The following is a 434,562-nucleotide window of genomic DNA, read 5'->3' on the forward strand; positions in this document are numbered from 1 at the left end:
CTTGTCCTTTTTTTATGGGAACAGTTTGGTCAACTTTTTGGAACTTAATTATACATAATCTTAGTGATTGTTTTTTGTTAGTTGCAAGCAGGATTTTTAAAAGACAATTGCAGCATGAAAAAGGAGGATAAACCACCCCTCAATAGAAACTATCCATCATTACCCATTCATCATGTGATTAAATAAACATGATTGCAATAATGAGATTAACAGCATGTGTTATTAGACCTTTAGTATTTCTTCTTTAAAAAAACCAATAACTTGAGGTGCTCAAAACCAAATACAAAGCGTTTATTTTAAACACTAGATAATCCTTTTCTTCATACTTTCAACAGGCATTAAACCACTTAAAAAGTAACATATGAAAAGCAATCTGTACATATTAAGATTTTTTAAAATTAAAATATTGTAATAAAAGTATATACAAATTCATGCTTTTGCAGAAATCTTTCCAGGATCTTATACTAACCTAAAAAGATTACTGCTATCGAATACAGCTGATAAATATTGTTGCCTTTTTCTCTTTTTCTTCTGGTTATGACATACTACCTTGACTATACTGATAATTCACGAAATTATCAAGAAGCATTCAAGAAATTCAGTTTACTAACAAAACGTCTAATGTTCTGTTAGTAATATACTGGGCTGCATGTACATAAATGATTGTGAGGCAAAATCCTTTATATTTTTAATGACATACCAAAATAAGTCCACTCCAATTAAAACAGATGCTAATAATTTTTAGACCTATTAACATGGCATGTGAGCTACATATGCATGGAATAACTTATTGGGAGGACCTTAGCATGCTCTAAAATTTTTTAGAATACTACTAAATATTGCCCCTCTGGAGCAGAAAATGCCATGCGTAGAAACTACTACTTTATACAGATTGGGGGTGGGGTGGAGTTAAATAGCAGATAAAGGACAAATGCTGGTTCTACAGCTCACATTTACAACCTAAAAAATCTTTATTAAAATGCTTAATTGCAGAACATGTACAATGTTCCGCTTATAAAACTAAACAGCCGACTATATTTACTCAGAAGCAAGTCCCACTGAGTTCAGAGCAGCTGTAGGCTGCTACTAAAGCAAACAATTTAAAAGCCACTCTGAATAACCAAACTAATTCTGGCCTAGCTCCTTCCCAAAGAAAGAAATCGGTGTCTGGGGTGTACCACTTCAGACAGAAGAGAGGTAGCAAAACTGACCAAATACTCTCTATTACAGAAATGATAGTCACAAAAGAGAAAGTCCTTCATGTAAAGAACTGGAACATTGTGGAGAAGCTTGTTTACATTATTCCCTAATATTCTGGTTACCTGTGTGGCTTTTTATTAAAAGGAAACAACTCCAAGTCTGCCATGGTGGTGCAATCCATCTTGCCACCAGAAAGTGTCTTCTACTTGCTGGGCCACTAAAATGCCTTACTTGACACCACAGAACTAACCAGCTGCTTTGTTGTGGTGGCAGAAAAGCACTCATTGCTTTGGAGTATTTGCTTAATGCCCAATTCTGGACAGATGTTTGTCAGAAGGAAGTGCTGAGCACTGAGAGAGAGTCCAATGTTTGGCAACTAAGGTACTTTTGTGCCAGGCACCAAAAACATAACTGGGGAAGGCAGCCCTCAAAAGATGTAAAAATAAAGCCTCACTTGAGGATGAGGACCTCCCCCCGTCTCCTGAGAAGCTGACCCTGCCACCTCGTCACAATTGGCTGTTAAGGTGCAGCCCTGGCACAGTGACATCTCACCACTGCCTAGACCTCTGAGGAAGGAGACTCCATAATGCTGCTTGTACTGTTTCCAGACTTAAAAGGAACACTGCAGGGTTGAAACCACTCCTTCTATTCTTTCACATCCCTTCAAGTACATTTTTTCCCATCCAGTAATTATTTACAAAGATGTCAGGTAACCCTGGGATCTGGGTTTTGGTACAGAGAACATATTCTTCTGTGGTTTCAGGGTTCAGTGATCTCAGGTGGTTCAGAGATCATTTGGATTGTGGCCTACCCCCGCCGCAGTCCCCATTTGGAGGAGGAGAAAAATTCATGTATTTTCTTTGCCACTGATAGTCACTTGACTAATGCCATTTTCCAAGTACTGGCTAGAGGAATCTATGCTCCTGCCGAGCACTGCAGAGGGGATCCTCGAAGACCGGCGCTCCTGGCTTCTCTCCTCAAACGAGCAACAAATCATGCGCCTCATAGTATTTGACATCTCGTCGTCTTTGTAAGAGTAAATTATTGGATTCATGATAGAGTTCAGCAGAGCTAGGAGAAGGAACCACCTTTTCACATTCTGAACCTCACAACGAGTGCAATTCAAACCATCAAGCAGTAGTACTACAAGTCCAGGAGTCCAGCACACAATAAACGCACCTACGGGAGAGAACAGAGGAAAGATTTAAAAGGATTATTCAAGAACAAGTTTACATTTTCTAAGAAAACGCTACTCATCCTAAAATGTATAGGCATAAAACAGTACTAGACTTACATAATTCACCAACAGATCGTGATGGGCAAGATGCTATTATTTTACCCTCCTGCAAATTATTTTACTTTTAAAGGTGTTTAAGCAATTTAATACCTGCTTCTAAGGAAAATATACCACACCCATCAATGCTCATTGGAACCCTTAAATCAGATAATCTGCAGAAGAAGTCTCAATTTACTCATCCTCCAAAATTTTGTTATTATTGCCTAAATTGTTTTATAATTTTAAGCTAACATGGAGTGCTACAAGAGATATTTTATGAATTGATATGAATCAAATGGTTGACCTTTGTTTCACAAAGCACTGGGTAAGAGCATTCACATGAATTACAAAGACTTAAACTTTCTCATTGCTATAATACTCTATATTGTAAATGTTTGTTATAACATCTTTTTTTTAAAAAAAAAAAAATCCAGGCTGGGATAGGAGAGGAGGAATTTTGAGATGGCAATAGCTAGGAGGATTATGCCTCCTCAACTTACATAATAGTTGTTTATATCCAGTGTTTACACATTTAATCTGCTATGAAAAAGAGGGGCTCTGATGGATTAGGTAGGAGTTGGTCATATGATTCCACAGGATCCTTTCTAATCCAATCCTGGAGTAAAATCTGAGAGTATAAATTCATCAGTACTTTTTCCTTGAGGCAATGCTCCTTAGGAATTGGTAGGCTATTGATGTAACATTCCGGTGGTGTATTACAGTGGGAGTAAGGAAACAGCAGTAATGGACAAAAATGAATAGTCTTTCTCTCTACTCCATCACTTTCTCTTTGAGAGTAAATTAGTCTAGCTTTTCAATATAAAAAAAGGTCCCTATCTTATATTCAGCTTATATCGCTTTCTAAAGATATTAAATCTGAGTGAATGCTGGAATTCCTGAAACTTCATATTGCTTAGAAGGTACAATACAGGGGGAAAAAAAGATTCAAACATATGTACAAAAAATGCAAGAACATAATTGTGTAGTCACAAGGAATCAAGCTTGATTTCCAGGTTCTAGACAACACAAAATCATCATTGAATTCATTCAAGTAATATAGCACAAGTCTGCAATTAGAGTTTGACTAGTTTAAATCAGGCAATTCTCTTATGGTATCTCATTGAAAACCATGGTTAATGACTTACTTCCTGCTTAGACCTTTTGGGGTCCACCACTTCCTTTTCTGTCCAAAACTAAAACTAAAAGTAGATGAAGTAGCTTCCACTGAATCACCTAATCTCACTACTGTCTTATAACAGAAAAGAAAATAAATATGGCGAGAAGGTAAAAATAAATGCAGCAAATCTTATTTACTTGTAATAATTGCACCACCCATTAAAAGATTGGTTGAAGGGGCTTCACAACAGAATGATTACTAAAGCGTAGATGAGCAAGTTAGAAAAGCTTAGGCAGTACAGCATTTTATTTTATTTACATCCCATTATTAAATTCCCAGTTAGCAGAAATCTATTAAGTTAAAAAATAAAACTACACTATTTAAAAATGCTTCTGATACATTAAATAATTGTAAAGCATTCAGATGTATTATGTCTTCATATCCAGTGCCAACACTGCAAGTTTGTACTCTAGGATTTCAGTGCAAACAAGAGAGGGAAAGAGAGAAAACGGCTACGCATAAACCAAGTGTGTGCTTAGCTGAAGCCACAATTGCAGCCCAGCTTATAAAAATAGAAAAATTACAGCTCTGCACAAAAGGCAGGCGGTAGAAATCATAGAGGAAAATCTTTTTTTTTAAGTCACCGTTTATATTTCAAGTAGTCTTTCCCCTCTTTTCTAAAGTTTACAAATATTTTTATAAAGTGTTCTTGTGGCAACAAGGAAGTTTTCTTCAAGTGGTCTGGATATCTTTTGACCAGGCAGATATGGAAACAAATGATTCAACTACATGCCTAGAGTTCAACTTACCAGTACACCATCCAACTAATATCCAGTTCAGTAACCCTTAGACATAGGAAAGGGAGCTGAGTTCAGTTCCTACATTTGTGCCCAGCTTGCTGTGCAACTTTAAGGAAGCCCTCCAACTTTTCTAACTGCAAAATGTGAATAAACAGTATATAGTCAAGATTGCATGTGAATTTTACATGCTTCTATTCTGCACCACGAGCATGAATTGTACCTAAAAGAATGCTGAAGCTTCTAAATCAAACTTCATTCCTGGTGACTCCACAATTATGTTCTTCTGTTTTTTTAGGAACGGTAGGAAATGGTTTGGCATTTTTCCTTACAGAATGTTTTTCAACTTCCTAATCTAATTTACAGCCCCAAATAATTTAACATTCAAAGCACATTCAACACAGAGGATTTAATTTGGAACGTTTTCAGATGTTGAAAAAAGTTCTTATAAGTATAATTACAGAAAGTATTCTCAGGATAGATGATCTTAAGCAACATTCCCCAATCTGCTTCTCTCCAATGTATTGGACTACAATTTACATAATTCCTATTGATGTCACTATCATAGGAGTTGTAATCCCACCATACCTAGACAATACAAAGTTGGGGAAAATTCAACTTTTAAACATAATCACATCCAATTTTGTGTTTTTTCTGAAATTGCAGCTTTTTTCTGAAATTGAGCTACTGTGGCGTAGTCGTTAGACTCCTGCAGGCTACTTCTGCTGACTGCTGGCTGACTACAATTTGGCACTTCAAATCTCACCAGGCTCTAAGATTGACTCAGCCTTCCATCCTTCCGAGGTCAGTAAAATGAGGACCCAGATTGTTGGGGGCAATATGCTGTCTCTGTAAACTGCTTAGAGAGAGCTGTAAAAGCACTATGAAGCGGTATATAAGTCTAAGTGCTATTGCTAGAACTGGCATGTAGATGGCTAGTCTTTTTATGTTTTGCAAATATATAAATATTAGTATATTTGGAAAAATATTGCACAGGACAAGTAAATAAAGTGGAATGAAGCTTTTTAATGATTTTTTAAAATCCCATCTCTATTAGTTACCTAAGTAACTCAAGGTAACAAACATATATATTACTCTTTCTTTCTTCCATTTTCCCCACAACAACCCTATGAGCTGAATTGGGCTGAGAGAGAGAGTGACAGTGACTGACCCAAAATCAGCCATAATCATGCCTAAAACGGGATTAGAACTCAGAATCTCCTGTTTCTGAACCAGTACCTTAAATCACTACACCAAACTTTCATTAATTTGTAATCCATCAAGGGATAAGATGGTTCTAAGTGATACCTATTTCCTTCATATATGATATGAAGCAAGTATGTTTGGTCTGTGAGTCTTATTTTCTTCAAATCAGAATAAATTTTTGTTTGTTTCTTAGAATCTGGATGATTTTAAGACTTAAAAGATATTCTGTAACATTGCTACAATATTAATCCAGTCTTTTGAAAGCATTTACAACCTAAATCTATTTTCTCTTAAAGTCTTTTCTTAAAACTGCACTGATAAATCCTTTAGCTCCAATTATTACTTCCTTCATTCCACCTTCTGGAAAGAACATTTTAAAACAACCACTTAAAACATTTGTATACTGTCAATGTAAGCAATATATATTTATATGAAGAAAGACTTAGGGGAAATAATAGCATTTCTTCTCAAATATAGGCATGTCACAACAAGGGCTAAGCACACTTCAAATTAGCAAACCAAAAGTCTTGTGCTGGCTTGTCTAGTATGCCATATTCTTTCTTTTCAAAAAGTTGTTTTGAATTTTTAGCCAAGATGCTTTTGTAAAAGTAATCTGCAAACTGAGAAGCTTCTGGAACAATCTCTCCAATGCAGCAGCTTCTATATACTTTGAACTGCAATCCCATCATCACCCATAAACCCAATGACTGAAGGTATTTGAAATTGTCCAAAGTCAGGAAACACTGGTCTGAGACATGAAAAAGCATAATATTCAACAAAACTTTATGTAGTATCATTCAAAAGTTTGTACATTTTTTTACCTACCGGTATATCTTGGTACATATTATACAATACATACTACATATAACATATAATTTATACATATTTTGACCGTAATTCCAATGTTTTTTTACAGACTACTTAGTCATTCTTTTAACCACTTTTTTCTAGTTATGGTTAACTACTTAAAGCTTCATTTCAGAGGAAAGCAGAGCATATTAAATGAACTACAGTATCTGACGCAGTTACTAAACAAAAATTGAGTGCATAAATTTGGATGACAAATGTATGCACTTCTGGTTTCTAGTCTTCTATTTCAAAGGAATATGAAGAGATAAATAAACTGGACAAAATCAAAACTCTTTGTCTTCTTTTTTTAAAAAAAATCTTAAATAAAAACAGGGAGTAGTTTTTTTTTTACAGGTTTCCCTCCCTGGCTGCAGATAACAGTTTTTAGTCTGTGAATGTGAAGGTCAAATGTATCAGGCAGAGCCTATTATGCAAGATGAAGGGAGAATTAATAGCAATGGATCAGAAATAAAGAAAACAGTTTTAAGCATCAAGAGCTTGGAGAACACATGCAGAAATATAAACCCTCATAGACTATTGTTACTTCAAACACTAATTTACAGCAAACTAAATCTTAGCAGTCAGCATACAATCCTGTTAGTCTACAAAATCTTTTATTCTAAAGAATCTATGCCTTGTGTTTCCAGTGATGATGGCAGCCATGCTAGCTAGTTTGATATAGTGGCTATTCAATCCTCTAACCTCTTTCTTAAAAAGTTGTCCAAAGACTCTGATAGCAAAAGAATTTTCAATAGAGGCTCCCTAACACTTTCAGGCTCTAGCAAAGAGTTCAAATTCAGGAATTACAGCATTAGCCATAGAGAAGTTTCCCCATTGGCTCATTGCCATGAATTAATATCTAAGAAATAGAAAACTAGTTTTGAGGAATAAAAATAAGACATTGGACAACTTAGGATAAATGAAAGCAGCATAATTTTTCAACCACTAAAATACGCAGATACAGGGAGTGAAAACAGTCATTTAAAAATTTAGGTAGATTGTTATCTCTAAACATAATAGGAGAAAGAATTAGAAACTTCTGAAAAGCAATTGCGATGACGTGCAACCTGAAAGAAAATACTTCTGTTCTCCTGAGCAAATTAGTCAGTTGTAACATACTGCAAACAGAGCCTTTATCTGATTTCTGAAAATGTTTCCATCAATTTAGATTGGCTAGATGCTTTATTTTACAAGTAGTTCATACTAGAAATCCCCTTTTTTCCCATCCAAAGGCAATGAAACATACTTGAAACATTGCAAATATGTGCACTAAGTGCACATATTTGCATTAAGTCCCTTGAGGTATCTTTAATTCTTATTAGCTGTACTTATTAGAGCAAGAGTTGTGTGTCAGATGCTCATTCCATTTGTAATGCTGACCATGTGTGTTAAAAGCAGAATCATGAATGCCAATTCATCTTATTTGAAATCAAAATTTCGGAATGAGTGTTATAACTCCTCTAACTAAGGTTGTAAATCTTTTCCTTGAAATGTTCCTTTCAATCTAATGACTGCAGGAACTCATCAACTGAGCTTCTGAATGAATATTCCTGACAGAAAAAAAAGTTGCCTGCTGAATTTCTGCTGACACACAGCTTTGCAGAATAAAAAAGCTCTGACAAAGAGACAGGGTGTAATCCTATTCAGATTTCAAGGCTTCCCTGCTTGAAGATTTTTAATCTTTTAGTCTGCTAAATATCTACTATGCTTTGGAAATCAATCCACAATCTTAAGACCTGCCCTAGAGGTGCAGGTTTACAGGCTTGAGTTCCATGAGAAAAAGGCCTTAGGATGTTATCTATCACCATAAAGGCTGATCAAAAGTCTGAACATTGAAGTAATTAACAGCAAACTAAGTCTGGACACCAAAATGGTGTCCACCAAATATATTTCTTTGTTGTCTTCTGTAAAATGGATTGACAGCATTCCCCTATAGAGGAAAACAACTAAACATTTACATCTGCCAGGTTTACATGGATCTAGATTCAGATTTAGATTCTGGATTTAGGTAAAATTCAAAAATGTGTGTCAGAGTCGTTCCAAAAAATACAACTTTGCCCAGAAACAAAGTGACAGATCCACTTTCTCTATTCAAATCTGTCAAGATTTTAATTTCACTTGCACATTAAAAGGAGAAGCATAAATCCACATGCAGTGCCACATGAAACTACTGGGGAGAACATCTAAAGTTTTGGAATATGCAGATGATATCAAGATTTATTGCTCCTCAGCATCCAACTTCAAAGAAATAACGGGTACCCTTGGACACTGGTTAAGTTTAATACTGTGCTGGACTAGGGAGAATAAGACTGAGGTTCTTCTAATAAATAGGAATCTGGACTTGGGACAGAGGTTCAGTCTTATATGGATAGGATTGTTCTTCCCTTGAAACCATATGTCCACTGTCTGGGAGTGACAGTAGACTCCCTGGTTTTAAATCACTGGATTTGAAAGTAGTACCTGTTGCAGTGAGTGTATTGCATAATGATGGCTACTAGGCAGCTGAGATTCTTTCTGAGTTGCTTAGATTTGGCAAGTTAACAATGTTTAATTATTGGGTTCCTATCTCACTAACTTGACTGGGCGGCTAATACAGGTTAGAGCCGCAATATAAAAATAGATATCATGACAAACTAAAAAAACGTTCTTGAAAACGTTTCACTTCTCATCCAAGAAGCTTCTGCAGTTCTGAAGCTTCTTGGGTGAGAAGCAAAATATTTTCAAGAAAAAACTAGGAAAGTCCAGTTGCCTTTTGAAAAGCATCCTTGGGATGACCACAGCCTGGATGATTGAGAATCTCCATGGACATATACCAACAATGTGGGCTAAATTACTTTCCTGACCCCCATGCTTGGGGAATCAGTCAGATCCTCAAGCCTTTCGAAAAGGTAAATAGGATCAGAGCCATCCCCATCTCCAGCAGCATGGTGCTTCAGAAACAGCTATGGAAAAGGCACATTTCCTGGGTTCCATCAGATTAGCCGGATTCACATCATGCCCCACCTGCCTGAACAAATGGGTCTTCCAAAACTGACAGAGAGAGAAACAATGGAAGCCAGTTAATTCCTCAAATACCTCCCACCAACCCACCCCGGGCCAGGAAGGGCTTTAAAGGTAATAACCAGTACCTTAAATTGCCATGAAAGCCAATTGGGAGCCAGTGTAGCTCATGGAGCATATGGGCATAATGAAGTACACGTGCTATAATCTATTCAACGGTTGTCTCAAAGATGCTTTTTTCTTCAAAAGGCAACTGGGCTAGGTTTTTTCCCCTTGAGGATAGAAACATTTCACTTCTCATCCAAGAACCTTCATCAGTTCTGATGGTGTGGGAGATGGAAGGATAGGTACTGACAGTTGAGATTGAATGGTAGGGAATGGAATAATAGTTTCTGATAAAGTGATGGTGGCGGATGGAAAATTGTTTGGGGTTTTTTGCAGTTATGTGGTTGCTAGCATCCTCTGAGAGCTGTTGAGGTCACTTGGGGGTTTATCTGTGCCCTCAGGGTCACCACCTGAATCAGGGCGCAATTGGTTGTGGAATCTTCTTGGAGCAGCTGCAAGGGCTGTGTTGTAAACTGGAGATAACGTGGTTTCTTATTCCTCCCCCTCTCTTGAAGAACGCGTGTTCAATTATAACCCAGATGGATTATTTTACCCCTCTTTCAAACCAAAGGTCTTCTCTATCCAATATGTGGTTGCAACTATGAATGAGTACACCCTGACTTGATTATTATAATACAGTGCATTCTATACAGAATTTTTTTGGAAAAGCTTCTGGAAGTTACAGTTAGTGATAAACCCAAATCTATTAATTGCTACAAGCTAGAGGAAACATGCTATGCTTGTACTGAAATATCTGTTCTGGATGTCAGTTGCTTAGTAGACAAAATTTAACATTAAAGCCCTTAATGGTTTGGGTCATGACTCTAGGAGGACCTCCTCTGTTGTTAGAAACTTGTCCTGGAGTTATCTACAGAAGAGGCCCTTTTAAAGATACTCTTACTGTCAGAAGTTTGTTTATCTGCCACATAGAAGTTAGCGTCCTGCATCGCTTCCAAGCTATGGAATGAATTAGCAGAGAACTGCATTTGACCCCCACTCTTGATATCTCAAAAATCTGTAAAGATGCATTTCCTACGCCTATGCTTTTAAGTATTATTGTTACTTGATGTTATGTTTTAAATGTTTGAATAAGTTCCCTTTTTAAAATTCTGGAGTATCCATTTCAGCAAAAAGCTGTATTAAACAGGAATAAATTAAACGTGTCAGTAAATATCACCTGTGCTGAAAAACTGTGTTCAGAAGGCATAATCTACGAACAATGGGCTTGCTGAGTGAAAAAAGATTTGCAGTGAAATTTCTGGAGAGCACCAAATTATTTAATAGCTTTCCTTTTATAAGTGCAGCAATATGGGTATTTGTTTTGGCTTTACACATAGTAAAGGAAATGTAATGCTGATATTTTGGATTTCAACCAACTACTACTGGGAAATTCTGCAAAATTTTGTGAACTGTGGTTTAATTTAATCTTCACTATGAAAGCTTTATGTTTGATCTAGCACTACTTTTAGAGAGACTGTCTTGGTTGTGTCATCCAATAACATCTATCTCAGATGCCCTGATAGGAAATGAAAACAAGAAGAAATGTATAACTACCTAAAGAAGAAAGAAAAACTCTAAGTTTCACATCACAGAGCATTATGACTATAATTAAGCATAATTTATTGCTTAGGGTAAGAGATTACATTAACACCCAACAACTTATAAACATAAAAAATATCTGTATAACAGTGATAACATTGATTTACTTGGCTTAGCACTGATTTCAAGCCCCCTGCCAAATGATACATTCTAATTTCAGAAATGGACTATGGTTTTCTATCTGCTAAATAAAATCAGACAGAAGTGCCAAAAGGTTCGGATAAGGAAAAGTTATTTTTTTAACAATAGAAGACTGCACTCTAGATGCAGAACTCTTTATCTTCAATTGGACTATTATTGATATTTATTATTAAGTATACCGCTTTTTATTTAGATCATATTTCCCCCCCCCATTCCTCTAAATTCTAATTAGACGAGAAGCAAGCCACCTGCCAGACTGAATTCACTTACCAGACCATGTCCTTGAGTCTAGCTCAGATAAGAATGTTAAACCTGCCTTTCGCATGTTATGGCTATCTCACAGTATTAAAATATGGGTGTCCCCAGTAAGACAGAGCAGTGCTTTCTTTTGTTATCTTCTGTTAAGAAGGCAACTCTAAGAAGATTAATGTGGTATCTTCATAATTATGAAAGAAGGTATTCAGCTTATGATCAAAAGTAGAAAACTGTGCAAGCAGCCACCCCCAAGCTTCTCAAGGCCACTTCATCGTCCTTTTTTGAACACCTGCTGAACAGCTTGAATCCAAGATGCTTCTTTGTAACATTACATCTTTCCTATCAGGTGACAATGAATCCAGCACAGTCATAATTGGGAATGATGAGAAATGGAATCCAGGATGTCAAAAAGAAGTAAAAATATGTATCTCAGAAGACAAGTGATTTTAAAGGGGACAAATTTCCTAAATCCTCTATAATTTTTGCTCTCAGATCATGCCAGTATCTGAAATAGAATATTTTGTAGAACACCAAACTACCCCAATTTTTAAGAATCCATATTAGACATTCAAGCAACTAACAAAGGTGTTCTAAAAGTTTTGTTAACTAATTAATTAAATTAAATAATTAAAGATGACTTATTTATGCCTGAAGTACAGAATACACCAATTCTCCTCTAAATTAGATAGTTACCTATCAAATTCAAACCAAACTCCACCCCATTTTCCACTTCAGTGCTCCTATTACTTATTAACAGACTCATTTGTTGCCTTTTGATATTTTGTTATCCTTTGATGGATTCTATCTTTTAACCAAATAGTTCCAATACAGCATCTTAGCAAATATCCTATGTACTGTACTTTACTTGTTTTGCTGCAATTTCCACATGCCAAGTGTATTGCATGATTATTGCTGATCTTTAAGCAAGTCCCCCAGTTCTCGCATGGATAGGAACGGGACCAAATTAAGCTATTATCATAAATATCAAGAACCTCACAAAGAGTGAATGCTGAAACTACAATCTAAATTAGTCATTTGGGGGGAGACTTCTCTTTTTGCACTAAAACACCAACCTGGGAATTTAGGTGACTCTGAAATGAATCAGTTTTTTATCTGCAATTGGAATGTTTTTCACTAATAAAACAATCCATGCATTAAAACTCTAAAGAGGAGGAATTTAAGCCTTAGTACCAGCAGCTGCATAGTCTCCTCCTGCAACATTGCACAACAACCATATGTAAATAAGCTGAGTATATTTTTTCTGAAGAATGTGTAATGCATCAGAAGAATATAGGTCGAGTCCTCATTACTTGAAGGATGGAACAACAAATTGAAATATATATATCCAGATGCAGAGAAAACTCTTTTTAAAACTAGATAATAATAGCACAGCTCACCATATCTTACCTAACACTGCCATGACGGTCTTCATAAGTTTCATCGGAGTTTTCCTGCGGCTGATGGATCCACTAGTATGCGGAGACAAAACATTTGTTTTTCTCTGGACATACATGTAGATTCTTATGTATACAACAACCATGATGAAGAAAACTCCCAGATTGGAGACTGTCCAAAATATCAAATAACTCCTGCTATAAATAGGAGCTAGAGAAGAGCAGGTGGAAATGTCGCACAGGCAGTTCCAGCCCAATGTGGGCACCGCGCCCATGAAAATTGCTATGGCCCAGATCAACAAAATAAAAAATGTGACTCTCTTCTTTGTGAGATTACTGTGAACCCTCATCTTCACAATAGATACGTGCCGCTCAACAGCAATTACCAGTAAGTTGGCCAGAGAGGCTGTCAAACTTGTGTCCAAAAGTCCCTGGCGTAAAAACCATCTATTTACACTTAATGTTCTTGACACTGGGCCAGTATTGAACATCAAAAATACATAAGCGATACCTGCAAAAAAATCTGCAGCAGCGAGGTTGGCTAGCAAATAATAAAAGGGGTAGTGGAACTTCTTGTTTTTTACCACAGCAGCTATGACCAAAGAGTTTGAAAGGAAAATAAAGAAACAAAAAAAAGTGCCAAAGCATAAAACAATTACAAGAGTTGTCCCTGACCACTCGTCTGCCGTATCAGCATTACTCCTATTATAAAAGAAGTCCATGCGTTTATCATAGTGGCATTCATTCATCCTGGACTTGAGAATTGCATTCTAGAGGGGGGGAAAAGATAAGAAAAAAATGTAATTAGAATAAAGTTTTGCTTCCTTATCCTTTTACATTTGCTGTAACTATTACATTTTCACTGAAAAATGATATTCACATTAATACCATTAGATCAAAATTTCTAACAACTATATGTTGTCCAAAATATAGTTCTGTGTACATGCAACATAAGCTATAGAACTGGGATATTTTCTTCCACTTCTGCATTTTTCATTCAGGAATAAAACATTTTAATAAAATGTTTTATTCCTGTATATGATACAGCTATGATATATTTTGAGAATGCACGATAATACACATATTCTTTATTCAATATCTTCATGAACATGTACCATTAAATGAATTTAAGCACACATAGTGTTTACTGAAACCTTTTAAACACCATGATCACAAAACTTTCATATCTATCTCACAGAGATTACAATCCCTTGATCATAGATCACAAAACTGATTAGTTGTGGTTCTAAGATGAAACAAAGATGACATATTTTGCCAAGTTATAATGCAGCAACTTGGCTTCACTTATGGGCAACGTGTAACTGCAATCATTCTGTGCTCATGGTTTATGGTTTGGTGTTTGCACAATCCAAGCTATTCTGGGTTGTTCCTTTAAGTGTTTTACTGAACCAGATGTAGAACAAAGGGATGTTTTCAAAGGCATTTCAGTCTGTCCTAGCAATTGTTCAAAAGTCTACAATGACTGCACCTTCATGCTCCTGATTTAATTTTAAATTTCTCTTGATGGTTTTCCAATAGTTCCCAATACATCAACCATTTGTCTTTGTCTGCTGTTTCTCTTCTATTATTCGCTTCTTGAGCCAACATCCATAAAGATGTTTTCAGGCACAGCCTGGGTTTATATCTATTCCATATTCTCAATATGGAATGTCTAATAAAATTATTTTTGAAATCCATGTTAATTTTAACATTATCATATCATAAATATCCATGCTATCAAACCTCAGATTGTGACCTTTTAGCTCTAAAAGTCTCTTGTTTCTTAGCAACATCCATCCAGACAGAATAAATAACAAAATACAATTTCGAATTTGTTAAAAATTCTCTTTCCTTTTGCATCTTTAACGGTTTACATTTCATTAGTGGAGTTTTTTTTCCTTTGCCATATAATTTTGAATATATGTTTCTGACATTATTTAAATAGTATCATTGGTTGTCAAAACAGGTATTGTCTGAAAAAACATTCTCGGCAAAACAATCATTTTTATCACAGAAATTCTCCCCAATATTGTCTCTTTTAATTTCTCCCATCTTAACATATCTGTCTTTACATAATTATTTTGAAATAACATACAATTAATATTTGTCATAATACTTTTTCTTAATCTTAAAAAAACTTATATACATTAGTTCTATTTAATCTTATATTTTCATATTATTTGTTAACATCTTTGTCTTCTGATTGTTAATATGGTATTAAACCCTGCAGTGCAGCCTCATACTCTTAAGTTTCCCAGAATCTCAGTAGAAGAACGTCTTCAAATTAGAAAAGAACAGCACATAAAATCATGGACTTTCTTAGTATAGAGCAGGGGTGTCAAATTGGCGGCCCACAGGCCAGATGTTTCATGTGCAGGCCACACCCACCTGGCCCCGCAAAGGCAAAAAATATCACGATACATCACATGATGCAATTGAGTTTGACACCCATTTTATATAGTATTAAATGTCATAATTTAAAGATGGCTATTACAAATTTATTTATTTATTTATTTATTTTATTGAATTTCTATACCGCCCTACTCCCGAAGGACTCAGGGCGGTGCACAGCCATGAGATAAAACACATAAATATACAAAATTTAAGATCAAGTAAAATGAATTAAATAAATTTGGCTGAAATTAATACTGATTAAAAACCCATAATTTTAAAATACATTTAAAAATTTAAAATTTACAGTTTAAAGGGAGAAGAATTAGGCGAGGCCGGCTTGATGAAATAAAAGCGTCTTCAACTCGCGGCGGAAGGTGCGCAGATCCGGAATCCTCCGTATCTCTGGGGGGAGCTCATTCCAGATCGTCGGGGCCCCCACAGAGAAGGCTCTCCCCCTGGGGGCCGACAGCCGACATTGTTTGGCCGACGGCACCTGGAGGAGCCCCTCTCTGTGGGAGCGTACTGGTCGGTGGGAGGCTGTTGATGGTAGTAGGCGGTCCCGTAAGTAACCAGGTCCTAAGCCATGGAGCGCTTTAAAGGTGGTAACCAACACCTTGAAGCGCACCCGGAAGACCACCGGGAGCCAGTGCAGCTCGCGCAGGAGAGGTGTTACATGGGAGCTCCATGTTGCTCCCATAACCACCCGCGCGGCCGCACTCTGCGCCAGTTGGAGCCTCCGGGTGCACCTCAAGGGGAGCCCCATGTAGAGAGCGTTACAATAGTCCAGACGAGAGGTGACGAGGGCATGAGTGACTGTGCGTAACGAGTCCCGATCTAGAAAGGGACGCAACTGGCGAATCAGGCGAACCTGATGAAAAATCCTCCCGGTCACGGCCGTCAGGTGTTCTTCTAAAGACAGCCGTGAATCCAGGAGGACGCCCAAGTTGCGAGCCCTTTCCGTGGGGGCCAGTGATTCGCCCCCAATAGCCAGCGATGGCGTCAGCTGACTATATCGGGACGTCGGAAACCACAGCCACTCGGTCTTGGATGGGTTGAGTCTGAGCCCGTTTCTCCCCATCCAGATCCGTACGGCCTCCAGGCACTGGGACATCACTTCAAGGGCATCGTTGGGGTGGTTCGGGGTGGAGATGTACAGCTGGGTGTCGTCAGCGTACAGATGGTACTTCACCCCGAAACCACGGATGATCTCGCCCAGCGGCTTTACATAAATGTTGAACAGAAGGGGCGAGAGAACCGATCCCTGCGGCACCCCGCATATAAGGGGCCTCGGGGTCGATCTCTGCCCCCCTGTCAACACAGACTGCGACCGGTCAGAGAGAAAGGAGGAGAACCACCGTAAAACGGTGCCTCCCACCCCCAACCCCTCCAACCGGTGCAGCATGATACCATGGTCGATGGTATCAAAAGCCGCTGAGAGGTCTAACAGGACCAGGACAGAGGAACAACCCCTGTCCCGAGCCCTCCAGAGATCATCAACCAACGCGACCAATGCCGTTTCCGTGCTGTACCCAGGCCTGAAGCCCGACTGGAACGGATCTAGATACGCCGCTTCATCCAGGTACTGGGGTAGCTGTCGCGCAACCACACTCTCAACAACCTTCGCAACAAAGCAAAGGTTGGAGACTGGACGATAATTAGCCAATATTGCCGGGTCCAGGGATGGCTTCTTGAGGAGAGGCCTTACCACCGCCTCTTTCAGGGCGGCGGGAAAGACACCCTCACCCAACGAAGCATTTATAATCCCCTGGAGCCAGCCTCGCGTCACCTCCCGGGAAGCCAGCACTAACCAGGAGGGACACGGGTCCAACAAACATGTGGTCGCGTTCAATCTACCCAGAATCCTGTCCACGTCATCTGGGGTCACAGGATCAAACTCATCCCAGATAACAGTCTCAAGACCTGTCTCCGTCACCCTCGCTGGATCTATCCCGTCAGAGTCCAGACTTGCCCGAATCTGAGTGATTTTGTCATACAGATACTGAACAAAATCCTCGGCTCTTCCCTCCAAGGGGTCCTCCCGCGCTTCCTGATGGAGCAGGGAGCGGGTCACCCTAAACAGGGTGGCCGGGCGATTATCTGATGACGCAATAAGAGCAGCAAAATGGGTACATTTTGCTGCTTTTATCGCCACTAGGTAATTCCTAATATGGGATCTTACCAGTGTTCTGTCAGATTCAGAAAGACTGGCCTTCCAACAGCTCTCTAGGCGTCTTTTCCGGCGCTTCATCTCCCTCAGCTCCTCGGTGAACCAAGGAGCCAGGCGAGATCGGCGCCGGGTCAGAGGCCGCAAAGGCACAACTCGGTCCAGGGCTCCAGCAGCCGCCCTATCCCAGGCGGCCACTAGGTCCCCAGACGAGGCGTGAGCCAGAACCTCCGGGATTGGCCCAAGCTCCCTCTGGAACCTATCAGGTTCCATCAGGCGCCTGGGGCGGTACCATCTTACCGGTTCCGCCTCCCTGCAGCGGGGTGCCGCGGTTCGAAGGTCAAGGCGAAGGAGCGAGTGATCTGACCATGACAAGGGCTCGATGACTATATCCCCTATCTCAAGATCACTCAACCACTGTCCAGAGACAAAAACCAAGTCCAGTGTGTTTCCCCCAATGTGCGTAGGGCCATGAATTAGTTGGGTCAGGTCCATGGCCGTCATGGAAGCCATGAACTCTCGAGCCACCTCAGACGCCTCACCCACGGATGGCAGGTTGAAATCCCCCATGACCATAAGTCTGGGGGTATCAACCGCCACCGCGGCAATAACGTTGAGTAGCTCGGGCAGGGCTGCCGCCACGTGGCAGGGAGCCAGGTACGTGATCAGCAAACCCCTCTGAACCCCATGGCCCCACTTCACAAAGAGGGACTCACAACCAGCTGTCTGAGGTACAGTGGTCTCCCTCGGCCTAAGGCCTTCTCTAATAATAACCGCTACTCCCCCGCCCCTCCCCTGTGGCCTTGGCTGATGGAATGCGTGGAAACCTGGTGGGCACATTTCTACCAGAGGGACCCCTCCCTCTGGGCCCAACCAGGTCTCCGTAATACCCGCCAGGTCCGCTCCCCCCTTGTAAACAAGATCACAGATGAGGGGGGCTTTATTTACTACAGACCTGGCGTTGCACAACATCAGGCGAAGGCCCGGGCCCTGAAGGTCTGTACTACCTGGAGCACGGGTGGAGCTTTGGGGGCCGGAGCACTCTACCGCTTGAAGACAGCGGGCGCGTGCTCCCTTAACATGATATGGCCCCCTGCTCCCGCCATATCTACCTCTCCCACACACAGTACCGATGGTAGAAACACAATCTGGACCAGCTCGACCCCCTCCGGATTCCCCGCCACCCCCGCCGGACGTCCTGGCCAAGCCCGACTCTCCCCCTAGTGGGTTATCCCCCAAACCCACAACCCTAATTTCAATCCCACCCCCCTCCCCCCTCCCCAAACCCCTTAAAAGTTTAGACAAGGACAATTTTAAAAAACCCCGCAGCCCCCTCTTTGCGGCATGCCACCTCTCGGGACTCCAGAGCCCGTCATCGAGGTAGGCCCTCGATAGAATGGAGGGCCAAGCCTGCGAGAGGGGGGAGTCTCGCAGACCAAGAAGCTCCGCTGCTGAGGAAGCGGAGTTGAATTTTCCATTTGTATTGGTGGTAAGAGAAAGAAAAAAGGCTCACTATCTATAGGGATCTCATAGGACATTGGTCTCATAGGACAAAACTCTTCTTTAATAGTAGCTTAAATTTCATAGGAGAGACACATCCAGAATGGTAGGAAACCAAAACAGAATACTTCAGTGGAAATGACTAGTATTCCCTTAACTTTTTAGAAGATGACGTGTGGTAGGAAATGTTTCCTTTTATCCAATTGGTCAATCACATTCAAGCTGAAATTACAAAAAGCCAATTTTTTTTAGCCCAGCTAAAAGCACCTCCATGGTCCTTCAGTACAGAGCCGTTGATAAAACAATGAAGAGGGACTGGGAATAATGCCAAAAAGAAAAGCTCCAGTTCGTATTTCTTTTCTAAGGGAAAGCATTTGCAGAATATTACTGGAAATATTTGTAAATATAAAATGTACTTTCAAATGGTTAATTTTTTTTTTAGATGGATGGAATCTGCCCAAACTTCAAAAAGAAATTGTAAGAAATCATTTTTATTGTGCACGTTTGTGTGTTTTTTTTAAAAAAAAACTCTATACAGTATGCCCAGGGAATAATTAGGGTTGGGGTTAGGGTTCAGTTTTTAAGTACACACACACATAGACATCACTAAGAATGATAATTTAAAATGCACGTTCTGTGTGCTAATCAGAGTAAAATAGTCCTTTTCTACTCTCCTTGGCTTGTAATGAAGATATGATCAGAAAGACATATTTTACTTCAGAAACTTACATCCATAAAGGAAGTTGAATGAAATGTAATTCCACAAGTCTTAGATTTAAATAACGTAACAACCTGCATTTATAAAAATAATAGCTGAGTCTGAAGGTAACATCTTGAATAAGATATACTACAGCTTTGGGAAACAGTAGCAAATCTGTTACAATTAGTGCAAAGAAAATCACTTGAGTATAATAACACCAAACCACACCTATAAACCAAGAACTCTCCATTTTTCTACTTGATTGCTATAGCGTTACTCCTTCTTACCAGTCCAGTCCTGCCCTCTACTTGTTCCTGTCAACAATACATTGGCAAACACAGGAAGATTCAGGTTCCCTGTTAAGAAATCTTAGAATCTGAAGATTAAAGCTAAGCATATTTGTGCAGCCAATTACGTAAACAATAGAATATGGAATCCTTAAGGAACAAAACACAGATCCCCGGACTGAGCAACCTCTGTTACAAAGTTCTACCGAAGAAAAAGCAAAAATTGAGCAAATATAGAGAGGACTAAGGCCAAGAATTATGAAAATGCAATCTCAGCAATTTATTCTCTTTGAATTAACTTCCTTTTTGGCAATGTGTTCATTGAACACACAATTTTATATCAGTGAAGAAAGGGATTTCAGCTCATCATACGGTCTGTGATATTCCTCTTTCAAATGTAGCAATCTGATAAAATAATGAATATTTGATTATGGAATTATTTGATTATGGAATTCTCTGACATTGGTCATCATTCATTGAAAATTTCAGCCCTCTTCCCATTACCCAACTAGACCAGCACTCTGCTCATCTTTGTCTAGCACCACTTCATATTTGGATGTAAGAAATCATGGGTGATGGGATGTTGCTACAATTGAACCATTATCACTATTCATCTATGAGCTTGCATCTTGAAGCAAGCCACACAATCTTGAGTTTGTTATCAGTTTGAAAAATGTGGTTTTTTTTCTTTCTCTGAACTAATTCTGTACTAGTTAGGAGGTTAGGTTAGTATGACAAATTAGTTACTGAACAGCTATATTGATAAGTGCTGTGTTTTCTGAGGAAGAGTATGTGATGTATGGCTATTAACATCAGCAAAAACTTAACCAAACAGCTAGCTTGCTCTAGTGGTTAAGGCACCAGGCTAGAAACTGGAAGACAGTGAGTTCTAGTTCTGTCTTAGGCACAAAGTCAACTGGGTTATTTTGGGCCAGTCACTCTTTCCCAACCTAACTCACATCAGAGGTTTGTTGTTGTGGGGTAAATAGGAGGAGGAAAGTGTATTAGGTATGTTCGCCACTTTGACTTATTTTATTGTTGTTGTTATTGCAGGATTTAAAAAAATCTAAAACAAGTCAAGACTGACTTGAAGGGATATTTTTTTTAAAAAAAGCCTATTATACTGGAGACTATTAGCAATTATCCCACTTTATTTTCAGTCTTCCACATAATTCTGAAAAAAAATCATACAGGAGATTCTTCCCATCACAAAAACAGTTTGCTCACATTGTTATCCCCAAAGAATAAGAACAGGCTGCTTGTTCCATATAGACACAGTGTACTTGTCTTCCTCAAGCGGTGGCCTAGCAAAAGGTATAATAGAATTTCTGGTGAAGAGTGTGGGTTTTCTTCCCCCCCTTCTCCTTTAAAACCTCAAGTGCAGATGTTCAAAAAATCATCTCCACTTGAGGTTTTAAAGGAGAAGGAGGGGGAATCCCACACGTCATCTACTTCACAAAGCCTTGAACTGGTTAAAAATAACTGCACTTGATGGCTTGGGACAAATAAATCCCTCCTTGGATGCACAATGACACAAGGAGAGATCATCCTGTCTATTTGGCAAGCCACTACACAACTAAAATTTAGAGCAAGAGTATCTAACCTTGACAATTTTAAGACTTGTGAACTTCAACTCCCAGAATTCCCCAGCCAAGCCAAGCCCCGATTTAGAGAAAGTAAGGCACTTCTAAACACTGCCTAGATTAGTAGTGGCCATGAGAATCCAGGGAGCAACTTGTTTAAAGACCATCAATGAAATCATGTTTAAGAGTGACAATTGCAGTTGCAGTATATTTGGTGCCAGACGATGTAGACTAATAGGGATAAAAATGATTATTGCCCTTCTGAACACGTCCCTTGTGTGTTGTCACTCATGATTACTCGATGCCCCTTTTCAGACATGAGTATTAGGGAGTACACCCAAGCTTTGAAATCATGACATGGGCTGCACAGAAGCAACTCTGAAGATTAACAAATATGCATTTTCAATAAACTTTCAAAACAGCATGGATTAGCTTTTCCAACTTAACATTGTCCCTATTTAGAAGCATGGAGGGGATTTCTTGGAGTTTAATCTAATACTGATGGAAGCTATTTTTGTTTGTTTGTTTGTTTGTTTTTATTATTTTTTATTTATTTATTTCGTCAAGCATGTATTTTATGACAGATACAAGTGTAAACATAATTATAAATACATGAAAAGGATACGAATAAAAGAAAACATTAGGACAGGGACGGTAGGCACGCTGGTGCACTTATGCACGCCCCTTACAGACCTCTTAGGAATGGGGTGAGGTCTACAGTAGACAGTCTAAGGTTAAAGTTTTGGGGATTTGGGGAAGAAACCACAGAGTCAGGTAGTGCATTCCAGTTACTGAAGTCGTATTTTCTGCAGTCTACTTTGGATCGGTTTACCATGAGTTTGTATCTATTGTGTGCTCTTGTATTGTTTTGGTTGAAGCTGAAGTATCCATTGGCTGGTAGGACATTGTAGCAGATAATTTTATGCACTATGCTTAGGTCAGACTGAAGACGGCAAAGTTCTAAGTTGTCTAAGCCCAAAATTTCAAGTCTGGTGGCATAAGGTATTTTGTTGCGAGCAGAGGAGTGGAGGACTCTTCTTGTATCCCGCCTTTATTATTTATCATATATATATATATATATATATATATATATATATATATATATATATATATATAATTATTATATTATTATTATTATTATATATTATCCTTTATATATTATTATATATATTATTTATATATTATTATTATGTATCCTGCCTTTATTATTTTCACAAATAACTCAAGGCGGTGAACATATCCAATACAACTTCCTCCCCCTATTTTCCCCACAACAACAATCTTGTGGGATGGATTGTGCTGAGAGTGTGTGACTGGCCCAAAATGGCCTCATTGAGAAAAGCTAGCACCTACCGTCAAAAGGTTAACTCTAAACAAAGCAGTCGCTTGAGGTTATTGGAGAGAAGAGTATTGAGAAACAACTTTGTAAATGTGAAGTGTAAAAACAAACACTGTGATTAGGCTTTGATTATATTCTTGTTAAATTAATCTGGTTGCTTTATACACATAACCATGAATCATTAACTGCCCATTATGTAACATTATGCAGTGTAATTTGATTTGCAGAGAAAGGACTTGATACCAGATTTCCATCACCAAGTGCAGGTTTGCAAAACTAATGGCCTAGTATTTTGGCAGAGTAACATACATGCTTACTTAAGAATATTTCAGGAGCAAAAGGAAAACAAAGGCTTTCATGTAATAGAATTGGCAAGAGGGGTGTATTTCTGATTAGTATTGAAGATGATCTGATCAGATGATTTCTGATCATCTATATTTTATTGTAATATTTCTTAATGTTTATGAACATGTCAATTTATCCATTAATATATGGTAGGCATTTGAAATAATTTAGTTCATATGTAAAACCACAAATGAAAGGAAATTAGCAGTTACAAAGCATATGGCATTTAGGATTTCAGCATTTCTGATTCATTAATAAATCGTGCCTGGATTTGAACATCATGCAACATTTTTTTAACAATTACTCTTGAATAAGCCACAATTAGCTGAGTTCACAACCTGTATTAAGGCAAAAACTATAGTTTTCAAACCATAGAAGTTGCATTCGGATATCAGAGTAACACATCAGTAAAACAAAGCACATTATGCCTTATATGACTCCATCAATTATTTCACTCCATCCTAAAAGGAGGGAGATGGTAATTATCTCTTAAGAAAGCTTGGTGTGACCATACTGCTGATTTGACAGGCTAGGCTTGTCTGTAATAGACTATAATGACAGGGTAGAAATATTACTTGTGTACTGCCCATCTTGCTTTATGGCAGGATGTTTTCAGGATCTCTTGAAAGGACTGGTGTTGGAATCTCCCTGAAAGGACTGGTGTAGGAACCTCCATGCCCTAGGAGAGGGGTGTCAAACTGACAGCCCGTGGACTGGATGCATCATGTGCGGTCATGCCCACTCCAGCTCCGCAAATGGGAAAAAGTCATGAAATGTCACATAACGGCAACGTAATGTGACTAGTTTGACACCTGTGCCCTAAGAGAAAGTTCTAGGAAGGTTCAGGAATTCACACTCAACCGTGGTAAACAGGGGCTTGTCCCATATAATATCAGGACTCACCCATGCAAGCAGTCCTACACTACCTCTGGTCTTCATATCCGGAGTTCCCCGGTAATTTCATCCAAGTACCTTGACCAACTTTTCCTGATTATTCGCAATGAGCCTCTCTCTGAGATGCCTGGAGTTCCAGCAGAAGACAAGAATAAAACTGCTTGTGCCAAGGCTACACTGTGGGAATAAGAATGGTAAAGTGGTTCTTTGATCTTATGGTATAAACAAAGCATACCTATGTGGCTGTATTTATCTTACCCAAATCCTTTTCAGTGGGGAGGCACAGATTTACCTGAGGATAGCTACAAGATGTTTGGGCAACATACATCTGACATGTTTGACTGATAATATTTCTTAATTCATTCCTGTCTAGATACTGGACAATATCTAAGGAGGTAACCAGTCTTCTGAGATTACCTTTGATTCCTTTGGGTTTCTGATTTTGAGGAATTGCATAGGGTAATTGAACTCGCATAGAATGAGCTTGATTACCTGTGGGCTAAATCCATATTCAACCTGGCTTCTACAAGAGGCTAGGGTGAGGTGAATGACCGGATAAGGGAGGTATCAGTCACTTTGCAGAGGCTTATATGGGATCTTGCCAATTTGTTGTAGTCCGCCAGCAGCCTGTGGACCTGGCAACAGAGTCGGACAGTGAGGAGGCTGGGGAGGACAATGGGCCAGTCCTGGAGTCAAGGGAAGGCCCGGACGAGGGGTCTGCGTCGGAGACAGAGATGGGGCCAGGGCCACCTGGGAGCGATGCGCGGACTCTGGAGCCTCCAGAGGCGGACAACAGAGGCAGAGGAACAGGAGGAGCCTGTTCCTAGTGCACGCATGCGAAGAGATGCCAGAAGGCAAAAGCAGCTAAAGAAAAAAGGACAACTCGGGAGTAGGGCCAGAAGATGATTGGCCACTCCCATAAGGCTTAAAAGAGCAGCAACGAACCATTGGGTTATTTGTAGAAAAGCAACGTTGATTCCCGTGCTTCTTGTCAGCGTCTCTTGAACTTTGTGGGGGTTTTGCCAAGAAAAGCCTTTGGCAGGTTGCCAAAGACATCAAAGGTTGGTGATAAGGCCTACAGGCTGGTTATTAAGAATTTTGTTTTGGACTAGGCTGAAAATGAATTAATTCTCAGCTGTTTTAATAAAAAAAGTTTGTTGAGGACTGAATTGTGTTTGGTAATCACTACTTGGGCCTTGGTCACAACACAATTCAAACAACTATTGCTCACACTCAAATGTTTTCTTCCGAAGAAAGTTTTTTGAGACAGCTTCCATAGAGCACTCTAGGAGAAACTTGTTCTAAATAAGCAAGTTGAGGTTGTGACTAGGCAGGGCCTTTTTCTAGTTTCTTCTGCTGCACCTATTGTGGTCCTACTTGAAGGCTGGTTTTGATGACAGTTACCCATGGCTACACTACTGTAATGTGCTCTCAATCATACTGCCTTCAGAGATACAGTACTTCAAAGCCACAAATGATACAGAATGTAGCAACCAGCATTCTGGCAAAGTTGCCAGAAACATGAAACTCTGGCATTGTGAGCACTGCATTTATGCAATCGTATATTAAATCTAGTATCATCACATTCTTTTTTTTTTAATGTCCTTTGTTGGTATAAGTCACCCACCACAACAAAACATTATATAATACAACTGAGTTCAGTTGGACTTGAAAAGACAAGAATGTACTGTGGAAAACTACCTCTTTTAAGATAATTATGGAACATGTTACAGTGCAATCTATATATATCAACTTGAACTTAAACTAGCACTGAATTGTGTTTCATACCCCCTAAGAAGTACCATATGTATATATTTCCAGACTCAGTCAACTAATCTGAGAAACAGTTAAGAATTTTCTTTTAAAATGTAGTTAATCTAATAATATTAGAAGACTTGAATTAGGTAGGGCATATTAACATTCTATTTAAAGAAAAGAAAGATGGGAATGGAATTGAAAGGAATGCAACTTTTTTTAAATGCAACTTTTTTTTAAATTAGACATTTAAAAGGTTTAATAAATGAACAGAAGAATTCTAGAAGCATCATCAATTCATTGAAAAATATGGCCAAAGAACAAGTAATTGTCAATATCTGATGGGTTCTTGACTGACATGCCAATCCCTACACAATTTTATACCACATCTCTATAGATACTAAACATATTTTACTGTATATTTAGTCTAAGGAAGATATACTTAAACCAGATATTCAAATGTGTTAGAATTCCAGCTGCCAATGATTGTTAACCAAGCTACAAAAAGAATTTTAGCCAAAAAAAATCCACAACAAAACCATCAACGGTTGGCAGCACCTTCTTTCAGTGATGATCTAACCATGAAAAACAAATATAGAAAGAAGCCACATTTTAAAAAGTGTTGTGCAATCCTGTATGATATTATAGGCCACTTTACACTACAGTATATTCTTCCAGTTAAGGTTATTACTTTAAACGTTCTGAAACTTGTTAAAGGCAGACACCCAGTACATCTCTAGTTACCACAAATTTAGGCTATAGAGTCTTTCGTAATTTAAGATCTTCTGAAATTATGGTTTAGGAAGTCTATACATGGAGTCTAAACTAAAAAGGTCATGGCTAAGCTTTCATTTAGAGATTCCCAGAGTAGGGCTCTAAAGGAAGACTTGGCAATTCAGTCTATAATGTGGAAATAATCTCTTGGGATATCACAAAGCCTTATCCATGATACATCATTTTTCTACAAATGCTGCTTACCACGGAGGAATATTCCGTTTCCATTCATTGCTATCAAATCCATGTGGCTAGTGCATATAAAACAATATGATCAATTCAATTATTTCTTTGTATTTCCAAATATGCTTCATTTTTAATTTTTCTAATTGTTATAGTAAACACAGATTTTTTTTTCCTGCACTCAAGGAAGGATAAATAACAAGAGCCAAGAAAGATATTCCGACTTGACAAATAGCATTTGATATTTGGATCCTCCCAAAGAAATAAGTAACTACCATGTACATAGCAACTGAGATTATTTGCATTGGTCCTAAAGTAAAATATTATCTTCCTATAATATTCAGGCAACTCACATCTGTTGGAAGGAACATAGAAGTAGTCCTTGTTTAGAGACCACATTTGGGACCAGCAACTCAGTCATTAAGTAAAGTGGTCACTATGTGAAACCATGACTGTGCTTGTGATCTTACTTAAGCTTTCCTTTGCTTACAGGCCTGCAAAAATCATAAGTGTGAAAATTGTAAAGTACTTTTTTAATCACCACTGTAACCATGAACATTTGTCAAAACAGAAGTCACTAAATGAGGACTACCTGTATTTCTAAAAAAATTGGCTCATATTCACAGTAATATAGTTCCATTCAGTTTTTAATTTCTTTTGGCTTTTTGCATGGTCAACAGAAAAAAAGGATTTTTAAAAACAGTCACACTTCTCTTCATATGTTGAATAATATTGGTCCATATACTGTGTCTGAAATCTTAAAGACTAGCTGATAGATATATATTTTCCAGCTGTGTATCCCTAAAATGTATTGATTGGAAAGCTCATGAATATGTGATTTTATGTGAACAATAGACATGTGTTTTACTGAGTACAATTCTTGATTCACTTTAAAGAAACTAAATCAGGAAACTAATTGTATTTTACTAAATCTACGTTGCTGGAATCTGATTTCATATATATGTGGGACAGTATTCAAAGCTGAATTAACAATGTCAACATGCACTGTTTATATTCTTGAGCCGGAGAAGATCCAAGCAATTTTTGATTTTAGAGAGCTATAAAGAGGCACCCTCAAGGTTCTTAAAATGTCTTGATTACAGTGGGCTGAAAATAAAATAAGAGTCCAAACTAGGCAAATCTAGGATTTGCATCCTACTACAAGGTATATTTTTGTTACAGTTTCCGGTGTTCTTCCAAAACTCAAAGAAAGCAAAGTTAAAAATGCCCAAGATGCTATCAATAGCCAGCAAGCCGTAAACAATATATTTTTTTCATTTCATGCTTTGTATTGAATACAAAAAACTGAGAGAGATAGCATGATCAGAATATTGTTCACTTTACCTCCAAAGGCACTTGGGAATATAATATCTGGCACAGAATGGAAAGATAGAACATTCTTTGTTTGTTTTCTGGTATACAGTATTCTCGTTCAACACAGAATGATTTTTTTCCCCAGAAAAAAAAGTCAAAATCTGTACATTGGTGCAAAATAACAGTCCAATCATTCAGCTATAGCACACATAAAGTCCCTTTCAAACAGATAAACAGATAATTTACTTCCATTTTTATATGCATATAAATGCAACCGGATGATTGTCTGATTGCAGCGGACAGTAAAAATAATCCATATTTTAGAAGTCGTTTACCTTCTAGCATTGAAAAATAACATGTTGCTATGCAAAATATTACTACATATTTATCTTTAAAGAATTATCTTTAAATAATCTTTTTTAAAAATTTTAACTGTTTAACCTGTAAAATGCCTATTTTAAATGAAATAAACGTATTATTTACTTAATCTATCACCTCCTTCTAAATAGTGTGATTTAAATGATGCTTGTGGGAACAGCATTTTCTCTATCCTGGATATTCTGGTGCATATCAGAGTCAAAATACATATCCCTAGTTACACTTGAAAAAAAAATGAATCGGTTAGGCAGCAGAAGGGACACACAAGGATCTATTCCTGTGTATAAATGGAAAAATTTCTGCCTTCTTCAAGGAGAGAGATGGAAGTCATGTAAATGAGGACATGACATAATGTAAGACCTGTATCTCTCAATTCTGAGAACTTAAGGGGAAGATAAGTGCATGTACCATTCTGATAGATTCTCATTTACGGTCTCTTCCTCAGTACAATAGTTTACTCACCAAGCACCTTTATCTCAAGTATGCTATAGTCTACAACCTCGGCTTACCACCTTTTGTTTAGCCACTGTTCAAAGTTACAACAGTACTGAAAAAATTTACAATGGGTCCTTGCACTTATGACCACTGCAGCATCCCCAAAATCACGTGATCAAAATTCTGACACTTGTATTTACATACAAATGTGTAGGCATGTATTTACAATGGTTATAACATTCCCTGATCATGTATTCACCATTTGCAGCCTTCCCAGGCAGATTCCAACAAGTGAAGTCAATGGGGGAAGACCGATTCACTTCATGAATGTATGATTCCCTTAATAACTATAGTGATTCGCTTAACAACAGTGCAAAAAGTCCTAAAATTGGGCATGGTTCGTTGAACAACCACTATTCTAGTTGCAATTGTGTTCATCAATCGAGGATTACCTGTACAAGACGGCAAACTATTGGGGCAAGAAGACAATTTTATGTTTGTGTATGTGGGTTCCAATCATTCCAAAATTCATCTTAATGTAATAGCTTTATAAATACCTACCTACACATACACACCAAAAAGATTAGACTATACCCTTTGAAGAATTTCAAATATTCAAATATTTTCATCATATTCCAGCAAACAAGTTGGAGTGGGGTAAGGAAATTTTGGGTGGAGAGCTAATTTCATATTTAAAAGTATACAGTCAGAATTTAAGTAACATGTGAATGTGAAAATATTTCCCAAATTCATATTCAGGTCCATCCGGAGTTGTGATAGTTAGGTTGCATCTAAGACAGTCCTTAAGGGAACTGTTGAGATGAAAGAACCAGCAATCAATTATTGTTCTACTACCTTTTTGAAACAGTCTTCACCAAATACCGGTACTTGCATGTACATTAGGGACAACTCAAGAAACATATTCAAATCTTAGCATTAAACACTTGCGTGTATCTGTGTTGAAGTCCCGGCTATCTTATTTAATAACCGGAAACTTATTGTTACCACACACTTTAATAGCATTTTATCTCTGTGATGCAATTCTATTTCATGCATAATTTGCCCTCTAAAAGCTATTTGTCTACCAGACTTGGTGACTCTGATTTATAAGCTATGCCTTCTATTGACCGCGACCTTTCAATAAACAGTAAATAGAACCTATTATTCTGAATTAGTTAGCACCCTTTAAAAAAAAGCCATTCACTTGTGTCTCAATCTCAAATGGATACAGATGTTAATCAGTACAATAGCTTAGCTCTGTTTTTTGTAACTGACTGAAACACTCATCCTATGAAAATTCATTCTGAAAAGAATGGTGGCACTCCTTTTGTTATCAGGGAGATCCATCCTTTACATCTTATCTAAAATAAATGAAAAGCTCTAGCTCACTTGCAGACTGTATAAATCTCACAAATTTATGGCTGAATCTCGATTTAAAACAAATCATCTTTCTGGCTATCTAATCACTGTTGCAAACTCTTAACTCACTTTTAATATAAGGCAGGAACATTTTCATGGCTATACAATGTTACCTGCCAGGATTAGAAGCATTATTTCAAATACTGTTCTTACCTTTGAGTAATCACATTTTGTCATCCCACCCCCCACATCAGTGCTTACTTCAAGACTGCCCAATTTTGTGTATGACCAAAGTACCAAGGAACAAAAGGAGACTGGGACAAGACAAAAGAATATACCAGTACACGTCCCCAAAAAGCAGCAGTCAAATTTATTTATTTTTTAAAAAACTCTGCTTTTTCATAAATAGAAAAGAAAAAGAAACACTTCAAATGCATTCTCCAAACAGCTGAGCAAATAAAATGAAGTTAAGAGTTTACTCTACTCTATTTGATTCATGCACAGTTCACAAAATGAGCAAACCAGCAATTCAATGGGAAGTGGAATGTGAATTAGGATTAACCTTTCCTGCAGGTGATTAACACTCAACTAGGAACTACAAAATCCAAATATTGGGCTTTGGGAGGCAGAATTTGAATCTGTCACAGCTACAATAGGCAATTAATATGATATTGGCATCAACATTCCAGTGATTGACTCTTACTTGAAAATTACAGACTATATCAAATACATTTTGAAAATTACACACTATATCAAATACATTTTTAAAAACCTTCATAATTAAGGTTTTCACTTTTATTTTACAGATGAAACACAGAGGATAGCTCTGTCCAGGGGAGCTCATTTCCTAGTGACTTCACGAACATGAGTATGTATGTGTGCATGTGCAATTTTTATTATAAGAATATTTATGAAGTAAAGAAAAGAAAGAAAAGAAAAAACAAAGAAAAAGTCAAAAGTGCAAAAAGAAAGAATGAAAAGTAACTTCCAATTTTGTTTTCAGCAATGATAAGTAGAAATACAGACTTACTTCTTACTCTGTGTTAGAACCCCCCCCCCTTTATCTATTATCCATTTTTTTTCTAATCATTGAAACTGTAAATCATAAGTTCATTTTTTTTTCTGTTTCACCCAAAAGAACCCATAAGGGGAAAATGTCAATGTGATTTTCTTGGTAAGAGTACAACTATTTTTTGCCATTTTCTTCTTCTAGATTCCCCCCCCCCCCTTTCCAACCTAGTTTACAATCCTGGGATTTCCTGGTATCCCATCCAAGTATTAATCACATCCAGCCCTGTTTAGCGAAAGCTAAGAACCGTAAAGAGTCCCAAATATATTGTTTCCTCTGCTTCATTGTGCTGGGTCTGAGTGGGGAGCTTGGAAGAGCCAACACTGTTAATCTGCCCCAGATATAAGCATGAATTGCTTCCAAAATATTCCCCAAGAGAAAACTGAACCAGCCACCTCATTCAACCTTTCATCTGGGCAAAGTACTCTAGAGAGCTGGCCATGAACAGTGGATCCACCTCACCTGCGGTCTCTTTTGATGGATACAGAGATGAGTTTAGGACCAACTGTACACCCAAAGACTGCACTTCCATGACACACTAAACTGCCAAAACCATGCATTTTTAACTGATGTCCTTTGGAAACCCAGCCAATATGGAGAAATGGCTTTCTGAACAAACCTTTACCAAATATGAAAACACAGCCATTAGGAGAAGGAAAAAGAAATTTAGGCAGGCTAATCCCAGATTCTTTTTCTCTGGGAAGTCCAGGTAATAAAAGGTTGCTGCAACTTCTATTTCTTTTGGGGTTACCTCCTCCAGCAATACTCTACTCACTTTCTGCCCGCACTGGCTGGTACATATCTATTTGCCCAGCTATGCCATCCAGAGAGAGAGAGAGAGAGAAGGAGGGGGCAGAAAACAAGGCTACATCTTTGAAGTCCACCTAAACCAGTGGTTCTCAACCTATGGGTTGGGATCCCTTTGGGGGTCGAATGACCCTTTCACAGGGGTCGCCTAAGACCATCGGAAAACAAATATTTTCAATGGTTTTAGGAATAATTTTATTGTTGGGGGTCACCACAACATGAGGAACTGTATTAAAGGGTCGCAGCATAAGGAAGGTTGAGACCCACTGACCTAGACCTTCACAGGAACAGCACCTGCTCCTCCTTTGCGATCTCCGCTCAGGGACCTTGAGGAATGGAGGCCCCGACATTCCTCTTGTCTTTCGCCCTCCAATTTAGGAAGGCTGTGTTCGCGCAAGACCCAGACCCTGGGTAAAATCCGAACCCTCTTAAATCAGAAGGTCGTGCGAACGCAGCCAACGTCTAATTCAAGTTTTATAACTCAGCGCGGATTCGCCTCCCTGCACGACGAGAGAGGCTCAAAAGAGGGAAGTCGGAGCCAACAGTAAAGCGCACACCTAAAATCGCACACCGTCCGCGTTTGGCAAAGACGCCGTTGGAAAAATTCGGCTCAGGCGTGTCCCAGTGCCGGGACCTTGTCCCCATCCAGCCCCTTCTGGGTTTGTGGCAGGCAGACTCACAGGGCGCCAGCCAGCCACTCACTCACTCACTCATTCACTCACCGCGCTCAGATGCCTGGCATCTGCCCGCTCCACTCCGGCGATGCGTCCCCAACCCGGACCGCAGGCAGCCCAAAGCCGGCGGCCAAGGCAACGCCACCAGCTAAATCAGCGGCGGGGCGGGGGCGGGACCCTCCGGCGCCGGGGGCGGGGCGTGTTCTCCTTTGCGGAACCGGGGGTGCCTTCCCTTGGTAATCCCTGCCGCCCGCCTCTCGCCTCCTTCCGATTGCCTCCCCTGGACGAAGAGCGCTTTTCTTCCCTTCCTTTAAAGTCAGCGCGCTGCTTAAATTGGGGCGGGTGGCTGGGATTCAATATTGCATTATTCCTGTTCCGGGCGGGACAAGCCAAGACAGGGAGACGGAACCCGGTGGCGGCGCTTGGCTGCGTTTCAAAGGCGCTCGCCGTTCGGGGTTCCCTCTCGCTTGTCCTCCGGGGTTACACAGAGTTCGAGGATAGCAGCTGTAGAGAGATAGTAGCCTCTCCCTCCCTCTTATTTGCCATAGTTTGTCCCGTTCTAGAACTTCCTCGTATTAACACGGAACATAAAGACTCTACTCCCGGGCTGGCTGGGTAATCATTGCAATAAAAGTGTATGGAATTCGTTATCGGCTCCAAACCCCAAACGTCACATAATCAGTCGGTGCAAGGCAGGCTGATGCCGGAACAAATTAGATCTGGCGAATACCTCAGTCATTCCAGATATAAACCATAATAGGTAATATGACCGCGTTAAATGGAGGGCGATAATTTACAGGCAATTTACGGTAGTCTTAGAGCAACTGTATACTGGAAATAAAAATTTAGACTACCTGGCTCAAGGGATAAATCTTCCACATGTTCCTGACACGCACGCTCTCAGTAGTAATATGGGGTGAGGGTGCCCTTAAAACCTTCTTTTTCCAGCAAGCCGGGCTGGCCTATCACTTTTTAAAATGTTTTTAATTGTCTGTTATTGTTTTTAATCATGGGGCCAAATTTATATATATCTTTTTAATTGTATTTTAATGTTTGTAGTTTATGCTTTTACTTGGCTGTTCACCGCCCTGAGTCCTCAGGGAGAAGGGCGGTATACAAATTTAAAAATAAATAAATATAATTCTGCCCCACCTGAAAGAGTACACATTTCCCACCCATTGATTCAGTTTAGGTCATCAGAAAGCTAATTATATTATTCTTTTAAAAGACCCTTAAACGTTCAATTCCAAATAGACTGATCCTTTTTCATCTTGGTGCCATACAAAAGTATTAGCAATATGAAATTCCCAGTAAAATTGGAGATTCTAGTCCCCATACAACTGAAAATTCAAGATTTGGGGAAGGCGGGAGTGTTTTAAAAAATGGGTTGTGAGAATACATCTTTGAACTACGGTAAATATATTCTTGTTCCTAATTCCTCAAATCTATTCTGGTGTTGCTTTTAAAAACGATGACTTTCTGTTTTCTTTATTTTGAATAAGAGTTTAGAATAACCTGCTTTAGAATTTAAGGCAATACATTTTATTATCTATATGCGCTTAGACAATGGGCCTTTTCCCATTACTGAGTTATTTCTCTCCACTCATCCCTGAAATTGGCAAAAAACATGCCACATCAGATCTGCTGCCCACTTTGTTGACAGGGCAGTAGGCTGCCTTTATTGAATCTGTTTTGACTCATTGCCAAATGATTCTGTCTTGATTCTGCACATGTAGGGAGAGATAAACAAAGCAATTAATCAATACCTCTGATCTTACCTGCTTCCCACTGTTGAGTATTGTCCACCATGCAGAAAAACATTTGTCACAGCACACTACTGTTGAAAGAAGAGTGGGTCTGGCTATGGGACTCTATCATTTCTAGGCTGTTTCTTTTGCACCAAGGGTGTCAAAATCGATTTCATTGAGGGCTGCATCAGGCTTGTGTGTGACCTCAGGGAGCTGTGGTGGGCGTGGCCATGTTGGGCATGGCCAGCTTGATGTCACTTGTGTCAGGGGTGCCTGTGGTGGCGCAAGCACTCTGACAGCAAAAACGGCCTCCCGATCTCCGTTTTTGGCTGCAATGGCCTCCTGCAACCCCCTGCCAGCAAAAACGGAGCTCGGGAGGGCCACGCGGGCCTTGAGTTTGACACCCCTGTTTTGCACCTTTCTTATTACTTTATTCTGTTAAAATTTGAGCCAAATAAAGTTTGTAGAAACTTTATTGCAACCATAAAGGAAGCAGTCTCACAAACAGCACTTTAATTGTTTAAATTCTTTTGTTTAATTGCTTAATTCTTTTCCCTTCCTTTCTGCCTTTGGGAGATGTTTGTATAGTAACATGGTGAGGTGCATGCAATTAAAGCCCCAGACTCAGCAAATACTCCTAAACATTTTTATTTTCTTTCTGATTTTTGTTTTTTCTCATTCATCTGATTCCTTCTTTCCCTCCTTCCTTCCTCCCTCTCCCCCCAATCAAATAAGCCACTTTTGTTTACTAATTCAATTTCTCTTCCACTTTTGGAGAAATTTTAGTCTAGACTCCTATTGTTTAGACTCCTATAGATATTCAATCAGTGAAGAGAAACGTGTGTTCATTCTTAGAACAACAGGTGGGTAGACATATTGATATTTTCTTGCATTATGAAACAGCTCTTAGTATCTATCAATCAGTTTCTTGGCATAAATAGATTTTTTGACACCTTCTTCTCTCTTTTTTTTACCACCATAAACCAAAAAGTTGACAACAACACACTTAGCAGCATAGCACACAATCAATTTTATTTTCATCAGCAACCAGGAAGTTACATAAAGCACAGAATGGTTCTCAGTTTTCTTTTCTTTGTTAAGATCAACAATAAAAAAAAAAAGGATTTACAGTAAAAGATTAATTTCTGGCTGTTGCACAATAAAGCTAAAATATTTCTTTTGTCAATAAGCAACACATAGGAGTAAAGTCTCTGACATCACTTTTCAAAAATTAATCCAGAGACCGTTGGGGGGGAAACTTGTAAAACAGTTGGCCTGCTAGATTCACATCCTGGGTTTTTAAAGAAATATTTTAGTCCATTGGCAGGTGTTAGACACTTAGATATGCTACAAGGTCTTGTCCCCAACCAGACTAGAAGACACTGTAAATACTGAAAAACAAGACTGCAGGATTTCACAGGAGAAAGATCCTCTCTGGTCCATGTTTTTTTTTTTTACATTAATTTAGATTAAAAATCCCATTTCACTGGGACTTCTCTAAATCCTTTCATCTTTTGTTTAAAGAGCTGGGTATATGATTAAGCAAATGTGGTTACTGCCTTCACATCCACTTTGAACAAAGTGGAGCAACAGCTGAACTAAACCAGAACCAATTGTAGGCGTCCCTATGAGGCAGGGGAATGGGGCATACATTGTGATGCCAGACCTGTTCTTCATGTACTCGTGTGTAATATGGTGGTGCAAGTGTTAAAGAGCAGAGCTTGCAATCATGATGTCACAATGCACATTTTGTCATTATTGTGGTTAGGAACAAAGGCTGACGGAACCATCCAAATAAATATTGCATTCTGGAAGTGTAGCTTTGTGCCCAGTATCTGAGATCTTGACCTAAATTTACTAACTTATTATCAGCAAATTAACCTTGATACCCCATATTTAGGACTATTTATAGTACTGTAAATTACTTGTATCTTTTCTTTTATGTACTCTGAGAGCGTATGCACCAAGACAACTTCCTTGTGTGTCCAATCATACTTGGCCAATAAAGAATTCTATTCTATTCTATTCTATTCTATTCTATTCTATTCTATTCTATTCTATTCTATTCTATTCTATTCTATTCTATTCTATTCTATTGTGTGTAAGACACTGTATTTTTTTTGCCTATGTCAATTGTACATTTATTCATTGGACAAGTAACAGGTTAACCCTGACCAGGATACTGCTTTTCTACTTACATGTTTTACGATGTTTTTTTTTAATCCAAAATAGGAAGTACAACAAGGTTGCTTCATGGTTCTATGACTAAGGTATAGTACAACAATATAGTATAGTATAGTACAACAAGGTTGCTTCATGGCCCAATGAGTAAGGTAACATGAATGCTATCTTTACTGTAATTTGTATTGCTGATAAATGTTCACTCTTTCACGACTCTAAATAGTCCCAGCTGTTTTTGAGTCAATGTTAATTTTTATGAGGGGAACCTAGTACTAATCATCCAATCAGTAAATGAGTTAGCAAATATCTTTTGGGTGACTCTGTTAACGAACACACTGTAAAATTGTAGGAGGAGGGTTTTATTTTTGTTTCCAACTCTAATGTCATGCCAGGCTTAAGTTCAATTCAGCAGCCGAGCCTGAAGATTGCCTGACTCACTGAAAATCCAGTCCTTTCCAATTAACATCAGTTTACAAAAAGACCTCCTGTTTTCATTTTCTTTCTTCTCTAACTTAGCCCCCTCCACATCCAGTCCTAATACGATTCTCCCAGGTCCGCGGGAAGATACTTTACATCTCAGAGTTGGAAATACAGAAAATGCTCTGGGACGGGGCATTTAGAATCAGATGGAGATTATTCTATTCCATTTTATTTTTTATTTCCTGGGACCATACTAGAATGTGATTCTGCTGCCAGATTTAGTCAGGGTCAAAGTTGCACTGGCCTTAGATGACTTTATATTCTACTCATAAAAACATCGCTATTCCTTAAGAGTATCAAAATAAACTTTACAATTAAATGACCTCAGAAGAGGGTAACATTTATCTGAGACTCTTTCATTTATATACATAATAGAAAGTCAGAAATATGCAGAAATTGAAATCCGTGATGTGTAAATAGAAACACGAACATGAATTTATCACTCTACCCCCTAAAAGAACCATCAAGTTATAGATAACAGATGTGGATATTCATATGGATATCAGTTATACTTCTGAAAATCTAGAATCTGTGTTGAACATCAAATCCAGAGAACAATTTCTCTGCCAAATCTTGGAAGTTGTAGAACACAACTTGCCTATTACCTTTTATGCCAACAAATGTCTTTCCAGTTACTATGATGGAGAGGCTGAGAAAACCTTGGTGATTGCCAAGAATTGTTCAGCATTCCAGATATAATGAAATTGCCTCTGAGACCATAAGTTAAAATTTAAAAACAGAGAGATGCCAGATGTACACTGCTGGATCAGCTGAATGTATGAATACAGGCTTCATGGTGAAATATTTGGTTTAATTTTTAATCTAGGTACTTTTTAAAAAAAATGTCTGCAAAAAGCAAAAGATAGGTTGGGATGTACAGTAATTGAGAGGTTTGATTCTTGATTTGGAAGGGATCAGCAAATTAGTTACACTAGAGAAATTAGTTACCCTAATCAGTAACATGATTTCAAAACAGTAATATAATTTTTGTTAATGGGGGGGATTCAAATCAGTTCAGATGCTCCAGACAAATATTCTTAACACAGAATCCCTTCCACCCCATAATTTGTTTTATTGTGTTTTTAAAGCGTAAGTGATATGTCATATTATTTTACTACCATGCAGTGGTGGGTTGCCCCCGGTTTGGACCGCTTCTATAAAACCGGTAGTAAAACCGGTAGGAGGTTCCACCCACTCACCCCAATGTCATCGTGCGCGCATGAGCAAAGCAAGTGCATGGCCCCGTTGTGAACCGGTAGTAAAGGTAAGTAGAACCCACCCCTGCTACCATGGTATTTACACAGTGTTGACCAATTTTGACCTTCTGATTTTTTTAGTTGTGAGGGACACATAACTCTAGCAGAATACCAGCATCTAGTTTGAACTTGCAAAGATGAAGTCAGGAAAGCTAAGGCTCAGAATGAACTAAGACTTGCAACAAATTTCAAAAATAGTAATAGAAAGTTTCTTTTAGCATGTAAAAAGAAAAAAAGGCAAGGAAATGGTTGGGAGAAGAGCTGCTTGATTCATTCTTTGTACTGGAAAAAAAATAGCCTGACCTATCAAAAGCAGTATCATATAGGGGTTTGGAATATAAATCAAAATAGTCAAGAAAAGGTAAGGCAAGATCTATCCACTCTAGACAAGTTCAAATCACCAGGACCAGATGGATTACATCCCAGAGTTCTGAAGGAGCTGGCAGATGTGATCTCAGAGCAACTGAACCATATATTTCAAAGATTGTGGAGAACTGGGGAACTACCAAAGGATTGGGAAAGAGCTGGTGTGGTTCCCATCTTCAAAAAGTGGGGGGGAGGGAATGAATCCAGGAAACTACAGAGCAATCAGCCTGACATCAATACCTTGGAAGATCCTGGAAAAGATAATTAGTCAACGGATCTGCAGACACTTAGAAATAAGCAAAGTTCTTTCTAGAAACCAACATGGATTTGTCAAAATAGATGTCAGACAAACCTTATTGCATTCTTTGACAAAGTGACTAAATTAGTAGACCAGCAAAATGTTGTGGACATAGTATACTTGGATTTCAGTAAGGCATTCGACAAAGTAGACCACAACCTACTTCTTGATAAGATAGAAAAATGTGAGATAGACAGAATCACCACCAGGTGGATTCATAACTGGCTGACTAACAGGACATAATGTGTAGTCCTCGATACAATAATGTATCTACATAGAGGGAAGCATGCAATGAGGGCTCCAAGATTCTGTCTTAGGCCCAGTACTCTTCAACACCTTCATAAATTATTTAGATGAGAGGATAGAAGGGGAACTCATCAAATTTACAGACAACACAAAGCTGGAGACAACACTTTAGAAGGTACAGAAAGATCTTGACAGACTTGAACACTGGATCCTAGCCAACAAAATGCAAAAAAGCAGAGGGATAGTAGAGGGATAGTATCAAGATTAACAGAAGGATAGTATCAAGATTATGTGAAGTGTTAGTACCACTTTATACTGCTTTGGTAAGACCACATTTGGAATACTTTGTCTAGTTTTAGTCACCATAATTAAAAAAGATGTTGAGATTCTAGAAAGAGTGCAGAGAAGAGCAACAAAGATGATTAGGGAGCTGGAGACTAAAACACAGAATGAACAGTTGCAGGAATTGGGTATGTCTAGTCAAATGAAGGCAAGGACAAGGGTGACATGATAGCAGTCTTGCAATTTTTGAGGAGTTGTCACAAAGAAGAGGGGGTCAATGTATTCCCCAATGTTCCTGAGGATAGGACAAGAAGCAGTAGGTTCCACTTACCTTCACTACCGGTTCGGAACTGTGAGCATGCACATGTGTGTGCTTGCTTCGTTCGTGGCACTTCTGCACATGTGCAGAACCTTCTGCACATGCGCAGAGCGTCCATGATGATCTCCAGGTGGATGGGCGGAGCTTCCCGCTGCCGCCACTACTAGTTCGCCTGAACCGGGGCGAACCAGTAGAAACCCACCACCGACAAGAAGTAATGGAAATTATCGAGGAGAGATGCAACCTAAAACTAAGAAGAAATTTCCTGACAGTGAGAACATGTAATCAGTGGGATGGCTTGGCTCCAGAAATTGTGGGTGCTCCAACGCTGGACGTTTTTAAGAAGAGATTGGATAGCCATTTGTCTGGAGTGGTATAAGGTCTCCTGCTTGAGCAGGGGTTGAACGAAGTCCTCCAAGGTCTTTTCCAGCTCTGTTATTCTTTTATTGTACGTGTTGATCTGTAGAAACTAATTGGTGGTTTTCAAGATAACAGTGAAGAACAAGCAGATCTCCCAAGTCTTAAGTCAGTCTAATTTTATTACAGTATATTCATCTCGTGTGTGTATTAAAAAGGAGAGAGGATGGTTCACAGCTTAAAAACTCTGTGCAATTCACTGGTATTCATATTAATTCGGAAATCAAATTCATATGACTGCAAGGAAATAAAATTAATAAATAAATAAGCAAGTTAATAATGCCATCTTTCATTGTTTTCTTTATTAATATCTCAATATACCAAATTTGCTTTTAAGCAATACCATTTCAGTCATTTAAACTCATCCTTTCTCCCCCATTAAACTGTATATCCTGACATATGTTGCTTAAAAGCAGTGCAAATGCAAACCACTTTGCTTTTAGCAAAAACTCGGTCTTAGATAATTAACTTTTCTAATGGACACTTCAAACAAGCAAATAATGATAGAGTGCACCAAGACATGTCTATGGGGCGTGACATTTCTTGCTGAATTTGTTTTTTTTATCATTATTTTAAAAACATATATGTTAAAATAAATATACTGCTCAAAAAAATAAAAGGAACACAAGCAGAAGACATCCGAGATCTGAATGAATGAAATAGCCTTATTAAATACTTTGTTCTTTACATACAGTAGTTTATACACTGTTCAAACAACTAAAGGGAACACAAAACTACTGTATGTAACGAACAAAGTATTTAATAAGGCTATTTCATTCATTCAGATCTCGGATGTCTTCTGCTTATGTTCCCTTTATTTTTTTGAGCAGTGTATATATTCTACTTTTTCTCTGAAAGCTCCAAGCAAAATATAGTATTCTGTGTACAATTTCATCTATACAATAACCCTGTGAGATAGACAGGGCTAAGCAATAGCAATGAAATCCTTTAGAGAGCATCTAATGGCCAAATGTGGTTTTAGGATCTCCAGCCTTAATGCAGAATTTACCCATTACATAATACTGTTTGATTCTTTTCTTTTTACATTTAGTTAAGGTTCCTCTGGCGCTCCCAAATTCTGCAGCACACTTGAGAAATCTGATGGAAATATAAAAGCTGAGAAAGATGGAAACCTTGACTATTAAATAATTGGAAACGCCATATTGAGTTGCACACTGTATATATAACATAAGTTGTTATAATTGTTTCTATGGTTATAAAAGCATCAAAAGTCATTTTATTATGGCATATTATACATGCAAGAAATAACATGATTTGTTTGTTTTTAAATTGACTGGAAGCATCCAATGTGCCAGGGTTATATGTTTTTCAGTGTTACTGGTCTCCTTCCCAATTCACAAAGGAGCAACTTTACTCCCACAGTAGAGATTTTAAACCTGTTGTTGGTATCCCATGACATTTAATAAAACACTGAATTCTCAGCAGAAATCCAGGAGCCACTTTTCATACATGCAAGATGCTAAAGTTTTAAATCAATAAAATAATGTCTGATTAAAGATTGGAGAACAAAGTGGAAAATACTACAGAGTGCAACCACTTGGCAATATTAGTTGGATTGTCTATAAAACAGGCTGATATCTTTGGGGGATAATTGCAGCAATGGAAGCAATCGAGCAAAATACTAGTTTTCTATTGCCTATGAATATGCAAGATAATTGATCAGCTATATCACACATGATCAATAATGTATTATTGGAACCAAGACATTGAAATTCCTATATCTGGAGATTTAACTAGTAAATCTCTTTTGGTTAATGTCTTAGAACTGAAGGTAGGTTTTTTTTCTTCCTTTGTCAATAGGTTAATCCAGCTCATTCATTATTTGCTTTCTGCATTTAATAAAATACTTTTTAATTAAAACAGATGAATACTAAAAAGGAAAATATTTAAGCAAATATGAAAACATGGGACATAGAACAGCTTACTACTGTACTTTCAGTTATGCCACCACATTTTATATAATAGACTATTCATTAGATTTATAACATGAATGTGATGTAGCATGGCTTTAATTATCCAAAACCATGGGAATGACATCATCAGAATAATACAGTAACTCATCTTTTACAGCATATGTATAGTTTTAGGCTCCTTAAAACTCGGGACATATATATTCTTGATTTATATTCTATGCCAAAGGTCTAATTTAAGAAAAGAATCAGAAATATATCTCACAAATTATTATTTTTTTATGTTCCACCATATTTAGAGTATGAGACTTGATTTTATGCTATGAATGCTGTCAGAAACAAGAACTGTATATTTCTGCAGATGTGGAAAGACTGTAGTTACCACTTTTTTTTTCCCCTAAATGGAGTAGGTTCTTTTCCATCATATGTCTTTCTAAAGGATGGCCTAAGTATCTGCAACAAAGTGTTACTGAACAACACTCTTAATATCAATTTACTAGCTGTACACCAGCCAGAGTATAGAAAAACTCAAAATAGATAGTTCAAGATTGGAAGATGTGGAGATAGAATCGCCAAGAGTTGAGTCCGACTTGACTAAACGGATACCATTATCATTATCATTACTAGTTGTATTTCTGGTAGTTTTAGTTTTGGCAGCCTGCTCCCAGAATCATAAAATTGTGGACTTGGAAAGTGCTAAAAGGATCATCTAGTCCAACCCTTTGCAATGCAGGAAAACTAAACTATCCTCACAAGACACCTCTCCAGCCTCTTCTTAAAAACCTTGACACAATTGCAGGTATAACAGCTTTTCAGTAAGAATGTCATATGGAACCTGTCAAAAGCTTGGTGAACATGGCAGGGGAAGGATCAGGATCTGGTTCAGACCGGATCACCTGATCCGGTAACTATGGCAGCGAGTGGTTCAGAGAACCAGTAGCAAAAATCCCTGCCCCCCCGTCATGTCCAGCTGAGCCGCACAATCATCAGAGGCTTTTTTTTTTTTTTACTTTTAAAAGCATTTTTTCTACAATCTCTTTGGCCAAAAAATGCTTTTAAAAGTAAAAAAAAAAGCCGAAGAGGTTGTAGGGAAAAAAAATGCCTTTAAAAGCCTCTGATGATCCCAGCTGAGTTGCCTGATCGTCAGAGGGTTTTAAAAGCATTTTTTTCTGCAACCTCTTAAGGTTGTAGAAAAAATGCTTTTAAAAGTAAAAAAAAAAAAAAAAGTTGGCCATGCCCACCCAGTCATATTACCCTCCACCAAGTCATGCCCACAGAACCGGTAGTAACAAATTTTACATTTCACCACTGGGAAGAATACTGTAAAATCTCCATTCCCTCCCCAATCCAGGGGAAGGTTACTGCAAAATCCCCATTTCTTCCCTATCAGCTGGGACTTGGGAGGCAGTGAATAGATGGTGGCGGGGCCAGTCAGAATTTTTACTACCGGTTCTCCAAACTACTCAAAATTTCCACTACCAGTTCTCCAGAACTAGTCAGAACCTGCTGAAACCCACCTCTGATTTGAATACATACATTGTGCTCCCATTGTGTAAATGTAATGTTCATGATATTGGATGTATATTTTTATTTGCTATAACAATTTTCCTTGGAATCATTTACAAGTTTGAGTTAAGAGTTCATTCCTAGAGGTATCTAGGAATGGACTGGGCAAATCCTTCATCCAGAGGTATTTGAGAAAGAATGATTAAACAGTCATAGCCAGTCCGATGTCCCTAGAGCAGGGCTGTCAAACTCCCGGCCCATGGGCCAGATGCATTACGCACTGGCCACGCCCACACCTGGTTTAGCAAAGGGGAAAAAAGTCTTGGTACGCCACTAGCATGGGCTAGGGAGTACAGGATTTGAAGTTTTACACCAGTTGTTTTTAAATACCAATTACTTTTCAGTATTTGCTACAAATTTCTATAGCAAATATTATAAATATGTATTATATAAATATTAAGGACCGAATAGAGTACGTATTTTGGATTTGTGTGTGTATATGGCAAGTCTTTAGTTTTAAATCCTAACATTTGATCTGCTCAGAATCTGTCTTGCAAATTTATATTTACATTTTACTTATTCAAATCAGTATCACATGTCAGATTCAGTTCTAAGCTACAGTAATTTTTACAAGCCTGAACAATCACAATAAACAAGCATGTATAGTTTCATCTTAATTTTCATTTGGCAAATTAAACTTTTGTTTTTGTTTCAGGCAAATTACATATTTTCCAGGTACAGCTGTAAGTTTATCCTCTCATCCGTTACGAATGGAAAACATTTGCTACCAAGCTGGTAGCAAGAGTTCTCAGCTGATACAAACAAGGAAAGCAAGTTTGTATATACCCAAAGCACATACTTTTTAATGCATGTAACACAGCCATGGCTCAGGATTGTATCCAAAACAGTGTAAGTGGTTTTTACACTATGTTAAAGCCATTTTGGATATCATTTATTAACGCTGGCAGTTTAACAAGAATCTGCTTTTTTCCCCCAACCAAACCTGCTGTTGTAAATGTTTAGCATGCTATTAATCTCTGTTGTGCAACCACTCCAATTATCCCCATGGTATTAGCTATAAACAGAGGAATCCCCAAATATAGTCTTACCAGATGTTGGACTAATTTGTTTTAACAAACTTTGTTTTAAGATTTTATGGAGGCTTCATTTTGTTTTTCCTCAGTACTATTAACTTAAAACCTAAAATATTCGTTAAGTGGAATAAAACAGCTCTGCTGTGTGCTTAAAACTACAATCCCATACATTCTAACCAAGGAGGTAAATTTAACTGATTTGTTATTTCTTTCCAGGTAAACAACTATGGATTCATAATAGAAGTGTGGTATGTGCCAATCTTATCATCTTCGACACACTGCTGCCAAGTCTTTTCTTAGGGATTCTAATATGAAAAAGAATATCCATTGAACAAACTTCCTCTTTTTAAAACTCATTTCAGAGATTCCAGATTCAATTTAAAAGTAAATACAACTAGAATTGCTGAAAGCATCATTTCATTTCAATTTCATTTCAAATCTTTATTGTCAGTGTACAACATATGTACAATGAGATTGGTTGAGCTCCCTCAGTGCACCCCCTCCAACAAAATACAACTCTCAGTGAAGACATAACATGCAGTGCCAGATTTTACACTTGCATGGTGAAAATATATACGGTATTATTTCCTATATTAACTAGTTACAGCCAGATGTACATAGGTTTATAGGAATGCAAGATTCCTACCCCCAATTTTATGTGGATAAATCTAATTCTTTTCAGACACTAGTGCTCAGTTTCAGTTCAATCAAATGTAAGCAGAATGCAAATGCAATAGCAATGTCATAGAACAGGGGTGTCAAACTTGCGTCGTCACGAAGTCATCATGCTTGGTGCCTTAATCAGTAGGCCAAAGTAGCTCTTTTATTCAATAATGCAACACATTCTCAGCACTCATAACATTTTCTTTGTATATAATGAAGTTATAGTTTAAGTTAGAGTTTAAGGGAGACTGCTCACTGCTGACCTAAAAAATTAAGAGTAGTAGGGTTGAAGGGATTTTATGTTTCCTTGTCATTAAGTTTCCTTATTAATACATATATCCCATATCTTAAATGAACCAAATAATAGAACATAGCATTTCCACCTACTCATTGGCTTGCAAATTTGAAGGTAATGGGGGGAAATGAAGAATTTGGTTTGTTAGTACAGGGAATTAAAGGTATTGAATGGTTCTGGTGACCATGTGGGAAGATGAGAAAATGTCCACAAACTATAACAAATCATCAATGTAAATTGAGATAAATTGAGAGTGTATGGATGATGGTTTTCCTGAAGAACTGTCTGATAGGAATTAAGATCATACAAAGTGCTCTTCTGTGTTAGGTCAAAGGCTATGTTAGTCAGACCACTATAAAAAAGGAATAGAGGACAATGAAGTCAGAGCTGATTTCAAAGCCATGTTTTGCGAACACTATGAAGAAGGAATTAATTACCTGTTAGAACATGAATCAAATAAATTGTGGTAGCTCTAACTAAAAATAAAAATCTTAGCGACATGGCTTGAATCAATAATTGCCTTAAGTGGACCAGAAAGTCTTATTTTCAAAAGTCTTATTCTAACCAAACATTGTCTCAAAAAACCCACATTAGATTTTTTCTTTCTCCTTCTCTTCCCCCCCCCCTTCAAGGCAGTGATGCACAGCAATAAAAACAGAAGTAGATGCACAGATTCATGAAAAGGAGAATGATAAAGCAGATAGTTTGATCTAAAGAAGAAAAAACAAATACTTGCAACTTCTCATAATTAAAATCAAAAATTAAACGTAATTTTATCTTTGTTGATAGCACACTCCCATCAAACTATGAAGGAAAATAGGTATTAGATCGCATAAAAACTAACAGATAAAAACGTTCAAAATTTACACTGCTCTTCTTTAAATAAATTTAGAGTAACTGTTCTGGTATTAACTTTATCAGATAGTTCCATTGAAATATAGACACAAGTAATTTAAGCTGTTTTGAAATGTGGCATTACTCTGATATTAGCTCGGATGACAAGAAGTGTGCATGAACTGACAATAATGTATTTTACTTTATTGTAAAATAAATGTTTTTAATCTTGTAACATTAAAAAAAGAATCGCAAGGATATCAGGTGAAAAGTGTAGAAACTAGGTAACCCAGTAAGATGATTTTGGTGCCAAGAACAAAGCATTTGGAATAGACAAATTTATTATTTGGTTACTTAAAAAGTCCAAAAACCTTTGTTTGCTTAATACTGTACTGTACTGCTCATAATCCAATGTAGTAACAACAAAAGCAATTTGGAAATGTCATCTGAAGCATGGGGATCTACCAATTCATGAGACATCACACCTATGTCATTAAGAAACAGAGATAACTATAGAAATGCTGACAAAAAAAGAAGCTTCTTTTTTTCTGGAAACTATGGGGATGTGTTGATTTCTTCTAATTCTAGGTACTTCCCCTGAGTTTCTCTCTGAAAACCACAATTTCCGTTGCTGATATTAAACCATTTTCTTTGCAGACTGTCCTTTCTTAACTTCCCAGACATTTCTCTGCAATCTTGACATGTTGAGCCTAAAGGTAGCTGAATATTCCATTAAAATAATAAATATATTTTACTTTAGGTTGAATACTTAAAAGTTAGGCATGTTGACACTGAGAACACAGCAATGGTTGGAATTATATATAAAATGACATTTTATATATAAAATATGTGTGTGTGTACCATATTTTTTGGAGTATAAGATGCACTTTTTTCCCTCCTAAGAGGCTGAAAATTTGGGTGCGTCTTAATACTCTGAATATAGCTTTTTTGAAGCTTTTTTTCAGCTCTAACGAAGCGCTAGCAAGTGAAGTGATCTACCTGCTTTGCCTGCTCCCTCCGACTCTCAGCTGTGCTTTTTTTCAGTGAAGTGATCTTCCGTGCTTTGCCTGCTCCTTCCGATTCTCAGCTGTGAAGTTTTTCAGCCCTAACAAAGCAAGTGAAGCACTTTGCCTGCTCCCTCTGACTCTCAGCTGTGAAGTTTTTTTTTCCGCTAGCGAGTGAAGCAATCTCCGTGGTTTGCCTGCTTTTCTCATTGCTTCTCTCTCCAAAGATCAGTTGTGCTTTAGAAGCTGTTTTTTATTTCCCAAGCAGGGGATAAAAAACCAGCAAACTAATGTGCTGAAGCTGACCAGACTAAGGACACTAGCCAGATGAATACCTGGTAGGCAATTTTTTTTTTTACCTATTTTCCTCCCCAAAAACCAAGCTGCGTCTAAACTCCGAAAAATACGATATGTATGTGTGTGTATGTGTATGTGTGAAATTAAGGTAATATACCTTTGACCACTCATTCTTTGTTTTAGCTTCTGATATACCATTTAACATAATTTAATCACTTTAGTCATCATTTAGAAGAACTGTGTCTATTCTTCATTAGAGATGCCTTTGCATATTTTCATTGTTTTCTGGTGACTTATCTCCAATTTGTTTCCTATTTCAACACATTTTAAATTATATCAAAAACTCAGTCTTGATTCATTGGTCCCTCCGCTTTTGTTCATGGAAACAACAAAAGGTAAGAAAATAAAGTAGCTTTCAGACTGATCTACTTAGGCACTTCAAGAAGCTTTTAAGAATGGACAGGAAATCAATAGAATAACCTTCTTCCACCTCCGTTGTTCTGTAGCATAGATAGGCTGCTTGATATTCAGGAAGTAGCCTACAGCCATCAGAATATTAGTCATTATTAATCTGGTTTTCCATTAATTTGTCTAGCCCATCAAAATATATGACCATCACCACAATAGAGGGCAGCAAATTCCGTAATTTAAATATGCACTGAATCCACCATTACAGATTAATGCTGCCTATATACAACATTTCCTGGAGTGGAAAACTATTTAGAATTTTGTAAGTGTTCTGAAGTGTTAGTGAGCTTCAGTAAATGTCAGCGGAAACTCTGTGTACAATCTTGGCCATTTTCTTGATTTACAAACTGTTGTTGTGTTATGCATCTATATAAACTGCAGCTGCACAGAAAGCAGTGGCTATTGATAGCATATGTGGACAATTGTCTTTTCAAAGTCTATGGAAAAACAATAATAGTAGTAGGTGATAGGTACACTATTGGAAGATCTGAAGGACCAGTTTAGGGAAAAATCTTCATGGAGAAAATGTATCTATATCATTGTTAATAATCAACACCAACTTGGTGGTAGGTAATGAATCAATTGGTGGTAGAGGTCACAACAGCTCAACATTAATATTACATAATGAGAGAATCTCATTAGAAAATTTCTGGTCTCTTCTCCTCCAATCCACCATATTCCTTTTGTCCCAAAAATTCCCTCCCTTGGAGTAATTTTGACAAATACAGGAAAAGAGAAGCAAATAAAAGAAAACATTCATAACAAAAAACAGTTATTCTTCCTTTCTCTCTCCACAAAGATCCTGGCCAACTTCATTCACTAACTGGGATTTCTGATTGGTTTATATTGGCAATTTCTTTTCTGATACAAAAACAGATAACCATTTCGCCAGTTATGCTGTAGGCATATATACTGGCCAGCCAAAATTCTTATTTGGCCATGAATATATAGAAAATGACAGCAGTTGGCTCGAATTCTTTCACGGGTACTTCAACATGAGCCATGACTAGTTAAAGTTCTCAAATTGTCATAATTTGCGGAGTAAACTGTAGCTGTATCAAATCCTATGCATTAGCATATTATGCTTCAGTTTCTGTAGCACAAGGACGTCAAACCTGCGTTGTCACGGCGGCGTCATGTGATATATCGCAACTTTCCCCCTTTTGCTAAACTGGGTGTGGGTGTGGCCAGTGTGACATATCTGGGCCGTGGGCCGCGAGTTTGACAGCCCTGCTCTAGCTGTTTGGCCAACCCTATGGTGTTTTTACTCGAGCAAACTTTCAGAAACTCCTTTGAGTTTAAAGGTACACAGAACTGCAGCATCAGATTTCAATGGTTAATGGAGGGAATTATGGGCATTCAAAACAAATAAAACCAGCACTAACTAATACTGAGGTTTTAGGAAGAAAAATGCTTACATAAACAAATGAGCATTCAACATCTGGCAATTTCAAGTCATCCTAATGAACCCCAAACCAGAACAATATAGATAGCTGAGCGTTACAATACTGAACAAATAATGTTCTGAGAAAAAACTCACAGTACTCCATTGTAAATATCCAACATATCCAAAAAAGAGCTATAATCACCAAGAATTACAATATTGTATTCAAGAAGCAGGTCTCATTTAAATACTTTAATATAAAAATATTTAGAAAGCAAGTTACAATTGAAAAGTGTGTAACTTTTCCTCTTTAAGATCAGCTATTGCAATCAATTATAAACTGTTCATCCAACACCTTTACTACAAATTTTTAGCTTCCGGTTGTTGACTGCAGAAAAACTGCTACTTCTTTTTCCTTGAACTACATTAAAGTCATGAATTTGTGGAAATGACTTGCACACACAGTGTTTCCAATAAATTCAAGATGACCAGCTTTCCAGCAGTTTGTTGACAATTTGGGCCATGCCAACTATCTTTAATTAATAAGTATAAGGTTATCATCGCTTTTTCGCCTGTAGAAAGAAGGAATAGTTCATTATTTTAGATCAGCAAAAAATAAAAAATGTTGGAAGGAGGTATGAGTGGACCAATCAAAATATTAGCACTAGTGATTTGTAGATTTCCATCCCTCTGCAAAATAATAACTGGCCTTTATATGCCCTTCCTTGCCAGCTTTATCCCTCTTCTCAGCTGCATACTTCCATCCCGTGTCTTAACAAAGTAATTCGAGAAGAAAAGCCCAAACTTTGTGATTTTATCTAAATTATTTAGAGAACACAGCAAATAATGAAAAGCCTCTCCTACGCCTTCAATTGAAATAGCAGATATTCCATAAGTTGTTTATCTTCAAGTAGATCATATCTATGACCCAAAAATAGTTGGCTAACTCAAGTACTAAAAGTCACATAAATTGCAATAATAAAATATTATTGAATAGGAAACAAGTTACTGACGAAGCTTTTACAGGAATGGATTGGGAGAGCCATCTGTCCTAGTTGTTTTAATCTATATTCCTACAATCAGCGATTAGACTTGTCCCATGTCTAATTCTATTACGTGAAATCTTGTTTATTTCATCATCATTATCTAGTCGTTTTCGTACATGCTCATACCCTGTCCTCAGAGTGTTTATAAAAGACACACTTGTTTTCCTTCTGTAAAGTTATTACAATAAAAATCTTTTTTTCCCAGAGTAAAGAACTTGCAAACTTATATTTTGCTTTGTTTTCTGTTTCAGTCACTTGATACCATAAAATGTCTGCTAATTACAGATATCTTTGAAGTCTACACCACCCTATTTTTGTCTTTCCTTGCTTTGCTTTTTCTACAACTCTCCACACCAATGGTTTCATTCTCATCCATTTCAGCGTACTATCTCTTATGACCCATTTTCTTAAGCCAACTTTTTCCTGGCTAGTTTTCTATAGTCCTGCTCTTCTCTTCAACATCATAAAGGCTTGCTGACTTCAGCATTATGATTTTTTCAACAGGCCAGCTTGTTTCTTCTTTGAATCCTCACTATGGTCACAAAAACACTTTTCTTGTCATAACTGGATTGCATCTATTTGCATTATTCCCAATGTAATGACAGATTCTACATATAATCAGGAGCTGCAGTACAGGTTTTATGCAAGTATTGTTCATACTACTTATGCTTATACCTAAAATTTCATTCAAGATGATATGAGGCTGCTCTCCTTGTTATACTGACCATGACTATGAATGAACTTGAAAATGCAGTTTTTGCTTACTGAATGGTTTGAAATAATTGTGTGTAGAATTGTTTATTCAGACTCAGGCAGAATCTAGGTTTTATTGATATATATATATATATATATATATAATACAAAAAAGTATTTGAAAAGATTCTTGAGTCTTGAAAATGCAATTTTCTTAAAATGCTGTTTGACATATATCTTAATTTTAAAAATTTGGGAACGTAATGGTGATGTTTATAGAATTTACAGACCAACAATGCAATTCCCATCTCAGAATATAATTAAGATCCTGTGCTCTCACTGCTAAACCACGATGTGTTTTTTTGTTATTGACTTCGTGCATTTTGAAAATCTATCCACTATTATTTAGTTTTATGGGAACCAGGGTGCTAACCATGTTTTTAAAAAAATTCTCTATTAACATTATACACAAACCCAGTTATGAGAAAGCTGTTACCTCTTTTTAACTGGCTTCAGATGCCTGTCAATAAACTTATTAAGTAAAGATAAATAATAAACTTCATCACAGAAAATAATTTGTTGCAGAATTAGAACAAACTTTCAATGTTTTTATTTATTAATTAATTTGGAAAAAAATACAATCAATGATATAAAATTGTTTTATGCCATAATGGAAGCAAACCTAACTGCTCCTAAGAACAGAATTCTTCCTCAGGAAAGAATTATGATGACCCCTTCATTTTCTAAATTTCAAGTCATTTTTCAAATGATAAATACAAAAGGGGAAAGAGGGCTTAAAAGTTCTATTGATATTTCTAGCTGTTTTTCATCAGAGAGTCCATAACAAGGAAACTTAAGTATATAGTGTACAGGAAAAATACATAATGGAATCAGTGGAATAAAATACTGACCTCATACAGCAACAGAGTTTCATGGATGTCCGCTGTCCTGGGCCATAATTTTCATTGTTGGATTCTTTTAGAAATTCATGAAGATCTGTAACTGGGACCCCAGTTTGTTGGCATTTCTGAAATAGGAGTGTACAGGAAAATCTCTTAGGAAACAGTTTTACTCACACTAACCTACACTGCCTGGACTTCCCATTTCTTCACCTATTGTGGGAAAGGGGCATGATTTGTGAGAAGAGCTATCATTTGAGCAGAAATCTGCAGCCTTAAATATATTGGAAGGTTGAAATCTAATGATATTTAAGCTGCTCACGAAGAGAGAAAAGTGCTTTTTGGTACATCTTATCTTCTTACCTAATTCTGTTAGAGTACTTCATCTATTACTTAATGAAACCACAAATATCCTTTCACTTCCTTGGTAAGTATCATTCAATTTGCTTTCCGAGTTAGATTGTTCATCCTGAAAGTGGTACTACAGTGAGACAGTTAACTTTCTTACTGTTGTATAAGGATGACTTCTGCTTTTCCCGACCTCTTCCAGTTTACTCTTCTACCCACTCCAGAGAAGCAACTATAGATTTGGCAATAATTTCAAAATTGAAAAATAAGAAATCTTAGGAAAAGGTTTTTAGCTTTCTAGTATATGATTAACAGGCACACTGTCTGTCCACAGAGCCGGAAAGGTTGGAGACCGTTGGTTTAAAAAGCTACTGTATCCAATGAGTTTCTATGAATTTTCATGCTCACACGTAACGTTTTATGTCTGAATGTTCCTGTAAATGAGCCAGGGGTGAGCTGCTGGGGGTTCGCAGGGGTTCGGGAGAATCTCTAGCTAAGATTCTGTGCATTTCGGAGAACCCCCACATCCCACTCCTGGCTGGCCCCGCCCGCCCCGCTCTCCCAGGAGTACCCAGGTGGCCCGTTTTGAATGCAGGTAAGTGCAGGGCACGCAGAGGCTTGGGGAGAGCAAAAACCAGGCCTACCAGAAGTTCAGGAAGGCCGGAAACGGTCCGCTTCCGGCCTCCAGAGCCTGGGGAGGCTGCTTTTGCCCTCCTGGAGGCTCGAAGAAAGCCTCCTGAGCCCAGGGAGGGCAAAAACGCCCCCTCTGCTGTGGTGCAGGAGGCCGACTAGGCCACGCCCACCACCATGATCACACCCACCCAGCAACCGGGCAGAGAACCCCTTGCTAAAATTTTTGAAGCCCACCCCTGAAGTGAGCTCCAGACCACCTTCAAGAAATAGTACTTAACACAGTATATTTTACCTTGATGGTGTCATAGGCATCTGTGATGAGGGCAATAAAGAGGCTGAGTATCATATATATGAAGAGGCTAATGAAGGAATACAGGTATAATCGACTGAATAGCCAGACTATGGTACTCTTCTGCTGGATCTGAGCAAACGTAGCAAACATGTCATCGCCATTGACTAAAGAAAAGAGACATTCTGCTACCGTGTTCATATCTTCAAACTAGAAGTAGAGAGCACAGAACATAACCGACATCAGAAACAGCTATTGTGGCATTTCAGAGTAGTTTTAGTCCAATCTTCTTAAAATAAACAGGTTACAACTCATTATTAAAACTCAGCATATTACTAAACCTGGATTGAACAAAGACAACAAAATATCTGCAGGAAAAAAAATGTACATTTCAAAGAGTGAGTGCAGGATTCACATTTCACATAGAGCATATTGTTCCAAATTGTATAAATGTGCTACAGTATTCTGCATAGTTTTTTTTTAGCAAATTAAACACAAATCATAATTCTAAAAGCTGCTTTCCGTGCTAAGTGTCAATATAGTATTAATACTCTTTAGGTAACAGATTTCACTGAACGCACCATTAAGGATTGTCAACCTTTTGGTGAATAGAAATTCCATATGATATGTGGAAGAGATGGAAGTTTGGGGCCATAAAGTAAAATGGATAGGGCTGTCCTGCACTCAGAGAACAGCATTTTCCAGAGTGGTGCTTAAAAGTTTGGGAATTTGTTGTACTGAATTTTCAATATTTCTGCCTAAATATGACATAAAATATGCTCTGTTCTTCACATGTCCAAAAGCTAGAAAAACAGAAACTGATCAGCAGTCTAAACATTAATTTTTATTTATTTATTTATTGAGGAAATGAGCCAAAGATACATATTTGTGTGTGGTAAAAGTATCTGAACCTCTAGGTTTATTAAATGTCTATTCTCAGTAATCCAGGGCATGATTTCTCACTTAACATAAATTTGGGGCTCAATTGTTGTCGTAAATTGAGGACTACCTGTATTTTAGGATTTACCCTGCCAATTTGTTGGCAAGTTCAGCTGAGGCTTTTTCTAGAGCCTTGAACTAGAAAGACAGGAACCTAAGATCTTTAATATTATTTAATATTAGTTTAGGGAAGAAGCTATGTCTCTCTTAAGCTAACTAGCATTAGACAATGCTGCCCTCTAGCAATAAACTTGTGCAAGAGAAATCACAATGAATACATTTATCAACTTTCAAGCCACCCACAAACAAAGTCAATAGTTGTATTTAATTCCTTCACCAATGAAGACTGGAGTATCACATGGTCTCTTTCTTCAGACATAAAAGATCCTTTAGCAATTAGAACTATGAGTTAAAGCAGTGATGGCTAACCTTTTTGCCGTTACGTGCCAAAAGCGGGGGGGGGGAGCGCGGGGGGTCGAGCGCGCACGTGCCCACACCCATAATTCACTGTGCCCCACCCCCGCGCTCCCCCCGGTTTTGGCACACGATGGCATGGTGGACCTAGTAGGCCTGTTTTTTGCCCTCCCCAGGCTCCAGAGGCTTTCTAGGAACCTGGGGAGGGCGAAAACGGCCTTCCCCACCCCCCCAGAGGCCAGAAATGGCAAGTTTCCCGATTTCTGGTGGGCCCAAAAGGCCTGAAAATCAGCTGGCTGGTGTACGCATGCACACTGGAGCTGAGCTAGGGCAACACTCGCGTGCCCACAGATATGGCTCCACGTGGCACAGGTGGCACATGTGCCATAGGTTCGCCATCATGGAGTTAAACTATGAATAACTCAACTAATGTATAGCACAGAGGGTACCCATTTGCTTCTGAATTTATGTTTGTGTGCAATAGTCTCTTATAATATTCCTTGATTGCTCATAAAGAATAAATTCCAGATCACCTACATACCTTTTCGTGATATGGTCCTAGAACAATCCAGCCACAGAAAGTGTATCCAAGGTATATCATGCCAGCACAACAACAGAATCTGAGAACTTTGGGTAAAGATGCTTGCATTGTTAAAATGAGTACCTAGGAAATTGGGAGAAAGTCCATCAGATAACATGTTTGGGTGGGGGGGCACTCAGTTTCTGGCACTTTGCTATTTGAGCTTACATTGTAGGTTTGGAAGTAGCCCAAATATCGAATGACTCCAACCCAAACAAATAGAGTGGACGTTCCAAGAAAAATGCTGCAAACGTCATAGCTTGTAAGATTCTGAAAAAAGAAGAAAAAAGTTAACCATTGAAAGAGGAAGAGCTGATTCCTCTTCAGATCTCAAGTGTTTTAGAGGTTAGAATTCTTAGCTATCACAAACCAAAAGTAACTGAAGCTTTAAGGATTACCTTTGCTTTTATTTCCATCTTCATTATAGAGCCAATGATAGTCATTATGTCACTGATAATCACCAGAACATACCATCCATTTATGAACTCTAAACGATCTGCACTGCATACATGGCGTTTGTACTTCTCCAGGAAAAAAATCACAAATCTCTGGTTTAAAGATTAACATAAGAAGAAAAAACTGCTTCAGAACAAGAATGATTTACTAATTAATATCACACCACTGCTATGAGAATGCCACCATGTGACCATCATAGGAACTGCATTAAGATAAGGAATCTGTAGTTCAGCTATTGCTATTGTTGAACTACAATCCCAGTTACCACTTACCACTGATTATCTTATAGGAACTATATTTTAGAAACAACTTCATCCATCTCTAGTGTATACACACACTATACAAGAGAGTTATTGAATAACTTTTAAGATCTCATTCTTTTTAAAATTTTGCTTATTCCTGCTATGCATTGCCAACATTCAGTCTCTGTTTGGAGAGAAATTAAGCTATTTCATACCATTCATTTCCGTGTTCAATAATTTACATGGTTCGCCCCATTCCAAATGTGGAATTTTAATTACAGTTCGTTGAACCAGCCAGGGTTTATAAGTAACTCTCAACCATTAATAGGTGGCATACACAGCACACAATCAAAATAATCATATTTGTTCCATTTCCAGTTTTCTTAATCCGTTTGAGTAGGATGACAGAGTGTAGAGAGAAATGAAAACCAATATTTAAAAGTTCCAAAATGTAATGTTATATCAACATGAAATTTAATTCTTCTAATTAATTAATATTTTAATATTTTATTATCCATTAGGCAATATTAAACTATAAAATACAGAACACAAATATATGTTAGAAAATAGCACAAAAGATAAGAATAGAAGAAAATGTGAATTATATTTCAGTGTCAAGCCTACAATTTACCCCTTTCAGATTCACATATGCAATTCTCAATTATACTGTGTGCTCAGATGGCTCTATTATATATAATTTTTGGATTTTGATGCACATGGAATTTATTATTTTAATTTAAGGATGCCAATAGGCCATTTGTCTAATGTGCCAAGATATGTCTGTTTCTTATGCAGTTGAAAATTAAATTTCGTGTTTCCCCAAAAATAAGACCCTGTCTTATATTTTTTGAACCCTGAAATAAGCGCTTGGCCTTATTACCATGCGCTCATAAGCCCGATTAGGCTTATTATCAGGGGATGTCTTATTTTGGGGAAAACAGGGTATGTTCTATGTCCTCTGTCTTTGGGATTCCACCTTGTGATTAATTAAACTGATTTAAATAACATGTCTGAATATAGTCAGAAGCTCTAATAAGCAACCGTTAATTACAAGCAAATTTGGAATATGAATTTCCCATCTTCAAAAACATATCCCGCTATTAAAGGTTCAGTCTTAAATAGGACTTCTGATCAAACTATATGACAAATATATTAAGAACAATCCTTACTTTCTATTATTTTGGAAAAATGAAATGCCTGCATATAAATGAGGCATACACTTACTTTTTGCAATTTTAGAGCAAGAATAATAGATCGTGTGCAGAGAATCAGGGAAGCAAAACAGCTCACTATAACAAGCCCATCAAAAACCAAGATATACTGTGTGTTCTTCTGAATTACTAAAGGGAATAGAAAAACAAAGACTTAAAAATATAGATATTTCCAGTCACTACAGAGGTGATAAATTAATTGCAGTAGGTCACCTCCATTTAAGTGTAGTACATTCTGAACTGAAGCATGAAGAAACAGGAAAAAAAAAAAACCATTGATCTACAGACTCTTTCAAAATATAATTCTCTAGCCACAGTACTTGTAAAGAATGCTTACACAATAATTTTCCATGCATAAATTTTCTGTGTTAAATTGCAATATTAGCTTAGCTGAGTTTTTATGGTTTTGAGCTTCTTTGTTCAGTCTTTTATTACAACTTAATATGAAAAAAAACCATTGATGGTTTTTTTAGACATCCATTTCTCTTAGATGAATTAAAAAAAAAATTAAATCCAAGGTAGCTTCCATTTCAGAATAATGACATGAAATGGTAAGCATTGCTCTTCCACATAGCTAGTTATATAAGCATATATATTTATTTGCCCAAGAAATATGACCCAGTCAAATTTTCTGCATTGTTGACAATGTTTAAGTCATCAATGCTACAGTCTCTAGGCAAAATGGTGCTATCCATAAAAAAGGAGACTTCCATTTTCTTACTCAAGTACTCATGATACTTACAAGAGCCAGATATATTCCAGTTTTTACATTCTTGAATGTCAGCATCAGTATCAAAATATATTTTTATTTTACCACTGTGAGCCATATTGTTAAAAGTAATCTGTCAAGAAAAAAAGTTTTTTTAAAATATATATATATATATTTACACCCTAGAATGGATACCTACTTTAGATCATATGGAGTACCCTTTTTGGGTGTGCATGCCTTTGAGTCATTGTTTGCTCCTGGTAGATACGGAGGATCCCGGATCTGCGCACTTTCCACCGTGCTCTTAAGACCCTTTTATTCCAGCAAGCCAACCTGGCCTAATTTTTCTCCCCTTTCTTTTAAATTTTTAAACTGAAATTTTAATTTGTTTTTAAATTATTGGGATTTTAAATTGTCGTGGGTTAAATTATTTAATTTGGTTTTAAATTGTTTCTAATTTTTGTATTTCTGTATTTTATCCTGTGCCTGTTCACCGCCCTGAGTCCTTCGGGAGTAGGGCGGTATACAAATTTAATAAAACTAAACTAAACTAACTAAACTAATTGCCTGGAGAATTCCAGTTTTTTGGAATGATTTTCTTGGCGAGATTTCAAAATTGGTTTGCCATTGCCTTCTTCCCAGGATTGAGAGACAGTGATCTCACTGGCTTTGTGCCTAAGACAGGACTAGAACATAGTCTTCCAGCTTCTAGGCTGGTGCCTTAACCACTGTCTTTGTATAGAGCAGTGATGGCGAACCTATGGCACGCGTGCCACAGGTGGCATGCGTAGCCATATCAATGGGCACACCAGTTTAGCTCTGGTGCGCATGCGCGTGCTGGCCAGCTGATTTTCGGACCTTCTGGGTCCACCAGAAGTAGGGAAACAGGCTGTTTCCTGCCTCCAGAGGGCCTGGGGGGGTGGGTGGGGAAGGCCCGTTTTTCTTTCTCACCTGGCTCCAGATCCTCTCTATGCATCTGAGGAGGGTGAAAACAGCCTTCCCCACCCCCTCTAGAGGCCCTCCTAGAGTCTCTGGAGACTGGGGATAGCACAAAAGTCACTTCCTGTCCCACCAAGAGTTGGGAAATGGGCCATTTCAGGCCTCCAGAGGTGGTGGAGAAGGCTGTTTTCGCCCTCCCCAGATACATAGAGAGGATCTGGGGCCAGGTGAGAAAGAAAAACGGGCCTACCGGGCCATCACATGCCAGGAGCGGGGGGGGAAGGGGTTGCACGCGCATGCACAGGGCGGGAGGCATAGAATTATGGGTGTGGGCATGCACGTGTGCGAACCCCCCCCCCCCCAGAACGCGATGGCAAAAAGGTTAGCCATCACTGGTATAAATTTATACCATAAGTTTTTAAAAAAGTTACAAAGCTCTAAATCTATTCATAGGTATCAAAGCAGTAATTCTCCAGAAAGTAGCTTGACAATGTATTTGGCATCTTGTTCCTATCACTAAAGGGTAGCAATTTACAGTACCTAGTTTGCCTCAACCATTTAATTTATTTCAGTTTCACCCTAAAGACTAAAATATCCAGCAGCTTACTTTTTTCAATCCAATGAAGAACAAAGCTGTGTAAGTGCCTTGTAGAAGAGGACTAGAAAAATTAAACAACCTGGTATGGGAAGTTGCTTAAACAATAATCACTGCTAATTTTCCCATTAAAAATATTTATGAAATATTACATACAGACATATTATATACAAAAAAAATCCTCTGGCTGGTAAACAAAGTTCCTTCATAGGTCAGTGTATTGCCCACTACAGTATATTAAGCTAATGTACAAGAGATGCATAATACACGTAGTCCTCAAGTTATGACATTAATGGAATCTGCCCAAATTGGTTATAATTTGTAATGGTTGTGAAAAAGGTCAGTCATGTGACTGACCTGATTTTATGAACCTTTTTATGGTGATTGCTAAGCAAACAAATGGTTTTGCCAAAAACTGGAAATAAATGCCTGTTTTCAGCAAAAATATCATAAAATGCAGTCATGTAGTCATGGGATGCTCCAAATGGCTGTAAATGCAGCCCTGTTGCAGAGAAACCAAAGTTCAGTCATGTAACTGTGGGAGGGGAGCTGACTGTTAGAACTATGAATCTAGGTTTTAAGTACCCCCCAGATAGATCCATTGAAACTTCAAACAATGATTAAGTGACCGGTCATAAATCTAGGACAACTTGTATTAAGCTAATATGTAAGAGCTGCCAACATAAAAAGTGGTTGAAAAGTAAAATATATTTTCTATGGGTGAAATAATAAAAAATTGCTCACAGTATTTTCAAATTCGTAACAGTCAGGCAGCTCACGGGTATGAATAGTCTGCAGATCAATGCCTTTTAGTTTAAAATAAATTTCAACCTGTATGAGCCTGGAAAAAAGAGAAACCATTATAACATTTTCTTTTTCTAAGGAAATAGAAACTGGGCTTTAAAAACCGCATGTTACCTATAGAACTCAAGGTGGAAAAATGTTGAATTCTTTAAGTCACTTATTTCCTTAGTGGACAGATCCTGAGGTTTCAAATGAATGCATTCTGGAAGAAGGAAGCAAAAGATATACTTAAATACCTACAAATATATAACATGGGCTTGAGAAATTGAAAGATGCGATATCTGTAACAATATGGCTTCAAAGCAAGCATACATAAGGCAAAAATCATTATTATCCCCATCTTCTGTTTTATACAAGAAAGATCGTTCCAAGTTATAATTTTATATTCTGTAAATCCAGTTTGGTATATAAGCAATATCTAAATAATAAAACCAAGAGAAGCAGATAGATGAATAAACAGGTCATACATTATCAAAACCTACACAAATAAGCTATCTGGGTACCATCCCAAACCCCTCTTCCAATCAATCCATTGGCTATACAGTTAGTCCTTGTTTACCAGCCATAATTGAGATTGACAACTCGGTCATTAAGCAAAGAGCTTGCTTAGTGAAACTGCAACAGTGCTTATGATCTTACTTCAGCTTTCCTATGGTTGCAAAGTTACTTTTTTGTCATTATCCTAACTGTGAGCAGTTGCTAAATGAGGACTACTTCTTGTACAGACTGACACAATAAACAAAGAACCTAAGTACAATCAAAAGGGGTAGGCTACACTAGACAATCCCCTTACAGTTCAAAGAGCCAAATGTTTATAAGCTTCCCATAAACTTTCTGCTCTTTCTTCTGGTTGCTATGAGAAATATAAGCTCCCATTTTATTGAAATCTGGAAACTAAAATGATCAATTCTGGAACAGGGAACGATCCCAAAACAGAAATAGTCAATGCCACAAGTAGACTCCTATGTCCATAACTGATCTGGCAAATAGTTAAATTACAGAGCTGCAATTTCCTCCTGATTTTCAAAATAAATCTAATCCAAAACATGTGAGATGCAGTATATCACCAACCTATCTCCGCACTGAAGAAAAAGAATAATATAAAAATGGGCCCTCTAACTGCCTAAAGATTTCCCATTTTCACTTGTAAGCAAGCTTGAACTGTGAATTTAACTGTGGTTAAATTTCCTGTTCACTTCTCAAACAAATTACTCTAGTTCCTCAATTCAGGTAGACAGGAATTGGGGGTTAATTTATATTTCCGTATTTCACCAAGGCACAGTATAACAGGTGGGAAAAGGCATTTCTTTACTGGCAAAAAAGCTTCATTCACATCCCAGTTTGTTAAGTTAAAAAACAACTGTCCAATGGCACAGATCAAACTAACCATGTTTTAATGAAAAACCCAGAGTCAGACTTTCAGATCAGCAATTCAATCATGGCTTGGAAAGTTAATGCCTGGTTTATCATCTACCCACACACATTTTTTAAACACAGAGTGCCTTGTATCTCTTAACTAGAGACTTGGGTGAGGAGCAAAAATAAACCAGGAATTACAAAATCATCGCTAGGCCATTGCCTAATTTAGGAATCTAAGAAAAATGCTTTATTTCAAACTGTGTAATAGTTTCCTAAAACAAATCATGACGTTGATCTAAGGCACACAGCACATCATGTCAAAATATGAATTATGTTATAACTTGTTGTGATGTATTAACCTAGTTTTGTGGCATCCTGAGAGTAAAGCTCTTGCTTAATTTACAGACAAGGGGTCTTTGGGCAGCCAAGGCAAATGATTATATCCTTTGTAACATTCTACTACACAAGAGAGAGAAGAACTTTAGTGTATGTTATGAGTAAACCTGAAATCAGAGATTAACTATAAGTTTTGCCCCCAAGTTTTGACAAACATACAAATATCAAATGGACAGCTACAGTTACAGTGCTGATTGCAAAGTACCTGTTTCAATAGTACTGTCTATGAGCAAAGTATCGTTAGAAGAAAGCACTGTGCCTTTCTTATATTGTTGCTTACATATGTGTAAGCCAGCCATGTCATCTTCATCTTGCTCATAACCGAGTGTGCCCAGGGATATATTCTTCAGTTGTTGGTACTAGATGCAAAAAACAAAAGAAACACTCTTTTTTTGGTAGCCTCAGTTAGGATTATGAGACATCCAAAAACACAGGTATTTAAACAAGAAGCTTGAAATTAGCTTTGACAATATTTCATTTATTGTCAAAATAAACTTGCAGAACCTGTTAATAGAAAGTTATTGTATTAATTGCACTGTTTGGTATTCATTGCCTGTTTTGCCCAGTTACACATTTACTTAGAAGCAAATCTGTGAATTTAAAAAATTGCCTTTTGGAAAAGACTAGCATGAAGTGTAACAAAAGTATGCCAAGTTTTTAAAGAATTCAATTATGGCAAAAGAGTTGGATTGTAGCTACAGCCTTAGCAAGGGTGGCCAATATCTAGCATATTTTTTGGGCAAGCACATGAATTTACAATTTTCACTTCTAAAGAAGTAGGTGTTTTGTCAAATTATTAGGACATACCGAAGGCATAATCCCAGAGACTTTATATCTCTGCATTGAATCTCAGATGTGTGCATGTTTTTCACTCATATACTCGGATACCAAAGGTAGACACTTACCTGACTAATTGCAAAAAAGATGCTATCATAGACATCTTGCTGTTTGTATACACTGCAACTGTAGTCATCTTCATCGACCCCAGAGTAGTTTTTCAGAAACAGATGCTTAAAAGCTATAGTATTCTCCTCTTTAAAAGAAACCACCAATTGGTTACTCAAACCAAAAAGGATGAGCTTTAAGAGAAGAAAAGAGAGCAAGAGATAAATTGTTTTATGTAACACATCCTAAATCAGGCAGCAGGTACTTTTTGATATAAGCACTCTAGCTTGCTAAATCATGGTTTAACACAGGCAATATGTAAGTCCCCGATATTTGTGTGTTCCAAAGAACTTTCCAGAACAGGCTACACTGAAAATTTTGAATCTTTTTGCTGTTGTTGATAGAGTTAGTTTATTTACAACTAATATTTAGTTGTTAAATCTAAATATTTAAGTGGCAAACTTTCCATTTTTCAGGGTGCCTTAAGTCATTCTGCTTTTAAACCCCATCTCCAAAATCCATCCAAAGAAGTTTGAACATTCCATTTTACGGCATCATGTTACTGGCTACATCCTCATGGATTTCCCTCAACAGGAAGAAAGACAGAATGCCCCCTCCCAGAGTTTGCCAACTCCTAATTTAGCAGATAGAAAGATACAAATGACTCCTCCATCATTTCAATCCTCATTTCCTTACATGTGACTTGTTTCCAATGTATTATTCTGGTTAGGGAAATCACTTTAAACCAGGATTTGAAATGAAATTTAATGAAGAGCTATAGTTACTTAAACATGAAATACTTTAAAAAATTGTTGGTTTTTAACTTTAGCAATGGAGCGTGTTTAAAAAACCAACCAACAAATTGAACTTCAGCAATATCTTAAGCATCACAGATTGTCCTTTCCCATTTGAACCAGCAGTCATATTTTGGTTAAGCTTTTAAATGACTGAAGATTATAAAATCACTTGCTAGGACATGGCAAGGAAGTCTTTATTCCAGTGGTGGGATTCAGCCAGTTCGCACCATTGCGGGAGAACCGGTTGTTAACTTTCTGAGCAGTTTGGTGAACAGGTTGTTGGAAGAAATTATTAGGGCAGAGAACTGGTTGTTAAATTATTTGAATCCCACCACTGCTTTATTCTGTATATTTTTCAATGCTTAGATGAAGACCCAATCAGAAGCCAGCTTTCCTGGATTCCTGTGATCAACTTGTCAGGTTCAAATACCCAGAACCCACTCCAGTCCCTGTTCAGTTGTCTGGGAACTGCTGAGTGGCATGCTACAAAGCAGCTCACTTTGTCTGTGAAGATGCCAGCTACAATTGGCAGCAAAGCATATTCCATATACAATAAAACAAGGCCACTAAAACAAGACATTAATCCTGAAAGCTCATCACCACTTGATTTCTCAAATTGTTGTATCTCACTCCATGTCATATTTCAAAGTATTTTTACTTTGAAATACTGTCATAGCAATAGCATTTAAACTAAATACCACAATCTGAGTCCTCATTTACCAACCTCAGAAGGATGGAAGCCTGAGTCAACCTTGAGCCAGTGAGACTCGAAGTGCTGAACTGCTGGCAGTCAGCAGAAGTAGCCTGCAGTACTGCATTCTAACCACTGTGCCACCACAGCTCTTAACTGGTCATAAATATGAACCAGTTGTCAAGTGCCCAAATTTTGATCACGTGACCATGGGGATGTTGCAACGGTTGTAAAGTGAAAAACTGTCACAAATAACTTTTTTCAGTGCTGTTATAACTTTGTAACTCACTAAATAAACTGTCATAAGTCGAAGGCTACCTGTATTCAAGGTCTTTTCAAGATGGGGCACTACTGAACTTCTTCCACATGAGAGAGAGAGAGAGGGAGGGAGGGAGGGAGGGAGGGAGGGAGGGAGAGGGGGGGAGAGAGAGAGAGAGAAAGAGAAAGGGAGGGAGGGAGAGAGGGAGGGAGGGAGGGAAGAGAGAGAGAAAGAGAGAGAGGGAGGGAGGGAGAGAGAAGTGGGGGAAAGAGTGAAAGATGAGTTCAGCCCATGTTTTCATAAGTGTCCGGAAGTTAACTGATGTACAAAGATATAATAACTACACTAAAAACAAGTCAGCCCTATTAATTTTTTCCAGTGGCCCTTGATTAAAAAAACCATTTCCTCCACCTGAATTAATGGTTAATTTTGTAATTCTTGTGACGCAACTAAACTTAATACACATGACAAGTCAAGTGGTCCAAGGCTGCAGAGTGTGACAATTTATTTATTTTTCTACCCACACCTGATCCAGTTCTCAATATTTAAGCTGAATAAAACTAGAAACAACAAATCTACTAGGAATTCGTTCATTTGCCATTTCACATATGTGAATCCCCAACAAAGTAACACGAGCATCTTTTAAAATGTTACCTGGGTAGTAACCATAACTATCTTCAGAATCTGAAGCCCCAGTTTCCAGGGTATCTGACGTCTAGCTCTATATTTTTCACATGGATTCATAAAGTAGAACTTTAAATCCTTCTTTAGTGATTCCTCTTCCATGGACTCTGAATCTGATTGAGCCATCATATTCCTGCCATTCAAAAAAACAAACCCACAGGTTGATTATTTTTTTAAAAAAAAGCTAAACATTTTGCACACATACCACCTGCTTTCATTTCGAAAGTTAACAAATGAAACTATCAGATTAAGGGAAGGGAAATTACTCTTTCTTTGAACAAAAAAGGTTTCTTGAATCACCCAGCTATTAAACCATAGCCTGTTTTACATGGTATTTTAAGCAGCATGGTTCCTGAATGCGCTAAGAAATATTAAACATGAAATAAACAAAACCGAACTAAGTAAGAGTTTGGAAAAATAATGTCCAGTTCTTAAAAGGATTTACAAGGTCCTTTGCTGTAACTTTGATGCAATTTAAAGATTACATTCTGAGAAGATAGCCTATTGCACTTGCTGCCCTTAAACTCTCTCACACGCACACTCTCTCACACTTCTGCAAGATTCAAAGTCCTGAGCCATGCATTTGGAATGAATAGCAAGAAAGCTAATTTCTCTACCTCCCCGCCTCTTCTTACACTGAAAAATGCATAATGTTCTCAATCCTGAAAGAAAGTTCCTCAAAGAAAGGTTTTTTTAGGATTATCCTACTTACAATTCTGTAACACGTAACTTGGCCCCAAGGTGCTGGTAAGGAGAATTCTCACAATAGTCTTCCAACATGTCAGCAATGGATGGTACAAATAATCTTTGTTTCCTTTAACCTTTTTGCTATATTTGGCCTAGTGACACTACACAAACAGTAGAGCTGTAAAACATGCCTCGGTTGAAGGAGCGATTGAAAGCAAAGGTCTCTGTGGTTGTATATCAGCCGCCTATCTCCTGACTAAATGTATTACACCGCAACACTCACTACACGCTTCCAGGAAGCCCAAAACAAATAATTCTGTCTGAATTGCAAATGCCTCAAATGCACCTTGCAGAAACAACATGACCTGGGTGTTCAAATGAGCTGGACATATAAAGCAATGGACATCTTCCAAATAGGGTTGATTGGGCCACAAGCTAGCTGTATCACTGGAGGCACAATGTAAAACCATTTTGAAACTTGGCCCTTGGATTTATAGGCAGTATGCAACATTAAGAAATGTTTTACACTCTGTGTTGGCCTTGGATACGGCTGCATGTGTTGCATAAAGCAGCCACAAAAGCTCGAAAACCAGAGTCGATGTTAAGAGATGGCAATTTACAACATAGAACATAAATTAATATTTGAATTCTAATAGAATTTTACATTCAATGTTCTTTTCTACAGGGCTATGTTCATTCTTCAGTTACAGTGAAATTGGTTCCCTATCCAGCCCATGTTTGAAGATGTTGATCAGCTGAAAGTAAAGTGAATATGTTAAGTCTATCAAAGACTGAATAAAGATGTTTTAGACTTTTTTAAGAAATAGAAAACCAGAAAATTTAACTGATTTACAGCTGGATTTTGACAGATAATCTTAAAAAACTCTGTGGAGCCCATAAAAATTGGGCAGAGTCCAAATGCAGCAGTGGTAGGATTCAAATTTTTTTACTACCGGTTCTGTGGCTGTGGCTTGGTGGGTGTGGCATGGCTTGGTGGGTGTGGCTTAGTGGGCATGGCAGGGAAAGGATCCTGTAAAATCTTCATTCCCACCCCACTCCAGGGGAAGGTTACTGCAAAATCCTGATTTCTTCCCGATCAGCTAGGACTCGGGAGACAGAGAATAGGTGGGGGCGGGGCCAGTCAGAGGCGGCATTTACCGGTTCTCCGAACTACTCAAAATTTCCGCTACCGGTCTCCAGAACTGGTCAGAACCTGCTGAATACCACCTCTGAAATGCAGCCTATGCAATGGTGAATTCTTGTTTGTGGCTGAATATGATCTGTGAGCGCACCAAATTGTGGCTTAGTCAACAAATCTTGGTTAAATAATCCATGATTAAGCATGCCAGCAAATTACTGTATATTTCTTATTATTTGGAAAATCCAAATAAGAAACTGTTTGACCTTTCAGTGTGGTGAACAGATCTGAGTTTACAGCTGATAGCTGTACATAGCTTTGAGTTTATAGCTTTGACAGCTATGATGCAGATTTTGCAGTGGCTTTGACTAGTGCAAGTTTCCTGTAGCATTTATTTATGTAAACCACATGACACTCAGGGGATTAGAATTTAAAAAACAGAACATGATATACAAAATAAAGAAACCCAAGTACTGGTTAAAAATGGCAATGATAATAAAATGACATACATCCAGGTTCTAAAAACATTTTATTTTCAATCAATAAAGGCCAAAACAAATAAATCCACCGGCAGGACTGGTTTAACCTCCCAGCCCAAGTATCTGAGGTAACATCCAGGTCTTTTAAGTCTTACGAAGAGTTAAGAAGGTCAGGGCCATCAGTACCTCTGGGTTGATATTGTTCCATAAAGCAAACATTGCAACAGAGAGCCGACCTCTAGTTCCTACACAGTGACATTTGCTAATGGAAGGAATATGGAGCATGCCAACTCTGCTGGTTCTGGGTTATATTTTTGCAACATTTTTAGCCTCCTTCTCACACACTGGCTTATATTAATGCTTACTTTATGAGTACCACACACTCTTTCCTTTGGGGTTAAGCACGATTTTGCAGACCAAAGAACAGGGATAAGAAATATAACACGGGAAATTGAAAGGTATGTGATGAGAAAAAGAGATTGAAGCATAGCTAAAACTGTTTATTTTACATGTACCAGTCCCCAACTTATAACCATAACTGAACCTGCAATTACGGTCATAAGTCACAGCAGTCATTAAGTGGGTCATCACGTGATTGTATCTTGTTTTATTGCCTTTTTTGCAGCAATTGTTAAACGAATGTCACAGACATAAAGTGAACTCATTGTTTGCCCTGGCAAATGGCCATAAATGCAGGCCAATTGCCAAGCACCCAAAATGCAGTCACATGACCTTTAGGGTGTGGCTATCAGAACTTTGAATCCAGGTTGTAAGTACCTTTTTGGGGGGGGGGTTTCCATCGTAACTTCAAATGGTCACTAAGCAACCAGTTGTAAGTGGAAGACTACCTACACCACACTTATCTATACCATTCTGAGTTTGCCAACCATTCTGACTTCTGCTCCATCCACTTCACAGGTTGGTCATTATTCTTTAACCTTCCCACTCCTCTCTTTTTCACAATCTAATCAACTCCATCCAACCACAACTTTCTCAGCCTTTCCTCCACCTGATCAATTGTAGAGAAATATAAGAATAACGTTGGTAATTTCACCTTGATTCTGTCTGGCCTAAGAGGTAGCAAAGGGAAATACTAGCAATTTTTTAAAGAATTTGTGGTTACATTTTCCAACAACTATCTTTGCAATGTCAGATTCCTGATCTGTCCTGTCCTGAAGGATTGATGTCATATTACCTCAACATACCTTGGTCACTTACTTTTGTATTCAAAATGCATTCATTCAGCAACAAGTCTTTACTTTAGTTCTTTATGTTTTACTATACAGCTTTTTGATGTACTCCACTGTCAATTACTTCAACTTACTTCTACGTTTCTAACATATCCAACTCTCACTTCTACTTGGGCAAAAGCATATTATTATTCATATTTATTTTCTCTTCTGACATTCATTCTTTACCACATAATACCCCCTTAACAGCATTTGCATATCTTAACTGTTCTCCATTGATCGTTTCATCCTTAGTAAACACTTTACCAAAGTATAGAAATTCATCTACATGTTCAATTTTTTTTACTGGTTACTGATACCCTACATCTATTTATTCCATTTTGCCTGTCAAACACAGGTGCTTTGAACTTTAGTGCATTAGTTCACAGTTCCATGTAACATCTTATAATCTAATATTTGCTGCAAAACATTTGGGCTCTTCAGCCAACAACATGGCATGATCTGTATTCAAAAATTCATATCCATTCATGTTGCTAACCAAACACTTTTTAATATGAAAAAACAATTGTTATTAAGCATTCAAGGGGATGTGATGTTATTCCCTCAATGTTGAAAAATTTGCTAGCCTGTCCATTTATTATCACTTAATTCCATCCTATACTGCTCTTATAGCACTCAGCAGCCAAATCTCTGCCTCTAAATGTAGTCCTCATTTAATGACCACCTCCTTAGTGACAGTTTGAGGTTATAATGGTACTGAATGAGAGGATTTATTACTGGTCCTCGAAGTTGCCTCTTGCAGTCAAATTGCAATTGGGTGCTTGGTGACTGGTGCACAATTATGACAGTTGCAGCATCCTGCAATCATGTAAATCGCCTTTTGTGATTTTCATTCCCAGCTTCCAACAAGCAACGTCAATGGGGAATGTTATAACTTGCTGTCACGTGAAACCTCGTTTAACAATTGTGGGTGATTTGTTTAATGATGGCAAACCGAAATGCCATTTTAAGTCAATGAGGTCATGTGATTTCCTGCTTTATAATTGTGTTATTCAGTGATGAAACAGCCCAATCATCATTGTTAAGTGAGGATCAGTGGTGAAATTCAATTTTTTTTACTACCGGTTCTGTGGGTGTGGCTTGGTGGGCGTGGCAGGGGAAGGATACTGCAAAATCTCCATTCCCACCCCACTCCAGGGGAAGGATACTGCAAAATCCCCATTCCCTTCCCACTCCTGGGGGAAAGATATTGCAAAAATCTCCATTCCCACCCCACTGGGGCCAGGCAGAAGTGGTATTTGCCGGTTCTCCGAACTACTCAAAATTTCCGCTACCGGTTCTTCAGAACCTGTCAGAACTTGCTGGGAAGACTACCTGTGCTTGCTCAAAACATTCCATAATTTTTGTAATACATTTTTTTAAATCAACAAACTACATTTTTTTTCTCAAATTCATTTCCTCAATGATTTGCTAATTCTAGTCTGGAATGTTTCTTCATACTACGTCACATAAAATGCCACATAAATGCTCCACTGAAAACAAGGATGTCTCCTCTTTGCCTTGGCTATTCCCCTGAAACTCACAAGCCGAATGACATCAAACAAATTTGAATTCTTTTTCTGAAAATGTCTTGTGGAAGCAACTCCACTTCCCTCTGTGTATAGGGTACACACCTCTGTGAATTGGGTACTGAGTGCTTTCTCTTTTCTAACAATAGTGACAGATAAATTTAATTCCAGTATATAAGTTAGAGTGAAATTGCCTCTGGCAATCTGACAAGTAAGAAATAGCAACAGTCTTGAATCTTATGCCCTACACAGCTAATGCTAGGTAGAGTGAAAAAAGTTCCAGTACCACTTAGATACCTGTATTTCAGGGACTGCACCTGCCCAGCTTGCTCCCAGAACTCTGTCCCTTTCCTATGCTCTTATGTTACTTTTAAGCTGAACAAGGATATATTTCCAAGTAAAAATATTCAGCTGCAATTATGATGTCCTATACTCCAAATAATAGAATAACAGAGATAGAAAGGACCTTGGAGGTCCAACAACCGGAAAACACAAAACTAATCATTCACATTTAGGAGAATGAATTTGATTGCAAAACCTAAGTGAACTAAATAGGACTTACTTCTGAATAAGCATAACAACAAATTTTTACTGGCTTTGGAAAAACTGAAGGAATTTTGAAGGCCTGCACTTCACACACTGTTCAGCCAGATGTAATCTCTACTGCAGAGGATCAAAGCCCCACTGAAATCACTAGGCTTTGTTCCTGAGTTGAAGACTTCAAACTAACTTATTTACTTTAATAAAAAATTAAACCGGTTAGGAGCCACTTATCAATGGAATTCACAGAAAGACTCCAATGCTGAAGTCTGGCTTAAAGATTGCAAAGCAACCTTTCTCCCCTGCTGACAAAAATCACAATCTATGCCTGGATTGCTGATAACCAGCCAGTCTTAGGTCATCTGAAGCAGCATTCTGCTTTTTTTCCCCCAGAATAAACCCTAAATGTTCCCAGGGTGGCAGCTTCGTCCTAAAGTACAGATAGCCCATGACTTACAAAAGTTCACTTGGTGACCATTCAAAGATGCACCGGCGCTGAAAAAAGTGACTTGTGACCGTTTTTCACACTTATGACGGTTGCAGCGTCCCCATGGTCATGTGATCAGAATTCGCCCGCTTGACAGCTGACTCTCATTTATAACGGTTGCAATGTCCCAGCATCCTGTGTGATCCCTTTTTGCGACCTTCTGACAAGCAAAGCCAATGGGGAAGCCAGACTCGCTTAATCACTGGGTTCGTAATTTAACCACTGCAGTGGCTCACTTAACAACTGTGGCAAAATAAATGGGGCACCACTCACTTAACCAATGTCTCTCTTAGCAACATAAATGTTGGCCTCCATTGCGGCCGTAAGTCGAGGACCACCTGAATTGTACAGCTCTCTGCTGGAAAAAAAAAACAAGTACCCATTTATCAGAAGGCACACCTCACCACTGACCTCTAAAAAACCACAAACTTGGTTTTTTTGTGTGTGAAAAAAGCAAAAAAAAGTTTTAAAGAGGTCAGTGGTGAGTCAACTGTGAGATTTGCCTTCTGATAAATGGTGAAACTGCGAAGGGATGCATCTGCTGGGCCGCCCGTGTCTGCTGTTCCCCTTTTTTTCTCTAAACCTTGCACCCACGCACCTAGTCACCCAAGGATTTCTCTTACCCCGGGACCGCAGGGCCCCGAGGCGTGGAAGCCGACCTTGGCCTCCTCCTCCTCCTCCTCTGGCTGTAGGCGCTTCTGCGAGGGACACGGGACACATGAGGAGGAAGAGAGGAAAGGAAGCGGAGCAGAAGCCCCACCGGCGCTGCCCTCACGTGGAACTGGAGCGGACACAGCAGCCGGCAAGCGGAAACCCGCCAAGGGCCCACGCGGTTTGTCTCTGCGGGGCTCCTCTGGCAAAGGGGAAATCCAAGATGCTGTCATTTAGCACCCAGCCCGCCGCGCTGCTGCTGCTGCTGCTGCAATCTTTCCAAAGGAAGCCGGGCTTACACCCCGCGCCGCGCCGGCCCTGCTTTTAAAAAGGGACAAAAGCCCTACCTGCGCAGGCAGTCGCGGTCAAAAGAAGCGAGTAAGGCTTTAGGATTTGGGGCACCGCTTCTTCCCACACCCCACCCCGATCCAAAGCGGGTCCAACTGTTGCTGCAAAGCGGCACGCCGCGAAGTTACTTTTGCAGCTGCAGGGTGACTTGTAACCTTCTGGCGGGGGCTCCGGCTTCCTCCGCCTCTTAAGGATCCTCCCCATTTCTCGGAAACGTGGACTTTGGGTCCGATCTGCCCCCCCCCACTTCCACCCCCAGCGACCCACCCCCTTGCAATCAAATCAATCGGAACGTAAAAAGAGAAGAGAATGAAACTTTTGCCGGGTCGCTGTATTTTTTTTTTTTTTTTTTTTGCGTTTTGCTATTGGTCAGCCGGGAAGCGAGTGGATCCAATAAGAGGCTCCTGGAAGGGCGAGATGGGGGGGGGATCTTTTATCGGGAAAAAGTTTTCTATTTCAGGTGACACGAATCCTTGGCTGGTTGACCTCGCATTGGTCAGTTATTCCCTCCTCTCTGAGACAATCGTCATGTTTTTGAGTGGCCCTGAATGCAGATAAGATAGCCGGGCTTCAATGCAGAGTAGCAGTCTATCTTATAACTGTTCAGAAAAGAGAGAATTCCCTCAGGCAAACAGGCACGTATATCGTGTCACCTAAATTTCCTCCTGATTTGTCAGGAGAGGTTCAAAACATCTGTTAGGTAGCAATTTGGGCAATGCTGGGCTTGATCGTGGTTGTGAATCTTGGGGATCTATTTGGCACTAAACTGAGGAGATGCACACATAAGATGTATGCACACCTGTTCCACTGTCCTTTTTCATAGTGAGGCTTCTCTGCTCAGGATATTTTATCTCCCAGTATTACTGTAAGATAATAATGTAAGGGGCATACATAAGTGCACCAGTGTGCCTACCGTCCTTGTCCTAATATTCCTTTTTACTTACTCTTTTCATGTATTCAAATTATGTTTATACTTTTACCTGTTATCTTATATATGCTTGACAAATAAACTTATGACTTATGTCTTACTTGCAGCAAAACATTTCCCCTCCTCACCCCAAGACTAGGGCCTACCATATTTGGGCTGCAAAAACTTAAAATGGTCATTAGATGGCAGCAAAAAGAGACTTTTTAGTATCTTGCCTATTTTGTGGGCCTATCAAAAATCCATTTATTGAATGATCAGAACATTAAGGAAAAGTGGTTGGGGTCTTGATGGCTAACTTTATTATTTTTATTTAATACTTTAAAGAGACTAGACTTGGGTAAGGATTGTTTTGCCTCAGTGTCTGCAACAAAACAGGCAGCAAAGCTAAGATTACTGAACCATATTTGACTGCAGAAATCTAGATTGACTACTAGATGATAGCAGAGAAACGTGGAGACTATTTTGTCCTGCCATGTGGATGTTTGCAGACCAGCTTGCCTAATCTTAAAAAAAGTAAGGGTGGGGATGATTTTGCTCCCTGTAAAAAGACTGCTCTTTTCCAATTTAGAGTTTTTGGTAACTAGAGTGAGAATAATTGTGATTTTAAAACTGGTTCATGGGATTTGGACAGTGATAGTAGTGGATGTGAAGAAGTCAGAAGTGTACATATGCATAGTGACTGCAGAACAAGCAGCTGCCCTGAAAATCACAAACCTCTCCTCTTGCTGTGCCTTCAACAAATTTGATTACATGGATATATTGGCTGCAAAAATCCCAGATCACCACAAGGCATCACAAGAGTTATAGAAAACCCAAGTTGTTTGCCACTACCAAATAGTCCTCTGGATATTTGCAGCCTAAATATGGTTCTTAAAGCACAGGATGTCCTTATGAGGCAGTGGAAGAGCGGAGCAAAAGAAAGGAAGAAGCCAGCCAGGAAAGACTGTCCCATCACAAAAGACATTTTGATGCTGTCTGGCTCAAAAGCTCCAGAATTTGTCTGATAAGTCCTTGCCCTTATATTCTCAAATTTGGAAAGCTTCTTACACAACAATGGATGGAAAAGGGGATTAGCAGGCTTGTTTTTATTTCTCCTAGTTTTTAAATACATCCCATGCCCTGGAATTACTCCTCCATCTGATTACTATCTGACTTCCACTACAAGTAGAAGCCCTATGCATAGAGATCATCTATCTATGTATCTATCTTATCATTACAGGCACTTTCCTTTTCTAAGTGTCATCTGAATCTCTTCAATTGTATCCAAGATTTGTCAGGTTTCATTATACAGTAAACCTCCATGCAACTTTAGGACAGGAAGGGGCAAGAGACAGGTTGAATAGCAGAACCATTGACCACCAGGTTAGTATGGTTAATGAGGACAATTCTTAGGCTGTGAGATCCAGTATAATTCAACTCTATATGGAATTGACAGCTTTCGGATAGATAATGGTGGTGGTAGATTTATAGCCATAACTATGTCCATAGGCAAATTCAACGTGAGGTAAACATAGCAATGGTCTTTAATAGACTGAAGAAATATGTTCAGACTGAATTGTGCACTTTAGTCCTGCACAAAGTCTTTTTCTGTATTAAACAGGCCACTAAAAAGCAACAAGAGAACTTAATTAGAGGTGGATATAGCCTACATATATAGTTTGCCTGCATAATAATAACTGAAGATGGTTGTTTCTGGCTCAGAAATGTTAATTTTAGCCTTCCCTCTTACCAACTTTACTAGGTAAACCTTTAAGGGGAAGCTACTTTTAACATTTAAGTTTTGAGCTTCAATATTGCCTGGTTGGATTTGACAAGACTTTCACTCAGCCCAATTAGAATTGGGAAAAATACAACTCAATTTTATTTGTATTTCATAATACCATCACACAATGTGCCATATTTATTCACTACTGTTGATTTCTTAAGGTAGGATATAGATACTTAATAAAAAGACTTTTAAGTAAAGCAGAACAAAATATTGTTTCCAATCATACAACTCTACAACTTTATATTCTCCTTCCTTTGGGAGTTTCCTCTAGACCCCAACTCAGATATATATATATATATATATATTTCATATTGGTACAATATGAAATCATACCACTACAATATGAAATCATTTTTTAAATTACACAAAGACATTACTGGATAAAGAAATATTTATTTGTAGTGTTAATATTATGTACCATTCAATATAATATTCGGACATACATTCAAAATAATATATTATTTTCTACAGTATCATTTTACAAAATGAGAACAGCCAACATGTTTTATACTTTCAAAAGTTTGTACATAGTACATTATAATATCTTCTTTTGTCTTTTGTCAGCAGTTTGTGCTGTAATTATTGCTTCTGCATCTGAAAATTTGAGTCTAAAAATAGGTTTTCTTCATTTTTCAGATTTGCTTTCCAATATAACATGACATCCATAAAAGTCAAGTTTCATTTCAAGATGTTTATACAATTATTTAACAGTTCTAAGACAGGGAAAAATTAAGAACTATAATTAAGCATATTTCATGTTATGCCCATTCTTGCTCTACTGCAAGCAGATAGCATTTACTTAATATAAAGATTTGAGAAACACATTGCACTGATGATGCATTTATTATGTACTCTAATAAAATATTCAGTTCTCTATGACTGAATGATCTCTTTTTATCTAAGAATAGACCAAAGAATTCAAATGTGTCAATCCAATTATTTCCATCTACTGTAATTGGAAGAGCATCAAATAAAAGTCGGTACTGAACTTTAATGACTGACGCGGTAGGAAACCTGTGGATCACAGGTGGTCTCCACAGGTATTTTTTTCAAGCCCTGGAGCCCTCTAAGATTGCTATGCTAAATCAAGCAATAAAGCACTGAATGACAGCCATAAAACTTTCCGGGGGGGGGGGGCATGAGAGGTAATAATTAAAAGAGATATGTTTGTCTTCAATAGTTTGATGTATCATTTTTACTTTTTTGAAAAAAATTACTTCAGAAAACTCCTTGAAAGGATGAAAATCCCAGCTTGGTCCTTCCAGTAACAGCCTCTCCTGTGGCCTTTGCCAAAACTAGGATAACATATTAAAGATAAGACAATACCCATTAAAGTTGGCTGTAACTGGATTAAAACATTATTTAGTTGCATTTGAATAATTTGTTGTCTATATTTGTTTCTGAAGCTTTGCTCAAATATGTCTTTTCCAGTTCCTAGGGAAACTGTTGAGCAGTTGGTTAATCAAAAGTCAGGACACCTGCCTATAAAGATAGAAGTCCAGTCATTTCCTGCTTTGTTGCCTGTGGTCTGCAGATCATCTGCCAGCCACAGTAAAATGTTAGGAAATTTGTGGTCTAGAGCAGGGGTCTCCAACCTTGGCAACTTTAAGACTTGTGGACTTCAACTCCCATAATTCCTCAGCCAGCTGACTGAGGAATTATGGGAGTTGAAGTCCACAAGTCTTAAAGTTGCCAAAGTTGGAGACCTCTGGTCTAGAGCACAGCCACTAAATGCCAAAGCCCAATACTGTCTAACAAATACTTGTCATGAAAGTCTACTCCTAGTGAAACTGTTTCTTAGGAGCAAACACTGCAAGTTTCTTCTTTCCTATAAGTAATTTTAGAAAGAGATTAAACCAGTACAAAGCTTAAGTTTTAACCCTATGATCTAGGGCAGCGGTGTCAAACTTGTGGCCCGTGGGCTGGATGCATCACACGCTGGCCACGCCCTTCCCTGGTTTAGCGAAAGGGAGAAAAGTTGTAATACATCACGTGATGATAACGTGTCGTCGCGAGTTTGACACCCCTGAGCTAGGGGATTTTGAAACCATAGGATTTTCCCTCTAAGGAAAAGAATCTGGCCTTGATGTGAGAACTCTTCAAGACTCAGTCAGATTCTGATGTTAATGAACCCTGACTTCAGAAAGAACCAGAAGGAGGCAGGCTCAGGGAAGGGCCATGCTTGACAACTGGCTCACATTTATGATGGTTGCAGTGTCCCAGGATCATGTGATCCCCTTTTGCGACCTTCTGACAAGCAAAATCAACAGGGAAACAGATTCACTTAACAAGTGTGTTACTAATTTAACAGTTGCAGGGATTCACTTAACAAATGGGGCGAAAAAAGTTGTAAAATGGGACAAAACTCACTTAACAAATTTCTCACTTAGCAACATAAATTTTGGACTCAATTGTGGTTGTAAACTGAGGACTACCTATACTATCTTGGAATGGACATACATTCTCTTCCATTCTTCCGAGCAGGACAATAATCTTTTTGCAAATATCTCTGTTCCCTCACTTCCAATCTACAGATCTGTTGCCAGCATGATTTTAGAAATGTCTATGCTTCCAATGTTAGAGTATGTTGACTAAGATTGCCCTGGCCAATGGTTTTTTTTTGTTTTTTTTTTGCTGATATATTCTCATTCATCCTAGTGTTTCAGATTAAATCCTTGGAAGACCAATTTGGGTCCTAAATGATGTTGAACAGTAAAGATAAGATTTTGCATAAAGGAAAATAACTTTTTCTGATACGAGGTATGATCTTTCCCTTTTTAAGGTCAGTTTGCTACTAGCTAACTTATTTAAAACATGGCTGTGCATTTCTTAAAATAGTAAAATATTAAGAATGTTTTTCTGGTATAGAGTACCCAGGGCATTAATAGTGGTTAAGGCACCAGGTAGAAACCAGAAGCCTGTGAATTCTAGTCCTGCCTTAGACATGAAAGCAATGGATAAGAGGCTGTTTAAGTTCCAAATAGGAGTTCTTTCACAGAATAATTAGAATAAATAACGAGGCCAACCATCTTTATGTTGGCTGAAGAACTAACATTCACAAATTCAACAGATTCAACAAACAATTAAACTTGAGAACTCTAAATCTAAAAGTTATCAAGTTGTGGAACACATCAGGAAAAAAATGTAATTTGATGGGGAACCAAAATCCACTCTTGGTTCTCCACTATCAATCTCCTTCAATTCAGTGTTGTGCAAGGAAAGGGTATGAACCATTTTTATAGTTTTATTTTCTGTGGTCACTAAAGGTCTTTTGTGACCTGTGTCAAATCACACGGAGAGAAAATACTGAAACCATTTGCTCTCTTTTACTTTTCAGATAATCTACAGATACCTATAGAAAACTGAGAAAATCTTGTGTGATTAATTCATGTAAGTTATTCATACATTGTGCCTGTAACATCACAATATAATTTTAGTTTTCCACTGTTTTTCATAACAAATTTAAGCTGTCCATTATATGGTAATTATGACTCAATTTATAAATTAGAATTAACATGATTACCAGCACATATTCCAAAAACATTTATGACAATTTTGTGCCTCTTATATTTGAATTTCCTCTTTGATTATTTCTCAGTGAATCTGTGATGATTGTCCAGCTCCAGAATCTCCAACTAATTTCAGCAATTATTGCCAATATTTTTATTAAGACCTAAAGAAGGGGAAAAGATGCAGAGAGATGTTATCCAGCTACACAAAACATATGATAAACAGAAAGAAATCAAAATGGTCCCATTTTATAAATCAAAAAAGATCTATTGATCTAAAGAAAATAATTTTAATAAAACAAGTCATGATGAATAAGAAGGGCAAGGTTAGAAATCTTAATGTTAAAAAAATAAACAATTAATGGGGATAATCACAACTGCTCACTTTAAAAAAATATAACTAATACCTAAGTTATCTTATGCACCATTATTTAAAAGGTCCACTGGTATCTTTATTTCTCAAGCCTTCAGAAACAGTTTAAAATAAATCAATAATTGCTTTCACTTCTGACAATTTGCAATGCTGAAAAAAGCATCTCTCTCTGTCTCTCTCTCTCTCTTATCTATCTATCTATCTATCTATCTATCTATCTATCTTTCTTTCTTTCTTTCTTTCTTTCTTTCTTTCTTTCTTTCTTTCTTTCTTCTATCTATCCTGCTCCAAGAAAAGAAAGTCCCATCATCCTTGTTACACTAAAAAGGGAAAGATGAAAAGAAAAGATGAAAAGAGAAAATAACTAGTACCCTAGCAAAACTATTCAAGCCAACAGATTTAGAGCTGAAAAGGAAGCATCTGAAAAAAACATCCCATTTGATTGAACTCCTGCTCCATTCCTCTAGGCGCCTGAGAGGAGTTGCAGAGCTGGCATGTCAGCATTTCCTCTATTTGCTCAAGAGCCAGAAAAGTTATGGCATGAACTCCTCAAATGGGGAAATGAAAGCAGAATGTTTTGGAAAAAAATCTCTTCCATTTACCAAAGCTGGAAATAAAGTAGCTCAGCTTTCTAATGTGACTTGATACTGAGGGATCATGGGAATCCAGAGCAGCTTTCAAACCTAAGCTTAGGAAGTGCCTATAGTTTCACTAGATTCAAGACTGATGTCCTGTTAACCTGCTTTCTGTTCTCACAGCAGCCAACTTCAGCTTTGTACCCAGGATGGAATATAACATCAAAGAAAAAGGAAAAAAAACACACAAGCTATCAGATGATGCAGTTGTCACCCAGTCCTTTAATCACTAACCTTTTACAACAGCAGAAGATATTTATAGGACTCTCCTCTTCTAATCTGTATCTTCCAGAGTTTGGCAGATCTTTGCACTGGGCTATGAATGAATGAAGTTCTGTCTCTGGAAAGCCTTCATGCTGGTAATGCTAAAAAAAAAATGTTATGTAGAACAACTCCAGTGAATATTAAATGGCTATAAAAAACACAATTTTTAAAGAGTCCTTGGGTGAGGAAAAATAGGATAGGTCAGACAAGGTTTCTGCTGGTGAGTTAGAAGCCATTAAAGGTAGAAAAATGAAGTTCTTGCACCCTGTTTCTCATCCATCTTTCCCCAAGATTCCACATAAGATTAGAGATTAGGATGGATTTGTAAACTATATTTGAACTGGCTTCAAGACTGGTAGAAATAACAGGGGAACACAACCTGGGGCCTCAGGACTCCAGGCAGACTAATTGCCTTGGAGGAAATATTCAGATCTCTTCCAAATTATGCTGCCAAATTATACTTTTTCATATGAGAGGAACATTCTGAAATCAAAAAGCAAAGCCATCTTCCCCAGCTCTTTGTGATTTACATGGATATATGCAGTGGTGGGATACAATTTTTTAAACAACCGGTTCTGTGGGTGTGGCTTATTTGGGTGGGCACGGCTTGGTGGTCATGTGACTGAGTGGCCATGGCTAGCTGATCATGTGACCGGGTGGCCGTGGCTATGTTTATAGGGACTACTCAGAGGGCTGAAAAAAGTCATTTCTGACCGGTCCTCGCACTTTTGACTGGTCCCCACACTTATGACCATCCCCACATTTATGCCCATTGCAGCACTCTCAACAACCATGTCACTCATTTCACAACTGCTTCTCTTCACCACGGTGACAAGATAGGGTGCAAAACGTAAAATGTAAGGACAGTCGTAAGTGTGAGGACCGGTCAAAAGTGCGAGGACCGGTCAAAATAACTTTTTCAGCTCTCTGAATAGTCCATATGCACAAAAGAACTACCCAGAGGGCTTGAAAAAAGTGATTTCTGACAGGTCCTCGCACTTTTGACCGGTCCTCGCACTTATGACTGGTCATCATTTATGCCCGTTGCAGCATTCTTAACAACCGTGTCACTTATTTCACAACTGCGATGCTTCATGTGACCAGGTGGGTGTGGCCAGGTGGTCATATGGCATCGTTTCTTTGCCCTAATGACAGTTTGCTGCAATAGTCGTAAGTGTGACAAATGGTCATAAGTCACTTTTTTCAGTGCCATTGTAACTGTTGTAAATCAAGGATTACCTGTACAAAAATACAAAAAGCTTCTTTGCTTGCAAAAAGCTGCCCTAAATACCTGCAAACTGGAGTTACAAATTAGCACCTTGAAGAATTAAAATAGTTAAAATGCAATGATAACTATCAGCAGCCAATTCTTGCTCATAAAGTGAAACCCTTTAGCAGAGAGTCATTTAAGAATGAAGCAAAGGAGCAAACAGAGTATCTGTTGCTTGTTATACCAATTACCAGAACAAATAGACACAGAACTAGTCAGATTTCCGAAGCTGCTACTTTTCAGGAACAGAGATTAATATTTTTCCTTCCAAACAAAGCTGAATAGGGAAAATTATCTCATCACTAAACACAGGATTAAACATCACCAAAACCCAATTTTAGACCAAAAGTCAGAAAGTATGTAAACTGACGTTTGAATGTCAATCTTTCTAGCTAGCCAAAAAGCATTGCTGAATGTCACTCATCTTGGTTCCTTGTCATTAAAAGCTTCTGCTTCGTTATTCAATTATTTCTTCAAAGTGCTGATCATTACACCCTGGCTGGAAGAACTCCAACAGGGGAGTATTTCCTCGCAACAGCAGTGTAAAAAGCTTAAAACAACCCTTTCCCTTTAAGAAAGTCAAGCAAAAAAACCCCTCCGGAACCAGAAGCGACAGTAAGTCTAGGCATACTGCCGGAGAGGCAGTTTCCGTAAGCAGGGCAATAAAGATTAGGCTAGGAAACAACACCGAATGTTGTAATTCCTTACAGGATTAACCCTGTAAAGTGGAAAAAAACAAAAGGAGATTTATTTTAACAATCGGTTCTCCGAACTGCTTAACTACCAGTTCTACCGAACCGGTCCGAACCGGTAGAATCCCACCACTGGATATATGCATTCAGTTTTATTGCCCAGGAATGGTGATATGGTTCTACCATCTTCCAGCATGGTTTTTCAACCTCCCACAGCACTAGATTTTTCAACTGGTCTCCCATATGAAAGCTAACCAGAGCCAAACCTGCTTTGTCAAATCGTAAGTTAGCTACCAGTAGGTGCTGATGGCTGCTATGGCAGTTATTAAATAATAGAGAGGGAGTAATCATAGGAGTTGTGTTGAATTAAATGTCCTTGTAATTCAATTTAAACATAACATTAACTTAAAATTTTTGTCTTGCTCCTGGGGTCTTCTCATGTCGGTATTGCAAGAAGGTTGCTTGATGGATTTTCTTTTTCTTTTTTTTAAATTCAGTTTAGGGCCTACAAAGGACATTAGGAAATTGGAGCACCCAAACTATCTTCTGAAGAGATTCCCTCATATTATAGACAATGGAAAGGGAAAAACAATTGTTATCATAGTACATGTCTTCTTGCCCAAGGGAAATTAAACACAGCAGCTCAGATTAAAGTAGAGTTGGGAAATTAAGCAATAAGTTACAGCCTTAAACCTCAGTCTTAGTTGTTCTTTAGAACCAGTCCCACCATGCTAACAAACAAAATTTAAACACAAAAACTTGTTTATCACTACAGATATGGAATGAATCAGGGGTGTCAAACTGGCGGTCTGTTGGTTGGATGCATCATGTGGAGGCCACGCCCACCCCAGCTCCGCAAAGGGGGAAAATGTCACGATACGTCATGTGACAGCAACGCGACACTGTGAGTTTGATACCCGTGGAATAAATGATGACCCCGCATCATGCAAATGGTTCTTTCTTGCTTACTTGCAGTAAATATGAACTTATCAGAGCTCTGTGTCGTTTGTATGATGATGTCATGATGCTATGCTGAATTCTTGCAAAGGTGTAGATAGAATATCTCTGTATGTACAGAAGACTAATGAAATGAACAAAATCATTTCATATTCAGAAAACCATTTCAGAACTTTGGAAAATTCACATTTAAAAGATTAAACGTAACATCCTATAGTAAATGTCTATGTACCTTCACTGTTTCATACGTGTCTGTAATTAGGGCAATGAAGAGACTCAGGACCATGTAGATAAAGAGGCTAATGAAAGAGTAGAGGTAAATCCGGCTGAACAGCCACACCAGGTAGCTTTTCTGTTGCATTTTTGCAAAAGTAGCAAACATGTCATCTCCATTTATCAAAGAGAAAAGACATTCAGAAACCATATTCAAGGTATGGAACTAGAAGAGAACAAACAGACAAAAGAAAAGAAAATTATTTCCATTTTTGCTCAAGTTGTTTAAAAAATACTGGCCAAATACAGTAAACTGCAAATAAATGTTACATGTTTTACTCAATACCAGCCCTTGAAAAACCCAGGATATTACCATATTTTATTAATGTTTGCATCAATGCCTCAGATAATAGAGAATATATACTTATACATGAGAACTCCATATTCTGGTGAGAATGTCTAGTTATATAACTACAAAATTAGATGACAAACATCCCAATGACAGTACCTTAGCATGATATGGGCCCAGCACAATCCAGCCACAGAAGCAATAACCCAGATAAATCATAGCCGCACAGCAGCAAAATCGAATGACATTAGGCAATGCTGCACGGAGGGTCAAAATAAGCAGCTGAAAAACAAGGCCGAAACAAAAACCCAGAGATACTCATTAGACTTTCCAAAGGTATTCAGTACTGCCAGATAATAACAGAAATAAATACCAAGGGCAGGAAGGTTCCAGAAGATCCTTACATTATATTTCTGAAAGAAGCTGAGGTAGCGGATCACTCCAAGCCACACAAGCATGGTGGAAGTTCCTAAGAGGATACTGCAGATGTCATAGCTTGTCAGACTCTATATGAAGATTAAGATGATGTTCAATAAGTTACACTGAGTGAATTTCAGGTGGGGTGCCCAGAAAAAAAAACCCTTTCATATTCATTTTAATACTTGGGAACACTGTATTTTCTTGACTTTTGACACTGAGATGGCTGGCATATAAATAAATATTTTTGCTGGATTAACAGATAGACAAGACCATTCTTGGAAGGTGGCATGCAGAGCCCTCTCTGCGGGCACGGCAGCCGTCGCCCCAGCCCAGCTCCACCGCGCATATGTGTGTGTGCCTCCTGCTGGCTAGCTGGTTGTCAGGTCTCTGTCGCGCATGCGTGGGGGGTGGGGCACATATGGGGGACGCGCATGCGCATGGTGCATGTGCGGGGGCACTCGAACTGCATTTTGGGGCCTTGTGCGGCACCCCTGCACTCCATTTTGGCTTCCAGGTTGGTGCAGGAGGCCTTCCAGGCCCAAAATGGGGCACCATGTACCCGTTTTGGGCCTGGAAGGCCTCCTGCACCAACCTGGAAGCCAAAAATAGTTGAAGGGGGGCAGGGCACATGCAGGGGGGGTCACATGTGTATGCACGGGGGACGGGGGAGTCTTGTGCATGCACTGGGGTTGTGTGTGCATGTGCGGAAGTCGGGTGCGGAGGGGTCACACGCACATTGCATTATGAGTACGGGTGTGTGGACGGCAAAAAAGTTAGCCATCGCTGTTTTATGACATTAAAAAATTGGGATGAAAAATGATAGAGGGCTGTTTCCTGGTGAACAGAGAGCACAAGTGAGCTGCACAACAAATTAATAGACTTTTGATGATATGCACATATACTGCTCATTCCTAATTTATAATAAAATTACCATGGTTAGGCAAAATATACAGCTAGAAAAGTCCTTTCTGTGGAGCAGCAGTTTTCTCAATCTGACCATTTCCCCCAATTGAAGACTCAACTGAACTATGAAAATAAGAAATTCAGATTGGCCAATAAAATTTCAATTGGGACTTCCAAAACTGGAACTCAGGTCATCTAATCAGCATTCAAGTCACTTACCTTAGCTTGTATCTCCATCTTTAATGTAGAACCAACTATGGTAAGAAGGTCACTAACGATGATCATGATATACCATCCGTTGACAAATTCCATCTGATCAGAGAAAGATACTTCTTTCTTATAGTGATGTTGGAAAAAAGTCACAAATTCCTAGGATATGTGAGTGGGCAAGAAAAGAGAAATTGCTGTTGAGAAGCTGCAATTACATTTATTAAGAGATACTGACAAACATAAGCTTACCCTTTGTAGATGAATTCCTTTAATTACAGATCGTGTGCAGAGAATCAGTGATGCAAGACATGTCAGTATGACAAAACCATCAAAGATCATCATGTAGTGGGTATTCTTCTGTACTGGGGGGAAAAAAGATTGATTTACTTGTCTATGTGTAATTGTTAACCTGATACTCTGATAGGACACATACTCTTTTGTGTCTGTAGGGGAATTTTCTTCGTGAAATTGCCTTGAGAGAGTGCTAATAATGGAGAAGAGGCCTTCATCTTACTTAATCTTTCAATACATGTCATTGAAAAAGGGAGAGGTGGATAATTAAAGGATTCAGAGTCATCAAAAAGAATGAATGCTTCACACCTTTCGGTAGTCTAAAGAAAACTCCTCCTCTCTCAAGTTAGTTATTTGCATTTGGGGCAAATTTCCCATTGTGGGGAATTCCCTTCTAATATACTGTAAATATTAATCATATAGAAAGACTTTTTAAGGACTATAGCAAACAATGAAATGATGTAACACACTCATATTCAAATTGTGTGCCCAGTTGACCCACACACTTTAAAAAATACAGTTACTGCAGATTATAGTAAATACTATATTTAACTTCATGCATCACAAGACCTTCAATAAAACCACTAAGTGCTAAATAATAACAAAACTATGATTTTTTTAAAAAAACTTACTCGATCCAGAAACATGCCAGTCTTTACATTCCTTGATGGCAATATCATTGTCTAGGCTTATTTTAATTCTTCCACTATGAGCTTTGTTATCAAAGACTATCTGTAGATATTATGGAGGTAGAAAAGATATTATTATTACTTCTAAAGACTTCTATCACTCACTAATTCAGATAGGTTGAATTTGAGAATTATCCATCTAGCAAATTAAAAAATCTGAACAGTTTATGCCAAATGCTTAGGAAATAAAAGCAAAAGCAAAATCCATCCATTCATCTATCTATTCTTCTTCTCAAAGAAGCCATAAAGACTTATAGTTATCTTGAAGTATAACTTTGAAGCAGTGGTGGCATATAAAAAAGCATGTCCTGTAAAAAACAGAAAATGCTTAGGGTTTTGGGGTTTTTTGCCTATGCATTTAGTTCTGTCAATGTACCATTCTTTCCAAAATCTAAGCAGTTTAAAAATAAGACAGAGAAATAAAATGAAGGAAGACTATATTTGAATAACTCTGGAACAAAAAATAACAAACTATGAGAGAACATAACCCAATTTCTCCATCTTTTTAGTATTGTTTTAGAAATATTGCTATTCTTATCACTATTAGGGTTTTATTGCACTTTTCCATCTGAGGAGTATTCAAGATAGCCATCAGCTACCATCAACAAAAAAGAAATAGAAACAAATTTTAAAATGCACAATTAGAATATAGTTACATACATAAGCAAAAGTATTAATATTATTCTTAATACAATTCAAAAAGCTAACTATTCAGAAATATGTTTTGAACTTACTAAAAGGAGAAAAGGTGAATTACTGAATCGGTATTTGCAGCTGTGGGCAGGCAATTTTCTGGTAGCACTAAATCACTGGTGCCTGCCTCTTGATGTAGATTCAGCTTCATAGTTTTACTTCATTCTCTGCTTCTCCTAAATTGCTAGTACATATACTGCAACAGTCTACTTTAAGAAGAAGTTGACACAATCTAGGCCCATTTCTCCCATCCAAACCTGCCCTTCAGAAAAAGGCTAATTACAAGTCTTCATCAGGAGTTCAAACTTTTTTTTTTGACTTGCTTTTCTACTCATGATGCTACCTAGTTTATCTGCAAATAAACAACCGGCTCAGAAAGTTCTAAGGACTCTAGGTTTTTACTTACTGTTAGTGTGAAATCATAGCAGTCTGGGAGTTCATGTTGTCGAATGGTCTGGAGATTAATGGCCTTCAGTTTGAACACGAGTGTCAGAGTCACAAGTCTAGAATAGAGACTGGAGCTTTATTTCAGAATTACCAAAAATCTGCAAGAATATCAACAACTTTTATTTCTCTTCACCTATGGAAGTCTAAAGTGAAATTGAAAGGAGTCTTCCTCAGTGTCCCATTTTCCAGAGGTAGGATTGGCTCCACATAAAGACACTCTGTGGGAAGACAGATGGTTTATATAGAAAATACTTGACATTTCATAAGCTGAAGAAGACAGAAAATCAGTAATAAGGAAATTAAATCCAGTCTGGTCATTAGTAGTCTTATCTAAATAATATGAGAAGTAAAATCTTTCTTTATACTTGCAAGAAAAAAGCAGCTATGTTTTTTCATTGATTTAATGTATACATTTACTGAACTTCTGCCTTGTGGAAATTCTTATTTGTTAAAGAATCCCTGGAAATATCTGCTACTTAAAAATAAATTCAAAAAGGAAATTTTATACTTGATCCACAGATCAGTACCCTAATACCAAATAAGTGTAGAATTACAATATTATTCCTATGGTTACAGAGAATATCTTCTATTTATGTCTATAGAACGATATTTCCACGCAGTTATAAATTACTTACATCTAAATAAAATGAAGAAACAGTAATTCAAAAAGTCCTTATAATTATAATGTAATCGTAATTGCATACACATATATCAAGAAAAGACCCTCAATCTTTCAACAGTCCTTTAATATCTTTCAAACACAATAAGTTTGAGCTAAAACGTCCTTACAGAATTCAGCCTTCAGTATTGTTCGGAAATGTTGTGCATATATACAGTATTTACTACATTAGTTCACTAAGAGATTATTATTTATGTCACTATTTCCAAACTCCAAAAGGAAGTCACAATGCTTCTGAACTACCATAACAGACACTACCAATAATTATATACGTTCAGTAATCAAAATTAATGTTGAACAGTTAAGACTGACCACTTAAGTTTATTCACAAAGTTTCAGAGGTCCAGTCTGAAAGACAGGGCAGAGTCAGCCAAGATATTTTGGTATTTGCCTAAAGAACATGAACATGAAAGGCACCCTGCCCAGGTCAGGAACATAAGCTAACTGGCTTTGTAAATGTATCGTAAGGTGATGTTTTCTTCAATACTTCAGGGCAAAAGAGTAAGAGCGCAAAATAATCCACACAGCAAACATTTATGTCATCCAACAGGTTACTAATGCTTTCTGTCACATGTCTGCGGTCTGACTGACTGTTTCACTTTGCCTAATGGTAAATCTCACCCTGAACCTGAATCACCAATTAGTGTTGAGATTACACAACTGATGTCTGCAATGTTGAGTTGGCAAGACATTTTTGTGGAAGAGGGATGGCAATCTGTTTCGGTTTTGATTATACTACAGTATCTTGCAAGTAGATGCACCCTTAACTCTGTTCAATAATTACCGGTATGAAGAACCTGCTTCAGATACAATTACAATAGAGTCATCACACTGGCCTACGAGTCAGCAATTTTTATTAGCAGAGTATCAGGCCACTTGGAAACTAAACCACGTACACCCCAAAAATGCTTTTTCAAGAGGCAACTTTCTAGAAAGTCCAGTTGCTTCTTGAAAAAGCACTTTCAGGACAACCATGACCTGGATAACTGAGAATCTCCATAGATATAAACCATGTACAGCTGTATGGAACATATTAGGTTTGACTGAAGCTGACATTGTTTGAGTGACATGGGGCAAGGAATTAAGTGAAGCACTCACATCACTACTGCAGTTTTCATAATGACTTAAACAAGACTGCAATGAACAGGTAGTCCTCACTTACCAACCACACTTGCTAAGTGATATAGTCATGAAGTGAAACATCACGTGACAGTGCCATGCTCAGGATGTCAGTTCCACTGAGGTCATTAACCAAATCACCTCAAGTTGTTAAGCGAAATGTCATGTGACCACGACTTGTGACTTCCTGCCATTTTCCACAATGATTCTGCTTGTTGGAAGCCAGCTACGAAGGTCACAAATGTCAATCACATGATGATGGGACGCTGTGTCTACGGTATTATAAATACACGCCAATTGCAAAGCACCCGAATTGTGATTGTGTGACCGCAGGGATGCTGCAACAGCTACAAGTTCGGGGATTGGTCTTAAATATACCTTTTCACTGTTGTCATAACTCTGAACTGTTGCTGAATGAAGCAATTGGTAAATGAGGACTATCTGCGATACTTGAGTTTCTTCCTGTACAGTGTGTCTAATAAAATATCTGAAGTGTCTATTAATTATACTGTAATGTTACTGGAAATTACTATGTATTTGCTTTTAAACACTATGACTTTCCTCAAGTTGTCTCTCTTTCTGACCTCTCTTTCGCCCTTCTTCTCTCTCTCTCTCTCTCTCTCTCTCTCTCTCTCTCTCTCTCTCTCTCTCTCTCATTCTCCTTTCTCTGTCACACACAGAAACAATCTATCTGATTTGAGTATTTCAGTATATCACCAGTTTCAATTTCTGGGTCAATATCGAAAGTGTCATTTCCAGGGCTGATAATTCCTCTCTTGTAGAAGTACTGACATATTGCCATGGGCGTCTCTTCAGCTCCTTTCTTTTCGTAGGCATGATTTCCAACAGAAATAGTACGCAGCTGTAAGAACTAAGCGACAAGGGACAACCAGTTAATGGAGCTGTCTGATAATTAAAACTGAGCTAATTAGAGAGGCAAGAGAATGTCTGTGATGGAACATTCTGCTTTTCAGATTTATTGACCTTATGAATGGAATTATAAAGACTAAGGTTCAAATAAAACTCAGTGAAATGGATTCAATTACAGAAAACCTCATTTTTATGGGCTAATTGGCCATGTCACATTTATCTCATGAGGCTATCATGAAATTAAAAGGTCTCCATCTCTTGACTCATTAGAGCCAATGTAAGTTATACGGTACAGGAAACCAATCTGATTTTCCTTCTGTTCATATCTGTTCACATATACTGACTTGGCTTTTTTCAAGCTTAGTTTAAATTCAGTGTATAATTTTACTTTTATACAATATAAGGATGCTTTTTATATATACATATAAAAATTTACCTGGTTTATTGTGAAGGAGATCTGGTCATAGACCTCGGTTTGCGTGTAGACCGCATAGGTGTCATCCATGCTGTCTGTATAACCTTTCAGGAATAGATGCTTAAAGGATATTGTGTTTTCTTCTTTAAATGCAACCACCATTTGATTGCTTAGCCCAAAAACTACAAGCTGAAAATATCCCCCCCCCAAAATTTAAATATTAGCAGTCTGTAATGTAAACTTTTCTCCACAAATATTGGTCACGTATTGATAATTACAACCCAGGTCATTAAATGTGGAGCTCATATGTAGTATGAATTTAGTATCAGTTTCAACAGAAAGGGAATCCTTCAGCTAAAATACTCAATAAGTTCATTCTGACAACAAGTACATTAATTTTTATAGCTCTTGGAGCATTCTTAGCTGGTTCTATGCCTTCCACCGTTCCCTACTCCTTCCTTTGGTAGATTCATCTTACTCTGGGAGCATGAAAGGGACCTTGTAAATAAATCAGTAACTGAGCATGTAGAAAAGGAGAGGTGGGTAGCATCCCTCCTATTTTACAAATTTTATTTTCATTCAGTGATCAAACCTTCTCCTAAATTTATGTGCCATAATAATTATATTCTTGTTACCTTTATTATTTAGCCCTGTTCAATATTACAACTGTATTATTTTTTTGATCTTGGATATGGTTTGCTGAATAAAAACATTGGATAATATTAGTATAGTTCATATTGGACATTCTTATACTGTATTCTGAACACACACAAAAACAATAGTTGATGAGCAATGAGCATTTACTAGAAGGTTGAAGACTGACACATATAATAATGAAATGAAATGAAACAAAACTGCAGCTGTAATCTTGATATTGTTCATTGTCTCCACTTGACTAATGGCCCATTCTGTCCATTACCCCAATTTAGCACCCATCAGATATTTGAACTAAAAATCCTTTAATTCCTAAACAAGATGGCTATGTTAGTTGGCACTCACAGATGGAGAACATATGATGAGGATACATACAATATTATTAAACTTGTCAATACTAAATACCTGACAAAAATATTTTCCTCCAAAGTATTCAGGATGCAAGAACACTGAGGTCATTTCAATATTTACAGATGGTCCTCGACTTACGATCACAATTGTGACCAGAATTTCTGTTGCTAAGCAAGGCAATTATTACATGAATTGTACCTTATTTTATAATCTTTTTTTAGGGGGGACACGGTTGTTAAATGAATCATTGGTTATTAATTTAATTATGTGATTGCTAAACAAATCCAGCTTTCCCCATTGACTTTGCTTGTTGGAAGCCAGCTGGGAAGATTGCAAATGCTGATCACATTTCTCTAGGATGCTGAACCATCATTAGTATATGCTGGTTGCCAAATTCTAATCACATGACCATGCCATCGTAATTTCAGACAGTTGGTAAAGTAATGGTTATAAGTTGAGGACTACCTGTATTAAGGTCTGAAAGTTTCAAATACTATACAGATGGTTCTGAAAACACAATTCTCAAAGCATCAGTAAATCAGGTGTTGCCACTTAACTGGTTATAACTTCTTGAATTTGTATTGCAATAACCAAAAATGTGTGAGTTAAAAAAAAAAATTGTATCGCAGCTGTGTACCTCACCTGGATAGTAACCATGGCTATTTTCAGAATTTGTATGACAAGCTTCCACGGTTTCCTTCCTCGGGCCCAGAATTTTTCACAGGGATTCATAAAGAAAAATTTAAGTTTCCTTCTCAACTGATCTTCCAGAAGCTGGCACATTGATGAATGATGCTTGACATTGTATAAGTTTTCATCATCCTGAGTACTGCAGCTGCCTACAAGCACTTCAGGATTTTCCATTGCTGGAACAGAAAAACATTAGCAATATTGGAATGATTAACCAAAGATGCTATACATGTGTTTGTGAGCATATCTAAAACTCAAGGTGTGATTGTCTCCTTTAACAATGAGAGTTTCAGCTCTGAACTACAAGTATTACAGCACCTTCCATGCCAAATTATAGCCAGCCGATGTTATTTTATCAGCTAATCATAGCAGTGAAAAAGATATTAACAGTGAAGAAAAATGAGTTCTCCCACAGTTCTCACGTTCCTATCATAGAAAGCACTATTTTTGGAACCAAACATAAGGAAGTTCTTTCCATAAACACATTATTTTGTATATCAGTTTTCCTGTTTAGATTTTACAGTTGGATATTGTTTCAAGAGTTATTTCTCAAAAAAATTCTTTTTTAAAAAAATTCCCCTCTCTCATACATGCACATTCATCCTTGGCTCTTGCTTGATTTCTGCAACATCATGAAATGGCTGACAATCACGGTTTCTGAATGGTCTAGAAGTCCAATAAATGAATAATTGTGTGTTCTTTCTTACTCTCATACAGATCACCCTTTCAGAGAAAAGCCATAGAACAAACCAATTTTTAAATCCAACTTCTTGAAATACTGTGAGCCAAGAAACTTTAGCACACTGGGAAGCTTCCATAAACAACTTCCTGGGCTTTTTAGTATTAGGAACCCTAGAAATTACAATACATTCTGTTTGCTCTTAGAATACAAATATCACAGAATCTGCTTGAACTTCCTTCTAGTTCTATTGACCCTCTCCTTCACAGAAGGCATGTGAATTATTTAGTGCTGTATTTGCAACATTGGCCTTAATATATCACAGGTTTTTGGTAGAGGACAAACATTAAAAGCAGGTGCAGCTCCATTCCTAAGTAAGTGTACTCAGAGGCAGATCCCTCATCTGAAAAATTGTGTTTTCTCCCATTCATGTCTTGGTAGAAAGACAATAAGTAGGAAGCAGATCCATTGTGAGAATGATGACAAGGTATCATCAGCATCTTCAATACAGAAGATACCAGAAAACCAGGTTAACTAAATTCAATGAATTTACTCTTAAGGACTGTATGTGCTCAAGAAATATAATTGCACTTTTGGTATTGCTATGAAAAACAAAAGAAGCAATATTTGGAAAACAGATTCCTATGCATATAAAGGACAAAGAAGCTAATCTATAAAGCAGTAGCTCTCTTCCCTTCTCTTTCCCTTCCCTTCTCTCCTCTTCCCTGGTCCAGGATCTATAGTATATGTGGCAGATTCCTCAATTCCTCTCTTTTTCTCTCAAAAAGCACCAACCCACAATATCACATCAGTAGATGTGCAAAAACACAAAACATATCTATGTCAGAAATTTTTATATCAATTATATAGACTAGACTAGACTAGACTAGACTAGACTAGACTAGACTAGACTAGACTAGACTAGAATAGAATAGAATAGAATAGAATAGAATAGAATAGAATAGAATATTTTATTGGCCAAGTATGATTGAACACACAAGGAATTTGTCTTCAGTGCATAAACTCTCATTGTACATAAAAGCTATTAGTGATAAATCATGATCATAGTCATGACTTTTTATTTTTATGATGAATCATAAAAATACATTCATCATAAATCATAAGATACAACACTTAGTGATAGTCATAGGATACTAAATAAGCAATCAACATAAATGTTGATACAGTATATGCAGATAAATGGGAGGAAAATCATTATAAATTATCTCATTTGACACTGGCATTTAAACAAGAACTGATTTTCTGCTTATTCTAAAGCAGTATAAAAATATTTTCATATATTAAATTATTTTGTGGGAACTATCATATTTGTGCCACATGACTGCCTATTCCTATAGGCTTATTAATATCATATCGATTCTATAATACTGCCAGCCCAACAGGGATGCTCACAATCTCACAAGGTACAGTAAAACCCATGCAAAACTGGGCCTGATCCCAAATTACTTATACAAATGTTGCAGTCCACTTATCAAATATAATGCTAAACATTCTCGTTCTTTATTGATTTACCCTTAAATTGTCAAATAAGAGCCAGAGGAAGTATCTGTATGCATAGAGTTAATTAGTGAATATAAAATCCCAGAATCCATTTTTAGTATCATCATTTGAAAGTGACCAGAATTCAGAAAAATCTTTGAAGAACAGGAAGCCAGTAATGTAATCATATCCTTGAGTTGAATTTTATTCCTGATGACAACATAAGGGTTTGTTTGTTTGTTTGTTTGGCTGCAATCTGGTAATGGTCTTGCCACTGCCTTATAGGATTTTTCACAACTAGTCTATACATGAGATTCTTCACAGACTTCCATCCAAGTGCTAAGTACCAAGTAGTCCCTGCTCCACTGTTCAACTAGACAAGGTGCTACCACTTGTTGAAACTTTTGATTTAGTTAGCCAGATTTTTCAATTCAATTCAATTAGTATATTTTCCATGTATTTAATAGGTTTGTATTTAGGAAGTTCAGAGTAGCTTTATAAAATAAATAAGCGTGGTAGATTTAGCTGGGCATCTATGGTTTGTCAACACTACTATATAAGTGTCTCACAGAAGCAGACTCTAAATTTCTGACACCGAGTCTCAATTATTCTAGCCACTGATGGATTATACCACACCCTGTAACTAAAATCCACTTCAAGGAACTGAACTGTTCTACAAGCTAAAATTAAAAAGCCAGTTGAATTTGAAAAAGGAGTTATGATTAACCTTGCATCACTCAGTTGAAGTTAAAAACAAAGTTCTAGAAAGCTTTTGTTCATTCACTTAGATATACAAGCATTTTAGCTTTTTCCACAATTTTGAAAAATATTCAAATATCCTTCAAATAAAAAAATAGCCTCCAGAAAGATGTGGGGTTTTTGTTTTTGTAGATATGCAGCGTGATCATGCTTGTGGGAATGATAAATAGCCATGATTCATCTGCATAACCAATAACATAGTGCCATTCATTAAAATGATTTTAAAGAAAGGACATACAGAATTAACATTACCTCTACAATATAACATAAGGCAACAATAACTCCATAACAGTTTTAATCTGAATGGGAAGGAACATATTTTAGCATCAACCAGAGTTTTTTTAAATTTACGAACTCTCCTCTAAGTTGTCCAGTTGAAGAAACTTAACACCAATTATCTAAAAAGAAATCTACTGTACAAAGGAAGGGCATATAGATTTAAAATTACCTCCACAATAAAGCATAAGAGAGCAATACATTCATATAACTTTTCATTTGAATGGGAAGGAAGGGATTTTATCACAATCCAGAAGTCTTCCAATTGAAGAAACTTTTTAAAATGTCAATTTAACTAAGGAGGAATCTAAAACAATGCCCACCTATCTAAGAACTTAACTTAATTAGAATAATGAATATTTCCATTAAGTCAACATAGGGTTATACTGATTAATTAAATTAGGTTTTAACAGTTAATTGATCACTTCTATACCCATTGGTATTCTAGTGAAACTATAAGTTTGAAGGAAAAAAGGATGCCACCTTCATGTTTAGATGGCATATGCATATATTTCAATATATGCAATTTTATAAAAATCATTCCCTTCATTAGCAGCAGAAGGGGGGATGCAAATGTAGAGTTTGTCCCAAGTACAGAAGCATCCCTTTTGAGAAAAACAAACAAAAGTGATATTAAATAAATATTAAATAATAATTATTATTTTTAAAATACTCCAAAAATCCCCCAATTAAGAGGGAGAAGAGCTTTTTAGTCCAGTAGAAAGGCTTAGAAAAATTAAATTAAATATTCCTCCTTCCAGCCACAGCTCTCAGTACTGGAATTTTACCGCTTTGTCCTTTATAAATCCTTCGTGGAAAGGTTCTGGGGCACCAAAGAAAAGCAAGCTCCGTCCCGCGAAGGGTCTGTCTTAAAAACACGGCTGGACCCCCTCCCTGGCCTAGTTCCATAATTCAGAAGCGCGATCGGATCCAACCAGAGGCAGCCCATTTTCACACACACACACACACACACACACACACACACATACACACACACACACATCCGTCTCTCTCTGCTCAGGAAGCCTCTTCCTCCCACCATCCAAAGGAAGGACATAAGCGCCCGCCGACCCCAGACTCACCTTTCCAAAAGAAAGTGGCACCGCTGGTGCCAGGGCGTCCCTTGCGTGCCTTGAACTCCCCCCGCCTAGAACCGGGGAGGGGAGGTGCTTTTATTTTTAAAGTCCTACTTCAGCCCCGGCAGGTGAAGCTGGTTTCTCGAAGCGAGCGAGCGAGCGCCGGGGTTGCCTTACATCGCCGCCAGGCAGAAGAGTCACCTGAGCCTCGCGACAAAGCAAAGGCGAGGCGACGCAGGACGTGGCGGCTTCGGCCCGACTCCGCTGCCAGAGCCGTGCCTGGGGAGCATCCCCAGAAGCCGGGCGATGAGCAGCAGTCGGAGATTGCAGGAGGGAGAAGCTGCTCCTCTGCGCCGGCGCCACGTGACCGAGGACAGCTTCTGCCGCCCTTTTCGTCAGCCTCCTCCTCCTCCTCCTCCTCCTCGCCCAAAGGCAATGCGATCCGAGGCCGGCCAGCCGCCCCGCCCGGGCGCAAACCGCAGCAGGCCTGACGGGTTGTTTGGGGAGAAGGCGGCATCTGATTTCCATCGCTCCAATTCTCCTAAATCGATCGCTTCGCAAGCTGCCTTTTCCTCTCTCCAGACCAGAGTCATGGTCTGGAGCGGCCTGAGCTATTAAGGATGGTGTCTTCAGAAAAAGGACTCGGGGGCAGAGATCCAGAAGAAGACCTGATTTACCAGATTTTGAATGTAGCTGTAATGCATTGAAAAACAGCCCCTGCCTGTAAATGGCAATAGGATAGGATAGGATAGGATAGGATAGGATAGGATAGGATAGGATAGGATAGGATAGGATGATGGTGAACCTTTTAGGCACCGAATGTCCAAAATATACGTGCGTGCCCAAACTGCAAGGTGTGGGCGCATGCGTGTGGGCGCCCTCCCACAAGCACGACAGAGACCCGAAACAGAGCTGGGGCGACGGCGCTCGGGCCCACAGAGAGGGCTCTGTGTACCACCTCTGGCACGCGTGCCATAGGTTTACCACCACAGGAATAGAATAACAGAGTTGGAAGGGACCTTGGAGGTCTTCTAGTCCAACCTGAAGTGCTTAGGCAGAATACCCTACATCACTTCAGACAAATGGTTATCCAATCTCGGCTTAAAAACGTCCAATGTTGGAGCATTCACAACTTCTGGAGGCAAGCTGTTCCACTGATTAATTGTTCTATCGGGAAATTTCTCCTTAGTTCTAAGTTGCTTCTGTCCTTGATTAGTTTCCACCTATTGTTTCTTGTCCTGCCCTCAGGTGCTTTGGAGAACACCTTGACTCCCTCTTCTTTGTGGCAGCCCCTGAGATATTGGAACACTGCTATCATGTCACCCCTAGTCCTTCTTTTCATCAGACTAGACATACCCAGTTCCAGTGACTGTTCTTTATATGTTTTAGCGTCCAATCCCCTAATCATCTTTGTTGCTCTTCTTTGCATTCTTCTAGAGTCTCAACATCTTTTTTAAATCATAGCGACCAAAACTGGAATCAGTATTCCAGTTTTGTGGCCTTACCAGGGCATTATAAAGTGGTATTAACATTTCATGTGATCTTGATTCTATCCCTCTGTTTATGCAGCCTACAACTGTGTTGGCTTTTTTGGCAGCTGCAGCACACTGCTGGCTCATATTTAAGTGATTGTCCACTAGGACTCCAAGATCCCTCTCACGGTTACTACTATTGAACAAGGTACCACATATGCTGTACCTGTGCATTTTGTTTTTCTTGCCTAAATGTAGAACCTTACTTTTTTCACCATTGAATTTCATTTTGTTAGATAGCGCCCAATGTTCAAGTCTGTCAAGATCCTTCTGTATCTTAAGCCTATCTTCTGAAGTGTTGGCTATTCCTGCTAGCTTGGTGTCGTCTGCAAATTTGATGAGTTCCCCATCTGTCCCCTCGTCCAAATCATTGAAGATGTTGAAGAGTACTGGGCCTAAAACAGAGCCATGGGGTACCCCACTGCATACTTCCCTCCATGTAGATACAGTTCTATTGAGGGCTACACGCTGAGTGCGGAATACTGGATTAAAGTGACTTGTTATTAAACATTCTACTAACCCTGGTTGGTTAGCCTTACTAGTACCCATCTGAAATTTGCCCCTGGTGTTTATGGGTTTTCTGCTCTATAGCTTGGTGTTAGTAGACCCACACAATCTACAACAAAGGAGTACGCTTTCAAGAAACTAATGAACATGACATAAATCGATAAAAAGCATCAGTGCCATACCAGATTTAATAAAAACATACTAAAATATTGTGTATACTCTATCAAGATAGTTAAGGTCATATAAATCCTAGGGTTATTTTAAAGAAGCTGTACCCAATCTGGACTTGTAACTCCAAGATACATCATACCTGAAAAGAATTCCCCATTGTACCGTAGAAGCCTGTTCAAAAATATTGAGGAGTTTCGTCTTCCTGAAATGCCCAATGAGCCATTGAGCTTCTGAGCTCTTCTATGGATTCAGAAATATCACAAAGAGACAAATCAGAGAAATGCAAAGTGAATAAGGTTAACCAACAGACCTGACTTCTTCCTGTCCTGTCCTGGATTATAATTCCCATACTCAAATGAAAATACAAGTTATGAAAATGGAATTCTTCAGGCAAAATAGATGGCTTTTGGGACTATTTAACTTTCTCATATTGCACTTTAGGAATTGAACGCTTGGCTCACGGTGCACACAAAGTTCCATATAATTCCAAGAAATTTTATTTTATTTCAGATCTTTGGAGCTAGACTTCACAATGGTTATTGAATGATAATGAAAGACACATTATATTTAAATAACTATTATTTTCTTGGGATTATCACATTAAACCAAACCCATATCTGTGCCAAAAAGCCTATAAAAATGTTCAATCTGGAATCCTGGCAGAGTTAAAAATTGCACAAAGATTCACTTCAAATAGAGCAATGGTCCAATAAGTCATCAGCAACCTAACCGAGAACTGGACATATAATCTGTTTGGATTGGGATTGATTGATTGATGTGCTGCCCATCTCCTTCCACTCTGTTGTGCGATCAACTGTGCAGACTGGGGATGCTGTTAGATTTGCTATAGCTTCTGCGCGTTCAAATGATAGCATTTGTCTATTTTATTTAGCAGATTACTCAACATAATCTTACACTTGAAAACTATAGTTATTGCAAGATCTGTGAATTACAAGCCATATATTATGTACTCTGATTTCACCATGTAGATTTTAAAGTTACACTAGTTTTTCCATTTTTTTCTAAATCCAATTGAGAGTTCTAATTCTTACTAGTTATTTCTAAATATTTTAAGACTAGGATTTCTGAAAAACTGTTTCGTCACATATGAATCTGAATGTAATTTGGAACCCAGTTGCATATACCAATTGCTAAACTGGCTAAATTGGGATTAGTGGAAAACTCCTTGTTGAAATTTCCTTCTCGGGGATGATAGGTAATTAATGATAGGGAGCCCAGTCACTTCTTGGTTATATAATTTGATTGATCAATCAATAAAATAAACCCAGTGTTCTCCAAAAGAGCTCTTGAGATATCTTGGCACTTCAATTTCCCATTTCCCAGCATCCATTTCTGACATTGTGTAATTTAGTCTTGGGTGTCTTTTAAATATAGATTGTTTCAAGTGCTAATTGAACAGAAAAGCAATTTTTACAACAGGCACTCAAACATTATGAAAGGATTTAGAAAACAGCTTCATTAGCATCACAATAGTCATCTTGTTAATAAGGGCCATGAATTTTAAGTATGGCTATTAAATGTCATACGAAAAGTATCCTAAAATTTACTGAAGTTATACAAAGACCACTTACTGCACTGTTAAGAAACTTTTAAGAAAATTTGCCAATCTTTAGAAAAAATACGGTCCCTGTCCTAATGTTCTCTTTTATTTGTATTCATCTCATGAGTTATGTTTATACTTATGTATGTTATCTAATACATGCTTGACGAAATAAAATAAATAAAATAAATTTGTCATTGATCTTTTGTGGCTGTACTGTATGCATAGCAATTTGTGAGTCTCTAATGAAATCTCCTTTTAGTACTGAGAAAGATCTACTGTACTGTGCTATCTTTGACTGTTTCTCCACAAATGAAGCCAAAGTAGATCCAAAATGTACTTAATTTATTAAAGTGATTAGATCGGTTTAAAGGAAAAAGTCAGCCATAATCTGAAGACAGATTTTTCCCCAAAAGAATTACAAAATCAGGAAATACCACTTTAAAAAAAACAACAACCCTATATCGAGGGCTGGCAACAGAACAGAGGAAAATGATTACTGGAAAGCAACATCGGTACATTCCTTCGCACCTACAACCTGTGATCCGAATCTTACATGGATTCAGGACCCAACAAAGCCGATAAGCACAGTTCGCTCTTACACACCGACATGCTAAAGGCAGAGCATGCTGGAACTTGTAGTTCGCTCTATGCTCTTGGCTCCTTTCTGTAAGAGGGGAGGGTTAAGCGTACAGAATGCTCATTCGTTCTTGGAGACGCCAATCTTGGGCGGCTGTTGACTATAGCAACTGAACGACTCCTGTTGCGGAAAGGAGCTTTAAGAGCTGAAAAGGGGAAAAAGAAAGAAAGACAGAAAAAGGGGGTAAAAGACGGACAATAACTTCGCAAGCGGTAAGTAGTGATCTCTGAGAGAGGGGAAAGTGGCGCACTGGGAACAAAGCCCCATCGGGAGTATGAAACAACAAACAAACTTGGGCAGAACTGAAGCATCTTTTCCCCTTCTCGAAAAGCTGGACTACATAACACCACGTTCACAAGCTGTCCTAACTGGGAATTGTGAGAATTGTAGCCTGCTCCATAGGAAGGGACCCCAGACTGGCAAGCATGGTTTCAACATTTTCTCTTCATTGTGCCAGGACTAAAGCTACATATTTATTTGCGTACCCATTGCATAGATAGAGAAATAGTGGCTTCCTTCCACCTTAACCAGTGTCAAACAACTGAATGGACTCGCTCATAGTAGTTTTGCAGCATTGCTGGCTTTTTGTCAATGGGACCCTAGGACAGATATAAGGAGCTGAAACAAGAGAGTGGGTTTACCTTGATCCTAAGTCATTTTGCTACCTAAAGCAGATGCTATATGTTCTTCCTTTGCCATTCAAATTCAGGAAGGAAGGAAGGAAGGAAGGAAGAAGGGAAGGAAGGAAGGAAGAAGGAAGGAAGGAAGGAAGGAAGGAAGGAAGGAAGGAAGGAAGGAGGAAGGATTCTAAACCAGCGAACACTGTAGTTTATTAGATAAACTGAGATTTTAAATTCCTGACTTAAAGGTGTTTCTCAACCATGGCAACTTCAAGCTAGATAAACTTCAACTCCCAGAATTCCCCAGCCAGTATATTCTGGGAACTGAAGTCCATAGAGCTTAAAGTTGCAAAGATTGAGAACCAATGACTTAGTGTGATGAGTGAACCCAGGTGTTATCTGGCTCTGACGTTTGAGTTTAATATACTGACAATCAAGAGGCAATATTTAGCTGACTTTGGACCTAGTCCATATTTGGATGGGAGCCCACTGGAAAATCCCAGGGCTATATGTTCTGCTGGGAGGTGGAAAAATATATTGGAGAAGACAAAAACTAATCACTTCTATATTGCTGATGAGAACATTATATAGACATTTTCCTGGAATCGTCAGGAATCAAATGTGACTCAAAGATGACTACATTTTCCTTAATCTAATGCAATTGATTGTATTAAAAGTCCTTTTAAGACCATTTTCTTTAGGAATTTCCTTCTGATTGCTTTATACCCCCAAGATGGAAAGGATTTGTGCAATTTCTAGATTATATCCTCCTTTTCTTGAGGAAATATCTGAAGAGAGAGATAAAGGAAGAAATAAGGGGAATTGGGGAAAGGCAGCACAAGTTCTAGGGACCTTGTTTAGATTCATTCAAGTCTCTTTGACTTGGCATAGCTGTGCTTCCAAGCCAAGGGACAATTTCCACCTACTCAGCATGGTAGAATGAATATGTATTATATTGCATATAATGACCAGTTTGATACATTGCATGCAGGTATTTGGTGTGTAATTTAGCATCATGCAAGATAGCTAATGTGCATTATCATTTATGACTTAGCATGATGTATGAACCTAGTCAATTATAGCTTGTTAAATAAACTATGGTTAATTAAATAGCTTGGAATGATATTGGCCCAATCAATAAGTAATCTCTATACTGCTTGACTGTCTATTAAATGGGTAATGTGGAGGCGTATATGTTCATTTGCTAAAAGCTCGGGCTATAATTATGTGAAATATAATACAAACCATGATTAGGAAAGTCAGCTATCATGTCTATGTAATTGAAAGATTAATTTAAAAGAATACAAGTGTCTGGATACATAATGTAACAGTGACATTTTTAAAAGGCTGTGTTCTTATTCACATGTGTTAAGTGTTAATAAAGACAAAGACACAGATAGACAGACAGAAAGATAATTGATTAGTCTTACTTATGGCTATATAAAAATACAGGATCTAATTCTGGGGTAAAATAGATAAAAGAAAATACAATAAAATACACATGTTTTATATCCATTCCAAAATTTATTTTCAGTGAACATGCACTAAGCTTTCTTAGTGTATGACTGTTGTCAAAAAGCCACACATCATACCAAAGATTAGGGCTGCATAGGTTGTCAGTTCCAATGTTGCCACATATTATATAAATATTATACAAATCTGGGATGGCTACATCTTGGACTACTCATGTTATTGCACCAGAATATTGCAGAGCTGGAAAAGGGTACAACAGATTTTTCCCATGAGAAAATATTGTTTGAGTCTTTACTTTAAAAATTGAGTACAAAAGGACAGAGTACAGGTACAGGAGTATGGTAGGGAGAAAATGGATGAAGAAGACTTTTTCTTCCTATGTCATAACATTTGAATGTATGTTCTTCCAGTGAATGTTAGTAGATTCATCATAGCTAAAGGGAGTTGCTTTTTAATAAAACATATATGATAACGTTAATTTGCAGATTGTCCAATCATTTAAAACATTAGATTGTGATTAACAAAATAGAGATTAAACCAAAACCACAGTAAGCAAAGTAGTAAATTTTAAACACATGCATACTCTTGATGGGTGACCACAATCAATTTGGACCATGTTGGAATAATACAGTTTTTATGCCTTGTAAAATGCAAGGAGAGAAAGTGAGAATTGAATGCATCTCTGGAGGAAATGTGTTTGAAAGCTTTGGTCTACTATAGAAAAAGTGGTCGCTTAATCCATGCCCTTCCTACTGCTTGCTACTTCTTCTTCTTGTGCCACATTCGTCATTGGATGTTGGTGATCATATTGGCGATCCTATTTTTATCAACAGCCGCACGAAAAAGTGCTGTTGAGTTTTGTCCAAACCAATCCCTTAGATTTTGAAGCCATGATGTTCTTCTTCTGACTGGACCTCATTTGCCTTCAATCTTTCCTTGGAGGATTAAGTGAAGTATGCCGTAAAAAAAATCTGAAACAAAAATCAACAGCTACAAGAACAAATAATCATAAAAGCCATTAAGGCCAAGTAAAAATATATATTTAAAAGAATGGATAAATAAAAAAAGCCATTTAACAAGAAACACAATTGGTGTTAGAGAGAGCATTTGGAAGACTAGGTGTTAGAACAAAGAAGGCTATATGGTGGATCTCCAGAGAAGGATCTCAAGAAGGATTTCCTAAAGCCAAGCAGATTCAAAGAGTGGCAATTCTGCAGCATTTTATAGCAGCTACATATAATAAGAAAGGAACAGTAATTTTAATATAGGAGACTAGTATAGCATCCATAGATATTCCTAGTTTTCCCTTAAAAAAATAATACTTAAGTTTTTGTATTTACTGAATGCCCTATTAATCTCTACAGAACAGTTAAAGTGAACCCACTTACAAAATTGCCACCATTTAGAAACAAAGTCAGAGTAAAAAAGAAATGTAAATTTAACAAAAAAGCAATAATTAAAAGAACTTAATGCTAGATGCTTTTTAGATTTAGCACAAGAGCAGATGGCATTTATCCAGTGAAACAAACAGGGAACCCTAAAGGCTGAAACATCTCTTTTTCTGAAGTTCTCATGTTGTTTTTACTGGTTTTGGGGGTTAAAACGTGTCTTTTGATGGTTCAGGTTTTTTTGCCCCAAAACAAATTGCAATCTTTAATGAGTAAAGTGCATACATGTGACATTAAAACAGTTCAATCCCAGTGCCAATTAATCATTCTTCCTTCCTGGAACAAACAACATTCATGTCTTTGCTGATAACTAATTAACTATCCCCATCCTTGCATACTTAGCAACATGCTGGTTGTTTTGTAAGGTTAAATATTTCACCCCATTAGCTAATTACAAGAATGTGCTCTTACTCTATTTTTTTTCTCCCTTTCTGGCCTAAGGTAACTTTTAGTTTTCTACCACAGCCATCTGTCAGTCATTTTTCAATACTGGAATGAGGGAAGTTGAATGCACAAATCAGCCCATACCACTTTACAAAGAAAACAAAAAAGATAGCTGCCTTTATAATTTCTCCTTCCAACGGGATTTTATCTGTTTTACAGTTTTGTGCAAATACAATTCTAGAGGCTGTTATTATATGAATAATCAAATATGTATCTTCTTTACTATATTTCTCTGGTACAATTCCCAATAAGAATATCTCTGGTTTTAACTCTATATGTTGCTACAGCATTCCCTCTAACCATGTTTGTATTTTCACCCAATATTGTTTTACTTCTTTACACAACCACCACATATGATAGTATGATCCCGGCAACTGGTGATATTTCCAACACTTAGCTGATTTATTTTTAAACATCTTAGCTAATCTTTCTGGTTTTAGAAAATTTTAGAATGTGTAGAAATGAATAGATTAACATTGAGAATAAAAGATAAAGAGGAGTCAATGTATTTCAAGACATGGGATAAATTTTATGATTAGTTAGAAAAGAAATATGAATAAGGATATAAAAATAAAATAGATAGAGAATAGATGAGAGAAAACAATTAGAAGAATAGATACCCAGATGATGTCAAGTAAAAGGAGAAAGGGGAGGGGGGTAAAAGGGAAAAAAGTGAGATATTATAAACATGTACGCAAATGATGAAATAAAAATAAATAATAATTGAATAAGAAATTGAATTGAGAATAAACATAATTAGAAAATCAGGGCTGCTCGAATACCACTTTAGATTGAACTGAAAAACAACAGGAGAGAGGGGAAGGAGTAGAAAGAGAGGAAGGGAGAAGAGAGGAGAGGAGAGAAGAAGAGAAAGAAGAAAGGGAAAAGGAGAGGAAGAAAAGGGAGGGGAAAGAGGAGTAGAGAAGGTTAGAAGGGGGGAAGAAGAGAGGAGTAGGGGAAGAGGAGGGGAAGTAGGAAAGAGAAGGAGAGAAAGAACGAAGGAAGTAGGAGAAGAGAGAGGAAGGAAGAGAAAGGGAGGAGAAGAAGAAAGGTTGGAGTAAAGGTAAAGGCTAAAAGAGGAGTCCCGAAAAAGTAAAAATTAAAAATTAAAGTTAAAAGAAAAGATGAATGAAAAATGATGGAAATGACTGTACATGTAAATGTGTTTATGAGAAATAAAAAAAATTATATATATATAAAAAAGAAAGCTGCCTTTAAGTCAAATAAAAGGTGATTGGAAAAGTGGAATTATAATTTTTGTTGTTCCAAAACATGAAATGTTGGCTTAGAGCTGATGTCGCGGTTTGTGGAAATTGCCAGGAATTTCTCCTCTCTAAATGAACTTAATGATCATTTATTTATTCAGTTTATATAGCCGTGTATCTCAAAAAGTCGCTCTGCATGGTGAACAAAATTAAAATAAAAACATTACAAAAATTAAAATACAAAGCAATTGAAAAACATCCAACTCAAATCATTAGTACAACTAAGAAGCGGGGGCCCTGAGCCCAGAACCAGGTCTTCACGGCTTTATGAAAGGCCAGCAGGGTTGGGGCCATCCTGATCTCTGGAGGAAGAATGTCCACAAGGTGGATCCTATGGCAGAAAAGGCACATCTTCTAGGCCCCAACAACCAGCAATTTTTTTTATGGAACACAAAGCATAACCATCTTGCTTAACCAGATTGGATGGGTAGAAACAACTGAGGAAGAGATGGTGTCCCTCAGTAATGCGATCCTAAACCGTGGAGAAATTTAAAATTGTCAACCAACACCTTGACTTGCACCCAGACTATACACTGGCAAAAGGTAATGGAATAATAGTGTTACATTCACAGGATAAACATGTCATTTGCTACCCATGTTGCCACATTCTGGACAAGTTGAAGCTTTCAAATGTTTTTCTATCTACCTAGCGACCGACCGACCAACCTACCTACCTACCTACCTACTGATCTGTCTGTCTGTCTGTCTGTCTGTCTGTCTGTCTGTCTGTCTGTCTGTCTGTCTATCTATCTATCTATCTATCTATCTATCTATCTATCTATCTATCTATCTATCACATTACTATAACCACCCATCTTATAACCAACTCGGGGCAGGTCCCAATCAAAAGTTAAAATAGCATAAAAACCATATTACTACATACTCTAAAACTAAACACATTAAAACCAAAAAAAAATCTGGCACCAAGTCAAATTTCTTCAAGGGCAGCCCCATCTAGCGTGCACTGAAGTAGTCCAGTAAAGTCATGAAGACACAAGTAACAGTGAGCAGGCCCTCCTGGTCCAGGAATAGATGCAGCTGATGCACCCTGTGCTCCACCAAAATTTCCATTCATTTCTAAGAGGGCAGGCAGAAAAAAATTTCACTTGCATCCAAGCCTTTAATCATCCTACTTGCTCTTCTTTGCACTTTTTCCAAAGTCTCAACATCTTTTTTGTAATGTGGTGACCAAAACAGGATGCGGTATTCCACATGTGGCCTTACTAAGGCTTTATAATCACATGATTTTGATTCTATGCTTCTGTTCTGTTTATACAACCAAGGATTGTATTGACTTTTTTGGCTGCTGCCGCACACTGCTGACTCATGTTTAAGTGATCACCCACTAGGACTCCAAGATCCCTCTCACAGTTACTGTTTTTGAGCCAGGTTTCACCTAGTGCTGTAATGGCTAACCTATGGCACGTGTGACACAGGTGGCACGTAGAGCCCTTTCTGCAGGCATGCCAGCCATCGCCCCAGCCCAGCTCCACTGCACATGTGCGCACGCCTCCCACCGGCCAGCTTGTCTTTGGGTCTCTAATGCACATGCGCGGGGGGCAAGATGCATGTGCCAGGGATGCTCACATTGCATATGGGGGTTTGCGCATCCCCCGTACCCCGTTTTGGGCCTGAAAGACGACCTGCACCAACCTGGAAGCCAAAATGGGGCAGATGATGTGTATTTGTGGGACGGGACGCATGTATGTGGGGGCACACACATTGCATTTTGGGGGTTCGGGCACGTGCGAGTGCATTCGTGCGCACATGCACATGCTTTGGGCACTCGGCACCAAAAAGGTTAACCATCACTGACCTAGTATGTACTTGTACCTTTGGGTTTTTTTGTTGACATTTTTGGGGTTTTTTGTTTGACATTAGATCAGTGGTGGAATTCAAATTTTTTTATTACCAGTTCTGTGGGCATGGCTTGGTGGGTGTGGCAGGGGAAGGATACTGCAAAATCTCCATTCCCACCAGTAGTGGTTTTCACTTACCATCGTTACTGGTTCGGAACTCTGAGCGCTCGCGCGCGGCACTTCACCACATGCACAGAACATTCTGTGCATGCACAGAGCATCCGTGATGACATCTGGGCGGGTGGGCGGAGCCTCCCACCGCAGCCATTACCAGTTCACCCGGAGCAGGGCAAACTGATAGAAACCCACCACTAATTCCCACTCCACTTCAGGGGAAGGATGCTGCAAAATCCCCATTCACTCCCCACTCCTGGGGGAAGGATATTGCAAAATCTCCATTCCCACCCCACTCTGGGGCCAGCCAGAGATGGTATTTGCCAGTTCTCCGAACTACTCAAAATTTCTGCTACCGGTTCTCCAGAACCTGCTGAATTTCACCCCTGCATTAGATCATTTCATACCATGGACACTGTTCTTAGGCGACTGCTGCTCTTATATATTTATATCAGTAATAAACAATGTTGGGATTTATATTATGATGCAATGATATCAGTTTGTAATTGTTTAGGATTTTGTGCTTCAATGTGGTTATCCTTGGAAAGAGCAACTTTGAAACACAACTTTATCCTGAATAAATAAGAGTAGAGGGCAATCAAAAGAGGGATAAATATAGTCATAGAGGGGAAAAAATCAATTAATGACTTATTTTTGTAATGACTATATAAAACCTCCAGGATTAGAAGTAATGGGATTTCAAATATGGATTGCTGGAGAATAACAGCAGATGGGACCTCTTGCTTCTGTGTCCTGCTTACACATTACATTGCGAGGCTTCTGATTGGCCATAATGGAAACATTGTAAGAGCCTGTAGTACAGTGGACTAAGCACTGTTATTAACATCTGCTGCTTGCAATTACTGCAAGTTCAAATCTCACCAGGCTCAAGGTTGACTCAGCCTTCCATCCTTTCAAAGGTAGGTGAAATGAGGACCCAGATTGTGGGGGAAATAAGCTGATTTTGTATAAATATACAAAAGTATGAAGGCTATTGCTTAATGCATTGTAAGCCGCCCTGAGTCTCTGGAGAAGGGCCGCATATAAATTAAAGCAAAAAAAAAAAAAAATGATGCTGGGATAAAGGTGCCTTTAGTCTGATCAAACAGGGCCCTTATGCTTCTTTCTCATTTTCTATTTGTCTCCCTCACGGTACTGTAATATAAAGCAGGTCTTCAGCCAGAGACAGTATTCAGATGTGAGCGTTCTTCCAACATTTCATTCAGGGGTGGTATTCACTTACCTTTGTTAACGGTTCGCAAATGTGCATGATCACTTCGCTCGCACGCGCCCCCTCTGTGCATGCGCAAGGCCTGCCACGCGTGCGCAGAGCGTCAAAAATGGGACGTGAGGACCAGAGGTGGGTTTCAGCAGGTTCTGTCCAGTTCTGGAGAACCGGTAGCAGAAATTTTGAATAGTTTGGAGAACCGGTAGTAGAAATTCTGACTGGCCTCGCCCACATCTATTCTCTGCCTCCCAAGTCCCAGCTGATCAGGAGGAAATGAGGATTTTGCAGTAACCTTCCTCTGGATTGGGGAGGGAATGGAGATTTTACAGTATCCTTCCCCGCCACACTCACCAAGCCACGCCCACCAAACCATGCCACGCCCACCAAGCCACACCCACAGAACTGATAGTAAAAAATTTTGAAACCCAAAAGATGTCCGGGTAGCTGGGCGGAACCTCCCGCAGCCGCCGCTACCAGTTTGCTCAAACTGGATAGAACCGGCTGAATACCACCATTGATTTCATTACTATTTCCCCTTTTTCAGGACTGTGACTTAGTCTCTACTCAGATTGAATTTATTAATTGCAAAGAAATCTGCCCTTTGCTGTCTACGTGATCTGGGCACATCAGTGATCACTAAAAGATATTCTTGACCTTTTACATTCTTCTCTCCTCTCCTCTCCTCTACCTCAGCGTCCCTTATCTTCCCTGCATCCTCTTCCCTTTTTCTTGAACACAGAACAGCAAAAAAAAAAAGGGGGGGGCAGAAAAGCACTCCAGCCCTTTCTTATGCCAAGGAGGTGCCGTTGCACACAGTTCTTATTTCAAAACCATTGCTGCCCTATAGGCACATGACAGTGACTACACGGTTGCTGTGTTTACTTTGAGAGCACAAGATGAACACAAATGCAGAATATTATATATGAGGGAGAAAGTAGCAGATGTTTGAAAATCACATCTACATGATTATTAACAGACTTACAGACTCCAGGTGTGGTCTAGGGTGTTCTTCGTGATAGGAGTAGATCAGTGGTAGGTTGCCCCTGGTTCAGATCGGTTCTGTAGAACTGGTAGTAAAACCAGCGGGAGGCACTGCCCACTGACCCTGACATCATCAGAAGTGATCTGTGCATGCTGATCCAGTAGTAAAGGTAAGTAGAACCCACCCCTGGAGTACACCTATTTTTGTTAAATACGCTAGAAAGTAAGCAAGGTAAGTCCTGGTCGATACTTGGATAAGAAATTTCTAGAAATCTCAGGACTTAGTCTAGATTGGGAAGTAAAAAAAAATCTCAGAAAAAGATTATAATATTATAATAGTAAGAATATTATTAATACATAGAAAGTAAATCCTATTTTTCCTCTTGTTTTCATTTCATTCACTAGATTTTATTACTGACCATAATCATCTGCTACTTAGTAAATTCATTCTAGTTTGCTATCTTTATTCATGTAGACGTTTTATGTGTAATTTAAGTTATTCTGAAAATATTCATTTTAACTATGTGAGAGCAATCCCGTAGGAATAATTAGGAACTTTCTGCATGGTTTTGCAAATTGCTTTCTAAAAATAGCTCGGTGATTAATCTCTGAAATTTCAATGTTGTTCATGTGACTCAAACGTTTGGATGACTTGATAGAAACAATCATATTTTCCAATCTGTGGGTTATTTCAGTTCCTTATTGTCAAAACAATAGTCCTTGTTTCTACAATAACCCTTTTTTTTAATTTTCTATTTAGAGCACTGAGCATTCTTATGCGTTTCTCCCATTTTCTGAAATCATCTGTTACATCAGATTTAGTACTTACTTTTGATGGATGCCTGTCCTGTAATATGCAGTTGCAGGGAAGACATCCGAGCAAAGTTAAGGTCTTTTAATTAAATGAATGCTAATGCTAACTTCAAAGTAAGTTAATGCCATTCCTGGGAACCTTTGAAAAGAAAACTGGTTTCTGTCCAATTCTGCCATGTGATGTAGGCCATCTCCACACGATGGTGCTACAGTTATTCTTTACTCTTATTCCCCATTAATTTGGCCATTCATTTAGTAAGGAACAAAACAACCATCTCAAAAGACCTGTGATTTCTGACCCTGACATTTAAATAGTATTAAATGGCTTTTATACAGGGCCATGTAAAAAAAAAAATCTCCTTATCCACATAACAAATACAAGCAGGCTTCCACAGCCCCATAATGAGGAAAATTATGTTGTTATGCTGGAGACCAAGTAGGATCAAGGCTGTTTGAATCTTCATAGGGAAGTTGTTTATGAAGTAGGTAACTGGGAGCAGAAAGCATACTTCCTAAATCCTATCTGTCAGTCCTGTGTGGAAACCAAAACTGCTTCACTGAGGGGACACAGAACTTATCTACCTTGCCTGATTGGACGTATTTTTCTAGAAAACAAATTAAGAATCATTTCAGTGCTTTAATTATATGTGCAACATGGGCTTGCATTGTTCTTCCAAGATCAATATGGCTATAATTTTGTGTCAAATTGGAGTCCTCATATTAGACATAAAGTCAGAATCCACATAGAATGCATTGCAGTGATTAAGATTGCAAGTTACTAGCATGTGCCGCAAAAGATATGGTCTAATAATTGCCATTTTTAAGAAGGAGCCATCCTGCTCTCCTTCAGAGGGGCATTCATGTATCAATTAAGGCATCCCCAATAACCCAATTAACTCTTTCATTTTGCCTCTGACATGTCTAAATTGTATAGTAATTTTATTAAAAATTATAATTACAATAATATTAATACAAACTAGAAAAGAAAAGAAAAAAAATGGGTGCAGAAAATAAAAAGGAGAAAAGCAAGAAAAATAATGGAGAAAAGAAAAAGAAAAGAAATATATAAAGAAATGACTTCCTTCTTCCTCACAAATATTAGTGTTTGTAAGTCAAATTTAGGTGGTTCTCCTTTAAATTGAAATCTTTAGTTCCTTCTACTTCCCTTAGTGTCCAATCTTTGTGGTGGCACAGTGGTTAGAATGCAGTACTGCAGTCTAATTCTGCTGACTGCTGGCTCCCAGCAGTTTTGCAGTTCAATTCTCATTGGCTCACTGATGCGCTGACTGTTAGGGCTGTAAGGCACTGTGAAGCAGTATATAAGTTAAAGTTCCACTTGATTTTTTTCTAAAAGAATTCAAAACAAAAGCATTTTTCCATGGGAAATCTTTTTATAATTAATTCCAAAATCTTATTTCAAATTCATCTGTACCCTTAGTTCATTTGTAACGTTTCAAAATCAAAGTTCTAATCACTCTTTTGTTGTTTATTCAAAAAAAAATATATTTTAAGTCCTTAACCTTGTATTGAAAACATCTTTTGCTAAGAAGGAAACTAACCCAGTGATTTCAGACTTGTTGAACCAAATGTTCCTAATAGCCACAAAACAGTTAACAAGCAATTTCCAAAAGTGATTAGAAAAGGAAGTATGTGAATTCAGTGTCCCATTGAAGGGGCTGACCATAATCTGAACGAGATGGCTATTTCTTCATCTCCCAGAACTCTAAAACCCATGGGAGATAGCTGTCTTGCAGTCTTTCTATGAAGAGCAACTGTCTGGAGCACTTATTGGCATTCTCAAGTCCTTTCTTTGTCCAGAGAAGAATTACAAACAGTTACAGGTGAAACTTGAAAAATTAGAATATCGTGCAAAAGTTCATTTATTTCAGTAATGCAACTTAAAAGGTGAAACTAATATATGAGATAGACTCATTATATGCAAAGCGAGACAGTTCAAGCCTTGATTTGTCATATTTTTGATTATTATGGCTTACAGCTCATGAAAACCCCAAATTCACAATCTCAGAAAATTAGAATATTGTGAAAAGGTTCAATATTCTAGGCTCAAAGTGTCCCACTCTAATCAGCTAATTAAACCATAACACCTGCAAAGGGTTCCTGAGCCTTTAAATGGTCTCTCAATCTGGTTCAGTAGGAATCACAATCATGGGAAAGACTGCTGACTTGACAGTTGTGCAGAAAACCATCATTGACACACTCCATAAGGAGGGAAAACCTCAAAAGGTAATTGGAAAAGAAGTTGGATGTTCCCAAAGTGCTGTATCAAAGCACATTAATAGAAAGTTATGTGGAAGGGAAAAGTGTGGAAGAAAAAGGTGCACTAGCAGCAGGGATGACCGCAGCCTGGAGAGGATTGTCAGGAAAAGGCCATTCAAAAGTGTTGGGGACTTTCACAAGGAGTGGACAGAGGCTGGAGTCAGTGCATCAAGAGCCACCACACACAGACGGATCCTGGACATGGGCTTCAAATGTAGTATTCTTCATCAAGCTGCTCCTGAACAACAAACAACGTCAGAAGCGTCTTACCTTGATCTAAAGAAAAAAAGAACTGGTCTGTTGCTCAGTGGTCCAAAGTCCTCTTTTCTGATGAGAGCAACTTTTGCATTTCATTTTGAAACCAAGGACCCAGAGTCTGGAGGAAGAATGGAGAGGCACACACTGCAAGATGCTTGAAGTCCAGTGTGAAGTTTCCACAGTCTGTGTTGATTTGGGGAGCCATGTCATCTGCTGGTGTTGGTCCACTGTGCTTCATTAAGTCCAGGGTCAACGCAGCTGTCTATCAGGAGATTTTGGAGCACTTCATGCTTCCTTCCGCAGACGAGCTTTATGGGGATGCTGACTTCATTTTCCAGCAGGACTTGGCACCTGCCCACACTGCCAAAATTACCAAAACCTGGTTCAATGACCATGGGATTACTGTGCTTGATTAGCCAGCAAACTCGCCTGACCTGAACCCCATAGAGAATCTATGGGGCATTGCCAAGAGAAATATGAGAGACATGAGACCGAACAATGCAGAAGAGCTGAAGGCCGCTATTGAAGCATCCTGGTCTTCCATAACACCTCAGCAGTGCCACAGGCTGATAGCATCCATGCCACGCCGCATTGAGGCAGTAATTGATGCAAACCAAGTACTGAGTACATATGCATGCTTATACTTTTCAGAGGTCCGATATTGTTCTATGTACAATCCTTGTTTTATTGTTTTCATGTAATATTCTAATTTTCTGAGATTGTGAATTTGGGGTTTTCATGAGCTGAAGCCATAATCATCAAAATTATGACAAATCAAGGCTTTAACTATCTTGCTTTGCATGTAATGAAACTATCTCATATATTAGTTTCACCTTTTAAGTTGCATTACTGAAATAAATGAACTTTTGCATGATATTCTAATTTTTCAAGTTTCACCTGTAGTCTGTTTATTAGCTCTTCATTCCAATGTGGTGGTCAGTTCCATTTTTGTGAATCTGTCTTCTGTTTACCATTCCCCTAGTTTGAAAAATGGCTCCAGAACACCATGTTCCTACAACAGCACTGGCCTTGGCAAGTTGAACCAATTTATTTCTGGTATATAGCTGAAACTGAAATGTTCAGTTAAATTCCCCCTTGTTTTCAGTTTTAGACAAGACAAAATATTAAGTTAATTAGTTTGATTTTCCCCTTTTGTGTGGAGTGAGAATAAAGGGACCTATAATAGTTGGGGTAAACAGTGATTTTTCTCTTTTTTTCCAGGATTTTAATTCTGAAAAAATTAAACAGAAACTAAGATAATCACAGATAACGTTCTAAATGCTTCTGAGGACTTGAGAAATGAAAATGGTGATCATAAGACAGGGACCTTAAATGGAGAGTGATGATGAAGAATATATTCCGTGCATTGATTAGTAGCACTACATGTCATACCTCTTCTCTTTCTCACACAACTTATTCTCTTCTGCTTTGACTTTCAGGAACAAAATGTAAGGATGAATTGGGATGAAAAACACTGTTAGATATCAAGTACAGTTCAAATGAGCCAATCAGGAATTAGTCCTGAGAGCGGGAAATTAGAAGGCACGTCAGTGGTTGCAGCCGGGGACAGCCCCTTCCTATATAAAGGGTTGCCCGGGGTTTGAATTGCCATTGCTGTTTCTGGAGTTAAATAAAAGAGTTACAGTTACATTGTTTCGAGTCTTCCTTCAATCGCCCACGATTTAACATTGGCGACGAGGATGGGATCTGAAGGAACAGGACTGCACATCAATCTCCAAGCAATCATCAGCCACCCATCCGATCCACCGAAACACCGGTCAGATCATCGGCTATCGTGATGTCTGCAATCACACCGCCCGCTCCATTCAACCCAACCGGGGAAGATTGGGAAGCTTACATGGAGCGATTCTATATGTTCATGGAGGCGAACGATCTGCTGAGCTTATCAGAGCAGAGGAAGAGGGCCCTTTTCCTCACCCATTGCGGCCCGGCAGTGTTTAAAATGGCAAAAGCGCTTGCCGCCCCAGCCGATCTGAAGACCATGACCTGGACAACGTTGCAAGAAATACTCAAGGCACACTACGCACCACAAGCATCATCCCTGGTAAGAAGGCATGAGTTTTATCGGAGGGACCAAAGAGAGGGAGAGACAATCAGTGCGTTCGTGGCGACCTTGCGGGAAATAGCTGCCGCATGCGATTTCCTGAATCTAGAAGAGGCCATGAGGGACCGTCTAGTACTGGGACTGAGGGACCTCACGTTACAGAGTAGGTTGCTGGCCCGGCCTCAAATTACATTCAAGGAGGCCTTGGAAGAAGCATCCGCAACCGAAGTTTCCCAGAAATCGGCGGCGGCTATGAAGAAAATGAAAAGCAGGCCGCCCGTAAAGGAGGAGGCGGCCGTGCACTATGAAAGAGTGGAATCGGATTCAGAGGAAGAGGACGAGGAGGATGAAGTCCATCACCTCCGAGCCAATCGCAAGGAGAGACAACAGGGGAAGAGAGAGGCCTGGTGCTCGGGATGCGAAGGGAACCACCCGAGAGCCGAATGCAGATTCCGGGACGCTATCTGCCAAAGATGCGAAAAGAAAGGGCACATAGCGAGGGTCTGCAGGGCATCCCAGCCAGCCTCAAGGAGGACCAGACCCCCCCGATCGCCAACAAACAACAGAAAATTCCAGACAAGTGGGAAGAGACAACTGTTCGGGCGAGGACAAAGAAACGATGACCATCGGGCGGATCGAGGTGAGACCCATCAAACCATCGTGATTGGCCATGCCAGCGCGGGAAGGGCAAATAAGATGGCGGCAACAGTCTTGATCGAGGGGAGACCCTGCAGAATGGAGGTGGACTCGGGATCCAGCCTATCGATGGTATCCTGGACAACAATCAAGAAGCTCCTGCCACACATCACAGCCCGCGACCTCAAACGACAGCACCTCACCCTCATCGACTACCAAGGGAACCGAATTCCTGTGGTAGGCATTGGCAAGTTCAACGTAGCCTACAAGACATTCAAAGCCACGCTACCCCTCACGATTGTGGACAGAGACCGGCCCAGCCTGCTGGGCATGGAGTGGTTCGAGCCATTGGGGCTAGCCATCACCGGCGTCGATCACATCGGAAACGACACCTGGGAGGAGGACCTGATGAGGGAGTTCGCAGAGGTCTTTAACAACGAGCTAGGCAAGTACAAAGGGTCCCCAATCTCATTCAATTTAGACCCCCAGGTAGCCCCAATCCGAATCAAACCCCGGAGAGTCCCTTTTGCGCTACGGCCAAAAATAGACGAACAATTAGATAAACTGGTCGCGCAGGGAGTGTTAGAGCCAATAGACCACGCGAGATGGGAAACCCCCATCGTGACACCGATTAAACCGGACGGGTCAGTACGCTTGTGCGGAGACTATAAAAGTACATTAAATAAGGCGCTCCAACAAAGCGCATACCCTGTACCAGTAGTCCAACACCTCTTGCATTCCTTGGGGAGGGGAAGAATCTTCGCAAAATTGGATTTAGCACAAGCATACCAGCAGCTGCCCGTAGATGAAGCCACCGCGGAAGCACAAACCATCGTTACACACAGGGGCGCATTCAAATGTAAGAGACTGCAATTTGGGGTGAGCGTAGCGCCCGGGCTTTTCCAAAGCCTGATGGAACGACTCCTACAGGGAATCGAGGGAGTCGTCCCATATTTCGACGATGTATTAATATCAGCAAGGGACACGACTCAATTGAAGCAGCGGCTGAGGGAGGTGCTGACAAGGTTCCAGAAAGTGGGACTCAAAGTTAAAAGGGACAAGTGCCAACTAGCAGAGACTCAGGTCGAGTTCCTGGGATACTTGATAGATGAGTCAGGAATTAGACCCACCCCCGGGAAGCTGAGAGCGATCAAGGAAGCACCCCCCCCCAAAAATAAAACCGAACTGCAGGCATTTTTGGGGTTGCTTAACTTTTATAATATCTTCCTACCGCAGAAAGCTACCACTGCTGAACCACTCCACCGGCTACTGGACAGGAAGGCAGAATGGAAATGGGGGGAGCGAGAGAGGAAAGCGTTTGAAGACATAAAGAACCTTTTAACGTCAGACAGAGTTTTAGTGCAATACAGCGGGACATTACCCATAAGACTAACTTGCGATGCATCCCCCTTCGGCATCGGAGCTGTATTGAGCCACAAGATGCCTAACGGAACAGAGGCCCCCATTGCATTTTTCTCCCGGACTTTGTCAAAACCCGAACGGAACTATAGCCAATTGGACAAAGAGGCGTTAGCCACAGTAGCCGGAATAAAAAGGTTCCATGAGTATCTCTACGGTCGGAGTTTTGAACTAATAACCGACCACAAGCCATTGTTAGGCATCATAGCAGGGGACAAACCAACACCCCCCGTTTTGTCGCCCAGAATGCTAAGATGGGTGGAGTTTCTGGCGGCCTACAACTACACACTGCTCCACCACCCGGGAAAATCAATCGACCATGCAGACGCCCTCAGCAGGTGCCCACTTCCAGAAACGGGGGAGGATCCAGCGCCAGCGATGACCACCCTGCTAATCGAGACGATGGAGGAAGCCCGAATTTCTGCAGCCAACATCGCGAGGGCCACCTCAAAGGACAAAATACTGGCGCGGATTTTAAATTGGATCTGGAAGGGGTGGCCGGAGGAAAAAGACATAAGCACAGAGTTCCTGCCATACAAACGGAGGCAAAATGAACTGTCAGGACTAAGGGGGTGCGTGTTGTGGGGGGATAGAGTCATTGTTCCAAACACACTAAGACAACAGACGCTCAGATTACTCCACGACGGGCACCCGGGGATTGTGAGGATGAAAGCCCTGGCCAGAAGCTACGTGTGGTGGCCCGGGATGGACAAGGAAATCGAGACGTGGGTGTCCTCCTGCGCAAACTGCCAAGAGTCGAGGGCAGCACCAAACTCAGCCCCCGTCCACGACTGGGAAAACCCAGGAACACCATGGGCCAGATTGCACATCGACTTCGCAGGGCCGTGCAAAGGGAATACGTTCCTAGTCATCGTGGACGCATATTCAAAGTGGCTCGAAGTAGTGCTCATGTCGACGACCACAGCAGATGCAGTGATTAAAGTATTGAGATGCCTATTCGCCACACATGGGATTCCCGACCTCATAGTCTCCGACAACGGGCCGCCGTTCACATCAAACACCTTCGAGATGTTCCTCGCTGACCAAGGAATAAGGCACGCCTTATCGGCCCCCAAAAAACCTTCGACGAACGGTTTGGCGGAACGGATGGTGAGATCTACAAAGGAGACGCTTATGAGATTAGGCCCAGGGGACATTCAGGCCAAATTAGATAAACTATTAGCCATCCAGCACATTACACCAAGCGCCACGACCCACCGAAGCCCAGCAGAATTATTAATGGGCCGTAAGCTGAGATCCCCTCTGGACAGACTGCACCCGCAGTACAGCACAGAGAAGCCAACCGACTCCATGAGCAGAATCCGAGAGTTCCAGCCAGGGGACAGAGTCTACGCAAAAAAAACCTGAGCGGAAACCCACTCTGCGTACCAGCAACAATAACCCAGGTGACGGGGCCCCTGTCCTACCGGGTCCAGACAACAGACGGCCAGCACTGGAAAAGGCACATCGACCAGCTCAGGGGAAGATTAACGAGAGTCGAGAGGGAAACCCAGCACAACAACCAGGGGGAAGGAAAAGACACGCAAGCGGTACCAGAGCGGGCCAATACACAAACGCCAGTTCTGGACACGCCTAACACCAGCCCGGAAGAAGATAACAGCGAGCACGTACCTGAGTCCACAGAGGAGGCGACAGGCGCCGAAAGGAGCCGGCGGGGACAGCCAAGTAAAGTGGGAGAAGGAGGCGAATCCACGCCGGAGACTGAGTTCGAGAGAGTTCCAGAGCCCACACAGAGGGAGCAGCAGACCTCAACCTCTCAACCCGAAGACACCGGAACGACTGAACTGCGCAGGTCCGGTCGAACCTCCAAGCGACCCGCCTACTTACGCGACTACGTAGCATAGAGACCCCGGATGGGCGGACACTGAACTAGGGGGGAGGAGTGTTAGATATCAAGTACAGTTCAAGTGAGCCAATCAGGAATTAGTCCTGAGAGCGGGAAATTAGAAGGCACGTCAGTGGTTGCAGCCGGGGACAGCCCCTTCCTATATAAAGGGTTGCCCGGGGTTTGAATTGCCATTGCTGTTTCTGGAGTTAAATAAAAGAGTTACAGTTACATTGTTTCGAGTCTTCCTTCAATCGCCCACGATTTAACAAACACAAATAATTCAAACACAATTGGGCATATAGTATTTTCAAGAATCCCAACAATATTTCACCCAAGATATCTTGCAGAGTTCCAAATGGATCCTTGAATTTCTCACACTTTAGTCAACTGAAGTAGTCTCTGTATTTTTGCAAAACCCATTCTAAGTTGATTCAAAACCACAACCCCATTGAAAGCAATGATGACGTTATCTAGGTAACTCCTATTTAACTCCAACTGTATATAAAATTAATCATAATCAACTAGTTTAGTTATAAATATAGACCCTAGGAGGCATCATTTCAGTTCTGTCTCATTTGATTTTTCTGTTGTCCACTTTTCAGAAGCTTTTAAAAGATGGATGAAAATCTAGAATCTACCGAATTGCGTATCTCACCTGATAGTGATGGTTCAGCAAAGAAAGGCAAAGGTAAAGGCAAAGGCAAAGCTAAAGGATCACCAAAAGAAAAAGGAAGTCCTAAGGGGTCACCAAAAGAAAAAGGAAGTCCTAAGGAGTCAGCCAAACGAAAAGGAAGTCCTAAGGGATCACCCAAAGAAAAAGGAAGTCCTAAGGGGCCAGCCAAAGGAAAAGGAAGTCCTAAGGGGTCAGCCAAACGAAAAGGAAGCCCCAAAGGAAAACCAAAATCTCCTGGTAAGTGTAATATTATATAGAACTGAAGAAAGTTATTTGTCTTAATCTAAATATGAACACAAAAATATTCAAGAATGGATGAATGCAACTAATGCTTTGTCAATGTTTGTGTGTATTTATTCGAAGAACCCTAACCCTTCCTTCCTTCCTTTCTTCCTTCCTCCCTCCCTTCCTTCCTTCCTCCCTTCCTTCCTCCCTCCCTCCCTCCCTCCCAGCCAGCCAGCCAGCCATCCTCCTCTCCTCCCTCCCTCCCTCCCTCCCTCCCTCCCTGGTTACTTTCAGAGGGGGCAGGCAATAGTCAGAAGGTTAAATGAATGGCTTTAAGGCGATCTGCACACCTGGAATTAGGACAGCAACATCTTATGCCAAACCAGACCAGAAACTATAGAGACCAGATAGCAGTGGGGACTGGAAATATTATGACTGGCTCAAGTATAGATAAATACCATTTTAACTGAATCACAGGGAAAGGCCCATAAATTGTTTATTGAGAAAGAATGGATCAGCATGCAGAATGAATATGCTGTACAATAGTTGAATCCTGAGATTCAGAAATGAAAGGAAGCTTTTGGAAGGGGTCTTTTTTTTATTTCCTGCGACTGCAGCAGCTCCTACTAACACTCAGAGGATATACTGGAAAGGAAACCATATCAGGCAGTAAAAAATTGATCCCAGAATACATAATGCATGTAAGCCAAAAGTATGGTGCTTTTATGTGATTTTGAACCATTCTTTACTCACGCTCCATTCTGCTCATTCTTGAGGAAAGATTCTTCCTGGAGTCAAAGTATTTATTTTCCTTCGTATTTTTCTCTGTTGGAATAACAAATACACCTACACAAATATATATATATTGTTCTTTTTTCGTAGGTCTATATGTGTATTATTGTTTTAGCCAGGGTTTTTCCTACGTAAATCAAGATGTTTATATAGCCATAGTTCAGTGAAATCCCAATTCACTATTTTCTAGGCTTTATCAGACATTAACCAGCATTTTGCTGTCTGTTGTCTGTTTCTCCCTTAAGTCTTACAACAGACAGCAAAATGCTGGTTAATGTCTGATAAAGCTTAGAAAATAGTGAATTGGGATTTCACTGAACTATGGCTATATAAACATCTTGAATTACGTAGGAAAAACCCTGGCTAAAACAATAATACATACATACATACATACATACATACATACATACATACATACACACACTTAGTATTTATTATATACATATATTTTTATTACTTTTGAGAAGAAATATACAGCCATGAAAATAGTGATCAGAATTCTTGGGAGTCAGAAAACAAACAAGTGTAATAAATCATTATTATATCAAGATACTAGGCTACCCTCTGTGTAAGGAACTTAAAATGTTTGGAACTTTTTAGATGTGTGATGGAGTGAGGGGGTGGTTTGTTCCTGGTCTGGGATTAGAAATTTATAAAATCAAGATTAGAAGAATGTTTCTATTTCCTTTTCTGTCATAATACTCAAACTCATCAAATAAAAGTCACTGACAAAATCAAATAATATTTCAGGCCAAAGACAGTACATAAAATACATGGTGATACCCTAGTAGTATAGCATTAGTAGGAATTTCAGCACATTAGCAGAGGATAAGCTTCACCAGTGGACTGCTAGTTCTGATAATTATCATTTGTAAAATGAATTGTACATAAAAATTAAAAACACAAAGCATGCCCTACCTGATTCAGAAAGATTTACATTAAAACCCCTTTCTCTTATTTCAGTTAAGAAAGAAGAGGAGCCTGATCTATCTATGGCAAGCATGGGTAAGTTCAATAAGCAGATAAAGTATGCATAATCATGCCAGCCATAAACAACATGAATGACCAACAAAAATATTTTCTTCATTCAGCCTTAGTGGAGCTAAGCACAAAACTCATAAAATTGCTTATCTTTGCCATAACATACAACAACCTAAGATTGCCAAAATAAATCTCGTTTTCACAAGAAGCTATTTATTTTTTATAAGATTCCAAAATCTTATTTGTAAAAGTCAATATTACAAATTTAATTGGACCCTTGACCCATTTATAATTTTCATAGATCAAAATCTTATTTGGCTTTTTGCTGTTTATTTTAAATTCTTTAAGAAGGTGGAGATAATCTTGCTGAAGGAATGCAAAATCCATTAAGGGAAGAAAAATGACAACTCAGTCCTGAAAAAAGAGGTAGTGTGAGAAAGAAACTCCAAATAACCTCACCTTATTTCCATTTGGTGTAAGAGGGACAGGGGAGAACTCTGGCTAATAGTATTCCTGTAATACTGTTGGAGCTTGGCCTACTTCAAAGGTTTGAAGTTCCCTGGGACAGAAGTAGTTCAATTGATGATGATTTTATATCATAATGTAGTTTTCTGTAGCCTGAGTCTAAGGACTAAGAACCTCTTAATTAATTCAGTCAACCTTTTCTAAAGAACATTCTCAGGCAGCTCTAGATTTTTATATGAAAAGAATCATCCATGGGGAAGACAACATTTAGTTTCCATTGAAGTCCATGGTTTCCTTAATAAAACAGTTAACCAGACACACACAAACACACTCACACTTCACTACAATATAAAGTTCTTCTGTAATGTAAAACAAGCCTCTTCCATTTTCTTGGCGATTTGCTCTTGTTTTACAATATCAGATGACTGGCCATAATTTCATTTTGATGTGATTTCATTGAAGGCAGGGTTCTTCAAAATTTAGGGAAAGAGTATATTGAACTTACTGAGAAATACACTATCATTTTAGAATGTTTGTGACATTGTGGAACTTTGGAGTGAATACAGTAGGTAGTCTCTCTCTCTCTCTCTCTCTCTCTCTCTCTCTCTCTCTCTCTCTCACACACACACACACACACACACACACACACACACATTCATTGAAGAAAATTTTGTATTTTTTTCAGGCCACCCAGAAATATTTCCCTTGGTCCTTACTGAAAAAACACAAGAAATATTTAATTGCTTTGCTGATGTAGATGTAACAGCTGAAAATCCTTACAAGCTCATTAAAAAGGAAGATATTATTAATGATATGAAGACAAGAGCTGCAATTTCTGACTTCCACCCTATCAAAAAAGTTATACTAGTAAGTTACCGTTCAAGGTAGGAGTGAAATTCAGCAGGTTCTGACAGTTCTGGAGAACCAGTAATGGAAATTTTGAGCAGTTTGGAGAACCTGTAGCAGAAATTTTGAGTAGTTTGCAGAACCGGAAAATATCACCTCTAGCTAGCCCCAGAATAGGGTGGGAATGGAGATTTTGCAGTATTCTTCCCCTGCTATTCCTACCAAGCCACACCATGCCCACCAAGCCACGCCCACAGAACCGGTAGTAAAAAAAAATTGGATTTCACCACTGCTTCAAGGCATGTTGTATGTACAATTCTCTGTTGGAACTTGATGTGCTTGACTATATATCAATTATTCTAGATTGCATTGGATTGGGTTTTTTTTGAGATCCTTGGATTAGCCTAAACGAGCTGATTAAAAAAACTGCATCATATTTCAGAAGAGGATATCTATCTCTGTTATGCATGTGAAAAATATTAATTCAAAAGCCAAAAGTGTTGGACTATTAAACGATGGATAGCAACTGACATAGGGTCAAGATATAAATTCAGTCTCTCTCCCCTCTTTTCTCAGTACTATTTGGAGCTTAGTGTTTTTTCTAATTATTCCACTTATCTATATTCACACAGGATTATCCTGGCGAAGAACTCCTGCTAGCCTTTGATAGAGAATTAAAATATGGACAAATCTTCTATCTTGTTGCAACCGAAGAAGCCAAGGAAAACCTTTTAAATGTAAGAGATTGTTCAGTTATTTGGTATGTGCATGATAGAGGGTTAAAAAAGCAATACATTAAATGTTAACACCCTTACTATTTTCCTCTCCTTAGCCACCAGAGCCAGAGGAAGAGGAAGAAGTGAAAGAAGGGGTGCCAGAAGAAGTTTATAAACCTCCTGTGCGCAAACCTTGGGTTTCACTTGGAAGTGAAAAGGAAATTGAAGAAGAATCAGTCAGGGAATCAATAGGGAGGGTGAGGAGACTGAAGTTTATTAAGCAAAATCTAAGGGAGTAACCTTGTAATACTCAGTAGATTCTAGCTTTAGTGGTACCTTGGTACTCAACTGTTTAGAAACTCATCAAATTTGGTACTCAATACATTTTGATGTGAAAATGTCCCTCGTCGTTTGTTAGTTTGTTAGAATTTATTAGTATTAGCTGCCTTGTGACTCACTACATTATTCCTTATGAGAAAAATTTGGTATTCATTGTTTTTGGTACTCATCGTGCCTCCTGGAACCAATTAATGATGAATACCAAGGTACCACTGTATTTATGAGAAAGTTGAATGGACCTTTTGAAAATTTCAGCCCGTTGGTTCCACAACAAGCAAACCTTGAAACTGGGAGAAAGGTCTATATGCATTTTTATCTACCTTTACATATTCCCTTTTTTTCCTACCTACCTTCCTTCCTTCCTTCCTTCCTTCCTTCCTTCCTTCCTTCCTTCCTTCCTTCCTTTCTTTCTTTCATTCTTTCTTTCTTTCTTTCTTTTTCCTTTCTCCCTCCCTCCCTCCCCTCCCTCCCTCCCTCCCTTCCTCCCTCCCTTCCTATCATCTGTCTGTCTGTCTGTCTGTCTGTCTGTCTCTGTTTCTTTCCTTCTTTCCTGCTCTTTTTCTTCTCTCTCTTTCCTTATCTCTCTCTCTCTCTCTCTCTCTCTCTCTCTCTCTCTCTCTCTCTTTCTCTTTCTTTTTTGATAATTTTGTACAGTATTTACCTAGGCAAATATGGATTACTATTCATGCCATTTTTGGAATAGTTGTTTAATAATCAAAATCACAAAATTCATTTGTGTTTCTTTGCAAACTAATTTAGGGATATAGTCAATTAACTTCTGAATATCTATGCATAAACTTGCTGTTAATTGTATAGCGCACAACCCAGGAAACAATGTGCAATATATTGTTGTAGTTAGATTTTACTTCACAGAAAAAATTATAAGAGTATCCTTATGTACATTTATTATTAAAATAATTTTAAAGTACAAATAGCAAATATTTATTCTGGTATAAGGAGTATGTTGTCCTATATGATCTGAAAGTTTAGTTGTTCTGCCCATGGGAGATAAGAAAAAAATTCATTGCGATTCTTTTTTAAATTCCCATCAAATAATGCTACCTTCCTGATCATATGGACTATTATAAAGATGACCTCTTATGTCTTATCAATGCAGCATTTTAAATATAATACCAGATCAAAAGGAAGCACAAAAAGCCAAGTGATATAATGTAACCATCAGATCCTGACACCTAGGACTGACACTGCTCCAAAGCAATCCTTTCATTAAGAAATATTTTTATTGGACTTTCAGATTAAATATATGATTTCTCGGCCACACAAAGAATTTGGGATTCGGGTTAAGTTCCAAAACAGAAATGCATCGCTTGACAAACATGCCTATGTGGAGTGTATGCCCTATCAAGACAAGAACTTCACCATTCGGCAGCTAGAGAAACACATTGGCGTTCAGGTAGTTCCAGAAGAAGAAAATACCGGAACTCAGACAAAATGGTATAAAACTCATAATTTAATTTCTGTTTAAAAAAGGGAAGACAAATTGTGTCCTTTTTTTGGGAGGGAGGTGATTTTTTTGGAGGGAAGAGAATAACAACTTCTTACTTTCTTGCACCTAGAAAGCTTGTGTGTGAGAAATTTCAGATATACTATTTTCATCTGTATTCTACCTTTTGTCTATGATAGAATTCAGAACAATGTAATGGAGTTCTGGGTGGCTGCCCATTCTGTGGTTACTGATCACAGTCAGATTTACTTAACATATTTTTTGGAGTATAAGATGCACCTTTTTCCCCCCTAAAAGGGAGTGAAAATTTAGGTGCGTCTTATAAGCCGAATATAGCCCTGCCCACCCACTGCCTCCCCCCTTTAGCCTCTGCCTCGCAGCAGTTACCTCCTTGCAAGCAAAGAGCAAGAAAAAACAGCTCCTTTCAGCTTCAGCACAAGTTGATTGGATCGTCCTCCCGACTCTCAGCTGATTTGCTCTCAGCTCTTTTGCGCAGGGCTCTGCTGCTTGCTGAAAAGAGGTAAATTGCTGGAGCAGATATTTTTCCCCCTTATGCTAATCAAGCTATGCTGAAAATGAAAATGAAAGTAAAGCAGGCTGTTTGCTGTTTGCTGCAAGGAGGCAAAATTGCGCAGAGGCAGAGGCAGAGGCAGAGGGAGATTTCTTTTTCTTCTTTTCCTCACCAAAAAAGGTAGGTGCGTCTTATACTCCGAAAAATATGGTAAATTAAATAAGGTATTATGTGAGTTCTGAGGGTCTGACTCAGAAAATAGACTATGAGTCTTCAGCTGGGGATTCTAGAAATTGAAATCTAACCCAGCAGGGGAGCATCAGACCAAAGATTTTGTTGGATAAGCCATATGTCTCCCATATTGACTTAGCACTAAAACGAAAACCATGCTTTATAAATCACATATCATCTTAAACAAAAAGTAAACAAATGAACCCACAACTGATTGTGCTACAAAAAGATGGCACCCATATTTCTCCCTCTTTTTTCAGTTAGATTTGCCTATCTTTCCTCAACCCTACAGCACCAACCAATTCCGTGGAGTGATTGTCAAAATTCTGCAGAATTAGTAGATGCTATAGGATGCGGTGTCACGTTGCCATCATGTGATGTATTGTGATGTTTTTCTGCTTCGTGGAGCTGGGGTGGGTGTGGCCTGCGCATGACGCATCCGGTCCGCAGGTAGGCAGTTTGACACCCCAGCTATAGGACAAATATCATTTAAATTATAATATCTAGCCTTTAGTGTTAGGAAGTCCTTTTTCTCCCACTCTCCATTTTTTAAACAATGGAATTCATGTGCTTTAGGACCTATCCCAAAAATGCAACAACACAATATTACCCGAGAGAATTTACAGAATATGAAAAGGAGGTGTACTTGTCAACAGAAGAGCTGAAACACTTTATCGTGTCTGTGGCTTTACGGTTAGTATTGTGCCCCACTAATGTAATGTGCTGAGATGCAAGCAATAATATGCAAACAAACAATCCCCCCTACCCCCCCAAAAAACCCTCCCAGATGCAACTTTTCAGAATTCATTCCTTGTATTTGAGCAGTGTCAGTTTGGCATGATTTGCAGTTATTAAACTGATAAGACATCCCCTTAAAAAAAAAGGAGCTCTGTATAGCTCTGCCAATAAGCTGGATGGGGTGAACCCTACTTCTGGTTTTGGGTTTATAGTAAGCATTGATTGATTCAGAGCCATTACTAATGATCATTTACTAGTGGAGTAATTGAAAGGGAAATGCCGGTTTGTCAGCTCAGATGGGGATACACCTTGACCAGCTGCAGGCAATAACAACCCAAAATAATGAGAGTATTTGTAGGGTACCCACATGCTTGGCAGGGTGGCCCTATCCTGCAAATTTTCCTCAAAACCCATTGATGCCTAATGTAGATAATCCCTCAAGTACCTTGTTTTTCCAAAAAGATGACCCATCTTGAAAAGAAGCCCTATCACGTTTTTGAGTACATGTGATCAAATTAAGCTCCACCTACAAAATTACCCCTAATTAAGACCCCACCCACCCGGAGGTATAGCGGGTGGGGCGAGGCATACAGGTAAAAAATAAGCTAGGGTGGGGATGGGGGGTGGAGCTGCCCTACTTACCAGGCCTCGGATACCCCAACACCTACTTCGCCTTCTGTAGCTACTTGTCGCCACTCGCACGCATCGCCCTGGCCTCCGTTTCGCCTTCAGTTGCCTGCCGGCATCTGTTATCTACAGCCGATAACAGAGCTCCCAATTGGTCCGGAGCTCTGCTTATTGGCTGCAGATGCCTTCTGGCAGGCATCTAAAGATGGAACGGAGGCCGGGGCGAAGCGTGCGAGTGGCGGCAAGCAACCGCAGAAGAAGTGGGCTCCTGCTGGGTGGGACTGCCAGTGCCCCCACCACGAGGTGAGTCAATAATTGGAACCCTCCAAAAAGAAGGCCTAGCTGTTTTTTGTTTAGGGGTCAAAAGAAAATAAGACCTGGCCTTCTTTTTGGAGAAACATGGTATTTTAATTTCTCATTCTTTCCCTCTCTCCCTCTCCCCTCCCCCCTCTCTTTCTCTAATTTTCCTCTACCACAGAGTTGAAGTGGCACTGCAACAAAATGAAATCATGAATGTTTTTTTCGATGACTGGAAAGCTCTTGCAGAAGAGGAAAGTGGTTTTGCAGGTAAATCTGATGTTACCATGAAGGAGTATCAGTCCTTTACAGATCTGCATTATCTCAAGGACAGAACTGTTAGCTGCGTCTGCTGGCACCCGACCATTTATGGTAAGGTTTACAAAACAATGGTTCATATTTACAACAATTGTGATGGGTATCTGGAAATCTTTAAAAGGTAGCGGCTCTTGTATTTTATCTATTCTGTTCTCTGAAAAAGCAATCAGGAAGTGCAGTGAGAAAAGCATTTGAAATATTTTAGCAAATAATTTATAATACTGTGGAATTGGAATCACTGTCCTAACTAGGGAGGAGTGTTGGCTGATTGTGTACACCTCTTCTAAAACATTTGATAAATACTGAGAGCAGTTGTGTAAAATCTGGAGATAGCCTTTTCTAAAAGAGTGGAAACTTTTAAATTAGCGTGATCAGCAAAAGTAACACTATTTTTGTTGTTCTAAAAAAAAAATCAGAAAGAGAAGAGAAAAAAGGTGGATGCAATAAATTTCCCAAAAGTTAGTGCCTATGACTGAAAAGCTTAACACTGGCTCAAGCAGTGCACCAAGTATGTCATCATATCCCCAAGCCTTTCAACCTTGACTGTTTAACAATTGCAAAAAAGAGAGAGGAGGGGAGGGGAGGGAAGGGAAGGGGATAAGGGAAATGCAACCGTCACCTACATAAAGATTTCTCTTTTTACTATCCTGAATATGTGTGAGTGTGTTTCCCCAAAAAGAATACCTACCCCAAAAATAGGTCCTACCCTGATTTTGGGGCTGTGTCTAATATAAGCCCTACCCCAAAAATAAGCCCTAGTGAAGGGGTGGGTGTGGCCAGCACAGGAGGCAGCCCTTCCCTTCCCTGGTCACCTCATGGCTGCTCAGCCCCTTAATCATGGTGCGGATAAGAGGTGACCACACTCACCACCTCCTGCACCTCAAAAAAATTAAGGCACCTCCCGAAAAGAAGCCCTAGCCATTTTTCAGGGTTTAAAAGAAAATAAGGCCAGGTTTTATTTTCAGGGAAACATGGTATATATTGTCTTCATTCAGGAATAATTGTCGTAGCAGTGACGGAACGGCTCTCTTTTGAGGAACGAGTAGCCCAGTCTGGGAAATTGCTCTTATGGAAAGCCCCAATTCTGTTCTGGAGTTTTGCTGACCCAATTCATCCCCAGGTATTCTCTGTTTTTGACGACTTGACTATTTCTGAACATGGTTTAACCAACAAAGACACAACCACTTTATTTTGTGAAAATGGTATTCAAAATTGATGGAGCTCTCCCTCTCCCCCAATGTTATTTCTAGCTGATGCTGGAGTGCCCTGAAGATGTTTATTGCTTTGAGTTTTCTCCAAATGATCCCAATATCATTGTTGGAGGCTGTCTGAATGGACAGGTTAGCAATTGGATTTTCACACTTTTCTCTCTCTCTCTATCGTCTTTAAAGTGAGCATTGAGTTATATGTTTATATGCATTGTGTATCTTTTCAGCATTGTGTAATAAGTTACGCTCTCTCCCCCAATTTTTCCTAATAAAGTTTAATGACCCTTTAAAAAGATTGAGAGAATCTGGGCTGCAGATGACGAAATGTGCTCTCAAATTTCCAAAACACATGGTCCAGATAATAGAACTGTGAATGTCACTACTATATTTCCACATGTGGAGTTCAGTCTGCTACTTTTCAACTTTTATAACTTCTACCTTTCTGATATTGAAACAAAACAAAAAAATCCTTCCTTTCTATGCCTGCACATATAATCCTAGCATTGTAATTTCTCACAGTCAGGAAAAGCACTTTCTTAATCTCGCTAGAATTTGGGAAATTTAATAGTCTCAGCATAATTGGAGGGGAATATTATGTAGAACAGACGTGTTTCGAATACCTTTCCTGCACTTGATTTGTTAAATCTGTTATTCTGCTCCAATGCCAGGTTGTGTTGTGGGACATTTCAGAATACGAAGAAAGATTAAAAAGTGCCAAGTTGGGCACCGCTGCTGGGACAACAGTTAATGTGGTGAGTATTCCATAATGTCAATTACTCCTTACTTACTCCTAGATAAATAAATATCTGTATGTGAATAAATTTGCAAGGGTCTTACCCAGTGATGGCTAACCTTTTTGCCATTGCGTGCCAGGAGGGGGAGGTGCGTGCATGTGCCCACCCCCATAATTCTATATGCCCCCCCGTGCATGCATACAGCACACACACACACACCACTCCCCCCACTCCTGGCAGTGATTGCCCGGTAGGCCTGTTTTTCTCTCTCACCAGGCTCCAGAGCCTTTCTACGAGTCTGGGGAGAGAAAAAACAGCCTTCCCCATCCCCCCGGAGGCCCTCCAGATGCTGGAAATGGCCCGTTTGCCAACTTCCAGTGGGACTGGAAGGCCCGTTTTTTGCTCTCCCCAGGCTCCGGGGCATCTCTAGGAGTCTGGGGAGGGTGAAAATGGCCTTCCCCACCTCCTCCAGAGGCCCTCCGGAGGCTGAAAACAGCCCATTTGCCAACTTCCGGTCCAGCATGCAGTATGGCTACACATGCCACCTGTGGCACGGGTGCCATAGGTTCTCCATCATGGGTCTAAGGTTTGTGGGTCTCCTACACCTCCTCCAATAGCGCTAAATAGAGATTAGGACTTTTCACTTGGACTTTCAAACAAATATAAGTTTCACGTTCAGCCTAAAATTGGCTCAAAGCTTTGTTTCAACTGTGGTTTCAGAATAAGACAGAAAATCAAGGGTCAGGTCTATGGTACTATTATTTAAAGAAATCTCAGTTTGACATGACAGAAAAGTGTGGTTTATTTAAAACTGAATGTTTCAAACCTTACGGCTCATGGACAGGAGAGAAAAGCGAGAAGGAAAATCTGAGACTTAAATATCTGTTACAAGAAATAATTTGTTACGTTTGAGTGGCTCAGCTCTCCTCCCCACCTCAGCCAATATATTTTCCTTATTTCCTCCCACTGATGATGGCAGATGCATCATCAATTTCTGTGAATATTAGAAGATCCTCATACTTTAAAGAAAGGATTTATTTATTGTTTGTTTGTTCATTAAACTTATATGCCGTCCATCTTGCCTATAAACTTAGTTTTTGGTTTTTAAAAGAATGATAGCTGGTTTCTTCTTAAGTGTTAACAGTCATGTTCAATTTTTAGCCCAGTTTCATGCTGGAACAACAAATAGGAAAGGAGCCACACTTGGTGAGGTACTGTGCAGTCTCATCTATAGAATACGGCCATAAATCTATAATAACTGATATACACTGGCTGCCAGAGTTTTTTGAGGTAAGATTTGAATATTACTCTTTCCTCTTGAGTCACTAAGGAAAAAAAATACAAACACCACCAGATTTGTTCAGTCTTCTTACTTCAAGAGGTGGCTATTGTGAAAGCAAAATGAGAGAAGATCCAGCTATGTGTTGTTTTGAGGAAGTATTGGGTATAAATGTAGTCTATTTTTCATAGATTATTTAATGAGGTTTGTGAATCATGAGTTATGACCCCCTCTGGGGTATCATGAGCAACTTGGAGGGGTGGTCACATAACAAAGCGCAAACCCTATTGCAGGGGTGGGCAACTGTGGCCCTTTTACAACCTGTGGACTTCAACTCCCAGAATTCCTGAGTCAGCCAAGCTGTCTCAGGAATTCTGGGAGTTGAAGTCCACAGGTTGTAAAAGGGCCACAGTTGCCCACCCCTACCCTATTGGACTTGTGCAGGAAATGGACTACCTTGATATGTTTGGACAAGCCTAAACTAGTTTTGAGAAAAGCTTAAAGGAATGGTACATTCACAGATCATGGCAGTGTTTGCTTATTTTTCTTTAGTTTTATGGGGTGAGATTTTCACAAATTTACTTATCACTATGGGAGTCCCAAGAATTTAGTACTAGAAGTTCAAAGGAACCTAACATCAGATCCACACACTGTCATGGAAGCTCCCTTTGTATCTTCAAAGTCATCAGTAGCTCACCTCTCTTCCAAACAACTTCCATAGCTTTTGAGATCAATCAGATGACATACTGTAGTGTTCTCTCTGCTTCTTCAGATTTTTGAAACAAAAGTTGGGTTATAAACCTAACAAATAAATACTTAAAATACAATCTCTGTCTCTCAATTTGCAGTAAATAACAACCCCAGCATTATTTATTCTTGTGAAATCCAAGGGCTGATTCACAAGAACATTTCTTTCACATGGTGTGGAAGAAATGTTGTGGAAGAAAAATTACATATGTATAATTTCAGAAAAATATTGTAAAGGAGTCGGATGATTCTAAATAGGAACATGAAGGTTTCCAAAATATCTGTGTAAAGATTTCTGCTTTCTTTTAATTGGAAATATTGTGCAACCTTGAATAAACCTGGGAGAATGTAATACCTGGCCAAAAAACCCAAAAAACACTATCTCCACATTTGGCCCCTGCCTCCTCCAACTTCTGAATTTGCCCATTCTGGAACATCTATCTCTTTGTATTGTTTTTTATTATCATTGCTATTCTCCTGTTTCTAATATGAAATGGTATTTTGCTTAATCTTTCTTAGGTCAACAGGATGGGTACTGTTTTTGAAAACAGAGCTGGAATTTGTGTTCAGTTGATGACCTGTTCACCAGACTGGTAATATTTTATTCAAAAAATGTATTATATGAAGATGCAGTTATATGTCTGTGTGTTCCCTCCTTCTATTAGTTTTTATGTGTCCAAATTAGCAAAAATATTCTAGATTCTTATATCACTGTTTCCAGTGATTCAGTCAGGGAGGTATGATTTAAATATATCTTCAAACCAGGATTGTAATTTATTGAATCATGATGTCAAAATTGGGAGGCAGGATATAAATAATCTCTATTGTTTATAAATTGTTTCTAAACAACACTTTAGAGCACTGCACACCAGAACAACTAGACACAGAACAGTTTTTCCCCAAACGCCATCACTCTGCTAAACAATTAATTTCCTCAACATTGTCAAACTGTTCACTAAATCTGCACTACTATTACTATTAATCTTCTCATTGTTCCTATCACCCATCTCCTCCCACTTATGACTGTATGACTGTAACCTGTTGCTGTATTCTTACGATTTATATTGATTGTTTCCTAGTATGATTTGATTGCTTGTTTGTACCCTATGACTATCATTAAGTGTTGTACCTTATGATTCTTGACAAATGTATCTTCTCTTTATGTAGACTGAGAGCATATGCACCAAAGACAAATTCCTTGTGTGTCCAATCACATTTGGCCAAAAAAGAATTCTGTTCTGTTCTGTTCTGTTCTGTTCTGTTCTATTCTATTCTAGTCTAGTCTAGTCTAGTCTAGTCTAGTCTAGTCTAGTCTAGTCTAGTCTAGTCTAGTCTAGTCTAGTCCAGTCCAGTCCAGTCCAGTCCAGTCCAGTCCAGTCCAGTCTAGTCTAGTCTAGTCTATATTTTCTTTGATTTCATAACCCTTTTCTTGTTTTCATATTTTGCCCAGTCCATTACCATTTTTTTATTAAGCAGATACCAATTCCAATTCAAATACAAATAGAACCAGTGACCATCTTAATGTTCTGAATTGCCATTTGAACAGTGCAAAGAAATGTCACTTGCAAAGTTCAATTGTACAGAAAAAGAGATCAGTCAGTATAGGGTGGTTCCAAAAAAAAAAACAAAACACCACAGAATACTGACTGAGCAAATGTGATTGAACTCCTACTCCTTTTTTGCGAGGGTCATATAAAAAAGGGGACAAGGTTCTATCATCTGATCAAGGTGGCTTGATCATGACTTTTTTGATCCTTCCCTGCAGACATCCTCGTTATGGAACATTGTTTCTTCTTTTAGAGAACAATTGTTGGGTTTTTTGGGCAGAAACATTTGCACCCTTGCAGCTGAGTTTAGAGTTTTTTGTAACTTTTAGTCTTATAGAGCCAATGTTCAAAATAATTGTTTAAACCATTGACTCCAACCCCTATTCTGGGTAATTGAAGCACCCATGACAGATGGCTGTTCAGGCTCTACTCAAACACAATAGGAGCATCTTGCCATTGGGATCTGATTTTCAATTTCTTTTACTGCCTGAAAGTGTTTTGTTTTTTAAACATTTGAGCAGGGTACTTTTTAAAAACCCTAAAAAGGGAGATCTAGTGATAGGGAAGATTTTGCAGTTCAGATTTGTTAGTCCTGCTTTCATAATGTGAGACAGATTGAGGAGGAGACGAATTATTGGTGGTTCCAGGGTCTTGAGGCAACAGCCTAGAGTGTAGTGGTGGGATTCAAAATTTTTTACTACTGGTTCTATGGGCGTCACTTGGTGGGCGTGGCATGGCTGGTGGGCGTGGCATGGTGGGTGTGGCAGGGGAAGGATACTGTAAAATCTCCATTCCCTCCTGATCAGCTGGGACTCAGGAGGCAGAGAATAGATGCAGGTGGGGCCAGTCAGAGGTGGTATTTACCGGTTCTCTGAACTACTCAAAATTTCCGCTACTGGTTCTCTAGAACTGGTCAGAGCCTGCTGAATACCACTTCTGCTAGAGTGCATTAAAGACTGGTTGGCAGGCCATAATGAAGGCTATTGATATCCTTTCTGACTGTCAAACAACATAGTATAATTTGTTTTCTTGTATCTACTTAATTTGGATACTGATTAGATATAGCAGAAACTATTCAAATACTCAGATGTAGTTTAGATACAAAAGATAACCCTGCACTCTTCCAGTTTTATTGTTATTCCCATCTATCTAGCACAATATATGTTTGGGATCTCCGAGCTTACAGGCCTACCTTACAATCTTCAGCTGAGAAGAAAAAGGAAGAGGGCATTATTAATGTTCCACCTGATGTGCCCACCACCTTCAAACACCTAGATCTTGCCTGGAAACCTATCATAAAGGTACAGCAGAGACGTGCAGAGAACTTTAAAGAATGACTAAGATGGAAAAATTAAAGTACCAACATGCCAACAAGTATATACCCAGAAATCAGCTTTAAAATAAATATTTTCTTGTATTTTCCCAAATTTGCTCCTAATCTCTACTGCAGTTAGAATGAATTTCATTCTAGTATAGCAGTTATAACATTTATCTAATACAAAGGGAGCTATGAATTAAAAAAATACATTTTGGGTTGGGCTTCTTTCATTCCTAATATTCTTTCTCTGGGGTATCATGTCCATTTCCTTTTTTAAAGAAGTTACCGGTAGTTTACTGATGATGAACTTAAAACCAGTCCACCAGGATAAAGTTAATCATTAAAAAATCTTGTACCATGTTTAATGAGCTCCTTAAATAATGTTTTAAGAAGATTAGATAACAGGTTTTGTGTGGTGGTATTGCAAAAGAGTTCTCTAACTCATATGGCTTGGTCATGCCCATTCATGACTCTTTTTCGGTTTCAAGTTATTACCTATGTTAAAGCTTTATTTGTTTTGTTGAATGTAAGTTCATGTCTGTCTTTCAAAGCCAATAATATTTTTATATGAGGTATATAATACATATATAATTGTGACTAACTAATGTGAAATGTCTTTTTAAAAAATTTAACAGTACTGTAATATCTTTAAATGAAATGCACAAAAATCGCTTTATCTTAACAGGAAATAGCCAAACTTTATTAAAAGAAAAAATAATTAAACTGATACTGATCTTAGAAGATTTAATAGCATTAAATTCTTCTGAGTTTGTCCTTTCATATTGTTTTAAAATGTATTGTTAAAAATGGAAACACATCAAGCAGTCAGATGCTAATTATAACATCAATTAATAGTGTGTCTATGATTATTATGAATTAGGAACTATAAATTATCTTAGAATAATATTGGTTGGTTTGTATTGTATATTTGCAACCCAAACACTGTGTTTTTAAGAGGACTGTGTTAGCATAAATAGGTTTCTGGCATTGTTTTTCAATGAACATATCTGTTTTTTCCATTATGCTTTTTAAATCCTAAAACAGATCAATCTGCCCAAGGCAGATACAAGTGCTGAATATAGTCCAATAAGATTTAGCTTCAGAGAAGAGCACTATCACACCAAAATTCAAGGTAAACATTTTTTATGTTTTGGGGAAATATATCAACAATTAGCATAATTTAGAACTGTGTGGCAGAGTGAATAGCGAAAGAGAAAAATCTTACCCAAATGATCAGTATGGCTTCCTAATAGAGACATCTGCTACAACATGACAGAGGTACAAAAGAAGCAGAGGTTGTGTTGCATCGGTGCAATTCCACATTCATCATTTGACCCCTTGAGTCCCTCTGTGGATGCTTCCATTTCCTAATAAATAATCTGAGTAGTTTTTGTACATTTGTAAGGTGTGATGGATCGTGTACCTGTAGAAGGAGTTGGGGAAACTTTTGGCATCACAGAGCTTTCCCAGATAGAGGACCAGATTAAGAGACTGCACAGTCCTGAGTTGGATGGGGGAGTGGGGAATTGGTTCAGAGTAGCCATACCCTAGCATCTTTCAGGGTATAATTTAGTAAATTAAATGCTTTTTTTTTTTTACAACTAAAAAAAAAAGGTAAATTAAATGCTTATAGCTTGAGTTTGGCAAGATTCTGTCCACTAGGACTAAGCAAATAACAATAGCAATAGCACTTATACTTATATACCACTTCATAATGCTTTATAGCCCCCTCTAAGTGGTTTAGAGTCAGCATATTGCCCCCAACAATCAGGCTGCTCATTTTACCCACCTCATGGAAGGCTGAGTCAATCTTGAGCCTGGTGAGACTCGAACTGCCAAACTGCAGCTAGCTGTCAGCTGAAGTAGCCTGCAGTACTGCATTCTAACCACTGCGCCACCTCAGCTCTTTATAGGATTGAACTCGATTGGATCTTGATTATGAACTTTATTATCTACTAGATACAAATTGAGCTTGTATCTAGTAGATAATATTAAGTACAATTTATATTCCTAAAGTTTTATACCTAATGGTTAATTATTGTACCACACCCAGAATCATTAATTGTATGCTGCCCAGAGTCACACACTTCAGAGATAGGTAGCTGTCTAAATTTGATAAATAAATACAGTACATATTGCAAAAGTATTGTATAAGTTTTCTAAACTGAAGATTGTGAAGTTTCTTCATTTCTGTTCTCTGCCAGGCCAGGAACCTATGAGCTTCAGCTAGTAAGCCCTCAGTTTATGCAGAGCTATTTATATAGTTGAATTAGAAAGTCAATCAGTTTCCCATTCAACTATGTCATTTTAAAAACATCTCCCTTCCCCCTGTCATCTAACCTGCTTTGATGAATGAGAAAAATAATTCATTATGTAAGTTTTACTCACAATCATCTTATTCCAATTCTTTTGTAGACAAAACAGCCCTCCCAAGCAAGCAAAGCAAAGAGGCACCCATAGAAAAAATTCCATATGCGGAGATTCAGGGCACAATGATGAAACCTCTTAAGCTGCTGGAAAATATAAATACCAGCTTTTTTGTTGGAACTGAAGTAAGTTTTTCTTTGGGGTGCAAATTGATTGCTTATCTTCAGAAAGATGGGAGAACTGGAGAATGCTGGAGAGAATAGTTGTAAGCTGATCAATGAATTCCTATTACAAAGCAGCATCATTAGAAAAATGAGTTATTGTGAATCTATTTACACAGATCCATATATGGGTTTGATTACCATTGCTAGAATTCAGCACGGGGTTAGATTCTATTTGGCTGGGTTTTTCTATAAACGGAGGAATTGTGTTCAATAACACAGCTCAAAAAGTTACCCTGGATAAAAGTAATTGCTGCCATTATAATGCTATTGGAAAATCTAAGGCAGGTGTTGTTATTATTGAGCTTATAAAACAACTCCTGTTTAGAATATGTATTTTATTGAGAAAGCATCAACAAATACACAAATTAGCAAAGAAAGCAAGAAGACAAAATGATGGTACATTTTGACTTTTCTGGTTAGGCCTGTACAATTGGAAATTTGTGGAAATGGTTTTTATAAGTGGTCACTAAAGATCAGCTTGTAGTCACACTGGATCTCATATTTCACATGAAACACACTGGGGCAACGTTGTTTTAGATCAGCCAGATCCATTTCTTGTGAGTGGGCAGGGAATTCCCCACTTTGATCTGTCAAGACATATGTCTTTGTAGCAGGTATGGTTTCTCTCTCTCTTTCTGAAATACCTTTGCTGGCCTATCTGACATGTTCGCAAAGGAAACTTAATTTTAATCTACTTTAGTTAGACTATTGTAATTGGTTTACTATTAATTTAGTAGACTAGACTGGATAGTTGGAATTCCGTCAGTAGGTTCTCTGCATGAAAATAGAGACTAACCATGCTAATTATATCCATTGTGTGTAATTATAAGAAATGTAGTGCAAAACGTTTTGTGAGCATTCAAGTTTAAAAGCCTTTATTCTTGAGCATCAAATATGTTCATATTCTGTGAAATGATATAATTTTTGCTGTATGTGGAATCTATGTTTTCATTATCACAATGCAAAGAATTAATGAAGAAGAATGTTGTCTATTTTTTAAAAACATAAGACTAAGACAGTCCTCTCTTCTTTCAAAGTTACCCCTTCCGTGAAGTCTTTGACTAATTTCTGATTATAAATCTCACTGTATCAACCCCTGCATATCTTCTCCACAGAACACAATGTGATTGACCTCCATATGAACATGAAAAACATGATACAGTACTGTAAATATAACTAAAATAGGTTATGATCCTGTTAATTTTTTTCTCATGCTGCTTCCCATTTAAACAAACAATAGCAAAATTTACTATTCTAAAAATGTGATGTTTCAGAAATATAATGGAGCACATTAAATAGCTGGTGAGGATGTATCCAAGATAAAAAGAGCTTTTTATCAGATTTAAGAAAACTGAGCTTTCAGACAGCCCACAGAATAGATTAAAGGCTTTGTTATTTTGGCCATAAATACAAGTACCGGTATCTTGCCAAAAATTATTTTTAAAAAAGGGATTGTATTATAAAGCATATTTTTAAAGTATCAGTACTGAATCGGGGTAGTTTTCAGACTGCAAAGATCTAAATGTCAAGATAATGAAGAAAATACTTTCCATTTGCAAGAGTTTTGTAAACTTCAAAAGCGATCACATTCTGTAAACCCATATTTCATCTGAACTCCTGCTCCCCTTGCTAATTATGTTTTTGTGGCATTTTGCAGGACGGTGAAGTTCTTTATTCAGACTGGAAGATGGAAAGAGACGGTGACTCAGGAAGACTGCTTAGTATGTCTTAAATTTCTCAATATTTCTAAAACGGCTGTAGGACCCAGATAGTGAGTTTTTCAAAAAAATAAAAAACTAACTTGTAAAGCACAACATATATGTTGGATTTCTGTAAACACAGATCATCTTGTTGTTTTGAATTAGTATTTTAAAAAATGGTTGTCCGAATACACTAGTAATTGACTTAGGGCCTGGTTATTTGAGGAACAACTGGTCCCTGTGGTTTCTACCATCAGTTGATATTCAGTGAGATCAGTTGACTAGCCGCACTTTAAGGTCCCATGAATCAAGCTGTGTCAGCTAATGGGACCAGAAGCCAAACTTTCCTTATGGAATGATCTCTCCCCAGAGATTCTCATGGGTGCCCCCAATTCAATTTCTTTTTGAGTGGTGGAACTCTTCAAGATAGATATTGGGTTGTTTTTTTTTTTACTTCTCCCAACTGTCTGGACTAGTCCTGCAGTTTACTCAGCAAAGGTTTTTTTTTTTTTTAATAGTTGCCATTACGTTCTAGGGTTGAGAGAGAATGACTGGCCCAAGATCGCTCAGCAGGCTGTAAAACTGGAACTCATAATTGTCTGATTTCTAGACTGGTTCCTTAACCACTACACCAAACTGGGGCTCCCATTGACATTAAAGTTATTAAAGACCGGGATTTTCTCCCAAGCGATGAAAGTTGAAACCATGCTGGAGAAAGTGTGGGAGGAATGTTGGTCAAATATTTTCATACGAGTTGTTTATAAACGTTCTATCTCTTTTTGTACTTGTGAGTGTCCAGAACCATAGATAGATGATTGTAATGGAATATGGGAATGCTCTAAGGGAAAAGGGGCAAGAGGTGCTGTCTAAGTAACAATCAGACAAGAGAGGGAGGAACCCCCAGTGGCTTAACAGCCAGAGAATGAAACTCAGAAAAATCTATCCTAACGCATCAAGCAGTTAAAAGTGGCAGTGGGAAGTCTGTATTTTCAGACTGTTAATGCAGCCTTAGAATAAAATAGATTTAGCTCATCTTATTTTGTTCCTTCTCTGGTTTTACCCAGGTGGGTTCACAATGATAGATAAATGATAGGATAGATATAGATGGAATAGATAGATGATAGACAGATGATAGACAGATAGATGATAGAATAGATAGGCAGACAGATAGATGATAGAGGATGACAGAATAAAGTCAAAGGGTGATATAGAGAGATAGAAAGAAGAATCATTAAAATATTTCTTATAGCAGCTTCTCCCAGCCTGCTGTGTTTCAATTCACATGATCTCACAGGCAGCATAGATTTGAAAGTCAAATGGTCTAAGAGCACAAATTTGTGAAAGCTGACAATTAAACAGTTTTCAAATCACCATGGATCCCATGGAAGGAGCGAAAAACAGTAGAACAAAGAACATTCAGTATAGTATCTCTTTTTAAGACCACTGCATGAACAATGTCTTTTGTTACAATCTCAAGGAGTCTAGAGTAGAATGAATCGACAATCTATTTTTGCAATACTTAATCATCAATTAAAATAAGTGTAACAGTACTAGAGGCTAATTTGGATGAGAACTCCTCATCCTGATCTCTCTTGATGGGGAAATGACTTAATTATGGGGCTCATGGGGCTCTCTGAGCTTGGTTGTTTTCTTGCAGATGTTTCATTACCCAATTACCTAACATCGTCAGTACTAGCAGCATCACATGGTTGGATAATGAAACATCTGTAAGAAAACAACCAAGCTCAGAGAGCACCAAAGACCCCACGTTCAACCCTGAACTACAACTATTCCCTTCTATTGGTGCCTCAACTATGTTGAACATTTGACTACAGCCACATGAACTAGGAAGATGAATTGAGTGAACCAGAGTATAACACCACTGTTTAAAGGACTGGATTAGTAATAAGGAGATAAGGATTAACATTCCCCCTCGGCCCGGAGACTCATTGAGTAAATCTGGGCCAGCTTCTTAGCCCAACTCTGTGAGAAAAAACAGAAAAACAAAATTTTGTATTTGTGTATAATTTGTGTATTTGTGTATTTTTCCTCCTGCTTCAGGCCAGAAACCATCTAACATACACAGTACCCATGATGGACTTGTTCACACTGTGCAAAGATCACCATTTTTCAAAGATATCATTCTCACAATCGGAGGCTGGAATTTTGCAATATGGAAAGAAGGTGTTACGGTAAAGATTTCTGGAATCAGAAATCTCCAAAAAGATGTTGCAGATCAAAAATTTTAACAGAGGGCAACTCAGAGGTGCACAAACACGTTGCAGCCTCCTTTGAATTTAGGAGTAGCTCTGCACCTTAAAAACTTACTTAAACTTTTCACTATAGTACAATCCCTACAGAGGAGGTGGCAGAATTGCTGGTAATTAAATCCATTGAGATTTTTTTGCCAGGGCTTAATTTGAGTGTGTGTCAGTAGCGGGTTGCCCGGACCGGTTCCATAGAACTGGTAGTAAAACCAGCAGTAGGCTCCGCCCACCAACCCCAATGTCATCAAGAAGCTTCTGCACATGCAAAGCAAGCACAGGTACGCGGCCCCATTGCGAACCGGTAGTAAAGGTAAGTAGAACCCATCCCTGGTGTGTGTGTGTGTGTGTGTGTGTGTGTGTGGTGTGTTATGTAGAAGCAAGCAGCTTTGTGTCAATAGTGGTTTTGGGTGATTTTGACTTTCTTGCTAAATTATTTTTTAGAAACTTGCTGTCATAAAAATAAAGCAAAATTTATAGAATTTAAGGTGTTATAATCAGATGAGCAAAACTGTAGAAGGTATATGGAATTCTATCTGATTGTACAGTGTAAGCTTTTTGAGAGCTGTGGTGGCAAATAATTGAGAAAATATTAAAAAAAACATTTCTTTTGTTTTTAATTCAGGGTGGACCACTACTTAAGTCAAACTGTGCAGCAAAGAGATATACTGTTGGACATTGGTCTTTATCAAGACCAGGAGTTTTCTTTATTGGAAGAGAAGATGGAAATGTTGACATTTGGGACCTACTGGAGAAAACCCATGAAGCATCTCAGACCCAAAATATCAGCATTGCACATATTACTTGTATTAAGCCCTGGATCTATTCTTGTACGTCAGTACAGTTTGCTATAATTGTATTTCTCTACATAAACAATATAATTTTGCAATGGGTCTTTCTTTAGCAATTAGCAGCATGTGAATAAAGAGATGGTGCTATGTAGCAAGACAATATTGGGGGGTAAACAGAAACTATCAACCTATGCAAATTCTTAGTGTCAGGTTCACACTTAGATGATTATAAAGTGGATTGAGCTGCTAAAAAAAAGCAAGCAAGCAAGGAAGGAAGGTGGTAACTAATTTTGGCAAAATAACAACAATAATAGTAGTTGTAGAAAATAGAGAACAAGTCCAGATGTGAATCTTATAAATTAAACATAGAAAAAAGCTGTATATTACACACAAATGCATGTAAGTTAAGCTTGATAAGCTGATTGAACAGTGGTGCTTCAGAAATCACAGTTTTGCTAGCAGAAATGCTATCTTGAATCCTATGTAGAGGAGTGGGAGGTAATAGGCAGGAAAAAAAATGGAAAAATGAATTGATAAAGCTGAATTAACATTAGTTTTCACTCTATCTAAGTGACTTTTCATTTAAAAAACAGTTACAGTATAACTATGCTGTGGAATGAAAAAATATCACATGGTCACAGACTAATTTATGTCATATTAAACCATAAGACTTAATAGCAAATATGTCCTTGCCCAGTATTCCTCAATCCTGGCAACTTCAATTCCCATCTCCAAATTCCATAACTAAATCTATAAATCTATAGATGTTGGTGCCATTTGACTGGAACAAAAACTAAAGACTAAAATATGGCTTTATAAGATAGGACATTTGACTAGACAGAACGTAAACAGAGATATGATGAGACTCATTACATTTGTTAATCGTTCATCCTTCTGGCTTAGTATTTTTATTTGTTTATTTTTATCCTGCCTTTTATCATTTTTACAAATATTTCAAGGCGGCGAACATATACCACTCACCTTACTCCTTCTGTAGACCAAACTGGCTCTCATGTTAGGCATACAGGTAGTCCTCGAATTACGATCATTTGCTCAATGAGGTTTGAGATTATGGTGGTGCTGAATGAATGTCACTTAGGCTTGGTCCCTGAAGTCATGACCACTGCAGCACCCCCATGGTTACATGATCAAAATTTGGGCTGTTGGTGGCCCCACCCCCGGCACTTAAATCCACAGGGGCACTTCAACTTCCTCCACCTGCCTATGTCCCTGCTCCATCTCTGCCTTTTTGACCCCCCTCTGCCCTGCACTCCACCTTCCCCAGCTGACCTTTGCACTCTTCTTGTTCCTGCTGCTAACCCAGGATACCCAGCTTGGTCTTCTGTGGGGCAGCTGCTGGCCAGGCAAGGTTCTTCTTTCAAGGTGGCATGCAGCAGTTTCCTTACAAGACCTAAGGAAGGACGCCTTGTGCTGCCTTGCAAAGGGCCAAGCTGGGCATACTTCATCAGCACCGGAAACAAGAAGATGGTAAAATCATACAATTGTAGAGCTGGAAGGGAACTTGGAGGTAAAAGACCTCCAACCCTTTGCCCAAGTCAGCAGTCCTTATACCATCTTGGACAAATGGTAGTCCAACTTTTTCTTGAAAACCTCCAGTTATGGAGCATTCACAACTCCAGCAAGCAAACTGTCCCACTGATTAATCATTCTCCCAGTTAGAACAATTCCTCTTTATTTCCAGGTTGAATCTCCCTTTGAGGACAAACCCTGTTAGATAGTGGGGTGGGGATATATGAGGCAGCATAGGCCTTGGAGTGTGGGGTGGCAAGGGAGCTGTGACTGGAAATTCACCCTTTGCTGCTGGTCTCGGTAGGGCTTGGGGTGACTGGGGCTTTGTGCCATAGTACCTGGTGGGCTGGGGCAGCTGCCATTTTGTATACAACCCCAGAGCCTCCCAGAGCCACCTTTCAGGGAAGATGGGCGGCATAAAATTTTAATTAATGAAATAAATAATAATATGGCAAGCAGCCCTAGAGCCATGCATTTTTGTGCTGGTTGTTGCCTCACAAGGAAGGGTGCAAGACAGAGTTGGGAGGGTACCAGGGTTGCCATGGCTAAGTGATGCAGCTGCAGGACTTCCAGCTTTTATGACTGCATCACTCAGCAATGGAAATTCCAGTCCCAATTGCTCTCTACAGGACTAACTGTAATTCATTCTGTGAGTTAGCCTCTGCCACTTTCCAGCAATTGAAACCTAAGTTTCTGGCCAAACCATTATATATGCTATAATCATGATAAAATATTTGCTCTCAGTTAAAGGCTCTATAGCACTGTTTCTTAACCTTGAGAACTTTTAAAATGGGTGGACTTCAACTCTTGGGAGTCCAGTCATCTTAAAGTTCCCAAGTTCCCAAGTTTGAGAAACATTACTACAGTAGAGAGCATAAATCAGATTTACTTATCATTAGAATTCTGTGTAAGAATTTTAACGATGAGCAAAAATCTGCAAACTCTATTCCAAAGTCATGAACCAATATATTTTAGCAGGTTATATCAATCTAACAGGTTTTAGTACCATTTGCTTCGGGAACAAGTGGAAGGATGTATTCTGGAAATGAGCGTTTTCACACCTATTCACCAACATCAGTAATGAAAGCAAATACTCTTCCAATGGTTAGAAGTTGTATGTTTTCACTTGCAATAATATTTTCTGTCTTCTCCTACAGCAAAGCAACACTTCCTAGCAGTTGCTGATGATTTTGGCACCTTGCATATTTTAGAAATTTCATGGTCATTAATTCACCCTTCCAGCAATGAGGTTTGTAACTCATTTCATAAATTTTTGTGGGTGGCTATTGAAAGTTGCAGAATAGAGTAGCGTGGGGCAACTTGTGGCACCTAGCAAACCCTGCCATTTAGCAAACAAAACTGAGATGTAGGCCACATTAGGCAAGAAACATCCGATTCAAGAAAGGCAATAGGATAGTGCAAATGCAGCTTTGCGTCCCCCATCAGCGAATCTGCTATCCCACAGATCAATTCATAAGGTCAGAAAAGATGAAGAATTTCATTACATATAAACCATAGTATCAGTTATACAGGAAAAAAGTGCCTGAATAGCATTTGGGAGAGGTTCAAATAATCAGTAAAATGATCACATTTACAGCTACTGGATTTTATTTTATTTTTTATTTATACCCCACCTTTATTATTTTTATAAATAACTCAAGGTAGCAAATTACCCAATAATTTTTCCTCCTCCCATTTTCTCCAAAACAACTCTGTGTGGTGGGCTGGGCTGAGAGATGGTGATTGGGCCAAAGTCACCCCATCGTCTTCCGTACCTAAGGCAGGACCAGAATGTACCATGTCCCGTTTTCTATCCTGGTGAACGATTACACTTCTTGGATTTAGCAAATGGTGCTCTCCAGATACTCTGGATTTTAGCATCCATTAACAAGTTTACTGGCAAGATATTTGCTGAAAGCATCTGGATGGCACTGGTTAGGATAGGCCTATTCTCCAAGCCTAACAAAAATATTCATTTCTTTTTATTTCTCGCATTTATATCCCACTCTTCCACTGTGAAATGCAGGCTAGATAGTATTCAGGTTTCTTCGGTTCTTGTAGTTGTATAAAGCTAAACATGTTTTTATGAATGGACAAACCATGCTCATTATAATTAAACATACATTGGAAATGTCAGCGTTCCAGTGTTCTTCATTACTTTGAGCGAGAAGTCAAACATCTGGAGTATTTTGAACAGCGGCAGGAATTCAGAGATCAAGAAAGGGTGGCACTTGAGTATGAAAAGCTGATGAAGAGAACGGTAAGATCGTTAGAGACTGAAAAGCTAAGATAAGGCTGGTATGAATATTATTTAATTTACAAACCTCTTGGGCAAGTGAACTACGAAAAAGTAGATTAAAATAAGTGGGTTTATGGTGTAGGGGATGGTGGCCAATTGAATATCCTTAGGAACAAAGAATATTTTCATTGCGCCTAATCCTTTATTAATCATTATTTTTACAAGGTTTTCTATCCTCTGCAGCCAAAAACATTCTCAGATAATGTTACAAACCAATACAAACAGTGGTGGGTTTCAAAATTTTTTACTACCGGTTCTGTGGGTATGCCTTGGTAGACGTGGCATGGCTTGGTGGGCGTGGCATGGGAAAGATACTGTAAAATCTCCATTCCCACCCCACTCCAGGGGAAGGATATTGTAAAATCTCCATTCCCTCCCCAATCCAGGGGAAAGTTACTGCAAAATCCCTGTTTCCTCCGGATCAGCTGGGACTCAGGAGGCAGAGAATAGATGGGGAGGGGCCAGTCAGAATTTTTACTACTGGTTCTCCGAACTATTCAAAATTTCTGCTACCGGTTCTCCAGAACTGGTCAGAACCTGCTGAAACCCACCTCTGAATACAAACCAATACAAACTTAAACATTTCTTACTCTTAGACTTGCAATCTGTGGAAAGCGATTATGAGGAAAGGGAGGGAAAAATAAAATGCAAGTTTTTACTTTATTTTAACTTTCTTCAGCAACAGGAAGTTTTCTATTTTTTTTTTTAAATAGCTACAATACTATATCTTAGTAAATCCAAAACCAAATGGTGGTTTGGGCTAATTGCAGTTAAGCCAGGGATGAAATGCTCCCGGTTTGGACTGGATCGCCCGATCTGGTAGCGATGGCGGCGGGTGGTTCGGAGAACCGATAGCAAAAATCTCTGCACCCTCCCCCATGCCCAGCTGAGCCGCATGATCATCAGAGGCTTTTTTGTTTTTACTTTTAAAAGCATTTTTTCTACAACCTCTTCCAATGAAAAAATGCTTTTAAAAGTAAAAAAAAAAAGCCTCTGATGATCGCGGCTCAGCTGAGATCATCAGAGGCTTTTCAAAGCATTTTTTTCTGCAACCTCTTGGCTGAAGAGGTGGTAAAAAAAATGCTTTGAAAAGTCTCTGACGATCCCAGCTGAGTTTCCTGATGGTAGAGAGGCATTTTTTAAAGAGCCCCTCTGACGATTCCAGCTGAGTTCCTGATCGGCAGAGAGGCTTTTCAAAGCATTAGAAAAAATGCTTTGAAAAGTTAAAAAAAAAAAGTTGGCCACGCCCACCTAGTCACATTACACCCCCCCCCCAAGCCACACCCACAGAACCGGTAGTAACAGATTTTACATTTCACCCCTGAGTTACGCCATACTTCATTTTGAATTCCTGGAAGCAGAAAAGCCAAAAATGGTATTGAGTCTCTAGTCTGCTTTCTTTTCTTATTTTGCCCCTATAATGGTCTCTATCACATTGTACAGGTAGTCCTTGACTTACAACCACAATCGGGACCACAATTTTCCTTGCTGAGCAAGGGGATAATTAAGTGAATTGTGCCTGATATTACAGCCTTTTTTGCCAGCTGTTAAGAGAATCACTGCGGTTGTGAAGTGAATAACTTTGCTTGTCAGAAGTCAGCTGGGAAGGTCACAAATGGTGATGAATGACCCTGGGATGTTGCAACTGGCATAAATACATGCCAGTTGCCAAGTGCCTGAATTTTGATCATGTGACTGTGGGGATGCTGCAATAGTTGTAAGTATGAGGACCAGTTGTAAGTCACTTTTTTCAGTGCAGTTGCAACTGGTTGTAAGTCGAGGGCTACCTGCACAATGACCTCCAGACAAACTGGAACTGTTACCGGTATGATCTCAAGATGCCTATCCCATAACCATGCTGCTTAGGAATTCTGGAAGTTGTATTCCCAACACTTCTGAGAACCTCAAGCTGAGAAGGCTGTTTTAAAATATTATTATTTATTATAGCCACCCAGTCCCATAGGACTCCTCTTGACTACTAAGTTACTTTAAAAATAACATTTAGCATATGATATTGCTGGCTATTTTGAAAGTAGATATCGTCTCAGGAATATAAAGATGGAATCTGGTGAAACTCGGGAAAAATGCCTGTTTGTAGGGTAACTTATCATTCCTTCCCCCCCCCTCCTCCTTCATTCTTCTCTTCTCTTTGCAGAAAGTGGTTGGTGGTCAGCGATCAAGAGAGTTAATGGAAGAACAGACCAATCAAAATTATGTAGAATTTTTGGATTTGGAGAAAGCCATATTGGTTCGACTTGGATTAATCAAGGGACCAGATAAATTTAGCCCCTCAAGAAACATGTAGTTTTAGCACTACTTAACGATAATGAGCAACTTCAGAATAGCTGTGACTCCCAACATATATAATTTATACTGTAAGTCCTTCCATGAAACAGACACCCAGCTATTTTTAATTCACTGCTAATTGTGCCTTCGTCAGTGAGAATGGGCAAAGATAGCAGATGAACATGTATATGCTGTTCTTCCCTATCCCTATATTATGTATAATAAAGGCAATATTAATTAAGCAATATTTATTGTTAATTTGCTGTAGTGTCATAATGCAGATTTAATAAACGCCTGTTTATTTGTAAAATATGGCATTGTGGAAGCTGTGGTGTTAAAAGAAAACAAAAGATAAAGCCAACTCCAAGAGTGCCCCAAAGGTGTTTTTTCAAGTGGCAACTGGCTCCGAGCCAAAGAGGCTTCTTGGATGAGAAGCGAAACGTCTTCAAAGAAAAACAGAAAAGTCCAGTTGCCTCTTGAAAAATCACCTTTGGGACAACGATGACCCGGATGGTGGAGAATCTCCATATAAAACTCAAGGTTGAATTTTGTATTATAAACTTACATGCAGGTCTCACCTTTCACCCAGGTCAACATTCTGAGTTCATACACAGCCATGCTCATATTTTCTACATTTGAAAGTATAGCAGTAGGTAAAATCCTGGACAATATTTCAGTGGGGCTACTGCAGGATAAAGAATGGAGCCACTTTTGCTTTAAAAGCATCAATGTACTGCATTTCTTTTTTATAATGCAGCATTGCATTGCATTGCATCAGTAACATTGGAATAATTTAAAGTAGACTTGCCAGTGTTGTTCAGGCCATCAGGTGTACTGATTTGACACCAAGGACTGCAACAAGTGGAGTATCCAAAATGACATCTACTCTTGAGTGGAAGTAGTGATTCCATTCCATTCCATTCATTCTTCTTCAAAGGATTCTGGACAAGATGGACTCTGATCTGATAAAAGGGCCATCTGCTCTTATCAACTGTGAAAGGTTTGCCCCTCCATATCATCACCCAAACTGATACATTAGATTAAGTCTGTGTTCTTCCCATTTCATAGTGAAGCAGACTAACAATCCTGCATATATAAAGTCTTTTCACACGAGTTAACAGTCTTATCTTTAAAATATATTTTTAAAATAATAACATTTTACAAAAATACAAAATCAAGTTATTTTGAATTTTGGGTTTTATTCAGAATTAACATAGTTCAAAAATAATTCACTTCCTGTACATACGGTTTAAAAAAATACGTCAGCTTATCAATAAATGCTTCAGGTTAAAATATATGTTTTTAAACTGTATCACTATATTGAAATGACTGTAGTCATGTACTGCCACTCTAATCATCATCATCATCATCATCATCATCATCATCATCATCAATAAATTAACCAGACTGTATAAAATGCTGAAATATTTCTTTAAGGAAAATGTGGCAAAAATCATGCACCAAATTCAGTCATCCTATTGTCAATAAATAGCTAAAATAATTATAATAGTCAATATCAAGGAACAAATTAAATAGCACTTGTACCAGATCCATAAGAAAAAAAGAGGAGAACTGATAATGTAAATAAACAAGGGGGGGAAACCATACCTATAATATAGGGTACCCTTTCCTTGTCCTCCAGCTATTTTAAGACTATAATTCCCAGAATTCCTAGATGGAATTGAGGAAGTTGTGATCTCCAAACAACTGAAGACATCAGTTGATGAAGGTTAATGCAAAGCAAATAGTGTTCAAAACACTCTTAAAAAGATAATGGCTTCCCCTGCTTGCTAACTAATATTATTAAAGGTATGCCATTTAAGACATACTCTACTCCATTGCTATCTCTTTTTTTTAAGAGGCACCTGGTTGCAATTTATTGCTGCTTGGGTCTTATTGCCTAACTGCAGACAGAACTTAAATTTGCATCAGGCTTGTATTTACTTTGGTTCACAGTGAATATTAAAAATCTGCAGACCAATCCAATCAAGATTTATTAAATTTACCCTTCTTACAACAAACTGGAAAAGCTGTCAATAATCATTTGAGAAACCTGGCAAGATAAACAATACATTGATCGTCTTAGCACTTAAGGACATTCTTGGGATTAAAGAAGGTAGACCAACTGGAATGAAGACCTTCAAAATGTTTCAGGCCATTTAAAACACATTACTTTAAAAGGCACTTTCTTCATCCATATCAACCTTTGAAAAAGAGGCGAACTCTTTGGGGGTCTCCCTAGGATGGATAAAGGTGTAGAAATGTATTAGGAGGTCAGATTTAAAGTATATAAGAAGTGGTTCTTTATCACAAATAAAGAAGCAGCACAACTATCAAAATTGAGGAGCTTCCCATTAGCATAGCAGAAGGGAAAATTCCCTATTCGGGAAACAAACTGGACAAGATACACGGTAAGGTACTAAACTTATGACCATTAATTTAATGATGGTTCAAAGTTACAAAGGCCTCGGAAAGAATTACTTATGATCCATCCTCGAAATTGCAACCATCACACTAGAACTCCTACCTCATTATGTGATCACCATTTAGGCACTTGGCAACTGGCTTGCATTTATGATTATGTGATTGACTTAACCCAGGATTCATTTAATGACTATGTGATTTGTTTTAACAACCATAGTAAAATGGCTGTAAAACTGGGTTTGGTCATGTGACGACTTGTTGAACAACCACATCGCTTAGCAACCAAAATTCCATTCCCAATTGTGGTCATAAATCAAGCACTACCTGTAATGATATACAAAGTTACGCTTCTGTATTTCCAATCCAATGAGACTGATATAATGCCTAAGCATGGTTCACTATATTTGGAGATGCTTTAACGATCAGCACCTGGACTGCATTGATTATTGTCTATGCAAAGTGCTAACATTAGGCTGATCAGATTAAAGATCTGCATTTAAAGTCATTACATATTTTTTAAATGTGCATATTTGTGGATAATTTGGTAGAATAACTTGTTGGACCATAATAAAAAAATGTTTTGATTTGGTAGCTGTTATGGTCTCTGCCAAGCAATCAAGTCTCAAAGCATCTCTAGAAACATGTTTTTAGTTTCACAATGAGAATTTCAGAAAGGTGTGACAAACAGGCCATTGTGTCTAGACAATTTGTTATCCTGGATACCTTAAAGTAATTTGTATGCTTTTAGTTGCAGCCTTCAAATTTCTCAGTATTCAACCACTTTGTTGTCCAGGGTATCCCACAATTGCTTATGTGTGATTGTTTGACAACACAACAGGCAAGTCTCTTTTCAGCTCTCAGATCTAGAGTGGGCCAGATGGGCACAGGGCTGTCCCGTGGAGTCCTTGGTGCTATCTGAGCATGACTATTTGCTTGCAGACGTTTCATTACCCATTAAAATGCTGATGCTACTTAGCTGGATAAACATTTGCAAACAAACAGCCAAGCTCAGAAAGCACCAGGGTGGATAAAAATCAATGATTTTTTTAAAAAAATCAAAAAAATCAGATTTTTTTTATTTAAATCAGATTTTTTTGATTTTTATCAAATTTATTTTAATAAAAAAACTTTTGGGGTAAAAATCTATCGTAAGATAGTTTTCTATTTAAGATACATAAATAATTTAGTTTATTCAGCATGAAATGGAGCTTAGTTATGTAGCATGAGGCTGTATATTCTGCAACACTGGGACTATCGGTGAGTCAACAATGGGTCAAAGGAGTAGCAGAGATGACAGTTGCTCTTTAAAAATTATGATTTAAATCGAGTTGATTTAAATCAAGCCTTTTTACTAGTGATTTAAAACATGATTTAAATCAAATCCACCCTGGAAAGCACCAAGGATTCTACAGTTCAACCCTGAGCTACATGTACTCTTTTTTACAGTGTTGTCATGTATAACATCTCCAATTGGGCATAAAAAATACTAACCTCCTGCATCAGCAGTTTTACTTGACTGGCATGAGGGGGAAGGATGAGCAAACTATAGAAATAGTGCACAACCACTTCATTTTACACAATCATCTAATGCAATAGCAGGGCTTGCTCTCTATGAAGAAATGATATTTCCTATGCTAATCTACCCCCACCTTTTGGTCTCTCTCTCTCTCTTTCTCTCTACTCTTCTCTCTCTCTCTCTCTCACACACACACACACATCACCACCATCATCATCACTATGCTGGGAAATTAAAGAACTGTAGTTTAACATAAATTCAGAGCACCAGATTGGAGCAGAGCGAAGTAACTCTAATCCTGCGCAATGAAACGTACCTCAACTAGAAAGGCCCAAATCACGCCTAATGTTTTTCACATATAAATATCTACAAAACAAAAGTTAGAAAAATATTTTTGCAAGTTTTAAGTAGTTGCTTGAAAGTGTTACTACAGGAATACAACAATATTCATACAACTGAACTTATCAAAAAGCCTTTTTTTTTCATAGCAGCCTTTGCATTGCAAGTGAAAAGGTGTCAATATAATAGATCGTGATCTACATAGAATTTGTGCAGCATATTATCACTTAAGTAGCAACATTAATCTCCTCTCTTCTGGGAGAACATCCGTACCAGGGCTAAGGTTTCAGGAACAAAGTGTACTGTTCCAGTATAACAAAGATAGAGATGAGGCATTATATATCTTCAATAAACTGATCAAATTTCCTAAGTGCATAGTACCTTGACAAGGAATATTGCGGAATTGTTTTATAAAAAGTAGTGTGTTTTCAAATGGTGGAGAAAGACTGTAATATGAATGCCTAACTTACCCAGTGATCTCCAACATTGCCCAATGCAATTATAATACAGACACCCCCCCCCCATCCAAAACTCATCCTTTTCCTTATACTCTCCTGGTGGTACACAACAGAAGGGATATACAAAACTGGAGACATAGCAAAGCAAAGTGATCAACAACTCATATTGAGCTTGTTTTTATTGAGTTCCCGTTCCAGGTTTCCTATCAGAGTATCAATGCTTTCTTGCAAGTTTTTGAGGTTAACTTGATGGTTCACCGCAGAATCCATTGTTTGCATTGTCAGATAGGCCTGAAAGGTGCGTTCTTTGGACACACAAATGGGCCGCCGGAGCAGCGTTCTGGAAGGATCCAGTTTGTTGCCATCATCCCCACTTTCTGCCTCTTCTGAAGGGACATCATCATAGTCTGCTTCGCTCAGAGCTCCTTTGGGACTGACAAAGTAGTTCTCTCCACAAGCAGTCCAGTCTCCGGCATAGCGGTTGCTTGAAGGGCTGTCCAGTCTGGCTGGCCTGGATCGCAAGATCCCAGACACTTCGCTTAAATTTAACATTTGAGGCCGCTGTTTCTTAGGCCTCAGATAGTTCACAGAGGACTGCTGCTCCAGCAAGGCTGACTCTTCAGCTGATGGATGTTGCACTATGATAAAGCATAATTGGAACTCATGTTAGCTTAACAGTACGCCTTAAAAGAAAGTAGCAATATGACAATTTTATTTTTTTCCACCGGTCTATGACTTGGGAACATGCATTTAATGCATGCACACTGAACAGCCAATAATTCTATTGTACTGATTTTGGTACCAGCCAGTCAAGTTATATTGAAAAGGAAAAGCCAACTAGTAAACATTTCATCTTAAAACTACCATGCCTTTGTCTACTGCCGCTGGAGGAATCTATTAAAATTGGAAGTTTAACCTGATTAACTCTGCAAGTTAATTTTGCAAGTTAATCGCAGTCCAAAATCACAGTACAGTTCGAAGAAGAGCTTCCAAATGCGATCTACAATCAACTATGTAAGAAAAAGCAGGCATAACAAACACACATTTGGCACTTTTGTTACCTGAACTCATGGTTTTACAGCTCTAGAAACTAAGTCTCCTCTTGTTATCGCCTTCCTATGGTAAACAGTACAAATGTTTTATTCACCAACAACTGCTACATAATTCAACTGTAAAAGTTTCTCTTCCAAGCACCTCTCTGTAGTAATGGTTCTATTATTATTATTATTATTATTATTATTATTATTATTATTATTAATTATTTCTATTATTACGATTTTTGGTTCTACTATTGTTATCATTATTGATTCTATTGTTATTTTTGCTGATCACAATATTCTGGTTGTGTAATGGAACACAGAAGGGACATCCTTCCTACCATCTTTACTAACTTTGTCAATAAGGCTTGATAAGGAATGGAGAGAAAATGGCAGCAAAGACTAAAGGAAATTAGATCCAAAAAAAGCTAGGAGACCTTTGAATTGTTTCAACAGTACTGGATGGAAGGAGTTGTATCTCCCTAGCTAGTCTTGTCAGAAGATGCAAAAACTGATTAATGTGCAGACGAAGCTTGTTGTAAAGAATGTAGAAGGAAGATAACGTGAAAAGTAAAGATCTTGTAGGACCGGGAAAGCCATAAGGAGAAAAAAACTGAGTGAGGATTCAGTGCCATTGTAGGGGGTGGACAGTTAGCAAAAGAAGAGTGTACTTTCAAGACTTAAATTTATACAGGGAGTCCTCAATTTATGACTGTTCATTTAAAAATTGTTTACAACAGTGCTGAAATAATTGACTTAAGATCAACCTCAAGCACTTTCTGCTACTGCAAAATCCCTGCAGTGATGTTTTTATCTCTAGTGCTTGGCAACTGTGGTGCGTATACAATGGTGACAGCATCCTATCATCATGTGATCACCCTCTGTAACCTTCCCAGGTAACTTCTGACAAGCAAAGTCAATGAGGAAAACCAGCAGGGAAGGTTGCAATTCAGCATCATATGATGTCATGTGATCATGGCAGAAAAGGTTGTAAAATGGGGTGCAACAAATTATCTGGTCCCTATTGCGGTCATAAGTCGAGGACTACCTGTATATTCCACCTCTTAGGTGGAATGGAAAACATTTGGTACACCAAGCATATTTATCCTGTGAGGCAGTTCGAGTCTCACCGGCTCAAGGTTGACTCAGCCTTCCATCCTTTTGAGGTCAGTAAAATGAGGACCCAGATTGTTGGGGACAATATGCTGACACTGTAAACCACTTAGAGAGGGCTGTAAAGCACTGTGAAGCAGTATATAAGTCTAAGTGCTATTGCTATTTATGTGATATCTTTCTTCAAAGACCATCATGAACTGCAGTGGCTCTGTTATTTCTAACTGTATCTGCCAGGGGTAATAGTATTTATATATTCATTATATTTAATCCCGATTTTCCTTTAGAAGATTGGGAGATCTTCTAAGGGAGATTGTTGTGATATAAAAAGCTAACTCCATCACATAACAAGGCAGAAGCCAACAAATGCAACCTGCCACTTACTCAGATAGTCATATGAGTAAACCTTCACTCAGGTTCAAATATCTCCCTGGAAGTAGTATATCTTACTTGCCTCACAATTCTGGTTTCTTGTTTTAAAAAGATGAGAAAACACGTACATCAACAAAAGCTCTTCTGATTAGGATTTTTTCTTTAGAACAAAGGGGTCATGTGTTAAACCTTAAGTGCCAGTATTATTAAGTTTTCTGAATAAACAAGGACCATGATTTTTCAATTTATAAAAAAAAACAGATAAATGAAAATTTGAAGTTGGTCACAAGCATCGTTATCAAGTTTTTCATATTAATCAGTGGATTGATGTTTGGCTTTACTCCTTCACAGGAACAGAGCTCACTCCACAATGTTTAATTAAATCTTTGAAAAGCCAAAGAACTTGGCATGATACCCTGTAGTTATAGAAAAGGCTGAAATGCTTAAGCTTATGTTAGTTCACTTCTTTGACAATATACACCCAGTCATCCAGGAGATACATTTACAGAGAAAAACCTTCTTCAAGGCCTTGATTGTTAATAACTCCATTTTGAATCACCAATCAAGCAGCTATATTGCTTATTTCCGTATGTTTTATCTGAGCAGATAATATCAGTTGTCCACATTCAGGGGGAAAAAACATCTTGACTTTCGTTCAACTAACAACCTGATCATTGTGCTAGCAATGAGTCTTCAAAGAGCTGTGGTGGTGCAGTGGTTAGAAGGCAGTACTGTAGATTACTTTTGCTGACTGCCAGCTGTCAGCAGTTCGATTGTCACTGGCTCAAGGTTGACTCAGCCTTCCATCCTTCCAAGATGGGTAAAATGAAGATCCAGATTATTGGGGGATATATACTGACTCTGTAAATTGCTTGGAGAGGGCTGTAAAGCACTGTGAATCGGTATATAAGTCTTAAGTGCTATTGCTAAGTGTTAAAGAAAAGCTGGCATTACAACAGTGGCATTACACATCTGACCACCAGAAGATGCTATTGCTAAAGCAGAGATCAACTGCTCCAAAAACAATTAGGGTTGTTCGGTGTAACCTATTCGTATCTGTCTGAAAAATTAGCTGCTGAAGTTAAACCAAGGCCAAAAATTACGCCCCTAAATATCTGCCTGAGAGAAGTTATAGATAGAACCAAGGTTATCCAATAATAAATCTAGAGAAAGAAGGAAATGGCAGAAGTCCCCAATTGTAAAGACAAAAAAAAAAGTTGTTGGGGGTGGAAATAAGGCTCATGAAAAAGCGATGCTTTTTGGACATAGAGACAATGGCCATGAGTATAGTCCTTGAGTTAAGTCAATGGGGACGCTTCAGGGCACTGATAATAAACACACAGTTTCAGCTGTTTCAGATGGCTGGATCTTATATTCTTACTGTGGGTGCAAAAAAAATCCCATTCATCTTTATATTAAAGAAACTTAAGGACACAAGCCTGGAACAAATGCAAAAGTAAAAGGGTACATTAGAAAGATATTAATTTATATAACTAATAAAGTGAAAAAATGGTTACAATAGTATAAAGTTATAATATAATTGATATACCATAATAACAGGTATAAATAATATGGCATAATAAATTTGTCTTTGTAAGTTTATGCTACAATAAAAGTTTGAACAATGCAAGAGATTCCACTGCTTTTACTGCAACAGATTAATACATTGCCTTGAATGAAATTAAATGTTCTCCATTGTGAGAATTTTTTTTACCTGGCCACAACTGGAGCAGATAATGTAAAACTTCTATATGTTTTTTGAAATCCAAGGCACTGGCCAGCTCTTCTGAATCACTGAACACTCTGTTGTTGTGGCTGGTAGTTTCCTGCCACTGACTAAGTAATACAGGCCCAAAACACACAGCTAAATTCTGGCAAGTCATTCTATTTACTTCATGGTATGAAGCCACCAGTTTCAGATGGTCCAAGAGCATCTTTAGAGTTGCCTAAAGAAAAAGAAGAATGGTATTAGTTCATTAATCACAGGGGGAAAATGTAATTAAGAAGAGAGGCAGTGGCAATATTATTGAAGGCCTTGTTCCTTTAATTCCATCACAACATTGTCATTCATGCCCACTAGCGGTGTCCACTTAAGATAACATTTCAAGAATACCTTTTTGTGAAGCAGAAGAGCACACAGATCTGAGGATTTTGCAGCTGCTCACTATCCTATACATGCCCTTAAGGAAATATTTTGCAAAGGCCAGTGAACTGCAATTTTCTGCATACTTACCTGGAAATAAACTACACAAAACGCCTTGGAGAAAGGCTTTAACAATCAGCCTATTCCCATGAACCAATTTAATAGCACTGCATTTAACTAAAACTAAATAGCACAGAAATTCTGCCCCATAATTGGTACTGAATTAAATGGCTGGAAATATTTGGTTGGGGCTCATCTCTTGTGTAAAAAAGATTCCTTTCCCCAGATTTGTTTGTCCTTTGGGGTCACAGGCAAACTTTCTATGAAACTAATTTTTCTTGTGCCAAAACCAACAAACAGAGTAAGATGTTCCCACCACTTCATTAAGAACACAGGAAGCTGCATTACCAAAATTAGAATACCACACAATCCAGCTCATAATTATTATCTGATTAGACCCTCTGAAGTTTCAGAAAAACGTCTTTCCCAGCCTAATTGGATTCTTTTGGTTTTGGCTTTTTTTGGTGTGTGATTTATAATTCTTTATTTGCCACAGCTATTGCAGATTGCAAGATGAATAAATTATCTTTTTTTAAAAAAAAAGATACCATACTAGTGAAAACATATATAAAATCTATGTTGGCATTCCACTGCAAAGACAGAAGATAATTTAATCAACATTTGGGGGGAATGTTATTAGCTGAAAGCAATAATTTATGAAGTGCCCTTTCATAACCAAAATTACTTAGAAAGGGAAATATATGGTCAAATAACATGTCTAGGGTTAAATACAAAGCAGAGTGAAAAAGAAGGGGAGAGATGCTGATGATAAATAAAACCATCTTTTTGTAAGATCTGAGGGAAGCAATTCTGCTAAGAAAAATGTTTTGTCTAGCTGCCTGCCCATAAAAGGCCACAGCTGGTTTCCTTCACTAGGTTCTCTGCAACAGACGAATAAGTTTCCACATTGTAGCTCAGCATATTATGACACCATATAAAATTAATTAAGGAGCATGTTTTAGGCATAGGTGCCCGAAAATGGTAGCTTGCCAGGAGAAAAACCTTGTGTATTGTCCAGAGTAGCTGGCAGTTGGACAGCAGAAAATTTAATAAATTATTATTACCAAATCAAGAGCATTACAGGTAGTCCTTAACTTATGACAATTGGAACCAGAATTTCCCTTGCTAAGCAAGACAGTTGTTAAACATGTGTACTGATTGTAAATAACTGTTTTCATGACACTGTAACTTTGAACAGTCACTAAACAAATGATTGAGGACTATTCATTAAGTATTCAGTGTGTTCAACTTTGCTTGAAAACCATTTGTTTCTACCAATAACTTTGAATTAAATCCTTCTGTATTATTTGACAGTGTGCAAAAAATGTGAGTTGGAGATCGGATTTAAAGAAACCATTGGATCATATTGCTACCACCAAACTGATCTGATTATTTCACTGCTTTGCACCTGCATAACAAATCTCTCTTCCCAGGATAAAACCTTTCCAAGCCAAATCCATAAGGTTAGCTACAGTTTGGAGTCCTGATAAGAATTGCCAAGTGGGAGCCCTTAAAGGCACAAGTTCCCTTTCACGTGCTTCCCTTTGCTTATTATATGAGACCTGCTGTGTGGAATAATGGAAAGACACAGAAAAACTGTGATTTCTGGCAGTGTAAAGTTAAAAGAGGCTGCACAAACAGGGGCACCTGCACAATCATGCTAAAAGAGCAAAGGGGTCTAGGTGATTGTGTCCCTTAGTTTAGGTGCTAGTGGGTACTTCCCATTCTCAGCCTAATTTCCAAAGCATATGAAACATTGTAATAACCAATGGTGAAATTCAATTTTTTTTATTACCGGTTCTGTGGGCGTGGCTTGGTGGGTGTGGCAGGGAAGGATACAACAAAATCTCCATTCCCACCCCACTCCAGGGGAAGGATACTGCAAAATCCCCATTCCCTCCCCACTCCTGGGGAAAGGATATTGCAAAATCTCCATTCCCACCCCAATCTGGGACCAGCCAGAGGTGATATTTGCCGGTTCTCCAAACTACTCAAAATTTCCGCTACCGGTTCTCCAGAACCTGTCAGAACCTGCTGGATTTCACCCCTGGGAATAACCCCCCTGCCTATATTAATTTATGGTGTCCTGAACCTTAATGATGCCTCTTTCCCTCAACTCTAGTGTATCTATGGTATACTTTTCTAATATCAAAAGAGGTTGAATAAAGTGCCTCCAAAAAAAGACGGCTTACCAAAATGGAGTGGGAGGAATCTACCGCTTCGGATTTGCTTAGTGGCCACTGTTCTCTCCATCTCTCAAACAGAACTTTACTTTCTTTCTTTTTTCTACCCACACATACTAACTCAAACCCCAGTCAGTCAGCTCACAATTTGCTCTACCTGAAGCTATCTGATTTGGGCTACAAGACTTCACACAGTCTCCAAAAGACTAAAATAAAACGAAGCGAGCTAGTTTTAATGCCATATCATGGTCATCTTGATCTTTGTAGATTTTGCAACCCTTGTTCTAATTTACCAGCAAAATCCAACTTGCCTCAATAATTGGACAACTGTTAGTTAGTGTACTGCCGGCCAATCTGCTATTATCAAGAACAAGTAGCTTCAGGCAATGTTTTGGTGTTGATCTGTATCTTTTTTTTTTCCTGGAAGTTGCAGCAGCAAACATTTCAAGGAGAGAAATGGTTATATAACTGTCTACCTTTAGCTGGCATCAGACAATAGCAGTAAGGGAAAGCCCCCAAATCACTGTTCACATCACTTCCTCGTACTTGTTAGGGAGAAGGGAATTAAACAACTTACTGTGGGTTTGGAAGGATTAAGGTTAGGCAGACTGGTGAATCTTTTTTAAAGGAATACTTAAGTAGTCTTTCTTTCAATGCAACTGCAAGCAAGTTTCGTGCTGCATCTATTCTGCTATACACACATAAACTGGCTTGATTATAGAATAATTCCAGCAAATCTTCTTTGCAAAGTGACTTTGCAAACCTAATGGCAAAGCTGAGTTACTGCCAGAACTTGCTCCTATTCTGCCTGGACAAGCCGGCAGCCAACCTTCCCAGTTGGCATCGAGCAAATTGAATATGGTCTAATGGCTTTCATGTGCAAAGCTGGATCACTTCTTGTGATTCTGCCTGGACAAACCAACAGCTGCTTTGTACAAGCAACATCAAAGCAAATTCTGACTATCTCCAGCAAAAAGGCATGCAAGTCCAGCTCAGAATTGGCTCCCTCAACAAGCTGACAGAGGAGTCCTCATTTTCTCCAACTGCTGCTATAAAAAGCAAAAATCAATCCAGAATAAACATAGAACATAGTGGCTTTCTCAAAAATAAAGTCCATATTTGCAACCGAAATGAAATTAATCTTTCCTATGAAAAATGGGGTTTTATATGTCATTCATCATTTCAATGGAAACTGAATAGAATTGCAAGGCTCTATTTGCTTTTATATGATAGATTAAATGTTAATGATTAAAAATGATATATTTTTGCCAAACTGTTAACTCCAATTAATCAATGAAATTGTTATTATTATTCAGAGGTGGGTACACACATGTATTTAATTTAGGAGATCATGGTATCACAAATATTAAGAATCCTTGATGTGGTCTTAACAACTTGTGAATCAATTCATTGAGCCAATTTAGCTGAAGTCACTGGAAGTCAAGTCAAAGTTTTATTCTGAAGAGGGAAAAAGGAGGGAAAAAGTGAAAGTGATACAGGTAGTCCTTGATTTACAACCACAAATGAACCCAACATTTCTATTGCTAAGCAAGACAGTTGTTAAGTGAATCATTGCAGTTAAGTGAATTGTGAGATTGTTAAATGAATATGGCTTCCCACATTGACTTTGCTTGTCGGAAGCTGGCTGGGAAGATTACAAACGGTGATTTTCATAAGCATGAAAACTGATCATGTCACTTTTTTCAGTAATATTGTAACTTCAAGCAGTCACCAAATGAAAATAGTTGTAAGTTGAGGACTACCTGTACTCCTCAAGCCAGGGGTCCGCAACCCCTGGGCCACGGCTCACTACCAGGCAGTGACCTATTTGCAACTGGGCCGCTCAAGTGCAATGGCCTAGTTCCCCTCTCTTCCTCCCAGCTAGGCCAAGCCGCAAAGGTTGGGGATCGCTAACCTATTCGGAACTGGGCCCAACAAGCAGCTAGCCTGAGCATGCACAGGTGCAGCTCAACTGTTGCAAGTGGCGGGCTGACAGGCACTGGAACGTATGCGGGCTGGCCCGCTGCTCACGAGGGCCACTTCCCGTCTCCCCCACAGCTGGGCTGTCAAGCCACAAATGTTGGGGACTGCTGCCTTAAGCCATGCACTAGTTCAATGGGTTAACAAATACTTACTTTCTCAACTTCTGGCAGGCAATCCAAGAGAGCCATTGTATATTCTGAATCATTACAATCATTTTCACATCCATTTGCTGTCATTTTCAAAGGTCTTTTTACCATGGCATCCAATACTGCTTCATAAAGTTGTTTAGTTATCAACGGAGAAGGCAACTCCCTTAAATAATCTTTGAGGATACCTAAACAAGACATGCAGGGAAAACAAAGTGTAATGAATTTATCAGAAAATCACATTTCAACAGGACAATCAATAGTGCTCCTGCAGAAATTATCTCAAAATTGGGTATCTTGGAGACACATACACATACAATATCGCCATTTGCCACTGGTTCACTGCCTGCGTATGCGCGGTGCATGCCAAACTCACTGCGCATGGTGCACCAAATGCATGCAGTGCACATGCAAGCAAAATGCACACAAAATGCGCGCTTCACGCTGAAAATGACGCTTAACAAGGTAAGTAGAACAGCGAGGGGGGGAACAACTTTGCTGCACAATTTAGATTCGCTAGAAAGCAGGATTTCTAGCAAATATAAATCGCGCAGCAGAGCTGATTGTTAGACAAACCGGTTTTTTACTACCGGTTCAGTACTATCGCCCAATTCGGTGCGAACTGGTAGGATTTCACCACTGTATGTATGTATGTAAACTTTATTGGGGATAGCAATCATAGCATTACATCACTTCTAAATTTTAATACACAACATTTTATCAGAATGTTTTAAGTATCATGCATCATAGTAGTCACAACCACAAGCAAATACAGGTTGTTCTGTCCCCAGCTCAGAACTGTTGCAAATGCTTTATTGATTCTTATTTACATATGTTAATTTCACTGTGTCTCATGTCATTTAAAACAAAATTTCAGAACTGGACATTCAGGACAAAGGTACTGGTCCCCTCTGTTGCAATGTCTTAACTCCTTTCCCTTCACACATACATCATCCACTCTAGTTCCAGCCATATGCAGCCCAGTGGCATTTTTTAAAAACTCAATGCATTCACTGCTGCCAAATGCCACTGCCCCAGTAAAGATTCGCAACTGCCACTTTGATTGTTCCGTTACATCTCACCCACATTGCCAGCTCCTGTGCTGCCAATGCTCTCCTAGCTGCCAACAGCTGAACAGTACCCCAGCTATTCCTTTGTAGCCCACCTTTCTTTTTAATTTATCAGCTTGACCCTATCTTCTCTACAAATTGTGCAAGCTTCTCTAATGCATAACCCACAGTTCTTGAATCAAATGCAGTCCATCTCAGATTTCAAGAGCTGTGGTGGCATAGTGGTTAGAATGCAGTACTGCAGACTAACTCATTGCTCACGCCAAGAGTTCGATTCTGAGCGGCTCAAGGTTGACTCAGCCTTCCATCCTTCCGAGGACAGCAAAATGAGGACCGAGATTGTTGGGGGCAATATGCTGACTTTGTAATTCGCTTAGAGAGGACTGTAAAGCACTAAGAAGCAGTATGTAAGTCTGCTATTGCTATCATGCGCATGATCCCCAACAGTTGCAACAGATTATGAATTTTAATTTAACAGAAGTTTGACATTATTAACTATATGGGGAATAGTCATGTGAATTTACTTAATTTAATTTCCATTATATTAAGTTTTCTGTGGAGGAGGACACTCAAATGCCATGTGTAACCCTTAGCTGAAGGTGGGCATATATTTATGATAATAATTTTAAGTATTTGTTTTATTTTTGTTGTATGCCGCCCAAAGTCACATGTTTCTGAGATGGGCGGCTATATAAATTGGATAAATAAATAAATTTTATACTGAGGCATTCAAACCCAAGCAAGCAGCAGACTTGTTAAAAATAAAACAGCAAAGTAGGTGAAAGTAAAAGGAGGCACAGTTGAGCTCACATCTTGGTTATATTAATTATGATTGGTTGGTTTTTTTATCTCAACGGCAGCATATGTTATATATTGATTTATTATGTTTTAATCTTGTTTTTAAACATTGCTAGCCACTTGAGTTACATATTTGAGGTAGATGGAAGTACAAATTGAGTAAATACATACAGACAGACATATCTGGTTCCCTCCTCCAAAAGCTAAAAGAAGCAGAATAGACCTTTTCGGGTTGGTGGCCCAGCGCAGAGGGAGAGGGGGGAAGAGGGGATGGATTTGTGCGAGAGGCAGGTACACGCATGTGCAGACATGGCTTCATTTGTGTGAGTTTGTGCAGATACCCGCCATTTGTGCGAGTGGGGCTGTGAGCGGCCAGCCAGCTGCTCACATGAGTTGGGCTGTGAGTGTGCATGCATGTACACGCCAGCCCATCGTTACGCAGTCCAGGTTACTAATAGGCCTGGTAGAGGGCTACGGTCCACAGGTCGGGGACCCCTGGAATAGATCTTACCAAGTGAAAAAATTATATTAGTTTCGTTGTTCCCTTAACATTAAAAAATTGTTCTTGATGGAAACACAACAAACCAAGTCAGATTTTTAAAAATGGTCTACCTCTTTCTTTATTGTCTATTTTTTAAAAAAAGAGATTAAATTAGGGAAGAATTCAAAACTGAATTGAATCACAGCCTTTTAATTCAGAAAAATCTGAGTAAGAATGGGAAAGAGATTCACCATTAATATTGGTCCTGCTGAACCCAACCTTCCCTTTTACTGATAGTGGAAGCAGTCTCGTTTCTTGTCGGCTACCACACTGCAAATGTTATATTACTTTCTTTTAATCAGATAACACTTTTATTACACATAGATGTTTTGAAAGGTAGCTGATAACATCACTAGGTAAATGCCTTCAGGTCCTATGGCAATATAGTTCCTGAGGTCTCTTCAGGCTACTTTTTACATTGTCCCTTTATCTTTTTTTAAAAAATCTGATTTTGATCAAAATAAATTGAATTAATTGATTGCTTCTTCCCTATTACTAGAAGGCATCCTATGTTTACTTGAAAGGCTGAGAAGCTGATTTGCACCTCCTCACCCTCTCCAAAATTGCCCACCATCATAATAGGCAAAGCAACAGTATTTACATTTGTGCAGTTTAAACTACAACATCCTGTTTATTTCAGGAATCTCTCCAATCCCATGCTACATTTTGGACTATAAAATGTCAAAACACAAAAACAGATATTTTTGTGACAGTCATTTTCCTAACTCTTAAAATCGAGTGTCAGATTTTAATTGCTTTGCTCCCATTTTGTTCATGCAAGCCGCTGAACATAAGCTGAGCCTTAATAAATTGTACCGTTTAATGCAGAATGAAAACAAAGAGCTGAAAGTAGGAAGCTGAGATACCAATTTAAGTATCTGGCAAATAAAGGCCTTGTTAATCCCCAAACCATGACAGAAATACCACTGCTGAATTTTTCTTAACAAAGCAAGACTTGTTGCAAGACTCAGTGTGCCTACCACAAATCCTACCCTTTGACCCAACTGTAATGTGAATTGTGTTAATTGAAGACTCTGTTAAGAGAACAGAATTTTTAAGATTAAAGCAAGGGGCTCCATTTCTACTCTTCATAGAGAGGGGGATTCAGAAAGTGACTGGGACTACATAATTTCAGTGTCACCCTCAGAATCTTGCAGGTCAAAAAAGCTATTTTTGTCTAAGTATTTCAAGGAAAGATTGTCCACAAATCAGCAATCTAAACCAGCCTTCCCCTCAACCTAATGCTATGCAAATAGCTTCAACTAACCTTCCTATAATCTCCCGATTTACTATAACCCAAAAATTTAGATCGGAGGTGTCCAACCTCGGTAACTTTTAAGACCTGTGGACCTGTACTCCCAGAATGCTGGCTGGGGAATTCTGGAAGTTGAAGTCCACAAGTCTTAAAGTTGCCAAGGTTGGACATCTCTGGTTTAGACAATCCCAGTTTAGGAAAGGCTTAAATCTGCAGCAGGATCAAATACTTGTAAATAACACTTCTGGGCTTTCAGTATTTTGAAGTTTAGGAGTAGGGGAACTAATCACGAAAGAATTTTGCTATCTTCCTAGCAAAGGAACTGCTCTGAAGACAGCACAAAATACCTAAGTAAAAGGAAATGAGTCTGCTATGCATTTTTAAAAGTACTCAATAAGAAGGCACTTCTGGAATGTTTTTTCACAGGAGCCACACTAAGCTCTGCAATCAAGTCACCTGGTCTTTCCTTTTCAAAACACTTTCTCTCGCTTCATTCCTCTATGAAACAAATTGTCAGTCTTCTCACCCTACACTGTTTCCTTTTAGAGACCTTTAAGAGAGGGCAGTTATTTTTTATGGACTGGCATCTCCTGACAGCTTTATTTTTCTTGTTCCAACCATTGCTGGCACAGAATATAGGCAGTAATGAGAGAAAACGCATACTTCTCCAATCCACCTCATTAATTTCTCATTTTTCTAACCCACTGAACTGTCAACTATACGGTATACTTTACTACGAGAGAGTTCACATGGCTGGAAGCAGACACGATGCAGAAATATCAGAAATCAGCCAGCTGCTAAATTTGCTAAGGCACATTATTCTGAATGACATGTGCATTTCACTGTAAGCCAGTGCCAGCCACAGAAACATTTCTGAATCAAGGTTTAATAATTAAATGTGCATTTCCTGAGCAACAGAATAGTTCTTCAAAAGAGCAAGAAAAGAAACCTTTGAGACACAGTCTTGAAAAAGCGATCTTCCGTCGTATTTGACTTCAAAAGGAAAATATGTATAAGTGGTTTTTCACCAAAGAGGAATTTTGAAGACTGGCAAATTACTAGAACAATGTCTATTACTTTATTAGAGATGTGCAAATCTCTTAATAAGGTGCTTCTCTTTCAATAAAGTGCCCTTTGAAAGACCTTCCTCAATATCCAGAAGCCACTGCTCGATCTGATTCAAAACTCTTCTAGGATAGCATACAAAACAAAAATCTAATATTATACTCCAGTCTAACCTTTACAAATGTAAATACTGACATGTCCATTCTCCAACAGTGCTCGTTTTAATTAGATCAGCAGAGATTTTTTTTTCCTTACAAGCCCAAGTCAGAGACGTATTCTAAGAACAGGATTCATACTTCGATGTCACCTGCAGCTTTGAAGTTGGGAAAAGTCTGATTCCTAGGCATTCTCAGCAAAGAGCAGAATTCCACTTGTTATGACAAATAAATAATCAAATAAACTCGTTCCAGTTTCTGAGCTTTCAACAAGTGCTGTTTGGGAAACTAAGATTAATGATGATTGAGAGGTAGCTTTTTAAACTTGAAAGCTGAGATTTTTAGGACATGAAACTCAGCAGCTGATTCCAGTTTCTATTCTTGCTATTATAAAAAACTACCCTGGCATTGCTATATGCCCCAAATAAATCATAAATAATGGACTTCGAAGATTTACAAGACAAGATTAACAATTCAATAGTCTTATATATTTACAAGCACTTTACTATGTGTGGCAGACAGAAAATGTATTATTTTTACCCATTCTCAGCTACAAAATCCTATTTTGCTTTAGGGATAGAAACATCTGCACTGATGGCACTTTTATAGATGGCATTTAGATCCTAAGAAATTGTCATGCATGTACCCTAATGTTCAACCAAAATGTTGGAGATGTGATTGCTTAGATGCTACATATTATCATGTTTGGTGGACCTGTAAGAAAGTGAAGGCCTTTTGAATAAAAATTTGGTGGGTCATGCAGAATGTTTTGAAGAAAAAAATTCAGTTTTCTCCACAATTGTTTTTATTGGGTATAGTTAAGGGTTTTACACTGGGTGAAACAAAGTTGATATTATACATGATAACAGCTGCGAGATTACTGATAGGTCAATACTGGAAAAATGAAGCTACGCCCACTATCGAGGAATGGACTTTGAAGATGGCCAGCTTTGCAGAGATGGCGAAGATTTCAGCATATCTAAAAGATCGCTCACAAGAGACTTACGAATGGGAGTGGAAAAAGTGAATAGATTATGTGCAGAACAAATATCAAACTAGGAAGTATCAGATAGCTTTTAAATGAAAGTGTTACATAGAGATAGAAATATTTGAATTTTGTGAAGATGAAAAAATATATTGGGGGTGGAGGGGTTCAAGTTTTATAAAAAGGGGATTTTGATTTGGATTATATTCTGTGGAAGTCCGGGGGGGAGGGGTGGGTTAGGGGGGGTTAGGGAGGGTTAGGGGGGGTTAGGGAGGGTTAGGGAGGTTAGGGAGGGTTGGGGGGGGAAATGGGGAGAAAATGTAATTGTAAAACTTTTCCAATTAAAAAAAAAACAATTCAATAGTCTTATATATTCATAAGCACTTTACTATGTGTGGCAGACAGAAAACGTATTATTTTTACCCATTCTCAGCTACAAAATCCTATTTTGCATTAGGGATAGAAACATCTGCACTGACTATTGACTTCTGAGAACTGCAGGGATTTTTTGATATCACTGGACTGGGCCAAATGTTTTAATGTTGTGGTTTCAAAGCACAAAAATAATTGTGTTTAACCTCACAGATTACATGATGACCATTAGACTACAGGGTTTTTTAAAAGGCTTATATATCAAGAGTTGTTATCTACTTGTCTAATAACTCTGTCATGTAACTCTATCATGTTCAGAGGTGAATAATAGAGGCAAAGGACATGCAAGGAGTGTGGCCTATTCCTCAGAAGTGCTGTGTGTAACCTTCCCACAATACTTGGTCACTGGTCACTGATGACAATAGGATACTAGCTCTAAGGAGGAATGCTTGTTCTAAGGCAGCAAAACTCTTTATGGGGAACACTACAATTTAGAGTCTGTGCATATAAATAAAAGCAGCTGTGACCGCTCAAAAGAAGAGGAAAGAACACAAGAGACTTTCTAATTCCAAAACAGCTGTATTTCAAACAACGTTGCTTGAAACTGTCCATCCCCACAGGAAATTCCACTTTGGTGACCTTCCTGTCATCCAAGAAATGTAAAACAGGAATTTTCCTTAAAAAGGAAGTTATAAATTTTATTTTATTCAACTGTGCGACAAAGTAAAAGCACAGAGAAAGTTTACCAGAAGATTCAAGATGATATCCCATATTTCTATTCATCTATACTGGGGGTGATATTTTAGAATGTGTAACAAAAATGTTTTTTGGTAGAGTTCTCTCCTCAAGGGTGCAGATTCTCCACCTGTTTCTTGCCTGCACAGACACCCACTTCTGATTTGTACTGTGCAAACTCGGTCGTTACTTTCTGGAGGCAAAATTCTATTGAGATGTTTTTGCCACCAAGGCCTTTTGAACCTCTGCACACCTATGAACTCTCTAACATCCCTTGAATATTTTTGAGGTGCATAAGCAATGGCATTCAACAGTCCAAACATTTCAAATGAAGAAATAATTAACTTTCTTGCATAAGAAACCAAGAATGTACACTTTTTTGAAACAAACATACTACTGCAGAGACTCAAGTACATAAATATTTAAGAAAGACTCCTGCAAAGCTATTGCAAAGGGCAGGAAAGCTGTTTGGGGCATAATATGGAATAGGGTTATTTACATTTTACCCTTCTGATTTATAAGACAGTAAATAATACAAACATGTATAATTTTTCAGCGTGCACGTAGCTGCTATGTTAATTATCTCAAGGAAATAATAAATTCCATTCTTATTGCCAGATGTAAAAGAAGTTCTCAAAAGCTTTTCCAGTATTCCATGGATTCATAGCTCCAAGAACTGCTTGACCAAAAAAATAATTTGGATTTATACAAAGCTTGCATTGGTTTCAAAAGAAGAGAATGGAAGAAAATGTACACTGGTTTATTTGTTCAGTAGAGCAAGATCATTTCCTAGTTACCAAAAATAATAATAATAATAATAATTGAAGAAACCTACATATTCAGCTGCCACCCTCAGACAATGTTCAGTTTGGAACTGGGGAGAGGAAAATGGGGAGAAGGAAACAGCCACATCTGTAGCCGTAAAGCAACTATCTTTTCTCCTCTAGCTTTGTCTACTATGCGCGCTCTAATTAAGCAATCCAAGGTCAGAACCTTGGGTGAAGAAAGGAAAGGTGATACATGTATTAATATTATATATTAAATTTGTTTGTCACCCATCTCACCACAAGGTGAGTCTGGGTGGCTTACAACATTAAACTGAAACCATAAATATATAAAATCACATCAAAATTACAATAAAATACAAGGTATAACTAAAGATGGGGAAGAAGAGAGAATATATAGGGAGTGAGATGGAGACTGCTATTAGTTGATCAACCACCTCCAGTGTGAAATTCCCCCATCAAGGCTCCAAGCCAACCAACAGAGCTAGGTCTCCAGGCTCTTATGGAAAATCAGGAGGGTGAATGCCAATCTAGGGGGCTAGATGCTCCAAAGGGCTGGGGCCACAGCAGAGAAGACTTTTCTCCTGGATCCTGCCAGCCGAAATTCTTTGATTGACGGGATCCACAGCATATATCATAAACAAGCTATGTTCAGACAAGTTTCCTATCAGTGTACTGGGGTTGGCAATTGAAATCAGATGGCTCACTGGTTCATGCCTTTAGAATTTCTGCTTTCATTGAAATATGAACAAATCCCCACTTTCTTCATTAAAAATAGGTTTCATAAGACCTTTATAGCTGATTTAGCCTTTATATCAAGATGTGGTAGCCATTAAATAATAATTGTTACACAGGTTTTTTTATTAAGCTGTGAATATACTGACAGTAGATACAACAAAGCACTTGCCATTCTTTCTTCAATGTGCCCAAGCTTAGGTTCCATACATACATATTGACTAGAATCTAGAACAGCATTTCTCAACCTTGGCAACTTTAAGAGATGTGGACTTCAACTTCCAGAATTCTCCAGCCAGCATTCATCTGGAACCAAAATTATTCCAGAATCCAGAACAAAACTGAATCTCAAAACTGACAATATTGTTCTTACAAAATTAAAAAAAACCTCTTACCTTGCATTTAGTGACAAGGTTTCCACAGTGGGCAGATGTTAGTTCAAAAGGCTCAGTTTTAGGACATTACTTATTAAAAACTTCTTTTAATATTTACTTATACGATACACTGCACAATAAAACCCCTATGACATCCTGAGCATTTATTTATCCTTCTATAAAAAGCAAATTTATTACCTGTTATCACATTTATATCTGGGTACTGAGTTTCACATAGAGTAACTGCTTTGCTATCCTTCTCAAATGCCTCTCGGAGCTCTTTCTTCACAGCTGCTGACCCACATAAACGGTAGAGCCCTACAACCTAGAAATAAAATATAAACCTTACAGGGCAACCTCATTTAGTTTAATGAGTACTAAAATATAAAACAAATATTCAACAGAAATGCAATTTTAAATATAGTGTAGTCAATATACCAAGATGTCCATAAAAGACTCTAAAAGGACTAGAAGGAAACCCTGTATGAAATAAATTCTTTATCAGAAGTATATCAACTTTAATTGCAATGAATAGAGTGGTATAATAGAACAGGGGAGACCAAAGTCCATCCGTATTCAGCCACAAAGGCTTACAGTTTATAAGATTTCCCAGGGACTTTACATTCAGTCCTAGTAATCAAACTGATGGGTTAGGTCCATCTTACCTTCAGTATTGTCTAACCTAGTAGAGTCTACCTGCCTACTCTATTAGAATCCTTATCCAAGAAGTCATAGAGGGGCTTTCTCAGAGATAAACACTCATTTTGAATCAAAGGTGCTTTTCAAAAAGTAACTGGACTTTGTTGGTTTTTTGTTTCTTCAGTTCTCAGTTCAGTTCTTCAGAACTCAAGAAACTTCTTGAATGAGAAGCAAAACGTTTTAAGGAAAAAATCCCAAGAAAGCCTAGTTGCCTTTTGAAAAGCACCCTTGTAACAACCATGACCTTGATGATTGATGAATCTCCATAGACACTCACTTTGAAATACAGTAGCCTGCATCCTGAAATGAGGATGGACTATTTCCTATTTAAAGTGTTGTCTGCACTGAATGTGAGTTGTAAAATATCATTTATAGGTTAGGGTGTTGTGGAACCTAGATATTTCTGGGTTGTTTAATAAACTTATGTTAAATAAACTATTGGTTACCAAAAACTGCAAACCCAGTTTTTATCCCTGATGTAGTTATTCTTACAGGAAGAAAATGGAAAAGGGAACACTGTACCATTGTCTTTTTAATAATAAATTATTTATATTAATTAAATTATGGTGATGCATTTATTGCAATTCGGACTTACAAAGATGTTTTGTCTGTTTTTATAGAAGCAAATATTTTTCTTCTGCATGGTACAGCCAAATATCACGAGTCTCAAGAAATCATGCGCAGGCAATTTGCTAGCAGTAAAACTTATTTGAAAGGCTCTTCTGATTAGGAACCCTTCTGATTAGGAATTTCTATGCTTTAAGGAATGGACCAATATAGTTTTAGCACAATTTTTTTTAAAAAAAAATCTAAATCATATCATGAAAAATTGCTTCTTTCCTAGCAAAAGTAGAAGTAATCTCTTCTAAAGGCAACTCCATTTCAGCTAACATAAAAGGGAAAATAAGTTATAGCAAGAAAGTTGTATTATCTTAGCATTTTTAATGGAATAGAAATTTAACTAATAACAATAGTACCTCATGTACAAACTGTGTAACACTCTTAGATGCATCATTACTACAAATGAATGTTATTTCAGTTGTAGGATGAAGCATTGTTCCTGCACAATGCAATGTAAGAGAGTGAGACACTGAATATATCTGGTATTATTTTTTTAAATCCAAATATTTCTCATATAAATACATCCTGTTACAGTGATAGAGTCTAAACCAGAACTAAATGTTTACATGCTACTTGAAATTCAGGCTTACATTTTCTCTAACAAATTGAGAAGTTGGGTAAACAATTCTTTTATAATATAAACTAAAACAGTATAAAAAAGCTTTAGTCATCAACATTAAATACCAGAGAGTATTATGGTACTTTAAATACCAACTCATTTATTACATTTTTCTCCAGAACCCAGTCCACAAAAGCTTCAACCATAATATATTTGCTAGTCTTTTGTTATTTTTTCAATCCCCTTTTGGAAATTTCTAGATTAATGATCTTTAAAAGCACTAAATTCTTATAAGCAAAGAGACAAGGTAAAGCACATTTAAAATCTGGCTGCATTTAAAACCTGAGATCTAAAAGGCTTAAATACAAGGCACTTTAGCTTTCCCATAATAGGAAATCTTGCTCTCAATGCGTAAAGATTTCCAGTGATACCCATTTGCTGAATACTGGGGTGAGATTTGTGGGCATTCTTGGACTCTGTTACCCACTTATATTTTTAACCCCAAATGTGCATATTATGCATGTATCTTTACATCTAAGGCTGCCCTGGAGCATCTTCTTAATCCTGTCAAACATCCACACTGTGATTCTAAAGGCATGGTGGCTGACAGGCTGCCTGTTATACTGGGAAAAAAAAAAAATCCCTACAGCTCATGCCAAGCATTTTTTATAGCCACGTTAGACATCTTTTTAAAATCAGCGTGCTTCCCATGAATTTCAGGAAGGTAGGAAGAAATCATTCTAATCGGTTTCATGATTTCTGAGCTTTTGAGATGGGGGGAAAAAATCAGATATAGGTTGCCTGAAGTGAAAGTAAATAGTCCTATTATTACTGAATGATGCAATTACTGAATGATGCAACAGTCTGCTGTGATAGTAGCAACATCTGTACGGCAATGCCTACAATTCCCACAGAAACAACATATAAAGTTACCTTACAAAAAAAACCCTTCTACCCTCAGTTTTGTTTCATTACAATTTCTGAATCTTGCATCCTGTTTGAGATTTATCTGCCCTTATAAATACAAATGCCACCATTACACTAGTGGTTTGGAAGTCCTAAAGACTAGTCACCCAAAATCTGGCAAATACAAAAGGATTGTAGGCTACACAAAGGATGATGATTCTTTTTATTCATCTCATCTTGTACCCTAATGTTAAGAAGACATTAATAATGGCCAGCTATTCAAATGAAGATGATGAGGGACCACAGGATGTTGTATTCTTTGGATTTAAATAACATTATATTTATAAAACTTTACTTCTTTACCTGGCAACCTCTTTTTTCAATCTCCGTAATGCACTTTTTCATCAAGAGAGGGACCATCAAACCTTCATTTTCCTTCTCAACAACTTTCCGAGCATCAACTCCAAAGAGTATCGGTTCTCGTTCTCCATCTGTCCCACAAAGAGAATTCTCCCACTGTTCCAGAAGAGTTAACTTGACGTAGATAAGACCTCTAGGCTCCAGTTTTACTGCCAACTGATGAGTCTTCGTCACACGAAAAAGAGCAGGAAGAACTATCGTACCATGGCAGCAGACCCGGTTTTTCCTTGGCATGGGCTCCCAGCTGAAAACCACTAATTTTAGATGCTGAGCATTTTCGATCTCTATGTTGAAAGTGTGATCCATGTCCAAAAATGTTGTTCTGCAAGTCAGCAAAGCAGTCCTTGCTTTATTGACTGAATCTACCTGAATTGCACAGAAGACATCTTTGGAGTCCATCCGTGGTGGTTTCAGATCCTCTGCACCATAAAAGTGAATGCTCATGAGTCCAGATATGTACTGGGAACATTTGGGTTGGTCAGCAAAAGTGTAGTGTCGAAAAGCATCAATGTCTATTTCTGATTTATTACCCATGTTACCTGCAAATACTTCCTTTCCTTTCCCAACCCTGCTTTCAGCTGCATATTTCCCTGATTTTGCTATAAGCTCAGGAGAGTCTCCATCGCTGAGGTAGCCCCCTTTGCTGGAGGATTTGGAAGTCCCCCTGTTTTTCTTTTTATAGCTGTGTTGAGAGGATACACTGCTATCAAGATGGTACCGGCTTATAACATTCCTGCTAGCAGCTGCTGTTACATTTCCAGAAGAAGCTAACGGTGCATGGCCTACCTCCTGGCAATTATTTTTAAGCAACAAAGAATTGTCTGAGCTATTATGGCTTGAATTTCCTTTGACACTGAGCTTCCTGCTGAGTTCAGGCAATTTTTTCATCTTCATGGAAAGTTTCCTGACTGTTCTTGGGGATTTTATTTTATCAGGGAAAGGCCAGTTTATCGAGCCACCTTTTTTCAATGGGTTTGGGCTTGGAGGAGAATATTCTGCTGTTCCTGTCTCTGCCTTGTTTGCAGACATGATTCCAGGACCTTTGAAAAAAGAAAAGAAAGAGATGATAAAAAAAAATACTTGGAAATAAAAAAACCTACTTCTTTGTCGTGATCTGAAAAATGTCTATTTAGAAAGATGCTGAGCACCATCTACATCAGAGTTCCCCAACCTTTCTGACTTTGCGGAATGGGGGATGGGGAGAGAGGGAGAGAGGGTTCCACACGTGTGGAAGGCATGCACATACAGCTCCATTGTGCAAGTGGCAGGAATGCACAAATGCTTGCCCATTACTCACACAAGTAGGGATGCATGTGCTTGCCCACCACTTCCATGGCTCGGTTAGGAAGGGCTCAAGTCCCTATAGCGGGCTGTGGCCTGGGGATTGGGGACCCTGATCTACATTATTCCCATGAATACCCCTTCCTATGTGCCAGAATAACGAAAAACACGTGTCCCTCTTTCCTTAAAAGAGACAAAGGAGGCAGATGCTACCTAGGAATCACTGACCCATCCCTCTGCTGATGGACCATTCTGCTTGTTTTGTTGTCCTGTATATGTTAAATTGATGTCTTTCAAAGGAGAAGCTGGATGCAACTGTTTTGTTTCAGCATCTCTTCTGAAAATAAAATTCTATGGTATGTTTTGCCTACACTCTCAAGTTCTGGAAAATATTGGAAAACAAATGGAATTACTTTGCTTTAGGGCTCCTGTGCATTTCAAAGGTGGGCTATTTCACAGTAATTTTCTTTTTTATGGTTTTTTTTCCCCTTTGCAAACAAACATGTATGCCTCTTCTCATTATGCCAGAGTGAATTTATGATATATTTGGAATCAATTCTCCACAAATTTCCAACATGACTTATTTCTTTGAATCCACTAATAAATCCTTTCTTACACATTTGTTACATTTATCAAAGAAATCTGAATTTCATAAACAACCAATGAAATAAGTTAATATTGGATTCCTAATTAGTTATTTGCATAGTCAAAGTATTTTATAAAAAAACCCAGTTTGATAGAAGAAAATAAATAAAAATGCAAAACTGGAATACAGCATACAATAATAGCAATTTATACACCATAGTTTTTCATAGTGAAAAATGAGCCCCCATGAACTTTTGTTCATGGCTCTTACCTCACGGAAGTGGAAGGCTCACCTAAACATTTTTACATCATAACCCTGTTTACTGTCTAATAAGTCTATGTCTAATTCTATTACAAATATACAATAACTCTACTGTGTTCCAAATTCAGCAATTTCATAATCTAAGAGTTAAAAGCAGATGTTCAGTACAAACTACCAACTGTAATTTAATAATTGGGTGGAGGGGCCTTATCCTCTAGTATCCCTTGTGGGACAACAGGACATCACTAGATCACACTGCCAGAAAATGGAGGGGGGAAATGCTGACTTTCAGCCATGCAGTTTTTCAAGTTGGTATTTTTATGTATGTGTTTCAGCAATAAAGGGATTTTGGAAAACTTTATGGACACATTTTACCTTACACCACAAAATACAAGGCCATTTCTACTGTAGAATTGGGAGACAATAAGAAGAATTTATTATTTATAGTTTTTCCTCTAGCATTCTAAAATATACTCAAAGGGACAAGAAATAATATCTGGAAAGCATAGATCCTAACCTAATCTATCCCTCAAAGAGACCAGAATGGACCCCCAGACCATCATTTGCTCATTTGTACCATAAAAACTACAGAGAGTACATTTAGCAATAGCAATAGCACTTAGACTTATATACCACTTCACAGTGCTTTACAGCCCTCTCTAAGTAGTTTACAGAGTCAGCATATTGCTCCCAACAATCTGGATCCTAACTAAAAAGTAAAGCAAATGTTCATCTGATTCTTAATTCAATTTTTCTTTCCCACTCAACAACCAACCAGGTCTGACTGCCTAGCTTAGACATTCAAAGGAAAAATAACCAAACAAAAACTAAGCAAATGCTTATGAAAACACTTATCAAATCCCCCTATCACTACTTAGATACAGGGTGGATTTGATTTAAATCGAGTCGATTTAAATCATGATTTAAATCATGATTTAAATCACTAGTAAAAAGACTTGATTTAAATCAACTCGATTTAAATCATAATTTTTAAAGAGCAACTGTCATCTCTGCTACTCCTTTGACCCGCTGTTGACTCACCGATAGTCCCAGTGTTGCAGAATATATAGCCTTGTGCTACATAATTAAGCTCCATTTCATGCTGAATAAACTAAATTGTTTATGTATCTTAAATAGAAAACTATCTTACGATAGATTTTTACCCCAAAAGATTTTTATTAAAATAAATTCAATAAAAATCAAAAAAATACGATTTAAATCAAAAAAATCCAATTTTTTTGATTTTTTAAAAAAAATCATTGATTTTTATCCACCCTGCTTAGATACCTATATTATGGTCTGGAACCGCCTTATAGGAGAGCTGGGCAACATAAGTATTAATTAATTAATTAATTAAAATTTAGGGCGCTGCTGATAGCAGGAGCCCTGTTGTTTAGTGACCAAGTAGGCATTGTGTTTTTATAGCATCACACAAATAATTCCATTTTTTTCTGCAGCCCACCCAATTAGAAACTGAGATTCAAATAAATAGCACCTTATCCACATTCTACAGAACCCCTGTTATTTTCTTAAATGGGAGCTAAATCACTCTCTTTTTTTGCTGGAAATTAACAACTAGGCTTGTTTTTCAAAAACGATGAAGACAATTCTACTGCACAAAATATGTTTTCCAGAGCCTCAGTGAAATTTCTTGTTTCGCTCAACTGCTTTGCTTCTATTGAGGCTATTTCCTTACATGGAATAGACTATTTCTAGCACTCCCGCTGTGTTTTTCTGGCAACAGCTCATAAAAAATGTGGTATTTGATAAATCTGGACAAAGGCCTCTCTTGTACTGCAAATCACCACACAGTCTCACTAGTGGGTTGTACTGAGGCATTCCATAGTAATCAGGGCAAAGTTTTAATTAATTCACATTAATCTTTCTCTGTCAGAAGCCTCTGGCAAAGGCTTAGAAAAGCAAGCCAAAATATAAAAAAATTGAGAAGTCAATCTAACATTCCTGACATTTTATCTCAAACTTCCGGTGGCTTCATAAAGTCTTCCTATTCTTTCATTGTTGGAATGATAAATAATGTCAAAAGGACACTGGAACCTTTCTTGGAATTATAGCAACCATATATTACATACACAGAGGGAACAGACAACTTTTTGAAATCTACTACAACTATTTTACCGACCAATAATTGTAAGTGATATTGTCACTATAGGCTGTCAGCCGTTGGTATTTCTAACTCTGTATTCCATTTTACAAATTATTTTTAAATCCTACTAAAAGGAAATCATATGGTCATTATTGATCAACTCAGAAAATCTCCTTTCAGCATAAACAGTATATTAAAATTATGCAACAGGTGTGCCTGTTCCTTCTGTACACACTATGATTTCACTTATTCAATAGAAGACCTATTTTGTTAAGGATTTGAATCCACAGCTTCTAAACGCTAAAAGTGTTTATGATTAACACTGATCATTGTTTACATTAATCACACAATGTAGAATTATGAAATGGTTCAATATTATTAGCACTGCTTTTTGTAATAATTCACATTTGTATTAGCATATATTTATTTATTTAAATTTATACCCCACCATTTCACAGTTGAAATTTCTCTGGGGAAAAAAAAATTATGAAAGGTCATTTGTCATAACTTTATTACCAAGCAAACCAAGCAATCTGTCCAATATATTGATCCTAAATGAGAAGTCTACATAAGTGATATCTTCTCTCCGCCTGTCTATTTATCTATCTATCTGCAATACTTCAAAATTTGTTCCAAAAAGATCAGTCTTCAACTCTTTAAGTAGCCACATTTTCCCCTGAAACATCCCGCAGTGCACAAGCAATTGTGCAAACACTTGAAGTACCTCTTCCAAATTATTTCTAAAGCAGTGTATGGCTTCTTTGCCTGTGTAAGTGTGTATGTACATGTAAGAATTATTTTATAAAATCCTCATTAAAGAATTGTACTGCAGTTTACAGAGGACAAGTCATACAATTCCAGGCAAAGCCCCCACTGCTAAGGATGTGCAGACAGGTGCTAGGCCTCACACACAAAGTACCTCATAGCCTTTTACCATTATCCAAAATACTGCACAGTCTTAATTTCAAGAGGTAACTGGAACAATGCTTTTTTGCTTTTCCTATAAGCAAAGTCAGCTCCATTAGGAGCCTTCACCTCCAATGACCTAAATCACATGTGAATACTAGTTATCTATCACCATGTGCATCCGCTTATATGTAATAGTTATGAGCTCTGGCACTTCTCACTGTGATCAAGCATCTCCTGACAAGTTTCCAGTGAGGTACTGTGGCTAAAAATGTTTTCCCATTATTTCAGAAGGCCAAAACTGTACGTTTCTACACCCACTTCGAAAGCCTTAAAAATTCAAAAGGACCACAAATCTTGTGCAAAAAAAGGAAACAGTATGATAAAAATTACAAGCACTACTAGACTTCAGGAAGTTCAATACAGACTCTAGTTCATTTCAGTCTCTCCCTTAACTTAAAATAGGACCTGCTCTAATTTTCTAAAGAAAGCCTGAAAAAGGAGCTAGGCATAGTTCTGTAAACATTGTCTCCAAAATCCTCACCATCAAGCACTATAGTTAAGATGGAAATAGCAATTGCAATGAGAAGACAAACTTATTTCGAGAAGCTTGCAATTGCCTAAAAAAGGGGTGTTTTGTTTTTTTTCTAGGACAAGCAGTGTTTATACTTCTTGATAAGAAAAAGCTGCTCCTTCGTTCTAGAATGCTTTCTAATGGCAAGGGGAGTGAGAAACAACAGCACTAGAGAAAATAAAACAATACATTCTAAGGGATTTAGGAGTCTGTAGCAATTTAAGCACCGTGCCATCTTCTGGGAATGCAATTCCTGAAGCACTTCTGTGCCATGTAATTTAAGACTGTTTTTAGTAATCCTTTAAGAGGAACAGTTCTGGTGCCACATTTAGATATCCGCACAAAGTCACAGCATTGAAAGAGAAAACTACAGTACTTTTTTTTTTTTTAAAGAGGAGTCAGTAGGTCACCTTAGTATCCAGAACTTGGAGGTGAGGATGGTGGGTGCAGAATCGGCAACAGCAAAGAAGGGGTAAAAGGGAGCAAGTGATGAAAGATGCATTGTTACATTGCAAAGCATATATGCCTCTTTGGGACTTGCTGTGTAATGCTCCAATGTAAGTTAAAAAAAAAGGGCAGAGCTTGCATCATGGTGTCACCACTACAGCTTTTGTTATTTTGTCATTATTATTTATTTATTTATTTATTTTTCATATTTGTATACCGCCCTACTCCCGAAGGACTCAGGGCGGTGAACAGCCATAATAAATACAAATACATATAGAAGTTAAAAACTATTAAGAAACAGATTAAGTAATTTATTATAATTGGCTGTGGATGTGGTATAGGGCAAGAGAGAGTGGGGAGTGAAATAGAGCAGTGTTTCTCAACCTTTGCAACTTTAAGATGTTGTTGTGGCCCACCAGCAGCCAGCAGAGCTGGCAGCAGATTTGGACAGTGGAGAGGTTGGGGAGGAACATGGGCCAGTCCTGGAGTCTGGGGAAGGCTCGGACGAGGGCTCTGCGTTGGAGGCAGACAGGGCCAGGATCATCTGGTAGTTATGTGCTGCTTCCGGAATCTGACATCAGCGAGGCAGAAGAACAATGTGAGCCTGTTCCCAGTGTGCGCATGCGCAGTACTGCCAGAAGGCAAGAACAATTAAGAAAAAAAAGGGTGACTCAGGAGTAAGGCTTGGCCCCTCCCATAAGACATAAAAGAGGAGCAAACAGATGTGAGCCTTTGCAGGAAGCAATTAGTTCATACAGTCAATTCAAACTCTGAGAAGTCCGTTTCACTCTGTGCTCCGTTTGGCCTTGCAAAACTAATTGGCAATTAGATCTCTGGCAGCATTTCAAGGAAGATAAAGGTGGGTGCTTATCAACATTACCCTGAAAGACTGTGTCAACTCAAGCCGACATCTGTCAGAATCTTCACAGACTGTGAATCATTACGGGCTGTGAATGACCATAATTCACAGCCGTCTCAATAAAAGAGGTTTTTTGGGACTAAACTTGTGATTTATGCTTTCTCAAGAAGCCAAGGTCAGAACAGATGTGTGGACTTCAACTCCCAGAATTCTGGAAGTTGAAATCCACAAATCTTAAACATGCTAAGATTAAGAAACAGTAGAATAATATAAGTGGATAAAGCATGATGAAAGCATTAATTGTTCTACAATACAGGTAGTCCTCATTTAGCAACTACAATTGGGACCAACAACTCTGTTAATAGCAAAGTGTTCACTAAGTAAAACCACAAATATGCTTATGAGCTAACTTCAGCTTTCCTTGGCATTAAAGGCTTGCAAAGGTGGCAAATGTGAGGATTAATCATAAAGTCAAAAAAGGAGTTATTTTTAAAGTTACTTTTTCATTAGTGTTGTAATGTAACCCAGCACATAAAGGGTAGATATTAGAAAGATACTTACTGTGTTTAAAATATCACTGTAGTAAAAGAATTATTAGTTCCACCATCAATCCATATAAGCCTAACATATTTTGCTTACTGCTTCACATTCATATAATGTGAGCTTGTTTGGCCTACTGTCCTTTATGTAGTCATTTTGCCTAAATAAACTGTCATTTTCAGTTTAACTAAAATTAAACTAGTAGATACCTTAACAGGATTAAATGAAATGTTAAGTATTACTTAGCAATAAAGCCAATTACTTAACAGTAGGAAGTCTCCTCATCAATTATTTCGTTCAAAGAGATCCTCATTCAACTCACACAAAACCTCAAGAGGCATTTAAAATAGCTTCATTAACTCCATAAAGAGACAGTGTAGGATAAACTCACAAACAATGTCACCAGAGTTCATTATAGTCTCATAATCAAAACATTCAATAAAGCAACGACTTTTGTGCCCATGATATGAAAGTTCCTATTTAATTTTCTCTAGTAAATGACGGGATGGGATGTGTTACAAACGTCAACTAAAACAAGTGGAGAAAAAAAATCACTGAATTACACTGTAATATAAATGCATACAGTTTACAATATTCCAGTTAGTAAATAAAAGCCATTATTAACATTTTAGCAAAAGCCATAAAAATAAAAACATGCCAAGAAACGTTAACAGTGCTGCTACAGCAAATGTAAACCCCCTTAATGTTAATCATCTTCCCTCAAACACACCAATCCCGAGACTACAGTGCTATGTTCATACATTAGGAGTAAAGTCGTCCTGAACTTCATGAGACTACTTCTGCGAAAACACACACACACACACACATCCACTGGACATACTTGTTTCCAGCTTATGAAGAAATATATATTTTGGCTAATAACATTGAGTTATTGATATTATAACCTTTGTTGTTTCAAAGTATAAATAATTAAAGATATACCGTAGTATCTCCTCTAATGGAATTCAAAGATTAATTAAAAGACATTTCTTTCCAAACCAATGGATATAAAAACATAATTTGAGGATTAGTTTTGCCTTTGTATAAGAGGAGACACGTAAAGATAAAACTCACAGATTGCTATGTGACTACAAAGAGAGGACCTAAACATTTAGAGAAAACAGAAATATGATGCTCCCCAAAATTGGTTCAATCTTACCAAAGTTATAACTGATTTAAACAATTTACTGAAAGAGTTATTTTACAATGAGAAGGATTCATATTGGAGGGAAGCTGTCAATACTCCAAGTTACCTGTACAACAAATACAGGAAGTCCTTGCTTTTTTTTTTTTTTTTTAAATTTGATTTATATGCCGCCCTTCTCCGGAGACTCAGGGCGGCTTACAATGTGCTAAGCAATAGCCTTCATCCTTTTGTATATTTATACAAAGTCAGCTTATTGCCCCCACAACTGGGTCCTCAATGTACACTTAGTAACTATTCAAAGTTATCATGGTGTTGAACAAAAGGGAACTACAACATGTCCTTTTAGTTGTGATTGTCACAGCATCCCCACCATCACATCAGCACGATTCAGGCAATTAGTTTGCAATTATGGCACCACAGCCTCCTACGGGAACATGATTGCCATTTTCAATTTGCATTGCTGGCTTCTGACAAGTAAATTAATGGGGATGCTGACAAGTCACATGTAGTGATCACATAACCATGGGAGGCTGTGACCTGCAGGATTCACCTAACAACAGCAAACAAGACTGCTGGAACTGTTCCTGTAAGTCAGGGGTGTCAAACTTGCAGCCCGTGCCCCAAATGCGTCACGCACTGGCCACACCCATTCCCGATTTAGCAAAGGGGAAAAAAGTCACGATACATCACGTGACATGACAACGCAAGTTTGACACCCCTGCTGTAAGTCAATGAAGCCATATCAAATTGCGTCTTGCACCACATCATTTAGCGATGGAATTGAGATTCCTGAGCGAGGATTGCCTATTTTACAAATGTAATTTATCTTTCCTCAGGAGAAAAAAAAAATCAACATTTTTGTAGCAGTTATTGATTTTCAATGTACCATTTCACAGTAATGGCGCCAAATAAATTTCTTTCCATCTCTATAGAATAGTTACAGTTTAATGATTTTTATAATCTTAGCATGCTAAACAATAATTTGCCACCTTAACACATGTGTGATTTAAATTACAAAAATGCAGCCATGAGTTAATATGAAGCTGAAGAAACCAGCTGTGATTCAGATATGCTTCCTGCCCACTCTGACAGAGTAGAACATTGAGATTTCCCACAGGCCTGAGATATGGTGAAATTTTATAAAAATGTATTCTGATGCACACACATTATTAGGAAATGCATATATTACACGTACAAATAATTATTTCAGCTGAACATGATATTCATACAAGACAGACATCTACACATCTAAGTAGGTTGTGCATAATTAGTTCCAACTTAAGATTTGAATTTTCACCTCTAAAACATGACTGTATCACATGGCTATGGGGGGCAGACATAATTATACTGTAAGTTAAATGTTTACATTGCTCTTACCTCCCGTAGTAGGTTTAAGAAGACCTTCATCCACTGCAGACCCAGTCAGAGTATTGCATACAGGCTTTGGCTTTTGTGTTTGCAAATATTCCACTGAATGCACATTATCTGTTTGACTTGTTTCTCTAGGCTGACCATTTCCAGAACAGTCTAAAAATTGAGGAAGGCCTTCATTATGCCCTATGACTTTGATTAAATCATTCCCAGGTGCTATTTTGCAATTCAAGGCTTGGGGGTCCAAATGATTATTATGGCCACTTAGAAAACAAGGGAACTCAGGCTCATCATCTTCAGGGATAGGATTGTACCATATTTCTCCTTCATCATCTGCATCATTATCTTCACCAAAATCTAAAGTACAGTTTTGTAGTGCCAAAGATCTTGTTCCATTCTCAGCAGCATGTGCAGAACTGACTCTTCCTCTAGGGCTTTCCTGTCCTAGAAATTTGGAAAAAGTCTGAGGCATTTTTGGCTCAAAGAAAGGACTGGAAGATTTCAGTACCTGGTAATTTTCTCCTGAAAATTTCTTGTAAGAGTTTCCTTTTTCCAAACTAGGTACTCTCAGAGAACTTTGATGTAACCAGTTTCGCTTCTTGGACACAGTAATGCTAGCAATCTGAGGCCTGCACTCGGAAACTTCACTGGATTTCAAGTTCTTAAGTTCTCTTCTGCTCACAGAAGGTATGTAAACATTTTCGATCAGCTCTATAAAATGGAAGAGGGAATAAAAGAGTGTGTTAGATGTCATCAAGTTGTCATTATTGGTATCAGGTGTATGTAAAATATTGTAACATAAAAAAGAGCCATAAAATAACACAATGCAATCAAGATTTCATCCATGAAGATAATAGTCCAGTTGCAAAATGGCAAAACTTATTCTGTCCATGTAACAGAATCAAGGGTGATATGATTAAATGCTACATGATAAAATGTGCTGAAAGAAATACAGCAAGCTGTTTTAAAGGTAAAGTCCAAATGAAACACAGAAAAATAACTTCCAAAGTTAATCATCCATCAAGATGATGGCCAAATTATTACCAAAATCTTGATAATGTTTTCTCTACTGCCATCCATGCAACTTTGTAATACTAGAAAGACTGGTTATTAAATGTCAGGTGCTCCATTAAGCATGGCTTATATATTTGGTATAGAATTGCAGTATTTTTTCAGACCATGGTCAACATAATACATCTGATCCAGGGGTGGGTTCTAAATTTTTTTACTACAGGTTCTGTGGGTGTGGCTTGATGGTCATGTGACAATTCTTTAGGATTTAGCAGAGGTACTGGTCTACCAGGCTTTTAACTGCTTGCAGAGCTGTACCGGTTTACTCATTTGTTTTTGGAGGCACTGGTCTACCCATTTATTTTTGCAGGCACCGGTCTACTCATTTGTTTTTGGAGGCACTGGTCTACCCATTTATTTTTGCAGGCACCGGTCTACTCATTTGTTTTTGGAGGCACTGGTCTACCCATTTATTTTTGGAGGCACCGGTCTACCACCAGACTGTCTTTTAACACTGATCAGCTGTAGGGCGGCCCTTTGAAGCCCCGCAGCAAGAGTTTAAACAGTTTATTTCCTTCTAGCCGACCAACTGTGACTCAGGAGGCAACAACAGATTGGGGGTGGGGCCAAATAAAAGGTAAGAATAATGCGGGGGGGCGGCAGGGGTCAGAACCAGTTCGGTGATGTCATATCGTCACCACTACTGGCTCGGTGGAACCGGGCCAAACCGGGAGGAACCCACCACTGATCTGATCCAGTCTTAACCTTTATATCTATCTATTTTAATGAATATATGGCAAATTTTATTTAGTGTCGCTAAACCCAAAAAACTTAGGTTTTACTCAACTGCCTGATAATATATTTCATAAGCTGTACGATTATGTCCACAAGATTATGTAGATTTATTTTTATTTCTCCCTATCTAAAGTTATTTAAAATTATGAAATAATATTGTGAGCAGGATCCAATTTGGGTTGGTCACTGGGACCAGAGGTTTTGCCTTCTGAGCTTTCAGACTCGTGCTGGAGCCCATCCTGAGGGAACTTATTGCTTAGCGCATTGTAAGCCGCCCTGAGTCTCCGGAGAAGGGCGGCATATAAATCAAATTTTAAAAAAAAAACAAAAAAAAACTTCTCTCTGGCAGACTACTGTATGTCAGAGTAGAAGTTCCCTGAAGATGGGCTCCAGCACAAGTCTGAAATCTCAGAAGACAAAGCTTCTGGTCCTGGTGACTGACCCACATTGGATCCTGCAACATTATCCTGGTACACGTATATTTGTCTTCATTCATGAATATTATGAGCAGTCGCAAAATATGTTTATAGCTGAAGGCAGTTCAGCTTCCTTTAAAGCCTTAATAGCCCTTCAAATCCCATTAAAATCACTGGGATTTAATTCCAAGGAAATGTTGAGTAAGATCTGGATAGATATATCTGTAATGCAAGAGTGATATATGTATGGCCTGGATGATGTTGAAAAACTATAAATGTCCCTACATACATATCCTCTGCATGATGGCTGAAGTTAGTGGGAAACATATTTCAAAAAATATTTGGAAAAACAGATTGCCCAAACCACTCTATATTTAGTTAGACTAAATTGTATTAGAAGCCAATGAATACTAAAATCAACATGTCACAACTGCACATTGTGTCTGGCGTGTTTTTCATGCATTGTATCTAGTTACCATTGAGATCACTATGGATACATTTAATTAATGCATGTGAGTTTACTTGTATTTCACTTCAAGATATAAAATAAATGCCACTAAATTGATTACACAGGCCAGAAAGGATTTAAAAAAAAAAAAATAGTGAGGGGCAGGGCAATATCAACCCACAATGATAAGAGAAACAGCACACCACATCTACCCAGAAATTCTAAAAATGCCACTTTCACATATAAAAGACTAAATTCAAACTGGCTGGTAGTTTCATTTGCAATACTTAAAAAAGGCACCAAGTTGAGAAGGGGCAAGCTTGATTCAAGAGTCAAGCAATCTCTTAATTTAAGAGACATAAATTAAGTACATAATGTACATAATGTACATAAGTACATTATGAATAAACTACGTAATTTGATATATTGACAGCAGTAATAGACATGATATAACTACTGTACCAATGTTACTATGGTAATATCAGAATTTGTATGATTTTCCAAGAATACTGATAATGCCAAAAAAAGGGGACTACCCCTTTCCCCCTCTGCTAACAACAACGCAAATCAGAAGTCCATTACATCCTTTAATAAATGCTCAATAAATGCTCACTTAGTAAGGAAGCTCTGCTTCAACTAGCACAACAGCATTATTCTTGAATGGAATGTATCTGGCTTTTCTGGAAGTAAGATATTCCCAGCTAACAAGACCTATTTAAGTTGGATTTTTAATAAACGTATTCCTCCTGCTTCTAATCAAACAAATACGGGAACATATCCCTTTTAAAAATATTTTAAAATCTGTTAGTCACACAAAACATATAAAAATAATAAAATTGTATAATTATCTACAGCAGGATTAGACAACCTTTTTTTTGAGCCAGTGCACACAATTCTGGGCTTAGTTAGATAGGCCCCAGCTGATTTTAAAACTAAGCAGGTTCAGACCTGATTAGGACTCCAAAGGGAGACCATAAGAAAAATCTCAAGAATTTGGCCTAGATCAGGAAAAAAAAGTATCTGAAGAAAGTACCGGCAAATCTCCCTTCCACCTTCTTGCCAAGAATACTGGCTATGTCTATGAAATTACCAAGAATCATTCTCAACTGAATTATCATGTCCTCTGGAAGGGTAATATGGCATACATGATGGATCTTGTGTACTTTTAGCTCCTTGAGAGGATAGGCAGAGAATGCATGACTGATTCAATGTTAGTCAGTGAACTCCATGATTTATCAAGGACTTGAATCTGCATCTTCCAAGTTCAATATCTTAACCACGAAACGGGGAGCTCATCTCTTGTTCAGCTATTTAATTCAGTGAGCTCTTTTAAGTTAATTGCAAAGTTTAAGGTTTCATGATATTACACTTATCATGTATTTATCATGTACTTGAATACCTAAATTCAAGTAATAGTTTGCACTATTTAGTCACACATAGCAAAGGCTGTTTTTAGTAACTTATAGCTCTATCCCCTTTTTCAAATTCCGTTTATCAGGATGACTTTGGGCATATGATAGAGGTGGAATTATATGCCCAATATATACATTTCTGCTTGCTAGTTTTAAGAGATGAATTATTTGGTCTGGGACTGACTGATTGCTCTTTCTTGTTCACCATGATACTTGTAGTAGCCAATTCCAAACTCATAATTTGAAGCTCAAAGTAAACAGCTTTCACAACTGTACAGTACCATATAAGACCCCTGCTTTAACCAGTATCTTTACTCTTACGAAAATGACCTGATCCTTTATGATCTATCCCACATTTGTACTGCATTGGTTTTAGGATTAAACTTGTCTTTACGTCTCAAGCACAATGCCCATCTTTATCCTTCTGCTTAAAAAAACGCTATTTCACATATTCAAGTGTAAACTCATGGATGTTGATATTACCTTGTCTTCTTTATATTTAAAGGTAACACAGATTTTTCTCTTTCTGTTTTTATTCTCATAAGGTCTTCTAAGTCTCCTTTAAAGATGGAGAATTCCTCATTTAAATACCATCCATTCTAAATTGAACTTGCTATCATTTAATTGCTCACTGTGCTAGTATTTATATTTTGCTTTAAACAGTAATTCTAAGCAAGATACTATAACTCTACATGCCAAAAATTGTTCACAACATAGCATAGTTACTTCTTGAACATATCTGCTTCTCTTACTATGCCTATTCAACTTTGTATAATTAAAAGGTACATTATAATTATATGCATTGTAACCTCCCTATGCCTGTAAAACAATATGTGAAATATAATAATATTTTGCAACCAATACTTAGCATGCTTTTGCTAATTATATTTTTCTGAAGAAGTGTTTTGTAATAAATCTAGTAGGATTTAAAGCAATGAAACTTTAAACCTGTTATAATCCTAAAACAGAACATAAAACAAAATGTGGCTGCACGCTTGAAAAGCATTTTCTACTACAGTAATTTAGTATGTACTTACATGGAAAAGTTGTAACATGAAAGAAAAAGAAACCATACTAAAATGTAACTGATTCTACAGTTAATGAGAGACCACACACTGCTAAAAGGGCAAGATAGGGAATGCCTATTAATGTAATTCAGTCTTTCTTCAAACATTATGAAAAGCATAAACACCTGTAACGCCTTTTCACCTGAACACAGTAACGTTGGGGGATGGGTCCTGAATAACACAGCAGGTTTACTTCTTGGATTTTCCAGCAACACCCGGAGAGAATTTATACAAAGGTGTGTAAAATTCCTGGAAATTCAACAAACTTTAGAAGCAGTTGTACTAGCTGGTATTGATTCCAATTCCTCTATGAAGAAAATATGCATAATTTGGAGAGACTAAGCAAATATTTGTAGTATCTCACACACACACACACAGCATTTAGTAAAGCAGTTAACTCAAGCTAAGGTAGCTTGGAAATCATATTTCTCCACTCACTGAAGGAATCAGAGGGTGGATATGGAACACCCTTGCAGTACATCTACTACTTAACTGATTTTATGATTAAGCATGATGGATTATGCAATTTCTGATGGATTATGCAATGCTTCTGAGATGTGGACAATCAACCCTATGTCCTCCAGGTATTTTGAATTTATGAAATTCAGTGTGGGCATATAATTCTGTATCGTGTTGTGGTAAAGTGCTGGACTGGCACTAGGGAGAAAGATGTTCAAGTCTACCCTTAGCTATGGAAACTTCCTAGGTAACTTTGGACCACTCATTCTTGCTTAGCCCAGCCTATGTCACAGATTGACTGCTGTAGAAAAAAGGGGAGAAGAGAATACTACATTTGTCACTTTGAGCTCCTAAAAGATAGGATATATATCTAACAAATGCATAAATTCCTCTAAACCTTGACTATTACCTATGCTAACTCATAGGAATTGAAGTTCAAGATACAAGGAAGTCACCAAACTGGCTAATTCTACTATATAGTAAGATAAATATTTCTGATAAATATTAAGTAAGATAAATATTTGAAGGCTAACATAACAACATAAATATAAATAATCTTTTTTTTTACTACTGCTCAATTCTTTCCAATTCAATTTTTGTTTACTACTGTTCAATTCTTTCCAATTCTCGGACACTGCCTGGCAAAGTCCCTGCTGTTTTCTTGGCAAGGTCCTTCAAAACTGGTTTGTCATTCCTTCCTTTTTAGGGCTGAGAAAAAGTGACTGGCTCAAGATCACCCAGGGCTTCATTCCTAATGTGGGCCTAAAGCTCATGATCTCATGGTTTCTAGCCTGATGCCTTAAGCACTATTCCAAACTAGCTCCCAGTCAACAGATCAGAATATATTAAAATAGAAGATGCTTATTCCTACATTATAGATACCTGTGTTTCTGAAGAGTGGATTCTGAACACATAACTTGTTTCCATAACCGTTCATACATAACCATACATGTAAAAACTAGATTTAAGGCTATGTCTAGTTCTTAAAAAAAGAAAAACAAATAATTTAGCTGATTCAGAAGTTATTCAATAATGCAAGTAGAATTAAAGGTTTGGTAAAGCTACACATTTCTGAGATGGCCCTCCTTGCCTACTATATAGGCATGCAAGAACAATGTGGTACAGTGCTTAAGGTATTGGAGCATGGAGATTTAGATTCTGGCCCTCCCTTAGGCACAGAAGCTCACTAGGTGATTTTGGGAAGTCACTCTCTCTCAAGCCTAGTCTATAAAGTCTAACAACTTGCACTGAAGTAGACCAATAGATTCGGTCCATAATGTTCAATGAAGATGTCTTCATATTGTAATGAACTGATTCAGGATGATGATGATAAAATAGGCATGCACAATAAAAAGATGATTATCCCAACAAGTAATTAACCAGATTGCCATTTTAAAAACCTACAACTTCTAATTTCCGCACATAAGAATATGTGTGGTCTGGAGCCAAGGCATAGTTACGAAGGCTCTCCCTCAATTTTTTTCCCTTCATTGTAATTTAAAAGATAGTTCATTCTACTTTGTCCCATCTTCCTCCCTGACCCTTTATTAACATTTAGTGAGATTCAGGCTTATGCTGAACTATTGCAATGCTGGGTTAAAAGAAATAAATGGAATGAGACTTAGAAAGATTGCTTCACATATGGGTACTTGAATAAGTGAGTTATTAACTCACTTTAGCCACACACAATTAATATACAAAGGAAGCCATTTTCTAGAAATGGCCATGCTGAGTTGGCAGCTCTTCCTAGAATATTTCACCCCTCAGAATAGACAGAATAAAATGAGGTCACAGGGCTTCACCAGACCCATGTTTTTTCAATTTCTGCTGCTGCTTGAAGCAGGGGTTTTAAAAGAGAGATGAGAAGAGTATTTATGTATATGTCACTGATATTTCCAGGAGTCCATGAAAACCAAATAGTCAGTTCTTTTTTGAAAAAGTTCCTATGTAGGTATGCAAAATATCCAAAATAACCAAAACCAATTTAAATCAGATCAGTTTATCCAAATCAGCTTTTTGAACTGAATCTGAAAATCAAACATTCACACAGCCTTCATTTCAACTTCTGAAACCACTTGCCTAATTGTGTATCAGATACAGTCTAACTGTTTTGGACTATAATGCTCATTACCCTTAGCTTCCTACCCAGGGAATGATGTAAGTGGTAGTCCAATTTTATTAGCACTGTCCATTTTTTAATCTACTGTCCCAAGTGTGTTGAATGGCAGCTCAGAGAATTCCTAGCCAGTATAGTCCCTGGTCACATTTAACTACAGTATGCTCAATCTACAGGTGATCTAATTAGGGAAGGTCGAAGTATACATATGGAGACATCATTTGTGAACTCATATTGATTGAGAGAAATAAGAAGTAGGTGTGTAGCAAATACCCATGTGGAAACCCTATCTCTCTTCACCGGGTATCCAAATTCCTAAAACAATAGCAACTTCTATATGTTACATGTGACATATTAGAGTATACATTGTTGTCGTGGCAATTTTTTACAGGTTATGATACTAGCTACAAAAGGATTGTCAAATATGCTTATTTCTCATCCTTACTTGCACTCTTAGCAACAGGAGTTCCAGAAGCATGACACCATATGCTTCAAACTATAATAATAAAGCCAAAGAAAAACACATTTAAACTGTCAACATTGAACAGAAGCAGTTTACACAAGTATTAACATTTAACCAGACTGTATTATGCAGCAGGTTATGCCGAAAGGAACTCAACTGTGGTACGTTCCTTATGGAAAATGTCTAGCTCTGCTCTACAAACACGGACAGAGACTCCTTCTCCCCTGAAGATTTAGCCTGCTGTTTACATTTTAGGTTTTGGCATTGGAGTTTGCATGCCTTCTGGGTTGAAAATTAGGAGGGTTGTATAATATTGTGTAAACAAGGTTCAATTAACTTCACTGCATAAATCATGTATTCCAGGCTGGAAAAGTAAAACTACCTTTTTTGCCCCTGGAAGCTGCTGAAGAGATAAGCCAATTGGAAAAAGACCACAGAGTACACGAGGCTTTGGTATGGTTATCAGCTTTCAAAATGGCTGGTTTCCTAGGCTTAGCAGACATTCAACAAGCTAAGTCTTTCACCACGGAGAAGCAAGAAAGAGGGGAAACTCTTAACAGCAAAAGTGGGACAAAGCCCTTAGGCTCACAAGGCCCTTGAAAGGAAAACAGGAGACCACAGAAATCATTACCTGTCAGCAAGATTCTTTGGTCGGAAGGGGATACTCGGGCCTTGGCCCCTGGGCCGTTCAAGTGAGCAGGGGGCGAAAGTGTGAGCCCCTCTCCTCTGCCAAGAAGTGGCCTGCAACTCCCAGTGACCTTGGTGCGGGAAGATGGGGGGGACATCCCAGCTGTCCCACCCCGGCCTTTCATGCCCAAGGAGAGCAGGCGTCCTTTGTACATCCACTTCTGCAGCTTCCGAACAGTCACGGCGGGTGGCTTGAAGGGGCCCGGGGAGGCATCTTCTGGGGGCTGCTGGGGTCTTCCCTCACGGCTACACCTGGCTGCTCTCGCTGGATCCACCATTTTACCCTGGGCTCCATACAGCTCATGGGCCAACAGCTCCTCCAAGTCTTCCTGGAGCCCTGGGGGATGTGCTTCACCAAGGCCTTGGCTGCTGAGACTCTTCTCACAGTCACTGTCACCAGAGCCATGTGCGGCAGCTGCCAGGAAGCAGGTTTCCCGGCTGGTGCCAAGTTCCTGAGGTTCGAGCAGCAGGTGGCCACGGGGCTCCAGTGGCTCTTGAGGCAGAGACTGGAGCGCACCTTCGCTCCGACATCTCGGCAGGAGCGGCAGCTTGGATGCGGAAGGCTGGGGAAAGCAGAGGCTCTCCAGACTCTTGCTGATGCCCTGGCGCCAGATGGGATTCTTGGCTGCGCTTTGGGCACAGGGATCGGATCTTTGCAACGGCGAACATCCGTCTGCGCAGGAGAAAGACCAGCGTAAAGCATCACTCTCTGCAGCCTCAGAGGCGGGCAGATGGCTAGTGGGCTGGGGCGAGGGTCCTCCAGCGGTGGGGCTGGCCGGAGGCAGGTCGTGCATGGCGTGGATCAACAGGTAATACGCCTCCTGGAGCTGGCTTCGCAGTTTGCCGGTGCTTTCTCTCGCTCTGGCCCGGCTGCCGCCGCCAGCAGCCGGACCGGCGGCCGCGTTGCCTTCCTTGTTTCCCCGGGCTGCTGCTTCGGGCGTTCGGGCCGTTCCTTGGCAGCCCCAGCCAGGCAGTCTCTGGTTATCGTAATAGTCGTCTTCTTCGCTCCCGCCGCCGCACTCCAGGGCCGGGCCGGATTCCGAGCCCCTCGGGAAAAAGGAGGACGAGGAGAAGCAGAGCTCGGCGGCCAGCGGAGGCGCGCGGAGTTCCGGGGGGCTCGGCTGCTGCAGCGCCCTGCCTTCCGCGCGCTTTCTCGGAGGGCAAGCGCGGGCCACGGAGGCTCCCGGCAACCTTTCTCCGGGCATCTCCGCCTTTCCCCATCGGGACCAGGCAGCCGATTCCCGCAAGCCCGGAGACACGAGGAGCACTTCACAACCGCCCACCTGGCTTCCCAACCCGGGACACGCTTCGGTCGCCACTCCGTTTTCCAGGCAGGGGTGATGGAGGTGCAGGTTCTGCTGGGTTTTCCCTCCGTGGGCTCCGACGCCCCTGCAGCCTCTCTCGCTGGGGTCTCCGGCGGCGGCTTCCCCGGCGCCTGTGGCTACTCGCTGCGACCTCCTACTTCGCAGCTTGGAGAAAGTCCTACGCAGAGGGTCAGCCATGCCTGGGTCGTCTCCTTCAGTTCGCTGCCGTCGAGCGCAGCAGGGGTGCCGCTGCTTGGTGGCTCCTGGAGCAAAGCGGAGGCGGCGGCGGTGGCAACGGCAAGCGCAACAGCTTGGAGCGCGGCTGGCGAGAGCGCGCCATGATCTTCTCTAGTTGGTCCTTGGGCGCCTCTCGCTCTTTGCCGCCGCCGCTGCTGCTGCTCGGGCTCTCACATACTTGGCATAACTGAGCGGGGTGAGAGGGCGCTCCGCAATGCGCATGTCTTACTGCCAAAGCAGCTGGGCTGAGAGCGCTTTTTTTTTTTTTTTTTTGACCGGAGCGCGCGCGGCCTTGCCTTCCTCGACTTACAGCCTGGGCCGAGACGTCGGGAGAGAACAACAGGAGAGGGAGGCCAGGTTTGGCCGGCTCTTTCCCCCCCCCCCGCCGTTCCTGCCTCCCACCCACCCCCTCCCGCCGCGCGCCACCTCCACACACACGCGCGCGGGGGCGGGGCGCCGAGACGAACTCTTCCAGCTTTCCCCCCCCTTCTGGCTTCCCTCTTCCAAAATTAACCCTTTCCTCGGCCCTCGAATAAATCAATAAAAGCCATCCGTGCCTGAACCCAGCGAGAAACCCGGTTGGATTAAACCCGGTTCTTTTTTGGGAAGAAGCCTCTCCTGCCGCCTTCGATCGCCGTTTGGCTTGTAAGAAGCGATGCAACAAAGGAACAACTTCTCCCCTTTCCAGCACTCAAAGAGTTTTCAGAGTTGTAGCTGACAAATACAGGTAGTCCTTGATTTACAACAGTTCATTTAGGGACCGTTCAAAGTGACAGCAGCGCTGAAAAAAAGTGACTTACGACCGTTTTTCACACTTAATGACCACGGCATAATGGGCAGCATCCCTATGGTCCTGTGATCAAAATTCAGATGCTTGGCAAGTGGTTCATATTTATGACAGTTGCAGTGTGCCGGGGTCATGTGATCAGTTTTTGCCATCTTCTGACAAGCAAAGTCAATGGGAAAGCCAGATCCACTTAACAACCGTGTTACCGTGTTTCCCTGAAAATAAGACCCTGTCTTATATTTTTTTGAACCCTGAAATAAGTGCTTGGCCTTATTGCCATGCGCTCAAAAGCCCGATTGGGCTTATTATCAGGGGATGCCTTATTTGGGGGAAAACAGGGTACTAACTTCACAAATACAATGATTCACTTAACAAATGTGGCAAGAAAAGTCGTAAAATAGGGCAAACTCCCTTAACAAATGTTTCACTTAGCAACACAAATTTTGGGCTCAATTATGGTCGTAACTCGAGGACTATCTGTACCTGCTTCTTACACGGCAGGGGAATGAGCGTTAGAGGATCAGTGCAAGAGATTGTTCAATACTTATTTTAAAAACATCCATGTGTCATGGGGAACGACAGCCAGGTAACTTGTTCTGATGGATAAGACTTTACACGTTGCCTCCCTTACACAACAATCCATATGTATGTGTTCTAATTAATTAATTAATTAATTTATTATATTTCTATACCGCCTTTCTCCCGTAGGACTCAAGGCAGTGTACAGTCAAGAAAAATATAGATACACAAACATCATAAAATTGCTAATTAAAATTATTATTATAACATAGTTTGGCCCAATTAAATAGAACCTAAAATTAGATAACATTTTAAAAACATTCACATGTTCATATGTTTAGCCCCGCCTGTTGGAACATCAGGGTTTTGAGGGCATGGTGGAAAGCACGGAGATAGGGATATTTCGTATCTCGGGGCAGTTCATTTCAAAGGGTTGGAGCCCTCACAGAGAAGGCCCTCCCCCTGGGAGTCGCCAGTTGGCATAATTTGACTGACGGTACCCTGAGTAGTCCCTCCCTGTGAGAACGAACTGGTCGGTGGGAGGCTATTGGTGGCAAAAGACAGTCTCATAGCTACCCAGGTCCTAAGCCATGGAGCGCTTTAAAGGTGATAACTAACACCTTGAATCGCACCCAGAAGACCACCGGGAGCCAGTGCAGCTCGTGGAGGAGAGGTGTTACATGGGCGCAACGAGCTGCGCCCATAATCACCCGCGCGGCTACATTCTGGACCAGTTGGAGCCTCCGGGTGCTTTTTAAGGGGAGCCCCATGTAGAGAGCATTACAGTAGGCCATACGGGAGGTGACTAGGGCATGAGTGACTGTGCGCAAGGCATCCTGATCCAGAAAGGGACGCAACTGGCGGATCAGGCGAACCTGATAAAAGGCACCCCTGGCCACGGCCGTCAAATGATCTTCTAAAGATAGTCGTGAATCCAGGAGGACACCCAAGTTGCGGGCCCTCTCTGTGGGGAGCAAGATCTCATCCCCAATTGTCAGTGATGGTACCAGCTGACTATACCGGGACGCCGGAAGCCACAGCCACTCAGTCTTGGAGGGGTTGAGTCTGAGCTTGTTTCTCCCCATCCAGATCCGCACGGCCTCCAGGCAACGGGACATCACAGCAAGGGCATCATTGGGGTGGTCTGGGGTGGAGATGTATAGCTGTGTGTCATCAGCATACTGATGAACACTCACCCCGAAACCACGGATGATCTCACCTAGCAGTTTTACATAAATGTTGAACAGAAGGGGTGAGAGGACTGACCCTTGCGGCACCCCACAAATAAGGTGCCTCGAGGTCGACCTCTGCCCCCCTGCCAACACAGACTGCAAACTAATGAGACTCGCACCACTGCAATTATGAAATGGGACATTTGTTTTCCAACCATTTATTCAGCTTGCTTGGAGCCACCCAGAACATTTCTGGACTTGCATTATGCAGAAACTAAGAGATAAGGTTCAGAAAGTGAAAATAGCTTCTTCCAATTAGAGATTTTATTTGTGTCCCATCAAGTCATTTTCTACTCCTAGCTACCATATGGATTTTCTCTCTGACGATCTATCTCTAAACTCTTCTTTCAAGTTTCTCAGTGGTACACTCATTGCCACTCTGAGTCCATCCGCTTGCTGTTGGTTGTCCTGTTCTCTTTCCTTCCACCTTTCCCAGACAGCTGGATTCTTCACATTATGTGTCTGAAGTAGGATTGTAACTATAAAGAAAGAGGAAGCTAAATTTCTCCCCGCCCCCACCTCCCGCCCCAGCTGCTCAAATCAGAATAGAATCACAGTCCTTACATTTCAAAATTAAAAACATCGGCCAGCTTTTGAAATCACTTCTTTTGCTCCTAAATATAGGACAGTCTATTCGGTCTCATACTTTGGAATCCACTGCAAATCTGCAACATCCTATTCTCATTAATCACCGTCAGGAAAAGGGTCTCAGCTGCCTTTGGTTCTGCCAGAAACTTTTTTTTTCATATTGATAAAGCAGCTGGCCAACCGGAGGAATTGGCTGGGGCATTTACTGTCTCGTGGCTCTTCCGAAGTTAAGTAAGGACACTCTATGATCAGACAGCATCTCAAAAGGCTGGAATCCTTGTGCCAGAGGAAATTGCAAGGTAAGGACTGAACTAATTACAGAAGGAAGTGAATTATACAATAGTAGGGGTGGGCCAGGACAAGGTTTTTCCAGTTTTCTACTTTCCTTGCTTTTGTGATCTCTCTCTCTCTCTCTCTCTCTCTCTCTCTCTCTCTCTCTTTCTCTCTCCCTCACTCCCTCCCTCTCTTCCCCCTCCCTTCTTCTGTCTCTCTTTACATATTATTATTATTAGTCCCAAAAGTTAACAGGTCATTTTGCAAGACCCAGATCCTCAAAAAAGAGTTTCAGTAACTATGTGACCTATCACTGAATTAAAACTGTTTTCCAGTTGACCTCAAAAACTGTGAAAAGATTAGAATGAAACAGTTATCCTGGCAATTGTCACAGCTTTATGTATTTTTGCTTCCCCCCCCCCCCCCGATAATTTGGAATGTTGCTTTTGGTGGGGAAACAACATGTCCAGAAAAATATCAAAACAAAACAAAACAAACAAACAAATAACATACATCCAGAAAAATATATAATGACTACTCTTCTACTCTTTTAACATCCACAAAGGATGCAGTAAAGGACCTGAGATTGTTTTTTTCAATATTTTCTCCTTTCTTTAGTGGCACATTCATTAATGCACTATGCATAAATATCCATTCATGCTGGTAAACCTGTTGCACTATAATGTAATATGAATTAGACCTAATAAGTACACAATGTACTCTAAACATGATGCAACAATTAGTTCTTCCTGGTATTTAACTTTCAAGCCAGATCTTTTCCCTCCCACACCTACACAAAAGAAAGAATCATCAGGTGGTGGAGTTTCAGAAAGTGTGTGTGTGCTTTTCTTGTTTGCTTTTGTATGAGGATACTAACGAAGAAGACAAACAGATGCAACAGCTGGCCTTGTGTAGCAGCAAATGTGCTATGGAATTGATCACAATATGGTCTGGAGGAAAAACCTTTTGAACAGGCTTCACAAAGTGATCTTAAAAATTCTGTCAGTTGTCTCCCCACTGACACAACTTCATTATGGGAGATCATTTGATTGAAAACAACTTTGAAATAGGGTACCAGATGTCCCCTATTTAAAATGGATGGTTTTTATAGAAGCCATTTATAAACACAACATCTTCATAGAACGCCCTGTAGCCTGCTGATTTATCTTCATCTGATTGGAACTTTTAATATAAGCTAAAGTGCCAGCTATAAAAAACAACTTGCTTGCCTGAGTTCATTGAATGCTCCCTGAATGGGAATTTTAAAAAAAAAAAATAGAAAGGAATTACCAACTTTAATTTTTGGTGTAGATGAGAAAATAAACCACTTCAAATTGCACTGAGAAATCATGAGATTGGATCACTTATTTTTAACCCTATAAAGTATATGGAAAAATAGATAGGTTTATGTACGTGAAAGAATAATCAGTTGAATGAGTAGCAAACATGCAGACCTACCAGCTGAACTCTTAGACTAAAGATGATGTTTTTGATAGTCACATAAAGGTGTTTCTCTCCTGTCATAGGAAATATAGAAATATAAATTGTGCTGGTCCAAGAACCTGTTTTTACCATGCCTCCACAATGAAACTAGGTAGTGCGGCTGCTCTCATCCAATTTAATGTGGGGAAGGTCAAGATTGCGATTAGTGGATTCTCTGCCAATTTTTTTAACATACTTACACAATGTCATAAAATATAAGAATTTGCTTTTCTGAATATGTACTATGACAGGCTTGGACCTCCAAGCCTTAATTTTTACTTTTGTATGCTTTTGACACAACTTTTGATCTCTCATAAAACTGATAGTCCTATGAAATTACTTTCTGGATGCTGAAATCTACAGGTTATCAGGATTATTGCAGGGCCTGGGAGTTTTGATAGTTCTCTTAAATAAATAGAAGTTTAATAAACCCATATCAAAGAGGCCCCCTCCAGAAAAAAAATTCTGCCTGAATTATCAGAAGATCTCAGAAATCAGTGTTCCTGCAATATTCTTCAGCCCTATGTCCCTTTCTTTTCTTTCTTCGTCTCCCTCTTGAAGTCAATTTCCCTGGGATTCATTTTTGCTCATGTGAATTTTCTTACGATTGTATGTCTTATGTACTTTCCATACTTTAGGAACTTTCCAACACACACACATTTGCGCGCGCGCACACACACACACCAGTGTGGGATTTTAAGCTGTCAATGCTTAACTTTACCCGGATCTTCTGAGCTTTTGAGAATCCAGTGTAAAGAAAATGGTCTCTCTTGCAGTTAAAAATACTTGCCGGGCGAACTGGAGTTTAGTAGATTATTGTCCCATCATTTACTTATTTAAAAACTTATATGGCCAACTATCTTACAGCAGATAATTCAAGGCAGCTCACATTAACACTAAATAAAAAGAGCAAACCAACCCAGCAATCCCACATATCTCAATGCTCAGCACTATATCATCATAGAGTCACCACGCTCTTACATTTGCTGGGCTCACTTCTATCCTAGTTCAAAACCTGGGTGAAGAGCCAGGTTTTCACAGCCCCCTGAAAGTTAAAGAGAGTACTCTGAATCTCAGGGGGTGAGGCTGTACTAAAGGGCTGGGATAGCCACAGAAAAGGTGTGTCCCAAGCTTGTCCTCAAGACTCATTAGATTGTCCTCATAGGACATTTTGTGCTGGGAGAAGAAAAACATTCTTTCCAAACTAGAACAATTAAAAAGGATTCTGGGCTGCCTAAACTGAACAGAAAGTTAGGGTTGTTTTTTTTGCATTGACAGAATACAGCTTGATAAGAAATAGCTGTATGAAAAAAAAATTAGCAAGAGCACGATCCAGGTAAAGTTAAGCATTTTTGCTTGATTCCAGTAAGAAAGTTCAGTACATTTAAATTATTTCTACTCAGCCTTAAAAAAAAACAAAAAAACCTCTGGTCTGTGATAGAAATATCTGTCTATCAACCTTAAAACAAATTAACTTTAGATATTCTCTTTAAATTAAATAAATATATTCTCTTTAAATATATTCTCTTTAAATAGAGAATATCTTTTTGCTAACAACAAAAGCATGATTGCTATGTTGTTTTGTTTTGCTTTTTTTGCAAATGTTTTATAAATATCAGCTCATACCGTAAACTAGTCTTAAATTGATTTGAATGAAATAATCCAAAATCTTATTGTTCCATATTTTATAGAGTTTGTGCAAACAAACAATAAAAGCTTAACAAAGGCATGCCATGATGCGGTTTGGAAGTCACAGCTTGGACTGAATTTATTCATACATTAATATAGCAATATATAAAAATCTAAATGCATTTTCAGTCACATATTTTTTCTAAGAAGCTGCAGATCGAGCCTTGCCAGTTTCAACCAAAATCTCAGCTTGCATGTATTAAGTGTCTCAGCTATCAGATACAGCAGTAATCAAGTGGGAATATTAATGACTGCCCATGGGCAAAAGATTCTAGACATGGGAGTGATAAAATTCCCTCGTAAAGCAAAACTCCAGTTGCACAGGAGCAGCCTAAAATCGTGCATCCAAATTGCAGCCTAAGATTTCAGCTCAAAACACTTGGAAATGATTCTTCGGGATTGCCCTGAAAGTAACTATTTTTTCAAGTTTGCAACCAGTATTTAGTATCCTAAGAGTATTAGTTGAAGGGTTTCAATTAAGAGGAATTAGTATTTGTGACAAGCCAAAGGCAAAAATTCAACTAAAGAATGGGGTGGGGGGGAGAGATAGTGGTTTGTTAAGAAAAACTGACAAATAATTCTGAGTGATTATGCTCCTAGGATCAGGATGTCATTTTTTTAAAAAAATTGATTTATATGCCGCCCTTCTCCGAAGATTCAGGGCAGCTTACAATGCATTAAGCAATAGCCTTCATACTTTTGTATATTTATACAAAGTCAGCTTATTGCCCCCATAATCTGGGTCCTCATTTTACCTACCTTAGAAAGGATGGAAGGCTAAGTCAACCTTGAGCCTGGTGAGATTTGAACTTGCAGTAATTGCAGGCAGCTGATGTTAATAACAGTGCTTTAGTCTGCTGCGCCACCAGGGCTCATGCTTTTGAGACATTTCGTGCTCATATTTCTTGATGTTCCATCATTTCAATTACATTAATTTCTTTAAAGTGTTTAAATTTACAATTGTGCTTTATTTAGCTTCCATCAGCCTATTACACAAATACACACACACACACACAAATATATTCTCTCTCCACCACTGAAAGTTCTGAAACTGCAGCAAGATATAAATTAAAACAATCAATTTGGAGTTGGAAATTTAACTAGCAGTCTTACCTTATGTCAGCCTTCTGGCTGATCTTAATCTATTGTCCATTTCATATGTGGGTGGATTTCTGAAAGACTTATATTGAATTGGCAACAAATTTCCAATCTTAGGAATCATTACCAGTTGTCCAAAATAATGCCAAAGACTCAGAAGAAGACTCTTTTCAATCCACACACACACACACACACACACACACATACACACACACACACAAACACACACACACACACACACACCTCATTGTGCTACTGATCCAGTAACACTTAGGTTGAATTTTAAAATACGGTAATTGTCTCAATTATTTATTGTGATGGTGGCTGTTGCAATCAGACTAACATTTCTTCCTGGGCTGGGTTGCACAGTATAATTTTACATGAAGATGCAGCAAAAGGAAAACATAGTAATGCCTATTGTAATGCCATAAAGGGTACCTAATGACCAGTGGAGGGCTGCTGCCGGTTCGGACCGGTTCTAGTGAACTGGTAGTTCCAACCATCAGCTGGCCCCACCCATGCGCCCCTGCCCTATCCTGTCCTATATTTCCTTCTTTCTGGCTCAGCTGATTAGTACAGCACAGCTGATTTCCACGCTTCCGCTATTCTACTGACTGGCTGCCTTAGAAGGTAAGCACCTGAGCTTCAAATTGCTGTATTTTGAATGCTGTCTGCAAGCACGCTAGGTGCGTGTGCACACAAAGTGTGCGTGTGGGCGCAAAGCGCACACTCAGATAACCGGTTGTTAAACTGTTTGCAGCCCACCACTAATGACATAATCATGAACATATCTCAAAATGTATTGCAACTGACTCTTGAACAGTCCCACAAATACAAAGAGTAATGCAACCCCAACTGATGGCTAAAGTACAGACAAGGGAAGAACATTACAGAACATTTCTGCTGGCTGACTTCCAATGTTAGCATGGGTACCCACATGGGGCCAAAAGAGCAACTGACATGACATAATCTTCAATAATTTCATGAATGTTGACATGTGACATTACTGTATCATGGCTTTTACTGGGCATCTATGATTGCTAATATGCTTTCTTTCTCATCATCTCTCTACCTTAAGGTATTTCTATCGTTCAAGGGCTTTTGTACCCCAAAGAAAATAAAACACGATGAAGATTCCCCTAATAGAACATCAGAGAGATGCTCCACAAGTAATTGTCCAATTCACATAGTAATGCCCTTGAACCAGTGGCGGGTTGCTTCTGGTTCGGTCTGGTTCTATAGAACCGATAGTAAAACTGGCGGGAGGCTCTGCCCACCCACCCCGACGTCATCATGGGTGATCTGCGCATGCGCAGAGGCATGCGTGCGTGCTCTCGTTGCAAACCAGTGGTAAAGGTAAGTGGAACCCATCCCTGCCTTGAACCTTGACTGACTAGCAAATGGGAGGACCAAATGTTAGGACTTGGGATCCATGCAACTACTATAGTGGTCCAAAGTAGAGTCTCTACTGTTTTCATGCTAATCGATATTTTATTACACATCATCTGATTCAAACTGTAAAATAGGTTGATATTCTGCACTCTAAGGTAACTAAAGAATGGTTACTCAGACTGCAATAGACCTGTTTGGGACGCAAAACAAAGCAAATCAACTATACATATAACTTTTGTGATACGAAGCTTTTAAAATGCTACACAAGTGTCTAATGCTATTAAAGTTTCATCTAAAAACAGAGCCAACCTCAACCTCAATCCTACAAACTAGGTTTAAATTGCAGTTGAGCATTGTAAACATTAATTTCAGAATGGAAGGTTGATAGTGTTACATACTTCTAGCTATTCTAAGCAGAGAGAAACTTCAGGAGCTACGTGCATCAAGTTCAGGTTTTTAGAAGGTCGAGTTAATAATCATATTCTTTGTTTCTAGTTTTGTTTTTTCTCTGTAGCATCATTTTTATACCCCAAGATCTGCAACCTATGGCTTTATAAGCATCTTCATCCCGAATCCTCAGAATAGAGAAGACAGGCAGGCAATGCCAATTAGCCAGAGTTCCCGCTGTAAATGTGGAAAAAAACAACAACATTCCGTCATTCCTCCCAAAACACACTGCAGAAGCAACAAAAATCTGCTCATGCCCCCTCCCACGCAAATAAATAAATACCAGTATATGGCACATTTCCAGAACATACTGTGTGTGTTTGACCTTTTGCAAAACAAACAAACAAACACCTTTGCTACGAAAGAGTAGCTACAAAATACATGAGCCACCATTTCCCTCTTGCATTTAAAAGCCCTAAATCTACTGTTTTTCTGGGGAGACAGTCTCAAAGCAGTAAATAGCCCTTCATTCTTCCTTGCCACATGGCGCCCGCAGAAAGAGGATATAGTATTCTGATCAATTTTACTCTAGCCCCTCTTGAGAATAGTTGTGGTGCTCTGCAAAATGAAAACACGGCATCTCTTTTTCCCTTTTGGCATACATTATACTTAGGAATTTTGGGAATGGGGTGAGCAAGAGAAGATATACCAAAGTAGTTCTCATCTTAAAACAGTGCCCGCTTTTCCTTTTCTGTAGGTGAGTTTGCCCAAGAGTAGGCCAGATTTGTTGTATGAACCTAGTCATTTGAATCATGCCCGAATACAGACAGTTGGATTAACTCAGCAACTTAATCACATCATAACACAGCCATGGTAGTCTTTTTGTAATTTCTTTAACAAAAAGTTGCAGTGGACAAATTTGATCCGTTGAACTCTGTGACTTTTACTCATTTATTTTACTCGTATCCAAATCTTAACACAGTTATTCAGGGTTTGTAACATCATGACCAAAGCAAATTTTCTTTGTTGCTTACTAAGCAAGCCCATCCACTTTCAGACAAAATTTGATTCAATGGAATTCATTCCAACACAGATGAGTTTAATAGTGTAGGTCCATGATAAATAGTGATAGACCATTAAGGATTGCCCCAAAATATTGCAGCATGGATTATCTCCTCCTGTTAGTATGCCAACCGGGGTGGGTTCTACTTACCTTTACTACCAGTTCGCAATGGGACCGTGCGCCAATAATTTTGTTGAGGTTTCTATGGACTATTAAACCCTGCCATTTTTCACTGGATCTGAACGTGATCCTAGAGTTCCCTAGATAATAAATGAATTGAAAAAAATAATAGAAATTCAATTTTACCAGAAGAGGCCTAGAACAAAGATCCAATCTAGAAAAGTCTAATGTACATTTTCAAAAGACAGGACCTTGATTCATTAATGCCTTAATCTGAGCTTGATCCAACAAAAGTGCTGCTGTTTGGCATAGGAGAGAGACACTTTGTAAATGGCCCTTCAAAAGGCTTTGTTCATAAAAACAAGAAATGTCCTCTATGATGGAGAGGTGGCAAAGGTCAGACACCTTGTTATGTTTAATAAGTAATTTGCTCTAGGAAGGCTTATGGAACTGAAGTCAGTTTAGGGATCAATGTTGTATTATAACAGCCTGCTGCTTTCTTTTTCTTCCCCCCATCTTGGTCAACTGGGAGTTATAAAATGTCCAAACAGTTTGGTTTAAGGTGACACCTGAAGAGTCCAATGCCTCTTTTACAATGTTTCTGCTTCTATATTTCACTGTTTTATTAAATAGGGAATGTTTTCACTCAGGGCTGGTTCGGAGGCCATTTCAGCAACCCACACACAAGGATGGTAAACCAGACAGAATTACAAAGCCAGCTAGCAAAGTCCAAAGCTTCAACTTTGTCTGCCTTGGAGGCATGTGGAATTCTAGGTCTGTTTACTCTGCTGTGCAATTAAACAAATGAAATATTTTACATGTGAGTCACCCCTAAGTTACACACGCAGGTTCTTTTTTTTTTTAAAAGCTATTCTTGCATTGAAATCAGAAGAAGACCTTATTCATTCCTTGACTGTAGGCACTGCTGCTTCTGTGCAAAAGGTAAGTCTGTCCATTAACATCTGGATGATTATGTTACATGTCTTCTATGTTTTAACAATGGACCTCAAAGGTAACTATGATATGGCTAGAAGGTTAATAATAAAAATGTGTGATGATGGTCATCAACCATAATTAGTAAGCTAAGTGAGGTTGATGGCCATCATCTTCCTTAGTATGGTAGGTGAAGTTTGTGGAATGATTAACACTTGGAGAGAAGATCACTGTGAAATACTACTGCTTTAAGCTAGTCTGGAACAACAAAAGATATCTCAGAAGGGAATGGTAAATCACTTCCCTCTTATTGCCAACAAAATTGTATGGATGTCTTCCTGAAGTCGTGAAAATTTACATTTTTTTCCTCTGAGAGCATAGTAATTGGGATTGAAACAGAGCATTTGCAAGGCTGATTAACTTTGAGCTGTTCATTTCTATATAGACTGTGCAGAAAGAGTTCCAATGTATATTTTAATAAATGAAACAGAAAATTGTCCTTGAAATGAGCTCTTACATCCTTACCTTGATTACATCCTTACCTTGATTCTCGTAGCATGACAACTGGCAAAGTTCGGTTAACTGGCAAATTTCAGCTTCTGACGCTTTCATGTCTGCTGCCAGCTTGCAACAAACTAATCTTGCCCAAATCTTTCAATGTGGAAGAAGATCGATGTGGCCCACGTGTTCCTGTGAAATATCAACCTGCATAGCAATTTCACTTTGAATGATTATCCTGAACCAGTTCACCTTCCTGTTATGAAACTCATCAGTTGCTGCTTTATTCTTGATCATACAAATCAGCTATTCCTGATTCACCATCTTTATATACACACAGTTACACAGGCCAACAGGATTAGCATAAATAGCTTACATTGTGTGGTAAATTTCAGCTGGAAAAACTCCCACAGTAAAAAAAAAAAAAATTCCAGTATGGCATGTTGCTTAAAGCATTGTGACAAGTTATTACAGGCTTCTGTTTCACAAACAATAGCAACACAATATTTTCTTGAAACATCTCATAGTCTCAAATGAAAGAAGAGATGCTAAAGAACATGTCAGATTTTTTAGCACATCAGTACTGCCACCTGTTGGCAATTTATAACATTGGAGGCATTACTTTTCATTTGGTCTTCATAAAACCTTTATAATATGGGAGGAAGGTCATTTGGATCATCATTATTTTAGCCCCAATATGTATTCACACGCACATAGGCATATACAGAAAATCAAGTGTATGATTCTCTACTCACCACCCCTTATGATCGTGACACTAAACCTGCTCTGCTGGTGAGGATTTGATGTTTTAAAGGTCAAGGATATTCAAAATATTTTTATTTCCCCTATGGATAGAAACACTGGTTTATTCTATGTTGTTTCTAGCAGAGTTTGATTTCACAGTCCTCTTTCAGCATAATCTTTCCTATTCATTCCTAAAAACACTGCAGCACTTCAGTATATATATATATTTAAAGGGGCTGTGTTGTGTAGCCCGGGTTATGTAGTAATTCACTATTTATAAACTAGTGTGCCATTTTAAGGTTAATGGCTACAATCCAGAAGCCACTAACTACAAATAATCCAGATGGCTTCTCTGGTGAATAGCTTGTTTCAGGCTTGCATACAGTATTTGTAGCACTGCTGTTAAGCCTAATAATTAAAATCTGTTTCATAAGTAAACTGCACAGAGATGTCTAGGAATGACTCAGGAAATACTATTCATTTTGCATAGTATTGAAATTGTTTACTGACATAGCACAAATTTGACTTGAGAAACAAACTAGGGGTTTGCATTCCAATAAATGGGTGAGGCCAAGACAAAGCAATAGTCAATAGATTAGTCAAAAGAATAGTCAAAAGTTAATAGACTAGTCAAAGAAATAGTCAAAAAATCAATTTATTTAAAATGTAAATATGTTGTTCAGTCACTGGGTTGAGTCCTACTCTTTGCAACCCACATGGACCATAGCACACCATGCCCCACTGTCCTCCACTATCTCCCAGAGTTTGTCCAAATTCATGTTCATTGCATCAATGACTCTTATCTATCTCATCCTCTGCTGTCCCCTTCTTTTGCCTTCACTCATTCCCAACACCAGTCTTCCAATGAGTAAATATGTTAATACAATCTATATGGTATATTTGCAATATATTTAATGCTTTTCCTTCTGTGGTATCAATATAATACTTATCATGCAGCAACTTTAGAGGTGGTTGGGAACCAGACCAAAGGCTTTGAATACCGTATGTGACTGTAGGATGTTGTTAGGATGCACATAATGAGTTCTGTGCATTCAACTTTTTTTTCCAGCTGAGTAAGAATACAGCACTGCATACAAAAGATTTATTATATGGCCACTTTGGGGGAAAGGGGGTTAAATAAAAGGAGCTGCTTAATTTAAAAACAAAAGGAAAAACCAAATATGCAGTAAAAAGAGAATTGGAATTCAGAATGGAGGGTGTTCTCTAGCTGAATATAGTGGGCTAGTAGAAACATGGAGTAGATACAACAGCAAAACAGAAAGAAAGTCCTTAATTTTTCCCATTGGCCAAGAAAGGAGTAACCATAAGTTGCTAATTACCCTTGATTTGCAGGGGAAAAAAGCCTCTTACTACAGAGCTAAAGAGGACTTTTCAAGTTCTGTAAATAAAACTTGGTCCCACAACATATTCAGGTCAGTGGTGCCATTCAATTTTTTTCCCTACCGGTTCTGTGGGCATGGCTTGGTGGGGGGGGGTCCTGTGACTGAGTGGGCGTGGGCGTGAGTGACATCGAGTTGGCCATGCCCACTCAATCACAGGACCCCTCCCCACCAAGCCACGCCCACAGAACCCGGTAGGAAAAAATGTGTGCATGAGCACGAGAAGAGCTCATAGTGAATGCCGGGGCAGAGAGAAGTCGAACTTTTCTCCCTCCATTCACAGTGGAGCTGCTGCTCTCTTTATGCCCCCCCCCAGTAGTCCCCCTGGGGACTACCTTAAAGGGATAGGCTGCAGCAGCTCCACTGTGAATGGAGGGAGAAAAGTTCAGATTCTCTCTGCTGCAGCATTTAACATTAAATTATGTGGCAGGGAGAAGCCGAACTTCTCTCCCTCCATTCAGAGCGGAGCTGCTGCAGCCTATCCCTTTAAGGTACTTCGACCCCTGAGAGGCAGGGGGTCAGGGGGGACTATAAAGGGAGCAGCAGCTCCGCTGTGAATGGAGGGAGAAAAGTCTCACTCTATAGGGCGGTGGTGGGTGGGCAGGTCGAGCGGCCAGAAGGGGTGAGCGGTGACCGGGTGAGCAGGCAAGTGGGCATGTGTGGGCGGGGCCAACCAGGGGTGGTTTTTACCAGTTCAGTGAACCAATTCAAATTGTCCCTAATGGTTTGCCTGAGCCGCTCCAAGCCAATCGAATTTCACCCCTGATTCAGGTATTCTTTTGGGTGGTATTCTTACAATTCAGTCTGGTACTTTCCAGATTCCTTGGAATACACTCCCTCAAGCTCCCTTTCCACTTTCTGTTTGAATAGTTATCTTCATATGATCATCTGTATGTTTACTATGGCGAGACCTTGGGTGGGAAATGATAGCAAGACATGCCCTGTTGGCAGAGTTGATTTCCCAATTTCATCTTGGGACATTTGTCATGAGAAAGCTACTTTCCATAATATGATTGGGAAGGAGAGCTGTAGAAGGCTGTCTCAACCAGAAGGTTCTGTAGCAAGGGGAATCAATGATTTTCTTTGGAAGTTCATCCATAATGCCATCCACCCAAAAGGAATATCCAGATACTTCGATTCTCCAGAGAGACTATAATAATACCCTGTTTTCCCCAGAATAAGACATCCCCTGATAATAAGCCCAATCGGGCTTTTGAGCGCATGGCAATAAGGTCAAGCGCTTATTTCAGGGTTCAAAAAAATATAAGAAAAGATCTTATTTTCGGGGAAATACAGTAATAACTTTATTGTCATTGTACACAGTATACCCATACAACGAACTTCACTTAACACCCAAAGACCAGGTCCAACACACATAACAATCCCCAAACACACTCCCACCCACTGCAAATTCCCCACCCCTAAACCACCCAAACATCCACACAACAGACCAAGTAATGCTGTCCAACAGCTCACTGATGGTGACCCTTTAGTTCATTGTTGAGTGCAATTATAGCTCTGGGATAAAAACTATTCAGAAAACATGTGGTCCGAGTTTTAATTGTTCTACATCTTCCGCCAGAAGGCAACAGTCCAAAAAGATTGTAAGCAGGATGGGAAGAGTCTCTGAGAACGTTATGCAACTTCCTCAAACAGCTAACAGACTAACCTTACGCATTAATTACAGGAGGGATCGAATGGCCTGAAATGCTTAACTTAAATGCATACCAAACAGTTTTAATCCAGGAGAGACATTAGCTGGAACTAGGATTTATCTTTACAGTCATATTTGCAGAGTTCTACTGCACATCTACACAGGTTTCACCCTCCATCTCTACAATTTGAAAGTAATTTGGCTTCAGGAATAGCTAACACAATCCTATAAAGGAGAGACTTGAATTGCACTCCCAAGTACACAGGGGGCACCCTCTTCAAAGCAACATGGTAGGTTTAAATGGATTACAAATACCTTCGCACGTGACTTAAGAGATGTGAGAATTCCCTGCCAACCAAAGACCAATAAGAAAAACCCAACTCTTGCTACTTTACTCTGGCTAGCCTTCTGTTCAGCTTCACACCTATAGTATAACGCTCTACTGTATTCTGCTTGTAGGCAAAACTATGTGATAAGGGACAAGTACTGCTTTGCAGGTTTTTTTTCCTGATTCAATATAGTTGCATACCTGTGTGACTGATGGCCCCCTGTTTGGGCACCTCTTAGCAGGTCAAAGCCTGCAGGTCTTGAAAGGAGGAATCCCGGAGACAGACACACACAAATGCATACTGTCTTAGACAGCTTAAACCTGTTCAACCTGTTCTGTAGCGACTACTCACTGTTAAAGCAGTCAGGTAAAACTCCAAGTGAGAAGAGTCAGGATTCTTCCCTATACCCAGCCATTTGATTAGCCGGGTGTACTTTCACAATTAAAATGTAGCAGAGATAGAATAGGCTTTTCTCGCCATATTCTTGCTATATACTAATAAAACTCTCATGCTTGTTACCTTTAATTGGGAGAAATGACATATCAACCCAAATACATCAAATGGGCTAACTTATGGAACGCATCCAAAATCCAGAACCCACAACTCTTGTGGAACTGAAATTTGGCAAATGTTATAAAACTTTTTTATGACATAAAAATAAAGCATGAAACATTTCCTGTGGTCAACTGCTGATATTTAATTGTGCTATACAGATACATCTCTGAACATTATATACCCTGAGGATCAGGGGTGATATTCACTTACTTTCCCTATCGGTTCGCAAATGTGAGCACAAATGTGAGCTCCTGTCCATGCATGCACCCGGCCTTCCATGCATACGCCCGGCCTCAAAAACGTGCCTAAGTAGGATGGCATAGAGCTGGGGTGGGTGGGTCCAAACCGGTTGAATACCACCTCTGCTGAGTATATAATAAATATTTCCATACTACACATCTGCCAACTTGACAATCAATCAGAATATGACTTTCGTAGATGTCTCAGCCACTTGTTTGTTCAGCTACTGTATAGCTAATAACTGAGTGCTTCACCTCACCTGTTTAGTTTTGCATATAAAAATAAATTCCTTCCCTCTCAATTAAATAGGAAAAGAGTAGAAATAAAGTAAAATGATGGGAGGCATTTCCTATATTTTTTGCCATTTATCTAGGCCTGCCAACTTGACATCATGCTAAGAGAACAGCCATTCCGTTTAACCAACGTGGCCATCTTACATAAACAAGTGAAGCAAAATTCAGGCATTTCTGTGACTGCAAATGGTTCCCCATTTAGCCTGGTAAATAATGCTACAGTAGAAAAGAGAGAACAATGGCATCACCATGTTGGCTGTGAAATTCTGGGAAGATGAAACCCACCCATCTTAAAGTTGCCAAGTTTGAGAAACACAGGATTAAAACTTCCAAAGACACCATAAAGGAGAAAGGTGTATTACTGTATTCTTCGCACTATAAGACGCACCAGACCATAAGATGCACATTAGCTTTAGAGGAGGAAAACAAGAAAAAAATATCTGCCTCTGCCTCCCAGCATCCATCCGGTATTCATCTGGCTAGCATCCTTGCAGCAAACAGCCTGGTCAGCTTCAGCACGTTATCACAGCCCCAGCATTTGGCTCGTCAGGACTCTGCTCCATTGTGCCCACCACTGGTCAACTGAGCTGAACTGTTGCCGCCGCCGCGGAACGCTGGAGCCTTCACTGCCGAGCAGTTGATTGGCGGTTGGACCAGCCTCCCGGAATACAACTGATCAGCTGTTCTAGGCGGTGGAGATCAGCGGCAAATAGCAATGGTGAACGGTGGCAGCGGTGACAGGCGGCGGTGGTGGTGACACCAACCCCCTTCCCCCCACCACAATATTCACTCTATAAGACGCACAGACATTTCCACCCACTTTTTGGGGGTGGGGGGGAAAGTATGTCTTACAGTGCAAAAAATACGGTAGTTAAATCCCTACAATATATTTGTTAAGAAAGCTTAGTAAATACAAGGTACAGGTAGTTGAGTCAAAACCATTCATTTAATGACTATTCGAAGTTACAATGGGACTAAAAAAAGTGACTTATGACTATTTTTCACACTTACAACCATTGCAGCAACCCCAGGGTCACACGATCAAAATTTGGATGCTTGGCAACTGGTTCATATTTATGACAATTGCAGTGTCTGGTGATCCACTCTTGCAACTTTCTGATCAGCAAAGTCAATGGGAAATCCAGATTCACTTAACAACCATGTTATTAATTTATCAACTGCAGTGATTCACTTAGCACATTTAGCAAGAAAGGTTGTAAAATAGGGCAAAACTCACCTAACTGTCCGGCTTAGCAACAAAAATGTTGGGCTCAATTGTGGTTGTAAATCAAAGACCGCCTGTACGCTTGTATTGATATTGTATTATTTTTATTGCTGTATTGTATTAAATAGTGTACGTTTGCTAAGATTAAATGGTTAAAAAGTTCATTATTCAGAATATTCCGAATAGAAATATGACATTTGTAAGATTCTGGATGCATGTTTGTGGTGGGGGGAAACAGTGGTCAGCCCGATTCTGCTGAGCCAGTAGTGGTGACGATATGATGTCACTGAACTGGTTCTCTTTGTTCGGGAGCTGGGCCCTCCTGCCCCCCCGTGTTATTATTATCTTTTATTTGGCCCCGCCCCCAATCTATTCACTGCCTCCCGAGTCTCAGCTGATTGGCTAGAAGGAAAAAAACTCTTTAAACTCTTGCCATGGGGCTTCAAAGGGCTGCCCTACAGCTGATCAGTGTTAAAAGGCAGTGTGGTGGTAGACCAGTGCGCTCGAAAAACAAATGGGTAGACCGGTGCCTCCAAAAACAAACGGGTAGACCAGAACGCTCCAAGAACAAATGGGTAGACCAGTACAGCTCTGTAAGCAGTTAAAAGCCTGGTAGACCAGTACCTCTGCTAAATCCTAAAGAATTGTCACATGACCATCAAACCATGCCCACAAAATAAGCCACGCCCACAGAACCGGTAGTAAAAAATTTTAGAACCCACCCCTGGGGGGGGGAACTCTTACCATTGGGTCATCTACAAAATTACTGTGGCATATACAGACATAAAATTTTCAGGGCAGCTTCACAAGCCTTTCAATGGCTGTAGCTGCTTTAATGATTTAGAGATGGATGTCTTGTAACATGCTTGCCCTTGGCAAAGCATGGCTTTCAGATGCTTCACGCAGTACTGAATTCCATCTACAATTTCCATTTTGATCTCCGTTCAGAATTGTTTCAGAAATCCAGCCCAAATTTTGGAATTTCTCATTTCCTCCTGCTCCCTTGTCTATGGAGATTCTCAGTCATCCAGGTCATGGTTGTCCCAAAGGTGCTTTTTTCAATAGGCAACCGGACTTTCTGGTTTTTCTTTGAAGAGGTTTTGCTTCTTATCCAAGAAGCTTTTTCAGCTCTGAGAAGTAAAACATCTTCAAAGAAAATCCAGAAAGTCCAGTTGCCTCTTGAAAAAGCATCTTTGAGACATCCTGTTCCCCGCTTTTTGTAATATTTGATTGTTGAAGAATTCTACATGTGGACACCTGAATATTCTAGAGAGGCAGTTTTAGAACAAAGGTATTTCATCAGCAATGGATTATGGTTTTGTTTACATTGACCAAAATTATTACAATCCTTTATAATTAATACAATTATCTATCTTAAATAACTCCATTATGGAGCAAAGCAAGAACTTTAATCTGCTTCTTCTTCTAAGTAAGCTTACTTGATCCAATGTAATTCCCTTTTTCCCCTAAGAATAGGCAGCCATGTTCCATGGTATGACTTTCAAATCACTAATGGGAATATTACAGACTCTGAAAAATTGATACTTGCAAATTCTTGTTCATAGAATGACTTACGAAAATCAAAATGAATTCCTTTAATGAACTGCAGAAAAGCTAGAAATAAATTCCACTAATAGTTTGTTTATGACACTTTATAAGCTCTTAATCAGCTAAAATCAACTGAAATGTGCTAATTAATCATAAGGACTAAATTAGATCCATTATTCACATTTGTAATCATACTTTTAAAGAAGCTAATATGAAAAAGCTGAGACAGACAGTAGTATGGATGCCTTAATACCCACATGCTCCAATATCAATCAGAGGCCTTCTTATCTGTAGTGAGAAAAAAGCTTCTGGTGGTGTCTAAATTCCACTGACTTCCAATATGAATCAACTACAACTAATGTAATTTGAGCCCATCCCAACTATTTATTAATTTTGAAAATTGCTTTAGGTGTTTAAGCAACATGACCTGTCATTATAGACTTGTTATGAATCTGCTGAACAATTAATTATTGCAGTTTTGCAGTAATACTGTACACCTACAAGTCTCTTCCATACTCCCAGCTATAATTTCTGCTGAACATTTCTCCCAATTATTCCATCAAGAGATTCCCCACTATCCTGTCAGAACTGAAGAAGCTTCTTGGATGAGAAGTGAAATGTCTTCAAAGAAAAAATAAGAAAGTCCAGTTGCCTCCTGAAAAGCACATTTGGGACCATCAAGAGAGGATACCACTGGGATGTCCTCCTCCTCCTCCCTCCCTCCTTCTTTACCCACAGGCGTAGGGTCTGCTTTTCAAATCAACAAATGCCATAGTTATGTCCACGTTAATTGTGTCCTGCCACCTTTGCTTTGCTCTTCTGTGTGGGCATTTACCATTGATGTTAAAGTGATAGGTGGTACAGATGGCGGTATGGGGTGCTACTTGTAGAATATGGTCAAACCACTATAGGCAGTATATAATTATTTTACTACATATTCTTTGTTTTTTCCCATATTTAAGAGACAAGGTTCCAAAAGTGTCATCACTTGCAAGCATTGCCAATATTCAAGGGTGGTAGGAACTCTAGGCCAACAGAGTTGTCCATACTTGGCAATGCTTAGAATACAGAATGAGAGGGATCTCACATATACTAAAAGCAGATGTTTGTAGCACATTATGCTTATTGTGCTTCAGTGTTCTGAATCCCCCATCTGCTGCTTCAGTTTGGAATATTAGCCAAATGAAAAGAGTAGGAGTTGTCTCCTCCCATCATGTTCCAATTCTCTCCATTTTTTGGTTCTTTTCCCACATTCCTTTCCTACAGATCAACTAGAGAAAAGAGTTGAGCTGCTTGCTATGTTTACCTTGTTTCAACGGCTGCTCAAACAGACAAATGGTGAATTCTTTGCAAGGACCATAAGCATAAATCCAATTGATAAACCAGTAAAAGGAAGGAAGAGATATTTTCTTCACACATTCACAAAGAAGAGGGAGTCAACTTATTTTCCAAAGCACCATAAGGCAAGACAAGAAACAATGGATGGAAACTAATCAAAGGAGAGAAGCAAAACGGAATAAAGGACAAACTTCTTAGGGTTAGGGTTAACCCTAATTTACCTGTGGGCTATATGTTCACAGCTGAACATATAGCCCACAAACGAAACAAACTGATCCAAGTAACTGCTAGAGCTGCTTTAAGGGTACCGTATTGGTTTACATTTAAATCTGATTAATGAGGGAAGCAAAGAGGTCTTTATCCAAACTTCAGCTTATTAGCAAATGTTAGCAGAAGACATTTTGCTCCCCGAGGCGATGGGCAATATGGTAAATTCCAGGTGGATTGGCAGCTGAATCTTCCTTACACATTGTCGATATTATTCACCACTACACTATTTTCAGGAACTCATAAGAGTTTATGTGGTCCATGCAGCTTTGTCATAGAACGTTCAGGAACAATTACTCATGTCTTTTAGCATTTAATGTCTGAAACAATGTTTTACTCTCTTTCCTGATACAATGGCTTTCTTCTTGGATATCAGCATATTTTCCCAGAATATGTATGTGTGTTTGCTGCTTATATTACATTTAGCCTTGGCAGTTTCATCCTCACAGAAACACTCTTCTTCCATATGTGAGGGAAATTTGGCTCATCCTGAAGAAGAATGTTTTTCTCACAATTTTCCTTTGAGGAAAAATAAAGGGTTGTTTTAAGTGCATGGCCTACAAAACCAGAGAAGGAACAGATTCTCAGCAAATAAAGTTTGAAATAAATGTTTTGATGCAGCAAAGGAAATGTAATTCAAAGCCTCTGTCAACCGTGGAGCCATCTTTGAGCGTCTTCAGGGTTGCCACAGCAAGGCTGGCTGAAAGGGATTTTGACCAAAGTAGATAGTGTATATTCTTCAAATAATTACAAGCTCAAAGGTTTGGTGCTCTGTGGAAGAAAAATGGTGAAGTATAGATCATTCTTGGTTGTAATTTATGAATACTTTTATTAATATTGGTTTTGTGTTTGTGCTTGGTACTTGCCTTTTAAATTGTAACTAAATTATTTGATGGACTGTTCATACCTATATGGATACGTTTGATTTTTTTTCAATGGATAGATATTTCCTCTTCAGTGGTGTGATATGAAAGAAACGGATTTTTTTTCAGATTTTCAAAATAAACTTCCAGACCAGACTGGACATTAAAGATTTGAACATTTTGATTGGTTTTTAATGTAAACCTATATTATACAAATGTGTGTGTATGTTTTTAATGTACTGACACAAAAATATGCTTCATTAATTCATTACATTTATTTTATGCTTTCAATATTGTAGACTGCTTTGAAGATTTTGTATGTTTGGGAGGATAAAAAGATGTTTTATACGTAAATGAACCTTGTACTCCATGCTGAAAGCACAATGCAAATAACAAACTAAGGCTGGAAGAGGCTTGAATCCCAAACACTTTTTTTTACTTCCTCAAATGGATGACACCTAAGAGTTAAATCCAGTGGTGGGATTCAAATAATTTAACAACCGGTTCTCTATCCTAATGATTTCTTCCAACAACCAGTTCACTAAGCTGCTCAGAAAGTTAACAACCGGTTCTCCTGAAGTGGTGCGAACTGGCTGAATCCCACCACTGGTTAAATCATTATCTATACATATATTTTTTCCCAGTTAAGAAATGCAAACATGGCTGTTTGAAATATATAAAAGACATTTTAAACAAGTGGCTAGAACAAATAAAAAACTTAGCCAAGACTGTTAAGCAACTTTCTGGATCATACTTGCATTCAAGATAACACAGTTCTTGGAAGAATATTTATCAAAAGTAGTATAGGTATTTGCATTATTAAGATTTTTGAATTGAATGGGAAAATATTAATGCAGTAACCAGCACCCTCTAGTGGAATAAATTTCCTCCTAACGTGCTCCTAACAGTTTGGGACATATTATGTAATATATTTGTTCATTTATCATTTTTAATTTGGTCATTCATTTATTATACTGCATTTCATCTGTTGTAGAGCCAATCTGCCACAGTATTCAAAGTCACTGTAGGTTCAGAAGCCAAGTGCACGTGTGTTGCTGCTGAACAGGAAAGAGCAATTTAAAACATGCATTTTCTGGTAGGTTATGTAGTCGATCGTCCCCATCTGGTTCAGCCGGTCATCTAACCCCAGACTTTAAGATACAAAACTTTCTCTGTTTTACATAGAGATGCAGAGGTTTGAGCAAGAAATCTTTTCCATACAAAAGATATGGACTATTAACCAGTTTCTAGCTTAACAATGTTTTCCAGAAATTATTTTTTGTATTTTGCGAGTGAAGGGAGTGAACAGTTCATTTTCAAAGTTGGCAGTTAGATTCTCATTGATCCCCGAAAGAACACAACAATCCAGGTTATTTACTACATTTATTGGTCTCTGAGAACCCGGGGAGAGCATCTGTCACTTCCAAATGGGCCAAATGCAAACAGTTGGCATTTCTGTACAAGCCAGGTTCCCAGAGTTAGAAAGCTTTCATCTGGCTTCTTTTTAGCAAAGGCATATGCTACGTGAATGAGTGCTACTTTTACAAACATATTAGCAATTCAATTTACTCTTGTTTAACAGCTCCGGAGGGAGAAGGAATTGGGCATTCATGCAGGAGGATGTGCTTCCGGTAGGAAAAAGGGATTTGTTATTCAGTAAAGTGATCTGTTGCATTTAGAACAGTTCTTGCAGTGTTTTTAAAAAGGCAAACGTGATACTCCATCCCTTTAAACTTTTGTTTAAATCAATGCCACAAAGAATGGGTGCATTTAAAGGTTTCTTTTGGTCCCAGCAATTACATCCGCATATATAGTCTCAAATATAGTAAACACTGAAATGTTTTCCCTAAATCATCTGAAAAATTGAATAAAGTTAATGGCTAAGTGAAACAGTCAATCTTTTTTATGTTTTTAAAATAAATTTCAGAAGAATCTCCTTCTAACTTATTTTTGTATTGCAGTCCAACACAGAAGTATCCGGTTATTATTAAAATAGAATTTACTTCACCTTCCTTATTTTTAGATTGTATCTGAGAAAATATCCAATTATCTGTCAGAAATCTGGATCATTTTTTAAAGCTATTAAGATATTTAATGAGGTATTAACCGTTAGTCTATTTGTAACTTTCTAAAATCAACACTCTCATTGCCCCTTTGCTGTTAATTCCAAATAAAATAAAATAATAAAATAAAATACCCTTTCATCACAAATTGAAGGAAACTCATCCAGTGAATTCCTTGCAACTTGCTGTTCAGGAGTTTTTTAATACAGTAATTTCTCTCTGACCCATATAAAAACTTTATGTTAAGAGGAATCCAAATTTCAGATGTGATACATATGTATAGAGTTATAATCCAAAAAAGATTTCCAACTTGAGTTAGTCAGTTACTTTTGAAATATGGTATTATTTTAGACATCATGACATACTCCCAGATCTTGGCCATTGCTTTGCAATTACATTATTCCTTGAAAATACCAAACATCCCTTTAAAAAGTCTATTAAATTATCTGAAAGCACTTATATTAACATTATCTCTGAATGTTGTCACTGTTCTTGTATATCATCTAGATTCTAGAATAATTGAAATTGATGCAGTTTATTAAATAAATGAACAAACAAGATAACATTTCACATGAAGATCCAGCTGGATAATTTCTATCTGTTTAAAAACAATTCACTTCAAAATATAGAGGTACAATATATATAAAAACACACATCAAAAGTATGGAAGAAATAGTCCCTGGTAATGCTATATATCCATGTAATTTTCTTTGTCAATCAACAATTGAAGCATCTTAATCCTCCTTCTATATATAATTGTATTTCTATTTCATAAAGAATTGTATTCCAAAAATGGCATATAGTATGAAAGAAGTTCTATTTCATATACCACCAAAGTGGGACCAAAGTTTATTTTATATGCAGGCATATAAAAAGGGGAGAAACATCAAACATTTTTTTCTAATTACTTGAAGTGCCCATGAATATTGTTAATTGTTCCATCTGTTCTTAACATGGTTTAAACAGAAAAATAAAGCTTTTAAGACTGACATAACTAAAAAATAAATTTGGAAATATAATAAGAAAAACTACAACTTAAAAATCAGAGCTTGGAGATATTTTGCAGAGCAAATAACCTAAATATAAACTGAAACAAAAATCAATAGAAAGCCTTGAGTATACCATTGTATGAGTTAATTCATACCATGAGAAGTAGCTCTGAAGTTCCTAGGATATAAATAAGGTGCAATCACTTTTATTTCTTTAGAGATATATTTTAGTACTTTTATCAAAATTGGCTAAACAAACTTGGGATAATTATTGGACAACAGCAAGTCAATTTGCAATATAAAACCAAAGGAACAGTATATAAAATAAATAGGTTCACAGCCAGAAATTCTGTGTAAACATCAAAAATTTGATCCATGATTGCAGGCCAAGACAGGTCTCAAGGGGAAAGGCAAGTGGGGTTTAGGGAAAATCTAACTTAAATCCTGTTCACTTAATATCGTGAGAATATTTTCTATCTCCCTAAAACCATATTTTTATTTGTATGGCTGTTAGACTGTTTCTAGATTTAACTGATTATACTGAACTCCCTTGGAAACTATGAAGGAAAATATTTCTGAATTTAAGTATCCAAGTTATCACTAATTTAACTTATATACAATAAACACATTTGTTTAATACTACAGAGAAACAGTTTCAGTTACAATTTCAATCAGTGAAATTTGTAATAAATGTACCTTTGACACATGCAGCTTTATTTTAAAACTATTTACAAACATTTCAAAACAATTCATTTTCACCACAATGCAGTTAAAAACTCTCCCTCCCCCCAAAATAGCATTTTTATTAAGAAAAAATCTATCACAATAGTAGTCTAATAAAACAATTATTACATTTACATTTCACATATCATCACTGTTCATGTGTAGTACTTTTCATAATATTTGCTTATTGCTCCAAATATTAATCTTTAAATGCCAACAAATTTATATTTTGTATGTTAAGGTTCATAGTGTCACATGAATCTGTCTTAAACAGGAAGAGTATATGACAAACTTCCAAAGTCTTTATGAACAAAAATACTGTATTTACCACAACATGTTTAAAGAGTTGTGTTGCAATTAAAAGGTTTCCACTAGAAACATTTGCATTAATAGACTTGACATTTACATCAAACATCAATCAAATCAGAACTTTGACAACTTTGATTGATAAATTCATCAGTCTTTGTCCAATTCATCATTGCTTTTTCTTCTTTGGCTGCTCGTCAGGGTTTAATTTGCGTTTCTTAACTGAGCTGGGTTCATCTTTTTCACCATCTTCAAAGAAGAGACAGTGTACGTAAGCCAAAGTTTTCAAAAGCCACATGTGGAAAATATTATCAATAGTATCAGCTTTTGATGACTACATTGGCCTGGCATCCATGCAGTCTTATAGGCATCAATACAAAGGAAGTTCAAAGTTGTTGCCATTTCCTGGATTCCACTCCCCCAATGACCAAATCTAGACTACAGATCTGGGAAGTTTGTAATAATCAATCATCCAAATATTAATCAGGTCCAATTCTTCTTAGCCTCTTCATCATTGAACTGCTTTTATGATTAAGAAGTTACAGGAATGGAGATTAGGGAAATTTCCTTAGCCATAATAGTAGTCCAACTATGAATTCAATGACTAAGGGCTTTCCATCAATGGAAAGAGGCTAAACAGATAGCTCTTGTGGATATTTGAACTAAGGCTTCTATAACTTGGCTTACAACCTGATGCTTTCCAGGTATGTTAGACCAATATTTCTCAAACTTGACAACTTTAAGGCATGTAGACTTCAACTATGGGGTTAAAGTCTACATGCCTTAAGGTTGCGAAGTTTGAGAAACACTTTGTTAGACTTTAACCACAGCCAGGGGCTGAGACTGGGAAAAGCTATTCCAGCACCGAGGTGGCATGAGCTTTTGAATCTTCCCCTTTTCTAAGAACTTATTGTTTCATTTAATCTTTAAATACTGTTCCTGTTTATTAAAAGCATGTTCAATTTCAAATCATTCATCATCTTTAGACACAGGTAGATAAGGCTATTCTTAGATATTAAACAGCAAGAAATATTATTAGTTGTTAGTAAAAAAGTCCCTAGGAATACAGGAATTCATCTAGGGGGTTGATGTATAAAATTGAATGCATTAATCATGCTAATCAAAATACACATAAGAATGTGCAAAGAAAATTTTTGACTTTCTACATTTTGTAGGAAGCTGCCATCAAGTGTAGGATTAAATTTAATACTACTAACATTATAACTGGATTCAAACTATTCTATATAATTTATGTAAGAGATGCCAATCTTCAAATAGAGAAATATACAAAAACAGCTAACATTATTTATTTTGAATGAAATTGAATACTGTTACCTGATTCAACAGTTTCTTGTTCTTCTTCTGGTAAGAAATGTACATTGTTTACATGCCTTGGAGCATCATCTCCATTATCTTCATAGATATTTGACCATTTGATTGCCATATCACGTTCAGGAGGAGGTGGAGGTTTTTTTTCTTTGATAGTGTAAGTCTCAGGGGGAGGCACAGCATTTGTGGTCCATGCCTTGAATTCCTTAGGAGGCTGTTGAAAGAAATATGAAAAGACCAGTACAGGAAATATTATATTTAAAAGGTATGACTCTAACAGATACAAATTATTCTTACTTTCTGAAAATGTAGCCAAGCTGTAATAAACATTTAACATTTATGCTAGTTCTATTTAGGTGTATAAATAGCTTAAACAAAATATTCACTGTAAGAAAAGTACTCATTGTAAGAAAAAGTGAAAATAATACTGTGTTTCCCCAAAAATAAGAGTGGGTCTTATATTAATTTTTGTTCCATAAGACACATTAGGGCTTATTTTCTGGTTAGGTTTTATTTTGGGGGAAAATATGGCACTAGATGCATCCATCTGGCTGACATTCTTAACTGGGGCTTATTTTGGGGGTAGGGCTTATATTACAAGCATCCTGAAAAATCACGCCAGGACTTATTTTCTGGTTGGGTCTTATTTTTGAGGCAACAGGGTAAGAAATATTAATGTAAAAAAATAATACTGATTTCTGATCACGTAGCAGCTAACTAAGGTCACTAGAATGGAAGGCTGATGGTGCCAAGCTTTCTTTTCTAGAAATCTGGTCTTATCACATTCTTTGCAGCTGTGATTTGGTATGTCCTGTGTTGACCATCTTTTTTTTCCTGGGGGGTATTCTATTTGACTGACATCTTCTATCCCTAGTGTTTGAGAGGGAGATGGCACAAAAAACACAGTCATGTACTAATTCTCTAACAATTAAAACGTCAAGATACAAAAAAGTGGAAATAATGCCTGTCGTGCCGTATCCTCATTATGTCGCATGGAGGTTGGTAAGTAAAGTGTTTTAGGTCTTCCTTTCCCCAGGATTGTAAATCAATCTCAAAACAGATAAGCAAAACCAAACTTTATTTTAAGAAGTAGATTAAAAAAATAAAAACCCCTTTAAAAATTTTAAATATTAAAATGCAAACATGCAATGTAGAAATATATAAATGATAATTTTTAAAATTACAATATCCTGGATTCAGAGATCACTAAACTCTTCAGTTCACCTAATCTTTCATGAAGTTTCAAATTGTTCACCCACTCCCACATATTATATGAAAATAATATAATAAATATTATTGTAACAAATAATACTACAAATGACAATAATAACAACAATCCTTAGTGGATGATATTGGCCACTTTAGGGAATACCACATGTTAGTGTTGGCAGCTAAAAATAGGGAGGATTCTCTCCAAGTAGAGAGTTCAATATCTCACAGGTCCCAAGAAGGTTCTGAAGAAAATATTGGAGACTTTTTCTGTCTCCAACCAAGGGAAGGGATGAAGGAACCTGGCTGTATGTATGATCAAGAGCCATGTCTCAGGAATGATGTTTATTGTGACTGAGCTTGTGCCTTTGATTGAGCGATGGGTGGCTATATATAAATAAATGAAATAAAATAATCTGACAAGCAGGGAATGTTCACCTGGCATCCTAAATTGCATTAACAGAGGGATACAATCAAGATCAAGTGAGGTACTAATACCACTCTATAAAGCCCTAGTAAGACCACATCTAGAGTACTGCATCCAGTTTTGGTCACCACACTATAAAAAAGATGTTGAGACTCTAGAAAAAGTGCAGAGGAGAGCAACCAGGATGATTAGGGGACTGGAGGCTAAAACATACGAAGAACGGTTGCAGGAACTTGGCATGGCTAGTCTAGTGAAGAGAAGGACCAGGGGAGACATGACAGCAGTCTTCCAAAACTTGAGGGGCTGCCACAGAGAGGAGGGGGTCAAGCTATTTTCCTAAACACCTGAAGGCCAGACAAGGAATAATGGATGGAAACTGACCAAGGAAAGATTCAACCTAGAAATGAGGAGGAACTTTTTGACAGTAAGAACAATCAATGGAACAGAAGTTGCCTTTGGAAGTTGGAGCTTCATCACTTGAGACTTTCTAGAAAAGATTGGACTGCCACGTCTCCTGCTTGAGCGTGTGTGTGTGGGTGTGTTGGACTAGATGACCTATAAGCTCCCTTCCAACTCTGTTAAATCTTTCACATCCTATCAGATTGGAAAGTTTCATGTCCCATATCCCACACAAAGTAATAATACTGAATGGAAAAGTCATTCCAATTTATTTAGCGCTTTGAGCTATTCAAAAATGTGTGCCACAGGGTCAATTTTTTTTAGTGTGGGCTGGGCCTTCAAGAGAAAGCCAATTTGGTGTAGTGGTTAAGGCATCAGGCTACAAACGGGAGATCTTGAGTTCAAGTCCCGCTTTAGGCACAAAACCACTATGTGTTCATTGATGCCTGAAACGGAGATGCACGAAAACCTATCCCATATTACATAGTTAACCCGGGCTTAGCCAGGTCAAACGCTTTGGTGTTTCTGCTGCAATTGGCTAAGAAGGGGCAGCCTTCTCTCAAGCCTACCTAATCCTAGGGGCTTCCTTAACCATGATGGAGCCAGGCGCCTTCCCTGCCAGGAGAAACACGGAATAGAAGAACCTTCGCTAACCTCTTCGGGAGCTCGCAGGACCCGACTCTCCCAATCGATCTCCTTATGCAGCGGATTATAAAGGAAAGCCGGGCGATTCACGCTGCGGAAGAGCTCGTCGGGCCTAGGCAAGCGCGATTTCCCTTCGGGGGTGCCGTTCTGGGACTGCTGCGAAGACCCCTTGGTCCCCCGGCCGGAGCCTTCCTCGTCCTCAGCATCCGAGCCGCCACTCGAGCTGTTGTCGCTACCGTACGCCGCGAAGAAGCTGAGCGGGTCCTTCCCCTCCGCTGCTGCCATGGCAGGGACTCGTGCAACCGAAACACCCGTCCTCGGGAACCGGCGCACGCCAGACGGACGTTCCGAGTTCGTGGCGTATGCGGGAAGCCTCTCTGGTTCCTTCCAGCCTGTACTACCTGCCAGGGGTCCCCCCCTCCGGCCGGATTCAGTGCCTCCGCTCGGAAGAATTCCCTTCTTCTCGGCCATGGGTTTAGTACGGACTTAGTTTGAGTTTAATAATCCATTTATATTTTAATTTTAAAGAAAAATAATAAAGATTACTCTATCTTCTTTCCGAACCTTCAGTTCGATCGTTCCGAAGGTGCGTTTATCCATTCTAAACGTCGAAAAGCATCGAAACGGCTGTAAACCTATATTGTACAAGTACACTTTACAAGTAAAGTGAGGTCGGATAGAGGCGGCAGAAATCCGGACGAATGAAATGAAACGAAATTAAAACACAGATTTAAAATTCTTCATCACTCCTTGTGGTTGTCCCTATTTTTGCAGCCCGGATGACAGCCCAAATTAAAAAGTATGCAGTCATTTATATTGTTCTACGCGTATCTGTAAACGGTGGAATGAAAAGCTCCCGCCGTGTAGTCAGTCATTCGTTTGAGTAGAACTGAAAAAAATCCCCTTGTTCCTTTACAATATTTATCAATAAGATCCTTCCATGCATGTTTACTCGGGAGTTGTGTTGTGATTAAAGTAGGAAGTGCTCAAACTTAGCCGCCTTGCATGGTTAAGATAAAATACAGAGAGCCCAGACATAGACAGTGGTCGAGCTCTATAACCAGATTAGAAGACAAAACAGAAAAGTAATAGTTTCAAAGACTATCTATAGAACTACAATATAACATTGGTTTAGTCATTCTTACTGTATAGCGGATAAACAAATACAAAGGAGTGTGGAAGCAGCAAGGGATGGTGGTCACTGTCATTGAAGATAAACTTGGATAGTAAGCAATAAGAAATGAAAGCATACCCACACATTTAGGATAAGTCTGTGGTGCTGAATTTATTGCACTATCAAGAATGAGCAAGCAATTATCAGTTGCCATTTTATGTGGATGCAGCAATAAGAGAAAATTCAGAAATTTCCAGAAAAGATATAATTCTAGAACAATTTAATTTTGTTGCTCGTTTGCCTGCTTAAATGCCATCAAGTCAGTGCCAATTCTTAGTGACTGCACAGTGATAATTCATACTTTGACAGTGTCGTAGCCAATGACATTCAAGACAAATCCTGTTGAACTTCTTCCTCAAAACTTGCCTTAGCAACCACATAGGTTGGTTTTCTTTAGGATGATTGTTGCCAACCTGGTTCTTCTGATTTTCCAGCAGTGGACCTATTACCGCTTTAATTGAATTCACCCACCTTGCAGCTGATTGTCTTCTTCTCTTTACTTCCATTTTTCCTAGCATGATAAAGTTCTCTAGAGCACTAGGTCTTTGTCGAATGTGTCCAAAGTGAGCCTGATCTTTTGTTTCATACAGAACAAGTGGAGTAAGTCAAAACACATAGACTTGAGTAAAGCATATATACATAAACCTCAACAGTTAAAAAAAAGTGATAAGCAGCAAGACTTTGAATACTATGGCAACTTCTTGTAAAGAAAACTTATATAAAATGTTTTATAGATGGCATTTATTACCTGCTAGGTTAGCCAAAATGTTCAAAAATATGTCTAGTAAATGTTGGAAATGTAACCAAAAATCTGGCACATATCTGTAGTGGACTTGTGCTAAAGCAAAAATATTTTGGGCAAAAATACAAATGTGGCTAGAAAAGATATCAGGAAAACATGTAGATCTTAAACCTGAACTTTTTTTTATTACCGGTAGGTATAGTACCAGAAAAATTTGATTAATAAAGTGTATATTTAATATTGCATGTATTAACAGCAGCGAGGATTGTATTTGCGCAGCATTGGAAAAATGAAGAAATACCACTAGATGAAGAGATAATTAAGAAAATATTGGACTGTGCAGAAATGGACAGACTTACATTGAAGATTAAACAGAAAGAAGATAAAGAATACTACTAAACATGGAATTTATTTTATCAGTGGCGGGAAAAAAGGGGCAAAGATTAGGAATATAATTTGTATTGTTAAGCAAACAAAACAACCCAGACATGTTTATTAAGCACTAATTAAATGTAATAGTAGAAAATTAATAAAACTGTTATTTAAAAAAACTTTGAATACTACCAAATTACCACCATAGTCCCCTAAATGATAGCAATAGCATTTAAGACTTATATACCACTTTCCAGTGCTTTACAGCCCTCTTTAAGTGGTTTACAGGTCAGCATATTGTCCCTAACAATCTGTGTCATCATTTTACCGACCTTGGATGGAAGGCTGAGTCAACCTTGAGCCCATGGGAATCGAACTGCTGGTAGTCAGTGCAATTAGCTTGCAATACCACATTCTAACCACTGTGCTACCACAGCTGGTCAGTGCAGATTGGAATGAGTTTAAGTCCATTGAGCAGAACCTTGTGGCATATATACTTTTCTGTGGAAAGTATCTGCTAGTAAAAACTAACGTTAATCTTGGTTCCCTGCACCTAGCAAGGAATAAGTGCAGGAATGTGGACTGCCAGCCCTGATATATGGGCACTGCAATAGGACATAAGCTATGGTTTTGATGGTTGCATCTCAGCATATGCAATGATCTATTGACCTATTCCCTCAGCAGATTCAAGAATAGAACATGCCTACTTAATATAAATACTTTCTTAAAGTATTTTTAGGATAGTTTAGAATAAGGGAGTGTACTATAAATCAGGCATCTCCAATCCCCAGGTTTCAGACCGGTACCAGTCCATGGCCTATTGTGAACCAGGCAGTGAAAGAGGCGAGTGAGCGAAGCTTCATCTGTGGGATCTAGGTTGCGTGCAAAACCATCTTGCCCTTGGTCCTTGGAAGACAATTTTTCATCCAAAACACCCATAAATTACGAGGTGACCTGCAACAAAGGACCTGTTCTGAATATAGAAATAGCACTTGGGCGTATATACTGCTTCACAGTGCTTTTTTACAGCCCTCTGTAATCAGTTTACAGAGTCAGCATATTGCCCCCAACAATCTGAGTCCTCTTTTTACCGATCTCAGAAGGGTGGAAGGCTGAGTCAACCTTGAGCCTGGTGAGATTCAATCAGCCAAACTGCTGGCAGCCAGTGATCAGCAGAAGTAGCCTGCGGTACTGCACTCTAACCACTGCGCCACCGCAGCTCTTAATGTATTTTTTAATATATATTTTAAATATATTTATAAAATACTTAGTAAAAAAAATTGCTTCCTAATAGTATAAGTACATAAAACTATTGAAGAGAAGCCAAGATTAGGACATGACATATACTGAGAAAACTATTTTTTAAAAATCGTTTAAGTTTATTATACAAATGCTTCACAGATTGCCCACTTGTAAATATTTGTAAAGCATTAAACAGCAACCACAAACTTCCAAATATTTTTTTCAATTCAACATTGCTTTATATAAAGTATATACTTTTTAAAAGTATGATTTAAAAATATAATGATTTTCAAAGACATTCATTCAATAGAGCAGTATGTTATTTCTCAATATGTACCTATTATTCTTCACACAGGTTTTGGCATACATGAAATAAAGCACAATAGAGAGAGAAAAAAACCCTAATCTAATTTCAATACTAAGGCACTAGAATTTTTTTTAAAGAAAATATGACAAAGTAATAGGGACAATCAGTCCGTAAGTATGCAAATACAGTATTTTCTTATAAATTTGCCAACATCTGCAGTTAGTAATCAAACAGGGAAGTTCATGCTCTGCAAAAACATCATGGAAGTTTGAGCTGAGGTAGCATTTGAGTTAAAAAGCTGTCAACAGAAACTGTCAGATTACAGGAGACCCAAGACCTAGGGTTAAGAGAAACCCTAACCCTTTGATTGTGGCTTGACACAGTTCTGTGTCCTGAAACATGGGCAGTGCACTGTATAATACAACCTAGCACCAATTTGAATTCATATAGAACAGGTTTCGGCTCTGGACAGCTACTAACGTGACCTCAAAAGGTTATAAACTTTCAACATTATGTGATTTATATACATTAAGTATATATTTTATATTTGCTCTAAGACAATTCCTCTTCACTCAATGGGGCCCAGGTAAACCAAAAGGCTGATCACCCATGATATAGTCTTCTTAAAATACTGGGCTGTAATCTTATGCATATCTAACTGGGAACAAGTTCTACAGAACTCAGTGAGATAGCTTTCTAAATAACATGTGTAAACACAAAGCTACTTATTTAATTAATTTAGATAACTGGCTGCAGTTTCATCCAAAATGTTGTAGAAGAACATTTTTTAAATAAAACTTTTGCTGTTCCAGAAGCCCCACAGAAGTTGTTTTGCTTTTGGCTAGTAAAATTTGAATTTAATCTAAAATACTGTTATTTTAGATTACTGCTATGGGCCAAGAAACAAAAATGGCAAAAGATAAAGATGAAGAGAAAGAAATGCTTTTATGCTACCTAGAAAATAAATATGCTTTTAAGTGAATCTCTTCTTTACAGTGTTGCACCTCAATCAAGCCATGAGAAAAAAATAGAGATGATTTTATACTCCCTGAGATGGCATAGTAGAAATGATTTGTCCAACACAACATTGTTTCACCTTGAGAAATAAGCATAGAAATTGAGAAGTTTCATTTTAGAAATATTCTCAAAATTGTAAAAGTGCAAACTTAACATATATCCATTAGAAGTAAGCTCCACCGTGCTCAAATTGACTGTCAAGTAAGCATGCTACAGATATTTTAAGCTCCAGTTCTTAAAGAACTGTATACATTTAATGCCTAACATCTTATAAACTCCCTAATTCAAAAGGGATTTCTTAATGGCTATAGTTTTCCAAAAGTGTACTTGGAGAATTGAATCATTCAGAATAAAAGGTAGTCCTTGCTTAAAAGCGGAAATTAGGACTTTCCATCAAGTAATGCTGGAAGGTGACTGCAGGGGTGCCACAACAACCAGAATTTGATGGATTGGTTAAGTACCACTCTACCAGGTCAGTGAACAAGCAGTTGTTAAACTAGGAGCACCTATATAATATGAGACCAATCAATCTTCATAGATATAGTCATAATGCTGTAATTCAGAAGATATTTTTCCCTCTTTGCTGAGGTACTCATTACTTCCTGATCCTTCTGTTCAAACAGAGTACAATATTTTCTGAAGATTAAGTGTTCAATTGAAAACTTTATTCCAATGTAATAACTGTAAGAGAAATAAGTCCAAACATCAATCTGGAGTTTCTCTTATGCTAAATAATTGTCCTTGTGATTGATTTGCATAATTAGATAAATCTAATCAGGAATCAGGAATCTATGTGACATAATTTCTGCAACTATTTTGTCTGCCACTATGTAAGAAGAAAATAAGTTGTCTGACATTATGAACTGAATGAACATAGTAAACTTTTTACTAAAGTGTAGAAATATATTAAATCTTTTAAGTATTCCCAATGTTTTTCAATATAGCATTCCACTATTTACTTACCTATAAATCCCTTTGAAATCAGTGGGGCTTACTTCTGAATTTCTATGTACAGGATTGTATTATTATTATAATATAATAAAATTATAATAATAATAAAATTATTATAATAATATTATTATAATTTGCATAATACAAGCAGCTTCATGATTAGTTAAACATGAATATTTTTTGGAAAACACCTACTTTCAGTTTTCAAAAGTAATGCAACCAAGTACAATAAGAAATTTTAAAGATGAAACATTTTTTGCAAAATTATATAAGGCAATATTCAGCATATTATCTTTCCAAAGTTATTCAAGAAAAGCAACTACTACGGAAGAATTGAGCGGGATCGTAAAGGTAGAAAGGGATTGTCACTGGAAGTGGTGGATATTTCCTCTTGCTCACTCTGCAATTCTGTTGGAACAGGAGGCGCTCCAGGATCTCCAGGTCCCGGAAGAGTAGAGAAAACTGAATTTTCCATGTTTCCAACCTCTGTAATAGGTAAATTCATTGAACAAAGAGAAGAGGCGGATACAAAAGCAGCTGTACTATATTCTTCTGGATGAAGGTACGTGTTTTCTCTGTCTCTTTGTTTTTCAAAAAAATTAGAGTCATTTGACTGCGATCTAGAGAGATTGTTTGCTTGCTCACATACTGAAGCCATGCAGTTGTTACAACGTGATCCTGTAAAAAATATATTGGATTGCTTAGTTATGATACTTGTAAAAGATATTTTAACCATTGCTATAACTTGCATCATATTGACACATTTTTTATCTATTTAACTTCATTGCTTTTTTTTTAAGTTTCAGATTTACAGGTATATAGAATTTTTATCTCAAAACTAATCACCCAGACTCACTTGACAATGAGGTGCGTGACATATAAATTTAATAAATAAAATTCATCTTAAGAAATAACCTCTATTATTAGAAATGCGACAAAATAAATAAAAAAAATGAAATGATTTGGAAAGAAAATGTCTGGAAACCCCAGTTATTATCCAGACTGCCCATATAGTCCTGTGGATCAGGTTGCTAAGTATTCATAAAAAATGCAACTTTGCTACCTCGAAGTTATTAATATAAAATCTTGTCCATGTGGAAAATTGGCGACCAATCCAAATCTTTTAACTATAGGGTTATACATAGCAACAATTTTGGATGATGCTTAAGAGGAGCACCATATATAGCACACTGCAGTAATTAATATAGGAATTTACCAGTGCAAGGGGTAGAAAAAAGCCGTTTATGTCCAAGAACAGCGGTAGCTGCCATACCAATCAAAGGTTATGTAGTAATGAGCTTTATGTCCTTGGCATCTTAGAAACAATTAATTTATAAACTTTTCCTCTGCTGAACAGAGACCAATCCCACCAATGTCAGGAAAACTACCAGTATATTTTCAGGAACTTGGAATTAAGCATCCATAAAATTTTCATTTTAATAAAATTTAGATCTATCACTGTCATCCAATTACAGACATCTCAATGTCTCTACAGCTTCTTTTGAAAGAAAAAAAAGCTGATTTCATGCCATCAACAAAGTGGACACACTGTGCTCCAAATGTCCTGGGGACTGCCCCAACTGACTTAACACTGGAGAGAAAATGTGTCAAAGTATCTTGTGATATTTCTAGGCAAAACTGCCAGAAAATTCCAAAACACCAACTAAGCCAGGGGTGTCAAACTCAAGGCCTGGATCCGGCCTGTGGAGTGTTTAGATCTGGCCCATAGGTCTGCCTTGGAAACAGGGAAGGATCGGCCCGCAGTGCCTCTGCCAGCGAAAACGGAACTTGGGAGGGCTGCGTGTGACCCTCTTGAGCTCAGTTTTTGCTGGCAGAGAGTTGCAGGAGGCCATCACAGCTTAAAATGGAGCTTGCGATGGATGTGGGCGGCACTCCCACACTCTGTTTTCACTGGCAAAGGGTTGCAGGAGGCCATCGCAGTCGAAACAGAGCTTGGGAGCCCATTTTCGCTGGCAGAGAGCTCTGGCCGCCACAGGCGCCCCCAACACGAGTGACGTCAAGCTGGCCAGACTCACCCAAAGGTCAAACACAACCCTGATGCGGCCTCAATAAAATAGAGTTTGACACCCCTGAACTAAGCTAATAGGATTGCACTCTTAATGCTATGTTGTCTATTTGGGAAACCAAAGTAAAAAATCAGACCAGAACTCACATTGAAATAGATGTAGATAACCAGTTTCCTCTAAGAGTAACTGAAGCTCAACTGCTATCACCATTTTAATATCTTGTGTCCAAAAGAGATATGAACAACTGAGAATATCTTACTCAATTTTCTAAATCCATTGATCAGTGATGCACTTATCAAAATCTAGACCTATGCAATCTAGAGTCTGCATCTAATTACAATTAGCCATTAAGGAGACGGACTGAAATGTCAGAAGGTTAATTTTACAACCCCAAGGACCTAAAATCTTATTTCTGAAATCTGTCCTTTTAGACATGCAAATATTTTTATTTTTGAAGAGCTCAATAGACTTTTTATAACTCTGTTATATATATACATATGTATCATCCCTGAATGTTAGTAACCTTTGAACCATTCAAATTAAAGCCACGATATACTACTAATAAATGCAACAGAGGCAACAAAAGAAGGCTTCTGATTTAGCTACTGTCATACAATAAACATAACCACTTGTGACAAGTGCTCTATCATTGTCTAGTCTACTTCAACATTCTCAATGCTTGCGAATCAGAAATATTCTATAAGGACATGATAATAATATATCACACCATTTCAGTACACAATAAAGACCTCAAGGGACTGAAAATAGGTTGTCAATCAAAGCACGATTTTAAAATCATTCTATTTGAATATCATTATTCCTAAATTTCTGCTCCTTCATTGATTCAAAGGCAAATTATTTTGACTTACCTTGTTTGTGACTTACCGAATGACTTAAATGACTTTGTGACTTAAAAATAAGTAGGAATAGGAATAGGCTATGTAGCTACATATTTTATAAGCCCTTTTAAAATATACAATATTCAGTTATTAAACAATACCTTTAAGACTTTCAAGTTTTTCATTTTTTGCTTTCAAGACGGCATCAGTTATTTTTTCTAACAGGAAGTTTTGTGTTTTTTCACATTTGATAGATTCTATCAATGTGTCTAGTCCTTTTGGATGTTCTGCTAAATAATCCAGCAGTTTCCCGGCCTTTTTCCTACTTGAGGTTCGACAAGAGATTTCTTCAGTATCCTCTCTACTCAGTATTTTCTTTGAACGTAGGTAGTCAAAGTGTCTTTCTGCAATTATTTTGTCACACAAATAGCGGCGTAATCGTTCTAAAACCTAGCATAAAAATAAGAGCATGTTAATAAAAGATTAACTTTATCAATGCATAAATTATTCTTTATATTACTATGAAGGTGCAATGAATCAAAAATAATCCCTGACAAATAAATTTTAGTTAGAATTTGCAGTACTGTATCTTATCAAGAACGAGTTATTCATGTCTTGGATTCAAATTTTAATTCTGTTCATGAGATAATTTTTTTCCTGGTACTAATATAAGGATTTCTGAACTAACAATCAAATATCACAAAGTACTAACACTAAAAAGAAATGGAAGTTCACAATCTTTGGTAAAGACTACTAACATACTTTATATTATACTATCCTAGCTATACTCTCATTTCAGTAACATTTAACTGGGTGAAATGGTGCATCCTAGGGCAACAATTTTTGAACTAAGGTTCCTCAAATGGATTTACAGAATGCAAAACATGGGACAATTGCCATGGAACTGAAATTTGGCAAATTTTACAAAACATATGACATATAAAGTTTATGACATAAAAATTAAAACAATTTATGATACAAACATTTGGTATATAGTTTAACATGATGCATTTCTGAATGTATTCCAACTTTTCCAATTCCTTTGCCAAACTAAAGCCAATCTGTTTCACCATGCTGTGTCCATACAAAGGCTTCCTGACCCGTATATAGGTTTTACATGAGGAGATGTTCTGGGATTCCTATTTTTTTATAGGCACATTCCACAGATTGATGCAATTGATATGATAAAGGCCTTTGAATAAACAATGAAGTACATACTGACTTGTATTTATTGGCTTTCTCAGTTTTCCAGTGTGCATCAGTGACAATGTCTCATCTTTCTTGGCCTTTTTAAAAGCTCACTTGAACATCTGGTATCTCCTTCCCACATAGAACTCTGCATTGGATGAGCCTAAGCATTATTTTGCTAGCATGTGAAATTAAGAATATTGTGTGATAGGTTGCACACTCAGTCAAAACTTGTTTTATTCAATTAAACTGCCTTCATTCTCAAAATTTGCTGGTATAGCTTGGTTAGAACTTTTACTGATTCTTTTTTATTAATCAAATAAATTGGAGTTCAATGTATTATTTAATGTACTTATCTGTTTATTTAAGATGTAATATATTATTCTCTGAATACAGTTCCAATATAAAACAATAAATACAATCTAAAAGATCACAAGAGAAATTGACTTATAATTATGAACAAAAAGTGAATATTCTATATATTGTAGAGCTATAGTTTTTGCTAGAAAAATAGGACAAAGGCAAAACCAACTTCCACTGATTCATTCATGTGCAACATTCAGAGATTACGAAGGGGAATTCCTATAAACACTACAGGACAACCTGCTGTAACAGAAAAGCAGAATTTGGAGGAGACTTTTATCCATTAACGAAAACAAAGGCATTTGGAAGAACATAGAGAATGAATGGAACATTAAAAGGAAATCTAGTATAGTATAGCAGTTAAGATGCAAAATAAAGATTGTGGAGACCAAGAATCAAATCCATCCTTTGCCACTGAAGTTCCCTGGATGAGTTTTGAGCCACTTGTTATCTTTTATGTATTATCTGAGAAGGACTCAATTGTTATATGAAAATCTGAGGAGGAAGTGCTATAAACACCACCTGGAACTTCTAGGATAGGCTTACTTAAACTGAAATGTGTTCATACCTTAGGGAGGGGTGAGAGAGAATTCAGGAGAGGTGTGAAGAACCTCTTTATTCTACATTATTACCATAAATCCCCCTTTCCAAAAATACTAGTTTCAAGTGAGTAACATAGTGATAGAGGAGGCAAAATCTTTTGTTTTAAATTTTGTAATTAAAAACAAAGTTTCATTGCATTGTTTTCTTTGTCCATTTTGGTGGATTTGGATTTTTATGAGAGGCGCATACATTAAGATTACCCTAAAAGGAGCTGTGATGGCAAAAGATTTAGGAGCCCCTGTTCTAAGAGTACAGAGGGATGGAAACAGAGTCCATCCAGTAACTTTTGAATGATTTCTTTGGTTGTTAACTGATGCATTTAATTAAAGTTTCTGGGAATTCAAACTGGGGGCTCGAAATTTATGTTGCTAAATCAGAAATTTGTTGAGTGAGTTTTGCCCCGTTTTATGACTTTTCTTGCCACATTTGTTAAGTGAATCACTGCAGTTGTCAAATTAGTAACACGGTTGTTAAGTGAATCTGGTTTCCTCATTGACTTTGCATGTCAGAAAGTCACAAAAGGGGATCACGTGACCCCGGGATGCTGTGACCGTCATAAATACGAACCACTTGCCAAGCATCCAAATGTAAATCACATGACCATGGGGAATGCTGTGATGATCATAAGTGTGAAAAACGGTCATAAGTCATTTTTTTCAGTGCCGTTGTAACTTCAAACGACGGTCACTAAGCGAAACTTTGTAAGTCGAGGACCACCTGTATTAATGTCAAAAAATGATAATAAGGTTCCCTCCCCAAATTGTAACATATTCCGTCCTTCCCCTGCCAGCAGATGGAGACAAAGCAGCATCCCACCAAGCGATGCTTGAAGCTTTCCACTCAGCAGAAGGGAGCCCCCACGCAAGGCAGGAATGACGTCACAGCGGCAGGAAAGGCCACACCTGGCGGAATTCCCCGCGCCGGCTACACTCGGCAGACCAACCGCCAATCCGCCGCCATGCGGAAACTTGACGCGCCAACGCCATGGCAACCACGGCGCTTCCAGCCCCCCTCCCCTCCGATGTCTGCAGGACCCGCTATCATCACGGAGGGGGCGCCCCCTTTCTCCCAAACAAGGAACTCCAAGCCCCCTTACGCCAAGCGCGCGCCCGCCAGCCCTAGTCGCGAGCTCGCCGCCGTCAGAGCAGCTCCCCCCCCCCCCTCCGCTTCGCCTCTCTTACTTCCTTTTTCACCTCCGCCATTTCGTCTTCGGTAAGCGACCTCCCGGCCGCCGTCGGCTCAGCGTCCGACATGGCAAAAACAGCAGAGCGCAGGAAAAGGCCACGAGGGAGAAGCGACCTTTCCGCGAAGCGAGAAAGGCTTGGCCGGAGGTGGACTCCCTCGGGAAGAACTCCACTTCCTGTGTCTTGAGGTGAGCGACGCCACGCCCCTACTGGCAGGCCCACGCGGAGGTGGCGTGCCTAGTATCGCGCATGCGCTTTCCACAGGAGAAGGCTCCCTTATTTGGCCGTTGGTGTGGATTTCCGTTCCAGTTTGTCACTCAGCCCTAACTTTAGAATTAGATTAGTAGTATCTCAGTGCTTAGTGTCAAAGTACTGTCTCTCTGTCTCTGGCGGGTCTCGGAGGCTGAGGACAAGGGAGATGATTATCCCCGTTGATAACTTTGGAGCTAGCCCTTTAGATTGCTTTATTATAATTATTTGAATAGCGTGGCTGAATTGGTTTTACTTAACTATTAATTAATTATTCATAACGTAGTAAGATGAGATGAGATAAGATAAGATAACCTTTATTGTCACTTTTTTTCTGTGAACACACTGGCACACATTAAAAAATGAAATTCTGATGCCTGCTCTCATACATACATATATACATACATACATACATACATACATACATACATGGTGTGTGTGTGTGTATACACACGCACCCATGTAAAGAATCTACAGTAAAGATAACTTAAGAAATCTTTTATGTTTCTTTTCTTTCCTAAAGCTGCTGTGCAATTTACTTCAGCATCCATGCATGCTTGGCTGGAGAATTCTGAGAGCTGAAATCCACAGGACTTAAAATTGCCAAGGTTGGGAAACCCTGAACTCCGTGGATGTGACACTCTTAATTTTTTTGGCAACATGATTTATTTATTCATTTGTTAGATTTATACAGCTGCCAATCAGAGACTCAAGGGGGTGTTTGCTTTGAAACACTACTAAAACAATCAGAGTGCAAACAGTGTAAGAAGTAAATAATGCTATGAGGAAGTGCATAAAGAGAAATTTCAGTCATCCTTGCTCAGTCATCAATATGAGTAAACATTTCAGTTTATGGCCTGTATGAAAAGCTAAGTGTTGAGGCCTTTCTACTGCTGAGAGGGATGAGTTCAAATGGAGTTCTGGGAAAATAGCATTCTAAGAATGGCAACAGAGAAGGCACGTGTCTGGGACCTCACAAGGTAGCATTGTTTAAATCGTGGGTGTCAAACTTGCCATGTCACGTTGCTGTCACGTGACATTTTGCGACGTTTATCCCCTTCGCAGAGCTGGGGCCTGCACGTGATGTGTCCGGCCCGAGGGCGATCAGTTTAACACCCATGATTGAAGGGACCCTGTCAAATCTTATAAGGTGAGCAGAGACAATTGGAGAAACGCAGTATTGTAGATAATCACGTTGAACTTTCTGAATCATAACTACCAATTAGAATTATACCTGGATTATCACTTGTAACTAGTGGACTCTAGTTACAAGTGAACTACAACTAGTGAATCCACTAGTTACAAGTGAGCAGAAATATTGCATGGAAATACTAATGTACATCCTTAATTTTTTCCTTGACCACATTCTGGAGCAGCTTGTAAGGTCTTATTATACTGCTACTTTCACAAGATGAAAGTGTCTTCTCAGTTGCTGTTTTAACATCCCAATCTGCTTATCTTTCACACTAAGATCAAGGTTAGTTGCTGCCAGCATTTAAGGCTTGTTTTGCAAACCTACAACTCTTTTCACGAGTGACGTTTTGCAATCTCAGTGGATGATAAGATTAGATTTGAAAAATAATTTAAAGCAAGCACAGGGAAACTGAACTCCCTTGGGGCCATGCTGTTTGTGAATATTGGCAGCCAACTTGCCTTGTGTCATAGGTTTCTGTTTCCAATGTAAAGGCTTTTAAATGAAATATGTGTTTTAGTTACAAACCTTAACACATGGGAAATAAGAACAGCCTAAAAATGATTACGGCTTATAAATAAATCTTGTCTTAACATTAAGTAGAATAATTCTGTTAAGTATTGCTCCAACATGTTTAAAATAATTAAGAGTTTTTGGCATATTAAAAAGGGATAAACAAATAGCTGTTTTTGGATTGCATTTGTCTCCAAGGATTCCAAAAGTTGCCATTTAATTGATTTCTTATTGTTATATCCTTATTTTTGTTCAGGAGCTCAAAACAGAATACACAGTGCTCCATCCTCCCAATTTTATCCCACAAAAAATCTTTGAAGTAAAGTAGGTAAAGGTTAAAAAAAGAATGACTGGCTCAAAGTCAGCCACCTAATTAACAATCTTAGCGGAAGATAGACTAGACTCGAGACTCTATGCTAATGCAGCACCTTGTAATTGTTAATGTGGCAGAATATTGGTATGGAATACCAATATGGAAGCTGGTAAACTGGTACTGGGAAATGATAGTTGTTTGGGAAGGAATAGTGAAAATGAAGGAGTTTTGTCACTGGTGGAATTTGGGCATGTTAAATTTAATACTGGATGCTCTTTTAGTGAAGAGTGGATGAGCTGTTGGGAGGGAAAGTGGAAAAGAACAGGGGAAGAACAGAAGGTGTGAAGTAGAGGAAAAGATGAATGGGAATGCCAGTATTTTTCCTTGAATCAGCAGATTTGCTGGATTAATTAAAGAACATTGACGATGAGAGAACGAGTGAGCTGGAAAAGTTGAGAGAGCATTAGATGCTTTGGGCAACGTGCCACAGTAGGACAGTATAGACAGTGGGATTGGGGTTACACATTATGTTTAGTTTTGCCCCTTGAGTTAGTCTCATTGCTGACATAGCTGTCATCTGATTACTTATGACTTTCCAGGAAAAAGGGAGAGCAAGAAGATGGCCATTCTGAGATCTGTTCTGGGGAAAAGAACTCCATTCAATTAAGGAGTGATATCGGAAGCATGGTGGAGGGTGCTCCAAGCACCATTGATGGATTCCGAACTGCCCGAAGAGAATGAAAAGAAAACTTGTGCCTTTCTGAGGAAACAGAAGAGTTGAAATGGAGTTTTGAGAAGAATGTACTTGGTAATGAAAGAGTGACAACTTTCTCCAGGTAAAAAGATGGATCATCTGAACAGAGTTCCTGGAGCGAGGGACCAAGTAAATCCAGGTGAAAGTGGTGCTTGGTGGAGCACAATTGGGGATTTTGGGGAAAGATGTCAGGTAATCTGGAAGGAGTTTGAGCCTATTGAGCCTAAGAATGTAGGCAAGGTTCTTGTTGTTCTCCTTTTGACAGCATAACACCCACTTCAAAATGGTTCCAATGAAGCTAGGATTTCAATAAACAATCTTAAGCCACAGATGTTCCAAGAATTCTTATTGGAATGAGAGAATTGGTCTGTTCTGGAGAAAGCTTTGTTGGCTTGCCTTAGTCCTTCTTTAAAATATCATTTTGTATCGTTGTGATATTATATGCTTCTAATTTGTATCCCCTGCCTTGAATTCTAATGAAACCAAATTTAGCTTTTGTCTTGACTTCATTTACTTTTGGAATGATGATCCCATATACGTCATTCAAAGCTCAAGTGCTGTTTTCTCCTGAGAAAAATTAATACAAGTTCCTTGCCTTAAAAAAGGTTAACCCTTGCATTGGGGCATACAGTCTAGGGAAGTTATGCTAAGATATCTTTCTCTTTAAACCACTGCTAAATGTTGGCTTGCCACTAGAGGTCTCTGCAGTTGTGTATAAAGATTTTTCCCCCTCCAGTCCCTTTGCCAAGTCATTTCTACAGTAGCAGAACTGTGCAGTGATCCAGATTAAAATAATGAGCATGGGCACACAAGTGGCAGCTATTAGCATTAACTTTTTATAAAAGTTGGGTTTTTTCCCTAGGAAAGCACATTTTGTTGAAGTGGTTGCCAACAGGTGCTATTTGCAGATTTAATTCTTGTAGCAATGGGTTCTTCTTCCTGTACTATACTAATTGTAGTGTAGTGCTATTGCTATTACTATACCATAGTTTACTACTTTAAGTTACTGAATTTTTAACGTAAGGTTAAGGAATTTCTGATATACAAATAAGGGAAACATGAGAAGAAAGAAAGATGCATCACTTAGGGTGCTTTTTATAACTTAAAAAATGTATTCATCTCAACTCCTGGTGCAGCCTTACAGTTTTCTTGGCAGCAGGATGGAAATCATTTCCTATTATGACCTTCTGGGACGATTATTGACCACCCAACTAGCTCATAATTTTCTTATGCAAGTGATACCAGGTATAACTTATACCAGTTAAGTAATGCTTGAAACAGCAGCATAGGTTGGAGATATGTGATGGTGTTTTATTTTTGGATAAAAGTAATATATAAGTTATATAAAGCTGATACTTTCAAATTTATCAATATATATAGATAGATATATAAATGGTAGGAAGATTGGATATGCGTGAAACTCCCATTATTACTTGCAACAATATATTCTGTTTATTTTAAGCATAGCTGCCTACGTTTTTAAATATTAGACTTTGGCTACTCTATATAGAAATTGGCACTTCCAGATAACACTCTGAAGCATTTACTTAATGTTCTGTTCCTTGGGCAACTGAGCCGACCGGGTCATTTTTCCCACTAAGATGCTTCTGCTTTTTAGTTTAAAGGCGCAAGCTCTGGTGCTTTTTGCAGCCAACCAGATTTTTTTTTTAATCCAGTGAGGCACGAATGGGAGAGGGGAACATTGGCCATTTTTCCCTTTTATCATTTTTGCAAACATACCCAATTCTAAATAATAATAAAATATTAATAATTTAAATCAGCGTATTAAATTTAATTATTAAACAACAACAGCAGTATAGTAGTAAGAAGAAAATGAGGAGGTAGAGTTGGAAAAATAATCCCAAAACAGAAAATGCTTATGAGATATCTAATATTTGAAACATCTATATTCAATATTTCTGTGAAAAATAGAGTTGTACACAACAGCAATCCATTAGAAAAAATATTGTTAAAATAACTAAAATGTTGTGATCAAATCTGATGAAATGTACACCCCTTTAATAGCCTTTTGCTAAGTTTTTGGTGCTTATAAATGCTATTGAACAATGCCTCTTATAATTTGATTTTCCAGTATTTTGCATGAGCAACTAACAACAAGGTCCAAATCAATTTCTTATGCGGCAACAATTTGTATGCATTGGAAAACAGACCCTATGCCGGTTTTGTTTTCTAAGAAAACTTATGGGGTGGGACCCAAAGGCATACTTGGAGGGTAAAAATGAGGCTGGTGATGCATTATTTTCCAACATACTGGGTTTCTGTTTTTAAAATTAAAAAAGTCAGTTTTTAAAGGAAGTCAAATGGAGCTGGAAAGGTTTTATAAATGAAGCAATACATAATCCTCATTGTGTATTGGTTCCTATAGGATGCAATTGTTTTAATAATAATAGAATTCGGTCCTCACAGCCTATGAGATACTCTACATTTGTATCTTTCCCAAAGCTTCACCTGTGCACTCTCAGGCATGATGCTTTTCAACAGAAATTGTTAATATACTTCAGAATAAGGAGCCAAATTCTTTTGCGTTGACGAAAGAAAATACGTTGGACTCCAAGCATGCAAGATGCCCTAGTATTGTGCCTGGCTGTACAGCTAGCTATAGCTATGCTTCTGTGCAAATCATTTACAAGGATGTTGAACCAAATTTTATTTAGGGGTACAAATCTGAGTCACTTATTCTTATCCATGGGTATAATGGCAATTTTTCTGGTTTATCTTTTACACACTACCACAGTTGCCTCAGTGAGATGGGTGTCATAGATAGATAGATGATAGATAGATAGATAGATAGATAGATAGATAGATAGATAGATGCAAATGGCTACATGCAAGACCATGTAGCACTTCAGTGTCAGATATATCATTCACAACTGGTTACCCCTCAGAGTACTTGAATGAGTCCTGATTCTCCCCTACCCCTTGTCTAAACTTAAGTCCATGTTATTTTTCTTTTACAGGCCATTGCATGTCAGTTTTTATTCCTGAAGAATGATTTGTATTTTCCACTAATATTAATGCTGAGAGTAACTCTTAAACTGAATTGTTCATCATGAGTGGTGTGTGTGTGTGTGTGTGTGTGTGTGTGTGTGAGTGAGAGAGAGAGAGAGAGAGAGAGAGAGAGAGAGAGAGAGAGAGAGAGAGAGAGAGAGAGAGAGAGAGAGAGATCCATGAACCACTCTTCACTGTACCTTTCTTCACATTTTCCCTGGAGGTTCAAGGTTTATTTCCATGGCATTAAAATAATTTGATTGCTTCTGGAAAAAGCCATACTTTCAATTCATCTTGTCACTTAGGAATATAGGAAAGAGTCTTAAGGAAAATTACATTGCGGATGCAAATGTCTGTCTAAATACATGTCACATTTTTGACCTTTGTCTGTTCTGCCAAAGATATTTTCTTGGAAATGTGGTAACAGCTTTCATCTCTGCGAATGTCATTTCTGCCGCATTAAATTTGACTCTGCATCATAAATGAACCATCTGTTTTTTATTTCCTCTCTGATGCAAAACTCATATTTGTACAACTCAATAACATACCCTTTTACAGCCATATATCCATAATGGAAATGCAGAAAGTGAATCCATAAGCACAATTTTCCTCAAACCTTGATTTACTGCTTCCATCATACTCAAGCTAGCTCACCAGATCTAGAGCTTATTGGCATCCCATTTTTCTTTTGAGGTGATACTGAATATTTAGTGGAGATCTTCCATAAATTACAAACTAACTATAGTCTTAACTATTGTATTAAACCCAGTTTAAGTGTAGTTCAGAGGAATGAAGTTTGGGGTATTAAGTTTAGTGTGTGGCAGAATAGATGACGTAGAACAGGAAAGATCCAAGACCATATTTGCTACAATGACCATAGCTTCCTTTTTAGCTTTAAATGTTATTATTTTCTTAGAAACTCCTGAATCCAAACTATTTAAAACTTACATTCTGAAACAAATAACATTATTTTTTATATATATTCCATTTTTTGCCAAATAATAGCACTAAATAATAAAAATATGAAAAGTATAAAACAGAAATGTGACCACAGAAATCAGTAAAATAGATCACATGCAACCAATTAAGCCCAACATAGCAGTTAACCAAATTGACACATCAGTATGTGGAATGCTAGCAAGAGAACAGCTAAAAACAACTACTTTCTTAGTGAAAGAAGCACATTTAATATGTTTGGGAAAACATATTACCACACACAGAGGTCTAAAATAGAGCTAGCCTTATGAATATCTCCTTAAATGCAATTTCTGTAATGGTGAACCTGTGGCAAATAAGCATTTATAATGCCTGCCGATCAAAATTTCATATATTCTTAGCAGGGGTTCCTGCATAGACCTTAGTCAAACACTTCCTTGGGAGTGTACATTTACCAGCAAAGTTGGTGATTGCCTACAGAGACTAAAGTAAGAAACAGTACCTTAATACAGTTGCAAGAATACATTGGGGGCCAAAGTAAAGGGACTAAACACAATACAATTCCTAGTCATAAATATTCATCACAAGAAAGATACATTCTGGGTCAGTTAAAGAAATTCTCTTTAACTTATCATCCAGATGTCCATTACAGGATGTGGAGAACTTGGGCTGAAGTTTCTAAGACCTTCCCCCTACAAACAGTCCTTCAAAGCGAGTACCGTTTGTATGACCCTACATCTCTCTTTGTCCCCCGTCCCCCCAAAATCACTACCAGGCAAAAGGCAGCCATTAATATCTCCAGTTTTTCCTTCGGTTTATATGCTGCCACCCAGTCCTCTCTATCCAGGATCATATTCAGAACTGGAAGTGCAAAGAATAAAAGCTGAATATAGATCTGGATATAGTCACTGGCACTCTTCTGAAGTATCAATCCAGTACTTGTCACTTTCCGTACAAAGCAAATAATTCAGTCAGAAAAGCCACCCAGAATTTCTTCCCAATGTGATGCATTGTTCTGGAAGTGAGCAAACTTTTTATGTATTTACGACAAAAGATAATAAATACTTGGCTTAGATGGGTACATTCTTTCCGTACCATTGGTGTGTTCTTTCCTTACGATGCATGTCCGGGAACACAGTATACGCCTCGCATAGTCCGATATTGCAAATGTTGTAATTTTCAGAAAAACTTAACTAAGAGCATTACTTTCCCAGCATATTTTTCTATTATTTAAGTTTTTCTAGCCAGTCACATTTTTACTGGTATATTTGTTGGAAGCCAATTATTTTTAGCAGCCATATCCAATTATAATTCATTGTGCAATCTTAATTTGGTGTTCTTACAAGAATCCTCCTTTTATATTTTTCACCATTATGTAACTGGTTTTAATTTCTTCATTCTAAGCCTTCTAAAAACGCATGTTTAGATTGGCTACCCATGTTTTGCTAATAAAAGAGCCAAAGAGAGTACAGCTTTGCAAAAGATGTGTATCTGCTAATGCTGAGAAAGGGAGTACATACATATTAATCATGCTTTCTTTCCGGAATCAGCAAAATTGAGATTGGGAATAAGAATTAGTATGCCAAATAAATTAATAAATTAATAGTATGCCAATAATTAATAAAAAGAAATATATGAAACAAATTTATATCAATAGTATTTGCTGTGATTTTTCTATAATTTTTTTATCCTTGCAAACCATCCTTGCTTTCACCATGTCCAGTTAATAATCTTTTGTCTTTTAAAAAAACCTATTGCTTCTACCAGTTTTATCCGCCTTTCCCTTCATATCAACAGATTGTCTTTTCCTTCAAATATTACTTTTGAAATGTAATCTTAGTGCATTTTCTCTATATGACTAAACTAATTTCTGTTTAATTAGTTTAGTCATATAGAAAAAATGCAATAAGATTAAGCTTCAAAACTAATATTTAGATATTTATTATACTGTACTGGTCACATTCTCATCATTTAGTGGAGAGTTTGTTTGTTTCCTGCCTTTATTATTTTTACAAATAACTCAAGGCAGCGAACATATTCAGCATATCTTCTTGCTCCTATTTTCCCCACAACAACAACCCTGTGAGGTGGGTTGGGCTAAGAGACAGTGACTGGCTCAAAGCCACCCATCTGGATTTCATGGTTAAGGTAGGACGTGAACTCATGATCTCCCTCTTTCTAGCCTGGTGCTTTAACCACTACACCTAACTGATTCTCTAGCAGTAACATGCAACTGCCAGTAACTTATAGGTTCCTACAACCCACCTAAACACCAGGTCATATTTTCTGACGCATCTTTAAACTCTCTCATTCATAATTAAACCTAATTAAATAATAATAAATAAATAAATAAATAATAATAAATAAATAAATAAATAAATAAATAATAAATAATAAATGATTAATAAATAATTAATAATTAATTAATAATTAAATTTAATAATTAAAGTTCCTTGAACTTATCTATCAGTTTTACTCCACTGGATTAGACCATTTTTATTCAGATCACATTTAACATTTTTCTCAATTTCACAGACACAAAACATATCTTCCTTTTTCCTTCATGTTTTTAATTATTCCTCCACCATTAAAAGTCACAGACTTTCAGAAACCGTTTTCATCAACATACGTGATGATGACCATAGTTATTGACTTCTGCCTATGACTTTGGTCAACTGAGATTTTATATAACATTTTTATTAATATAGAGAAAGTATGTAGTAGGTTACCAACCTCAACAATGTAGAAAAACATAACTGCTTGATGGTTTAATCATACTTGCATGTCTGCCTTAGATTACACATTGAAAAAAATAATTAGCCACCTGCCTTTGCTTTCTTTTATAGGTGACAGTATAAATCAAAAGTCCTAATTTACAAGAAGTGCTATTTTTGAAGGACTGACTGGTTAGTCCAATTCCAACCTAAAGAGCCATAAGAAGAGAGAGTGGGAATCTTAGAATTGCCCACTGCCCATCAAGAGTTTTCTGATTCATCAGACACACAGAAGTCATCTTGTTTGCCCATATAGAGACCTTTAAAGAAATGTTTTTGTATTAATACACACTTCCAGTATCATCTCACATTCCCCCTATTTGGTGAATTTCAGACAATAGTATAGCTTGTAGTACTTTGATTAGAGATTCTAGGTTGCCACAAAAGTGTGAGTATGTTGAAGTAAAGCTAGACCTATTCCACTTCTACCTTCTACTTCTATTTCTAATGGATTACTAGCCAAAATGTGCCCAAAACTGGTATTGTCCTTGCATATGGAATAGTGCATATGGCACAAGAAAACACAGCAAAAATGCCAGCTATATTTTATACTCGAATAGCTTGTGATAATATTTACATCAGTGAACACTAGATGGCAACAGATTGTTACCACAATCATCTCTTTCAAACATATTGTGTTATTTTTCATATTTTAGCAGCACTTATACTGTATTGCTCTTTTTGTGCTCCTACCACATGTTGAATAAATTTCATTGGACTTTGAGATTTCACTCCAAGTACTACATATTACTGGACTTGATTGAAAACGACGCTATAGAGCACTGCACTCCAGAACAACTAGACAGAAGAAGTTTTTTCCGGAACGCCATCACTCTGCTAAACAATAATTCCCTCAACACTGTCAAACTATTTACTAAATCTGCACAACTATTAATCTTCTCATAGTTCCCATCACCCATTTTCTTCCACTTATGACTGTATGACTGTAATTTTGTTGCTTGTATCCTTACGATTTATATTGATATTGTTTCCTGATTGCTTATTTGTACCCTATGACTATCATTAAGTGTTGCACCTTATGATTCTTGATGAGTGTATCTTTTCTTTTATGTACACTGAGAGGGTATGCACCAAGACAAATTCCTTGTGTGTCCAATCACACTTGGCCAATAAAAAATTCTATTCTATTCTATTCTATTCTATTCTATTCTATTCTATTCTATTCTATTCTATTCTATTCTATTCTATTCTATTCTATTCTATTCTAAAAGCTGCAAAGGCATGTATACTTAAATAAGTACAAATTCTCTCTTCCAAGTATATCGTACAGAGTTGTATATGCAAAAGCAAATGCTCATAAAATGCGATAGTTTTGTTTTCTATTTTATCTTATGTTTTCATTTAAATACAGGTAGTCTTCAACTTACAACTGGTCAGTTAGCAACCATTTGAAATTATGATGGATTGCTCGAAAGATACTTAAGACTGGGTTCTGAAGTTCTGACAGCTGGGTCTCCTTTGCAATTACGTGGCCATATTTTCGGTACTTGGCAACAAGCCTGCATTTACGGTTATTTGCAGCGTCTTGCAGTCACATGATTGCAATTTATGATGTTGCCAAAACCAGTCAATTTCTTCTGGTTTTTGGCAATAGCACCCTAGCAAACCCTGTAGTGAACAATGGGTTTGTTCAACAATGATGGATTCAATTAATGACTGCAATGATTTATCTATCCTGCAAAACAAGTCGTAAAATGGAATTAGTCATTTGGGTGACCCTCTATATAACCATTACAATTTATAACCATAATGACCATAAATTGAGAATTACCTGTATATTTTATGAATATGGCCATAAACTATCTTGCAAAAGCATATTTTTAAAAGGTAGCAATAAAGATTCTTATGTAAATAAATACATTATTTATATATGTAGTACATCCTTCTTTTCTTTTTGTGCATTCCCTTAGAATTTTTCACAACAATCCTGAATAGCCATCTTGGGATTTTTATTTTAAGTCCTTTGTTTCTCAAAAGCTCTATTTGCACTGGAATAACTTGGTGATCGGAATCACTTGGTGATTGCTGAGAATATGGGAGCAAATTTACTTTCAAAGGGAAAGCTTCCCTTTGCAAGAAAGCTTCCCTAGTAAGACAGTTTGCAATAGCAGCTCATCATACTCTTATAATTGACCTTAATTGATTATAATTCGTTGTTTTCTAAACTTTTTTTGGATCACAAAATATTAGCAACTAAATTGAATTAAATAGAAGATCCAGAATGAAACTATAGTGAAGTTCTTCAAATGTTGTGCATCTTTGATAAAGTCCATTCAATTTTTCCTACTGAAATAAGAAGTCTGCAAAGCAGTGATATAGACTGCAGGCAGTAAGTCTCTGTGCTAGCAATGACAGTAAATTATAAGTAAACATCTATATGTTCCTAGATGATAGTTTAGAGTTCATCATTTAGAGAAGGAGGACATTCGAAGCAATGCCTGCTTCATACTTTACATCATGGTATTGGTTTTAATCTTGAGTTTGATGAACAATTCATAATGATCCTATACACAGGTAGTCCTCAATTACAGCAATTTGTTTAGTGACTGTTAGAAGTTACAACAGCACTGAAAAAAAGTGACTTATGACTGTTTTCCACACTTATGACTGTTGTAGCATCTCCACTGTCAGGTGATCAAAAATTAAATACTTGGTAACTGACTCATATTATGTTATGATGGTTGCAGTGTCCCAGAATCATGTGACCAGCTTTTGGGACCCTCTGACGAGCAATATCAATGGGGAAGCCAGATTCAATTAACAACTGTGTTACTAATTTACCAACTGCAGTGATTCATGTAACTGTTGTGGCAAAAAAAGATTGTATAATGGGGCAAAACTCATTTAACAACTACCTTGCTTAGCAACAGAAATGTTCTGCTCACTTGTGGTTGTAAGTTGAGGACTACCTGTATAATAAAGCATACATTGCAATAAATATGATTGAAGGTATTTCATAAGTCTTTGAAACATCAGCCATGGTGCCGGATTAGATTTAAAGTTACATATTCTGTAAGGAGAGTTTAAATCTTTTGCTCTACATGCAGTGGCAGTTTTGTTCTTAGTTCCAATAGAAGGTTTCCACCTGGAGAGTCTCATATGTCTTGCGGGGGTGTGGGGGGAGTGGCTGAGATGGAGTTCCAATTTTGTTGGATCAATTACGTGGGGAAAAAATCCTGTTATTTTGATTCCAGTCCAGCTTTTTCCCCACCTGCTTGTATATGAAGTGCATTCACACTTTTGTCACTTACCAGTGGCCCATCGGTAAATTTCTGATTGGAAATTCATTTTCAGCATTTATAAAATGACCTTTGGGAAGTCCATCGCCACCACCCTTATCTCAGACATCGTGGAAAAAATAATGAGCTTTATTGTTTTTGCAGATTGGCCAATGGCTGTAATAAAATGTTTGTTGTAGGAATATTGATTTCCTGTTGGAATATTTCCTATTTGGATAAGAAGTTTATAAGGAATGCCCTGAGATAATAAATATAAACCACTATGAAATTTCCACAAGTTGCATACTTAATATGCTATTGATACTAACTTGCATTATTTAAAATAGTTTGGGAGTTGGAACTATTAAGCTACATTGATTCTTTTAATCATGGATTGAGTCCAGTTGGGCAGAGTGGTCTTATCCTTCCTGAACAGCTATTAGATGGAAGTAAAATTAGAATGAAAGTGTCCTTAGACTAGCAGACAGGAATCCTCCTATCATGTGAGCAGGATGCTCCTAGTAGATTTATGGAAAGTCTTCAGTGGCACTGAAGAATCACTATCCCAGGGAGGAGATAGGAGAGTGGATCTCAAGTCTAAAAGGATCTAAAGCTGATAACTGGATTCAGTACTAAGGAAATCATGAAGACTGATTTTAAATAATACCTGAGATAACTAATGCCCCTTTAGTAGCAATGGCTTTTTAGAGTGGTTCAGTAAATTAGCAAGGCTTGAATGGACAAAACCATTAGTTCACCCTATCCTGGCCTGCAGTCATGCTTTCCTTTTCAAAGTAGTGTTTTCTGACATGTATTGGTTTCTCTGCTGTGCTTCAATTTGATCTCAATATTTGTGCTCCTATTGAGCATTGTACAGAAATGCCAGCATTTCCCTTTCCTTTTGGTCACTGGATGGACTTTCCACAGCCACTTTGGGGGATATCTACATCAAAGGACAGCAATGTGCAAATGTAAAACTTGAAATCCTGCCCTGCTTTGAAGCAAGTTTCAGGCATTACATGGGTTGTTTTTGTAACTCTGATATGTCGTGCTCAGAAAAATCAGTTCACGTGTACCTATCTGCATATGCACTTTGTGAACTAGCACCTAGGCAAGTGATAGGTAGCTGGTTAAAGAGAATCATCACTGGGTTGTCTAAGATTAATTAGACAATCAGTGAAACAGTGGTGAGTTGTTTTTTTTTCTTTTTAACAGATGAAATCGACAAGTTTCCACTTTTAACCCTAAAGAAAGAAGAGTAAACTAAGGTTTTTTTTCACAAGTCCACTGGTGAATATGCTAGATAGGAAGGGGTCAAATTTGATGGACTCTCAACAAAGAGTTAGAAAAGGTCTATTGGGACAACATGGTCTCCAAAACCTACTCATGGAAAGTATCTAGTGCTCACTTTCTTGTCAGAGAAGGAGGTGGAGGATAAGGCTTAGGAAATTCCTCAATTAAAGCCCACAGTAGCCACTATGTGGATAGAACATCTGAGTAGCAAAATGGTCAAAGCTCAAGAATGGATTGAAATCTAGACAGCAGTATCTTAAACCAGCTTAATTTCTAGGCAATTTCACCATGTGAGACTAGTAACTTAAGGTTGCCATGCATAAGATCCCTTGGTCTAAATTCACTTCTTTTAAAAGTAGCAGCAGTAGCAATCACGCTTCATTTCTAAAAAATATGGTACAGTGAGAAAAATGAAGTTGGATCAATGAAGCAAAATGTATGAAAAAGAGGAATAAGTTGCTTCAAGTCTTATTCTAAATAACATTCATACAGTTTAGCTTCAGCTGACACTTTATTCGATAGTGATGGGTGTACATAATGTTAGAAATGCACAAGACAAAATTAAGTAAAATAAACAGCACTTTTTCCAGTGTTAACAGGTTATGGAATTTGGCAAGAATTTTGACACACAAAAAAAGTAGTTGGATATATTAAAGATAACACATTTGAATTCTGTGGTTAGTAGCTGCATGTTTGAAAACAAGGCTAAATACATTTCATATGTGACTTGAAACTACATCCTACATCACACATTTACAAGAAGCCTTTCTGGGAGTTCAAGTGAGGTGCCTCATATTTTGTTCCCAGCCACCTTACAGATTAAAAATGCTGTTTAAGAACTGCCTTTCATCATTAATGGATATGTACCAGCTCCTTAGAAACATTTGATTCAGATTAATTCTGCTCTTATGTTTCAATAAACAAGAGTTAACAGGTTTTGTTGTTGTTGTTGTTAAGGGAGAAGAGAGACGCATTTTGGACAGTTCTGTACCTAGCTGAACATGGTGTTCTACAGGAGTTGTGATCAAATCTCACAGAGGCTGTGTTCCATATGTCCTTAAAATCCACACCATACTTCTAAAACATGGCATCTGTGAAAGATTGAACTAAGTATATACTTTGCTGTGTGGGAGGGAGTGGAAGGATGCCAAGTATAGCAGTATAAGGTACAGCATGTATAAACACTTCTCATTGGCACGTGGAAAGGAACCTTAGCTGACACTGATTACATTTTGTCCAACAAGGAAACCCATATATTGCATCACTTAGTTCACGCACACACCCCATAAAAAATCAAAACAATCTAAACAGCTAGGGATCAAATAGGGGTATCTATCTCTGGCTTCCAACTTTTAAGTTTTGAGACCAAAAGTGTAGAATTATAGAATACATCAGTGAGAGTTTTGCCTAGTGAGCTTTTCTCTTTAGTTAGATACTTTAAGTATGGAACTGGAGAACACAAAGGAAACCCATTTTAAAGATGTCAGTAATTTCAAGAGTGGTCTATGCCATCACAGAAGTGCTGTTGTGAATTAATATCTTTATTCCCCATTCTCTGCACATCAAAGAACATATTATATTTTGCAAGAAGGACAAGTTTATCCCATCTGTTGATATGCTACTTTTAAATACAGAGTCACTGCACTACTGAGGTAGTATTAAAAAGGCTTTACAACTTCATAGAACTGATCGTATAACTTGCCTTTGGTATCCATGCTAACAAAAATTTAGATAGCATTGTTTAGGCAGAGGCTCAGTATCTAAGGCTGAAATATGATTAAATTTGGGGCATTATTCTTACCTTTTTTACATGCCTAAAATACCCAAGGATACTTAATTTGATGAAATTTCTTTAATTTTTATGGTCCTCCAGACAAGAACAGGGCTACTATAAAATAAGGCTGCATTTTCAATTATATAGTTCCAACCTAATGCAGCATTTTGATATTGAATTAAGATTTGTAAATATTAATTCAGAAGTACAGATTGCATGAGAATAGAACAGAAAAGGGCACAAAATTCAAACTTAATAAAAGATTCACCAGCTGTATACATGTATTATGTACGTCAGTACAATAACAGTGATTCTTACAGATCACTGTGACAAACATCAGGAAAACTAAAAACATAATAGGCACTGCAGATATTTTATGCATAAATATAAACTATAAGCTATCCTGGATATTTAGATTAGTGTAGAATTCATTAGCATATAAAATTGCTGGATAGCTCAGCAGACTAATGCATTGTAATTTAACTCCAGCTGTCTGCAATTAGTAAGTTCGAATCTTGCCAGGCTCAAGGTTGACTCAGCCTTCCATCCTTTCTAAGGTAGGTAAATTGAGGACCCAGTTTGTGGGGGCAATAAGCTGACTTTATAAAATATACAAAAGTATGAAGGCTATTGCTTAACGCACTGTAAGCCGCCCTGAGTCTCTGGAGAAGGGCAGCATATAAATCAAATTTAAAAAAAAAAATGAAAAAATTGTCTGGCACAGCAAGCAAACTATCCACTAACAGATGACACAATTTACAATACTTCAGGTAGAAAAATATGCTTGGTGTAAGTCTACTGACAATGCAGTTGTCACAGCAGACACAAAACAAAGCAAAATGTAAAATCAATTTTACAAGTATTTTCTGGCTTTATTTCATTGAATGGTGGCCAACTGAAATTAGTTTAACATTCCTGATTAATGTATTAATGATGTAAAAACAAAGCAGAACATGTATTCTTTGGGCTGTGATGTTAGCTTAAAAAATGAGCAACTACTGAAGACTTAAGAAGTGAATTCACACAACCATTCTTGTTATTTTGCAAAGCTTTTCACGATACCTCTAAAACATTTCTATTATTTTCTGTTATGAATTGAAATCCACATGGTAAAACAAAACCCTCATTTTCCAACTACATTTTTAAATATTTCCAAACTACCAATTAAAAATACGAACAGTTTCTTCTATTATTCATTAAGCAAATTTTGTATAAACTCATTACGCAGTTTTCAGTGGAATAAAATAAGAATGTGATCATTTTAGTGAAATAAAATAAGAACATGCCAGGAAAATAAATAATTTTTCATTTTAGGAGAAAATATTATTAAAGAAAGGAAGGGTCAGAAAAATAATTATAGAGTTTTTAAGTATAATTAATCCAGCTAAAAGATAATCAAAAGTTACATATGACAATTCCCATGTTGCATTTCCTGGATTCTACATATGTTTCCCTGTGTTTCTTACATATAAATAATTTCAACCATAGTTTTAATGTAATTGGTTACTTGAAGTTTGTGATACTCTACATTAGCCAGTTACCAGAAGTAGTGCCCAAAATGGAGAATTAATGGAAAACTGATAAAGGCAATGGCAAATCTTGACGAAAATTTACTTTGTTTAATCTCATCATTGTTAAAATGATTGAATAGGTTTTCCGAGAATACTACTTTATATTCTTGTTATATATATATATATATATATAAACGTTTAAAATTTGAGAGCTGGTTGCTTAAGTATATTGCAAAATTTGCCAAAATAAACATTTCTTTCAACTGAATTACAGTTTAAATAAAGATATCCATTTCCAGGCACAGCTTGAATATTTAGACATATTAGTAATGGGAGTCTCTTGGAAGACATGGATATATAGAACAGGGAAACAACAGGACCCAAGAATGCTACCAAAGTACATTTTGTAGTTCTATCTTTTCTTAGTTTTTTTTCTCAGAAACAATATAAATGAAATTAGCAGCAGGAATACATAGGAGATTTACAAGTAAAAGGCAAAATCATCAGGGTCCTTCTGCCCCACATGAAATGTTATAAATGAGACAGACCATTGCACAGTAGAATATCTGGAAGAATCTAAGATCCCTTGCCATGTCTTGTTTACTATTTATGTTTTTCAAAAAGTTCAGCATTTGAGTTTGAATAGAAAAGAACTCTGCTAATCAAATGAATATTTAAAACCATAACAACAAGTACTTGCATGAAAGTACAATATGAGAGGTGGCAGTAAAATAAAGTGTTTTATTAATTTGTTAAAACTGTGAATCAAAACTTTAAAATATGTAGAAATTTTAACTTGTGAACAACCTGAATATCTACTGAAATAAAAAAGTGCAAATAAACAAACCAGCATTTTGGACACACAACTGCCTCAAACCTTCACAGTAATCCATCTACACTTTGTAATTAATTTCATTCACAGTTTTCTTCCAAGGCACTAAAAGGAAAATAATTTTCTACAATAATTAAAATTTGTTTTACACTACAGTTGTTACTAAAGGAAGAGTCACTGAATTTCCTTTTGGTTATCTATAACTTAGAACTCTAGAAGAGAGCTCTCTGCCCCCTCCTCAAAAAGCAGAATGCAGAACTAAAGAAGGGTGACCGAAAGTCAGACTAGATTAAAACTGGGCCAATTCCAGTATTACTTCTAAAATCCTCCAGTATTTTCTAAGACATTTTTGGATCCATGTTAACTACTCAACTACTTTCTACAACATTTTCATATAAGAGGCTGTTCTATTTAAACAGATGCCTTATTTTTGTTAAAGAAACACATATATAATATGGGCATTATCCTGTGCAGATTTCCCTCTCGTGTTCTAATCTAATTACAATTAACTTCCCCAAAGCAAGGAAAAGAAATTATTTGAGATGACATAAGAATAAATGCATGAAGATACCGGTATACGTCTCTGAGCCCTTATCTTCCTAATAGCCCATATTTGAAGACTAGCTACTGTGGTATTGTAAGCACTTGTAATTTTCCACTTTTATGCCTTTTGCAGCTGGTAAATATTTGATGACTTATCAATGTCAATCCTGGAATTTACGCAGAGTAGTGGAAAAGCAGTGGATAAACTCTCCAGGGAGCATTATAAAGTTCCTGTGCCAAAATCACTAGCATTATAAAAACAAGTGTCTTACTCTTTACATCGTGGTGGAAAGAATTTGTTGATGACAAATACATAAAATGGATTGTGAGGAAGTCCAGTATTACATTTTGTATGGCATTTGGCCATATGTCTTCAATGACCTGATTTTAAAGTCAAGTCCTAGGATCTCAAAGTAAGTTATAGGAATGTTCAGCATAGTAGGTATGCATCTAGTTGTTGTACCCCAGTCAAATGTGATGCTAGAAGTGGCCCCTACTTCTGCTTCTGAGATCATTTTACATCTACTACATAAACCATTAATTTTCATAACAATTTTTTGGGGAAATCCAGACAAACATGCTTCAAATCTTTATATGTCAGGAAAAAGCATATACACGCACCTTAATTACGAGTGAAGGGGCACCATTGTAAACAAAGGTCAGTAGCACAGTGGTACAGTAGATTGTCAAGAAAACCAATACAAGTGAAATACAGATTCATTTGCCTTGCATGTACATTATTGCCATATACAAGGAAGGAAATCTGTAAACTCATAATTGTGAAGATTTATTAATAAGGACCGAACAACAAGTGAGTGCTCCATCTACTTTTTCTAGCTCAGTGTTGGCTATAGGGATCAACATGTGGTCCTTCAGTTTTTCAAATACCTATTAGGAAAGAAAATGAAAAGTTGTTACATTTATGAATCTTTTTTTTTACTGAATCTTTATCATTGGTTTAAAAATGTTCAGTCAGAATTTTGTATATCTTAGTAGAAAACTCTTAGCAAATAGTGGCATCTGACTGACCTTTGTGCTTGGAAACTAGCAAGCCTAGGTCTGAACAATCTTTGAATGTATTGGCACCAGGGCATCCCAAGGCTGTCAGCTACATTAAGAAACTAGAAAAATATCTTGGAAAAAGGCTGTGGGAAATAACTTCTATTCTGTTGCTAAATCGATTCTATTAACGTATCCATGCAATCGATAAGAGTCAAAATCAACTTGAAAGGAGCCTTTTTAAAAAAACCTTAGTAAAATAGTTGAGCCTCAAATTGGATTCTCTGGTTCAAAACTGGAACATTGGGCATTAACAAGACTGATAAATGTGCTATTGTGTCATATTTTAGTTCATAAGTCACTGATATGTCATATGGACTGAGTAATGCTGACTTTGATTTCTAATAAAATTATGTCTCAAGTGATGGGGAATATGTGACAAACCAGTCTCATGATTTAAAGTCTAATAACAGCCTGAATAATGTTTATCCCATGCTTACTTACTTAAGATATTATTAGTGGAGTTGGGGAACAGAGTGTTTTATGTGGTCACACCACAATTCTGTACTTTTGCTTCAGATCCAACATGTTGGGCAATAAAAATTGTCAAGCATAATGTTGCATATTCAGTAATATCAAGATTAATAAAGACCTTAGAGTAAGCTTTGAGTCAACCCAAATTATAAAGCCAAAGTTCAGGAGAAATGTCAAAGATTTACATTTACCATATTTGTTGGGGAGTGCCAGTAAGACAGGGGTCTCCAACCCTCAGGCTGGCATGTATGTGTGCACAGCTTGATTCACACCAGTCAAGCTGCACACACACACAGGCCAACCTACTGCTCACACAGCCTGGTTCCCCTCTATCGCTCAGTTGGGCCACCAAGCCACAAAGGTTGGAGACTGTGGAGACCACTGCAGTAAGGCACAACTAAGTCAATTTATACATGTGGGATATCTATCTATCTATCTATCTATCTATCTATCTATCTATCTATCTATCTATCTATTCCCTCCTCTCTCCCTCTCTTATCTAAATCTGTACAATTTATCCAGATATCGAAATAAATGTACCCTAGAAACTCACATAATATGACATCAGATTAAATGCTTCACTTGGGCCCAAGTCATTTCCAAGCATATCATACTCAATAACACTAAATGATTGCCAGTGAATAAGAAAAATGGGCATGTTCAGCTTAAAACTATGTTCTGGTCCATTTGAATAATATACTTAAAACTCAGAGAGTGGCTCCTCTGACATGCAATAGCATCACAACCAGACCAACAGAATACTGAAGTGCACAGCATTTCTATGCTAAGAATAGCACAAGCATATACGCATATTTCTGTATAACATAATTTGTTGAATGTCCAAGAAAACTTTTTTCACCTCAAGAAACTCAAAGCCAAAACAACAAAATGAGAATACGGGAAACCAAAGAGTGAGAGCCAGGTTGTGAATAAAGAATAAAAAAGTAAAGGTTTCCCTGTCAGTCATGTCTGACTCTAGGGCATGATGGTTATCTCTGTTTATGGGCTGAAGGAACCAGCATTGTCCAAACACAATTTCTGTGGTCATGTGGCTAGCATGGCTCTATGCCAAAGGCACACGGATCACTATTACCTTCCCACCAAAGTGGTACCTATTAATCTACTTGCATTTGCATGCTTTCGAATTACTAGGTGAGCAGGAACTGGGGTAAATAATGGGAGCTCACCCCATTGTGTGGAGCTCAGACTGTCAGCTCCACTGAGAAGCTCAGTGTCTTTAACTACTGAGCCATCCCCACCCCTGAAAAACAAATGAAGAATAACCAACAAAAAATCTGGTAGCTGAAATGGAATTGTTCTTAATCTTAGATTGATTCAGAATCTGAGCAATGGAGCAATGGAGAGTTGCAAATTACAGTTTGAATCCCTTATCCCAAGTAAAAGTCTAAAGTGATGGATGACATAATAATTGTAAATGGTCTGTCAAGGAGCAAGGACTTGATCAGATTTCCGGCACTCTTGGGAACGAAAAAATAAAATATACAAATATATTTTGCACCATGACATGTTTTTGAGAATAGCTGTTTTTATCTTTATCCAGATTATATAAAAGTTCTGTGGGGAACAAAGGGTGAGAGGGCAAAAAAAGGCAAGATGGTGGAAGCTTGACCCATTTTTAAGTGCATTGTAACAACACTTCTACCACCTAACCTTTTTTTCGCCCACTGTCGCCACCTGACAGTGCTGGTTTCTATTTATCAAATTGTTTAATACCATGCATCCTCAAAGTCCACCAGTATTATTATTATTATTATTTGCTACTTTCAGTAGAAGCAATGTTTGGAAAAAAAAAAAGATTACAGATTCAATGCTTCTCTCCCAAGCAATCTTAACTTACAGCTGATCAGCATTTTATAAGAACAGGTCTAGCCTTTTTGCCGTTACCTTTGCACTTTCTGGATACTCCTCAGGGGCTCGATGCAACAAAACATGACCTTTGCCAGGAATGTTTAAATACACACAGTTTGCTGCTGCATCATCAGGAACTGTAAGTTTATCATAACGGTGGTCGCTCATCTGCTGCATTGTCTGTTACAAAAAGATAAATCGGGATTACATAAAGCAGGGCTTCATTACTCTTCAGAAAATAGGGAGAGAAATAGTTTTATTTTTTTTAAAAAAAATCACATCAAAAACTGTTGATATCTGTAACATGACAGTTCCCAATAAGAAATTCATCTTATACAGGTTACAGGAAATAAAAGGGATATATACAAAAGGATTTCTTAACACAAATTCCAAGATGCTCAATGTTTCTGAAAGGCAAGCATGTTACTATCTGGAATATATTAATCATGTATTCAAACTCGGAGTTGTTACAACTAATATAAATTTGTGCATCCTTTGAAATAATTACCTATAAAATTAAGGTACATAAGATCAGCCATTGTGAGTAATTCATACTATTCTGCTTTATTTAGCCAGAATTGCTAATAGAATCAAATAGTCCTATTAACAAACTCAAATTTTCATTTGTGAAAGGCATCATATTTGTTCCTAATAAACAATTTTGTTTTGTCCTATTTTGTTCTTAGGGGAGGAACATTTCAAAGTATCCTACATTTGTCATATTTGAGATTTCAGGAATACATCCGCTAAGGAAAAAGTTGGGCATGGAATAAAGGAATTGATAAAATTTATTCTAGTTTTACTTCCTAGTTGGAGTTCTAAAGCCTGAAAAAAAATATCAGGCTAAAATTATGGCTCAAGTTAGTTTTCATTAAAATTAAACCAAAACTACTTCTAGACCTCCAGTGCACTATTTAAAGGGAAAGGCAAACAATGCATGTCAAGAATTCAGGCAAAAGAGGAAAAAAATACCAGAAAGAAGACTTGCAGTACCATGGACAGATCCTTAGGTGTAAGAGATTTGGTGCAACTAAGACAGTGCCAAAAAACCCCCTTCCTATTTCATATTCCATTTATAGAGAAGGGATGTGTAAGTGCAGGAGATATGTTCAAAAATGATTATCACAACTAATAAATTGCCGTCTTTAATCACAATCAACATTTGCTGTTTGAGGTAGGTGCCTCACTCTTCCAAATGGTAAGGCTAATTCTGCTTGTATTTCTTGCATGAAGACAATATACACATTTATTAACAAATATTATGATGTGCAGCTTAATTCACTGGATGACAGTGTTTAACTTCTATGCCTTTTGTATACTGGGTGTATATTTGTGTGTACATGTCTTATGGATATAAATGTGTACAATTGCACAATAGGCCTCTGGGAATATCTGTACCTGAATGAAAAATGGCACATAATCTTTTAACAATACCATGAAATTTCTAAACACAAGAGTCTCATCAGCCACATTGGAGACTGAATCATAAGTATCCTGTGATGACTCTTAAGCAATGTCTTACATTTCTGAGGAAATGTCATCATTGTAATAGAATTTCATGTTTTGTTACTAATTAAATGTTTGTGTAATTTCCTACCATTGAATTTTGGTAATATCTTATAATGTAAACATAAAAAATATAATCCTCTCTTTTACAATAATTTCCCAAAATCGCATAGTCTGGAAATTTCAGATTGTCCATGTGTGTTAAAATTAATAAAATATGTGCATATAAACATATTTTATTCCCAGGCAGAAAAATCTTAAAAGAGGAGATAATTTTTCCAGTATAATATGCACATATTTCTTTACAGTGTACCAATTCTGAAGATAAATTATTGATGGTACAATGCCTTCATTAAAACAGAGCAGGCTTTCAGTTTCAAATTTAGCTAAAACAAACCAACATCCCCTTTTTTTCAGATTTTCTTCTTGCAATTCTACTCTTCAGCTAATGCTTTAAACATATTTGCTCTTTCAGATGAGCAACAGAGGAAGAAGACTATAACAACCCAAAAAATAAAATAAATTGCATGTAAGCATTTGTCGCTCAAATATTGCCTTTAATTCTCTGCATTAGAAAAGCAGTAGTTAAGTTTCCCAGTCGTGAGGTTGGTGGCAAAGTTGGTGTTCAGTACTGAAGGAGAAAAAAGGCACACCAGACATTATATATTGCAGTCTTTGTCCTTTGTTTTCTTAGAAATGAAGAAATAATTGAAATAAAAATGATCAGTGTATACTATGTATAATGACTTTGGAACTAATTCAACTGAACTCACTGGGGTTTGCTTCAGTGTTTATGTAAGGTCAAAATGCAAGTCCTGAAAATATATTCCCTTCAAGTTTCATGCTCTTATATATGTTGACATTTTCAACAGTAGATAAATCCAAGAATCATGCAACTAGGAGGAAATGTATATATGGAAATGTAATTTCTTCACATAATGCAGGATCCAATCTGGATCATTCACTGGATCCAATCTGGATCATTCACTGGACCAGAGATTTAGTCTTCTGAGCTTTCCTAAGGGAACTTCTCTCTACTGGAATGCTTACATAATGTATACAGATATTCCAAATTTTGATTCTTGGAGCAAAATCTGAATTGGCTTGCTTAATTCATAAAGGACTATATTAGCTCTATCCATAGCTCCATTCATCTAGGCTCTGCTTATAATTTATGGTAGCATAATACTAATGTATCAATTCAGAAAAAATAATGGTGGGGACAAACTAATTATAATGCTCCCAAAAAACCCCAACAGAAAATATAATCCTTCTCCCCCCCCCAAAAAAATCTTTCTGTCAATCAGCAAGTAAAGAATAGTTGTAACAGACTGGAATAATGTTATACAAATACATTGGGATAAAAAAGTTTGATCACAAGTGATTAATTCAATGCAAATGTCAACAGAACAAAAACAATGAACATTCATTTTGCCAGATCATGCTATTTGTAAGCAGTACTTTGAGGAAAATTTCTTTCTTTCTAAAGATTATAAGAATCACAAATTCATTTTATGTGAGTCTGATTTCCTGCCCAGAAAGATCTTTGCATGACGGATTACACTAGCATTTCCTGCATATTGATTATTTCTGGGAATTCTCTCTCTCTATAAAGAATCATTTTGCTGCATATTCACTAAAGCCGACTCATGCTTTTCTGATATCTAGCAAATTAATCTGCAAACTCCCCAATCTAATTTTTCCTATTGTGTTTTGCAAACTATATTTTGACATGAAAGGTTTTGAGTAACAAGTAAATGCATTAAAATGTGATTAGGAAAGTTCCTAAAATAACCATCATATTCGTCTATCAGTTTGTCATCCTGGCTTTCATTGTGAGTTGAGACTCATTTCAGTAAGATTACTGAACAATATTTTAATTGAGAAACGAAATACAACCACAAAAGATCTTATTTAAGCTATTTTTTTCCAACAAAAGGGGGAACACATGAACAATTTGCTATGTGAAAAATATAGGGAAATTTTACAACTTGATTAGGCTCCAAGCTTGGACAGATAAATTAAATAATCTTTTCATTGATATGAAATATTAAAAGCAAACCTGTATTGCTTTGGAAATATCTATATTATAAAAAAAGTTAAATTGACTTTTAATTCAACCATTAAATGTCAAATTGGACTGACCTACCTGCATTAAAAAAAAAAATCACTGAATTTAAAAGCTGTCAGATATCAGCGTAAAACAAATCACATCACAAAATACAAAACAGTGAAAAGCTCACATAACAAACCAGTTGCATTAAAATGCAAATCTTATGAAATCTAGAACAACCAAAACATTTGATCTGATGCTCAGAAAGCTTTATTTGTTTCCTCTTCTCTTTACTATTCAGTTTCAGGTACTAAGCACCAAATACAATGTATGACCACAATTGAGCCCAAAATTCCTGTTCCTAAGTGAGACATTTGTTATGTGAATTTTGCCCCATTTTACAACCTTTCTTGCCACACTTGTTAAGTGAATCATTGAAGTTGTTAAATTAGTAACACAGTTGTTAAGTAAATCTGGCTTCCCCGTTGATTTTGCTCATCAGAGGGTCACAAAAGTTGATTGCATGACCCCAGGATACTGCAACTATCATAAATATGAGTCAGTTGCCAATTGTCTGAATTTTGTTTATGTGACTATGTGGATGCTACAATGGTTGTAAGTATAAAAAATGGTCATAAGTCACTTTTTTCAGTGCCATTATAACTTTGAACAGTCACTAAATGAACTGCTGTAACTCAAGGACTACCTGTACTTTATTTTCTCATCTGTAGGCAAGAGTACCATACTTATTAATTTGCTTTTCCTGGAGTAGCCAATTCCAGAATGTGAAGCAGGGAGATTGCTTCTCAGTCCTGGGTATCTTAAATTTGGGATCTGCACCTTCATTTTCTGAGATTTACTTGAATAGTAGGAGACAGAGCAAGCGCAAAGGCAGATTCACATGATGGTTGGCATCCTGTCCCACACCCACACCCAAAGCCTTAGGTGACGCCTTAGCTCATATTTCCTTCTTTATATTAGACACTTCTGAATAATATTTAAATATTTTTATTAGGTCCTGAATATAGGAAAAACAATTTCTCAAAACAGACATCAAGCTGTCTGGCTTTGACTTCTACCAGAATAATAGATATTGCTGCTTGTTTTTATGACCTATAAAAGTATATATTTCCAAAATGAAGACTTCTCCAGGAAACACACTTTTGTGCTCTTTGCCTAGATCATCTCTTCAGACAGAGTATTAAAAAGTCTACTATATCCTTATACACCTCTCATCTCCTTCCTTGTCTCCTCAGATTTGCAGAAATAGGCATTTTTGTGGTAATAATAGTTCTGCAGTACTCTTAATATGCCCTGAACTGTTTTACCTGATTCAAATAACCTTGAGCCAAGGTCACAGTAGTTACTCAGCATTAACTGCTTCATAAGAAGTTCTGCAAAAAGAAAAAGCCTATCCAGGAAAAGGCTCAAGGAAATGGCTAAAATTGTTGTTCTGCTGACAAAACTTAAGAATGAACATCCTGTTTCTTGGAATATGCACAAGGGAAGAAATAGGAAACTGATCCTCAGAAAAGCAAAGGAAAACGAACAAGAGAACAAAGTTCCTATTTACGTAAGTCAAACTGACAGCTACCTCCGCTTTAGATGCTTAAAGATGCGTAACTAAGAGGCTTCCTGAATTCTTTACATTCTCACAATAGTTGTACTTTGGAGCAGAGGAATGCCTATATCAAACCAAATCTGTATTACGGTCATAGATCAGCATTGGGAAGGTGGGGTATATATTCATTAAAAACATAAAGGATACATGAAGAATAAAAAAAATTAAAAAGCTAGAAGATATAAAACATATAAATGAAAAATTACAAATATGTATACAAAGTGAAAATCTAAAAGAAGGAATAGAATATTACACATATGTAGGGAATTATAAAGGTTAGAATGTGGAAGACTGTATCACATTATGAAACACTCTAATATTCTGTAGCATCCTAGGTGCTCATTACATCTAGTACAGGGATGGGCAATTGTGGCTCTTTTACAACCTGTGGACTTCAACTCCCAGAATTCCTGAGACAGCTTGGCTGTCTCAGGAATTCTGGGAGTTGAAGTCCACAGGTTGTAAAAGAGCACAATTGCCCACCCCTGATCTAGTATATAAAGTTGAGCCCCAAGCACAGATCATCATCCAATGAATGGGATGCCTATATTAATTACCACATTTGGAGTGTTGGTTTACAATTCTATATATTATAAGGGAAAGAAAATACTTTTTAACCCAATGACTGAATTAAAGATGTTATGCTAACACAGCTATTATTTATCTTACTCATTACTTGAGCCTAAAAATTATTAGAATTCTAGATGGCTCCTTAAGAGGGAGAACCACAATCCCAATACCTATAAAGATCTGTCCAAGAATACAGATACTTCAATTATGCCACATAGTATATTTATGTCTACTCAGGGTGCCGTCGGCTAGACAATGTTGGCTAGCGACTCCCAGGGGTAGAGCTTTCTCTGTGAGTGCCCCCACCCTTTGGAATCAACTTCCCTTGGGGCTCCGGTTGGCCCCTGACCTTCGCACCTTCCACCGTGAATTGAAAACCTAACTATTTATGGCCCCTAGCCTAGACTGATAGGGTAGTATATTTAATTTTTTTTTAAAACGTTTCATATTTTGGTATATATTTGTTGATTTTAAGAGTTGCTTGGTCTATTGTTGTTGTGAGCCGCCCTGAGTCCTTGGAGATAGGGCGGCATACAAATTTTATAAATAAAATAAAATAAAATAAATATTTAGTTTTAATAAATTATAGCATGAAGTGTCTACCCTTCCACAACTTTCACAAAATCAGATATAAGCTCAATTTTCAATTAAGATAATCCATGTATATAGGTGGCCAAATGTTTCTCTGAAACATAAACCATGTACATATTCCCAGAATTTAAGAGCCTTGCATCAAAATAGTAGGAATAGCACTGTTGGATCAGATTTCACTTAGGCAATGTAGACTTAAACTTCTCCCACTATTGTCCCTGCACAACTGGGTGTGTGCTGTCCTCAGCTCAGAGGTAACCCTGAGACATCAAGACCCATATCCCTTGTTCCCCATGCACTATTTACTTTTATCAAGCTTTATTATATAAAGTCATTTCCAAACAAGACTGAGTCCAGTTAAAGAACAATGGCTTATGTACAGAGCCATTAACATGTTGAATGAAAACAATTTTTCTGAAAAAGAGTTCAGGAAGGGGAGAAAGAAACAGCAGCTGCATGGAAAAGTCCTATTCAAAAGCAATTAGTCAGGTCCTTTACACTTTTACCTCATTCTTCATAATTACATGTTAGGAGAAAGTAGTAATTTCCTGCACTTTCTGTTTATTTCCTGTTTATTGTTCCTTTTACCTTGGTAATATAGTAGCTATGTAACGCCTACATGCTACCATGGCATTTTAAACTAAAAGTTACACCTTTTGGTAAGATGTGAGAAGAATCTCAATAATTTATTAAGGATTATGAATTCCAACACTATATATCTATATAAAAAAAACCCAATAGATAATTCTCACTCTTGAAGTACATTAAGTTATGGATATTTCCATGGTAGTACTGTGTATCACTGTACATTTCTTTAACAGTCATTTGCTTATATTGTGTTTGTATAAGGATAAATCATGACAGGAATGTTTCAGCTCCGGCTGGAGATATAACTATAGTTAAGATTTGTAACTTAAAATTATGCTCTGCCTCATTAGCAATTTCACAGTAATGGAAGGATTTTTTGTTTATTTGGTTCTTGCATCTCTTATTTATGTTCCATACTTCATGGCCATCTTATTATCGTACTGTAAAATAAAATTGTGAAAAATTGTGGCCTGCGAAAAATTGTGGTTCTTACAAATTTAGAAATGGTATTACTGAAATTAGCATCTTTGGCAAAAGTCTGTTTAGAACATACCAAAATAGAAGTAATCAACCACTCCCACACTGAAGTATGCTACAAAATTTATACATTATGGATAAATATCTTACATATTTCCTGGAGGAAACATCCTATCTAGATCCGTTCCAGTCGGGTTTCAGGCCCGGGCACAGCACGGAAATGGCATTGGTCGCGTTGGTTGATGATCTCTGGAGGGCTCGGGACAGGGGTTGCTCCTCTGTTCTGGTCCTGTTAGACCTCTCAGCAGCTTTTGATACCATCGACCATGGTATCATGCTGTACCGGTTGGAAGAGTTGGGGATGGGGGGCACCGTGTTACGGTGGTTCTCCTCCTTTCTCTCTGACCGGTCGCAGTTCGTGTTGGCAGGGGGGCAGAGGTCGACCTCGAGGCCTCTTATATGTGGAGTGCCTCAGGGGTCGGTCCTCTCGCCCCTCCTGTTCAACATTTATGTGAAGCCGCTGGGCGAGATCATCCGTGGCTTTGGGGTGAGATACCACCAGTACGCTGATGACACCCAGCTGTACATCTCCACCCCAGGCCACCCCAACGATGCCCTTGAAGTGATGTCCCAGTGCCTGGAGGCTGTGCGGATCTGGATGGGGAGGAACAGGCTCAAGCTCAACCCTTCCAAGACTGAGTGGCTGTGGCTCCCGGCATCCCGATATAGTCAGTTGACTCCATCACTGACTATTGGGGGTGAGTCGTTGGCCCCCACAGAAAGGGCTCGCAATCTGGGAGTCCTCCTGGATGCGCAGCTGTCCTTGGAGGAACATCTGACGGCTGTAACCAGGGGGACCTTTTGTCAGGTTCGCCTGATTTGCCAGTTGCGGTCCTTTCTTGATCGGGATTCCCTGTGCACAGTCACTCATGCCCTCGTCACCTCTCGCCTTGACTACTGCAACACTCTCTACATGGGGCTCCCCTTGAAGAGCACCCGGAGGCTCCAGCTGGTCCAGAACGCAGCAGCGCGGGTAGTGATGGGAGCAGCATGGCGCTCCCATATAACACCGCTCCTGCATGAGCTGCACTGGCTCCCGGTGGTCTTCCGGGTGCGCTTCAAGGTGTTGGTTATCACCTTTAAAGCGCTCCATGGCATAGGGCCTAGCTATCTTCGAGACCGCCTGCTGCCACCGACGACCTCCCATCGACCCGTGCGCTCCCACAGAGAGGGCCTCCTCAGGGTGCCATCAGCCAAACAGTGCAGGCTGGTGACCCCCAGGGGGAGGGCCTTCTCTGTGGGGGCACCTACCCTCTGGAATCAATTGCCCCCAGAGATAAGGAGAATCCAAGACCTCAGTGCCTTCTGCCGTGCCCTTAAAACTTTCCTTTTCCAGCAAGCCGGGCTGGCCTAATTTTTTAAAGTGTTTTTAATTGTTTTGTTTATCGTTTTTAATTAATGGGGCCAAATTTATATATATATTTAATTGTATTTTAATATTTGTACTTGATGTTTTTACTTGGCTGTTCACCGCCCTGAGTCCTCAGGGAGAAGGGTATTTTAATATTTGTACTTGATGTTTTTATTTGGCTGTTCACCGCCCTGAGTCCTCAGGGAGAAGGGCGGTATACAAATTCAAAATAAAATAAAATAATAAATAAATAAATATCTTATATACCTCCCTAATAAAAATCTTGTCAAGCAATAGCAATAGCACATAGACTTATACATAGCTCCATAATGCTTTACAGCACTCTCTGAGCAGTTTACAAATATTGGCATATTGCTGCCAACAATGTGGGACCTTATTTTACCAACCTCGGAAGGATGGAAGGATGAATCAACCTTGAGTTAGTCAGGATCAAACTCCTGGGTGTGGGTAAAATTAGCCTGCAATATTGCATTCTAACCACTGGGCCATCACAACTCAGTATTCAGCACTGTTCTTGGTCATTAACAAGTCTCTATTTCTTCATCTCTCGTGCCAAATATCTAGACACAGGACTGATGATAAATGGAAGATAATGTTAGCTGAATCCTGCATAAAGGTCTATAAAGGAGGTAAGAAAAACTCCTGTGGAATAATATGCCCTGTGTTATTCTCTGTTATAATAGCTTTATTTTTCTATGTATTTATTTTGTTCGATGCTGCCTAGAGATATTTGATGAGGTGGCAAAAATATGGAGAGTAAGTAAGTAATATAGAAGAACAATCCAGTAGTGGAAAACCTAATGATCTGCACCAGCCAAGCATTTCAGGTGTAAAATGTATCACTGTTTCAATTCTCATAATAGCAGCTGATGAACTAGAAAATGTCTGTTAGAAAGTATTCTACCAAAGAGGCATGAAAATATTAATTTTATTTGCTGGCAAATAAATATATAGTAGTTCTTAAGTCATATTGGCAATGTAGATTGCAATACACAAAACCCTAAGTGTTTGAAATGACAGGTAGCTTGCAGCAAAAGGGATTTGTTCATTAGCATCATTTCAACTATTGCTTCAGCAGGGCTCTACAAACTACTAAAAATGACTCTAGGATCAAAACACAGGATAGAGTGACCATGTTAGGTAAAACATTAGCCTGGTGAAGAGATCTAGTGACTAGCATGACATCTCTGTTTAGATACTTTAGAGACTGTGAGGATGGTTGGTTTGCAAAAAAGAGCAGTGTGAAAAGAATTAGTCCCACTATAATGCAGGCTCTTCTGAAGTTAAAAAAAAAAAGATTTCTTACTCCTGATCTATTTTTTTTAAAATTTGATTTATATGCCGCCCTTCTCTGGAGACTCAGGGCGGCTTACAATGCATTAAGCAATAGCCTTCATCCTTTTGTATATTTTATACAAAGTCAGCTTATTGCCCCCACAAACTGGGTCCTCAATTTACCTACCTTAGAAAGGATGGAAGGCTGAGTCAACCTATTCAGATAAAAGAATGCAAGTTACCATACACATGCAATCAGGGCACAATCATTGATCTGGGATTAAAATATCTCTTTATATACTCTCTGTATATCGACATTGAATAAATGTTTATTCTTTTTCTCTCCATTCTATCTTTCTTCCTTAACTAAAAACAGTATCCACAATTGTCTCAGTTCACAACTGGGCAAAAATAGCATCATGAAAGCTGAATATTAAATGAAGCTAAGAATTTTAAGAATTCTTCTACATGTTTCTCCAACCTAGCACTCTCTGCCTGTGGGTGGGGCCACAGCTTCCAAAACTGCCAAATAAAAGCCAACCTGTGTGCAGGAGTTCAAGTTAAATTCTGAACATTTCAACTTTAGACTGCAGGTATAAGTCATATTTTAAAGCTCTGCATTGCTATACAGTAATACTGTTCTATAATACAGGTAGTTCTCGGCTTACAACAGGTTTTTTTTTTAGTGACCATTCAAAATTACAACAACTCTGAAAAAAGTGACTTATGATGGTTTTTCATACAACCATTGCAGCATCCCCATGGTCACCTGATCAAAATTCAGACGCTTGGCAACATATTTACGACCTATAAATAAATTTTGGTCTCAATTCTGGTCGTAAGTTGAGGACTACATGCACCACATCAAGGAACAAACACACGTATTATGGAGTATTTCATTGGCTATAAGCAGAAGGAAAAGGCAAAACAAATGCTTGTGTGCATCTGTGAAAAATACAATTTTCATAAGAACTTTATTCAGCCCTTTCTGTTTAGGAGCATTTGTTCAACTTAGCTGAAAAACTCTTTCAAAAACAGCTATGGGATACTCTACACTGGTCAGTCACTAGATGGAGCCATCTATATTAGTTCTTATTCTTGTGAAATCTGAACGCAATCTTTGCATTCTTGGGTCTAAATTCCTTTCAGTCAAAGGAGGCATTATTCAGACCTTCAGGCACTATTCCTTGCCACACAATTTGTTTCCACACTTTGTGGATGGCACTTTCATCCAAAAAACATCATTATCACCATCACCATAGGGCTGTATATTTATTTGTATACCCTTAACAAACAATAAAATGCTGATTCCAAGTATGCTTTCATTAGAAAAGTATTTTAAGCTGGAACTTTGTTTCAGGGAACAGTCCTCTACATTTTTGTGAATGAAAATATTACTTCTGTTCTATCTATTATATGGAGAAGACTTTCATCTTGCCTACAGATAAATGCAGGCTGGTGTTAGAGGGTGCATTATTTCAAATATTTCAATTCCAAGCCATTTAGAGCTCTAAAAATAAGCATCATACTTTGAAATGGACTTTAAGCTGAACTGTCAACCAATGAAATCTTTCAGAACTGATAAAACATGACTGCAAACTAGATTTGGCTAGCTAATTTCCTACATTTGATACACTTTTAAAGCCATTTTGAAGACGTCTTGCAAAAAAATGCATTATGGTAATCTAATTTAGAGACTTTTCCAGGAAATACTGAGGCTGACAACCTAATGACACAGATCATTCGAAATTCTAGTCATAATGCAGAATCGAGGAGTAACCTAACCTGTACAACTGTTCCTTCAGAGTGCAGTGCCACCCAGAACAGACCGTAGACTAACTTCTTGAAAACAGTTGTTACCAATACACAATGCTTTCATTGTTATAAAATAATAGAGATAGAAGGGACCTTGGACGTCTTCCAGTCTATCCCTTGCTACAATTCTGGACCAATGACTATCTAGTCTTTTCTCAAATATCTCCACTGATGGAGCACCCACAATTTCAGGCGGCAAGCTGTTTGTTTGTTTGCTTGCTTGCTTAATAGCTCTCACATTCAGGAAATTCCTCCTTAGTTCAGGTTTGGATCTCTCACCTTAAAAGATTCCACTCACTGATTTTTGTCTTACCCTTAATTTTAGCAAGAATAAATCTCCATATAACATGTGTCAAAAAACTGTTATGTTGTCTCCCCTTGGTCTTCTTTTCTTTGAGCTAATCATATCAAGTTCCTTTCACTGCTCTTCATAAGATTTACCCATCATGCCCTTTACCATCTTGTTGCTTTTCTCTGAACTCTTAAAGGTACATTTTATAGTTCATCTGAGTTCTGAATATATCTCCATTAATCCCTAACACCATCAGAAAGTGGGGCACAGGCAGATGAACACAGATTCTGCAGCACAAGTATATCAAACAAAACTATCTATAGTACAAAACGTAATATTTCAGTTATCACTTCCGATACTTAATTTCTGCTCCAGTGCAACCACACATAGGATATACAATATTTTGTTGCAATGAGAAGCTAACCATGTTATTCTCTTCTCCTGCTTTTTCTGTTGCATTACCTAGCATAATAGGGTGGGTGCACCTCTGAAACAATGCCCTCTGATGAGAGCTATTAGATATGCCTTTTCTATTGTGGAGCCTTCAGAAATGCGTAAAAATCTGACTTTTTTCTTGGACTTTGGGCCTGGGTTGAATGGAAAGATATGAATAGAGTGATATGAAAGCAATTTTCTGGTTCACCTATTGATGCTTTGAATTAGACTGAACTTGTTTATTTTGTTTATTTTTATTTATTTATTGTACTTCACCCAATTTGCAATATTCAAGTTAATACATTGTGTAAGTAAATATATAAATCAGCATTCCATTGATTTCACTCCCAAAGCAGGACTGTAATGTTAGATTCCTCCCCCCCCCTCATGACTGCAACCAGGGAGATTAGATTTATTCTCCATGCTTGCTGCTATTCTAATAATGAACAGCTTCCCCTCCCCCATATTTTGTGATTTTATTTATAACTTTAGAAACCTGCTTATTCATATAAACATGCATTGAACCATATCAGGCTGAATTTGGCGTGATATTTCAAGTTTGTGGAGACCAGATTTTTTATATTTGCAAGCCTATAAAGACTGTTTTTTTTAAACAGAAAATACTGCTATATAAACAACACACAGGCAATGTCCATCATGTTTACCTTGAGGGCTTTCTGTGCAACTTCACTTGAACCAATAGCAATGAGGTTTGGTCCAGCCATGCTGCAAAAACTTTTCAGATGCAAGGAGTCAGCAACAGGGACTGTAGAAACAGCATAATCCTGCATATAAATGAGGTGTTTGCAAAAGAATTGTTTAGATTAATCGTTCTATAAATTACCTAAATTAGATAGATAGTCCTTGACTTACAACCATTCATTTAGTGACCATGTGAAGTTACAGCAGCACTGAAAAAAAGTGACCTAAGACCAGTCCTTGTACGACAAATCATAGCATCCTCATGATCACATGATCAAAATGAGAGTGGTTGGTAACTGGCATGTATTTTCAGTGTCTGAATATCTTCATATATTTTGGAGCTAAATAAACTCAGTTCTACAAACACAGCACATTTCACTGAACAATTATCTTTTGTATGTCACCATTATTTCAGAAAACAAATAAAAAATGAACAATTCTAAGAAAAAAACCCTGTACATTTACAATTTATATGAATTTTACTAACATCAGCTAAAATAACTATATCACAATATTGGAAAGCATTAAAAGCACCTATTCTTATGAACAGGAACCAGAAAAATTAGAAATCAGCATCATTTGTAAAACAAACTTATTGACTTTCTGTAAGTTAAAACATTTTTTGGACACTGTTCATCCTACAAATTTCCAGTGAAAATAAACTAAATTCAGTAAGTTATATTGTTAGAATAAGTTTAGTATGATAATATCCTGAAAACCTTTGGTAATTTTGGATGATAATTTATTACATTTATTTTTTAAAAAAAGCAAGCATATAGCTCCTGGGTATTTTTACCTTAAATCTGTAATGGAATCTTATTTAAAAACCATACTAGCTTATAGCATCATGTAGCACATTGCTCATTTTTTATCCTGCTGATAAATCAAGATAGAATACTGGCTTGGTTCACACATCACAGTAATTCCTAATTATTGTGTTCCACGATAATTCCTAATTATTGTGTTCCACGATAATTCCTAATTATTGTTTGGCTTTAGTTTAATGTGAACCCAATGACAATTTTTGATACCATTGTATATGGCTTATGATGATGATGTGTGTGAATATATTTAATAAATCCCAGTTGGTTAAAATAAATCATACGATGGTCTGATATTGGAGAGCAACCATCTCAGTCAGGAGGCAGGCTCAAGTGGGGAATTGTACAAATCCCCATGCCTTTATACCTATATATCTATCCCCAGAAAGAACACTTGTAAATCTGCTAACCTTAAAGGTATCTGCCAGAATTTCTGCACCACGATGGTTGGTCCGTTTTGAAAGACCCACGAAAAATTCCCGACCTTAAAAGCAGAAAAGATACATTTAGCTTAAAAGCAGCATGGACTAGGAGAACCAAAGATCAATGTCAGAGGAAATTTTTTTATATCTATCGTAATACATAACACGTAACACATGACATAATACCAGTAATACATTATATCTGTTCTCCTTCACTTGTTATCATAACAAGACCAAATTTTACCTTAGAAAAAGATTTACTATATTGAAAATCTAATACCAATGATAGGAAAGCAAATTTACTAATTTAATATTGTGTTAGGGCAATTTGCACATATTATAGTAAGTGAATATGCTATAATCAATCTGTCTGCAGAATTCAAATATTAAAAAGATTTTTAACCTTACTATACCTGTAAATAAAACATCTCCTCCATCTAAGGTTGCCTGGTCATCTGTCATCTCTACAATATTCAGGCTAAGACTGTTAAGTGCTGTTTTCATTGCTTCAACCTGTTTGAAAAAATGAAACAAAACTTTGATTTAGTGATGCCAGCTTAAAATATCTGCACACTTCTGAACTTCAGATCTACTCTAACTGAACCACACTTCTTTTAATAAGTCAGCACTGTTACTGATCCAAAATTCTACTTCATGTATTCTGGTTACAATAGATTCAAAAAAAAGACAAATTCAATAAACTATTTAGGGAAACATTTTTTTTTTAAATGGTTCACTGTAAAATTTACAATGACTGTCTGAATTAGAATGCTGTCTTGAAGAATAATGATAATCGCATATTTATGTCATATTTTGATGACAATAATGTCCCTGTGTTTCTGTTATATACAGCTTGACAATTTAAATCTCTAGAGAAAATGTAAAAATGTAATGTGGATATCAAAGAAATATACAAATTCTTTGATATCCACATTAAAGTACTGCAGGTATTCTGACTCAGTTATACATTTACCCCGGTTTTGAACTAGAATATTTCTATGCCAAATCATATTTGAACTGTTTGTTTAAAAATGTCGACTATGTTAATGTATGGAGATATAAAAAAAGAGCAGTACATACAATAAGTAAGTAGTCCAAGCTGCCCACTCATCAATAAATATAGAACTGCTTTGCTATAATTTTTGTATCAAGTCTAGCAAATTATTTCTTGAACTACAATTAGATATTCAATACGGTCAATCTTAGATGCTTTGGTGTGACTGTTACAACAATATTTGCCACTTCACAAAGAATAAATGGTTTTCAACTGTGCAATATTCTTCAGTAATCATGGATGTTAATTGCAGCTATATTACACAATATAGATTTCTACTACGCTCACAGTTTATATAAACTGAAAGGCAACATGATAAGCAGTATCCAAATATTGTGTCTTTCATTGGATTGCATCCACACTGGATTGCATTCAGCATACTAAACTCACAAGCTTATGAAATAGTTATCAGACTAACATAAAATGGGTGAAAGCAAAATTAGAGACAAATTTTTGTGCTGGTACATAGACTGCAATGTCTTCTAATGGAAAGCAATACCAAGAGATGAGAGCATGCTAGTTTAGTCTGTTAATACTGAAAAAAGGGGAGACAAGAAATAAGAAGATAAATGGCACTTTAAAAAAAAAAAATGCTAGCAAAATTCAAATATGGAGCCATTTTAATATAGATAAATGCTGTATGTAAGTATATTCCTATATTAACCAAGTACACAGGGTAAAAAGCATTAAATTTATATTTAAAATGATCAAATCATCAGCTTGAGGTCTATCAACAATATCTTAGATGCACTATATCTAAGGATACACCTTTATTTTCTATTGGGCTAAACTAGATGTATTAAAAAACAGATATCTTACTTTATTCATTTATATTGTGTATGGTTTTTTTTTTTTGGTCCACCCTTTAGTTTTATTAATTATACATATATGTATTTTTATTGTACTTTTCTTTGATGTAAAGGCTTTAGTAACTGCAACAATAGCGGGAGGCCATGAATGCAACATTGGTAAAAAGGATTAAACTTTTCCTCACTAACACTGTTTACTGATCAAAATAATCAGTTCCTGTAATGCTTGTTTGTTTGTTTGCTTGTTTGTATGTTTCAGTTTAGGTGTTTGCTTAATTTCAAAATGACTCTGGGCAGTTCGCAATATAATAAACCATAAAACCACAATGCAAAGCAAAACAAGATGGGAGTTGGTCACTCTTATACAAAAACACAGACCAAAGATTTCTAGCAAGGAACTCCATTCATCTTAACACCTGGGACACAACCAGATCTTTGAGGCCTTACAGAATGCCAACAGGGTGACAATCACACAGAATTCAGATGGGATCTCATTCCAGAAGGCAGATATTGCAACAAATAAAGCACACTTCCCATTGTTTAATTAAGAGGCTCTGGAGCAGTGGTGAAATCTAAATTTTTTTGCTACCAGTTCTGTGGGTGTGGCTTGGTGGTCATGTGACCAGGTGGGCGTGGCCAACTTGACATCACTCACGTCACTCACTGTTAGACCAGGACCTGCACTTTCTGCCCTTCTGAAGCCCCCAATGCTTTGAGTTTCCCTCTAGCTTGACTGCCCAAGTGAACCTTGGAGCCTTCTCTTGTCCTGCTCACCATCCCAGAGGGCCGCACATCCCGCCCACCAAACCTCCATACAAACTGCCTGCCCCATTTCTGCAAAGGCAGAGCCCCCCCTTGCATGGTGATCGAAAGAGGGAAGGGGGATGCTGCAGAAAAGGCCGCCTTCCACCTGGGCCTCCTCCTGCAGCCAAGCGTGCCCAGCCATGCATGCCCTTTTCTCAACTGGGCTATGCATGGGGCACTTGGAGAGAGAGAGAGAGCAAGAGAGCTCTCCAACCTCTGTTTTTGTGTGTGTGTGTGTGTGAGAGAGAGAGAGAGAGAGGGAGGGAGGGATCTGAAGCCAAGGCACCCAAATATTTGACAGCGGCAGGGGCGGCTTCTGAGCAGCCCTGAGTCAGCGAGCTTCACCTGACCTATTTCCTGAGTCTCGCCGTTCTCCTTGCCCCCACCCCATTCAAGCAGCCGCAGGCTCTGCGGGAGAACAGGGCCTCTCATTTTTCCTACAGCGCAGCGTACGCTTACTACCTCTGTTTGTCTGCTTGCAAGCAGCGATCTTCTCTGCTTCTCTGAGGACACTGGTACAGGCACCATAGTTGCATCACTTGTCGGGGCTGAGCAGGGAAACCCCTGTCATGCCATTCCCCCTCGCTTCCCTGAGCGCAAAGCCGAGGCCGTGTGCTTCCTCTCCAGGCTGGCCACTGGCAAAGAGTCACGCAGCTGACAGCCGCTCAATGCCTCGTGCGCAGCATCACCCAGCCGCTGGTGGGAACAGAGCAGCCAGCCCAGCTTCGGCTTGGGCTGGCTGGTTGGAGCAGCCCTGCAGCCTAGGCCTCTGTGCCAGCATTCACCGGCGAACACAACTTTAGTCGGGCCATTCAAGCCGCCACTGCAGGACCAGCCGCCTGGAGCAAAACCTCATGGTTTTTCTCCTCCTCAGCTGAAGGAAGAAGGAAGAAAGCGAATGCTGGTGCCACAGCACATGCACATGTGACCTCCTGGAGCACCGTCACCGCCACTCTCAGCCCCATCTCAGCATCTGCATTTCCACCAGGGGCTGCCTGCCCACCCACTGGCTGGGCCGGGCTGGACGCCGACCTCAGAAGGCGGATGTGGGTGTGGGGGACCACTGGGAAGGCAGCGTGGAAGGCAGGCAAGCATGGCAGGGCTGCAGGGAAGGGAGTAGGCTGCTAACTCCCTTCCTTGAAGCCCGGCCATGCTTGTCTGCATTCCATGTGGCCTTCACCACTTGCCTGCCTTTGCAAGCTGGCCACGGGGATGCCAGGAAGGCTGCATAGAAGGCAGGGAAGCATGGCAGGACTGCGGGCCATGGACTGGTTCAGTGTCGTGGCCAGCCAGAAGTTTTCTACCAGTTCGGCGAACCAGCCCCAATCTCTGCTACCGGTTCACCCGAACCGGTCAAAACCGGTAGCATTTCACCCCTGCTCTGGAGCATGCCAAATCTGGCAGCTACTATTAGATGGGTAGAAAACATGGAAGATAGGTGGCCCCTCAAATAATCTGGTCCCATGTCATATAGGGCTTTATAGGTATTGATCTTGAATTTCTCAAGAAAAATGCAGGCAGCTGGTGTAGCTTGTTAAACAGTGGTGTCACATGGACATACTGAGGCATGCCTATCACTGCTTGCACCAATGCATTCTGGGCCAGTTGAAACTTTTAAGTGGTTTTCATGGGCAACCCAATATAAAGTGCTTTGCAATAGTTGAGTCATCAATGACTAGGGCTGTGATGTCATACCTATGGCACACATACCAGAAGTGGCACACAGCACCCTCTCTGTGGGCACGCAAGCCATCACCCCAGTTCAGATCCACTGCGCATGCATCTCCAACAGCCAGTTGGTCTTTGGGTTTCATGACGCACATGGGATGGGGTGTGTGTAGGGAGCCATGTGCGCATGTGGGGGGGTAGGGCACATGTGGGGGTGTGAATACATGCACAGGGTGGGGCATATGTGGGGGGCTGTGTGCACATGCATGGGGCAGGGGGCATGTGTGGGGCATGCACACAAGGGTCCCGTGTGCATGCAGGGAGCCCACACTCATGTGGGGGGGGCAGGGGCATGCATGGGGACAGTGCATGCATTGCATTTAGGGGGTTTGGGCATGCTTTGGGCACTCGGTCCAGAAAAGGTTAACCATTACTGGACTAGGGCATGCGTACTGTATGAAGAGTCGCCCAACCCAGGAAGAGGCATTACTATGGGATTAATTCAAGCCTTATTTTTTTCATTAAATGTAGACCACATAAACACATATTGTTCCATCCAGGAGGATAAGAATATATGGAATAAGTGAGGAAGACTTACACTGTGTACTAAGCCAACATCCTAATACAGAATCTAAATCCATGATATGTCTAAACCCAGCTCCTTTAAGACTGAAATCCTCAAGCCTAGGTGCACCCATCCATCACCAACACAATGTACTGTATCTATTAAGAGATCATAAACAAGGATGATATGCTAGGTTTTAAAACACAGGACTACGCTTTTACTGCAGTAAAGCCTGAAATCAGGCTCAGAAAATATAAAATTAAATAATTTAATTAATACATAATAAATACTCTGTGGAAGTTGTAGAAGTTAAAAGTTTAGGTTTAAGTTCTTTATTTTAAGTTCTTTATTTATTAGAATCTCAACAAGTGATTGAATTACCTCCTCTCTACCTTGTGATGCTGTCATCTACTGATAAGAGTATACTTTGGCAGAACTATGTAGAAAAAGGAATGGTAGGATAGGTTGGCTCATTGCATCCTCAATTCAGTTCTGCTTCAAATTCTGGTATTTTTAAGGCAACCTAATTAAATATCTCCAGATCTAATTTTGAAACTATTCCTTCTCAGATGTCAAATTGTTATTCATTGTTTAGGCTTCTAAACAATATTATAAGAAGTGTAGTTGACATTTTTGATTAATTTTTATAATACTTTTTTACATGTCAGGAAATGCTGAACAATGTAAACAAATTCCTTTTTTGATTTTGACAATTAAAGCTTTACATATGCAAGACAATGGAATGATGCTTCAGCAGCCAAAGCAAACAGAAAGTAGTTCTGTTTGATCTGTTATCAATGGCTACTTTCATAGGATAATTGCTTTATACAGTGTACGTATCTTAGATGAAGTACATTTTTTACTGTTTCTCAGTTTCTTGTGTTTAAAAACCATCCTTTGGTAGAATACAACTAGGCTTTTGACTTGCAAAATATAAGGTACCAATGTCTATATTTGACTGAAGATAAACTACAGTTTAGATGTAAACTCTTGTCATTGATTAAATGAAATCAATGAAACCTCAGTTGTGAATAGCTTGTTTCATTGATACCAATAGCTTGACTCTCTGTTTCATTAAATGTGGATGGTTCTCTAACATTGTAGCTTTTAAAAAAATATGATTTCACTTTGTGGACTTTTCCCACTGAAATATCATCATGCTGACCTCCACATCTTTTTCAAGTCCTCCACTGGAAGTGAAAATGCACATTTATAACAGCAGAGAAACTGTGTCTACCATTCTCTAAATGGTGCACCTGTACATATCCTTTACATGAAAGCTGCATATAGTCTCAGCTTAAGATAAAATACAAATATTTTCTAATAAGCATTTCCCACTGATATACCAAGCACTTGAATGGTTAAGCCTTTATTGCTTTGTTCCCCGTTCCCCCTCCTTCCTAATAAGCACATTCCTGTTGTGAGATGGAATGTATCTAATCCATAATAAGTCTGGTTCAGAGACTCTGGGTTTAAGCCAGCTGAACTTTGTTTGAAGGAAAAGAATACTAAATGTATTTGATGGTATTTGTAAGAATCTGGTTTCTTCAATCCCTGGACCTTAAAAATGGAGCTCATTAGTCACTGCACAGATGCAGTTCATCATTTTTTTTTCAACTGCTGCATTTAAAATACCTGTCTCCTCTATATTTGTGCCAACATACTTTAAATGCAAGACATTTCTTAGAAATTATTTCCCGGTGCTCAGTTATCACAGCTCTGGCAACTAAACAAATGTTTTTCAACTGAAAGGAAATATGACGGGTTGATAAGCAGAAGGAGGAGAGGAAAATTAATACTTCACTGCAAATAGCATAGAACAATTTACAAAACGGGTTTGTAATTGTAATGATTATAAATATGTTTATAAAAATGTGGATCTACAATCAAGATGCTCTAGTTTCCTTTGCATGAATTCTTTGAAATGGTTAGCACAATAACTCTATTGTAACCCCAACCCTGTTGTAACCTCAACTCCTAAAAGAAATCTGAAATGCCATTTAATGGGGAATAAATTTGCCAGCACATAATTGCTTTGTCTGATACTTACTGATGCACTGCAGAATTGGGAAAAGTATGTGAATATCATCCTCAACCCCCAAACCACAGGTGAAATCCAGCAGGTTCTGACAGGTTCTGGAGAAACGGTAGTGGAAATTTTGAGCAGTTTAGAGAACCGGCAAATACCACCTCTGGCTTGCCCCAGAGTAAGGTGGGAATGGAGATTTTGCAATATCCTTCCCCTGGAGTGGGGTGGGAATGGAGATTTTGCAGTATCCTTCCCTGCCACACTCACCAAGCCACACCACGTCTACCAAGCCTCACCCACAGAACCAGTAGTAAAGAAATTTGGATTTCACCACTGCCCAAACCATTTCAAAGAAGTGACAATGCAAGCTAGCCTATTAGTAACAAACAACACCAACAATAAAAATCAGCTTTACTTGGAATAAAAGGCAGCTTTACTTGGAACAGCTTACATTCTGAGACAATACATCTGCCTATCCCAGGTCCTTGGAAAGGACTCAATAGGTAGACCAAAAGTGCCAAATCCAGTCTGAACATCTGGCTGAGTGTGCTACTAACAATGACAATAATAGAAAACTGGTGAAGCAAACAGATATGTAAGCTTTTTTTTCATCATTATATATTCTAAAATTTTACCACTATCCCCAAATATGCTCCTTCCTCTAATTCAAACAGATATCACAACAGATCTACAGGTTATCCATTTAAGTTTTTTGGTGCTTTGAATTTTCTCATTTATAATTAAAAATCATATACATATGTATTAGTGCACAAACATCGATCTGAATACTACCCAGATATGTTGTCTAGTTTAAACTATCACCCAGTACACCATGCAGCACTCTGGACTCAGTTACAAAAAATTATTTCAGAGTGTGCCCTTTCTGGAATCAAATCTAAAGTGCTCCATGAGCCTACTACAGACTCTGCATTTTCCAAGAAGCCAATATGTACAAATAGAACTGTGCCACCTGGCTCATTCAGAAGGCATATCATACATGCCCAATCAATCGTTCCGGAGCTACATTTCTGCATACTGATACATTTTTTTTCACATATTGCTTTTAGACATGTCCTAGTACAGTAGGCTTCAGCCTTGTAGAACAATTAATCCTTGCTTAAGTACCCTAATTGGGACAAGCAACTCCATCATTAAGCGAAATGGCTGTTAACCAAAACACTTACATGACCGTCCTGCTTAGTGTTATTCCAGCAGTCCTGGTTGCAGTCATTAAGTGAATCATTCATAGTCATAAAGCAGCCAGGAAGGTCACAAGTGGCAAAATCACACAAATGCATGATGATGTGACTGTTATAACTGTATGACAGTTGCCAATAGCCCAAATCATGATCACGTGACCCCAGGGAAGCTGTGAGTGTTGTAAATGTGAGAACTAATCATAAGTCACTTTTTTCAGCACCATTGCAACTTGGAACAGTCATTAAAAGAATGGTTGTTATGCAAGGATTCCTTAAATGATAATTCTTACCGATGGGAATCATTTCAAGGTCTAGCAATAGAAAAAAAGGAAAAAGGAAAGTCTGCCTCTCTGTTTGAAGGAATGAAACAGCATCACAGAGGAAAGCATAATTATTAAGGCGGGGGAATTAACAATAAAGGGAAAATGGTTTTTTTTTCATTCAGCAATGGTACTAATAACAAGTTAGTATGTAACATAAATATTGCCAAGACTTTTCTAAAGGGTCCAGGACAGTGGTGGGTTCCTCCCGGTTTGGTCCGGTTCGGCCGAGCCGGTAGCAGTGACGATATGACGTCACCGAACCGGTTCTCCCCCCCGCCCCCTCCACCCCCACCCCCCCACCCACATTATTCTTACCTTTTATTTGGTCCCACCCCCAATCTATTGCTGCCTCCTGAGTCCCAGCTGATGACTAGAGGGAAAAAAACTGTTTAAACTCTTGCCGCGGGGCTTCAAAGGGCCGTCCTACAGCTGATCAGTGTTGAAAGCAAACAAATGAGTCAGGTCGTAAGTGCGAGGACCTTCCAGAAATGACTCTGACCAGCTAGCCACGCCTACCTAGTCACATGACCTCCAAGCCACACCCACAAAATAAGCCATGCCCAAAGAACCGGTAGTAAAAAAATTTAGAACCCACCCCTGGTCCAGGATACAGTAAATTAGTACCTTTTTCTAAAAGAAAAAAAAAGCATGCTTGTCAACATTATGAACTACAGAGAGAGAGCTATAGTTAACAATTTTTTCTTTTTAACCCATAGAAAATAGTAGCAATAATGACCTGCAATATCATGAATGCAATTTTAATATATGCATAACACACTAATGCGTGATATTGCATTGTGTTTCTTGCCATATGTCCATGAGCAGCAATTAAATTGGAACAAATACTACCATAGTCTTAGCATACATAAAAAAAGATATCATCCAAGTATCAAGAATGAAGTCACAGTCTCCACAGATCATAGCCAAACCAGTAATGTCAGTTTTATTTTAGTCATTTTTAAATATCTTCCAACAACAAATGATTGTTACAATTTATAATACATAAAGAGTGATCTGATCTTTAAACAAAAAACCAAAAACAGCACCTAGTTGCATTACATGCTGTCATTAGTTTTCAATCTGCAGTGATGGACTCCAGATGTAGGCATGTATAGCCCTGGCCTGTATTTGAATGATAGTCAGAACAGAAGGCATTGCTCTGTCTGAAGAGGTTCTCTGTTTGAAGGATTGATCTGTTCAAACAACGACCCTGTGAGGTGGGTTAGGTTCAGAAAGAGTAAGTGGCCTCCAAATCACCCAGCTGGCTTTCATGCCTAAGGAAGACCTGGAACTCTCAGTTTCCTGGTTTGTAGGCCAGCATATTAACCACACACCATACTGGCTCTCTTATGGTGAATTATACCCCATTTTTATTTAGTGTTTACTTTATATTTTATGCATATTTTCTTCCTCTTTTGCGTGATGTGCCTCAGTCTGCAGTTATATATTTGTGCACACAATAAGAGAGAAAATTTCCATTCAAAACTGTAATGATGCAGAAGAACAAGAAAGATAGAACTCTAAAGAGTATCAAGGTAAGTTATGGAGAAACATTAAGGAAGTATAGAAACATTTCATGAGGTTCATTATCATACTGCAAAAACATCGGTTAAAATTGATTGAATAAAGATGATGGAAATAACAAAAACAAAAAATTAAGCCAGAGTCATGTATGCTGACAAAGCAATATTTTGAATACCTTTCTCTGCACAAAGTAACAATTGGCTATTTTGCAAGATGTCGAACTAAAGAAGCATAATCTATTCTGCCTGGACATGCACGGCAGGCCAAGAATGCACCTGCATAAGCCAAGCATTCATTATCTTTTGAGACACCTAATACTAGAGTGACTGCTAATTCCAAGTGCACCATTGACCACATGCCATGTGCCTCCCCCTTTTGGAGGCAATGAAAAGTATTTAAAATTCATGAAGCTTGCTGAAAGCTCAGCTATCACATTCTACTCATTCCAAAGTGCATGGGAAAGAGAGAACATAATGGACATTTCAACTAGAGCTATTATTGTCCATGAATAACCAATATTCCATTAAATTGCTAATAGACCTGCTTGAAAATGTTGATAACAATCAAGCCATGTAAGAACATTCCTTTTTCCTAACAATGAGATGTTCTACAGTTCTGTTGTTTCTGGGTTGTTTGTTCAGAGCTTGACACAAAATATTCAGAACGCTTACTCCTTTTCAGAGAACACTAGGAACTCTATTTTAACTGCCTGCTCTTCCTGCTCCTAGAAACTCTTCATATTGAGTCCTCCCTTTTAGTTACCATTCTTATTTAGAAAGGAAACTTTATAAAATAAATAATAAATAAGAATTCTTATGTGTAAAGCCAGACAGTAAGCATCTAGCATGGACATTTATCAAAAGGAAAACATTTTCTAAGATTAGCAACAACAACAAAAATCAGTGTATTGCCTGAGTTTGGGATTAAAATGATAGAATGAAGAATATGAACCAAAAATATTCTTCACATCTTAAAGATTTAAAGGACTCTTTCTCTAATCTGTATTTCATATCCAAGTTATGATTCATAGGAATGCATAACACTATCCAATACTGAATGTGTTCCCTGTGTAGATTAAACAATACTCGCCTGAATCATGAAAATGATTCACATCAACTGACCAAGTGATAATTAATAGTTGTCAAAGACCTAAAAGGAAAATCTCGTAATATTAAATAACTCTTCCACTTTAATGACAATTGAACAGAATTTTTGGTTACAAAAATTACCAAGTTGGCAGCTACATATATTTGAAATGGATGTAGGAACATACTATGGTAAATATACTAAGACAGCCTTCCTTAGCAAGTTATCCTTCAGATTTACATACTGGACTATAGTTCCCAATGACTTCAGAACACATAAATGGAAGATGCGGTTATGTGTTAGGCCTGCTTTTCCAGAATCAGAATACATTTACAGTATAAATATATGGTAATTATAGTATAATTTGGTTGATTCTCTAAATGGGACTGAAGTACCAAATCTATAAAACATTTTTGTAGCATTGTGACAAATGATACTGGTCTGATTAAAAGAAACATGCTTCTGATCTTATCCACATTTGTCTTACATTCCAATTTAAAAATCAGCTAGCTGAGAATCTCAAACATGCATAAGACTGATTAAATGAGGTGTTCTAACTGGATTAGTTTTTTTTAAAAAAAAAAAATAGAAAGAGCATATAATGAATCCAATGGGTTTTTAGCAGGAGAAATAGATGAAAATAATAGAAAGGAATTTAACGAGAATCTAGACAAATGAGGAACAATTATGGTATGAAACATCTTATTTGAGAGTCTTTCCTATGGCTCAGTTAAAGTACTACCCATTCATTCTTAAATCAGCAGAAAACTATATTGGCATAACATTTTGGGTTTCCACTGACAATTTTTACCCTGCCTCTATAGCCTCTGTTCTGGCTTGCCACCAAATGAAGGAGTGTCTATGGAGATTCTCAATCATCCAGGTCATGGTTGTCCCAAAGGTGCTTTTTCAAGAGGCAACTGGACTTTCTGGTTTTTGTTTGAAGACATTTGGCTTCTCATCCAAGAAGCTTCTTCAGCTCTGACTAGATGGTGGGGCATGGAAGGATTTATACTCCTTGAAGACAGCTAGTCATTTGCATTTTTTTAGCGTTAAGGCCACCTTTTATCTGTGTCATCAGGGTCACCCGAGTAGTGCAAATGGGTGTGGAGCCTTCTGGGAACTGTTAAAAGGCCTGTTTGTAGACTGGAGATAGATGATATTGTATCCCTCCCCCTCTGTTGAGAGAGGGCTGTTCAATTTTGACATAGATGGCCTCTTTGACCCGTCTTTCAAACGAGTGGTCCTCTCTGTCCAAAACATGGACTTTGCTATCTTCAAAAGAGAGGCCTTTGTCTTTTAAATGCAGATGGACTACTAAAACTAGTCCTGATGGGCTTGTTCTCCTATGTTGTGCCATGTGTTTATGAAGTGGTTGTTTTGTTTCCCCAATGTACAGATCTGCATATGGCTCATTGCATTGTACTGCGTATACCACATTGCTCAGTTTGTGTCTGGGTGTTTTATCCTTGGGGTGGACACCTCTATCATATCTTCTCTTCCCTTTGTTTGCACAGAGCAACACCAGTTGAGTCATTTGAACTTGCTTCTCCTTGCCTGCTCAGTACTTGAGCCGTTGGGTGGGTTATGAGCTGTCAAGAAAACAGAAAATCCTTTCCACTTTATTGTATAATTCCCTTACCCAATGGAACAGCTGCAGATTTGGGGAAGGAGAGATGACAATAGAATATTAGAGCTAATTAAGATGCTGTGGTGGATTTATTTCTTTTTCCCTCTTAAGTACAGTGCTTAAGATTAATATTATTTAATATTTATAAGGGCAGTATTTCCACAGAATCTTTCAAGTTCACTGAATCATGCATATTAGTGGAACAAAATATTCTGAAGCTTACTTGGAATGCTAAATGAAGAACATCCTTAATTCAGCACAGATCAAAGCCAATGCAAAATCCAACATACTATATGCATATACTGTAGAAAGAGACAGAGAGTCAGGCAGCATTAAGTGTAACAAACTATTACGGTGATGGATACATTTCCTAGTAATATATTTCAACAACCTGCTTAGGAGCAAAATTTGATCCTACCAAAACAAAACACATTAGAAAGTAGATCTTGCTACTTTATGTAAACCTCATAGAAGTAAGGCTTGGGGAATTTTTCTCTAGGATTGTGGTGACCGTCTTGATTTTCGAAGTAACAGTAACAGAGTTGGAAGGGACTTTGGAGGTCATTTAGTCCAACCCCCTGCTCACGCAGGAGACCTATACTAGGGATTCGAACCATTGACCTTTCTGATTGACAAGTTCAGTGTCTTAGCCACTGAGCCACCTAGGGAGCCGCCCATTTTAATTAATGAAAGCCAAGTTCAGACTCAAACAGCTTCTTGCTAGTTTAAACATGAAAAAGCAGTGAGACTGCTAAAATGAAGCTCAAGATAGGAAGGAAGAAGAAACAACACAGAGTCAAGCGTTTTTTCTTTAAAGCAGTACCGGTATAAGGGCAAAGCAATATATTTCTTTTAACCTTGGTTAAAGAAGGTATATAGATTATAGAATTTTACTGTTGTTTGCAATTCTTTTTATTGTTTTAGAAATATTAATGTTTTAATTTTTACAGCTTTTAATGTTGTAATCCAGCTAGAGTCACCTTGAGGCAAATAAATCTACTTGGCACTTAAATAAATCAAATAAATAAATAAATAAATAAATAAAGATAGATAGATAGATAGAAAGATAGATAGATAGATAGATAGATAGATAGATAGATAGATAGATAGATAGATGATAGATAGATAGATGATAGATAGAATTTGCTTCCATTAGCAGATGGGAGTTTAAATAGTGAAATTCTACATGTAACAGTAGAATCTTCAACAGTAAATATTACTAAATTAAATGAAACTTGTCTAGTAATGTGATTAGGATTATAAATGATTTTTCTATATATATGTGTTGCCACAAAGGATTTTCCTAATTATAAAATTATTTAATTAATACAATTAAACCAGTGGTGGGATTCAAAATTTGTTACTACCAGTTCCGTGGGCATGGCATGGCATGGCATGGCTTGGTGGGCGTGGCAGAGAAGGATACTATAAAATCTCCATTCCCACCCCACTCCAGGGGAAGATTACTGCAAAATCCCCATTTCCTCCTGATCAACTGGAACTGGAGGCAGAGAATAGATGGGGGCGGGACCAGTCAGAGGTGGTATTTACCGGTTCTCCGAACTACTCAAAATTTCCACTATTGTGTATTTATTTATTTATTTATTATATTTCTATACCGCCTTTCTCCCATAGGACTCAAGGCAGTGTACAGTCAAGAAAAATATAGATACACAAACATCATAAAATTGCTAATTAAAATTATTATTATAACATAGTTTGGCCCAATTAAATAGAACCTAAAATTAGATAACATTTTAAAAACATTCACATGTTCATATGTTTAGCCCCACCTGTTGGAACATCAGGGTTTTGAGGGCACGGCGGAAAGCACGGAGATCAGGGATATTTCGTATCTCAGGGGGCAGTTCATTCCAAAGGGTTGGAGCCCTCACAGAGAAGGCCCTCCCCCTGGGAGTCGCCAGTTGGCATAATTTGACTGACGGTACCCTGAGTAGTCCCTCCCTGTGAGACGAACTGGTCGGTGGGAGGCTATTGGTGGCAAAAGACGGTCTCGTAGGTACCCAGATCCTAAGCCATGGAGCGCTTTAAAGGTGATAACTAACACCTTGAATTGCACCCGGAAGACCACCGGGAGCCAGTGCAGCTCGCGTAGGAGAGGTGTTACATGGGCGCAACCAGCTGCGCCCATAATCACCCGCACGGCTACATTCTGGACCAGTTGGAGCCTCCGGGTGCTTTTCAAGGGGAGCCCCATGTAGAGAGCATTACAGTAGTCCATACGGGAGGTGACTAGGGCATGAGTGACCGTATTGGTTCTCCAGAACTGGTCAACTGCTGAATACCACCTCTGAATTAAACATGCTTTTGTTTTATTTATTCTTTTCAGAAAATATTTTTCTTTTTTAAATAACTGGGTGGAATATATATTTGGAACGGGTTAAAATAAATATTGTCATGATTCTCACTACAGGTAGTTCTCAGCTTATGACCACAGTTGGAATTAAAAAACCCCTTCATTCCATATCTCATCAATAAGCAATAATCCTTATCAATAAGCAAATTGCAAAAATACATCATTCAGTCCTTATCAGCAAAAGTCTATTAAGAGCAACTAGAACTATTAACATACATATTTTAATCTTAATAAAAAAATCAATTTTCTAATCCAAATGTATCACTTTCTCTAAAAAATAAAGCAAAGACATCTCTCATAAACAGATCTTTAGAGTCTAGTCATTCAGTCCTGGTCAAAGGAAATCTCATTAATAACTGCCATAAACCACAACATACACATTTTAATCCCAATCAGATTCACTTTACAAAACTTTAGTTTTATTTTTAAAAAGCTTGATCTTTAGTCTCATCAAGTAGTGTCCCACGTATTGATTTCTTATCATTTACTCTTTGTCTCTTTTCAGGAACAGCTTGGATAATTTCTCTTTATCTCTTCCCACAAAGAGTTTCCTTGGTTTTACACATTCCTTTTATAAATCCAAGATAAAAAGGCTTTCCAAGTCATTCTTCTTGATTTATTATTTGTATGTCCCGTTTAATTATTAAGACATCAACGGGTTTCATTTGTAAATTCATTTTGGCATTCTTTTTCATATTACACTCTGGAGGTTTTAAATTGATTTTCAGATCCACACACCCTCTTTTTCCATATCACTTTTGTATTATTCATTTTTAAAACTGTCAGTCCGCATCCAAATCAGTCTCAGTCTCTCTTTTATCCAATAAAATAAAATCTTTGTCCTTTTACTGTAAATTGTCGACTATAGTACCAAACAATCTTGCAAGTAATTTCTGGGTATATTGTTCCCAAACAGCCTTAATTTCTTCTATAGCCAAAATGTCCTGTTTGATTGGTTTTCAGCTATATCCAATAATTTTTTTCAATCATCAAAATCTTTGCCACATTATCTTCATATTATTTATTCAAAATATTAAAGCTTTACTTTCATTGTTAGCATTTGGGAGGGGGAGTTATCTATCGGTGGTCCTCAACAGTGGTGGGTTCCTCCCAGTTTGGCCCGGTTTGGCTGAGCCGGTCCTAGTGACGATATGACGTCACCGAATTGGTTCTCTTTATCTGGGAGCTGGGCCCTCCCACCTGCCCCCGCGTTATTCCTACCTTATATTTCTTTATTTTTAGCCCAGCTGATAGGCGCGGCATAGTGAATTGCCACACCTCAGCTGGGCATATTCCTAAAGCGCTTGCGCGGAGCGATCACGCGCAAAGTACATGCATGAAGAGAACCAGTAGTAAAGCCGGTTAGAACCCACCACTGGTCCTCAACATATGACCATAATGGAGCCTGCTTATTACAGACATATGTTGTGATGATAGAAAATAGGCCAAACATGACCAATCCAATTTTACAATGTTTTTTGTGGTGGCTGTTGTAAAGCAAACAGTGCAATCATTAAGTGAACCAATGTTCGCTATCAGTGCAGTTTTGTCAAAAACTGGAAGTAAGTTCTGGTTTTTGGCAAAACTATTGTAAAATGTCATCATGTGACATGGGAAGCTGCAAACAGCTATAAATGCAACTGTGTTGCCAAATGCATGAACTTTGGTTACGTGATTATGGAAGTTGGGCTGATCTTTGGAACTTTGAATCTGGATTGTAAGTTCTCCTTTTCAGGGCACCTTTTTTCGCTAAGCGACTGATCATAAGTCAAACACCACCAGTAATTCTTCTTTATCTACTGTTGAATTTTTTTTTTTTTTTTGCAATCCAAGATATTCTCAACAGTTTTCACCAACACAACACAAAGGTATCCATTTGTCTTCATTCAGACTTTTTGAGGGGCCATTTTTCACAGCTTTTCTTATGTTACAATTGCGCAAACCATGGAATCAATAATGCATATCGTTGTCATTGTGGCTTCCCCTGCACTGTAAACTCTGCACAACTAACCAAACAACCAAGAATAAAGAAATGAACATTCAGACAACACTACCTCTTGTAATAACAATAATTCCTTACCTCACTGCATACTAACACCCCCCCCCCATCTCTGGCATATTCTTTTGCCTTTTTTCTAAAAAAAGAAATGCTAGAAACTACTTGGACCTACTTCAATATTTAACTTTCCACTGAACGCCATGCAAATGGAAGAATGCTATAGTTGCACAGCCCATTGCTTTCCCCAAGTATTAGAACAATGGTTGTAATGTAGAATCTCCCTTGTTCAAATTTATAATCGTTTGTTTAGTGAATGTTCAAAGTTATGACAGTGCTGAAAAAATTATTTACCACTGATCTTTACACTTACAAGTGTTGCAGTATCTCCCCATTTACATCAAAATCTGGGTGTTTGGCAACTGGTATCATTTACAACAGTTGCAGTGTCCTGGGGAGTTGTCATATGATCGACATTTATGACCTTCCCAGGAGGCTTTGAAAAAAGTCAGTGGAGATGGTTTTGCTTAATGACCACATGATTTACTTCACAACTGCTGTGATTCACTTAACATATGTGGCAAAAAAGGTCATGAAATCAAGCTCAATTCACTGAATGACTGCCTCATTTAGTGACAGAAGTTACAGTTCCAATTGTGGATGTAAGTTGAGGACTACCTATAGCGTGCAGCAGGGAAAGTACACTGGTAATTTCCTTAAGCCTACAGGCTGAGAGATCTGGTATAGCAAGATTCCAAGCATGCTGCTTATATAAACAAAAGAGTCAAGTTCAGCTGTTTTTATTTTTTAACAGAGATTGTGACATTTGTGAAAGACTGACTAGAAGAATTAAGAGTGGCTTCAAAGCAAGATTGCCTGTGGAATCTCCAAGTTCAGGTGGCAAAAGATGCAGTGAGGAAAGAGCCTTAATGAAAGGGGAAGCTGCCTATTCCCAAGTCATATGGACCAGTGGTGAAATCCTTTTTTTTTTTTACTACCGGTTTTGTGGGCAGGGCTTGGTGGGCGTGGTGTGGCTTGGTGGGTGTGGCTTGGTGGCAGTGGCAGGGGAAGGATACTGCAAAATCTCCATTCCCACCCCACTCCTGGGGGAAGGATATTGCAAAATCTCCATTCTCACCCCACTCTGGGGCCAGCCAGAGGTGGTATTTGCCGGTTCTCCGAACTACTCAAAATTTCTGCTACCGGTTCTCCAGAACCTATCAGAACCTGCTGGATTTCACCCCTGATATGGACCTCCAGCATCCCAGATTGAAACATCAGAATGATGGGAGGGGAGATGAGTTCCAGCAAACTATGTTTAGGCTTATCTTCTCCAGGTAAATGACATCCTGTGAACAGAGCCTTGGTTTGTTAGTTTTAAGGAGATAACTATTTCAAGGTGTTTTTAGGAGCACATTAAAGAATTTTTTTTAAAAAGTTTTAAAGCCACATTTTCCTATTTCTTTTCTTCTGAAATAAATGGAATACCCAAACGTTTTCTTATAGAACAGCAGCATTGGGCCATCTTTCTAGGAAAATCTAATTCAGGTGCAGATTTTCAGAACCAATGTGCAATTTCTTCCCAATATCACCATTCCCCTGTTCTTTATCTCAACAGTCTGTCTTCTTCTGGGTGGGTAGAAAAACTCTCATATAAGGAACTGGGTTAAAACCATGTCCCTATTACTTATTTTAATGAAAGATCTTGGAGACATTTCTTATTAAAAAAATGCTAGCAACTGTTTTTTATTTGCCACATGTCAGTTTCATATTGTATATGTATGTGTATGTGTATGTGTATGTGTATGTGTATGTGTATGTGTATGTGTATGTGTATGTATATTCAATTCAGGTTAGTTGTATCCAGTGGTGAGTTGCCCCCGGTTCGCACTGGTTCTATAGAACTGGTAGTAAAACCGGCGGGAGGCTCCGCCCACCGACCCCAACATCATAAAAACGCTTCTGTGCATGCGCAGAAGAGCATGCGTGCGGCCCCGCTGCGAACCGGTAGTAAAGATAAGTAGAACCCACCCCTGGTTGTATCACTGGAAATACCCATAGGCATCCTTACCTATTGCAATAAAACTCCCTTTTTTATGACCCTGTAATCCCTATTTAGGGTAGAGTTCGGGTGACTGGATGGAGCTGAGCATTTACTGGCCAGATGCCCTTCCTGACACCTATGTGGAGTTTGCAGCAGATATTTTTTCATTACACGTAGGAGAGAAATGTCTGCTGCTACTTAGGATTGTACTCTCAATCTTTGGAGTATGAAGCAACCAGACTACCACACTGCTCATCTTACCTATTCCAATAGGAAACTGGGGGAAAAAGTTCTGTCCTAAATGGAGTAATTGTTTTTAGTTGCAGTTCTGAATAATATGATTTGCAGTGATTTGTCTCTACAGATGTATTGTCAAGGTCAGCTCCAGGCTGTTTGTTTGCAGTTAAAATGTTGCTAAATTTGTCTTCTTCATAAGAAAGTAACACCATAAAGTGAGACATCAATCCAGTTTGTCTATTTCAATCATTAATTCCTTTCTCAGAAGTTTATCTCACAACCAAAATGTCATTCTTTGCATAAAAAACACATAACATGTTGTTTCAAATTAATTTTTTTTCCTTCTCAAAGCAGGCCAGAATTAAAACTTCTTTGAATATTTTATAACATCTCAGCAATTAGAATGGAGCCAAATGCATGATTTATAATTTCGCTTAAAATGCACAGAAGCTTCTGCCAAATGATCTTGATGAACTCATATTGCTACACATTATGGTAATATGTACCCTTAATTCCTTTAAACTGTTATGTAACAGAAAAGTGAACTATAAATACTTTAACAATTCAGTCAATGCCAGAAAATACAATTCATCATGAAAATTCTGATTTTATGAAAAGCAGTTTACTTGATGATAGTACATTTCTATTATTTTGAATAACTGCACCTCTATCTCAGAATTTCTCTGAACTTCTGCAAACTCTGAAGAAAGGAGAAATTTTGAAAATAGATTACAAATAAATTGATTCAATAGAGGCAGTTTTATGGCTCTACTTAAATAACTCTGAATCATTAGGAAGATAAAGCCACAGTAAACATAAAATGAGATTGCCAAATTAATGCTGAGACCAAATGTAAATTCAACAATTTCTTTTTTTTCTCTTTTGCAAGCCATTGTAAGCAGCTGTAAAAGTAGATCTCAAAGCAACATTGAGAGAGCAGAATCTTGCCTTCCTAAAACAACCTCTGTGCTTGGGATCTGAATCTATAGGGACATAAAATGGGTTGGTACACTTTAAGAGGGCTGTAAATCCCAAACAAATGTCACAAATAGACTATCACATCAGATCTCAAAATGTATCCTCCCTAAATACGTATGATCTTATTGGAATTCATAGAGATGCATATTTTCAAATCAACAACAAATCATTATTGTTCATGTATAACAAAACAGAGACAGGGAATTTATGGTCTACTAGATATTGTTGAACTCTAAGTCAGACTGCACTTTATACCATTTATGCAACATGCAGTTGATCTTTTCTAAATGTTAATAGAGGAAATGTAAGCAGGGGAATTAAATCTTGTGGTACTTTATAGATTTGTGTTTTCCATATTTAGCAGTCAAACAGGAAACTAAAGCATCTTGTAACAACATCATAAAAGACCTAAAATCAACAGAACTATTTGACCACCTGTTTTGATTGGGGGCAACATTAACAGAATAACAGAGTTGGAAGAGACATTGGAGATTTTTTAGTCCAACCCCCTGCTCCAGCAGGCGATCCTATACCACTTCAGACTAGTGGTTGTCCAATCTCTTTTTGAAAACCTCCAGTGATGGAACACCCATAACTAATGGACGCAAACCATTCCACTGATTAACCATTTCCTTTCCTTCTTTACCCAAGTTTCCTTGGGGTAGACTTTCTTTTCTATGGATGTCTCCACATAGCCATGAGCCTTTATTTTATTTTATTTTATTTTATTTTATTTTATTTTATTTTATTTTATTTTATTTTATTTTATTTTATTTTATTTTATTATTTTATTTTATTTTATTTTATTTTATTTTATTTTATTTATTTTATTTTATTATTTTATTTTATTTTATTTTATTTTATTTTATTTTATTTTATTTTATTTTATTATTTTATTTTATTTTATTTTATTTTATTTTATTTTATTTTATTTTATTTTTTTGATTTATATACCGCCCTACTCCCGAAGGACTCAGGCCAGTGAACAGCCAAACAGTAAAAATACATAGATACAAAATTTAAAAAACAAAATAAAATCGAATTAAACAATTTGGCCCAGACAAATTAAAACACCCCAATCATTTAAAAACCGATTAAAATGGGCAAGGCTCAAAAGAGTTTGAGCCTTGCCCTCAAACTCTTTGCAGTATTTTCAGTTGCTATGTCACTGTCTATGTTCCTGTACTTCATTTCCCCATGGAACTCAATGGTTCCTCCAGCTGGCCAATAGAAGGGTGAAAAGTCAATCAATGCACCTCCTTCATGCTTTCTTCACTGTTTTTCATTATGGAGAATTGGAGGGAAGATCCCATTTGGGTGCTATATAAATGAAGTGGCTCTGGAATTAATGGTGATAAAAAATCATGACATTTCTGGTAGAGAGAGGATTTCAGGACATGGAAGACAAAATGAAGCAGAAGTTCTTGCAAAGAGAAAACCACCTGCCCCACAGGAGAAACACGAAAAGTAACTAAGGCTCTTTCCCAGTGACTATAGGCCAATAGAATATAGATAAAGAAAAACAAACTACAATAATCTCTGCACCCAACAGCTAGTCGGTATGAGAGGCAACAAATACTACTAGACTTCCATTTTTGCTTCTAGAGGGGATCATGCTTCTTAAGCATAGCAGAAAGATAGAAAAAGAAAAGAAAAAAGAACGAGAGCAGAGAAAGAAAGTAAGAAAATCTACAGAAGTCTGCATATTTGCATGTAACGTAGTTTATATATTGTGGTAACCTAAGTTTTTTGAACCATATTTTATTGAACAACTCACAAATTAGCTGGGATTACTCAAATGACTAAATCAGAATTTGACAGAGTGACCTGATAGCAAGGAATCTAAAACTCAATGCTACAGTTTGGCTACAACCAAAATTATTATTATTTTTTTAAAATATATCAGGTTTAAAAAGAACTGCATCTATGTATAAAACAGTGACAGAAGAGAAAAACTATATACATTATTTGTTTCTGACTTCATAAATCATAGTAAATAACAATACATCTAAACTGCACTTTGACTCAAACTCAACTTTCACAGGTCATGTACAGTATGAACAATTAACATACTCAGAAGAAAAAGAAAGAAGTTTAAACATTATTAATAATTACAATGTTCTGCTGATACACTGATCTTTTCATCTATGCTACCAAAATGGATCACATAAAAGCTGAAGGAAAAGCAGAAAGGAGGCCTTAAAAAGCAGCCCGCCCTCCTTCCTTCCTTCCTTCCTTCCTTCCTTCCTTCCTTCCTTCCTTCCTTCCTTCCTTCCTTCCTTTCCTTCCTTCCTTCCTTCCTTCCTTCCTTCCCTGGAAGATAATTTTATAAACCAGTCTCTCTTTTTTTTTGCAACTATAGAGATTACTTCATAACTAAACTCTGAATATGAATTGCAACATATTGTGATGATCAGCTGGGGTTTGGAAAATCCTTCAAGAAATTCAAAATAGTCTGGCATTTGTAACAAAGCTGCTGAAAAAAACCCCAAGTTTAACATCTGGAATTAACATATTTCATGGAAGCTGAGGCTTGAAAAGCACAGAACATTTTCTCCTGCAGTAACTTCTAGTCTAATTAATATAATTAATCTTAAAGGATAAAACCAGAGCTGTAGATATACAGATGTTGAAATGTTTCAATTACAATAAATTATGCAACATGGGAATTTAAATCCTGTTTAATAATCTGAATCATGGTCACCAACGGAAGCCTATTCTCTTGGATCAATACAGTTAATTGTGATTAATGAGTCTCATTAATTTCAAAGGTATTTATATACTGCTCCTGGTTTTGATAAAATTGAATCAGATCAATTCAATCTGCTATTCATCTGAATTCAATACACCAAGTTAACATGTAGATTGAAGAAATACAGAGAAATACAAGATAAGTTTTAAAAGCTGAGACCTGGATGAATGTTTAATTTATATAGTTTCTTATTTGTACAAAACCTCCCACTTGATAATTGAAAGTGCAATATATAGGATATATATAAATCCCTGTTCACATGTTATTGATTTAATGAAGAGAGATGTGAAGAGTGTGATTTAATCAGGAGTGTGCATACAATAACAACGTATGGTTTGCATAACAGGATGCAAATGTTAAAAAATCTCAGAATTCTCTATCTCTATAGAAGAAGTTACATACCTACATAATCTCACTCTTTCATATAACCCAGCTGCAAGGCATTAAGTATTATTTTTTTTTATGCCAAAGTAGGTATCTATCAACAAATACTGATCCATAGTAGTCTAACTCCCATATATTCCTGAAAAAATTATGGCACTGCGTGAGTTCCACTACCATTTTCAAAACATTATTGAAGGGGGAGGTGTGTTACTAATCATATTCTCCCTCTTCTTTGATGGAAAGCCAAGGAAGTTTTTCCTTTCCTTGTACCAGTGATTACAGTGATACCATATGTTCTCTTTTTGAACAGTACTATCACAATGTTATATATCTCTATATAATTGTTGACAACAATAATTTAAATAATTTAATGTTTCTGAAGTCAGAAATAAGATTTTAATCACCATTGCTTTCTAGTGGAACTTTTATCACCTAGCCCACCCAGATTAGAGTGTGCCAAAAGACAGCTCAGCAGGAAGAAGTATAATACCAGAGGAATACACTACTTAAGCGCGGGTAAATGTAGCAAAGCAAAGTAGATAATTCAACATTAGCAAGCTGTGCCACATGTTATACGGAAAAGCAAAAGCACAGGAGCCATTTCTTTAAAAATGCAAAAATAGCACAATTTTTACCCTTTTACCCGCTGCTTTTTACATTTCCAGAAATACTGCATTCAGTTACATTCTTTGCTCTCTAATAACCAATAACAGGCAAGCCTCAAAGCTAGCTGGCAATCTCAGAAACACAGGATCTCACAAGAATTTCCTGCTTCTGGTTGGGCCAGAAAACAACAGACACTTTTGTGGTATTCTGGCACTTTTCTTCTGCCCTTATTTGTTCAGGCCAAAGCTCAGTTTCAATGGAAAATTTAATAAGTTAATTTATGATATTAGAATTTCCTTTTTGCCCTATTTACAATTTTATTAAAAGCTACTGTGTTGTGAAATTTATGGTTTCTGTTTATTATTAAAGACTAAGGGGAGGCGTGTCATCTAGAAAGCAGTTCAACCCTGTGTTTCATAACCACATTCACAATAAAGCTATTCTAGCACTATGATATTTAAATGTTGGATTCCTTAGCAGGCAGTTTAGGTTAAACTTATATCCGATTTATTTATTTATATCCAATTATTGATCCATTACAGAATTAACTCCCATTGTTTTCAATGAAACAATGATTTTTAATTAGAGTTAATATATTAATATAATACAAAGAATGAATAGTGAAACTGCTTCAAAGAAGTGCAGTGTACTCTTAACAAGCAAGAAAGAAGCTCTACATATATTTATATTTTTGGAGTCAAACAGAACATTAGTTAACAATCAAAACCGAAGTTACTAACACATTTATTTACAGTGCCTCATTGGTGGGTTGCTCCAGGTTTGGTCCGGTTCTATAGAACCAGTAGTAAAACCAGCGGAGCTCCGCCCACCCACCACGACATTATTATGGGTGATCTGTACATGCGCAGAAGCGCACACGCTCCCGCTGCGAACCAGTAGTAAAGGTAAGTGGAACCCACCCCTGTAGTGCCTACAACTCTTCTTGGACAAGGAACAGCTGACATTCATAATGTTTCATACTTAGGGATGTGCGAAGACAATGCCATAACTACCTTCCTCCAAAAGAAACATGATGCAGCATATCACATATTGGATCCTTTTAGAGCCTCAGACATGAAGGAGAGCATACGTGTGTGTGACAGGTTAAAAAAGAGCATTTCCATTCACATTTGGATGAACATTCTGCTATTCTTTTCCTTCAAGTATTTGGTTCCTTAGTTATGTCCTGCATATTCTGACTTAATATGTAATCTGTTATACATTGGAGTCCTCTACCAATTATCCTTGGAGACTAGTCTTAACCTCTGAGTTATCTACCTCTCCAACAAACCAATAAAGTTTAGCACATCTAAATATTGTGTATATTATACATACATATCAAGGCTGTCCTGGGCTTTGGAAGGCAAAAAGATCTGTCTGTGTCTCCTTAAAGCAAATGGATATTTTGCCAGAATCAAAAATCTGCTCTTCAAAGCTGCAGCACAACCCTGTATGTATCTGATTTATGTACTCACAGAGGTGGTAAGAGCACACTCTCCCTCATATTCCAAAGCACCTTTCTGCCCATCATCATAACACACCCTACTTCCAGCCACCATCATTTATACAAATCCATCCCCTTACAGGTAAGCACACTGTGCAAACTACAAAATACCCCGTAAGAATTAGCAAAGAAAAGAAATTAAAGGCATGAGAAGTGCTCAATCCATTTTGTAATTAAATCAGGCATTTGTAAAGATTAAAAGTTGCAATATAAGACATAAGCGGATTAACTTAAAAGTATTTCTAAAGTTTAACATATATATATTCAATTTGTCCATTATTGATTATTTTTTACTTTTTAGCTTTTCTCCCTTAACCCAACTCTTTAGTTTAATAATTAGTGTTAAATGTGAAAAGGAAGGGGAGAAAGAGACTGTCTAGGATTACTGGTAATGACTTCTCTCCTTTCTGGAAGCAAAAATAGTAAAGAGTCTTTTTTGGCCCTGTGCTGCCCACTCATAATCGGTCTTTACAAAAGCTACATCCAAGAGCTTCCAATACAGGAATCAGTACATCACCAAGAAAAGGAAAAAAAGTAAACAGATATCAATCAAGCATTTTTCCATTGGGTTTTCATAAGTTTCAGAAATGGGCTTTGCTTGAAAGCTTTTAGGAATAAAATTAAGGGAGCCTCCCACCCCCATGTAAACTGCTTTGTTCTAAAAGAAAAAAATATATAGGACATAAATGCAATAAATAAAGACATCATAATTCCTCCAGACAGGTTGGATAGCTCTGAAAATCCCTTCTGGCTACAGAGGGTAGAAACTCTACTATAGTCCATTTTAATTTTTCTCATGTCTCTGAATTAGATATTACAGGGAACTATGCAGTGGTGGGATTCAATTTTTTTAACAACCGGTTCTGTGGGCGTGGCTTAGTTGGGGGTGTGGCTTGGTGGTCATGTGACTGGGTGGACATGGCTAGCTTGTCATGTGACTGGGTGAGCGTGGCCGTTGCGGCATTCTTAACAACTGTGTCAGTCATTTCACCACTACTTCTTTTCACCACGGTGACAAGATAGGGCGCAAAACGTAAAATGTGAGGACAGTTGTAAGTTCAAGGACTGGTCAAAAATGCAAGGACCGGTCAAAAATAACTTTTTCAGCCCTCTGAATAGTCCATATGCACATAGGGACTACCCAGAGGGTTGAAAAAAGTGATTTGTGACAGGTCCTCGCACTTTTGAGCAGTCATCATTTATGTCCATTGCAGCATTCTTAATTAAATTAATTAAATAAAAATGACCTGCTGGAGCAGTCGGAGGCAGTCCAAGGCGGGTGTTCGGGCCAGCTGCAGGGCAAGGTGATACAACCAGGGTAGGTAGGCCACTGTTGCCCAGGTGGGAGACGGGCACAGGCCTACAGGGCTGGCTGCAGGGTGAAGCGATTGGATGGGGAAGGTCAGGGGTCTGCAACCTTAAATACTCAACCTTAAACACAACCTTAAACCTGGGTGGGCATTGCCAACTCCTTATTTATTTATTTATTTGTTTGTTTGTTTGTTTGTTTGTTTGTTTGTTTGTTTGTTCAACTTGTATGCCACCTTTCTCCGAAGACTCAAGGCGGCTTACAATGCATTTAAAAAACATATATAAAAACATTAAAAATTAAAACATTAAAAACAATTAAAACCCATTCACACCATTCATGGCCGGATCTCGCCAGATCGCAACAGCGAGATCAAAGGCCCCAGCTTTTTGGAAGGCCAATAGAGTGGGGATGGTCCGGATCTCAGGAGGTAACTGGTTCCAGAGAACTGGGGCAGCCACAGAGAAGGCCCTCTCCCGCAGGCCCGCCAGCCGGCATTGTTTAGCTGACGGGACCTGGAGGAGACCAACTCTGTGGGATCTTACTGGTCGCTGGGAGCTATGCGGTAGAAGGTGGTCTCGAAGATAACCTGGCCCTGAGCCATGTAGGGCTTTAAAGGTAATAACCAACACCTTGAATTGTGACCGGAGACCAATAGGGAGCCAGTGCAGCTTGCAGAGAATTGGTGTAATGTGGGTGTACCTAGGTGCACCCACGACAGCTCGCGCGGCTGCGTTCTGGACCAACTGTAGTCTCCGAACACTTTTCAAGGGTAGCGCCATGTAGAGCGCGTTGCAATAATCTAACCGTGAGGTGACAAGGGCATGAGTGACTGTGAGAAGAGCCTCCTGGTGCAAGTAGGGTCGCAATTGGTGCACCAGGCGAACCTGTGCAAAGGTCCCCCTAGCCACAGCTGACAGATATCACTTACTCCCACCCAGGTTTTGTGGCTCCCAGTATTTTCTTTTAAACAGATATCTCTGGGTGTCTCATCTCTCTCATCTTTCTTTCTCCCCTTCATCTCTCTTTGCCCCCCCATTTCTCTCCTTCATTTCTCTTTCTCACCATCTCTTTTGCCTCTCCCCCTTTCTCCCCTTCAACTCTTTCCCCCCTTCTCTCCTTCATTTCTCTTTCTCCCCCCATTTTTCTCCTTCATTTCTCTCCATCTCTTTCTCCTCTCCTGTCGCGGCAGCGAACCTACCGCACCATCGGGTCGCCCCTTGGCTTGGAGGCGGCACCTTAAACCTGCTCCCTACTGCTTGTGCGCCCACCCGGCTGTGCCTGCAGCCGGCTCTTGTTGCTCTTACTGAGCTTTGCAATGGGGCAGACGGTGCTCCTCCTCCTCCTGGAGCCCATTATGATGCGGAGCTTCGGCTGCAGCCTGGGCAGCCAGTCAGGGGTAGGTTCTAAAATTTTTTACTACCGGTTCTGTGGGTAATGTGACTGGGGTGGCGTGGCCAACTTTTTTTTTAACTTTTACTTTTAAAAGCATTTTTTCTACAACCTTAAGAGGTTGCAGAAAACAATGCTTTTAGAAGCTTCTGACGATCACTCAAATCTGCTGGGATCGCCTGAAGCTTTTAAGGGAATTTTTTTTCCTACAACCTCTTCAAAAAATCCCTTTAAAAACCTCTGACGATCCAAGCTGAGCTGCTTGATCCTCAGAAGCTTCTAAGAGCATTTTTTTTCTGCAACCTCTTCTGCCTTTTCAAGGCAAAAAAGAGTGAGGCGGGGGGGGACACACACATGTGGCTGTGAAATATTCCGCAGCTCAAACTTCCCCCCACCGGAAACCTGGGAAGGTTTCCCGTCTCTAAACAAACAACTCCTGAAAATTGAGTGGCAGGGGCAGGAAAGTCTCACCCAGCGAGGAAACAGACTGGATTTCGGAGGAAACGCAGCTCAGTTTAAGGTTAAGGGAGGGCAGAGGGGCTGAGATGGCGATGGGGGGGTGGGGGGGCAGCCTTTCCAACAAGCAAAGTCAACGGGGGGGAGCCGGATTCACTTAACTTAACAACCATGTGAATCACACCTTTCTGCTAGCCTAACACAACACACACATACATATTCAAGAGACCCTCGCCCCAGATGAGAGAGACCCAACCCTGGCAGAGCCAAGACAGGCAGGGAAGCCAGCAGCACAAAGGTTTGGGCAACCCATCCTTTTTTTGGGAGGGGGGATCTTTGCAAAGAAAAGGAACACAGATAAGGCAGGTTTAAAGACCTTCAGGATTCCCCTTGAAATTGATCTGGCTTCTCCATAGACCAAGAGTCACGGTCATATGGCTTCAGAGATTTTGTCTTAAGTTAACATCCCGATCATGTTTGATAATAGAACTTGTACAATTACAGGTTTTTAGGCTGTGGCAGAATTCTACAAAAATGTAGCTTCTCAGTCCTTTCTTTTCATTTTTGTCTTTATACAATGCCAGAGAACATTTATTTATGTTTTCATTTGCAGGCACTGAAGCAACTTAGGGGAAGGGAGACTTGTCAATAGAAAAGCAACATTATGTTCCATTCCTTCCACAAGCTGGGCTTCTCCTCAAGCCACAGACTCAGCAATCTGATATTTTATGGTCGGTAATATTTGAAAACACACTGCCAGCATCAAGCCATAAAAACTGTTGCCTGTTTGAAACGTAATAGTGAAGTTATTGTCACTTGCATTACTATATTTGAACCCAACAGTCTAGCAGGAAATAATATGAACTGGATAAAAATTAATATTGTTTAAATTACTGCTTATGAGCAAACTGCTTATGAACATAAGCAGTAATTTAAATAATATTAATTTTTATCCAGTTCATAAGGCCATTATTTCTTTTTCAGTTCTTTCCACTATTTAATTTATATTCCACCTTCTGTTCAATTTGAGCACTGTGCTAACAATTAACAACATAATTTTTCCCAACAATTACTATTATATTCAAAATACATTTTAATATAGTAGATAGTCTTTGACTTACGACAATTGAGCCCAAAATTTCTGTTGTTAAATGAGTCATTTGTTAAATGAGTTTTGCCTCATTTTATGACCTTTCTTACCACAGTTGTTAAGGGAATCACTGCAGTTGTTAAGTTAGTAATAAGGTTGTTAGTGAATCTGGCTTCCCTTTTGACTTTGCTTGTCAGAAGGCCGAAAAGGGGATCACGTGATCCTGGGATACTGCAACCGTCATAAATATGAATCAGTTGCCCCAGGCATCTGAATTTTGAACACGTGGCCATGGGGATGCTGCAATGGTCATAAATGTGAAAAACGGTCAAAAGTCACTTTTTCAGTGCCATTATAACATTATAACTGTCCCTAAACAAACTGTGGTAAGTCAAGGACTATCTGTAATCATTTTTTTCTCTGGCCCATTTATGTAGCAGTTTCTATTATAACAAATTCTATAGATAACTATGTGCTATTTAATTCAACCTCTCTTGCTTAAAATATTGCTACAAAGCCAGATGAGGCATTATAGTTTGAAACCTCACAATCAATGATTTATTCATAGAGAAATCCGTACATATCTATTAATCATTAGGATGCAACAGAGTCTGCAGATTTAGAGCCTGCAGTTTGAAATGCCCATAATTTTGGATGCAATATAATCAGAGGCTGCATCTTTTTTATTCCAAATAAAAAGGCACTTCCATATATGTTCTCTGTAAGTTGTTTTACCATTTCAGGAAGAGAACTATTATTTAAGAACTTACCCAAATTAATAATAATATTAATATTACTCAGTATCATGTAATCAGTCTGTCACTAAATGACTGAGTCTTCTTGAATGTGTATAAAAATAGTTTATAGAACAGAGACTGGAACTACAATGACAGTACCATGTACAACCTCCAAACCCTTTTTTCAATTCTCCTTGCTATTATGTTGATTTTTGATTATGTAATTACAAAAAGTGGTTTGTTTTAAGAAAATCCCTGACACGCCATTCCTGAAAATATCTATTCTGTCTGTCTTGTCTATCTAATCCATCCATCCATCCATCCATCCATCCATCCCTTTCTCTCCATAGAAAATCACACTTCAGATTCAAATACTAAACGCTAAATATAGTTCTTGCACCACAAAAAAGTAAACACCCCTTCTATTTAGCAATGTTTTAGTATCTTTTGGTTTAAGAGAGTGAAACTTTAACACAGAAAGTGTTGGTAGAGTTAGAATAGAAATTAGATGCAAAAACTTTATTTAACTTAGAGGATTTTAAAAACTCCTTTTCTTGTTAAAAATATGAAATACAAAAGAAAAATGTACAAGGAACTGTCAGAATTTAAAACAAAAAAAAACCCCTAATTGTTATGTTGAAAAAATTAAATACTACAAAAAATAGAATAAAAATCCATAACTAAGTATAAATATCTATAATGAAATTAATTTAATTGTTAAACATATTAAATCTGTATCGTATAACAATCTAATGAGTCATCATCTCATTTACAGAGCACAGAAACTTTTCAAAAATAAATAATGAATTAATATCCTGGATCCATTACTTAAAATCAGAACAATGACTCCAGTTATATATAAAATTATCTTTGCTAAACCTCATCAAATTATCTTCTTTTCTATATTTCAAGCTCAGTAAAGTTAAAGCTCCTTATTCCTTATTTTAGGAATAGAATTCAACATCATATTTAGATCTTTCAATAATATATTTGATTTCTGTCTCAGCTTTATGTTATACAATCCAAGATGTGTACATAATTTTTCTTTTACTATTTTGCACAATAACCCCAAATGTTGGGTTGGGCTGAGAGTCAACCAATTTCCTTGCCAATGTTTTTGCCTAAAGAAAAACTAGAACTCATGGTCTCCTAGTTTCTAACTACAGAATTACAGTCTAACACTGTAATTAACTACACCAGATTGGTTTTCTTCTTCTTCTCTAAATTATATTAACATAGACATAAATTTGAAGCCAACACAAAACTATGACCAAAAAACCTAAATTTGCTTATAAATGGGGGTGGCATCTAGGCAGATCCAGTTATTTAGATAGGAGCAACAGAATTTCATTAGAAGAACAGAAGAATTTTAGTGAAAAAAAAGCCAAAAGCATTTTTTAGGATTTGTTCCATGATCTTTTTATTTTTCCTTTCAGCATTATTTCCAGCTGTATAGCATTATTTGTTGAGGTGTCATGTTCAGAAGCCTTCCAAATATAGTTGTATCATGGATTTGTACCAATTATAAGAGATAGTTTTGCTGGGGTGGGGCTCCATTTTACTTGTTATTTATATGTTTAGAAGTTTTGATCTAATTATAATGAATTATTTTCTTATGTTTATTACTCTTTTTGTTGACTACGGTATATAACTTGAAAGATACCACCTGCGCTAGTGTTGCCATAGGACGTAATAACAGTAATTATACAAACTTGATCTTTTTATTGCTTAATGGTGCTTGTTTTTTATTTTTATTACAAACATGAAATCACTGCCTGGCATGTCTTGATCTTGCAAACTTCTGTTAATGATGTGGAATCTCAGTAGTTTGATTTTGTAAATCCTTGCAATTAACAAAGATGTAAATAGCTACCGGTAGCTGTTTGAACTTCGACACTACTTTCAAGATGCATAAATTTCAAGATTATTTTTTTCTTTACACCAAGGTAGATTTATTTGGCAAGTTAACTACTTGTCCAGAACATTTTCATATGAAGAAACAGCTACAAATAAATACTCCTCAAAATCAAGAGTAGGAAGATGATGATCGAGAAAGGATCTAGAAGGCTTTTGTTACACATTTTTAATAGACAATCCTGACACATTCTAATTAAATGTGTTCATCATCACATATCTTAGTGAGCAGGAGACTCATTTTGTGCATGGACATGTGACGGCTGCTGTATGGTTATGCAAGTGTGCAGGTTACACTGAACATCAATTACCAACAATATACTGATGATACTTAGCTCTGTATGGTCATTTCTATGTCAACTGGAGATGCTGAAAAAGTCTTGCCCTGCAGTTTGGAAACTAATAAAGTCTGGATAAGTAAAAATAAATTGAAACTGAACCCTAGCAGGACAGTTCATTGCAGTTTAGTTCAGGGGTGGGTTCTACTTACCTTTACTACCAGTTCGCAACGGGATCGCTAATTCTGTGATCCCATTGCTTCTGCACATGCGCAAATGGTCTATGACAACATCCGGGTGGGTGGGCAGAGCCTGCCCCTGGTTTTACTACCCGTTCGCAAGAACTGGACTGAACCAGGGGCAACCCACCACTGGTTTAGTTGCCATATTAGATTATAAAAGATGGGTAGTTACTCATTCCATATCATCACCAATTTCTACATTGTAGTCTACATGAAGATGCCTTTAAAGTCCACCCAAAATAAAATGGTGCTAGTTACTAAGGTCATATTACAGATTTTCTACAAGGTCTGCACTGGTTACCAGGAGGTTTCTGGTTGCAATTCAAAGTGCTAATTTTGAGTTTAAAGTTTTACATGGCTTGGTACCAACATAACCCATATAACTGGAACTCTGATCAGAATTGAATGTGGTATGTCCAATGGTACCAGTGATTGAAGTAACTACCAGTTATATGTCTACTTCAGGAGGAGGTTTTGTTGTTTGTTTATTCAACCATGTGAGTTGCAAATTCTGTACCTGTTTTCTTCTGTACATCTGGTTAATGTATCAATATATACTCCCTACAGTGTATGTATGGATCTTTCTTTAATGTTTTAGGTTGTCCAATTATTGTAGAACAATTAGTCCAAAAGAGAAGTGTCATGTTTCCACATGATGATTACAACTTGTAAACAGCACAGTGCCGTTCACATTGCATGATTGCTTGCATCTCTTCTGAAGTTATATTTATGTATTTCAGATTCTCCCCCCAGTTTCCAATAGAGCAAAATATACAATTGGAAATTGTGGGGACAATCTGAAATACAGATAGTCCTAGAGTTACAACCACAATTGAACCCAAAATTTCTGTTGCTAAGGCGAGACAGTTGTTAAGTGAGTTTTGCCTCATTTTATGACCTTTCTTGCCACAGTTGTTAACTGAATCCCTGCAGTTATTAAATTAGTAACATGGTTAAGTGAATATGGCTTCTCCATTGACTTTGCTCATCTAGGACCCTAGGACACTGCAATAATCATAAATACGAACCAATTGCCAAGCACCCAAATTTTGATCGCATGATTGTGGGGATGCTGCAACTGTTGGAAGTGTGAAAAATGGCCATAAGTCACTTTTTTCAGTGCTGTTGTAATTTTGAACAGTCACTGTCAATGTTCCAAGTAATAGCCCCATAGAAAGCAGAACTCCAAGGCAGGTAGATTCCTGAAAGAACAGTTTATTGGAGATATCATATTGGCACAAACTGGTGAAAACCGACTCTGAAAGTTCCCGCAGTTTTCACCTGATTAAAAACAGTGAAAGTTCCCCCTTCCTCCAAATAATCAGTCACATTGTCCAATCAAGGTGCTAGCCGGTTGCCTGGGTACTTCATCCCTCCTTCTCCAGCCACCTGTTTGAATGACCTCGGTTCCCACAGGAAACTATTTTGTTTTGGCTACAACCCCCCCCCATCTAACTATGTTCGCCCTCCCTATCCCTTTTTCGCATTGTGGCAACCCTGTAGCCTCCAAAATGGCCCCAGCCAGGTGCGCTTCAGAGTTGACAGTCACTATATATGATTGTAAATTGAAGACTTCCTGTACTTTAAATTTTAATTATTAATTTAATGATTTTTCTTAACTTCAGATAGAATTGTCTTCCTCATCAATAACTAGCAATAAAACCAATTCAGGCATCTTTTAACAGTTCGGTACTTGGGTGCATAGACAATTTATGTTTGTTCACTGCAGTTTAGTTGCCATATCAGATTGCTTTTCAATGGAGTGGTCCATAGTTACAGCATTTGGTCTATAGCAGGGGTCCCCAAACTTGGCAGCTTTAAGACTTGTGGACTTCAACTCCCAGAATTCTGGAAGTTGAAGTCCACAAGTCTTAAAACTGCCACATTTGAAGACCTCTGGTCTATAGTTTTCTGCCAAACTATCAATGCAGAAGCTACTCCAGAAACAAATAGGTTGTAAACCACAGGTGTCAAACTCGCCAAGTCACATTGCCATCACAGACATTTTGTTACATTTTTCCCATTTGCGGAGCTGGGGTGGGTGTGGCCTGCACATGACACCTCTGTTGTAAACTCTTTGTATGAATTTTGTTGTACATCTTGGAGTTTCCATCCACAGTGGAAGGGATTACAAAAATATCCTTGAATCGAGGCAAAAGATATTGCTTAGCATGTAATAGTGAATCAAAAGCAGCTTTAAAACCACCACAAAACTCTGATTGCTCATTCATGCCAACAGCAGGTGCCACAGGTGTAGCTGAGGGCTCCAACAATAACCTATAATAAGAAAATCAGCATCCATCAGATCTACTTCAGCTTCTATCATGTAGATGGAACTCCCCTCCAGTAGCAACTTGTTCAGTCAATTATGAACCCAAAGGGCAGTCACACCTGCTTACTACAGGTTGCTGATTGTTGTAGTGCTAGAGTTAAGGAAATCATTCCAATAGGAATGTCTTTTCCCATGTTTGTTTTTAACTATATTTCTGATGATTTCAGATCAACATTTTTTCTAATATAACAGCTACTATGCTGAGTTCTTTCTCACTATGTCCACTCTCCACGACCCAAATCTATATTATTATTCTTTTCATTTGTTATAATGCTTTTCCTTCCTGTTCAGACATAACGCAAAACCCACTTTTTAAAAACTCAATTCCACCATTGTTATAATTGCTGTGTCTTCTCTATTCATCCAACAAGTAAAACTAGAGACAGGAGTAGATTATTTTTTGTTCTTTTGTTTTTCTTGCTACTTGCTTTATCGAAATTTTTGGAAGAACACAACTAAATCTGCACGAATGTCAATGTATACTGGCCTGCTGACTAACAGAGTAACAATACAAGTTCACAGGAACAATTAATTTATCAGCAATAACAATAATCTAATAGACCACAATACAGCCTGATAGTAACAATTCAAAGGGACTGAATATAGTTTGTTGATTGGTCCCCTCACCTCTGGAAGCTTATCACACTCTTTAAAGATGAAATTATTTCATACACAGAAAAAAAAAGAATTTAAGAAGACCTATCGCTGTGGAGACATGTACACAATTTTTGTGAAAGTAATTTTTATTTGACCACCAAAAGGAAAGAGTGAGGAAGGGAGAGAGAAAGAGAAAACACGACTTTGTTTCAGATTTCAAACAAAAAAAAAGCAAAACTATTCAACAGTAAAGCAACAATCCTCAACTTTATTTTTCATTCTTTCCAATCTAATTGCTAACTCTCCATCGAAATGCACAGAACACAGAAAATCTATTTTAAATCAGCAATGTAATGAGATATGTTCTAGTACTAATGTAATACTTTAAAAGTCCATTATTTTCATTAAATCATAGTGAAATAGCATATGGTCAACACTTTCAATAGTTTTTCTTATTAACAACTTTTATTGTTAATTAACATGGAGCTTTCAGGGCATATAATGATGTCGTTCCAGTGGCATTTCATATATCTCAATATCCCAGGCCAGCATAACCTTGCTTGTCTTTTGCAAGGCAATAAAGATCTGGCTGTTACCCTAAATATTTGGGTGAGGTGGTTAAACAAGCTTTGCTGGTTCACTGGCTTTATTGTTATTCTTTTTCTGTTATTAAGTTGGAGAGAGAAAGCCATGGGTATATATTATATGGAGGATTTATTTCATTGTCATTGTTTAATTCTTGTAGACTGTCCGGAATCTTTGCTTTGAACTGGATAGACAAATAAATTGTTTAAATAAATAATTAGAGGGACAAAAAAATAAAAATCCTACATACCAGTAGAAGTACATCTTTAATGTTCTATAAAGATATACATTAAAAGGCTAATCTTCAGAGGTATCCACCAGTGTCCCAAAGGCGCTTTTCCAAAAGGCAACTGGTCTTTCTAGGGATTTTTTTTTCTTTGAAACCCTTTCGCTTCTTACCCAAGAAGCTTCTCAGTTCTAACACCAGTGATAAGTATACCTATTTCCATTTCCATTACCACCATTATTTACACTACCACCCAACTACTTGTCTTATATTTTTCGCAGGGAATGAAGGATGACTCCTCTTTCCCCTGACATACAACTAATTATGAGATGGTAGCCTAGCAGTTAAGATACCGGGCTTATCGCCTGGAAGACTGCCAGTTGTGGACCCAAGTATTGTATGATAGGATGAGCTCCCATTCTTGCCCCAGCTTCTGCCAACCGAGCAGTTCGAAGGTATGCAAACGAAAGTAGATAGTTACCACTTTGGTGGGAAGGTAACAGTGTTCTGTGTGCCTCAGTGTACAGTCATGCCAGCCACACGACCATGGAAGAGGCTTTGGACAATGCTGGTTTCCTCAGTTAGTAAAGGGAGATGAGCTAGTGCCCCCTAGAGTTACCTGGAGAGGAGAAACCTTTACCTTTACCTATGGAAGGGAAATCTAGTATTTTTTTGTGCTTTGTAATAGCATGTGGGAATGACCCAGGGAGAAGGAACAACAAGACCCAGTCAAAGGAATCATCAGATAAAATGCAGTTTAGCCTGTAACAAGGATGTGGATGAGGCAAGAACTGGGGTGGTGCAGTGGTTAGAAGGCAGTATTGCAGGTTAACTCTGCTGACTGCTAGTAATTCATTCCTGTCCAGCTCAAGGTTGACACAGCCTTCCATCTTTCTGAGGCCTGTAAAATGAGGACCCAGGTTGTTGGGGCAATATGCTGACTCTGTAAATCACTTAGAGAGGGCTGTAAAGCACTATGAGGTAGTATATAAGGCTAAGGGCTATTGCTATTGTAGTAGTCTTCCCTAGTTTCTTAGGCTGCAAAGGAGGGGGTGAGAGAGAATTACTTTCAGACTTTGCAAGATTCACTTAATATAACCTTACAATAATGTAGAATTAGCTAATCTGGTCATGTTTCCTGTATGCCTGGTAAACCTGACATACATATTCATATTGCCAATAATTTATTCCTCGTAATTATTGGGGTTGTGCGATATTGAATTGACAGTGCCCTTATACATACCCTAAGACTGATCATTCAATTCACTGAGATCACCAATTTCTAGAACAGATTGAAATATATTTAAAACTAATAGATCATTTACTGAATCTGGTGATATGATAATCAGAGATACATAAAATTAGTCTGAATTTGGGTTCATTGCTATAAATCTAATAAAATAATTACATGATGTAACTCAAGAATTATTCCTAAATAGTGATTTATTTTAAATACTTACATACAGCCTTTTGATGAATTAAGATGTCAACAAATGCAAACAAATAAGTTTAATGGAAAAAAGTATTTTAAACATATGATTCAACTCTTTAATTTACATTGTCCAAAAGCAAATTATCACATGTAAAGTCTAAATAGTGTACTCTTTTTACTTCCATTACTTTTTTCCTAAGGCTATTTTAATTTTCATTTCTACTGCTCAAGTGAATTATATCCCTAGTTTCTTCTAATATGCATATACTTAGGGAATAAAAGCATACTTGGATACTTATTTTTACAGCTGAGTGATCAATTACTGTCATTGTTATGCTAATATTAAACTGGGAAAAACTAGTTTATTTCAGCTTCAGAAAAATAGATATTTATCATACAATTTCATGCATGCTTACACATCCTGGCATTCAAAGATAGACCATTAATAGATAAATGGTCTGACTCATTCTGAATCTAACTTTCCTAGAACTTCTGGAGAGATTAAATTTTCTCTGAGAAGGTAACAGACCTAAAAATTAAAAATGAGACTTTAGGTGGAGAGCTTTTGCTGATGATCTTATAGGATCCTTTGAAAAGTATTGAATTTTTCATGAAAAAAATTGAAAGATTTTGGTGTATTAAATGGTTTTAAGATTAATAAACAGTAAACAAAGATGTTGGTTAGCAATAGGAGTATACACGATCAAGATGGTATGATGAAGAAATATGGTTTTAAACCTAATAAAAGGTTAAAATATTTGGGTGTTACTTTCACTAATATGAACTGCATGTTGTTTCAAAATAACATCAATGTATGCAATGAAGTATAAAAAGATATGCTAAGATGGGGAAAATGGCAACTGTCTTCAATGGGAAGAATTTCTGTGATTAAAATGAATGTTATTTCTATTTCAGAAATGCTTATATTGACAACTGGTGTAATATTTAAGTAGTGGCAAGAAGATATTTATAAATTTGTTTGGCAAAGCAAGAAAAAATAAACACAAGCTGCTGTAGGATGCTAAAGAAACAGGGCAGTTATGATTACCAGATTTAAAATTTGCAGCTTCTTTAATTTGGATGAAAATGAGTGACATTAAGAAATATATGGTTATTGAGGTACCTGAGAAGAGGACCTAAAAGATTACAATTCTCGGTTGGGGAAATAAGTCTTCATCTTTTCCTTCCCACTGTCTGCTTTTTAAGAACTCCTGCTATGAACTACGCTTTTTGATTTTTTTTTCTTTTGGTTTTTACTTTCAAACATTAATCCACTGGTTGAATGCTGACTTAATTTCACCTCCTTCTGGATCTTAAAGTGTCTCTTTTTATGCTTTTTATTGTTTTATTAGCTGCCGTAAACCAATTCTGTCTTTTCCCTGTTGAAGCCATGGTAACTGCGTAGTAAAAGAGATCCGTTTTGATTTACATTACTATCATATTTTCACTACAGGGATTTTGCATTTTATAAATTTATTAAGAAAACTCTGTCTTAACTTTTCTTAATTTCTGATAAAAAATATCTTTTTTCTGTTGAAAGCTCCTCACTGTTTTTTGAGCTCAATTTGTTACAGTGCTTTTACTGTCTTTGAGAGAAGCTGTTTACGACAAGTTGCAAAAGTTCCAGTTCTAGAAGTTTTACTAGTGAAATATTTTGGACTATGTTAAAGTATAGTCAAAATGCAAGCAATATACCAAGACAAAGCTTATTGGGAAAGCTGGGCAGAAATAATATTTTCCAGCTTACAAGTTCAGTTTGAAAATTTGGATAAAAAGCTTGATAAAGTAACAATGATCTTAGAAGATGGTAAACAGACACAAGTAAAAGCAGTGCAACAAAATTTACAACTAGGTGGATTGAAATGCAACTCACAGCTCACAGCTCTAAAAGATGAGGCTGACTGGGAAAATATAAATTGGTTAGAGGACTCTGAAAAAGGTACGGATTGTAAAGATTCAAAATTGACAGAAATGATCAGTGGTGAACTTCACTTTTCTAAGAAGATTGAGGAACGTATCTATTATACCAGTGGTCCCCAACATTTGCAGCTTGGTGCCTTGGCTGGGATGGGGGAGAGACGAAAACTAGGCCACACGAGTGGCAGGTCAATATGCGAGCACATGCACACAACCCTTATGCAAGTGGTGGCTGGCGCACATGTGTACAGCTCAATTTACACGAGTGGCAAACCGACGCACACATGTGCAAGTTCCCACCAGCCTGTTGCTCACGTGGTCCAATTCCAAATAGGCCATGGCCTGGTAGTGGACTGCGGCCCGGGGATCCCTATATTATACCCAATCGGAAAATAGATGTTAAGACATGTTATCTTATAGGTTATAGGATATTTCTTTATGCAACAAATGCTGTGGAGATATACATAAGAGAGACTTATGACTTTGAGGGATAAAATCCAATTGTTAGAAAAGATCCCATTTAATATCATAAAGAAAAGCCCTATTGTTAAGAATCAACTGAGGATATTTGATCATGGACGGATCAGAGACAATGATTTCTATGACTTATTATAGATCAGAAGCCATGGTGGACTTTCTGTGAGTGAAATATAATAAACAGATTGTTAACAGATTGGGTTTAGAAGTTTAATTCTGCTCTTGATTTTACCTGTTAACTATGTTTTCATATATTACTATAGATGTCAGACTAAGTGATTTGGATAATATAGTATTGTAAAAGTTTATAAATTGTATGCCTGCTTTGCAAGGGGGGACAATTTATGTATATGCCTGTTTTGTTTTGTCTATGTACTTTTTGGTAGTTTTGTTTAGCTTTGTTTTGTTTTTGTATTTTTTTTCCTCCTTTGGGGGGAGTTTGTATTTTAATGTTTTGAATAAAATAAAAAATTGAGATAAAAACTATATGGTTATTGGAATTAGAAGGACATGATTCAAAATTTGATTGGCAGAGTTATTTATGGTATGGTAAAGTTAAGGTTCATGTAGATTTTTTAAACCATTTTATTAGACGTGCATACTGAGGATTTGGAAGAGATATAAGGCAAAAATGTTTCCTAAAGTCCTTTTATGTTTGGCACCCAAAGAAGTCTTTTTTAGAAGGGAAATGATTAACCTATGGTTAAAAATGGTTAACCTATGCTGATTTGCTGATTTTTTCCCAAACTTAGAATTTAAGTTATAAACAAGAGAAAACTTGGAGTTGGAAAATTTGACATGCTACTGATTTCCTAATGTTCAGATAATAGAAAGATTTAAGTTGGATAAAAAGAATTATGAATTTGAAAATGCTAAGACTGAATTTCATGTGAAACTCTGTACAAATGATAATCATATTATTTCTAAGATGTATAAACTTTTATTGAAAATGGAAATGGAAAATGAAAAAATTACAGATTGTACGATAAAATGGGCAAATAATTTTTGGATACAGTGTAGCCTTAGACCAATGAGAGAGAACGTGTGGGGAAAAGGGTTGAAATTTACATTGAATTATAATCTTAAAGATACCCTTTATAAAATAATGTACTGCTGATACATGACAAATGGTCAAAAATCTATAAAGCAATTTCAAATATGTGTTAGAAATGTAATCAAACCCAAGAGTACTTTTTTTTTTCATTTTTGGTGGACTTGCAAAGTCAAAAACATTCAGACCAAATATGCATTCTGATTCAGAAGATTTTAAAATGAATGTACAATTGAAACTAAAGACTTTCATTTGAGGTCTAATGGATAAACAAATGGAAACATCTTATGGAACTTTGTTTTCATACATGTCAACAGCAAGGTACCACTTCGGTGGGAAGGTAACAGAGTTCTGTGCACCTCAGCATATAGTCATGTTTGCCACATGACCATGGAAGTATCTTCGGACAATACTGTTTCTCTCTGCTAAAAATGGAAATGAGCACTGACTGCTAGAGTCGGATACCACTGGACATGGGAGGCCTTTGACTTTTTTTACAATGGAAGAATGGAAGGTGAAGGTGATAGAATTGGTGGAGGTAGCAAAATTGATACCTTTGATGAAAGAAAAAAAATTGTCTAATTTTATTTCTATTTGGAAACCACTTTTGGATTTTTTTGTAAGAAACTGAAAGAAATGAAAAGTTGATTGTATGGAAATAATGTATATAATTGTAAACCTCAGATGTATTCATATCCATACCCCAAAAAAGTCTGAAGTCATTCTTTTTCTATCTTTATTTGTTTTCTTGTTTCTTTTCTGCACTTTTTTTCTTTTTTTGAACATTTTTTTTAAAAAAATCCTGTTTATTTATCTTTAAACCTGTATTTTTATGAAAATCAATAAAAAATATACATATACTGTAGATGAGATGAACTTTTCTTAGTTTGCTCCTGAATCCCTGAATGCATGATATTCAAGTATTTTACTTATAATGTTTATATTCCATTCCTCCTCTTAAAGGTATTCACTCTTAATACCAGGGATTACATTTTGTCTTTGCAACAATGGACCGAGCAACTTCTCCCTCCATATTAACTTCCAAATAAACCTCTGAGCTGAATAAGAAAAAAAATCAAATTAGTAAACCCGTATTCTCCACACATACTATTCTAAAACATTCCAAATTAGGTTTCACCTGTCAGTTAGATGCAGTCTGGTTACATCTGAATCACTATGTATATTACCACATGTTATAACAAATTGTTTGAGCATCTTTAGCGAAAGAAGTTGATTTCTTGCTTTCTGTTTGAATAAATGACAAAGTTGTCAATATTGCACTAAACATATTTCCTTAGATTCTGGCTAAGTTCTGTTGTGGTACAAGCATCAACTGAAAGTCAGTGTACCCTCCCTTATAGAGCAAATTGTTATTACCGCATTCTACAGATCAGAAAGCAAAATGGACACAATGTTTTTGCCAAGTTTCCTTGGTTTAAAACAAATCTTAACAGGAATCGGGATAAAGGCCTTCTAGATCCAAGTCCATCTCTTTTTCCAATGAATGCTTGGTCAACAGGGCCATTCCATTAATTCTTTACCCAAAGTTAGTCTTTTAAAAAACACACTTTGAATAAAGCTGTCTTGTACTCTTTAACTATGGTATGTAATTTATGCTAATTACTGACCATCTCTTTCTTCGCCTCACCTCCGGCATCCAGAAGGGCAAACAGAAAAATTCAACTAACATATGAAAAATCAGGGATAGTTCCCAGCAGATTTAATGAAAGATCTTTAGAATTTCAGCATAATTACAAGTAATATGATTTAAAATTCAAAAATAAGCCTTTCCACTTTTTATTTCAATAAAATGCAATTCAGTGCCCACTTAGGCAAATCTCTACTACATGTTGCCCGTGATCTTAGGTTGGGCTCTTCTGCTTTTAAAAATTAGATATGATGTAGATTCTAGAGGTATGACAGGTATCTACCCCAAACTGTTGTGTTTTATAAATGATATCTATTTCCCACCCTGAGTGAAGGCACTGAAGCATTGTTCTGTGTATCCCCACTGATTGGAAGTCAAATCAGAACATCTGAACATAAATTGAATTGAATAAATAAATAAATCTGATTGAGATACAGCCCCAATTCAATATCTAAAGTGCCTGAATCAATACATTACACCTGTTTCTATAGTTGCCAAAATTATGACCAAAAATTATCCCATTTTTAATAAAAATATATGACATTATTATAGATATTGATTACAGATCTTGAAGCTAATTGAATTTACATTGTATGTGAAAGTGAATAAAATAAATGAGTGTGTATGTGTATACATATGAACACACTTTGGACTCAAAAGACTTTAATACGTTTTTTAGCATCTAAGCCTCTTGTAACATACTATCACATCCAAAGCATAGAATATGCAACCAGTAGAAGCAACATACCATAAAGAACTCAAAGTAATTTCGTTAATATTTGAAATCATGATAATTCAATGAGACTTAAGTCCATTTAATTTTTCCAGGCTGTATTTATACACTTGTTTTTCTTGTTCTATGTCCAATTGTATTTCATTTATTTTGCTGTTGAATTATTAGGCAGCTTATTCTTAGTTAGCTATTAATCTGTTTTGGCTATGACCAAAAGTGCTGACTGCTTTTATTTCATTTTCCAGTTCACTGAGCTTATCTCTGTATGCCTGAACCAATTACAGAGTGGGTTCTGACATGTCCGTTTCTGTCTTAAAAGCGTAGACCATTCAGTATATCAACAAGCTGAAAAAGGTGAAACAAAATGAGACATATTTAAATATAAAATGATTTAATATTAACAAAATTGATTGCAAAAGCAAACGTTGAACATGTACATCTACCACTCATAAAGATTGAAGTAATCAGATTATTGCCCACTTCATTGCATCACAAACAGAATAAAGGAAAATACACATGATTTATACAAAAATATTGGAGAATTTTCACCATGTATCTTTTTGCTTACAAAAATAAATAGAAGACTGAATTTATGTAAGATAATCAATGGAATAAGAAATGAAAGAACTCCTGTATACATAGTAGAGCAAGGATATTAACTATGTATAGCTAATTGTAATTCAACTAAGTAACCCAATCATTATTACTATTGACATTTGGCATATATAGTTGACCATGATGAGTAAAACCTACTTCTATTAAAATAAAAAGGTATACAAAAGTTTTCAAAACTGTGCAAGACTTATATGTTAAGTTTGCAATTTTACAAATACTTACCTTCGAATAACCCTTTCAGCATAGTTTATGAGCTTTGTACGTTAATTTGACCTATGTCACTTTATTTGTAGTAATGTTAAAGCAGCTCAATAGGCTACAAATTGTTTAACAAAATCCTAATTTATTCCTTCATTAAAGCTATACCGGTGTAGTATCCATTATTATTCCTTTAAAGACTTGTATTTTAAAGGACATACTCAGAATTTGAAATATGATCTCACCAACATCCACGCCTAGTTTTCTCATTGTGTTTGCTAGGCAGATTTACTTACTACCAAAGATTCCTAGCGTTTGTAATAATGTCTGAACCCGCTTCTTTAAAAAAGAAAAAGAAAAGAATTTTACTGGACTTTAATTTGAATCCAGTTTCTCCTAAAAGCATAACTGACCCTGCAAATTATTTAAGATAATAAGGAGGGAGGGAGGGAAGGAAAAAGATGCAAACAAGAGAGGAGTCAGACCGACTAGACAAAACATTTCAGAAACAGGACACCATTCATCTAGGCTCAGCATTCGGTTCAGGGGTTGAAATCTGGCTCAGGTAAGGAAAGGGCTTAACGCAGACAGACTTTTTCTCGGCATCCCAATTCGCCCAGAGTGAGCTAAATTGAGGAAGGTTGGTTTAACTGTGCAAGGCGGGGAGATGGCATTTTCTCTGAGCATCTTCCCTTTCCCATCACCTCTTCCGCCCTCTCGCTTCTCGCGCATCCTTCCACCGCCTTCTAGCACAGCTGCCACGCCTTACAATAATACCGCACTCCACAGCCAACGGGCGGGGGGGGGGGAAAGAGAGACTCGGGCTTTCCACAGACAGAGGCCTCCGGGTCTGCCCCTCCCCGTATAAATTGGGCCGAGCCGTCCTTTCAAGTCCCTACCTTCGCCTGGGTTCCAGCCCTTCCAGGCAAACCGTCCCTGTCAGTGGAGCAGAGGGAGACGCGGCTGGAGGTGCCTGCCAACCGCGCCGTATCCCCATCCAACCTGCACCCCTCTGCGCGCGCGCGCGCGCCGCCCGCATTCCCGAATCTCTACGGCGGGAAGTTGCTCAGAACACCTTCCCCAACTGCGGGAGGGAGGGAGAGGCAGAAGGGAGAACCCCCCCCCGCCCTCCGGCCGCCAACCAACATCGGAGGCGCCCACCCGCTCCTTCTCCCCACCCCACCCCACCCCGCCTGCCCATCTGTACCTCTTTCCTCCTGCTGGGCGCCCCCGGGCGCGTGAGGAGAGCGGTCTCTTCGCACACCACGACTACATCTTCCACAAAGACACAGTCGGGCAAGCTCTCGTCGCCGGGCAGCTCCAACACCTGCAGCCCCAGCTTGTTCTTCAGCACCCCCACGTAGAGCTGATGCTCCCGCTCGGCGCGCGCCAAGTCCACCTCTTTCGCCTTCTCCCGCCTCAGCGCCTGCTGGCACAGCGACTCCGGCAGCGCCCGCACCACGGCGTGGCTGCACCGCCCGAAGCTGAAGGGGCCGCCGCTCAGCCCTGCCATGTTCGCAAAACAGGGGGGGGGTTTTAGCCGGGAAACTCAAGCCGACCGGGAGAAACACCACAACCCTGCCCTTGCAGTGTCTGGCTCCGCGCGCTGCCCGGCACCGCCGTAAGGAAGCGCAGCTTGCTGCCAAGCGTCCCCCTCTCTTCCCGGAGCCAGCTGAAATGGCCTCCCTTCCCTCCCAACAGGAGGAGGTGGTCGCGAGCGCGCTTAGGAGCCGGAGAGGCTGAGGATTGGCCACGCCTTGCTATATAGTACCTACATCATGCTCCGTGTTCAAAGAAGCGTCCATTGGCCGGTTATTTGGGTTGAGATACCTGGTTGGTTCAAACTGGTCGAAATTACCTCGCACCGGTTTTATTAGCCTTGGAGGAACCTTGGCGAAACATGCTGGTTGTTTAATTGCATCCCGGTTCGGTGGCCCATCGGTGGCAGATGCGATGCCTGGGCTCGCCCTCATGGATGTACAAGAAATATAGCTTTCAAATGCATGAAAGTCTGTAGAGATTCTCAATCATCCAGGTCATAGTTGTGGCAAAGGTGCTTTTTCAGGAGGCAACTGGACTTTCTTGTTTTTTCTTTTGAAGACATTTTGCTTCTCATCCAAGAAGCTTCTTCCGCTCTGACAGGATGGTGGGGAATGGAAGGATTTATATTCCTTGCAGACAACTGGCCATTTGCATCCTTTTAGGGGGTCCTTGAAGCACTTGGAGGTTTATCCAAGATCCAAGATAAACAAGATACCTCCAAGATACAGATAAACTTCCAAGTGCTTCAACAAAAGGATGCAAATGACCAGCTGTCTGCAAGGAATATAAATCCTTCCATTCCACACAGGGGTGGGTTCTACTTACCTCCGCTACTTCTGCGCATGTGCAGATCGTCCATGATGACGTCTGGGTGGGTGGGCAGAGCCTCCCTTCGCCGTTACTACCGGTTCACAAGAACCGGACCAAACCAAGAGCAACCCACCACTGCTTCCCTACTATCCTGTCAGAGCTGAAAAAGCTTCTTGGATGAGAAGCAAAATGACTTCAAAGAAAAAACAAGAAAGACCAGTTGCCTCCTGAAAAAGCACCTTTTGGACTTTCAAATGCATGTTAAGTTCTTCCTCAGCATAACAGTTTAGCCAGGCTAAAAAGAGATTGTGTACTCTCCTCCCTGCCTGGTTTCTGAAGATAGTTTGAAGGAGAGCTTGTGTACAAATATCACACTTGTTCCTTCTGGTAATATCACACTTTACCGATTTCTGCTTTGTGGGGTTTTTTAATTGGAAAGGGGGAGGGGGAAACCCTGCTAAAAGTGAACCGGAATGTGTCCAGATTGTCTTAGTAACTTGTGAAGAATAAAAATAAATTAACATCTGCTACATTTGCGTATAGAATGGATGAAAACCAGCCTTTTAATCAACTTAATCAATGTTGCCAATATTTAAACCTGGTGACTTCTATTAATATATTTTTGTACTCTGTTTCACTATGAAGTGACTCATAAATCGTTTTATGTTTTAATTAAATTGTCTTTGTTGCTTAACGATTTCCTTTCCTTTCCTTGCACTGTAACAATTCAGCATTATGTACATATATTCACACATACATCCCATTAAGTTCCATAGTTCAATTTCCAAATAACTACATGTAAATTTCAGCATTAATCTGTGTTTGGAAATTATGGACTTTTTATTTAAATTTTGAAGGTTGAAACTTGCCACCCCAGAAAGGGCTTTTTCTATAGTTTTCTGTAAGTGAATATAGAACATGTTCTCTCTTCTAAATCAATGTGTACCAGAGAAAACTAGACTAAAGAATTTTGCACTTCCCTGCTTTCATTTACTGGAAAACAAAATTGTTAGGTTATTTTTTTTATTGTCCGTTCTGGCATAATATTCTTCAACTCTTTAACTCTTTATCTTTTCTGGATATACTTCAAAGGAACACATAAGGTTAACTTATAAGGATATTTTCATATAGTTCATTCCTCAACAATGGCAAGACACACAAAAGAAGTGATGTGTAACCCTAACATAAATTTTAAAAATGATTTAAACATCCCTATTCCCAAGAAAGAAGGGGAGTAAATTCAGGTCTCACCCATTAAGATGCAGCTCTGCAGACTTTGTGCTACCACTTAAACCACCATGGACTTAACCCTCCCTCTTCCCAATGTTAATTCTCCCATCAAAAGATTGCCCGTTCCTTGTTTATAAGAAATGTATATTGCATGAAAAACCAGGATTCTAATCGTTGCAAGAAAAGACTAAAGTAGAACGTGCGTTGCAAGATGAGATCTAATTAGAGAACTTGTGACCCATTGAGTCACCCTTTCAAAGGCATTTCCCTACATAAACAGAGAAACTGAAAGTCCATAGGCAGATTGCTATTGTTTTTGGTTTAAAACCAAAGCAATAGCAATCTGCCTGTGGTCATTCTGTTTATTTAACTAAGGAAATGTCTTTGAAAGGATGACCTAGTCCTAGTGGATCATGGGTTGTCTTGTTAAATCTATTTACCCCTTTGTTTATGAATTCTCTCTCATACATCCTGACATTTGATGTTATCTCTTGACCATGACTTCCCCCTCTCTTTCCACATGGTGTAATTTTGCTGACAATATTTATTTATTTATTTTAAACACAGTGCTGCACATTGCCATTCTCAACTCAGAACAGTTTAGAATCCTTGCCAACTTCTCCACTGAATTATAGGAAGCTGTCAGAGAAAGTTTAAAAATAGGATCATGTAACTTTCTGAGGGCTAAGGCAGGTCCAATCTATCTGATCTCTGATGGCCAAAGGAAGGGGCGGGCTACACTCAATTGTGGAGTAGGAAGCAGCTGATAACTGAAGCAGGATGGGCAAAAACTAAAGTATACTGGCTGATATACTTGATTGACACTAGAGAAGTCCAGTTTCTACTCCATCTGCAGCCACAGCTGTTAACTTGGTGACTTTCAGTCTAAACTACCTCACAGGGTTGCTGTGAATAAATATAGGAGGATGCAGCTCTATGTATGTGCCTTGAGTCCCTGAACAAAGATGGGATATAAATACATGTATATGTTTGTGTGCCAGAGAAGGGGCACATAAAGCAATAAAAAAATATCCAGGCTTTCTTCATGCACCTTAAACCTATTGCTTCTTTAAGAGCCACATGATGAGTTAATTCTTTCCAGTAGGGATTGCACACTGGTTGGGAAACTTCACACTGAATACTGAAAATGAAAGATCATGTGACTGCAGCAGTATCCAGTAGCACTAAAACAGCCACAACATTCCCAAATAATGTGAACGTTCCTCGGGAATAATTGGTCCTGGATTTTAGACACATTCTGTACATTAGCCCATCTGAGTTACATTGGTTCAAAAACTGCTGCCCTATGATGCACTGTTTCGTCCAGTTAAAGGTCATGACAACAAGATTTTTATACGTGTTTTATATTCTTGGACCCAAGTCACAGAACTGGAATAGTGATCTGACCTAAGGCAAAGGCAGAACCAAAAAGAAATGTTCATTTCTTTCTCTGTGGATGAGTTCTGAAGTACAATAGCAGGGTCAATAATGCTCAGCTTCATTGACTGCAAAAATGCATGGCTGCTATATTTGTTTTGGCTCCACAAACAGAAATTGAGAAGGTTTTGTGTTATGGTGAGAAACAGAGTCAAGAGTCTATAAAGGAGCATATCAAATCTATTTTACATAATACATATCTTGTGCATTCTTGTTTCTGAAATAGTGTCATTATTGGCTTTCCTTTCAAATGTAGTAAGTTCTAAAAGAAACCATTTTGCCAAAACATGTATCTAAACATGAATAATAAAAATTATATGGGCTTGCTGGATTCTGCCTGATCTTCTGCCCACCTTTCCACCCTCATCTGCCTGGCCTTAAAAGCTACTTTAACTACAGAGACTCTATATGGGGCACACTCCAACCATAACAATCATTTAACAAAATATTCACAAGGTAACCATAAAATGCTGGGGGCCATATCTACTGTATTTTTCAGACTATAAGTCGCACCTTTCCCCCCCCAAAAAAGAGGGTGAAAATGTGGGTGCCTTATACTCCGAATGTAGCCCCACTCAGCTTCTCAAATGGAGGTTTCAGAGACTACAAAAAAGGATGAGAAATGAAGCTTCAGAAAAGAAGCCCCCAAACAGAGTTTCAAAGGCTTTTTTTCTGAAGCTCTGTTTCAGAAGTTTCAGAGGCAGAAAAAAAAGCAAAAAAAAAAAGCAAGGCACAGAGCTCACAACCAAGGAACCTGTTGCTAAAATTCACCTCTGGGAACAGCTGACTGGGGGTATTCCAGGAGGCCGATCCACCTGCCAATCAGCTTTTTTCTTATTTTCCTCCCCCAAAATTAAGGTGCGTCTTATACTCTGAAAAATATGGTACTTTAGTTTCTGAAGACCTCTTGAATCAACTAAGAATTAGTAGCTACAACTAAGGAAGTAGCCTTCCTGAACTGTAAAATGTTCTAAACTGTAAAAGATTGGGAGCTGTTCTAATCCTAGAAGTATTCCAGAAGAATGAAGTTGTTACAAAGAAGTTCCATTTTCTTTAGGAGTAGGAAGTGTTACCAATATAACATTTTAAACATATGCTTTCAGTAACTAAAACATTCTTTTATTCAAATAACTCATTGTTAGATGCTGTTTGCTCTTGCTACTACACTGCTCTAGAATTAAACCTGTTCCATGCACACACACTGGTACATTCATGAAATGATGGAGTTGCCACGGCAGTTGACAGGCTGATCCAGTTAACATTTAGGTCAACTGTTGATTCAGAAGAGATCTCCAATATCAGTCTTGCAGTGTTTCCCTTGGAGCTATCAAATGGGCAGTTTCCTATTGACAGGATGCTGAATCACATTGCTGCCACCAACAATTCAGGTCAACAGTGTGACTTTCCACATATGGTTGCCAAGTTTGATTCATTTTTCCTGTAAACATAGAAATACATTTCTATTGTAATATTAGCACCTTAAAGGAAAATAAATTATATTTTACAATTTGGATCCATACTTAATTTAATAAATTAAACGTGATTCAGTAATTCTAACAAGATTAGATCGAACAAAAATATTATTTCAATCTTTATTGTAAGAAATCTTTCTTTAATGCACTTTTTATTAGTTATGTCAGTTTGCAATTTTATATTGCTACAAAAAACAAGCTTTTAAAATTAAAATAGTACAATACAAAAAACAATAATATCTAAAAAGTATAGTGCTTATACAATGAAGAATGAAAACCTAAATATATGACAGTGATTAAGATAACTTGATCATGTCCAACCCCCCCCTCGAATTAACAGAAAAAAACTCCACATAAAAAGTTGGAGCTAACAATTAAAATTAATTGAATTCTTAAGCTTATCTTGATCATATAGAAGCATATTGTATTATTTTATTTTTAGAATACAAAGACATTTCAAAAATAGATCACAAGTTCAGTTTCTGCATCTATTCCTTAAAAACAGAAGATTAAGTTTCTTTCAATTACATAAAATTATCATCTTTGTTGTGTCCCAAGCTTAATTAAAAACAAACCTTTTCATGTAATGACAAACTGCACATTTCAGAAAAATACCTCAGTATTGTATTAACTCAAGAGGACCAATCTGCTCTAGTTAAGAAAATTTCCTCAGCGGTCAAACCCCCTTGTACAAACCAGCAAGATACTTATGTCATATAACCATTGCCAAATTCCAGAGAATATTAACTTTAATACACTTCAATGCTCTCCCCAGAGTAGTTTTGGACAGCCCATACAAAAAAGTCCCTTATCAGCTAAAAGCATGCTACTGTAGACAAGGGCTGTGAGCTGAAACTACAGCTCATATTCTGTTGCACTCTATTTTCCATAAGGATCCAGAACCCTCTATCTCCTTACCTGGTAAAATACCTGGGAAATTCTAATCTTTTTTATGTAGTTTTCATTATCATCAGTATGATTCGGTCTCCTTGAACATAGAGAAATTTTGTTATGCTGCTGTAAAATCCGATTTTGCCCATTGATGAACCTACCCCAAATTGTAATTTATTTTTATCCTGCCTTTATTTTAAATGTATTATTATGTATTATTTAAAATGTATTTTTATCTGTAATTTGGGCCTTTAACCTTAATATGAATACCGTAATCCTTCCCCTCATCTACCTCCTCCATAATATTTCTTCAAAAATTGTATTGATAGATAAGTGATTTGAAACCAAAACAGACTACAGTTGGCAAGGTGAGATTATGTGAATTAAATAATCTGTTTAATTTTATACCATTAAAAAAATGTAATATCCATCCTTTTTAAAACATTCCTGGACGATCCAATTAACAAGTCATTCTGACAAATGAATTTTATTTTAAATCAGAAGTATATTTCACATTTGTTAAAATTTGTACCTATTGAGTCTCTAAAACTGGATATTCTAATTCTAGAAATGTAAAGCTTATAGTAGATTTCCTTTTTCTTTTTAATTCCTTATAACATTTAATTGTTGCTTTTCAGTACATACAATTCTCCTGCTTTCCATTTTTTAGAAAAAACAAGTTTTTGAAACACTGTTATCTAATTGAAAAGTTTTGAATTAAGATAAAATACCCCAGATTGTTGATAGTTTGCAGAATATAGTTTAGAGAAACAGCTGAAACAGCTATTTTCAGGAATGTTCTTAATGGGGCAATAAAAGTTAATTAGCACTATAATTAAAGATATTTACAGCATTGTCCAAAAAATAATATATTCTTTTCCATTGCACTATTCATATCACTCTGAGATACGGACTGTAATAAGACTGCAGGAATAACTTTGATGAGAAGAAAGAACAGCAACCAAAACAACAATCAGATAAAAGAAATTTGAGTCTGAGGTAGGAGTGTAATTTGAAAAAATGCCATTTTTATGGCATTTGTTGTTAATAGTTGTTGTTAATAAATAGTTGTTAATAAATCTTGTAAGTCTAAATCCACTGAATGGGTATTTTTTGCCTTTCAAACAGAAGACCCCAAACCCTGCGCCACGGACCAATATAGGTCCATGGCCTATTAGGAACCAGAACGCACAGTTGGAAGGGAGTGGCAGGCAAGCAAGCAAAGCTTCATGCAGCTGCTCCCCAGTGCTAAAATCACTTCCTCAGCTTTACCTCAAATTATTAGGCATCAGATTTTCATAGGAGCATAAACCCTTCTGTAAACTGTGCATGCGAGGGATCTTGGTTTCTTCCTCCTCCTCCTCCTCCTCCTCCTCCTCCTCCTCCTCCTCTTCCTCCTCCTCCTCCTCCTGTCGGTGGAAAATTTGTCTTCCACAAAACCAGTCCCTGGTTCCAAAAAGGTTGGAGATTGCTGCATTAAATGACTGGTCATAAGTCAAGGACTACCTATATTCATAATTTTGGATTCCTAGACTGGTCAACCTCAAATTCCATATTAATTTTAAAATTGTTAATAAACATAATGGTTATACACCATGCTGTATTTGAGTAGTCACTATTATAGGTTTCCCCTATTCTAGGCTTCAAATGTGTTGTTTGACACTTAATGCTATCTGTAATTTTTCCAACTTGTTGCAAATTGGTCCCTTAATTTATTTTTATTTGAATCCATTTACAATGCAACTGACTATCTGAAGTACCAGATTTTCAGGTAGATAAAATATTTCAAGGTTAGTTTTCCAGCAAGACAGCCATTTTGTACTGTAGTAAGCATATGAAATTGTGGATAAATACAGCATAAAATATAAGATGGAAAAACTTTTTGGCTTAGGCTACTGTATGTCCATCTTTCACCACTCAAACCCTGGGAAGAAAGCTGAAAGTAGCTTGTAAATTCATAGCTATTACTCATTAGAAAAGCACAAAGCATGTTAAAATTCCATAGCAGCAAAGGGGTTTGCAAATCTTTTGATCTTACCTTCAAGAGTGAAACAGAACATATATTTAAGTGTCTAATTTCTTTCAAGTATAGTACCAAAATACAAATCTTTCTATGAATATAAAGAGAGATACGAGTAGATTATAATTTTATGTTCATACAGTTTTAATGAGGTAGCTTGTCTTGAAGGTTGTAAAATATGATCTCTAATACTAGACACCTGAAGTTTAACAATTACAGGTACAAATATCTGTGGGAGATTGCCTCTTGCTTTTAATCTGTAAATGTCCATTTTTCTTGTTTAAAATCAGCTGGCAATGAGATTTCTTTCATGTACCGTTCAGCAGCCATGTATATTAATTATTTTTGAAATATTTCTGAGCCCCCCATACTATAAGTAATTCAGTTTGTAAATGTGTAATGAGTACACACACACACACACACACACACACTATGTTTTCCCGAAAATAAGACCCTGTCTTATATTTTTTTTACTCTGAAATAAGCGCATGGCCTTATCTTCGAGGAGGTCTTATTATTTTGGGGCGTGTGGCGCAAGATGGGGCTCCTCTTGCCATCTTACCTGATTTCCAGCTCTGTCTCCCTAACCCTAACCAGAGGAAATGGAGAGGACTGACTGCGCATGCATTTAAATATTTTCAGAGAGGTCTTATTTTCGGGGGGGGGTATATTGAGTGCATGCGCTCAAAAGCCCGATTGGGCTTCTTATCGGGGGAGGTCTTCTTTTCAGGGAAACAGTACACATACATACATACACACACACACACACACATATAAATATATATATGCACTTTGAAATCTTTCTCAAATGTCAAGACCCGAACTCCCATGCTTTTTAAAAGATGTCCCTGGAGCCCAAATACACCAGTTTTCATAGTTGTAATTTATTATCCATCCGCTTAGAAATGGACTGAAGTTTGACCATTAACTCAACACTAGTTATTTGGTCTTGCTGAGACAGCAATACCTCAGGGGTTAATAGAGCTCTCTTTAATCCATTGCTCTCTACTCTTTATGCAGAATTTCAATAGAGTAAATTCATCCAGCCTTTTTTCTTGGCTTAAGATGTGCAAAGAGGAGCCATCTTCTTCATTCTATGAGGCATATTGTAAAAGTAGCATTATCTCCAAGTTATTTAAGACAAGCTGAGAAAGTCTGGGCATAAATCTCTCACCATTCAATTAACTATATAAGCAATTACATCTATGGTGATAGAGTTGGACAAAGAGAGGCAATTGCCTGAAAATCATCATGAAATTAATCAGTAACTGGATCAAATATGAATGTTTACTTAACATATTTTACAATACACCTATTCTTTTTCTTTGAAGGATAAAAGCATGAGCCATTTTTAATTGAAGCAATCAGATGTCAATTTCTTTTTTTTAATGTCAGCATAACCTGTGCCATAATTCTTTCTTATGAAGGTACAGGTTCTCATTTTAAGTTGCTGATTTCCCTGAAAGCTGAACTACTTGAGACTTGGAAGCATCTACATGTTTTGTGCTTGCCAATTACTCACAAAAGGTATTTATTGCAGTCATAAATCCGTAACACTAAGACATTGCAAAGTGCAAAATTTCTGCTTAGGAAATGAAAACATGAAAGCATACTTTTCTTTTTCTTTTTTAAAATTATTTTTATTCAACATTTACATCTTTAAAATCGTAGTTACACTTTAACAGCTTTCCAATACCGGCATCTTTAGTAATATCCATTTTATCCTTCGGCCAATTATATACATATGCATTTTGTTTGTTATATACTTATTCATATAGTCACTACATAATATACATACTTACTACACATTAAATATGATCTTTTCATTATAGTATCTTCTCTTAACAATCATGATACATTGATTTTAGATTTCTTTTCCAGCCAATTATACCACCTACTCCATGTTTCATAGTAAATCATTTTCTCTCTCTCTCTTTGAGTTCCATCATTAATTTATCTGATTCTGCACACTCTAGCACCTTTTTTATAATCATCGTGTTTGAAGGAGCATATTGTTGTTTCCAGTTTTGGGCAAATGAAATTCTGGTGGCGGTAATTATGTGGAGCATGAAGTATTGAATATCTTTACTCATTTTCTCTTTTATAATCCCCAAAAGAAATAGTTCTGGTTTCATGTCAATTTTTTGTTCGGTCATTTCCTCCAACCACTTTTTGATTTTTAGCCAGTAATCTCCGTCATAAATCTTTTTAATATTTTGTTTGGATCTGTAAGTAAGGCCACCAATCTATTTTGATTCCTTGTTCTAATAATTTTTGCTTAGATTTCAAATTCCCTTGTCCATCTAATAACTCTTTATAGGTTACCATTTTATTTAAGTCAATTAAATTGGGGTAGACCAAGGCTTCTATCATTGATACCCATCTGGGAATTTTTGTGTAAAAATTCCTTTTTATCTTCACCCAGATTTCTAACAAAGCTTCTCTCACCAGATGTCTCTGGAAGAACTTGTGGACTTTGTCCTTTCCCTCCCAGATAAAGGCATGCCAACCCCCATGTAAATCGTGTCCCTCAATTGTTAATAATCTTCCATTTTTTAGATTTATCCACTCTTTGAGCCATGATATCCCTGCTGCCTGATAGTAGAGTTCCCAATCTGGGAGGCCAAAGCCACCCTTAGTTCTCAAATCTTGTAGAAGTTTTAGTTTAATTCAGGCCTTTTTCCCCAACCATATAAATTTAAGAATTATTTTCAGTTATTCAAAACAAAACAAAACAAAAAAACCCTAATTTAATGGGTACTGTTTGAAATAAATATAAGATTTTTGGTAGGATATTCATCTTTATAGTAGCAATTCTTCCAATCAATGATATTTGTAGTTTCGCCCAACTCTCTAAATCTTTTTGAATTTGTTGCAATAATTTTAAATAATTATCTTCCTTTATGGATGACATTCTTGCTGTTAGTCAAATGCCCAGGTACTTTGCTTTTTTCACTACTTGAATTCCTAATTTCTTCTCTAATTTCTTGTTTTGACCCTGCGTAAGATTTTTGGTAATTATCTTCATTTTATTTTTATTTATTTTTAAGCTAGCAACTATACCATTTCTATTTCCTGTAATAGCAATTCTCCCGTTTCCAGAGGATGCTCTATTATAAAAGCCATATTGTCAGCAAAGGCCTGTGTTTTATACTCCTCGTTTCTAATTTTTAACCCTTTTATTTCCTTATTCTCACTTACCTGAATCAATAAGACTTCTAATGAAAAAAATAAATAGGAGGGGAGATAGTGGACATCCTTGCCTGACGTCTTTATTTATACTGACTTTTTCTGTTAGGTCTCCATTTACCATAATTCTTGCTATTTAATCATTTCTATATATTTCTCACCGAATTTCATAATAGTCAATTGAGTGATTAGGAACTGCCAATTTAGATTGTCGAACGCCTTCTGTGCATCCACCAATATTAATGCTGTATACTGTTTATGTGTGTGTGAATAATGAATATATATATATTTATTTATTTTATTTATTTTATTTAATTTGTATACCGCCCTTCTCCAACAGGACTCAGGGCAGTGAACAGCCATGGTAAAACATAACATATAAAATTTAAAAGCAATTTAAAAACATTAAATAATTTGGCTATCCAATTAAAGCAACCCGGGTTAAAACCAATTTCAAATTAAAAATTGAAGGGATGGGATCAAGCCAGCCCGGCTAGGTGAAAAAGATGTGTTTTTAGGGCCCAACGAAAAGTCCAGAGGTCTGGTATCATGCGTATCTCTGGGGGCAGGTCGTTCCAGAGGGCAGGTGCCGCCACAGAGAAGGCTCTCCCCCTGGGGGTCGCCAGCCGACATTGTCTGGCCGACGGCACCCTGAGGAGTCCCTCTCTGTGGGAGCGTACTGGCCGGTGGGAGGCTATTGGCGGCAGAAGGCGGTCTTGTAAATACCCCGGCCCTAAGCCATGGAGCGCTTTAAAGGTGGTCACAAACACCTTGAAGCGCACCCTGAAGACCACAGGAAGCTAGTGCAGCTTGCGCAGGAGAGGTGTCACATGGGAGCGCCCCGTCGCTCCCATAATCCCCTGCGCGGCTGCATTCTGGACCAACTGGAGCCTCCGGGTGCACCCCAAGGGGAGCCCCATGTAGAGACCATTGCAGTAGTCCAGATGGGAAGTGACGAGTGCTTGAGTGACCGTGCATAGGGAGTCCCAATCTAGAAAGGGATGCAACTGGCATATCAGGCGGACCTGATAAAAGCCCCCCTGGCCACGGCCGTCATATGCTCTTCTAAAGACAGCCGTGTATCCAGGAGGACGCTCAAGTTGCGAACCCTTTCCGTGGGGGCCAATGATTCGCCCCCAATAACCAGCGATGGCACCAGCTGGCTATATTGGGACGCCGGAATCCACAGCCATTCGGTCTTGGAAGGGTTGAGTCGGATCCTGTTTCTCCCCATCCAGGCCCGCACGGCCTCCAGGCACCGGGACATCACTTCAAGGGCATCGTTGGGGTGGCCTGGGGTGGAGATGTACAGCTGAGTATCATCAGCGTACTGATGGAACTCCACCCCATAGCCACAGATGATCTCACCCAGAGGCTTCACATAAATGTTGAACAGAAGGGGCGAGAGGAACGACCCTTGCGGCACCCCACAGACAAGGCACCTCAGGGTCGACCGCTGCCCCCCTGCCAACACAGATTGCGACTGGTCAGAGAGGTAGGAGAAGAACCACCGCAAAACGGTGCCCCCCACTCCCAACCCCTCCAACTAGCGCAACATGATACCATGGTCGATGGTATCAAAAGCCGCTGAGAGATCTAACAGGACCAGGATAGAGGAGCAACCCCTATCCCGAGCCCTCCAGAGATCATCCACCAACGTGACCAATGCCGTTTCCGTGCTGTGCCCAGGCCTGAAACCAGACTGGAGCGGATTTAGATAGACAGCTTCATCCAGGTACTGTGGAAGCTGCCACACCACCACACTCTCAACAACCTTCGCAATAAAACAAAGGTTGGAGACTGGACGATAGTTAGCCAAAACAGCCGGATCCAGAGAGGGCTTCTTCAGGAGGGGCCCTCTCACCGCCTCTTTCAAGGCAGCCGGCAGGACACCCTCGCTCAAGGAAGCGTTAATAATCCTCTGGAGCCAGCCTCATGTAACCTCCCGGGAAGCCAGCACCAATCAGGAGGGACACGGGTCCAATAAACATGTGGTCGTGTTCAGCCGTCCCAGAATCCTGTCCACGTCCTCAGGAGCCACAGGATCGAACTCCTCCCAGATAACACTCTCAAGACCTGCCTCAGTCATCCCGTCTGGACTTACCCAGTCAGAGGCCAGGCCTTCCCGAATCAGAGCGATCTTGTCATGCAGATACTGCACAAAATCCTCAGCTCGACTCTGCAAGGGATCATCCCGCGCTCCCTGATGGAGGAGGGAGTGGGTCACCCTAAACAGGGCGGCTGGGCGATTATCTGATGATGCAATAAGGGCGTCATCCCACATATGAGTAGTATATCAAGCGAGCAAATAGAAATAGAAATAAAATATAACAATATAATGCAGTTAAAATTTATATCTTTACAAACATTTTTGCACATATAAAATATCTATACATAGGAAAAGTATGAATGTGAAAAGAGACTCCCAAAGATGAAGAAACAGACAAAGTCAAATTGGACATAAGAGCAAATTGTGGAAACTGCCATGGAGAGAATAGAAGTCAAAGCCAAAAAAAGATAAAAATTGCAGGAACTTGGAATTGCAGGAACTTGCCTCTTGGAAGAGACATAAAGCAGTATTATAATGACCTCTGTAAAGACATTGAAGACGTGAACAGACATGGAAAAACAAGGAAACATCTCTCAACTCAGAAGGAGATTCTAACCTCAAATTGGTATGCTACCAGCTATAGGATAACCAGGAGCAAGATGGACAAATTCAGTTACAATGCCAATGGTGCACTATTAAAAGACTTGAAAGACCAGGTTAGAGACAGTTCATTATGTAGAACAGCAGTCTTCAACCTTTGCAGCTTGCCAACCTGGCTGAGGAGTGAGGGGAACCTGATCGTGTGGGTGGTGGGCTAGTTCACAGTTTGACTTGTACAAGCTGTGGGCTGGTGCACACGCACATGCCACTTGTATGAGTCAAGCTGCATACGTGTGCCTCTCATATGGCTGGGTTCTGAATAGGGCACAGCCCGATAGTGTGCCATGCCCCAGGGACCCCTAATGCAGAAAAATGCAACTGCTAAGAGTCGATACTGATTTGCTAGCATTCAATCAATCAATCAATCAATCAATCAATCACAATTCAGGTTAAAAAGCTTCAGAAAATCATAACCCATTAAGTTTGGATCAGATCCAATGCCTTTAAGTAAGTGGGGGCATTCTTGCGTTAAAGCAAGCAAGTTTGGTTCTTATGTTAAAAGTGACTTCCGAATGTTCTTGTAATAAATTATGCCAGTTGCTGCGGGTTTGCAAAACTTGCCTAAGTGGATAACTCGATCAAGATCCAAGTACTCAAATACTACAAAGTTATTATATATTTAACTAAAATAAAATTGTTCTTAATATAAATAAAAAAGATAGATTTTTCCTTGTTATATCCTCTTTAGTAATGTGTATATTTTTCCATCATATGAGATGAGGTCATTTTAGATTTTGGATTGAATAGCAATTTATGAAAAAATCTGAGCCATCTTTCTATGTTTATGGGCTGTTAGTTCTTCTATTTTATCTTCATGTCAAATTATTCCAAAACTAGAAGCTTTTAATGTATCTATGAGCTCTATACAACCTCTAGTTAATTTCAAGAAGCAGGACTTTGCCGTAGTTGACATTCTAATAATTTAACTCAAATTTGGAAGCAGCAACCACTTAACTCAGTAATTCCCCACAAGATTTTATAGAGTTCACTTCCTTTTTCCACAGTTTCTTAATTTCTCTTGCTTAAGTAGAACCTCTTATCTCTCCAGTCATTGCTTTTAATAACGTTTTCAATATCATGGGTACTCTCAAGACTCTAAGAACTAAGCAGAGTAGAATGCTCTGTTATGACCACATGCATTTTCTTCTTACTGCACCATATCATACTAATTGCTTTCTTCCATTTTTAAAGCATCTGTTAATATTTTGATTATATTTGTAGTGATTAGTTTTATTTCTTTGAATTACAGGAAGTCCTTGACTTACAACCAGAATTGAGTCTAGAATTCTGATCAAAAGTTGTGGCAATCGTTATACAAGTGACCACGTGACCATACCCAAGTTTACGACTTTTTGGCCGTGGACATTACATGAATGTAGCAGCCATTAATTTAATACAGCGATCATTAAGCAAACCCATTATCCCTCAGGGGATTTTGTGTTAATAATGAACTTTATATGTTAGCAATGTATTTTATATATTATTACTGTACTTGCTCATATGCAATCCATTCTAAGATGAAAACAAGAAATCAATGAAGTTTATTTATTTATTTATTTATTACATGTATTTATATGCCGCCGTTTGCCCGAAGGACTCAGGGCGGCGAACACAAGTTAAGAAACAAGTACAATAAAATCCCATTTTAAACCAAATAACTAATTAATAGTAAATAATAAAACCCGGAATCAGAGTCAACCTATTTGTTTGAACAGCCAAGTCTTCAGGTCCCGATGGAAGGAACGGAGATCAGGAGCCGTCCGGAGCTCGGTAGGTAATTCATTCCAGAGGGTGGGAGCACCCACAGAGAATGCCCTACCCCTGGACACAGCAAGACGACATTGGCTTGCCGTCGGAGCCCTTAGGAGAGCGGCCCTTTGTGAGTGAACAGGACGGTGAGAGGCAGGCAGGAGAAGGTCCTGCAAATATCCTGGACCTAAGTCATGTAGATTGGGTATAGGTGAGAACTAGCACCTTGAAGCGGACCCGGAGAACCACTGGTAACCAGTGCAACTCACGCAGGAGGGGTGTTATATGGGAGTAACGAGGGGCTCCCGTAACAACCCGTGCGGCTGCATTCTGGATCAGCTGGAGTCTCCGGGTGCATCTCAGGGGCAGGCCCATGTAGAGAGAATTGCAGTAATCCAAGCGGGAAGTAACCAGGGCATGAGTGACTGTGCGAAGGTCATCTTGGTCCAGGAAAGAGCGCAACTGGTGCACCAGGCGAACCTGTGCAAAGGCCCCCCTGGTCATGGCTGTTAGATGGTCTTCTAGGGACAGCTGAGCATCCAGGAGGACACCCAAGTTGCAAGCCCTATCAACGGGGGCAAGTTTTTTCCCATCTATCAAAAGTGATGAGGCCTCTGAAACCTGAGATGCCAGCATCCACAGCCACTCAGTCTTGGAGGGATTGAGTTTGAGTCTGTTTCTGCCCATCCAGGCCCGTACTGCCTCCAGGCAATGGGACATCACGGAAAGGGCATCTCTGGGGTGGTCTGGGGTGGAGATGTATAATTGGGTATCATCAGCATATTGATGATATCTCACCCCAAAGCCACGAATGATCTCACCCAGTGGCTTCATATAGATGTTAAAGAGTAGGGGGGAGAGAACCAACCCCCTAAATTAACATGTCTGTATCATTTCTGTTGTTGCTTTTTTTTTATAATTTGTGTAATTTTACAAATAAAGTAAAAACTAAGTCAAGGTTGGCAGACATGCTATAAGTATTTTATATTTTATATTCCTATTTGTGACACCAGATAGAATGGCTTATTCTAAGACGTTTTGCAGTTAGAAAAAGCAGCTTGATTATCTAGATTTTTTCCCCCTCAACTTCCTTGTTTCTGATCATTCTGTTCCTATTATATTCATATTCTCTGATGCATAGCACAACTTCTGTCTGAAAAACCAGACAATTCACGAAAAAGAAAATAAAGAGTTTCGGCACTGTAATGAGCTATCAAATTTGCATGGATGTATGGTTTAAATTATTCATCAGTAAATGTGTTGTATTTTGCTTTGCAGACATATTTTATAGTCTGAATGTGGCCCTCTTGTACAGAAACTATTACTTATTCTATTATGCAAAGCTTTCATTTTGGCAATATTCCCTGAAAAAGATTGCGTACTGCGCCCTCTAAATATAATACTTAAGCAGCACCAGCTAAAAGCATATTATCTTAACAAAATTTACAAAGTAGAAAATACATTGTTTCAGGGACATGAAAAATTAAGATATATCCCAGGTATACAAAGTTATTCATGATATATTTCCATATAAAATATTTTCTCTGATAGAAATGAAGCTAAATGAACTGCTTCATCTACTAACATGGCAATGGGCTATTTAATTGGTTTAAAAAACATATACTGGTAATTGTTCTGTGTTCTGGGGAAGGGTTGGCAGCCTGAACATAGAATGAAGTTTCATCTTCAATTGGCATATTGTATATATATGCATATATCTGTGCATATCTAAACAAAAAAATATAAACAGTGAAATTCAAAGCTCATGAAATGTAAACAGGAGCAATATGTTTATGATATTTTTGTACTGTTTGTAAATATAAATGGCCTAAATCAATATTAAAATCCCCAATTCTACAAATTCTGCTGTAATATCCTTAAAATCTATGTTTTAGAAATGTATATATCAGAAATTGTTTGGACAGAATACTATACATTTTCAGCTAAGTAGTATGTGAATTTTTTTTAAAGACATGTAAAATGTATCTGGCAAGCAGTTTAAATACAAGAAATCTAAGATTTTCCTGAAATCTAAATATTTATTTCTAGTATTTATTTATAAACATAGTATTTTTTTTACAATGATTCTAATCTCCATGACAAATATATTTTTCATCATTCAGTAGTCTTCATCTTCAAAGAGGTTTGGCAAATGAACCAAATTTAATTTGCAAAATGCATAGAGCTATTAAAAATGTAATTTCCTGTTTGGTCAAAATAACTGTAATAGTGTAAATGGAAATGATTAACAATAACTGTCAGAGACTATATTTTATATTCTTTTTTCATATAAAAAGCTGCAGGAAACACATGCCTTTCATACTAGTCTGTTTCAGGATAAACTAGGTCAAGCAAAGTGCAGGAAAAAGAGTAATTCACAAAAGAATAAATATGAAGTAAGTTAAAAGAAAATATAACTAAATCTGGTTTACACCAACTCAACTTATTGTATCTTTCTGTACTTTTCTCTCCTTATAAACACCCCTGATTCTACCATATCTCTATATAAAATCATACACTGTCTTTTGCTCTTTAAATGTCTTACATGTCTCTTTTTCAGAATCTACTCAAATCAATTCTACCCCAAAATTCTCATTTTTATTTTCTTCTCAAGACATTCTTTCTGACTTTATATGTTCCTTTTGCAATTAAGTTTTAATTTAATTTTTCTCTCTATATAACCAATCCATCTCAAGGTTTTTCTTTCAGGCTTTCATCTACATTCATTTATCAACCATTCCTTCTTTTCTGCTTTACTTCACATAATACTTAAATAATCCATTCTGACTGAATTCAACTTTAAATTTCTCTTGGAAGTGGATGCATTTTTGCCAGCCACTCTCTAACTAAGAGGCATATATAATATACTGAAAGATAGTCGGGATATTTACTAGTTCAAGACCTTGATTTCAGTGAAACTTACTTCTGCATTATATTTTTGTAAACTTGGGATAAGATAGAAAGCTTCCTTAAACTCTTACCATGTATGACTACAGAACTTTGTTTTATTTATTTGAAAAATGTATATGACTATCTGTATTGTACAAAACAATCCCAGGCAGCTAACAAACCCAGAAATAATAAAAGCACAAGATCCCAGCACAGTGCTATAACAGCATCCCCTCAAAAAAACATTTTCACACTCAGAATGCTGGCCCCTCTCCCATCTTGGCTCTTGAAGGAAGAGTCAGTCTCAACAGTCTTCTGTGAGACAGGGAACGTAAAGTGCATCTGTAACTCAGGGTAAAGATTCTTCCCTTGGTAGACACAGCTATGGAAAAGATTAACTTCCTAGGTAATGCTAGATGACAATATGTACTGATAGTAGACAAGACCTGGAATAAGTCCACTCTGTCTGACTTGGTGGCTTGGACAGGTAATCTTGCAGAAAGATGGTTACCCAAATAATGTGGCTTTATATCATGCAATTAGAATTACTGGAATTCTACATATATAATTAAAGGTAAAGGTAAAGGTTCCCCTCATACTTATGTGCTAGTTGTTTCCGACTCTAAGGGGCGATGCTCATCTCCGTTTCAAAGCCAAAGAGCCAACACTGTCCAAAGATGTCTCCGTGGTCATGTGGCCTGCATGACTAAATGCCAAAGGTGCACAGAATGCTGTTACCTTCCCACCAAAGGTAGTCCCTATTTTTGTACTTGCATTTTTCATGTGCTTCCGAACTGCTAGGTTGACAAAAGCTGGGACAAGTAACGGGAGCTCACCCCGTTACGCGACACTAGGGATTCGAACCACTTAACTGCTGACCGTTCGATCGACAAGCTCAACGTCTTAGCCACTGAGCCACTACGTCCTTCACATATATAATTATGTAGCACAATAGAGCTGCTAGATAACTGAATTAAATACTACTGAACATTGAATTAAATACTATTGTTTTGTAATTGTATTAAAAGACAAACTTTCTCTAAATTTATTTAGGCCTTTTTGACTATTTGTTTCTGGCTTGATTTTCTGCCATATCCCTAACATCCTCATAAAGATAACAGCCCAGATGAGTTTAATCAGTATATAAGCACCCATTTGGTGGAAATTCTATAACTACATTAAGAAGGGAAAAAACTTCTGCAGCTCATAAATCTCCCAGGACCAGAGAATTTTCCCACTTTTTAAAGGATGTCCTGCAAATAAAAAACTAAATATCATAAAAAGCAAGTTAAGGCAAAATTTATTTTCCTTTGGGTCTAGGGATTACAAATCTTGTCACTTAATTTCGTTGCTTAGGTATTGTAGATGAAGATAAAGATATTATTTTTTTACTTTGCCCTGGTTGAGCTGTTGAAAACAAGCAGCATAAACTGAATTATCTAAATCCAAGACATTAGTCTTAATAATGCTGAGGAAACTTCTAGAATTTTAAATATATATTATATCATTGAAGGAAAAAAATAGGTAAAAAAAAACTTATGTCACAGAAAATAACAGGTTTCTAGAATTTTTTATTTGAGAAAGGTTCTTATAATTCCCAAAATTTCAAAAGTGTTAACAATCCTCATCTTAGTCTTTGAGGATAGAATCTAAATTGAAAAATCTATACATATATTTATCAGTGAGGAAGATGTCAATATACACATATTAAAATATAGATCAATCTTGGCATAAAATAACAGAAGGAAAGCCTCTCTAATGTGAAATGATTGGATTGAGTTGGTGTGAGGCACAAAAAAATTATCGGAAAACTTCATTTTATTCATTTTTACTCATAAACCTAAACTTATTATTGACTGTCCTTGAACTTTAAAACTAAGCAGTTATCTGTCAAAACATTGATTGAGCTGTCAATTGATTGATTACATGCCATCAAGTCAGTCTCAGCCTTTAGTGACTACATAGATAGATTCAGTGGTGGAATTCAGCCATTTTGCACCCATTTGGGAGAACTGGTTGTTAACTTTCTAAGCAGCTCGGAGAACCGGTTGTTGGAAGAAATCTCATTTTGTTTTCTTCCACTTTACAGGGCTAATCCTGTAAGGAAGGCAGGAAGGAAACATTCTGGTGTTGTTTCTAGCCTAATCTTTATTGCCCTGCTTACAGAAACTGCCTCCCTGGTTAACTGTTATTACATTGTAACAGCTAAGGTGAAGCACCCATCGACATGAGCGACATTGAGTTGGCCACGCCCACATGGTCACATGACCACCGAGGCTCGCCTACCCAGCTGGTCATTAGGGCAGAGAACCGGTTGTTAAATTATTTAAATCCCACCACTGGCTAGATTGATAGAAGATAATGTGACCCTAACTAGGTCCTTCAGGTCTTCCAAAATTTCTTCCACTATTTTTAGCATTAGTGCCTTCTCCAGAAAATTAGCTCTTCACATAATGTGCCCAAAGTAGGATAATTTGATAGATTGGTTATTTGTTCCTTGAAAGATAACTCTGAGCTGATTTGTTCAATAATTCTTTGTCTTCTTGGCAGCTCATGACATTTTCAGGAACTTTCTCCAATATCAAAGTTCCAAAGCTTCAATACACTTCCTACTTTCCTCCTTCAAAGTTACTTTTGCTTCTATAAATTATCACAGAGAGTACCGTTGATTGCACTATTCTGATCTTTGTAGATATAGACACATCACAGTTTTTGAACATCTTTTCCAAGCCCTCATGCCTACTCTACAAGGTGTTAGTCTGTGGCATATTTCTTGACTGCTTATTTACTGTTGATGGTTGCTCCTAAAAAACAGAAGCTTTCCCCACTTTCATACCATCATTGCCAATTCTAAGGTTGGTTGTTCTATCTGATGTCATTAGCACGATCTTTTTTACCTCTCTCTTCTATTCTGTCTGAAATTCTTATTGAATTCCTTCCTGTCTCTTTTTGTCTTTGGTTTCCCTTCCTGGCAATTTCCACAGTTTGCTCCAATAACTGGTTTCTTTCTACCATTTCTTCATCTTTGGTACTCTCTTTTCATCCTTAATGACTTCTTTAAGTTCATTACACAGTTGCTCTGGTTCTCTATCAATAAGGCTCAGGGCTTTAAAGCAATTCCTGATGTTCTCTTTGAAAATATGTATATCTTCAAGATTACATCATGGAAACTGTTTGCCTTTCTTCTTCTTTAGCTTAATGTAGAATTTGCTTAAATGCAGAAATGGTTAAGTAATTCTCTTGCTTCATTTTGGTGTCCTAAGCCATGCAATCCAATTACATCTTCCTTTTTTAATATTTCTAATGTTGGCACTCCAGCCTCTAATAACAAGCAACACATCTTATTTGCATGTTTTGTCGATTTCAAATTGAACTTGATGATAAAACTCATTAATTTTTTCTTCTGCATCAATGGTTGGACAATAAACTTGAATGATCATTATATTAAAGGATGTCCACAAAGTCCAATTATGTAGTTTGGTCATTGATTGCATTGTAGTCAGATACTGTTCTTCCTATACCCATTGTAACTACAAAAGCAACATTGTTCCTTCCTTCTTTTGTTTTCAGAAGAGGGTATATTCTGACTTAACTTGTTTAATATCAGTCCATTTCAATTCACTGATGCCTAAAATGTTAATTTACAGATGTTTCATTTCATTTTTCACTGTGCTGAGTTTTCCCATGCTCATGCCTCCTATGTTCCATGTTCCTACTGTAATTCTGCCTTTGCATCTTCAGATTTTCTTTGCCTGTATGGCGAAATCAGCCACTAGATGTCCTGAAGGCTTTAATCTAACTATGTCATAAGCACTATTAGTACTCTGAAAGATCCTTAGCTGTTCCTCAGAACTGCTGTATATTGAGTACCATCTGACCTAAAGGGCCTCTTATCCAGGCCCTGTGCATGGCCCTTACTCATCTTCACTGTCAGTAATTGAAGCTACATATTCAGATCTTGTCCAGAACATGGTACAAGATCGGGGAAGCTGAAGGAACTAAAGTAGTTCAGAATCTGTCTCTCTAAAAGCTTACTTCCAAATAGTGTCTCACAAACAGGATAAACAACTGACCTAGTCAATAAACATTTGACAGTATCTATAAGCTTCCACTGTGTAACCTTCACCAAGACAAAAACAGACAAACATTGTTCCTGTCTAGGAGAAGAGATTGATTTTGCTTTTGAAGGCAGAAAGCTAACAAAGAATAACAACAATTATATTTTGTTCTAAATTATTGGAAACAACAATAAACAAATTAGAAAACAAGGAAAATCATTCTTAAGACTAGCTTCTGTTTTGATCTTCAAAATGGAATGAAATCAGCCTGCTTGCTCTATTTAGCATTAAGAGATTCCAATATAGTTTCACCCAAGAAGAAACTATTATTGCAGCGAAAGAAATAACATACTGTTTATATTTTAAACCCATAGGATTGTAGGAGATAAATTTAATACCATAATAAGACATACCGTGTTTCCTCGAAAATAAGAGCCTGTGTTATATTTTTTTGAACCCCGAAATAAGCGCTTGGCCTTATTTTTGGGGAGGTCTTATTATTTTGGGGTGCATGGAGGAAACCAGATGAAATGGCAGGGACTGGCTGCTCATATGTTTAAATATTTTCGGGGACGGCTTATTTTCAGGGGAAGCTTATCCCAGTTGGGTTTATTATCAGAGGATGTCTTATTTAGGGGAAACAGGGTAATAATATGTCCTTTCCCCTTATTTTCTAACAGCAACCTGAGAAAAGAGAGCCACTCTCTATTGTAGCACACCAAGCTATGCATATGTATGTAATATTTTAGCAGTCTTAGAGAAATTTCGATTTAAATGCTTTAAATAGGGCAATCAGGAAGAGCTGCCTTGGAGAATTTGCAAACTGTTTGAAAGCTACTCTGGGTGCCATCGACACTGAGCAAACCTTTCTAGCTTGCTATAGTTCTTTGGCAGCTCTAAGATTGATTGTGGTTCTGATAGTAATATTAATCTTCTGATAGTTTTAAATCTTTTTTTTTTCTTTTGTCTTGGAAGCTATTTGTGAAAAATCTATTCCAGTTCACTCTAAGAACAGATATTTGATCCTCCTCTGTAAAGTGGTCAAGGGAAAAAAAATCCATTTTCTCTTGGAGAGACTGGGAATTCCAACTGTATTTTACAGTTTCAGAACATCCATTATTGCAAACCATGCAGACTAGGTTACTCTGAGTAATGACAAGAAATCTTTAAATAAATATACTGCAAGTTGCTCTCCCTTTTATGATTCAAAACCCTGATTTCACCAGGAAGGCATTAAATCTTCCCCCATCAAAATGCCATACAAAATAAAAAGCAGTACTGTATGAACAACTGATAGCAACAAAATAGAAAAATGGATTTAATAAAGCAAGGAAGCAATTAGTTTCAGCTGCCAAATGATTCCATCTTCTTCTTTCCCTTTTAGAGACTAAACCATGTCTAGAAAGCCATGTGCCAGCAGTAATGTGAGAGAGGTACATATAAATTTTATGTGCGTAGGAAAAACTTTGCTTGCGTAATAAAGAGTCTGCGGCTCCAACCGGTTTCAGGGGAGGTTTAACTGGTCAGCCTGATGAAACTTATTAAGATATCCAGAACAGCAACTAACCCTCTTGTGGGTTAAAAAAAAAAAAGCTATATTGTGAGGTGGGCTACAATTCTGGCTTTATGTGCACAAGTTTATCTTGAGTTTTAAAATCCTGAGTACTAATAATAATTTTTATTTTTAATAAGGGTAACTCAGATCACCCTATGATGTACACTCAATTAGGCTACTAAATACAATCAATAATAACTTTAGTGGACATCTCTATTTAAAGCAGTGAGACTGGTGGACTTAGTAAATATACTGACAGAGGAACAAGTATAATTGAGTATAATTAACTCAATTTAGTATAATTAACCAGCTCCCAGTATAATTAACTGATGATGAAGAAATACCATATTTTCCAGCGTATAAGACGACTGGGCGTATAAGATGAGCCCCGAATTTTCCTGTTAAAATATAGGGTTTGGGCTATACTCGCCGTATAAGACTACCCCTCTTCCAACGCACACCAAATAAAAATTAAAAAACATCAACTGGCTCACCCACAATGTAAAAGCAGCTGTGCTAGACCCAAAATGGCCCCTGCAACAAGCAGGAACCTCACACAGCCACAAAAAGCCCCAAAAAACAACTTTTACACTTTACACACACACACCACAACACAACACAACTGGCTCACCCACAATGTAAAAGCAGCTGTGCTAGACCCAAAATGGCCCCTGAAACAAGCAGGAACCTCACACAGCCACAAAAAGCCCAAAAACCCAACTTTCACACTTTATACACACAAAATTCCACATACAGCTTTGTGAGATTTTGTGTGTTTGTGTAGTTAGAGTGAAACACTATCAAAACACACTAAATCTCAGAAAGCTGCACAAATATTATTTTATTTTATTTTTATTTTTATATGAAAGCTAAATTTAAAACTTCCTAAACTTTAAATGGCTAGGTCTAAAAAAGAACAACTAAAAAAAACCCCAATTAACTATTTTTTTTAAATATCCCAAAGGAGAAAAAAACTTACCCAATAGAACAGGCGTCTCCAACCTTGGCAACTTTAAGACTTGTCGACTTCAACTCCCAGAATTCCTCAGCCAGCTTTGTTTTGCTGGCTGAGGAATTCTGGGAGTTGAAGTCCACAACTCCCTGCCTGCTTGATTGCAGGCAGGGAGTTGCTTGCTGATGGAATGGATTCAGGCAAGCGAAGCAAGGCAAGCATTGCGACTAGCAGCAAAGGTAAACAAGCTGGAGGGGGGAAAACTTTTTTCCTTCTCCATGGCTCTGGCAATCCCAGCTGAGTTGCCTGATTAGCAGATCGTCAGAGTTTGGATCGCCAGAGCCATGTGAAAGGAGAAAAGTTTTTTCCTTCTCCATGGCTCTGGTGATCCCAGCTGAGTTGCCTGATTAGCAGATCGTCAGAGCTTGGATCGTCAGAGCCATTTAAGGCTTGTCAGAGCCTTTCGGGCTGGTCTGCCTGATTACAGGAGAACGACACCCAGCGTATAAAATGACACCCGACTTTTGAGAAGATTTTCATGTGTTAAAAACTTGTCTTATATGCTGGAAAATATGGTAGTTCAAAAAGCTAAACTCAGGTCTATATGCTGTTTTGGCTGTTTGTTTGTTTGTTTTTGTTTGTTTGTTTCATCAGATACAAAATGTGGAATAAACCTAACAATTGATTGCCACTTATTCACTCTTGTTTACACACAAGTCATTTGTCATTAAACATGCCCTACATAAAATGGGTTAAACAACAATATATCCTTAGTCTACCTCTATATAAATTTTATATTAACTTGATGGTTGAATGTTTAACCAAAAATGAAACTTCACCTAAAATTGTACACTGGGCACACAATCTTGCAAGGACTGTTAGATGACACAATAATTCTTTCTTAGCTAATGACAGGGGTAAAAAGGCATAACACATAGATAGTCCTCAATTTATAATCCCAATTGAGCTCAACATTTATGTTGCTAAGCAAGATAGTTGTTAAGTGGGTTTTGTCCCATTTTATAACCTTTTTTGCCACAGTTGTTAAGTGACTCATTGCAGTTGTTAAGTTAGTAACCTGGTTGTTAAGTGAATCTGGCTTCCCTGTTGACTTTGCTTGTCAGAAGGTTGCAAAAGGTGATCACATGATCTTGGGACACTGCAACTGTCATAAATACATGCCAGTTGCCAAGCATCTGAATTTTGATCAGATGAGCATGGTTAAGTACTACCTGTACTCTAATTCTTTATATAGAGAATAATGTGGAGCTTTTAATGTTCTCTAAAAGATTAAGGAAGATTAAACTTTAAATAATTGATTAATTTTCTTCACTAGGTACGTATAAAGCTTTATCAGCTATGTTGATCTGATGTCCCAAATAGAATTATAGTTTCATGTTATTAAAGCAGAAACTGGTACAGATTAACAGTCTGGCAGTTTTGTTTGCAGATTATGCATAATTAATAATCACATATTAAAACTTCATACGTACAAGGCCTTTTAATGACAGTTTTACTGTGAATTATGAGCGCCAGTCAGTTTTTTCCTCATATTTTAATTTGTTGCAAAGTTTTATCTGTCTGACTATATTTAACAAGGCAACAAATGGAACTTAATTGGTGGCAGTGTCTGCATATAGTTAAGAAAATATTGGATCAATTTTGTTCCTGCTTGGACTGTAATTGCTTGAAAATACAATATTTTGCTTTTTCATCCATAAAGTTCCTGTATTAACATTATCAATTGGGTTATTTTACAGTGCTTTGCAAAAAGTATTTTTTAAAGAACCTGAATATTTCTTTTTCCTGATTCGATTCTCATATTTGTTTTAGAAAACTTGTGGAATACAATTTAACACACTTTTTACAGAAATAGCCTCTTTCCACCAAAGGGTGTCTGTAAAGGAAAAACAAAGCAAAACCATGGAAGCTCCCTAGGCTTCTGTTTTGGTAATGCAGTTTTCCAAAAAGGAAATAATTTGGTGCCCACTCTGATGGTGATTTGTACTTCTTGGATATTTTCCACTTAGGACACCAGACAAAAAAAACAGCAATAAATCTATTATAAGTTAGTCAAAAGCTACATTGGTCCAGCCAACGAACTGAAAGCAAGAAAGAGGCTTTGGTTTCTAAATCCTTAAGATGTTGTGCCAATTGCTGTGCCCTTCCACAGAAAGGATAGGATTTTCTCTAGGTTGTCTTTTCTCAGATGGTGCAAGGTTGCTGTGCAAGAAAAGGAAAGTGAGCTAGCAGATGGCTTGTTTACTAACAACCAATACAGCTTTGAGGTAATGTCACCCATCTGCTTTGCTCAGTGAGGCCACTGAGAGTTTGTTTATGGTTGACCACTTCATTTTACTCTGCTACTGCCACAAAATGTTAGTATGGAGTGATCATCACAATAGCATTACAATATCAACTATGCAGCATAACCAGCCCTAAATTCAGCTGTGACCTGAAATTATATTACTCCTCAGTTCATCAGATTAATTTAGCCACTATTCCAAAATTCCAGTTTTCAGACAGCCTTCCTGACCCGCGGACGTGCAGTAGTTGTGTGAGATTTTAACTCTTCAGCAAGACAGACATATTTGGCAGAGTTCAGGATGGGAAAAGAGCGGAGTTTTATCTTTCTTATTTGTGTTTGTCTCCTTTTGTTGTCTTAAAAGTAGACAGAAAGCACTTCTTTCAAAATACTGTGCATGTTTATGAACATGAAGGAGAAATTATAGTTTTCCTGAGGTTTAATGTTATTGGTTGCTAGTACACATTCTATAATATGCCATTTTAATTTCATGAGTCACATCCCCACTCCGAAAGCCTTATTGAGTAGGTGTTGCAGGTGAATCATTACCATAATTATGGGAGTCCAAAGAAAACAAATGATAATAAACCTTTTAAGTGTTTGCAGATTTATACTGCTTTCTTTTTACTATGCCAGATGGGAGGAAATAGAATTAATTCAATCATTTTGTTTTATATTCATGAGAGTCACAGAGAAAAAGTCACTACGGCTGATTATAATGGGCTCTTGAAACCACTTCTGTTTATGGCATGAGTGATTTATATATTCCAGTTGTAATTTGAGTCATTTTGAGAAAACTAAGATTTCATTTTCCAGAACAGAACACCTAAATTTACAGCTGACATTTTCTTGAAGTTCCCACTATGGACGGGTGAGGTAAGGCTATAGTTTAAACTGTATATTATTTATATCTGAAGAGAAGGGTAATATGTGTTATTTCACACACAGATTTTCCTTTCCTTATGGAAGGAATAAACCCAGGGAAATAGAATTTTGTTCTTTTTCTGAACAATACAAATGTTAGCAGTGGAACCCAAACTGGATTCTGGGGTGGGGGAGGGGGAGGGGGAGGGGGAGGGGGCTCCTGAGCAAGAAGTCAGCACAAGATGGGTTGTTTTACTATTCCAAGAATCCCCAAAGATATTACCGTATTTTTTGGAGTATAAGATGCACTGGAGTATAAGACGCACCTACCTTTTTTGGTGAGGAAAAGAAGAAAAAGAAATCTCCCTCTGCCTCTGAGCAATTTTGCCTCCTTGTAGCAAACAGCAAACAGCCTGCTTTACTTTCATTTTCATTTTCAGCATAGCTTGATTAGCAGAAGTGAAAAAAAAATCTGCTCCAGCAATTTACCTCTTTGCAACAAGCAGCAGAGCCCTGCGCAAAACAGCTGAGAGCAAATCAGCTGAGAGTCGGGAGGCCGAGCCAATCAACTTATGCTGATTAGGCTGTGCTGAAGCTGAAAGGAGCTGTTTCTTCTTGCTGTTTGCTGCAAGGAGGTAACTGCTGCGAGGCAGAGGCCAAAGAGTGGAGGCCAGTGGGTGGGCTACATTCAGCGTATAAGACGTACCTAAATTTTCACCCCCTTTTAGGGGGGAAAGAGGTGCGTCTTATACTCTGAAAAATATGGTAGGGTTTTTTAAAAAAAATGTAGTAGAACAAGTGAAAGTTTTCCCTCCAATCTATCTCATTTGTATAACTTCATAATATACAGGTAGTCCTCGTTTTACAATAGTTCATTTAGTGACCATTCGAAGGTACAACAGCACTGAACAAAGTGACTTATGACCATTTTTCACTCTTATGACAGTTGCAGCATCCTCATGGTCACGTGATTTACATTCGGATGCTCGACAACTGACTCATATTTATTACCGTTGCAGTGTTCAGGAGTCATGTGATCCCCTTTTGTGGCCTTCTGACAAGTAAAGTCAATGGAGAAATCAGATTCACTGAACAACCGTGTTATTAATTTAACAACTGCAATGATTCACTTAAAAAACGAGGCAAGAAAAGTGGAAAAAAGGGGCAAAACTCACTTAACAAATTTTTCACTTAACATAAATTTTGGGTTCAATTGTGGTCATAAGTTGAGGACTACTTGTATTACAAAGAATATACTGTAACATACAAAATACCTTCCCCCTTGAAAAAGAATGTCAAAAAACCTTTTTTTTCCCCTTCCAGGGAGAAAATTCCAAAACTGGGAACTGAAATAATAGAAAACTTATTGAAATCAGATACTTACAGTTAATCCTGAGGATGGGTATCATTTTCCTGGAAAAGTTCCTGCATTTGGTATTCTGTACTGTGGTAAACCAAAATATTCAAGGGTCATTACTAGTTACCATAACATCCCACCACTTACTCTGTCATGCAGACAACTTACTCAACAAAAGCCACACATAAGACGAAATGTTGATGTTTAAGTAGTTTGAAATGTATTTTTCCAACCAGCAGATCATCATGACTTCTTTTTCCACAAACTACCTTTAAGGCCAACACCTCAAAAATAAATTTTGTCTTAAAATTTTTTAGAATGGGTAAGGAAAGATCTGTATATTTAGATTTAACAACCTCTGCCGAATACATTTTTCAAATGAGGCATTTCCTTCAGTCTGCTACTTCCTGATTTAAAGTTATATCCTGAAGTCTACTTTTTATAGTATTTATTTTTTCTGGTTCTTCAAACAGCTTTTGGGACAAGATAGAAGAGTCAAACTAAAAAAAGGTAGCAGCTTCCAGATGGATTCTTTTTACCTTTTCCAGAAAAAAATATAAGGCATAACTATACTGTCTTTCTCTTCTTAGACAATTATCATAGGTATGTAAAAAAAAAAGTAAAAGCAAAGATGATAAAGTATGAAAGACTGACAAATAGAAGATTATGTTATCTAGAATGAGGATGCTGCAAAATAAAAGTTTCACCTAGAAGCACCCAATGTTGGCTAATTACTCACCCAATAATTAGTTACAGTCTATAGTGCTAGAATTTGGCAACATAAATGGCAAGTAACTTCTGGTTGACCAGCTGTGTGGTATAGTATCTGTATCAGAGGTGGGTTTCAGCAGGTTTTGACCAGTTCTGGAGAACTGGTAGCAGAAATTTTGAGTAGTTCGGAGAACCGGTAGTAAAAATGCTGACTGGCCCTGCCCCCATCTATTCTCTACCTCCTAAGTCCCAGCTGATTGGGAGGAAATGGGGATTTTGCAGTAACCTTCCCCTGCCACAACCACCAAGCCACGCCCACCAAGCAATGCCACGCCCACCAAGCCACGGCCATAGAACTGGTAGTAAAAAATTTTGAAACCCACCACTAATCTGTATCAAAAGGATTTTCCAACATCAAAGCTCTGACTTTCATATACTTGGAAATTCATTTTATAAAGTACACATACACAATGACAAAAACCTGAGCAAAGAGAGCCGAAGATGCTTGCATTGTTATGGCCCCTAGCTATAATAAAAATTAAAACTTGAAAATAAAGTACACATTGAAAATGGACTGGGGAGACCAATAATTTGTATATTATTCTAAAGTTAAAAAGCCAACTGCCTAAATTTGAAAATCTCTTCTTCTCTTTGATGTCCAGGCCAAATGGCCCTCCCACCTGCATATGAATACATCTGTATGCAATTGCGATTAATTCCTTTGGTACCTCAGTGCAGGCATGAGAAGAATTAGGCCAGAGGTCTTCAAACTTGGCAGAATTCTGGGAGTTGAAGTCCACAAGTCTTAAAGCTGCCAAGTTTGAAGACCTCTGAATTAGGCGAATATGTACAAAGCTGTATGTGTATCTGCTTCACCACATGCTGTGTTGTATACATAAACAAGCACTACATCAAATGTCTCTGTATCTCCAGAAAGTCCAATTCAGTATCAGTGTGAACTATCCCAATGACGTTCTGTTACACAAACTCCTATTCTATATGAGCCTTGGCATTTCCCTCTACCACAGAGCAAATTCGAGCTAGGAGTACTTCTGCTTTCGACATCAAGCTGTGTATAGCTCCCTTACAGTGAATTTGTTGGAATTTTTATGTAGAGAGGCACAGTATGAGCACTTTGGTTATGTGTGTGGCAAGACATAGGAATGTTTGGACTGACATCTTCTCCTCCATTGCACAGCACTGTGTGTATAAACAGTGAAATGAATCAGCCTTTTATTGAGACAGAACATTGGTCCAGCCAATGTTTTCACACTGACTAGTAGTGGTTCTTCAAAGTTGGAAGCAGCCTCATTGCTGGAGATCCTGTTTAACTGGAGATTTAGAGGACATCTGCAATTCTACAGTCTTGATTATAGAGGAGAAAGTTAATGTATGGACCACACGTTGTTTCCACTATCACTTTGTGCACCTGTACAATAAGGCTGCTTCCAACTTTGAAGAACCACTACTACCAGTCAGTGTGAAATATGTCGAGGCCATATATTTGCAAAACTGTTAGTTAGAATACAATTTACATAATCCCTACTTAACTGTAGTCATTTCCCCCTAGGAATTATGGGAATTATAGTTCACCTTAAACAGACAGCAGCAGATCGAAGAAATCTGAAATAGTACTGTAAGTAAAGGAGCCAGAGAAGTCCAGTGAAACAAGAAGTGGCTTCTGGGTCATGAATGAAATATATTAAATAGTTTCTGAAATGTAAATAAGAATTTCATTGGTGTGCCATCTCAATAATATAGCTGATGACCACAAACCTTAGGAAACAAATGAAAATGAAAACATCTTTTCAGGTTTATTTCTCTAATATTAACGTTGTGGTCTGCTGGCGGCCTGCGGAGCTGGCAGCAGAATCAGATAGTAAGGAGGTTGGGGAGGAACATGGGCCAGTCCTGGATCTGGGGAAGGCTCGGATGAGGGCTCTGTTTTGGAGGCAGAGAAAGGGCCATCTGGGAGGTATGTGCTGCTTCTGGAGCCTCCAGAGTTGGACCTCAGCGAGGCAAAGGAACAGGGGGAGCCTGTTCCCAGTGCGCGCATGCATAGATCTGCCAGAAGGCAAGAACAGTTAAAACAAAAGGGACAACTCAGGAGTAGGGCTTGGAGATGATTGGCCCCTCCCTTAAGACTTAAAAGAGGAGCAAAGGCACGTGGGCCTTTGCAGGAAGCAACATTGTTAATTCTGTTCAGTTTAAAGTCTGAAGCTCTGTTTGATTCTGGACTCCATGTGGCTTTGCCAATTAGGTCTTTGGCACCATGTCAAGGGAGATAAAGGTGAGTGATTATCAGCCTTATCCCGAAGGACTCTTTACAACTATTTGGGACTCATCTATAAATGAACAGAATTCACAGCTGTTGCAACAAAAGAGGTTTTTGGAACTACTCGTATGTTTTACTGACTCAGGAAGCCTAGGTCAGAACATTAACTTTGTCACTGTTACCAATATCAGAAGCAGTACAATATGCCTAAAACACCAAGATATTTGCTACTGAGTTGGAGAGCTACTTTTAAATGATTGTGACAAAATACATAAAAATCAGACCGTAAATATTTGTTTCGTGTTTTGTGAAACTGTAAGTCAAGTTGCTCACAATGGGCACTATTCTTCAGTACATCTTCTCTTTGCCATTGCTTATTTTTTTTTTGCCTTTCTCTGAAATCAATGGGCACAATGTACAGAAAGACAAGGTATCTGTAGACTGTCACTCCTTTCCCAGAGGTCTCTTGATTAAAGAGGGCAGGTGATCACAAGCACAAGGAGAAACAGGGCTAGTCTCCAAGAACTATTGGCACTCCTCTGAAGAACAGGTTTCAGTCTATCTTCCTTGAGTCTGAGATCACAGATCAGATATCACTCTAAGCTCTGATCAGATATTTGATCTGTGAAGAGGTCTATTAAAAATATCCCATCTCATCCTTATGGATGATTTGTGTCTTCCTCAGAGGCCTGGGAGTTTGAGGGTTCTGTGTAGTATCTTAACTGTTCTAGCACTGCACTCTTCTGGACAGAGAGCTCTAATGTTGTTCCTGGAATCTGTTTGATCCACTCTCCCAACTTAAGTTTCATAGCTCTAAGTGTTCTTATCACTACTGGGATCACTTTGGCATTTATTTTCCACACCCTCTCTTGCTTACACTAGTCCTTTGTGTCTTCTCATTGTCCTGTATGTTCTCCCTATATTGTTCAGTTTCAACTGTTGGTGGCTGTGTGTTTCTGTGTTGTGGCACTGCAGTTGGGAATTTACCAGTGGTGAAATTCAATTTTTTTTTACTACCGGTTCTGTGGGCGTGGCTTGGTGGGCATGGTGTGGCTTGGTGAGCATGGCTTAGTGGGCGTGGCAGGGGAAGAATACTGCAAAATCTCCATTCCCACCCCACTCCAGGGGAAGGATACTGCAAAATTCCCATTCCTCCCCACTCCTGGGAGAAGGTTATTGCAAAATCTCCATTCCCACCCCACTCTGCAGCCAGCCAGAAGTGGTATTTGCTGGTTCTCCGAACTGCTTAAAATTTCCGCTACCGGTTCTCCAGAACCTGTCAGAACCTGCTGAATTTCACCCCTGGAGTATACCTTGCATGATTCTTTGGAGAACAGAGCATTTATCTTCTTGGCCTGTATCTCTCTGGTACACGGGTGTCAAACTTGCTGCATCACATTTCTGTCTTGTGATGTTTCACAACGTTTTTCCCATTTGTGGAGCTGGGGTAGGCATGGCCTACACGTGACACATCTGGCCCATGGGCTGCCAGTTTGACACCCCTGCTCTAGTACATCTCCTTAGGCTGGTAGCCAGTGCTATGAACCTTTGTTTAGCAGTCTCCAGGTCTTCAGATAAGAGTCAGGCCCTTGTATTTTCTCAATAGCTGAGTCATATCCCTAATCTTCACACCCTTCTTTGATTCTACTAGCTGACAAACCTGTCTCTGACCTTGATCTTAGCTTCTAACCTCATTTTCCAGGAGGGTTATGTACTACTGTTCTTCATGATTGTGTAGTCAAACATATCCAGGATTGCAGCAGCTATAGGATATACTAATTCATTGGTTTGAGTTATGGTGGTAGTAGCAATTGTGTGAAGGCGCTATTGGCATTTTGTAGCATACTATCCAATGGTACTTCTTCAGTCAATCTTGGTAACCAGACTTGAGGGTTAAATGTAGCTAATTTATGATCTTATGTCTCACATCAGCAACTGTGTTCTGTAATAGAGAGGTCGTAGTGCCATTCAGTTATTGGCTGCACATCATTGTTCTATCTAGCATAGAACAATGAAGATCAGCTTCTTCTTCATCATGTTGAAGCATTGGGTAACTAGGTGTTTTTCAGTTAGTGTAGACATATATCTTCTGTCCATCCATAGTTCCCTCATATGTTTCATATATCCCTTCTCATTAGGTCTGCTGTTATAGTAGCATTCCATTGATTCCAGGTTCTATTATCCATTTATAGCTTGTTCCATATCTATCCAGCCTCTTCAGAGATTTCAGCCTACATTCCTTGGTTCTGAAAATATAGATCAGCTATCACTCTAGGCTCTATTCATATATTTGATTTATGAAGATACACACACACACACACACACACACACACACACACACACAGACGCACATACATGTGTGTGTATGTGTATATATATATGTGTATTTCATATACACATATATACAGTTGATACACCCAGGCTTATGGTCATGGGTGATTTCAACTTGCCATCCATCGGTGAAACGTCTGAGACAGCTCGGGAGTTCATGGCTTCCATGACGGCCATGGACCTGACCCAACTAGTTCATGGCCCCACCCACAGGGGAGGACACACTCTGGACTTGATTTTTGTCTCTGGCCAGTGATTGAGTGATCTTATTATAGGGGATATAGACATGGAACCCTTGTCATGGTCAGATCACTCGCTCCTTCGCCTGGACCTTCGAACCGCTACACCCCGCTGCAGGGAGGCGGAGCCAATAAGATGGGTCCACCCCAGGCGCCTGATGGATCCTGATAGGTTCCAGATGGAGCTTGGGCCATTTCCTGAGGATCTAGCACATGACTCGGCTGAGGACCTGGTAGCCGCCTGGGATCGGGCAGCTGGTGGGACCTTGGACCGAGTCGTGCCTTTGCGGCCTCTGACCCGGTGCCGATCCCGCGCAGCTCCTTGGTTTACTGAGGAGCTGAGGGAAATGAAGCACCGGAAAAGACACCTGGAGAGCGGTTGGAGGGCCAGTCTCGCTGAATCTGATCGAACACTGGTAAGGTCGCATATTAAGGCCTACCTCGTGGCGATAAAGACGGCAAAGTTTAATTACTTTTCCACCTCTATTGCGTCATCAGGGAATCGTCCGGCCGCCCTGTTTAGGGTGACCCGCTCCCTGCTCCATCCGGGAATGCGGGAGGATCCCCTGGAAGGCAGGGCGGAGGATTTGGGACAATACCTGTATGACAAAATCGCTCAGATCCGGGGGGATTTGGACTCTGACTGGATAGATCAGGGCAGGGTGATGAGGAATAGTCTTGAGAATGTTATCTGGGAGGAGTTTGATGCTGTGACTCCCGATGATGTGGACAGGATTTTGGGGAGACTTAGTACGGCCACATATTTACTGGACCCGTGTCCCTCCTGGTTGGTACTGGCTTCCCGGGAGGTTACACGAGGCTGGCTCCAGGGTGTTATCAACGCTTCGTTGAGTGAGGGTTACTTCCCCACTGCCTTGAAAGAGGCAGTGGTGAGGCCTCTCCTCAAGAAGCCATCCCTGGATCCAGCAATATTGGCCAACTATCGTCCTGTCTCCAACCTTCGCTTTATGGCGAAGGTTGTTGAGAGTGTGGTCGCGCGACAGTTTCCACAATTCCTGGAGGAAACATCTTATCTAGATCCGTTCCAGTCAGGTTTCAGGTCTGGGCACAGCACGGAAACGGCATTGGTCGCGTTGGTTGATGATCTCTGGAGGGCTCGGGACAGGGGTTGCTCCTCTGTTCTGGTCCTGTTAGACCTCTCAGCGGCTTTTGATACCATCGACCATGGTATCATGCTGCACCGGCTGGAAGAGTTGGGGGTGGGAGGCACCGTATTGCGGTGGTTCTCCTCCTTTCTCTCCGACCGGTCGCAGTTTGTGTTGGCAGGGGGGCAGAGGTCGACCTCGAGGCCTCTCGTCTGTGGAGTGCCACAGGGATCGGTCCTCTCGCCCCTTCTGTTCAACATTTATGTGAAGCCGCTGGGCGAGATCATCTGTGGCTTCGGGGTGAGATACCATCAGTATGCTGATGACACCCAGCTGTACATCTCCACCCCAGGCCACCCCAACGATGCCCTTGAAGTGATATCTCAGTGCCTGGAGGCTGTGCGGATCTGGATGGGGAGGAACAGGCTCAAGCTCAACCCTTCCAAGACTGAGTGGCTGTGGCTCCCGGCATCCCGATATAGTCAGTTGACTCCATCACTGACTATTGGGGGCGAGTCCTTGGCCCCCACAGAAAGGGCTCACAATCTGGGAGTCCTCCTGGATATGCAGCAGTCCTTGGAGGAACATCTGACGGCTGTAACCAGGGGGACCTTTTATCAGGTTCGCCTGATTCGCCAGTTGCGGCCCTTTCTTGATCGGGATTCCCTGTGCACAGTCACTCACGCCCTCGTCACCTCTCGCCTTGACTACTGCAATGCTCTCTACATGGGGCTCCCCTTGAGGGGCACCCGGAGGCTCCAGCTGGTCCAGAACGCAGCAGCGTGGGTAGTGATGGGAGCAGCATGGCGCTCCCATGTAACACCGCTCCTGCGCGAGCTGCACTGGCTCCCGGTGGTCTTCCGGGTGCGCTTCAAGGTGTTGGTTATCACCTTTAAAGCGCTCCATGTCATAGGGCCTAGCTATCTTCGAGACCGCCTGCTGCTACCGACGACCTCCCAGCGACCCGTGCGCTCCCACAGAGAGGGCCTCCTCAGGGTGCCATCAGCCAAACAATGTAGGCTGGTGACCCCCAGGGGGAGAGCCTTCTCTGTGGGGGCACCTACCCTCTGGAATCAGCTGCCCCCAGAGATAAGGAGAATCCAAGACCTCAGTGCCTTCCGCCGTGCCCTTAAAACCCACTTTTTCCAGCAAGCCAGGCTGGTTTAGGAAGAAATTTTTTAAAATTTTTAAATGTTTAATTGGTTTGTGGTTTTTTAAATTTTGGGCCAAATTTATATAGATTTTAATTGTTTTTAATATTTGTATTTCATGTTTTTAATTCTGGCTGTGCACCGCCCTGAGTCCTCAGGGAGAAGGGCGGTATATAAATTGAAAATAAATTTTAAAAAAATGCATTTGAGGTCAATTTCCTTTCATATGCATACAAATTTGTAATTCTAATTGAACATTTTTTATTTTCCACTTTTGCAGGATTCAATTGCATAAATATTCAAATGTGGCTACAGGAAAAGTATGAGGCCAGTGAGAATTATCCTGATCTCTCCACCCGTGTTTACAGTCTCTGTATGTCTTTATATTCCTCAGCAATTTTTCAGTTGCTAGGATGGCATCTCTCTGAAGGTCAATAATTAATGCTAATGGTGACGAACAGGAAATAACTGATGAAAAATTATTATTCCATCCTCAGAGATAGCACCTAAAAGTGCATTAGAGAATAAAAATACAAATAAAATAAGCTAATAAAAATATGTCCTGAAATGATGTACATAGGAAAGCATATTGTGTACAAAAGTAGCAAAAAATTGTACAAGTACTTGTGTGTACTTTATAAAAGAACAAATTGTCTTAAACAACAAATGGGAGACAAATTGTGAAACAGTATAAACTAAATTATAGCAAAGTAAAACTATTTCCGGGCATGTAGCATCAATGAATTCTCTGCATTGCTCAACCAAAAAATCAAAATTGAATCTTGAAAAGATGTACATAGCTTGAAAAACTATCTCTATTTCTGTTTACTGTAAAAAAAGATTTCTTCAATGAATCTAAATCTAATCCAAACTAAGAGATTATAAATATGTTTGCTTATAAACTTATTTGTATATCTTTGGATCGTGACTAATTTATCTGTATTCCTGATATTATCATTATCTAATAATCTGGTGTGCAATTACTGATCATTTTTGTTCTAATAGGCAATCTGACACCTGTGAATAAGTGGAGGCTTATCAGCCCTTTGAGATAGTCCAGATCGGGTAGATATACATATGAGCAGTAACACTACCTTTATTGTAAAGTTACATAACAGAACCTTGCAAATCTGAAAGCACTACTCCCCTTTCCTGTTTTTATTTTTCAGATAACTAGGAAGGGTCCCTTCTGAGATCTTTCTGCACCCTTATTCCTTCTTTGGACTTGGGTTTCTCTTATCAGACCATTGTTTAGGCTATGGTCCTTCATTCTTTGTCCCAAGGTTATTCTCACAGCCCATTACAAGCAGGGGTGGCCTGCTGGGGGTTCGCAGGGGTTCAGAAGAACCTCTAGCTAAGATTCTGTGCACTTCAGAGAACCCCCAAGTCCCATTCCTTACTGGCTCCTCCCACCCCGCCCTTCCAGGAGTCCCCACACGGCCGATTTTGGATGCAGGTAAGTGCAGGGCGCGTGCAGAGACTCAGGGAAGGCGAAAAATGAGCCTACCGGAAGTTAAGGAAAGGGCCTCTGGAGCCTGGGGAGGCCGTTTTCACCCTCCCAGAGGCTCAAGGAAAGCCTCCAGAGCCCAGGGAGGGCACACACACCCTTCCCGCCATGGTGCAGGAGGCTGACTAGGCCATGCCACCATGGCCATGGCCACCTAGCAACTGGGCAGAGAACTTCTTGCTAAAATTTCTGAAGCCCACCCCTGATTACAAGGCCTTTCTCTGCGTTTCTGAAACAATTGTGCCTATTTTTGGCAACATTAATGCACAGTGCTTTTGCTTGCTGAGATGACTCCTATTTTAAGAACACAAGTAATAGGCCAGGATGAGCCACAGAGAAAAGATTAAAATATTACATCATGCATCTTGAGTTAGCAGTTGGTAATGTTGTTAATCTGGCATTTGTCATTTGTGGTATCTTTGCAAGTATAATCCATTTCTGGTCAGCCATAAATCTCAATACCAGAATAAGTATAGGTAGTCCTCAATTTATGACCACAATGGAACCCAAAATGTTTGTTATTAAGCAAGATCGTTTTTAAGTGGGTTGTTAAGTGAATCATCTGGCTTTTCCCATTTTTTGGAAGCCAGCTGGGTGTGTTACGAATGGTGATCAGATGACTCCAGGACAGTACAATTGTTATAAATACATGCCAGTTGTCAAGCGCCTGAATTTTGATCACATGGTCATAAGTCACTCTTTTCAGTGCCATTGTAACTTTGAATGTTTGTAAGTCATGACTACCTGTAATAAGGGACGCACACTTGATGTCTCTCTACCTCCGATGCCACAGGTTGCCATGTTACCTGAGTTTTTCTTATTACATCATTTAATCCCAGTTGCATTTTATTTCAAAAGTATCTGTCATAATATTTTTCTATACATCTCAGATGTTCCAAGTCAATGTATTTTTCAAAATGTTACAATAAAACAATGCCGCCTTTAAATAAGAAGACATTCTGATACTGAGATAATGTGATTTCTTCAAAACCTCACATGAAAACAATGTCAGCTTGCAATACAAACACCTGATCTAAATCTTTCTTGGACTGAGAATTTAGCTGAGAGTTCTCCCTTCCACACCCCTGCCCAACCACTGTAATTGGGTGATTTCTAAAGTTGAGGCTCTGCAACTTCAGAAAGCATTAATCATGGCAAAGGATGCAAAATCTCTTTAAATCAGTAGGACTTAAACCACGATTAATATAAATTCTATTGATTTAGATAAATAAAATGAATAAAATGGGTGTTTATGACAAAAAAGAAATTCATTTGCTTGAGAAGAAGAAAGGGTTTTGCAAAAATAGCCACATTCTTACACAATATTGCAACCATGGTGGGGGGGGGGGCAAACCAATAAGAAGTTAAATGGCTGCTAAAAAAAATATACATCACTTGTACTAAACAGCATATGTCAGGTTGATACCAATAGATTCCATAAATTATGGACATTATCATCTCTGAGATGTCACAATGGAATGCTTTAGTAGATTACAGTATTAGTGTTGGGTAGAAAAATCAAAGAGAGATTTCTTTGCATTCTTATCATGAAGCCCCAAGAAAGAAATTAAGGTAACAACCCTCTTCCTTTCGCTGCTTAATTAACCTCTCTTCTCTGGGTGTGATGCTGATATGAATAGTGAATTTTATTTTTTTAACAATAAAAAATGTTCATTAAAAGTCAGTATTCCAGGATTTTTTTTAAAAAAAATCAAACCGTATTTGCAATTTAACAAAATATGAAGTGAGATAATCTCTAACCTCCCCCAAATCCTCATAAAAGGAATAAGAAAAAAAATTTCAAAGGCTTTCTAAACATTCTTAAGAATGTTACTTTATACATATAAACATTTCTTTCTCCAATTAACTTTCTGAGTTGTCACAAAAAGACATTAATTGGGAAGAACTTGTCTGATGAAGATCCAGGAAGATTCTTTTGAAAGAACCAGCCTGTTGTTTCAATTTTGTCTTATTTATTCATTAAAATGCCATTAGTTTGTTGAAATGAATAACTGGAAGAAATTATCTCTGATCACTCATACAAATATTAACTGTCTGAAGTTCATGAAGTATTTAAAATAACATTTACCCACAGATAGCATGAACTTCTCATTAAGATTCAAAATAAAACACAAATGCTCCCTTGCATTGTTTGATACTCCCAAAAAATTGAAGTTAGCATGTAACATATTTTATGTTAATGAAGTATTCTCTCCACAAGCTGTTTTCAAAATTACAGGTACATGGAAAAGTAAACAAATATTTAATAAAATATATGAACATGAATTACTTTAGTGAAGGTGAAGTTAAGAGATATGCAAAAGAGAGAGGAAATTTATGTTAAATGTGGAGGTGTATGTGCATGACAACCCAATCAGCCAGCATGGACTGTGATGCAACATCCATCATCTTCCCTGTTTTGATCTTTCTCCATAGATGCTATCCGTCAAATGTATTCTGAGCATGAAATCTAACATGGTCACCCATTCGGCTCTTGTTCTACAAGATCATGATCTATGATCTATGCAGAGATCAGGGTAGATCACTACCAATTTGCAAACAGCTTTTCAAATTAAGTGATACAGGTAGTCCTCAACAGCTGAGCCCCAAATTTCTATTGTTAAGTGAAACATTTGTTCAGTTTTGCCCCATTTTACGACCTTTCTTGCCACAATGGTTAAGTGAATCACTGCAGTTGTTAAGTTAGTAACACGGCTGTTAAGTGAATCTGGCTTCCCTATTGATTTTGCTTGTCAGAAAGTCGCAAAAGGTGATCACATGACCCCGGGACACTTCAAGGCACTGTCACAAATATGAATCATTTGCCAAGCGTTTGAAATTTGATCATGTGACCATGGGGATTCAGGAAAGGTCATAAGTGTGAAAAATGGTCATAAGTCCCTTTTTTCAGTGCCCTTGTAACTTTGAATGGTCAATAAATGAACCGTTGTAAGTCAAGGACTAGCTATACATTCTGTAAATGATGCAAAAATCATAGCCAAGCTTTTTTCCTGTAATATCAAGAACATTTATATAAGATGTTATCAATCCAGGGGCTTTCTATTACCAGCCTATCACAGGATAAATGTTACATCCCATTCGTCACTCACGAGAACTTAGGGGGCTAAGCAGTGGTGAAATCCAATTTTTTTTTACTACCGGTTTTGTGGGTGTGGCTTGGTGGGCATGGCAGGGGAAGGATACTGCAAAATCTCCATTCCCACCCCACTCCAGGGAAAGGATACTGCAAAATCCCCATTCCCTCCCCCTCCCACTCTGGGCCCAGCCAGAGGTAATATTTGCCTGTTCTCCAAACTATTCAAAATTTCCACTACCGGTTCTCCAGAACCTGTCAGAACCTGCTGGATTTCACCCCTGGGCGTAAGGGCTCAGGGCCCAGTCCCCAAAATATTACCAGAGGCAAACTATGAAATGGTCTCAGTTAAGAACACCACAATTTAACTAGAGTATTTCATCATCTTCCTCACAGAGTTCCTCAGCAGAAGCCCTGAATAAGCATTTAGAACATTGCAGTCAGTTATGTTCTATTAATAGTCATACACATACACACACACATACACAACTAATAAAGCCTCACTTCATCTTCTCTGTATTTTAAGCAGTTTAAAAATTTATGGTGACAGCAGCAACTGCGGGTCAGGGTAACCATTCTTAACCAGGTTTTATTATTACAGCTTGCAGTACTTGACCCAAGGCCTTTGCCAAGAGATACACCCGATATAGTGAGAATTCCTTTCAAGACCTTGAGTCAAGTTCTTGTGTTACTTGAGAAGATGCTGTTCTTGGCTGATTTCATCAGATGGGAGGTGAAGGTGTAGAGGGGAAAGATCGCAGACATGTTAGCTGTCAGCTCTTCTGCTCTAGCCATGAAATGCTCAGAATGTGAAAAGCTTCAGATGTACATGAAAGGGGTTTTATTTCCTGTTCCACAGGAACAAATGGTGTCAGTATGTGACAGGACCATTTCCTTTCCTTTAACATGCCTCAATTTATGGTGGCAACTTTCTTCTTTCTTATCAATTCTGGGTTGTTGTTTTTTGTTGTATTGTATGCATAATTAAAGAAACAGCAAGTATTCTTTGAGCTGTCATATAATATACTAAAAGATGGAAAAATAAGTTATCTATACTATCAACATGGGCTGACAGTATTGTTCCTAGACTTCAAGATTAATTGGGGAGTAAAAGGGAGGGAGACTTTATACTAATAAAGTATTTCTAAGGAATAATGTTATATGAACTTGAATATTAGGAAGGAACATTCTGAATGTCCTTAGTGCACTCTGGGGACCTCAATGGACATTGGTATTTAAGAAACTTCTCTTTTTTTCTTTTGGTTCTGTGCCAGTTTGTTTGAAATTGGAGCATATCTTTTATTTATCAATACAGGAACCCTACAAAGCTTGTGTAGTGCTCAGTCAAGGATATATGGTGCTACCTCACAACAACACAAATATTTATATATTTAAAATATTCAGGAGGAGGAGTGGTGTTGTCACCCTCTAAGCTTTGCACCCTAGACCAGTAGCTACTCAGCTTCAATTTAAAGCTGACTCTGAGTATTTCAGGAACTTTAACCTTACCCCACCGCCTAGCCCTGAACTTCATTTTCCCAATACCAGTGCCAGTGTTTACACATTGTTTAGAATGTTTTCCCCTGACTCCAGCTACCATAACAGCATGAAGTCCTGATTAGAGTTACTGGGAAAAGTCCCTGGTTGCAAATATGAAACCATGTTATCATTTAATGACCATAGTTTGCAACAAGCTTTTAAGTGCAAGAAGAAATTAAGCTTGGCGGCTATATAGCTCTTTCTTATAGTACATGCTCAAACTGTATGCAAGGCCAAGAGAGGTACACACAGTGTAACTGAAAATGTGGAATGGGTCAAAATAAAGAGAGTCCAGAGTCTATAGTAGTTCCTAGAGCAGGATGCTGGTCGGATTATGTTTTTTACACTCTCATATTTGTTAGCTATATGGTAAACACTTCTGGCATTCCCTTCATATTCAAGAGTGGAAACGTAACGAAGTGGTTTTTTCATCTGTGGGATTCCTACAAGGCATATATAAAAAGAAGGTCAAAGAACATGATGCCAACCCAGAAGAAGATGGAGAGATAACATCAAAGACACACTACATCAGTTAAGGCCACCAGAAAAGCAAGAACCAGAACCTTGACACAGAAAGGGGTAAAAGAAGAGGAAGAGCAGGAGGAGGAAGAAAAGGAAGAGGAGGAGGAAGAGGAGGAAGAGGAAGAAGGAGAAGGAGGAGAAGAAGAAGGAAGAGAAAATAGGAAACAATCTGACTTCAAACTACTTTGTATGGTGTGGTAGCATGCTCCTAGAATTGAGAAAAAGCCCACCTTGTCTCTTATATTATTAGTCTAACTATCCTATAGGGTCAGGATAGATATACGAATTATTCAGTCAAACCCAAACCAAAGTAAATACATTACACCCAGGTACTCTTTTAATGCTGGTCACTAAAACTACTCTTTTTTTAAAAGAAAAAAGTCTTTGTGTCATTTATTATTGCTAATTTTAATTGTTTTTGTTACAAAAAAATTCTTAACACGCTTCTGAATGATCAAACTTGAATAGTCCTCCTGGAGTATTATTTCAAAAGCTTATTCTGCTTGCTGCTGCTATGAACTATGGAGTCCTTAGTGCTCTCTGAGCTTGATTGTTCATTTGCTGACATTTCATTACTCAACTAGGTAACATCATCTGTGCTAGTGAGTGTGGGGTTTGCTCCCTGTTTATACACCCCAAGGACTCCACAGTTCAATCCTAAACTATACATATTCTCTTCTGTTGGAACCTGCTATGAATATTTATGAAATCTAAACATGACAAATGTCTTAAGATTTTCCTCAAAGGTATGAGAAATATTTTCTTCAAGAAATAAAAATACCTCTCTGTTACTGGTTTTTTCCTGTCAGATATCAGTGCTTGATCCAAAATGCTCTAGAAATCTCAGGTTTGTTTACAGCTTTGTCCTTGACAAGCATTTTTAGAAGCCTGCAATCAGCACAACAAGCCATTTGATCTGTCCTTTGGCACCCTCCAGCTGCTACTTGGAATTTCAACACTGTTTTATTGCACTTCTTGTCCTCTCAAAACTGCAATTTCATATGGGTTTCTTTTATCTCAGAAGAGATCACATGAATGGAGAAGCACTGAGGCTGACCAGAGATATTTCCCAGAAACATTTCAGGCATAATGTCTTAAGATAGATGACCAGGAAGTTTTACATAGAATAGGAAGAGTCTTAAGCCCTGCCTTTGAATTGGAAGATGTGGAATTAACCCTTTTCTCACAGCTCCAATTCAGGTGATGAAGAATAATTTGTTCTGCATGGTCAGTACAGAAATTTAAAAAACACAAATAAAATAATGTCACACGTCACTTCGTTAGAAATGAATAGTTTTATGACCAAGATCATGTCAACTCAACTTTGAAGAGGCCACCAACTCAGATTTCACCAACATTTTGTTCACCCAAATCTTACTTGGTAGCTGGATGCCTTCTAAGTACCCAAAAAATAAGTGGGATTATAGACTACAGCAATGCATTTACACACTTTTTATACTTGTGTGTATATGTGCTTCAAGCAGAAATAATGCTGAATGGAAAATTAGCTCATAAAAGGAAATATTCAACATTTCTTTTTCCAACATTTTTTCTGTTCAAAATAATTTCTTGTGGGTTTTAGGACTAAACACGCTTCGAACCCACAATGTATATGGAATGGGGGAAAGGGATTTGGAGGCAGAAACATCAACCAAAGAATTAAACCTTCTCTTTGTAAATTGTTTACTGCTATTATAATGGTTGGTTGCACAGTCAGCCAGATGTTTAGACTAAATTTGGCATTTATATACACCTATCAAGTCCTTCCCAAGGACCTGGGATAGGCAGATATTGTTTTCATAGTATGAGAGATATCATCGCATGACGTAAGCTATATTATTATTATTATGGTTCATTGCACAGTCAGCCAGATATTTAGACTGGATTTGGTATTTTCATTCACCTATTGAGTCCTTCCTAAGGATCTGGCAGTGGTAGGTTTCAAAATTTTTTACTACTGGTTCTGTGGGTGTGGCATGGCTTGGTGGGCCTGGCTTGGTGGGCGTGGTAGGGGAAGGATACTGTAAAATCTCCATTCCCACCCCACTCCAGGGGAAGGTTACGGCAAAATCCCCATTTCCTCCTGATCAGCTGTGACTTGGGAGTCAGAGAATAGATGGGGGCGGGGCCAGTCAGAGGTGGTATTTACCGGTTCTCCGAACTACTCAAAATTTCTGCTACCAGTTCTCCAGAACTGGTCAGAACCTGCTGAAATCCACCTTTGGGACCTGGGATAAGCAAATGTGAATGTTTGATGGTTTTAAAGGCATTGTCACAGTTGTTGTTCCAAGTAAGGCTGCCTTTTGCAATTGACTTATGGTAATTTTGTCAGAAATCCATAAATTCAAGTAGTACTTCAGTTGTTTTGGGATTGCAGCCAAGATGCCTATTACTAAGGGTACTACCTACAGAAAGACAGTTTTGGGGTGGGGTGGGGGTTGTTGGAAAGGCTGAGAGCCACACATTGGATACAAGTAAGCTGGTAGAGAAGGGTTTGTAAAAAGAGTTTTGAAGTTTTCCTTGCTTTTCTAACTACAGTTTGCCTATCTGAGGGCTTACACTACAATTTGTTATATTTTCCCTTCTCCTGCCCTTTCAGTGTCTTTTTAAAATTGAATAATAAAAAGACCAAAGGCCAAAACTACAGCTATAGAGCTAGAAAGGAAAATAAATTAGTGACATAAAGCATTTTTATAACATCACACAGCCACCACAGAAATGTTATAAAGCCTGACCTCATTACTGTTATTTTGGTACAACAATTGTTGAATTATTCTAGAAGACATAATTCACTTGGGGAAAAATGATGCAAGAACAAAAACAAAAGCAAGAAAGTAAATAATAAAAACTTTTGGGTAATATTGGAGTATAATATTTATATTCAATATTCCTATATAGCAAATTGCTTTATTAAGAAAAATATTTAATCTAACTAAGAAATTCTAAACAGTTATGGATGAATGTTTTCTTGATTTTACGATTTTTCAAAGCTTTTTGTCCTATTTAACTTTTTATTGCAGCAATTTCCCACTCTTTTAAATACCACGGTCTCAAAGCTGCAGGAATCTGAGTGGCTTTGGGGTCTAGAAAAGAGAGCTTGAGGAGTAGAGTATGAAGTATAGATAATCCTCGAAAAATCTTATCATATACAGGACACATTTGCCTCCTCACTAGCTCACGTTCAGCACTAAGTAATCTCCAGCCCCCTTAAATGGCTTTAATATGATTCTAAAGATGTAGTTTAGAGGTGAACCAAGTCAAATTTCTTTTTGGAAACATCCTTTTGATGACAGGAATAGAAATATATTGATGTAACCAAGTGTCAGAATTGTTCTGTCCATGAGCATTCCAGTCAAGCCTCACTAATCATTCTTCATCAATTCTTTGCATGGAATGCCAGAGTTTGGTTTGAGTCCAATATTTTCTCTTTGTGAGGTCTGTCATTGCTACCATCCATGAATAGGGTTTGGCAAATCTATAATTTTTCCTCAAAATCAGAGCATTTGAGCAATATTTCTTCCTGTTTTATTTCTAATGGCAAATTCTAATGGCATAAAGCATGGGCATGATTACTGTGGAGAAGATTTATTAGGCATCCAAGATGCTCAATATAGGGCAAACTCATGAACTCTTTTTTTTTTTAAAGTTAAATTTTATAGGAGATGAAGATAGGAATGCAGACACAGGAACAGACAGACAAGTTCATACGGGAGAAGATGGCCTAAAGGTATTCCCAGCTGGTATTGATTTGGTTACATTCTTTACATCTTAAGAAATATGTTTAATTGCTATTGTTTACTTACTGCTTAACCTATATAAGCCACAGGTATGTTGCAGTTAAAATAACTATGGGAAAAAAAACCATTGCTTTACCTGAATTTGGCTGATTTCCAGTTACTGAGATTTCACATTCCTGCTTTTGTCCTTTTCGGTTCTTTTCCCTTTCTGTTTGCCTTTCATTTCCCCCTCCTATTGGTAATTCAGTGTAAATCAGGTAATTCTTATTTATGATATTAGCTTTGTCATTTGAAAAGAGGAATGCCACTCCATTACAGAGATATGAAAACTGATTTTGAAAATAGTTGAGTTATGAAAAATCCTGTTCAATAAATATGCTTTCAGCTCCATTGGAATAGATTTCAAAATTTTTGATTTTTTTTTTAAACTTGGAAAGTTTTGTAAAAAAGTATTTCAAAAGTTTTTTTAAAAATAATGCTACATTGTAGTGGCCTTCTATCCAATCAAGACCGATATTTGAGGGGGGGGGAGGGAAATATTCTACTGATGTTCCTTAACATTTAACATTTGGTGGGAATCAGGTTGAACACAAGTGTCTGAAGAAACTCAAAGAATGATTCAAGTCAAAAGTATCCTGTCTGTAACATTAGGGAGTTGTCAAATTCCTTCTTATAATTGCTGAAGTAAATAACATAAATCAAGCCTCACTAATGCTTACTACTTATGTAATTGAATTACCGTATTTTTCAGAGTATAAAATGCACTTCTCCCCCCCCCCAAAAAAAGTGGGTGGAAATGTCTGTATGTCTTATTCAGCAAATGTTGCCGAAGCCCCGGCCACCTGCTGGCCCCCCCTTTGGCTGTTTTTGGCCTCTGTGTGTCACATTTTCGAACTCTGTACACCCCATTTTAGACCCGTTCCAGGCTGCAGGGATCGCCACAGCACATTGCCGCCGATTGCCGCCTCCACACATCCCATTTTTGGCCTCCATTTCGGCCAGTTCCATGGGGCGGGCTTCCCTGCCACCTGGAACGGCCTGAAAACATGATGCACATAGGCCAAAAATGGGGCCTATGGAGGCCAAAAACACAACATGTGGAGACGGTGATGGGCTGTGGCAATCCCCATAGCCTGTAACAGCTGATTGGCAGTATTCCGGGAGACTGATCCAACCACCAATCATCTGCTAATGCTGAATCAGGCTGTGATAACGTGCTGAAGCTGACCAGGCTGTTTGCTGTTTGCTGTAAGGACGCTAGCCAGATGAATACCGATGGATGCTGGTAGGCAGAGGCAGATTTTTTTTCTTGTTTTCCTCCTCAAAAACTAATGTGCGTTTTATACTCCGGAGCATCTTATACTGTGAAAAATACGGTATTTGGAAATATGTGTAATGTGATCCCTTTTGTATGCATTTTAACATGATACACAAATACAGAAAAAGTTCAAGATTTAATACAAGGCATCAGAGTTACAATCCTAGGAAGTTTTGCTTGATCCAGGCTATGGGGATTCTTGCTTTTTAAAACTAGGCTTGTAAACAAGTCCGCATTACTAGCTCAGATCTCTGAATCTGAAAATGTTTGCATATATATCTGAAATTCTATACTGTATAACAAAGAAATTGGGAATAAATCATGCAAACATTGGGAAAACATATATATTGCATTAAATATACTTGAATGTGAACACAATATATGTAACAGAGAATTGCTTCCCTATGCTTCTAACTTTCCTGGCCCAAGCTGCTGAAGTTGATAAAAATATATTGTAAGAGACAACCTTCAATCACCAGGGACTAACCCTTATCATTAGGAAAAGTTTAGCAGGGATGGATAAATTGACTACTTTGATTAAAGACAAAAACACAACTACTTTTTTTTCTACTTGGAAGCCGCTTATGGACTTCATGTTCAAGGATGGGAAAAAATAATCTTTGATTTTTGGTTCTAATGATTTGTTGTTATAGACAACATAACATAACATAACATAACATAACATAACATAACATAACATAACATAACATAACATAACATAACATAACATAACAAATGTTATGGCTAGTTTATACTATTGTGTAAAAATAAAAAGTCAAGGTTTGATGTTATTATATTATTATTCTGTTATTATCTTAGTCAATTATTTTTCTTTCTTTTTCTCCTTTTTCCTACACTTTTTCCTTCTGTTTTCCCTCCCCTATCTTTCCTACTTTTTTTTTTGTATTTTTTTATCTTATATTAGTAATAAATAAATAAACAAATGGGAAAAATTAGAATATTGCTACTGACAGCAGATTCTGGAAGGGAACACACTGAACTGAAAAAAACCCTGAGTACTACATGGCCTAAATCATTTCTAAATCAGTTTCATTGCCTTCAAAGTACAATAGAAGAAGACTCCATAGATAAAGGCAACATTATTGTGAATCCCATCTGTTATTGGAATGGGAGATGACGCCATCTTGTTTTTCATTTTAAGTACAAAATCGGTTCATTGCCTTCAAAGTACAATAGAAGAAGACTCCATAGATAAAGGCAACATTATTGTGAATCCCATCTGTTATGGGAATGGGAGATGACGCCATCTTGTTTTTCATCTTAAGCACAAAATGTTTTGAGTCAATCTTACTTACCCCTAGCCAGCAGGGAAAATAGTTATATTGGAAATGGAGATGGAAGTAGTGATCTAAACCATCCGGGAGGGCAATTGTGAAAGAAAGATTGTGGAATACAAAGCTACTATATAGGATATTATATAAGAACAGCTAAACTTCAGGAAATAAGTAATGGTGATGAAAAATATTAAATGTTTCCATGTTTGTTGAATAATTACGTGCTTAAGCCTTTTTATCAGCTGTTGAAAGATATAGAATTTCAGTTGTCCTCAGCTCCCAAGGTTCATGGCTGCCCTGGCATGTGACAGCCTCCAGCATTTAGGCTGCCAGTCAACTGAGAAACTAGTTAGGCAGAAGGAAGGAATACCAGAAGCTAATAGCAGTCGTTAAAATTAAATTGGCACTCTGCAAGGTGCTTGTCTCATCATTTGAAAGTTTCGGTTTAGATTTTAAAAGGAATTAACCCTATTCCATGTCTCAAACTTCTAAAATGTAACAGCAGATTGTTTTAGTAGTTAAAATGAAGCAGGCTAATGTTAGAATTGGCATTTATTGTTGTCAAAATATTTCTGCAGATATGAATGGGTGTTGCATGCTAGTTTTAATCAATCTTAGTGTGCATACTTACAATTCGATATAATTTTCTTGATCACCAAGTTGTGTAGCATTATTACTTACATTTGCATATGTTAGCACGCTAAAGACTAGGGTCATATGAGATAAGCCATTTGCAAGCAAAATGAAAAGAAAATGCTGTACAAAATTATTTCAAGCCAGATACCATGCAATACACTTTAGTCTCATGTAAATTGGCTAAGAATGAAGCAGTTAGCTGGTGATATTTCGAGGGGTAGGAGTGTGGGGGACACTTTTTTAATTACTAAAAGTTTTGAAAGATTAGGAGATTCTTGGCATGAGCTTAGCTATACTAGGAAAGATTGCTGGGTGATACATAGTATATGGATTTATATACACAAATAGTGCAAAATCACTATTGCCCTAAATTGCTGCCTTCTATAAAGGCATGTGGGGACATGTTGTCAGAGCAGTTTAGTGATTGGCAGATGGTAACACAGCTGGCAGGACATGGCTTATTCCAGTATTGCTGGTGTTATTTTATTTTCAGCGATAATTCTGGGAACATTTAAAATTGCACTTCCCTTATACTGATATGAGTTTGAGCATAATGTTGGCCATTTTAAATAGTCTATAAGATTACCTAGTTGTTAAATGAGAGTTATGATAGATATTTTTATATAACTTTCTTCCACATATTATTGCTTTCCATTTTCATCTTATCAAGCCATAATTACTCATTAGTTTGGGAAAGGCTACAAGATTATATATTTTACTCTTCAATACTATTTATGTATTTTTTTAATACCCTGCCTTTATTATTTTTACAAATAACTCAAGGCAATGACCGCATCCAACACATCTTCCTCCTATTTCCCCACAACAACAATCCTATGAGGTGAATTGGGCTGAGAGAGAGTGACTGGCCCAAAGTTACCCAGCTGGCTTTCATGACCAAGGTGGGACTTGAACTCATGATCTTTTGCTTAGTAGCCTGGTGCCTTAATCACTAGTCCAAACTGGCTCTCCAGCCTTCAACAGTCTCTTTTTACTATTTGTCTCTCTTCACTACTGTATTACCACTGAAACCATTTTGACAGGGGTCTCCAACCCTAGGGCCACAGCCCACGACCGGGCCTGATCCCTTTCGGTTGTAGAAGTGATAGTGGAAGGGATGTGCGCACCCACAGTTGTGTGCGCACATCCCCAGTTGCACAAGCAGTGGGCAAGCACATGCACCCATGCTCCATTTGCACGAGCGGGTGGCCACGCATGCCTGCCATCGAGCAAATGGAGCTGCATGTGCCTGCCACTCGTGCAGAACCATCCCTCCCTCCGTCACAAAATTGGAAAGGTTGGGGAACTCTCCATTTTGATATTGAATGCAGATTTTTTTTATTATTATCTCCATAATTTGATGCTTTTTGATATAGCAGGATTCTATTACAAGTTAGGAGCAGAAAGTGGAATTGCTTGGAGACATGGTTGCAATGCCAGCAAGATCTGACATCTACTTAAATATCTAACAAGCCAGTAAACTTACTGGAACAAAAGCAGAATTAGCTGGTACAATTGAACAGATTAAGATCTCAATTCAGGATGCACCATTGTTCTTTCTGTCAATTAATCTCAACACGACCACCTGGCATTTGTTTTCCGGGGACCATTTGAAATTATCTATTAATTTCAATTACTTAACAATGCGTAAAATTACAAACATGTCCAATGGCACTGTATTCCCATTGCATAACCCTCTCTACTTGGGCACATGCATAATGAAAACCCTGTTGAGTCCATAATAAAATCCAGAGATTTTTCAAGTCTCAGAACTGAATGTTCAAATTTTGTTGCTTGCTTCTTTTTCTAACCAGACAGCGGAAGCTGCCAAGAAACTTTCTGGGCGTGCAGCCCCTTTCCGTATTAGTACAGGAGTGTATGTATTTATAGCATTTTACCGGAGTAGCTGAAAATTAGATCAGATGCTGATTGTTTTACCCTAATTAAATTATATTCTTAAGTATATGTAATTTTCTTTTCTCATACGCACATAGTTTAATATGAGAAGATTAAAGCTCTAAAGAGAGGAAGGAGAAATGGAAAGCAGAACTTTCTCTACAATAATTAAATCTTCAGGTTTCACTTATATATATATACTGTATATATAAGCCTTACAGAGGCCATCTTGTATATCTTCTAAGAAAGGCTTCCTAGAAGTTTTCCAATATGAGAAGGCATGCAGCTAGCAAATGAAAAACCCACATGTTATTTCCAGCATTGGAACTCAGCAAGCTAAGAGAATGCTCACCTATTCATTTGATTTCAGTGTTAAAGTATTTATGACTTTTACATTAGTGATTAGTAATGTAGCCAAGAAATTAATAGGAAAGGTAATTGAATTTTATCTTCCTGGCTGTCCATGTAGCAAAAAAAAAGATGCAAATTTGTTTAATTTTAGAAGGCAAGGAATAAGTTGGTAATGGATCCAAGTTGGTAATAGATCCATACTAGCATACTAGCATTTACTAGCATATACTATACTATACTTAAATTTTTATTTATTTTATTTATAATTAAATTTATATACCGCCCTACTCCCGAAGGACTCAGGGCAGTGAACAGCCAGAAAGTAAAATATACGTAATACAAACGTTAAAAACCATTTAAAATACATTACTTTGGCCAGATTTAAAACACCCCAATTATAAAACCAATTTAAAAACAATTAAAAAGGGAGGTTAGGCCAGACCAGCCTGCTGGAATAAGAATGTTTTGAGGGCATGGCGGAAAGTGCGCATATCCGGGATCCTCCGTATCTCCAGGGGGAGCTGGTTCCAGATGGCAGGTGCCCCCAAAGAGAAGGCTCTCCCCCTGGGGGCCGCCAGTTGATATTGTTTGACTAACGGCACTCTGAGAAGACCCTCTCTATGGGAGCATACTGGTCGGTGAGAGGCTATTGGTGGCAGAAGGCAGTCTCGTAGGTACCCCAATCCTAAGCCATGGAGCGCTCTAAAGGTGGTAACCAAAACCTTGAAGCGCACCCGGAAGACTACCGGGAGCCAGTGCAGCTCGCGCAGGAGGGGAGTCACATGGGAGCGCCACGTCGCTACCGTAACCACCCAGTTGGAGCCTCCGGGTGCTCCTCAAGGGGAGCCCCATGTAGAGAGCATTACAGTAGTCCAGTATTTAACCAGCCATTAAACTTGGTGGAACAAAAGCAACATATACTAGCATTTAACCCATAACAATGCACAAGTCTCATCATGCACCAAATCTATGTACCCAAGCATGGGTCTCATCAGCTATGCTTTACCTAGCCCAGTATACAATTTGCAAAAGTATTCAGCTAAGTACTCTGGAAATGTACAATTGCATTTTGCATTATTTCTCTGTACCATTTACCATTTACAGAGAAAGAGAGATTTTTTTTGCCTGCATGCGTATGGTATGTGTATGTAGTTATATGTGCTGTGTTAGTGAGCTTATGACAAACAGATAATTATATGTGCGTTGTCTTCTTTTGAGGTTTGTGGTATATTCCCTTGCTCTAAAATGTACAAATATTTCCTACAAGCTGTTCTTGGTGCTTAATTTCTTGCTTATGTAATACATTCTTTATGTGGTTTGGTTCCTCAGTGTGTAAATTATTATTTATGCTTTGATTCTGAAATAGAGCCAATAGTACTGAAACTTGGTAGCAAACTTGGTAGCATTTAGAAATATACATGACAGCTTTATACGTCAGTAGGTAAAGTGATGCCCTCTAGATGTTTACATGTTTCTTAATTTCTAGATAGCATCACTGATGGATGGGATTTATGGTACTTAATGATTCAAAATATTTGGAGGGCACTCCTACAACTTTGGGTGTAGCCTCCAGAATCTTTCCAAAGTTTGGTACCAATATATAAATGTGCAGTGTTTAGTGTGATAGAATATAACTATATAAATAGGGGGATAATCATATTAACTCTATGCAATCTATGTTCTGCTCTTGCCTCTAGCATGCCTCTAGCATGGCTGGCTGGGGAATTCTGGGAATTGAAGTACACAAGTCTTAAAGTGGCCAAGGTTGGAGACCCCTGCTCTAGAATGTCTCCCCCAGGACTAAAATAATAGAATCCCTCTGCTTCAAATGAGCACAGTTTATTCACCTCTTCACGCTCAGCCTGCCAGATAATTAAGAACAATTACATAGCATTATGCCCATTTACAAAGGACAGATCTTTAACTATAAGCAATATGTGAGATTTAGTTCTGTTGATAACATTACTATATTCCTTAAGACTGACTAAAATATCTTTATTTTGTAATTTGATGTTCAAGATAACCAAGGCTTGTGGGGAGTGTGGGGAGGAGGGAGCAAAATACTTTCCCACATCAGCAGAAACTGTAAAAGCATTTGGAAGCAGACAGCTGAGCCAGGCGGAGGATGAAGAGGTGGTGTCTACAGAATATAGATCTTCTTGACTTGGAAATCATGTTTGTTTTCACTGTGCTAGTTATGCACCACATGGACATGAACACAAATATTAATTCATCTTCAGAAGAAAAAGTGGCCTTGCAAATGCTATTTAATTCATTAAAAATCATAATAGCTTCACCCTTTTGAACTAAAACCCTAAATCTCTGCAGCTTCTTTAAACTGAAATGAATAAATTACGGAGCCTGACACTTAATGTTCTTTGTTTGTTCTGTCTTTTAATTCTAAACAAACTGTTAATTTTAATGAAATAGATTTGTCACATGCTAGAGCAAAAAAAAAGTTCTGAACAAAACAGTGAGCTGTGTCCAAATAAAGAGAATTGGAAATATTTTAGAATTCAGTATAAGATTAAAAAACCATGTACAGTTTAAAGGAATTTTTTCCCCATACTTAATTCCACGCACCACCAAGAAAGCTTCAATGAATTTTTATTTATTTATATACTAGTAGGATTGCAAGTAGCATGTCCTGTGTTTGGGTGGTAGAACTGCCAATCAATGTGTAACAACATGGGGCAACCTCCTCACAGGAGAATAGAACTAGAGGAAGGGATTTCAATAGTAAATGAAAGACAGGTCCAAGCTCTGAAACACTTTCTTCTGCAAGGTTAAGAATAATTTTAGATCTGAAGTTTGCTAGTAATGACCAGATATAAATACTTTGTAGAGCTGAACTAGTTTAAAACACATTTTAGCTATTTAATAAAAGAATTTATTCCTCTGTTTTTGTGTTAACCAAGGATTGGTGGTATTGTACATCTTCCCTGTGTTAATCCTAACCATGTTACCATATACAGAAGTAAAGCATTTCTAATCCAGGCAATGAGATTAGCAAAACTCAAAGATAATAAAGGAAAATACTTTTCCCCAACAAAAACAATATATATCATAGTATATGATACAGTAATGCACTCCACATGGAGCTGTCCTTGAAGAGTATCTGGAAGCTTCATTTGGTTCAGAATTCAGCAGCCTGAATAGTTTTACACAAATCTAGTCTTGTGCATGTGTCACCTCTTTCAATTCAAGGTGCTGGTTATCATCTTTAAAGCCCTACGTCATGGCTTGGGGCCAGGCTATCTGAAGGACTGCCTCTACCCTATTACATCTACCTGACCTAGCAGGATAGGAAGGCAGATTATGTTGCAAGTCCAATCTATCAGAGATATACATCTGGTGGGACCAAAGGGCCTTCTTGCTGGTAGCCCCTTCTCTATGAAACATCATTACACACACTCCCCACAAGGTACGGATGTTCCCCATCCTGCTGCTTTTCCAAAAGTCATGGTTTTCCTAGTAGACCTGGGAACTATGAATAGAGATGGACTTAATCAAGCATTTGTGGTTAAAATTCTCAGAAAGTGCATAACTGGCAAATGGAGATGCAAAAGAGAAGAGTATAGAGAACTTTTTGTTATAAAAGCTAACAAACCAGCAACTAGGTATGCCAAATGTTGGTGAATGAACAAGGCAGTTCCAGTAAATGAACCTCAGAAGAGAGATTTTGCTTATGAGGCTTCTTCTTACAAAACAGGCTATTTTATATGACAGAAAATATAGAGATAGAGACAGGTGAACAGATTCAACCAAGTAGGGAGCAAATATTTTAAATATTTTGGGGGGAAAAACCTATAGCGTGAAAAAAGATACCAACAAGTGAAATTTGAAATATTTGGGATAAAGTGCAGGAAGTGGTCTCATTAATAACAATTTATTAAAGTTAATCCTAAAGCCTTTAACTCACAGATTCCTCATGAGGACTTTTACAGGTTTTTTTTTAATTACAGGTAGTCCTCAGTTTACGACAACAATTGAGCCCAAAATTTATGTTGCTAAATGAAACATTTGTTGAAACATTTGCCCCATTTTATGACTTTTCTTGTCACTGGTGTTAAGTGAATCATTGCAGTTGTTAAGTTAGTAACACAGTTGGTAAGTGAACCTGGCTTCCCCATTAACTATGCTTGTCGGAAGGTTGCAAAAGCTGATCACATGACCCAAGGAAACTGCAAAGTTCATAAATAGGAACCATTTGCCAAGGATCCGAATTTTCATCACGTGACCACTGGGTTGCTGCAACAGTCATAAGTGTGAAAAACAGCCATAAGTCACTTTTTCCAGTGCCGTTCTAACTTTGAATGGTCACTAAATGAACTTTTGTAAGTCAAGGACTACCTGTATCTTGAAAGGGCTGCCAAAGCATTGAAAGTTCAAGAAAAGAAATTTATGAAATTTATTCCTAGACTTATACAAGAAGAGTCAGCAGATATCAGTAATAAGATTCCAGAGAAACAGCCTGGCTCATAGGAAAAATTCAGACAAGCTTTCAAGTAGGCCAGGATTTAAAACTTTACAACCAAAAGTTAACTTAGCTAGCTAGATAACAAGATTAGACCTTAATACAGTCAGTTTCCTCAATTGCTCCAGACATTATTTTGAAATTGGCAAAAATAGTAATTCAGTTAGCCTTGACAATACCCATGCCTAATTAACTGATCAGAAGTGAAGAAAAGACATGCTAAAAATTAAAAGCATCCTTCCCTAAGATGCTGTTGGGCAGCATCTTAAGGTTTATTGTAGATCAGTAAGAACTTTAATAGATGTTTTCCACAATGATGGCATTATGGCTAATGACTCTCTGGAAGGCTACTCCTAGCTGTGTAGAATGATATCTTTTCCATCTGGTATGTTTCCCTGATGAGATATATAGCTGATTATTGATGTCCCACAATAGAAATCCACTTGTGAACATTTTGTTTTGTTATATATAATTATATATGATCATCCAGGCATCAATAAAATATATCTGGACAATGTAAGTGACATAAATCACAGAAACATGAATAGAAAGAAAGAAAGAGAATTACAGATAGAAAGACCAATAATGGGAATCTCAGGCAGAAGATTGACTGTTTGGAAATAAAAAATAGTACAGTGGCGCCAGGGTGATACAAATTACTGAAAAGCCAAAGCAATAATGACTTCTTTGCTCTTTTTATATACAAATTAAGAGAGGGAGTTTTTAAAAGCTTGGCCCTTTCCTTGCCACCTTAACATTTGTGACTTCTTGGATTTTAGCAACATTCATAGGAAGACCCATTAAACTTTCCATGTGTTTAAGGAGGAAATGGAAGGAGTTAGGGGAAAAAAATCAGGATTTGTAATGTCATAAAATATGATCCAATGTGAGGAATAGAAGAAGGCCAGGCTAATATTTTTTTTGTGCAAGGAAAACTCAGAATGGAAGCCAGAATTAGCTAAGAATATTCATTAGGAAAAGCACAGCAAAGACTGAGAAGAGTTTACATAATATACTTATTGTAAATACATTTGGTCATTGTTGTTTGACAAAAAGTCTTAGACTCTTTTTATAGAGAACAAACAAGGTAACTAGACTCAGAAATTTAATGCAAAACTGAATACCAATTCAGAGAAGTATCTTAGTCTTTTGTTTCTTTTAAAGAAACCATGGCCTGACTCAATATAAAATTAAAAGAATATGCAAATGCTGTGTTTTGGGTTAAATGAGATGGCCAATAGTATGTTTGTTTAGATGCAATTTCTCGCAGTAAGAGAAAAGAGAGACACTTCTAAAAAGGGGGTTAGGCAGTGGTGGGTTCCTCCCGGTTCCGCCGAGCCGGTAGCAGTGACAATATGATATCACCGAACCGGTTCTGCCCCCATCCCACCACCCGCGTTATTCTTACCTTTATTTGGCCCCATCCCCAATCTATTGCTGCCTCCTGAGTCCCAGTTGATGGGCTATAAGGAAAAAAACTGTTTAAACTCTTGCTGTGAGGCTTCAAAGGGCCGCCCTACAGCTGATCAGTGGTAAAAGGCAGTTTGATGGTAGACCGGTGCCTCCAAAAACAAATGAGTAGACCGGTGCCTGCAAAAATACATGAGTAGACCGTTGCCTGCAAAAATAAATGGGTAGACCAGTGCTTGCAAAAATAAATGAGTAGACCAGTGCTTGCAAAAATAAATGGGTAGACCGATACAGCTCTGCAAGCAGTTAAAAGCCTGGTAGACCAGTACCTCTGCTAAATCCTAAAGAATTGTCACATGACCATCAAGCCATGCCCACAAAATAAGCCACCCCCACAGAACTGGTAGTAAAAAAAATTAGAACCCACCCCTCGGGTTAGGGTACCATTAACATATGGTAACTTCTCATGAGAACAATAGGCTTAGCTCCTGCATTCGGGATGGAGAATTATTAACCCATGTGCTGCAATTTAGAAAGCACAACATTCAAAATTGAAAATAGCATCATCGGGAGCACTTTTAAAGTGTGTGTGTGTGTGTGTGTGTGAGAGAGAGAGAGAGAGAGAGAGAGTGAGAGGTGGGGGGGGACTCTCAACTAAAGGGAAAACAGGGGGACTGAGGAAGTGCCTGACTCAGCTGCCAAATTCTTTGCCATCCTAACTTCCGAGTCCTAGAAATACAGTTGACCTCAAGTAATAAATTCCCCTAAAGCCTAGACATACTCTTGGCCTTATTCCCAAATTCACATAAGAAACCATTTCTTACTCAAGGATCTTATTCATACTTACTCAGCTCCTAAAATGTTTTATCTTAGGTGGCCCTTTTAACACACACCCCGCTACTGGATTAACTGCCTCTTTGCTTTAAAAGTTTCTAGCTAATCTAGTAAAATCCCATAAATATCAAGAGCCATTAGTTCCTTACATTCCGATAGGAAAAAGACTCAAGAGGAACCACATTACCATTAAAGTCATGGTAACATGCAGACAGAGGCTGGCAAAGCACTTGTTTTTTACACCTTCCGTCAACGTGCCTGCTGTCGCTGACTTCAGTGAAGTAGAGAGCTTTCAAAACAGACCAAGGATTGAGGAAGACAAAATTACTTCAGTATACCATGTCCTAACATCAAGACTTGCTGTTCTCTGATCTTCATCAATGCACTGCTTACCATACAAATTTGATATTTCCTTTCCATTCATTATACACACATACAAGGAGAGAGAGAGAGAGACGGAGGGAGGAACAGGGGAGGGAGGGAGGGAGAGAGAGATGCCCAGCTTAATTCTTACCATGAACAGAGAGGTTGCTAGGCTATCTTAAAAGAAAAACACAGGCAAGGCATTTTTTTAAAAAAAAATGTTTGCCTGATTGCATTGGAATCAATGATTTTGTTCAACCATGGGTTGGCTATTTCATGTGAACTCTGTCTTTATTGCATATGTGTTCCTTATTTTCAAAGCTTTTAGCCAGCTTGTATTCAAAACCAAGAATAGCATGGGTGTAGTTACTACAGATAAGGTGTTGCCAATCCTTTTTAGTTAGGGTTACAAACTCAATTCTTCAGTGTGGTATGAGGGACACCAGGGGAAGGCAGAATTTTCAACTGAGGAGGAGAAGGATTGAATAAAATAGGTCTTAGCTAACTCATGGCTCTTCCAATATGGCCAAGGAAAGAAAAAGTCTATTTGTAGATAAATAAGATAAATACACATCTATCTTGATGCTACAAATAAGACTTTTAGAAAACCCTAAGTTCTTAAAAAGAAGACAGAGATGCAGCTCTAGTCTCTGGGTATATTTCCTTTGATTTTGATTTGGTTACAAATTATTCAGTGTCTACAAAATCCAGCTGCAGCTATGTCTCAAGGACAAAGGAGTACAAAAAAAGCAAGACATGTCTGAGGTCCGAGGGCCATTGATAAGATAATAGCACAAGATGTAACAAAAAAAAATTAGACCAGGGTATTCAGAAGATTCAGCAAATTCCCCATATAATTGTTAACAGCTCTTCCACGTTCTAATTGTAGCATCTTCCTTATTAGGTAACAAAGCAGCAACTCTCAGAAAACAGAGATGTTTAAAACAAATATGTCCATAGTTTTTGTTCATTCCATTTCAACATTTGAAAAGGAAGTTCTAAATGGCATTTGAGAGTTTACCAGGCATTGCTGCCTTTCTGAAGTAGCTAATAAATTGCTAGGATATTCAGCACAATATACTGAATTGTGCTTTCTGAAACTGACAGGAGCGCTTAAGGTAACATAGGATGGAAAAGTGTACTTGGGAAGTGGAGCAGAAAAACACACTTTGTGGTCCACTCCAATAGTGATTGAGAGATTACTAGAGACTGAAGTTGCCTGTTTCTGGTGAAGGGTCAACCAGACAGTGTGGCTAAACCCAAAGAGTCTCTCTTTAACCCAGTCATAGCCCATAGGCAGGTAGTGCTCTGGTGAAAGGTCATATGATAGCTGCTTGTGTCATCCAACACAACTAAAAATTGTCAGTATATAGCCAGTCCGGTAGCTAAGTTTAGATCATCAAAGTTTGCCAATCTTCAGCAAGGTTCTCTAGCTACCAAGAAAAGAGTTATATTGGATGCCCATCTAGGAGCTTAAAAGAGGGATTTCTGAAATTCCATAATTGTGAGTGTGAAAAAACTAGAATATGGCTATAGCTGAGCCTCAGTGATTTTTGATGCAAATACAGTGTTTCTCCGAAAATAAGACTTCCCTGGTTAATAAGCCCAGTCAGGCTTTTGAGCACATGCGCTAAAATAAGCCTCCCCCCAAAATAAGCTCTCCCTGAAAATAAGCCCTCCCTGAAAATATTTAAACACATGCGCAGCCGGTCCCCGCCATTTCTTCTGGTTATGGTTAGAAAAACAGAACTGGAAATCAGGTAAGACGGCAAGAGGATACCCATCTTGCTCCAGTGCCTCAAAATAATAAGACCTCCTACAACTTGTAGGAAGGAAATCTGGATGGAAATGCAACCCGCAAAAGAAAAAGAAAAGAAACAGATCTCGTAGAAATAGTAGTTTCTAAACCAAGCAACAGTGAAGCCAGGGATTTTTAAAAAAAATAAATGAATATGTGAAAAGATATTGGAGGCGAATTATCGTTTAATACTATCTTGAGGAAAGTGGCAGATCTCTGCAATGCCGTGATTTTGGGATGTGGAAAAAGCCTTACATTGTTGGATTTGAACTATCTATTTTGGATTTCTTTTACCGATAAATATATCTATTTTGAGTTACAAGGCAAGAGAGTCATGCTGGGGCATGCAGAAGATCTGGCTGTTACCCACTAAGATGATGGGGATTTATAATCCTGATGAAAATCACAATTACAACTATATGGAATATAATTATAATGTCACTCGGGTGGTTGTTTTTACTTTTATATATACATGAGGATATTCATTATTGATGGGGGCAGAAGATGACTGAAGATTTTGAATAAACTGTTGCACCAGGATGCTATGTTACCCTATTATGGATGACGGATTTAACAATCTAGTGGAAAGACATCAAAGAAGATACTAAATGAATTATAAATTTAAAGTTATTGTCTTTTCTCTTTTTATAAAATGGAATGTATATATAGACATATGTATATTTCAGCAGAGTGGGCAGTGGATTATATTTAGAATTGTAGTGCATGGTAATCTTGTAGGAAACTGGGTTGAAATAGGCTAGTTTAGTGATTGATTAGTTTAAGAAAAAGGATTTTTAAGTCATATATTTTGGGGAGTGGAAGAATTGGATAGAACTGAATAAATTTGGAGAAGGCTGCTTTGAAATATTAAATTAATATATATAAAAGTAAAAGTTATGTTGTTGTAATAATAATAATATTTTATAAGTTTGGGGGAGGAGAAAAAGGGTAGATTGTGAAAAGCGGAGAAAAGCGGAGTTATAAGAATACTATGCTAAGGGTCAGTACTTTGAGGAGTGAGTAAGGGCATGGTAAAATATTAAGTAATTAATTATGAATTAGTTTATTGTTGTGAAGAAGAAGTCACGGGGGGGATGGGTGGTGAGGGCGGGTTGGGGAAGAAGGGAGGAAAAGGGGGAAAAACTTGTATTTGAAAAACTTTTTCAATAAAAAAATAATAATAATAAGACCTCCCCAAAAATAAGGCCAAGTGCTTATTTTGGGGTTCAAAAAATATAACAATCCAGCTGAAAGACATTACAGAAGATATCATATGGATTACAAGCTTAAAGTCATTTGAGGATTTTATTTATATAAGGGAATACTTCTTAGTGGTGTGGGCAGAAGAATAAAGATATTAAAAATTATTATGTATGGTAGTCCTGTAGGAAAGTGGGTGGAGACAGGTTAGCTTATTGATTGTTTAGTTTAAGAAAAGGGATATTATGTTTAGATATAAATACATGTAAAAGATTTGAGTTAAGAGATATATGTATGGGGGTGGAGGAAATGGGCAGACTATGAGTTGTATAAATGTCAAATTAGGATTTATTACATAGTTTTATAGTTGAAGGTTGCTTTGAAATGTTATATTAATATATATAAAAGATTTGAATTAAGAGATATATGTATGGGGAGGAGGAAAAGGGTAGATTATGAGTAGAAATTGCTAAACTGGGGGATATAATAATATTATTATGCTAAATTAGTAGTTATTATATAATGTTACAGTTGAATGTTATTTTGAAATGTATAGTATAAGGGGGATATAATAATATTATTAGAAAGAAAGGGTCAGCGTATGGGGGGTGGAGCAAAGGGATGGTAAAGTATTATATAATCTGTTATGAATTTGGGTTTTATTTTGTAGAAGCCACAGGGGGAGGGGAGGGGGAGGGGGGTTAGGGAGGAGGGGGGAAAATTTGTATTTGAAAAACTTTTTCAATTAAATATATATACATAAGACTGGGTCTTATTTTCAGGGAAACACAGTACTTTTATAGCTACAGGTACAAAATCCTACTATAGAGTAGGAAACTCAGAATAGTTATTGCAGTCCTTCAGAACAAAAAGGTTGCATGATTGACTTGAATCTTCTTTCTTCTTCATGAGGCATGAAATACTATATCTAGGTATTTAAAGTAATTGATCTTTATGGTACTCTTACCAATAGAATATATACTTGGCCTTTCAGGAATGAGCCTACTGCTAACACAATGGAATCTTACTGAAAATTATGATGGAAATTAAAAACGTTTAGTTTTCCTTGAGCTGCATTTTTGCTACAATTTGGAATATATTTATTGTGTAGGTTTATAGGACTCACTACTCCCTTGTTTAATTTTGTTGAACATTATTAATTGTACTATTTTATTAAGTAGCAACTTTGACCACAGTTTGCCATGGAAAATCAGTTTATAAACACAATGATAATGTAATGGCTATGGTCATGATAATGATGGGGTAGAAACTGAAACTATTCAAGACTTTCAGAACTCATAATGGTCAGGGTGTGGTCAGGGTAATTTGAATATGACAACTAAAGTATGCCTGGGCATATCATATAAAGGGCAAATTAGTTCTTGTTGGTTACTTAATGCCAAGAAACCACAAGGGAGCAAACTTGTAGACGTTGCTTTCAATTTATACAGAAAAAGAGAACAGAATCTTTAAAGTCATGGAATAATCAAAGGCGTGATAATTCTATTGTATGGGAGCAGCAGATAATAAGCAGGGTTTTCCAAAGACAGTCAAACATCAGTCAAAGTTACTATCTTGCTTTCTCCTTTTTCCTGTTTTTCTAAAGCATGCTTTTTGTTTGTAGTCTACTTATTTAAGGGTTATAATCTGACTGCTTCCGGAACAGAGCCTGGTGGAGCCATTATTTTTTTTCTGTTTTTACATTCCCTTTCCTATGAATACAATGATATTGAATCTAGAAACATACTAGTCCCTTCTCTTGTATTAATATGACATAACTCAAATATAGTTCTGAGTTGTTGTTTTTCTTAGAAGAAAGTTTTTCCACCAGCTAATATTTACAGCACATTTTCCTGATCTAAAGAAGAACAAGTCAATGGAACTTTTTAATATTTTTAGAACATTCTCCTTTGAGACCACAAGCCAAACAGTATAGTATTGTGCTACTACATGGAGCTGAATGTAGACAGACAGTCTACCTTCATTACAGAGAAAAATGAGGAGAAATATGGAGAAATAAATTTTACATTCAGAATTTTCCAAAAAAATACCCAGATTCAACATTTAAAAGATATTACCAAAAAAATAAAGACGCTACATTTTAAAATTTAAAATTTCCAGTACAAAGTCAGTATATTATATTACATTATTATATTATGTGTTGTGTTGTGTTACATTCACATACATATACACATATGTACTGAACATGCAACTCTTAAACTATGTTGATCCAACTTCAGATACAAATAGTACAAAAGTTGCTTTTTATATTATTGGCAAAACTTTATGTTCTCCATAGTTATTGAATTGTCAAGAAGTCGGTGCTTGAATACAGACTGCTACTAGAGCAGGAGTAAAATAAGTTTCCAGAAATCAAAGCAATAGTTATATGCGTGAATAGAATGGACTCTAAATTACCTAGCAAAAAGAAAGGTCAAAAGTGTAACTGCATATAAAAGTGGATTGTTTTGAAAACTGATAGCTCTGAGTCAATTAATGTTTTCATTTATATGTAGGAGACATTTCTTTCATATCTGTTAGAAGAAACTGTCGCCATAGTAATTTAATATTTTAGTCATCTCTAACTGTATGAACCAACTACACTGAAAATACGATACTGAAAAACGCTTCAGGCACACTTTTTCTTTATGCTTTGACAATAAAGAGGAGTAAAACACATCTATAATAAAATAACTTTATTTGATAATGTAAAGTTGAAACAATCAAACAATTGTTTATTGGAAATTAAAGGAATAATTATCAAGAGAGTCTACAGAGCTTCAGCTCAGAAATGTAAGAATGATATCAGGAAGACAATCAGAAAAATGAGCTAAAGAATGCAAAGAAGACAAAATACATCAAGGCTTTCTTCAAATATGTCAAAAGCCAGAAGAAGTCAAAAAACAGAGAGGCTCACTGCATATTTAAAACAGAGAAATTTTAACAGATGACAAAGAGCAAAGCTTTAGCTACAATAGGATTTCATATTGTATTCTCCTTGGCAAATTGTTAATGTATCATTTGAATGGCTCTATAGTAAGATAGTTCATAATTGGGTAGCTAGCCATACTCAGTAATGAATATTATTGATAGCACTACATTCAATATTTTTATTAACGACCTAGCTCTGGTTATAAAATTTGTGGATAATACAACATGGTTGTGTATGTACATGTTAGGCTGTGAGGAAGAAGAAGACCTTCAATAGAAGATATGTAAGATAGTACACATGAGCCATCAGTGTAAGAACATTGCTAGAAGGTCTAGTGCAGTTTCCAGCTGTATTAGGGGAAGCATGACAACAAAGGTTTATGCAGTCTTTATTCTACCCTGTACTGGGTAAAAATCTGGGCACCTCAGTTCCAGAATTATACTGATAGGTTAAAACAAACTATCTAAAGCAGGGCTGTCAAATTCCTGGACCACAGGCTGGATGTGTCATGTGCTGGCCATTCCCATGCCCAGTTTAGCGAAGTGGGGGAAAGTGCCGATACGTCACATGATGTCGCTGTGATGATGTGAATTTGACACTCCTGATCTAAAGGGAAGGCAAACTAAATGAGGACATGTCCTGGGAGTAAAAGCTGCAAGAGATTAGCTTGGGGGAAAACAGGGGTGAAATCCAGCAGGTTCTGACAGGTTCTGGAGAACTGGTAGCGGAAATTTTGAGTAGTTTGGAGAATCAGCAAATACCACCTCTGGCTGGTCCCAGAATGGAGTGGGAATGTAGATTTTGCAATGTCCTTCCCCCAGGAATAGGGAGGGAATGGGGATTTTGCAGTATCCTTCCTCTGCCATGCCCACCAAGCCACACCATGCCCACCAAGCCACGGCCACAGACAGGTAGTAAAAAAATTTGAATTTCACCACTGGGGGAAAATATGGGGAAAAGAAGATCAAAAGGAGACTTGTCAGTTTTCAGGTATCTAGAAGGATCCCATAGAGAAGATTGTCAGTGTTCCATTAGAAACTAAGATTAGAAATTAATAGATACAAGCTGTAGGTACTTAGATTTTGCTCAAAAATAAGGAACAACTTTCTGATTACAATAGCTGTACAGTACTGGAAGAGTCTACCTAAAACGGTGGCTTCTTCACCCCTGAAAGTTTTTAAGACGAGGCTGGACATCCTCCTCTTAAGTATGCTTTCATTTGTTTTCATGCACATTGCAGATAATTGAACTACATGATCCTTGTCATCTCTTCCAGTTCCACAAGGCTATGATTTTATAACACGGTATGTATAAAATGCCAGTGGAGTGTTACCATGTTTTCCTCCAATTACTGGCCATGATGGTGATATACCTACAAATATTTCAACCACAATCATATTTCCTGCTTGTGGCTTTTGGAGCAGGTATAAAAATGTCTAGACTTGTTCAAATATATAGCGTTCAGTCTCCTTGCTGTGGTTCTATGGAATGTGTAAGGCTCAAGGGACATACTCAGCTGTGAACCAAATATATTCAAAGAATAAAAAAAGGCATCACATTGCTACCATAAAATAAATATAAATATGTACATGACAATTCTGTATCCATTTATTGGGATGGATGATTTATTAAACTTAATGGGACTCCTTTTGGAGTAAATATCGGTAGATTGGAATGTACTACTAAATAAGTACCATAATACACGCTAGGACTAAAATAGAATTGTCACAATTAACATTATATTTAATGTTTCATGAAGCAAATAAAATACATATATTCGGCCTTTTAAAATATTGGATAATTCAAAGGGACATGGTTTGCACACACATACCTTATTATGAAGATAACTAGGTCACAATCTTTCCCAATCTGGACCCCCCACAGATGTATTGGAATTATAATGTACTTGGAATTCTGGGAGTCACAACACATCTGAAGGACACCTTCAGGCAAACTAGATTAGATTATTAACTGAATATATCAAAGTGAAGTTTTTGCCTCCTATAGTCAAATACTGTATAGTTAAAAACACAGCTTCATAATTTACCTTCTTTGCTATACCCTATTTTAATCTGATAAGGTGAAAGAATCCCTGAGGATTTTACTCTGCTAGTTGTTGCTGACTATAGGGGGCTCATCTCCATTTCAAGGTCATTGAGCCAGCACTGTCCGAAGACATTTTCATGATCACGTAGCCAGCATGACATGATGGAGCACTGTTACTTTCCCATCAAACTGGTACATATTTCTTTACTTGAATTTGCATGCTTTCGAACTGCTAGTGGGCAGGAGCCAGGATGAGGATGGGAGCTCAGCCCATCACAAGGAGCTCAGGTCTCAAACCTGGGCTGCCAACTTTCCAGCTGACAAGCCCAACATCTTAACCACTGAGCCACTGCTCTGTCTTAATCCGATAAAACAACTGTAAAATTTCTCTTCTCCCCAATTCTCCCAAAACTCAACCTTCTACCTTCAACTGTATGTAGCTAAATTAAAAAACTTCCCTCAAGTATGAAATATCATTATGATTTGGAAACCAATCAAGGTAAGAGGTTACCATTCATTTAACTTATAGATAAATAGTACTAAGAAGGTGTGTGTGCATTCCTGAATAGAACGCCTGCATCAATAATAGTTCTTAAAATGCATATATTATTTTTGGCTGCTAGCATGTCTTTCCTATTTTATCAGAGAGGGTGAGATGTTTACATTTCTCCTTTTAAGAAACCATCAAGTTCCTTTACAAGAACACAAAACCACTTAAAACTGAAGACCATTGACACTGAAAATACTCATTCTTTCCAAAGAAAGGCTTACAATATTTCCAGGGGGAATCCCATGATACAATTCCTCAAATCAATTTCTAGAAAGTAAGTTTGGTGTAGCAAAGAATCAAAGGCTTTGTGACACCTTAAAATCTAAGGCATAAAATGAAAACTACTACAGCAAATGTAATAGTGTAAGTCTTTAAGTTGCTCCAAGACCAACTGCTGTTTTTGCTCAAAGTATAGTGAATGGAAATAGGAGGGGGAAAAAATCAAAGCAATACAGTGGGCTATTGGCGATTTCTGTGGATAACTCTAAAAGTATATTAAATAAATCTATGCAAAGTGTTTAGCTATAAGAGTTTTTGGAACTTAAGGAATATTGCTGCTGAACATCAATTGTTTGAAAATAATAGTCAGAAGATTTACTACCTGCAGAATTCTGATATAAATCTGGTTGAACGTGGTGTGAAGCAAGATCCTAAGATTAAATAATACTTGGTCTGATGTAGCTCACTATTTTTATGTTCTTATTAATAAATGTTTTCATCTGCCCATGGTACAAGAAGAACTTTTGGACATTATGAGGGAAAAGTCATGTTCTTTTTTAATATACTGTATATAGCCAGCCAAAATAAAATGTAGTGATAGAAGATACTCTCTTCTGAAGTATCTATGGCATCACTAATCATATTGAAGAAATATGTTTAACTGGGCATTAAGGGCCTCTTTTCCCATGCAGTCCTCAGTTCCCAATGTAGCTCTATGCAGCCCAGATTGTTCTCTCCTGCAGTCCCTTGGACCCTGACTCTCTAAAACATGGATCCTAATATTCAGTTCCTACTCTAAGAAGAAAATTCTTATCTCTAACCAGCAGCTGATAAAAATAATGGGCATGTCCAGATAAAGAGCCTCTCCATCTCTCAAGCCTTCAAATTCCAGCAGCACCGATTTAATAAAAGCTGAATGAATTATCTGGTTCCTCCCATCTCTTCCTGTGCATGGCAGAAAAGCTGACCATAGTTAATTAGCAATACACAGCAAGAAATAGAAGATAATATTTTTAGTTCGGGATTGAACTGTGAGGTCCTTGATGCTCTCTGAACTTGATTGTTTTCTTGCAGACTTTTTCATTACCAAACGAAGTAACATCATCAGTACTAATAGAGAGCAAGGTTTGCTCTCATTTTATATACTGGTGGCTTGCCCTGTCAGTGGTGGTGAGTGTATTCTTGGTGGTTCCTTAATTGGGGAAGAATGTGTGTTTCATTGGAGTGGCCTAGAAAGAAAAAGACTGGTCAACTTTAGTGCAAGTTTGAAGTTTGCCACCCACAGAAGTAACAAGAGCACATCAAAATTGTATATAATTGCAGATCAGTTGTCATAATGTTGCCTTATTGCCTGAGGATTCATTTCACATCAAAATTACAACTATACTTTTATTTAATTTTACTTCAAGACTTTTACTTAAACCAATCATGTACTTAACACAACCAGCTTCAGTTTTAGTTAATGGGACTTTCTAAAACTAACAGAGAGGTGGGTACACAATCTTACTCTCTTCTGCCCAATATATTAACCTTTTATTGACCAATTGTCCCTTCCCCATTATGCAGATTAAAAATAGTTTTCTTTGATATCAAAGGGGGCCAGGAAAGAAAATATTATGTGCATGTGAATGAATGGTATGTGTATCTGTCAGTGAAAGAAGACTTTATGTAGCAATAACAATAGCACTTAGACTTATATATTGCTTTAGTACTCTCCGAGTGGTTTACAGAGTCAGCCTATTACCCCCAACAATCTGGGTCTTCATTTTACTGACCTTGGAAGAATGGAAGGTTGAGTCAACCTTGAGCCGGCTAGGATCAAATTTCTAGCAGTGATCAGAGTTAGCCTGCAATACTGCATTCTAACCATTGTGCCATCAAGGCTCAGAAAATAATGTAGAAGAAAAAATGTTGGGGCTGACTGCTCAGCTCATTGTGAAATGTCTGTCTATTTTGATCTGTGTCACAGCTGGGACATAATCTCCAATAAACTTGCTAAGAATCTAATTGTCAGAATGGCCATCTCATGTCTTCTTCTTCTTGTGCCATATCCATCATCGGAAATTGGCGAACATGTTGCCAAACCTCATGTCTGTACTTCGCAATCGTTTAGTGCCACTCTGCCATGGACCCTGGGTGGGAGGGTGGAAGGGAAGTGAAAGCTTGGGGAAAAGTGAACCTGATGAAACTGATGGAAAGAAGCATGCCTCTCAGAGACAAGTCTTCGAAGTAGGTTATACGCAGCTTTAAGACAGCCTACACTCAGAGTGACTGTTTCACAAACATCTCTTTTAAAATTAATTGCATGATGGTGGGACCAGCAATGGGAAGTGTCTAAGAGGGAAAAATTATACCTATAGATTTGGTGCACCAACTTCAGTTCTGGCTTTGCTTTATTGTATTCTGCTTGACCTTCCATAAAACATACCTTCTTCACCAAATGAAGTCAAAGATTGTTCTTACTTAAAGGTTCCAGCTGATGAAGGCCTGACCCTAATCAGTATTCAGGCCAAAGTAAGGTTCTCTACTCCTACATTAAATGTGCATGTTTATTATCTCAACAGATTTTAAAATGCCTGCTCTAAAACAATTACATACATATTGTTGTTATTCTTGAATTTACACCAAAGTACAAAAACTTAGCATTATATATCCCTGAAAACATTAGATTCAGAAATGCTTGGGATAAACTTTTAAATTCTAAGTTAAAACATAGAATTTAATAGAAACTAGAAAAAGCATGTGTAACTTTTAGGGAACAGCAAAGCATAGAGGAGATGAAGTTAAAACCCAGATTCTTGCTTGCCCTGGGATATAAAGCAAATATTTAGAGACGTGAATATGAAAATTATTTCATGCATTCTGGAAAGGAAAACATAAGAACTGTGCATACTTACTTCAGAAAAAGTACCACTAGTCTCAGTGGGACAAAAATAAAAAAACAGTGGAAAAAGTTCTTTCAAATTCTATAAATTAGATTATAAAACTAAAGAAACAGAGATACCTTTCTTCTTAATGCATGCAAGAAGATTATCTGTTTTTCTGTCTGTCTGTGATTCATCCATCTATCCATCTGCTGTATCTATCACTCAACATAACATTTACTAATGTACAAACTTAGAAACATATGAATCAGTTTCTAGAAATTTTACTTATTTTATTTTTTAAAAAGCACAGAAACCAAGAGAGAAAATCTAGCAAATATATTTATATATATTTAAAATATATTGTCATTTGTTTGGAACCTTTTCTCTACCTTGTTTATTGTTGTGCATAATTTTTTAATAATAAAATTAGATGGTGGGTAGCAAATGGTAGTTGAAAAAAGGCCAGTAAGAGATAAGGAAAATAAAATGGCATATTTAGCAGAGATAGAACAAATCTGAAGACAGAAAAGGGACAGAAGAAAGAGAATTTTGAATATTTTGCTTAAGCTTTTTACAGATTAAGCCTTATTATTGAATCTGGGAGGAAAAGATTGCTGATTATTATCTAGATCTCTGAACAGCAATACATTTATTTTAAAATAAGGATGAATTGCTTTGCTAAATGTTCCACTTGCTTATTATTTATGCAACACCGTCACCTATTCCTATGTCAGAGTGCCATACAAACTACAATTAAGCAGCAAAATGCGGCACTACACTCCTTTCATTTAACAATGCAACCAAAAGAACCTATACAGATCATTTGTACATGGATATTATTTCCAGTGAAATAAAATTGAAATACATAGTTGACATGCCCAGAGCAATTTATTTATTCGTATGCTTAATCCTATTTATAGAAGCCTCTTGTCAACAAGTACAAGCCCAGGGCTTCCTGAAATGAAATGATTCCATATATGTTAATAGTGACACATCTCTTCACTCAAGTCCTATTACAAATTGACCAAGCCCTACAGTGTTAGGAGATTTTTCTGAATTTTCACAGAAGAAACTCATTCATTGACTATGTTTATACAATCTCTCCCTACATGACCAGACTTTATTCATAGTCAATGTATGAGTATGACAGTGAAAGCTATGTTGGTTTAGGTGACATCTGTGTCAGTGGAATTTTTTGAGGGGGAGGGGTTTCCTCAGTGGAACTCACAGGGCTTGATTAGGAACTACAGAATGGGGTTATTTAAAAAATCTTCACTAAAGTTACATATCTTTCCATATTAAGAATCACTATGCTTTGGACAATACTGGAGAGAACATCAATTGAATCTATGACTTTAGTGTTCTTCTATGAGTCTTTGTAGGACAAATGTAATGGATGGATGGATTTCTCAAGTTTATAAACTGTTTCATTATCAAAGACACTGAGAAAGTAAACTTTTGGAATTACCAACAATATTAGCCATTCACATAGCTAAGGAGATCCACATACATTATTGTCATTTCGACAGTTGCGTCCCTTTCTAGATCGGGACTTGTTAAATACGGTCACTCATGCCCTTGTCACTTCCCGCCTGGACTACTGCAATGCTCTCTACATGGGGCTCCCCTTGAGGAGCACCCGGAGGCTCCAGCTGGTCAGGAATGCGGCCGCGCGGGTGGTTATGGGAGTGACGTGGCACTCCCATCTGACCCCCCTCCTGCGCGAGCTGCACTGGCTCCCGGTGGTCTTCCGGGTTGCGCTTCAAGGTTTTGGTTACCACCTTTAGAGCGCTCCATGGCCTAGGACCGGGGTATTTACGAGACTGCCTTCTGCCACCAGTAGCCTCTCATCGACCAGTACGCTCCCATAGAGAGGAGCTTCTTAGGGTGCCGTCGGTCAAACAGTGTCAAGTGGCGGCCCCCAGGGGGAGAGCCTTCTCTGTGGGGGCACCCGCCATCTGGAACGAGCTCCCCCCGAAGATACGGAGGATCCCGGATCTGCGGGCTTTCTGCCGTGCCCTCAAAACATTCCTATTCCAGCAGGCCGGCCTGGCCTAACCTCTCTTTTAAACTGTTTTTAAATTTTTTAAATTTTAAATTTGTTTTATAAATTTGGGGTGTTTTAAATTTTGTTTTCTGGGCCAAATTCTTTAATTGTATTTTAATGGTTTTTTAACATTTGTATTATATGTATTTTATTTGGCTGTTCACCGCCCTGAGTCCTTCGGAAGTAGGGCGGTATACAAATTCAAATAATAATAATAATAATAATAATAATAATAATAATAATAATAATAATAATAATAATAATAATAATAATAATTTGGCTATGGCTCTTGTACGTTATCCTGGTTCTGCTTTTAACTTTCTTCAACTTTTTGACTGGCATAATACAGTGTTTGAGACATAGTTTTGACATGGGCAGTGGCCACTTGATAGCTGAACCTATAATAGTTTACATACTTCCATTATATAGTCATTTAATTACACTTTGTAATGGAAACATGATAATATGACTTCATATTTAAAAAAAAGATTTGTATGCTCTTTTATGATAGAACATGCACTATTTTATACATTTTGTAAATAATTGCTACTATTTTATATTTATATTATAAACAATAATTTAGAGCTTCAATAAACACTTCCATGAATAAGAAAAATTAAATATTTAAATAAAATTTATAAAATTTAGGCAGAATTATATAATTATTTTCTAGCTTTTAAAATATGGAAATTGTTCAAAATATGTAATCGTTCTTTGTGTGTGTTCAGCACAAAATATTACTATTATTAATATTACCTCTTCTGTCACATAAATTCACACAGTAATATTTTTTGCTTTGAACAGATGAATGAAGTTTACCTAATGTGCTTTATTTTTCATCCTTTTTCAATTTAATTTCTCCTATTGTTTGTCCTGGTCTTGCAGTCCCATCATGTGTAAAATTAGATTCTCTGCTCCTTGAAAAAAAAAAAAGCACCTTTTTTGTGCTCAAAAAACTTCAAATGATTTTGAATTATGCAGGAAAATTATTAACATAAATGTTATATACTACAGGAAATGAAGAAAAGGTATTTCAATATATTACAATAAATGAATCCTTGAGGAAAAAATACTCTCAACAGAATTGAAACTAGTAAAATAAATATTTGCCAGTAAAGACTAAAAGTGATTGTAGCAACTGAGTATCCCTTTCAGTTCAAAATATTGAATTTCTATAGAAAATGCCAGGAGTAAATTCAAAATGTCATAAGCATATTTTTAAATAGTTACTTGCCTTTTCTGTCTAATAGCATTTAGTTTCATAGTCACTATATTATTGTGGAATGATGTTATGGACTTTAAACTAAAAAAATAAGTATTGACATGTGTTCATATTTTTTCTAATATTTATTGAAAACATTTGTATACCATTTATTAAAATATATCTCATAGTATAAATGTTAGTCTTAAAGCTATGCAATACTGGTTCCTATCCAAAAAACACCCCATAGCATGTGTGCATAATTGGACATGCTTAGCCAAGCTTTCCAAAAGCTTGTCTTAAAGGTTGGAATAAGCATGTAGTGCATTTTTTTTTAATTTGATTTATATGCCGCCCTTCTCCGGAGACTCAGGACGGCTTACAATGCGTTAAGCAATAGCCTTCATACTTTTGTATATTTATACAAAGTCAGATTATTGCCCCCACAAACTGGGTCCTCATTTTACCTACCTTAGAAAGGATGGAAGGCTGAGTCAACCTTGAGCCTGGTGAGATTCGAACTTACAGTAATTGCAGACAGCTGGTGTTAATCACAATGCTCTTAGTCTGCTGAGCCACCAGGCCCTTGGATGGTGATAAGAGAAAACAAGCAATAAAAATTGTGGGAACAGAAAGGTTTTTGAGCAGTTATAGGTCCAAACTACCATAGGAGAGAGACTGGCAGAGCTAGGGGAAGGAGTTAAAAATGGTATCAGTTTGGAATCATTACATAGACACAAAAGAACAAAGTCCGCCATCCCTCCCTGAACACTACTAACACTTACCTAGTTCTGTCCAAGTGCTAACAATAGACCGAGAAAATTCCTGTGCATAGGCTTAAGGAATAGGAGCAATAGCACTAGGCCTATATACCATTCCACAGTGCTTTACAGTACTCTTTGAGTTCTTTACAACATCAGCATATTGCGCTCCCATGTAACACCTCTCCTGCGCAAGCTGCACTGGCTCCCGGTGGTCCTCCGGGTGCAATTCAAGGTGTTGGTGACCACCTTTAGAGGGCTCCATGGCTTAGGACCTGGATAACGACGAGACCGCCTTCTGTCACCAAGAGCCTCCCTCCGGCCAGTACGCTCCCACAGAGAGGGGCTCCTTGGGGTGCCGTCAGTCAAACAATGGCGGCCCCCAGGGGGAGAGCTTTCTCTATGGGAGCACCTGCCCTCTGGAACAAGCTCCCTCCGGAGATACGGACGATTCCAGATTTACGTACTTTCCGCCGGGCCCTCAAGACTTTTTTATTTCAACAAACCGGGCTGGCCTAACTTCTCCAATTGTTTAATTTTAATTTTAATTTTAAATTGGGTATTTTAATTGTTGGGCCAAATTGTTTAATATATTTTAAATCGCTTTTAAATTTCTGTATTTTATGTTTTTTACCTTTGGCTGTTCACCGCCCTGAGTCCTTCGGGAGAAGGGTGGTATATAAATTTAAATATAAATAAATAAATAAATAAATATTGCCCTCAACAATTTGGGTCCTCATTTTATTGACCTCAAGAGGATAGAAGGCTGAGTCAACCTTGAGCCAGTCAGGATCGAACTCCTGGCAGTGGGCAGAGTTAGCCTGCAATATTGCATTTTAACCATTTTGCCACCATGGCTCCTGTAAATAAATCAGTTAATTAGCATTTACATATATGGACCTGGTTTTTCCTACCTGATAACTATAGAGTTATTTTCAAATATATTGACCTAGATGGGCAAAAGAGATATAAGAATTTAATTAGATTATAGACCAGGATCATATAATCAATATGGACCCCTAAGGATAAATAGCACTATGCATTATTGTTGTTGTTGTTTTTATTTGTAGTATAATTAGTTAAATAAGTATTCATTACATTATTTTCATATTATAAATGTTTGAGGTTGATGAACAATCTGAAACTTTATGAAAGGGTCAATCAGCTGAGAAATTTGGGGAATTTTGTTTTAGAAAATGGCTTACGGAAAAGGGAATAAGTTCTTATGATAATGCAATTGTTATAAAAAATATATTTACTTATAGTAATGCATAATGTCCCTCTCCATTTCTTTCACGGCAACTTGCTATTTTAACACTGCAGTTAATTTTAAGATGATTATTAAAATTTATTAAACATAATATAATTTCATAACAAATCTACTTTATACTTCCTTACTCTCCATTTTCATCTCAACCAATACTTGCGACCAATTCACAAACATATATATCAAAGTTTCCCCAACTGAATGTCTGATGGAGATATTAAGTCTCAAATCTCCAGTGAGCATTTGACAGTCTAAAACACTCAGATTCCAGCCTGGAATAATCTGAAAACAGGATATTTGCATATCTGTTATAAGAAAGTAAAAGAATAGAAAGTTCATTCCAAAATGATTGCTACTTCCTGAAAATTGAGAAGCTGCAATGTTGAAACTCAGAAAGTTTGACAGGGAAAACTTGCTAACATTAGCTTTGAATTGGGATCTGGAGAATATATCACATTGCTAATGACAGAATCCAAGAGAGCTTAAATTCTCTCTTCCCCTCCCCCCATCTCTCCCTTTCTCCCTCTCTGTCTCTCTCTCACTCACTCACTCACTCACTCACTCACACACACACACACACCACATATGATTAGAACCCCAGGAAGAAAAGCATGAGCTCAAACCACTAATAGAGGCCAATGTGCCAATAGAAATCAAGCTGCAGGGTGGAAAGTTGTGGTTTGAGGCTATGCTACTTCTTTAAACTTCGATTTGAGGAGTGTTCACTTCCATAATAGCCTGGAAAATTTGTTTATTTTTATACAATGCGGACTTTGAGTTTTTCCTCACTAACAAACTTTAGTATAACCCAAGCTTTACTATGGCAATAGAAAGAACCTTTGGCACAATGACACACTGTCCTAAGCCTTTTCACCATGTTATTTGTTTTGCAGAGAACAGGTGTTTTGCAGTAAAGAGCAGTAAGATAATGCTATGTAAATCATGGATTCAGGATTAGACAAGGCCAGATGCTAGTAGATAACAGAGAACATTGGGTTGCTAGTACATTTTGAAGAAGATGTGGTTAATTAATGATGAACCTATCTGAATCTATGCTACTAAAAAAACCTGATACACTTGCAGAGCTGTTGAAATTCTTTCAAGTATTCCCTCCCACCCGCCTCCAGTTGTAAAATTTCTCACTCACACAGTCCAAGATGCATTTATGTTTCATAAAATCTGAAGGGAGATAATTAGACTTTCACTCAAACTGAGGGACTCTAGGTATATCTCAAATAGATGAGGGACCTCCAGGTCACTTTGTAATCTGAAAATAAATACACGTAGAGCCCAATACAAATTGATTACTTAAAACAATCTATATTAATGTGAGGTCTTCCCAGATGTGTAGATATAAATCTGAGAATTAATAGCACACCTGGTGGCATCAGGTTCGAAAATCTGTCAAGAAGTCTGCCAAGATCTGAATGTCCCCATTTTGCTGTTTAGAAGTGTTGTAAAGACCTGGTCCTTCATCCAGACCTTTAGAGAGACAGATCCCCTTGCTTCATTGTATTTATGTATTGTATGTATTGTATGTTTTTATATTTGTTATGTTACTTTGTATTGATTTTATTTGTTGTCAGATGCTCAGAGTTGCTGAGAGTCAGCTTGCATTTAATAAATTATTGTGGTTGGTTGCACAGAGCTAGAGTTTTAGACTGGATTTGGCATTTGTGTCCTATTGAGTCCTTCACAAGGACTTGTGATAGGCAGATGTTGTTGTTTAATAATATTAAAGATTATTATTACTCTCTAGTGCCATTGTTATGATTCTAGAATAGCAGAGGGATCCAGAAGTAAATTTTTCAAAGGATGAAAGTTTAATGTAGGAATGAGCAACCAAAATAAAACCTCTAAGCAGTTCTTAAAACCTGTTTATACAGATGTTACAGAGGAAATATAAATGTATATATTTTGTCCAAAAGAATTAACTTTTCTGCAGAGCAAAGAAGTGAAAACCTGAAACCACATTAACATTAAATGCTGAGGTCATACTGTAGTTCCACTGTCTTTTCCTACGAATGTCAATGTTTAACTATCTTTCCCAGTTTTTTACCTCCCCAGTGAGTCATGGAACCAAAACTTTTTTTAAAAAAACTAAAAGGATGATTTAAGGCAGCAGGAACCAGTGGTCTGGCAAAAGCAGTAGGAGAGGCCTATTCTAAGCAGAAAATTATCTATGGAAAAATTGAAAAGGGGAGGGGAAGAAAAAAATGACAAAGAAAAAAAACAGAATTATCAGGACTCTAAAGGCATTTTCTTTGTTTTAAACAAACATTTTCTAACGCAATATTTGTTCACTGTTTGTCATATATACTCTTTTTGCATTTACTTTCTGGGTGTTCGTGCAGAATAAAATATAAAATCTGAAAGAAATTCCATAGAATTAGTGAAAAGAAAGAGAACTCAGGTGATTTAGAGATAGTCTTCAACTTCTGACCCCAACTGATTTCCATTGTTGACTGCTTAGAGAGGGCTGCAAAGCACTGTGAAGTGGTATTTAAGTCTAAATGCTATTGCTAAGTTAAGCAAGGCAGTTGTGAACTGAGCTTTGCCCCATTTTACTACCTTTTTGCCACAATTGTTAAGTGAATCACCAGTTAAGTAAATCCAGCTTCCCGCATTGACTTTGCTTGGCAAAAGCCGGCTGGGAAGGTAGCAAATGGTGATCACATGACCCCAGGACAGGGCAATTGTCATAAATACATGCCAGTTGCTAAGTGGCTGAATTTTTATCATGTGACCCAGAGGTGGGTTTCAGCAGGTTCTGACCAGTTCTGGAGAACCGGTAGCAGAAATTTTGAGTAGTTCAGAGAACTGGTAGTAAAAATTCTGACTGGCCCCACCCCCATCTATTCTCTGCCTCCTGAGTCCCAGCTGATTGGAGGAAATGGGGATTTTGCAGTAACCTTCCCCTGGAGTGGGGTGGAAATGGAGATTTTACAGTATCCTTCCCCTGCCACGCCCACCAAGCAATGCCATGGCCACCAAGCCACATCCACAGAACTGTTAGTAACAAATTTTGAAACCCACCATTGATGTGACCATGGGGATGATGTAGCAGTTGTATGTGTGAAAAACGGTCAGATGTCACTTTTTCAGTGCTGTTATAATTTTAGACAGTCACTAATGAAATGGTTTTAAGTCGAGGGCTGTCTATAGCAGGTTGGAAGAATAAATGCTGTAATGAAAAAAGGACATTAAATTGAAAGACTATAAAACCTATAATAATAATAAAAGAGCTGTGGTGGCACAGTGGTTAGAATGCAGTACTGCAGGCTAATTCTGCTGACTGCCGGCTGCTTGCAATTTGGCAGTTCGAATCTCTGCCTTCATTTGTGAATATAAAAACCCTACACTGTGATGAAAACTGGTCATAAGTCACTTTTTTCAGCATTGTCATAACTTTGCACAGTTACTAAACAAATAGTTATATGACAAGGACCATCTATACTATCAAAACCAGTCCTATCAAGTAATTAGATACTTTCTTGATATCTAGTAAATATCAAGGTTATACTATTACAAACTCAAAAGGTTGTAAGACAATGAAAAATTGTATGGCAAATTGCAAAAGCTGATAAATTAGACAACTACTAAGGATAAAAGGTAACAGTAAAGGTTCCCCTCGCACATACGTGCTAGTTGTTCCTGACTCTAGGGGGCGGTGCTCACTCCTTTTTTTTTTTTTAATTTGATTTATATGCCGCCCTTCTCCGAAGACTCAGGGCGGCTTACAATGTGCTCAGCAATAGCCTTCATCCTTTTCAAAGCCAAAGAGCCAGCGCTGTCTGATGACAATTCCATGATCATGTGGCCAGCATGACTAAGCACCAAAGGCACACGGAACGCTGTTACCTTCCCACCAGGTGATCCCTATTTTTCTACTTGCATTTTTACATGCTTTTGAACTGCTAGGTTGGCAGAAGCTGGGGCAAGTAACGGGAGCTCACTCCGTTATGCGACACTAGGAATTTGAACCACCGAACTGCCGATCAACCTGAGCTTGTCGATCAACTGCTGATTGACAAACTCAGCATCTTGGTCACTGAGCCACCGCATCCACTTACAAAGGATATGGTCCCACTAATAGTTTATTGGAATACTAAACTTGGAGAAGTAGAGGAATCTCGAAGTACAAAACAGATTTGGATTGGGTAAATGAAATACTGCTAGAGATTGTTCAGTAGAATTTTGTGAAGAAAATTGTTGATTCTTAACACTTGCTTTAAGCAACATAAATGCATATATTGAATAACATCAGGTGGACAATTTCCAATCAAATTGATAACATAATAGGAGAAAGAATATAAAAAAGTTAAATCCAGTTAGTTAAGATGCTTCTATGTATAGGTTGTGGAACAATCTGTGAATTAATTGATAATGAAATATGTATTAAATTTGGAAAATTACATAAAGTAAGAAAATAAGGTTGTTTTAAGAAGATTATGAAAGATTATGAAAGGATAGAAATATTTCTAGAGAATCCATTCATAAAATGACTCTACTAGAAAGAGAAGCATGAAACACATTGGCATCTGGAGGGAAGGGCAAGGGAATCAAATGACAATGTGTGCATGACAATGCCATTACACAAAATCATAATTTACAGAACTGCATCAGACATCGGAACACAAAACTATAATGCCAGCATTTGATTGGCATTGGATACATATTCAATGCCAGCATTTGGATATAATTAGTTACATGTCATCATTTTGGTATCAATGCAGTTTGCTGCGAACAATATTATTTGAGAAGACATACTGTAAAAGCAAATATATGGCATTGCTTTTGAACTGTTTCAAACTGCAGAACAAGCAGTTAAAGGACTCACAGCACAATGCCAACAAATATGGAATGAGACTATAACACCTAGAGTTTGGAAAAGAAAGGTATAAGCTGCTTTATAAAAAGAACAAGATGAAAGAGAATGTACAAATTAACTAATTATGTACCATAAATTAGCATTGACTCTTTTTTAAAAATAGATTAATTTTTTTCAACATTTAAAACACAAAACACAAATTTTCACCCATTACAGCATTTCCATATGGATCAATATCATCCATAACATTCATATTTACATAAATTCTATTTCTATGGTTCTACTCACATATAATCATATCATCAATATTATATATTCTTATATATTATATTATATATAAATATATAATATATTATATTATATATTTAATAATTTAATATATATATATATATATAATATTATACTTTGTACATCTTATGCATTAATTTTACTCCTATTCTCAAGCTAGGTATACCATCTACTCCAAACTTGGTAGTACTCAGATTCTTCTCTCTCTTTCAATTCCATAGACAGCCTATCCATTTCTGCACACTCATATATTTTTCTTATTATGATTGCTTCTGAAGGGATATTAGTCTGTTTCCAATTCTGCGCAAAGGTGATTCTTGTTGCTGTTAATATGTGTAATATTATGTATTGAAATTTTTTACCCATTTTCCCATCTAAAATTCCCAAAACAAATAGTTCCGGTTTCAATTCTATCTTTTGTTCACTTATTTCTTCCAACCATTTCCTTATCTTATGCTAATACTTCCTGACTTTGGGACAGGTCCATCACATGTGGTAAAAAGTTCCCTGTTTATAACCACATCTCCAGCATTCGGGTGAACAGTTTGGAAACATTTTGGCCAATCTGGCTGATGGTAAATGCCAATGGTAGAACATTTTATAGAGATTTTCCTAAGTTAGCATTAACTCTTAATAACTGCATAGATAGATTTTCACCAGGATTTGTCCCTAACTTGTTTTTTTAGGTCTTCCAATGTGCAACCATGGCCACCATCATGCTACTTCTTTTTCCTTCTGCCTTTCCCACTATTACAGCTTTCTTCAGAGAACTAGGTCTTCACATAAAGTGTCCCAAGTAGGATATAGTAATTTGAGCAAGGTCATTTTTGCCTTGAGTGAGATAATCCATTGGTTATTTTTCTTGGCTGTGCACAGTATTCTCAGGAGTCTTCAAAACCAGAGTTTGAAGGTTACTATAGATTATATTATTTCACTCTATTAATTAAAAGTAAAGAAGATTTTAAAAAACTCATCAAGAAACTAAAACTAGAATTTGAAAACTAGAATCTGAAAATATTACAAATTTAACAAGACAAAAATAATATAAACCAGCATGTTTGATATTGAAAATTGATGGTAAAGAAGTGTAAGTGGTATTTATATTAATTTCTTTGGGATCAAGCATAGACAACAACGAACAATATAGGAGGCAATATCAAGCTTACATAAAATATTAAATGTTAAGGCAGTGTCTATGACAATAGATATTAGAATAGTTAAAGCAATGGTTTCCTAATCATGATGTATAGATGTAAAAACTGGCCGTTGAGAATCAGTATAAGAAAGTGCACTTCTGGATTATGGATTTGAAGATAAGTATTAGGATTATATGGATTACAAAAAGAACCAATCAGTCCTGAGAAAGATAAAGGCTGACTGCTCCTTTGTAACAATGTTTAGGTAACAAAAATCATGTTTTGAATGTATTATATGAGTGGATGAACTATGAAAAATGCTTGGTAAGAATGAGAGAGAAGAAAAAAAAAGAACAGATTGATGGATCTGAATGTAGAATGCCTTTAGAAAAGTTATAGCTTGGCCCTGAAGAGCCCAATTGGCCCATACAGAAGCTGGAACCGATGAGATAGCATCAAACTTTCCCCCTTTGTGGACACTTGAAAAATGCCCCTAGGTACCTAAAGTTAACTGGTTTCATTAGATTACACTATAATTGCCATTTAACAGTTGTTAAATGGCAATTATATGTAATGAGCTGGAGAAGCTTCTTGGATGAGAAGCCAAGCATCTTCAAAGAAAAAACAGAAAGTTCAGTTGCCTCTTAAAACAACTATGACCTTGGTGACTGAGAATCTCTACAGACATTGCCATTTAACAGGTTTCCTTTATGGAAAAGAATTACTTTGCTTCTAATAATTTACATCTAAATATCAATCTTGCATGTATGGCATTTTCATTCCCTTAATGTTACCGAGAGGATGCCAGCATTTTCTGCATACAAGAAAAGAGCATGTACCATCCAGGTGATGGTTGAACTGGATCAAGACAGATATTTAATGAGTTAATGTAAAAATGTCAAGGGTGTTAAATGCATCCCTATTTTATGTAGGAATTGCTTCTGACAGATGTTTGTTCCTAAGGTTTGGAGCTACCTCTTAAGTACTTTTATAGAGCTGGAGAATAAGTCAAGTTTTCACATTATTTCAAGAATAATTTAAGTGCCCTTCTCAGATTTCTTAGTGCTTGACTAGTGATTCTACAGTGATGTTTCCAGTCAAATTCCTCTGATTACTTGGTCAAGCAAGGCAGAAATGACTATAGTAAAACACAACATTCTTCAGAAGTTGTTGGACTGGCACTGAGATGTCCACCTTTATTCAACAAATATAAATGGTTCTCCATCTACCATTGGAACTCTGGCCAATGAGCAAAGAAAATAAAAGCATCATACCAAAATATGGTGTGTTTTTTTTTAAAAAAATCAAGGTACTACAACAAAAACGACATCCCACACTATCTTGCTGGGATCCATTAATAGCTTGGCCCAAATACTTGGAGGAAAAGCTAGGTCTTCACAGTCTTTCATAAGGACGGCAATCTGAATCTACAAGAAGCGGATGTTCCATCAAACAGGTGGATGACAAGGAAGGCACATTTTGTGGGCCTCACTGCTTCATAAAGAGGACCTGAAGCCAGATGAAGTCCACCCAGAGCCATGGAAGCTTGCTAAGTGTTTTTTTTTTCCCCAGTTGCTTTCTTTTACACCAACTTGGCACCAATGTTGTGAGGAATGTTGAGGAAAATGGAGGAGAGAGGGGGAGAGAGAAAGCGTGCTGTGCAAATTGCTTTGAGCTCCTGAAGGAAAGATGGGATGTAAGTTCAACAAACAAACCAATTGGTGCTGCCAAAATATCCATCTCGTTTCTCTCCCAAGACTTCATTTATTTCCCACTCCTTGGCTTGGGATTCACAAATGAAGCCTGAACAACCTAGACAAGGACTCATTGGTGCCATTCAAAGGCAGGAAATGGCTGCCTAGGAGCACTCTTTTTCCGTCAGGAGAGGAAGCAATATTCCTAACCCTCCAGGGAGAGATAAAACATGTTCTTAGAGATTCTCAAGTGACATGCAGCTTCGGTATGCAATCCAAGGTCCTTCTGAGCATTTCTGGCGGAGCTCCATCCCTCTACGCCATCGTCTTAGTAGAAGTGCCGATGACGAGGTCCTCTAAGCTTTCACCAAATATGGCGGGGGTTGGAAATTCCTTCAGTCGAAGCCGGAAATCACTTTGGCCGGCGCTTTGCCCTCCGCTCCGCATCCCACTCCCCGCTTCTCAGTCTTGGGTCCTGGGAGCCAGGCGGGAGAGGAGGGAAGCGAAGCAGACTCGCTCTTCTCCCTCTCTTCCCCACACAGCCGGCAGCAACCGCACAACCCGGGCAGCTGAAGGGGCGGCTTTGCAGCGAGCTCCTGCTCCAAGCAGCCCCTTCCCCAGCCAATATCTGGGGGAGCTGAAACAGCGTTTTCCCTTGGGGAGGGTATTCGTTCTGGAACAAGAGGAGTTGTGAAAAAAAAGGGGGGGGAAAGCAACCCAAACAGTTATTTTATCCCCGCTCTCCCCCCCCTTTTTTTTGGCAACCTCGAGGACCAGATGGTTTCCTCATGTTGCCTTCATCAGGGCAGAAATAGATGGAGAGTGGAGAATTTCCTCCCGAAGATGGACCCTTATCCATCAGCCTCACGTCTGTTCTTTGGCAGAGGGAAGGAGACGTGTGTGCGGGAGGTGGGAGGGAAAGCTGGACAGAGAGATGCCTAGAACCAGGTTGAAAATATGCTTTATGTCTGAGACCAAACCTAGTCTGTTTGTGGAAACATCACTGGATTCGAGTCAGTCTGGGGCTTCCAGCCTCCACCTATACAAGACACTGGCTCTATTATACTGCTCCTACCTCCCTGGCTGCAGACGCACCCAACCCCTTTCCCCAAAGAGAGAGAGAAAAAAAGAAAATCTGATCATTTCTAAAATTCAAGAAAACTGCCCCTTCCTTCCTTCCTTCCTTCCTTCCTTCCTTCCTTCCTTCCTTCCTTCCTTCCTTCCTTCCTTCCTTCCTTCCTTCCCTTTCTCACACTATCTAACAGATGCATACAGTTCTGTATATCTCTCTATACCTCTTCAAATTAAGACTCTGGAGCAACTTACCCCAAAACATGTTCACATCCCGGTGGCAGGTCTCCTTCCATGCACTACAACCTCCTTAAACTCTGGCAAGAGCAGGCGGCTTGGGTTTTCCTCTTCCAAAGCAGCAGTAGGGCTGGCAAGGGGTGAGTTTCCCTCCCCTCCATGGCCACCCCCCTGTGACTGAGTAGCACATGTAAGACACCAACAAGGCAGCCAGGTCGATCCCATTGCTTCCCCCTCACATCACCTCCCTGTTCCCCCTCCTGTTAATCACTTGCTTTTTTTTTTCAAAGTGGCAGGCTTTCTGCATATTGCTCTTGTCTGTTTTAATTGTTGAAAATAAACATAATACCTCTATTGAAAATAAATTAGCTACAAACTCAAATGAGATTCCTGTGTTTCACATAAAAGGAGCAAGCCCCCCCCCCTCAGCAAACCACTATTATTATTTCCAATGCTGTTCCTCCTAAACCATAATAGGCAGACCGCTGAAGAAGGGGGTGGGTGGAAGGTGGAAATACACCCCATCAGGAATTCCAAAGAATTTCCTGCCCTGGGAACAAAAGTGAAGTCTATATTTAACAGTATCTGAAGCTGTCAGGAATGCTTTGTGGTTGGATAACAGAGTAGAAAAATGTGCAAAATGCAGGCTACTGCTCTACCAAATATGGAAATATTGTTACGTCTAGTGTCTGAATCACCATCTGGAAATACTTACAGCCATGAAGTCAAATGGTAATAACAAAAGCTAGGAACAACCGGCTCCCCCAGCTTCAAACAAGATAAGAATTGTTAACAAAGAGCATTAATTATAACTAAATATTAAGTATTAAGAGGAGAAATAGTCTGAAGATCTATTGTTGCTTTACATTACTGACAGGCCTAAAAAAACTGTTTCAGGCCCTCAACAAAATGTAGGATTCTGAAGAATTTTAAATAGTGGAGCTTTGGAGTCTCATGCATTTTGAAGATAATGCAAATGTTAAAACTCCAAAGATACAATATCAAGCTTTTTTTTCCAAAGTAGATATAGTTAAACAATTTATAATTTTAAAGCCATTGCTGTGATAACTAATGTGTAAATTGGAACATGCAATTTAAGTGTTTATTATATTTACTTAGGGTTGGAATAAAGGTCACTGCGAGTTCAACTGTTCTATTTGCACAGCTTTGAAGCTTTCACATTTGCTTTTATTGAAACCTCTTATTCCTCCCCACCTTCAGCCTGTATCCCAACCTGCAAACACATCAAGAATTAAGTGTCTTTTTAAAACCTTTATTTCCACAATGAAAGTGGAAAGCTAATTCAAAACATTTTCATCCAAGTATGAATGCAAAAATGAAAGCCAGTTTAGAACCTAGAATCATAGAACTGGAAGGGACTTCAGAGGTCTTCTAGTCCACCCTCCTGCTCAAGGCAGGACGCCTTATAACATCCCAATCAAAAAGGCTGGTGTAGCGTGAGGATGCTGGTTTAGAAAGTTCTAGACTTAGAAAGACCATGAGTTCTAGTTCCACCTTATGAAAACCGATTGAGTGACTTTGGGCCAGGCATTCTCTTTCAACCCAACCCACTTCATGTGGTTGTTGCAGGGAACAAGAGGAGGTAGGAGGAAGCATTAAGTTTGTTCACTGCCTCCACTTACTGATAAAGTAACAAAGGCAGGTTAAAAAATCTAATAAATAATGGAAGACACTCAGATTTGTTAAAAGCACATCAGAACGTTTGCTTGCTAACTCGTGTTCCTTGCGATGACCTGGAATAGCGGGAACAAATCTTTCAGGAGCAGAAGGGCCGGATTGTAACTACAACCCCCAAATGTAAAGGCAGAGAAACAAATATTTCCCTCCAAATGCTTAAGAAAACGGGGACGACCAGCGTAGTTTCTCCTCACAACCCCATTCATAAACCTTAAACCACGCCACCAGGGTTTTTTGGGGGGGATACACCCTTTCGTTCCAGCCCTGGATCACACCCAAACGTCGAAAAAAATTGCATGGCTGTTCTACCCCCGTACCCTTCCCATCTCCCGTTCCCCGTTCCACCCCCCCACCCCCCACACATACACCCCGCCGGCCCTTCTTCCCTCCAAGCTTCCCTGGCGTTGAAGCTAATTTAGCCAACCCGTCCACGGGACAATCGGCTAAAAGACACCGGCTTCCCAGGCCACAAGTGGAGGAAATACAACGCGAGGGGGAGAAAAAAAAAACCCAAAAACCAAAGCGGTGTTGTGAATGATGGTTTAATAGGTTGAGGGGAGGGGGGGGGGAAAGGAAAGAAAGCCCTTGCTGTAAGCTCTCCCTCCCGCCCTCCACCTCCCCAAAGCATAAAGCCCTTAGACAGGGAGGAGCTTGGATGCAAACCGCGCCAAGGAAACATTCCTGAGATGCTTTAGAATTCCTGATGCTTTAGAATTCTGGCTCGACGTCAGCGGGGCTGCAGCACGCGGCGGCAGCGTTACGGTATATAAGGCAGCTCCCACTCCGCCTCTGCTCAGACAGGCAAAGGGCTCTCTGAGAAACGTCAGGCGGAAGAGCAAAAGGGGAAGGAAAAAACAAAAAAACAACACAAAACCCAACAGCCGAAAAGAGACCCGGTGCCTTCTCTCTCTCTCTCTCTCTCGCTTTCTCGAGAAAAGGAGCTAGAGCCGGTCGCCAAGGCGTTTAGCATTCCTCCAGGACTCGACCCGTCTTCAGAACAAACCTCCAAGTCCTGTTGTTTTGCTCGGGTTTCTTCCCTCTCTCCCTTGTTTTCCCCCTCTCCGCCTCCTTCCTTCGGTTTGAGCTAAGAAAAAAGGACCGTATATCCGCAGCGTCTGGAAACGATTGAAGATGAACTCGCAGAGAAGAACCAGCTGTTTGATCCTGGCTTTTGCCGTCTTTCAATTAGTAAATAGGGTAGGTGTGGATTTTGATTTCAAATTGGTGCAGGGTTTTTTTTATTTTCGGTGAGAAATGTGCCCCTCTCTCTTTTAAATAAAGTTGCATGCAAGGGGGAAAAAAAAACACAGCATGTGTGAATGTGTGTTAGAACAGGGGACTCGCATTCCTATTCGGGTTTAAGAAATAACTCCAAAGTAAACCTATTCAATAACTTCCAGATGAAGAAAATGCTTGAATGGCTGTAACTGAGTGAACTTCCTGAATGTTTTGCTTATTTAGGGGCAGGAAAACTGATGGCTTTAACTATCTTGTTTACAGTAGTGATTGTATCTCATAGCTACGGTTCATTTGTTTCTCCTCCGCAGGTGATTTCTTCTTCCTGCCCAGACACTTGTGAATGTCCTCTGGAGGTCCCCAGATGCGCTCCAGGAGTGGGTCTGGTTTTGGATGGTTGTAAATGCTGTAAAGTCTGCGCTAAACAGCTCAATGAGGACTGTAGCAAGACGCAGCCTTGTGATCACACCAAAGGACTGGAATGCAACTTTGGCGCCAGTTCCACAGCTCTGAAAGGGATCTGCAGAGGTAAGAAGCTGGCAGCTTGGCTCTTTTAATATCTCATTCATGCAGATACATACATTCTCATTGTAAAGTTTAGCAATTTTCAGTCCATGTATGGTTATGCTTTGTTGTTGGTAGATTGGCAGAAGGGCATATTACTTCAGCAGTCTGGAATGCAATTCACTATGTCTGGACTGCAGTAACAGCACATAAGGAAAAGTGATTCCTGACTAACTTATTGTTCTAGCCTAGAGCTCTGGGGGATTGTAGGGCTCTTTACCCATAAACTGGATTTAATAGAGCAGGAGGTGGGGGGGGAAACCACTCTGCTAGAGGAGACTTGAAGCCCGACTTACGGTTTCTCTTTTTTTAAAACCTTTACAGCACAGTCAGAAGGAAGACCCTGTGAATACAACTCCAAAATTTATCAGAATGGAGAAAGTTTTCAGCCCAATTGCAAACACCAGTGTACATGCATTGATGGAGCTGTTGGCTGCATCCCGCTCTGCTCGCAAGAACTCTCCCTTCCAAATTTGGGCTGTCCTAACCCAAGACTAGTAAAAGTCCCTGGTCAGTGTTGTGAGGAATGGGTCTGTGATGACTCCAAAGATAACCTGGAACAGCTGGAAGGATTTTTTGGCAAAGGTTTTGATGTGGATGCTTCTGAAGGAGAATTGACCAGAAACAATGAATTAATATCCATGATAAAAAGAAAGCTGAGAATCTTACCAGGTGAGTTATAAATATTGGCTACACATTTTCCTCTGCTACCAAGTGGTGATGGTGGTGGGGTTATCTATTGATATCTACAGGCTTTTGCTATGCATGCTAAGTCCTAAGTATGAGAAACTTACATTTTTTTCTTCCTTCTGTCTTAGTCTTTGAAACCGACATTCGCAGCCATTCATTTGAGAATCCAAAATGCATAGTCCAAACAACTTCATGGTCTCAGTGTTCAAAGACCTGTGGAACTGGAGTCTCTACGCGAGTCACCAATGATAATCCTGGATGTAGGCTAGTTAAAGAGACCAGGATATGTGAAGTGAGGCCATGTGGCCAGCCTAGTTACGACTCCTTGAAGGTAAATGGGTCTTCCTTAGCTTTACCCTGTTCTTGTGTCATTTCTAAGTGGGTGTGGTGGGTGTCTTTTAGTCAAGAGTTTTGGCTAACCACACAATCTCTTTTCTTCCAGAAGGGAAAGAAATGCACCAAGACCAAAAAATCTCAAATTCCAGTCAAGTTCACTTATGCAGGATGCTCAAGTGTAAAAAAGTACCGCCCGAAGTACTGTGGCTCATGTGTGGATGGCCGATGCTGCACTCCTCAACAAACCAGGACTATCAAGGTCCAGTTCCACTGTGATGATGGAGAGACCTTCACCAAGAATGTCATGATGATCCAGTCTTGCAGATGCAGCTACAATTGTCCCCATGGAAATGAGGCGTATCCCAATTACCAGCTATTCAATGACATCCACAAATTTAAGGACTAAGTGGTGATGTGTACAGGCTTGAGAAGGAGGATTGTAATTAATATCTGACTTTATTTTTGAAGTACCAGTGTGGAAAAAAATGAACTCTTATTGAAGTGATGCCTTTACCCAGTGAAGGGCAACATAGAACAACAAGGAAGGACTGTGTGACTGGTTACTCTTACAAAAGTTTGAGCATACTTAAAGCTTCATAGTACTGGAGCAAATTTACTGCTTCAATTTTGGAGCACTTGTGATTACTGATTTCTGTTTCTATCTGTTTATGCAAAGTTTTGTCTGTTTGGGCAGTGAAAACCTTCAGTTTCTACTGTTCAGCATAGCATCATATTTTTGTTGTTTGAAAGTCATGTTGGAAGTTAACACTCCTTTCCAAGGTGGGCATTTTTGGAGTGCCCATCTATGGCAGCTATAAGCATCAGCTACATATTTCATATTAGCAAACAGAAATTGGATGTTTTTAAAGCTGAATATTTTATTTATCAAAATGTAGCTTTGTTTTTGGAGGGAGAAAAAAAACCTTAATACTGGAATAAGTTGTACATAATTTAATTTTATATTCAATGAATTAAAGTTTATTTATAGAATTAATCATTTAATAAAGAAATATTTACCTAATTTCAGTCAATATGATTCAAACTGATGGGAAGGGGGGTAAGCAGGATCGTAACTCCATCTACTGTGTAGCGCTTTTAACATATAAATGAGTCTTGCTTTCAAATAAACATGCCCACGATAAATATAAAAGTTCTGCCATCTTACCAGAGTCCTGGAGCTAATTATTCTTTCAGGAATGAAGTGGAAGAGTTAGGAATATTTCATAATAAGAAACTCTCTTTACCTGTAATCTTTAAGCACTCTGTTTCCCAGATCAGTTCTTGATCTCTAATCAAGGATGTGCCTTCTTAACAACCAAGATGATCAACCACTGCTTTTTGGTAGAGACCCTTTAATTTAAAACATGTTCTACTCATGATTCAGTGAAGTAGACAGCAGCAGCTAAGCAGGACAGTGCTTTGTATGATTTCTACGGTTACTTCCTGCAAGTGAATGGGCTCTTTGTGTGCTTTTCTACAGTCTGCAGGAGGTGGTTTCACTAAATTCAAATTTAAATGAGGGTGAAGCAATTACTGGTCTTACTAAAAGTAAACACGTTATTAAAGAAAAGAATGCCAGGAATTCATCTCACTTTTTGCTGCAGGCTAAGAGCTAACCTCTCCTTTTGCCTTTGATTTCCCCTTTACCTGCAAAAATATAAACCTTTGATCAGGCAAATAAGAGATGGGCACAGAAGGAAATATTACTTTTAGACATTTTTGTCCCATTTATGCCATGCAATGTTCTTTTCTCATTAATTTCCATAATAATTGAGCAGCAAATCTCATTAATATTTAACCTCCAGTTGCAAGGATTAGGACTGATGGATTTGGAATTCTTCTACATTATCTAATGGGGTTTAACGGCCTGGTGATTAAGCCACACACAATCTAGAAACTACCCTGTCTAAACTGGAACACATTAGTTAGTTGCCTCATTTACTCTAATTCTGATATAGATGTATTATCAAGTGTTTTCTTTTGCAAAAAGCCCTGTGTGGCCAGTAATGCAGAGAGCATTGGCACCAGTCAGCTTGAGGGAGGTTGGAAATAAATCAGTGAAAATATAAACAGTTTAATACTTAGAAAGAAATTCTGGGAGGTACCTCTCTTCCAATAACCCAGTGCAGATCAGGTATGGTGATGGTAGATTGCTGGTAGCTCAATAGAAGAAACCACATGAGACTGGAATGGAATACAGAATATCTAACATGGCTAACTGAGTTGCATGCAGAATGGAACTTCACCCTACAATATTGTCCTCAGGTTCTATCCATTAATATTGTTACACAGATAAAAGTTGATTCCCAAGGCCCTTGTGGGATAGCAGCCATGTTTAAGATATGGACCCACCAAATACCTATTATTCCATTGTTAACCCAGAGAGGAAAGGTGGGAGTATAAGGCCTTAAAAGTGGTAAACTTAAATGGCTCAAAATCCATGGGAACAAATCTATTATGGTTAACAATTGTGTTAGTTAAGGGGAATCCTCCCTGATTACTGGCAGTGTAGCTTTGAATAATTAGATGTTAAGGCAATCAAGAACATTGCTTGACATCTACTTTATGGCTTTTTGAGGTGTTTGACTGGCCTCTGTTGGTAGCCAGAGTATAAACGGAGTGAAAAATTATGCTAAACCTGGTTTACTAAATGACGGGGTAGTCATATCACTAAGCCAAAAAGCAACAAAATACACACATGTGAAAAGTTGCAGAGGGCTTCATTGGGCATTTGAAATATAGAAAGTATTGGTCAGCTTTTTCTAACTTCTAATTTCATGTTGATGCTGCCTATTCACTGCCTCCTCTCAAAAAGAGCAAATAGGAGCAAATATAATAATTGCTTGCCCTGTCCTTTCTCCAGGGCAGTGGATTACTCATTCTAGACAAGGATACAAGCTATGAAAGGAGGAATAGCAGGAATTAGGAGGATGTATTTACATTCAGGGAGTGGGCTCACTGACAACATCTTGTTCAAGGATCCCACAAATCGAAAATACTCACTGAAAGCATGCCTTTTTAAAAAAAATAATTAATGCACCTCCCACAATTCTTACTGGAAAGCAAGTAATTCCTTCCAACTTAAAAAAAATATAATACATTTCCATCAAATTGTGCAGCATACACTTTTTAAAAAACTATTCCAGTGTGATAAAGAAACCTGGACTTAATAACAATGGACATTGTTCAACCCTCTTTCTTCAGGCTCTGCTTGGCTCAATTGCTCTTTAAACCTATTCAACCAAAGGTGGTATCCAATACCTTTGGAAGAAGAAGTAATAATAAAAATTTCAGATTGTGCAGAAATGAATAGACTAACTTTGATGATTAAGGATAGGGAAGAGTTAGAATATTTCAAGATATGGAATTATTTTTATCATTGGTTGGGAAAGCGATATAAATGATTAATTTTATACTTATGTATAAAAACTCGATGACTAGAATATTGTTTTAGCAATGAGTTGTTATAATGGTTTGGATGAAGATCAAGATAGAAGAAACTTATGGAAGAAGAAGAAGAATTTTGGAAGATAACACCGAGATGTCACAGGGAAGGTATGACTAATGTATTAAATGTTTGTTTGTCTTAAAAAAATTATAAAAAAAAAGCTATTTAAACCTATCCAGAGATGGTATTCAGCTGCTTCAAACCGGTAGCAGAAATCGCCGGTGGGCCCGCCCACCTGCCCCAGTTCTATGCCATTCTATTTAGGTACGTTTTTGAGGGTGGGTGCATGCGTGGAAGGCAGGTGTGTGCATGAACTGAGGGCACGCATGCACAAACTGACCATGCCCGTGCGCAGCGAACCTGTAGTAACATTGTGACAAATGTTACCACATTTGTTGACAAACATAATGTGAAACCCACCACTGTATCTAACCTAACATTCTGCATAGCATAGCATCATATCAGTTACTATATATATAGGACATGACGTTGCTACTGATAAAGAATGTTATTGTTATAAGATATCAATTTAGCATTTGTAATACTGCATATAATATTTACAATGATTTTCTTTTTAGAAATATGCATTCCTGGTATGTTAACATATAGATATAATACTTCATAATCAAACTACAAATTCTTTGAGGGAGATGGGCAGTTCAGAAATATGAAATATAAGCCAACCAACCCATAAATTCAACTGTTTGTCTCACTTCCATAACAACATTTAATTCAGTGATCAAGGTTATTTGGTAATTTCTGGAATTTAAGATAATCTGGCCCTGAGTCTTAACTGCATTTGAAACTGTCTATGCAACATTTTGTTAACAAAGTATGAAATTCACTGGAGCTTAAAATGCTGGGTTTCCATTTAATCCAGAGAATGAAAATATATTCTCTGCATGTTGATCTATTTGTAAATTGGTTTTTTATGACAACATGGATGCATTCGTTGGCTCTATTTTTGTAGTTTGTTAATTCACAGAATGTCACTGTGAATTTCTGTTCCGCACTTAATCTAATTCATATTTCAGATTAAATTAAAACACTTCTCTTTCAGCCATACCTGGCAACAATGAACTTTGCCTTCCTGTTCTAGAGCTGAATGTTACTGAGAGTCAATGTATCAGTAACCAAGAATAAATTATCATATACAGGAGCTGGATTTGGAGTCCTGCACACTTTAAAGGCTATAATAATCTTCTGCTTATCCAGATCAGCCGTTGGTCTACGGTCCAATATTTAGACTGCAAATGGCTCCCAAAGGTTTTCAGCAGAGGCGTTTCCTAGATTAGCTATCTGCAATGTTATTAAAACCCAAAGTGCAAGAGGCTAAACCTAAAGTATTCACTGATCCTCTGCTGGACTGTGGATTCCCCCATTTTATGAGATTGTCTTTGGAAAACTATGTATGGGTGATTTTCATATTTCACTATAGGGATTGTTCTAAAAGCAATATATTAAAAAAGGCAGCGTGCTTATAGATAAGCCGGGATTTTTCAGCACAGAGATTCAGTCGGTTTGGAATGTGATTGTTTAACCTTGCTGGGCTTTTGTAACCACTCTGTCAGAAAAATTATTATACTGCTCTTGACATCCTTTTAGACAAAGCCGAAGTCTTAGTAATTTCAATGCTCTCAGTGCCTCCCACAGGCAAAAAGGTAAGTTGCAAATCTCAATACAGTTAAAATATGCATTTTCCAGGTTTTCATTCTAGCAGGAACAACCGATAGTAAAATATTCTCAAAATAAACCTGTAAAGAATATAACAATAAAATATAGGCTTGGTAGTATGAGCATCTTTAAAAATGAACTACATTTAACAACATTAATTTTATCAAAATAATGATCTGTTCAAGATCACAGAATTTCATTGTAAGTGTTGGCATTTTGCAGAGTTCTGTTCTGATATTTTTAATTGATCTGGCATACAATAGTACACACTTAAGTGTAGCTGTACAATCCTTATGTGGGATTATACAGGTAGTCCTCAATTTATGACAACAGAGCCCAACATTTCTGTTGCTAAGAAAGACAGCTGTTAAGTGAGTTTTGCCTCATTTTACAATCTTTCTTGCCACAGTTGTTAAGTGAATCACTGCAGGTGTTAAGTTAGTAACATGAGTGTTAAGTGGATCTGGCTTCCCCATTGACTTTGCTTGTCAGAAGGTTGCAAAAGGTGATCACATGACCCCTGGACACTGCAACCATCATGAATACATGCCAGTTGCCAAGCATCCAAATATTGATCACTTGACTATGGTGTATGATGCTGCAACGGTCATCCGCCATTTTTTTCAGTAGTTATAACTGTGAACATTTACTAAATGATTCTACCTATGATGAATAACAGCAGACACAAAACCAATTTACCAAAGATCTAGCATAAAATAGAGATTAGTACAGAAATCCAAAACGTCCATAACGTCTAAAACCCCCACATATTATGAACTCAATCTGTTTTACACAAGCATTGTGACAATTGACACACTGAAGCATGGCAAAGAAACAAGATAGAAATATGACCATTTTTTTAAAAAAACTCTTCTTGAAAGTTTAATACTAGAGCCAGATTTTCCAAGATTGTAAAGTCTTGAAAGGCTTTCTTGCTGGCCTAGTCAAAAATTATTTTGTGGACACTTTTGTTCATTGTTTTATTAGCAACTCTATGATGAAAATGTTTATACTTGGAAAATGTTCCTCTATATTGGAATAGGTAACATGGCATGTGATGAAGTCTGTCATGTGTATCTACAATTATTTCCACACTTAGCTGACTCTCTGACATTTCAGCCATTTCTTATTCCTTGAAAAACATCATTGATGCAATGCCAAGCAATCGTATTTGTGCAGAATTCAAAGATATATAATCTTGGCTTCTATACTGAGAGGAAATATTACTGGGAAAATATTGGAAGCAGCATGACTTTTCATGAAACTGCTGTTCCTGAAAGGCTAATAACCATCAAGTCCTCTTGCCTCTTCATTGATGCTATGGCTACTGGCCAGCAGTGAAATGCACTTCCCTTTGCTACCGGTTCGGGAATGGTGAGCATACGCGCTCGCTCGCTACGCTCCTGCGCGCCTCTTCTGCACATACACAGAGAGTCAAAAACAGGATGTAATGACGTCTCGGTGGGTGGCTGGAGTCTCCCGCCGCCGGCGCTACCAGTTTGTGCGAGCCTGATAGTTCCAGCTGAATTTCACCACTGCTACTGGCCCTTCAAGGAACAAAGGCCTCCAGAAAAATAAAAACACAATTCTAACATTGACAAATCGATGGTGGAATGGAGGAAAGGAGATTTTCCTTCCTACTCTTAGCTATGTAGATCCACTTTAGACTCAGCTATCATGCAAGCCTTAGGCCATAGGGGTTGAAGAACTTTTGTCTACACTAAAGTGAATGTAAGAGGTAGAAGATGCAGACCAGAAAGACACAAAGCATATGGTATTCCTACTCTATGGCATTTAGACAAGGGCAGCACAGGTCATCATTTAGAGCAGGGGTGGGGAACAATGGCCCTTTTATGACTTGTGGACTTCAACTCCATAATTCCCGAGCCAGCATGGCTAGCTCGGGTATTATGGGAATTGAAGTCCACAAGTCATAAAGAGCCCATCGTTCCCCACCTCTGGTTTAGAGTTTTCAGAAATAACCCAGGACCTCTTCAACTGTGGTGCACCAAAGAGTATCTTTATCATCCAATTGGATTGTGCCCGGTCACCTAGCATGCTAACTTTAGCTTGGAAAGAATTCTTTTTACGTCAGATGTTCTGTTTCTATGTAGACCCCATATAGATCAACCTCTCTTGGAATTTTAGCAAGCATAATTTGCTCTTTCCATCCTAAAATCAAAAGCAGATTCACAGACATTTTCTCAGTTATGAACTTAAAGGAGGGAGGGGGGAATCACTGAGGTTAGAATGGCAACATTCCTGGGAAATATGCAGTTTTCTCCCATTATTCAGGTGCCATTCTTCTTGTCTCAACACTCAAATACATTATCTCCTTACAGTTTTCTCACTTCTGATCATCTTGACTTCAATTCTTTCCCCACTGCTCTAGACCCATATTTATTTTGGAAATATTTTAATGATTACTTCCTAACTGGGAATTGTAGTTCTATGAGGGATTAAGGTAATAAAATGATCACTATCATCACCCAGCTGCAATTCCCAAGAGTATTTGGAAGGAAAGCAATTTCAATTATGAGATTTTTGATGTATACTTTTAACGTTGGGCAAGACCTATTTAGTTCCTGTATGTGGGGCTGATTGAAGGGAAATCCTGGGAGTAAGAGTGGGTTTGGATTTCAGCTCTAAGGACAAATGAGAAATAAGAGTTTCCTTGTGGGCTTCTATTCAATATTGAGTTGGCTGGGAGCCACAAGGGGCCACCCTTGTTCTGCAACAGAGTAAAAGAGTAGAGAAGCCTTCTCATTAAGGCAATGTGCTAGATCATGTCCGTTGAAGCAACACAGTGATTTACTACTGGGTGTTTATGTGATGTCACTGAATAGCAAGGATTTCCCTCCTCCCTCCGTTCTTTCCTCCCAACATTACAAATTACATGAAGAATTTTATGTTGTCATTGTAGAGGCTAAACAGGAAAAAACACACAATACCAGAACACCCAAGCCTTCACTTACTCACTTGTTTTATCCACAATCATATTCATACACGTCACTTGTGCTGATTCCAACATTTGGGCCAGAACAGAGTAAATCTCTTAATTTATTAAACCTTATTAAACCTCTGCAATACACTACATCTTTGGACATGCTTTCAAGGAAACAAGACATTAGATAGTGTTGAATTGTTCAGACTGCTTAACAAGTGTAATGATTTGTGTAAAATTGTATCACAATCCTGTGCTTATCCTTTTTAATATTTCCTAAAATATTACATTCTCCTACGAGATGGGGTGGTGCTAACTATCTTCAATACTATAATCCTGATGAATCATGATGTCTGAATCATAATAGTCATGATGTAAGGTTACTTTTCTTTGAACTATGGTGCTGGAGAAGACTCCTGCAAGTCCCTTGGACTGCAAGGCAATCAAACCAGTCAGTCCTAGAGATCAACCCTGTGCTATTTAGAAGGCCAGATCCTGAAGATGAAACTCAAATACTTTGGCCACCTAATGAGAAGGAAGGACTCACTGGAGAAGAGCCTAAAGCTGGGAACAATTGAGGGCAAAAGAAGAAGGGGACGGCAGAGAATGAGGTGGCTGGATGGAGTCACTGAAGCAGTCGGCATGAGCTTAAATGGTCTCTGGGGGATGGTAGAGGACAGGAAGGAGGAAAGTTGTCCATGGGGTCACAATGGGTTGGACACAACTTTGCAACTAAGAGCAACAACAACAAAGGTTACTTTTTTTATCCTCTTTCATTCTTCACTCTTCTAAGGCAGATTTATTTCTTCTGCAATATTATGTATTTAATAGTACATGTGTTCACAGTGGCCAGAATTGTATTTGCACAACATTGGAAAAGTGTGGAGATCCCCACAGATGAGAAGATAGTAAAAAAAATACTGCAGAATGTGCAGAAATGGAAAGATTAACACTTGAAATCAAAGAGAAGGAAGATACAGGATATTTTGAAACATGGAATTCGTTTTATCTATGATTAAATATCAGAAACAGAAATTAGAACATTTAAAATTATAAGCGAATGATTAATTTTACCATGAGGGTTTATTATATGTTTATTATCAATATGATTTAGTATTAACAATTAAGTATTAATATTATGTGGAGAAAATACTGTTATTATATGATCACTACTAATGGACATTATGATGATGACTATTGCTCAAATTAACTGTAACCAGAACAACACAGTTTATATAGACATTGAAATTGTTGCTCTTTCTTTATATAGTAAAAAGAAAAAAATATTTTAAAAAAAGAAAAAAGTAACTATATACCAATTATTGTAGCCAATTAAAGTATTGTTGTTGTTATTAAATTATTATTATTATTCTGTAAAAGTAGTTAAAATTATAAATATCTTTTCAATAATCAAATATAAACAGGTTTTGAAAAATCATTTGTATTTCAATACCAGGTCTCCCCACTCTCTATGTGTTTTGTTTGATATTAGTCCCATTCTCACAATTTACTTATTCATCAGTTAAATTCCTAATTGGTAGTTCTGGTATCACAGAATTACCCTGACTGGACTCACTTTAGGAATAGGATATCAACTTACTTTCTTCAAGAAGAGGCAGTATCCCATGAGCCTTTGTGCCAAGACAATACTGGCAAGCTTTCATTACATCAATATGTACCTCTTTTCTGATTGGCTAAGCAAGTAATGAACAGGCATGGCAGGATTACTTGTTAGAGTCAAAGTGTGTCTATACTTTGGCAATGATATCTATAAAAGATCAATTAGTCTGGTGGACCAATGGACCGCTTTTTATTCTTTCCAACTGGGGTGGGTTCTAAATTTTTTTACTATTGGTTCTGTGGGCATGGCTTATTTTGTGGGTGTGGTTTGATGGTCATGTGACAATTCTTTAGGGTTTAGCAGAGGTACTGATCTACCAGGCATTTAACTGCTTGCAGAGCTGTACCGGTCTACCCATTTGTTCTTGGAGCGTTCTGGTCTACCCGTTTGTTTTTGGAGGCACCAGTCTACCCATTTGTTTTTGGAGGCACCAGTCTACCCATTTGTTTTTGGAGGCACCAGTCTACCATTTGTTTTTGGAGCACACTGGTCTACCACCACACTGCCTTTTAACACTGATCAGCTGTAGGGAGGCCCTTTGAAGCCCCACAGCAAGAGTTTAAACAGTTTTTTTTTCCTTCTAGCCGATCAGCTGGGACTTGGGAGGCAGTGAATAGATTGGGGGCGGGGCCAAATAAAAGGTAAGAATAACGCGGGAGGGGGGCAGGAGGGCCCAGCTCCTGAACAAAGAGAACCGGTTCAGTGACGTCATATCGTCAGTGCTACCGGCTTGGCCGAACCGGGTGGAACCCACCACTGTTTCCAACCCAACAAAATTTGGGAAAGAATTATGTAAATAGACCCTGTTTTTCTGATCGTGAGCGGGATGACTCTCCACAAATTGAACAGGATAGGACAAAATGTGGTGTGGCAGGAGAAATCAGCAAAAGAACATTTGAATTTGATGAGCCAGATCTGTCCAGGAACTCCAGAAGAAAAATCCAGAAGAAACATCCCTTGAAATGCTCCTAACTGCTTCATTCTAAGCCTACCCTCTGCTTGTCAGCAGAGAAGAAAATATAGACTTCTATTTTGGTCACTGCTGGAAAAGGGATTGGAAAGAATTCCAGAAGCCATATTCTGCATCCTTTCCCTACTCCGTTGATGTTTCCATAACACATCCTCACCTCCACCCCCCACTGACCCAGTTAACTGTGGGAACAGGGCTCAGCCTTTGCTGAAAACGAAGATCATACAAATCAATCATTGGAATCTAAACCAAATTAAGAATGAATTAACAATTAGATGATAATGAGGAGAGTAGCTGTGGCGCTTCCAAATTATTCTAACAAAGATGCTGATGCTTTCCAGCACAAAACGGTGAAGCTCCATGGTTGTTTTTATGCGCGGATAGGGAGTGACAATTGTTTTGGAAAGGGAATGTGTTTGTTGGAACCTAGTATCCTGACTCTCAGCTACTGATAAAATGGTTTGGCTTACAAAAAAAAAATAATCAGAGATGTTAGTGATTTCTTCTGTTCTGCATTGTAGAAATTACAGATTGAAGTGTACCCCGGCTGCTGAAATTTATTTATTTATTTATTTATTTGTTTAAATTTCTATACCGCCCTTCTCCAATGTAGGACTCAGGGCGGTGAACAGCCAAAGTAAAAACAAGACATACATACAAAACATAAAAATCTAAAATCTGTTTAAAATAATTAAATAATTTTGGCCGTAATTAAAACATTCCAATTTAAAATCCGTTTAAAATTTGACTCAAGCCAGCCCAGCTAGTTGAAATAAATGGGTTTTTAGGGCCCGACGAAAAATCCGGAGGTCTGTTATTGTACGTAGCTCTGGGGGGAGGTTGTTCCAGAGGGTGGGCGCCGCCACAGAGAAGGCTCTCCCCCTGGGGGTCGCCAGCCGACATTGTCTGGCGGACGGCACCCTGAGGAGGCCCACTCTGTGGGAGCGTACTGGCCGGTGGGAGGCTATTTGTGGCAGAAGGCGGTCTCGTAAGTACCCCGGCCCTAAGCCATGGAGCGCTTTAAAGGTGGTCACCAACACCTTGAAGCGCACCCGGAAGACCACCGGGAGCCAGTGCAGCTCGCGCAGGAGAGGTGTCACGTGGGAGCGCCTCGTCGCCCCCAAAATCCCCCGCGCGGCCGCGTTCTGGACCAGCTGGAGCCTCCGGGTGCACCCCAGGGGGAGCCCCATGTAGAGAGCGTTGCAGTAGTCCAGGCGGGAAGTGACGAGTGCCTGAGTGACTGTGCGTAGGGAGTCCCGATCTAGAAAGGGGCGCAACTGGCGTATCAGGCGGACCTGATAAAAAGCCCCCCTGGCCACGGCCGCCAAGTGATCTTCTAACGACAGCCGTGCGTCCAGGAGGACGCCCAAGTTACGAGCCCTCTCCGTGGGGGCGAGTGATTCGCCCCCAATAGCCAGCGATGGCGTCAGCTGGCTATATCGGGACACCGGAAGCCATAGCCACTCGGTCTTGGAGGGGTTGAGTTGGAGCCTGTTTCTCCCCATCCAGGCCCGCACGGCCTCCAGGCACTGGGACATCACTTTAAGGGCATCATTGGGGTGGCCTGGGGTGGAGATGTACAGCTGGGTGTCATCAGCGTACTGATGGAACTCCACCCCGAAGCCACGGATGATCTCACCCAGCGGCTTTACATAAATGTTGAACAGAAGGGGCGAGAGGACCGACCCTTGTGGCACCCCACAAGCAAGGTGCCTCGGGGTCGACCGCTGCCCCCCTGTCAACACAGATTGCGACCGGTCAGAGAGGTAGGAGGAGAACCACCGCAAAACGGTGCCTCCCACCCCCAACCCCGCCAACCGGTGCAACATGATACCATGGTCGATGGTATCAAAAGCCGCTGAGAGGTCTAACAGGACCAGGATAGAGGAGCAACCCCTATCCCGGGCCCTCCAGAGATCATCCACCAATGCGACCAATGCCGTTTCCGTGCTGTGCCCAGGCCGGAAGCCGGACTGGAGCGGGTCTAGATAGACAGCTTCATCCAGGTACCGGGGAAGCTGTTGCGCCACCACACTCTCAACAACCTTCGCAATGAAGCGAAGGTTGGAGACTGGACGATAGTTAGCCAAAACAGCCGGATCCAGAGAAGGCTTCTTGAGGAGGGGCCTCACCACCGCTTCTTTCAAAGCAGCCGGCAGGACCCCCTCACTCAAAGAAGCGTTAACAATCTTCTGGAGCCAGCCTCGTGTCACCTCCCGGGAAGCCAGTACCAACCAGGAGGGACACGGGTCCAATAAACATGTGGTCGCGTTCAGCCGTCCCAGGACCCTGTCCATGTCCTCGGGAGCCACAGGATCAAACTCCCCCCAGATAACACTCTCAAGACCTGCCTCAGTCATCCCGTCTGGACATACCCAGTCAGAGGCCAGCCCTTCCCGAATCTGAGCGATTTTGTCATACAGATACTGCACAAAATCCTCAGCTCGACCCTGCAAGGGGTCATCCCGCACCTCCAGATGGAGGAGGGAGCGGGTCACCCTAAACAGGGCGGCCGGGCGATTATCTGATGACGCGATAAGAGCGGCAAAATAGTTAGTTTTCGCCGCTTTTATCGCCACTAGGTAGGTCTTAATATGAGACCTCACCAGTGTTCGGTCAGGTTCGGAGCGGCTGGTCCTCCAACTACTCTCCAGGCGTCTTTTCCGGCGCTTCATCTCCCTAAGCTCCTCGGAAAACCAAGGAGCTAGGTGAGTTCGGTGCCGGGTCAGAGGCCGCAAAGGCACGACTCGGTCCAAGGCCCCGGCAGCCGCACTATCCCAGGCGGTCACCAGGTCCTTGGCCGAGTCATGAGCCAGAATCTCAGGAAATGGCCCAAGCTCCATCTGGAACCTATCAGGGTCCATCAGGCGCCTGGGGCGGAACCACCTGGTCGGTCCCGCCTCCCTGCGACAGGGTGCAGCGGTTAGAAAGTCCAGTCGAAGGAGCGAGTGGTCAGACCATGACAAGGGTTCGATGGCTATATCCCCTATATCAAGGCCACTCAACCACTGACCAGAGACAAAAACTAAGTCCAGAGTGTGTCCTCCTGTGTGAGTGGGGTCATGAATTAACTGAGTAAGGTCCATGGCCGTCATGGAAGCCATGAACTCTCGAGCCACCTCAGACGTTTCACCGATAGATGGCAGGTTGAAATCCCCCATGATGACAAGTCTGGGGGTGCCCACCGCCACCTCGGCTATAACGTTAAGGAGCTCGGGCAGGGCCGTTGCCACGTGGCAGGGAGCCAGGTACGTGACCAACAGGCCCATCTGTACTCCACGACCCCACTTCACAAAGAGGGACTCACATCCGGCTATCTGTGGAACAGTGGTCTCCCTTGGATCCAGACCTTCCTTTATAATAACCGCCACCCCCCCGCCCCTGCCCTGAGCCCTCGGCTGATGAAATGCACGGAAGCCTGGTGGGCATATATCCACGAGGGGGACTCCCCCCTCCTGGCCCAACCAGGTCTCCGTAATGCCCGCCAGGTCCGCCTCCCCCTCTTGAATAAGATCGTGGATGAGGGGGGCTTTATTAACAACGGACCTGGCGTTGCACAACATCAGCCGGAGGCTCTGGCCCTGAGAATCTGAACAACCTGGGGAACAAGAAAAGCATTGGGGACCGGAGTGCGCAATCGCTCTAAGATAGCGAGTGCGCATTCCCCGCACATGATATGGTCCCCAGCTTCCGCCATATCTGCCCCTCCCACTCACTATGCTGATGGAACAGCCCTCTTCAAATCGAACTCCAACCCCCTCCCCGACCTCCGGTTCTACGTCCCTAATGTCGCAGCCCTTCGCTAAGGCTGGTCTTGAACCCGGTGGATTTCCCCCAGAACCCACCCTAGTCCCCCCCAAACCCCTTAAAATTTTTGTTAAAAACTCACTAAAAAACCCACTTAAAAAACCCCTCAAACTCTTCTTAGCCGCATGCCGCATGAAATAAGCCAATCATGGAGGGAAAGAAGGATGGAAGAAAAGAAATATGTGAAATGTTCATGTTTGTGCCGAAGCTTCCAAAGAAGTCAGTCTGCTTATTCTTGTAAAAAAAAAAAAAGACATGTGAAGTTATAGGTAATCATGCCTATAATGGAACTGCATGCATTGAGCATTGTTCTTTGGAATCTGTTCAGCAGGATAGAAGAGAATTGAAGACTAGCCAGTGCTGGGAAACTTAACAAACTGGTGAATCAGGGTTTTGCAGCTCTTTGCATTTTGGAAGAAAAAGAAGGCTAATGGCTAGCATTCTGGAATGATAGAACTCTAGCCAAGGAGCTAAATTCAGGTGAGAGTTTGGGCAGAATAAGAATATACATACAATATACACACATCCCTCATGTTGTATCCATGTGTTTTTGTCTGTATTTATACACTGGAAAGCACAGGATTGTTTATATACTGGTCTGGTTTATGGGACCAGAAATGTAGGATGTGGGATAGCTTAGGTTACAATATTCAGGTCAAGTCAGGTCAGGAATATTCCATAGTGGCCAATTAACTACGTTATAGGGATATAGGGCTTTTACAGGTGTGTTTTTTTTAGCTGCCCTCAGAACTCAGGTAATTTTGGTGTTGGGGTGTAGATCACTTTTTCTCATATCAAACTGGTAAAGTTCTGTTAGGCTTTTGGAGACTTATTCTGCTGACGGACAGAAAAAATCCTGAGCTCATCCATATAATTTTTTCCTAATATCTCAGTGGATTAGGAAGAATAAAAATGGCAGTTAGGTACAGTTGAATACTATAGAAATATGGCTACCACCCCAGAAAAATATACCAAGATAGGGTATCAGAGGGCAAACTGAATGGTAGAAGAGGTAGCTCTGAGACACATTACTTATCTTCTGGTTAGGGATAGCCATATTGTCAACAATCCTGTTTTCTATAAGTTCCCAAATTCTACATGTGTGTGTGCTAGGACCAAAGAGCATCATCTCTCTGTGATTTAAAAAGATTGCTACGAGTGTCTCTTGCTTTTTCTATTAGCCCTATAGCTGCTACAACTTAATATAAGTATTCTAGTAATAATTTTACATCACTTGCATAACAAACTGTCTGAATGGCTCTTTGATCCTCCAGACCTTATGGAAGCAAACTATACATAGTTAATTTTATATCTTTACACAACACTGTGATGTATGTGCTCAAATGAGCATTAAAGAATATAGAGGAACTATACATAGGTATATATAGCCTCCATTTTAGTGAGGGGATTATGCGCAGACTATTAATGCAAACAGTGCTTTTTATACACTGAGACAATGCTTTCCTTTTTCCTAAAACAATACATATTGCCTGAACAGCGAAACCTCATAGTTATGACTGCATTCTTCCAGCATCATTTGGAAAATATGCTTATTGACTAAGAAATATACTGAATCTTATCATAGAAAGAGTAAAGTATGAAGGGAATTCTGATAATTCCCAGAAATTTGCTGTTAATGGATATGAGGGAATTAATAAAAATGATCTGCATCTTAGTCTAAGCATTCATAAATTAGTATATACATCCATAAATTAGCTTATGTTGTTTTAATCAGAAAGTACATTAAGCAAGTGTGTGTGTGTGTTTCTCAATAGGGCCTGCTGTAAAGATAACTTGAAGAATGGAAATGTCTGTGGTTCAATTACCATTCAGAAGAAAGCAGACTTGGAAGGATGCCAATGTCTCATAGTTCAACACAAACATCTGACTTAGCATTATATAGACAATAGGACACTCTTTCTTTGTCTATTAATAGAAAGTGGCGACTTCAATGGCCTGTTATAGTATTAACCATTAGGCAGGAGTATCTGCGCTCTTGTGTGCTTTTACAGGAGAGCATTGTGTTGGGAGGGAAGGAATAATTTAGTAGTAAGGATTATGTTAACTTTTCATTTAAATGGCAAGAAAAAGCATGTTGTACCGAATACAACCAGGATCTTCAGCTCAAATGGTTAATATGGGAACTGCTGACCTCAACAACCAAACTATTACAAAAGAAGCCATTTCTAATGTAATGGGGCAAGGCAGAATTAAAAGGCTAGTTAGCCAATCATACAATTCAGCAGAAAAAAACACCTACCTAATCCAAATGATAATTTCTTTGCTTTATCATCTGTGACCAAGCAATCAATTTGTACATTGACATACTGCGGCATTTATTGTCATTTCTTATCTGTTTCTCTTGTAGGCTGATTTTCTTCCACTTCATTGCAAATCTTCATGAAATAAAACCATACGCTCTTCCATAGCAACATTCTAATACAAACACAGACTAATCTTTGTTTGCTGGAATACACAGTTTCTCTCTCTCTCTCTCTCTCTCTCCCCCCCCCTTATTAACACAACCTGCATCTGCATGCAGTTCAACCAAATTCCATAGCAACCATATAAATAAAAATGAGTGTTTTTTAAAAAAAATTCTTTAAAAATATTAAAATCTATTTTCCTGGAAATAGCTTGGAACATAAAAGGAAGAATGCGGTGTTTGTAAGCAAAAAACAGCTTGAACTGAGCAGCATCACTGTTTATAAAAGGATTCTTTGCAACTTTCAGCTATAAAATACTGTTATGCGGCCTTAATTTGCATTAACTAGAATTACACAAATTCTCATCACCGTTCATCTATTACATGGGTATTGTTCCAAAATAAAAATTACAAATAGCATTTTTAAAGAGAAAAGCTACATGTTTGGCTTGAGAAAACAGTTATGCTTAAACAACCGATTTTGTCTCCTACCATAACTAGTGAGATATATTAATTGTACATACAATATGTTTAAAAGAAACAAAAAAGATGGAGGTAAAACTACCACAGGCAGAATTAGGCATCAAAACTTGAAGTTAGCTCAAAAAGTAATTTGAAAATTAAATAAAATTAAATAAGCATTTTGGTACCTTTTTAAAAAAGTTCCCAACCTTATTTTAAAACACATATTTTGAAAAATTTATATGGTTGTATTTGTCTACTGTTTTGGTAGGATAAGGGAATTCTTACAGCAGAGTGAGTTCCATAATATCCTACTGCAAAAATATTACTATCAATAATAATAGTAAGACTATTGAAATGTTACAAGGGGTGAACAGCAGTGCTGCTATTTAATCTCTCCTATCCCCGCAACATTTTGGCTTTCCCATACTGGGTAACCCAAAAGGAATGACAGGGAAGGTCCTCATATGGTCCAAATCTGGGTGGGTTCAGCAAATGTTACAGTAGATGATATTCCACTTTCTTTCAGTTATGTAATACTGTAATTATTTTTTTCAGTTCATTTCAAATGCTGCTTCTTTCAAGTGAGTTCAAAAGTGACTTCATCAAGAGGACCAGTTCATTCAGTCTCTCCCTCTGCAAAAGATCTGACAAACAAGGAAAACAGTTCCAGTAGATGGTCCAGAAATACTTCTGATGAGTCAGAGGCAAGACCTGACCCTCCTTTCCTCCCACCTTAATGGATCCCTACTACTAATTAAACTTATTATTAAACTAGCCCAGGGATCTCCATGAAGGCTTCCAAGTAAGATACTGGGGAAATCACCTAGAGCGAGTGCCGATAATACTTTGTTAAACAGTTTGTGGGCCCAAACATATAAATGATGTTCACATTCTTATTCCTTGGGATCCTCTGAACAGGCAGTTAATCTAATAAACAGGCTGGAAAGCCATTAAAAAGCTTGGCTGCTGCTTTGATATTTCTTTGTGTCCTGGAACAATGAAGAGCTAAGCTACATTACCCATTCTCCCCCTTTTTATAAAACAAGACAATAAAGTTATCATAATAAATAATATTTACTCACCCTTTCAGGCAAGGACAATGAGCTAATGTTTATTTAGTATCTTGAAGCTACAAATGTACCAACCCAAGAGCTATTGCCACAGCAGTTTTTCCAGTGCGTTGTCCAATCTAGCTTTAAATGACTCAGTTAATGAGATGCTCATCATTTCCCCAGAGAAGCCACTGCATAGAAGAGCAGTTAAGTAAGTTATTGAGATGTTAGGTTATTCATCAAAACTCTGTCAGCTGCTTTTTAATTATTTATTTGAAGTCCATCCTGAACCAGCACGTCCATTTGGCAGATAAGAGTCAAGGCACGTGGGAGTCTTTTGCTTACTATAAAGGATTCTCATACTATTCTCCTTAATAATACGGTAAAGTATGATAGATTGATTCACAATCTGCTGAATGAGACATCCAAAGTACTCCTTATTAGCTCCATTTTTGGCTTGGATTGAAGTATTGAATAAGGTCCCCAGGACTCCAAGTTGTAGATCCTGTGCTATTCTTCATCTTTATCAATGATTTGATAAAGATGAAGAATCTTTATCATCTTATCCTGAATGGCAGGGTTGATGGATGCGTAGCAAGTCTGCAATTGACACTAAGCTGGGAAATCTGGCTAAATACTTATGAGAAGTTGTTAAGCGTCCCAGACTGACTTGAGCTATGGGATGAAATGAACAGAATGGAATTTAACAGCATCTAGACAGGAAAAATATAAGGCACAAGTCTAAGATCAGCAAGGCTCGGTTTGGTATTTGTTTAATAGAAAAGGATCGTATTCTTGTTAATCACAAGCAACATATGAGCTAGCAGAGGGATGCAGATGCTGAAAGGGCTAACAATATTCTGAGATACATTAACTGGATCCTAAATCACAGGAAGTAATTGTTCTACTCTATTCTGCCCTGATTTGAATGCACCAGTTCTTGCACCCTTGTTTAAAAAAGTCTGTGAGAAACTGGAGTGAGTTGGGAAAAAAAATCAAAATGTAAACCAACATTTTGTTGATTGTTGATGCCCAATCTTTTTTCTTTAGGGCAACTGGGCATCTTTATTCTACAGTAGAGATGGCTGAAAGAAGAAACGATAGCAGTCTTCAAATATCTTAAGACAGAGTTAGCATATTGCAGAGGGAGTGGACTTATGTTCTATTCCCGAGTGCAAGATCAGAACTATAACTACAAAGAAGTAGATTCAGTGGTGAGTTCTCCTTCCCTGGAGGTCATCAAAAAGAGGTTGAGCATGTATTAGACACGCTGTGGGGGAACTTGCATGGAATAGGTTATGACTAGAACATAGAATAAGAAGAAGGTTGGAGATCTTCTAGTCTGATCCAAGCTGGAGACCCTATGCCATTCTGGCTATTTGGTCTCTTCTTGAAAACCTCCAATGATGCAGCACCTACAACTTTTAGAGATAAGCCATTCCAATTGTTCCATTGTTATGAAATTTCTCCTTAGTTCTAGATTAGATCTCTTTAATTATCTTCCACTCATTACAGGTAGTCCTTGACTTATCACAGTTCATTTAGTGATCATTCCAAGTTACAACGGCACTGAAAAAAGTGACTTATTACCATTTTTCACAGTTACATTTGCAGTGTCCCCATGCTCATGTGATCAAAATTCAGGTGCTTGACAACTGGTACATACTTATGACCACTGAAATGTCCCGAAGTCATGTGATCACTTTTGTGAACTTCTGACAGCCAAAGTCAATGGGAAAGCCAGATTCACTTAACAATTTACCAACTGCAGTTATTCCTTTAAAAACGGTGGCAAGAAATGTCACAAAATGGGACAAAACTCACTTAACAACATAAATTTTAGGCTCATTTGTGCTCGTTAGTCGAGGACTACCTGTACACCTGAGCCCAGGACAAGACCCATTTCATTGACATCCTTTCCTCTGTGACAGCCCCTCAAATACTGGAACACTATCATATCACCCCAAACCTTCTTTTTGTTAGATATACCAAGTTCCATCAATCGTTCATCATATGGTTTAGCCTCCAGACCTCTTTTATCATCTTTGTTGCTCTTCTCTGCACTCTTTCTAGGATCTCAACATCTTTAGTTATTTTGATGACCATATCATTAAGATATCCTATAACTCAATGAATTTATGCGATAGCCAGTGACTAAAAAAAAAATAGTAACATTTCAGTACTATAGCTATAGGTCATTACCCCAGAGGCATGCCAGTGCTGAGCTGAATGATTGAACTTGTTTAGTAGTTTAATATCATACCTTTGCAAATAATTAGAGCTGTTTAGATTTTTCCAGCTATTCTAGGTTCCTTCCCTACATTCCAAAGCTGGTACATCAACAACAAATGACCCGAGAACAACAACAAAGGCAACAAATGGATTAACTAGATTCTGACTCATGATCCTCAATAACATTCCCCCACCCCCAAAATGTCCTGTGGTAAATACCTTTGCCACAACAAATGGCAACAATTTGACCTTGAAAAAATGAAGTGTCACATTTCTTCATTTTGTTCACTCTGCCAATATGGTTATCCAATACCTTCTTTAAAATAGCTAGAACTTTCTTGAGAGTAAAACTGGATGTGCTTGTGATTTACTAACTAAAATATGTTAAAGCTCACTGGTACCGTCCTTACTGTTAGTAAAGGATGCTGCATGTGGAACCCTTGGTCTTCTCTATCTTATTAAAAAGTATTATGTGAAAGCTTCAGTTGATCCAAAGGTATGATGGATAGGAAAAGTTAGTATTTTTAACTCCTTAGGGCATGTGGAAGATTGTAACATGGAATACAGGAGAAACATACCATATTTTTCGGAGTATAAGAAGACGCACCTTAGTTTTTGGGGAGGAAAATAAGAAAAAAGCTGATTGGCAAGTGGATCAGCCTCCCAGAATATCCCCAATCAGCTGTTCCCAGAGGTGAATTTTAGAACAGGTTCCTTGGTTGTGAGCTCTGTGCCTTCCTTTTTTTTCTGCCTCTGAAACTTCTGAAACTCCTTTTCAGAAAAAACTTTTTTTCCTGCCTCTGAAAGCCTCTGAAAGAGATCTTCACAAAAAAAGCCTCTAAAGCTCTGTTTGGGGGCTTCTTTTCTGAAGCTTTTTTCAGCCTCATTTGAGAAGCTGGGTGGGGCTCATTTGGAGTATATAAGACGCCCCCAGATTTTCACCCTCTTTTTTGGGGGGAAAAAGTGCATCTTATACTCCAAAAAATATGGTAATTCATAAAATAAAATTTAAAAATTGATAAATTGTGAGTATGTGAAACAAGAAGCAAGGAGAAACATACAATAGATTTGAATTGAAAATAGTTAATTTTGTGGAGTGAAACTGAATACAGACAGGAAAGTAGAGATGTATGTGATAATGGAAGATGTGAGTTCACTTCCAAAAGGTATTTTGAGGTCTTCTGAGTTAGTGTTTCTCCACCTTGGCAACCTTAAGATGTGTGGACCTTCTTACATAATAATCTCTGGAATTGAGCATGGCTAGTCTGGTGAAGAGAAGGGCCAGGTGAGACATGATAGCAGTCTCTCAATATTTAAGGGGTGCCACAGAGAGGAAGGGGTCAAGCTATTTTCCAAAGCACCTGAAGGCCAGACAAGGAATAATGGATGGAAACCGAACAAGGAAAGATTCAACCTAAAAATAAGGAGAAATTTTCTGACAGTGAAAGCAACCAACCAAAGGAACAGAAG

At 38.3% G+C, this 434,562-nt stretch overlaps 9 protein-coding genes and 3 long non-coding RNA genes across 15 annotated transcripts; 4 read left to right on the plus strand and 8 right to left on the minus strand.

The window, feature by feature from the left end:
* Positions 1-270: 270 nt before the first annotated feature.
* On the minus strand, positions 271-33,077 carry LPAR3 (lysophosphatidic acid receptor 3). The gene is made up of 3 exons (XM_034437118.3): positions 32,942-33,077; positions 12,953-13,709; positions 271-2,379 (listed from the first exon to the last, which is right to left on the minus strand). The coding sequence occupies exons 2-3, from the start codon at positions 13,686-13,688 to the stop codon at positions 2,048-2,050; spliced, it is 1,068 nt and encodes a 355-aa protein (XP_034293009.1). The 5' UTR covers positions 13,689-13,709; positions 32,942-33,077; the 3' UTR covers positions 271-2,047.
* A 17,122-nt stretch (positions 33,078-50,199) lies between these two features.
* MCOLN2 (mucolipin TRP cation channel 2) lies at positions 50,200-73,211 on the minus strand. 2 transcript variants are annotated; one of them, XM_034437120.3, is made up of 14 exons: positions 72,918-73,211; positions 65,801-65,963; positions 63,420-63,593; positions 62,720-62,873; positions 60,874-60,961; positions 60,700-60,796; positions 58,455-58,554; positions 57,726-57,841; positions 56,202-56,351; positions 55,972-56,073; positions 55,765-55,887; positions 53,874-54,080; positions 52,613-52,728; positions 50,200-50,534 (listed from the first exon to the last, which is right to left on the minus strand). In XM_034437120.3, the coding sequence occupies exons 2-14, from the start codon at positions 65,957-65,959 to the stop codon at positions 50,498-50,500; spliced, it is 1,623 nt and encodes a 540-aa protein (XP_034293011.1). In that variant the 5' UTR covers positions 65,960-65,963; positions 72,918-73,211; the 3' UTR covers positions 50,200-50,497. The 2 variants fall into 2 exon arrangements, with proteins under 2 accessions (XP_034293011.1, XP_034293010.1); XM_034437119.3 differs by lacking the exon at positions 72,918-73,211 and adding an exon at positions 66,543-66,839.
* Positions 73,212-78,987: 5,776 nt separating this feature from the next.
* On the minus strand, positions 78,988-97,455 carry MCOLN3 (mucolipin TRP cation channel 3). The gene is made up of 14 exons (XM_034437121.3): positions 96,604-97,455; positions 92,260-92,483; positions 90,634-90,801; positions 90,045-90,198; positions 87,663-87,747; positions 87,489-87,585; positions 86,333-86,432; positions 85,659-85,771; positions 85,419-85,568; positions 84,281-84,382; positions 84,036-84,158; positions 83,547-83,753; positions 80,366-80,496; positions 78,988-79,287 (listed from the first exon to the last, which is right to left on the minus strand). Exons 2-14 carry the CDS (start codon positions 92,479-92,481, stop codon positions 79,281-79,283), a joined length of 1,659 nt encoding a protein of 552 aa, XP_034293012.2. The 5' UTR covers positions 92,482-92,483; positions 96,604-97,455; the 3' UTR covers positions 78,988-79,280.
* A 3,634-nt stretch (positions 97,456-101,089) lies between these two features.
* DNAI3 (dynein axonemal intermediate chain 3) lies at positions 101,090-149,585 on the plus strand. 2 transcript variants are annotated; one of them, XM_034437124.3, is made up of 23 exons: positions 101,090-101,220; positions 120,360-120,667; positions 122,411-122,452; positions 123,579-123,760; positions 124,372-124,476; positions 124,572-124,712; positions 126,050-126,249; positions 127,578-127,694; positions 128,845-129,035; positions 129,977-130,101; positions 130,232-130,321; positions 130,858-130,941; positions 132,085-132,213; positions 133,469-133,542; positions 135,650-135,797; positions 136,859-136,946; positions 138,230-138,366; positions 140,063-140,126; positions 142,167-142,297; positions 142,995-143,199; positions 145,848-145,939; positions 146,828-146,950; positions 149,145-149,585. In XM_034437124.3, exons 2-23 carry the CDS (start codon positions 120,373-120,375, stop codon positions 149,292-149,294), a joined length of 2,913 nt encoding a protein of 970 aa, XP_034293015.1. In that variant the 5' UTR covers positions 101,090-101,220; positions 120,360-120,372; the 3' UTR covers positions 149,295-149,585. The 2 variants fall into 2 exon arrangements, with proteins under 2 accessions (XP_034293015.1, XP_034293016.1); XM_034437125.3 differs by lacking the exon at positions 123,579-123,760.
* An 869-nt stretch (positions 149,586-150,454) lies between these two features.
* SYDE2 (synapse defective Rho GTPase homolog 2) lies at positions 150,455-196,175 on the minus strand. 2 transcript variants are annotated; one of them, XM_087889890.1, is made up of 8 exons: positions 194,019-196,175; positions 185,207-185,911; positions 175,068-176,164; positions 172,118-172,244; positions 163,056-163,237; positions 158,249-158,480; positions 155,074-155,128; positions 154,158-154,650 (listed from the first exon to the last, which is right to left on the minus strand). In XM_087889890.1, exons 1-7 carry the CDS (start codon positions 195,574-195,576, stop codon positions 155,118-155,120), a joined length of 3,912 nt encoding a protein of 1,303 aa, XP_087746016.1. In that variant the 5' UTR covers positions 195,577-196,175; the 3' UTR covers positions 154,158-154,650; positions 155,074-155,117. The 2 variants fall into 2 exon arrangements, with proteins under 2 accessions (XP_034293017.2, XP_087746016.1); XM_034437126.3 differs by lacking the exon at positions 155,074-155,128 and having other exon boundaries at positions 150,455-154,650.
* A 24,539-nt stretch (positions 196,176-220,714) lies between these two features.
* Positions 220,715-227,301, minus strand: C3H1orf52 (chromosome 3 C1orf52 homolog). The gene is made up of 3 exons (XM_034437127.3): positions 226,232-227,301; positions 223,549-223,756; positions 220,715-222,462 (listed from the first exon to the last, which is right to left on the minus strand). The coding sequence occupies exons 1-3, from the start codon at positions 226,691-226,693 to the stop codon at positions 222,383-222,385; spliced, it is 750 nt and encodes a 249-aa protein (XP_034293018.3). The 5' UTR covers positions 226,694-227,301; the 3' UTR covers positions 220,715-222,382.
* A 2,567-nt stretch (positions 227,302-229,868) lies between these two features.
* Positions 229,869-238,362, minus strand: BCL10 (BCL10 immune signaling adaptor). The gene is made up of 3 exons (XM_034437128.3): positions 238,229-238,362; positions 235,055-235,343; positions 229,869-232,705 (listed from the first exon to the last, which is right to left on the minus strand). The coding sequence occupies exons 1-3, from the start codon at positions 238,298-238,300 to the stop codon at positions 232,350-232,352; spliced, it is 717 nt and encodes a 238-aa protein (XP_034293019.1). The 5' UTR covers positions 238,301-238,362; the 3' UTR covers positions 229,869-232,349.
* Positions 238,279-244,744, plus strand: LOC117677146 (uncharacterized). The gene is made up of 3 exons (XR_004594666.3): positions 238,279-238,419; positions 239,004-239,088; positions 241,098-244,744. It is a non-coding gene; the product is annotated as an uncharacterized LOC117677146 (long non-coding RNA).
* An 11,765-nt stretch (positions 244,745-256,509) lies between these two features.
* On the minus strand, positions 256,510-321,705 carry DDAH1 (dimethylarginine dimethylaminohydrolase 1). The gene is made up of 6 exons (XM_034437131.3): positions 321,171-321,705; positions 275,579-275,678; positions 275,154-275,227; positions 273,886-274,005; positions 260,602-260,745; positions 256,510-258,051 (listed from the first exon to the last, which is right to left on the minus strand). The coding sequence occupies exons 1-6, from the start codon at positions 321,474-321,476 to the stop codon at positions 257,935-257,937; spliced, it is 861 nt and encodes a 286-aa protein (XP_034293022.1). The 5' UTR covers positions 321,477-321,705; the 3' UTR covers positions 256,510-257,934.
* Positions 321,706-326,277: 4,572 nt separating this feature from the next.
* Positions 326,278-408,052, minus strand: LOC148114642 (uncharacterized). Its single transcript, XR_015733141.1, has 3 exons — positions 407,949-408,052; positions 351,021-351,080; positions 326,278-326,420 (listed from the first exon to the last, which is right to left on the minus strand). It is a non-coding gene; the product is annotated as an uncharacterized LOC148114642 (long non-coding RNA).
* A 2,202-nt stretch (positions 408,053-410,254) lies between these two features.
* CCN1 (cellular communication network factor 1) lies at positions 410,255-413,475 on the plus strand. Its single transcript, XM_034437129.3, has 5 exons — positions 410,255-410,825; positions 411,176-411,392; positions 411,753-412,100; positions 412,247-412,449; positions 412,561-413,475. Exons 1-5 carry the CDS (start codon positions 410,760-410,762, stop codon positions 412,858-412,860), a joined length of 1,134 nt encoding a protein of 377 aa, XP_034293020.1. The 5' UTR covers positions 410,255-410,759; the 3' UTR covers positions 412,861-413,475.
* A 13,599-nt stretch (positions 413,476-427,074) lies between these two features.
* On the plus strand, positions 427,075-428,748 carry LOC117677149 (uncharacterized). Its single transcript, XR_004594667.1, has 3 exons — positions 427,075-427,137; positions 427,250-427,398; positions 428,694-428,748. It is a non-coding gene; the product is annotated as an uncharacterized LOC117677149 (long non-coding RNA).
* The last annotated feature ends 5,814 nt before the right edge of the window (positions 428,749-434,562 follow it).

The sequence above is a fragment of the Pantherophis guttatus genome, chromosome 3, assembly GCF_059756535.1.
Source record: "Pantherophis guttatus breed Tessera chromosome 3, ASM5975653v1, whole genome shotgun sequence".
Classification (NCBI taxonomy): domain Eukaryota; kingdom Metazoa; phylum Chordata; class Lepidosauria; order Squamata; family Colubridae; genus Pantherophis; species Pantherophis guttatus.

Bases quoted from the DNA above. Each gene is read 5' to 3' on its own strand.
- LPAR3 (XM_034437118.3), bottom strand. From the start codon at position 13,688: ATGAATGAATGCCACTATGATAAACGCATGGACTTCTTTTATAATAGG. The intron at 2,380-12,952 runs GTAAGATATGGT...TCTCTCCCGTAG, and splicing joins GACCGTCATGGCAGTGTTAG to GTGCGTTTATTGTGTGCTGG.
- MCOLN2 (XM_034437119.3), bottom strand. From the start codon at position 66,610: ATGTTGGAAGACTATTGTGAGAATTCTCCTTACCAGCACCTTGGGGCC. The intron at 60,962-62,719 runs GTACTTTGCAAT...TCCTTCTTCCAG, and splicing joins AGACAGTACTATTGAAACAG to AATGCATTCATTTGAAACCT. The intron at 55,888-55,971 runs GTAAGCTCAAAT...CCAATTTCCTAG, and splicing joins GCTACTTCCAAACCTACAAT to GTACTCATTTTAACAATGCA.
- MCOLN3 (XM_034437121.3), bottom strand. From the start codon at position 92,481: ATGGAAAATCCTGAAGTGCTTGTAGGCAGCTGCAGTACTCAGGATGAT. The intron at 85,569-85,658 runs GTAAGCTTATGT...CACATATCCTAG, and splicing joins AAGGAATTCATCTACAAAGG to GAATTTGTGACTTTTTTCCA. The intron at 84,159-84,280 runs GTAAGGATCTTC...CTTGTTTTTCAG, and splicing joins GCTTCTTTCAGAAATATAAT to CTGCTTATTTTGACCCTCCG.
- DNAI3 (XM_034437124.3), top strand. From the start codon at position 120,373: ATGGATGAAAATCTAGAATCTACCGAATTGCGTATCTCACCTGATAGT. The intron at 124,713-126,049 runs GTGAGGAGACTG...TTGGACTTTCAG, and splicing joins TCAGGGAATCAATAGGGAGG to ATTAAATATATGATTTCTCG. The intron at 142,298-142,994 runs GTAAAGATTTCT...TTTTTAATTCAG, and splicing joins TATGGAAAGAAGGTGTTACG to GGTGGACCACTACTTAAGTC.
- SYDE2 (XM_034437126.3), bottom strand. From the start codon at position 195,576: ATGGCTGACCCTCTGCGTAGGACTTTCTCCAAGCTGCGAAGTAGGAGG. The intron at 172,245-175,067 runs GTAAAGAAGTAA...TTTTATTTCTAG, and splicing joins TTGAAAAAAGAGGTTGCCAG to GTTGTAGGGCTCTACCGTTT. The intron at 158,481-163,055 runs GTAAGTATTTGT...CTTTTTCTTTAG, and splicing joins GCCTGCCAGAAGTTGAGAAA to GCAACTCTAAAGATGCTCTT.
- C3H1orf52 (XM_034437127.3), bottom strand. From the start codon at position 226,693: ATGGCCGAGAAGAAGGGAATTCTTCCGAGCGGAGGCACTGAATCCGGC. The intron at 223,757-226,231 runs GTTAGCGAAGGT...TTCTTTCAACAG, and splicing joins TCCTGCGAGCTCCCGAAGAG to CCTCCTAAGGAATTCAAGGC. The intron at 222,463-223,548 runs GTAACAGTATTC...TCTTCTTTGAAG, and splicing joins ACAAGAAACTGTTGAATCAG to ATGGTGAAAAAGATGAACCC.
- BCL10 (XM_034437128.3), bottom strand. From the start codon at position 238,300: ATGTCGGACGCTGAGCCGACGGCGGCCGGGAGGTCGCTTACCGAAGAC. The intron at 235,344-238,228 runs GTAAGAGAGGCG...TTTTTATGCTAG, and splicing joins TGGCGGAGGTGAAAAAGGAA to GTTTTAGAACGATTACGCCG. The intron at 232,706-235,054 runs GTATTGTTTAAT...TATTTTTTACAG, and splicing joins AAAACTTGAAAGTCTTAAAG to GATCACGTTGTAACAACTGC.
- DDAH1 (XM_034437131.3), bottom strand. From the start codon at position 321,476: ATGGCAGGGCTGAGCGGCGGCCCCTTCAGCTTCGGGCGGTGCAGCCAC. The intron at 275,228-275,578 runs GTATAGTAAGGT...TCTGCTTTTAAG, and splicing joins AGGAGATGTTTTATTTACAG to GTCGGGAATTTTTCGTGGGT. The intron at 274,006-275,153 runs GTTAGCAGATTT...ATTTATATGCAG, and splicing joins TTCTGGCAGATACCTTTAAG to GATTATGCTGTTTCTACAGT.
- CCN1 (XM_034437129.3), top strand. From the start codon at position 410,760: ATGAACTCGCAGAGAAGAACCAGCTGTTTGATCCTGGCTTTTGCCGTC. The intron at 410,826-411,175 runs GTAGGTGTGGAT...TCTCCTCCGCAG, and splicing joins TCTTTCAATTAGTAAATAGG to GTGATTTCTTCTTCCTGCCC. The intron at 412,101-412,246 runs GTGAGTTATAAA...CTTCTGTCTTAG, and splicing joins AAAGCTGAGAATCTTACCAG to TCTTTGAAACCGACATTCGC.